The 576,716-nt window shown below is 34.0% G+C and overlaps 15 protein-coding genes and 4 long non-coding RNA genes across 30 annotated transcripts; 12 read left to right on the forward strand and 7 right to left on the reverse strand.

Moving 5' to 3' along the window:
- Positions 1-37,770: 37,770 nt before the first annotated feature.
- Positions 37,771-61,490, forward strand: LOC125059290. Its single transcript, XR_007118634.1, has 3 exons — positions 37,771-37,867; positions 54,741-54,796; positions 61,450-61,490. It is a non-coding gene; the product is annotated as an uncharacterized LOC125059290 (long non-coding RNA).
- A 1,003-nt stretch (positions 61,491-62,493) lies between these two features.
- LOC125059084 (Down syndrome cell adhesion molecule-like protein Dscam2) lies at positions 62,494-118,675 on the forward strand. The gene is made up of 33 exons (XM_047663285.1): positions 62,494-62,507; positions 63,079-63,104; positions 83,834-83,861; positions 89,295-89,323; positions 94,063-94,151; positions 95,553-95,644; positions 96,024-96,175; positions 96,792-96,882; positions 98,472-98,931; positions 102,520-102,655; positions 103,309-103,428; positions 104,090-104,266; positions 105,132-105,276; positions 105,760-105,908; positions 106,820-106,973; positions 108,037-108,176; positions 108,542-108,691; positions 109,213-109,297; positions 109,491-109,573; positions 110,266-110,391; positions 111,063-111,215; positions 111,728-111,860; positions 112,331-112,491; positions 112,957-113,136; positions 113,532-113,726; positions 113,888-114,106; positions 114,829-114,989; positions 115,765-115,939; positions 116,382-116,499; positions 117,149-117,315; positions 117,759-117,869; positions 118,043-118,135; positions 118,625-118,675. The coding sequence occupies exons 1-33, from the start codon at positions 62,494-62,496 to the stop codon at positions 118,651-118,653; spliced, it is 4,341 nt and encodes a 1,446-aa protein (XP_047519241.1). The 3' UTR covers positions 118,654-118,675.
- A 7,188-nt stretch (positions 118,676-125,863) lies between these two features.
- On the forward strand, positions 125,864-128,952 carry LOC125059333. Its single transcript, XR_007118642.1, has 5 exons — positions 125,864-125,951; positions 126,346-126,378; positions 126,789-126,867; positions 128,333-128,478; positions 128,839-128,952. It is a non-coding gene; the product is annotated as an uncharacterized LOC125059333 (long non-coding RNA).
- Positions 128,953-135,939: 6,987 nt separating this feature from the next.
- LOC125059161 (protein MTSS 2) lies at positions 135,940-292,869 on the reverse strand. Of its 3 annotated transcripts, XM_047663448.1 has the most exons (25): positions 292,335-292,869; positions 222,153-222,214; positions 220,727-220,800; positions 167,808-167,892; positions 166,623-166,836; positions 166,044-166,160; positions 165,495-165,602; positions 165,008-165,146; positions 164,294-164,385; positions 163,513-163,602; positions 162,525-162,615; positions 162,286-162,378; positions 161,752-161,855; positions 160,702-160,807; positions 159,544-159,641; positions 152,797-152,911; positions 151,567-151,752; positions 150,629-150,738; positions 149,927-150,017; positions 148,775-149,062; positions 147,944-148,066; positions 146,703-146,792; positions 140,855-140,965; positions 139,815-139,939; positions 135,940-138,899 (listed from the first exon to the last, which is right to left on the reverse strand). In XM_047663448.1, exons 1-25 carry the CDS (start codon positions 292,404-292,406, stop codon positions 138,792-138,794), a joined length of 2,892 nt encoding a protein of 963 aa, XP_047519404.1. In that variant the 5' UTR covers positions 292,407-292,869; the 3' UTR covers positions 135,940-138,791. The 3 variants fall into 3 exon arrangements, with proteins under 3 accessions (XP_047519404.1, XP_047519406.1, XP_047519405.1); XM_047663450.1 differs by lacking the exon at positions 151,567-151,752; XM_047663449.1 differs by lacking the exon at positions 163,513-163,602 and having other exon boundaries at positions 292,335-292,868.
- On the forward strand, positions 155,441-159,091 carry LOC125059168. Its single transcript, XM_047663456.1, has 5 exons — positions 155,441-155,555; positions 155,924-155,956; positions 157,527-157,713; positions 158,326-158,465; positions 158,975-159,091. Exons 1-5 carry the CDS (start codon positions 155,482-155,484, stop codon positions 159,051-159,053), a joined length of 513 nt encoding a protein of 170 aa, XP_047519412.1. The 5' UTR covers positions 155,441-155,481; the 3' UTR covers positions 159,054-159,091.
- Positions 172,461-179,710, forward strand: LOC125059166 (phenoloxidase-activating enzyme-like). The gene is made up of 6 exons (XM_047663455.1): positions 172,461-172,584; positions 175,705-175,788; positions 176,423-176,555; positions 177,252-177,451; positions 178,247-178,404; positions 179,332-179,710. Exons 1-6 carry the CDS (start codon positions 172,479-172,481, stop codon positions 179,590-179,592), a joined length of 942 nt encoding a protein of 313 aa, XP_047519411.1. The 5' UTR covers positions 172,461-172,478; the 3' UTR covers positions 179,593-179,710.
- On the forward strand, positions 184,137-192,237 carry LOC125059162 (phenoloxidase-activating enzyme-like). Its single transcript, XM_047663451.1, has 8 exons — positions 184,137-184,267; positions 186,063-186,211; positions 187,178-187,329; positions 187,681-187,949; positions 188,722-188,875; positions 189,341-189,549; positions 189,681-189,835; positions 191,244-192,237. Exons 1-8 carry the CDS (start codon positions 184,210-184,212, stop codon positions 191,499-191,501), a joined length of 1,404 nt encoding a protein of 467 aa, XP_047519407.1. The 5' UTR covers positions 184,137-184,209; the 3' UTR covers positions 191,502-192,237.
- On the forward strand, positions 192,904-211,318 carry LOC125059164 (phenoloxidase-activating enzyme-like). Of its 2 annotated transcripts, XM_047663452.1 has the most exons (9): positions 192,904-193,053; positions 200,280-200,360; positions 202,255-202,412; positions 203,214-203,371; positions 204,275-204,432; positions 206,323-206,491; positions 208,008-208,213; positions 209,528-209,682; positions 210,916-211,318. In XM_047663452.1, the coding sequence occupies exons 1-9, from the start codon at positions 192,993-192,995 to the stop codon at positions 211,165-211,167; spliced, it is 1,398 nt and encodes a 465-aa protein (XP_047519408.1). In that variant the 5' UTR covers positions 192,904-192,992; the 3' UTR covers positions 211,168-211,318. The 2 variants fall into 2 exon arrangements, with proteins under 2 accessions (XP_047519408.1, XP_047519409.1); XM_047663453.1 differs by lacking the exon at positions 200,280-200,360 and having other exon boundaries at positions 192,917-193,053.
- Positions 215,087-220,593, forward strand: LOC125059165 (phenoloxidase-activating enzyme-like). The gene is made up of 7 exons (XM_047663454.1): positions 215,087-215,202; positions 216,167-216,327; positions 217,402-217,678; positions 217,934-218,078; positions 218,439-218,482; positions 219,580-219,729; positions 219,835-220,593. Exons 1-7 carry the CDS (start codon positions 215,151-215,153, stop codon positions 220,239-220,241), a joined length of 1,236 nt encoding a protein of 411 aa, XP_047519410.1. The 5' UTR covers positions 215,087-215,150; the 3' UTR covers positions 220,242-220,593.
- A 1,338-nt stretch (positions 292,870-294,207) lies between the features above and the next one.
- LOC125059327 (structural maintenance of chromosomes protein 5) lies at positions 294,208-317,038 on the forward strand. Of its 2 annotated transcripts, XM_047663701.1 has the most exons (20): positions 294,208-294,359; positions 294,431-294,572; positions 294,940-295,128; positions 295,368-295,588; positions 296,157-296,403; positions 297,183-297,390; positions 298,063-298,210; positions 299,318-299,465; positions 300,977-301,179; positions 302,782-302,945; positions 304,544-304,673; positions 305,536-305,671; positions 306,470-306,676; positions 309,734-309,817; positions 310,240-310,461; positions 310,751-310,860; positions 311,080-311,197; positions 313,979-314,136; positions 315,397-315,514; positions 315,931-317,038. In XM_047663701.1, exons 1-20 carry the CDS (start codon positions 294,286-294,288, stop codon positions 316,078-316,080), a joined length of 3,177 nt encoding a protein of 1,058 aa, XP_047519657.1. In that variant the 5' UTR covers positions 294,208-294,285; the 3' UTR covers positions 316,081-317,038. The 2 variants fall into 2 exon arrangements, with proteins under 2 accessions (XP_047519657.1, XP_047519658.1); XM_047663702.1 differs by lacking the exon at positions 294,208-294,359 and having other exon boundaries at positions 294,464-294,580.
- A 2,545-nt stretch (positions 317,039-319,583) lies between these two features.
- LOC125059322 (armadillo repeat-containing protein 6 homolog) lies at positions 319,584-327,798 on the reverse strand. The gene is made up of 9 exons (XM_047663694.1): positions 327,561-327,798; positions 327,141-327,281; positions 326,627-326,823; positions 325,932-326,088; positions 325,348-325,483; positions 324,759-324,924; positions 322,171-322,264; positions 320,718-320,867; positions 319,584-319,979 (listed from the first exon to the last, which is right to left on the reverse strand). The coding sequence occupies exons 1-9, from the start codon at positions 327,675-327,677 to the stop codon at positions 319,764-319,766; spliced, it is 1,374 nt and encodes a 457-aa protein (XP_047519650.1). The 5' UTR covers positions 327,678-327,798; the 3' UTR covers positions 319,584-319,763.
- LOC125059323 (tektin-4-like) lies at positions 322,833-324,423 on the forward strand. The gene has a single exon (XM_047663695.1). The coding sequence runs from the start codon at positions 322,995-322,997 to the stop codon at positions 324,234-324,236; it is 1,242 nt and encodes a 413-aa protein (XP_047519651.1). The 5' UTR covers positions 322,833-322,994; the 3' UTR covers positions 324,237-324,423.
- Positions 327,799-328,208: 410 nt separating the features above from the next.
- Positions 328,209-331,605, forward strand: LOC125059242 (charged multivesicular body protein 4c). The gene is made up of 5 exons (XM_047663569.1): positions 328,209-328,534; positions 329,133-329,310; positions 330,068-330,218; positions 330,595-330,706; positions 331,158-331,605. Exons 1-5 carry the CDS (start codon positions 328,354-328,356, stop codon positions 331,199-331,201), a joined length of 666 nt encoding a protein of 221 aa, XP_047519525.1. The 5' UTR covers positions 328,209-328,353; the 3' UTR covers positions 331,202-331,605.
- Positions 331,606-336,241: 4,636 nt separating this feature from the next.
- On the forward strand, positions 336,242-337,675 carry LOC125059377. The gene is made up of 2 exons (XR_007118648.1): positions 336,242-336,527; positions 337,174-337,675. It is a non-coding gene; the product is annotated as an uncharacterized LOC125059377 (long non-coding RNA).
- Positions 337,676-337,891: 216 nt separating this feature from the next.
- On the reverse strand, positions 337,892-346,107 carry LOC125059375 (PRKCA-binding protein). 7 transcript variants are annotated; one of them, XM_047663775.1, is made up of 12 exons: positions 346,014-346,107; positions 345,739-345,868; positions 345,422-345,478; positions 344,791-344,871; positions 343,428-343,539; positions 342,748-342,876; positions 342,004-342,236; positions 341,286-341,460; positions 340,111-340,304; positions 339,078-339,230; positions 338,436-338,538; positions 337,892-338,264 (listed from the first exon to the last, which is right to left on the reverse strand). In XM_047663775.1, exons 2-12 carry the CDS (start codon positions 345,825-345,827, stop codon positions 337,944-337,946), a joined length of 1,647 nt encoding a protein of 548 aa, XP_047519731.1. In that variant the 5' UTR covers positions 345,828-345,868; positions 346,014-346,107; the 3' UTR covers positions 337,892-337,943. The 7 variants fall into 7 exon arrangements, with proteins under 7 accessions (XP_047519731.1, XP_047519730.1, XP_047519732.1 ...); XM_047663774.1 differs by having other exon boundaries at positions 345,930-346,063; XM_047663776.1 differs by lacking the exon at positions 345,739-345,868 and having other exon boundaries at positions 345,930-346,094.
- A 6,334-nt stretch (positions 346,108-352,441) lies between these two features.
- On the reverse strand, positions 352,442-458,861 carry LOC125059439. Of its 2 annotated transcripts, XM_047663867.1 has the most exons (7): positions 458,732-458,860; positions 436,348-436,365; positions 415,284-415,316; positions 399,257-399,282; positions 379,372-379,410; positions 358,940-360,811; positions 352,442-353,319 (listed from the first exon to the last, which is right to left on the reverse strand). In XM_047663867.1, exon 6 carries the CDS (start codon positions 360,796-360,798, stop codon positions 358,948-358,950), a length of 1,851 nt encoding a protein of 616 aa, XP_047519823.1. In that variant the 5' UTR covers positions 360,799-360,811; positions 379,372-379,410; positions 399,257-399,282; positions 415,284-415,316; positions 436,348-436,365; positions 458,732-458,860; the 3' UTR covers positions 352,442-353,319; positions 358,940-358,947. The 2 variants fall into 2 exon arrangements, with proteins under 2 accessions (XP_047519823.1, XP_047519822.1); XM_047663866.1 differs by lacking the exon at positions 415,284-415,316 and having other exon boundaries at positions 458,732-458,861.
- A 14,862-nt stretch (positions 458,862-473,723) lies between these two features.
- On the reverse strand, positions 473,724-474,304 carry LOC125059405. Its single transcript, XR_007118658.1, has 2 exons — positions 474,009-474,304; positions 473,724-473,931 (listed from the first exon to the last, which is right to left on the reverse strand). It is a non-coding gene; the product is annotated as an uncharacterized LOC125059405 (long non-coding RNA).
- Positions 474,305-506,738: 32,434 nt separating this feature from the next.
- Positions 506,739-513,307, reverse strand: LOC125059086 (chymotrypsin-like elastase family member 2A). Its single transcript, XM_047663286.1, has 6 exons — positions 513,304-513,307; positions 511,718-511,729; positions 509,332-509,441; positions 508,331-508,498; positions 507,625-507,781; positions 506,739-506,973 (listed from the first exon to the last, which is right to left on the reverse strand). The coding sequence occupies exons 1-6, from the start codon at positions 513,305-513,307 to the stop codon at positions 506,753-506,755; spliced, it is 672 nt and encodes a 223-aa protein (XP_047519242.1). The 3' UTR covers positions 506,739-506,752.
- A 23,997-nt stretch (positions 513,308-537,304) lies between these two features.
- Positions 537,305-572,259, reverse strand: LOC125059186 (regulator of hypoxia-inducible factor 1-like). Its single transcript, XM_047663486.1, has 13 exons — positions 572,147-572,259; positions 560,724-560,872; positions 559,761-559,931; positions 559,033-559,186; positions 557,649-557,751; positions 555,149-555,236; positions 549,611-549,777; positions 549,097-549,282; positions 546,587-546,766; positions 546,041-546,191; positions 545,105-545,285; positions 541,901-542,043; positions 537,305-537,548 (listed from the first exon to the last, which is right to left on the reverse strand). The coding sequence occupies exons 1-13, from the start codon at positions 572,241-572,243 to the stop codon at positions 537,357-537,359; spliced, it is 1,962 nt and encodes a 653-aa protein (XP_047519442.1). The 5' UTR covers positions 572,244-572,259; the 3' UTR covers positions 537,305-537,356.
- Between the last annotated feature and the right edge of the window lie 4,457 nt (positions 572,260-576,716).

The raw sequence follows: 576,716 nt of genomic DNA on the forward strand, positions 1-576,716 counted from the left end.
GTGAATAAAATTTACAGATGAAACAAAAAAGCAACCATACTAAATTAGGAAAAACAAAATTACATAATAAAAAAATACAAACATTAACTAACTCCTATAGGTACTAACAAATAATAGAACTTTTGACAGTTCACTCAACGTACAATGAAAAACTAAATGATAAATTACAAATATGTAAGTGATGCGGAAGGGACATTTATGAATAATTTAATATCTCGGAAATTGAACCCAACACCCCCACATACAGTAAGCTAATTAAACTCAGCTGAATAAGTGTTAGTCTTTTAATGTCCTTTTCACTGGGGATCTAAACTAAAATCATACCCACTAGCGATAGCGCTCTCTACATATATTGAGTAATTATCGATCTCCGATAGTCTATACAAACTTACATAGTATTAAATCGGGTTGCAGTGGAATACCAACGAAAACATTTATCAACTATCAAACAACCCTCAAAGTTCGAAACAATCGTGAGTTCGTTAAACAAACAAATAATTAATCTGTGGAGAGAGAAGTTTAATTGTTTCTAGTTCCGTTATTTCGAAGTTGCTACTTACGTGATAAGGATTGATGTTACTGACTTTACACTGTAATGTTTGATTTATTTTACACTCGCTTTTCGTCGAAGACCACACTGTCTTTGACTTTCTGTATATAAGTATCATTACTAGACATTTTTAAATATAATATATTCAGTGAAAACAAGTGAACCACGACTGAGACTGAGTGAGAATTGCACAGTTTTCTAAGCATCTAATAATTTATTATAATGTATGAAATTTAGAATAATAAATCCTTATGTATAATATACCCTACTACAGCAACGTCAGTTCTATAATGATTTAATATGCTCTAAGCTTACCCACTTGGCAAGAGGGACAGAAAAGTGGAGCAAAAAAGAACTAAACTGGTGCCCAAGGTATAGCAAACGAAAAAGAGGAAGACAGATTAGAAGGTGGATAGACGAAATTAAATAAACAGCATGGAAGAGATGGAATGGTGGTATTTGGATGAGGCCATTGCCACCAAAGGCCACACAAGGCAAGGGGCCTAAAAGAAGATACAAAAACAAACGTGTTTAAAAGTAAAGTATCAGAATTATTATTATTACTAAGCTCACCCGCTTAAACAATATTTACTAAAGATTTGTATCTAACACAATAATAACCAAATGTCGTATGTAGTCTCTTAATCTAAAGCGTAAATGTTGAACTTCAGGATCTCGTGGTAAAAAACTCAAAACTCAATATAGATCCAAATCTTTAATGGGAGTCCCTACCGATACCGATACCAATAAAGAAAAGCAATGTATGAAAGTAACTCAAAGAAAAAAGTGACGACTCATTGGTCAAGTGGTTAGTAACCCTGACTGCGAATCCATGGGTCCCGGGTTCGAGCCCCGGCTGAGACGAACATCGATGTGATGAGCATTTGGTGTTGTGCTTAGGTCTTGGGTGTTTAAATATGTATTTATATGTCTATCTATCTATAATATGTATGTATATCCGTTGCCTAGTACCCATAATACAAACTTCACCAGCTTAGCATGGGACTAGGTCAATTGGTGTGAATTGTCTTTAAAAATAAAACACATATTCTCACTATTTTTAACTTAACACTTATATAGAAAAAAATGTGAGTCTAGCTAAGCATAGAGCATGCGTTCGTAGCGGATGTGGTATGGTATGGAAAAGTCTCGTGAATAAACGTTTCAGATCTGAACGTTGACATTGCAAGCAGGCTGATTACTTGTCTATTACGACAGATGCAAGGATTCTGTACCATGCAACACAAGGGTTGGTACGGAAACGTACTCTAAAGTCACTTCACATACATTACAGAAGTTGTAAATAACGTCAATAAACAATCTGTTTGTGATAGGGGTTGTGTGGAGGACCTTTACAATTTATGGCTGTTTTATGTCAAAGACAGCTACGAGCGACTAAATCTATGTCTAAATCAATACTTTTTATTCAATTTTTATTTGATCTATAAGTGAGCTAACTAAAACAAAATGACAATTTAACATCTTTTCTGTTGACGTTCATAAGTGTACTTGTTTACCTATTTGAATAAAGATATTTTGAGTTTGAGTCAGTTATACAGGGGAAATTTCGCCCCTCCTTCGATTAAAATCATTCCAATCATTATGCAAAATTCCATAGAAGATGCAGAGATCGACTAATCTAGGCAGACACGATATATTCTATAAATAAATTAAGTGGAAGCCATCGCAGGAGCAATATAGAAGTTAGGTAGTTATTAACAACATATAACTTTAATCAGAAAAGTTATATTGGATTGCGAAGTTCGCAAATTAGCTTTAAGATAAGGTCGTATTGACAAGTAAAACTTTGTTGTCTTATATATAATTAACTGTATATAATTAACGTACCACTTCACTGTTTTTGTTACCTTGGAAAACAAAATTGGTTTGCAGGAGTATTATACTTAAAGTACTTACTGGGCTTTTCATTTATTTCTTAAATTCTGTATAGCTAAATGATGGCCTGAAACAAAAAAGTTTCACTTACTTTATTAAAAATAAACCATGTAGGTTCTAGTTTAAGTACAACGATTAATAGATTATTGACTTACTTGTCTTAATGTCCTATAACCCCTAGATGGGGCAGAGGGCGTCCACAGTGAGTCACCAACGCGTTCGGTCTTGAGCCTCATATTTCACCTCGCTCCAAGTGTTTCTGGCTCTCTTTGCCTCGTCTATGTACAGCACCAGGTTTGCTTGGGCCACGTTTCCGCTTTCCTTGTGGGTTCCAATCAAGCCACTGCTTGGGTATATGATTGGGATCCCTTCGGAGTGTGTGACCTATTCAATTCCACTTGCATCGCTTGATCACCTGGCTGATCGGGGTTTCTCGGCAGCGTTCCCAAAGTTGCTCGTTAGAGGTCTTCTCCGGCCAGTAGATGCCCAGAATACGGCGAAGACAGCGGTTGATGAAGACTTGGAGACGGTGCGAGATGGCTTTGGTGACCTTCCACGTTTCACACCTATAGAGCAGCACAGATTTGACGTTGGATCCGAATACTTTACTACTTACTTGTTTGGAAATAGGTTATTACTATCTACTAAATCTCTTATGACTTTAAAAGCAGTGGAAGACACTTCAGTATACGCGATTTTATCCTGTTACCTGTGTATCATATTATAAAGATTGAAGATATGTATCTTTGTTATGAATATTCTCTACTGAGTAACATAGGCTATATTAGTTAGAAAATTAAAAGAAATTACAAACCAAAGCTGGGATTGGTCGCTACTATCATATAATTATAACATATCTTAATATATATAAATTACGTGTCACGTTGTTTGTCCGCTATGGACTCCTAAACTACCGAACCGATATCAATCAAATTTGCACACCGTGTGCAGTTTGATCTAACTTAAAAGATAGGATAGCTTATCATACATATATATATATACATCTCAATGTATACCCGCAATATTATTTTATTGCAAATTATTTGTTTATTATTTGATGGTCACAATTCTAACAGATGGCGCTGTGTTGAAACTTGAAAGTACCAACGTTTCACATAAGCTACAATTTAATGGCATAACCACCAAAAAAGCATGGTGGTCCCCATGACTGGTGTTCTCCTACCGTTTCCCTTGAATAGTTTGCTACTATGTAATATAACAAAAACTTTAGCCACAGCAACGCTTGGCCGGTCTGCTAGTATAGATATAAAATAGAATTCCATATTAGAAATATTTTCATTATAATAGCACAATACTTTCTAAATAATATTTTTCACGCTCATTGCTCTCATCCCGTCCCAACGAATTTTTCCAATGAACGCGTTTGACACGAAGGCACTGTCGTGACACACTTGTTTTATTTTCGGGACATTTATTAGATTACAATTGCCGTATAATAAATTTATCTAGCAAAGCGATGTATAAAACTTGATATAATTTTATTTATTTGTAATAGCTTAAGGTTTGACTTTCGAAACAATGACAGCTACGCATTGGAAGGCACGAAAGTGTATTTTTTTAATGTAATCGGAGGCAAACGGAAAGAAGGCTCACCTCATGTTAAGTGATACCACCGCCCATGGACACTCATAACGTAAAAATGGCGTGGCGTAACAACGGGGTGGCAGGGCTAGCAAAATGCCACGGGCCCAAGAGATATTATGTTCTATGGATGAATGTAAAGTCTCCAATACGCATTGAGCTAGTGTGGACACTACAGACCATTCCCTATATTTGCCACGGGCCCCAGATGGTACAGTTACGCCACTGGTCAGTCCAGTACATTAAGGACCTATCTACCGTTTAAGACATTATCACCTCTACTTGCCTGAAAAACCATTTAACAGACGAAATAATGTGCTTATCTCACGCTCTATAGAGTACGATTATATATACATAAAACATAAGAACCAACTTTGTGCGGTGGTTTGAAAATTGTATTTTTAATGTAAAAATATTGAATAAGAGTTTATAATTTTTAATTAATAATAATGTATAATAGTATAGCTTACGTTTGACAAATTTATTTTGATCACTTAATTTGTAAAATTCACTTATACTTATTTTACAAATTAAGTGATCAAAATAATCTGTAGATCTCCGAAGGATCACCAACTGGGAAGATGCAATGACCAGAGCCAAAAGGCTTAAATGGAGATGGACAGGACACCTGCTCAGAGGCCAGAGAGCGAAATGGTCGAAAAAAGTCACTCAATGGACACCTCGCTACAACACCAAGCGAAAGAGAGGAAGACCATGTGCGCGGTGGGCTGATGACTTTAAAAAAGCCTCTGGTCCTCTATGGCAAAGACTTGCCAGGGATGCACTGGAAACAGCTGGAGGAGGCCTTTGTGCCACAAAGGCAAGCTGTACAAGAGGACAGCTGTGCAACAAAACCATCTTAAAGAACTTTTTTTATTTACATTTATATTTTGTAAAGTTTACTCTTATATTAGTAGAAATAAAGGCTTAGAATTTGAATTTTACAAATTAACTGATACTTCAAACATAGTAAGAAAATTTTATTTTATGTCCTGATTCACTTATCCATTTAAAAGATCTCAGAAGAAGATATACACAAATCATGTACCATGTATGCAAGTATATGTTTTTATAGAATATTAAAAATAATATTAAAAAATTCCTAAGAGACATGAATTGACTTGAAAATATATGAGAAACAGTGGGTTCGTTAATATTTCCAAACAAACCCCCAATGAAACAAAAATATTATTCTTTTCCTAATTTACATTTTTAGACACTTGACGGTGCTACCTGAATCTCACTTCCATTTCGCAATAGGCTCTAATGTTCTCCATTCATCACAATAAATGTTTCAAGAACACTTACCGACATGAATTTTTCACATCTCACTTTGAAAACACCTGCCGAGTAGAGTGGAAAACTCGGGAACTAACATAAAAGTTTAGGACTCCATTTAAAATATATATTAATTTTGTTTTATTTCTATTTTTATATTACATAAATTCATTCTTTGTTAAAAATATTGTACATATTCTTATTTTTTTTTCTTTACTTTAGCGAATCATTTTCTCACAATCACACGAAGTTACATAGTTAATATTTTAATATTTGCAGAGCTATTAAAAAAAAAATCAGTGGTGCTACAACCTTTTTAGGTCTGGGCCTCAGATTTCTGAATCTGTTTCATGGTCATTTGTCAATATAATAGGCAAGTAGGTGATGAGCCTCCTGTGGCTGACACGCTGATGTCGACTGTGGTTTGACAAGCCGGTTTCCTCACGGTGTCTTCCTTCACCCTTCGAGCGAGTGTTAAATGCGTACATAGAAGGAAAGTTAATTAATTCAAAGCCAGGGTTTGAACCTCAGGGCTCGCTAAAGCCACTAGGCATACACTCTTTGCAAAGCAATTCTTTTAGATTTTTTTTAATTTAACCGTTTACTGAACAAGACGAGTATTTTAACATACAAATACAACAGTAATTTATATATATCTACTAGCAGACTCGGCCAAGCGTTGCAGTGGCTAAGTTTTTTGTTATATTACATAGTAGGAAACTATTAAAGGGTAACGGTAGGAGAAACCAGCCATGGGGACTGGTGATTTTTTGGTGGAAATGCTATTCAATTATAGCTTATGTGAAACGTTGGTACTTTCAATACAGCGCCATCTGTTAAAATTGCGGCAAATAATAAACAAATAATTTGCAATAACATAATATTGGGGCTATAAATTAAGATGTAAGCTATCCTATCTTTTAAGTTGGATCAAACTGCACACGGTGTGCAAATTTAATTTAAAATCGGTTAAGTAGTTTAGGAGTTCATCGCGGACAAACAACGTGACACGTGATTTATATATATTAAGATGAACCCTCGGGTTTGCACCAGCCAACCAGACACCAGCATTCCATAAACCCAACACATGAGACTTTTCAATGTTCCTTGCCTTCAAAACAAATGACGAATCAACCTTAATCTAAAGCAATATCTATATCTAACTCCCCATTAACATAGTCAACGTATAAATTTCAGGCTAATTCAAGTGGCCCCAATATGTCAGAAACAAATCTAGTAAGCCATGCTGTTCTGTGACGTCACAGTGCGAATTGGGTCACATCGTATGAGACACTGGAGTGGTTGTTAAACTCCATTTAGTGGAAACACTAGTCTACGAGTAATTTGTTTCTAAAATCAAAACAAAAGCGAATGTATCCGAAGTTTTAGTAAACTTTTGTCGTGACCTCATATTTGTTTTTCCTGTTACGTGTTCATTTGTTTTTTCTAATAGGCAAGTAGGTGATCAGCTGTCTGTGTATTTTATAAATATCAAAAGATATGATATGTATAGACAAGGTAAAAGATCGTAGGTCTATTGGATTACTTAATTTATTATTGTAATTAAATATGTCATATGGAACTTGGTGTAATGGTTGCAGCTCCTTACAAACATTTTATTACAAAAAACTTGGCGATTAAGAAGATTGGCGGAGAGTTTATTGCCAGTTCTTCTCGTCCGTTCTACGCCCTTGTGTTGAGACCTGGCAGTAAATTTAAAATTAGACGCATTTAGCATTTAATATGTATTTCTTTATTGACGTTCATAAGTGTACATTGTGTTACCAAAATGAATTTGAATTTGAATAAAAAATATTTACCTAAAATGGTTCATATGTTACAATGAAAAATATAGATCAAACTCGAGAAAAACGTCAATGAACTTCCCTATATTCTAACTACGTTACATAATGCATATCCACTATTAGGCTATCAGTTAAAGAGGTCCTTGGAGATCAAACAAAGGGTCTCAATTGAGTCCATGAGTAAAAACAGTCCATGTTTACTAAGCCCTTCCGAGTTAACGAGACTAGAACACTCGCGGACAGTTAAATTGTAACTTTTTATTCTTTTTATGGCACATGTGACAAGCAAATGAATACTTTATAGTTCAGTATAGAAATATTGGTATGAATGTATGATACTTAGAATTCATAGTAAATTATATGTTACGGTAGAAACAGATTTGTTAATTAAAAGTTGCTTGCCAGTTTTCTTACCCGCTGTACGCCGTTGATTTGGGAACTGATAATAAATGTAAATTTAGATCTTGCGTTTATTAATATTGACGTTCAGAAGTGTACATAATGTTTATTAGTAATCATAAAAATACCTACATAGTAATAATAAAAATTATTGGAAATTATTAAAAAGAAAATTTAAACAAATTTAAAATGTTTAGTCCCTGTGGCAGTGTTGAGCGAGGAAAGCACCAGCTCCGGGGTCACCGGTACTGTCTACCAGGCGCCAACTTAAATCTTTGCACCTGTGCACATGAACCCCACGGGCCAAGAGTCTCTACTCCAATGGAAACAAAATCAAGGTTGGAGGAAGTGTACATAGTTATCAATATGATTAACAAAACTTTGATTTGATTTCAAGAAGATTAAGAATTTTTAAATGAACCATGTAGTTGTTATCAACAAAATAATGTATATTATTATATTTATAAAATTAAAAGAATGGATTCTAGATGTGAGATTGGGTTGATTAAATATTAAGAAATAATGAAATACCTAATACATTATTTCTGTTTCAATTCATATTATCATCAAACGCAAGGCTTGCTTAACTTTATCATTAGTATTATTTCTACAATGTTAAAATTTGTTAATTATGTTGTTCTTTATAAATTGTTTTTGTTTTATTGACCCATTTAAGGACAAATAAAGAGTTTATTTGATTTTGTTTAATTGTCAAACTTTTTACTTTATTTTGTTTAATTGTTTAGTGTTCGATTTTTCTCTTCGGTAAGTGTACGCTAACTCGTTGGATTGTACTCACGTCAAGTGACAATTTGCAAAAGATAAAGGATTGTCGGAGATAAAAGAGGCTTTTAATATTAAAAGGGTCAAACTTTTATTAGTATGTAAAAAGAGTACTCGACAAGAATAACGAACGATTTAGGTGTTTTTTTAATTTTTAACCGAAACTAGTCAAAACAGGAGGTAATCAGTTCGATAAGTACTTTTATGTTTTAAGTTTATAAATAATATTATGTAAATGTTTGTTTAAACGTCATTACAACTCACTTATTATAGTTAACAAGAGTAGCATAACAAAAACAATAGCCTTTTTTTTCAAACTTATTTATGAATATTAAATATTTCATTTATATGGATCCTAAAACTTTTTACAGTAGGTAAAATACAATGTAACATTTAGGAACCATCATATCCTTGGATTGGCAGGTTTTGGGTTTGTCCACCGTTGGACATAGGCCTCCGTTCAGTTCCACGCGTGTCTGTCATGTTAAGCTAAAGATTAAATCAGCGCAAAGCCCTATAGACCAGTGCCGATAATTTTTGAAACCTAAAAAAATAATAGTAGAATGAAACCTATTGGAAAAGGAGGAGAATATTATAAAAATTTAAGGAAAAATAATTTACGGGCGATCTGAGGTCGGGAAGGGGTAGGGGGGTTAGTTTTAATGGGAAAAAACGGTTTATCTCGATTTCCGGCAAAACTAAAAGTCCTATCGAAGAAAGTTAACTTTCTGTGAAAAATGTGTGAATACAAAAGTTTTAGATCTTTTTATTACCTACAACTTTGCTATTTAACTTTTTACTTTTGCCGGAAATCGAGATAAACCGTTTTTTACCCTTAAAACTCCCCCCCCCCCCCCATCCCTTCCCGACCTCAGATTGCCCGTAAATTCTTTTTCCTTTAATTTTTATAATATTATCCTCCCTTTCCAATAGGTTTCATCCTATTATTATTTTTTTCACTTTTTATTTATTTTAAAGGCTATCTGCACTGGTCTACTACGGAAGTATATTAATTTTAAAGAAAATACGAAAAGGCAAAAGTTAATATATAAGACAATACAAAAGTAATCGATGCCCTTTAAAACTAAGGCTGGTCAAGTAACACAATACCTAGACAAGTAACTAACCAGAGGGATATTAAAATTAACAGAATTAAATGGACCATCCTGGAACAGATTAGAGTCATTTTTGTTTAAATAGATTGCTAGCTGTCAAGTTATGTTATGACTATACATGCTAAATTTAATAGTGAAATTAGCGAAAAACAAAAGTGATCTTAACAATTTAATACAGAAAGGTAAACTTATTGTAAAAATTGAGCAATGTCAAATAGAAATGCATATTGAATCCATCAGATGTCTATTCAATGGATTGAAAGCGTTTATAATAAATTGGAAATCCTTACAAAGGACTGCTACAAACATATCTCTTTAGTTTATTTGTCGATTTTATTCAAAATGTGTTTATTCATTATAAGTATACAATATATATAACCAACAACAATATATCTGTATATATATAATATATATAAAGAGCATTACTCGACGTGTAACACACATGGGTAGATGACACACACACAGAGATGACGATAGGTGCTTGGATGGCGTGATCAAATCTCATTTCATTTACTGCCGGTGTTTTGAGAAGTGTTAAGGGCCTGGTATTTTAATATAAACTAAATATACACTGTCAAAATGGTCGCTTGGTGTTCTAAACGTTGTTTGTTGATTATTAGCATATCTAACTACCTGTAATTAGGTCTTACTAATGAGATTCAAAACCCAATCAAGGATATACGGCACCTGACGCTATGTACTTAACCAGAATTGCACTAAATCTATTAAATGAGAATTCGTCTATGTATAATTAAGGTATATGTATAATGGTATCGTTCAAATCCCCGCTGTGTATATTATATTGGCCTATGTATGTACAAAACCCATAGAATAAATGTTCCAAGAAAGAAATGCAATATGAGGACATGATTCATATAGGATTACTACCTGACCCGGCAAACGTCGTTTTGCCATGTTTTTAGTTCAATAAAAATAACTATCTACTATAATAAAAAATAGGGGTTGATCGAAGAGGATTGACAATTAAGGGTTGTATGTATTTTTGTATGTCGTATCATAAATAAATAAAAACAAAAAAAGGGGTGGACACCCCCTTATCACTTAGGGGTTTGAAATATAGATAGTAGCCGATTCTCAGACTTACTGAATATGCAATATAAAAAATATAAGAATCAGTCGAGCCATTTCAGAGGAGTATGGGAACGAACATTGTGACACGAGATTTTTATATACTAGATGTCGTCACTATTTTATTATTACTAAATGGAGTACATACACACGTACATACTCTACCCTCACATTCACGATACACAGCCGAATTAGGTATTTAATAAATAATGGTTAAAAAAACCTAAAAAACATGCTTTTAAAGCACATCAAACTAAAAAGTGAAAAATAATTCCTAATTTAGGCAGAAAATGGTAATGAACAAAAAATACTGGTATTGTTGTGAAAAAGCGTGGGTTGCTCTATAGACGAAAAATATGGCACAGAGCGCCCCCTAAATTATTTTATTTTTATTTTTAATTATTTATTTTTTAGTTAAATTTTTTTTTTCGGATTATTGCATTGTCATCGATCTTTGACAGGTGCGCAAAAATTTGAATAAAATCTATACGTTTAAAGTGGGTCAAAATCGAGTCCGAAGTAGATACATACATACATACATACATACATACATACATACATCTATCCATACAGGTAAAGCTAATATAAAGCGTGTAAAAATCAGTGGCATACAACCTTTGTGGGTATGGGCCTCAGATTTCTGTATCTGTTTCATGATCATTTGTCATCTAATAGGCAAGTAGGTGATCAGCCTCCAGTGCCTGACACACGCCGTCGATTTTTTGGGTCTAAGACATGCCGGTTTCCTCACGATGTTTTCCTTCACCGTTTAAGCAAATGTTTAATGCGCACATAGAAAGAAAGTCATTGGTGCACAGCCGATCGAACCTATGACCTCAGGGATGAGAGTCGCGCGATGAAGCCACTAGGCCAACACTGTATTTAATCACTTTTATTTATATTTTCCTTTCTAAGTTTGGTAAATATTTGAACTTTTTTATAAATATTATGTATTCCATCTTTGGCTATATTTTTAGCTGTAGGAGTACGAATAAAAAAAATAATAAATTGCGCTTTAACCATTTATGGGTGTTTAGGTATGTAGTAAATTTGGTTTTGGGTCAAATAAATTTACGATTAAATTCTGTATGTAAGGTTTACTTTAAGGTTAACAGTAATATTTATCTTAATAGATAGGATAACATAACAAAATTCGCATCAAAATTACTTTTTTCTGTCACTAGATTTACAAACGGGATCCTTTGATCATAATTATTTCAGGATTTCATAATTTTCATGAAAAAAAAATAATGAAGTTTTTTAGACTCAAAATACGTACCTTTGTCAAAAGCTCTTGTGGAGTCACCAGCCTGTGAGCTTTAACGATGTTGTCATTTCATATTTTTGTGACAGTTTTTACGATAAAAATGGGGCTCTTTTTGAAATGTTTTCATTCACATTAAATCTGACGACTCATTAGTCTAGTAGTTAGTACTGCTGACTGCAAATCCATGGGTCCCGGGTTCGATCCCCTGCTGAGACGAACATCGATGTGATGAGCATTTGATATTGTGCTTAGGTGTTTAAATATGTATTTATATGTCTATCTATCTATAATATGTATGAATATCCATTGCCTAGTACCCATAACACAAGTTTCACCAGCTAAGCATGGGACTCGGTCAATTGGTGTGAATTGTCTTTAAAAAAAAGCTATACTGATACTAAGTTGCCATATCAGCGAAGTCGTGTTGTAAAAGTTTAGTTACATTCACTATGATGCGAAAATTGTATTGTCTATACTAATATAATCTGTGGATCTACTGGAAAAGTCACTGCTATCTATAGCCATAGGTAGTATCTATCAGCCACGAAAAATCTTAATTTAACATAATTGTAATGAATATTTTTCATTACAATTATGTTCTATTCTTTATAGGGCAAAACAACGTTTGTCGGCTGTTAGTATTAGTATATAAATTACCACATTTAGAGTGTCTCATGTTTTAATTAGACTATCTATATCAATTTATTAGGAATGTGGTTTGATTAAAATTCAATACACTGGAATATCGCTTTGTGTTTTGCGATCAATTCTGTTGCCTGTTTGCATTACTGTCTTGTTAGGACCATGTAGTCCAGTTGGATGATAGCTGAACAATTTGTTTTATAATAATTATTGCAGACAAAGGTCCATTACTGTAGCTAGGAGAAAGTCGAAGCTGGCAGATTTTGTTCCAGGAAACGGCGGGTGAGAAGGTAGCGGCGCGCTCCGTTACCAACGTGTAATTTTGGACCTTTGTTTATGTAAATAGTTGGATACTGGACCAGATAGATTGACGCAACCGTTCCGGAAGGACGTTATTCATGGGCTTGATTGTCTTGTAATTTTCTTCGACTACCACTAACATTCGACGAATAAACAGAACATTTACAAATCCACTCCGAGCTTCACTTCGCGAGTATGCTCGTTCAGATCGAGAGCTATAGAATAATAATAAAAACTGTACTAAACAGTGCAGTGCATGAGCTGGCTGCCGCTGGTGCTCTCCTACACCTTCAAAATTTTTAAGCTACGAAAGCTTCTGTGTGTTGGCCCTGTGTCAGAGTAGGCTTTCTAAACTTACTTTCATAAACAATAATTATATTGTTGTAGAAAAATATATTTTATGTACAATAAAATACATACAAAATATGTTAACATCAGCTAACATTTATATGTCATAGTTTTCCTAACTGAATTTTCCAGTAAAGCAGGCTTTGTAAACACACCACAGCACGATCTTATCTGGCCCATTCAAGCGTTGTATTTCCGTGCAAACCAAATGGAAATACATTTGAGTGTTATCTCATGGAAATGGACAGATTTTCAGGCGGTAAAATTCGAAATTAATCGCTATTATACTTTTACATCTGACAGGGGTAAATAAAAACAATAATATAGTTGACGTTTCGGTATATCGCATTACATATTAACCGTATAAAGACTGCCAGTGCAACACATCTGGTACATTCTGGTAATATTTTTTATTTATTATTCACGGAAAGTATGGTAAAGGACGACCACATAAGCGATGCGAATTCACAAATATGGTGGGGAATCTATGGCGGTGCGCGCAATGAAAGCAAACGGAGAAGAGTTGCCTATGCAACATTACAATAAGACATAGTGTAAATACTCTATTATCCGACTAAAAGGCTTTTTTTTAACTGCCCGTTTGGGCAGGATGCTCATCTGATGTTACATGATATCGCTACCCTTGGACACTCAAAGCCAGAGTGCTACGTTACCGGCCTTTGATAATAGATACGCTCTTTTCTTGAAACACCCTTTAATTGGTTTGGAAATACTTCAGTGGGCAGCTGGTTCCAAGTAGTGCTGGTGCGCGGCAAAAAACAACCTCACAGAATTTGGTGCATTGTTCAAAATTTGTTATACTAACCTAACCTAACAAATAAGTTGATACTTTATTTTGCCTCTACGACGATTATTTCGTGTATGGATTTTATTATTTTACGTACGAGTTTTTGTTAAATAAAACGTAACGTCTTTAGAATAAAAAAAACAATAACTATCCGTAAATATAATAACTAAAATATATTATTAAAAGGAGTCCCTTTAGACAAGGTTCCGAAGATACTGGCCACCTTTAAATAGCTAGACCAATTATTTGTCCGAGGTAGCTGTTAGCTCTTCGGTCTCCTGTGATGTCGACTAACCTTTTGCTATTTCCTTAAAAAGCCTTACAGCGCTAGGACCCCACGGACCAAGGGTCTCGACACCGAATAGGACCAAATCATATTCGAACCCTAGACCCCTGTATTTGCATGCTTTAGCTTTTTCAGCCGCATCACAAGCCGTACCAGCACTGTTGTTGGTTCCATGAAGATGGGAAGGGGCCAGATTTAGACTAAAATAGAATTCAATATTAAGGTTACGTCTGTACCAAGCAGCGTAAAAGATTTAATTCAAATTTTGAAAATAATTTAAGATCCTTAGCTCTTGTGCGTTACCATGGCAACGGGTTTACCTACGAGATTGTATATGTATTTTCCAATTTTCATTTATCAAAATTAATTAATGTGTTCGTTAATTATAATATCGAGTTTCTTTCTATAATCGATGGTTATTGAATATGGTGTGTTATACCATTAGAGCCGATCGAAGATAAACGTGCTATGACCTAATACCACTAATTACTTTGGATGTTTACCCACAGCGCATGCACAAAATTACGGATTGTTTGTTAGATGAGATTATATTTGATATATTATTTATCTTTAGGTAAGTTTTACGTTATTGTTTATTAAGTTTATATTAGATTATGTATTCCTACAATTTTTAGTTACACGTGCTAGCATTGCTTTTTGCCAATTTAAGTAATTATTATTTATGGTATATTAGGTACGTAAACAACCTTACATAACTCAAAGTTTCGCGCTTTTCAGCTAAAAATATTTAATTAAATAAATTGTATATATGAAATTCCATCGCCTCTCGGTTGAAGAAGTGTCGTTAGTTTTTAAGACATTGTGTTGTGTTTTTTATAAAATCCTAGAACTCTATATGGTTCTAGTAATATAAGGCATATTACTTAATTTTTGATAATTACTTTTATCAATTATATAGCTATACATGTTCCGTTTAAATTTTGATTCTTCACACTATTTTTATTTTTAATATTTAGCAGAAATATGTGCAGATTATACTACATTTTTTTAAATAAAATCTGGATCAGCACAGTGGGTAAACTAGCAAGTTTGACGTGCGATATTGATGAGTCGACAATTAATCTTGCTCAACTGTCCGCAACCAACACATTTCAACCCAAATGTTATTTTGAATATTTTTACAGTTCACTTTTAACTTAGTGCATAATCACAACCATATTATCATGCCATTATGATGTTGATAACTAAATATAGAATGAAATCATAATAATTGTTATTCCTACAAATATATAGTAAAATTTTCTTAAACTACATACTAATTATAATAATTACAATTGATAAATTGAATACCTATTAAAACAAATTTAAAAAGTTTGGTCCCTGTGGCGGTGTATCTTTAACGCTGGCAGCATTTCTTCGCTGTATTGCTACACTTATTCTTCTACCAAATTAGAAGAGCTTCAATTGGAATGTCTAAGACATCCTCCGTACTCCCCGGACCTTGCTCCAACAGATTACCATTTTGTTTCGAAATTTGGACAACTTCTTGCAAGGGAAAAAATTTTACTCCGATGGGGCAGTCCAAATCGCCTTCACAGATTTTATTGATTCCCGTCCGACTGGTTTTTTTAGCAAAGGGATCAATGAACTACCTATGAGATGGCAAAAGGGCATAAAAAACAATGGTTCATACTTTGATTAATTAAATATATTATATTCAAAAATATTCGACTTTTTGTTCCTCCCATACAAAACGCCAATTTCATATGTAAGGACCTAATATATGAGTTTCAATAAATAAATAAAACGTTGAAATGACGTTGAATGCACAAAGCATTGTTCATGTCAGAGTAATTTAGCAACATTCAATTTTATTTGAATTATCACTATACGATCTCAAAGTTTACTATTTCTAACCTCACATAAATCATGTATTTTTATAACAGTAATTTATGGTTGCGAAGAGTGGACCTTGATGGAGGCAACCATTAAGAAACTCGACGCCTTTGAAATGTGGTGTTACTGAACAATGCTGAGGATAAGCTGGGTCCATAGAGTCACGAACGATGAAGTTCTACGGCGCGCCAAACGATCTCGAGAACATACTTTGACCATTAAAAAGTAGAAGATAAGTTACTTGGGACATGTGCTTCTATACGAACGGTACCGACTTCTTCAAGACATCATGATAGGCAAGGTCGAGGGGAAAAGACGCGCTGGTAGAAGGGGGAAGTCGGGGCTCCGCAAAATTAGAGAATGGACGGGAGCGGCCAGCGTAGAACAGCTAATGCGCTTGGCGAAGAATAAGATGAAGTATGAAGAGCTGACCGCCAACCTCCAGTAGTGGAGAGGCACAAGAACAGTAATTTATAAATATATATTTTCGTGGTCCCTTTCCACAAATCGCTTAGAAGACATTTGAACGCTGTAGGTACCATAGTTGAGAAACTCCTTTTTCACCGCTAGTCTAACCGAGTATTCTAAACATTGATTCGATTTCTATCAATCAGTAAATACGTTGTCAAGAGCACTCGAATTAATAGACTGTCGAGTCGATTACGATTTCCAGAGCAAATCCGATCGAGATGTTTGCGAGTTGAAGTGCTCATCTAGTGCTGAGCAAACACTATTTAAATTATGCTTGGGTGTCATTTATAGAGGGTTATCACAATTTATTGTTTACACTTCCAACTCCACATCGGCCACGGCTTATCTATAAGACTTGCCATCGGCCGGCAGCGCTGTCGCGAGCCTTCTGGCATTGGGATTTCATGAGCGGGCGGTACCACTGAACATTAGATGAGCCGCCTACCCATTTGCCCCCAGTTCTATAAAAAAGGAGTGACATAGTGAGTAATATTATATGAGTGTGAATACAACTACATATTTTCTATATCACTCATAGTTCATAGGGACGGAAAGTCAGGAAGGCTGCAGTATCTTACGAGCAAGCGTTGATATCTTTTGCAAAAATCTAAATGACGAATAATTATTGTTATCAGCAATTGGTGGTGGACGCACAGGCTGCTCTTCGTATTCTGGGGGACCAACATAAGTCAATTATTTTCGAACCAATTCGACTTAGGGTCCTTCAAGAAAAGAGCCAAAGGCCGGCAACTCACTTGCCTTCTGGCGATGTGAGTGTCCATGGGCGGTGGTATCACTTACCATCAGATAAGTTCCTTTCCGCTTGCCTCTTATTACTTTAAAAAAACCCTACTCCTGAATTAAACCCAAGTCAAATGGTAATCCTCATGTATCACCATGTTCACGCTTATAAAATTAAGCTAAAGCTTTTAAAGAAAAGCTTAATAAATATAAAACATAACATAATAACAGTTTGGAACCTCTGGTGATTTCAGCGGTTATCTATTTTACGAGCAAAAACATATTTCAAAATCTCCTAAGATTACCTGCTCACTAAACCTATCGAACCTGAATACTGGCTAAAGCCAGCATTTTAGGGAAATAAAGGCCTTTAAAAATGGAAAACCCGATTTTCTCCTGAAAGAAATAATCCCGTCTGTATCCCGTCGTTAATTAGCAGGATAACGGTCCAAACGGTGATCCGGATATCCGCCCTCGATTCAGATTAAACGCTGTAAAATCTACAATTCAAATCGAGTCCGTATTCCTGCAATTCAGCTCGCTAGTATTGGTTTTCGAATTCTGTTAAAATCATATTTTAAGTTTATTTATTAATAATAATAAAAGCCTTTTGTTGTACCTTATCATTATCAGCACACACGCATTATACACTTATAACGTACCTTGTTTTAAAAAAAAATTGTTATCCCTGATTCTTTTCTTTTTTTTTTTATAATTGTTATTTTGTTATGTCTATGTCTATGTTGTCTATGTTATTTTGATTCCATGGAAGATGGGTCGGGTACTGGTATGGGATGCAACCTGTTCAGACACGCTGGCCCCTTCCCATCTACATGGAACCAACTTCAGAGCTGGTGCGGCTTGTGAAGCGGCTGAAAAAAATAAAGCATGCAAATACAGGGGTCTGGGATCAGAATATGATTTTGTCCCATTCGGTGTCGAGACCCTTGGTCCGTGGGGTCCTAGCGCTTTAAGGCTTTTTAAAGAAATTTCAAAAAGGTTAGTCGACATCACAGGAGACCGAAGATCTGGCAGCTACCTTGGACAAAGAATTAGTCTAGCAATTATACATACAGTATCTTCGGAACCTTGCCTAAAGGGACTCCTTTTAATGATATATTTTAGTTTATGTTAAGTTTAGTTATTTATTTCAATGTATATTATTTTATTATTAGTTTTATATGTCTATAATTAACTAAAACCATTTTTTTTAAATATTAGAGTTATTAGAATATGTCTATGTCTATGTCTATGTCTATGTCTATGTCTATGTCTATGTCTATGTCTATGTCTATGTCTATGTCTATGTCTATGTCTATGTCTATGTCTATGTCTATGTCTATGTCTATGTCTATGTCTATGTCTATGTCTATGTCTATGTCTATGTCTATGTCTATGTCTATGTCTATGTCTATGTCTATGTCTATGTCTATGTCTATGTCTATGTCTATGTCTATGTCTATGTCTATGTCTATGTCTATGTCTATGTCTATGTCTATGTCTATGTCTATGTCTATGTCTATGTCTATGTCTATGTCTATGTCTATGTCTATGTCTATGTCTATGTCTATGTCTATGTCTATGTCTATGTCTATGTCTATGTCTATGTCTATGTCTATGTCTATGTCTATGTCTATGTCTATGTCTATGTCTATGTCTATGTCTATGTCTATGTCTATGTCTATGTCTATGTCTATGTCTATGTCTATGTCTATGTCTATGTCTATGTCTATGTCTATGTCTATGTCTATGTCTATGTCTATGTCTATGTCTATGTCTATGTCTATGTCTATGTCTATGTCTATGTCTATGTCTATGTCTATGTCTATGTCTATGTCTATGTCTATGTCTATGTCTATGTCTATGTCTATGTCTATGTCTATGTCTATGTCTATGTCTATGTCTATGTCTATGTCTATGTCTATGTCTATGTCTATGTCTATGTCTATGTCTATGTCTATGTCTATGTCTATGTCTATGTCTATGTCTATGTCTATGTCTATGTCTATGTCTATGTCTATGTCTATGTCTATGTCTATGTCTATGTCTATGTCTATGTCTATGTCTATGTCTATGTCTATGTCTATGTCTATGTCTATGTCTATGTCTATGTCTATGTCTATGTCTATGTCTATGTCTATGTCTATGTCAGTTTACTTTAAAGATATTTCTCGTACTAGAGATAAATCTTAACTTGTGTAGTAAGAACGATGCATTTTTTATTTAAAAAGCGTTGTAATCTGGTAAAATGTACATTAACCAAGAGTAAGATGGTATGCTTGCATCGAAAAGGGTCATGGGAAAGTTTACGAACTGGAAGAAAGTCGTGGATCGAAGGTTCGATCCTTCGATCCTAGACTAGTGTAAGATTACTGTGGAGGAAGTCAAGACCCATAAAGAGTTTCACTGTAAGAAAGCCACTTAATGTATGCATCATTAAAAATATTATTATAAAGCAGAAATACTTGTTTTATTACAAATTATCACTTAAGGCCTGGAAGGGCCTTCATAATAAATTAAACAGTCTAATCGCAGGCGTTTTAACGCGCGTCTCTTTTCATCTTAGCGTTAAAATTTGTAAATTAAAAGAGACAAAAGTGTATGTAAATGTGTACAATAAGATTGATTAGTTGTTATAAGTTATACTATTCTTTTAAAGCTATCACAAAATGTCCCGAGCACTAAAATGTCTCGATAACAATTCTTGTAGTAATGCTCAAAGGTGGGAATCGAATACAAACAGCAAATAACTTGGCATCTTGGCAGATCGGGTTTATCTAACTGACCCAGAAGCGTATTTTTTGGATGTAAATTACTTCAATATGTAGAAATCTCGAACTTAGCCCTACTCTTTGAATAATGTAATAATAGTTTTTATTCAGCTTAATATCTATATATAGAATTGGTGTAATGCTTTATCAAAAAGGTGTTTTAACTTTTAAATTAATTTTTCGTTTCGTTCGTTATTTAATATTTGGTTGCCGCCTTTAGATATTTAATAATTTTTAACCTACGGTTCTACGGTTTGTTCGACATCATTGCAGGCACATATTGGGCATGTTGGACAATTAATATTACATATAACTTTAAATAATACCTATAGCTGAATTTGGTTTACCAGAGTCAAGTGGAATATCATTGATCCATCAACCCTTGAAGATGATAATTGCCACGTACCACTTCCTTCTAAAACGGGCTGCCCTTGGTATTTTTCAAGACCTTTAATAAGAGATCGTATCAGTTGTAAAGTCCTGGCAGAGCAAGTCTTCCGTCATTGAAGTGTCCATAGGCAGCGGGTATTACCTAAAATAGTGATAAGTATGCTAGAATAGAACATACGCACAATTTTAATACTCGAAACAAACGCAGGCTGCAATTTCCCCGTACTAGACTATCTAAAGTTAGTAATTATTTTATGTGAAAAGGGATACTATTCTTCATTAAAATCCCAGAGGCTCTTTTATAAATTTTTTAAAAAAATTCAAGAAATGTATTTAAGAAAATCAGTTGATAAAATTTCCTGGGACTAGTGCTAGACAGGCTACTTCTAATTAATTTGCTATATTTGTTTTAAAATAAGTGTTGTTTGATGATTTGCCATTTTAAAAGAGTACCGAGAATTTTTACGCCGGCTTTTTCTCCCGGCCTACACCCTCTGTCGTCTTTGCCGATGAGTAGGGATGTCTACCGATTCAAATTTAATGACGTGGAATAAGTGATACCTATATCTTATGTTCCATAATAAACATATTTTATTTTTATTTGATCAGATGAGCGTCCAGTCCGCTTGCCGGCACCATCGTTTTATATTATCTTAATTATAGAAAATTCAATGTCTGGTATAATTACCAAATTCGAAATTGACTCTTGTAAAAAACTATATTTCATCAAAATGTTTAAGCAATTTCTGCACAATTTGCACTATATTTGGCGAACCTCCAAATGGCGTCGGTTTCAATTTATTTAGCTTGAATTTAAATTGTTTAACCACATCCATCACTGTTCTATATTCAAATTATTATAATTGAAATTTCTAATTAAAATAAATAATCAGTGGCGCTACACGTTTTGTTTTATAATTTGTCAATCTAATGTTGATTTCTTCACAAGGTTTTCCTTCATGGTTCGAGCAGATGTTAAATGCGCACATAGAAAGAAAGTCCATTGGCCGGGGAACGAATCTGCGACCTCAGGGATGAGAGTCGTACGCTGAAGCCACTTGGTGAACACTGCTTTCTAATTAGTAAGTGAATAAGACTTTTTTAAAGCTTGCAAGTTTTAGGGTAGGTACGTCGGGTAGCTGGCGGCTACGATCTCGACTTAGTATAATACCATTGAATATATTTTTAAAGATACAGAAAAATCTCAAGTACGTTTTTGAAATAAAAATAAATAAAGCAGTTTTTATAATTTGTACAAAAAATAGTAAAAGAAGCTGTCATCTCAAACACTGCACCCCGAATGACATTTTACATAAACCTCTCCAAGTGGTCTCATAGACATAGACATAACATTAATTACTAACGAAACTCACCAAATAATAATAATAAAAAAAGGGTTAAAATAACATTTTTCTTTAAGAATAAGGTACATTATAAGTGTGTGTGTGATGTGGTTGAAACTGGCCCTGGCTCAGCAAAATGCTGAGGAGCAGACGTGTTCCACAGCGCTGGTCGTTCTGCCAGAGACCACAGCAGCTAGTTTGCGCCACAGACGCAAAAAAAGAAAAAGAATGTAATAATAATAGTAACAATTAACAGTGTAAGTAAATAAGTCTTCTGTAAAAGTATATAGTAAATAAAAGCATAAGAATAATTAAGAAATAGATAAATAAATATTTTTGGGCGGATTAAAAACTAGATTTCGCGGGATTTTTGTTGAGTAAATGAAATGAAAAGATGTACTTTATAAATGCGATGAAAATTTGATTTTAGTTAGTTTCCACAAAGATGTGCCTCTTGTTTTTATCATCCGTGTAGGACCGGTCAAATAGCCATAATCATTTGAAGTAAATATTACAAAATAACACACCGGTAAACGAAAATATATATTTCGAAGCAAATGTGCTTCTAACCAGCGCCCATCGCAAGCTCAGCCACGCAATAAAATAAATAGTAAGTCAACAACGTAGCCTCGACAGCGGTATCAATGACAATTCACTGGTTTCAAATTTCTACAGCTTTCGGCGTCAGGAAACATGTTATGTAATGTACTTGTACCTATCCTTATTAAAATATTGTCTTTTAAATGCTATCTATTATAAAGATATCCAGTCTTACGCCCGAACCCAATAATTAATCCTCAATCTTAGATTGTTTTGAATCTGAGATCAGACCGTGACAGTCGATCGATCTCCTATCTGCATCCCAATAAGCAAACCCTACGAAGACAATTCATTTTTGGCCACGGATAAAATGCTCTTTGTCGTTCCATTTTACCGAGTTTTTACTCATATTTGATAACCAATGTAAACCAAATAAGTAAATAAACCCGTACAAATAACATTAAAATATACGTATACATGTGTATGTTTAAAATATAACACACAGTTTTTTTAATTATTTAAAAAACTGGTGTAAGTTAAAATCTGTTACAATAATTAACTGTTGAAATCGATCTTTCGTCAACTGTCATTTTCATACAAAGGTCTATCCACAGACACCGATACGACCTCACATGGATTGCTTGTATCGACAGATGGTTATTACAATCCGTCTTGTGTCACTTGTTACAACATTTGGATTAAGATTACTATCTCAGAATGTGGATTATGGATTGAGATAGGTTATTGGGTTCGGGCGTTAGACGGCAACCGCCTTTGATTTCTTTTAGACAAGCAGGTGACATGTCTTTGCCTGGTACATCTCGTCAATTTTTGCGTTCGTAGCATGCCATTTCACGATTTAAGCCTCACAAAAATCTATGTTCACAGTCGTTATTTGAAAGGACGAACTCGTGGTTGAGAGTAGCTTAAGCTCTAGACCAACACTGCTCTAATAGTATTAAAACAATACCGTTAAACACGTTAAAAACTTACCTTTGTAAATTAATCAAAATATTTCTCGCTCGCTGCAATGTGCTCTAAATTATAACGAGGGATTAAATTAAAATATATTTCTAGGTAGTTCCTTCACAAATAGCTAAAATAATTTATATGCAAATAATCTGGCTTGGAATTCATCCAAAGATTATGTTCAGAATATTTCAGAAATCCGTGAAGTTATTCTTTGTGGAATGGAAATTTTATTATGGTTTTAAGTATAAGACTATAAGTCTCTGTTCCCGTGGACTTTGTATTTGGATATTACAATTTTATTATTCCACTTCCGCGTAAGCTGGAATTTGCTATCACATGGAACTTGATACGCCATTTTATTTGACATTCAAGAAACAATAGAAGAAATAGAATACATTCATATTCATAAAAAACAAATCAGTTTATGACGCTATTTTAATTTAAGTACTCTTTTATCTCTGTGTGTACGCTATGGTGGAATAAGTTCTCTTTTTGAAACGGCACAATTAGACCAACTTATTTTCTATGTATCAGGGAGAGAGTTTAAAACAATTTACCTTAATTAACCAAAAAGCTATAAGGAAATTTTGACTGTTTTTAAGAATTTTTACGCAAAGCTTTTCCGTCGATACAATGTTATTGTTGAGAAAACCAATGACTCAAGCGAGCTTGAAATTACTTGGAAAGGAACCCTATGACTTTTGGTGTATGTATGGTGACGGAGAGCAGTGTTGGCCTAGTGGCTTCAGCGTGCGACTCTCATCCCCGAGGTCGTAGGTTTGACCCCGGATGTGTACCAATGGACTTGCTTTCTATGTGCGCATTTAACATTAATTGCTTGAACGGTGAAGGAAAACATCGTGAGGAAACCGACATGTCTTAGACCCAAAAAGTCGACGGCGTGTGTCAGGCACACCTACTTGCTAGATTTAAAAAAATTATCATGAAACAGATTCAGAAATCTGAGGCCAAGACTTAAAGAGGTTGTAGCGCCATTGATTTATTTTATTTTATATTAGATATATATTTGATTGATATGATTACAAATAAAATTCTTGCATATTTTATTATTTTCTTACCCTACTTCATTCTAATAGATGGGAAATCATTTCATGTCACCCGTCATAAAACCTACTTGGTATTCCACGCACAAGCTCAATATTTCACTCAACTCAGATAAACGATTGAATACAATTTCTTTTTCTAAGAAATTTGGAGAATTGAGGAAAATGGATTGGGTTCTAATTAGGACTGAAATGTCTAAAGAATGTGGACGTGCTTAGACTAACCAAACTAAATATTAATTAATTATATTGAATTGGCTAGTAGTTAGCAGGATTGATCGTTGATTTATTTTACAGTGGAAAAAGATTTGCTTTTGACTATATTTCTATGGTAAAGTGGAAACCGAATTTCCTTTCGCTTGCTGTAATTTTGTAGCAGAGTTTGTTTTTAAAACTCTTGCCTGTTAACAAAATTGATACTTCAGAAAAACATTGATAAAATTACATTAATTTAATGTTTTGCATAACTAATTGTTATTACGAGCAGCCGGCGCGCCTCAGTGCTCCAGCTCTCCACTGCGCCCCGCAGTCTACCCCTAGACACTGACACAGCAATTCGTGCTGGGATAGAGCCTTAAGAATAATTATTACAAAATAAACCTTTTTTTTTTAATAAAAATCAAAACACAAAACAATGTCTATTTGCTTGCCTATTTTATTTAATTAATAGCCGCATCTATGGCAAATCACCCAGGTTCATCTCCCGTGAATAAATGTTTTTGTGATAGAGAGACTTATCACGGTACTTTAAATGCTAATATGTTAATAAAAAAACATGAGATCCAATTCGTAAAATAAGTTTTTACAAAACGCTAAAACTACAATATAAAAACTCAACATTTTGTGTAGCCAAAAAAATAAAAATTCGTTCTGAAAAACAAACTTTACAATGGCAAAGCTTTTTAAGCTCGATGTCAAAGGCTTTGAGCTCGGAAGCTTCGCATTAATAAATAATGCACTTACTGGAATCCGATACGGATTTTATCTTTCGTTTTTTCTTGGATTCAATTCAAATTGTGTCATGCGATACGATTTTGCGTGTCACTTCACAGCAAGTATGGTCTTGGTTGTGGTGGGAAGTTGAGCCTCGTGCTTTGGTTGTAGCAGTAACATTAGTCAGAGCGGGAATTTAGCCAGTATAGTAGTAGTTATAGCACCTCGTCGTCCACTCCGGAACTGCTACCACCGCGCTGAAGCGCGACCGCTATTTCAAGACAACGAATATTTTGAGCCCAAAAATTAACAGAACCGAACCAAAAGGAGGACACTCGAAAGAAACTAAGTCAGTCTGTGGACTTGTACTTAGATATTCCATAAAATAAAATATGATGAGTAACGACATCTATATTTTCAATGAAAAAACGCTTCGCGAAATAAAATTATTCCAATTGCCAAGGTTCATACTCTAGTTGTATTTTAAGCATTGATTCTAGATTAAATACGAGACTTGAAACTCTATTTAAAGAACGCCTGTGGTGATCGACATTTCAGAACTGCGTTGGTCCAAAATATCATTAAAGTCCAGAACAGCTCAAGAACAAATTTAGGTAGTTCAAACGCGCAACTTTTTTAAAAAATACAACGCATGAGTTTATGTCATACCTGCTTTTACAAATAAAATGCTTCGATATTATAAATACGAATTTAATGGAAAAGAAATGATTTATTTAATCTGTTTTATCACACAGCGTGCAATGAAGTCAATATTTTGTTATTCATTATTAAAAACGCAATGGAATACTAACTTGAACCTCATTCAAAGTGTTATTGAACAAAACTCGCTTAGAATACAGTCTGGAATAAAGTACGTGTTTGCTGGCAAAACGCCATCTTCTAGATTACGTACGTAATATAATAAAAACAAGACTTCGGAAAACCGAAATGGTTCACTTCCGGGTATAATTACTTAAAAGTATTCTAGTTTTCATTGACCACCACTAGATGTCTTACTTTCAAATAAATGTATACGCAAGATTTCCGTCTAGTTGTGAATGTTAATGTTATAGTATGTTAATGTTAAGTAAGATATATAATGTAATTAAATTTAATTAATCCATTAATATAAAGTAGAAGTAATAAAAGGTATACCTAAATCTAATTAATTACGTTCAAAGCTCGACATTTCGAGTGCTTTTCAGTTGTGGTCAGCGATAAACTTGTAATAACATTGTATAAGATATTAAATATTATTATATATTTGGTTAGCTAAACCTTTAAATTTTCCAAAATTTATTACATACATATAATTTTGTGTCCTTATGGAAGAATGAAAATGCTGTCTTCCGACCTAAATGGAGGATTGACCAGTCTAGCCATTGACTGACCCGAAGACACCAACGGCTAAGAATAAGCAATGTGTATGTATAGCCTTAGCGGTCGGAATAAGGATATGACGTCATCCTACTGATTTTAGCCACTGACTATAGATGTCGCTACAAACTACATCCTATGTAAAATAATATTTGCATTTGTCAAACTTCTATAGTAACTTTTGAGCTCGCAAACATCGTTTATATTGCCAATATAGTGACGGTGGAATAGTCAGCAGATATAAGTTTAACTTATAACATTTTAAATATTTTAAATTAAGATTAATTTTACAATTCTTATATAACAAATAAATAAAGAATAGAAAAACAATAACTAACCTTAAAATAAAATAACTAAAATATATTATTAAAAGGAGTCCCTTTAGGCAAGGTTCCAATGATACTGGAATCCCCATTAAATAAAAATAAATAAATAAATCAGTGGCGCTACAACCTGTTTAGGTCTTGGCCTCAGATTTCTGAATCTGTTTCATGATCATTTTTAAATCTAATAGGCAAGTAGGTGATCTGCCTCCAGTGCCTGACACACGCCGTCGACTTTTTGGGGCCAAGACATGTCTGTTTCCTCACGATGTTTACCTCCACTGTTCGAGCAAATGTTAAATGCGCACATAGAAAGAAAGTCCATTGGTGCACAGCCGGGGATCGAACCTACGACCTCAGGTATGAGATTCGTATGCTGCAGCCACTAGGCCAATACTGATCCCCTTTGAATAGCTAGTCTAAGTCTTTGTCCGAGGTAGCTGCAAGCGCTTTCGTCTCCTGTGGTGTCCAATAACCTTTTTGCTATATCCTTAAAAACATCATAGCGCTAGGACCCCACGGACCAAGGGTCTTATAACTATGTGTCGTAATTCTAATAATAATTAATAAATAATTTATGTACGTTGGTGATGTAGAATCTTGCAAACTTGCACAGTTAAGTTGGTACTTTATATGCAAATTACGAGTACTTAATGCGAGCTTCGTCAACTTGTTTTGTGTTCACTTCACTCTAATAAATATACTATTATATATATAGGGACTTTTAGTTATAAGCGAATTGAATATTTATTTTTATAGAACAAACGTGCAGGAGGCTCATCTGATGTTAAGTGATACCGTCGCCCATAAACACTCTTAATGCCTGAGGTCTCGTGAGTGCGTTGCCGACCTTTTAAAAATTGGTACGCTCTTTCACCCTAAGTCAAATTGGTTCGAAAATACAGCAGCAGCAAGGCAGCTGGTTTCACATATTGGTGGTGCGCGGCAAAAACTGCCTTAAAAACGCGCAGTTGTAGAACGACGGACGTCGAGGTATAATATATTAAAATGGCAACATCGTCACGATTAGTATGGCATTTGTTAAACCTCTTCGTGTACCTAAGGATAGTAGTTGTTTATATTATTAGGTAATTAAATCAACAAAACATGTTAATAAAAATACTTTGTTACATGATATACCAAAACAGAAATATACAAATATGTTCTACTATAATCTCGTTGGTCATGTATTAGTCAGTTTCCATTAAAATACATGGGTATGTATCATTTATTTAATATTAAATTTTATAGATAAAAAATTTTTTTCCTATAATAGTGTTCCAGGCTAACAAATAGATAAGAAATGTGCATTCATTTTGTAAAGCGATGTTTCATTACATGTCGTGTGAAGAAGGGTAGCTCGAGCTCCTTAGTTCTCATCCGTTCTACGCCATTGATTTGGAAACGCAGTTTACTTCACCTATTCTTTATTTTTTTATATTTATGTACTGTTTCTCTAACGACGTGTCTAGTGTATTTGGTGTGACGAAACAATATCAGAGCACATCTTCCTGTCTAAGGGACAGCTAAACTCTCTTTTATTTGTGAGCATCCTTCTGTCCCTAAGGATTAAATGTTTTGTTTGTTCGTAGGCACGATATGGTCTTATAATTGGCATAACTATGCGTGTAAGATGAGGAAAAGGGCGAGACAACGGAAGTTTTTAAGGCAAAAGACGTGCATTGGAAAACGCCCACGGTGCTTAAAGATACGACGTAAAGTTATGGTAATTTGAGAACACCTTTATACCCCAAACATCATTAACATAGATCTTAGGGCAAAAGTTAAAAATTATTGTAAGGTATCTTTACATAGGTATTACATATACCTACACATCATTGACATATAGTAAACATAGTAGAAAGTAATATCGCGTCGCAGTTTCTGAACGCTTTCTGAACGCAATTTTAATAGTGACATTCATGTTACCACACGGATGATCGCGCGTAGCACATACATTACGTGTAATATTATATACTTAAATCTTTTATTTACATATTAATGTATAAGTGAGGTTTATTAAAACCAGTGTAATAGTTAAAGGGCGAGCCAACTCACTTTTTTATGTGCTTCTGATATTATACTATATGTTTGGTAGTAATTTTTTTTATGTTATAGGAATCAAACAGGCAGGAGGCTCATCTGATGTTAAGTGATACCGCCGCCCATGGACACTCACATTGCCAGAAAGCTCGCAAGTGCGTTGCCGGAATTTTAAGCATTGGTACGTGGTGGCTAAATTATGTAAGCTGACTCCCTTACTAAACAATATCCATTAATATTAGAAACAGTAATTTCTTAAAAGTAACTTAGATACCAAAAACTATTATTAAACGTTGATTTTCATTTGTTTTATGCTTATAAAATTGTAAAATTTGATTGAATTTACTTACAGCAATGTAGATGCGAAAATACCTGTGCGAAGACAATAATTGAACCCAATTCTGATATGATTAAGCGTGTTACATTCAACGATTTGCCACAGAAGTGTACCTGTCTAGACACAAACGTCAATAGATCCGTACAGTGTCCGGAAGTATGTCTGTCGATGTCGGATATGGCGGACACTTTGCATCCAGAAGGATTTTGTTGTGCTGTAAAGAATAAAAATGTTTGTCGATTCACTATTGATGCATACTTTTCTTAATTAAAATCGATTATTAAACTTATTTATTTTATAAGAAAAATTTCCTACTATCAACAGATAGATACTCAGTGAATAACACAAACAGAAACACAAAATTGCAAACAGAAGACAAACGGGCAGAAGGCTCATCTGATGTTAAGTGATACCGCCGCCCATAGACACTCACATTGTCAAAGGGCTCGCAAGTGCGTTACCGGCCCTTTAAGAATTGGTAAGCTCTTGATCGACCCTAAGTCGAATTGGTTCGAAAACACATCGGCGGGCAGCTGGTTCCACACAGTAGTCCGCGGCTCAAACTGCCTTTAAAAACGCTCAGTTGTGGAAAGAGCAAAAATAATTAATATAATAAGTCCAAAAATAACCTCTACGCCAAAACGGAATATTTACTACTTTGCTACGAAAGCTTCGTTGATAAAATTTTCCCATATTATTTATAATATGAATTAACACAATTACCTAAATATTTTTTTAATTTTATTTCTATTCATATACCATAAATTATTAGAATTATTTAAGTTGAAATAATATTAAAACAGGTTAGGTATTGATAATTAAAAAGTGAATAATAACTAGGCCCAAACTAATTCGCTTAAGAAGATAATTAATTTCAATTTTCTCGCCGACCACAAATTGGTCGAAATGTAATTAGATCATAAATTAACTTTTACGCCACGGTCTCGAAGAAAAATTATAAAATTGAGTAATCAGCTTTTTTTAGTTATCTGATATTTTTTAGTACGGTGATAATGGAAACTGCCTTTTACAACTTAAACCTGAATATTTTATGAGATGAAAAGTTTAATACAATTTTCCTTAGACGTATATGTAAGGATCACGTACAGAAGGGCTAAAATTACACTTAATTAGAAGGCTAATGGCAGTAATTACGGAAATGACGTCATTACCTTAAACTTCCGGGATATGTGTCCCTTGTATGGGCAATTATACATTACTATGCTGTTTCGTACCATTTATTACATTAAAACTTTACAAGTATTACAATCGTATACCGCAATTAAATAGCTCCAGTGGGATAAGTCGTTGAAAAATATTTGTATGAAGCATTGTAATTGGACGCTTTACCAAAGCGATCGCTATAATTTTTTATAGAAAATCGTGAGCATTTAATACTTTATCAAACTAAATAAGATTCAATAAATAGCTACAAATATACTCAGTACCCTGTAAGACAGCTGATAGAAAAGCTGAAGAAAAGCTGGAAACTAAAAATTTATTTAGTTTTTATTTTTTTTTATTGGACAATTCACACCAATTGACCTAGTCCCATGCTAAGCTGAAGCTTGTGTTATGGGTACTAGACAACGGATATACATACATATTATAGATAGATAGACACATAAATATATATTTAAACACCCAAGACCTCAGCCCAACACCAAATGCACATCACATCGATGTTTGTCTCAGCCGGGGATCGAACCCGGGACCCATGGATGGGTCAGATGCAGTCAGGGGTACTAACCACTAGACCAATGAGCCGTCAAAAAACAAAATTAATAAGTAGAAAACTAAAATAATTTTAAAAACTTTGTGCTGGTTTGTTTTATTCCTACTTTAAATTCTAATCAGGCATTTATTGCCAACTTGGGTCAAACTTTTACGATCCACAATAAATTGCGGTACGTACATCCCCAGCCAAGATAATTTGAATTAAAAACAAATCAAAATACTTTTATTTATAGTATTATTAATTATAGTAGGTATATACTATCTACACTTATAAACGTCAATATTTAATAAATGCATAGTTTCTTTATTTTTTTTCTTAGATTTGTAGTTTGGGTTGCCTTTCACTGTTCTCAATTTCTTTGTTGGAAAAGCTAATCTTTGGTCCTCCGGTCCGGATTGTAAATCTTAAATTATTGAATAAAGAGACACGTTAGAATAGTGTATATCCGGACTTAAATCGATCCTTGTTGTGGCTACACAAACATGCTCCAGTAATTGGGTGCCACATTTAGCATTCATTGGACGTCATGTTTGATTGACACACACTTGCTAATTAACTACGTGACTAGTAATGAAATGCTAATTAATTTAACAATGTTTAGGTAAAGGATGGTCTATTTACACACAGCTGTATAATAAACTACCCACAGATATAAAAAATATTACTTCTATCAATTCATTCAAATCGAAGCTAAGTGAATATGTTAAACAATATTACTTTTAAATTCATTTCTTATAATTACTTTTAATTCATATTTCTTTGGTTACTTTTATTTTTAAGTTTATTGCATGTACGGCTATCTTTTATTGTGATTATTTTAAGAGCGACTATAATGTTATGTTAATCTAGTGTATTATTCTCATGTAAGTGACATTTTTTTTTGTCTTTTTGAGAAATAAAGTCTTTAAACCTATTAAGATACTAAGCAAACTTAATACCCAAAAACATATATCTTTATAAATTTACTCGTCCTATTTTATTGTAATCAAAACGTATAGAGCTTAGAATATTAAGCTCCTTGAATGGTGCCCCTCATAAGTGCTTTTGTCTTCTGCGTAAACATTATAATTAGGTTAACAGACTTAAACCTTTAAAGACTATTTATTGCGTAGCAAACAAAAAATATTACAAATACTAATGAAGAGTGGCGTTAAAACTCAACTACTTCAGACTATGAATGAAACCTTTCTACAGTCTACCTTCTTCTTTTTTCTTTTTTTTATACATTTTTAGTGGATGCGTTGCCGGCCTTTGAGGGAGGAGTAGACTCGCTTTTTAAACATTTGGAGGTCGTATCTCTGAGGGAAGACCCCCCCTGGGAGTCGATTCCACAGTTCGCTAGTTCGCAAAAGAAAATGCCTTGTGAAACGGACTATGGAGGACCTCCAACCATCAAGATGATGTTGGTGAAATTTAGAGGTCGTACGGCTCGTTATGGCCTATAATAAAATATAATATGAATTTAATATAATGTTGTATATGCATTTATAAATAGTGATAATTACTTCATATTACATTATATTTTTACGAATAAGGGGGTGAGACAACACTAATTATACAAGCTTTTCCACTAAGCCTTATTACAATGCTACACAGCAATTTTGCCGTTTATTACAACAACAAGTTCGTCACAGCATAACCGCAATGAAATTTGCCAGGGTATGTATGAATTCCATCCAAATTCAGCTAAAATACAATTTCAGTACAATAATTACTGATAGAGCGGAATGGCTATCGACGAACGCCACCGACTGTCTGATATTTTGGACGATATTGTAACGAACTATCCGTGTTTGGACGTTCTAGTACACTGGATAGATAATAAGGACTGGTACGCGCAACTCCCAACAGTGAATCTGATTCCTACTTTAATATTGAGTTTTTTAACCGGTTGTAACATCAGTGCTACCGATATATTTTTACGAGATGCGCAATTGTTGATTTATAGATTATAAAAAAATGATTATAGCCACCAGCTGGTTTTAAATATAACGTTTTTATTTAGCTCGACGTTTCAAGTTATGCAATTTACTTACTACAGTAGTCATATTTTTTTTATAGTATCTAGCATCTAAACAATAGCGCATTTATTAGATTGTAGGCGGTCTGGCAGAAACTGCATGGTCAGCCACAAACATCTAAATTATATAAACTTGATATAAAAATAAAATAAATCAGTGGTGCCAAGGTGGTCAACCTTTTTAGGTCCTTAGATTTCTGAATCTGTTTCATGATCATTTGTCAATGTAATAGGCAAGTAGGTAATCAGCCTCCTGTGCCACACGCCTTCGACTTTCTAAGGCAAGCTTATAGTTTTGATACGCGTATACGCGTTCAAACGAAGCATAGGTTTCCAGCACGTTATCTGGGCTATTCAGTGAAGCGTTGAATTTCTGGAGCGAGCAGCCTGTATCTGCCCGATGAAACAAGACTGCAAATACAAATATATTTTTACGAAATTATTGATGTGTTGGAATAATTGTGCGATTTGGTAGATAATATTTCATTTAAATTCATTACTATACTAAAAAGTCGTGAACACATGACATATTCTAGATAAGCATCTTTCTTGTATTTCACCATATATAATTTCCATTCTGGTATGTTAAGTGTTAAAAATAATGTAATAATAGAATTATTAGTTTTTTTACTTATTGAGATACTGACAAAACGTTTACGGTTAAAGATATTTATTTCTCCTTAAGAACATTACAACATACACCTACATGAGAAAATATCCAAATATGGTTACGCTTATTAATGAATTGTAATTTTTTTTATATAATAGGGGGGCAAGCTTGCGGGACGACCAAAAAGGGCAGTCGACGCAGCCCATAGATACCCTATGATATATATATAAAGATACATATGTATATTACAATAGTAAGTTCAACAGCGGAGCAGTGTTGGCCTACTGGCTTCAGCGTGCAACTCTCATCCCTGAGGTCAAAGGGCCATTCCCGGCTGTGCACTAATGGACTTTCTTTCTATGTGCGCATTTACGAACGGTAAAGAAAAACAACGCGAGGAAATCGGCTTGCCTTAGACCCAAAGCGTGTGTCAAGAGGCACAGGAGGCTGATCACCTACTTTGCCAATTATATTGACAAATGATCATGAAACAGATACAGACCACAAATCTGAGGCCCAGACTTAAGAAAGGTTATATCGCCACTAATTTGTTGTTATTTTAAGTGTAACGGGATATAAGCTATATAGAGTATAGCCGCCGCTAGTATATAATATAAGCAAAAGGCTATTGCGAGAAATTGCCATTTTAAAATACTTTCAAGTTAATTCCATGAGAATTGCACATATACACGAGAATCTAAAACTAATTCTGTGGCGCGTCTGGGATCTATATGGATGCAAATTGCCCTTATATGTCATTAGACATAGCATCTGCGTTAGTTTCTCCATTCTATCGTTCTATCCGTACATATTAAAATTACCATAAGTTCTTTAACTTATCATAATATAAGATAGATGTATGACAAGATTTAATTTATTATTTACATAACTCGTCGAGTTCAAGTGCTTTTCAGAATGTCAGCGAGAGTATGTTACGTCATATCCCGGATAGAAGTCAATTCCAGTGTTTACAGATTATTTATTTATTTTTTAGTTCTAAAACAATGTGAATGCATAAAATTATATAAGAAAATATGACATCACAAATTTTAAATACATACACATCAATTATATTAGAACATAAGCAAGCTAGCAAGGGGAAAATTAATCAAGCAACCAAAAAATAAAACAAATAAAAATAATACCTAATAATAATAAAAAAAAATACATATTTTTGTTTCTATAATTATTATATATTATTTTACATATCCTGTATATTTTTGTTGTCTGTCATGTTTTCTAATTCATAAATAAATAATAAAGTACGGAACTTGGAGTAGGTATAACTAACCGTCTGTTTTGCTGATTGTATTTTTTGGCAGCCTCAGTATTTCTTCAGATCAGATCAGATCCGTTACACACCAAGTTGGCCATGGTAATAAAGAATGCCTTATTTTATATCGTTTAAATTTAAATTATTCCGTTTGATGCAAGTTATATACGCTTACAAAGTAATAACAACTATTTCAATAATATACTTGAGTCACAAGATTTTCATATATAAAGCAAACGCTCTTAGCGTCATGTGAACTTTATTCATGTATACATTTTTAATACATAACATCGCGAAGGCTTTTACGTGAATAAACTGAATTAAACCTTATTTATATAAGTTCACTGATTTAGTAATTCAGACTCTCCACAAAATATTTGACTAAAAGTCCGTAAGTCATTTCGTTCTCTATAAATTAATTATTTATTATAATGACTTACTTAAAGTCCTGGTTCTGGTATGGGATTCAATCTGTTCAGACACACTGGCCCCTTCCCATCTACACGGAACCAACAACAGAGCAGGTGCGGCTTGTGATGCGGCTGAAAAAGCTAAAGCATGCAAATACAGGGGTCTAGGCTCCGAATATGATTTTGTCCTTTTCGGTGTCGAGACCCTTGGTCCGTGGGGTCCTAGCGCTATAAGGCTTTTAAAGGAAATAGTAAAAAGGTTAGGTTAGTCGACATCAGAGGAGACCTAGTAGCTAGCGGCTACCTCGGACGAAGACTTAGTCTAGCTATTCGAAGGGGGAACGCTGCCAGTATCTTCCGAACCTTGCCTAAAGGAGTATATTATAGAATATATATATATATATATATAGAGAATATTTTAATAATATATTTTAGTTATTTTCTTATAAGGTTAGTTGTCGTTTTTATTGTTACTTTTTGTTATAATAGATACATAAATATAATTAGGATTAAACCTTAAAGTCCTATTTCCTCCAAGCGAGACGGAGAGCATCCAGCGTAAAAAAGTCCAGCCAACTCTCTTAATTTCCCTCCACGTTATTCTAGCTTCCTTCGCCTCTTCTTCTCCTCTATTATTGCTAGGTCTAGGCTGCCTTGAGGATTGTAATCGAGGACTTGCTTGGCAATGTGACTTGATTCCCTCGGAGCGTATGGACTACATTTTGCAAAAAACAATTATATTCCATCAAAATTAATATTTAAATCACCTGATCTAATGCATATTTATTATTACACGTCATAAAAATAATTTATTGACGGTTGTAAGCGTACAAAAATCTAATAGCTAAAGCTTAGTAATAAGACTATATACTTATAATGGCACTTTTAATGCAAAATTAACACAATTAATTTGGCAGAATTGTCTTGTGTATGTTAGAAGTAGCCAGTGCTAATATGTCTTACTTAGCGCGGGCACAGGGGACACTAAAGTAATGCCAGTAATTCATGAGCAAAATTGATTAAGAATATAAATCAATATACATTATCCGTACAACTTTCTATATTACGTTACAATTCCTTCCTTTGAAAACTATATTAATAGTTTTAACTAAAGTACTATTTCGTTTCAATGTCAAATTGTTTTTACGCTGTAATAAAAAGAAACACTAATGGAAATCGGTACAATTAAACTGTTTTTTTGGAAATTTTAAAGTTTTGATGTCATAATATTGAGGGTAATATTATGAGAGAAGACAAAGATAAATAGACGAAAAAAGAGACGGAATAGCTTACTCGCTATGACAAAAGAAAACGAGGAAGACCAATAAAAAGATGGGAAGATGATATAAATACAGCAGCTGGCTCTATGTGGCTACGTAAAGATAGACACCGAGAAGAGTGGAAGCTCTTAGAGGAGGCCTATGTGCAAGGACAAGCTGTGAAACAGAAATTAACCGGCTTGGCGATTAATAATTTGTGTTTATTGTACTTCACTATGTACTAGGATAAGTATTTAACAGTAATAAAGGCTATTACTATTATTATTAATAGTAATAATTTATTTAATGCAAGAATATGGTATAAAAATGTGTAAGGTGGCACAATCGTAAGTTCGCATATTCTGCCACACAATGGCGCGCAAATTTGTCTTTAAAGGAAAATTACATTATTAGTCATATGAATTGGTCAATCCCTATATTATTTGTATCGTACATATTATCATATCATACTTTATAAAATTTACATCCACTACAGTGTCTCACACAAATAATCATTTATGAATAGTAATTTTTTTCCAAAAGTAATACACCAAGTCGCTTATTAAAGACTCTAGTCGGAAGATCTTTTAATTCTTTTGGTAATTTATTGTAAACTTTAATTGCCATACAAAAGGATAAAGAATCAGATCAATCTGGAACTGTTTAGGAAAAAACACCTTTGTTTTTTCCTAAACAGTTCCAGATTGATTTTTGGCATAGCCAATTTCTCCCCATGTCTACTTCTTACTTCGACTTACAAATATGTATGTTTCTGTGCACGAATAAGGAATAAGGATATTTCTAAAATATAAATATCGGGAAGATATACAATTTTCGGCTTCTTAATAAGGGTAATACATAGAAGGTAGTAATTAAAATTTACTCGTATTTTTTAAAAGAATTGTATTTAAAAATCCAATCTTCCACTAGGGTTAAAACAATCTGTCCTGCCTAATGATAGTTTCCACACACAAATTACTTGGTTCACATGCGACCGCTACCAAAACAAATTGTGACAACCTTGTTTTCCTATTTACAACGGATTTTGTACCGAACTGCGAACTTTTAAAGCTTATTTTCCAATGCAAGTTGTTAATGTAGCCTTAAGGCATATTGTTCTGTGCAGTACAGTTCAAAATATCGCGAGGGTTGGTTGTGTTCGACGCAATTCAAAGTTTACGCGCGAAAGTTGGTGTCATATTTTCTAAGGATGTTTTATTTCTAAAGGTATGTATTAATAAAGATATTTTTAGATTAAATTATACTTGTGCAACATAAAGTTCTTTAGATCTCAATCTTTTGTATTGTAACTTAAAGTATCTATTTCGACAACAAAATTTACAAAAATTATACATTTTTTAATCTACATAGTAATAATAATAAAAATGGATAAATAGAAAATTAAAATTTGTTTTAACAGACTATTGTTATATTTATTTATATTATTGTTAATATATCATTACTATTAGTTTTACATTATTAGTATACGTACATGAATTTTGATTTCCGAATACATTATTTTTTAACATAAACGTGCTGTAGCACTAGTAATAAATAGTGAAATACCGAAATCAGCAAATGGGGCATGGAGCAATGTGTCTATTTAATCTACCATTTATTGAGCAAGTAAAAAATCTGTTTGTTAACCGAAAAAACTACGAAAGTTCCTTAACAAAGGAACGAATACACCAGTGAATGGAGTTGGAAGATATATTTGCCCTTAATAAAGGTTTTCTTTTTTTTTTGCAATAGGAGGCAAATGGGCAAGAGGCTCACCTGATGTTCAGTGATATCGCCATGGACACTAGGCTCGCAAGTGTGTTGCCGGCCTTTTAAGAATTGGTACTCTTTTTCAAAAAAAACTACTGTTTTGCCGGAAATCGAATTAAGAGCTTTTAGCAAAAATTTCGTCACTAATATTTTAAATTAAAAATTTTAATATATGAACTTCGAATGCTACAATTTACTAATTTAAAAACTTTAGTCGTTAGCAATGAAATATGAAATATTTCATGAAACTTCATGATTATGCATCAAGTTCTCGGAGTTTTTATAATTATTTAAACAACTATTAATTATTAGGTTTGTTGTAACCTGCAGAGCGACAGCCTTCTTGTTACCCTCGAGAAAAAGGCGTCCCCAAATACCTACATATTTAGAATTGTAGTCTATGTATTGGTCGTGCCCTATGGTGTAGTGGTTCGAGGTAGGAAAACTGTTTCTCCAAGCACTTTATTGGTTACGGTTGAGGTGTGAATGGCAGCCTGTTTTACAGAATGGTAATGTCTATATATATTTATAGCCTTATATAAGAAATACAAAATATATAATAAATTATAACTATTGTTTTTCTTAATCTACGATAACTGATTCCGTGTACCTATGAGAAATAGCCTCCCCCATTGTCCTCCATTTTTCCTTATTGTATAGCAATCTCGTCCAGGTCTTAGTCTTTCCAGACATTTCCATGATTTCATCGGCCCATCTTTTAAATTGCCTACCACTGTTTCTTTTATGGCCTCTTGGATGCCATAGTGTTACAATTTTGCTCCTCCCATTTCCATTATAGTTCTCTTGTTTTATACAGGGTTTCTTTTCTTTGTCTATATAGAAGCATTTAATTATTGAATGTATTTAGTAATACTTTTAGCAACTATTCCTGTTGCGCCTTGAGAGTTCTATTTTAAGTGGATGATATTAGCTAAGTTTTTCTATTTCTTTGGCTCCTATGTTGTTATGATGATAAACCTCATTTAAATAGATTTCAAATAGAAGAAATCTGTGGTCGAACATACTTATGAAATGCACCAATGGACTTTCTTTCTATGTGCGCATTTAAAATTTGCTAGGACAGTGAAGGAAAATATCGTTAGGAAACGGACATGTCTAAGACCGAAAAAGTCGACGGCATGTGTCAGGCACTGGAGGCTGATCACCTACTTGCCTATTAGGTTTAAAAATGATCATGAAACTGATTCAGAAATCTGAAGCCAAGACCTAAAGAGGTTGTAGCGCCACTGATTATTATTCCGATATGTGGTTGTCGTTTAGTTCTACGACTCATCAAAGCGCCTTATTTATGGTCTTACGATAATACCAAATCCGACATTTGATATAAAACTGCACAGCTACATAGTGATTTTAATAAATAAATCAAAAATATCGATCTTAAATAATGTTAGCCTCACACACTTTTCGCAATTTTCGCAACGTGGCAAATCATATTTCTTGAACAATATTATCAAAGATAAATTGAATTTTCCTCGGCCACTTGAAAAATCAATGGAAAATGCGAAGAGACGTTGCTTTTCTTTTTTATTCAATTATCGTCAAGTATTGCAACTTGACACAAGTATGAATGAAATCTCATTACAAATATCCTGTTAGAATGTTGTTTATAAATGTAAGTAATTTTCCTGGCTCTGTGACCCAGAATGAAATTCAAAATATAATTTATTCAAATAGTTAACACAATGTACATTGTACACTTTTGGACGTCAATCAAATTTATGCTTCTAAATGTAGATCTGGCTCTCAATGAGGTTTAACTTTATATTTAGTTTTTTTTGTGGTTGCTTGTTTATTTTTTCCCCAGCTAGATTGCTTCTTATATATGTGTATGTGTGTAAAATTTTGATAGCATATTTTCTTGTAGGTAAAGTTTTATGCATACGTTGTTTTAGAACTTATAAATAAATTTACTGCTAGGTCTGAAATCAAAGACAGAACGGACGAGAAGAACTGGCAATAAACTCTGAGACACTCTTTAAAACGCAAGTGTGTTTTGGCATACGTAACAAGAAACATTACACTGCTACTGTCCTGCGCCACATCCCACCAGCTTCTGGTGCCTTCAGTTGCAGCAGTTCCTCCTCTAGGCTGACTATCCAGCGGCACCTTTATAATTTTTTTTAATAATTATAATTCAGTGGCGCTATTCTTGCCCTGGGACGACGACGTTTTTAGGTCTATAGTAATTCAGAGTTGAGGGTTAGCACGATAACTGGAGTCATAATGCCAAATCTCGGCTGTGAATCTTAGGGTTGGTTTCCTAGCGGAATATTACTTTGTGGTACGAAAGAAACTGTCAGTGTATGGTTATTCTTTGGACACAGGATTAAGAATCAATCTAAATTTTTGTCAATGTTTTCAAGTAGAGATCTTTTAACTTCTCTTGCTAATATATATCTTTTTTTGAATATCTCACGGCCGCGTTTGTCATGTTCTTTAAAACAGATATGAAATAACACTAAAACGATTCGATAATATTAATAAGTTCATATATAAAAATCATTGTTAATTTGTATATATAACGCAGTTTTATTATACTTACCTAATCAATGACCTAACAATACATACGGGCAATGTTTAAACATAGTGTAAATTGCCCAATAATGCGAACTAAGTTTAAATATATGAACGTGTAAAAGGCTTTGTTGCTATGGTAATTCAAAAGTAATGAAAGCCTCCCAATCATGAACAAATGTATTTGCGTATATATGTGTAGGACGACTTAATTAGCAGGATAACGGCATATGGCCCAACATCACCAGATTTAGATTAAAGGCCGAATTTACAATTCAAATTTGGTGTGAAATTCAAATTAGGCCTTACCATTTGTTCATGTCTCGATTAGTAGATGTAATAAGATTTTAACAAGATTATGTAGTGCTCTATTTATTTATTTAAATTATGTATTTTTATTATGACTTACAAAAAGTCCTGTCTCTTAAGTAGGGCAGATCCAGACTCAGGTCCTGGGCAGTTCTACTAATTTCACTCCACGTCATTCCAGCTCTGCTTCTACAATGATGCTTCGTCTGTTTTGGGCGTTTCCTTTGCCAGGTGGCACTTCCGTCTAAACATTTACTTTTCAAAATATTTTGGAAATAAATATAATATACTATTAATATTCAAAGATAATGAAGCATTTTAATTATAAAAGAATTTGCTCTCCAGTAGAGTATTACAAAAATAAACATATCATTGCTGTTAATTAAATTTGTATGATATAAATAAATTGAACATAAAACTTCAATATATAAAATAATTATTTAATAATATATTCTGGCGTGACCGCAGAGCAAACGTAAAATAATAAACGGCTCAAAGATAATAGTCTTTCCTCCAACTTTGATTTTGTTCCCTTTGGAGTAGAGACAGTGCGTTCAAGTGCACAGGCGCTAATTAAAGATTTAAGTTGGCGTCTGGTAGATAGTACCCCAGATCTGGTGCTATCCACACTCAACGAATAAGTATAGCAATACAGCGAGGGAATGCTGCCAGCATTAAAGGTACACTGCCACAGAGACCAAACTTTTTAAATTGGTTTTAATTTTCAATTTATAATAATTATTATTATTACCATGTTGGAAATAAATATGTAAAGAATGGTGAATATATTTCTATGTCAAACATTTTGTATAGAAACAAAAATGTTTCGGTAACTAGGTATAAATTTGGCGATGTTCCTCTCGATACCAGTATTAAAATAATACAAATCTCTCACTGAAATTCAGAAACGTAATATCCTTGCAGTTGTGCTGAGTTTTTTTGTACAATTAGTATCACAAATTGTCGAGATTCGTGGTGGAATTTCAAATGAGCACGGGCGAGAATTCTCGACGTCTTGACGCTAGATTTATTTCGGTTTTTGCATTTTCGTTTGAATGCGAAATTGCTTGAATAATGTTGAGCTGGGATCACTTTAACTGATTCATAATGACTCTAGCCTCTAGCGTCATTAGACGTATTTCTATAATTAGATTTCATTTTTATATTAAAGCATTTTCTTACAGGCTTACGATTGATTGTCAGGTATTTGTAGCTTGATTGTTAATGTGAATAACATCTTTTAGTAAGAAAGAAGAATGTTTAATTGTGTTCTGAGCATATGAGGAAATGTTATTAAATATAACAGTATTACACTACTTATAAATTTAAATCTAAATAAAAAATATAAATAGGTAAAAATTGTATTATTATTAATATTATCATTATCTAAACAAAGACGTATTTAAATATTCTTAACCTACATAGTTATAACAATTTTAAATATAAAATTAAAACAAATTTAAAAAGTTTGGTTCCTGCGGCAGTGTACCAAATTGAGGTAATTAATAATGTGTGTGTGTAAAATTTATTTACTCATATAGTTAACTATGTACTATCTGTCAATATTAAATTACTTTTATTGTTATTATTTATTTATAAGAAATGAGATGAAATAACATAATTAAAATACCTTTACGAAAATTTATCTTGATAGTTCAGTATTCTTTAAATATCCAAGAATTGAGGTTAAATTTTTAACCTCGCTATGTCAGTTCCCTTTGATGTTTGAGTTTCAAACGGGTAACATGGCCTTTGTGTTAAATTAGCAAAAAATGTTCATACACATTTATCTAATTTCAGGGATCTAAAATTCAATTCATTTTTAATCTATGAATCATTCAAGGTTTACTTTTCAATTTCCATATTAAATTACTCATAATTCCTATTTGTCAATACAAAATAAGAAATATTTTAACAAATCCTACTACCTACTATAGACTCACGCTATAAAAAATTCCAATTCATTTGAATTTTTCGTTTAATTATTCAACATTTAAATACAGAAGATTATTTAATGTTTTGGCTTTACAGTAACTTGATCATTTCTCTTATATACACAAGTATGTGATCAGCTTTCTTTGCTTGACACACGGGTTTAAGACACAAACATATTTGGTTTAAAAACCCATGATATCTTTAAAATATTTTCTATCACCGTACGAGCATTATTTGTAGTAGTACATGATTCATCTTATCCTTGAAAAGTGATAGCTTATACACTACCTAAATCTAATCTTCACAAATTATATGACATAGCATATATATTATCCTTCTCGTAATATTGAAGACCCTTCTGGGTTCAAAGGGTTGAGAATAAGGGAATGTTGGGATAAACTGGAATCGCCTTATATAAAACGAATATTTTCTATGGAATGTTTTTCATAAGAATCCCAATGTGTTAAAGATTTTATATGAAGAAAACGAGTCGGAATATAGGAATTTTTAATTTGTAATGTGTAAATAACATTGCATTTTTAGTTCGAAGGATCTTACAATATAAGTTTGTAAACAGAATTGGCCTAGTGGCTTCAGCGTGCGACTCTCATCACTGAGGTCGTAGGTTCGATCCTCGGCTGTGAATCAATGGACTTTCTGTTTATGTGCGCATATAGCATTCGCTCGAACGGTGAAGGAAAACATCGCGAGGAAACAATTCTTCGAGTTATTAAGCGCACTATAGGTTATATTTCAGCGGTATTACTTAAAAAAAGTTTTAAGATTAACAGGTTGATGAATGCTAATCATATCTAACTATCATTATCTGTTTAAAACATTTTCATACTTAAGTTTCTGATTTTTTTTTTAAAGTGTTGCCCATTTTTCTAGGTGCGTATTTTTTATACAACAGGCAAAAAACAAGAAACCTGATATGATATTAAGTGATACCGCCCATAGACACTCACACCAGAATGCTCACAAGTGCATTGCCGGTTCTTTATAAATCGAATGTAAAGATTAGAAATAAAATACTTTAATGGAATGCTGTTTCCACATAGTGGTATGCGGAAAAAGGTGCCTTAAATTACGCTCAACTGTGGAACGATGGACTTCGCAGTCAAACGGAAATATGACATCACTTGCTGGTAAGCTCGTTAAAAGGCAAGGAAATTGAGACCCAACAATTAATATCTCAGGCACAGAATCCACACCTCTCTGCTTGCCTAGCAAGTTAAATGATAAAACATACACATAGTCTGTCTATATAATATATTTCTTTTCATACAACGTCAGAAAAATAAAATTGTCTAGAATGTGGTCGGTTCACTAATTATTCAGTCAGTTAAAACAAAATAATATCAACTAGTAGACTCGGCCAAGCGTTGCTGTGGCTAAGATTTTTGTTATATTACATAGTAGTAAACTATTCAAGAGAAACGGCAGGAGAAGACCAATCCACCATGCTTTTTTTGGTGGTTATGCCATTAAATTGTAGCTTATGTGAAACGTTGGTATTTATTTTGATAAGGATCAATACCTAGGTACGAATAAAGAGCCTTTTCTAGCGGTGGTATTTTAATAAAAAAAATTAATAAAAGGACGCTTATTGTGACGTAACTATAAAAGATAGAGACATGCTTTCGCGACATTTTTTATAGGTAGTGATGTGTCCTGAAAAATTGTTATACATAATTTTGTTCTATCATTAATAGTTTTCGCAGCGCACACGATTGAAGGAAGTTTTTTTGTTTATTTTTTTACACCTTGGGTTAGATTATTCAAGTTTTAGTAAGCATCCCTTTTTTTTTAAATTGAAACATAGCCTATATCACTCGGGAATAGTGTAGCTTGCCAACGGTGAAATAATTTTTGAAATTGGTCCAGTAGTTTCGGAGCCTATTCATTTCAAACAAACAAAAAATCAAATCTTTCCTCTTTATAATATTAGTATAGAAAATACTTAGAAAATCTAATATTATGAAAATACTTAGAAAATGTAATTGTACTTATAATGAAAAATTCATGGAATATTGGATCAGCTATCTATCTACATCTAAGCCTCGGTGGCTTATAATAGATCAGGATTAATGCACGTATAATGTATAGTTTATGGGTACGTTTCTCGGATAAACAATAATTGATCCTGATTGGCACAACTCTAGTTTACTTGTATGTAAACAAATAAAGCATATATATAAACATAGCAGCCACATTCTATTCTTATTAATGGGCATTTATATTTCCAAACATAGCCTGAGATTGCTTAAGTTGCCATTTGATTTACTGCATGCACACGGTACTCATATAACGCATTTTCATATTACGCGATTTCAGTCCCTCGTATAACACGGGTATTCTCCCATATAACGCGGGGGATTCACACGTAAAATTTCTGAAATGTGACATTTATAATGATTTGTACACACATATTTCGGTCATAACATAGTTTTTAAAGTTATACTTCTTTTGGTGCGTTAGGGAAAATTATGATAGTAAATTTTTACGATGCGCTAGCACACCGACACCCTGAAGTTAATAGCTATAGTCAGAATTTTAGTTTTTTTCTATTGTTAGTCTCGTTTTCTACAAACGTAGAATACAATTATTTTTGAAAAGATTTTTTTCTTGTTACGCCAAAGAAGTATAACTTCTAACGCGTGCACATAAGTACACACACGTTTTATTTTCTTAATTTCTTATTTTAAATCAATTATTTGTACACAACGCGTTATATGGGGTCATACAAGCGCGTTATGAGAATATACTCCTACAACGCGAAACCAATCTACCGTGTTATAGAACGTATTACTGTTATTATATACGAGATCCCCAGTTGACCACGCTGTATAAATCTACTTCAAAGGATATGCATATATTATATTAGAAAAGTAATTAATTTCTATCTAAGCAACATATTCGAATTAATAAGTGAAGTTGGACAGTGTTCGGACTCGGTTTGTTTAACTGGAGTTTATTGGACCACAGACCACGACTATGTACTGGTTATACATTGTTTAACTGTACTGGATTTTCATATAAATCTGAAGTGGAAACTAGCTTCTAGACTAAAATTATTCAGAGGTTGTTTGTAGGAAGTAATAAACCAATTTTAATGTTCTTTTAACCGAATAAAGAAGAGTTAATCAAATCACATAACTCGATGAGTGCAATTGTGGTCAGCAAGAGAGATAATATTACAAGCAATTATGATTTGAGAAGAAATAAATAAATAAGAAGCAAAACAAGTTGCTCGCTCGGATCGGAACTGGAGGCTTATAGCCAGGGTCCTCATCTGGTGTCGTGGTCGTGAGTATGATGCCAGCCTTTTATTATTCGAAATAGTTCCATGGTCAGCTGGTTCCAAATAGTGGTGGTGCGTGGATTTGTTTTTTTATAGAACAGGGGGCAAACGGCAGGAGGCTCATCTGATGGTAAGTGATACCGCCGCCCATGGAAACTCTCAATGCCAGAGGGCTCGCGAGTGCGTTACCGGCCTTACTAACTGTTTTTGATTTCTTTTGTACTGTGTCAAATAGTTGGTCTGCCTTCACTTCCAACGATGTCTACCTTGACCATTACACATAGAATAATCAAATAGTACAGTCAGGATTAAAACACACGATCACCAAACTGCAGCTGAGTTTCATGATCGGACGTCGAGGCAGATTACGAAATTCCACCCTTATCACCTCAACGTCCGCCGTTCCACAACTGAGCGTTTTTCAAGGCAGTTTTTGCCGCGCACCACCACTATGTGGAACCAGCTGCCCACTGAAGTATTTCCGAACCAATTCGATTTAGGGTCCTTCAAAGAGCGTACCAATTCTTAAAAGGCCGGCAACGCACTCGCGAGCCCTCTGGCATTGAGTGTCTAAGAGCGGCGGTATCACTTAACATCAGGTGTGCCTCCTTCAAAAAAAAACTGCCATCACTGCTCAATTTAGAAATTAAAATGAATATTTACTACAAAACCTTTTTTATTCTAATTCTAAACGCTGCGTAGCTTTTCAATTGCCTAACAGACATGAAATTTTTCACAAGAGGCACAATCTCAATAGCAGACGGACCAAAAAATCCATACGAATATTAAAAACTTCACATCAAAAATGCGTATGGAACAAAACAATTTTTAATATACAATACACAAAGAGCGTTCCCGATTAATATCAGATATGTGAATTTTTTGCCCGGGACGGTGGAACAGTAATTCAAGTTACAGTCCTTTTATTCATGCTTCCTTATATATTAATGATTAAAATAATGTATATGGACTGCTAAAGTGTCATAGTAGAATCGACTTGCATGCAGAATAGTAATTACAATTTATATTGTACAGTACGAGATTTAATGGCTGATTGATTAATGAGTCATGCATGGCAATCAAATATTTGCTTACAATTATTATTGTTAACTACAGTGTAAAGTCTTTATAACGAATTTCATAGGACCGAACATTTGTTTTCGTTATAGAGAGTTTTTGTTATAGGGAGTGTACAGAAAAAAAAACAAATTTAACCAATTACGTTACCACAACGCTTTTCTTTTACTGGCCATCTTGGAAGTTTCAAAGTTTGTTTACGACTCATAATACACGATAGGTGACGGTGGTGCGCTTAGTAACTGAGACCAAAATTTCCTACAGGCAATGTAATCTAAGAATAATGGCACACGTGTTAATGCTATTAAGAATAACAAAGGCGAGAAGGCTGTTTATGACCTCAGGTGTCTTTACAAAAACTTCTAACTTTTACTTTAAAAAATTTCGGCACCTCAATAGTTTAGCTGATTATAAAAACAATTACACTTAAGTATTTTGTTGATGTCTAAATATGAAAATATTTATTCGTAATAAAAAAAGGGCTGTTGCGTTATAAACAGTCAATTAATGTATGGGTTTTGTTAAACCAGACAAATTTAACTAATTTCTACGTTACAGAGATTTTCGAATGGCTTTATAAAGACTTTATACTATAATACATTTTTCATATAAACGCTTCAGTAACCGTTCGGTCTTGAGAAACGACTCTGAGTATGGCTACGTGTTACGCGGCACCGTGAGTACAGAACTATTTTAGATCTAGACAACCAGGTACATATCTAAATTCTTTAACTGATACAAACTCCTTTTCGGCAATTGTGATCGCGTTAATTGTAGACAATGATGTCTTAAATATCATTTAGTCACATTCATGTCGCACATGAGGAATTTTAATTAAAATTATGCAATTCAACTGGCTTAATTAAATTTACATCATAAAACACAATTTTTTATAAAGTAAATTATATCCACACTACTAAACTCATGGGAAATGTTGTAAACAGTATAGAATTACCTATTTATTTATTTATACATTCTAAAACTTGCCCATTTAGGCCGAGCTACGCTCGCCAAAACAGCCCGAGCTGAGCTTTAAAGGCCCTTAACCGGCCAACAGCGAGAATCAATACAAAAAAAAACATTCTAAAACAATGCCTAAAAAATACAAGAAAATATGACACCACAAATTTAACACACATACACATCAAATACAGAACATAAGCAATCTATAAAAGGAAAAAAATAATAAAACAACCACAAAATATAAATTAAAAAAAAGTAATAATAATAATAACTAAAAATTAAAAATAACTAAAAAGATAAAAAATAACAAAACAGTAATAAACAAAACTAAATGAAAACTTAAACCACATTAAGAGCCTGCAAAACAAAGTTACGGTAAGTTGGTAGACTCTTGTAAAACACATCAATATTAAGTTTGTTATGGAAGAGCTGGGAACCCTGACACAGGTACTTTTTATTTAAAACGATTCCCAAATCTTACTTAATGCATTGTTGTAATTCATTCTTATTTTAAGTATTGTTTTAAATATGACAATTCCAGTGAACCTAAGATTTGTTTGTGAACTCCGTCTAAATGGTTTTCTATATTTAGTTATTCATTGCTTGTGGCGCTCGCTTAAATGTCATTGCTTGTGGCGGCGTCCATGCGTCGGGTTGTCTCTCTCCCTAAAATATGGCGAGGGAGCCGATGGCTGGCCATGCGTCATGCTCGTGAACGGGTGCTGCTTGTGGTGACTGGTCGTACTTGAATTCGTGTATGCGGTGATGTTGGTTATTTCGACTGTGTTTGCGTGTTGTTCCCACGAGAAAGTAAGTGCGTGCTCCTATTTCACCATGCCTCCTGCTGATAGAGGACCAATCTTTGTTTTTATTTTATGTTATTATTATTAATTACTTAAAATGTCACATGGGACATGGTGTAATGGTTGCAGCTCCTTACAAACATTTTGTAAAACATAAAATGGCGATTAAAAAGAGTGGCGGAGAGTTTATTGCCAGTTCTTCTCTCCCGTTCTACGCCCTTGATTTGAGAACTGGCAGTAAATGTAAAATTAGAAGCATTAATATGTATTTCTTTACTGACATGTCATAAGTGTACATTATGTTACCTATGTGATTAAATTATTTTTTTACTTTACTTTACTTTTTATTTTGGACACAACAGTTTGACATCTACCAATCCGTTGATAACTCACAGAGGTAAAATTGTGCACAAAATTTTTACATATGGAGCTGTCCAAACATTTTTGACGAAACGAAAAATCCATGCACAATTCACACATAACTAAAACTCGATAGATTTTATACGATGTGAAACAGGTATTTTTAGCAAAAAAGATTTTGTTCACTCAAAATTTTAATAACTCTCAGTTCAATAACCCTTTTCGTATTCATATTAGCTCTGTAACATTGAATATATGAAGCAAACCTCTTCAATTTATTGTATAAAGGTAAACATTCTATGGCAGAAATCCTTTTTATAATATTCGCCACTTTAAATGGGGAAAATATAGTAGTGCCGCTATATTCGGTTTGGAATTAGATTTCTGTATCTCTTTGCTTTATCATTTTTGTATTCAAGATAACATCTTTTACTGACACACGTATTTTTAGGCGTGTTGGTTTTTTTATTCTAAGTGGCGTTTGTGTTTTGGATGAGCTTATAAGCTAAACGATTATGTTACACAAGGAAGAAGTGACTATTTGATACCATCTTCGTTCCTTGCATCTTTGTAGCTTGTTACATGGACGCAAGTTCTTAATATTAAATTGTTATTATACAATCAATCAATCAAAATACGTTTATTCAGTTATGATGCGTCTTAGGACATGCTTATGAATGTCAAAAACGTTAGCAAAATTCGCGAAAGAGCAAGACTACTACAAGTTTTTCAATTATTATATATTTTTATTCCCTTAATGGAATATTATTCCAAAAAAAGTTTCACTTTTCCGTGGTTTCGTATAACCACACAATCCTTTTTTATATCAAAAGCTTAGTATGGAATAAATTACCGCCTTTCGTCTAAATCAACCTTAAGTTTTTACAGGTGTATATTTTGTTGTTCTTTAAGAGAAAATATACGTTATTATACTTATTAAACTTTTATTTATCTCAAAAGTAATTAACTCTAGCGAAACGAGAATACGATTAACATCGTTGTAAAGTTCTATTTTTGTTTTTCAAAGTTCAGCGCTTATGGGGCATAATTTAAAGCGCTTCTCAGTTTACTCTTGCTTTAAGTACGTCTGACTTTGACAGTACGTCAACACGTAAGCGGGATTCTATCTTTGATAGTACCCGCCGGGGGAAAGCGAACTTATTTTAAACGTAACACATTTTCCCTCTAGGGGCCTCATAGCCTAGCGGTCTTATTAAGTGGCAGCTAGGTGAGGGGTACCGGGTTCGATTCCCGGTTCGAGGGCAAGTTTTAATTTAATTTAAATTTGTTCTCGGCCTTTGGGAGGGTTGTGCGGTACCGGGCGAGTGCCTAAACCGTACATGGAGGACATGGTCGAATTTCTAAGGCAAAAAGCACGAATTATAAAAATCTTATACTTGACGCTGGCTAATATACAAACCGTACCAGAGCCATAAAAAAAAACACATTTTCCAGAAAAATTCGCTTATGAAAACTGTGCTAAACGCGCTTACGCGTTGATATAACTCAGATACAATTGTAGAAAATCCTTGGGAAGATTGAAGAAAAATTTGATTTTTTGAAGTACGCTAAACAAGGTTTTTTTTAGATTTATTACTGTATCGTAAAAATCAACATCCAAGGATATTTCTAAGCATTTTCCTACAGCTAAACGTCACCTAAGAGGGGAAACGGAGAAAAGGCGCAAAATAGTATAAAGTGCATCGCAGACACTGCATTCTCGCCTCACTGCACAATTAATATTTCTGAGTAGTTGTGTGTCATTTGTTTAAAAGCATGCTCCGGGATATTATATTAAATATACTGGAATAAAATATGATACGTGTTGTGAAATACCATATTCTAATTAATTTTTTATGACATAAAATATTGCAGGATGTTTTTAATAAAAAAAAGTAGTAAATTGTTATTTTTTCCTATATTATACTGTAACAAATCCTGTTACAATTTTATACTGTAGTCTGTTGTTCAGATTTCATTTGAACATTGACCAACTGACATGGCTCACGTGGTTGTTCTTAATTTTAACAGCTGAAGGTACGCGATACACCAACAGCTCACAAGAATCTAATATATAAAATTCTCGTGTCGCGGTGTTTGTGGTTAAACTCCTCCGAAACGGCTTGACCGATTCTCATGAAATTTTGTGTGCATATTGGGTATAACGGAGAATCGGACAACATCTATTTTTCATCCCCCTAAATGTAAGGGTAGTCCACCCCTAAATTATTATTTTTTAATTCTTAGACAAATTATTTTAATTTTACGATACAGCATTAAAAAATACATACAACCCCTAATTTTCACCCCTCTACGTTCAACCTCTATTTTTTATAATAAATGATATACATGGCAAAACGACGTTTGCCGGATCAGCTAGTAATATTATATATGTGTGAATAGGTGTAAATAGTATTTAAGATGTTGTTTTTTAACAATAAAGCAGATTTGAATATAGTGGCGAAGACTACTTCAAGTCCTTAATTATGGAGGTGTGCCTGACCGAGAGCTTTGAGATAATCCCACCACCTTGAACCTTTGATACTACCCGTAGGGCTCCGTCTGTTACCTTAGGTCTCTTGGTGCAGACATCCCGTACTTATTTATATATTCAGTATTTATGTTAGGGTACGTTTGTATTGCTTAGGGATCCGTAGGGTTATTAGGTTCTTACATCTCACCCCCTCATATATTACGTTATCTAGTGCAGCTTGCTCACATACACTACATATACTATACAGACATTTAATGCATATAAAACTGTATATTCTGCTAGATTTTCTACGTGTTGAATGGTGAGTTCGTTGTGTGTTTACGGAGATCCGTTTACACACACTTCATGATGTGTGTTCCTTTAAACATATTTTATTCATGCTCTCAAACATCAAAAATAAAATGAGGATAGTCTAATACTAATTAAAATATGTTATTAAAAGGATATATACGTGTGAAAATGAGATGAGAATTTAAGAAGGTGCAGCGATAACATCCTTACAATCGAGTAGCTCGCTATATCGCAGCACACAACTAACAACACTTTGTATCGAAGAAGTTGCATATTATGTTTTTTTTAAAGAACAGGGGGCAAACGGGAAGGAGGCTCACATGGATACTTTCAATGCCAGGGAGCGCGCAAGTGCGTTGCCGGCCTTTTGATAACGTAACGTTCAAAAAGCTTTTTTTGAGAAATGAATGCAAAATATTACAACCAGCATATTCTGAGATCCATCCAACCAAATAAAGTGTCATAAATAGGGATAATTTACAAAAAAAATGTGTGGTAAAAAAATATATTTTTTATATCTTCAAGTTTGGGTAAAAGCCTCTAATATCGGTCACATGAGGTAGGGTTATTGATGATATAGACAATTAATCTTGCTCAATCCTTGACGTGGTTTCCCGTTACCTATTATTTTATCCCCGATTTTATCCTTATAGATTTTCTAACATTATGGTTATTTCTCATCATAAAAACATAGATTCACTGATAATACAAATGAAAAGTAGTACTAAAAGCGAAACACATTAAAAACTGTTATTGCATGTATAATGAGTTTATTGCCAGTTCTTCTCTTCCGTTCTACGCCCTTGATTTGAGAACTGGCAGTAAATGTAAAATTAGAACCATTTTGCACTTAATATGTATTTCTTCTTGACGTTCACAAGTGTACATTGTGTTACCTAAATTAATAAATAATTTTTTTTTTTGCAAATTTTCCAATTTTTTTTTAAATATTTTTTTTTCATTGTTTATAATTTTATTTATTTATTTACAACGGTTCTTAAGGATTATTGAAAAAACCTATTGGTCTAAAGATGATTTTTGTTAGCATTATTTTAGTATATAAATAACGATATATGTAATATAATAAAAAACGGTAGTAACTTTTTTACGATAAAGTTTCCAAAACAAGTGTGTTTGTCTCGGTTCGATTCCTGGGCGGAAAATTAAAAATACCCGCCTACATAGCGAGTCTCAATAAAGTAAATAAGCCGCGACAGCTCGTACAATATTATTAAGCTGTTTTGTGGGGCAAACGGGCAGGAGGCTCCTGATTGCGATACCAATAGTGAGTGTCTATTGCCAGAGAGGTTGCAAGTGCGTTGCTGGCCTTTAAACAATTGGTACGCTCTTTTCTTACCCTATGTCGAAATGATTTGGAAATAAAAAAGAAAGAGTTTCGAAGAACCTTGAATCATATTAATTGATATCTATAAAGTTCGAAGTAAAGACGGGTCAAGTTGCTAGTCTTTCATATAAACTCTTTATTATGACCCACATATACTATGTTTTATTGAACCTCATAAAATGTCTCATATAAAATAACGCCTGACCCCACTTTTACAACCAACACTGTGCTTGTTATGAATATTTTCTTTATTTTAATATTTCGCTAAGAAAATCTCGTAAAAGCAAAACTTATCTTTTCACTTCAATGCAAAACATTTACATACAAGAGATGGTGCAAAATTAAATTTAGGAACTACAATAAATAGATCCTACACCAACGTTGTATGTGTGTATGTTGCGCCCGATCTTAAATCGGGCGCAACATACACACGTATAAAAATTGACTGACTTACATTACTTTTTAATTCTCAAAGCAGCACTGCTACTATGTAAGTTCTAAAAAGTCTTAAAAAGTCTGCGTCATAAGTGCTACTGATATTGTATAAATACATTGACAATGGGATTCTTGGTAAGGTGACTCAGTATGGGAAACAAAAATTTGACAGCAATTTATTAATGTCAGATTTTCTTGTATAATTTTATGCATACACGTTGATTAAGAACTTATAAATTAATAAATATATTGTGGTTGTCTGGAAGAGATCGCTCGAAAGAGATAAGACCGCCAGTTGCCCTCCTACCCCTAGCCTATTCACTTACAAGTTGAATGTACCCTAGCTTTAAGCCCCAGGATGCATTCTACTTGTAAGGTAAATAATGTCTGTTTTTTATTGTAAAAGCTTCTATAACTTCTGAAAGTTTTAGAAAGTCATTATTACAAAAAATGGTTTTAATGTAATTTTATTGTTACAGATTAACTATGGCGTGGAAAATTCTGTTCACGACGGTTTTCTTTATACTGAGTGCAGGTTAGTATTATATTTAACCTTAATGTCTATTGTCTAAGAGTGTTTCCTCTGGCATAGGCCTAAAATAGGGGATCTTAGCTCATAATGTATCCTCTAAAATATATATAAATAAAGATATAATTATATATATTATGTACTTTTAAATATAGAATTACGTTAACGTGTGGATTACAAGTACATTCTGCCTCATTATGTTAAACTTAGTTCTAAATACAACATTAAACTCACAAACTCATAATAAAGAAAGGGACTCGTGACATCGCAGCCCTTTGTTCCTTTGTTTGTTTCTACTTGCTTCGATGTGTGCGTGGCCTGCGTAGTATTTATTCGGCAGCGTGTGTGTGTATTTAAATTTTGGGTGAAGTCATTTGTTGCGCAAAGAAAATAATAGAAGAAAGTTGTTTTTCAAGCATAGATCGCTGATCTTATATTGAATGTCAAATATATAGAGTCAAAAAGATAAAAAGGACATGCCCTCCCCCCCTATTTTTTATACAATAGGGGGGGAGGGGCAAACGAGCCTGCGAGACGCCTAAAAAGGGGAGTCATCGCAGCCCATAGACACCCATTTTTAGTGGATGAGTTGCCGGCCTTTGAGGGAGGAGTATACTATATATACGATTGTAGCATGATTAAATGATAAATTAATAATTAGGACAACATTTAAACTAACACAACCATTTGGACATATTATTGTCTGATTAAATAAATATTATTATTATTATTTATATATATATTTATATATAAATTTAATGTCGCCGGATTAATATATTTCAATTATATAATAACGTTTTCGTATAAAATTTCTGAAATGCATTACGTCCCAGTACACCTTTAATCATGAAATTAATTTCGCTTCGTGCATTTGGAAATTTATTGGGGTTCATTTTAATTTAAATGTTGCTCTATATTAGTAAATTGATTTTATCATTGTTAGCTGATTTAATTCGCACTAATTATGATAATTAGCAAATGTTATTTATAGTTTATTATTGACATTTAGCGATGGACTGTAGTTTAGTAAGTTAAAGCATTTTAAACAGTTTTATGTACCTACTAAAAATACACATCATTTTAAATATTGTCTGCGTGGCTTGGTTAAATCACAGTAATCAGATTCTCAGGTCCTTTTAAAACATTTTGACAGAGGCGAAAATGTGTTTCTCCCATGTCCCGTGGCCAATTGTGAGAAACTAATATGAGAAGCTAGCGTAAAAATAGTGCTGCAATTTTTTCTAGCCTTTATCAGGAATTAAGAAACATAAATAATAACTTTATTTCAACGTGTTAAAGACTATTTTCGCTTTATCTTTGATGCATAAAAGATTCATTAGTACACCCTTTGTAGAACAACGTTTTTTGTTATTTGTTATTCTTTGAGGATTCGATTAAAATTAGTTTTTCTCTTGAGTCTTGGCTTTTTTACCAAGTTTTCTAGATTACGCAAATTTTTCTTAGTTTATCAGTTCTTAGTATGAGTTTTTTTATACTCTTGAAGTATGTTTTAATACAATGCAGCATCATGATTCCATAACAACAAGAACATTTATCCTATTCAAACTCAAAATAACTTTATTCATATAGGAAACCAAGTATACTTATGAACGTTATCAGAAAATATGTCAAACTGGTAGTAAATTGTACATTTAGAAACGTAATTGTAAGTTCGCATGGGCGTAGAGCGGGAAGAAGAACTGGCAAGGAACTCTCCTCCACTCTTTTTAATCGAGTATTGAGTTAATCCAATATTGAGTCATACAAATTGTAAGGCAGAGTAGCCATAAATATTTGATCTGAAGCAAATCAATCCCAAGGATTAGGATCATTTAAATAATCGTCAAATTTATTAAAAATCTTGATTGATTAATATACGTTTACGTTATAATATGTTACATAAAACGAATTAACCTTTGTTGGAGAACAATTTGATTCTGTAGTAAACTAAAATAAGTTTAATGTAAAAATCTATATATATAAAAATGAAACCCGTTTTCCGTTGTCACGACATAACATTAAAACGGCTTGACCGATTTGTCTGATTCTTTTTTTTATAATATTCCTTGAAGTACGAGGATGGTTCTTACGGAGAGAAAAATTAAAAAAATTGAGTGAAACAGTCTAAAAACAACACTTTTCTATATTCCCATACAAAATATTCGTAATAATACTTAAAAGTCAATTTGAACTTTAATACCATATCATAAAGTTCAAGTGTTAGTGGAGGGGTTCCGGATAGGTAAAGTTTTAATTTTTGACATAATGTATTTGTTGTCTTATCAACTTTTTTTTTATCTTACTAGCTAGACCGGTGTCCCGAATAGCAAAATAAGTATTAAAAAAAAATAAAGAATCGACTGATAGGCGGTACGATGTTCGCCAGGCCAGCTAGTAGATAATAAAAATTAAGACTTTATTGTAAGCGGTTGATGTTACTCCAGCACGGGCACTATTTGCGGCTAACATTACTTTAGATAAATTTTTAGAGTAGGTAGTTTTTGTTCTGCACTGAATAGGATCTTCAATCCTTTGTCCGCACAAAAACAATGATTATTTATTTATTTATGCTTTAGGTATTACCTTATTCACAAACATACACATAACAACAATATAAAAAAAAAACATGTTACAAAAGTTATAAGGCAACGGGCGGCGGGATTATATAATTATGCTGAAGTACCATCATCTTTCTGCATCAATAAAGCCGGAACTAATACCGTAGATAGCATCTCAATAGATTCATATTCCCAAAGATATTGTGTTAATTAATTTAATTATAAATGCCGTTACATCAAACGCAGAGTTTCGTGAAAGCTCCTTTGACAGTATATGAACGGAGCTGCCGTATCGATATAAGGTAATTTGTTGATTACACTTCCATTATGTGGGACAGGGTGTTCAAATTGGAATTGGGTTATCTTATAATACCTAACATATAGATATATCTAAAACACTTCACCGTGTCTTACAAAAATATGTAACTAGTTTAAGAAAGCTTTAAATTTGCAATTGGATTTTTTACTTTAAAACCGAACTTAACTTTGATAAAAGTCTTTGACGTTACTATTACTACATATTTAAAATAAATAAGAATCACAGTGTCCTACAATTATTTGCTTTTGTTGGCCAATTCACAAATTTTTGACTATAAAAAGAAAAAGCTTCCAACATAGTTTTAGAGAAAAAAGGTATGTGTGCTTTATATGAATATATATTTAAAAAAATATTCAGCCAAATATGTGACCAGTACCTAAAAAAAACAAAACGAGTCATCTCAGAGTTCTCCAATCATTAAAAATTACGAATCAATCACTAAAAAAAAATCTATCAGTACAATCCAAATTATTTTAGAAACCTCATCTTGCGCTCACTGATTAGTGCACTTAAGAGCTCTGCAACTTGCCTCCTAAATGCATCTCGATACCTAGTTTATAAATCACTTGTAAAGTCTCGCATAGAGTATTTGAGCAAAGCTTGGGGATCATCGGGTAAAACTTAAACAACTTCAATCTTTTGTATTTACTGGTTAGCTCCCACAAATTTGCTATACGCTTATACGGCTTTTTTTTAAGTTATCAGTGTCAAACATTTTGGATTATTTCGGTTATAACTGTGTTGAGGAGTATGTTTTCTTTAATTATTATTTTAAGCTTTAGTTTTACTTTATTGTGAAGTTCATGAAATGCTTCATTTTATTAGCTTTAAGAAATGGCCTCAAATTATGAATAATAAATTAACAATTTGTTTATGTGGTAAACGTTACCACATATAATAGGTTTGGTAGGTATAAACCAAAATCCTTCTGGCGCCCACATTTATTAAAGTTTTTTTATAAGATTTAGTTTAATATATTTTAATTATTGTATTTAGCTAGCTTACTTGTTTGACATCCCTTTTATAAATATTGTTATATGTGCTAATTTGTTGTATTTAATGTTAAAACCCATAACAATCTAATAAATCTTCTGTTTCCTGCTGCCTTGCAGTATTTGGGTGTTTGGCATAATGTATTATTTAGTATAATTACTCATCTAATCGAATGTTCTTAATGAAAAATAAATATCTTAAACCATTATAAACATATAAAAGCGAATCAATTATAAGCAATTCCACAAACTTTGCACCACGTTTACTGAAGCATTAAATCTGCCTCAATATTCAAGAAATATTCAAGCATATTTCTCGTTAATCGAAAATAAAGCCTTGTTATTGATACCCCGAGCCGAGCTGAAGCCCAAAATATTAATATGTTCAGATCCTGTATTATTAGATGTAATTTAATATATTATATCTAAAGCCTTTGATGTTCTGTAATATCGTCTTGAACTAAATGTTAGATGATATTTAAATCGCAATTTTAATAAAAATAATATTTGCATTTATATCCGTTAAAAGAGTTTTATTAGATACCTAGTACTCACGTAAGCTAAAAAAGTTTTTGTTTTTAAAAATTAGGTTTAGTACCGGTGAAAAAAACACCTGTCACAACAACAAAAATAATAATCAACCCTTAGGAATCAAAAGTCAAAAGTTAAAATCATTTATTCATATAAGAAATACATATTAGATCTAATTTAACATTAACCGCCAGTTCCCAAAGGGCGTTGAACGGAAGAGAAGAACTGGCAATAAACTCTCCGCCACTCTTTTAAATCGCAAAGTTTTTTTGTTTTACATAATGTTTGTAAGGTGCTGCTACCATTACACCATGTTCCACATGAATTCTTAAGTAATTATTAATAATAAAATAAATTAATTACAAAGATTTGTCCTCTACCAGCAGGAGGCATGGTGAAAAAATATGTATGTTAGCAGTTTCAACCTACGCGGCTTTGAGGTCAAGCATTCGTATCACAACTATGCGCCAATGGAATGGACGAAATGGAGAAAAATTACTAAGTGTAGCGCCACTGTTTTTTTGTACCTCTATTTCAGATTCAGAGTCGAGATTTTACGCTTAGTATGATTCTCATTTGTCAAAAAACAGTGCTAAGTTGTGACTCTGTTTTGCCAAAACGGACTACAGCGAAATATTTGGGCATGCACCTGGACAAACGCCTGACTTGGCAAGACCATATAAAAGCCAAGAAGGAGCATGCTATTGGAAGGCTTCGTAGCATGAACTGGCTATTAGGTAGAAATGCGGCACTCAGTTTGGACAATAAACTCCTCATCTACAAAACCGTAATTAAACCAATATGGTTCTATGGGATACAGCTCTGGGGGTCAGCAAGCCGCTCTAATATCGAAATCCTGCAGCGGCTACAAAACAAAACACTGCGAAATATGAGCGGTGCGCTGTGGTTAACACGAAATACTGAAGTCCATAAATATTTGGGAATTGCCACTGTCGAGGAAGACATTAAAAGATCAACAGTGCGATACAAAATGAGACTTCAGCAACACGTCAACCCCCTAGCTTCGGGCCTCTTGGAAACGATGGACAGTGTGTATCGGTTAAAAAGGGCGAAACTTGCCGCAGTCTGACAGTTTACAAATTACGGAGGGAATAAAAATTGTTGGATTTGCGTTCCCTAATTGCCATCATTTCCCATAAAATCTGATAAAAGCCAAGAGGCTGATTGCAGATGGATTAAGAAAAAAAAAAAAGTTGTGACTCTATGTATAAAATCTAGTCAAACATAAATCTCAGTTATATCAAATAACTATTTTTAATTAAAATCAAAATGACTAGTCACGCTCAATAGTTATATACGAAGTGTACAGTTTGCGTCATCAAAAAGTTTTAAAAGGTGTAAAAGGGCACAAAAGTTTTCTAATTTGTGCGGGAACTTTCATCGTTAGCTCGCGATCGTAATGAACACAGTATGAAACTTCATCTCTACTCTATTAACGGACAATTTTTCTGCCTACTTTTTCTTTTTTATTATTGACACTAGTTTTTATTCAACTGTTTGCTCTTTTGTTAATTTTTATCTTCTATGTTACGCTTTAGCATATATTTTATCCAAATTTATTTATACTTATTAAATTTATCTTGTGTGTGTTTTAACATATAAATATAATAACTACATAAAATAACATCGGAAATCTCTCTTAAAATAATATTCCATCCTATAATAATATAATATGTTTTATTTTGGTCTAGTGGCTTCAGCGTGCGACTCTTATCCCTGAGGTCGTAGGTTCGATCCCCGGCTGTGCACCAATGGAGTTTCTTTCTGTGTGCACATTTAACATTCGCTCGAACGGTGAAGGAAAACATCGTGAGGAAATCGGCTTAGACTCTAAAAGGTGACAGCGTGTGTCACAGGCACAGGAGGTTGATCACCTACTTGCTTATTAGATCGTGAAACAGATACAGAAATCTGAGGTCCAAACCTAAAAGGGTTGTAGTGCCATTGATTTTTTTAGTTATTATTTTCATGTACCGCTTATGTAGATTAATTTTGTTAGCTATTCATTGTGTTGTGTCATAATACTAAAAATGTAATATATTTAGTTAGTTCAGCCACATAGCGGGCCAACAATAATAACGGCATAATCATATAGAGATGACCTTAGAGATAGTGTTATTTATATATTAAAAAAAACTCTCCTTTTAGAAATGCATTGGATATAAAAATAGATAAAATCACAATGCAGTTTCATTTACATACGGAATGAAATCTCTGACCTAATGTTATTTTTTTCAGACGCTCGCTACAATGAACGCGTACTTGCAAATGGAATTGCGTTTCAAATGTAAGTCTGATTTTAGTTTAATCTAACATCCTTTTCTGTGCATTCTATATTGTGTTTTTGTGTAATTCTCTTAATTGCTTTTAGTTTGTATCATTTGTAATATCGTATCCCAATGCATCATTTTATATACATAATTATCTTTTCTAAATAAATTTCGTGTGTGTCCAAGTTCTGGTATATGGTAATCAAATGCGTCGCCATTTTTAAATATTTTCGAACAGTTGTACTTTTACAAGATTTTGAACTTTACTGCATTTAATAAGAAGATATTCCGTCGTGAAGCAAATGCTACGGGGATACTTCTACGAATTCGTAGCACTCTGCTACGGCGTTATTCGAGGAATTAAAAGATTATGCAAATAAATTCCACTTCTAAAGATAGTTTTGGAGAGAGGAATTACCTAATTATTTAATTTCAAAATTCTATCCTATTTATTAATACAAAAAGGTTCGTCACCCGTCGTATTCTTTTTCCGTTTCCGTTTCATACATCATTTTAAACCAACAGAAACAACAATTGTTTCGCCAGGCACCGAACCACTACTCTGTGAGCATTTATATCCAAGGCAATCAAAAACATATTTCACTAATATTGGTTTAGTCAACAGCTTAGTATTGATTCATTTGTTATCAATTTTTTAAGGCTGTATACACAATACACATGTACTGTATAACACAATTTATTTAAAAAATTCTCCTAGACAAGGCAGTCCACAAGCAAAAAGGTTGGGGATTTATATTTTAATTTTCCAAGCGATGTTATATAATCCGTTCTAACTATACTAAGAGTATTGATGTCGAAAGATTTAGAAAAGGAAATGGCGGAAAATCCTATTGGAAAACTTGAAAAACTTGTGCACATAAGCGGCTTTCGGTTTTGTCGAGATTTAGTTCTAGTAAATTGTATAGGGTTTTCTTGTTATATGAAACATGTTGTGCCAAGGAAAATGCTTTGAGTGTTAAATGTTTGGATTTCAAAACATAGTTGTTGTTATATGTTTCACTTAGGGTAAAATTGGAATAAAATATAGACAAATTAGTTTTCAGAGAGTTTCTATTTTAAAGAAGACGAATCTGATTTTTATTTTCACCAGCGGTTCAACCTCAGACGTGCGATACGGCATGACACATCTTTTCATTTCACATATCACGATCAAATAAATGCACTTTTTGATCTCTCTGAAAATATAGTTATAAAAAAATAATAAAAAAAATGGCGCTACAACCTTTTTAGGTCTGGGACCCAGATTTCTGTACCTGTTTCATGATCATAATAGGCAAGTAGGTGATCAGCCTTCTGTGCCTGACGCACGCCGTTGACTTTTTGGGACAAGGCAAGCCGGTTTCCTCACGATGTTTTCCTTCACCGTTCGAGCGAATGTTAAATGCGCACATAGAAAGAAAGTCCATTGGTGCACAGCCGGGGATCGAACCTATGATCTCAGGGATGAGAGTCGCACGCTGAAGTAGTGGCCAACACTGCTCACAGTTAGTAACTACAGTTAGTTATTTAAAATCTTAATATTATGAATTCGGATAGTATACAAAATATTATTCAAAGAAAATATTATTTTTTTCAGGACCGAATTCCAGTTTCAACACCGAGGTAAGTTTTGTGTCACTTTTAATATCTTTAAAAGTTTCGACACAGTTCTGAATATAGATATTCTTGATTCGAAAAGGCATTTCACTATTATTTTTTGAAGCTTACAGAGAAAGCGACAGTTTTGCAATCTTGAAATTGTGAAAGACAACGTTTTTGTATAATCACGATATTAAGGTTAAATTTGTGTATTCAAGTGAAGTTTGATATCAGTACGATGACAGCTATATATTTTTACACAGTCTCCATATCCACGAAATGACGTGGAAATAATTGCATCTTTTATTTAATATTAATAATGTATTTAATAATAGATTAACGTTCATATAACGACTCTATATGACGATGCAATAATGTTTATAGATTTTCTGCTTTTCCCTACTTATTTTTCCTTAAACCGTTTTTAACAATTAAACACTTTATCTAATAGCACTGATGAGTAGCCTAGTAGCTATTTTGTAAACCACACGTGTACGACTATTAAATATAATTTCATGCGTTCGTATTCAAAGTGTTGCCTGATGAATTTTTCAAATATGGAAATAACACTAAGTTGAAGAAAAGCATTTTGAGAAAAAGTTAAAATCATCCCAAAAGTACTTATTTTTAAGCAAAATGCGCAGTCATTAGGCATACTGATTTAAATACACAAACAAGTCAATTTTATACCAGCTGAGTTTCATCTTCGAACGTCGAGATGAAATTCCACCCTTATCCCCTAGATGTCCGTTGTTCTTCGAGCGTTTTTTATAGCAGTTTTTGCCGCACACCACCACGATGTGGAACCAGCTGCCCACTTAAGTATTTTAGAACCAATTAGTCCTTCAAGAAAACAGAGCATCAATTAAAAAAGGCCGTCAAAGCAACAGCAAGCCATCTGCGATGGAGAGTGTCCATGGGCGGCATTACCACGTACATCTGGTAGCCTACTGCCCGTTTGCTCCCTGTTCTATAAAAAAAATATTACAAAGTATATTCATTCAATACTGCTGCAGGAACCAAATTTTTCAAATTTGTTTTTAATTTTCAATTTATTCATTATTATTGCTATGTAGGTTAAGAAAATTGTAAATACTGTATATTAGTGTGTTGGAAATATTGTTATTATTATTATCATTCTCTTAAGTATGAAAACTTATTTGAAAACTCTTTAATGCGTGGTAACGAATATCTATATGCTTAGTTCTAGCATAACAAACATTGGTAATTGCCAACTATTTTGGACACATAAATCTGCAACCACTCACATGTAATATTATAAGACAAACAGTAAGCCTTTATCAACAGCAGGCCTGGCGAAATAAAAACATACCATTGTATTTGAAGTACAATCTATGTAGCACAGCCTGCATCTTTAATATGCAGTCTTGTTTAAGCTTAAACCAGCCATCAATTCTCTGGTTTACTTTAAATTAACGAAGAACTAAATCCGTATTTATCCAGCTTGAAACAGCTGCACCAATTAGTACTCCGGAGATTTGCGTTTTAGATTAAATTCAACTTTGTTTATATACTTAGTATGTATATATACAAGTGTTTTCTAAATGAATGTTGTGGAATAAACGTCTAACATACATCATTGGTTAACTTATACTAAAAACAAATACTACAACAACAAAATAAGAAATGTTTTAAAATAATTCGTAATGGCTAAAACTCATCAGAGCTGTTAAAAGGACTGGTTAAGTGTATCTATTTGTGAAAAGCAGAAAATCTATAAAATTAGCGTTGGACATGGAAACCATGTAAAGGTCTACAACACCAAATCTTAATCAATACCATCCGTAACACCTCGACGTCCGTCGTTCCACAACTAAGCGTTTCTTAAGGCTGATTTTGCCGCGCACCACCACTATGTGGAACCAGCTGCCCACTGAAGTAATTCCGAACCAATTCGACTTAGGGTCCTTCATGAGAGCGTACCAATTCTTAAAAGGCCGGCAACGCACTTGCGAGCCTTCTGCCAATGTGAGTGTCCATGGGCGGCGGTATCATTTAACATCAGATGAACCTCCTGCCCCTTTGCCATATACAATGTTTGGTCGTGAATAAAACATAAATGGCTGTGCACATTTGATTACAGCTATTATTTTCTCATATAAAACACAAATAAATACATGAATACGTTCCGCTAACATTAATATGCAGACCGTTATTCAAAATTGATTAGTTTGTTGTTCGGCTTATGTGGGGTTCGGCCGAATGCAAATGGATTTGGCTAATCTATGCAGCTGGTGGCATAGATAAAATATATGCTATATTTATAATATAAAATAAATTATTTATTATTATTAATGAAATAAATGACAGGCTACTTCTAATTAATTTGCGATATTTGTTTAAAAATAAGTGTTGTTTGATGATTTGCTATTTTAAAGGAGTACCGAGAGTTTTTTACGCCGGATTTTTCTCGCGGCCTACACCCTCTGTCTTCTTGCCGATGAGTAGGGATGCCTACAAATTCAAATTAAATGACGTGGAATAAGTGATATCTTATGTTCCATAATAAACATATTTTATTTTTTATTTTAAAGCATCAAAATTTTGTTGTACAAAAATATATTCTAGCGTGAAAAACGTAAATTGTTTGGTCATATCAATAAAAAAAACTATATGTGACGAATATAAGGTAAGCGTTACGGTGTCACGTGGTATGATGGTTGTGTAAGATGAATACATCCTACCTGAAAACAGTTATTTCACATTTACCTGATACCAGGACTTATATAATAAGCGAATATTTAGCGTTAGTGAGTTGGCGAGGCAGAACGATAAATTTGGAGCTTACACAGTGTCTGTTCTCTGCCAGATTGCGACCGTAATCCTTCAGTATGTCTAATGGCTTACAGTATTTGTTGACTAACGATATTAGTCTGTGTATAAACTTAATTTACGATGTCTGATTCAGGGTAAAAAAGACAAAAGAAAAATTCGCATTCGCTTATAACAAGTGAACACCTTAGTATTGTTTTCTTTTCCATCAATACGTGATCGTGCCAGTCCTGAAAAGCCTTAACCGATACGTGGACTTGCTGCTTCCACACCGCTCCATTATCCGCTTGTCTCAGGGCATTAAGGATGTTGAGACTCATTATTATCTTACTACCAGTACTTGGTAGCAATCAACCCCGACTTCTACCATCGCTCCTACCATTACTTTATTTTAAAGATGTAGCCGAGTGGACTTTAATTTCAACTTGAAAATCGTTACTATTTATGTTTTAAGATTGACGTAATATTTTTCGCTATCGCTATTGGAAGTTTCAATATCGGACGTCAAGACAAAACACAAAATACCATCCGTATCACCTCGACTTCCGTCGTTCCACAACTGAGCGTTTTCTAAGCCAGTTTTTGCCGCGCACCACCACTTTGAGGAACCAGCTGCTCACTGAAGTATTTCCGAACCAATTCAACTTAGGGTCCTTCAAGAAAAAGCGTACCAATTCTTGAAAGGGGCTTGTCCAGGGGCAGCGGTATCACTTAACATCAGGTGAGCCTCCTGTCCGTTTGTCTACTATTAAATAATAAAAAAATCTTGGACAGATTTTGATAATTCGCTGCAGCGTCGCCAAAGAGTAGGATGGAAGCGGAAATTTATAAACGTGTTATTAAATGATAAACCAATAAAATCATCTAATTAATTCCGCCAGTTAACATTGTTGTTGATAATGTCCATGATTATGTTTGATAGCCAATACTGAAATGTTTATTCTATCATGTTTGGGAACTAAATAATGATATTTAACTAATGGATCGTGTTTCAAATTTACTACTGCAGGGTATAGCCTGGAGTTCCTTGTTGGTTTTGAAGCGTGGACAGTTTATTATATGCGTTTTATAAAATCAATTTAAGTACAAAACACTATACGGACCACTAAAGATATGTAGGGCTTAAGAAGTTAAGAATTTACGATCACTAAATTTTTTTTTAATTAAAATGCTTTAAAATATAGTTATATACTTTAGGTTATTTAATAATTGTAGAAAATATATACGCATAGCGGCGATTGACGTGAAAAAACAACTTGTCGTTTCGGAATTGACCTCCAGTTATTGTCACCGCGTCGTAATATACATTATCGGTGCATATAATTATTTAAAATATTTTGATACAATTTTGCTGTCTCGAGTGGGACTACATAATAATGTATCGCTGTTATAATAATAATAATTATTTATTGCAAGAATATGGTATAAAAATGTGTAAGGTGGTACAATCGTAAGTTCGCATATTCTGCCACACAATGACGCGCAAATTTGTCTTTAAAGGAATTTTACATTTTACATTATTAGTCATATGAATTGGTCAATTGTTATATTATTTGTATCGTACATATCATATCATACTGTTCTGGTCAGACTTTAATGTTTGCACTGTTTAATTACCTCTGTGACCTGATCTCTTACTCCCGATCACAATAATTTTTGTACCGCGATCCCATGGTTGCGACATCAGTGCTACTATTAAAAGAACTACATCTAACTTGCATACAAAAACGTCGAAATCGGTATCGCTATTGGAAGTCTAAGAGAAAGGGTGCTGCTGATCGCTACAAGTACGCCTGATCGCCAGATCAGAGAATGATATTTATTGTTTTATATAATTTTTTCACAAAATTATTTTGAGAACATTTATTGGTTAAACAATCAAAATCAAATTAAAATTTCTAAAGGAAATACAATTTCAAATTTTAATCTTATTAATGGTTTTTTATTTTAGAGACAAAGTACGTACCATCACCACTGCCTACTAATTAGTTGATTGATGCCAGCTAAAGAATAAAATAAAGTAATTAAAGTTAATTCGATATATTCTTCGTGATATTGAATTTGTTATTTTTGTATTAGATCATTTGAGTAAGTAAATTTTTAAATTTACCTTTTTGTAGGTAAACATAAAAAATACGTAGCATAGTACTGTCTTTGATTGACATAACTTTTATTCATTTAAATAAAACACTATTTTGACCGGATTGAAGTTATGTATTATTATAAATTTATAACTATTTAACATAATTTTAAATTTATCCGACGTTTCGCGTGCTTTACAGCGTGAACACATACTAGATAGGCCTAATCACTACATACGCTTTGACCAACCGAAAGTACTTGCGAAAGAGAAAAGATTCTTCCCAAGATTGGTACGCGAAGCCATTGAAATCAAAAAACACCCCAATTTACAATAGAGAAGACGGCCTAAAATTGTCAAACACCTGGGATCCAATAATATCCAAATTAAAATCTCAAAAAGAAACACAATCCGCGAAAATAGAGGACACCGTGAGTCATTTTTGCCAAAACCCTCCATCTTTTAGTCGATACCAACTCCGGGGAAATAAATACAGATAATGCAACATTCAACATCTTTTGTCTTTAGTCACCGTGACCACGCACGTTGTAAAGCACGCGAAACGTCGGATAAAGTTAAAATTATGTTAAATAGTTGTAAATTTATATATTTATATTTGTTTATACATAACTTCAATCCGGTCAAAATAGTGTTTTATTTAATACGCAGCATTTTTTATTGCCCTCAAATAAGTCATATTTGTCCGTTTTTCAGTGGGGAACTTTTTTAGAAGCAACACTTATGAAATATCAGAATTCTACGGAATTAGAAATCAGAGTATAGTTAGAAACGTGTAACGAAACCTAATAATAAATTCTAATTAAAACGTCTGGAGTGTTATTAAGGTTGATCCTCAATTACTCAACGAATCATTAGTAGATTGTGAGTGTTTCATAAATATTAAGCAAGTGAGTCTAATACATTAGAACAGAGGAGCCATACGTGAATTATGTAATAGGTGTCCAATTCATAAGCGTTGGCGTTTATATAGGCGTTTTTACAATAGTTTCAAAGTTATGGTGAACTAGACGACTTATTCTTTTTTTTAAACCCCTGACTAAGTTTTTCTCTTTTTTTTTATGTAATAGGAGGCAAACGGGCAGGAGGCTCATCTGATGTTAAGTGATACCACCGCCCGTGGACACTCACATTGCCAGAAGGCTCGCAAGTGCCTTGCCGCCTTTTAATTAGTATGCTGTTTTCTTGAAGGACCCTAAGTCGAATTGGTTCGGAAATACTTCAGTGGGCAGCTGGTTCCACATAGCGATGGTGCGCGGCAAAAACTGCCTTAGAAAACGCTCGGTTGCGGAACGACGGACGTCGTCGGGAGGATAACATATAACGGGGGCAGATACATAATTACATAGGTATCGTTTACCTGCACCTGTCAATGCCATAACTTTGTCTAAGAAATGCCAGTTTCATCACGATGTTACCATAATGTCAATGGCCACCACATGATTTTCTTTTCTGATACAAATAATACTTTCTCGATCGATAAAGAAACATTTAGATTACTCGTAGTGGCTCTTAAAAGACGTTGTAAAAAACGGTCTTTGTGATGAGGACTTTTCGTATGGTTGTAGTTTTTAGAAGGTTTCAATTAATAAATGGCCAGCAACGCAAACGTCAACCTTTTGGCAGTGTCTGTGTTAACTTAGTTGTTTGTTAATTCCAAATTTACACTTTACTACTATACTACTAGCAGATTCAGCCAAGCGTTGCTGTGGCTAAGGTTTCTGCTATATTACATAGTAGTATACTATTCAAGGGAAACGGTAGGAGAACACCAGTCATGGGGACCACCATGCTTTTTGGTGGTTATGCCATTAAATTGTAGCTTTTGTGAAACGTTGGTACTTTCGACACAGCGCCATCTGTTAGAATTGTGACTGACAAATAATAAACAAATAATTTTGCAGGTATAAATTAAGATGTAAGCTATGCTATCTTTTAAGTTAGATGAAACTGCACACGGTGTGCAAATTTGATTTAAATTGTTTTAGTAGTTTAGGAGTCCATAACGGACAAACAACGTGACGCGTAATTTATATATATTAAGATTGTCTATACTACAAGAACTATTTATAGTATAGTTAATTATACCTGTCAGAATACAACATTAGTACCAATACAGCGAAGTGTAAAATAGTTTTTAAAAGTTCTACTTTATAGAAAAGTAGTTGACCATGTGTGCCTGACAGACGCCGTCAAAAGAAACTCAGACAGAAACTTTATTCGAAGCGATCCTACGACCTTAGGGTTGAGAGTCGCACGCTGAACGCCTATAGGTCACTGGTTTTGAAAATTTTACAATAATAACTGTAACTATAAAAATTATGTAAAAAAGTATTGAATTTTCATTTACGCCATACCACAAAGTGGAATTCAGAATACATAGTTTGTTATGAATATGTTCTTTCTATTTTCTTGTATTCTTTTATTTCAAGTATTAGTTTTTGTATTAAGGATCCTTTTTCGCAATGTACACTGAAATTATTACCCTTAAACTATTGTTTAAACGTAGTTTTTTATCATAAACTTTCACGAAATATGTATTTTAAAAGTAGTTTAGAAAAGCAGGCCTGTTTTTTTTCATGGTACCTTAATTTATTATACATTATTTTGTATAAATAATAAATAAATGTTTAACCCAAAATTAGGATTTTTTGAGGTAATATAATAATTTTAATTCAGAAACTTTTACGTTACGTTTCTATTTCAATCTTCTTTTTGGTATCTGTGTGCCTTTTTTGGCAAAGGCCTCCTGCAAATCCCGCCATTCTGCCCGCCAATCTCTCTGCTCTGTGCCACTCTCTGCCATGTACCACCTGCTGTTTCTTACTTTAGTCTATCCACCTTCTAAGTTGTCTTCCTCTGTTTCGTTTGCTGTACCTTGAGCACCAGTTTAGTTCGTTTTTGCTCCACTTTTCTGTTCCTTTTGCCATGTACCCCGCCCATTTCCATTTTAGTTTATTTATTTTTATTGTAACATCTATTACCTTAGTTTTTCGTAAGGATGTATTCTTTATTTTATCTATACTTTTCTTCCCTATCATACGTCGTTCCATCGATCTTTGACACACCTGTAGCTTTTTATGCTGCGCTGATGATAAATAAAGTTTATTATGAAGTTATATACCACTCAAATTTATTATTAAACTTGAAATCACGTAACGAAGGACCGAAGAGATGAAAAATTAATCAACAAACTTCAAAGAAATATAAAACTTTTTGAAATCAATTTGTCGGAGGCGCGATATTTCCTATGGGAAATAAGACGAAATATTGTTTGGGAAATAGCTATTTTATGCATTACAAATCAAGAGCGACTTATTTTCATTTCGATATCAAATTAACTGTGCGTTTGATATTTATTCCCTTAGCAGGAAAATTTTATTAATGTTTTATTTGAATAAACCCTATTCTTATCTTAATCAGCCAGTGTCGCGATGGTAAATAAATCAGTGGCCCTACGACCTTTTTAGGTCTGGGCATCAGATTTTGTATCTGTTTCAGGATCATTTGTCAATCTAATAGGCCTGTAGGTGATCAGCTTTCTGTGCCTGTGACACGCTCTCCACTTTTTGGATCTAAGGCAGCCTTTTAAGGTTTTTCTTCACCTTTCGAGCTAATGCTAAATTCGCACATAGAAAGAAAGTCAGTTCGTACATAGCCGGAGAGCAAACCTACAACCTCAGGGATGAGAGTCACACGCTGAAGTCATAAAGCCACCGCTCTGTCGATTTTAATTTCTCAATGGTGTTAAAAAAATTAAAAAGTAATATCTTGAATAATCGTCGACCGTTTTTCATCTTAAAATTTTTATTTGTTTTTATTTAATGATCTGTCTTTTGTCTGATATATTATATGTTTCTGTATATTGTATATATCGTTTTACGATTTAGATACATTCATGTGTTTTACTGTAATATTTTCTTTTTGTAGGGGAGCCCACGATGCTAAATGGGGATTTACTCGAGCGTCATAGCGACCTATTGGGTTGTGAAGGTTAGATAATAATAAGAAAAAAAATATATACTTTTCATCGGTGGGGTGACCGGCTATAGATTTTCAAAAATGTAATAGAAACTGTGCCATGGACATACTCGATCAACGCGTCAGATATTAATAGCAGTATTTTTAATTATGTACGTATGTTAATCTGATTGTTTGGATAGTGGGGGTAAGGTTGAAAATGAAAAGAAAAATAATCGAGCGCGTCAGATTTTCTAAGGGGGTGTTAAGTGAACCAAAAAAAAAAACTCTCATCTAATAATCTGACGATTTGGATGTGACGCAAAACTCGCGGTCATTAAAAGAAAAGTCGCCTTTTTGTAATACTCAATATATATACTACTATATGAATATGATGTAAGTATATAATTACTATATGATATAATCTGTGAAATTACTGCAATAAATTATGGGATATCCTCTTGAACCAATTAATATGACACGATACTGCGCTTAATTCATGATAAAGAGCTAGTATTCAGACTATTAACTCAATGGAACGGATTATTCGATAAGTTTGCCAAGTTGTATGTTATAAACATATTGACGCAACTTATATACACAATACGTCTTTATTATTTAAATGGTAATGACAAGGAATCTAGAGAGAGATGGCAGTATCTTTACGGTTAGTTGAACATTGTCCAAATTGAGGTTATACAGGTTATCGCTAGACACGCCGCGTAAGTCCAAAATTACAATAATCGATGATGTGCTTTAAGGAGCTATAGGACTCTGAGATAATAGGACTGACTCGTGGTTCATGCTTGACCAAGCCACGATCCAACGGGGTATACCCAGTTTCTATATTTGACACGAGTCGTAATTGCTGCTTGATGGGATTGATCATATACAGAGCATGTATGAGATCCGTATATTTCATATTTAAAGTGACTTATATGTAGGAACGATACTGCAACGCTATACTTATACAACTTACTATATTTTTATATGATACTAGCTGACCCGGCAAACATTGTTTTGCCATGTATATTTTTTCTAGGAATTTTTTTTTTAGTTCAATAAAAATAACTATCTGCCATAATAAAATAGGGGTTGATCGTAAAAAACGGTGAAAATTAAGGGTTGTATGTATTTTTGTATGCTGTATCATAAAAAATAAAAACAAAAAAAATTATCTAAAAAATATAAATTTAGGGATGGAACATGTAGGGGGTTTGAAAGATAGTTAGTAGCAGATTCTCAGACTTACTGAATATGCATAAAAATATTCATAAGAATCGGACTAGCCGTTTCGGAGGAGTATGGGAACGAACATTGTGACACGAGAATTTTATATATTACGGAGAGACCATAAAAAAGCAGCCTCCGCACCCCATGGAGACAAGTTAGTGGGTGCGTTGCCGTCCTTAAAAGTCCTATCTCCGACCCTGTTTCTTGTGTCTATCGATAATGTATTGCAACTTACCAACATTCATTACCATGCGGACGATAGCACTAGGGATACTCTGTACACTGTGCAGACTGCAGGTATTTCTCGGACAGCTGTCAATCTGCTACGTGGAGGAATGCTGTGTGGAGTCTCGACCTGGGGTCGACTTAAGCTAGTTCAATTTAACTCTAAAAAAAAAAATATTGGTTGTTTGTAAAGTAGGTTTACGATCGAGATGTTTACGTGATAACGTCTTATTGGTGATATAAGTTTTTGGGAAGTAAGGAATTAATGAAGATAACAATTTTTTCAAATCTTAAATTACATCTATCGTTTTATTCACACTTTTGATGATAAATTTCGGGTGTAAAATGACAAGTTTACTTATTCGACTATGATATACATTTTTCTTCATACATTCACGGAATGACTGGCAGCGCTCGAGATGAGACGGGAGATCGGTCCGTCTCTCTCTCGTTATACCTGCGATCGCGCTCGTGAGGTTTTGGTGTGACACAAGTTTCTGAACATGTCACCCGACTAAAACGATTTTAAAGACGTTATCACGTCAATCAAAAATCGGTTGTCTGTAAAGTCGGTTTACTGACGATAGTTGAACGTGACAACGTCATAAAAAAATATTGAAGGGATGGTTGCACTTAAAAAAAAAATTGTTTGATAGGTATTTTATATGGATATAGAGAAGGAGGTGAATAGAAATCACAATTGAATTGATCAAGTTACATTTATTTGTATGCATAAATACAATTATGTCAATTTTAAATGGAACGCCTCAGATCGAGGTAACGCCTCAGAGCGAGGTAACGCCGCATGCGTTATGTTTTTTCGTGCGTGCAGCCGGCTCCATCGAATTATAAGACGTTGTCACGTCAAAACTTACAAGTTTTGCGCTTAAAAACTACCCTTTCTCGCTAATCCTCTCTTCGAACACTTCTTAAAGCCTCAGCTAGCATCAGAATAATGGGCGTTGACATATCAAATGACATTAAGTTTTGCGGTCATTTGGAAGGGAAGGCTAAATTAGCCTCTTATAATCTAGGTGTGCTCAGCAAGGCGAGACGTACTTCACTTCAGGCCACCGCTTGCTCTAAGCGCAAATTCGGCAGGACTACTGTTCTCACCTTTGGGCGGGAGCTCCCTAGTGCCAGGTCCTTACATTTGACCGGATTCAATAAAGACCGATTCGAATTTGATAAATATTTTTTTTTAATTATTATTATTATCAAGGTAAATAGGATATGATTTTTCCTTTGTGCTCGTACAGATGGAGCTCAATATTTTTAAATCACTTATACACTTATCTGTTTACTTTAATATATTTATTTAATATCGATAGAAATAGGCTATATTTGCCAGTCATATTTGCCCTTAGCGTTGAGGAAATCCCAATCCAATATGTTTGTTTATCGATTTTATTATACGCTTCGACCCGATTGAAATGAACAAAGTTTTGATCAAATATTATCTTACTGGGTTATTCTAAGTGATGCGAGTTATATATTTATGTTAATAATAAATTAAATACGCTATATACATGGCTGCCACTATAGTAGTTTTTGCATAAAACAATCTTTAGCCAAAATCCGCCCACACGTAGCGCGGTAATTTCTCTTATGATAAATAAAACGTTCCATAGACGTTACAACCTTGGGGTTCTTGGCCGCAGATTGCAGCCGTTGCCCCAATCGTGTTTATTTTATAAATATGAGTAGAAGAGTTTTCTATGACTGACACAATGTTGTCAATGTAGTTTGGCTTCTCTGTGAGGGTAAGTGTTAATTGCGTACATAGAAAGAGAAATCACACACACACACACACAGCCCTGATTTTGACATGACCTCAGGCTTGAGAGTCTTGCTTAGTTATAAACATAATTTAAAATCGAGTAACATTACGAAATATAGGAAAACAGTATTATCTTATTTCAAAGTCAAAAGAAAGAGCCTTACGAAAAAATCATATACGACAAGAAACTTGGTACAACTTAATTCTTATAACAAATTTAAAATAAAACTACAAATATTAATATTTATCAAGCCTAGCCTTGGCTTTAATTGTATTTTTCAACACACGATTCCTTTTTATACATTTTTTGAACAAACAAAAGTTCCTTCACTCAATCAATCAAATTTAATAGTTGTAGCGCCATCTATGTGTAAGCTTACGAACTATAGTTTGTTCTATACTTATCATTTAAATGTTAAAAGTAAATTTTGTTAAATTCCGTATTTTTTTCAATAGGGCAGACAGATTTCACAGTTTAAAGGTTTCTTTCTTCCCCATGAGCCTAATTTTAGGAATCTAACTTAGAAATTTGCAGTTTTACACTAGTATAATATAAATCTACCTATTTATTTACCTATTTACCTTGAACTAAATGTATTCCTAAATTTTAACTTGCTAAATGAAACTGAAATAAAATATACAAACCTCCAATGCTTTGAAAACCTTACAAATCTTTATCTCTAGGTAATTTTTTACCGTCACTTTTGGATTCATATAATTCACATTAGCTTAGATAGCCCATGGAAAAAGGAAATGTACATTTTAATATCCTCTCAAAAATGTTAATTAACTCGGAACGTATAATGAAAAATCCTTTCGCATTTTCCATATAGAACATGGAAAAATTTTCCCTTTGAAAGTTTTCCTGGGTTTTCAAAACTTATAATGGACACATAAGTTGCATGTTGGTTCATTATGACATTCATATAAATAGGTTTTTATTGCTCTTTGTGCGTTTTCATGTGGAGGCTTTGAATTTAAATCGTCCTTTTTGAATACCTTACCTTTTAACTAGAAATTGTGATTTATATTATAATTAAATACATTAAATGTATAATGTTTTCAATAACTAGACCAACACTTTTCTAAGCTTATCCGAGATTTGAAGCCTTAGGCTCAGGGTTAGGAAATATGAGCCTAAGCCTTCAAATCTCTGCTGTACACCAATGAATATATTTTCTTTCTATATATGTAATTTACGCTGGCTCATACGACGAAAGTAAAAATCGTGAGAACATCTTGACCTATACAATACAATGTCATGTCAATCTAGCACAATAGGCTGATCACCTACATATCTTTAAAATTAAAATACTAAGGCAAAGACTTATAAAGGGTTCTAGCGCCACTGCGTTATTACTTAACCCCTATGAGCTGCTGCGCAGGTGTTGGCTTTTACTTTCAATGTAATCAAGACATTTAATACCTAATATTTTTACCACCTTATTAATACCTTAGTTTCACTATCGGACGTCGAGGCAGAATACGCAATTCAACCCGTATCACCTCGACTTACGATTGATTGATTGCCACGCACCACCACTATGTAGAACCAGCTGCCCCCTGAAGTATTTACCAACCAATTCGACTTAGGGTCCTTCAAGAAAAGAGCGTACCAATTCCTAAAAAGCAACTCGTGAGCCCTCTGGCAATGAGTGTCCGTGAACGGGGCGGTTACACTTAACATCAGTTGTGCCTCCTGTCCGTTTGCCCCTGTTTTATAAAAGCAAATGTTATAACCCTCACATATCTCTGCTGCTTCTATGGCTTTTCCTTTCAATGTACGCATTCAAAAAAACTTTATTAAGAACATCATATCTGCAATTAATTAAAATCTATAACAAAAAGACAATAACTAACCTGAAAATATATTATTAAAAGAAGTCTAGATACTGGCAGCGTTCCCTATGAATTACTAGACTAAATCTTTGTCCGAAGTAGCTGCCAGCTCTTCTTTTTTTAAATTAAATTCATACATTCCCATACATATGTAATGTATACAATTAGCCAAATCCTTAGAATTATTATTTACTAATGTAAGTTTGAGCATTAAAGTTTAGTAATTAGGAGTCACCGACAGTGCTCCAACTTTGATAAGCCAAGGAACTTTGTGTAAGTTGCTAGAGCACGGGGAGTGAGCGTGAATAATCCGAAATATGGTACCACTTTTCAACCGACTTCAAAACACCGAATTTATCAATGCAAATTAAGGTTTTTATTTTATTTACAAAAGCTTGCCAACGCTCGGCACACTGATGAATTCAAAGTCAATGTCAAAAATCATTTAATCATATAGGTAACACAATGTACACTTATGAACGTCAAAAAAAATAAGTATATGAAATGCTTCTAACTTCACATTTAGTGCCAGATCTCAAATCAGCATTGGTATATAAAGAAAATTTAAGAGATTTAATGTGACAATTACTTATAGGCAAACACTACATGCACAAAGAGATTGAAATACATCGATGCATAAATTATAAAATAAGAAAAATTGATTTCAAAGGGAGGTCCTATGGATATCCAGACCTACCTCGTCTATACCCAATCTTGATATCGGTGAGTTTTAGCCCAAACGCGTTCTTCTGAATCGTGGGTTTGTTTTATTTATATTTTCAATGTCTTGTCTATTTTTTATTCTTTTCTTAATTATTTATTAGTCATCTTACAGATAACATACATATTATAAAACAAAATACTTATATAATATAGAAATCGAAAACTGATTACAAAGATAAATAATAAATATGAAACAGAAATTATATGTAATGCTTCTAATGTTAACATTTATTTTATATAAAATCAATACTGTTGATTACTCTGCGTATCCAATTACCAATTATTAGCTTCATCGATTGTTTAATTAATTAAATTCATATGTAGTACTTAGTAAATTAGGTAATTAAAAATCTTTCTTGCATGTCACACTAAAGCTATAAGCACAGGACGTATTCTACAGCTTATACCATACTTAGCCGTTGAATTTACAGTTTGTACTCATTACTAAAGCCGGGCTAAATTCGAAATGGGATTTGTCCTCGTATACACATTATTCATATATAAATAATAATTTAAATTACTTTCAGCAAATAAAAAGGGAACTATTAGCCTTTGTTTTGTTTTGTACATGTGCTATATTCTTTTTCATACCGAAACAATTATTGGATCATCGGAAATCAAGCCGATTATTAATAATTTAATGTTTTATTAGAGTGCTATGTTAGTTTTAGTTTGTAAACAACAACTTTAACTTAACAACCATTGTTTATATCACACAGTACAATAAAAAGATAATGTGATAGGCTAATATCATTAAAACAAAAGAAAACAACGAATTAAAAACAAAAACCGACCGACAGCCGGACAAAGGGACAGAGGCCGTAATCAATTATAACCTTAAAGTGTGACTACCGCCGATTTCTATGTCTGTTTCATATTAGAATTTCCCAATAGGCGACCAGCCATCTATACCTGACATTCGCCATCGACTTCTTGGCTCTCACAGCCGGTTTCCTCACGATGTTTTTCTTCAGCGCACGAGCAAGTGTCAAACGCATATAAACAGAACGTCCATTGGTTCACAGCCGGAATTCGAACCTACGACGGCTTACATTGCACTGCACTGTTGTGTATTCCATACAATATTATTAATCTTCAATTTAATGTAAGGGTCAACTCTGAGTACGGCATCTGTAAAAATAAGAGTCATTCGCTTCACATTCTCTGATACCAGTTTAAATATATTTTTTTCTTAATTTAGCGGTAGGCGTATTTAGATTTTGTTTCCCCCGTGATTTAAACCAGAAACCTTATACAGCCTGCAGTCTTAGAAGCTAACAATAGAGGAAGGGCAAAACTATAATAACACATTCAGGCAACATCGCGATATTAATCCACTAATGTATCATCAAGTTTCATCACGATCACTGAATAAAAAACGCTTGAAATATTGCATTTTTTTTCGTTTTTGTTGTAATTTCACCGCAATTCGCACGGAGCGCTGGCGGTCTGCCAAATGGCATTGGTTTTAAAATTTAACATCACACGTCGCATATTGATGCTTCATTTTTTAAGCGGCTTCAAAAATGTAGATCCTCTCGTGTGTGTGTGTGAAGCAAACTTTACATCAGTTCCACTAGAAGAAATTGATTGGTATATTTCATTATTCGTAACGCCATTCCTGAAAAACCGGAATAAATGAGTAAGCAACTTATTTATTAATCAATAGGCCGGGTTATCTGACCATCCATGATAAGCACTATTAACACTTATAAAACGACTCGAATTTTAATATATACACTAACGTATACATGTTAAGAGCAGTGGCGTCAGCGTGCGAATCTCATTTCTTGGGTCGTATGTTTGATCCCTGGCTGTGAACCAATGGACTTTCTGTCCTAGATTCTGTTCTAGACCTAAAAATTTGACGTTGTGTATCAGGCATAGGAGGCTGCCTATTTGCCTAATTGATGACAAATGATCATGAAACAGATACCTAGACCTAATAAGGTTGTAGTGCCACTTATCATATATAAGTTTATATCTTATATCTACGCATTTTACCTACTCAGTACAGCATTAAACTCCCAGGCTCGTTATTGTAAGGGCTACGCAAATAGGTTTTTCTCTTGGATCCCTTTGTTTGATCCCTAGGGAACTCCTTAATGATTATACACGCTGTTTGTGCTGTCATAAGCACTTATTTGAATTAACTGTGTACGAGAAATATTATAACTATTACACTATTGTGTTGGTAATTAAAAATAATTTCCAATTGATATAATGCGTTCGAATTTTAAATTCAATTTTTTTTATTTTATACCCTATAGTAACTAAAATTATATACAATGTACCCCTTTTATGTAAATTCAAATAACTTGTGCGCAGCTGTCCTTAACTTATATTTAAAATATATTATACTTGTATTGTACGAATAGTAGAATGTGTGTGTTTGAGTGTGTGTGAATGTGTAATGTTATATCATAACAGCCATTAAATACACTTCTTTGTAACTCAAGCAGCCATTGGTATAATTGTTTAACCTATGGGGACTAAGGTAGCGCATGATTTTGTTTAACTTAATATTTTGTCTTTATTTATCACAAACAAAAAACAAGGAGAAACAGATGAAAGATGGTAGTCTCTTGGCGCGGCTTCGCGGCCTTCTAAATATATAAATAGACAACAAGAACAATCAGACCTCTATATGTTTCATTAACAATCTCTCAGAAAGTGTTACACATATATAAATTCAATTAATAACGGAGATTTGACGACTGGTTTGAGAGCCACACACTTAATCACTAGGATAACATATTGTTTACCTTTCTCGGTAAAACAATAATCGTTGTATAAAAACACAGAAATTTATAATAACGATCAGCGAACGACGCCATATTTTAAGTATTCACAGGAATAAATCCAATATAACTATTTATTTATACTTTACATACAAAAACAATAAACATGAAACATGGTGAAAATCGTATGGTTTATTGCGAGGCTGTTTTTACTAGCGCTCCTCTTTCAAGCAACTCTTGCTAAGAGAGCTAAGAATTTATAATCTTTTAAAAAATTTATATAAAAAATGTGTATAAATTCCTATTACAAAAAAATCTGTCAGTATAACGCGATGGTGTACAATGTACATACACTATTCAATTGACACTCCCTGGTAATATTTATGATAGTAACTATGATTATTTTTTTCCGTTAACAGTAATTTTTTAACATTCCGGAGAAACTATAAAAATTATTATAACAATAATGGATTAGTGAAATAATCGAATTTATCAAATGAGCGATTAAATTTATTGTCATTTTATCACCGATATTTTACAGCTATTGAGTGGTTCCTGGGCTATTAGGTAAATTTGGAACTAAAATATTTTATTTTTAATTTGATATATATTTTTGGCAATTAAACTTATTGTTATTGGTAAAAATACGATTTACTGATTCACGCATACAACTTTCGATAAACAACCAAGTGTAATTAAAAATTGTTTCTCCCGCCATTTTGAACCTTCGATATTGTCCGTAACAAAATTAATATTCCGAACCGAGTTTTAAATTGATTTTTAAATGAGATTTGGACTTTAACGCTTTTATAAAAGCTTTAAATACAAAAATGAGGAAAGCGTTTCTATGAGAATAGAAAGTCAACTCAAAATTTATTTTAAAATAATTTTATTATTAATTGAAGAATAGTTGATTCCATGACCATAATTAAAAATCGGTTCATTTTAATATAATTTTGACATAAAGAGTTCTTTAGTAATGACCGGGCTAATAGAGTAATTAAGTTGCCAGCAAAACTGAATATTTTCCAGTAAAAAATACATGCGTTTATTGAACTCCACCTACCATACAACAATACACATGAAACAAAATACAGTAAAACTATTCAAAAAACACGAAAAACAAAACGGAAATGCTGCCAGCGTTAAAGGTACACTGCCACAAGGACCAAACTTTTTAATTTTACACCTTGCTCACTAAGTCTTTTGAAAACATTCCAGAAATATATAACTATCTTTTACAGTGTTACTCAGAGCCATCAAAATTAACATACAAGAGTTACGAACTCTCTTCAGAAGTTGGTTGTCAACAAGGTGATCCTCTTGGGCCGGCTATTTTTAGTCTCGCAATAAATTCTTGCATACAAAATTTAAAATCAAATTTTAACGTCTGGTATCTTGACGATGGTACTCTAGGAGGTAATGCAGATGTAGTACTTTCAGATCTATCTAAGATAATATCAGATTTTAGTTCAATGGGTCTAACTTTAAATTTTGATAAATGTGAAATATATCTCCATGGTGAGAATATGGACACCGACCATACAATAAAAAAAAAATTAATACCTTAGCCCCAAATATAAAAATAATAAATAAAAAATCGCTGTACCTCTTAGGAGCACCGATTTTCAAAGAAGGTTTTGAAGAATACATTAACTCGACAATATCAAAATTTAAAGATCTTTCTCACCGTCTTCTGGATATTACAGCACACTCAGCTTTGTTCATTTTAAAATTCTGCCTTTTTGTTCCGAAATTAACTTACGTACTTCGCTGTAGCCCTCTATGGAATCATTCAGTTTTTTTAAGTGATTTAGATAATCTTTTAAAAACTTCTTTGGAATCTATTTTAAATGTTCGTTTTGATACACCTTCTTGGAATCAAGCATCCCTTCCTGTTCGCTTTGGCGGATTAGGAGTACGCAAGATAACAAGTGTAGCTCTTCCAGCGTTTCTCTCATCTGCTCACAAATCTAGCAGTCTGGTAGGTAAAATCCTTAGATCTTATTCTACAAACTACGAGATTGCGGATTTGACAGATGCAAGAAACGTGTGGATAGCATCCAACCCAGGCTTGAGTTTGCCTTCTGGCGTCAACTTTCAAAGGAGCTGGGATGATCCTCTTTGCAAAAGTGAATTCAAAAAGTTATTAGGTCACATTCCAATAACAGACCGTGCAAGGTTGATGGCTGTGGGGTCTAGGGAAGCTGGACATTGGCTTAATGCTTATCCTTCGCCAAACACTGGCACCCTTTTAGACCCTGAATCACTTCGAATTGCCATCAGCCTCCGCTTAGGAGTGCCCATATGTACTCCCCATAAGTGTCCCTGTGGTTTTGAAGTAAGTAGCCTTGGACACCATGGCCTACACTGCCAAAAGAGTGCAGGTCGTTTTTCTCGCCATGCCGCGCTAAACGACATTATACGCCGCTCTCTTGCCTCCGTCAATGTTCCAGCAATTTTGGAGCCAACAGGCATCGCAAGAGACGATGGCAAGCGGCCAGATGGAATGTCTTTGATCCCTTGGAAAATGGGACGGGCTTTAGTATGGGATGCTACCTGTGTAGACACCTTTGCCCCGTCTCATCTCCTTCGGACAAGCCAAAAAGCTGGCGCGGCCGCAGAGCAGGCAGAAAATAACAAACGGCACAAATATAAGAGTCTTTCCTCCAACTTCAATTTTGTTCCCTTTGGAGTAGAGACTCTTGGGCCGTGGGGTTCAAGTGCACAGGCGCTTATTAAAGATTTAAGTTGGCGCCTGGTAGATAGTACCGGTGACCGCAGAGCTGGCACTTTCCTGGCTCAAAGAATAAGTCTCGCAATACAGCGAGGAAATGTTGCCAGCGTTAAAGGTACACTGCCACAGGGACCAAACTTTTTAAATTTGTTTTAATTTTCATTTTATTTATTTTTATTATTACTTTATAGGTTAAGAAAATTGTAAATACTGTATTTGTGTAAATAAATATGAATTCTATTAAACACTAATAATTTAATTATTATTATTATGTAGATTAAGAATATTGTAAGTACTGTATATTTGTGTGTTGGAAATAAATATTTATATAATTTTACAAGAAAAACAAATTAGCAACAACAAAACATTAGACAATTGTGAGCAAATGTTTTGTTTTTATCATCATGTTTTGAAAAATTAGTGATTTGATTTAAATTTATCTTATTATACTTATTTAGTTAATATAATATAAGGTGGGGCAGATACATTATTTGCTCTTGGCATTGAATATTGGGTCATACCGAGGTTTTCTCAATATTTTTCTTTACCATGCCATGCCTTTGCCTTACCGTTAGATAAGCCTAGTACACGTATGAAATATAATATCTATGTTATTTGTTTCAGATGACATAGAATCTCTAACAACATCAAGGTGAGTTATCAATATAAATAATGATAGCACCCTATTTTTACTTAATCTTAGTTCGCTAACTTAAGTAATTGCTCTGTTTATAATAGGTAAAACACTATTTAAGAGAAAGACACGACCATCATTTTAGTTGGAACAGTAAAATTATATATTATGTGGGTATTTTTCAGTGTAGTAGTTTTGGAGTTTATTGGTTGCAGATAGAGGTTTTGATCATAAGTTTTGACAACAATTATACTTAACTGCCCTGCGATTCTGTAACTCACTTTTCGAACTCACACAGCGGTTTTCGTATCGGCGGTCGCTCTCAAATCAGTCGTGAAGCAGTCATTTTATGATTTGGCATTTTGAAAAGGTGGGAGCTTGTAGTTTATTGTTTATCAGAATGCCAAATCATAAAATGACTGCTTCACGACTGATTTGAGAGCGACCGCCGATGCGAAAACCGCTGTGTGAGTTCGTGAAGTGAGTTACAGAATCGCAGGGCTGTTCTTATAATTATTACATCATGATAATTGATATTACATTTGCACGCCTATTTTATATGGCTGATTGTGCGGTCTTTTTTTTTATAATTAATCAAACTAAATGTACCACTTTATTTGCAAATAAAAATTTATTATTATTATTATTGTACAAATCTGAAGATAAGAGATAGATTGAATTTTGGCAAAATCAATTGTTCTTTTGCAGCGTCAACGCGTATATAAATAGTTTATTTTGAGCAAGTGTCAGGTCAGTGCTCGTAGCTCAGCTTCAGCTTTCCAGTCCAGTGGTCTGTGATCTGACACGCACAAGGAAACTTACTGCACTGTTAAATATTATAATATTGGAAGTATATTGATATTTTATATCTGAAGTAACACAGATATCGAAAAAAGTTACTATTTGTTTTAGTTCTCTAACATTAAAAGAATTTAAAATAAAGTCCATTTTTTAAACGTATTCAAAATGCGAAGAAAGTCGATGAAAAACAAGATTTTTATTAAAAGTTTATGTAAAAAAATAAAAAAAAGCGCAAATATAATCTATATTTTATTTAGTTGCTCGCTATCGCTAGAGGTAGCCAAATCCGCCCATAATTCTCCCTATATGAAATATATATACTATCTTGTTGGTATCGACAAGATATATTCTATATATATATATATATGTCAGAGATTAGGTTATAATAGAACACGGTGTAATTTCTCCATATATATATATCTCTCTCTCTTTATATATATATATATCACTCTCTCGTTTCATTCAAATAATAAAATAAAAATCACACATTTTGACGCAAAAACATTTACATTTTGTACTTACGTATTTTATTTATAACACGATTAAAAAAATGTTATCTAAAAGGTTTAAAGTATCTTTAAAACAGTGTCAATCAAAAATTAGATCCCTCATTCCCATCAATTTATTACCACGGAGAGTTCAAGATAAATTGGATGTGACGCCCTTTGGGAAATCACTGTCCGTATCGCACTCGCCTCTTGCGGCTAATTAGCACAAATTGCTAATTAATATAGCATCATTATGACAATCTTCGCTTGGTTAGCCTATTTAACGCATTTTACTTAAAAGTCCCAGGTTAATCAATGTATTAAAAAAAAACGCGCGAATACGCTTACGCAAAAAAGTAAGTTTTAAAGATTTTATTTCTCATGAAAATGTACTTCTAATATATACCTAGGTACAATCTTATAAGTAATAGTTACAACACCTATTCTAAAAAATAAAATACTACAAATACCTTACTAGATGAAAAAAAAAGTATCCGAATAGCAGAATAAGTTATAAAATATCGGATAAGTTATCGAATAAAAATAAATAAATAAATTAATTTTACGAATGCAAACAGCATGTGGTGCCATCTGTTAACAAAATTATGCATATAAAAGAAACCTACCACTTTGTTCTTGCGCCGGATAATAAAACAAAAAATGTTGTAGGTATATCAGAAAGTGCTTTAACATGCAGAATCGCAATATTGGCGCTAGATAGAAGAGGCCTAATGTGTAAAACTGCCATTCTTCTTTCGCAGTGGCAAGCAATAAAAAATTTCTGTCGTATTAACGTTATTACCTTAATGAAATCCTAAATTAAGTTTAACTAAAGTTAACACGATATTATTAGACTGTTAGGCGGAACGAAGTTCGCCGGGTCCGCAAGTGTTTCATAAAAATGTTTAGAATTTAATAAAATAAATATTAAAAGCTAACAAATATATTTAATTCTCTTTTCAATGATTAGTCATTTGACCGAAATTAGTCAGTGAATTTTTTAAATAGTCAATTTTTTGCCTAGAAAAGAAAATAAGTAATTGCGTTCTTTGAAAAATATAAATAGATTTAACCCAAACAGTGGAAGGCCGCAAACAGATAAAGGCTTTTATCTCACAGACCCTTTCAGAAGTTTTTCATCAAGAGTAAAAATAAGATCAAATTGTTTTGTTAGGGAAAATGTCTTGATAACAAACTAGCGTTTAATTCGTTTCACAAAGAGAATAAAAATATCAGTATAATAGAGTGGCTTAGTTCAACTGCATGTTTTATGACCTGCATTTTAGCACACTCAAACAACTTGATAAAGGTCAATGACCTTCAGAGGTCACTGGCTTTTTACCTAAGTGAAATTACTAAAGCATTTTTGCTCCATAATGGTGGAATTTCATTGTACTCGTATAGCATTTCGACCAACCAGTATAAACTAGAAAAATAATCATTCTGTTCCGACTGGAAATCGAACCCCATGCGTGGCTTTACCGTATAGCCACGAGACCCTCTGAAATAATGAATTTCCTGTACTTGCATTTAATTAATGCTATGTAACAAAATAGATGCCCTGGATATTTTGGACCCTAAAAACAAAAATTGGTTATCAATCAAGTTTTATTTAAACGACGTTGCGATGTTTGATTGTACATTTAAAGACTAAGGCTTTGTACACACATACTGGTACGTTTTAAGTTAAAGGATAAAGGTTTTTTGTATTGATGTGTAAAAATTTTAATAATACTGATAGTAATCAAGTAAAAAGCATTACTAAAATAATTTTTGATGTCATTCAAAAAAGTATAATATGCTTACATATTTTAGCTTTTGAAAATAGAAAAATTCGATAAATTAATTACAATCTTGATTATGAGGATAAATACTCAAAATCTCTCAAAAATATAAAATGGAAATATTTCATAGAATTTTTCTCTAATTTCTAATTAACTTTCAAAGAGACGAACTTAAACTAAATTAACACCATTTGAAATATAGCACTCCACTCCAACAGCCCTATAACAGCTTGAACTCGTATATAATTAATATCCGAGTTTCCGACTTCTTATGTTAGAATTATGTAAATTTTGACTTTTCATCTTCATACCCCTTTTGTGGGGGTCGGGGTTTGGTAATTTAGCCCAGCTCGGTATAAATGTGAGTTTGAAAGTTTTCTTATGTAATTATTTTTCATTTTTGTGTAATACGTGATGTACGTTCTTATGAAATGAAATTTCATAAGAACGTACATCACGTGTGATGATGATGATGATGAAATTTATGGGACAAACGGGCAGAAGGCTCACCTGATGTTAAGTTATGCCGGTACCCATTCACAATGCCAAATGGCTCGCAACTGCGTTGCCGGCCTTTTAAGAATGTACGCAACACAGGGCACGTTAGAAAACATAAAATCCAAAGATCTTGTCAGGTTTGACACCTGACCATATTCGTTTTAGGTTTTATACAGCGAAGGCGTCTTGATTTACGAAGGATCTTCATTAATATCCTTTCTATTAAATTAATCGTATAAGATGTATTATTTAACTTCAAGGGTTACTTTATAAAATATCCACTGCTTCTAGTGAAGCCACAAAAGTAAGCCAAAATTAATGTAACCACTGTCAAAGCGTGGGCGCTACGACAATTCGTAGTAGTTCAAAAGAACGTAGGTGCTACGAGAATTAGTAGCGTAGCAGCCACTTACTAAGGAAACCCGTAACTTAAGCTCATTCTAAGACAAGCTATCTACATCAAACTAGTTGTTGAATATGTGAAGCCTCCAGTGTGTAGAGTTTAAGATGTACTAAAACCTACAAATGTGTGTGCGTTCATAATTGCGTAGTAGTTCAAAAGAACGTAGGTGCTACGAGAATTTGTAGCGTAGTAGCCACTTACTAAGGAAACTTGTAACTTTAGCTTTAGACAAGCTATCTCCATCAAACTAGTTGTTGAATATGTGTAGCCTTTAGTGTGTAGAGTTAAAGATGTACTAAAACCTACAAATGTGTGTGCGTTCATAATTGCGTAGTAGTTCAAAAGAACGTAGGCGCTACGAGAATTTGTAGCGTAGTAGCCACGTACTAAGGAAACTTGTAACTTTAGCTTTAGACAAGCTATCTACATAAAACTAGTTGTTGAATATGTGTAGCCCCCCAGTGCTTAACGTGACACAATATAGCAGATGCATCTGTTATGTTCATAAAAACTGGAGCAAGTGTTGAATAATTCATAACATCGTGCCGGCACGAACCCAAGTTAAGCATTTGCATAATCCACTACACAACGCTACTGAATAAGCTTGAGTGGAGTACTACCTTTGATGATGCTACACATATGTATAGTTCAATACAGGTCCAATATAGACAGACAAGCAGTTTGACAAGTATTTGGTTCGGCTTGTTTCGCACGAGGGGTACAACCTCAGATTCTAAAACAATTTTGTTAAACGTTATCTCTTGCCTCAAATATTACTTAATCTGATTTAACTAAATAAATTCAAAGCCCTCGTTAAACGAAAACTAATCAACAAAGCTTTTTATAAATTTGAGGACTACTTAAATGATCCTAATCAAAGGACTACTTAAAAGATCCTAGAAAAAGGGATTGAATTGCTCCAGTTCAAACAATGTGTATGACAATACCTGGCGATTAAAAAGAGTGGCGGAAAGTTTCTTGCCAGTTCTTCTTACCCGCTCTACGCCCTTGACTTGCGAACTGGTAGTAAATGTAAATTTACGATTAATTTAACTTGACGATTCAAAAGTGTACTTGGTTACCCACTTGAATAAAGATATTTTGAGTTTGAGTTTGAACAAATTTATTTATTTTACTAGTGAACGGAAAGAAAAATGTTTCTTACCTCTTGTTTTATATGAACCTACTTATGATAAGATAACATAGAAATATGTGTTAGTATGAAAGTGTTTGTTGTTGCGTTTAGTCGGAAAGTGAACCAAAAAACCTACTCATTCGTTTGAAGTAAATCAATTTCATTATTATGTTTTAGTTAATAGTTTAATGTGTTTATTTGCTTAAATAAGGTTGGTTAGTTCTGGTTACTTATATAACGCAACTAGGTGATCAGTCCACTTTGTCTTGTCTGAATAAGTGATAGCTTAAGTTAAGCTTAAGTATGCAAACCGGATGTTTATTTGTATGGTTTCTGTTGCAGATTCTTGCAGCACAGGACTCTTATAAGTGGTAAGTAACTCCATGTTATTAAAAGTTTTTGATCGAACATATTAAAAACCTTCTTTATTTACGTGCGTTAAAATCTATCAAAGTTTTTTATTAACTTGTTATAAATAATTTAAATGCCATCTTCTCATCTGGTTCGTTCCATGACTACTATCAGCAGACAGCAGAAATAGTATTTCTTTCTCTCAAACATTCGCAAGTGTCTGTAACATATATAAAAATGTATCCCTAAACGATGCTCTCTGAATTTCATTAGCCTGCATATATAGTGTGTTTGCAAATTAACTATTCGCGTAAGTCATTTCCCGAGTTACGTAAGTTCATTAATCAGCTAACTAACGTCTCAACTAACTAAATAAGCAAGCTGATTGCTATTCGATATAATTCCGGTGAAAGCTTCTAACAAACTTATTTAATTACTCTTAAATAAATATAGTTTAAAAAAACTATAAAACACGCTTTTAAAGCACATCAAACTAAAAAGTGAAAAATAATTCCTTATTAAGGCTGAAAATGGTAATGAACAAAAAATACTGGTTTTATTGTGAAAAAGCGTGGCGCACTCTGTGCCATATTTTTCGTCTATCGAGCAACCCGTGTTAAAAGCGTGTTTTGAAGTTTTTTTTAATTATATTTATTTTCCACTTTTTAGTCCTAGCAGCAATACGTGTTGTCTCAATTTAATCGTATTGCTTTGTGGACTTAAAAAAAATTTAAAACTAAACCTATGAAATTATTATATTGTCGCTGATTCTTTATAAGTGTACAAAGTTTGAATTAAATCTGTCCGTTTAAAGTGGGTCAAAATCGAGTCCGAAGGAGTCGGATACATACATACATACAGGTGAAGCTAATATAAAGCGTGTAAAAAAGTCAGTTTCCTAAAAACAATATTGTTAATGAAAATACCAACTTGGCGGCAATTGATGGCGTTAATATAGTTATAATAGTCTGACCACAACAATACAGTTATCTGTCTAAATGATTGAGTATGATTTTAATATAAATTGCGATTTTATCCATTAGTTTTACTTAGTTGAATAGTGTTAAAAATATCACCGAGTGGAGCCAAAAGTAGCAATTGTATTGCAATATAAAAAATGTGCGCCTGAGCTTATAATACTCAATCAGAGCTTCAGCTGATGTAGACGGATAGAAAAAAATGGGCGATACTTTTAAACTACAATAAAAACTCGAGAACTTTACATTGAACCTTAGTATTAGATCATATATGGATCTAGAAGCATACCATTTTTTATTTCTCGGTTGCACAGAAATAACGACAATGTAACAATGGTTCATACAACCTATAGAATATATCAAGCCATAAAGTAAAAAAGGCAATGAAAAAATTACTTCCCAATTCATATTCCCTTTGATACGTAATTCCGAGAATTTATAACTATAATTGATCGTAAATCATCGGTAGGAATTCCAAAATTCTTTTCCAACACCCGCGAGCCCGTGGGAGCAACCAATTTGATTCGCAAACTGCAATCCGTCCCAGCCGTAATTATATTCCGATTTTCGTGGTTGAGTATTATCAACCTGTTTTCTGGGATAAAATGGGAAATTATTATTTTTTTATTTCCAGGCCGGTTAGGCCACGGATAAGCTCTAATCGAGAGTGGCAAAAAAAAGTGTGTAGTTTCACTCTCTATTCCATACCAATGGGACGGATATCTGATGCAAGTGCCGAGATAGATAGACGTTTTGGGTGCGCTAGAATCATTTGTTGTAATTTCAAAGAGATTGTTAAAAACAGACTTTGTTTAACAAAAAAAAATTCTTATGGCCGATCTAAGAAATAATGGACTCAGTGTTATACCACTGTAGAATCCTTATTAAACGCGCTAACTTTTAAAGCTACTTGCCAAACTGGAGTGATACATTTTTTTTTCAGGACGATCAGTTGAAGTAGTGCGAAAATTTATTTTGAAAACTTGGTACGGTACAAAATGACATTTTCCTAAAAGTTGGAGTGATCAGCACATACAGCACATCAGGTTACATAAAACACTATTCGGGATGACTTAAGAGAAAAAAAATTGGCAAAAAGTAAATATTTGTAACAACAGGAATGATAAAACTGTCACATGGTGTGCATTTTCTGGAATAACAAAAAAATATCCATAACTTCAAAAATACATGACCTATTTTTTTTTTAATTTTTCTGATAACTGGTGTGGCATTACCTATGAGAAAATTTCGACTTGACGTCGACTTTTGGGACACCCTGTATAAAGAAAAGAGCACGGTGTATGACGGGTAGTTTTCTTCCTTTTTTATACCCTCAAATATGGTTGAGTAGAAAGATGGCTGGCTCACGCGTCATGCCTGTGAACATGTCATGTTGCCGCTTCCGGAAACTGGACTGCAAGGTTTCCGTTCAGTTTTGTATTTTAATACGAATGAAAGAGCGGACCGTATCTCCCTCCTTCTGGTTTGTTCTATCTATGTTTGTCATAGTCATTTTGTATGACGATTTGATATTTTAAAAGAATACCCAAAAAAATTTACGCCAGCTTTTTCTCTCGGCCTACACCATCAGTCTTCTTTGCTGATGAGTAGGGATATCTACTAAGACAAATTTGATGACGTGGAATAAGTGATACCTGTATCTTATATTCCATAAGAAACATACTTTTGAATTTTTTTAAGCTGTTGAGTTCATAATTTCAATCACTCATCAGCATTCAAAAAAAAACAGCATCTTTTTTTCCAGACCTCCATACAGACACACAGACATGTCTATATCTGCTATAAATAATTATACATATAATTTCGTTAAAGTATAGGTACCAAAACAATGAAAAACATGGTCACCATGCTCCACCAGAATGTCCAATGTAACGAGGGTCGATAATGAGAGGATGGACATTTTAACTCTAACAGCGTACCTAAATCACGTTGCACCCTTGTACACTTTGACAGATTCTATTTTTAAATTTTTACACCTTTTGTTTTGACAGTACCTTCAGTTTTCCTTTAATAATATTCGATATAAAATAGCTATATTGTCAAATTTAACATACTCGATACTAAAATAAAACACAAGCCTTACACCTTCGTAATCCTAGAACATAGTAACCCAGAGGGTTATGTATATGATACCCTGGGGTGTTTGATATTTCAAGATTCTGGGGCTGCAAAACTTGTGTCAATTTTAGAATTAGTTACTCTTAACACGTTTAATTGAAACCCATAACTCCTCATTACCCGCGCTGTCGGGTAACGGGCAAATATCCAAGGTATTAGGAGATTGCAATCGATACTCAAACAAATTGGGTTTGGCTGTTTAGGAAATTTGAAACTATATGGCTTAACAGATACTTTAGAACATCGCTTTTCAGGAATGAATTACTCTGAGGGTAAATTTACTATTCATTGATATCAATAGAAACCACGATTGGTAGGAATTACGCTGGTTTAGTATAGAATAAAAAATATTTAAAAAAGTGGATAGAAGAAATAGAAGCGGTAGCAAGAAATGAATGGAGAAAGGAAGCTATGGACAGAGATATTTGGAAAAAGTCATGAAGGGGCTACTAAAAGTACGTAGGATATAGGTACATATTGGTGTCCCCAAGAAAAAACTATGTATATAACACATCTAAGCTTCATATTTTACTGTTATTATTTTTGTAATTAATCGGGCCTTTTATTATTATTATTAATAAGTGTTAGCCTAAAGTTTAAGTGTGCGATCCTCAAAGGTCGCAAGGTAATTCAGCCCCGAAACATTGTGACAAAACAAGTCTTAGACTCGTCTCAAGGAATAGGCGCTGAATACTAATACTTATGTACTAAAAGATTTAATTAACAGTATTTATTATTTGTATTGTTTAGATATTCCTAAAAAATATTAAACGATAATTCGAATATTCGTAAATATATACCAATGGCGCTATAAAATTTTAGATCTGGGCCTCAGATCTCTGTATCATTTCTAATTGGGATGTAGATCGCCTATCAATCTTTTGAACCTAACACACCGTGGACTCTCGGTCAATCCTCGCAAGTGCGTTGCCGGCCTTTTAAGAATTGGTACGCTTATTTCTTGAAGGTCCCTAAGTCGAACTGTTTAATTGAGCATCTGGTTTCACATAGTGGTCGTGCGCGGCCTAAACTGCCATAAAAATGATGAGTTCTGGAACGACGGACGTCAAGGTGATACGGGTGAAATTTCGCATTTTGCATTGACGTCCGATTATTAAACTATATATTATATAATACTAGCTGACCCGGCAAACTTCGTTTTGCCATGTATAATATATCTAGGAAACATTTTTTTAGTTCAATAAAAATAACTATCTTCTATAATAAACAAAGAGGTTTATCGTAGAGGGGTGACAATTAAGGGTTGTATGTATTTTTGTATGCTGTATCATAAAAAAAAAATAAAAGCAAAAAGATTTGTCTAAAAAATAAAAAAAAATTTAGGGGTGGGACCACCCTTAACATTTAGGGGGATGATGGAAATAGATATTATCCGATTCTCAGACTTACTGAATAAACATAAAAAAGGTAATAAGAATCGTTCGAGACGTTTCGGAGGAATATGGGAACGAACATTTTATATATTAGATGACGACTGCAATTGTTAACATCTTTAAGTCGTCTTTCGTTTTTTTATAGTTGCTTTAGAAGATACAGAAATCTGCGAAACACAGCTGGTTTAAATCATAATTATTGTTTTATTAAATCCAAGATGGAAATGAAAGAATAAATCTAATTTTCAGATGCGGAGTCAAGTCGGAGCAAGCGTTTCTCAGACAGAGTCATAATTAATCAACATTTTACTGAAAGAACACTTACGCCAGGTGGAGATGTGAGTAGCTTAATTAAGAGGTTTTATTTATTTCGTAATCCTACAGCTAACATAAATAATATATAAAAATAAATATTTATACTAAAGATAAACATGGAATACATAATAAATACAAAAGGTTCAAACATTTACGAAAGGAAAAATTATTAAATACATTTAACTAAGTAATACCTAATTCGGCTGTGTTGTGTGTTGGTGTGAAAGGAAGGGTATGTACGTGAGGGTGTGTATGTGGGGTGTGCTTATGATGCAGCTTATTTAGCGCTATGGATATTCTTAATACTTTTAAGCATAGCGATAGCTTAAACAATTCAAGGCTTAAATAGTGGTAGTTGTATGTCCGGGCTGCGCGATACAAAACTGCGTTTCGTGTTAATATGAGAAACGTGAAACAAAGCACGGTTTATTTAAATTTACGGTTTAATTTGGTTGTTTCTAAATTTAGCAGAGGTAACAGATTGCTTAGCTATACATAAAATGCAAGTTGCGATATTTAATCAGTAGAAATAGCATTTCTTTAATATTTAAAAGTAAGTCGGGTTTTTTTTTTTGAATAAGTATAACGGCTGGACCGATTTTCATAGTTTTTAATTTGTTGTATTGGTCACGAATAGCAAAATAACTTTAAAAAAATAAAATTTAATTAAATTTCCAAGACAAAATATTGCGCTTCGTAATGTTCCCTCAAATTAAACAACGTATTTAAATAAAGGTCTCGAATCGACAAGATATACCCACAATATAAGAATTATGTATGTATTGAAAAAGGATTGACATATAAATTGGTTGTCAAATATTTCTGCGTGAGTCCAAACGCTTACTTATTTGTGTAATAATTTCCTAATAAAGTAATATTTATCTTGCATTCTTAGAATCATCAATTAAGTTCAGATAGTCTGTAATACGGGATTCAGTGACTGTTAGGTACGAAGTTCGCTGGTTTAGTAATTTAATAAATTGAACCAAAAAAATATTTTAGGTGATTCATTCATTAGGGCATTCTGAAAAGGTGGGAGCTTGTAGTTTATTGTTTATCAGTATGCCAAATCATAAAATGAGTGCTTCACAACTGATTTGAGAGCGACCGCCGATGCGAAAACCCGCTGTGTGAGTTCGAAAAGTGAGTTACAGGTATCGCAGGGCTGGTCTTCAGCAGATTACCGATTTGTTTTAACAGATCTCAAATTACTTTAACTCAAACCAATATTATATATATATATATAATTCCATAAAATGCGTGTGGAAACTACAGACCCTAAAAAACTGTAGAAGAAATAATTTAATTAGATAATATATAAATATGAGACCAGTGAGAGACTGCCACAACAAGTTGATATAAGAGATGAATAAAAATAATATTAGTCATGTTCCCGTTTAGGCTAAAGTATAAAATGCTTTCAGGTCAGCCTACAATGTGCTGCAATCGCAGATCGACCACCCCAATTCTCGTGGCATCGTGATGGGATCCCAGTATCTAGTAACACTGACTCCAGGTATTAAATAATCATTCATATAATTGTAATACTCAACAAATAAGGAGCTATATTCTTATCAATACAAGTGTTTACGATAATGGTTTTTCTACTTCATCATTGTTAAGTCACAGTTTTATTGTAAAATATTTTTTATAAACATAAATTTCTCAGCCTTACTACTTAAAAACAAAACTATTTGAATTAATCAATTCTTTAAATTACATAAAAACAAAAATAGAAAATTCAAACAAGGGACGTTTATGGAAGACTTGAATCAAATGATATTTATAAAAAAAAAAAATAAACACTGTACCTCAGCTAAGAAATCGTTTTAAAGCTTCACAATGTTGAATCAATAAATGTGTTCTGTTATCCTATTTAAGATTTGTATTTCTAGATACGCATTTGGCCAAATCATGAGACCTGACGGTTCTGTGTTGGCTCAGTTGAATATAACCAGGCTTCGAGTAGAAGATGGTGGGTTTTATTCCTGTACAGCAACTGAGGGAGACCAAGTAGCGTCTCATGAGAGCAGACTTGACGTTTATGGTAAAATCTTTATATATAATTCTTCTGTGAGTGTGTATGTCACTGAACTTCTCTCAAACGACTGGACCGATTTTGATGAAATTTTTTGTGTGTGTTCAAGGGGATCTGGGAATGGTTTAGATTCACAAATCAGCCCGGCAGGTGGCGCTGCAGTCGGTACTTTCATACTTTAATATCCTAATAGCTTGAAATATCATGCAGGACAACGTCTGTGGGGTCCACTAGTATTATCATAATAAGAATAAAAAAAATCAATGGCGTTACAACCTTTTTAGGTCTAGGCCTCAGGTTTTTGTATCTGTTTCATGATCATTTGTTTATCTAATAGGCAAGTTGGTGATCAGCCTTCTGTGCCTGACGCACGCAATCGACTTTTTTGGGTCTAAGGCAAGCCGGTTTTCTCACGATGTTTTCCTTCACCGTTCGAGCGAATGTTAGATGCGCACAAAAAAATACCGTCCATTGGTGCCCAGCCGGGGATCGAACCTAAGATCTCAGGGATGAGAGTTGCACGCTGAAGCCACAAGGCCAACACTGCTCTTCATAATAATAATGCTATACCAATTCGGCCATAATGGCTATACAGCGATTGGACGTGGTCTCTTTTGATTTCCAGGTCCTCCATATATTAGAGCCTTACCCCCGATTAAGGTGCAGAGTGGTGAATCACTAAATCTACGTTGTCCATTCTATGGCTACCCAATTAGGTAATTAGATATTCTACAATTTGTTTTTTTGACGTGACAACGTCTTATAATTCGATGGAGCCGGCTGCACGTACGAAAAAACATGACTCATGCGGCGTTACCTCGCTCTGAGGCGTTACCTTGCTCTGAGGCGTTACCTCGCTCTGAGGCGTTACCTCGCTCTGAGGCGTTACCTCGCTCTGAGGCGTTCCATTTAAAATTGACATAATTGTATTATATTTATGCGTACAAATAAATGTAACTTGATCAATTCGATTGTGATTTCCATTTACCTCCTTCTCTATATCCATACATAATACCTATCAAACAAATAAAATTTAATTTTTGGAGTTTACTCCTTAAGAAACGATTTGAGTTATAAGGCCCGGTACGGGTATTTTATGAGGAGTAAAATCAAGTGTAACACGAAAAGTTGAGGCGTTATGTAGAAAGAGACAAACATATATATCTGTAGAATTGAACGTGTAAAAGAATGAGATGGAATACATTACACAGACTTTTCTATTTTGAATTCACGTTTTGACAGCCACGTTACAACATTGTCAGTGTTGACAGGTGTAAAAAATAAAAGTAGATTGTCTAGCGTGCCATAGAGTTTTGTCAATAGTAATGGTCAGTGAAATTAAAACTAAAAAGATTGTTCATTCTTATTCTTCTCTTACTATAAAGGTAACTTTGGTCACAGAAAGAAAATCCTATTTGGGCATAGATGATGTAGGTACGTTTTATTACTACTACAAACATTTATATTATAAAAACATATATTCTTACCACCTTTAGTATGAAAATATGGTCGACAGCCACAGAACATTATCGCCATCTTTGTTCTGCAGTGCATTTGACACAAGCCGAAACTATAAGCCTGGGACAGCAGCTAACACCACAGCTTATAAAGTATGGAAGTCGTTCGTGCCGTTTTGTATAGAAATCAAGATTTATTTTAAATAATAGACTCGTTTATTATTATTATTATTTATATTGTTTTGTAACATACTTTATGTAATACGCTTTATTGAAGTAATATAAATGATCCGAATAATTACAGATATATCTTTGTTTCTCTTATCATTTTAGCAGATGCGTTCATTTACCCTTTTTTTCTATTCGATAAATGTATATCATAATTATCGTTCGTAAGGAGTAAACTCCAATCGTGCGTCGTAGGTGACATACACACACTTTTTTTTTGAAAAATGCAACCATCCCATCAATATTTTTTAATGACGTTGTCACGTTCAACTATCGTCAGTAAACCGACTTTACAGACAACCGATTTTTTTAATAAACTTTTATCACGGACTATTATTTAAATTGCTATTTTTGCATCGTGTCCAAGTTTAGTGTACGCAATTTAATGTTTCAAATACTTCTATTCGTATATTTTATTGCTTAGTGAAATTGTAATCATAACGATTTTTGTGTTTGAAACAAATAAAATACTGCATCAATTTCTAGAATTATTTCATCATTAAAATTCTAACTTATGTGTGAGTAACTAACAAAATATTTTTAAAATTTTTAAGGGAATCTGAAAAAAAAGTCCAAGCAATCTGTTAAGTTTTAAAATAATGTAAAATTTCATTTTTCAGTAAAATCGACTGGGAATTCAAAGGTAAGATTATAACACCGAATAATCTATTCCCAAGTCGTTACAAACGCAGCCAACGAAGAATACTAAGAAGCAACAAAATAAGTACAAACAATTTTAAATACACGAATAATCAAGAAGTCGCCGACGGCCATTCTCTCAATTTGAAACGAAAACCGCGCAGTGCTGCCAACATACATGGAGTATTAACCATTCCGGAAGTTGGTAAAGCCAACAATAACGCAAAATATACATGCACAGTGACCAGTCCGTCTGGAGAAATGGCCAGACGTGATTTTGACATTAAAGTCATAGAAGCACCAGTGTTGGATGACCTGTTGCTAGGAAATAATTTGCAGGAAGGTCAGGTCGCGAATATTTATTGTAATGTGCGAACGGGAGATTTGCCGATACATTTCGAATGGTTGAAGGACGGAAAACGGATTCCTAGTAATTTAAAGGTTGGTCATGTGATCATGTTTATTTATATGTAGTTTTATTTATATACGTATATACAATATTCTTAACCTACATAGTAATAATGATTAAATGTGATAAATGGAAATGTAAAAATTCATTGCTGATTTGCAATACTGCGTTGAGCGAGAAAAGCACCAGTCTGGCTCTAGTTCCAACTCATAGATTTTTTTATTTTACCTTGGACTAACCGTACCTCCAATAAATGCTGTCCAAAAAAACGTTCGAAATGTCTATCTCAAAGTATCACTATCCCTGTCTCACTGCCCTATAAAATAAATGCCTCGAAGGTGTGTGATTCGTGTCCCTTGAGTGATGGACTGATGTTTGCAGGTCAATCTGGTTCTTTCTTCTCAAGTCCTCCCATTTATCCTTCTGTCTGCACATGTCCTTTCCCAAATATTTAATGTGTATTGTTAATTTCGAGCCTGAAAAAATCTGAAATAAACAAAGATTTTCAACCTTAAATTTTTAAGACATATTGACTTTAATTCCGAGTACAACATGCAAGAACCGTATGTCACACGAAACATTTAATTATTAGGTTTAAAGACTTTATTTCTCAAAAAAGACAAAAGATGTCACTTACATGAGAATAATACTCTAGATAACGTGACATTGTAGTCGTTCTTAAAATAATCACAATAAAATATAACAATAGTACATGCAATAAATTTAAAAATAAAAGTAAACAAAGAAATATGAATTAAAAGTAAGTAATAAGTAAGTAATAAGAAATGAATTTAAAAGTAATTTTCTTTAACATATTCACTTAGCCTCGATTTGAATGAATTAATAGAAGTAATATTTTTTATATCTGTGGGTAGTTTATTATACAGCTGTGCGCCTTCGTAGGTAAACATTTTTTTGCCATAGTTCGTACGTACTTTAGGTAATAGAGCAAGATCCCAGGGCCGCCAGACGTCACGTATTTTCTGACGGATGAAATGTGGACGATTGGGTAGTGTTAGTATGTACTATGATCGTATGCCTACCTGCTAGCTTGGTCAAACGGCCAATTTCCACGTATCAGGTAATCAAGGTACACAAAAACATTACTTACTTCACGTAAATTCTCATGGCTGATTTTTGTATATGTTTTCGAGTGTATAGTTAAAAATAAATTGTCAATACTCCCAGACACTTTCCGTCGGCCATATTGCTTAACAGACGCTTTAAGGGTCTCAAAATAATTAGTCAACTTCACGTAAATTCTGACGCTCCATTTTTATATATGTTCATCCGACAACTATTTTAAAAGCTTTGACAAGAAGACAGACCGATCCAAGGGGCCAATCATCCCCTAAACTAAATTTTAATATCTCTATGAGTGGGAGAGCATTATCTACGCGCATGAGACTGAGTGAGACCGACTGCGCTGTTAAAGCCATGAAAATTACTTGAACAGATATTTTATAATTTTTAGAACTTTTGTTGACAAGTAAATTATAGCAACAAAAATAAGAAAAAAATTGACACATAATAAATAATACTAAAGTTAGCCGACATTTTTTTTTTTTCAATTTATTAATTAGAACTAAACAATATTTTTAAAAAATACCACTTATATTTAAATAGCAGCAATTTTTTTAATTAATTATTTATTGGAAATTTGGAAACAAAGTGGAAAAATATATTAATTCTTCAATATTTCTTAACAGTGGCTTTTAATCTTCATTATCATCATCATCAAATATCAATCTTGAAATTGAATATCTAAATCGTGATCGTCATCATCAGCATTATCCTTATTTTCTTACAAATAATATGAGAAACGAAAATAATTTACCTGATTGTTCTTCCAGCGGCTCACTGACAAAACCCGGTAATTGATCTCCATCGAACCAATGAAAATCATATTTACCATCTAGTAGTGTCCAGCCATTGTTTTCGGGGTTGAAAATATTTATCATCTTCATACTTGCATTGTTCCAAAGCTAGCCCGTCGAAACTGTTGCCAAAGCTCACTTTTACAAGGTGGTAAGTTACTGGCATCGAAGTTTCTTAAATTCTTTCGATTGAATTCTTCATTTATATCAGATACCATGTATGTAAATGATAAACAACTGTAGTCTGGCAGCATCTACATCAATTATTCCAGGAACGTTGTAAACATCACAGATAAATTTTTGTATTATGTTGAATACACGTTCTTCTTCATCTACATCACCAACAAAATCCAACGTACCAAAACGGTGAAATGCTTGTTGGTACTCTTCATTTTTCTTCAAAATATTAAACGGCTTTTGCTTGCCCTTTTTGAATACATAATAATAATTTTTCAAGTAATTTTCATGGCTTTAACAGCGCAGTCGGTCTCACTCAGTCTCATGCGCGTAGATAATGCTCTCGCGCTCCCACTCATAGAGATATTAAAATTTAGTTTAGGGGATGATTGGCCCCTTGGATCGGTCTGTCTTCTTGTCAAAGCTTTTAAAATAGTTGTCGGATGAACATATATAAAAATGGAGCGTCAGAATTTACGTGAAGTTGACTAATTATTTTGAGACCCTTAAAGCGTCTGTTAAGCAATATGGCCGACGGAAAGTGTCTGGGAGTATTGACAATTTATTTTTAACTATACACTCGAAAACATATACAAAAATCAGCCATGAGAATTTACGTGAAGTAAGTAATGTTTTTGTGTACCTTGATTACCTGATACCTGGAAATTGGCCGTTTGACCAAGCTAGCAGGTAGGCATACGATCATAGTACATACTAACACTACCCAATCGTCCACATTTCATCCGTCAGAAAATACGTGACGTCTGGCGGCCCTGGGATCTTGGACCATAATGCAAGATAACTCGTTCGACGCATACTTCGTACACGTGGCGGTTTGGAGAAAGCTAAACTAGTGTGGAGAGAACTTGTTATAATTTTTTTTACAAGAATACATGTGTGATAAATATAAAGTTGTTTTAGATTCATTATGTTAGTGTCTCGATATATATTTATGGTAGGTGCAAGATAATTATAGTGGAACAGTATTTTTATAATTTTATTTTGTAATACTTGAATATTTATTAATTTAGTTTTAGCGGCGCTGCCCCATACTTCAATTAAATAAAGTAGATGTGGCTTGACCAACGAGTTGTAGATGGTGTAACGTACCTGACGTGGGATACACCGAGCAATGTGTCGAAGTGATCCCATAAGTGAACAGAGCTTAGATCTGATGTGCTCAATTTGTGTATTCCACGTCAAACCGCTATCCATTCTAAGACCGAGATATTTTTCTGTACTTTTTTCTTCTATGACCGTGTTATTTATTTTTAATGGATCATGAGGTAAAACTTTTTTATTTTTAGATTTAAATATAATGTAGCATGATTTCGACGCGTTGACAGTGAGTAAGTTATATTGAAACCAAGTGAAGAGTAGATTAAGGTCTTCTTGGGCTCTGCTGAAGATATCTTTGATTGAACTGCCAAAGTAAAATAAACACGTATCATCTGCATATAAAGTATTTATAATCATCATAATTATATCATCTCTTATGTAACTGTAATTTTCCTTAATATGGAAAAACCTTTTAATACAAATTTTCAAATAAATAATCTTCTACAGGTGGTGGAACGGAGTTCCGAACTATTCAGCGCGTTGGTGATCAAAAGTGTTGCGCTGGAGCACTGTGGTACCTACACCTGTGTGGCCACAAATCACGTCGCGACTGTCAACAAATCTACAGAACTTTATATTAAAGGTATTATAACTAACACGCGATTTTTTGTTAATATTTTACAGAAAGTAGAGAATTTCAAAGAGTATATGTTACGATGATTACTTGTATAAGTTTAGGATATTTGGAAAGAACCAAATATCCTAAACTTATACTTATTACCAAGAATTTACTTCCCGACCCAGTCAGTTTGACGTGTCTAGCTGACTGGCAGCTTGCAAACGAATGGCCCGATTATAATGCGGTTTACGTGATCGAGGTGGTTCTTACGTACAACTCATCAAGATTGGGGGAGATAAGAGCGTATCAATTCTTATAACGCCGGCAACGCACTCGCGAGCCCTCTGGCATTGAGTGTCCATGGGCGGTGGTGTCACTTAGCATTGAGTGAGCCTCCTGGCCGTTTGCCCTCTGTTATATAAAAAAAATAGAAGCATTTTTTTCTGACCATCAAAAAGGAAGGTATCGAAATTTTGAATTTGAACAGATATGTTGTATATCTATTACAAAAAAAATACCAATAATCTATCGCAAAAATATATCTATGTCTCCCATTGTCATTCTAACACTGTAGCATGAGAGTGGCATGAATTCAATACAAAAAATATAAAGTTGGGCACCTTTTTCGATATGTATTATAAATGATATTGGTATCGAATAATTTATACATATTGCAGTCGCACCGAAGTGGTTATTGGAACCCTCAAATTCATCAGTAGTTCTTGGGAAAAGGGGAATCGTATCATGCAGTGCTACCGGATACCCGATACCACAGGTACACTGGATGAAGAAGGATGGTAAGTATTTCTAATACACCTTCTTACTTGACTTAATTAATGTCATAATATACACACTACTACATGGGGCAGAGGGCGTCCAGACTGAGTCTCCTCGCTCCAAGTCTATCCGGCTTTCTTTGCCTCATCTGCAATTGTACTACGCCAGGTTTTCCTGGATGGCCACGCTTCTGCTTTCCTTGCGGGTTCCGTTCAAGCGCCTGCTTGGGGACATAATTGGAATCCCATCGGAGTGTGTGGCCTATCCATCTCCACTTGCGTCGCTTGATCTACTAGCTAATCGGCAGCGCTCCCAAAGTTACTCTGTCGAGATCTTCTCGGGACAGTAGATGCCCAGAATACGGCGAAGACAGAGGTTGACGTTTCACACCCATAGAGCAACACAGATTTGACGTTGGATCCGTATTTTGACCTTGATTCGACGCATCCGTAACTGCCGTACAGGTTGAAATTGTTTGGGAGACACTAAGAACAGAGTATAAAACAAATTCACTTACTGCTGTACGCACCTTTCAACCACGGCTTCCTGTTTCGAGACCAGAGTTGCGTGTTAAATTCCTTGACAAGATGTTTCTTGTTTTCGCACTACTTTGGAACATATAAAAAAAAAAATAACAAAGCTTAATTTAAATAATTTTAACAATTCTTTATCACATTTTAGCAATCCTGGGAACCTGGCAGCCAGTGCTAGAACTAGCTGGCGGTGGAATCTTAAGTCTGGCAAATGGTTCGTTGGTAATAGACGAGGTGTCCCTGACTGATGAGGGATTGTATTCCTGCAATGTTGAAAATGGAGTCGGTACGCCGCTCAGCAAAACAATTTGGATCACTGTTAATAGTTGGTAACACTGTATTTTATTACGATCCAGCAACGTTTCTGGTCATTTCTAAAGTTGTTCAGAGTATTTATTTAATGTAATGCAAATAGCGACTCGGTAAATGAATACTTTTCTTTTTACATACGTCTATACTATATTATGTATATAGAAAAGCATATAATCTATTTCCAACACACTAATATACAATATTCTTAACCTATATAGTAAGATTAATATTCATAAAAATTGATAAATAAAAAATAAATCAATGGCGCTACAACCTTTTTAAGACCTCAGATTTCTGAATCTGTTTCAAGATTATTTGTTAATCTAATAAGCAATTAGGTAATCAGCCTTCTGTGTCTGACGCACGCCCTCGACTTTTTGGGTCTAAGGTAAGCCGGTTTTCTCACGATGTTTTCCTTCACATTTTCATTTGATTTTTCACAATTCCATTGGTGCACAGCCGGGGTTCAAACCTACGACTTCAGGGATGAGAGTCGCACGCTGAAGCCACTAGGCCAACACTGCTCACTATAAAAAAATTAAACAAATTTTAAAAGTTTGGTCCGTGTAGTGTACCTTTAACGCTTTCTCGCTGCCTTGCGATACTTATTTATATAAAATAAAAAAATCTTTATTAATGTTAAAACCAGAGCACTGAATTATATAAAAGCATTTAAAAAGCGTTACTTACCTTTATATGGTATGTAATCTATCCTTCAAATAGTTTTGGAGATCATAACCAAATACTATTTTTAAACAGTTTTTATAACCATCCCTTCTTAGTTAAATACTATCACATTGACTATCATCTAATAAAATATGCCAAAATAATTTCGCTTGAAGAACTGAACAGGATATAATATAATATGTTTATTTTAGAACCTGTACATTTCGTAACATCATCGCCAAACGTGACGTCACGTGCGGGCCTCCCCCTGTCCTTCGAGTGCGTTGCTAGAGGCGATGAGCCCATACAAATACAGTGGACCCAAAACGGAAAAGTTATTAACTTTCGTAATCACAGGTAAATAACGGAAAACAACCTTCAACGGAATTGTATTTAGCTCATAAGAAAATCACTCCAAATTTCCAGTTAATAATTCATATAAGTAATTTTCGTTTATTTAAGAACTTTTAATTTTAATGTTTAGTACTCACGTAAACCGAGATAAAATGTGAAATTTACACTTCTGATGTTATATAATTTTATAAAGACATAGAAAAGTCTGTTTACATAATTAAAATATATTCCTTTATGTATATTTTAATGTTTGATCGATACTTAAAAAGATGGTAATTATTTGATGAATGATTATATACTTAAGTCGACGATAATAAAATAATATGCTATATTAACACACAACACACACTACGACAAAATTAAGTGTGTGACGCGCACATACAAAAGAACTATGATTTTCAATAAGGGATTCGCTTTTCGCTAATGGAAGGAATCCCTTAGCGAAATAATAAAATTACTACATACAACCAAAATTATGAATTTCAGGTTAAAACTATCAGAAGTGAAAACGTCATCAGCGATCACCAGCTCAATCACTATCAACTTCGCTGAGACGAGGGATGCGGGCGTGTACCAATGTCGAGCAAGCAATCCTTATGGCGTAGCGAATTATAACTTGTACATACATATATTGGGTAAGAAACTAACAAACAGATACAAATAAATATAGTTTAAAAAAACTATAAAACACGCTTTTAAAGCACATCAAACTAAAAAGTGAAAAATAACTCCTAATTTAGGCTGAAAATGGTTATGAACAAAAAATACTGGTATTATTGTGAAAAAAAGCGTGGGGCGCTCTGTGCCATATTTTTCGTCTATCGAGCAACCATTTTATATTTATTTTCCACTTTTTAGTCCTAGCAGCAATACGTGTTGTCTCAATTTAATCGTATTGCTTTGTGGACTTAAAAAAAAACATTGTTTTTTCGAGATAAACCTATGAAATTATTATATTGTCGCTGATTCTTTATATGTGTACAAAGTTTGAATTAAATCTGTCCGTTAAAAGTGGGTCAAAATCGAGTCCGAAGGAGTCGGTTACATACATACATACATACATACATACAGGTGAAGCTAATATGAAGCGTGTAAAAATATATCACCCTAGGGGAAAAAGATAAGAAAGTTTTGTTTGGTTTGTACTATCCCTGGGCTGTTCACGAAAACAAGATTGTTACTTAACTCTTTCCATTTCTACCAAAAAGTTATTGCGACTTTTTTGCCCCGTGTTACAGTATATTTTACAGAAATCATATTTATTTGAATCAAGTATAACATAGCGTATCATATAATAATGTTATACTATATTTTTCTGCGTTACGTGTAATTTTAATTTATATGTAGATATATCCAATAGCGCTTAAAACTTAAATGAGCCTTGGCATTAACATCTGTTTCATTGATAATGTTTGAGAAAAAATGCTTTTTGAAAATGCATACACAAATTTTTCACCATACGGGTATACGATTAAAGAAATCGTTAATGATTGCACATTAATAAACAAGTGTGTTTCAATATCGCTATATCAATTACCTATTCCAGAACCTCCAACACCTCCAACGGAACTGCGGGTGGAATCAGTAAACTCGCGGACAGCGACGATTTCATGGCGAGGAAAGTCGGAACATTACACATTGCAGCATGCACCAGCTAATGTACCGAGATGGGATGGCGCTGACACCATCAATATTACTAGGTAATTGTATCGCTTTTTTAAATAAAATATAAATAACGGAAGTTATTTCTTTTTGTTTTTAAATGAAATTATCACCAAAGCTTTTTTTTATAGAACGGGGGGAAAGCGGGCAGGAGGTTCACCTGATGTTAAGTGATACCGCCGCCCATGGACACTCTCAATGCCAGAGGGCTCGCGCCGTTGCCAGCCTTTTAAGAATTGGTACGAAAAGAGAGTACTCTTTTAAGAAAAGAGTTTCTTGAAGGACCCTAAGTCGAATTGGTTCGGAAATACTACAGTGGGCAGCTGTTTCCACAAAGTGGTGGTGCGCGGCAAAAACTGCCTTGAAAAACGCTCAGTTGTTGCTGTTCATTCATTTATTTCTTATTCATGTGCCACTTTATTACTAAAGGTTGGCTATTAACAACGGTTAAATTGTCGGGTATCTTGCGCTCGTCTAGTTCCTCAGGGGATGTGATGCCGGTCCACTCTCGTACGTTCCCCTACCAAGACTTCTTTCTTGTACTACACCTTCTCTTGTCTTGAATTCTGCCCATTATGATGTGCTGAAACAAGTCGTATCAATGTCGCAAAATATGACTGAGATATGCAACAGTCCGTATTTTAACAGTCTGCATAAACTTTCGTGTCCCGATGCGTTGGAGGGCTCTTTCATTCATCACTCTTTGGATCCAGTTGATGCGAAGCGTGTGACGTACATCTCAAAAGCTTCGAGAAGCCTTCTTGTATCTTCCTTAATATTCAATTCATTTATTATGAAGAAGAAAAAAAGAAACATATTAGAACCAATGTAGGGCCACAATGTTTGGGACGGATGGCGTGCACAAAAAAAAATTATCAACGCCAGTCTGGCGTAAGAGTACCAGGTTTTAAATCTAACAGTATTAGAAATATTAATTTTGAATTCAAAATTATAAAAAAAATTGTTTTATATGAAGGACTTTTTATGTATTCACGAATAAGGTTGTTCACATAGCTATTGTGGCGTTAGCTAAATTTTGAAACATATTGTGTGTTATAATTAAAGTAACAATTAAAAAAAACATTATAATTTAATTTTCAGCAAAGACGACGAAATCCGCCAAGTATACAAGCTCCAGAATTTACGTCCAGCAAGCTCCTATTCCGTGCGAGTTGCGACTGTCAATCAAGTAGCACTCAGCCATTATACTGACCCAGTCCATTTTACCACGGAAGAAGAAGGTATTTCTTAAAAGTATTTTAAGTCTCTTATACTCGTCTCTTGACGGCTCATTGGTCTAGTGGTTAGTACCCCTGACTGCGAATCCATGGGTCCCGGGTTCGATCCCCGGCTGAGACAAACATCGATGTGATGAGCATTTGGTGTTATGCTTAGGTCTTGGGTGTTTAAATATGCATTTATATCTATCTATAATATGTATGTATATACGTTGCCTAGTACCCATAACACAAGCTTCACCAGCTTAGCATGGGACTAGGTCAATTGGTGTGAATTGTCCAATAAAAAAAAATAAAAAAAAACGAAATATTTATAAATATAAATATATTCCTCTATTTGTATACTGTTATAATCCTTGATTGATTAGCTCCATCATCAGCACCGCAGCAGCTTCGCGTCTCTCAAACTGACGAACCAGGCGAGCTATACCTTAAATGGTCACAACCAGACGTAAAGACACATAACGGGCTCATCACTGGCTATCATATAAAGGCTGTGCCACAAAATATTGGGGCAGGTAAGCATATCATGTTTATTTTGAGATATTACAAATGGTGGCTTTCACCAGAAGATAAACTACTCCTTATAAGGAAATTGTATTCGTTTTTACAACAAACTCCTAAGCGGAATTAGAGAATTATCACTGAATAAATTAAAAACTCAAAAAAAAATTGTTAAAATAGTAAACAACTTTTGATATATTTTATATGTTTGTTAAATACTAAAATAATCTTCTTGGTGTCACAATAAATGATTGATTCGAAAGCTCGACAGAAAAAAATAAGTCCGGCCCTGTTAATATTTGCTATGTTTAATTTTCGTTTACACGTACTATGTAAATTTTTATCGTATATTAACTAGAGATTTTATTTTATTTTACTCTTGTATTTTTTTCTATTATTGAATTGAAACTTAATTCAATCCTAGGAAAATTTGCTCAGAAAAAAAATTTACTTAAATAAAATTATAACGCGGCGAGTTTTATAACTTCGATGTCGACTATCGTGCTGTTAAAAGCTAAAAACTAAATGATTTCAGATGAAGGAGAAACAAAGACGCTAAAAGTGTCTCATCAGGCTGGGAAACTGGAGACTACTGTCAGAGGGCTTCTGAAGAATACTCGGTAATAATTTAGTTATGTATAATAAAAATTAGGTTTTTTATTGATAATAAAGTTTTGGTATTTAATGTGCGTAATTAACTTGCACCAACGTACCTTACTTACTTGCTAACTTGAACAACGTGAGAAAAGGCATGTCTTACCATTGCCGATCACCTACCTCATATCACCTTATTACAAGAACCTTACATTTTAGGTATGCTGTATCTATAGCAGCTTCTAACAGCGCCGGCATTGGTCCCTATTCCACACCAGTATTTCAGGAGACTAAAGCTGGAGGTAACTCTCCTTTTACTAATAAAAAAGTGCGTGCGTATACACATGTCAGAAGTGAAACTGCTTTGGCAAACTAATTTTTAACTCTTGTTCATATTTATACAAATATAAAAATTTCCGAAACTTAGGGGGAGTGAAATAGGAAGATATGTTAGGAATTTAATTGTCATTAAAATATTAAAAGTGTCGAAGTATTTCTTCGATAATAAAAACACGTGGCATTTTAATTTACTGTTCGTCATTTAAGATTTCGATCAATTATTTTGCATAAAATTTAAAATACTAATATTTCATAAATTCTCTTTACGAAATTTTAATTTTAAAAATATAATTTCTATAAGGTAATTCACCCTTCTCACTCTCTCGCAATCGGTCTCAATCGCTCGCTCCCTTTTCTTCGACAAAAACGCTGCACATTTTCGTGACGTTCCGTAAAAATTTCACCCTCATGCGCCTAAATATATAACTCCGTGTCGTTTTTAACCTATATTTAATATAACGCTAAATGTGTTAAAGTTGGCGCAGTTCAATATTATTTCCTCAGACAAAAATTGCCATACGCGCTGTTGACGTAATAGTACTACTATTTTTAACCAGTACACATTAGTATTGCTATTTTAAAGGGTTAACAGACAGGAGTCAATAAATTTGTATGAAATATATAGTCTTGAAATAATTCGTATGAACATTTACAGCACCAGAGAATGCCCCGACATCTGTAGAATGTACTGCGGTTTCCCCTACTTCAGTCAGAATAGGATGGCAGCCGCTGCTGAAAACACCTGAATTGCTAGGATACACCATTTTATATGCTACTGAAGGTAATTTTCTCGTATTAAACTCGAATAGTTTAGAATAGCTTGGAGACATCACTATATCCGTAATGGTTCTCCATAATCTGGTCTTTTGCTACCATCTTTAACAGTCAGTAATAATTAATTGGGCCTCCAAATATTTAGTATTTAAAAAAAAAATATTGGTTGTTTGTAAAGTAGGTTTACGATCGAGATGTTTACGTGATAACGTCTTATTGGTGATATAAGTTTTTGGGAAGTAAGGAATTAATGAAGATAACAATTTTTTCAAATTTTAAATTACATCTATCGTTTTATTCACACTTTTGATGATAAATTTCGGGTGTAAAATGACAAGTTTACTTATTCGACTATGATATACATTTTTCTTCATACATTCACGGAATGACTGGCAGCGCTCGAGATGAGACGGGAGATCGGTCCGTCTCTCTCTCGTTATACCTGCGATCGCGCTCGTGAGGTTTTGGTGTGACACAAGTTTCTGAACATGTCACCCGACTAAAACGATTTTAAAGACGTTATCACGTCAAAACAAATGATCTAAAAACTTATCAACGCTGCGCCGTCACATTACCTTTTAGTATACAGTGACTTATAAAATATAATAAGCTTAAAATGTTGCACAACTTTTTATGTATTTATAGTTTATGCTAATAAGTCATTCCCTTCCTTTTCAGAGAGCGCCTGGCAAAACGCAACATCTCTCCACACAGAGATGTATCTTCAAAATTTGATGAAGTACAAGAACTACACAATTAAGGTAGCTGGCTTCTCCAGCTATGGTGTTGGGCCCTACACTTATCCAATAATATGTGCAACGTTAGAAGATGGTAAGTATTTTAATTATATATAGTTTATTGAAAATAATATGTCCGTTAGTGGTTATGGGTGATCGCCTATTTGCGTATGTTTATGTACAAAATTAATAACTGATTACAGTGCTACGGGATCTTAATTAGTAGATAGTAAGTATATTTTAAAAGAAATGGTGACTGTCATCAGTATAATACTCGAAACAGAACTAATCTATGCGTTCGACCAACAAGGCTCCAGAAGATAAACCGCTCCTTATATTGAATAGTATTTGTTTTTACAACAAACTCCCAAAATTAGAGAATCGGTTATTTAAAAGTTATTTTGAGTTAGATTATAATTGTCACCACTTTATGTCCACACATACAAAAACAATCATTTATGACCTCATTTTAACTGACTTTATATAATGATTGTTATCGAAATTTATTTTTACTTCACAAAGCTAAGAATACCTTTAACTGTAATCAAAAATATATGAAACCTAAAGTCGTTAGAAAAAATTGTATTTAATTTTTAATACTTGCAGTACCTGGTCCACCAGCAGATGTTAAAGCACTGGTTCTATCACCAACATCGCTTCTCGTTAGTTGGAAATCACCAGACAGACCTAATGGGGAAATACTATATTACACTGTGTATGCTAAGCCTGTTGGACTAAGGTTGGTTTTTAAAGTTTATCAATGAACAGGATTTTTTCCTTAATCAAGAAGAATAAATCATTGTTATTGCAAAGTTTTAAAATACTCATCTATCTCTCTTCATCACAGCGTTTACATTATTATACAGAAAGAGAGGAAATAGTACTTTTGTTTCATTTAGTTTCTAAGGTTAGTGCTTTTGTCGAAGAATATGATCGCAAAGTTTACTACGTAATACACACTTTTTTAAATATTTAAGGTTTCTTTTCCTAATAATTTTTTTACGAAATATTTTACAAACAAGAAAGCACGTGTCTAAATCAAGTGTTGCACACATTAAATGTAATGTATTTTTAACAATTTAAATACTTAATAAAATATTAAAAAACATACTTGGGTGCACTTATGCCCATAGACAAAAGTCTCGCATATAAAAATAAATTATCAAATAAGAAAACTTGTCGTTTGTTAAATATGAATAAAAATTTTAGTGGTGGAATGACATTAACTCAGCGAATAGAACCAAGTAAAACCACAGCGGAAGTAAAGGAATTAAGTGTTTCCCGAACATATGAAGTTTGGGTATGTGCATCTACCAGGGTTGGGGAAGGAAGAGCAAGTAAACGGCTAAGTCAAACTCCGACACAGAGAGGTAACTTTATATAAATCAAATTTATTCAAATTATTGCATCATTCGAAGAAAATATTTCAACACTATTAAAATTATTTAAACCAGTTCGTGAAAATTTATATTTAAAATACGATTTTTTATTATTTTCTTGTAATTTAAGTACTTATTTTTAAGTTTTTGATGTTATACTTCTTTTGGTGCGTTAGGGAAAAATGATGAGAGTAAATTTTTACATTGCGAGCGCACACCGTCACGAAAAGCCGACACCCTGAAGTTAGCTATAGTCAACATTTTAGTTTTTTTCTATTGTTAGTGTCGTTTTTTCTAACGTACAATAAAATTTTTGAATTTTTTTTACCTTGTTTCGCCAAAGAAGAACTTCTAATACATTTTCATAAGAAAACACAGGTTTTTTTTAAATGATTTACTTATGTCAAGCAAACGCAGATAAGTACCTGGCATTATTTAAAATAATTTTTCCCTCAGTGGTTGCTGGCGTGTCTTCCCTAGGCGGAACAATATCTGTAGGAGCTGGATCTTCTCTGCTCCTACGGTGTGAGTGTGTTGGATCTCCTGCAGCTCGTACGGTGTGGTATCACAACCACAATATCATCACACACCATCCCCGCTTCACTCGGAATCATGACGACAGTCTACTTATAAATAGTGAGTATACATTCTTATTTTTTTCAGTTTTAATAAGCCATAGATTAGGGCAGCTATTAGTGCTAACTTCTAGGAATGCAGCTTTACTACGTAGCAGCTAACTTTGCAGCTAAGGCCTGATTAGTTAGTGTCCCGCCTGTACGAGACAAGGCTGAACATTTTGCTCACTCAGTCTTTGTTAGTTTTTACGCCCCGAGAGGCACTCATACATTAATTTAGCATTAATTTCATAGCAATAAGCATTTGATTATTTCGCATATATTCTGTTGTTGTACGCGAGTGGATAATTTTGAGTAAATTTCGATGAACTTTAGACCGTTTATATACTTTTTAGGAAAAACAAAAAATAATGTTTCATCAATATATTTTTATAGTATCTAGTATCTTATTTCCAGATATAGACCAATCGTTGGGCGGAAACTACACCTGCTTGGCGAAAAACCTTTACGGTTCTGATTCAGTGGAGTACACAGTACTTGTTTTACCTCTACCCGAACCACCAGTAATTCGGGCTACGCCGTTTAAGGACAGCATATTGATTGAATGGGAACAGCCGACCTTAATAAATAGGACTTTGGGGCAAAAAATTTGTAAGTACTTGCACTTAGATTATTATTTAAAATAAATTATTAGTTTTCATTAATTATTGTACTATTTATCTAGTTGAACTGTATATTATTATCACCAAAAATGTCACAAAAGATTATTTAATAATAATTTAATTTGTAATTATTAATAATCTCTTCAACAGCGTACAGCTTAACATGGAAAGAAGCAAACGGACCGTGGCAAGATTCCTGGTCGCCCGACGAGTTGCCAGATCTACCTGACAAGTTGCCCAACAAATCCACACAAAAGTACCTTCTTACTAGCCTAAAATGCGGAACTAAGTACTCTATACGAATTACTGCATCCAGCAAAGTAGGAACCTCACAACCAGCTTATATGGAGACCAGCACTTTGGGTGGAGGTATAACGGATAAGCTATTTTCTGATATTGTATTTTTAAAAATTATAGTTCTTACAATACAAAAAGTAATATGAATACAGTGTACAGTTGAGTACTAATAATAATATTAGAGTTAAGTATTTGTCTTAAGTTGGAATGCAGTGCTACTGGTCGGACTTGAATTCATATATATATGCGGTGATGTTAGTTATTTAGACTATGGTATCTGCGTGTTGTTGCCACGAGAATGTAATTGCGTGCTCCTATTTCACCATGCGTACTGCTGATAGAGGACAAATCTTTGTTTATCATTAATTAACTATTAATTATTTAAGATGTCATGTGGAACATGGTGTAATGGTTGCAGCTCCTTAATCATTTTGTAAAACAAAAAACTTGGCGTTTAAAGAGAGTGGCAGAGAGTTTATTGCCAGTTTTTCTCATCCGTTCTACGCCCTTGATTTGAGAACTGGCAGTAAATGTAAAATACCATTTAATATGTATTTCTTTATTGACGTTATAAGTGTTCATTGTGTTACCTAAATGAATAAATGATGTTAAATTTGAAAAATTGTTTAAACCCACGACGTGTCGAATGAACACGCAATCTGACAATCCTGCTACTTTTGTGATATATGACAGTGGTGAAATAGAAAGTGCACCTTCTGAATGTTTGCGAGCCCTAAATTAATAGTTTTACTCTAAAGTTTACTCGCGTAATAACCCTATCTGAACAATTCCAGTTCCGATTCCACCATCATCAAACGAATGGTTGTGGAGCAACAGCTCGCACATGTACATTCAATTAGCTGGCTGGGAAGGAGGTGGATGTGACATGAGGACGTGGGATGTGGAATATCGTCCGATTGGATCTCGGGTCTGGACTAAAGCTAAGAATACATTGGTAAGTATTCTGATAATATTTTTGTTTTATTTTATAACACTCTTATTTGACATTTAATCAGGAATAATCAAGGGTTGACATAAATCAAGTCAACGCTGCAATTTTAAATGACGTCACAGATGAAGTTACCAGCGCTACTTGCATAAATTGTCCGTTTAAAATATATTTTCAGAGAAATAATAATATGCCAAAAATATTTTTTTTTTGCTTAAGCTCTTTAGAGATCAGTTGCGTGAGTTATAATATTCGCTTTGTACTATAAAATATATTGTCCTCCTGTATATTAATTATATTTTTACCGAAAAGCCGGTTCATTGGATGACTAAACAAAAAAATTGTTCTAAGAGCGTACTATGATTATTTTACATATAACAATTGCATCTCTCTTCAATCGGCAGCTCATGTCTGCGCGTCATAGTCACAAGATAGCTCCCGGAGCGGACTATCTGTTTCCATAGGTTTCTGTCCAGCGCCTCTCTTATTTTCATAAGACTGTGCAGTTTTGAGGATGAGTCCATTTGGTTTGTGAATGGCCACGCGATCTTTTGCCTTCTGTGTTACCAACCACGATTAGTTTTTCCAAGTTCTCATTGCCTTTGCGCATTGTATGGTCGAAGTAAGATATAATCCGTATCCAGAGAGAGGTCGAATCCGTATCCAGAGTTAGGTCAGGATTGACTAATTGATGCGCTTCGGAGGAAGATAGGGAATACTACTATTGCATCATACAAGTTAAATATCTGTTAAAATACGTTTATTTTTCTTCTATCCTCAGTCATATTCAGACACCAGCTGGAATCTGCCCATGTACCAAGCGAGCTACCGATCGAGCTCATTTGCGATACCAGATCTATCTCCCGCTACGTGGTACCAGGTCCGCGTCACTGCCACTAATGAAGCTGGCAGTGTTACCAGTATTTATAATTTCGCTACAAAAAATGTTGACGGAAGTAAGTATTAGTAAACATGTCAATATTAAGCTCTGGCCTTATCATTGATCTAAAAAAATTGAGGTCTCCCATTGTGGCATGTACTAGTGATGAGAATTATTTGCATTCCAAATCGAATTGATTATAATATCACCAGAAATCGAACCTAGTACTTAAGAGATATACGCATGATATATCAATTAACCTGCAACTCCTGTACTAGTACCTACTGTCTATTATTACTGAAACAAATTTTACATAATAGTTGACAATAAAAATAAACATAGACAGACACAAACTACTAGCTACCAGGTGGCACTTTAGTTACCAGTTTTGGTATACAGCTAGAGAATATTTAAAATCTAAAGTTCTAATAATTTTACTTTCTCATGAATGTGTGACTTATTTTAGTCACTGCAATCAGCAAAATATTTTTATTTATTAAAAAGAATCTTTGTTTCAGCTGAAGTTGGCCCGCTATCAGATGTTTTTGATCTCAACATGTTGGTGATAATATTAAGTTCTATCTTACTAGTGGTCTGCCTAATTTGTTGCATCTACATACTGTTTATGAGGCAAAGGTAACTTGGTCCCGACATACGATATTAATCATTTATAAATTCCTTAAAGAAAGATAACATAATAGCCGAGTCCTAAATTCTTTGAAGTTTATTTGTAATTATTACCTGTTAATTGTTAATTTCTATTATATATTACTAGCTGACCCGGCAAACGTTGTTTTGCCATGTATATTATTTCTGGCAAATATTTTTTTTAGTTACATAAAAATAACTAACTACTATAATAAAAAATTGCGGTTGATCGTAGAGGGGTGAAAATTAAGGGCTGTGTGTATTTTGTATGATGTATCATAAAAAAAATATGTGGACCACCCTTAACATTTAGGGGGATGAAAAATTGATGTTGACAAACCTAACCGATATGTATACAAAATTTCACGAAAATCGGTCGAGCCATTTCGGAGGAGTTTAATTACAAACACTGTGACACGAGAATTTTATATTTTAAATGTTATTAAGACACACACTTTTGAAACCTATGATTAAGTTATGAAATAAGTATCTCAGTACTAATTTAACTACTAAAGTTTAAAAAAGTCTAATTATATTTAATACATTTTATTCATGTAATATATATATATTTCTTTTGCCTAAAATTATTGTCATTTTGGAATATTAAACATGAATTTATATTAATTATATTTTTCAGAAGCAACAGTTTCATAGAGTACAGAGACTCGATAACCATAGATAATAAATCTGAGAATGGCTTAACGAACACGTCACATAGCAATTTAGCTGCAAAGGAAAATGCATTGAATGTGCAAAACAGGATATATAGCACGCCAATACCAGTTAGAAATAATAGCAAGCATGGTGAGTACCCTCTTTTAATGAAAAAAAATTTAGAGAAGTTTAGAGATAATTCAACAAAGAGTTTTTGTACCATAGTTATTTTAGATAATTTGTGGTTTAAATACAGTCGCTACGATTTGTAATAAGAATAGAAATTTCAGAATAATCTGCGTTTCCCAAAACAGTTTAAATTAAGTACCACCATATATTGAGTTAGATAATATAATAATATATCTACCTAGTAAAACTTGTGTATTACTGTCCTTTTCACTGGTAACATATGTTTAATTGCTTTGCACATTAGTTTTGTCTAAAAAAATTACACATCCTTACAGTGATTGCCTGGAAGAGATCGTTTAAAGGCGATAAGTGCGCCAGTTGCCCTCCTTTTTATTTAAATATATGTCAATTGTATTATATTTCTGAATACTTGCAACGAAGTGTTAATATTTAAATATTTTTAGAACTATACGAAATAAGTCCGTACGCACAATTTGCGGTGGGATTTCGAACGTTCGGTCATGTGGAAAATCAAGATATACCCAGCGCACACAGGAAGCATCGATTTGATTCAGGTAGAATTATTATTATACGATAATTTGTTTCTTTATACACTAGCAATCATCAAAATTGGTCCATACACGAATGGATTTCACAAAAATTAATCGAGCTTCGAATTATAAATCCTACGAGTTTGTGTTCGCTATAAAGCTGTTCTCGCGAATACAATAATGTAAATTTTTTTCAGAGACAAGTTTCCAAATGTGTTCGGAGTCGGAAGATAGCGACACGATATCAAAGAACACGCTGAAAAGTATTCCAAGAAGTAAATGCTCAAAAGGTATTATCTAAACTAAAGCCAATTAAACAAATTATTTGTTTGTTCTTCTAGTAACAAATCCACACTCGTTCATTATTGACACGTTATTAAATGTAAAGGATGGTCTAGATAGGTTTTATTAGATGCCGAAAGTTAGTGGTTGACCTAACGTATTAAGATAAAGCATGTTTTGAAGACTAAAAATGTCATAATAATAATTTATTTGCAAGAATATGGTACAAAATAGTACAATCGAAAGTAAGCATATTCTGCCACACATAATAGCGTTATACTCAACTCTTATGTTATTTTATCACTACATCATATTATTATTAAAATAAATTATTAAGTTATCTAATTAATATTAATTATACTGTTATGCAAATAATCATTAATAGATACTACATTATGTATGTATTGATTAGCATCAATTTCTTTATTCAAGCAAATAATTAATCGCAACTAAAAGCATAAGATTAGCACAATTTTCATCTTAAATCTTCTTTTCAGATGTCTGTCGAACCCCACACTATAGATAGCCAGGAAATAGAAATCTAGAAATTAATAATAATAATTTTATTGGACGTGGATGTTTGGGGTTTTTTATTGTTCTGATATAAATATTATGTAAACGTAATAATCCTTCTTAACCTTTTTTATATTTTCGAAAGAGTTTTTTCGTTTTATTAATTATAATATATGGTATTGGCTAATTGTCTACGAAATGCAGAGTATTGAATACGATTATTATATATAACGTGGAAACGATATAATAGTTGTTTTAGTGAATAAATATATACTATTTATTTAACGCGAATACTCGAATTTATTACATTATTTACTTAGCTTCGAGTGCTTAACAGTCGTGAATGACGAGACTGTCATACATTCGGGCTTATAACCGTTTAAAAAGTTTTCTAAATAGTCGAAATAAAGTGTGATTTTAAGTATAGAATTAAAAATGATTAACCATTTCTATTATGTATGATGGTGACATATAAAACGCGTTTACTGCATTCAGTTGACGAATAATGCAAATAGCAACAAATTCCATGCTCGTGGAATCCAATGGACCGAAGTCTGTTTCAGTGATAGCTTTTACGTTCGTTAGTGGGTATGTAATCAATATTAAATCCTATCTATATACCACCTCTAGTTTTGTGTAAAATCCTCAGTCCGATTTCGATTTCCAGCAGAAAATATTACGATCCAGGAGATCACCTAGTCATATTTATATTCCTTCAAACGGTTGTCATATGATAGACTGGATGTTTTCAACTTTCTTAGGATATTTTAAAATCTCTCTAAGTTAATCATTGGAATATAAGACTGAATATTGTTTGTAATAAGTTTAATAAATTGTATTATAATTTTCAATAAAATATATTTGTTTGAAATTTACTATTTATTTCCAACATTTAGGTATTTCTGAAGGTTATAAAGATTTCAGCAGCTTCTATTATTTTACCTTTCCATCTACAAAACCCAAGCAGTCAATTGTTGTGAGACTAAATAATATTAAATTGTTCCTGTAGATCACAGGGTATTATCCAGGAAACTAAAATAACTGAATGAATTTTCTAAAATAACGGGTGGCGCAAAAGTAATGGCACTAAAGAAAATTTGGTTATTTTTTTATATGACGATAATTTTCATTCTGTTGTTGAAAATTGTGTAGTAAACAAATGTAAAATACACTGAAAATAAACATGGACCGTTTTACTCCCCAAGAACGTGGAATAATCGTGTCAATGTTCTTACGGAATAATTCATCAGTGATAAAAACACAACGTGAATTTCGTGGACGATTTCCTGCAAGATCACACGATCTGACGAGTCCAGACTTCTTTTGTTGGCGTTTTTTGAAATCTCGGGTGTATGTGAACAAGCCACAGACTCTCGCAGCTATAAAAGAAAACATACATCAAGAAATAAGGAACATATCGCAGGAAATATTACGGAAAATTATGCAAAATGTCATAAATAGGCCTCAATTGTGCATCAACTTTGGAGGTCACCATTTAAAAGACATCATCTCTAAATCTTATGGTACGAAATTTAATGGCACAAATATACATTTAAATAACCTAAATATAGTTTTCTAATTTAGAAAAAATGTTATAGCTGAACCAAATAGGGTCTTTACTTTACCCAGTATAACCTATAAACTTAAAGCAATAAGTGCACGGTGCCATCTATTGACCGAAACATAAAGTATGACTCACTGGATGGTCCGAAGGGCGCCGACGTTTCCGCCTTATAATAGAACTTTACATGTGTGGCTACAACCTTTTTAGGTCTGGGCCTCAGGATACTGTATCTGTTGCATGATCATTGTGAAGCGCATCACATCTGCCCCTTCTATTACTACTACTTCATAGCGATCACGACCGCTCTGTCAAGAGTGCACCGGATAGGAAGAAGATTAACCAGAACTGTTAGTTAAAATCAGAGAACTCGTGTGTTGTCTTGGCCATTTCTCGAGAAAGGCTTCGATATATAATAGCTAGGGTGCTGGCGAGCATTTAAATATTGGATTTGCTCGGAGTTCGTATTGATACGAGGAATTAAAGTTTATTATAGAGGTATGCTCTGCTGAGAGAAAGCGAAGAGTTCTTGCCTAGGATTTAATTGTGTTGCCTAGACATCTAATAGATCTAATAGTAACCTTGGAGTTCCCATGTCTGTACAATATGTTCTTTTTTAATTTAGTAAAATGATTGAAAAATTCTCTATTATTTTTGGATTTAAATGAAAAGGAACTGTTGCAATTGAAATGATGGTTTTAATGAGACATTTTTTATCGAAATCGGTGAGAAATGCTCTGCTGTGATCGGGAAGCTGACAGAGCATTTTACGATTTTTAAAAAAAATATTTTCTGGACTTAAAAGTTTCTTGTAGTGTTCTGCCAGAACTCAATTTTTTTTGTGCTCTGCTTGTAAGTGCTCTGCTAGGTCAGGCCGCACACCAGGCATACATTTGTAACTTCACAGACACACAGAGTCAAACGGCAGTCATAGGAACGAGTGTCAAAGATTACTTTAATATTTACAGTACAATAATGACAATGGTACTAACACCATTGATTCAAAATACTATTAAATTACTACAGACTATCAAATAGTCTGTTAATTTATAGATATTAACTGATTTGACTTAGAAGTTATTAAATTATGAAAATGGCAGCTGATACCAGCGCCATTACTCCGACATATAAATTACATCATCCCCGAGGTGGAAGGTTCGATCCCCGGCTGTGCAGTGTGCACCGATGTACTTTCTTTCTATGTGCGCATTAACCATTTGCTCGAACGGTGAAGGAAAACATCGTGAGGAAACCGACATGTTTTAGACCCATAAAGTCGATGTGTGTCAGGCATTGGACGCTGACCACCTACATGTCTATTAGATTGACAAATGATCATGAAAAATATACAGAAATCTGCGGCCCATGCCTAAATCAAGTTCAACGTCAGTGATACTCAGTATTTTTGAAGTGAAACTTCTTTAACGGGGTTGGAAAAAAATTTAGTGTAACATTTTTTCGTTACGCGTCACATTTTTCCGTTACGCGCCATCTTTTGAAGTGAAACTTCTTTATCGACTTATGGGAGAAATTTTGTAGCAGGTTACGCGCCATGTTGCTTTTTGAAGTCAAACTTCTTTATCGGCGTTGGAAAAAAATTTACACACATTTGTCACATTTTTCGGTTACGCGCCATCTTTTTCTTGTCCCTACCACGGTTGATCCGAAGAGATTCGAAGCCATTAGTAACAAAAATATATAATAACGATAACAATGATAGTAATACTAATAATTCTATTACAATTAATGAAATTCTGTAACAATCTTAGTACTACATAGTAGTACAGTAATAAGTTAAATTGAAATAATTGTATTTGTATTCATGTCTATGATAATAAAAGCCTTTTGTTAAACTTTATCTAATTTAACTTTATCTAACCAATTTCTGTAAAGTTGCATATAGTAGATCATTTTTCGAAAAATAAGGTCATAAAGAAGTTTCACTTCTTACGTGTGTACACCTAGTACACGCACACATTTTTTTTTTAATTTAAGGTTATCTCAGGTTAGTCTCAGAATTGCTAACATAAATAAAACATTCAAAATTAAAACAAATGATGAATGAACACTCATATATTTCAAACTAAAACTGGGTCAACTACTTGTAAGATTAAGCTTAAAATAGTCTTAAAGTTAAAGGTATACCATCAGGGTGAGACGGCTGGTGATGAGCATGATCTTCCGTCGCGAAGGCACCTTGACTTCCGTTCCCACTCGACGATTCCAGAGATGACACAATTTTGAAATTGAATTAATAAAGGCCTCTTCTCTTGATATACAGACAATTCCTATTTACAATTATAATGAAGAAGTTTTATTTTGCGTGATCACATGTAATTATTTTAAGGTGTCCTGTATAAAATATCAATTTTTTTTTCAAAAATTCTTTATTTTGTTTCACAAAAATTGTAAGTGCTATATATCCAGTGTACATTATTTCCTGGAATGTTACAACTAGACACGTTTTTACAGCTATATTGCTTTTCAAAAACTTATAAAATTGATAAAACTAAACAAACTAATATCAAATTGGAGCGGGCCCTGATCACACCTCCATCCTCTCTGTCCGAAGACAGCAAAAGCTTCTTCCTCTTCTTTCGCATGTTTAAAAGTCTACCAACTCTACTAACTTTACCACTAACTCTACGGTAGAGTCGATGATTCCACCGCCAAATCTACCCCCGACTCTACCCAAGACTATCACTCTTCCTAATACTTATATAAATAAATAAATATATGAGATTAATAGAGAAATAAATGTATAATACAAAACACAATCTTAATTCTAATTTTAATGATCAAACATAAAATTAAAACTAAAATTATAGTCCCAATCCACTTCGGTCCAAACTTGCCACGCCCACTCACTACGGTGTGAGAGACGTCCAAACTCTAGACGTCCAACCTCTAGACGTCCGCCAAACGACAGTTGCTTCACGGTAATATCCCGGCCTTGGCACCAAACTTGTCGACAACAAGATGGCGTCGTATATTGTCTACGCTGAAGCCACTAGGCCAACACTGCTCAATAGCTATAATAATTAATATCTAAATGATATTAAAAATATCTTTCTTTTGTAGTTTCGATGTTATACAGCGAAAAACATATTTTGATACTTTAAAAGTTATGCAATATATTATCAGACGTAATTATTGTAACTTGCTCAAGATAAATCTAGCGATTGAAGCGTGGATTGTTTTTTTTTTATTTTTATGTAACGGGTAGCAAACAAGCAGGAGGCTCCCTTGATGTTAAGAGATACCACCGCCCACAGAAAATCATATTGCCAGATGGCTCGCAAATGCGTTGCCGGACTTTTAAGAATTGGTACGCTCTTTACTTGAAAGTACCCTAAGTCATATTACTTATTTGGGCTCCGGGAATCTCTCTCACCGCACGAAACGCGAGTGCAATAAGGCGAACCTATTGCATCACTTCACACCGGTTTTCTGTGAGACAGTGGTACTGCCCCGGTCGTGCCTGCCTATTTGGCTGCAGCCCGAAGGCAACCGCATGGCACTTCCTCTAGGCATAACAATGTCACAGGTTATTTCACCAGTGGGCGATGTGCTCGTCATATCCTGACGCCGGGAAAATAAAATACCGGTTGTCAAGGAAAATCAGCACGCCTTGTACCCAAAAGTCAGAATCAGACACAGATCACAATAATCACCTTCTAATCTATAAGTACAATCCACGAGAAAGAAACAACAGACAAGATGCATAAAAAGGATTTTAATGTATTTTTTTACATTTTTACTTATTATTTTAAATTGGCATGGTCGTTCAACCGTAAAACGCCAACGCCATATTTACGCAATAGACCAATTATAAATGATGAGGAATTAAATCTGGATGATACAACTGTAGGTATTTCTTGGAATCACCATGGATTCAAAACTTCAGTGGTCAATATTAAAAAATATTGTAATCATATAGACACATAAAACTAATAATAAAATAATATACATTGAAATAAATAACTAAACTTAACATAAACTAAAATATATCATTAAAAGGAGTCCCTTTAGGCAAGGTTACGAAGATACTTGCAGCGTTCCCCCTTTGAATTGCTAGACTAATTCTTTGTCCGAGGTAGCTGCCAGATCTTCGGTCTCCTGTGATGTCGACTAACCTTTTTGAAATTCCTTTAAAAAGCCTTAAAGCGCTAGGACCCCACGGACCAAGGGTCTCGACACCGAATGGTACAAAATCATATTCTGAGCCCAGACCCCTGTATTTGCATGCTTTATTTTTTTCAGCCGCTTCACAAGCCGCACCAGCTCTGTAGTTGGTTCCATGTAGATGGGAAGGAGCCAGCGTGTCTGAACAGCATCCCAGACAGGCCGTGATGTCCTAACTTGTCGACATCACTGCCACAGGGACATATATAAGGAGCACAGACCGGAACCCCAAGCCGTAGACAGGTCGCGATTCGAAGCGTGTCAGGCTCAAGAAAAGTTCCTGTATTTGACGAAGGGTAAGCGTGAAGCCAGTAGCCGGCCTCATGCGTACCCACGGCCAAAAGCCTAGCACGCGCCGAACCTGTACTACAACTCAGAAGATCGTCAAAAGTCAGTTTGCAGTGTATGTCATCCCAGCTCCTCTGTGAATTTAGAGATAATGGAAAATTTTGACCTGGGCATGCAATCAAGAAAGCGTTTCTAGCTTCTTCCAAGCCAGCAATCTCAAAGTTTGAAGGGGATGCCCTTAAAATTTTACTTATGAGATTTGCTGAACTGTGGACAGAAGATAGAAAGGCTGGTAAAGCGACACTGGAAATTTTGCGAATCCCTAAACCACCATAACGGATGGGTAGGGAAGCTTGGGTCCAAGATTGCTCGTTCAGCTGCATATTAAGAAGTGATTCTAAGCTAATTTTGATTAAGTCGTCTAATGGTGTTAAAAGATCTGGGTGATTCCAAAAGGAGCAGCAACGGAGCACATACGTAAATTTTGGGAGGAAAAGACAGAATTTTAAGATGCAAAGTGCATAATGTGGACTAATTTCAAGGAGATGGAATTTTCTTTACGCAATTGTATTTACATAACTCCTCATAAGGCGCTTAGTTTTATTGCTTAATAGCTCTCAAGCCGATAAGTTTTTATTACAATTCGAATATTTAAACTCTCTATCTGAAACTTGTGTGTTTTCGTTTATCAAACAGAATTCGTTTTCATTTTTCATCAAACAGTGATCCCCTATAACGCGGTAGACCCGGACCACGTCATAGGAAATCGTTTTGTACGAGTATTCTCCTAAAACTTCTTTTTAAAATCAAAAACGTTTTTTTGAAATAATCAAAAACTAGTAGTACATTTAATAAAGTTAGTTTAATTTTTAACAACTCAATTGAAACAGGTGCAATGGTACACAAAAGTAATTATGGACTTGACAAATCACTATAAATTCCACACTACAGACGTATAACTTGATAAACCTCCGCGTAATATGGGGGACAGAAATCGCGTTATACGAAAACGCGTTGTATGGGTACTGGGATATATTACTATATATGGGTTGTCTAAAAGAGATCGCTTATAGACGATCAGGTTGCTAGAGCTATAGATCTATTATGAAGTTTTATGTTAATCATTTTCTTATATAAATTGCTGCAAGTATCAAAATACAATAGTCAACTATATTCAATGGGTATATAACGCAATATATCGTAATCGAAGTATGATCAGTAGTGGTTTGCACTGTGCATATCGAACGAAATATGAAAGGATCGATTTTGGCTATTTTGTAAGTTTTGTTTACATTATGTTATATTTTATTACTATGTTGTATTTTATTTTTAATAGAACTTTAATATAGCCGAAAGTTTTCTAAAATTTTAATAAATATAAGAATAATGACTTTTGTTAGTAACATTTTGAATTGTTATTTTAATAACATCATAATGAAAATATATAAATCTTAATGGTGTTTCTAACACATATTCACTGAGTAGTAGTACTATGTATTAATAATTTTCAAATAAAATTTAAAATTACGAAATTTAGAGAACATTATATAATACCAACATAACATGCATTTCGGATTTTTTTACTTTCTTCTACAGATTATATAACAAACAAAATTAATCGTAGTTAATGTTTTAAAACCCTATTACGATAACAAATTCGTTTCATTACAGATTAACTGCGAACATACTTCTGATAGCGGGATGGTGAGAAACTATGCATATGATTTAACATTGGCTATAAATCCTTCGTTTGTTCTTTCATATTTTAACATCTGCAAAACTAATCCAGAAGTCAAACGGGAGTTCTGGGTTCAAAGCATTTAATAAGTAGGCGCAACTACATACATAAGTTTGTGTCACATAGTCAAAATGTACATCTTCGTGAACACAGTATACACAAGTTTGTGTTTATATTGTCCAATAGATATAAAATCCTATTTCTATTTGTAGAAGGCATCCCAAATAAAACATATTTTTACATAGATCATTATTAAAATCCGATTGAGACAATTATTCGTCTACCAAAAGTAGACCTGACTATACAGACGGTTCTAAGTATATACCCTAGCTGACCCGGCGTCTATACTTCTAATAAAAGTTTAAAACTGTTTCAGTCCTGACGAACCCGAAGATGCGAAGGCTGCATACAAACTGAACGATAGCGAAGACTATCTCACAACTCCTACACCCAATGTAAGCGAGACTGTTAGGTTTTTGGAGAGATATTTTTAATATCATTTATATATTAATTATAATAGTTATTGAGCAGTGTTGGCCTAGTGGCTTCAGCGTAGACAATATACGACGCCATCTTGTTGTTGACTAGTTTGGTGCCAAGGGCGGGATATTGCCGTTAAGTATTGGTCATTGGGCGGACGTCTACAGTTTGGACGTCTCTCACACCGCAGTGAGTGGGCGCAAGTTTGGACCGAAGTGGATTAGGACTATAATTTTAGTTTTAATTATATGTTTGATAATTTAAATTAGAATTAAGATTGTGTTTTGTACTATATTTTTATTTCTCTACTCATTCATATATATTTATATATTTATTAGGAAGTGTGATAGAGTCTTGGGTAGAGTCGGGGGTAGAGTCAGAGGTAGAGTCAGCGGTGGAGTCTCGACTCTACCGTAGAGTTAATGGTAGAGTCGGAGGTAGAGTTGGCGGTGGAATTATCGACTCTACCGTAGAGTCAGTGGTAGAGTTACCAACGACTTTTAAACGTGTGAAAGAAGAGGGAGAAGCCTTTGCTGTCTTCGGACAGCGAGGATGAAGGTGACCAGGGCTCGCTCCAATTGGAGGTAGCGGGTTTTTTTTAAAAACCCAATTAGGGATGGGGACGAGGACGTGTCTCCTCCTCCTAAGGGTAAGCCGCCAAAGAAGGCGGTTACCCACAAGGAAGGTTTAAAGGAGGCCCGCTCTCTTTCTGGAGAGAAAAAGAGTGGTGCTGGGTGCCATCAGCAAGGTGGGGCCTCCACAAGTACAGTTGGGGCCCCGGACGGGCCCCTGTCATCGTGGGAGGATTTAAAGGACGATGTGGTCCTCCTGGGGGTGCCTTAAATAAAGGAGAGGTCGGTTGCCCGGGTTTGCTGAGTCTTAGAGATTGTGGCGACTAAATTACAAAATAAAAACTGCAACTAATGGCAACGTGCATAATAATCGTCTTTTTGTTAATGAGAATAGCGTACTTTAAACATCTGAGCGTTGAAAATTGAAAATCGAGGTCGGCTTGAGTCATTACTATGAATTTGAAATCAGTTGAAATATCGATATTGGGACATGATGTAACACATTTGGCATGAATAAGTTTCTATGTTGTATATATATAAATCAGTGGCGCTATAACCTTTGTAGGTCTGGGCCTCAGATTTCTGTATCTGTTTCATGGTCATTTCTTAATCTAATAGGCAAGCAGGTGATCAGCCTACTGTGCCTGACGCACGCCGTCGACTTTTTGGGTAGAAGGTAAGCTGGATTCCTCACGATTTTTTCCTCCACCGTTCGAGCGATTGTTAAATGCGCACATAGACATATAGTTTATTGCTGCACAGCCGGGGATCGAACCTACGACCTCAGGTAGCGTGAAAGTCGCACGCTGAAGCCATTTGGCCAACACTGCTCCTATATACACACAGATAAATAATATTTGTATTACAGGAACTATTAAGAAACCGCCAAAAACAGTTTAATAATATAACCGTCGTGCTCCCGTCATCACGACTCATCCAACTCCTCAAGAATATAACAATTGTACTGAGGCCAGTTACGGAATCCCTTGCTTCCTAGTTCCATTGGGATAAAATGTAAGAAATTTAGGTAATAGAATACAATTAAACAGACTTTGTCGGACAAAATATTATCGCTTATAATTATTCTAAATTAAATAACACTCATTTCGAAATTTTTGCATACGATAATTTAATTAAAAACATTTTGCGGAGTCAAAGACTACATTCTATGAAAATTTTTTGCATGTTTGTAACGAATAAAAATTACTGACGTATTCAAAAATTCTATTACCGTGACTTGCACTGAGAATCATAGGCTATATATAAAGTTTTGTAAGGAAATATGGTTAGGCATGCCTGGCCGAATAGGTGAGATTTCACTATTAAGATTCCTTTGAATTTTGTGTTTTTATTAATTAAATTTTCTCTTTACAGCTCCACGCGGCCCATTCGTGAAAAACCCATGTACCACATCGACATAACTACTAACATGAGAGTGTTTGATATTAATTAATTTATCTTTATTTTAATAGTCTAAGTTTTTAAGTATGGTTTTGTTTTATTTAATTAAGTAAAAATTTAATAATTTATTTTCCCCATATCACATTTGCAACAATAAAAATACAGTTGAGAAGGTATTGGGAGACTGGTTTCCAAACTAGGTAAGAACCTGTGATATGGATAACCAGGCTTCCATTCCACAGCAAAGTCATATTGAGTGGTAACAAATAGTACATACATATATGGGTAGGCAAACAAATTTAACGTTTGAAATAAGAAAAGAAAAACAAAACAGTCAACTAATTAGAAGTTAGTAGAAATAAAGTTTTAAGGGTGTATGTGAGGGTGTGTGTGAGTGTTAGTGGGAGAGGGTATGAACTATGAACGCGTGTGTGAGTGAGTGTTAGGACGGTGATTGTATGTGTCAGGCACACGCATAATATGTTATCGCAAGCTAAGTAATCAATTTCAAAAAAGGAAATTGATAAAATTACATAACAAATTGTTATGACGGGCCGGCGCGCCTCAGTGCTCCAGCTCTCCACTGCGCCTCGCAGTCCACCCCGAGACACTATCACAGCAATTCGTGCTGGGATAGGGCCTTAAGTTATGAAATCAGTAACTCAGAACTAATTTAACTACTAAAGTTTAAAAATATCTAATTATATTGAATCAATTTTATTCATGTAATAAATACTTTGGTTTCTTAGTGCCCAATATGATTGTCATTTTGGAATATCAAACATAAAGTAACATATTTTCAGAAGCAACAGTTTCATAGAGTACAGAGACTCGAGAAGCATAGATTATTATAAATCCGAGAGTGGCATAACGAACACGTCACATAGCAATTTAGCTGCAAAGGAAAATGCATTGAATGCGCAAGACAGGATATATAGCACGCCAATACCACTTATAAATAATAGCAATCATGGTGAGTACCCTCTTTTAATGTAAATTTTTTTATAGAAGTTTATAGATAATTCAACAAAGAGTTTTTGTACCATAGTTATTTTAGATAATTTGTGGATTAAATACAGAATAATCTGCGTTTCCCACAACAGTTTAAATTAAGTACCACCATATATTGACTTAGATAATAGCAACATATTAAGATCATTTTAGTGATAGCCCGACAACGTAATCAATATTAACTTAGTACTATATCTACCTAATAAAACTTACATATTGTGTCATTTTTTGATTACTGTCCTTTTCACTGTTAACATATGTTTTAATTGCTTTGCTCTATTCCATTAGTTTAATCTATTTTTTTTCCTCACAGTGTTTGCCTGGAAGAGATCGCTCAAAGGCGATAAGGGCGCCAGTTGCCCTCCTTTTTATTTAAATAAGTCAATTGTATTATATTCCTAAATACTTGCAACGAAGTGTTAATATTTAAATATTTTCAGAACTATACGAAATAAGTCCGTACGCACAATTTGGTGGTTTGCGGAGGTGGGATTTCGAACATTCGGTCATGTGGAAAATCAAGATATACCCAGCGCACACAGGAAGCATCGATATGATTTAGGTAAAATTATTTTTATAAGATAATTTGTTTCTTTATACACTATCAATCATCAACATTTATCCACACATGAATGGATTTCACAAAAAATAATCGCGCGTCGAATTATAAATCCTACGAGTTTGTGTTCGCTATACAGATAGCTGTTCTCACGAATACAATCATGTAAATTTTTTTCAGAGACCAGTTTCCAAATGTGTTCGGAATCGTAAGATAGCGACACGATATCAAAGAACACGCTGAAAAGTATTCCAAGAAGTAAATGCTCAAAAGGTATTATCAAAACTAAAGCCAATTGAAAAATATTTTTGTTTGTACTGCTAGTAACAAATCCACACTCGTTCATTATTGACACGTTCTTAATAATAATAATAATTAATTTGCAAGAATGAGGTACAAAAATGTTATAGTGTTAGAAACTTAAGGCCCATTTACACGATGCCATTTTCTTGCCTGTAGCATACAATTATATCGACGCAATAAATGAGTTGCGTGGTCTAAACAAAACGTAACATTCTTGATCAATGGGAAAAGTTTCCTTTCAAAACTATTATTGATGTAAAGAGCACGTACAATAATTTCTTACGCAATTCTTGTACGCAATTATCTCTTCATTTACAAACATGAGTGCAGTGAGTGAGGGTGTGTTAAATGTTTTGTTTGTTATTTCCTTCGGTCCGAAACCGTCAACTTCAAATTCCTGTGAAAATGCTGCTAGCGCAGCATTACGTGCATCGGTTCTTATAATTTACATTTTTGGTATCCCATAAACACTCATGACTGCGATAAATCTCAATGAACTTTATTATATCAGCAGAACTGAATTTAAACACCTTTTTTCTCATATTTATACCTCTCTGTTGGATGGTTCTAATATTTAAAGAAGACTGAGCTCTGGTGGTGAGGGTCTATTTTAAAAAACGGTTTAGTCTACTTAAAAAAGTATGTGATTTTCTTTTGTTTTAAACAATTCACAGTTTCTAAATCGATTTGATTTTCAATGACAAATAGAGAAGAGAATACATTATCTTTTATGTAGCCCGTCAATCCCCCCCCCCCCCATAAGTATGAAGATGCAGTTCAAACAGAGATTACCCCAGGGGGGTACCACACGTTTACGCTGTGGAGAATCCCCTTCTGGGCGTCCATCATCGGAACAATTGGTATTCGATGGTGGATGCACAGGCTGCCCTTCGTATTCTGGGGGGGGCAAAAACTGCTCTAAAAACTTATGCAATAATGGGTTTCGGTCTCGGGGCAAACGGAAGCATTTACCTAAGGCAACCCCTTCCACGCTCACGGTGGACTTTACAAATGTTAGGGGGCTAAAAACTAACCTAAACGCGGTTCACTTTTACTTAGAAACTGCGAAGCCGGCCTTATTCTTCCTTACTGAGACTCAGATATCCTCCCCGGCTGATACTTCTTACCTCTCCTACCCGGGGTACAAATTGGAACATTCATTTGTGCCGCGGGCGGGAGTTTGCGTGTACGTCAGGGAGGATATCTGTTCTCGTCGCCTCGGGACGCTTGAAGGAAGGGACCTATCTAACCTCTGGCTGCGCGTAGACTGCGATGACCATCCGCGATTCTATGCGTGTCTGTATAGGTCCCATAGCGGAAATGACGAAACTAACCGACTCATCGAGCACATTCAAATGGCTACAGATTCCCTGCTCGAAAGGGTTCCTACCGCTGAAATCGTGATACTTGGCGATTTTAACGCCCACCATGCCGATTGGCTTGGCTCTGATACCACCGATCACGCGGGAAGATCCTTTCACGACTTTGCTTTAGCCTACGACCTGACACAAATGGTCCCTGCGATTACGCGAATACCAGATGTGGATGGTCATAAACCCTCTTTGTTGGATCTTCTGCTGACTTCACATCCGGAGAACTATCAAGTCTCTGTTGACCCGCCATTGGGTTCATCAGATCATTGTGTGGTCCGGAGTATTGTGCTTTCTACGCGCCCTTCACGGCCCCGCTTTTTGGGTTGTCGCCGTATTTGGCACTACAAGTCAGCAGATTGGGACGGGATGCGGTCTTTCTTTGCGTCCTACCCTTGGGGGCCTATGTGCTTTTCGTCGGAAGCTCCAGATTCCGTCGCTGCCTCTGTCGCCGAAGTGGTTCTGCAGGGCTTGGAACTCTTTATTCCATTTTCTGCGGTGCCGATCGGTGGCAAGTCTCAGCCCTGGTTTAAACGTTCTTGCAAGGCGGCCTCGTGTCGAAAGCGAGAATGCTTTAAGGCATGGGCGGAAGCGGCGAAATCTCGTGATGCCAATACCAGCGAACTTAAAAAAGCATATAACTCAGCCTCCAGGTCCTTCAAACGGGAAATCACTAAGGCAAAGTCAGAGCACATTGCCAGATTTGGCGAGAGATTGGCCCAACTCCCTTCAGGGACTCGAGCCTTCTGGTCTCTCGCCAAAGCTGTCCAAGGGAATTTTTGTCAGCCCGCTATTCCACCACTGCACAGGGAGGATGACTCGCTGGCCCACACTGCGAAGGAGAAGGCCGACCTTTTAGGCTGTCTCTTCGCGTCCAACTCGACTTTGGATGACCGAGGAAGATCACCACCGACCATTTCGCGGTGTGATTCATCGATGCCGGGAATCACATTCCGGCAACGTGCTGTCCGCAGAGCACTATCTTCCTTGGACATTCATAAGTCGAGCGGGCCGGATGGTATCCCCCCAATTGTGCTGCGTACTTGTGCTCCTGAGTTGGCTCCGGTCTTAACGCGCCTTTTCCGGTACCTGTACTCGCTTGGCACTGTCCCGAAGTGCTGGAAAACCGCTTCGATACATCCGATCCCTAAAAAAGGCGATCGCTCTGATCCGTCCAACTATCGCCCAATAGCCATAACCTCCTTGTTCTCAAAAATAATGGAATCCATTGTTAACTGCCAGCTCTTGAGGTATCTAGAGGGCCACCAGCTGATTAGCGATTATCAGTACGGCTTTCGTCGTGGTCGTTCGGCTGGTGACCTTCTTGTATACCTTACACATAGATGGGCAGAGGCAATTGAGTCCAAGGGGGAGGCGCTGGCGGTTAGTTTGGACATAGCGAAAGCCTTCGATCGGGTGTGGCACAGAGCACTGCTCTCGAAGCTTCCAGCCTATGGGCTACCCGAGAAATTATGCGATTGGATCTCCAGCTTTCTGGCCGATCGGAGCATCAAGGTCGTCATCGACGGAGCATGCTCCGACCTTAAACCCGTGAACGCGGGGGTCCCACAAGGCTGTGTTCTATCCCCGACCCTGTTTCTTCTGCATATCAACGATATGTTGCAACTTAGCAACATTCATTGCTATGCGGATGACAGCACTGGGGATACTTTTTACACTGGCCGGGCAGGTATTTCTCGGGCAGTTGTCGATGAGTACCGGAACAAACTTGTGTCTGAAGTCGAAACTCTTCTACGTGGAGTCTCAGACTGGGTCAGACTAAACCTAGTCCAATTTAACCCCAAGAAGACACAAGTTTGCGCGTTTTCCGCTAAAAAAACACCCTTTGTCGCTACTCCTCTTTTCGAAAACACTCTTCTTAAAGCCACAGCCAGCATTGGAATACTTGGCGTTGACATATCGAACGACGTTCAGTTTCGCGGTCACTTGGAGGGAAAGGCTAAATTAGCCTCCAAAAAGCTTGGTGTGCTCAGCAAGGCGAGACGGTACTTCACTCCGGGCCACCGCATGCAACTATATAAAGCGCAAATTCGGCCCCACATGGAGTACTGCTCTCACCTCTGGGCGGGGGCTCCCCAGTACCAGCTCCTTCCACTTGACCGTATTCAACGCAGAGCGGTTCGAATCGTCGATGACCAATCCCTTTCCGAGCGGCTTGATCCTTTGGCGTTGCGTAGAGATGTGGGGTCTCTCTGCATCTTCTACCGCATTTACCATGGAAAGTGTTCAGAGGAGTTGTTCGGATTAATACCTGCAGCTGAGTTTCGTCATCGGACGTCGAGGCAGAGTACGAAATTCCACCCGTATCACCTCGACGTCCGCCGTTCCACAACTGAGCGTTTTTCAAGGCAGTTTTTGCCGCGCACCACCACTTTGTGGAACCAGCTGCCCAGTGAGGTATTTCCGAACCAATTCGACTTAGGGTCCTTCAAGAAAAGAGCGTACCGATTCCTGAAAGGCCGGCAACGCACTCGCGAGCCCTCTGGCATTGAGAGTGTCCATGGGCGGCGGTATCACTTAACATCAGGTGAGCCTCCTGCCCGTTTGCCCCCTGTTTTATTAAAAAAAAAAAAAAAAAAAAAAAACACTGCTCTATAAATGATCTTACAGTTGTTAAAGCTCTTTTTGCTTCATTAATTGATACGCCAAATGACTCATTGACAAACAATTTTATGCTATAAAGGTTGTGGAAACATTTCTTTAAGTTACTGACGGCCAATTCAGAGATTTATTTATTTATTTATTTTTCGCACAAAAACTTAAACTTAGAACATAGGCAAGTGACAATTATATTCTGAGATTACTTATTTAAGTTACAGATGTTGCGTATTTTAATTATGGAGGTTTTTTGGCTCTGATGGGAAGGGAACATATTATTTTTTGAAGTTATAGAGGTTTTTAAGTTACCGAGGTTTGAGTTATCGAGGTTCTACTGTATATATATTATCTTATCTATATAAAATTCAAACAGGTATTCTTTATATTCTAAGCTAAAACTTTTTCTTTACATGTGACAAGTGTTGCCTGCCATTATTACATTTAATATTTACATATTCAAACTCCAACACTCTTCTAAAACATTTAAGACTTGAATGAAAAATTTGTCAACGCAAATACGTGCAATACTTGAATGAAAGCGCCTTAATGAGCTAGATATTTAAATCTGTAAAAATACGATACTAAATCATTTGCTCGTGTCTGCCTTTGAGGTTAATGTTAACATTTTACTTACTGACTTTAACCATTACAGTTCGTTGAAGTCCGTGAATGTGAGGAAAAGTGTCATAGGTAATTAATGCGACAAGATTTCTAAGCATCCGCCGTAATGGCAGACAAATGATACCTGTTTTTGGAACGAAGTTCCTTATCGCGCGTTGTGAAAGGGGGCTAGACGGAAAAAATTCTTACGAAAAGTTGTCACGACACTTTTTTGCTATTTGCTATTGTAATACACCGGTTCTCGTCCGATCACCGAAGTTAAGCAACGTCGGGCGAGGTCAGTACTTGGATGGGTGACCGCCTGGGAACACCTCGTGATGTTGGCTTTTTTTTTCGTCGTAAGATTGGTGTCGAGAAAATCTATCATACTGTTATGATACCAATTAACATATAAATTAATCGAAAGGAATTTCGTTCCATCCGGGTGTCCCTTGACACCTCTAAAGTTTTTTTTTTACATATTTAAGGCCGTGTGCAGACGTATTCCTTAATATTCCTTATCCTATAATTATCGCTATTTAAAAAGCCTGCCACACGTAATATTGATATTTTGCGGCTAAACCGAAGGGAAGGACAATAAAATAAAAAACATTTAGAGACATTATTTATTTCAATCTGTCAGTTACATGCGCAATCAATCTAATCTAACCTGTCCTAAACCTACCAAAGCATTCACCGTAGATTTACAAAGATATGTTATAAATACACTTACACGGGTACATATAAACATGCGTTAGGCGACGACTTCACTTGGATCTTGTTCTATAACTTAATCTTGATTCATATAAAATAATTAAACAGATTCAGAGACAATTTCAAATATTCACGCTTTCATCTATCGTTGGACATTTGAAAGTGTTGCATTGCTAGTTTGATATTCAAAGACAAGTATTGCAGGTGGTATCAAACCACTCTCTATATTATATCTGACAATATAACTGAAAATATTAAATAAGATATTTTGACAAAAGAAAGTTTGAATTAAGACATTTTATATAAGGCTTAGACTTGTCTCTGAATCTTGTCTTAATGAATATGATCTTCAACAATGTACAGAGCCACTATTATTTAAATCGCACTTACTTGCAGAAGGAGACAAAACATTGGTATTTAGTATCACTCCAATTTCCAAAAACACTCACCATAGCGTAAATACCATTTAACGGAAATAAAAAGTACTTTTGTTAAAACATTGGAATCAGTTTTGAGTTTTTAATGTAATAGGAGGCAAATAGGCAAGAGGCTCACCTGATGTTAAGTGATGGACCAATGCCCATGGACACTCACATTGCCAAAGGGCTCGCAAGTGCGTTGCCGGCCTTTTAAGAGCTGGTACGCTATTTCTTGAAGGACCCTAAGTGGAATTGATTTGGAAATATATCAGTGGGCGGCTGGTTCCACATAGTAGTGGTGCACAGCAAAAACTACCTTAAGAAACGCAAAAGTAAGTAGTATACGAATTTTCTGAATATCGCTTTATGAATAGATTTATATATAAACGAAAAGCATTCCAGTTACTATAATCTAACTTAAATTTGACCAAGTCACCAGTGAAGCCATAGCTGTAAAGGAACGTTGTCTATTACTAAACTATTCGCGTAAAAAAATAATAAATAAATTAGCATTCTATAATTGTTTTATCTAATATTCATTTAATTAGTTAAATTGGAAATAAAATATCGTTGATTAAGACAGAACAAATAGATCGACTACCCTCTTATTCATAAAAAATAAATAGTACTTAACTGATTAAAATAATTTGTTTCTTTCTCTCCAATTGAGATTTGTGATGAAAGAAATCACTTTCGTTAAATTAGTAACTGATTTAGTTTTTTTATGAAAAGGAGGGTATATGGAAACCTTTTGTTAAGTCGTGATTAAATTATTGTTTTCACGCATTAAAATCCGTTAATTTGTATTTATTGAGAAATCACATGTTAACAAAAGTAAATATTTGGGTTAAACGTTTCGACTGGACACGATATAAATAAATTTGATATGAACATTCTACATATAAAATTATTTTGACACAATTTTTATAATAATTATACAATTTAGACGAAATTTAGTATCAATTCGAAATAACATCGTACAAAGATTACATTAATGGACAGTTTTATTAGTCTAACGTTGAAATTTATGGTTTAAGCTATGCACGCCTGGTACATAATTTTTTAAACCCATATCAAAAATCTGGTTTTGACATTACTCCAATTCGTCGTATTAAGTTACTTTGAGAATTGTCAAATGTATGACAACTCTTGAAACTTGAGTCTAGACGTTATACCTAAGACCAGATTTTACTGGGAAAATTTTATGGACATTTAATTTGAGTAAGTACAAACTTTTTAGAAATTTGAAAAATTTTCGAAACACCGACAATATTTTTACAAAAGCTATACAATTGTTTTGATACCCGCATTCTTAGCACAAAAACGTGAAACGTATAGTAAACGTATTCGAATAGTAACAGTAAAGTTGTATTAGAAATTAGAGTATACGCTTGGTACACACGTCAACACGCTTTCAATGTTCGAGCTGTTCGTGTGTACGTGATGTTAATAAATCGGCCAAAAAGTTTCTAGATTCAAAATACGAGTCGTAATTGCGACTTTTCAGGCGTTCTTAATATAAAAAAGCTAGAACACGTTAGTAAATATAATATTGAAACGACAAAGGTATCAAAATTTTTGTGTTAAGAATACTGGTTTTAAAGCAGTCGATAGGAAATCTTATATTAAAGGACGCTCTCTATAGATATGATATAGACACAGATATGTAAATAGACGTTTTAATATACAAGAATGTAAAAGTTATTAATACATATTGTCAACGTGCGATTGTTTATGAATGTTTTCGTGTCATTCAAGTTTTAATAACTGTCAAACTTGAATTAATTATATTGTCAATAATAACTCGGATCCATTTTCAATACTTCATTAAATTTTAACCAATTAATAAATGAGATTATATGCGAAATAATGGTTTAAACCGTTATTTTCAGTTTACAAAGTTCAAAACACCAATACTATTTTAACTTAGTTTAATTATATTAACATAATGCTATCTCATTCTTTACTATTCAATTAGAAAGAGACAATTGATCGTAAACACATTTAGACATAATAAATACAAGTTTGGCGTATCTGATACAATATACAATTAGAACGCTCGCGGTGTTCGTAAAAATCGATCTGTCAAACCATTGACAATTGACAGGTCTCAACTCTATGTTTATGCTTGTCTTTGGATTCGCTAAATCGATTATATTGTATAATAAATTCCAGGAATAAATTACGAATCGTTACATCAACGAATCGTTATCAAAGTTTGGATAGAATTGTTAAATGTATAATCAAGCTTTGTTCTACAAAATAAAAACAAATATTTTTACACATTTTGCTGAGAATAAAACCTGTAAATAGTGATGTGATATATCGATATTAACGTATCTTAGGCGCTGAGCGATCGTTGCAAAGTTTGTTCCTACGTAGTGTTGCACCGCGTTTTATTTGCTCCATCAGAGACGTGTGACAGACGCGCGGGTCCGGCTGAAAAGAAATGATATACTTATTCCTGAGAACTGCATACCGGATGCAACTCCGAAGAATTTTACCATCATACAGGGTTATTGGTAATTCTACGTATTCCCGTTAGGGGGCTATTTGCGATTATTTTAATATGGAGAAAAAGTAAGCAAAGCTCTCAAAAATAATAGTACATAAATGTACTAATTTTTTTGTAGGAATCCTCGAAAATGCATTTCGTTTTCAAGCAAAGATAATGCAATGTAATATGTGTAAAAAAGGAAATAATTACTGTTGACGTAATCACCAAATAAGAAAATAAAAGAACCAATTAGTGCTAACGTAATACTTGAACTATGCAAAAGTTCTTCAAACATTTATTGAAAAATATTATCAATGTACATCTTAGTTTTCTTCTGATTTATAAAATCAATTAAGTTTAGTTAGTTATCAATATTAGAACAATTATTATCAGTTCAAATTTCTATTATTTTTCTAATAAATGCCTTAAAAATAAAAAAAATATATATAATCTAGCAAATTATTTGAAAGGAACTGAATTTTTTTTGATTTACTAGCTGACCCGGCAAACGTCGTGTCGCCATGAATATTATTTCGAGGAAACATTTTTTAGTTCAATAAAAATAACTATCTTCTTTAATACAAAATAGGGGTTGATCGTAGAGGGGTGAAAATTAAGGGTTGTATGTATTTTTGTATTCTGTATAAAAAAAAAAAGATTTGTCCAAAAAATAAAAAGTTAGGGGTGGACAACCCTTATCACTTAGGGGTATAAAAAATAGATAGTAGCCGATTCTCAGACCTACTGAATATGCATATAAAATTTGATAAAAATCGGTCAAGCCGTTTCGGAGGAGTATGGTAACTAACATTGTGACACAATAATTTTATATATAAGATAATATTATGAAAGCAAACCTGCGCGTGCGTATTGATGAGATCCCTGACGGTGCTGGCTCTGGTTGTGGATAACTGACGTCGTTGATTTTGTATCGTGGCCGACAACTTGTCCAGGAAAGCCGGCTGGATCACTGCCGGGACCGCTTTAAAAAAAAATATTATACAGTGCTTGACGATACATATTGTACATTGACCTATGGTATTGAAATTTCTGAATAGGTTAAGTTAATTATTTGAAAAAATATGATTCTCAAACAAAAACTAGAACATCAGCTTGTTAACAAGACATCTTAATATATATCTTAACTAGCAGACCGGCCACGCGTTGCTGTGGCTAAGGTTTTTGTTATATTACATAGTGGTAAACTATTTAAGGGAAACGGTAGGAGAACACCAGTCATGGGGACCACCATGCTTTTTTGGTGGTTAAGCCATTTAATTGTAGCTTATATGAAACGTTGGTACTTTCAACACAGCGCCATCTGTTAAAATTGTGACTATCAAATAATAAACAAATATGTTGCAATAAAATAATATTGCGGGTATAAATTGAGATGTAAGCTATCCTATCTTTTAAGTTAGATCAAACTGCAGACGGTGTGCAAATTTGCTGCACGCGTAATCTTAATATATATAAATTACGTGTCACGTTGTTTGTCCGCTATGGACTCCTAAACTACTGAACCGATTTCAATCAAATATGCACACCGTATGCAGTTTGATCTAATTTACAAGATAGGATAGCTCAAATCTCAATTTATACCCGCAATATTATTTTATTGCAAAATATTTGTTTATTATTTGATAGTCACAATACTAACAGATGGCGCTGTGTTGAAAGTACCAACGTTTCAAATAAGCTACAATTTAATGGCATTACCACCAAAAAGCATGGTGAATTGGTGTTCTCCTGCCTTTTCTCTTGAATAGTTTACTACTATGTAATATAACAAAAACCTTAGCCACAGCAACGTTTGACCGAGTTGTCTTATAAAAATCTATGATGTCAGTTTTTCCATTATCTGTCCAAATTAACCATATAACGTATTCATACGTACTTTTTGGTTTATGTCCGTCCGCCTGTGTGATGGTGGAAATTGTTCTTCGTCCTGTCCGAGGCGACAGCTGCGGTCCCAGCTTGGCGCTTAGACTCGCGATTAAACCGCTCGCTGGAACAAAAAATTGATTGAACTTAGAACCACGAGTTAAGCAACCTAACATTAGTTAAGTTAAATATATATTAGTTAATAACTACAAGCGCAAACCAAATGTTAGCAATCATCGTACACTTGAAGCCAAAATATGCCCATTAGGTTTACCTACACTCATAAATTGTAATATAACATTCTCATTTACGATGAGTGAATCCTCGGACGCATAGGCGAATAGAATGGAAGAGAAATACATGCCGCGTAAGCGTACAATGAGCGTAACGGGACAATTAGATTTAAGAACCCTTCAAAGTCATGTCAGTTTTTTGTTAAGCGTCCAGCGTCGCAACCCCACCCCTAATCTTATGTTAATAATAATAATAATAAAAATCTTTATTTTTCTCCACAATCTTACATTGATATTAACTAAATATTAAGAAACAGATATATTGTCGCAAGGAAACATTATAAGATTGTGAGAGACTGGTGACTGAACTAAGCAGGGCTTGTATCTCAGACCACCAGCCTCTCCCCACATGGTGTAAAAAAGTAACCAGTAACAAGAGTAAATTATTAATAAGGACATTTTACAGATGTAACATGGAGAAAAGAGGTACCTAATTAAAATATGTAGGTGTGCTATCGCGCCGATATAACATCCGTGCTAATTATTATATATATTATTATATATATATATATATATTAGTACTTAGATAAATATATATATATTAGTACTTAGATAAATAGATAACAGTACATAAATAAGTATAAAAATAAATAGTAAATCAAAAATAAGCTATAAATTGTAAGTTAGACCATTGGTTGGATTAAGTTTTCAGTCTCATCATAGTTGAGACCTTGTATGTAGGCAGTGACCTTCTTTTTACAACTGAAGGATAAGAGTAAGTGAATATTCAGCTTGCGATTTAGTTTGTTGTAAATAAAAGGGCCGAGGTAACAGTAGAAGCGGTGGGAAAAGGCAGTGTAGAGAGAAGGAAGGTGAACAGGGGGTGGGCGGCGAGCAGATCGAGAGGAAGAAGGACTAGGTTTATGTTCGTGATGCTGTTTGAGGGCTGTGTTTAGGATGAACAGTTGACGTACAGTAAGTATCTGAGCTTCCTGATAGAGGGTGAAAGTAGGGAAAAGAATGGGTTTGAATAAGCAAACTTTTAGAAGAGCCCTCTGGGCACGTTCCAGGGACAGCAGATGGGTTTTGGCTGCACCACCCCAAGTGGTGATAGCATATAATAAAACAGATTGACATAATGCTAAATACATCATTCTGACTATATGAGGCTCGGCAACATGACGAATTTTCTTAAAGATAAACATGAGTTTGCGGACTCTACCACACATATTCATAAGATGGGCCTGAAACGTGAGTCGACTATCTAGTGTGATGCCAAGATACTTAACCGTACAACCTCTCTTCAATGTAGCGCAAGAGCATGGAACAGAAGGAACAGAAGAATGTGTATGGGCAGTTAAGGAATACGGGATTAAGGCTATGGGAGGAGTATATATGGAGAAGGTAAGATAGCAAGTTTTCTCTATATTAAGAGTTAATAAATTTTGGCGCAGCCAACACGAAACGATATCAAATCCGGTCTGTGCATAAGAGAAAGCTTCCCTCCAGCTTTTTGCAGAGAAAACAAGAGCAGTATCGTCGGCGTAAGAGACCAATTTGCAATTAGGTATTTTCAGGGAACACAGATCATTCATGTACACTAGGAACAGCGTAGGACCAAGAATGCTGCCCTGGGGGACTCCGAATTCCACTGGAAGGTAAGAGCTGACATGGCCATCTACCACTACACATTGACTCCGACCGCTGAGGTAACTTTTAAATAAGGAAAGTTGAACTCCTCTCACTCCAAGCGCTTCCAGTTTCTGTAGAAGGATTTGGGCCGAGACAGTGTCGAATGCCTTCGCGAGGTCTAAGAATATGCCCAGACACTTCATATGGCTGTCCAAGTTCCTAACTATGTGATCGGTTAATTCATGGATGGCATCCGATGAAGATCTTTTAGCTCTGAAACCGAATTGGTTCGGAGAAAGTAATTGTTTATCTTCCAGATAACTAACGAGACGTTTGTTTATTAGGCGTTCAAGGATCTTGGACAGTGCTGACAGAATAGAGATGGGGCGATAGTTGTCGACACTGCCACGGTTGCCGGATTTGAAAATGGGATGCACTATTGCCTTTTTAAAAGCGGATGGGAAGATTCCCGTACGCATACTTAAGTTACATACATGGGCGATTGGTGTAGCTAATGTTTTAAGGTTGCGTTTAAGTATGGCAGACGTGATGTAGTCCCAACCTGCAGCACAGCTTTCTTTCAAGGAATTTATAGTGATTTCGACTTCTTCAATAGAAGTGTCGAGCATGACGAATGATTGGAGAGGAAAAGGAGGATTTGGCCGTAATGGAGGTGGAGAGTCGTGTTGATGATTGGATTGTATATTTAAGGCAAGCGATTTTCCGATACCCACAAAGTGAGAGTTAACATGGTTTGTTGAGTCTTTTGGATTCGCTCTACATTTTAGGAGGTCACTTGGTCTATCATGTTTTTTATTAAGATTACTAACGTCTTTTATAGCTGTCCAAAGTTTTTTGGTGTTAGTTCCTGCATTTAGTAGTAGACCTTTTTCATAATTCTTTTTTAATTTCTTCAGTAGACTATTACAGAAGTTCCGGTATCTGTAGTATGTTTTACGCAGAATATCATTTTCAGGTTGCTTTTTTAGTTTGTAATGCATTCTATCTCTATTACGTATACATTTAAGTAAGCCTGGGGTCATCCATGGCTTGATGATTTTAGTGCGGTGAGAGCGAGTCATTACGGAGGTGTGCATAGAGATAACTGATTGAAGAATTTCTATCAAATTGTTGGTTGCTTCTTCACAGTCAGTGTTATTGAGAACAGATGAAAAATCTGTATTCAGGAGAGACTGTGAGAGGCTATCATGATCCACTTTTTTGATAGATCGAGTAGGAGCAGAGTAGCGTTTCTTTATATCTAAGGACATTACTACTGAATTATGATCAGTGATTGAAGAATTGATGACAAGAGTAAGAGCAGTAAGAGGTGATTTAAGAATACCGTGATCAAGACACGTAGAAGAAGGAAAACGAGTAGGGAAGGTATGAGTTGGGAGAAGCCCATGGTAAACCAACATGTTGAGATAATCTTCAGCTTCTTGGTTAAGATTCTCTGGAGTAATATCAATATTTATGTCACCTAAGATTATTATATTTTTGAAACTTTTAAGAGATTCTAGCAAGGTATTTAGAGAGTTAATAAAGTTCGTTTTATTTTTGAAAGCACTTGGTCGATAAATACCTAAAATTGCAGTATCAATATTAAGTTTAATTAAGAGAACGCTGGCTTCTGCTACAGAGGGTTCTTCAATTGAGATGCCTGTAATACAATTTTTATAGTAAACCAGGACTCCGTCATTTTTATTAACTGGGTTACAGGAAGAGATGCTGGAGAAACCTTTTATGGTTGGTATTACCGGGTTGCTTTCTAGAAAACATTCAGTGAGAATGATAATATCCGGGATAGTATGAAAATTTGTAAGTAAAATTTCAAAGTTCGCGAAATTTGCCGATAAGCTCCGAATATTTTGCGTTATAATATTTAGGACTTTATTATGTTTAGGTAAATAGTTTCGGACTTCATGTGGATCACAGCAATGGCTTGAAGCAACCGATAGATTATCGATGTTGTTTAATAATTGTCTATTATTACGATCGAATTTTGAAGCCTTGAGTAACTAAAAGTAACCAATTTGCTAGCACAATACAGTTATTAAATGGGAATAGCAGTGTAAGGTCAATGAGTGCAAGCACAGGTTTACTAAACTTAAGGATATATGCACGCATTGGAATTAGAGTACAATTTAAATAGTATATATCAGTGAGATAGTCATAGATTATGTATAAGAAAAAAGTGTCTACAATATTTGTGTGTGAATAAAGAGGTATGAAATTAATTACGTGAGTAACAACTCTAGTATAATATTTGAAAATTGAGCCTAAGGAACCAAATACTATCAGAAATGCTAAATTATATAGGTATATTATATGAGGAAATATAAAATATAATATAATACATATGTAAAGGCGCGTCGGCACTATAGCACAGTTACAAACAATGATTTTACCTAGTACTAATATCATAGTAATTAAAAAACTAAATCTAATCATAAACAAAGACGGAAATACGTCGCAAGGATCTAGTTTTTTGGCTGGGGGCCAACCAGCTGACTTTCATTAGTAACAACAATGAGTTTGGTGTGGTCTGCCTGCCTCAGCAGCACTCGGCCTCCGGAAGTCCAGCAATACTTATATTTTTCCGTCTTGGCGTATTCTCGAGCTAGATAGTATAGGCGGCGTGCCTGTGCCGTCAGATGCTCGGCGATGTAAATCGGATGTTGCGGACCACCGACGATGGTGGAGTTGAGTTTGTTACTGCCTCTGTTATGTTCTTTGAAAGCCTTCAGAATTCTTCCCCTCGTAATAACTGAATTCAGGGTGCATACCAGAGTGATACTATCAGACTTTGACGGGACACGGCGGATATCAAATATCTCAGACAACGAGACTTCCACCGATATCTCCTTGAAAAGCCGAGTGACAACAGATATCTGCTCATCCTGAGACAGAGTTCTGTTTGCCAGCCGGATGTTACGAATTTCCAGGGAGCTCAGCCTAGAACGACGGTCCATATCCTCTGTTGTGTCTTCAACCTTAGATACACGCTCAAGGAAAGATTGTGTTTGTTTTTGATGTGAACTCAATTGTAACAGCAAGTCATCATACTTTTGCGACAAAAATTCTATAGATTTTTCTGTTTCACTCTGCGAAGCCAGAATTTCTGTGTTTTGTCGCACAACATCCTGCACGTACGTTTTTATTTCTGACAATTTCTCATCAGTTTCCTGTCGCCACATATTAATCGTGTTTAAGAATTTATCGATTTTTGACTCTTCCGAAACTCCACCACATTCGCACCGCCTTCGCTTCGAACGTTGAGTAATGTTGTCATCAATAGTGCTAGTATCACTTAAGTTTAAGTTTGGAGCGGAGCCATACTGTACATCTTGTTTACATGGACTTCTAATCATTTTGTGATCGCAAACAGAAGAAGCTATCCGTGTCAGTGCAAAAATATAAAGGCGACAACACTTAAAGTGATGTGCGATTTACTATTAATCTTATGGTATAATTAATAAATCACTATTGGGCCCAGTACTAGCCACGCCTCCTTTAACTTGCTCGTACGCAGGTGGGCGTTACTGCTAATTAGCCACTCGAATTGCGGGATGCGTAACGACGAGATGCGCCAAATATAATTATCTCACTCACTCTTATGCTGCGTTACTTGAGTGGCCTCCGAGCTTGGTGGGAGAGCCGTCAGTCGCCTCGCAGTGCACGAAGCTTGTCTTGAGTATCCTCGGGAGTTATGTGCGCCTAGTACTCGAATCACTTATTTTTGAATATATTAAATTTAAAAATATTTTTAAAATAATTTTATAAGGTGTAGCCGTAAAACACGTCTAGTCAGCCAGACATCCAAGGGGGGAGAGGATGTTAGTTATAAGCTCATGTAATAATCGATTAAAGCCAGTTAACACCCGGCTTCAAACACAGAGTTTCATTTATTTGGCTCCAACAACCGCCGTACACAAGTCTATATATATATTTTTTTGTAACAAAATCAAATGTGATATATATGTAAGTACTCACTAGCGGCGTGTCTGTCTGCGCTGTGTGAGCGAGTAGACCCGGGCTGCGCGTAAATGCCGCCAAAACGAGTTTCTTGCTTCAACTTGAAACCTGCAACAAACACGAGATTTCCTTGTGAATTTCTGATTTGAAATATGCTGAAAGTAGACTGCAAAAAGTCAAAATCATTTATTCATGTAGGTAACACAATGTACACTTATGAACGTCAAAAAATAAATATATACATTAAATGCTTCTAATTTTACATTTACTACCAGTTCTCAAATCAAGGGCGTAGAACGGAAAAGAAGATCTGGCAATAAACTCTCCGCCACTTTTTTAATCGCCATATTTTTTGTTTTACAAAATGTTTGTAAGGAGCTGCAACCATTACACCATGTTCCACATGACATCTTAAGTAATAAATAATAATAAAATAAATTAAAAACAAAGATTTGTTCTCTATCAGCAGGAGGCATGGTGAAATAGGAGCACGTACTTACATTCTCGTGGGAACAACAAGCAAATACATAGTTGAAACAACTAACACGAATTCAAGTCCGACCACCACAAGTAGCACCCGTTCACGAGTATGACGCATGGCCAACCATCGACCCCCTCGCCATATTTTATAATGAAATCTTGTATAATGAAATTTAGGAATAAATTTAAGGTCCAATTGATCGACATCGACAGACTTGAATGAAATAGTAGAAAGAGAGAGAGACAGAGACATTTTCGGTTGATAAACAGCTATTTATCATACGAAATTACATTATAGCTAACTTTTCGATAAAGGCCAAAAACATTTTTTTACATAAAGTTACACCGCCACGAGGACCAAACTTTTTAAGTTTCTTTTGATTTAAATCTGTCAATTTTATATTATTATTATTATATTGTTAGCGGACTAACGCCATCTTGTAGCAGAAACCTATATAACGCGAAGCAATACCGGCGTTGACTCACTTTTATTTCGAGACTTCGTGCGGAACGGACTTGTTACTAACCTAACCTCAGTAGATTTTGAAAGTCTAAAGTACCTACGTGTTCTAATATTTTGTGTTTACTAATAATATTTTATACAAATAATAATAATGAAGGTTAAGAATATTGTAAATACTCAATATTTGTATTAATATTAAATAAATATGTTTAATATAAATACATTTAAGTAAAAATCTCATATATAAAATGCGCATTAATGCGTATCGCTCGTCAATTGTACCGTAATTCAAGATTAATTGATTATCTATATATACCTGTCTGACCATAATGCGAGTCGTTATGAACCCTGGGCCCAAAGCTGGTGAAGGAGTTCTCTCCGACGCTGGGCGTCGACGGAGTTGAGGCTTGAGATTCTTTGATTTCACCGTAGATATTACCTGGAATATTATATTCAATAGTGATCTAAATTTACGATAGAGAGAGATTTACAATTAAGTGGATCTATTTAATTGTGTTTTAGCGCAGATTTTAAAGGAATTTTCGAAAAAAGTGAGGTTTTCGGGATATATCTATTTATTTTGTAATCCTACAGCTAACAAGTTATATGCAAACAACAGTATACGTAACTAAACGTACAGTATACGTAAATAAACGTACGAATATTCAAACGCTTAGCAATTTTAATACAAAAAGTTAATTCTGTATAGCATTTAACTTACGATTTACAGTTTGAAACATCTACTAAATCTATGGAATAACTTGTTAAATATTGTAAATTTATATCAACTTATTTTAATTTAATTTGTATATTTACATTTTTTATATTATAATTATAATAAATTATTTATATGGCTTAGTACATGATAAACTGTAATCGTTTCAATGACAGTACTTGCTCAATTATTTTTTATTAAATTTATTATGTACCTAAGTATCTATATTTTAGATTAACCCCTCCAGAAACGCGTCTCAAAAACCATTAAACCGATTTCGATGAAAAATAATCATCTCAAAATGTTCGGTTTCTAAAAAATTTTGGACAAACACCAACGAAATTTTGCAGACATTCAATACCAACAATAACTATATAGGTAAAAACCTCCCTTGTTAAGTCGGTATACAATTAAAATTAGCTTAAAACTCACCCGTATGTCCATCCCTAAATAAATCCGAATGCGAGCTATTCAAGCTATTCTTCCTGGCGTACACAGAATTCTCGAACTCCACAATTCTGTGCCCTGTCTGCCCGTAAATAGGGTTCAAATTCCCACTGAGATTGTTCTTCGCTTGATGGAACGTGCTTAGTTGGCTATCGTAATTTTGGTTTTGGACATTTTGATTAATTGTACGTCGCAAAAGGCCAGGCGAAGCCGGCATGTGTTTTAATTCCGTCAACTGTTTCACTGTTTCTGCAACATTTATGCCTGCATGTGCTGAAAAAAAATTATGAATATATATTTCTCAAGTCTGTATTTAGGGGGCCTCATAGCCTAGCGGTCTTATTAAGTGGCAGCTAGATGAGGGGTACCGGGTTCGATTCCCGGTTCGAGGGCAAGTTTTAATTTAATTTAAATTTGTTCTCGGCCTTTGGGAGGGTTGTGCGGTACCGGGCGAGTGCCTAAACCGTACATGGAGGACACGGTCGAATATCTAAAGACAAGCACGAATTATAAAAAATCCTATACTTGACGCTGGCTAATGCACAAATCGTGCCAGAGCCATAAAAAAAAAGTCTGTCTATAATTGGCACTAGTAGTCTAAAACGGATAGACTTATTTCGATTAATTAAATATAATTGGTATTTATCGAGACTATTTAAAAACAAATGTGAATATTCATGAGTTTTATAATTTTTTTGTGAGCAATGGAGGCCTAGTGGTTTCAGCGTGCGATCGAATTATCTCATCTCTGAGGACGTTAATTCGATCACCAGCTTAGCACCAATGGACTTTATATGTGCGCATTTAACATTCGCTCGAATGGTAAAGAAAAACATTGTAAGGAAACCGGCTTGCCGTAGACACAAAAAGACGCTTGCGTGTGTTAGACATTGGAGGCTGATCATCTACTTGCCTATTAGATTGACAAATGATCATGCAACAGATACAGAAATCTGAGGCTCAGACCTAAAAAGGTTGTAGCGGCACAAATTTATATTTTTTATAATTAACATTTTCTGTTTCAATAATCATCAGAAAAATATTGTCTATACGATATTGAACGCCAGGCAAAAGAAGATTTTACAGACATTAGGTGCGTCATTACTGTTGAGAGTGATTTTTTAAATAGAATTTTACCTGTATTAGCGTCATGATCAGGCTGCAAGAGGAAAGCCGGAGGTGGAGGCAAGTTATCCGCGTCGTTAGAGCTCACTTGATTCTGAACATTCTGTAAGTTAATGTTACATTGGTTAGTTAAAGTTATTCAGCTAAACCAGAGTTAAGTTCGGTGGCGGTTGTGGTAGATACGTTAAATGAATCTCACCTCAGGATTTTTTTAACAAGTAGTATATTTCAGATGAAATTGACAATTAATTTGTAATAATAAATAATAAAAAATAAAAAAATATTTTATTGCAAGAATATGGTACAGAAATGTGTAAGGTGGTACAATCGTAAGTTCGCATATTCTGTCACACACAATGGCGCGCAAATTTGTCTTAAAGAATTTTACATTTTTCATTATTAGTCATATGAATTGGTCGATTCTTATATTATTTGTATCATACATATCATATAATACGTTATCAAATTAATATTAATTATATTGTTTCACGCAAATAATCATTTACTCAATAATGTAGCGTGTGAGGTATCTTCCTTTAAGCTGGTTAAACAGAACACCATCTTTTAACCACAGATTATTAAGACTTATTAACGTAAAAAAATTGTAATTTAAACCAATATGTGTACTCAAGACTTTGCAACCATTTCAATTTTAAATCAAGAATATTTTAAAAGAAACTCTTTCGGTATAACTGTGTGTCTACTCTGACTTACCTGAACGTAAGGTCTCTGAGGTCTTGAGATGGATGAAGATCTTCTGACAGGTGGAGGCGGTTTGCCCACGGAACTTGATGAGCCACGGCGGGACCATACCGTTGGAGCGGCTGGAATTTATTTTAACAATTATTTTAAAGTTTTAAAAATACTAATGATTTCATTACTTTATAGTCCGCCGAGCTAATATTTTTTCTATTTATATTATAGTATCAAAACTAGTTTACATATTGACGATATCGTAGAACAATGTCGGATTTGAAAAAAATACAAAATCCACTTTTTATCATATTTGGATACTACATTGACAAAATATTACGGCTACATAAAAAAATCCATGTGTTTTAAACTTCAAATTAATCAGTCGGTAAAGTGACGGATTTGATAGAAACATGTTATTTTTCTAGAAAACTGTGTAATTTAATGTTTTTATTTTTTAATCTTTCAAAACAAACCCTTTTGTTTGCTTGTATGCCAATTTTCATAATAACAGAATATGAATTAAAATAGTTATAACAAAAACTAATATGATTTTGATTATATTTGAAATTTGTCAGATCCGTCACTATTCTACAACAATGGCAATATATAACATTTATTCCTGTCTTACGGTAGTACTGAGAGTCGTTCATTATAATTATGGTACTAAAGCCACTAAGTAAAAATTAAAAATACGTTCTGTATACATGGAATTGGGAGCTGGGTCGCGTTTTATAAACATAAAAAAAGTAATGGGTAGTCCCTAATTAACGCCAAAACACATACGAATCTTTTTCATTTAAGTTTATTAATTCGTTAACGAACTAATTAATCCGGTTTTTTGAAGGACCTTAATAAAGATTATTAGCTACAAAAGTCTACTTCAAACAAAAATATAGCACTTTATCCACAGTATCTTACCGTCGCCAGGCTCCGATCATCTCCTAGCAATAACTTACCATTCATAGAAACAGGTCGACGCTTAGGCACGGCCGGTTTCTTCCCTATAGTCGCAAAAGTAGGCGTTTCGGTGGCTTCATCCAAGGACCTGACCGCTTCTTCCAGACTTCCCAGCGATATCGAGAAGCTCTCTCGAGCGGCCGCGACGCTGTCGTCGCGTCGCAAAGTCACTATCTCCGACGCAACTGATGCGCAAAATAATACGTGCAAAGCAAAATTAGCATGCTATGGGAGATTGAATAGCCTTTTAATTCAAAAAAATAAATCAGTGGCGCTACAACCTCTTTAGATGTTGACTATAAATTTTTGAATCTGTTTCATGATCATTTTTAAATCTAATAGGCAAGTAGGAGATCAGCCTCCAGTGCCTGACACACGCCGTCAACTTTTTGGGTCTAAGACATGTCGGTTTTCTCACGATGTTTTACTTCACCCTTCGAGCAAATGTTAAATGCGCACATAGAAAGAAAGTCCATTGGTGCACAGCCGAGGATCGACCCTACGATCTCAGGTATGAGAGTCGCACGCTGCAGCGTGCGAAGCAAATTTTTCCAACTTTTTATTTTTTTATTAAGGGAATAATTTTTCTGGTTCTGGTTATGAAATTCAACAACTATACTAGTAAATTGCAGCAATGAAAAAGATAATTTGTGGGTGGAAATAGCGGACAAGGGCCTCATTTATTAATCTCATATAAGTAAATCAGCATGAGCAGCGTTGGCCTAGTGGCTTCAGCGTGCGACTCTCATCCCCGAGGTTAAAGGTTCGATCCCCAGCTGTGCACCAATGTACTTTCTTTCAAACATTCGCTCAAACGGTGAAGGAAAACATCGTGAGGAAACCGGCTTGCCTTAGACCCAAAAAGTCGCGTGTCAGACACAGGAGGCTGACCACCTACTTGCCTATTAGATTGACAATTGATCATGAAACATATACAGAAATCTGAGGCCCATGCCTAAAAAGGTAGTAATAAACTTTGCTTGCTTGCCAAACACCCAAATGTGTGTGATAATCAAAATGTGTAGTCAAGCTATTAATTAAAATAAATCAAGTTCAACGTCGGTAATACTCCATTTTTTTTATTTAAGGCTATTCAGTCTCAGAATTGCTAACATAAATGAAACACTCAAAATTAAAATAAATGATAAATGAACACTCAAACATTTCAAACTAAAACTGGGTCTACTAGTAAGATTTAGCTTAAAACAGGCTTAAAGTTAAAGGTATACCATCAGGGTGAGATGGCTGGTGATGAGCATGATCTTCCGCCGCGAAGGCACCTTGACTCCCGTACCCACTCGACGATTCCAGAGATGACTCACTGGCACTGGATTCCGAACAAACCTGGAATTACATTTACACAATCTATATATATAAAAGAAAGTCGTGTTTGTTACAACACTTATAACTCGAGAACGGCTGGACCGATTGCCATGGTTTTTGATTTGTTGGATTTGTTTCCGTCCCGAATAGCAGAATAAGCAATAAAATATCGGATAAGTTATCGAATAACAATAAATTAATTAATTAATTTTACGAATGCAAAAACCATATGGTGCCATCTGTTGACAAAACTAAGCATAATTTTACGTCGAATTCGTGTCAGTTCAAGAAATTCCTATCTTGAGCTGAATGAGGAGATGCATAACCATGCTTTGATCCTGATCAAAAGATGTTGGATATCAGAAAGTGCTTAACATGAAGTATCGCCATATTGACGCTAGAGAGAAGATGCCAAATGTGTAAAACTGCCATTCTTCTTTCGCAATGGCTAGCAATAAAACATTTCTGTATTTGCAAAAAAGTTGTATTAATGTAATACTTAACATTAATGAAATCCTAAAATAAGTTACATTAAAGTAACAACGATATTATAAGGTTGTAGGGCGGAACGAAGTTAGCCAGGTCAGCTAGTATTATATATAACCGATTTTTCTACGCGTCTCAGAGGAGTTCAGAGGAGTTGTTCGGATTAATACCTGCAGCTGAGTTTCATCGTCAGACGTCGAGGCAAAATACGAAATTCCAACCGTATCACCTCGACGTCCGCCGTTCTACAACTGAGCGTTTAAGGGAGTTTTTGCCGCGCACCACCATTTTGTGGAACCAGCTGCCCACTGAAGTATTTCCGAACCAATTCGAGTCCTTCAAGAAAAGAGCGTACCAATTCTTGAAAGGCCAGCAACGCACTCGCGAGCCCTCTAGCATTGAGTGTCCATGGGCGGCAGTATCACTTAACATAAGGTGAGCCTCCTGTCCGTTTGCCCCCTGTTCTTTAAAAAAAATAAACGCCGTCTTGCACGACACAATTTTTAATTAGGAATCGAACCATGGATCACGTATTATGGAATAATACGCGTTCTTAACCACAAAGACTTTGCATTGTAGATATCTTTATAGTAATGATAGATTTTATGATTCATACACATTTGTAATTGAATAATTAATTAATTTCTACGGCCTCTTATCTTGATATACAGACAATTATTATTTACAATAATAATTAATAAATTTTATTTTGCGTGACCACATGCAATTATTTTAAGGTGTCCTGTATACAATAATTGTTTAACATGTTTAGTATACATTCATTAATATCGCGAACAATACTCCATTCTCCATTGGATAGTTTCGATGCTATACAGCGAATAACATATTTTGATACTTTGAAAGTTATGCAATATATTATCAGACGTAATTATTGTAACTTGCTTAAATAAATCCAGTGATTCAAGCGTGGATTGTTTATTTTTATATAACAGGTAGCAAACGGGCAGGAGGCTCATTTGATGTTAAGAGATACCGCCGCCCATAGACAATCACATTGCCAGATGGCTTGCAAATGCGTTGCCGGACTTTTAAGAATTGGTACGCTCTTTACTTGAAAGTACTCCAAGTCATATTACTTATTTGGACTCCGGGAATCTCTCTCACCGCACGAAACGCGAGTACAATAAGGCGAACCTATTGCAACACTTCAAGCCGGTTTGGAGTGACAGTGGTACTGCCTCAGTCGTGCCTGCCCATTTGGTTGGAGCCCGAAGGCATGGCACTCCCACTAGGCATGACACTGTCACAGGCTATTTCACCAGTGGGCGATGAAGGCGTATCCTAACGCCGGAAAAAAATAAAATACCGGTCAAGGAAAATCAGCAGCCAAATGGACCCAAAAGTCATAATCAGACACAGATCATAATAATCACCTTTGATAGGTTCGATAATAAGGACAATCCACGAGAAAGAAACAACAGAAAAGATGCATAAAAAGGATTTTTTTATCTATTTTTACATTATTACTTAGTATTTTAAATTGGCTTAGTCGTTCAATCGTATAACGCCAACGCCATATTTACGCAATTGTATTTACATAACTTCTTATAAGGCGCTTAGTTTTATATTGCTTAATAGCTCACAAGCCGATAAGTTTTTATAAAAAATTCAATATTTAATGTCTGAAACTTGTGCGTTTTCATTTTTCATAAAACAGTAATCCCCTATAACGCGGTAAACCCGGACCATGTTATAGGAAATCGTTTTGTACGAGTATTCTCCGTTTTTTTGAACGAATCAAAAAATGAATAAAGTTAGTTTAATTTTATAACAACTCCATTGAAACAGTAAATATGGACTTGACAAATCATTCTAAATTCCACACTACAGATGTATAACTTGATAAACCTCCGCGTTATATGGTGGACGGAAATCGCGTTATACGAAAACGCGTTGTATGGGTACTGGGATTACTGTATATGGGTTGTCTAAAAGAGATTATAAACGATAAGGTTCCTTGACCCATAGATTTATTACAAAGTTTTATGTTAATCATGCTCTTATTAAAATAGCTGCAAGTATCAAAATACATTAGTCCACTATATTCAATGGGTTGATATAACGCAATATATCGTAATCGAAGTATGGTCAGTAGTGGTTTGCACTGTGTACATTGCGAACGAATTATGACAGGATCGATTTTGACTGTTTATATATTGTAAGTTTTGTTTACATATAATTTACATTTATTTTTATTAGAAGTTTAATATAGCCAAAGGTTTTCTAAAATTTAAATAAATATAAGAATAATGTTAGTAACATTTTGAATTGTTATTTTAATTGCATAATAATGAAAATATATAAATCTTAATGGTTTTTCTAACACATATTATTCACTGAGTAGTATTTATTAATATTTATATAATTTGCAACACTACCAAATTTTGAGAACATATAATACCAAAATAACATTAATTTCGGATCGCTTAATTTCTTCTACAGATATATATATGTATAACAAACAAAAATTAATCATAGTTCATGTTGTGAAAACCCTATTACGATAACAAATTCGTTTCATTACAGATTAACTGCGAACATACTTCTGATAGCGGGATGGTGAGAAACTATGCATATGATTTAACATTGGCTATAAATTCTTCGTTTGTTTCATTCATACACATTCATAACTAATTCACAAGTCAAACGAGAGTTCTAGGTTCAAAGAATTTAGTAATCTTAATATATATAAATCACGTCACGTTGTTTGTCCGCTATGGACTCCTAAACTACTAAACCGATTTCAATCGAATTTGCACACCGTGTGTAGTTTGATCCAACTTAAAAGATAGGGTAGTTTAAATCTCAAATTATAGTCGCAATTTTATTTTATTGCAAATTATTTGTTTATTATTTGATTGACAATTCTAACAGACGGCGCTGTGTTGAAAGTACCAACGTTTCACTTAAGCTACAATTTAATAGCAACCAAAAAGCATGGTGGTCCCCATGACTGGTGTTCTCCTACCGTTTCCCTTGAAGTGTTTACCACTATGTACAATAGAACCTTATAAAACCTTAGCCACAGCAACGCTTGGCCGAGTCTGCTAGTAGTCTCTAAATATTAATCCGCCAAATTGGTATTGGCGGATTAATTGGCAGGAAAAGCGCCAGAGTTTGTGTCACACAGTCAAAATGTGCATTTTTATGAACACAGTATACACAAATTTGTGTTTATATGCACCATTAAAATTAGCAGTAACGTTTTTATATATAATCTCTAAATGTGGTATTATTGCCACTAAAAACCGCATTTAGAGCCCAAAGTCTGACCATGATTCTAAATAATTCTAAGCACGTTAGTAATTTCATATAATCGCGTATATAATTTTCTTACGCCCGTGATTCAAAACTTGAATACTAAATATTTTACGATCACCTTTAACAATACACGTAGCTGTAGGTAATACATTTCCATATAATAATAATAATAATACTCTTGTATAATGGTAAATTTATTACGAAACCAATTCCGCGCATATATTATTTGGCATATTGGCTCCGGTACAACTATGAATAATATCGAATCATGTATACTAGTACTCATTATGTACTTGGTTAATTTAATAAAATTAGTTTTTATTAAATTAACCAAGTACATAATGGTTGGACCCGGATTTTTCGTTTAAGAAATTTTTAGAAAACCCCTCGATAGACAAATTGCCCCCTTGCTAGATTTGCGTGTAAGTTTAGTAATTACAGTTTTATTTTATTAAGGCGAGGCCACATGAATAAAAACTTATTTAATAAGACATAAACGTAAATTTGTGGCATAGCTCGATGTTTCGTGAACCTATATCAATTGTGATGATCGAGTCTCTTTTTGCTACACGCTTTATATTACCTTCACCTGTATGTATGTATGTATGTATGTAACCGACTCCTTCGGACTCAATTTTGACTAAAAAATAAACAATAAATAATAGTTTAAAAAAACTAAAAAACACGCTTTTAAAGCACATCAAACTAAAAAGTGAAAAATAATTCCTAATTTAGGCTGGCGTGTTTTTTAGTTTTTTTTTTAACTATTATTTATTTCTTTTTACATTATACCTCTATATAAAATTTGTCAACAAATTATCTTGATGTTAGCGTCTATACTTCCAATAAAAGATTCAAACTGTTACAGTCCCCACGAACCCGAAGATGCGAAGGCTGCATACAAATCTGGCGCCATATTGGATCAAAATACGCCTATCACTCTCAAGACTATAATTAAAAAACTGAACGATAGCGGGGTTTTTGACGCAAATACTACACTCAACGTACGCGAGCAGAAGGAATTGAATAAATTATTTGAGACTGTTGAGTTTATGGTGAGATATTTTCAATATCATTTAGATATTAATTATTATTTATAGTTATTGAGCAGTGTTGGCCTAGTGGCTTCAGCGTGCGTCTCTCATCCCTGAGGTCGTAGGATCGATCCCCGGCTGTGCACATTTGATCGAAAGGTGAAGGAAAACATCGTGAGGAAACCGATATGTCTTAGACCCAAAAAGTCGACGGCGTGTGTTAGGCACTGGAGGCTGATCACCTACTTGCCTATTAGATTTAAATATGATCAAGAAATAGATTTAGAAATCTGAGGCCCTAAAGATGTTGTAGCGCCACTGATTATTTTTAATATAAAAAATAATATACTTGTAAAATATATTGCCACACAGCACCCGTGTGGCACCCTATAGCCCGAAGTAATTGCGGTGCGCCGCAGCACCGCACCATTACCGCATCGTGTGGCCGCCGCACTCTTATTTTACTTCACTAAATTTCGTCATTTAAATTGTTTGAATTGTATTTTTGATGTAATTATAAAGAGGTTTATAGGATGTTGGATCTTTTAGTAAAACGTTGAGTGATTATGGCGATATATCTACCATAATCTACAAAGGTTATACACACCAAGGTAACCAATATTGATATTACAGGTATCATCAAGAAACCGCCAACCATCTAGTGTACAGAACGTGTTCTCGTCATTACGACTGGTCGAGCGCGTTGTCAAGAAACAATTGAAAGAGGGGCAACTTTCGGAATCCCTTGCTTCTAAGTTCCATTGGGATAAAATGTAAGAAATTTAGGTAATAGAATACAATTAAACAGAATTTGACGGAAAAAATATCGCTTTTAATTATTCTAAATTAAATTAAACTAATCCCGATATTGTCGCATATGACAAGTAACATTTTGCGAAGTCTTAAGATTTTAAATATGAAATTTTTTTGCATGTTTGTAACGAATAAAAATTACGGACCTATTTAAAAAATCAATTACCATTACTATGACTTACACTGAGGAACCTAGGCTATATATGTTTTCGAAATAAAAGTATATAGAAAAAATAAATAATAAAAAGTCTCTTATTGAAGGATTCCAATTCTAAGGATGCTAACTTTAAAATTGAGAATAGTTTAACCAGTAAAAGTTCCAGTTTTTTTATAACGTATATAATAGTAATAATACAAAATTTTGTAATACAGGAAAGATGGGTAGGCATGCCTGGCCGAATAGGTGAGATATCAGTATGAAGATTCCTTTGAATTTTGTGTTTTTATTTATTACATTTTCTCTTTACAGCTCCACGCGGCCCATTCGTGAAAAACCCATGTACCACATCGACAGAACTACTAACATGAGGGTGTTTGATATTAATTAATTAATCTTTATTTTAATAAAGTCTAAGTTTTTAATGTATGGTTTTGTTTTATTTAAATAAGTAATTAAACGCAATAATCCCGTGATGCTTTGTGGGAAATAACCTTAGATCTTTGCATGTCTTTTCATAACTTTTTTCTTAAATCACTTGATTGGCCTTTTGTGACAGACATTATTGATCAATTTGACATGCTGGTTTTCTGTACGAAAGAAATATATTTATGTACAAAGAAATGAATATAATATGCAAAAAAATACCGTGACTACTTGCAGATATAGTTTGGATATGATAAACAATTATAATAAAAAATAACAATAATACCTGCGATGTTTAGAGTAAAATCATTTGAATTTGAATCGATATATCTATTTAAATTCTGTTAACTTGGTTTAGATGTTTACATTGCCTTACAAGACATACATACTTATTGTCGTATCGTGGGACATGGGACAAATGCCTGTCTATATACAACAAAATAATTGCAAAATACCTTTTCTTGTTGAGGAAATTCTGTGTTGTGTTGTTGCGCCCGCGACGCCGCCATTGTTGCCAGTTCTGACATATTCACGTACAGAGCTTGCGGCATTTCTAAAAATAATCAAAAATCAATTATTTAATTAACCTTATGGTATATTAAATATTTAGAATATATCTCAAAACCATATAGGATCCTTAGAATAGACTTAGAACCTGTAAAAAACTTGAAATTAGAAGAAAATATACGAAAATGGTTTTTATTTGGCAACACCGTCAATTTGAATTTGATAAACAGGATAGCAACCCTAGGTTGTATTCAGTGACTGACAAACTGAGTTATTGTTGCTTACATAGAATACCAGAATTTAAATGGAAAAATATACTTACTAACTAAGCCATGTATCGTATACCTTCAGATTATAACATAAATTATTATAGATATATTTAATTAAATAAACAATGTTTAAAAAATTATTTAAAAAACTCTGGTATCTTTTATTAATAATGGCTTTGTTATTCTTCCTTTATATGAAACTAGCTGGCCTGGCGAACATCGTACCGCCTAACAGACGATTCTTTATTTTTTTTAATACTTATTCTGCTATTCGGGACACCGGTCTAGCTAGTAAGATAAAAAAAGAAAGTTGATAATACAACAAATACATTATGTCAATACATAAAAATGTACCTTCCCGGAACCCCTCCACTAACACTTGAACTTTATGATATGGTATTAAAGTTCAAATTGCCTTTAAATATTATTACGAATTTTGTATGGGAATATAGAAAAGTGTTGTTTTTAGACTTTTTCACTCAATTTTTTTTAAATTTTCTCCGTAAGAACCATCCTCGTACTTCAAGGAATATTATAAAAAAAAATCAGACAAATCGGTCAAGCCGTTTTCATGTTATGTCGTGAACGGAAAACGGGTTCCATTTTTATATATATAGATATATATTATAACGATCAACGAATCTAAGAACTTAGAATTTATTATAAATACATGTATACTTTGTTATATTTTTGTATATATAGGTGAAACTGTGGTTTGTTTATGTTTGAATGTGTATTCCGTTTTTGGTGTGTACATAGTAATTGTTTGGATATTGTTTAGTGAATAGCTGTAAGAATACTGTTGAGCAAATAAATAAATAAATTATGCAAAAATACCTTTAGTCAGATGTGGAGGCAAGGAAGACGGTTTTGGCTTCATTTCGCTATGGAGCATACAGTTGGACTTGCTCGGTACTATCGGTCTCTCCAATGATGAACATCTCTGAAAATCATACGTTTAAGTTCTCCAGTTAATATCTATCGAGAATGGTTGGCAATTCAAATATACACAATATTTTTTTCTTTATAAGTTCTAAAACAATGTATATGCGTAAAATTATACAAGCAAATACGATATCACAAATTTTACACACATACACATAAATTATATTAGAACATAAGCAAGCTAGCCAGGAAAAATTAAACAAGCAACCACAAAAAATAAAAAGTTACGGTAAGTTAGAAGATTGTTGTAAAAAATATCAATACATAATAAAAAATACAATGTGTAATTTTAATTGTATATATTTCCCCAGAGTATATTGTTACTAAACCTTATAAATAAATAATACATTTTTAGCAACAATTAAGTAAAAATGTGAAACGAATTATTTGATAAAGAAAGACTGAAGAAATTTATTGATTTCTTTTAATTTGTTATAACCTCCCAAACTTCATTTTGTCTACAGCTTAGTTTGACTTATAGTATAAATGAGTATGTAATACTGATTCAAGTTTTAAAAATCAATAAGGCATAAGCCTACAATGAAGAGTCGTAGAGCCATTTGCAGGAAGCGATCCGCATTTTGTTGCCCGTAGTTGCGTATTTTAGACGCTGCTCTATGTGGAATATTTAGTTCACAATGTGTAGTATATATATATATATATACATATTTTATTTATGTGTAGTATGTGTGTGAAAAAATTTATCAAAGATTGAACACATTTTAAGCCGCAAGACGCGTATTTAATATGTTTTATACATTTTCTAAGATAATTGAATCCTGGACTAGGCTATTTGTCTAGAAGAATGTATATTGTAAAGGCCGGCAACGCACACACGCGAACCCTCTGGCATTGGGAGTGTCCATGGGTATTACTTAAGATCACATGAACCCGTTTGAGCAATTACATAAATAATATTAGAAGTGGTATTAAATGTCTTACAGTGGGCAAAGGCGGTCTTGCGTAAATGGGCGTGTCCCTCGGCGTGTCCGTGGGCGTGAACGTATGAACGCTTAATGCCGGACGTCCGTGAATGCGCTCCGAGCCTGAAATGAATACTACAATTATGTACTTGTAACACATAAAAAAGGCACAGAGCTAAAATCGAACACAATATTTTGTTATTGGAAAATGTTCCAAATATTTACTGAAACAACACATTTCTATTTACTTACCGTCTTACAAAGGCACCCGAAAAGAATTCTTACGTTAGCCTAAATCAATCTCTATACATATCTTCTTTATATATATAATTCTTCTGTGAGTGTGTATGTCACTGAACTTCTCTCAAACGACTGGACCGATTTTGATGAAATTTTTTGTGTGTGTTCAAGGGAATCTGGGAATGGTTTAGATTCACAAATCAGCCCGCCAGATGGCGCTGCAGTCGGTACTTTCATACTTTGCTTTACTAATTGCTTGAAATATCATGCAGGACAACGTCTGTCGGGTCCACTAGTTTATTAATAAAATTACCAGCTGATATGGTATGAGGTCTTCCACCCATTATAGCTGAAGCAGCTCGTTCGAACTGCGCTGTATCTTTCAGGTCTGGCCAAGTCGCTGATGCTGTAATATAAAGCCCAGGCATGAGCATGTTGCAAAACTATATTTAAAGACTGTTATTTATGTTTATAAAATAATTAATTACTTTTTATATTTAAATTTTTTAACTATTTCTACAGACAATTATAACTATCACTCTTTTCACTTACCAGCATTCATAATATCGTGTCCATCGTCGGTCTGATCATCACTGGTTTTTGTAGCTAAGCATTCACTGTTCACACTTTGGTTGTCAGATCCCTGAAATTAAATTAAATATATATAATAAGTACTATACACTAACCTATTTGCACCGTTGTAACTGTACTCATCTCATTTCAACAAAGCATAAACACAACATGACAGAAAGAGACGAAAGAGTACTTATTAAGAGAGTGCAATTATAGTTTTTGTTAGGGTTATATAACACTTGAATAAGAACCAAGCTCAATTGACACATTCAGACATTTCAAAGCACAACGAAGCTTTATGAAGTTAGTACGCATAAAATTAAATAAATGAAAATATTGTTTTCTTTCTGAAGAATATAAATTTATTAAACATTGAAACGTCGCTGGACCGGGCACATGACGAGAGAAGGCAGGTTGAAATGGAACAAAAATTATTACAGAATAGGAACCACAAGACGGAAAAAGGAAAAGAGGAAGACAGAGCAAGAGATGGGCAGATGATATAAAGAGAATGGAAGACGCAACTTGGACAAGTAGAGCTAACTGTAGATAATAATGGAAGCAGCTGGAAGAGGACCATGTGTCAGGACACACTAACCACCAAATCGGCAAATGGGTGTCAGCAATAAATAATAAATAAAAAATGTTAAACAATATTATCATTTACATGAAGTTATTATTATTGGAATTTTTAACTTAGCTTTAAAAAACATATGACGGATATAAACAATAGAACAATATACATTCTCCAAATTTGACAATTGCTGAAAGGCACTCGAAATTTATACAATCAAGTTAAGAAATTCCTGTTAATATCAGATAAATATTTTATTTAGACTTATTCCTATAAGACATAGACAGGCATGATTTAAAGACAATCAATATTGTTAGTGTACCATTTCCATTTTAGTGAGAAAACCCCGTAATGTTAGTTTCAAGTTAATAAAGGCAAAATTAATAGAATTACATTATCAACGTAAAGCGAAGGTCGCTGCAGTGCGTCTTGTGATCGGAAACCGGAATCCGAGCTGCACACGCTCGCCATCCGGAATGGGGACTAAATAAAAAATAATACCGCAAATGAAGACGCAATAACAAAATATAATTACACGCGTTTCCTTTCAGTGTTTTTTTTTAAAAATAAATAAGTACCTGTATGGCTCAAAAAATATCGAAAACAATTAATTTTATTATATACTAGCAAACTCGGCGAACTCCGTTTCGCCACCAGATGGCTTCGTTTTATGTAACATTTCGTTTGGTGATCCCGCTTTTCTGTTGAAATTCCTATAAACCACACGGAGCTTGAGACCTTTCCAACGAATGCAAAACCGTGGAAATCGGTTCGTGCGTTCTGGAGTTATAGCGTCAGGAAGGAAAACCCGACTTATTTTTATATAGTAGATATAGGGGGATATACCCCTTAGGACCCATAATAGCTTTTTAACCACGTAATCAGACAGATCTGTGGTCAAGAAGCTAAACAGGAGAGGAGAATAACCACTCCCCCTATTCTCCTCTTTCCTAAAACTAATTAACTTAATTATTAATAATCCAATAGATTAATTGTTCCTTAATTTATTTTATCTTAACGAGTTTAAAATATGTTCTAGGAAATGTTATATTACAAAATTTATACGAAAAATCATATCAAATAAATTTACGTGTTTGGAATTAGTGTTTAGTTGTGACTATCTTGTTTAGTCCTCTGCTCTGTTCTAAGTCCATATAATATGTAAAAAATTTACCTGTGTAATACCATTCAGAGAGTCGTCAGGTGGGGCTGGAGTGGTATCCCCTGATGATGCATTGGACACGGGCGTCGAGCAGCTTTGCGAATCTGAAATTGTTCAGTGATTCTTTATATAGTTATACAATTTAATAAGTCGCGGTAGAAATTTTTGGATTTGAGGTAGCCGAAAAAAAACAATTTTTCATTAAAAATACTGTTATGCTATTAGAGTTGGGTTGGACAACCACCACGCCGACTCACAAAAGCTCTATTGGATTAAAATTGAAAACTGTAACGATTTACGATGTTGCAGTTGAATATAATAAGTAGATGATTTAAAATGTTTGTTTTAAAAGCGACGTGGTGAAGTTTTCTTAAAAAATATAAAAAATAATATCATACAATTGCTATAAACTTATTATTCCAAAAGATTTATTTATTATACAGATTACATAATTATATTTCTTTTAGATTGTTCACTATCTATCATGTGTCAAAACTGTTTTATTTAACTGTAATATTGAGAGTTTGTTAGTCTGTAGAAAAAGACGCGAGTTTTAGCTTGTCACTTGATTTTTTACAAGAAGCATTTTTTGTTAGATTATATTCAGATTTCAATTGGGAATTATTTTTATTGTTTTGAAGGACTTTTCCGAAATAACTTTGTGTTGTTTCTATAATTATTTCAGAAACATATTGGAGTTTTAATATAATCTAAAAAATTCCTTACCGCGTCGTTCGGAGTGGGAAACGCTAAGCGAGCAGATGGATGTCAACGACGACTTGCGACTGCCCACTCTCGAGGCAACGGGCGATGGGCAGGTGCCACTGCCCCATCCACTTGAGCAGCACTTAACGTCGCAAATCACCTGAAATGTTTTTGCTGCATTAAAATCTAGACTAGAATGAGTTTGAATCATTATGTTAGTTTTATCAATACATCTTTCTATTAAATATTGATTTGCCATATAAGGATTATTACGGTTTTAATATCGGTATTAAAAATGGGGGTTGATGGGAGAAAATGAAGGGTTCAAAATAACGAAAACAAAACCTTTATCATTTAGGTGCTTATAATTAAAGACATATTTTCAGACCTACCAAACTCTCGCAAAACCGGTCAAGCCGTTTACGAAAAGTAAACAAAATTTTTATTTTGTTTACAACACACACAAATTTTTTATTTTTATTTCAAAGTATATAGAGTCTGTATTAACCTGTAAACTAGCAGGTGGTAAACTTCTGGGCTCCGTAGTGTGTCGCGCCAACTGCTCTGTTCCTTCTTGTAAATGACCCACTTCCGCTAGCATTGCCACTTCAGTCTCCTGAAAGATTTTCAACAATTTATTTGATATATATTACCTGTAGATATTACAACTAAATTTGTAATTCTTCCCCTGTGACCTAGCAAAAGCAGCATCTTGACCAGTTTTTTACACAATATGCATTGTGTGTGTTATGATTTTTTTGTGTTTCCGCTTTGACCCCATTATGATCTAAGTGCATGCTCATATTTCGCCATGCCCGTTGCAGGTAGAGGCTAAACTTTTTTTTAATGATTCCTTCCATATAGTGAATTAATATAGCTGGCAATTAAAAAGAATGGCAGAGGTTCTTGCCAGTTCTACTAGTGCTTTCTACATCCTTCGTCCTATGCCTAGTACATGTAAATTTAGAGTAATTTAATTGATTATAATTTTATAAGTAAAAAATATATTTGACTTAAAAATTCTACGTAATCCAAATACAAAAATATAGATACACACCACGACAGGGTTGAGTAACGACACGAAGTGACAGAAGCGGCTCCTCTCTTCTATAAACGCTGCTTTGACAGCTTTCTCTTCCATCTCCTCTAGCTGCTCTTGCCTTTCTTGGATATCCTGAAACATATTAACATTGTAGGCTTTGTATTATTGGTGGTCACATTCTGGTTTTGAATGTATTCGATTCCTAGTGCTCAATAGGAATCAGCAATGATGGCCTAGTGGCTGCAGAGTGCGACAATCTTCGACTGTGCACCAATGTAGTATGAATAACGTGACTAGACGTCCCGTTTTGAACGGGACTGTCCCTTTTTCCACTTACGAGTGCCAGTGTCCCCGAAATGAACTGAGGGAAGCAAAATTGTCCAGTTTTCAGAAACCGCGCGAAAATTTGAGCAGAAGAATATAAAAAAATCGTGCCAAGAGTTTAATTATTATTTGAAATCGTCACCAGCTATATGTGTGTATAACACATTTATGTGTGTGTAATTAAATTATTTTAAGTCGTTATCTGTATATAAATTCAAACTAAAAGTTTTCGTAATATAAACAATAAACCGATTCACGGAAATAACCAACCTGCATAGAAACGTCATTTCTTCTTTTCATATCGGGCGTAGCACGTCTCGCCTTCCTTGTCTGTCTCTGTGCTTCGTGCATCCTTCGTCTCAACTCCGCACGTGCCCGCTTACACTCGCGGGCGTGTTCGCGTCCCAACGCGCCCGTGTTGCAGCCACGACGCCATTCGTCGGCGCGCTCAGACAGCGGTGTGATTAGGCGCTCCATTAATGTACTGAAATATAAATAGTTAATATATAGATTCAAGTTAATTTGTAAAGACGCATGATTGAAGAATCCTCCAGTAAAATTTTTAAGTGCCAATAAAAATATGTTTTTATATTTTTAGTAAAAATGTCAGAGATAGGAAAAGTCCCTGGACACAATAACAGGGTAGTAAAGTGTATTATTAAATTTTAAATGACTATATATACACACTTACATTACTTTTACTAAAATAAATCAAATTCAGAAGCGCAGTTCAAGACGACCTCATAATCTAATTCTACCTAAGTTTAGAACCAATTACGGTAAAAAAACATTGAGCGTTGGGGGAGTGCTGCGGGATAATAGACTTTCCCAAAATATAAAAGTGCAGACAGCCTGGCAATATTTAAATTAAGACTAAAAGACCATCTCTTCAGTGATCCCAGTTATCTACGTAAATGAAAGTCCACCCAAGTTCTACTTCGCTAGTTTATCCTTGAAGCTCTTCAATGACCCGACGTGATAAATTGTATCTTTAGTATATATAAGTTCTCATGTAAGTGACTATTGTCTGTTGAGAATAAATGTCTTTAAATCTAATTTTACAAAACCTACCTTATAATAATTTATACTCAGTTTTTGAGCTACATTGAAACCTAGAATATATTTCATAACTATAACTTGACAATTCACGATTCTGTCTTCAAATAAAACTTAAAATTTGGATTGACAAAACACAATCGTGTCTATATTGTCTTAAAATGCTAATGAATATTTACAAAAAGAATGAATTAACTAATTTTATAGGCAGTAACAAATGGTAAAAAAAATTTCATTTAAATCAACGGACAATAAAAAGACCCGTTAATAATATGTGCGCTTTTAAGAAAAATAAAATAAATTTATTTTCAAAAACTTTGTTTCAAGTGACGAATCCGGTGCTTATAGCTTTTCCAAAAGCCTCCGTTATCAATAGAAGGAAAGATAAGAGTCAAATACCTTATAAAAGTTTTCATCCTTGTCTCTATAGCGCGATGCCTGAGGCAGACTCTAGTAAGCGCCGTCCCAATTTCTTTTGTAGCCCCTGGAAAAAGTAAAACACTTAATTAAAGATTCCAATGGAAAATAATGTTCACCTAATAAATGTAATTGAAATAGGTAATTGTGTAAATTCTTATAACCTATACAGATAATAGCATAATTCTTGAGACTTTCGTTTCCTTGAAAAACTGAAATTCGTTCAAAAATTTTACGTTCATAAGAGTACAAAGTTGTTTTAATTATTTAATTATAGTGAGGTATGTTACCAAACATTAGTTAAGTTACATACATTTATTAGTTAATATTTAAAAGCGTAAACAATATGTAATCATCGCACACCTGAAGCCAATATGAGCCCTTTAGTTTTTACCACACTTATAAATTGTAATTTAACATTCTCGTTTCGAGTATCATTTAGATTTACGAACTCTTCAATAAGTCAAGTTCGTTTTTTGTTAATCCAGCGTCGCAATCCCACTACCCCAAATGTTATATTATTTATAAGCTCATGTTTTAAACAATTCAAAGTTGTTACCCAGCTTCAAAGTGTTTATTTTAACATATATCTGAACATATCCATACAACAACCGCCACTTATGTTAAACTTAATTAGTGTTGCAATCTTTCTTATCTGTATCAAAGGGTTACCAGCTAAGGCACGCAGGAACATTACAAACTGTTTCTATACATAGTTGTCGCTTTTACTGACAAAAAAATCAAGCAAATGCCAAGTTTTATTGGAATTACTTTTATTAATGTAATATTTTCCTTGGCTAATGGAACAGTTATTTAAAAATATTTTACAATGTAATAAAACTGCGTACTGAATTTCTAATCGATCGTATTTGTTAACTAGTCTTATAAATCTTTCAATCGCCCGTTAAATCATATAAAAATTACCTATATATCTTATTTAAATAATTATATGCATCGTTCTTGAAATAAACTGTATGACAATAAACCCGTACTTAAAACTCGATTAGATGATACACGTCAAAAGATTCAAAGTCGTTGATAAACATAGGACGTCCGACTACGCATTTTCCTTATTCATTACAATATAAAATCTAATGCATAAGCTATAAAAGCGTTTTAAAAAATTAAAATGCAAGGCATTCATGTTTTATTTTGTAAACTTTATGTGAATGGATTACATAGAGCACGTTGCTTGTTAAATGCCACTCAATGCAGATTGTAAAAAAATAATAAGATTCTATGTGCGTAAGGTCATACTTAGGTATATTATATGTATATTATTATGTTATATTGTAAGTTTGAAAACATATTATTGAATATAACAACAATATTTTTATCACTTTAATTAACTCAAATCTTATTTAATCACCTTTTCTCTGATACGAAATACGGAATGAAATTTCGTCGCAATATTTATTGCCCATATTTAACAGTACTATAATATCCATAAAGTCTATATCATGTCAGACTGATATATTTAGTTGCACACTGGCTGAATTCACAAGGATTGCATTATTTATAATTTGTTATAAAAAGGTTTAGTTTTTGTTTTATTGTTTTGTTTATATGTAATATTGTTAGTTTAAATTTTGTATTAATAAGTTGTCTATTGCATTAGTATTAAATTACTGTAAGAATAGAAAACAAACAAATAAATAAATAAATTATTCACTTAGTAAATAAAGTTATTATTTAGTATTTATTTAGTTATATTATCGCGCTTCTGTTATCAACCTTTTAAACCAAACAAGTTTGTTTTTTCATTCAAATTCTATAATATAGTGTAAGCTGAATAAAATTAAAACTATGATAAACAATGCGCAGTATTTCTTAGAAACCAAAAGGTCATAATCGTAAATATGCTTTTTCTTTTTATTACAAATAGAATACGGCGTCATCGCTTGTTTTGGAAATAGGCCGTTGACGTACACACAGGTGTTCTTGCAATTCGATATCTAACAAAATGATTTGGGACCATACCTAAAACGTAAAAAGTAAAACTGTTTTTAAAAAAAAAATTATAGAATATGGGGCAAACCAGTCCGCCGCCCATGGACACTCAATGCAAGAGGTCTCGCGATTGCGTTGCGGGCCTTGTAAGAATTCGAACGCTCTTTTCTTGAAGGACCATGTCGAATTGGTTCGGAAATACCTCAGTGGGCAGCTGGTTCCACATAGTGGTGGTACGCGGCACAAACAGTCTTAAAAAACGGTCAGTTGTTATAGTAGATATTGGCGTCTGGCGATCCATGACAGAGCTCTTCTCAAGTCACTTCTGCGCTCCACTACTTTATGGAACCCGCCGCTAGGTATTTCTGAGCTTTTTTAAGGCAATGCATTTGCTCCTCCTGATGTAACAGGTGCACATGGGCGGCGGTAAGCACTAATAGATTTAAATAAGGTCAACTAATTCAAGTACATTTGCTCACATGTGAAAATTAAGTATTGATTATACCATACAAGTTATACAAATATAATATACTAGCAGACTCGGCCAAGCGTTGGTGTGGCTAAGTTTTTTTGTTATATTACATAGTAGTAAACTATTCAAGATAAACGGCAGAACAACACCAATCCACCATGCTTTTTTGGTGGTTATGCCATTAAATTGTAGGTTATGTGAAACGTTGGTATTTATTTTGATAAGGATCAGTACCTAGGTACGAATAAAGAGCCTTTTCTAGCGGTGGTATTTTAATAAAAAAAAATAATAAAAGGACGCTTATTGTGACGTAACTATAAAAAATAGAGACATGCTGTCGCGACATTTTTCATAGATAAAATTTGTGTTGACATTTGATTTGTCCTGAAAAATTGAAATACATCATTCTGTTCTACCATTAATAATTTTCGCAGCGCACGCGATTGAAGGAAGTTTTTTGTTTATTTTTTTACACCTTGGGTTAGATTATTCAAGTTTTAGTAAGCATCCCGAATTTTTTTGAAAATGAAACTAAGCCTATGTCACTCGGGAATAGTGTAGCTTGCCAACGGTGAAAGAATTTTCAAAATCGGTCCAGTAGTTTCGGAGCCTATTCAATTCAAACAAACAAAAAATCAAATCTTTCCTCTTTATAATATTAGTATAGAAGTATAGACATGGTAAAACAAAAAGATATAGTTCTAGCCAATTAATTAATTAGAAGGCAATAAATTATCAAGAATTATCTATTTAATACGGATAACGTTTCAGTTGATTTAATTGCCTCCAGCCTGTCTGGGCTGATCTCATTCATTATAAAAACAGTTTTGAACAACACCTGCAAAATCCATTTAAGGCTGTGAATACATGAATTAAACTTTCAAGTTATTATGGACTTTTTTTGTGATATTATATATTATGAGTTAGTGCTTTGTCTGATGTATACGTTTTGTTTTTAAACTAGAAATAAATACATTTTTAGGAATAAGATGTGAATGAGAAATTTGGAGCGTTAGTATAAAATACAAATAATTAATATAATATAGCAATTTTCATTATTTCCCTGATCACTTTATATGAAAAGCCTTAACATGAATGAATTTACATAGCAACGAGTCTATGACTAATAACAATAAATTGTATTAAAAAACTTGTTTAAAAATCAAAACCAACTTTCAAATTTATATATTTTACTGAATTCACAATCTCAATTATTTACTACTAAATAGCTAAAAATAATTCTATTGTCTCTAGGTATTATACTATTTTTAATTTGTTTATATTTCTATTTATCAATTAAAGAATGTGTCTACGCCATTGAGCTGTCAGTAAAGTAATAAAACTAGGTATATTTACCCAACCCCAGTTCTTGTTCTTCACTTCAAATAAACATTATAATTAATAAATATAACTTTATTACTTGTATTAGAACATATTATATTTATTCCTTCGTCGATTCAAACATATTGATGATGAATACTTAGAGCGACCACCAACACCGATTTCAGCAGTAGTTACGGACCCTCATTTCTTCTCAATGTAAGAGATATTGAATAGAATATTATCAAAAAATTGATTAGCATTTAAATTACAAAACAAATATATATGTGGTGCGAATTAATTTATAGTATTATTACCTAATACAACATAATTATCAGGATGTTGATATATTCCACCTTACCAAAGAGGATGTGAAGTAATATTTGAAGAGTCGTGAAGACTTTAGTCGCTGTAGAATGATAACCTCGTATGTCCAGAGAACCAAATATTACAGGAAACGAAAAAAATGTTTCATTTCGTCAATGTTCGTTTAAATATATGTGCTTTTGTCCATAGTTTTACCTTTTTACCATCAAAAAGGACTAATTTATTAATAACATAAATAGGCCCTTACTTCATGATTATACCAGTTAAATGACATAAGAGTCTAGAATAAAAATATATGGCTTTTTGACATACGAGGTTATCATTCTACAGTGACGCTTTAACCTTGTTTATCAGAAACAATTAAGCTTTTTCTTCGAAATTTTAAGTATTAATTGTCGTTTATATTTTTTTCTTTTTGTCTATTATGTTTCACATACCCTATTTATCAATGTAATCTGTTTTGGCTTTGTTTATTGCCTATGTGTTTCGTTTTATAATATGGATGTTAGCTGTAAGCTTACTAATAAATAAATGAACAAAATCCCGTTTGAGTTGACGACCATGATATAAATATTCACATTACCATGCAATCTCAGTCCGATAGAAACTTTCGCGTTAATTTGACGTCTTTATCAAAAATGAATTTATTATTATCTGTGTTCGCTGTTTCCTTTATAACTGTATTTGGGGGTAAGCATTTTTTCATCAGCTTTTAAGAACAAATTTTAAATCAGCTATTGTAATTAAAACAAATGTCATTGTTGTAATAATACCTAATTAGTCTTCTATATGTTGCCTGTTGCTTCTTAATATTAATAATTAATTTAATAATCCTACAGCAGCATTAATTATATATAACAAAAAACAAGTATACCAAAGATATACCCAATGATGGAATGCAAATTATATACAAAAGGGGTCGAACATTTATGCATGGAAAAAAATATTATACACATTAAACTAAGTAATACGTAATTCGGCTGTGTTGTGTGATGGTGTGAAAGTGAGATGAGTGTGATATGAACGTGAAGATGTGTATGTGTGGTGTGCTCATGATGCAGGTTATTTAGCTTATAAGCTAACTTTATGTATTTTTTTATAATTTTTATTTTGTTCGAATGTTGATATTACATAGTTTAGTACGCTTTAAATCTAGAATAATAAAGAAGAAATAATTATTTATACCAACACATTGTATCACCAAGCCGATGACAACTTCGTTAGTGTTATTTTAAGTAAGGAAAAAAATATATTTTATTATTTATTTAACTTCTAATTAAAATTGTGTGCTATTAATAAGATTAATAATAATTATCGGTTAACCCCTATTAATAATGTCTTATTATAAATATTGACCTACATTGCCTTTGAAAAGAGTGATTTACATAATCCAATTGACATTTTAGTCTTTTTTTTAAATGTCAATATTTTAATATTTATTGGTTCGTTATCAATAAAACAATATAATTTATTCTCTAATCATAATAAGAGAGGTCGTTTAGGAAATCAGCGGAGACCACCAATGAATAGTAGTTACAAAAAGTGTAAAAAGAAATAGAATGTAGATAATTAAACAATAATTTAAATATTTTTTGTTTGTCAGTCCAATGTCTAAAACGATTTTGCATTTTTGTCTTTTATTTTCGCAACTCATTAAATTTTAGATTATGCTTGAATTACGCAATAATAATAATTATTAATTAAAAACATAATTGAAGAAGCGCCTTATTAATTAATTAATTAAATATTTATATATATATACAAAACAATTATACAAGGCAACCGTGGACGGTGAAATCGTTGTTGGGTAGGCCTTCTCGTACACACCTGGACCAACTTCAGGAGGTATTAGACAAGGGACAAGTTATGAAAACCCATACCCCTTCCGGAAAAGGGCGTGATAATATAAATAGAATACGTTTAACTAAATATATAAAGACATGTATACACATAATAATGAAGTTATCTGCTACATTGTTTTTATAACACCATGCACCTTTTTATTTTAGTACATTAGTTTTTTGAAACTTCGTCATACGCCTAGTATGAGGGTAAATTTTTACGGGGGAAACGCAATAATAATATTTGCGTCACGAAGATGTGAAGCGTTTTTGTCGAAGAAAAGGGTGAGAGCGATTGAGACCAATTGAGAGAGAGTGAGAAGGGCGAATTACCTTATGTAAATCTATTTTTTAAATTAAAATTTCGTACAGAGAATTTCTGAAATATTAGTATTTTATATTTTATGCAAAATCTTTTATTGAAATCTCAAATGACGTATTGTAAATTAAAATGCCACGTGTTTTTATTATAGAAGAAATAATATATTTAAAAAAATTAAATTTATGAAACTCCATTCTCCAAAACTCCAAAATTCAGCAATTTTTTAATGTTTTTAACTTTCAAAAGTGCCTTTTTAATAGGCCTAATTGAAATAAATGAGTTTAATACATATATGAGATTATTATAATTCCGCCCTCAAATCTAAAAAAACACCCATTATTAGTATCACCTCTAACCTGTTCCATTACTTAACGGTCAATTTATTGCCATACAACGACAATTTTCCAAACGAGTTTTATCTAATAATACCTGTGTGTCATCAACAAAGCTATCAAACACATATCGAATGTAAATTAATATGTTAATATGAGTTTTATGCATTTTAGTTCCGTTTGAGTTCCTTGCACATTTAATGTTGAAAACATGTTTTTATGTTAAAGATATAAATGTTGAATGCTCCTTACTGCATTATTATATTAATACTAGCTGACCGGGCAAACGTCGTTTTGCCATGTATATCATTTACAATAAAAAATAGGGGTTGATCGTAGAGGGGTGAAAACTAGGGGTTGTATGTATTTTTTAATGCTGTATCATAAAAAATTTAAAAAATAATTAGGGGTGGACTACCCTTAACATTTAGGGGGATAAAAAATAGATGTTGTCCGATTCTCAGTTATACCCAATATGCACACAAAATTTCATGAGAATCGGTCAAGCCGTTTCGGAGGAGTTTAACCACAAACACCGCGACACGAGAATTTTATATATTAGATCTTGTTTATTTCAGATTACATCCAAATGTACTTTTAATTAGAGTTAATAACGATTCGGTTTTATGTATATAAGTATTGGTTTGTAAACGAATCAAACTATCTTCAAACAGAGTCTTCTATACATACCTACGGCTCGCTTATCTGCTACTTTTAATGCTCCAGGCTATCTCGCTCTTACAACTTAATTGCTAAAATTAATTAAAATATTGATATATTTTACAACAAAGTTCCAACTTACCGTAACTTTCTTTATCTCTTAATGAAGTTTAAGTTAATATTAATTTTAGTTTTTGATTAGAGGTAGAAGATTTATGTGCTAATATAATTGATGTGTATAAATCTGTGAAGTCATATTTTATTGTATATTTTTATTATTATTATTGTAATTGTATATTTTAAATAATAAAAATAAAAAAATGCTTTTTAGGTTATTTGCTACTAAAAGCACATGCGCCGACTTTCCCCAAATCATGCAACATTTGATTTAGTTACCCGAGTCAGAGCCGAGACTAATGCTGAAAAATATGCTTGAGAAAAAAAGCCCTCTGGCATTGAGTGTCCATGGGCGGCGATATCACTTAACAACAGATGAGCCTCCTGCCCGTTTGCCCCTTGTTCTATAAAAAAAATCTAGGATTATGATTTGTCTTATAATCCATTCTAATAACACTCCTCACAAAAATTTTAACAAGATGAAATAATAACTACGCTATTATTGAAACGTTTTTCGTAATCTTGCTTATCATTTCAGAACAATGTCGACCATCTGTGATCTTGCCAGATCCAAAACTCGGATGCTGTGGTGTTCATCTCGCTGCATCACACACTCGCGATAGTAAGCCTTTTTGTAAACTAAATTATATATACTGGTTGTATTGGGAGAATATCTATGTTACTATTTATCATGTTTGCGACACCGTCTTAAAATGACACAAAAATGTTTATTATATAAAAACTAGCTGACCCGGCAAACGTTGTTTTAACATACATTTTATATTATTTCTAGGAAACATTTTTTTAGTTCAATAAAAATAACTACTACAATAATAAAATATAGGCTTTGATCGTAGAGGGGTGCAAATTAGGGGTTGTATTTTCGTATGCTGTATAAAATAAAAACAAAAAAAATTGTCACAAAACTTTTTTTTTTTGGGATGGACACCCCTTATGACCTAGGGGTTTGAAAGATAAATAGTAGCTGATTGTCAGAATTACTAAAAATGCATAAAAAATCATAAGAATCGGTCGAGCCGTTTCGGAGGAATATGGGAACGAACATTGTGACACGAAACTTTTATATTATAAAAATAATCTATTCATGTATACAAGAAACCTGACGCCTATTAGTAGTAATTGTTTTAGCTGTAAAATCCAGCAATTTTTGAGTTTATCGCCTTAATACATACATAATATAATATAAGGAATTGAGATTATAATAAATTTATTAAGTTTATAAAATATATTTTCAGTGGGTGATACAGCCTTAAACCAATACCCATGGCTGGCGCTTATAGAAGATCCCAACGGTAGAATAACTTGCACGGGAGCTTTGATCAGCTCCAGATATGTATTGACCGCTGCGCAATGCGGCTTTAGAGAACCGTAAGTATATAGAAATACATTAAACATTAATTAAAAAGTGAATCGCAAGCGCCCTTCATTAAGCAATTATATAATCCATAGATTATGTATATCGACGATCCCTACGTATATAAAGACGATGATGAGAGTAAATTTTTACGATGCGCGCGCACACCGTCACACCCGACACCCTGAAGTTAGCTATAGTCAACATTTTTGTTTGTTTTTAAAGTTATACTTCTTTTGGCGAGTTAGGAAAAAATGATGAGAGTGAATTGTTTCTATTGTCAGTGCCTTTTATTCTTCAAACGTTGGCGAAAGATAAAATTTTTGAAAAGATTTTTATCTTGTTACACCAAAGAAGTAGAAGTTAAAAAACTTTTAACGCGTGTACATAAGTAGGTACACACACTTTTTTTTTTAATTTCTTTTTTGGCTTTATCTTGTCTATACCTATTTGTGTAAGTTTTTTTTGTGGTTTACTAGATAAACTTATCGTATAAGAGAACAAGTAATTGGTTTCAAAAAATTGATGTCGTATATAAAACCTCTACTTTTGACATATTGTGTCTTTGTATGTAGGGCCCGTTGATATGTTTGAAATTAATTAATGATACCATCTAGTCTTTTCAATGTTCTTTGTAGTTAAAACTTTATTGGAATAGCAATAAATAATTATATCAATAACACTAAATTAAATTAATGAAAATATTCCAGAAAGAGCATCCGCTTTGGGGAGTACAATAAAACCAACTCCGAACTGGACTGCCTTATGGTGAACGGAGCCATGAAGTGTGCGGACAGAGTCCTGACTGTCCCAATAGAATACATGAAGGCCTATCCTGAGTTTTCGACCCAAAACCCGAGAGTGCACGACTTGGCACTTATTAAATTGAAGACATCAGTTCCTTACACTGGTAATAAACTAAATAACGTAAATTTCTTTGATTTTAACTTTCTACTATAGAAGTAGAATTATTAGTATTTCCAGGGCTTTTTAGTATCTCGCCAAAATCTCGATTTAATTTGTCAGCTTTTGTTTTTCTTTTTTTTTTTAATATGAACGCTCATAAAAGACAGTCATCGCAACCCATGAACAACCATTTATATACGGCACGTACGGTGTTGAAACGAGGCAGGAGGGGACCCAAACAATTCTTCTGAACAATCACCATAGTACACTTTGTAGAATACGCAAAGAGACGCAATGTTACGCAAAGAGATGTCTGCGTAGAGAGAGAGAATCAAGCTGATCAGCAATACGTTGGAGATTGACAATTCGACAAGTCCATCGCTGAATATGGTCAAAATGAAGAAGCTGGTATTTTTCGTTGGTCTAAACATCTAATAGACCCATTTATTAAGGATTGCTAAATCCTAAACATCACTTTACTACAAAAAAACGGTACAGAAATGAAAAGTGTTGCAATTCCAAAACCAGTTAAGGAGAGATTGATTGATTGAGTGAAGTAATTTGCATTTATTACATGGGCGATTAGGATATTAAACAAAGTATGAAAGTGCCGACTGCAGCGCTGATTTGTGAATCTAAACCTTCCAGGGCACCACCCAAACGCATACAAAAAATTCATTAAAATCGGTCCAGCCGTTAAAGAGGAGTTCAGTGACATACATCCGTAAAGTAGAATTATATATATATAAAGATAAACGATATACATAACTAAGTTAACATAAGCTTATACGCATTTCAGAATACATAAGGCCCATATGCCTCCCAATCTCTGACATCAACACCTCTCCACCAAAGGGCCTGCCCTTCACAGTTGCAGGTTGGGGCAGCAAGCCTTCAAGTCTTCAGGAAGATGATGTGGTCAAACATTTCGTTGAACTTCCTTACAAGTCCTTGGAGGTCAGTCTTATTAATACTACAACATCAGAACGGAATACATGAATTTGTGGGTAATAACTGATTTATTTTTCTACTGTGATTTTTCCTCTTTTCATCACAGTGTAAACACAATTTGATAGAAAGAGACAAAAATATTGCTTTAGAAGAGTGCAATTACACTCAGTTATTAATAAAGGGTTGTTTTACTGTAATCCCAAAGCTGAAGGGTTTGTTTATTTGAATAAACGTGTTAATCAATTGGTCCGAATGGTACTTGTATAGATTAAGTTTTTCATTATATGTTTTACTTACTAAGTATCGTTAATGATTTCCTAGTAATTTTTTTCTTAAAAAGGAAAATTATATCATTCATGTTTCTTTAATTTAACAAAAAAAAAATTTAAAAATTATGTAGGTATGTTGAATAGAATAGTAGTTAATATATCAAAATCATTGTATCATATAGGTAACACAATGTACACTTTTGAACATCAAAAAAGATATATACAATAATGCATTTACTGCCAATTCTCAAATCAAGGGCGTAGAACGGAAGATAAGAACTGACAATAAACCCTCCGCCACTCTTTTTAATCGCCAAGTTTTTTGTTTTACACAACGTTTGTAAGGAGCTGCAACCATTACACCGTGTTCCACAATATGACATCTTAAGTAATAGTTAATTAATAATAAATTAATAACAAAGATTTGTCCTCTATCAGCAGGAGGTATGGTGAAGTAGGAGCACGCAGTAAAATTCTCGTGGGAACAACACGCTAATACATAGTTAAGATAACTAACATAAACGTTACGTATACTTTGAAAGGAAAAATAAAATAAAATGTAAAGTCTAAAAGATGCTTGCTTTGTATTAACTAATAAATAACTAGTCTGAACAATATTTGCATACATTCACAAACCATATAAACAATCTAAAACATTTTACAGCAATGCAAAGCGGCCTACGAGAAATACCACCCAGGTCACTTCACCATCACAAACAACCAGATCTGCGCTGGCGGTGAAAAGGACAGAGACTCCTGCAGAGGAGACGGAGGCGGTCCTCTCATGTATGAACAAAATGGGCGTCACACAGCCGTCGGCATCGTCAGTTTTGGGCCGAAACAGTGTGGTACCAATGGAATCCCTAGTGTTTACACCAATGTCTTCAAGTATATGCCCTGGATACGTAGCGTGGTTAGGGCTTAGACTTAAGGTCCTAGAAAAGTCACGATACATATGTATATATCTTATGTTTGTAACTGAGTCGTTACAGGAAATAGAAACTAAAAACGTACAAAATCGCAAGATTTTATAACTTTTTTGTGAATAGGCGTATATTTTATACTCTTATGGGTCTGTTTCACAATGTACTGATAAGTTCTACATAAGTTCCAAATAAGCTATTTATTACTTATTGGTAGGATAAATCCTATTGTTGCGTTTCACGACTGTCAGATAGATGGTACTTTATCCATACATTGTGAAACAGACCCAAAGTGAGGTTTTTATAATCAATTTTTTTTTTCGACAGAATTTATTCTTATGTCGGATGTCTTAATTTTTACCCTTCCACCACCTGCAAACATAGCAGAGCGTTTGCAGAGTCAACTAGTTTTTGTTTAGCAAGTTAGGCAATTTGGAACTTAACGTAAGCACATACACTATTTAAATTGTATATAGGCAACTTTCAAGGGTAGGTGAAAATACTTTAACAAATGCTTAGTAAGCATATAGTGCAATATAGTGGCATACTATTATTATAATTTAATAATTGGAGGAAATATAAATAAAAACATAGGAAATAGCAATTAGCATTTGTTATAAGTGTCTTCACGATAAAAGTCTATTAGTATATAGGTGTAATAATGTAAGAAATATCTGTTAATAGCATAATTATTTAGTATTAAATAGTTTTTAAATATTGAGTTGTTTCATTGTCAACGGACTTCTGATGTAACTTTTTCTAGAACCTATTTTTAGTGAAGTTCGAAGATAACTTCGATTTTATAACTGAAACCTACCTGCGTAGGCGCATACATGATTCAGCAATGGTAGGTATGTACATCTATACATATAAAAATGAAACCCATTTTCCGTTGTCACGACATAACATGAAAACGGCTTGACCGATTTGTCTGATTCTTTTTTTATAATATTCCTTGAAGTACGAGGATGGTTCTTACGGAGAGAAAAATTAAAAAAATTGAGTGAAAAAGTCTAAAAAAAACACTTCTCTATATTCCCATACAAAATATTCGTAATACTACTTAAAAGTCAATTTGAACTTTAATACCATATCAAGTCAATTTGAACTTTAATACCATAAGTTCAAGTGTTAGTGGTGGTTTTCCGGGAGGGTATATTATTTGTTGTCTTATCAACTTTCTTTTTTTATCTAACTAGCTAGACTGGTCTTCCGAATAATAAGTATTTAAAAAAAATAAAGAATCGACTGTTAGGCGGTACGATGTTCGCCATGCCAACTAGTAAATAATATAAATATAAACAGAATTTAATACATTATTATTTAGGTGACCGGAAAATGTATATTTTTACCTTGAATTAATTACTTATGAGTCAACTTAATTGATAATGATTAAATTCAGGATTTTTCACATGCGTCACAAGACGATATCACGACATTTGATGCTGGAAAACCCACAACTGTATTCAGTTCTCCATACGTCTGCGAACGGGATTATAATAATTTTATTAATTGTTTTTGGGTAAAAAAATATTTCAATATATTATTTTAATATGGGTCCAACAATTGTGTACCTACCCGTCTCTAGTTTTTAGGGGGCAAACGGGAAGAAGGCTATCATTAGATGATACCACCGCCCATGGACACTTTTAATGTCATAGCTTGCGAGTGCGTTGCCGGTTTTTAAGAATTAGCACGCTCTTTTTTTGACCGTAATACGAATGGCACTTTTTAACTAACATGAACGCTAATTACCTCTTTCAGAGACAACTTCCAAAAATAAGTTTGTTAAATTTAAAAACAAAAAAACATTTTTGAGGAATAAAGATATTATATTTTCCGGTCCAATTAGTTTCTTTGAGAATTAAACCTGGTCCTGAGTCAAAACCAAATTCCTAAACACTATGTGAACGTTTAGTTTCCTGGTACATTCGAGTAATTTTACCAAGAAAATTAATGTTCCTAACCATCATTCAAACAAAACACCTAAACACCTGCTAGGTAATATCCCGACCAGTGACTAATCAAACTCAAACTCAAAATAACTTTATACATATAGGTAGCCAAATAAACTTATAAACGTCTCCTCCGCAGAACCCACTTTCCGAAACAGTTAATTGTGAAAGTATGTTTTTACCAACTGCTATACAATAATAATTGTTCTCAATACGAACCAGAGTTGTGAAACGTGAAAATATTTGATTTATAAACAATAATTATTACCATTCCCAGACAAAACACACGTCAAAAAATGCATTATTATTTAAATGAAATAGTTACGTAGACGATTTGCGTATATTGCGGTTAAAACAGAGATAAACAGTATCAGAAGGCATCCACGCGCGAAACAGGATAAAGTCGTGAACTCCTGCGCAACTCCACAAATAGTCTAGGAGACGATAACATTTATATTATAAAAAATATTAATTTAGGAATATTTATCTTCATATAACATTTTTTTATAACAGAGGGCAAACGGGCAGGATACCGCCGACCATTGACACTCTCAATGCCAGAGGACTCACCAGTGCGTTGCCGGCCTTTCAAGAATTGGTACGCTCTTTTCTTTAAGAACCTTAAGTGGAATTAGTTCGGAAATACTTTAGTGGGCAACTGATTCCACGTAGCGATGGTGCGGGGGAAAACCTGCTTTAAAAAACGCTCAGTTGTGGAACGACGGACGTCGAGGTGATACGGGTGAAACTTCGTATTTTGCCTCGACGTCCGATGATAAAACTCAGCTGCAGGGTTATCTGAAAAACTCCTCTGAACACTCTTCATGGTAAATGCGGTAGAAGATGCAACGTGACCCCACAAACCACATATCTACGCAACGCCAAGGGATCAAGTACTGTACTGGTAAGGCCACGCCCAGAGGTGAGAATAGTAGGTACTACGGGGGCGAATTGGCACTGTTAACAGGTTGCAAGCGGTTACATACTACTATATATAACATATAAGGCTATAGCCAGTTGTTTGCGATTTACATCTTGAGTTCAGTACTCTCAGTGGTTAGACTGGCCATGGATTTTTTTGGGTGGAATACAACATTTTCCTCACAATTATAATATTAATATATTTTTTCTGCATAACTTTAATTGGAGTCTAAGTGACAATCCATCAAGATTATAATCTAGAAAGAATACCTATAAATCGAACATAACTATTAATTTACGCTCTTAATAAGGTTTGAGTTATTTAGTTTTCGCGTTTATATTTTATGTGGTTAGTTTCCTTTTTTGCATGTAATTTCCTGTCTACTATAATTGACATGTTTGTGTGTAAATACGTCATATTTTCAATTTAGATATGCCTGTTCTTTAAAAACTTATTAACAGATAACTGCTACGATACATATCTAAACTTAAGGTAACTTACCATGTTACATAAAAAATGAAAAATATTTAATGAATTGAAGCATACAAAAGACGCCTTTATAAAATGAAATATATATGTCATGAAAAACAAAACAATCATCACTTAATTACTTAATTGGCAATTGTTAGTGTGCTAATAAAACAAGCACTATGTTTCAGCAAGAATACAATAGCTTGGAGTTCACATCTTCAACGCCTAGGAATACATTTGCTACTTGCATCACAGCTTTAACCGGTTTTTTTTAACAAGATTTTTGCGACTACTAACAATAGCCGTTATAAGTCAAAACCTTCAGGAATCTCACTATGAAGAAGAAGATAATTTTGTTTTATGTTATAGGTGTCAACCCGCCTGATTTTAAGTGATACAGCCGCATTTGAACACTCAAATTGCCAAAAGGCACTCGAGTGCGTTGCCGGCCTTCTAAGAATTGGTACTCGCTTTTCTTTTTAAACGTTTTTCTGTTCGTGTTTATTAATAAACTTCATCACATGATACATAATGCTATATCTGCAGTATCTGTTACAGGTTGTCTTATCTAAAATCTATGACAGTTATGGTAAAACATTTTATGTTATAAGCGTTACAAAAAATGTATTTATATTTTTTTATTGATCAGCCCACTACCGAATATATCAAGCTCTGTAAAAGTAGTGTTTATTCTGTTATATTCGCGATGACTTTGAATGAGAAGTGTCTGAACTCTGAACTCCTAGGTTGGTTCTCCGCGTTCGGCAGCGTTCGACATCTTTGTTGTATATAAAGTATATATCGTACTATACAATTATATTGTAATCGATCAATCCAATTGTGATTTCCATTTACCTCCTTTACTATATCCATACAAAATATCTATCAAACAAATAAAATTAAATTTTCTTTTGAGAAATGCAACCATTCATCAGTATTTTCTAATGACGTAGTCACGTTCAACTATCGTCAGTAAACCGACTTTACAGACAACCGATTTTTTTCTTTAAAAAAGACAGCGTTTTCCATTTTAGCAATGCGCGACCCCTATAGTATTAGTGTTCATGAATAGTTTAACATCAGGTGAGTCTGTTCCCCCTGTTCTATAAAAAAAAACAAATACACGACTTGTTTTAAGATGTAGTAAGCGATGTGACACAAGCCCGCTGACCTCATAACCGACAGAAATCGACGGCTCTTAGACTAAAAGCCACACATCCTTGAATACAAACTACAAAGTTTAGTGGCTTTCAAACGAGCGTGTAGCAAACATGTATAAGTTGCTGTGTATATTATTGTTTATATTACACGTGAACGGGCAGGAGTATGGTGAGTAATCTTTGTTTATTGGTTTGATATTAACTACATACATACTACAAAATACAAATTCTGTTAGAATTAAAATATTATTTTGTAGTTGGTCAATTCAAGGAAGATTATATCACGCTAATACTGAATTAATAAAGAAGTGGCTAACACAACTACACAGTTCAATGAAATTAAAAAAAAATGCGAAAAATTTCGATCTAACAAAAGCTCGAAAAAAATGAAAAACAACTTTTTATCCTGCAAATTATACTTTCACTTTTATACATAATTATAAACTCTGTTGTCTAATAAACTTTCTATTTATGAAGTGTTAATTGATATTTGATACATACTATATTTATAATATTTGTATATAAGGAAATTCGCACGCGAGTTACGGACGTTTTGTATAATCAACAAGTGATTACTTGTAAAGAAACGCTATCATAGAAATAGACATAATATTTATTACTAACGAAACACACATACAAACTAATAATAATAATAATTAAAAAAGAAAAGTAACAAAATTATGGTAAAGTGTGTAATGTGTGTGAGTTGTGGTTGTAACTGACCCTTGCTCAGCATTATGCTGTGGAGCAGACGTGTTACACAGCGGTGGTCATTCTGCCAGAGACCACAAAAGTTAGTTTGCGCCTCAGACGCAAAAAAGAAAAATAATGTAGTAATAATAATAGTAGAAAAAAATTAATACTAAAAATTAACAGTGTAAGTAAAGTGTACATAACAAAAATCTATATTAAATCCCATTGTATTCAATTTACATTGTTTTTTTGACGAGAACTAGCTCAGTTCATAGCTTAAAAAAGCTTTAATCAATAGAAGCATATAGAACATTAATAACACCCGACACATAAATAGCAAAATATAATATATATACTTATATATATAAAAATGAAACCCGTTTTCCGTTGTCACGACATAACATGAAAACGGCTTGACCGATTTATCTGATTTTTTTTTAAATAATATTCCTTGAAGTACGAGGATGGTTCTTACGGAGAGAAAAATTAAAAAAAATGAATGAAAAAGTCTAAAAACAACTTTTTTATATGCCCATACAAAATATTCGTATAATAATAATAATACTTAAGTCAATTTGAACTTTAATACCATATTATAAAGTTCAAGTGTTAGTGGAGGGGTTCCGGGAAGGTAAATTTTAATTTTTTGACATAATGTATTTGTTGTCTTATCAACTTTCTTTTTTTTATCTTACTAGCCAGACAGGTGTCCCGAATAGCAGAATAAGTATTTAAAAAAAAATAAAGCATCGACTGTTAGGCGGTACGATGTTCGCCAGGCCAGCTAGTATATTATATATACTACTAGCTGCCCCCGCGAACTTCGTTTCTTCTTAATGTGATTTTACTTAGCCTATTTAGTACTATACCAACATGGAACATTTTGCTATGCTACCCCAGAGACTGATCGGTTTTCCAGAATTAATGTTAATTTTTCTCTACATAAACCTCAGAGTTAAAGGATTGATCGTAGAGGATGAAAATAGGGGTTGTATGTGTTTTTGTATCATAAATAAAATCTTTAAAACTAAAAATATTTTTTTGGTATGGACACCCCTTATAACTTGAGGGTTTGAAAGATAGATAGTAGGTGATTCTCAGACTTACTGAATATGCATAAACAATTTCATAAGAATCGGCCGAGCCGTTTCAGAGGAGTATGGGAACGAACATTGATCATTAGATTATTTGAACTTTTGCGTGCAAACTTTCCCACAACGCCAATCTTACGGATAAATGTTACCAATATTTAAAAAGATTTTTTCCTACAGATGCTGATTGTGTCACGCCAACAGGCCTGGCAAGTCACTGCATCTCTATCAACGACTGCGAAAAGTTGAAGCCACTCATACGACTACCTCCAGTACAACGGGAGGCTCTCAAATCATGGCACTGTGGTTATGATGGTGACGTACCTAGAGTAAGCTATGACCATTTACATGTAGATTATTTGTATCACCTCCACGTCCGTCGTTCCACAACTGAGAGTTTTTAAGACAGTTTTTGCTACGCCATGTGGAACCAGCTGCCCACTGAAGTATTTCCAAACTAATTCGACTTAGGGTAATTCAAGAAAGAGCGTACTAACACTTAAAATGCCGGCAACACACTCTCGAGCCCTCTGGAATTAAGAGTGTCCATGGGCGGCGGTATCACTTAACAGATAGAAGGCAGGTAGAAGGCCCGTTTGCCCCGTGATAAATTTAAAAAAAAACATTTAGCCCAACACAGGAACCGCTAGGCTGTAGGCCATATTTATTCTAAAAGAACCAATTCTCTCTTTATTTGTCAATTGCAAGTGATACTTAGCTCTTAATTATTACGGTTGAGAAGTATTTGTCTCAATCCACACACACATACAACAAACAGCTTGTACGTTACATCGGCACCCAATATAATAAATATAATGATTCAAGATTATTTAGACGCCATGGAATACCAATACATAAAGTTCACAAGTTCGATATTCGCTTCTCAAGGAAAACTTTTTTGACTGCCCTGAGATGCAGTGTCGAACATTTCACGCATACAATGCGATAAGGAAACTAATACTTCGCAAATATTTTATATGGAGAACGGTTGTATACCCTCAAATCTCAAAAACAACACCCGAAAATTCCAAAATATTATGTAATTTTTGGTCAACCTCGGATGAAAACCTAAAATCACACGGCTATTTGCCTTCAAATAAAAGATTGTTTCGTTTTGTGTTGATTGTTTTCTTTAAATATTTAGTTTATAAGGAATTTAAAGAAGTTTTTTGGTGTTTTTGTACGCTTTGTTTATAAATATGTTCAAGCAAAAAAAGAAAGGAAAATGAAATGCCACCTGCCGACGCACATAAAGTATAGTAGCGACTCAAGTGAATTAATTATATATTATCCAGGTATGCTGTCCTCCCACCACGCCCAAGACCAGATGTCACACAGTCATGGGAAAGGCCGGTATATGCGTCAGCACTAAAGCGTGTCCCAGCATTGCGATACGTCTGAAACCACCCGTCAGTACTGCAAATCTGGAGTATGTTTTACGGTCGAAGTAAGTTTATTTTTAAGAGTAATGTAATGTATACAATAATCAAAATTTAGGCCTGGGCCTCAGATATCTGTATCTGGTTCATGATCATTTGTCAATCTAATAGGTAATTAAGTGGTCACCCATCTGTGCCTGACACACGCCGTCGACTTTTTGTGTCTAAGGCAAGGCGGTTTCCTCGCGATGTTTTTCTTCGCCGTTTGAGCGAATAATGCGCACATAGACAGAAAGTCCATTGGTGCACAGCCGGAGTCGCAAGCTGAAGCCACTAGGGCAACACTTCTCAACACTGTTACAATAATCATTTTGACCATTTTCACTCTTCACAAATTATCCATAAACATTTGTCTATAGATGTCGTGGTCCGGCCGAATTGAACGTGTGTTGTGAAGAGCCAGTACGTAAACCCACACTTGAGAATACGAAAGCGAACATAACAGCTGATGACAGGATTAATATCATCACTTCGAATCCCATTGAGAAAGTCACGGCTAACCCAGTATCAACCAACAATCTGCCAAACACGAATTCCATAGACAGACCAAACTGCGACACAGTAGACATTCCTAACCCCGACAGTGGTTGTTGTGGAATCGACAGTAATGGCGGAAACAGAATTATCGGTAAAGCATTAAGTACATATATATTTATATTGGACATATAAATCCTTTTCTTCCGCAGCTAGAGATTTTTACTGTACTTACGTTAAGCTTTAAAGAACAATTAAATGTACAAAATAAACAAAGTGTTGCTGGTTAATTAATTGGTCTACCAATTGGTATAACAATGAAAGACCCATAACCAGCTATTATACTTCTTTTAAATACTAATAATAAGAAAAGCCTGTTTAATTTTAAATCATTACAAAAGTAGTACATACAGCTAAGATTTGTTATATACCTTTTTGATGTGACAACGTCTAATGTATATGAACGACGGCTGCACGCACGAAAAAGCATGACTCATTGTCCCGTTACGCTTATTGTACGCTTGCGCCGCATCTATCTCTCTGGCACTCGATTGGCCTATGCGTCCCAGGATTTACTCCTTCTTTGTATCCATACAAAATGATTCAATTTTAATGATAAAAGTATGCAAACATTTCATCAATGTTTTGTTATGACGTTGTGACGTTAATCTTTCGTCCGTAAACCGACTTTATAGACAATAAATTTTTTTCTTGTTATCCTAGTATCCTAGCTTCCTTCAGTACCGTTGATCGGAACCCCTTCAAGGCCTCCTCCAGCTTTTTACGGAGGCAAATATCTATATGGCTTACTTTCTCCATTCGCTTCCTGCTAACACTTTCATCCACCTTTTTTTAAACTACTATAATGATTATATGTTCTTCACGGTCCATGTAGGACATAGTATAATGTTAGTAATAAATTTTAGGCGGAAACGCTACTGCAATAGATCAATATCCGTGGTTAGCGCTCCTAGAGTACTCCAACACACGTTGGATATGTGGTGGAACACTTATTAGCAGACGTTGGGTCCTAACTGCTGCGCATTGTCTCGTCACGCACGAAATGAAGAGCAGAAACGCGTAAGTAATCAACACTTTGTGGGTTATTAACAGAATTGTTAGATAAACCCCACCAATTTTTACTAATTACAATGCTTATGTAACAAATGCTTGTTGCATTTTGACTCTAAACCCTTGCATAAAGCAGGATTTTGACTCTAAAACCTTGCTCTTACTGACGGACAATAACAATAATAATTATTGTTTGGGGCAAGAAACATTAGCTCTCAGCTCTTGTATATACGTCAAATTGTGAAGAACTGTATAAAATGTATCAAATTTTTTATATTTGTTCTAAATCTTAGACAAACAACGTATAAGAACAAGCTGAAAGACAAATAAAACTCGTTATAATCCCCTTATTAAGTCTTCATTAGACAGAATGTGATCTTAATTAAGTGATTTTCAGGAAACTGAATCCAGAATAGTTCGAGGTCGAAAAACAACATTATCATTTCCTGGTCTTAATTGACTTTGTGGTTTCAGACAAAGCGTCCGCCTTGGGGACTATAACATAACGAATCCTGGCATCGACTGTGTTGAAGTCGAGGGTGGTGGCACTGATTGTATTGCTGAGCCACTATCAATTACCATCAATGAAACGATAATTCATCCAGAATATAGGGCTCCAAAAACATTAGTTGAACCAAACGACATTGCATTAATCCGCCTCCAGGAGTTAGCTCCATATTCAGGTGAGAATTATCATGAGAATTTATCAGATGCTGTGAGACTGAGATAAGACTATTACAATCTTTTAGCGGGGAATTCCCCTGACAGCAATGCTGGTTGCGCAAAACTTTTATTAATGACCTTATCATTGCAGACTTCATTAGACCGATTTGTCTTCCGCTCTCCGACGTGTTTCAATCACCACCAGCGAATATGAAACTGATCGTGGCCGGATGGGGAGCCATGAGTGAAACAAAATCATCAAGTGACGTTAAATTACACGTGGCCTTGCCGTTCTTTGACCAACAGGTTTGTTTATTGCAATAGTGATATATATAAAGAAGTGCGTTGTAGATAGCCTTTTTAGGAATAATTGATGCATTGATAAAATCATGAATAAATCAGTGGCACTACAACCTTTTAAGGTCTCGGACTCAGATTTCTGTATCTGTTTCATGATCATTTGTCAATCTAATAGGCAAGTAGGTGATCAGCCTCCTGTTCCTGACACGCGTCGACTTTTAGGGCTTAAAGCAAGCCGGTTTCCTCGCGATGTGTGCCTTCGCCGTTCGAGCTAATGTTAAATGCGCACATAAAGTCCTTTTGTGCACAGCCAGGCATCGAACCTCAAGGATGAGAATCGCAAGATGAAGCCACTAGGCCAACACTGCTTTTGATAAAATCATACCTTGGTTTCTACACTACTATCAAGTACCTTTTCTTTCACCTCAAAAACTTTCACGTTTCCTTGGCATTAAAATAGGATTTCCCGTACGGGATTCCACGCGGAATTCTCTGATGTAAGGGTCATGACCGGAAATGCTGAACTGGTTTCTTGATATAATGAATTATACGCAAATTGCTCGAAGACTAGTCTTGTAACAGTTTCTTTATGTTCATGAACATGTCCACTAATGACTGTAGGAGATTTTAAATTGACGTAATAATTACAATACCATTATATCATTTATTTATTATCCTCAATTATTCTAATTAATTGAGCTGATTGTCTATAAGCGGCTGGCAGATATTAAAAATAAATTTGACTATCTCAGGGTTCTAGTTTATTGCTATATTTACAAATGCTCCATCATCCATCAATCGGGGAAACGTTTATCAATAATTAGTTACGAAAATAAATGCCATTACTAAAAAAGTATGCGCTGAAATTTTGACTAAGGCTTTCAATACATATGAAAATATTGATAGGACACAATAGCACGTCAAGATTCTAATCAGCTATAAATATATTTACACTAACAATTAACCTTTATCAAGCTCTATGTACTTTAGACATAGTACACATATAACATATCAACTATAGTCTCCTCTTTTTAATATAACTTCGATTTAAAAATAACTATTTAAACATGTATTTTCCAAACATTCTAACCATTATGAATAATATTTAAATCTCAAAATACAGTAGCTCTATGCTATCTAGGAGTATGTTCAACTTAAAAGCTTATAAAATAAAAATAACCTCAAGAATTAGATCAGTGTGACCTCTTATCAAACACGATCAAAATCGGCGAGGGACATTAAACATGTACATATACATATGTAAATATATATATATTATATATATATATATATATTGGGGCTAACTATATTTATATATACATCAATACATAAACACACTAAATATACGAAGTCACAGAATGTGCTCATAGCACAGTTATAAAAAATGCCAGATCAAAATTCTAAATTATTACAGAGCTGCCGGAAACTATATTCCTTGAAGGGAAAACCAATAATATGGGATAAGCAAATATGCGCAGGCGGCGAGGATAATAAAGATTCCTGTAGCGGCGACTCAGGTGGTCCCCTCATGTACATGGAGGAAGAAAAGCCATTTCAGATAACCGGTATCACGAGCTTCGGCGTAAAGCAGTGCGGTTTTAAGGGACGACCCAGTATTTACACTAAGGTCATTTCGTATGTCGATTGGATTAGAAGTGTGGCTAAGCCGTGATTGTATTATTAGTAAAAAAAACTCAGTCTATTTTAAATTGTTTATTATAGATACTTGCATTATAATAGATAGTTAAAATTTAGTTATATCCCAACGGATTGAAAGGTTATACTACTTTTTTTAAATTCGTAAATTAAAGTTGGAAATTTGAAACATTGTACGATATTAGTGAGAATTGTGAGTTATGATTTTTTATGAGGGAAGAATTAATTGCTTGTTTTAAATAATATAAATCATGACTATAGACAAGAACGCAAGACGCAATCAATAATGAAACAATATTTCTAATAGCGTCTAATACAAGTAGATCTATGTAGTCAAAATCTCCACAGCACTAACAGTTTAAAACAATGAACGTAATACTAGAGGACTTTAGTAATGATAATTATTAGATAAACTTGCAATAGGGGTCATATTTGAATATTGTAAATATTAATTTTAATCTACCGACTTTGCCATACATTTGCTATGTTTGACATTACTGTTGTTAAATTTATATCCAGAAGAAATGGTTCAAACTACTCATTTTATTATGTGTCTAGTGTATAGTAATAATATTAATTTTAATTATTTAACATACGTATACATAACGTGTATTTAAAAATGTACACCCAATTGCAAATAATTGTTTTTGTATAATTGCATTTATCTTAATTAGAAGAAGTTGTAACCATATAATTATTTAAAAAAAATGTTATTAACTAGAAAAATTCTTAAAATTAAGTATCCCATAGAATTACAATTTTAATTATAGAAGCTACGCTTATTCCACACATTAAATACCTACTGATTAAATCATACGTCAAATTACGGTTAGCAAAAAATTGTATATTTCATTTAAACTTCATTCAATTAGTTAAAAATCAATCACCTTCAAAAACCTGAACATCGAGTCTCATCAAACAATAACATTAAGACAAAAAACATTCTAAAGATTTTGGCCACGGCATTATTTATTTACAACAAAATACAAAACAGTTAAATATTAAGTAATTACTGACCAGGGTTAATGTTATTTTTATATTTTATTACCATTTTCTTATTACCACTGATATCCAGATTAAGCATTCTGATAAACCAGCTAGGTCTGGATATCCAAAATTGCACCCCTCACACTTTGAAACCAATTTCCTTTTAGTTTTTATAATTTAGGAATTGATGTATTTCTTAATTCTCTAGATGCCGATAAGTGCTTGTCAGATTAAATTTTTTTTTTTTAAATCAATGTATCAGTTTTGTTAATAAATATAGCTACATATGCTCCAGAGCATCGTGTGCACATACAGGCGCTAATGTCATTGGTAATCATTTAGACATCAATCCTTACACATCCTACCCATCCAGTATAATTCTGTGCAGGCGTTATTTCTAGAAATCTGCTTAATACCAAAAACATCAAACAATTGTCAGTGGTCAGTGGCCACTGGGCACTGGGTAGTAGCCAGTAACAATCGAGCGCCTCGCCAAGACGGGCGTGCGTTCGCGCATAACATGACGACTCTACACATAGTCTCCGCGTTAGTTGCAACCTATATGTGCTTCGTTCAAGGGCGTGAGTTTCAAATCCTGTTATAATCGGATGTATTTATTAAGGAAAATGTGTTTAATTATATTGCGTGGCACTTATCTTGTTCATCGCGCAAAATTTGTGGGTGTAATCTGTGTTGGCTCCGATAACTTCGGCCGTAGTCCTCAAAAACAGACAGAGTGATATGAGTTCTACGTTGTAATAATAATTAATTTGGTATATTTTTGATGTGTATTTATATATTTGATGTGTTGACTGTATATTATTAAGCAAACAGTTTAAAGTAAAGCTATCAAACTAAGGCCATATTCTTAAATAATAAACAAAGAATATTAGACCACAACTCGCCGCTAATCGTTTCTTTTTAATTCATTAACAAAAGGAACACAAAATAACAAAAAAAACAAATTCTACCACTACAGGCAAACACAAGCTTTATACCTAAAATAAAAATAAAAAATATGTTTAATATGGAATACAAGATACAGGTATCACTTATTCCCCGTTATTAAATTTGAATCAGTAGACATCCCTACTCAGCCGGCGTAAAAAACTGTCGATAAAGAGTATCGATTAAAATAGCAAATCATCATACTAAATGACTATGTCAAACAACACTTATTTTAAAACAAATATAGCAAATTAATTAGAAGTAGCCTGTCTAGCACTAGTCCCAGGCCCTTTTATCAACTAGATAATCGTTAACTTTATAGTAAGCCTTATATTTTTCTTTAATACATTTCTTAAATGTATTAAAAGGCAGAGATAAAAGCCACTGGGATTTTATTAAAGCCTAATAATTATTACCAACAGAATTCATAAAAACTACAAATATGTGATCTTAAAGGCGAGAGATATAAATGATAAGGTATAGTAAAATTTTGGAAAAGATAGCTATGTGAAACTGTAAGTGAGGAGGAAAGAGTCGATATAAGGGGGAAATGTATTAGCTAACTTCCCACACATCACAGGAACTAGCAGTGTTAGAACCTAGGATGGTTCTACAAATATGACAAAAGGCTTAGTAGGAAAACGAGAATACAGATTAAAAACATAATTACTATAACGTAGACACCTAGATGTGATTTTAAATATCGAATTAAATTAAATGTAAAATACTTGTTAAATATGAGTTCTTATTTTAAATAGCCTCGGCTTAAAGATTCCTTTTGCCTAGTTTTAAGACTTTTAATTTTTATGATGATATATTTTTACTTATAACTAGCTGTGATCTGCGGCTCCACCCGTATTAATTCGGTCGTAACACGATGTTCTATAGCCTAAAGCTTTGGTAAAGATAAGTCTTTATTTGTTGACTTTGTAGATATTGATTTCTTCTATATAACTGTAGTACATAACTTTGCTCTATTGTCAATAGTTTACGCCGCGTACGCAATTTAGGAGTTTCTAATAGTCTTTTTCACTCCACTATTGTAATATCTATAGCCTATGTTCATCAGAGAAAACGTAAGGTTCTAGTTGTGAAAGAATTTTTCAAATCCAGTAGTTTCGAAGCCTATTCAATGTAAACAAATAAATCTTTCCTCTATAATATTAGTCTATATATATATATACGATGCTGGTAACCAAATTAGTTCCTTTGTATATTAAAAGTGTTCCATCTGAGCTGTATATGAAACAGCTTTTAGTTAATACGTATGAAAGTGAATAACTGTTTAATTAATGGAACATCGACTCTTAACGGTAACTTATCAGTAAACAAGGTATTTTGTTCGAGGCATCCTTAAATAGGATAAAGACATAAAATAATTTTGTCAAAAAACCCAGCAGTGTGAATTAATCCTTATATAAATTTTACTGCGATGTGGATCATAAATAAGATAATAAATTACATTAATATTGAAATAAATTCACTGATCTTGTGCTTATCATTAGCCATGGTTAGCGATAGACAGAGAAAGAATCAAAGAGAGAAAATTCACCTTTATAATAATGCATATATTCTCATTTATTGTATCTTATAATTTATTTATTTACAGCTAATTAATGGCCAAATTTTAACTAAAAATACTATACAATTAAGTAATTTTTATAAAATTAACAATAAACCTTTTGGTAAATCTTTTTTAAGTACATTTTAAATAATGTAAACCCAAAAATAGGGTGATGTCAATCCCAATTTTTTATCAAATAATTCTTATGATTAGACACTAAACCGCCCAAAATACTTTTATTGCCATTGCGCAACTGTCCATCAAACCTCAACAAACATGACTTAAAATTAAAAGTAATTTATTATGATTTAGTAAAAGTATATTGTATTTATAGCTATTTAATTTTATTCTATTTACAATTTTCTTAACCTAAAAAGTAATAGTAAAATTATTTAAAAGAAAATCCAAACAAATTTAAAAAGTTTGGTTCCCTGTGGCAGTGTACCTTTAACGCTGGCAGTATTCCCTCTCTGTATTGCGATACTTATTCTTTGAGCCAGGAAGGTGCCAGCTTTGGGGTCACCGGTACTATCTAAAGTTATATGTAGTTTAAAACCATCTTATTAAGACCTCTTTAGTATCGTATTACCTCATTGTTTATACTAGAAATGAGACTCCAGGTTATATTGGACGTCAAACATTTGTATACCATCCGTATCACCTCGACGTCCGTCGTTCCCTAACTGAGCGTTTTCTAAGGCAGTTTTTGCCGCGCACCACCACTATGTGGAACCAGCTGCCCACTGAAGTATTTTCGAACCAATACGACTTAGGGTCCTTCAAGAAAAGAGCGTACCAATTCTTGAAAGGCCGGCAACGCACTTGCGACCCTTCTGGCATTGTGAGTGTCCATGGGCGGCGGTATCACTTAACATCAGGTGAGCCTCCTGCCCGTTTGCCTCCTATTACATAAAAAAAAAATTGTTGAATTAATGTCATCTTTCTTTATATAATTTATAACAACAAAAAAACTTGTATTGTATCAACTTTTGTCGATGTAACAAGCTACAAAGATGCAAGAAGGTATCAAAAAACCTTCCTTGTGTCTTTATTCTTTTGTGTAACATTATTGTTTAGCTTATCAGTTCATCCAAAACACAAACGCCATGTTTAAAAAATATATGGGCCTTTCTCTACTAACTGGAAACTTGTCTATTGAAAGTTGTCCCAACCCTATTCTTCTAGAAAATAAAAATATAATATGTTTAGTCGATAGATAGTTATAATATAAATACATATAAACAAGAAACAATTGTAATTTTCCCTTATTTTTCGAATTATAAGCAATTTTGTAAAAAAATGCGGCAGAGGACTGTTTTGCCACCCAGAGGACTGTTTTTTTTTTCACCCAGATAACAGTTTATGTCAAAGTTTATATGAAGAAAAACACAATATTAATTAACAGATGTAATCAAATAAATTCTCTTCTTTATTGAATACTGTATCACATACAGAACTTAAAGACATACTTATCAGGAACAAATTACGAGCTTAGCTCTCTAAGTAAAGAATTAAAATAATTATAATCAAAGTTAAGCTTAGGTATTACTAAGAATCAGCCTTGGTTACTTATCAATGCAGACTTATTTCTTAAAAACAGGTACAGGTATATTAAAATAATAAAATATTCGTTTCCCTTTTAGGGCAATATCTGTGTTTATCGCCTTCTTCCGTGTCTATCTTATTAATTACTGCAGCATAAAATTATTCAGTGTTTCTTACTAGAAATTTAACCAAGACGTAATCACCGATGGTGTAATTCTGTTGCTTCATTCCAAGCTGTCAATATCACTTCCTGTAGCGACGACGGCATCAGCGGTTCTCTTGCAGGTCGCTCCAATGCCATTAGGGGCCCCTTTGCCATGGCTACTCTCTGAATAGTTCCAGGTAAACTTCTTCAAATTTAAAATCTTTTGTTGAAGCCTTGATGCTAGGATGTAAAACATCGTTTTGTTTCTGTATTGAGTTACGGGTCCATCGCTGACGAAGTGGATACTCTTCATGTTAGGTGGGAGAGTTTTAAAGATTGGCCGCAAATGTGCCCATATAGCAGCTGGTGAATGTGTGAGATTTTTGGAAACGGTACAATAAGACTTGATAAAGTTTTTGGTATACACTACCACAGTATGAATACCTAGCTGAAGTCTCGACCCTCTAAAATGAAATGCTTGTATTTCTTGACCGTATTTAGAACAATAATTTTCTGAAAAATCCATATGTATGATAGCGTCTTCGTCGGTAAGGTTTTGTTTGTATTTGTTGATAGCATTGTATTGATGGGTAATGTTTCTCTCGTGTTGATAATAGGCTTCCAAATCCTCGTGCAGCTCTTCTATTAGTTCTCGAGGGCGAACCGTTTACGTTTTCTTTAGGTATTTGTTAAGTGTTCGAGCATTCTTGGTCTTGGGGTCGTTGTAAGTTTGTTTCTCAGATATCCATTTTTTGATATCGAATATCTTAATCTTTCTGCAATTCGTTTCTGCTCTTTTATTTCTTCTTTGGTTTTAGGTTTCTTCTTTGGTGGCATTGCGGCTATACTAAAACAATAAAGCATACTTTCAATATTTTAAAAAAACCCTAAGGGTTTAAAAACTTCCAAAACCCATAATAATAGAAAGCAAAAGACCTGAATTAGCGTGACAAGCCAATGTTAGAAAGAAAGAGGCTATCGGCAAGCAGTAGGTTAGTGCAGACTATAAAGAATATTAATAAAATACACGGACGTCAAATAAAACAGTCCTCTGTCACATTGAACAGTCCTCTGTGTTATAAATTGCCAGAGGACTGTTGCACAGAGGACTGTTATTTTTACGTAAAAATGGCATATTACGTTTCAGTTTTACATATTACTTCATAAAAAAGATACAGCTACAAATTATCACAATGAGTACTTTTCTTGTTAAATAATATAATTATAACACATAAAACACCGTAAAAAATACTTACCAGAGGAATGTTCTCTCAACCCTACAGAGACGTGGCTGCCACACAGAAGAGGAGTTGTTACTCCGTAAAATGGCGGCGACTTGTTTAGCAAGGCGACCGAGTAAACTTCACACTGTTAACTTTCCGTTTCACTCGAAATGTAGCCACAATAGTATTTAATATTTTTGTGGCGCGATATTGAAATTGTGACGGAGGACTGTTCAAAAAATGTTTGGACAAAATTCAAACACTAGTTTTTAGTACTTAAAAATTATCTAAAATTATAATTGTTTTTTGTTAACATGCATTCAATATTCTTTATGTTCATAGAGTTATAAGATTTTACATTTTTAAATACTACTAATAATAACCGAACCGAATCATACTCGATCCGGAATTAGGACATGACAGAGGACTGTTTTTAGTGGCTTTTAGACCAAATTTATGAAATGATTATGATTCTAAATTATTGATTAAGCTTGGCTACTTAACTAACAGGTTATATATTATAAGTTTTAATAAATAAAACTATGCATTTATATAGGTAAAGTAAAAAAAAATGCTTGGACCATGATTTTCCTGTTAGTAGAGAATGGCCCATATACTTATTTTCAAAGACTAAAATGCCCACAATGCTTCTATTACACTAATTAAATTTAATTGCACGCTAAGTGTTTGTGTGAGAATGCAAAAAACGTGACGAAACTCGATTCAATACTGCGAAATCTTTAATTTGTCTGTAACTTTATAACAGTCTTATTAATGATGATGATGATGATGTAGGTGATGCAATAAACGTTTGCTCATAATGGTCTGTAAAAAAACTATGATTCATTGTAATATAAACATATTAATTATTTTTTTATTCGTCAGCTAACAGTAGTTATATTTATAACATAACTAAAATATTCAATAACGTCAAATAGTACATTTTTATGCTGATTGTATACAAAAACGAGGCGCTACGAGCCTTCTAGGAGTAGGTGATCAGTTTAAATAGGCAAGTAGGTGTTCAGCCTCCTGACACAAGCCTTGGAGTTTTCGGGTCAAAAGCATGCTTCACAATCTTTTCATACAGCGCACGAGTGAGTACTAAATGCAAGAAAAGTTTATTGGTACACAGCCAGATTTGAACCTGAGAGAGGAGAGTCGAACTGGATATTTTATTTTATTTATATCATAATATTGTTTTGTAAAAAAATTAAATAACACCCGACAACCTTCGAGATACATCCAAAAATAATTGTTCACCTTGACACGCTAGAACAAATTACCATCGATTTGTTTCTAAATTTCATTAATCTGAAACCAATTAAGTTTCTAACAAAAACAACGCATTATAACAATAACCCCCCCTCCCCCTTTTTTTAATTCCGGAGGCAGAATCTCTACTGCACTAATTAATTAAATCCGAATCATTTGACATCTTGATTTAGATCGGGAACCAAGTCAAGGCCTGAACTTAACTTCGTCTGGGTTAAAGTTAATACAATTGACAATTGGAATCAATTATTCATGAAACGTGTTACAAAACCAGTTATACATCAAATTACCACAATTGTCCAAGTTTTTATACGATTATACTATTCTCCCACGGTTTTACAATAGGCTCAACCTTACACTTGAACTGGGTTTTACCACGTGCTCAGTTGGTACTGTTAATATAGATAGCGCTAATGTGTTTATTAATTAAATAGATAGTGATTAAGAATATACCTAATGACAGTCTAGTTACATTTTTTTAAATTGGTCGTAAATGTCTTAAATATAGCTAATTTTACAATCGCCTACACTTTAGAAATAGAGAATTGTTTTCATTGCTTAGATGATATATGCCATTTAGTTACAAAGTTTAAATATAGCAGATTCATTAATTTATTATAAAAAAACGCGTTATCTCTGGGCATTACCTAAATGTATAACATATTTGATGCACATATTGTTTTCATAATAAAATCAAGGTTATCAAAATTTAAAATGTAACATTTGGGGTAGCCCCAAAAATATATCAGAACAATCAATCGAATAAAGACATTTCGGCAATCATTTGGGGACAAAGATCTTTGTTATCCATATCCCTATATAGATATTAATAGAAATAACGAACCGGGAATTTACTGTACAGTTTTACAACACGATAATAATGACACAAATAACACAATCAAAAAAGGAAACGTAATATTTCATATTGAACTTGCAGTCCACCAACTTAAAGCTTGAGAATATACTGAACGTAACTTTATTAGTGGACTTGACCTCAAAATAAATAAATATGTAAATATGTTAATACTGATTATTCGCTTCATTAGGCTAGAGTGAGCCAAAAGAAACATTAGTTATTCAAGAAATAATAAATTGCATTGACCACAGCCTGCAATCATCAACAATGGAAAACGCTGGTCAAGAAATACATGCTGATAACGATGAGACACGATAGCCTGATGTTAAAAGGTAACAAAAATTCAGGTTCAAGAACACAATATGGTTGAGGATACACAAGGGTATATAATATGCATGCGAGGGTGTTGTGTAACAAGCGAAACGAATAAAAATACTTATATGAATTGAGGAAAATGATATAAACTTTGAAGCTAATCGGTTAAGGAATGTGGTCAGTTTAGAAACAAGTTGAAATCAAAAGATTATATGTAATTTTATTAATAGCACTACTACAGATATTGATCAGCACAAGAAGAAAGGTCGCACAGAAGCTATTCTATAAAATTTGTACATGCACGCTGTACATTAAAGGTTATTAGAGGCACAGCACTTAAACTCCGCAGGAACTTTTCAGACTGATAAGGTATGAGATATGAAGATGCCCTCCATTAAAGTGTTAACAAACTCATCTAAAACAGTGGCGTAGGTACGAGGCTCCACTTATTCAACTATTAGAGGTAGAAATCTTACACCCTAAAAACTGTTCTTAAATTCTTGGCCGTAAACAGAAGTAGTAAAACGTTAATAACGTTAGTAAATTTTAGCAAAAACTTTTCGAAATAATTGCGATACAATTATAAGAAATTCGTAAATGTAGTGTCGAAAAGTCACCTGGCCGCGCCTGTCCCACCTCAGACACGAGTGGAACCGGATGGAGGAGGCCTATGTCATGTAAAAGTTTACATTGTATTTTACCTACTGTTAAAAGTAATTTGTTTTAGGATCCATATAAATGAAACTTCAATGTTCATATTAAGTTTTTGAAATAAAGGCTATTATTATCACTGGTATGTATGCACTATTGCACATATACTATGCACCTGCAGTTCCATGGATTTTTCATGTGCTTTCAAAAAATTTGATTGATATAAAGTTGGCCAGAGAAACAAAACCATATGGAATAAGTATTAAGTTACTTTAGTTTAAACTAAATCTCGATGTAGTCAAACGTATCTATCTAAAAGACAACATTTTGTAAATTATCTACGTATCAAATATTGACAAAATATAATTCTAAACGCATAAAAAGTGAAACAATTAAATTGATTCACATAAACATTATTGTATCTAATCTATGCATTATAAGGAAAATGATATCAAATATTTATGCAATTTAAACAAATTGCATTAAATTGTTTCAACTGATCCATTATTATAATTAACTGTATTCAGACTAACACGCTGTTGTATAATAACTTTTTAAGGCATGATAAAATAAGGTACTAATCTGTGCTTATAACTTATATTTTTAATTATGTTCTGTGGATTTTTATGACCTAAACAGGTATACTTTTAAAATGAATAACGAACAATTTAAGGATATTATATATACCATACTCACCTTTATGTAAATAGTATTTAAATAATGGATAATATTATAATAATAAAAAAAACATGTATACGTAATTCACACGTGGTAGAAGTGGAACTTTAAAAAATTTTGGTTTCAAGATAATGAGATGAATTTAATGTTTATTTTTAAATTTATATCAATTATAATTTTGATAAAAACTACAATGAATAAAAAAGTTTTTATAATATGTAAATTAGACTTTTATTTACTATCTAAATGAAGTATTAGACTTTTATTTAAATCGTTTTTTTTATATTTTATTTTTTAAGTTTAATATCTATCAAAATTAGATTAATCAATCTTTAATTTTAACAGAAAAAAATCTAAAATAATTAAAGTTTGAAACAATAATGCTTTCTGTCTTATTTTCTCCAAGGTTAAATTCTTTGAATATATGTGTTTGTCTCTTTTTCGTTTCGTCGACTTTCAAATCACAAACGATGCAAAGAAGTTTTCACTTCGCTATTTGCAGCAGCAACTTGTCAGCTACCTTACAAAGATAACGTAAACATATTTTCATAACATAAATGTAGTTTTTTCTATGTATTTCAGAATCACCATGTCTGACACCAAATGGTGTCACCGGCCAGTGCATAAATATAAACGAATGCAAAGATCTGTTGGCAATACTCGACAATCCGCAACGTTCAAAAGAAGAAGTTGAACTCTTGAGGAGATCTCACTGTGGATTTGCAGACAAGGTGCCAATGGTAAGTTCAGATTGTTAGCCATGTAAAACAAAAGACGATGTGTTTGGTCAAGTTTGGTGGAAAACAGACTGATGTATGTGTGTATATGTCTTGGACTAGAAATTCTATTGACTTATAACAATAAGAGCAGTGTTGGCCTTAAGGCTTCAGCGTGCGACTATCATCCTTAACCATCCTTCGATCCCCGGCAGTGCACCAATGGACTTTCTTTCTGTGTGCGCAATTTAGATTCGCTCGAACGGTGAAGGAAAACATCGAGAGGAAACCGGCTTGCCTTAGACCCAAACAGTCGACGATCTTTGGTTGATCACCTACTTGCCTATTAGATTAACAAATGATCATGAAACATATACAGAAATCTGAGGCCCAGACCTAAGAAGGTTGTAGCGCCACTGATTTATTTAATTTATTAATAACAATAAACTAACTTTTAATGGAGCATAACTTCAGATTAACAAAATGAATATGGCTTCGAACCTCGCCAATTATAGAAACACATACACCTTACATACATAACCTTTCACACCATCACACAGCAAGGCCGGTTTATGTGTAGGTATGTGTTTAATATTTTTTATAGATTTTTTAGTTTCGTAAATTTTTGAACCTGTTATCATTATCGTCTATGGTTATATGTTTAGTATAATTATTTGTTGTATATAATTTATGTTACCCTGAGAAATACGAAATAAATAAATGAATATAAAGTAGGGAATCAGTTTTAAATTAAATATCACCTCCTAACAAACGATGAATAACAATTATACAGATACAAAATTGGTAAATATTTGATATTTTCAGGTTTGTTGCCCCCAACTTACACCGCCGTTAGACCGACGATGTTTCACCTACGAGGGCAAAGAGGGAACATGTCTTGGATTGTACTCCTGTCCACTATTAATGGGTCTTCTAAAACCTCCAGTGTCGAAGGACAACTTGAGTTACGTACAATTATCGAGGTAAGGCAGTACACTGGTATTGGGAATGATTTATTATCATTTGGCATTTGCGACCCTTTTATATTAGTCATAACGACCAGCCTCTTCTCAAAATATATTCGATTTATGAATACAAAATATATACCTGCAAATGTTATCATTGGCAGGGGTCACACGGTCAATATTTATTAATGTGTAATCGCGGCAGCAATAAATATTGAGCATATTGACATAAATCTGGATTTTTTGTGACCCATCAATATCTGTAAATATTTATTGGCTGTGTAAGCGTGTGTGTTGTCAATATCAAAATTAAAGCATGAGATGTTTCAATAAAGTCTTTAAACGATCTCCCTGTAGCAAAATATCGTAAAGTGACTGATAATTTTTCTCTCGCAGTTATGGAATTTTCAAGTATCTGGCTTGGTTGTTATGTCGCATCATATTTAATAATCTTTCGAAAAGAATATCAATCATACGAAAGTAATTCTTGTAATCTCCAGCGTCCGAAATCTTGATGTCATTAAATAAATTCAAACGTGTATATTTATCGCGCATTGACACCCACCCAACGGGGCTTTTTCTTCGATTTACTCACATTTAATGCCAATATTATTGCTATACATTTATCATCCATTACTACGAAACACGTCTACTGGTAGAATGATCTTTTGACTACTGACAATACTGAAGTAAATATCTATTGATAGTGTAGTACGACCAGTTGATTCAATACATATTAAGACAGGTATATTGAATCGCGATATTTATTGACCTCTGATCCCTGCCATTGCTTTGTATTTAAAGTAAATTTTGTAACCTTTAACCTTTGCTGGGTTACTCCAATGCAGACAGGTTTCAAGGTCGTGTCTAAACCTGTCTATTATTATACAATAGACACAGCTATTGTGATCAATTTTTCAGATGCGAAAGCCCAGACCGGTACAGCGTGTGCTGCGGTCCTGATGAAGCAGTGCCTCCTGCTCCTGGTAAACAAGCCATGTGCACCCTCACTGCCGCACCACCTGACCCTCGAACCGAATGCTGTGGACTGGATAGCGGAGGAGGGAATAGGATATTTGGTATAATACAATCAAAATTTTTGACTTAGTAGTTGACACTCAGAAAACTAACCAAGTAATAGTTAGGACATAAATTCACTGTGCACATACTAAATATGTATGAGCAGTATTACTCTATTTATTAAAGTTCACTACATCATATAATGCTATATCTACAGTATATGTTACAAGCTATCTTGCATCAAAATACTTGACAATTATTGTAAACATAATAGTTACAATAAAAAATTACACTTCCAATTTTTCATTTTTTCTAGACATTAAGCAAAAAATTACAAGTAAAATAGCGGATTACGTATCAGATAGGCACTTGCTTTTTTTTAAATTGATCAGCCCACTAGCGAAAATATCAAGCTCTGGATAAACTCTGGTAGCCTTACCAAAAGATTTTGTCCATGCTCGCAATTAACACTTATCCGTAGAGAGAGAAAACATTTAAAGAAACCTGCATGTTTAGGGACAAAAGCCACTTAGTCTAATCCCCTTATGAAGAAGATCTCCAGGAAACATAAAGTCATCCCGTTTCTAATGTTGAACGCTTGCAGTTTATTGGTACCACGCTCCCAGTGGGTAGTTTAAAAGATATTATCTAGTATCTAGCATCCAGTAGATCAATATTATTTGAACTAGGAGAATTCCAAATTGTACTTTCATTTCGCCCACTTTTTAAGGCCCTGTTCCAGCACGAATTGCTGTGTCAGTGCATAGGAGAGCTGGAGCACTGAGGCTCGCCGGCCCGTAATAACAATTAGTTATGCATAACATTAAATTAATGTGATTTTATGATTTTTTTTCCTGAAATGGATTACTTGGCTTGCGATAAAATATATCGAGTAAATTTCAAAATAATGTTCTATATTTTCCTCATAAAATGAATACAAAGTGTCAAAAATTTGCTATGGATGTTTTTCTATTAAGCGAAGTTATAAATCGTGTATCGGTTTTTCAAAATGGATACATAAACACTCAACTCCACCATATATTTTTTCCATTCTCCCTACTTCAAGAAACGATGACGAAAAATGGAAAAAAAAATGTACTTTTTTAGAGTTTGGCGACCAGATCGGTCCTTAAGGAAAAACTTAATAAGAATACCGTTAACTATCTAAAAATGTACCAGGGAGAACCCGAGATAACATTATCAGTAAATGATTGACCAATGTTTGCTAAACATCTGATGTAATTTAAACATCATATAAGATATATCGTATTAATAATAGCGCACTAATTTATCTATACTAATATTATAAAGAGGAAAGGTTTGATTTTTTGTTTGTTTGAAATAAATAGGCTCAGAAACTACTGGACCAACTTCAAAAATTCTTTCACCGTTGGCAAGCTACACTATTCCCGAGTGACATAGGCTATGTTTAAATATGCTCAATTAGGGATGGATGCTTACTAAAACTTGAATCATCTAACCCAAGGTGTAAAAAAATAAACAAAAACTTCCTTCAATCGTGTGCACTGCGAAAACTATTAATGATAGAACAAAATGATGTATTACAATTTTTTAGGACACATCACTATCTATAAAAATTGTAGCGACAACATGTCTCTATCTTTTATGACTACGTCACAATAAGCGTCCTTTTATTATTATTGTTTTTGTTAAAATACCACCGCTAGAAAAGGCTCTTTATTCGTACCTAGGTATTGATCCTTATCAAAATAACCAACGTTTCACATAAGCTACAATTTAATGGCATAACCACCAAAAAAGCATGGTGGATTGGTGTTCTCCTGCCTTTTGTATAGTTTTCTACTATGTAATATAACAAAAATCTTAGCCACAGCAACGCTTGACCGAGTCCCTAGTAATTTATTAAGTTAGAATCTCTTAAAATTCCGTTTGACAACCAAATAACACATTATGCTCCCCATGTCCAGGTGGAAACGTAACAGCCATCGACCAGTACCCATGGCTGACGCTCATCGAGTATAGAGGTGTTCGGGACGATAGAATTAAGCTGCTTTGTGGTGGGGCCCTCATCAGCGGTCAGTACGTGCTGACCGCAGCACACTGCGTTGTTGGACCAGTATTAAATAGCGGAACGCCGTAAGTTGGAAATGAATATGGTAGACTTCGTATCTACGCGACATCAACAAATATCATATCAATAATCATAACAAAAATAGTGAATTTAACACTAGGGAAGGGAAACTTTTGTAAATACAGTGAAACTTGGTTAAGTGGGACCTGGATAAGTGAGAAACCTCCATAATTGGAACTCATGCTGAGGTCCCAACACTTAGGCACTGAATTACCTCTGTTAGTGGGACGAGGTAAGCCTCTATATCTGGGATTTGTTCTTTCGATTTATCATTATAGTTACCTCTATAACTGAGACAGCGAGTAAATTTTATATGCATAAACCTCTGTAACTGAGATAACATTGTTTGTTTACTCATTCTTATTCTACCCACAAATTCCACTCGTAATTTTGGAATTACGTACTTACGTACTTGGGTACGTAAGTAATTTTGAGCTTCAGTTACCTTCAGTTTTAGTTTCGCTTTACTATCATACAGATGTTTATTTGAAAAATGCCGTGTAGTTATTGAAAAGTAATATTTATTCATATTAGTTGTGGAGTGACTCCAGTATTTGCTGCAATATTTAGTAACTCAGGAAAACACAAATATGGTCAAAATCATTCCGGTTTTTAAAGGTGACTAGTGCACATGTTTCAGAGTGATTAACAAATCAGAAAAAAAAGCGTGACACGTTTTGTTATGCTATGCATTAATAATGTTAACATTTTAATTATGTCAACTGTATGGAAATGTACTACTACACATATGTATATGTTCTCGAATACGGTTGCTCGGTTTGGTCACCTAGTTCCACAATACGATTTATTGCTACTACATGACATCTCGAATAAAATTAATTGCAGCTCACTTCTAGAAAAATTGCCATTCCACGTACCTGCCTACAAGACTCGTAATCGTGTTTTGTTTAATGTTACTCACATCGGCACCAACTATGCAAAAAAAACTCAGTTTTGTATCGCGGATCCCTGACATACAACGTCCAATATTTAAGCCTTGACTTGTTTAAGCTATCGCGGAATATGCTTATGAGCATTAAGAATATCCACAGCGCAAAATCCCCTGTATCATCAGCACACCCCACATATACACCTTCACGTACACTTTTACACCATCACACAACACAGCCAAATTAGGTATTACTTAGTGTATTGAATCATTTTTATTGATTTTCGCTTACCAAAAATATCATGTATTACATCTTTGGGTATATTTTTAGTGTAATTGTTTGTTATTGTATGTAATTTTTGTAAGATATAGAATTACGAAATTAATACATCTATTTATTCGCTCTTTACATATGTTTATATACAACATTAGGTACGCTACAACTCCATTTAGGATGCGACAAAAAAATTCTAGAAATTAAGGATGAAAACTTATACAGAGTTGGAAATGGCTCCTTCTCTCTTTGTGTCCAAAAACGGACCCAGACTATGTCGAATGCGTCCAATACAGTAGTTTTAAGCTTTTCAATTCACTGTAGTATTCAAACACATATAAGCTTAATAATATTTCAGAATAAACGTGCGTTTGGGTGAATACGACGTGAGCTTCAGTGGTAGGGACTGCGTGCAAGTCGAGGGTGGAGGTACAGACTGTACGGACCCTGTGGTCACCATACCCATTGAGAGGACCATTCCCCATAAGGATTACAACCCTTCCGCTAAACTGAGAAGGAACGACATCGCATTGTTGCGATTGGCACAGATGGCACCTTATACTGGTAAAGTAAATTTAGTTCTAATCACAAGCATAATGTTCGCTTAAATATGATGAAATACTTTGGTACAAATAAATTTTGTCGCTGGTCTCATTCTTGCATCTTGTTAGCACGGATGAAAAGATTCCAAAATACAGAATCTTTTCTAAATACAGTAAACTCCCTTAATAACACGGTATAGGTATGTTATTTAAAGCTGGCGGCTTCAACACATTTACACTTTGTGCTTGTGTAGTGTCTGTGAATAAGCGCGAGGCGTGAAACTGAAATACAATCACAATCGTCTCAAAGCTCGGTCAAGCTTATGGGTATAAAAGAGACAGTTATTGTTTTGCTTTTGCTACTGTTGAATGTTGATCTTTACTATACATGTTGATCTTTTTTCAAACATTACCAGGGCAATCTCGTGAAATGGTGCACAATGTTTTTAATTATTTTAAGCATCTTAATAAAAACAGTTTAATGAAAGAATGTTATATTTCATTTGCTGAAAGCTGATTTGATTTTTTTTTTGATTTGTGAAAAGCTGGGTTCACCACCATACTCCTGAATCAAAGCAACAGTCCAAACAATAAATAACTGGATAACCTACTCCGAAAACGGTTAAGGTCGTTTTGTCGACCAACAAAGTCATGGCTAGATGGAGTGTATGTCGAAAAATGAAAAATTATTTACACGAACTACTTTTTCACGTTCTTGGTCTGGCTTAGAACTTTTGGATCCACCCTCGTATGCACCTAATATTTATATGTATTTGACACATTTTTATTTATTTACAACCCACCCAACCTTACTAAAACCAGAAGTGGACTAAAATTTATAGCTTGGCAAAAAAATCATATTTTGAAACATACTGTATGTGAAATTGCATTAGTGTGAGTACTGTGAACCCGCCAGCTTTCGATAACCGACCTATACTGTTATAACGCATTTTCATATTACGCAATTTCAGTCCTTCGTATAACACAGGTATTCCCCCATATAACGCGGGGATTGCCCCCGTTATAATTCTGTACTTGCCATTTATAATGATTTGTACGCACGCATATTTTAAATCCCCTTTAACGAGAAAAGTTAAACGTGAATCATTTGTACATAACGCGTCATATGGGGTCGTATAAGCGCTTTATGCGAAAATACTCCTACAACGCGATTCCTATAACACATTTTTAGTATTTTATTTATGTTTTTTATAGATATTTGAAGAAATAAAAAAATAAAATAAAAAAAAGCTTAACTCAAACTCCACTATTCTCTAAGCCATTTTGCATATCAATGAAGCACATACCACTTCCTTACAAATTCTTCTTTCGACAGATTTCATCAGACCCATATGTCTTCCTAACATGGACATAACGCTCAACACAATGACCAATATAAGACTGGAGGTAGCAGGCTGGGGAGCTATAAGTGACACAGAGAGCTTCAGCAATCTTAAGTTACACGTTGACCTGCCTTTAGCCACCAAACAAGTAAGATACTACTTATAACTTAGAATTAATACCTTAGCGTTGAAGTATTACGTAAGGAATTTGGGGGGGGGGTCCTGTTGTAAAAGGTTACGATGTGGGGCGTGGATTGAATTACGCGTTATTGTTAATATTATTTTCGACTTTACACCACATAATGGTAACTTTAGGTATAAAGAGTCACTAGATGGTCACGAAACGTTTTATATACTTGGGTACAGAAAAACGTTACGGCGCATTACATGGGGGGGGTCAATAATCTCCAAAAACTGCGTGACGTAATACTTGAACGTGCCCTTAAGACAAATGAGCAAAATCCTGGTAGCATTTATTTTTACAACGATATGTAGAGGTGTGTTTTGAAATTATGAATGTTTTGTCAGAGCCAATATTTAAAAATAACAATTTGTATAGGATCAATAGTAACTAATAAATCTCAAATGGTTTTTAACGTTGTCAAATATAGACCATTGTATTGTTCGGTACATAGCAATGTTCTATATGAATTATACGCAAATATTCTTTGTTCCTTTTTTTTAATGTTTCTAGATAATTCCCTGACTATTTAGTCGTTGGAGGTATTAAATAGCTTAAGTAAATGGTATTATAACCTGAATGATTAAACACTGCTACCTACAACTAACAACTGTTTGTATGACCTTTACAGCAAATTCCATTAAGATGCTTCTTAACCTAATGTCGAACATTATTTTCTTTGTTTCTTTAAACACATGAGTACTTTTTAGTTACATATGTATCTTAAACAACCTTCGGCAGTGAATTCGACAGTTAATGTGTCATGAACGTAGAACAATGTCGTATTTAAAAAAGTCCAAAATCCACTCTTTATCATATTTGGATACTACATTGACTAAAATATGTATATTCATTCCATACATTTAAACAAAATTCCATGTGTTTTATATTTCAAATTAATCAGTCGCCCAAGTGACGGATTTGATAAATACTTGTGATTTTTCTAGAAAACTGTGTAATTTAATGTTATTATTTTTATTTTGTTTCAAAACAAACCCTTTTTCTTACTTGTATGCCAATTTTCATAATAATAGAATAAGAAATAAAATAGTTATAACAAAAACTAACATGATTATATTATTTTGAAATGGCTGCCCTGTAAAGTTGACTATTTGTCAGATCCGTCACTATTCTACGACTATGACGAAATATTCGAAAAATATATCACAAATAAGTATAACTTAACATAACAAATTACAGCAATGCGAGCCATATTACGCCCAAAGGCAAGTGCCATTATGGGATGGTCAAATCTGCGCTGGTGGTGAAAAGGGCAAGGATTCCTGCAAGGGTGACTCCGGGGGACCTCTTATGAACGAGAACGGGAAGGTTTGGGAGGTGGTGGGCGTGGTGAGCTTCGGACCAACACCTTGCGGAATGGAAAACATACCTGGAGTTTATACGAAGGTTTACGATTACCTTCCGTGGATTCGCACTCAGATGAAACCTTAATTTAATAACAATAATAAATATAGTGAATTTAAAAGGTGTTTTCTAAATGACAGTATTGTGAGAAATCAAAGCAACAATACGAGAATAGAATAGTAACATAATCCATTGAAATGTTACATAGGCTGAACATTTGCTAGATGACGCAATTTTATTTATTTATTAGATATGTAGGGGGGGTTGTCGCCCTTGTCCCTCAGCCGCCATTTTGGAAAAAGTGGTGAAAACACGTTTTAGGCAAATCGCTTTGCCTACAATTATGTCTGGGTGACTTGGGTTTAAGCTTGTATTGACCCCCCCTACATGTCCCATAAATAAAATTGCGTTCTCTAAATGTTCAGTTTGACCCTCAAATTGTAATATTTCAATGGACTAACAATAAATATGAAAAACAAGCGTTCCGTGGGCCAATTTGGAACTAAAGGGACGATTCGATTTTAAGATGTGTTCAAGCTATCAATAATAATAAATAACTCGAATCTATTGATAAATAATTGCAAAATTAAAATCTTATTTAATGAAGTTATGAATATGTATAACACCAATTTTACCATTAGACATATTCCAGGTATACTTAGTCACTGAATATAAAACTAAAAAAGTATCTCTTGAATAAAATGAATATATAGCAGAAGATAATATTGGATTGTATTTTCATTACATTTTAGTATTTTCCGTTTTGAATGTTTTAGTTTTGTTTTGTTCCATTAGTTTTGTCTAAATAACTATGTCTTACGTTATTTTGCACTTGTTACGCTTACCTTATTTTATGTCAATTTTGTTTCCCTCAATTTTATTTAATTATCAATTGTATTATATTTCTGTACAACGAAGTGTTAATAACTAAATATAACACTAAACGTTCTGTAGTATATAAAGTGGTATTGCATCAAGAACGCGAAGTACCTATATAATTATAATAAAAATTATATTTAAATATTGTAAATTACATATATATAGCTTATAACACTACATTTTGCATAGTTTATGTTCGTATACTTATTATAAGATACCTATAGGATAATTAAGATAAATGCATGTTGATCGGTTAAACATTGAATGTTACCCATAATAGTAAAACATTAATTGTACCTATTACTAAGACAGAGGGACCAATAAGAACTATATAAAATTATACAGATTTATTTTAGTGAAGTATATATATACACATATATACGTATACTAGCGGATCCGACAGACGTTGTCCTGCTTGATATTTCAAGCGATTAGGATATGAAAGTATGAAAGTACCGACTACAGCGCCATCTATCGATCTGATTTGTGAATCTAAACCATTCCCAGATCCCCTTGAACACACACAAAAAATTTCATCAAAATCGGTCCAGTCGTTTAGGAGGAGTTCAGTCACATACACACGCACACAAGAAATATATATATTAAGATTAGTTTAAAAACATACATGTACAACGTATGCATATTAATGTAGCATTTGCTCGATATTGCAAAGTAAAAGGTTATTTTTTTTAAATAAATATTGTATGTATTAAAAAATATGTATTACTGATAGCAAATATTCAGTGGACATATATATTTGTTATCGTGAACTTTGACATTGATTAAACGTCGACCTAAAGTTGGTTACGAATTATTTTAATAAGTTTTTATACAGAATGTGTTCAAAACTGCTTACTCTGAAACTTCGAGTAGCACGATCCCATTAAGGCTGCCTCATCAGGGCACTAGCATAATAAACGACGGGATTTGTAGCACTATTGCTATTGAAAGACTCTCTAAAGAAAGGCTTTACTTAATAAAGCTTAGTTATTTTTCAAGTGTGAAGTATAAACGTATTGTTTTTAGAAAAACTTTGTATTTGTTCTGTGTAGTTAATAAAAAATATGTGGATAAATTTGTTGTTTGTTATGTACGGGAAGGTTTTTAGGAACTCTTTGGTAATTTTAAATGTGCCACAACCTTTTAGTAGGTCGGACCCTCAGTTTTTATTATCTGTTTTATGATCATGGTGCACAGCCGGGGGTCGAACCTACAACCTCAGGGATGGGAGTCACGCTGAAGCCACTTGGCCAACACAGCTCTTCTCTCTCCTATGGGTTACTTATGTTAGAAGATTTGAACATTCACAGCTTATTGCATTGGGTGTTGTTACGCCAGTGATTTATCATTCCGTGCCTCCCATATAAACCAACTTTTATAAAATAGGAAGGTAACCAGGGCATCTTTAGAGTTAGAAAACCTCCACCTCGAAAGTTGAGAACCAAATTGGCAGACAAAAGTCCAACACAAGATCGGTTAAAAAACATTTATTCATCTATTAACTATCATTATCAAGAGCCACATAAGCAAGAGCCAAAGCAGTTATTGAGTTACAAGGTCGAATCCAACATCTGGCCTTAGTTTAGTACTTATATTTAAAACTTTTGCAATGACCAGCTTAAAGTTGGTGGGGAATAACTGAAGATAAATAGAGATGGAGCCAGTTGGCTTATACTCTAGGATTTAAGCCCGGGTCCCTTGGGTAGAATGCCTAGCGAACCCCGAGGGCCCATATTAAGGGCGTGTGAAGGGCTGAGGTGTTTGAGTGGGTGGGGTCCTGCTACCCCTCTGAATAGCAGAGGGATTTGAGTGTAGACCCAGCCCCACAGTCCCCGCGTCAAGCTCGACATCCTTGATGCGGGCCTGCGTAAGCGCATTTTCACCTCATATTAAAAAAAATACTCTAGGATTGGCAAGCGGACAAGGCTACGCTGATACCGTGTCCTGGGGTTTTAGTGGGTATGCACAGTAAATCCCACATAACCCACCACAAGGTAGTCGTGCCGCGGTAGGGTATGCGTAACGCTTTTCCTCACAAAAAAGACCAATATATAAGGTCAATAAAAAAATTGTATGAAAGTGTTATTGTGTATTACACACAATAGATTTAGTTTTAAAGAAAAAAAAATATTGGTTGTTTGTAAAGTAGGTTTACGATCGAGATGTTTACGTGATAACGTCTTATTGGTGATATAAGTTTTTGGGAAGTAAGGAATTAATGAAGATAACAATTTTTTCAAATTTTAAATTACATCTATCGTTTTATTCACACTTTTGATGATAAATTTCGGGTGTAAAATGACAAGTTTACTTATTCGACTATGATATACATTTTTCTTCATACATTCACGGAATGACTGGCAGCGCTCGAGATGAGACGGGAGATCGGTCCGTCTCTCTCTCGTTATACCTGCGATCGCGCTCGTGAGGTTTTAGTGTGACACAAGTTTCTGAACATGTCACCCGACTAAAACGATTTTAAAGACGTTATCACGTCAATAAGGTAAACAGTTCAGAACTTTTGCTATAGATGCTCAGAATTCGTTAGCTCATTGGCTAACAGTATAACAGTACCTAACATTCGTAAAGAGTTAACGGTATTTAATAAAGATTATTAGCACAGATCCTAACAAAAGCTCAAAAATCTATAGGTATAGGAAATAATGATTCTTTTTTATTGATAAAAGCTTGCCAACGCTCGGCACACCGATACATTGGTAAAAGAACAAAAAACAATCATTAATTTGACAAGCACTTACAAGCAAACATGACGTACGCGAAGAGATAATACAAAAATTAAACAAACCAATTTAAATTACAAAAACTAAACGAAAATCGATTTTAAAATATAAGGGGAGCAACTATGGATATCCAGACCTAGCTGGTTTATCAGAATGCTCAATCTGGACATCGGTGAGCTTTGACCAAAACACGTTCTCCGGAATGGAGGGACAAATTGAATGATAAGGATATAACTATAATAGAATTATTATTATTCATCCGCACTCATTACCGCACCAAAATCAAGTTATATTTAACCCAACCTAACAAGGCCTAATGCCCAAAACACAGTCACAATTGATTCATTTTTGTAAATCTGTATTCGTAAATAATAAATATTTCCTTGTATTATAAAAACATACCACAGCTAAAACCAGTCCCAGTCGACCACTGTACGTTGCGCGTGCGTCATGTGTAAATTACAAATACTGTTGTTCTGTTATTTAATCGTGTTTGCTACTGGTGAGTTTATTAATTCAATACTTTATTCATATGTGAATGCCGTAGTATCTTAATGCAGACTTCATTAATAATATTATTAGCAACAGGTTAGCTCCATGATTAAGATTTTAGACATATCATTCAACATTTTATCATGACTAAGCCAAACATTGTCCAGTTTATCATAAATTGTTATATTTTATTTAAATTAGATTTAAATATTGCATACACTATTACTATTTAAAAAATATTACAAATGACTCATTGTTTTCATACTAAACATTTTTTTTATATTTCACTTTAATTAAGAATGAAATTAATTTGAGAAATCCTTGGCTTTATTAATGAATCCATACAACTTGTACTTTTTGTGTTAGTATAAGTTTAAAAAATTAAGATTAGTTTTGTAAATGTTCTAGTATTTTTAGGCCACTTTTAGGGTAAAAGCCTCCTCTATATGTTTCCATTCCTCTTTGTTTTGAGCAACATTCATCCAGTTTTTCCCCTGTAGTTCTGTTACGTCATCTGTTCATCTTTTCTTTTGTCGTCCTATACAGTAGATCCAGTCCATTTTGTTGTTTTAAGTGTCCATCTTTTATCTGGTAGATGGAGGACGCCCAGAGGGGGATTCACTACCGCGAGCGCGAACCCCCCTGGGGCAGTTTCTCTTTGTTCTGCACCTTCATATTTTGATGGTTGTTTTCCCAATTTTCATGACAAACAACAAGTTCAATGAAAGAGTGTTGTGACATGTTTCATCTTTTTAATTTCTTCCAAATAAGGACTCTATAGTACGAATGGCCTAAGCATTATCCAGCCAGTTTATTAAATGTTGTACCAAAAGCTACGGCTGAACATCTTTCAGGCCGCTAGTTAAACGGCTAGGCTGTTAATTGAACGGCTAATTAAGCTAAGTTGGCTGCGACATATACATGAAATACCATCTAGTCCCCAAAATAATTCACTCTTGTATTCTTGATTGCAGCAAAACTCTGCAAGGTTCCAAACAGCGATGCAGGCGAATGCAAGGCGATATCAAAATGTCCAATTCTGAACGAACTGGACAACAAACCATACAAAAGCGAAGCAGAGGAACTATTCTTGCAACAGTCCTTGTGCGGGAATTCATTTACTTATATTATTAAGGTAATATTTAAGAAACTAATATAATATAAATACAGAGGATAGAGTATTCAATTTAAATATATTCTTGAAGACTATGTACAAAACCATATAAGTGATTTTTAAAAAATAGTGACTCGAAACAGAACTAATTTGAGTGTACGACCAACCAGGCTCCAGAAGATAAACCACTCCTTATATGGAAATTGTATTCGTTTTTACAACGAACTCCCAAGCGAAATTAAATAATTATAACTAAATAAATTCAAAGCTCTCGTTAAACGTAAATTAATCAATAAAGCTTTTTATAAATTTGACGCATATTTAAATGATTCTAAGCCTTGGGATTGATTTTCTCCAGTTCAAACAATTATTAGTATGACTCAATACTTGGCGATTAAAAAGAGTGAAGGAAAGATTTTTGTCAGTTCTTCTTGCCCGCTCTACGCCTGACTTGCGAACTGGTAGTTTGTGGCGTTCATAAGTGTACTTGTTTACCTATATGAATAAAGTTATTTTGAGTTTGAGTAACGCATTTCTGCTTCAACATCTGCGGCTCTGCTTTACCGTATCTAAGGCTAGAGAGAAGACTGTTGTGGTCTCTTTCCACGGAAGGTATTTAATTTAAATGAACATTACTGCAACGTTAAGCTTGCTAACTTATTGCAGTTGAGTATCAAATTTATAAGTTTTTCAAAGTAGAACAATTTTATTAACACGTGATACGCGTTCCACCCCATGTAAATTATTCATTTATACAGCATAATCACTGAAATATTTCAATTAATGTAGCAATCGCGTCATATAACGCATAATTTACGGGTATGGATTAGACTTAATGTTTCCTTCCTCAAATCCTTATAGTTGAGGACAACATACCCATGAAACAATTTTACATAGTTCGGTACTCCAATCCCATTTTTATAATACAAGTCATAATCATACAATCCATCCATCAACCACTTGACTTAAGACATAAATATGAAGGAAGCAAAGATTTCGATATTTAATAAGCATAATGTAACAATCGTTAGTAAAGACAATAGTAAGGATGAAGACATTCAAATTCTTTAGCTTAAACTTTTAAACATCCTTTAGGTGTGCTGTCCATTAGATACAACGTCGTTCCGGATCAAGCCCGTCATATATACAGTAACAAAAGAAACTGCACCAAAACCAGAACCGAAACCAGAACCAAAACCAGAACCGAAACCAATACCGAAACCAAATGTACTTTCTAGACCAGAGCCGAATCCAACATTTGGTATCGATGATAAGATAAACAACCCCAACGATAAAAAAACCAATGAGAATATTTACGTAGCTCCAGATGGCACTTGCGGAATTGACTCCAGTACCGGCAATAGAATTTTTGGTAAGCATTTTGTAGAAAGTCTATAGTGTAAGTGTGATGTTAAAAACTCCAGATAGAACTACACACACACGAAAGTGTTTAGTTCAGTGCGTAAATGATTACCTATTAATTATGTTAATATTCCTAAATGATAATGTGTTAATTGCAGACCACAACATTTTAATCAATATTAATATTTTGTTTGCTTTTATTCCTATAAATGAAACTTCTATGATAAATAAATTCTACTCTTCATCAAAAAAAAAACTATTTCAGGGGGGGAAGCAACTAACCTCGATCAGTATCCCTGGTTAGCTCTACTACAATACGCGAGAGAATTTCTTCTCTGCAGCGGCAGTTTAATTTCTCCAAGATTAATTTTGACGGCGGCACATTGCATTAACGGGCCAAACAGAGCACCGTAAGTATTTATGTACCATTATAATCGCAGCATCTCGTGTCAAAAATCGCCAAAAATATAAAATTTAAAAAAACATTCGGATCGAATTGTATTGAAGTTATTTCATCAACTTTCCTATAAGGAAAGCTAGAGCGAAATAAGTAGAAGTAAGCAATGTCAAAATTAGTGTATAGCATATGGAACAGCTAAACATAAATTCACAACCATCATAAATTGACAAACTGGAAAAAAGGACAAAATAGGATAAACTGGAAAATCCTTGGAAGATATATATACGATACATCATACATAGGCGCCAAGACGGTGACGTCAAGTTGTGCGATCAACCTTAACTAAATCAGGTAATATTTTGCATTTCAGGCTTTTCGCACGTCTAGCAGAATACAACGTTACTTCAAACCCAGGTAAAGCATCTGACATTAAATCGATATTTGTAGTGCAAAAGCGGGCTATAAGAGCGATCTGTGGGTTGTCCCCACGGGAGTCGGTCCGAAGGAATTTGAAGGAATTACATATTTTGACTCTGGCAAGTCAATACATTTATGAGAATCTTTTGTATGTGCGGAAAAATATAGATATCTTTAAAAATAATAGTAGCTTCCATAATTATAGTACTCGTAATAAAGACAAAATTAGCGCAGCAACCAGTCTCTCTCCCTAAAATATGGCGAGGGGGCCGATACCTGGCCATGCGTCATGCTCGTGAACGGGTGCTGCTTGTGGTGACTGGTCGTACTTGAATTCGTGTATGCGGGGATGTTAGTTATTTCGACTATGTGTTTGCGTGTTGTTCCCACGAGAATGTAAGTGCGTGCTCCTATTTCACCATGCCTCCTGCTGATAGAAGACAAGTCTTTGTTTTTTTTTGACGTGATAACGTCTTTAAAATCGTTTTAGTCGGGTGACATGTTCAGAAACTTGTGTCACACCAAAACCTCACGAGCGCGATCGCAGGTATAACGAGAGAGAGACGGACCGATCTCCCGTCTCATCTCGAGCGCTGCCAGTCATTCCGTGAATGTATGAAGAAAAATGTATATCATAGTCGAATAAGTAAACTTGTCATTTTACACCCGAAATTTATCATCAAAAGTGTGAATAAAACGATAGATGTAATTTAAAATTTGAAAAAATTGTTATCTTCATTAATTCCTTACTTCCCAAAAACTTATATCACCAATAAGACGTTATCACGTAAACATCTCGATCGTAAACCTACTTTACAAACAACCAATATTTTTTTATTTTAGTTTTTTTTATTAATTACTTGATATGTCATGTGGAACATGGTGTAATGGTTGCAGCTCCTTACAAACTCCAAACAAAAAAAAATGGCGATCAAAAAAAGAGGCGGAGATATGATTGCCAGTTCTTTTCTTCGGTTCTACGCCCTTGATTTGAGAACTCAATAAATGTAAAATTAGACACATTAATATGTATTTCTTTACTGACGAGTCATAAGTGTATGTAACCTATATGCTTATTTTTTTTTTACCAACAGACACCCAAGAAACTGATGGTGGTGGTATTGACTCTTCAACTGTAGTTATAATTCCAGTTGAGAATACACTCTCGCATCCAGACCACAATCTTAGTAAAAGGCTGAATGACATAGGTTTTGTGAAGCTCAAGGAAGCCGCCGTATTATCAGGTTCGTTTTCTTTCTTATTTTTGACATGTTCATACATTCATACATAGCGCTTACTAGAGAGGGCAAACTATATAAATACGTAATTGATGTCTTCCTTCTTTCCAGATTTTATAAAAATAATCTGTCTACCTACAGTCGACCTTTTCCCACAGTTTAATAAAAACACAAATTTTACTGTGGCTGGGTGGGGAATTGACGAGTCTGGAGAATCTAGTGACGTTAAGAAACATGTGAGGCTTCCGTTTGTAAGAGAGGACTACTGCAAGGAACGTTATTCGGACCTACCACTTTTAAATGTTATATGTGCGGGTGGTGAAGCTGGGAAAGACACTTGTAATGGCGACTCGGGTGGTCCGTTGATGTACGAAGATAGTTCGTCATTTTCTATCATTGGCATACTGAGTTTCGGATACCGTGAATGTGGAATTGCTGGCTGGCCTAGTGTTTACACTAATGTATTTCAATATATGAAGTGGATTAAGGATGTTACTGAGGGTAGGATTAAAATCTAATTTTTCATTGGATAATATGATTTTGAGTTCAAAATGTATGGTAAAGGTTGCTCCACCGTTAACTTTGACAGCAAAAACTTCTTTGGAAGAAAATATTGCACAGTTACAAAGTTACCATAAGTCTGAAATTATATTTTTTTTACACTTAAGTACTTGATTTTGTAGAAAATATTTATAATCCTAACTTTAAGATATCTGAACACACAGATTTAGGTAATTAATTTGACATAAAAAAATAATTTCTAACGCTTTTACTAAAGCGTCAAAATGTCATCAATACTCAAAGATCGAATCTCAATTAGTATTAAGCTGTTTAGTAAATGTTACACATAATATATGGTGTTCCCGAAAACAATTTTTCATTTCTCTTAATATATTTTTTCTACCATACCTACTTATACTAAAATACATACATGACTCTTAAAATGCCGGCAACGCACTCGCGAGCCTTTTGCATTAAGAGTCTAAAAAACGTAATGACTCACCTCTAGCGTTTGTGGCTGCGTCAGCAATTTTCTGGAATGCATCAAGGAATGCAGCAACTGCTACTAGGGCTGACCTGAAAAACGTTTATAATTAAAACACCCAAGTTCTATGTGATGTTTGAAAACGAATTAAATCAACGCTTTTCTAGTTAAGTTTACGTTACATTATTAATTTTATTTAAGTTCACATGAGCTCGGTTGATTTATGTGACTAAAAGTACAGTAATCCCTTCCATATCACGGTGGATTGGGTCCGCGTTATGGGAGAATTCTCGCATAACGCGCTTGTTGCAATCTCAACGTTATATGGATAAATACCCGTGTTATACGAGGGACTGAAGTCTCGTAATATCCAAATGCGTAGTACCGTGTTATAACACATTTATATACCCCTATAGCTAAGTCCCTGTAGTTTGTTATTTAGCCCAACATTTCGCTCCATAAAATAATGAAACATTCTATATAAGAAATATTGTAAAAATATTTTCAATTAGATAGCGCCTGATCGTTTTGTGAGCAAAATCTCGTTCATACAAATCATATAATTTTATCAGGCGATATTCTTTATCATATTAGCAATTACGATAGGAATATTACAATGAGTAAATATACAGAGCCTATGGAGAATCAACGACACCATGATTATTACTTTTTTTTTTATGTAATACGAGATAATCGGATCACCTGATGTTAAGTGATGCCGACGCCCATGGACATTGCCAGTAGGCTCCCAAGTGTATTTCCAGCGTTTACCATACTACCATTAGTACGCTCTTTTCTTGAAGGACCCTTAGTCGACTTTCTATATAGAAATCATCCTTAGGAAAGCGGCCATGCTTTAAACCCAATTTTAGAATCAAGTTAATTATCACGAAACACACAGAAATCTGAGACCCTGATCTAAAAGATTGCAGCGCCACTGTTTGCTTTTTCTTAATACTTCAGCTTATAACCAAAAACATCGTGATTGCTACGAGTGTTTGATTTTTGCTATCGAGTTTCTTCTCTGTCATTGCACCACACTACATAAATTGGTCCGAATTAGTGGCTGTAGCGTCAATTGCGAAGAATAGCGTAACTGATTGCATACGAATTACCATTGCATTCACTGCCAATGATAACAATGATATGAGAACGAGGAACATACATAATACCCCTGACGTCCGTCGTTCCACAACTGAGCGTTTTTAAGGCATTTTTAAGCACCATCACTATATTAAACCAGCTGACAACTAGTATTTCCGAACCAATTCAACTGAAGGTTTAAGAAAAGAGTGTACCAATTCTTAAAAGGTCGGCAACGCACTTACGAGCCCTTTCAGCAGGCGGTATCACTTAACATAAGATGAGCGTCCTTGTAAAAAACTATATAATCCTTTTCGTCCTAAACCAACTTATAAATTAAATAAATAAAAATAATACTTACTTCAATGCCGAATGTAATTTCGTAGCTTTCGATATAAATTCCTCCCACATAGGTGCGCTGTTCTGTAAAAGAGAAAAATAAGATTATGAACTGTAGAGTTTCATAGCGATTGAGCGTTCTAAGCCGAGCTCTGCACTGCGGTTTTCGCAACGGCGGTCGCGCTCAAATCAGTCCTGAAGCAGTCATTTTACGATTTGGCATTCTGATAAACAATAAACTACAAGCTCCCTCCTTAACGGGGGGGGGGGGGATTTTGTTGGAGGGGAGAACGGAAATAACATCTTAACCGGCCCAACAGTCAACCTGCACGCGTTGGTGGTTCGTTATACGATAACGGTACGGACGAGGCTCTGGTGAGCAAAAGTCTGGGCCTCAGATTTTTGTATCTGTTTCATGATCATTTGTCAATCCACTCCGTTGACTTTTTTGAGTCTAAGGCAAGCCGGTTTCCTCACGATGTTTTCCTTCACCGTTTGAACGAATGTGAAATGCGCACTTAGACAGAAAGTCCATTGGTGCCGGGGATTGAAAAAAATCTATTTTTAACTCCAATACACTATAAAATCGTACAATGTAAATAACAGGCGGACGGCGTCAATTTGTCTACGCATCCGACACGACCACAGCGGAAGCGGGGCTATTTGTACACCTCAAGAACGCCGAAAATGTTGAGGAATGTGATATACTGAAACATTTTCTTAACAGTTCTTATTAATATAAGTCTATTGCCAGCCATGAAAAAGTTTGTTGAAACACGTTTTATCTAGTGGCACTGCAGTCTTTCCGCCAAAACGGCACGGCCGTACCATCCTATAACTTCGTTGTGGTTAAAATTCGAAGCCTGAATTCAGTTCAGTTACCAAGCAGCCATTTTATAGACACGGTATATTTGAAATTTCATTGAGTTTGAACCCAGTTCAGTTACCAAGTAGGCATTGTGTAGACAAATTTTCATTCACTTAAAACAGTAGTTTAAAAGTCAAAGTTTCTTAATTTGTCACTCAAAACTCAAACTCAAACTCAAAATATCTTTATTCAAGTGGGTAACCAAGTACACTTTTGAATCGTCAAGTTAAATTAATCGTAAATTTACATTTACTCACTGACTGGCGGATCATCAAGAATCTAAGGTAGGTACTTCTAGCAAACAGAAGCTTTAAAATTAGTAAACAATTAGTGCTAAATGTATAAATCAAGGAATAGTCATGTCAATGTATACTTATATAATTATGTATTTAAAACTTAATATTAATTTATAAATATTGATATAGTCACTATTGCTATAGCTAATTACGTAATAACTTGAGACAGAAGGAAGTATGGACTGAATAAATTAACCGACTTGGTATTACATGGATCTCACAACTTTACTTTAAGAACTGCGTTGTGAGATGTTTGTTTTACAAGTTAAGACTCCCAAAATACCAAATTCACGTTCTATATAATTCAATTCAGTCTTGAACAATTTCTAACATATAGATTTACTTTAGACAAAATATAAAACATACATTAACGGCCAAAACCAATATGCAATCTCAATCCAATTTTAGCTGTCATAGACTGACAATTCAATCCATTTCTAAAGAAAAGCATGCCAATATTCAATACATGGACTGAGATACCAATCTAATTATTCAACCAATCGTTCAGAGGGCGGATAAGAGATTGAAGATTGCCCTCTGTATGAAAATGAATGTTTACTCATGCCAACAACCTATCTGTCCATTTTGACAGTGCTTCGATTGGCCAAATCAATCTCGGATTGCTATCGGTGAAACTCGTATGATTTGGGTTTGGGATTGCGACCTAACTTAATATTCATTGGGAAAATTTATTCATCTTCGTCATCTTCCAGTTCTAGTGATAGTGATTTGGAAGTTTAAATGCAATTATCCGATTGGGATAGTAATTCTGAAGCTGGAAGAAGACAACGTACTTCTGTGCGAAGACATAAGAAGACAAGAATTTATTATATCCAGAGCCTGAATGACGCCGAATTCACATTTAGATTTAGGTTAACAAAAGAAGCTTTGGAGACACTTTTACACAAAGTGATGTCTATATATGACTTCTTGCAGGTTTCATCTTGTCATCAACTTTTGTAAAAAAAAATTAAATATTAGCTACAACCAAAAATATTTGTTACTATAGATACTACCTACTAACTCCACTTCAAAACCTCCAGCAGAACATCTTTATAACGAATCTCAAATACGAAGCAGAAATGTGGTGGAAAGGACATAATATGGTGTTTGGAAAAAATCGGTTCCCCAAAATCGGTTTGTCAAAAAAGGTTTTGCTTCAAGTATCTCGTGTACAAGCCGTGATAGTGGCATGTGCAGTGTTGCACAATATTGCTATTGATATGCGATATGAACATTTTGAACTACTGCAACAAGTAGATGAACAAGCTGATGATATTGATCAAAGCGCAATTGACAACGTGGGAAATGCAAGTGTGCGAAGTAATCTTATAAGTGATTATTTTGCTTTATTACTATAATATTTTATAAATTACAACATTTTTGAGATAAATTAAATAAAAATTCAATGCTTTTATTTAAATAAAAATACAATTTTTTAATACAATACATCCTCGCTCCAGGCACAATATCTATTATTTTTCTAATTTATTTAACAATATATTTTTTTCTATGGCCCATAATTCTCTTTTATGCTCTCTTTCTTCCTCTTCAAATGCCCATTGCTTTCTCTTATTTAGAAGCTCTTCCTTTCAATTGACTTTCATTTCCTTCGACAGACAACAATATCATGTCTTTGACTTTTTCCTCGATAGGGGGTAAGAGGAGTAGCAGCACTAGGGCCACCTCCTGTACGATATGTTTCAGCATGTATCAAGGCAGACTTTTTTCTTGTAGCCCTCTTTAAGCTTTAGCACTGCGAAAGTTTACCCCACTTGTGCTATTAAACAGCGCCTCCAGCGTCTTCCAGCACCGCTCTTTCTCCTGCCAGGTGACTGAGTCACTCTTTTTATTTTCTAATATATTTTTATGGTCAGCAACAAGCGAAGTTAGAAGGTCAACTTCTTCCCGGCTGAAATTGACGCTTCTTTCACGTTTTTGCGTAGACATTTTTTTAAGTTAAAGAACCAACCTCGAATCACAAAAACAACATACACAAACTACTCAGAGAAAATTTATATTTGTAATAATATTATGTACTAAAATACTCAATAACCTAACAAACAATAATACCATATGACAATGACAGCCCGTTTCATTACAAGTAATATTAAATGACCAACAAAAAGGTTAAGGTTCTATGTTTTTCTATAGAATTTATTTGTTCGTAACAAAAAAACAAACAAAACGTTGCATAGCTATTTGCTACTTTATCCATACATTGTGAAACAGACATTAAGTCTTACTTATTTTATTTCGTTCCAAAAACAGCAAACTTTTGGTATGCTTGAACACAACATATTGCATTGAACGAAACGCGGTCGAGAGGCAAGGATCACGCAAAAGATTGCTGTCAATCTTTTGTCAAATAAACAATCGGATAGCAGAAATGTTTATTGGCATGCAGATTGGAGATCGGTCTTTAGATATGAATCAGTCCAAGATTGGTTATAATCATAGATTGAGGATACATTATTAATTTTGGCCGTAAAAGGTCCCGTTACGACCTGTACTGTTATAATGTATGGGAATAACTACTGACCTCTATGTATTGTAGAACAGTGGCAATTAGGTGATTACGCAGAAAAGATTTATAGTTGTTAAAGTAACAATGTGAATTAGCCGAATTTTAAACAAATTTAAACGTTTCAAAATTAGATACCTTTTAAGCAAATGAGTAAAAAAATGCTTGTACTTAATAAAGGTTTTTAAAATTTTGATGATTTACTAATGATTAAAATACAAATTGTTATTTTCTAACTCTTGAAAACTTTAAAATAAAAGCATCTCTAGTTAAGATGGCGAAACCAGTCCCTGTGACTGTCCATGCTTGTAGACACGAAACAAACGTCAAGTTTTTGACGTGTTAATTATCATTCTTAAATTATACAAATACACATATATTTAGATCAAAAACAGACTCCAACTAAATTGCGAATGCTTCGTTTAGTGTCACGAGACTGACATATATATATATATTAATAGTGTAATAATATTTTTGATACAGTAATTTTTTATAAGTTATTTTACTACATAACGCCTTTTCATCATCATCATTAGGTTTCTAAAAAAATATTTTAGAATTTCCTCCAGTTACTTTAGTCTATGCTAGTTAGATATGCTTACGGTACATTTCAATATCAAGACAGAAATAAAATTTCTGTATTGTCATTATGACAGCTGTCGAATAACGAATTATAATGACAATTGACATACTAGTTTAACGACATTAGCCACTTTTATGATTAAATTGAGACAAAATAGGACAAATTCAAGCGTGATCATTAGCCCTCATAAACCATAACGGTCGTTATAGTAACAAGGTAGTTTGGTGACCGTCAGAAAATGCGTCTGCCATTTCCCTAACGCCGCCGTTCGGTTCATTGACCTGTAGTTTTTACAACCTACGGATACGATATGTGATACTACTTGGACAAGAATCTCTCTGGACTGGGTTGACTTGGACCCAAAATCGACACAATATATAACAAAAAAAACATGGAATCTGAGGCGAATAGGGTCTAGGGCCCTGGATTATTATTACTATTTATATAGCAACAGTTCCATAAATATTCTCCTTCAAAATTATTTTCGTGGCTCCCCGGTAGAACGCAAGAGCCGGGTGCCTCTAACGCGGCCATTATTTATTTATTTGAGAAACAGAACAGATACAATTTTAAAAAAAAGTTAAAAAATAAAACATAAAATTGGATGTATCCCCTTGTAGGAACTACCTATGTGGTTTTAGTGGGTATTGCTCATCCAGCCGAGATTCTGGTGTGGGTCGAGTCCCACCAGCCCTGTTTCATGAGAATACGCAAATGCATTTCGACATTTATATATCTATATATAATACAATGAGGAAAAATTGAACTGAAATTCAATATACTGAACTTCTCATTAGCGGTCAAAAAACATAAATAAAATATGTGTAATTAAATTACTATTCACAGGAGGAAAAATTGATTAAATATTATAGTCAAATAATGAATTTTGTACTGAAATTAATGCGTTGCCATTTAAATTGTTCATGGTAAATTGATTGTTAAATAGTTTGGCAACCTTGAAACTTGCTAGCGAGAACTATAATAACGATGGTTAATTAGAGAACACTTCCTAGGTCCGAAAATAAATCGACACGATAATTAGTGCTAAATAAATTCTCTTATTACTCGTCAAAAAATTGCAGAATTATTTAATCAGTGAAGCAACTCCACTATAACTAAACAGATGATAATTGCTTGTGCTACTCTATTCCTAAAGGGGCTCCTAGAGGGGCATTTTTTTACGAAATTGCATAGCTGCTAGGGTGTGGCTGGTAGCATCATCTAGCATTTACGGCTAGACTATGCAATACTATTGCAATAATATTTTAAGTATGGCTGGGATATATTGCCAAATATTTTTTGTATGTTCGATGAATGTTTAGTGTCCCAGCCGTATGTCCGGAAGGATCGCTTTGCAATCGAAAATACTGCAATATTTCTCAGCCATATTTTTGCTGTCTCACTTAACCACCTAAGTGTGTTCTCTTTACAAACAACATAAGCTGCTATAATGTGAAGTTTGCCACAATTTTCGATGAGTTCGTCCGCCATTGCAGCTATAGGTACTAGACATGTATAAGATATATAGACCGCGTAAAGACAAAATAAAAAGTCATACTGTTGAAGAAATATTTCCAAGATATAAAAAATTTTCAGCCATGTGCTACATTAAAATGTTTTTGTACTTTGGGGATAAAGTGTAGCCACATATTTCATTAAATTAGAGGCCCCTTAAGAATCGATCATGTTGGTGATCATGATTGGGCATGTTTCTAGACATTAAATAGACTAAATACGTGTAGGAGCGTCGTTGCCATATATAAGTCGTGTCGTACGTCGTAAAGTGTAAATTGTACAGATATCACGCTCGAACGAGCTGACAGCTTGCCCAAGTCAGGACACGAGTGCACGACCCTTTATAAGGCTTCAATGGTGCCTGAAGCATTTGGTCTGTTGAAGACATTGTAACATATGCTGTATAAGCCGGGCTATAGGTTTGATTCCCGACTAAACAATTTTCAGATTGATAGACTCAGGCTGATTGTAGCCTATAATAAAATGAAACTAAGATGCAAAACTCCAATAGGAGTTATGGACTTTCTAACAAAATTATATATTTACATATTTTGCGTCGCTCGTTTTTTAATTTTATTATAACAGCTCTTTTATCGTACAAAATACCATCCGTATCACTTCAACAGTAATGGAAATAACTGAGCGTTGCTTAAGGCAGTTTTTGCCGCGCACCACCAGTCTGCGAAACCATCTGCCCACTGAAGTATCAGAAAGGTATCGCAAGAAAACCACGTACCAATTTTAAAAGCCCGGCAACGCATTTGTGAGCCTTCCGGCAATGTGAGTGTTAAGGGCGGTATAACTTATCATGAGGTGAGCCTCCAGCCCGTTTGGCTTCTGTTATTTAAAAAAACGTAAACTGTATATGCCTAACAAAAATGAAATAGACATATGTAGTGATGATTGATGCAATTTCTCAATTCCACAGAATAAATCTTATTTACGTTTTTCATAAACAAACTTTGATGTATTTTATAGTAAACGCAATATCAAGAACTGAATCTTCGTAGTATCAATCATTGCTTGGCCAATTTTAGAGATTGTTTGATAATTTAAAAGCTGTGTTGGCTTAGCGGCTTGAGCATTCTTCAACCCCGAAAATCGAATTCGAATAACGGCTGTGTAATGGATGTTTCGTTGTAAATCCTTAATAAACTCGGACGTACGTTGAAGGAAAACACGTAAGGAAACCAGCCTTAGATCCAAAGTCGACGGCGTGTGTCAGGTTCAGAAGGCTGATCACCTATTAGAAATGATAACGGAACAGAGAAATCTGAAGTCTGAGACTAAGACTTAAAAGATACGCGCTACTGTTTTTTGATAACTTAGTTTAAGTTTTAACACTTACAGAATTTACAAAAGTTGCAACGTCAATTATTTGTTATGAAAAGGTTTAAATTAGTTCAAAATAATCATTAGTAACTTTCATGATCATTTTTTAAATCTAATAGGCAAGTAGGTGATCAGCCTTCAGTTCCTGACGCACGCCGTTGACTTTTTGGGCCTAAGGCAAACCGGTTTCCTCACGATGTTTTCCTTCACCGTTCGAGCGAATGTTAAATGCGCACATAAGTCCATTGGCGCACAGCCGGGACTCGAACCAACGTCCTCAGGGACTTTAAATATATATTAAGCAACTTTAAAACCAAAACAAATTAAATCGTTTTATTTCAGCAGCTTTTTCGCTTACGACACCTCAAGTTAATAATGTAATGTAAGTTTAATTAAATATTTTTCTGTGGGTATTTGCAAATAGCCCTAAGGCTATGAGCGAATCTGTTATGTGGTGCTGTCATATGGAGTGGCTTTCCATTGTAAGCACTCTACTCATCTGCTGTCTAGAGCTACTCCTGGTCTTCTAGCTCCAGAATATGGTGACGTTTTAGTCGTCACACATACTGTTCTATGGTGAGTTGTGTTGCGATAAGAACGCATTTAATTACTACAATTTTAGAACCAGAAACTCTTGTAAAGGCTCATTTGAACCGTACCACAAAAGCCTTAACCCATTTGAAACCCCATCTAAAAAACATCAGAAACCGGCAACATCACTCCACACCTAACCCGTAATTCAAAAACAAAACAGGGCCAATCTAAAATAGATCGGAAGGACTCGTCTATTGAGACATCACGTTCGTTCAGCGGATATTATCTTTGAATTATATTAACGATATGAATTCATAATCTGTATAGGGCTGGGAGCAGACCGTTCCCTTTGGAAACAAGGAATCATTTTGAGTCGCAGAGTCAGTGAAGAACTAGATCCACCAAATGAAATACATTATAACGACTTCGAGATGAAAAATACCAAAGGAAACTACTTTCTTAAATATACAAACAAGAGATTTGAGATTATCTTTTAATTAAATTCAATTTATTTTATTTTTTACATAAGTAATAAGACGGCGTTTGGTGGTGGACTGGTGCTTTATAAAAATCATAGTAACCGAAAGACATGGTCTCGTACCAATAGTCAAAGTAGGTACATTTATAATCAAGACATACAAATTACTTACGTGGAATGACATTTTCACAGGATTTTCCACTACATCGTGGTAGTGGAAAGTCTAGTAAGTCCGTACAGAGCTTTTTTAGTTTAATTATTATAAAAAGTTAAAAATAAAAACAAAAATTAAAAATGCAACTTTTTTCTATAATATTAGAGTAGAGATTTATTTGTAGAACTGCATAATCTTAGAACTTTCTATACACAACATTTGACGTAGTTTTATTTTGTGGCAGCAAAATAATTTCATGTTTTGGAGTTTCAACTCGGGATAGGCCAACATACAATTGCCCATGGGTAAAATATTCTCTTTGTAGATATTGATACGTTCTATAGGTGTACAAATTTTTTGTTCTATCATCAATAGTTTCCACAGCGCGATTTTTTTTCACACCTTGGGTTATATTATTGCATTTTTATTAGAGATGCCTATTTTTTTTAATGTTATATAACCTATGTCAGTCAGTGAAGATACAGCTTTCTAATAGTGAAAGAATTTTCGAAATCGGTCCAGTAGTTTTTGTGTGAACTCATTACAAACACACAAAAACACAAACGTTTCCTCTTTATAATATTAGTATAGATAAACAGTGTTTTATCGCACAGAAAAAATAAATAATTACCTAAATATAACCGTTTATCTCGCTACCACCAAGATAATAATATCAATTGCTCCAAAAAGGTCAAATTAATTCACAGTATCAATATCAAGTAATTATGCGTACGCAATATATTTCGACTCCGATTGATGTCTCGTTTATTGACATACAAATTGCTGCCAAGGGCAAATCCTTGAGAGTCGGGTCCTAATAACGGCGGGAGCGACTTGTCTTATTCTAACAATTTATATGCAAAGCTTTATTATAATTGCACTTTTAGTAAGCTCTTGTGCCTACAACTGTGCCTGATAAATCACCACAATGACATTAACAATAAAAGCAGTGTTGTCTTAGTGGCTTCAGCGTGCGACTCTCATCCCTGAGGTTCGATCCCCGGCTGTGCACCAATGGACTTTCTTTCTATATGCGCATTTAACATTCGCTCGAACGGTGAAGGAAAGCATCGTGAGGAAACCGGCTTGCTTTAGACTCAAAAAGACAACAGCGAGTGTTAGGCACCTACTGAACACCAACTTACACCACAAATACAGAAATTTGAGGCCAAGACGTAAAACCTACAACTATATATATATATACTACGTATATATACAACTTCTCTTAGCTACCGGGGCCTTCCGGTCAGTCTAACTGACTGGTCGAGGATCCTCCTTTAAAGCTCATAGACAACCAGCTATTTAAGGTTCTATATGTTTGGTAAAAAAAATTGTCCGACTATAACAAATCAAACTAAGCAATTAATTTAATAATAACAAATTTAATAAGAATTAATACATATGTCTGAAGTACAAAAAATCTATAAAAACCCCGCTATCGCTGTCACCAAAACCTTACCTTTCGGGCTTTTACCGAATAATATACTTTATGCCAACAACAAAGAGTATCTTTTCGTTCATATCGAAATCACTAAGTCCCTAGCAACAGTACCTCTTATAGCTTAGTTTCAAAGAAAAGCCCTTCAAAAGATTCGAGGAATTATTGTTACGAAATACAATTTATTTGTGTTTATTTAAGGCTTTCAGCATATTCAATCTTCTAGAAGTTTTGATTTGTAGAACATACCAGGCTTACCTGATGTTAAGTGATACCATCGTAGACACTTAATTCCAGTGGGCTCGCGAGTGCGTTACCGGTCTATTAATAATTGGTACGCTCTTTTCTTGATGGGCTTGATAAGTAGAATTGGTATACAATAATTTATTGTATTTTATAATACCACGGCGGGTGAAATGTAAACATTCCCCTGGGAATCTAGCGATAATGCCCCGTGAAGAATCGTCCAGAGACATGTGTCAGCGATGGCCGTGACAGATTGTGATTTCCTCCAGATTGCCCTATCTTGAGATTACCATGTTTGTATAAAGGATTGGAATGTTTAAGTAAAAATATAAAGTTGGTCAATAAAGCAGGAAACTGCAAACAGTTTAGGTTATGTTAAAGAGGAGTTATATAATATATGGAATTAAAATAGAGATAGTCACTCTTGTGAATTGGGGAACTAAATCATTGGACTCTATCCAAGAACTATATGACGGCCCCTGAGACAATTTTGTTAGGTCTTTGCAGAATCATTGTTTTTTTTTATTTAATACCGAGTTATAAAATTCTTATGTATATTTTACTATTATTACTATAAGTAATTTTAATAAAAGTTTTCGTTCCACAACTGAACGTTAGACCTGCCTACGCTACCCAATGGAGTAGGTACGCTACGCAATGGACTTTATAACCAATTAAATTATGATCCATCAAAATGTGCGCCAATTCTAAAAAATGACCTGCAACGCACTCGCGAGCCCTCTGACATTGAGTGTCTATGGTATAACTTAACATCAGATAAGCCTCTTGCCGGTTTGCCCCCTATTCTATAAAAACAAAACGAAATTACTACTACTAGTATAAATAAATAAAAAAGTAGCACTATAACTTTCAGCTCTGGGCCTCAGACTTTTGTATCTATTTCATGATCATGGGCGCTGGACAATGCGAGTCGAATACATAGCAAAAAGGTTGTTCTAGCAAAGGTCATAATTGTCCGGAACGTACAGCCTCATAATATTTCAGCAAGTATGCGTTTCGTTATTCATTAAACCAAATTTGAATTTGAAAACTATATGTTAATACTACCCACATACCCAACGACACCCATAGCTTTCGTCATTACGCCTGCGTCACACCTACCCACCGAATCTCATTTGCGTCCAATCCTATTTGCCCATACCCATGCATCCAGGTCAATGATTTATAAATTGAATTTTTGAAGCACCCTCAATATGGCGTCTATTTTAGTCGCCCCTTGACTTTGATTGCGTTATGATTGGCTCTTGTGTTCATTAGTTTTTTGAAGGGACATTTTTAATTACCAAGACGTTTGGGAACTCGAAATTTTCGTTTACAATATTTACAATGATATATGTAATTTTAATTTTTATTATACATTAAGATAACATAAATTAAGGATGCAACGCCTTATCGCTAAGAAGATATCCCTTCCAGGCAAACTGAGTAAGGGAAAAGGCAAAAATAAATACCATGAGCCAATAAGGCATTTCTACACTTACAAAACTAAAATGATTAAATAAAATTAAAAGCTACTGGAATACAATATTATATATCTATATAATATATGTATGAGCAGAGTTGGCCTAGTGGCTTCAGCGTTCGATCGCCGGCTGTGCACCAAAGAATTTTTTTTATGTGCGCATTTAACATTCCCTCGATCGGTGAAGGATAAAATCGTAAGGAAACCGGCTTGCCGTAGACCCAAAAAGTCGACGGCTTGTGTCAGGCACAGGATGCTGATCACCTAATTGCCTATTGACAAATGATGATGAAAAATATTCAGAAATCAGAGGCCCAGACCTAAAATAGTTGTAGCGTCACTGATATCTATAGCATAGTAAAAGAAAACAGTTATTTAAAAAACCATATGTTTCTTACCTTAAGTTTGAACATATAGTACGCCAAATAATACATGTAAACTTGGTTTAAAACCTATGCTTATGAATCAAGCAAATCAACTTCTATATACTTTAACTACAGATTGACGAACCAGTACAGTGTCCAAAAGAGTCAATGACTGATGCCCCAAACAATTCGGATGATACCGTCATCCCACTTTACACGGCATAAATAACCGAATTGATTCAATGATGTGCCAAATAATCATCGCCTATACAGAAACCATTAATCATTGTTGATAGAAACTAGTTTACGACTTTGCACCAAACTGTAAAAGTCAGACGTGAAAAGGGTAAACAGTGAAACCCGCGAACGATGACACTTTAAAAATATCTATAATATAAAAATGAATCGCAAAATGTGTTGGTAAGCGCATAACTCAACAACGCCTAGACCAATTTGGCCAATTCTTTTTTTATAATATTTCTTGAAGTACGAGGATGGTTCTTACGGAGAAAAATTAAAAAAAAATTGAGTGGAAAAGTCTAAAAACAACACTTTTCTATATTCCCATACAAAATATTCGTAATAATACTTAAAAGTCAATTTGAACTTTAATACCATAGCATAAAGTTCAAGTGTTAGTGGAGGGGTTACGGGAAAGTAAATTTTTATTTTTTGACATAATGTATATTTTGTTGTCTTATCAATTTTCTTTTTTTTATCTTATTAATAGCAGAATAAGTATTTTAAACAAATAAAGAATCGACTGTTAGGCGGTACGATGTTCGCCAGGCCAGCTAGTAATATAATAAAACTAGCTGACCCGACAAACGTTGTTTTGCCATGTATATTATTCCTAAGAAACATTGTAGTTCAATAAAAATAACTATCTGCTATAATAAAAAATAGGGGATGATCGTAGAGGGTAGATGAAAATTAAGGGTTGTATGTATTTTTGTATGCTGTATCAAAAAAATAAACAATAAATTTTGTCTAAGAAAAAAAAAATTGGGGTGGACACACCTTATCACTCAGTGGTTTAAAAGATAGATAGTAGCCGATTCTCAGACGAACTGAATATGCATAAAAAAAATCATATCAATCATCGGTCGGGCCGTTTCGGAGGAGTATGAGAACGAACATTGTGACACGAGAATTTCATATATTACATAATAAAATGTATCGAATTTCTTCATTAGATTCACTTATCTTGACGTTACGAAAAATAATTTAATAACACACATTATGCTAAATGAATTTGGAATTATCTTCTTTAAAATCTCAACTTTCAATGATAACAAAAACAGGCAAATACATAATATAGTAATAAAGAGATTTTATTACAAGTTCATACATAGTATAATGCGAAAAGACTTTTTCCTCAACCTAATAATATAAAAGTAGGATTCGTATTGGTAATATTCATACCATTGCCATGGAGAGTTCTGAAAATTCTGAAACTGCAGTAAATCTGCTTACGCAATACTTAAACGGCCCCTCTCAGGGAAGACCCCCCACCGGGAGTCAAGTCCACAGTTTACTAGTTCGCAAAAGATGTCTTGTGAAGCGGACTGTGTAAGACTTCCAGCCATCACGGTGATGATGGAATTTTGAATTGATACGGCTCTACGGATACAACTCTTCAGATCCCCAATCAGCGATATTATTTCGCATTGATGCAGCATCGTCACCACCTCATCAAATTGACCACAGGATTAGAATTAACGGTTTTTGTAACTACGTAATTGCATTTAATCATAATCTAACTGTACACATTGATTGGTTGATCTTCGCGTCATAACAGTAAAATACTTAGCGGAAGTTAAATTATTTTAGTGCCATATGTTTGGTCTACCTCAACATTTTTGATTGCTGTACTTTATTTAAAGAAATTTCACTAATCATTTTAGAAATGAAAAATGTTTTTAATACTAGAAATATTTCACTGTAACAGAACAAACTATTCTTAGGGGTTTTAGCTGCCTTTAAAGAAAGTGAAACCTTAACCTTACCTTAGAATTAGTCAATTGTAATAATAACACTTTATTAATTATTATTTTTGTATTATTTTAGATTAAGGTTGGTGACTCTAACTTTTTTTATAGGATTTGGTTATGCACTTTTTGCAAAGTGCAAGATCATCATATTTCACCCATCATATTTTATTTTATTTCCTTACTAGGGTGGCCTGGAAGAGATCGGTTGTTAGCGATAAGGTCGCCCGTTGCATTCCTTATAATTTATATGAATTATGTTATTTGTTTTTCTATAACGAAGTATAAATAAATAAACATTGAGTTTACATCACAATAAAAAAAATAGACACAAAAGACGGCAAAGATTGTAAATCTCTTCCCTAAAAGCAGTTTCTTCAGACAAGTCAGAAGCAAATGCTATACACAAATTAAACTAAAAAAAATTAGCTTATGAATATAAAATCGTGAAAAGGTATATCCAATAAGTAAACTTATCAATACAATTATGTCAATTGTTATCGCCTGAATTCTAATTCTGCACGGCAGCAGGGCAAAGCATGACGGTGAAGAGGGAATTAAATTTGATGCCTATATCAAATTTAAATTAACAGAACAGAAGTGATATGATATACTAAACTACCGTACAAGAAGCTATTCTATACTGTATTATATTTAAGTATTGACTTTAATTTAATTATTTACCGTACAAATAAATATTTGTCTAACGAATCCGTTATCCAATCAAAGAAAATCAATAGCCTAATTACCGCTACCAAGCAACGCACGCCCGCACCGACCAAACTTTCTTGAGCAATTAGTATAATTGACGCCCATCAGAAAACAGACCTACGTAATACATTTATTCACAAAACAAACTATTAATTAAATCAATATCTCCAAATATAAAACTCTTAACTAGTTTATATAGATCGGAAATTCCAATAAAAATAAAGCTAAAGGTGTCTTAAAGTCGACTCACCGAATCTGTGAGTGCGTGGATGAAGATAATTACATTTGTTTAAGAAGACCAACGAGCCCAAGGGACGGGTATAAAAGGCAGATAACGCAGCCAATTACCACCGTCAAAATCATAAAAAAATCATCATCATCAGATTAGGGTAAAAAAACCGCCTTCATCAGGGAAGGCGTGGTTTTACTTCGCATTTCGCTGACTCCAGCGAGCTTTCGTGCTGCCCTTCAATGGGTGACTATCCCGCGACGAGCCCAAGCTGAGCTGTCAAGGTCTTAAGGACCAACAGCGAGATTCCATTAAAAAAACCATGAACACCCATGCTAGTGCGTGGAATGAGTACGCTTAAAAACTGTGCAAACTAGCTGCTGTGGTCTCTGGCAGAATCACCAGCGCTGAGGAACAGTCTGCTCCTCAGCAAATGCAGAGGCAGGGCCACATAACCACAACACACACTCATTACACACTTGAAACGAACCGAAAGGGAAAAGGGATTTTTTTTATATCTCTCATTATATATTTTTTTCTTTCATTATTGTTATGTGTGTTTTTGTTAGTAATAAATGTTGTCTATGTCTATGACTCTTTTTTTAAATAATTGGAAGTTCGTATCTCCTTGACAACACCTCCACAGCGATGGAATCCATAGGTCGTCGAGCCAAAATAATTTTACTTATTTTTATTTTTGTTGTACATTTCTATTTGTATACCTTGACCAATAAAAAAGCAAAAGAAGTATGTATGGCGTGTAAAGACATATTGTTCAACTTAAATTATTTAAATAATTATGGTGATCCAAAAATTTATGTTATTCCAGTAAAACTCTTTTCGAAAATCTACAATTTAAAACTTATATGACATGACTATAATATTTTTTTTTTTTAAAGTCCTAAAAAACATGAACATCACAAATACACATCAATTATATTAGAATATAAAAACACATACAAGGAAAAATAGGCCAACAGTAAAAACTAAATAGCAACTTAAACCTCATTAAGTGCGTAATAAACAAAATTACAGTAAGAAGGAAAATTATTATCAAATACATATATATATAATATATACTGCTGCAGAATGCAGTGTATGGAAAAAGTACCAATAAAGAAATATAAAAAGGTAATAATTGTGTGTAGGCCTGGGTATGCGGCACCTGTATGCAGCATGCTTCGGTATAATAATATGCGCTGGTTCGGCTGTCGCGTGTCAGTATAGTAAAAGAAGGAATCCAAAAATCGATCAGACTAAGACTAGCACTACAACGGTGGTGGGTCTCCTACTCCAAGCACTGGATTCTTAATAATTGTAATGAGTAAATGCGGTACGGTATACGGTTAAATGTGTGTATGTATGTGCACAAATCCAACAAGTATCCTTGTGCTATTACGCCAGAATCCCACCTACCATTTCCGATTTGTCAAAGTCAAAATTGAGAATTATCATCCTTCTTTGACTGACACCGATTAAGCGCAAACGAATTACATTCTATTCAAAATAATAAGTATAATATAGAAAGAGAAAGTAATCACTGATGGTTGAGAAGTTTGATAGGTATTGTAACGATTTCCGATAAATGACCGACCTTTGCCTGACATCTGAGGTATTATTGGGGCACGATCTGCCGACGAATCAGATTATTGATATCGGAATATTATGGAGGTTTGCTGGAATAATGAAGGTTAATCTATTTAATTATTAGTAATCTTACAGCTAACATATTTTAAAACAAAACACTTAGACAATACAAAAAGCAGAATTCATAGATAAACAATATATACTGGGTGGCGCAAAAGTACTAGGCACTTAAGAAAATTTGTTTAATTTTTTTATATGACATTTGCTGTCATTCTGTTGTTGAAAATTGTGTAGTGAACAATTAATGTAAAATACACTGAAAATAAACATGGACCGTTTTACTCCCCAAGAACGTGCTTACATACAAATCTTTCCCCTTTTTAATATTAGTGTAGATAGGAAACTAAATTCTTTGTAAACCAATTTGAGTTTGTACAATAGTTTGAGAGAAAGGTTAGTTACTAGTTAGTTACATACAGGGCAGAATATTACAATAGACCAACCCACGCCCAGCTAACTTTTGATGGAAAGATTAATAGGTACACGATGTACTTCTACTATATGCAGACATTCATATTGCAGAGAAACAAGTTTGTTAGATTCGTGAAAAAATACCACTTACTGTGCTAATAAATGTGTTTTAATTGTTCGAAAATATATACATTGATTACATAAAAAATGGTTAGTTTTCAACTTACGACAACAGTTGGCTGTGTTATGTACCCGTTAAGTCAAACGCGCTCTTAGAATATTTTATTATGAGTTTGTGTGAAACTCTAGTTGTTCTCGTTATCCATCCCGTGACTGACGTTATTTTTAATTTTAAAAACGCGTAAAGAAATCGATTATTTCCATAATCGATTATTTTCTCACATCCCTACTTCAGGACAACAGCCACATTCCTCATTCCATTTAAAATAAAAGAAATGGCTATTATCCAATTTTGATGATCAACTTTTTGAAGCTTGTCTCTGCTGTGTGCGTTGTGATAAGATGGAAGGAAGAGCATGTTCAAGAGACTTGGAGTCGCTTAAGTTTTATTAGAGTAACTTCGTTATCATTATATGTTACCAATAATGTTCACTCATATGTACCAGTAATGTTCTATTTAACTATATTATAACAAAATTAAACGTATTTAATTTCTGTGAACAAATGAATACTTTAACATTTCATACGCTGATTGTTGTCGGAAGCTAGCTATGTGGAAACTGATCTTTACTATTACTAAATAATTTATTTATTCATAATAAAAAACAAATTAAAGATCACTTTAATATAACACACACTATGTATTTGTAACTAACCTTTTGAGTATTCTATCCCTTTATTAATAAAAACTAAATCATATGCACTCTTTTGTCTCTTTCCGTCATATTGTGTTTACGCTGCGCGATTAAAGGAGATACACATTACTTAAAACTATGTTACTAAGTTGATTTTTTGTATGAATGAGAGGGTTACTTTTATTTATATTAAGTTCTTTCAAAGTCTTACACTGTTAAGGTAAAATATTCATCACAAGATATAAAAAAAACTACAGCATTATATTAGATTTACGCAAGTAACGCTTATTCAGTAATTTCGACACGCGCTTCCAATTGGAATTAAACATCCTGGTCTCTACAATACTTTCTAAGGTTATTGTGTCGGTTTGATGCAATTTCGATTCCGCACACGAAATTCATGTTAATGGAGTGGAGTATCTATAACTAGAAACGGGTCGAATAAAATGTTTAGTCTAAATGTATTAAGCTAAAACGATTCTGTTTTATACTGTTTTATGATATCAAATGCCGTAATTGTTTTGTGATACTATTGTAAATGTATTATATTTGAGTATATCTGAACGTGTAAGTGTATGTATGTTTGTCAAATTTATTGGAAACTATGTCATAAGACGATGAAGAGTGAGAGACCTAGTGGCTTCATTGTGCGACTCTCATCCCTGAGGTCGTAGATTCGATCCCCGGCTGTGCACGAATGAACTTTCTTTATGACTATGTGTGCATATTCGCGGTGAAGGAAAACATGGTAAGGAAACCGGCTTGCCTTAGACCTAAACAGTCAACAGCGTGTGTCAGGCAAGGAGGCTGATCACCTACTTGCGTTTTAGATTGACAAATGCTCTTTAAACAGATACAGAAGTCTGAGGCCCAGACCGAAAAATGTTGTGTTTTTTTTTTAAATCATAAAATGCTTTTTCATTTAAGTCAGGTACATGTATAAACAGGAACAGTCCAAGTTAGATTTAAATCGTGATGCCAGGGTTTAGTAATTAACATATTTAATGATATATATATGGAATTCACCTCCCGTCCCAATCCGCTTAGCTCCTTCTCTATCTTCCTTTATATCTCTACTGTAGAAGTAATAGGTACCTGTCCACATCGTATCCCTAGTTTTCGGTTGCCTGGAAGAGATCACTAAGGCCTCTTCAATAGAATATAAGTAAGACAGCAATAGGCCGCCAGTGGTCCTTCTTTTTATTTAATTATTTTAATTGTACTGTATTTCTTGCAATGAAGTGAAAATAAATTAAATAAATACATATTAGTTTTTAGTAATGATAGTATTATTTAAGAAATCACCTTAATACGATTTACAACCAAAAAAGTCTGCGTCAGCAGAAAGGTAGCCTTGGCTCTTACAAGAAGCATGTGGACTTTGCCCTCGAATCGTTGTTACATTTGATCAAATAAAATAGCTCAAAAAAATATCGTGAGCTTAGTATACTTCTATGTACGATTAAATTCATAACACAAATCTAGTTGAAACAATTATTATTGCGTCAGTGAACTAAAAGCCGAAAGACGAGACTCAAAACTTCAATTATTTCCGAATCAATACGGTCCTTAAAAAAACAGCATACCAATTCTTAAAAAGCAAGCAACGCACTTGCCAGCCGTCTGGCAAAGTAAGTGTCCATGGGCGGCGTTATCACTTAACAACAGGCTGCCCATTTGCCCATGTTACATTGAAAATATTATTATACTTTTTTTTGTACTCATGCCAAACATTATTTTGAAATAAGGGACAAAAATATATTATTAATCACTGAATATGCTTTTTTTTATTACATAAAATATACTACATATTGTTCTTAAACTAGGTTTCGTCGTGAATATTGCTGAAAACAATTTCCCTTTGTCGAAAATGAATAAATTAAAGCTATAATTACCTTGACGTGTAGGTGTTAAGAAGGCGTAACGTTATAAATAAAATTAAGAAGACCTTTCATGGCACGTGGGTTCAATATACTCATAGAAAAGTAATAATCATATTTTTATCTTATTTGGCAAATCTTTTGCTGTCTTTAGTAGTATTAAATTTTCGTTGATTTTTTTAAATAATAAAATAAATTTAAACTCTTGCACGAGTTATGTAACCTAACATTACTCGTATATATTTTAGTTAATAATTAGGCAAACCAAACGTTAGCAATCATCGCACACTTGAAGCCAAAATGAGCCCTTTAGTTTTTACCACACTCATAAATTGTACCATAACAGTATCTTTTCCTATTATATCCAATAAGTCGTCTACATTTATAAAAAAACTATTTAATCAGGTAGGTAACATAATGTACACTTGTGACTTGTCAGTAAAGAAACACATATTAATGCTTCTAATTTTACATTTACTGCCAGTTCTCAAATCAAGGGCGTAGAACGGAAGAGAAGAACTGAACTTATTTATTGCAAGAATATGGTAGAAAAATGTGTAAGGTGGTACAATCGTAAGTTCGCATATTCTGCCACACACAATGGCGCGCAAATTTGTCTTTAAAGGAATTTTACATTATTAGTCAAATGAATTGGTCAATTCTTATATTATTTGTATCGTACATATCATATCATACGTTATTAAATTTATATCAACTACAGTGTCTCACGCAAATAATCGTTTATTGAATAGGACATTTATTCCAAAAGCCGTTTAAAACACCAAGTCTCAACACCAACGCTTTTTAAAGACTCTGTCGGAAGATCTTTTCATTCTTTTGGCAATTTATTGTAAACTTTAATTAAGTATCTTCACCTAAGGGACCGTTCTTATCACGCCTGTGCACCAATGAACTAATGCTCTTTCTCATACAGAGGTAGATAAAATAAAAACAAAAAAAGAAACTCTAAAAATTGGTAAATTGGATCGACGAAATAATTCAAGTAGCCGGTAAAGACTGGAGCAGTAAAGCAAAAAATAGAAAAGCATGGAGTGAACTAGAGGAGGTCTTTACCCTACATGGGGTTCCAATATTAGTTTTAGATGAATAATTATAAGATAAAAATGTTATTGAAGGTTGTTTGAAAAAAATGGGCTTTATTATTATTACTATACAGAGGTAAGCATAACCATGGTACCCAGGGTACCCAGGAGGCACAGAGCCTCTTCAGGTTCTCAGCAACTTCTAGAACCACGTTGGAAATACTAGAAGTACCACCGCGGCCGCATTAAGGCCTTCTTTTGAACAGCCTCTTGTATGGAGTACGCCCATTCTCACGTACAATTTTCGGCAAAAATAAAATAGCCAATTATTCATTACAACACGTATTGGCCACTGACACACTTTCGATCGTGACCTTGTCAAAACTCGATATCGATATAACATACTGGGCTTTAACTTTTAAATAATTTTGTCTTACAGCGATTAATCAGTATTATCTTTACAAAGAAAAAATACTATGTAGCTATGTGTAAAAACAATTTTCAAGGTAACAGAAATAATTATTATTCAACATTAATAACAATAATATTTATATAAAAAGTATTTACAATATTCTAAATAGATAAATAAATTTCAATGTTTGGTCCCTGTGGCAGTGTACCTTTAATACTGGCAGCAATTCCTATTTGCGATACTTATTCGTTGAGCGAAGAAAGCGCCTACTCTGGAGTCACAGGTACTATTTACCAGGCGCCAACTTAAAGATTTAATTAGCGCATTGAAACACCCGGACAAAGGGACTCTACTCCAAAGGGAACAAAATCAAAATTGCAGAAAAGACTTATATTTTCCATGCATTCAGCACAGAAGCAAAACCACCACTATCACAATTAAATTTATTTAAAAAAATGTATAGCGGTAATCATCAGCCACAAAACCGTAAGATGACATCATACCCGAATCTCGCTAACCAAGTGTATAAGAGTAAAACTAATCGACGCTGAAAGATTCAAGCCAGTTAGACTAGTCGAGGATTAGGTAACAGAAAGAAAGCACTTCCTCCACAGGAAGGATTTTTTATAGGACACGGCGTAAAGGAGCGAGACTCCCAAAAAGGGCAGTCATCCCAGCCCATGTACACTCATTTTAGCCTTGCCCGCTTTTGTGGGAAGAGTACACTCATATGAATTTATACTTCTTTTGGAGCGTTAGGGAAAAATGATGCGAGTAAATTTTCACGATGGGCGCGCACACCGTCACATAAAACCGACACCCTGAAGTTAGCATAGTCAATATTTTAAAATAAAATATGTCCATTTCTTTAATTGTGTAGAAGTAGAGTTTTGTGATATTTAAATATACTTTATTTAACTAGATAATAAAACTTTCAATGTATTAAATACCTTTTTTCTATTGTTAGTGTCGTTTTTTCTACAAACGTAGAATATTTTTTTTTACAATTATATAAGTACACACGCTTTTTTTAACAATTGTATCTTCCTGGGAAGACCAACCCCGGGAGTCGATTCCACAGTTCGCTTACTCACAATAGAACATGTAATCCCCATTGAAATCCCTTTAAACCGATTTCACAATTTTAGTTTATAAACATTCCTTAAGAATAAACATTGAATGAGACTAGACCACTTGGCAATAAGCCAGTACTACGAGGACAAGTTTAAATTTACTCCAGTTACTACAAGACCACACATTGACATTAATAACTCAATATATTTATAACAAATCCTTTCTTGACCTTATATACCTATTGATCCATTTCTATCAATATATAAGGTCAAGGATAGGGTAGAATAATTAAATGCTCCATTAACTACTTGATTTACAGATAACTAAGATATAACTGTATCACTTCAAACTTAAACAAAGAATGCCCATGCGTTCATTATTTGGAATGAAATCTCGCTGTTGACCTTAAGGGCCTTGACAGCTCAGCTCTAGCTGATTTGGCGAGCTTAGCTCGGCCGGAATAAGCTTTTCCTGCGACTAGTATAGCGCAACACAGAAATGTCAAACACAACGTTTCCTTTAGATTTTTTGTTTTATTCATTCTATGAAGACTATTACATACTATTAATAATGAATTACAAAAACCGTGCCGGTCTTTCGCGTGCTTCATAACCAGTGTTAACCTAGTAGATTCAGCGTGAGACTCTCATCCCTAAGGTCGTAGTTTCGAACTCCGGCGCACCAATGGACTTTCGTTCTATGTGCGTATACATTCGCTCGTACGGTGAAGGAAAACATCGTGAAGAAACCGGCTTTCCTTAGACCCAAAAAGTCCACGGCGTGTGTCAGGCACAGGAGGCTGATCACCTACTTGCCTATTACATTGACAAATGATCATGAAACATATAGAAATCTGAAGACCAGACCTAAAAAGGTAGCACCACTGATTTAAATTGCGACCTACTACGGTAAGCCTGAAATTAAAGGCGAGAATTCATTACAATATATTAATTTGTTTTCATAGGTCATGTTCCATTGAACAGTATCTTTGTTAACCGCGTTGAAACCGAAACGAATACGAACATTCAGGGACACGTGATTTATGCTATACGATACGAATCGAATCGTATCGTATATGCGATGCTATTCCTAATACGACAAAAGTATTTTTGAAGTGAAACTTCATTAGGCGCATGAGGGTAATTTTTTTACGGATGAAATGAAATAATAATAATATTAGCGTCACGAAGATGTGCAGCGTTTTTGTCACAGAAAAGTGAGAGAGCTATTGAGACCGATTGAGAGAGAGTGAGAAAGGGAGAACGTAGCACATGAAGGAAATAGCCATGGAGCGAGAGTAGGGAGCAAGCAAGTGAGAACGATTGAGAGAGAGAGTGAGATAGAGCGAACGTCGCATCACGCTCAATGCCATGGAGCGAGAGGTAAGAGAGAGCTATAAAAAAGAAATATAATTTGTATAAATTTTCGACACTTAATATTTTAATGACAATTAAATTCATTAAATTCCTAACATATCTTTCTTTTTCCCCCTAGAGTTAAAAATTAGTTTGCCAAAGAAGTTTCACTTCTGACATGTGTACTTTGAACGCACGCACTCTTATTTTTGTAACAGGGGGCAAACGGAGGCTAAACTTATGTTAAGTGATCACTCAAATTGCCAGAAGGTTCGCAATTGCGTTGCCAGCTTTATAAGAATTGGTACGCGGTTTTCTTGACCTTAAGTCGAATATGTTTTACAATACTTCAGTGGGCAACTGGTTCGCGGCAAAAACTGCCTTTAAAAACGCTCAGTTGTGGAACGGCGGACGTCCAGATGGTATTTTATATGAAACTTAGCTGCGGGAAAAACAGTCTCCATTGTAAATGCGGTAAAAGATGCATGAGATAAGAGTGCAGTATGAGACTTGTACATTGATAAACAAAAATCTAAATAATTAAATGTCAGTTTTAGAGCTGGTCTAAAACTAAGTAGGTATTTCTCACCACCATTTGATAACAGGACACAAATGGGCATTTTAGTTGTAACTTTAATTATACTAAATAAGTGTTTAGAGGTAGGTACACATAAAATTGTTTTACTTCTGACATGTAATTGACATGTCAAAATTATATTAAAACTCTTACTGAATTCTAAGTACCTAATAGTTTAATATTATCGGAGTCGTAGTTTATAAATAATAACCAAAAATACAGCGCACGCGCATTATGTAAAACAATACAAATGTTAAAACAAGTGTTGCGTAACGATTGAGTATTGAGACAGGTGTTCAAGTTTAAAATATTCAAAAATGCCTCAATGCACAAATGCCTGACAGTGGGTGGTATTTTTAAGAGAAGATTTATTCTTCATGATTTAAGTGCCCCTACATATCCATTTAAAACGGGTGTCTTCTGCCCATATTTTCGTTACTTGCTCTTACTCATCAGATCAGACATCAGCTACTATTGTAACAACTTCTTCCAAACTGGAAAGTTGCGATCAATATTGCTAATAAAAGTTGGAATACCAGAGTTGTCCAAAGATAGCTCCAGGACACGAAATGTCCCATTTTCAAAAACTACTGAAATATACTTGTTTCGAGAAGGCATAAAGAACGAGTCAAGTATGAAGTGCAGACCCGAGCTGTAACACAATTTCGGCTCTGTACTTCGAGAGCAAACAACGTCTATGGCGAGAGAACGTTCAGGTATTCGCTAACGCGGCAACATAAAAAGTATGTTGAAGATAATATATTTTGATATGCATTACATCCTACAAGCCACAGTGCTTTTCTAATGTTTTTATGATTTAGATTATATTATTCTGTAAAAGTATTTAAAATGTGGCACTTGTCAGACAGCAGAGATGCGTGAAAAAATTGACAAAATATTCATGATTTCGCTTTTTTTTAACAGACAATTGAATTATCTATAGGCCGCCAACGCAATTGCCTCCTAGCAATGTGAGTGTCCATGGGTGGTATCACTCAACATCAGGTGAGCCTCCTACCCGTTTGCCTCCTGTTACATAAAAAAATACTCAAACTTAAGACTCACTTTTTACCCATAACCAGCTCAAAGCGTCGTCTGACTTCCAAATCTTTTAACCTTATTATATACTATTCATCCTTTCATAATATTAATTCCTTCAACGAGATTTCATAATATCCCGACGTATGCAACGGAATGGAACACCTTTCGACACAACCGGGTGTCCATGCATCCTGCTTATGAAGGATTGGTCATTATAAAAAATTAAACAAATTGTATCAGGTACAAGGTTAATAGAGAGTAGGAAGACCTATGTACTGCTTCTAGCAGTTTAACTTAATATGTTGTAACCACGGTAATTTGGTTATCTTATTAATGATTTATTTAAATACAATAATAAACTGCTTTTCAGTCTTACGATAGTCAATCATGAATACATGACTCAAATACAAACAAAAAAATAACAACTTCTCATCGAGGAATGTACTAAATTAAAATGACGCGATAAAAACAGAAAACTATGTAAAAAAACTTAAAGGGAAATCGGCGGGCCGCACCGCTGGCACATGGAAAACCAGGGTAACAAAGTGGAAAGTGCCACCAGAGAAAAGAAAGAGAGGTCACCAGTAGCAGAGTAAAATTGTTCAACATCAGTCTTTTGTTTCCTTAAAAAGAGTTTTATCTTTATTAACCTCTGTCCACGAAATATAGTACGATTATGTATTTCAAATACGACCTGACAAAATATATTATAAAGATGAAAGATTTGACTATATTCATTTCATAGGCTTCAAAACTATTGATCCAATACGAAAAATTCATTCACCATCACCCGACGATATCCCTGATGAACATAGCATGTAGAATATTTTCAAAAAGTTATGGTTGTGTATGAAATTACAATGGTGTGAAAAAGAGTAAAAGAAAAAAGACAAGTCTTGTGAAGTGATTAAAATTAAGTATTAAGCTAGAGTTTTATCAAATTGATAATTATGAATATATATTACCAATTAGACTTAAGTTCCTTCAAGAAGAGCTTCCAAGAGCGTACCAATTCTTAAAAGGCCGTCACTTCATTTGCGAGTTGAGCAATGTCCATGGTCGGTATCACTTAACATCAGATGCCGCCTGCCCGTTTGCCCCTTTTATATAAAAATAATAACGTTTCATACCGACCGATAACTGCACTTAGCAGTCGCACCGCATGCATAATGCATTTCTCCAAGTAAAAATGCAGAAACCAATTAAATGTTTTGACGTGATAACGTATTTAAAATCGTTTTAGTCGGGTGACATGTTCAGAAACTTGTGTCACACCAAAACCTCACGAGCGCGATCGCAGGTATAACGAGAGAGAGACGGACCGATCTCCCGTCTCATCTCGAGCGCTGCCAGTCATTCCGTGAATGTATGAAGAAAAATGTATATCATAGTCGAATAAGTAAACTTGTCATTTTACACCCGAAATTTATCATCAAAAGTGTGAATAAAACGATAGATGTAATTTAAAATTTGAAAAAATTGTTATCTTCATTAATTCCTTACTTCCCAAAAACTTATATCACCAATAAGACGTTATCACGTAAACATCTCGATCGTAAACCTACTTTACAAACAACCAATATTTTTTTTTAATCTGCCTTAGTTATAATTACAATTTACCGTCGGTAATCTCATTACTTCAACATTTACAGTTTGTAAAAATGTGTCCACATTATGCATATTTAGGTTAAAAGAGATGGAACCTAATTACAAAATAATAAACAGTCAATAAAAAATTGTTACAAAAACAAATGGCACTTATAAAGCTCGAATTAAACGAAGATTTAGTAGTCTTAAGCTTAATCGGTTTAAGTCATAGAAGCCTTTTTAAAGTATCAGACGTGTTTGCTTACTCATATATATGTACAAATACGTCACAATATATACATCATGCCCCAAATCAATCAATCAAAATACGATTATTCAGTTTAGATGCGACTTAGGGCATGCTTATGAATATCAAAAACGCTTACAAAATTCGCGAAAGAGCAAGACTAAGCCATCCGTTCGCAAAACTACGAGAAGAACGGGCAAGAAACTCAGCAAGTTTTTTAGTGCGTGTCTTAACAGAGTGACTTCGCCTTAATAGATTGTTAGTAGTGTTATTGGACACTTTATTATATTATTTATATTACTTAAGTTAGGCTAGATCGCAATGTTGCTTCATGTCTCAAGTGTAGACGGATATATTAAAAAAACTTTTAAAGAAACAACTCGTAACAAATGTCGAATATTTCAGACCTTAGCGTTCGAGTGCAAACTGCAAGTACACTTATGCTAATGTTTATAGAACAATCCAAAGGTGTTAGAGTGGCATTGAACGGGGATTATTGAGGGTTTGAAAGGAAATTTAAAGGCCAGATGTGCAATTTTCAATCAGCACTCAAACACGGAACTCCAATCAAACATCGCTTGTGTTTTATACGTTATCAATGCCAGAGGGCTCGCGAGTGCGTTGCCGACATTTTAAGAATTGGTACGCTATTAAAGGAAGTCGAATTGGTTCGGAAATACTTTAATGGGCAGCTAGTTCCGTTGTGGAACGTCGTCGTCGAGGTGATACGGGTGGAATATGATGATGAAACTCAGCTCCTCTGAACACTACGTGGTAAATGCGGTAGAAGATGCAGAGAGGCCCCACATCTCTACGCAACGCCAAGGGGTCAAACCGTTAGAATTAACATTATATAAGTGTAATATACGTTTTACTTCAATGTACAAACATTAAAAAGAATGAAATATCGTGTTTAAATTAAATTTAACTAAACTGCCGATGGGAAAGTTAATATATTCCTACAACACACCCGCATCAAACAGTTTGAATGCTTACGTAATCTATTCCGCTATTAAACTGCCGTATTTCAGTTCGTTCCCAGAGCTTTATTGAGGGCTTTTCACTTCCAAAGCTCCTTTATTAGTTCCGTATTGCGTGCGCAAAAATATTTTCTTTCTTGTCGGCGATAATATCGAATTCTGTACATTTGCAATATTATGATGATTTTGTTGATGGATTCCAAGTTAATTTTTCTAAATGTATGTACATAGGCCTCAGTTACACACAGATAGACACACAAATACTGACTCATGATTGTTAAGTCTGTACACCTTAAATTTTCGTTTTGATTTAAAATTTATTTTGTATTATATTTTAGTAGGCTAGATTGCTAGAAGGATTTTCTAAATAAATGTAAAAAGAAAAGTAACTCAGCATTTTATGACATAATTTAAAAAAATACCTCGCTTTGAGCTGGCATTCATTTACTATCAACAATTATCCAAACTAAAAAAAAACAACAATTACTTCGAAAAGTTCGCCTCGACCCATCTTAACCAACTTTATAACTATCTTTCCATATCACACGCTCTAACTTTACCCAACTTAACACTTGCGCCTAAACGTGACATGCATTAATGACTATTCTAGACATGGAACAAAGATTCTGAAGTTCAGACGTCAGGTCATCGACCCCGGAGGCATCAACCAAAAGCCGAACAAAGCACACGGGAGTGTCCCATACTTTAGAGCAGAATTTAAGGGAGGCTGCAAGTGAGCATCAGATATGGAAATATAACATCTCTCCTCCATGTTATATGTATCATGTTCCTCTGAACTTTTAGGTAGCAATGAGTCTTTTGTACGGATGCATTCGTCTGTAGTTTTTGTTTGTATAAATGTTTTGTCTGTGCGTATGGACGATTGCCCCGATCAATGGGCTACGAAACTTTTGTTAACAGCATTACCTTTTAATAAAGGATGATAAAGCACTGTTCATTGGCAACGACCATAGAGCAGATGTTAACCATTTACCTGAACCTGATATAATAGTCGACAAACGACACAATATTTTTGAAGTGAAACTTCTTTATCGGCGTTGGAAAAAAAATTACCGTCACATATTTCCGTCACGTGCCATTTTTTTCTTGTCTCTAACACGGTTGATTCGAAGAGATTCGAAGCCATTAATAACAAAAATATATAATAACAATGATTGTAATAATTATATTACATTAATGAAATTTTGCAATAATCTTAGTAGTAATAAGGTAAAATGAAATAATTGTATGATTTGAATTCATGTCTATGATAATAAAAGCCTTTTGATAAACTTTATCTAATTTAACTTTATTTAACCAATTTCTGTAAAGTTGCATATTATAGTAGATCATTTTTCGAAATATAAGGTTATAAAGAAGTTTCACTTCTTACGTGTGTACACTAGTACAAGCACACATTTTTAATAATTAATACTTCAAATTGCCATTTTATATAGGCTTTGTTAAAAACTACCTTCTTAAATTTTTTTTAAATATATTTCCTTAGACGAATTAACCGAATATATTGTCGTTGAAGGTTTGGTAATGTGCATAGGTATATTCCAGCGTGCGACTCTCAACCCACACATCGTAGAGTCGAGCCCCTGCTGTGCACCAATGGAGTTTCTGTCTATATTCACATTTTACATACACTCGAACGGTGAAGGAAAACATCGTAAGGCTTGCCTTAGACCCAAAAAGTCGATCGCTATACAGAAATATGAGGCCCAGATCTAAAAAGGTTGTAGAGCCACTGATTTTTTTTTCTATTATATGCATAATGTATATGTTTATATTTACTGCAATTTTTAGGAAGGTATCTCATTAAACATTTATTCCACATTATTTCCTTGAAGTTTGTCACACTTACGGGATGTCTCTTAGCAAATCCAGGAGAGGTTTAAATAAATTATTATTATATATACACTGTACGGTTAATGGGTCATCGGGGTCCTTTAAATAATAGAGTATTTAGTTTTACTCGCGTACAACAATAGATAAGCGAAATAATGAAATGTTAATTGCTATGCAACGAATGAATGCAATGTATCTGTTAAAGAGAGTGCCTACATCTGGCTACTCTCGGGGCTAAACTCCGACGATTTAGGAAATCGCCAAGCTTATAAAACTAAGAAAGCCTGAGTGAGCAAAATATACAGCCTTGGCTCGTACACACACAAACTCCTATGTACACTTATGTCCCTTGATATCACTTTAAAAAATTCTTTAAGATTAGAATACAAAAAACATTAATTGCATTCATGATTGATAGAAACAATAACTCCATTTAATCTTAATATTCTTATATTAATATGTCCTTAAACGTCCTTTTAACACAATGGGCGAATTTATCGAAGACAACGATAGCTCTTATTAATTATTATCTCTGAAGTTAAATGAACAAATTCACTGTAGTTGAAGGTCATATACGGTTGATAGAAATTGTATTGTTTTACTCCCTATTTGATCGTACCCTAATTTTATTATGCTACTGCCGATTCGAACTACCAGCCATTTTCATCCCCACCACCATTGTCCCATTATCGCCACTGATGGGGCCGTGTGTAAACGCTTTTAGGACTATTCTGTCTATGACAGATTGAATATACATAAATAATCTTTGTATGTGGACCAAGCATAATACTTAAATGATTACGATGGAAACATCTATATTTTTTTATTAGGAAGCCTACAAGGAGTCACTTAAAGTCAAGTTCTTACGTGCCCATGGGCACCCAAGACCAGGAGGTTGCAAGTGCATTGCCGGACTTAAAGGGTCGCTCTTCTCTCGAAGGCCCGTAAGTCGTAAAGGAAATACCTGGAAGTGTATCTGGAAAGCGTTCAAAGATTACGTTACAAATTTTTGGGGGGGGGGGTCCTTTTGTAAAACGTTACGATGCGGGGCGTGGATTGAATTACGCGTTTTTGTTAATATTTTTTACTTTACACCACATAATGGTAACTTTTAGGTGTAAAGAGTCACTGGGTGGCCACGAAACGTTTTACTATTGGGTACAGAAAAACGTTACGGCACGTTACATGGGGGGGGGGGGGGGGTGTCAATAATCTCCAAAAATTGCGTGACGTAATATTTGAACGCTCCCTTAAAAAGTGCTGTGTCGTGGAATACAACACGTCAAGGGTGTATACTGTATATGTACCTACCTTACCACACAAAGCAAGTGCCCATAGATCAATGATAGGCTTTAATTAGGCCTGCATCGATGACGTCACATGACGTAACACAATGTTGGCACCGTGTCAAGTGGGGTGAACGTTTCTTGTTGGCAAAATTACGATTTACGGTTAATATCTACGTGCTATAGTCGTGTGTCGCTGCTGAGGTCAGTCTCCATGACCTAAGCTATATTTAGAAATGTCACAGACTACTAAACACCAAATAGGTTCTACACAAATTAGTTATAAAAGGCATACATTCAAATCGCATACAATCTGTACTACATTACTAACATATTCGTTTTAAGTTAAAGAAGCACATCAGGATCTGGTTTAAATTGAGAAATTATGTGTTATGTATAATATGTATTAGTTTAGTACATTTTCACGTCTTTAAAGACGGCCGTCTAAATCCATAATACCAGGAGTTTATAATGCTTATCTTTGTTTAAAAATCGAATAGTCTGATCGCAGCACTTGTCATTGGTCTACAGTAGAACATGGGATCGAACCTACGACCTCAGGGATGAGAGTCGCACGCTGCAGCCACTTTTTTTTCGTGGGGAAATGCGTTACGCATACCCTCCCGCGGCACGGCCTCATGCCCACTAAAACCCCACGGCGCCACCAGCAATCGCCCGAGGCAAGATACGGTAACAGCACGCTGTAGCCACTAGGCCAATACTGCTCAAGTAACAACTATATGTTATAAATCTTTTCACATCTCATAGTTTAGGACGCCATCTTTATTTCTAAGAAGCATTAGCCTAGCGGCTATAGCGTGGGTTCACAAGGATTTTTATTTTTATGTTTGCAATTACCACTTGCTCCTACAGTGGCAAGGCTTGAACGAAACACATACAGACACTTACAAAAAACATATAAATACACAATACATACATGTGCATGAGTACACAACATTTAAAGGGAAACAATACACAATTATAAAAGAAATAATAAAATTATTTATTTCTAAATTCAAAATCGTTTATTAATTTACACACACAATGTACACTAATGAACGTCAGTAAATAAGTACACATTAAATGCTTCTAATTTTACATTCACTGCCAGTTCTCAAATCAAGGACGTAGAACGAACTGGCAATAAACTCTCCGCCACTCTTTTTAATCGACAAGTTTTTTGCAAAATGTTTTTAAGGACCTGGAACCATTACGTGACATTTTAAGTAATTAATAATAAAAAATATAAAAAACAAAGATTTGTCCTCTATCAGCAGAAGGCATGTAGGAGCACGCACTTACATTCTCGTAGGAACAACACGCAAATACATAGTCTTCAACTAACATCCCAAGCAATTCTGGTTAAAACCTAGTGATTTACTTTTTTTATGTTAAAGTTCTCTTAACTAGCTTTGTAAGCCACCATTGAAAGGCCACGCTGTAAAGCTTTATTCAGCGGCGTTGCGCTTTGCAATCGAGTGTACTTCATTTGAGGACTCTCGAGATATAATCATGGTTTTAAAATGTTTGCGCTTTAGTTTAGCCATAGTTGGTGTTTAATTCGTGGATTTTCTGCACTTTGTAACGCTTAATAGCAATTCCCTTAAAGAACTTAATAATTGGCACAGTTCAATATCTCTAACTTTGGTTTGTATCTATTAATTAGAAAAATACGATTTCGATACGTAGCTAATGCTTAGCATAGATGGTGCAAAATCTGTTATTAGTTATAAGATCTAGATATAGTAGAATTATCGGTGTAAGTAGGTATTATTATATAGTTCTATAGTATTAGTAGTAACTGTTAAGACATAATATATATATGCGGGAAATAAATAAATTTGAGTATGATCAGGTAGCCTTTTCGTTACCGTAATTAGGTACAAAACCTTAATAATTGGACTGATAAACATTCCTCAGTCAGGTAACATTAATTATTTCTTAAGTAAAGTGTCACCTAGGCTTAATCTTTTTTATAATTCAATGATGGGATCGCCGGAGAAACTTCTTAAAGTGGGGGAGGTCGGTCCGTGTGTAGCAATGGACCCAACCCAACCGCCCCATCTGCTAGCTATGGAACGTAGGATCGGAGCGAATTGAATTCCAGACATTGAATTCCGCCAATATCAATTTCATTATTTAAACTCAAACTCAAAATGCTTTATTCATACAGGTAAGCAAGTACACTTATGAACGTCAGAAAAGAAGTTAAATAAATTCTAAATTTTACATTTACTACCAGTTCGCAAGTCAAGGGCGTAGAACTGGCAAGAAACTTTCCGCCACTCTTTTTTAGCCTTGAAGAGAAAGATTGGTTTGGCTTTGTTAGGCTTACAGCATCTATACATGAACAATATTGGAGTTTGACTCCACGAGAGAAATTACTGTTCGAAATTTAAAAATAAGTGTTTGCTAGTTCATTTATATAGAAAATAGAATATTAATCTACCCACCGAATTAACTTGAGCCAAACAACACACAGCCAGCAAATAAATAACGATAGGCACCGCTAGCGAGCTGATGAAACTATCATACATGAATTTTAATTGAAATAGTGGGTTCTAGAACAAAATTGGACCAAAGTTCCCTGCAACCTTGTTTGTTCTGTGGTTAGGCGCTTGGATACATGTGAGGCTCTGTGTTTACTCAAACGTAATATAGTCCAACAGTTTAACAAAAGATTTTGATAGACGTTACAATATCCTTTTCAATATTAAGATTTACATTTATATCTATATATGTATGTATATGACCTAAGGCCAACGAATACAATCTGGGTTTATTGCAACTTTTCCAGCTATAAAGTTACAACGAAAGTTAACCAACTCTCGCGCAGCTGCGGTTTTGCGGTCTTTAGTTTATGATATATTTGATCGGAAATTATAAATTACGTATTCTAAACCCATGTTCAATTACAGATAAAGGAAAAACAAAAGTCTTTTATAAAATAGTGGTCTCATTGTGGTCGAGGCACAGTTTCTAATGTTATTTTCGTAAGAAGGCACAATTATTTTTTCGACTCATTAAATCTTTAATAAACGACTTACTCACAATAATATTTTTGTATTACTTACAGTAATAGTTTAACTTTAGGAAAGTACTTGACATTTAAAATAAACGATAACAAATAGAAAGTGAAGACAATCTCAATGGTATCAGTTGAAACAGAACTGTGTTTATTGCCTGTACTCCGCCATTTATTTAAACCTAGTAAAAGGCAGTTGCATAGTATGCGCTACCTTTTTAATCGGATAGTTTAAGGTACATTAAAGAAAGCAATCTAAAATGAAGCCTACATATATTTACACTGGTACCTCGACATACAAGTTTTCGCTTATATTCTAATGTAATATTAACAATTATCGATATTTGTTTTAAAATAAGTGTTGTTTGATGATTTGCTATTTTAAAAGAGTACCGAGAGTTTTTTACACCGGCTTTTTCTCTCGGCCTACACCCTCTGTCTTCTTTGCCGATGAGTAGGGATGTCTACCTATTCAAATTTAATGACGTGGAATAAGTGATACCTGTTGTCCACGAATGGTTAATATAGAGTAAAAATAAAATACTCTATTATGTTAAGCACTCCGATGACCCCGGAACCGTATACTGATACCTACTTCACATTATCGTAGATTTCCAAGGTCCGAAACATACGAATTTAATGAATGTAATACATACGTTTTCTCCAATAACATATTTCATTGCAGCCCCAACATACCTGAAAGAAAGAAAAAATTTTAAGTAAGTAATACAAAGCCTTATAATTAAATGTATATGTTAAGTGAAAGAAATGTAAGTGGAGAGTGTAAGTTCCATAGACCTCAAGTACGAGATATTGGGGATACACATACATATAAGTATGTGGAGGAAGGAAGGTGCGTCTTTTCCTTTGACCTAAACAGATGATCCTTGAGTAGTCTTTTTTTTTTATAAAATAGGGGGGCAAACGAGCTTGCGGGACGACCAAAAAGGGCAGTCAGCGCAGCCCATAGACACCCATTTTTAGTGGGTGCGTTGCCGGCGTAGTCTAACAACTGATTGGCCGGAATAGTCCAGTCAGTCAAGACAATTAATTCATTATAATTCCAAAAGTTTTCAAATTTTGATGTAAGGTCGGGAGTGGTATTAAAACAAACTATAAAATTTTGCAACCTGCTCTGCGGTCCGGAACATTGTTAAAAATAAGTTTTGGTCGTGAAAAAAATTCCAAAAGTTCTGCAAACTTGGGGAAGTTTTCGATATAATATTTCATATCACGTATAAAATTTGCAACCAACCTAAGTGTACGGAACATTTTTTGTTATTAAAAATTAATGTTTTTCTTTATTAAACTGAAGGAAAACGTTCCAAAAGTTCTGCAAATTTGACAGATATATCGAAAATAAAATAAATAACAAAAAATGTTCCGTACACTTAGGTTGGTTGCAAATTTTATACGTGATATGAAATATTATATCGAAAACTTCCCCAAGTTTGCAGAACTTTTGGAATTTTTTTCACGACCATACAGCAAAAATTAATTTAATTGCAATTTTAACAATGTTCCGGACTGCGGACAAGGTTGCAAAATGAGATTTATTGTCGTCCCAATGTACCATTCACTTGACCGAAGTTTGAAAACTTTTGGAATTATTATCAAATTTTCGATTTCGAATGTCTATAATGACTGGTCTAGAAGGTCCTTACAAGTTTTAAATATATCCTTCGCAGTCAGAATTACATTTTAGCGCAAGTTTTGGAACCTAACATGAGTTAAGTTACATAAATGTAATATATATTAGTTAATATTTAAAATCGTAAACAAAATGTAAACAATACCGCACACTTGAAGCCAATATGAGCCCTTTAGTTTTTTACACTCATAAATTATTGTACTATAACATTCTCTTTTCCGATAATGTCCAATAACATAAGTGTCACTTAGATTTACGAACTCTTCAATAAGTTAGTTTTGTCTAAATCCAGCGTCGCTATCCACTATCCCTAATGTTATCTTATTTATAAGCTCATGTTTTAAACAATTAAAGCCCGTTGTTAACAGCTTCATACAAAAACCGCCACCAAACTTAATTCGCATTTCAGGAAATTACACCACCTCAGTAATTTTTAGCTGATTGTAGGTATCGGTACAAATATCAATTAACTAAGCTACAATTAGTATTTTTTATAGAACAGGGTGCAAACGGGCAGGCGGCTCATCTGATATTACGTGATACTACCCATGGACTCTCAATGCTAGATGTCTCGCGAGTGACGGCCTTTTACGAATTACGAACTCTTTTCTTGAAGGACCCTAAGTCGAATTGGTTCGGAAATAATTCAGTGGGCAGCTGATTCCACATAGTGGTGGTGCGCGGCAAAATCTGCCTTAAAAATGCTAAAACATAAACGGCTCACTCACGATAACCTATGATCGAAATTATTTTACACTATGGAAAGATTTTTTTCTAAGCTGGATAAGTCTTACAATCGCTTGATCAATTTGCGATAAACACGCCTACATTACCATAACAAAATCGAAAGTCTCCCGCAATAACAATACATTTTATTTTCTTCTAATCTCAGTATGGCATTTAAACCTAATAAAGACACCTACGTGCTGAATTTATGAGGTTTCTATACCAAATGCGTGGAAAACACGACATCTGACGTCACATGTATGACACCCACGCAAAGCGTCAGTAAATCGTCTGAATTGTATATGGTAGGTAAATCGTGGGTATAGATTTTCCTACTATGCATACCCTATCAGTAACTTCACTTGTCAAGTAGTGAATGCAACGGGCTATATGATAGCATTTCAAACTCCATTTTAGACTATTTATTAGTAGCTATATAACTGAAACAAAAAAAAACATATACTTCTTTGACGTAACAAGATGAAAATCTTTTCAAAAATTTTATCTTTCGCCTTATTCTATGTTTGTAGAAAAAACTAAATTTTGATTATAGCTAACTTCCGGGTGTCTGTATTTTGTGACGGTGTGCGCTCACATCTTAAAAATTTACTCTCATCATTTTCCCTGACGCGCCAAAAGAAGTATAACTTTAAAAAAAACTACCAAAACGCTTCTCTAGGCATCCTACTAATCTCAGTAAAGTCCCTGTAAACAAGGCTGTTTTAGCGCAGAGGAACAGTCACACACGTACTCCTGTAATGCGTGGCTTTGGCTTCTCAATGAACATAAGTCGTCGGAGCAGTGAAGTCGCTCTGTGAATCCTGTGAAGTGCCTAGGAAACTTCTGAGCTTCTGGAAGGAGCTAGGCTGGCTAGCCAGGACTTACGTAGAACGCACCAAATGTGGGTCTAAGTGGGAAACCTGATTCCAACTCACCATACTTTACAAAAGACGAACACTAACCGTAAGGATTTTACGTGTTTAAATTTTTTAATAACACAAAGACATGAGCAATGTGGGTTAAAAGAGAACTAAATGACAATGATACGAAACGAAATCTGAAGTCCAGACCTAAAAGGTTGAAGTTCCATTTGTACACTAAAACAAAAACATATTATATTTGTCATATACAAGTCATACTTAGCACGTTCTTAACGAAACAAATAAATTCTATTCAAAATGAATTTTCATTTCACTAGATTTTATTTATTAGCCAATATCCCTTCCATAATTGTTGTCATAAATAATATTATAACGTATTAACTGCATGAATACCTCTGTTCCGTAGTAAATTAGTCGTCCTATCTATTGTAGAGGAAGTGAATTGTATAAACACAGTAACACAAGCCAGCCCCGGCAGTTGCTGACAACGTGAGACTTCGCTATAAATCCATTTGCACTAAACTTACGCTTGTAGGGTCACCATAAAATTATAAAAACAAACAGCATAAAAGTTTTACAGTCGAAATTATTTTTCTTTAAGATTCGGTAAGACCTTTAGATTCAGAATCGTATAATAAAGACAACGCAAAGTATGACTCGTATATATGTCAAATATAATATGTTTGACACAAAATCCATCATCCTATCACACATCCTTGAAACAAAAATACTAGAACTATTCCTAAATACAATAAGTAAAGGTGGCCCTCATTGGCAGATTTTTCCTTGACATCTCATGATGTAATCATCAGTTCTGTGGACCGGCCACGGCTGATAACGTAGCATAAATATCGTATGAACTGATTTTTAAACTTGGTAAAAACTAAGCTATTGCCAGAACTTAACGACTAGAACTAGAACATGAGTCGCTACCTCAATCATCATAATCGGTCCACAGAAGGATGAGAAGTAAACTCCTTTTGCGATCTTTTTAAAGCAGTGACAGACAATGTACTGTCAACTGTCAAGTGCAGCTGATCAGCGTGTCGGGATGCGGTCAAGGCTACGCTATTACCGTGTCCTGCCTCGGGCGATGGCTGGTGGCGCCATAGGGTTTACGTGGGTATGCACTGTAGCGAGCCCCACATGACACCACAAAGCAGTCACGCCCCGGGTATGCATATTGCATTTCACCACGAAAAAAGAAAATTGGCAACTGTCAACTAGTTGTAGTAATAGTTAAAATTAATAAAAGTTAAAGAAAACGTTTCTTTTTCGACTACTAATTAAATACTATTCTTTAGTAACAAAACTTACGTTCAACATTTTTCAACACTTCAGGCGAATTTTCAGTACTTTAATTCATAGGCTTTAATACATAAGCTCTCATAAGCTAGTTAAAATTGTTAATGTACGGTCATTTTACAAGTATAATTATGTTCTACATTTGTATAAAGTTGAAAGCCTGCGGCAAACAAGTTAATTATACAAATTTTCGAGCTCATGCCTTTATTAAATTTCCGTAAATTAACCAAATGAGTTATTCATTTTTAGTTTAAGAATTATTAATTAAAAACCTAATTTATTTATTCAAAGTTGGGTGAAAAGGGTGTCATAACCGTAGCTACGCAATAGAAACAATTTTCATACATATAATTGATACAGACTTTTTGTGCGTTAACCTTTGCCAAACTCATTTAGTGTAAAACAAAAGTATAATTGACCAAACATTGTGTCGCATACCTGTGATTGGACTATACTACGGCCTTACTGTAAAAAACTTTCAAGCCATTCCAATCCCAATAAGTTTTTGTACCGCATAATCCCAAGGCTGTGACATCTTCGGATATTAAGAGCACAACATCAAAATTGCACACTAAAACGTCAGGATCGCTATTGGATACGGGAGCTGTTGTTAAACGAAAGACACTATCGTTTAGTTATCATCATTACATGTGCACTGTGCAGATGGTAGACACGCTATATCCACTATTCACGCAAAGCTCGGTCACCCGAGCCCCTAATGCAATAATAAAGCAATTTCATAGCGCACCTCAGCATCCCGCTTCGATTATTATATAAACTGTATACATTTGTCTAAACCTGACATGAATTGTGTAGTAGTATTTTAATATAAATATGATTCATTCCTTAAAGATAGGATACAACACCGCTGTTTTCGATTTTCACTGTTACTTTTTACTATTATTATTATTAAAATTTTCTACTATTAATTATTTTTAGTTTTTTGCGTCTGAGGCGCAAACTAACTGTTGTGGTCTCTGGCAGAATGACCAGCGCTGTGGAATACGTCTGCTCCACAGCATAATGCAGACCCAGGGTAAATTACAACCACAATACACACACATTACACACTTAAATTGTACCTTATTCCTTAGTTCTTTCGATATTTTTTTTGTTATTATTATTAAGTTCCAATATTTTATGAACATATAAACTAGGCGACCCATTAAACGTCATTTTGTCGTAAAATTATTTCTGGACATTAACGAAACACACACATAGAACACTCAGATCGAGAGTTGTTTCCCTCTATCATCATCTTTCATTTTAGAAATAATTAATCTATATAAAAATTAATTGCTATTCGTTTGTCTCGCTAAAACTCGATGGCTGTACGGATTTGACTAATTATGATCTTGATATATTTGTGAAAGTTCATGGAAGGTTTAAACAATGTGCAACATAAATAATACTCAAATAAAAATACTAGAACCAACAATTGAAGTTCCTAGCTAGTAATATATGTGTTTTGTCTTTTTAGAAATAAAAAAATATCACCCGGTTGTCATATATTTATAGATAGATATATGCCTTCAGAAATATGTGTCATATCTGAAGTATAAGGTCCGATATCTAATCTGATTTAAAAAAATCGGTTGTCTGTAAAGTCGGTTTACTGACGATAGTTGAACGTGACAACGTCATTAAAAAATATTGATGGGATGGTTGCATTTTTCAAAAAAAAAGTGTGTGTATGTCACCTACGACGCACGATTGGAGTTTACTCCTTACGAACGATAATTATGATATACATTTATCGAATAGAAAAAAAGGGTAAATGAACGCATCTGCTAAAATGATAAGAGAAACAAAGATATATCTGTAATTATTCGGATCATTTATATTACTTCAATAAAGCGTATTACATAAAGTATGTTACAAAACAATATAAATAATAATAATAATAAACGAGTCTATTATTTAAAATAAATCTTGATTTCTATACAAAACGGCACGAACGACTTCCATACTTTATAAGCTGTGGTGTTAGCTGCTGTCCCAGGCTTATAGTTTCGGCTTGTGTCAAATGCACTGCAGAACAAAGATGGCGATAATGTTCTGTGGCTGTCGACCATATTTTCATACTAAAGGTGGTAAGAATATATGTTTTTATAATATAAATGTTTGTAGTAGTAATAAAACGTACCTACATCATCTATGCCCAAATAGGATTTTCTTTCTGTGACCAAAGTTACCTTTATAGTAAGAGAAGAATAAGAATGAACAATCTTTTTAGTTTTAATTTCACTGACCATTACTATTGACAAAACTCTATGGCACGCTAGACAATCTACTTTTATTTTTTACACCTGTCAACACTGACAATGTTGTAACGTGGCTGTCAAAACGTGAATTCAAAATAGAAAAGTCTGTGTAATGTATTCCATCTCATTCTTTTACACGTTCAATTCTACAGATATATATGTTTGTCTCTTTCTACATAACGCCTCAACTTTTCGTGTTACACTTGATTTTACTCCTCATAAAATACCCGTACCGGGCCTTATAACTCAAATCGTTTCTTAAGGAGTAAACTCCAAAAATTAAATTTTATTTGTTTGATAGGTATTATGTATGGATATAGAGAAGGAGGTAAATGGAAATCACAATCGAATTGATCAAGTTACATTTATTTGTACGCATAAATATAATACAATTATGTCAATTTTAAATGGAACGCCTCAGAGCGAGGTAACGCCTCAGAGCGAGGTAACGCCTCAGAGCGAGGTAACGCCTCAGAGCAAGGTAACGCCTCAGAGCGAGGTAACGCCGCATGAGTCATGTTTTTTCGTACGTGCAGCCGGCTCCATCGAATTATAAGACGTTGTCACGTCAAAAAAGATTTTTTGACACAAGTTTGTGATACGAAGTTTACCAGGCCATCTAAAAGTATAATTATAATTAATAAAAAAATTAAGCTTTTAATTGAGACCATCTCCCAGTTGTCATATCGTGCTTTGTGCGATCGCCATTGTCACGATCTAGGTTAAAAACACTTTTTAATTGCAAAATCCACTTTATTTTTCATTTCATCACTCAAAGACACTTCAGCAGTTCCATTTACGGAGCTTTCTTATTAAATTTGCATGAAAATTAAGTTATCTTCGCGAGGAAATGTTGAAAGTGGATATTAGGGTAGGTGCTGTGTTCATCGTGTGATATATTTCCTCGCTTTACTGATTCTTATATATATATATTACAGGATTCTGTTTTTGAAGTGAAACTTCTTTAGGTGCATGAGGGTAAAATTTTTACGGAACGTCACGAAGATGTGCAGCGTTTTTGTCGAAGAAAAGGGACAGAGCGATGAGACCGATTGAGAAAGTGAGAAGGGTGAATTACCTTATAGAAATTCTATTTTTAAAATTAAAATTTCGTAAAGGGAATTTATGAAATATTAGTATTTATGTTTTATGCAGACTAATTTTTTTGAAATCTCAAATTACGAATTGAAAATTGAAATGCCGCGTGTTTTTACTATCGAAGAAATTAATACAAAAAATTAAATTTATTCTTTGTATAAATTTCAGATACTTTTAATATTTTAATGACAATTATTCCTTCCTTTTCCCCTCCCTTTAAGTCTCGGAAATCTAATTTTTTAGAGTTGTACATAAATATGAACAAGACTTAAAAATTAGTTAGCCAAAGATGTTTGAGGAAACGTTATAAGGAAACATTTTTGTTTTTGCATGTATGTTTGTAATGTTATCACACAAAAAAAAACCACAGCACTAATTTCAATAGTTCTTTCATCATTAAAAGGCTGCATCTTCACTGGCTGACATAGGCTTCATTTCCAAATCCCTAATGAAAATGCAATAATATAATCCAAAGTGTGAAAAAATCATCCAAAAAAATATGTCATCGCGTGCGCTGTGGAAACTATTGATGATAGAACAATCAATCTAAAGAGTGTTTTACCCATGGGCAATTCTATGTTGGCCTATCCCGAGTCGGAACTCCAAAACATGAAATTGTTAATTTATTTACTTACTTACTCATTAACACTTCGTTACAATACAACACAAAACTACGTTAATGTTGTGTACATAAAGAAGTTCTAAGACACTGCTAGTTATTAATAAAGGCAATAGTTAATATTGACATCTATCAATCCAAAGTATAATTTAGTGTTTCAAGAAAAACACACGCACGGCTCAAGATGAGCCCCTAATTACGCAACGCTGACGTCACAGTATCATCAGGTCATTGACCCCGCACCCCCATCCACCCCCACGACCCATTTGCCGTTCAGCGACCTGCGTTACGTCTCACGTCACTGAAGACACGTTTTTAATTTGGAATTCACGTGCGTTGTTTAAATTCACATACACCTTACATGTAAGCACACTCTACAAATATCATTTTTCATCATCATCTTACTTGTTTTATGGCTCGTTCTAAAATATGCCTGAACTCAGGTTTAAGCAACGGTAAATTCCATCCTCTCCTTCTCGACGCCTGACGTTTCACAACACAGCTCTTTTAAAGGCACTTTCTGCCGCGCACCACCTCTTTGTGGAACCAGCTCCCCCTGAAGAAATTCCGAACCAATGCGACTTAGGGTCCTTCAAGAAAAGAGCGTACCAATTCTTACAAGCGAACGCTGTTGTAATATGTATATCATTAGGCGCTGGTATCACTTAACATGAAGTGAGCCTCCTGCGTGCGTACAAAGTACACATAGACCAGTGCAGATAGCCTTTAAAATAAATAAAAAGTGAAAAAAATTAATATTTTAATAATTAATTATTAAAATATTAATTTTAATTTGTTTTGGTTTCAAAAATTATCGGCACTGGTCTAACATGTCCGAAGTGAAACTTCTTTGGCAAACTATAACTTTAAGTCTTGTTCATATTATCTTATTATTATCAAATAAATTTGAACAATGAAACTTATTATTTGTAATATTTTAGACTTAGAGTCTCGGAAATCGGAAAAAGGGAGGGAAAAAAGAAGATATTAACATATCTTATTTAAAATATTACAAATAATAAATTTAATTTTTCAAATTTATTTCTTTGATAATAAAAAAAAGTGGCATTTTAATTTACGATTCGATATTAAAGATTTCAATAAATTATTTTGCATAAAATATATAATACTAATATTTAATAAATTCTCTGTACGAAATTTTAAATTTAAAAATAGAATTTCTATAAGGTAATATGCCCTTCTCACTTTCCCAATCGGTCTCAATCGCTCTCTCCCTTTTCTTCGACAAAAACGCTGCACATCTTCGTTACGTTTCATCCGTAAAAATTCCCCGACTAAAAAATACGAAAATCCATTCAAGCTCTCAATAAGAGCGATGCAGCCTAAACCCATTAGTTCACCATAACAGATACGTCCCTACAACAGTGTAAATAAAAATCCAATGCTGCTAATATTTAATAATAAAACCTCGCTCACCTAATGAGTATGATCCCATTAAACGAGTCTTGCCCGATATGGCACACATCTCCGCTACGTAGCGGTAATTAGTCACGCGCTACTGACCTCAGCTGTACCGAAATTAAAATATAATGTATATAATATGGTTTAATAAAGTGTTTATTTTGAAAGTTTTTATTACACGGTCACGGTGGATTCTAGTCGTATCTTTACAGCTTCAGGATTAGACAAAGTGCTGCCTGTACTTGTAGCGATACAGCTGAAGAGACGCTGTTACATGTTCTGACCGACTAGACTGTCCAATGTCCAATACAACAGGTATTACACTGAGCACGCTATGGGCATAAAAGTAACAGAGACCAATTAAAAGGATTATTTCCTAAACATTAGGTTAAGAGTCAAACAAAAAGTTGTTAAAAGAAATAGGTAGTAGTGTTTAATCATACGGGTTACCAATACCATTTACGTAGGTTATTTAATACCTCCAACGACTATATAGTCGGGGAATTATCTAGAAAACATTAATAAAAAATGTGTTTATTAGACTCAGCATAGGTTACTATGGCTACATCATAAGTCGTTTATTCATGAATTTTATTATGATTTTTCACGGACCTAGTGGGAATAATGAAAAGGACATAACCATTCTAATTAGTGTATTAGTGTGAGTGAACGTTAGTCTAAAGTGCTAAGTAGTAAGTGAATAAAAAATAGTAGGTACACAAGAACGGAGTTACCGTTTTTAGACTGTAAGTAGTGTTATTGGACATTTTCTTATGTGAAATATCCTTTTAAGTAAAATCGGTTAGTTTTAAAATACTTATTAGTCTTAAGTTAGACTAGATCGCGTATTGTTAAACGATGTCTTTGAGCAGAGACAATTTATCAAGAATATGAAATTCAAGTCAATACAGATTCTAGATCCTAGTTGTGTCATTGTTATAATTGTCAAAATGTACTGAGTCTCCTATTGTGATGTGCTTATTGCAATGCGTCTCTCTGACAGCATATAGGCGGGCGTTGTGTTATTTAAAATACATACGGTCTTACTAATAAAGATTTATGCACATCGTATAAGCCTGTTATAAGAAAAATGTTACTAATAATGTCTGAATTGACAAGGTTGATGTATACTGCTGTTATAACAAGTGTCTGGTTTGTATGAAGACTTGTACAATGCTTATACAACGCAGAGGCCTAGTTTAACGGGTGTATAAGACAAAAATTGCGTAATTTCATCTGATTTCGCGTTTGACAGCATTTTTTGACTGTTTAGTTCAAGGAAAGATTTAAGTTAGTAGATATTTGTGTTTGTTGAAAATAGATTTTATAGATCAAATAGAAGATTTAGATAATATTGATATGCAGCTAATACATACGATTGAAGATTTGCCGCCTCCAAGGAAAGTCAAAGAACATACCAAACTCGGTGCAATCCGTTATTACTTTCGCATGGCGATTTCAAAACAAAATACCGCTTTTCAAAGAAGTATGTTATGAAGATCTGTGACAGAGTGCGAGCTGATGTCGAAAAGAGTACTAGAGGTGGAGGGTTTTCAATTTAGGTGTCTTCTTCATGGCTTCTCAGTGTCATTAGAAAATGCCAAATTATATATAGTAGCACTGGCAATCCTCCACAATATTGCTATTGATATCAAAGAAGACCTGGATGTTACGTTTGATGACACTGAGAATGCTCCAGAAGAACCAAGGCCAACCTAGACGCCCCCAAGCAATCTGGCTAGACAAGCTGCTAGAGCTGCTTTTATTGAAACATATTTTTAAGGCTGTTTTATTTACATAGGTGTGGATAGTTAAGGACTTGAAATAAATAAAAAGTTATATTTCATTTAAAACGGGGGTTTTATTTTTTTTATAAGTATATAATTATTTATTTAATTGCTGCTGTAACAATTTGAGCCTCAGAAGATGCTTCTGTCTAGCCCTTTCGTGAGCTTCGGCGAGTCGCTTCTGTTTGAGCTCATGTGTTTCAGCCATCTGCCTTTGTTTTGTTTCGTGCTCTTCCTGGAAACACTGGAACACTACCGTGTTGCGGAGTTTGGCACTTTCCACTATTTGGGATGCCTAAAAAATTTAAGTATGATCGTTGAGGGATTTTGAATGAAATAGTCCTTTCTCTATCACATTGATACTAACCTCTTCTAACTTTTGTACTGCAGAACGCGGCTTTTTATGTAAAATTCTAGTCCTCTTTGTCTGAGGTTTTGGAGTTTCTATTAGCTGCAAATAATAAAATGTTATTAGTATATTGAGTAAATGTGTATATAATTGCTTTGGTTGATAAAATAAATACAACTTACATTAGAATTATGAGTCGTATCAAAATTATTAAATCAAACGTCAATCAAACACGGCGGGTTGCCAGGGTAACAATAAATAAGGGTCGTTTTGTTATTCAACCAATACACATCGATTATTGGTCAAAGAGGAGTTTATGCCCTGTACAAGCTCTATTCACTGAATTACTATCACCTTGTCATAACGCATGTATAGTGATTTTTTATTAGTAAGACCGTTAGTATATAACTAATTAAAAAAGCAGGTAATTACTACTTGGAGATAACAACTGTTAATACAGTTAGCTTTTAATTGAAATATGCGCGCGCATGCAATAGTTGTACGAGTACACACACTTTCTGTTCGTTTCGAACTTCGAACCTGGAGTATCACTATACAACTAAAAATATTTAGTTGTATAGTGATAGGTATTTTTACACTGATTATTAGGCGTTTTTCAATCCGTATGCTGCATGCATGCAGCAGCAGTGTTCGCCTAGTGGCTTTAGCGTGCGACTCTCATCCCTGAGGTCGTAGGTTCGACCCATGGACTTTCTATATATTTAACATTCGGTCGCATTCGCTTCGTGGCTTGCCTTACGGCCTGGCCACGGGGATCGGCGGTGCGAACGGCGATGCGGGAGGCGAGGCGACCATTCGCGCGGGGCCGTTTGCAGGCCAGGGACCAGTCACGTTTGCCGCCGCGACCAGTAAGGAAGTTCGACAGCGAAATGTCTTTATCGAAATCATCTCGATATTGCTTGGAAAGTAATAGTTTTTTGTGCAAGACCTAATTTTTGGAGAAATTGTGGAGAATTCCACAAGAAGTATGAGAAATTCAGAATATATCCAGAATTATTTTTTTGAGTATACCAGAATGACCTTCAATTATATTCTTATGAATATTCAACCAGAATTGGAGAAAAAAGTTAATGCAAATAGAATTTTAAGTGCCGCTGAAAAATTGTTTTTGAGATTAAGGTATATTAAATTAATGCTGTGGATGGCCAGACTTCCAAATAGCTGGTCTAGCCAGTATTTCAGTAACAAAAAACTCTGTATTCATTTTTCGCCGCGACCACTACTAAACTTATTTATTCCCTTCTCTATTCGCCGCGACTGCCGCTCGACTCCGTGGCTTGCACCGTACTGATTCATGCATTTGTTTCGCTCGCCCGTCGCGACGTCAGTCGCCCGCGCGATTCGCTCGGTACATTTCGCCGGTCGCATCGCTGGTCGCCGTTGCGCGTGGCTTGATTAGTACATTGCTATGAGTTTATTTCAGTCGCTAGACGCATCGCGGTTCGCACCGCGCGAATATTCGCGTCGGCGAATGTCCCGTGGCCAGGCTGTTAGACCCAAAAACTCGACGGCGTGTGTCAGGCACAGGAGGCTGATCACCTACTTGCCTATTAGATTGACAAATGATCATTTACAAGACGAAAATTTGAGCCTTTAAATAGCAAAAGTCACAATATTCACGATAATTTTTTATGGAATTCAACTTGTTAAAAATCTTTAGAGCTAAAACCATGGCACGACATTTGTGCCTTATTAACCTTAATATTCATCCCGTTACATTCGCCCGTGGGACCGAGAACACGAAAGACAATGACCAATTAAATTCACTTTTCTACGAAAACTAACCTAACTGTCAATACAAAAACGTACTATTGTAAGATTTTCTCGGAGTTTTCCGTTTGTCGCGAATTACTGTTAACTATACATATTATAGGAACAGTTGGACGCGTAAAAACAGAAACATTTTGTTAATTTCTTTTTATTCACATCTATATTATATATATATATACATATATATATATATATATATATATAAATGTTATGTTGGTTTGTGTACGCTTCAAAATCTCAAAAAGTTCTGCACCGATCGAGCTGAAATTTTAGCATGATAGATCTAAAGAATAAAAAAGAAGCAAAATAAAACTTATATGAAATGTTTTCTTTGTTTTGTTTCTCATTTCTCAACCATTCAATCACAATGTTCCACAGCCAAGCGTGGCTGGGAACAGCTTGTATATTCTGAAAGACTCTCTTAGTGCCTCTCCATTCCTGGAGGTTGGCCGTCTATTAAGCGTGTCTTGTCCTGTGCCAGATGCAGCAACTCTTCCGCAGTCGCAATACCCGCCACTCCCTAACGTTCGAAGCCATGATGTTTTAATTCTACCAACACACCGATTACCCTGGACTTTAGCTATTATAATTAATTGAAGGAGGTAGTAGCGGTAATGGCCTGGGTACGCCAATTTCCGTCGTTTATATTATATGTTTTGTATAAGTTTTTGGACATTCCAACTCGATTAAGAACTTTCTCGTTAGAGACCTGGATTCAGCCTAGCTAGTATACACAGCAATATTATATTTTTATAACGGGCCAACGGGCACCTGATATTAAGTGATACCGCCGCCTATGGACCGTTACATTGCCAGAATGCTCGCAAGTGCGTTGTCGTACTTTTAAAAGGTACGGTATTATGAAAGACTAGAACCGACTGAAATAATTAAGTAAAAAAAGGGTACCAAATACAGATAGATAGAGGTTTTTTAATTCCGAAGCTAACATATTTTCAAATATTCAATCAACTAGTATAAAATAAATTATGTATTCTAAATTACACAATCATTTCCATACTTGCCTCCAAAACAGCCTTTAAAATTCACCCTAACTGCTAGATGCCTTTCCCTCTGGATCATTAGGCACATCAATCAAGTGTCAAGTAAACAACATAACCTTGAACTCGCGCCGTGCCCGGACTATTGAATAATTCATTTACAAAGCACAATAAACGCCGCCGTTCTTGGCTATGCAATTCTTATTGTTACGTTATGACTTATGATCTGTAGCTCATCGTTTTGGTCTGATACTTTAATTCGAATGCATTATAGTACATCTTTTATTATGTATACTAACCTATATCAAAATAGTGAAAGATAAAATATATTTAACTAGCTAACCCGGCAAACGTTGTATTCCCATGTTGCTTTCTAGGAAAAAAAAAATTAGTTCCATAAAATAACTATTTATCTACTATAAAATAGGGGTTGTCGTAGAGGGGTGAATATTAAGGGTTGTATGTATTTTCTAAGCTGTATGTTAAAAAAATAAAACAAAAAATGTTGTCTAAAAAATAAAAATTGAGGGGGATAAAAAATAGATGTTGTCCGATTACTGAATATGCATAAAAAATTTATAAAAATCGGTCGAGCCGTTTCGGAATTGTATGGAAATGAATATGAAATATTTATTTATTTTTATATATTAAATGTCAAGTGTTGTAAATAAAGTCACTATGTTTAAGTGTTGTAATGAAGTGTAGGTCAAACTGCGGTATTCTTAGTCCTTGTCAGAGTACAACAATGAGTACAATCAAATTATTAAGTATATCGTATAGGAACATAATCTCCAGAAGTTCAGTGTATGTCACTGAACTTCTCTCAAACGACTGGACCGATTTTGATGAAATTTTTTGTGTGTGTTCAAGGGGATCTGGGAATTTAGAATTTAGATTCACAAATCAGCCCGCCAGATGGCGATGCAGTCGGTACTTTCATACTTTGCTTTACTAATTGCTTGAAATATCATGCAGGACAACGTCTGTCGGGTCCACTAGTATTATATAAAAAAGGAACACGAAATTAATCTTCCAGCATGAAAACTGTATAATATTATAAAACAGAACCTCGTAATGGGGTAAATGGGCAATGTGGTCCGGCACAATTCCGCACAACGCATTCAGTACTGAAGCCGTACAAGGTGCGATAAAACTCATGACGCGAATGTCGACATGTAATACTTTGCATAAGGCACTTTATATCATTAGTGTGGACGCGTCCTGCAATAACAACTTCTTTCTATATAGAATAGGGGGTAAACGGGCTCATCTGATGTTATGTGATACCGCCGCCCATGGACACTCTCAATGCCAGAGAGTTCGCGAGTGCGTTGCCGGCCTTTAAAAATTAATTTTCTTTTTTTGAAGGACCCTAAGTCCCTATGCATAGCGTGCAGTATAAACTGTCTCAAAAACGCTCAGTTGAGGAACGACGGACGTCGTGGTGATACGGGTGGAATTTCGTATTCTGCCTCGACTCAACCTATGCTCCAATCTACCATCTTCCAAATCAAGCGTCATTGTTTTTAATCATACCATCCAGCGTCAGGAGTGTTCCCATTCCCCGCTTAATCTTGGAGTTTTTTTAGCCTGTCGCTGGAGAGCACTCTATTTGTGAAGCGTGATTTAAAAACGTCTATAAAGAATATCAATATATTTTGATTTTATTGGAACGAAGTTCCTTATCGCGCGTTGTGAAAGGGAGCTAGACGGAAAAAATTCTTACGAAAAGTTATCACGACACTTTTTTGCTATTTGCTATTGTAATACACCGGTTCTCGTCCGATCACCGAAGTTAAGCAACGTCGGTCGGGGTCAGTACTTGGATGGGTGACCGCCTGGGAACACCTCGTGATGTTGGCTTTTTTTTTCGTCGTAAGATTGGTATCGAGAAAATCTATCATACTGTTATGATACCAATTAACAAATAAATTAATCGAAAGGAATTTCGTTCCATCCGGGTGTCCCTTGACACCTCTAAAGTTTTTGTTTTATAATATTTTTCGTCATAATTTAATATTCGTATTATAAATAAATTAAAAATTGTGTTTTTATTTACACACGTGGACGCATCAAGTCTTTTATTTTATTACAATTACATAAATATAACTTTTGTCAGAATGTTTTAAAAAAAGTGATTTTAAAACTAACGCCGTCATTAGCAATCATTTAGGCTAAAATTAAGGAAACATTTTCCGGAGTTTTTAATATTAAGGAAAATATATTAACACGCAAATAATGTATTTAAATAACAACGTAACATAAGTACGGGAGAAACTACGTTCATTAAATTACACAAAACAAAACACGGATCAAGAAATATATGTAAATATATTATAACCACCAATATATCATATTAAACTAAAATATTGTATTTATAAGAAAAAAATGAAAGTCGTCAACAATCTGTCACTGCGCTTGCGCAAGGTTACACCGCTTCCATGCTTTCTGCACATGGCACTACCATGTGTTTGTAATTACGCACGTATTATTACATTTAAAGAATTAAACATATACATTTAATTTTGTATTTTCATCTACATATTATATATACAGTTTTGTCAAAAATATCCAACAATTTATACTGTATTTAAACGTGAAAGATAAAAACTCAGTTTGTCCTTACATAACATATATTATATATATATATATAGGTATATTAGGAATCTTTATCGGTGGCAGACCAATGCTTGCTTAAATGATACTTCATAAGAGAATTATTTCTTGCGATCCTGTATCATAACCATTGCTGCCAGTCTAACAATGCCTTGAAGAAACTTTATATATAAATAAAAAGACAATACTATGAACTTTATATATATATACATCCCACTATACCCACTATACTTGCATGAATAATTCACATTTGCCGCTAGAAAAAAATTACCTTGTAATGCACATAAATTAATAATTAATTATATATTAATGTTTAAGAAATATGCTATAAAAATTAAACAAAGTGATGTATGGAAACATTTTTACGCAGCCAACCTTGAAAAACACATCGTTCGACTTTATAAATCATTTATTATTAAAATTAACTATAAGATTCGCAACCGAATCGAATCATTTATTATTATAATGCACCGTATCAAATCAATAAAACCAATGTTACTCAGACTTGATGTCATAGACTGAGATAATGCTCGCTGGACAAAAAATTTGCTAAAACTAAAGTAGGTATTTTGAGGCTGTTGTATTCAGACTCTATAATCGTTGTATCGCTCTCAAAGGCATATCGAACAATCAAATCAAATTTTATAAAAAATAAGATGTTTTCTATGATAGCCTACCAACTTTTCAAGTCCACCTAATGTAACCTAATATAGTACCCCCTTATAACGCATTTTCATATTACGCGATTTCAGTCCCTCACACCACGCGTATACACCAATATAACACGAGGATTTCACACGTGATATTTCTGTACTGTGATATTTATAATGATTTGTACGCACATATATCCTTCATAACATTGTTTTTTCTTAATATTTCGAGAACGTTAAACGCGAATCATTTCTATATAACGCGTTATATTGGATCATACAAGCTCCTATAACGCGGAACCAATCTACCGTGTTATAGGAGGGATATCTGTACAGTCAATTAATTTAATTTGTTTCTGACGCACCTATATATCACTTAGTCTAGCATTCGTTGAATAGATTCCTAAGCGCAGTGACAAAACTTATTAGCAGTTACATAACGCAATCGTTCGTTCGTAACCCTAACCGTGTAGAAAATCAATAAACACCCCTCATTATGCAAGCCGCACCCCAGCTCGGATACAAGGGTGCAATTGCACTTGTTCATATCTTTAGTTTGGGCTACTTTGAGTGTAAGCTCATGTTTTGAAGGGCGTCCTCCGTCGTGCGTATTTAAAACGACAAAATGATGATTCTACTACGACCAAAAATTAAGAAATGTCACATAGTTTTCAATAGGATGAACGTCGATATTTAAAAACAGGAGAACTAAATTTACATGTACTACTTGCTGTGACTAATTTAGAACTTAAGCGAAACCAAATATGTCTTAAATAATCCTAAAATTTTAGACATCTTTCTAAAAAATAGGTCAAAAGCAAACAAAATACTTGTTCAATACAAGTTACCTTCTTTTTAGTACAGGTTAAGTATTCTCATTATTTTTCATAAAAATATGTAAACTTTTATTGACTACCAGTTACCAATACAGGCGAGCTGGCGAGAAGAACTGGTAAGAAACTCTTCGCCACTCTTTTTAATAGCCAAGTTTTTTGTATTACGCCATGCTTCAATGATACATTGAAACAAAATGTCATAATAATAAAGTCATAGCATTAGCATGTAAAATAAAAGCACATTATTATTTCAAATGAGAATAAAACACATAATATATATATATATATATATATATACTTGAACGTATATAAAAAACTACTAAGCCCATTTATGTATATCAAAAATATATCATCCCGACTTTTAGCTTTCGATAAATTTGTGAAAAAAAACATACAATTCCAACTAAGGTAACAGCCCAAGTTCATCAAAATCGAGGTTTTGAGAAATAGGTACTCAGTTCTGAAGATAACAATCAAACAGATACATAATGAAGATTCCAACGACGTAAGTTTAATAAGTGTTGTTTACAATACGGAATACAAGTGCAAAATACATAAAGAAACCAAATCGATACAAATAGATAACAAAATTGTTCTATTCGCACATAAGTAAAAGGTATTTGATTCAATGTCGATGATGTAATTTGTGATCTCATCAATACATCTTATTACTATTTAAGTGTTATTTTACGTGTTCGGTATTTAAAGGAGCTTTTTGTGCAATATATTTTTAAAAACGGCATCATACATATCGTCATAGTCGTAGAATAGTGACGGATCTGACAAATAGTAAACTTTACAGGGCAGCCATTTCAAATTCGTTTAGTTTAGTTTTTGTCAGAACTATTTTAACAACAAGCAAACAAAAGGGTTTGTTTTGAAAACAAAATAAAAATAATAACATTAAATTAGACAGTTTTCTAAAAAAATCACATGTTTCTATCAAATCCGTCACTTTACCGACTGATTAATTTGAAATTTAAAACACATAGAATTTTAATTTTAATGTAGCCGTAATATTAATGAAGACGTGAGTGGATGAAGGTGATAAGTGCAATTTTTTAGATTTTGAGAAAATTGAAGTTAAAGTTTTGCTACAATTTTCTTTTGTAAGTCGCTTAAATGATTAGTTATGCCGTGAATTTGAATGCAAAGTAGTGTGAATGATCCTAAATATTGAGGATACGTTGATAATAAAACTCTTGCGATATTATTCGATATTATATTTTAAAAAAACTTAACATAACTCCTTCTTCCATGAACTTAAACTATTTGTCCTTACGGCTATATAAAATTAGGTGCTAAGTACGAATATTAATAAACATGTTAATTTTTTTTAATACACAGAACCAGCCTCTGCAAAAACTTAAGCTATTATATTACTATATCACACTTGTGATCATGCTATATATAAAAAGATACTAACCTTGGCTTAAAATTGACTCAAAAAAATAGCGATATTCTGGCTTCACGTACTTTAGTTGGTGTCGGAGATTCTGTTTTTTTTCTACTGAAACAGTACCATTCTTACCAGTCACACGTGGAATTTCTAAATTCGCGGACACCTTCGATTTCTTTTTTAATATGTCCACCTTTTTAAACGGTGTCATTTCATCGTACGATTCTTTGTATAGATAAAATCCATACTCCTCCACTGATTTTTCTATTGCTTACATCTTTTTTCCTATTTATCAAATTGAGATTATCTTGTAACTCACCAATTTTTCTGAAATGTTCTGTCATATTATTTACTGTATTATTACGAGAAGCTTTGCAAATGATATCACGGTACTGGTCAGGAACGAAAACTGTGTCGTGCTTTCTTAGGACTTTTTCTATTCTGCCAAAATCACGATCCGAATCTAAATAAGAATGGCCAACTTCAGGAAACTTGTGATCGATTACTTTGAAATATCCTTTAAGGATAAGATATTGATAAAGTGTAATTATGGTGAAATTTTTGTTTTGGCCGGCACATGAATCTGACCAAATTAATAGGTGATCTTTGTTTTGGCAACTTGGATCTATTTCCACAAATCTTAAAAGTGCGCTCGCAACTTCGGCGCTTCCGCGGTCCGCAACATCTTCAGTCCAGGTACAACATACGGCTTTTTCTTTGCTTCCATCACAAACATGAATACCCAGGTTGTAAAACCACAGTTGACGCAAATTGAATGCTTTTGATGTTGATAGTTTTGGTAATGGCATGGTTTGTTGTAAATCCATCGTAACGTACACAATATCGCCATCTCGAGTTGGTTTTCTACGGTCAACTTGCATAGCTTCAACAGCAGCATAATAATTTGACTTATGTTCGTCATTTAAGTCTCCAGCATCGCACGTAGCGCACGTATCACTCTTTGGGTATCCAAACGATAGGTTGAATTGTGTGACAAAAATTTGGTTATATGAAGTTTTCTTGATACGGTATTGGTCTGGTAGGTCCTCATTATGACATATTTCTAAGTATAGACTGTGCATCTTGGTCACATTCAGTAGCGGTGATAAATAGAGATTGTTCATATTTTTGTTTCGTGAGTAATGTGATTGTTCAGCAGGAAAACTAGAAATATGTTCTTTTATACGGTTAACAACGTCATCGTCCATTTTGTGAGGACGATTCTGATGTCTACCTTTCTGATCTGGTTTCGGAGCTGCAAGTCCTTCCTTGATTCCTTTTATAATGAGATCAATTTTTTTGCGACCTATCTGATAAATTCCGCACAAACCCAACTTGCATATTTTTGTCGTAATTTCATTCTTTTTTACGTAGTACTTGTAGGACGCAGATTTATGCTTTCTAGCATTACAGCGTTTATTCGCTACAGGCATACTCTCAATGCTGCTGAATAATAGGGCATTCTTACTATTGGTGTCCAGGGAATAAAAGCTGTTTAAAATAGACTGCCTATCATCAATGGAAAAATTATCTGAGCATTTAAGCCTGCACTTCTCGTGACACAAAATCCCTACCTTTATCTTTTTTTTCGGAATTATCTCTCCTTTGTAAGATACATATTCCTCTCCTTTTGCTCTAGCTATTACTGCATAATTTTTCTTCCAAGATTGTTCATGCCTCGGCCGTTTTTTTGATTTATTTTCTTTTGGTGGAAATACTTTGCGCTTTTTTGGCATAATATTTTCTTCCAAATCCTTATTTGCATGCTGTTCACTAGTGGAGATAATAATGGGGTTTTCCTGCCGATCAGCATATTCATTGTCAGATTCATGCTCATTAACGCTACAAGAGCTAGTGCTATCGGGGCTTTCAGGAATGTAAATGTTATCACTAGCGGAAGAAAAATCTTCATTTCTATTCTGCAATGGAGATACATCCTCCAAGACTGTGTATGACTTTTTGTTTCGAAAAGAAAGTCCAAAATAATCTATATCTTCCTCTAGGGAATTCTCTATTACATCTGAAATTTCATTATCTACAGAGACAGGAACTTTCGCAAGGCTGCCAATATAATTTGTGCCTTGACCGCTAGTGGATGGTTCAGCGATTACGTAACTTTTGCATGCATCTGCAAGATCACACGCAGGGTCCAGATTATCTACAAAATCAAAGCCATAAGCATAGAAGAAGGCATGCGATCAAATACTAAAAAAAAATGTTAGTAAACACCGATCAGGTACAAGTCCAAACCGTACCGAGTCCACCCAAAAATTTAAATATTGACATCGGTTTTTCCTCCTGCCATAAAATGTGTTTCGTTTATGAACCTTATCCCTAACACATCAAATTTTGACACCTTTACAACTATGAGTACAAAACAAAACATTATTACGAGAATGAACACTAAAAAAACAAAATATCATAGACTCTTAGGTATGCCAAAATATTAATGAGTAACAAATGAAGTGTGGCACATTATAACCTTCAGTTGAGCAGAAAAGTTCACAATAGTGTAGATACTGTGATTGAAACAATGCAAGCAAATAAAAAATTAGTAAAGATCTAACCTGCAATATTTTTGAGGATATGATTATTGTATACATCGTTGTTTTGAGCTATTTCGTTTACACGGTCACTTAAAGCAGCGTTCACCAACAATATTGCTCTTGCTTTGGCTCCTGCCATATTAATTTCACTTTAGAAATGTCAATTATGTATTTTAAACAATATTTTACACAGTATCCAACAGACACAAATCGACAATAACAGAAAGCGCGCGAAACTGCAACGAACGAACGTAATCAACACATTTCTTTATTTTTTATTTGAACCTCTTGAGCGAATGAAGGTGTTATGTTAGCGACTTAACACCTTCATTCACGGAGAATAGGGTCGCTTTATTCGAACATAGTAAGCGCAGTGGTTATGTTCGTACATATCACCTTCTTCAACGCACAAAAAGTAAAGTTTTTATTTTGTTGATTTGGGAGAAGGTGATATGTGTACATACCTCTTTCATCGTCTGTAATTTTTAAAATAATCTAAACATAACACCTTTTTCAAAATTTTATTTCCAAAAATAAGCTTTATATCGACGGTTTTAAGGTTTGTAGTAATTCAATTATACATATCACCTTCATCCACACAAAAAACACCAAAAACCGAAAATACGACATATCACCTTCATCCACTCACGTCTTTATTTAGTCAATGTAGTATCCAAATATGATAAAAAGTGGATTTTGGATTTTTTCAAATCCGACGTTGTTCTACGATCATGACGACATACTACATTTTTTTTTTAAATTGTTATTTAAGTTCATTTTGAAAGAGAGTGAAACCCATGGGCCTCCGTAATTCTCCCTGTTGCATACCAGTGCTTACCAGTAGTTTTGTCTAGTAGTGTCTCGCAGAATGTTTTGTTTGAGTCATACATACATCTTATACGTTCAGGAAGAGGAGATGCACAAATGCATTATCGGGTGTCAATGGATTAAACGCTATATTTATATTAAAGGGTTGTTTTAAGTATTTAAAAGCATATAAAAGATCGTTTATAATAATTTGTTGCATCAACATTTGTGAATATTGTAATAAAAGCGACGCTATTATCATAAATGTAAATTATAATCTTATCTTGTCATAAGCTTTCAAAGTAAATTGCATTATCTCGTATAGAAAATACAGTTATGACATTTATACTGCATTCAGGATAAAGTCATATTTTTCAAGCAATAAAGGTAGTATTTTTTCAATAGGTACTGCAATATACGTGCTACCTCTACTACGTGCAATAGTCGACATTATAAAGAGGTAAGTATCAACCATCTCAAACCATCATCTTTAAAAGCATCCTCATTGTATTGTCTTTTATTGACATAACTTTTAGACATAGAAAAACACTTTTTTAACGGATTTGAAGTTATGTTTTAATATAAATTTACAATTATTTTACATAATTTTAAATTTAACCGACGTTTCGCGTGCTTTACAGCGTGCGTGGTTACGGTGACTAAAGACAGGTGTTGAATGTCAAAAAGTATCACAGCTGTAGAAAAAGTTGTGTTATCTGTATTTATTTCCCCGGAGTTGGTATCGACTAAAAGATGGAAGATTTTGGCAGAAATGGCTCACGGTGTCCTCTAATCGCGAAAATAGTGTTTTTCTAGCATCCTCATTTTTAAAACTACTGGACATATTTTAATAAAATGTTAGCAACTGTTGTACTGTTTTTATTTGCGTTTAATTAACTTTTAAATAATAAAACCTTACAACTTCATGTAACTTGGTATAAAACTACAACGACCCTAACAGTTAACCGATAAATGTACCGTATACAATAATAACCCGTAAAATAAAATCGGTTACTCGTGTAGGAGGCACTAAACAGGTACCAAGATAATAACCACATTTTAATATTTTATAACCGAACCAAATATTATAAAATGGAAGATAAAATCAATGTTTGTATACACATCCCAAATATTAAGTAAAAAATTTTACTAATTTTTCTCGTCCGTTCTACGCCTTTGACAAATCGAAATTAAGTTAAAAGTATAGGAAAATAAATGGGCATTTCTCTACTAAATGGACATCGTTATCCTAAGCCTTAACATTCATTTGTTTTTTGTATGAATAATATTAGGTACATACAAAGTATTAGGTATTGTTGACCCGCCACAGATTATTTAGTAATTTAATAATCTAATATTTGATTAAAACAACCACAAACCCCTCAAAATAGTCTACTGGTATGCTCCTTTTCTTAAATTACAAGTCTTGTACCAATTGTTGTTTTTTACTATTATTTTGAAAACAAAAATATTTAAATACAATAAAACAGTAAGCATCTAATATTTTCCATCATAAAATATTATATAAAATCAATGTTTAGTATTGCATTCGTCTTAGTTAAATTTCTTGCCAATACTTCTCGTCCGTCCAACGCCTTCGACAAATCGAAATTTTAATTTTAATTGACATTCAAAAGCGTAGTAGAATAAATATTGCTTTACTGTAACCGCCGTGCCCAGGTAGAGATTGTTGTAATGTCAATATGACATTTCGACGAATAAATAAAACACAAACCGCTAATTGTGCCAATAGAAACATCGTTTACCTGTTTCCACGCCGTGATTATTCATAACTCAAGCCAAAACAAATATGTCTTAAATAATAATCGATATGCATATTCTCTCAGCCAGCTTCAAATTTTAGACTTCCTATCTTAAAAAATAGGTGAAAAGTATACAAGTTACATCTATTTAGTACTCATTATTATTCATAAAATATGTAAAGTTTTATTTAATATGAAACAATGAGATCTTGCAATAAATGTTAAATCCAACCAATTTTCAATTGGCCTGTTTGTTGAAAATACCAAATTTAATATAAAAATGCAAACCTTTTTCATTGTCCGCTGAGTGCCCTGACAAAAGTTCTAACATTTGTCAGTGCATATAGAAAAGTTTCTTTATATATTTCACGTTGATTTATTCCTTTAAAATATTGTTTAGCTTGCATTTTTTTTTAATTATGCATGTACTTTTTTCTTGGCTGTGGCTTACCAACGAACAGAAATTCTTGGAGGTTGCTCCGTGGAGCCTCCGAAGTGCCCAGGAAACTTCTGGAGCTTCTGGAAGGAGCTAGACTGACTTAATTACCCAGGACTTTACGCACAACGGTAACGTTCTACGTTACACAAAATCAAGTTTTTGAAGTAAACTAAAATGAAATCCATCCATCCGGTGTATAGGTTCACAATGATTGAAAATTGCTCTTACCACACTACTCAACTGACAAGTATACCAACAATATAGTTGAATACTTTATATTCAACTTTTCTCCCTTATATATAAGGTCACTTGACCGTACCCCGCTCCAGTTTACACCGCAAAATGTAGGTTTTAGCGGCTGACCTAATACCTGGGTCACATGTCCGGGTCAATTGACCTCTTTACCTGAATCTGCTCTTCTCAATGAGGCTATTTAAAATAGATTGTACCTTAAATAAAATCGCCATTAAGAAACTAAAGGCATACACAGTAACCACAATGTGGCACCAGCTGCAGCCACTAAAGTATTTCCGAACCAATCCGACTTAGAGTCCTTCAAGAAAAGAGTGTAGCAATTTTTGAACACATGCACACCATCACACAACACAGCTAGATATTAAATATTTAAATGTATTGAATAATTTTCATTGTTTTTTTTTTTTTTGTTTTTGTGTTTGAATTATGTTTTTCACCTTTGGATATATTTTTAGTGTAATTATTTGTATATTTAATTTTTGTAAGCTAAATAAATAGATTTTTAGTCCATACGAATTTTTTCCTGAATCCAAAATATTACGAAATTAAGACCGATAAGCCGTTATTAAAAAACGATTACGCAAATATTTAACAACATACCGTTGACGCAAGAAACCTGCTGCTAATTAATTTAATTAATACGGCACTTCATTGATTTACTTTGTATGTGGTAAAGTTTAATACTTAGATTTTATAAGTTCCTTTAAAAATTAATAATTCAGCGGCACTACAATCTTAATAGGTCTGGGCCTCAGATTTCTGTATCTGTTTCATGATCATTTGTCAATCTAATGGGCAAGTAGGTGATCAGCCTCCTGCCTAAGTCAAGCCGGTTTCCACACGATGCTTTCCTTCACATAGACAGAATAGTCCATTGGAACACAGCCGGGGATCGAACTTACGACCTCCAGGATGATTATCTCCCGTTAAAGCCACACAGGTCTAACTCAAAATCACTTCTAAAAATATTACCATTTAAATTACCTATATTAAACCATTACAAACTAGAATCTAAACTAGAGTCGATTCGCGAAATCATAATTTTTCACAACTTATATTTTTACGTCCTCTCGTGATGAAGAACAACATCGTTAGGTATTAGGGTAAGTTTCAGAATAGTCTCTGGGGCAGCATAGCAAAATGTTCCATGTTGGTATGTACTAAAAAGGTAGGCTAAGTAAAATCACATTAAGGAGAAACGAAGTTCGCGAGGGCAGCTAGTATATTTATAAAATAAAGCCAAAAATCGACAATTTGTCGGAAACTCGCTTACAAATCATGAAACAGACTCAAAAATGTATTCCATGCATTTTACAATAATTAGTTAAAACCATCTAACAAGGGTAAAGTCCAATTTAGGTCACAGGTCAATAAATAACGAAAATGAACCACCCAAATCATTAAACAACTATGATTTACAAGCCATTCCTGTCGGGCGAGGCATAAACAACGAATTACAGCTGTTTTCTCTATTTTTAAGTTGACACGTGCCAACGCCGACGTTATGTAAATTAAGGTTGCCACCTACTCGTAAACTATTGGTAGTCAATGATCGTCTGTTCTCGTAATTTTTGATTTATTCGTCGCTTTTCTACCGGGAAATAGAGTAAGTCACCCATACTTCTAAATCGATTTCTTTGACACTGATTTTTTTTATGTTACAGGAGGCAAACGGGCAGGAGGCTCACTTGATGTTAACTGGGCAATGTGAGTACCCATGGACGTTGACAAAATATGCGTTGCCATTGAATTGGTACGTTCTTTTCTTGATGGACCCTAAGACGAATTATTTCGGGAATACATCAGTGCCTTAAGAAACGCTCAGTTGTGGAACGACGGACGTCAAGGTATTTGCATCAAGGTCAAGGTAGGCATGGTATTTTGCCTTAACGTCCGATAATCATTCAGCTGCAAGTATTAGTCAGGACAACGATGCTTACCTTTCAGCTTAAATAAATTTTGTTTTCGGAATTAAAATTCATTTACTAAAATGCACATGCCTGCTGCCTGAGATTTAGATTTACTTTGCTTAAGTTAATTTTTTTTATACCCATTTTTTTATTGAATAACCCAACCCACGGAAATTCGAACATGGTCCATAAAAAAGAACTAGATTTTACTAGTTTTATAAAGGACTAAATAGTGGTAAGTTCAATAAAGATCCACATTTTCCGGTTCCTGCCACTAACGTATTGATTCTAGAATGAACGGAAATTTTGACTTTACACCAGAGTTTAACAAATATGTCTGTAATAAAAGGTCTGAGATGTGGTACCACCATTTACATACTATGTCAACGTCTGTCCTGCTCTCCTTTATGACTGGTGCTTCGATAGTGGCTTTAAATTCACGTCACAACTGACAACCACTTGACAGTTCAAAATAGTTATTTGACAGACGCGTTCTGAATTTAAAATTACGAAATATGGCAACCCTATCCAAATCACGGGTGTTTAACCTGTATTGTAAACTTTGCGTAAGGGTATGTGTATAAACATAATGAGCTTTGATAGTGTTGAAAGCAAAATCATGGTTCATGTCGAGCGATACCAAATTTGGCTGTTATAACAACGAATATTAATTATTACGTTATCTATTTTATTTATGCATCTCACGAAATAGAATACAAAGATAGCAAAAGACATGTTCTACAAAGATTTACAGAAGTTATGCAAAACATGACAAAACATGATTATTTTAGATTAAGGTTGGTTTATAATATAATATTTAGTTATGCACTTCTTGCATTTGCCCATCATATTTCTTTTTTTAGTTTTTTCCTTAATAGGGTTGTCTGGAAGAGATTGCTTGTTCGCGATAACGCTGCCCGTTTTACATCCCTTATAATTGATATTTAATATATTATTTGTTTTTCTATTAATGTAACGAAGTGTTAAGAAATAAATAAAAAATTAAAGGTACTATTTGAACATTGACTATTCAGTGCTTGAGACTGAGATGTTTCTTCATAAAAATTATATACGATTTCTTCGCATTTTATACAACGATCTTTAGGGCATTACCCCGACATTAGCTAAGAAATCACGGTCTGCCGCTCATGGGAACATTACCTACAGCGGACATTCACCACATCTCAACATCATAAGCCTTAATTAGGCCTCTTATATATATAGTATATGTCATAAGTACGATATAATTCTGCATACACACGTTAATCTTCGAAAAAATATATTTAAAAAACATTAAAAAAAATTTATTTCATTAAACAAGAATTTGATGATGCATTAACATTGTGCTTTTAATTTGAGCCAATTTAATTGTGCTTTTTACTAGTCTAACACTAGTAGCTTCAGCGCGACTCTCATCCCACCTTGCTCGTACGGCGAAGAGATGGGGAACAACGGGCATGGCTTAAACCCAAAGGTCAACGGTGAGGCCCCTTGCCCCTAGAACGGGGCAAACGAGCTTGAGGCTCATCTGATGATAAGTTATAAGTGCGTTGCCGACCTCGCTCTTTTCTAAGTCGAATTGGTTCGGAAATACTTCAGTGGGCAGCTGGTTGCACATAGTGGTGATGCGCGGCAAACATTGAAGAAGAAGTACGTAAGAAGCAGTGCTGGGTTAGCTGTTAAGCATTCCATGTTCGTTCGTTTCAGCCTGATGACTTCCATTGATGGAGATAAGCCTCTCCCCGAAATTTCTTTTTCAAAACATCAGGATTAAAACATTCCTTCATAATACCATACCATGTCTGATACTATCAAAATGACGTAATGTAATCAATCAACACCACTTCAAAGGAGCCGCTCGACCTTTCACAATGACCTTTAAGTATTTACTTTTCCACACATAGACTAGAAGCTATACAAACATATGATTTAATTTTGCAAATACAAAATCATAAACACCCATTTTACGACAAAAAAATACCCTACGTCAAACAATTTGTATGTTTTTCTGTCTTCCAAAAAGAGCCCAAGAATCAACATTTAAAAAAGGAAATTTCGCGACAATTAAAGTTCATACAATTTAAAACCTCATTACATTGGCAAAACAATTACACACGTATTAAAAACCGTTAACCGTGATGTTATCAAAAAAACACTCACTTGACGATAACAATAACAATTAATTTTACCACTTGCTATACAAATTAAGTGACGATAACTTAATCTATTTGGGACGGAGCTAATTCCTACTTTCGGGACGTGTGAGTCAATATACCCGTTACCGGTTTTCGTGTTTGCGATAAACATTTAAATTAAAACAAAAGAGAATTTGTATACGAAAGTGCTTTAAATTAAATGAATACAAGGTTTTTATTTTATATTAATTCTTCTCTTTTTGAAGTTATACTTCTTTTGGCGCGTTAGGGATAAATGATGAGAGTAAATTTTTACGATGCGCGCGCATACCGTAAATATATAATACTAACACTATTATGTTTAATAACCATATATTTCTATATATTTTATTTTACATAATAACAAGCTGCCGCCGCGAACTTCCTTTCTCATTAATGTGATTTTACTTAGCCTACCTTTTTATTACATGGATCATTTTGCTATGCTACCCTAGAGACTGTTTGGTTAAAAACTTTTTAGGTTGTTCTGTGAATTTTTCTCTATATAAACCTCAGAGTTCAAGTCATAATTAACAAAAAAAAAAGATGATCGTAGAGGGGGGAAAATTAAGGGTTGTATGTATTTTTCTATGCTGTATTATGATATATAAAAAAAAATTATTTAAAAAATTTAGGGGTGGACCGGACCACCTCTTACATTTAGGAGCTTGAAAGATAGATTGTAGTCGTTTCTCATATTTACTAAATATGCATAAAAAATTCATAAGAATCGGTAGAGCCGTTTCGAAGGAGTATGGGAACGAACATTGTGACACAAGAATTTTATATATATTCGATATAATCTAAATCGTGGTACATATTACATTTGAAAACCACTGTGGTTTGTATTAATGTAACAAGAGCAGTCTTGTTAGGCGACAAATGCATATAAAAATAGTTCTTCAACATACTTTTTATGTTGCCGAGGTAGCAAATACCTTAACGTTCTCTCGCCATTTCGTTAGTAGTTGTTAAGGCAATTCGGTGTATTTCTGTGATTATTTTTATACCGGGTATCGAAGCTAGAACTTCTTGGTTATTATGCGTTTTAAGTTAATATTATAATTAATTGTCATTAATATAATATGAATGTTTGTTACATTTGTATAATACATTTTATTTTTTAGTAAAATCTTTCTACTAATAATATTTTTGGTATGTTGACAACATTTTATATTTTTAGACTCATTTCGAATTCACGGTAAGAAATCTTCTTTATGAAGCCTCGTGCGTGAATTAAAACTAAAACAATGTATTCCAACCAACTACATACGATTCACGCTCTATTAAGATGAAAGAATAGGCGAAAATAATTATAATTAAACGGGCAAGTGTTTCGTGCTGGCAACAATTAGGCTGTTTGACTTGTGCCGATAATTGCTATGAATGTTTGCTACGATTGAAATATGTAAGAAGTATGCCGTTTGCCGCGCACCATAGCGATGTGGAACCAGCTGCTCACTGAGGTATTTCCGAACCAATTCGACTTAGGGTCCTTCAACAAAAGAGAGTAGTAATTCTTAAATGACCTTCGAGCCTATAAAAAAAAGGAAGGTCGTGTTTCGTTTCGTTCCTTTTCATCTCGACACAATGCGTCATATCCGCGATGTCCGATATCCGATCTTAGTTATTAAGAAATGAGTTGCAACCACGAATATCTTCAACATTCGTCATACGCTCTGTCCTCTAGGGACGTGTTAATGTATATTAATTTTATAAGTTTCTGGCTTTCAAAGTTAGAAGAAATTGTATGACGCATCAAATAAATATATCAAATTCTTTAATAGATCAAATCGAAATCATTTATTCATATAGGTAACACAATGTACACTTATGAACGTCAAAAAAGAAATATACATTAAATGCTTCTAATTTTACATTTACAGCCAGTTCTCAAATTAAAGGTGTAGAACGGAAGAGAAGAACTGGCAATAAACTCTCCGCCACTCTTTTTTAATAATAGACCAACAGATTGAAGTGTTACAAATTAGTTGTTAGTGAACAATAGGCAATATATTACTAGTAAAATCTAAAATTGAAACTAATATTTTAATTTATTGTAACATTAATGTTTACCATAACTGTCATGTACTTTAGAAAATCGGTTAAATATGTAACTGTAGATATAACATTATATGATGTGGTGAACTTTAATAAATAAATAAATATTTATGACCTTTGTCTTTTCATCGATGCTTGAACAGAATTAGACAGAAAGAGAATCTTCATTTATCACTATTGTTGTCATAATTATTTAATTTTTCCAATGGATGCGTCTGCGACGCGATGTTCACGGTCTATTTGTTTGCGATATGCAAATTCAGAATCGATAACGATTACGTCAACGTCAATCATAATTACAAAAACTGTTGAACTGAATTATATGTACAGTGATGTATAATAGACATACTGGTATATATTTATTTCGAGATGTCATAAAAATACGAGTTGAGCATGACGTACAGACCCGAGCTGTAATGGAGCGTTCAAGTATTACGTAACGAATTTTGGGGGGGGTCCTTTTGTGAAACGGTGCGGGGCGGGGATTGAATTACGCGTTATTTTTAATATTATTTTCGTCTTTACAGTACTTTACACCACATAATGGTAACTTTTAGGTTCAAACAGGTGGTGTAGGTGGTCACAAAACGTTTTACTATTAGGTACAGAAAAACGTTACGGCGCGTTATGGGGGGAGGGGGGGTCAAGAATCTCAAAAAATTGCGTGACGTAATACTTGAACGCTCCCTAATGTCTATGGCAAGAGAACGTAAATAAACCAAACAACAACTTAATTATATTAAACTTAAATACTTCATAACTTAGGAGAGCCTGCTGTAACTAAAAGCCAGCAATTGGCGAGAAGAGCACTGGACAGGGAGAGGACCTGGAAATTTCTAGTTTTTGAGGCCGAAGCCTTTTAAGTTGAGAGCCAGCGGTGTCGTAAATACTTTAACAAAACATTAATTTTTTTGCTGCCGGTCCGCACCATACTTCGCGTATATAATTGTACAATTAAGATAAAAAATTACCGCTACCGAGAAAGCAACCATACTTACACTAGGTGTATCTTTTAATGCTCTTCAAGCAATTACTTGAGTAGCCAAGAGCGTTTCGGTCACGCACGAAATCGAACTTCATAAATGGTTAATTTTGTAGGTTAACATGGAAATGAGTTCACATATTTATCTAGTAATAGATTTAACTGTAGAAAATTGAATAAGCATGTCGCTGCCCACGATTTCTGTAATGCACTCGTAACTTAATAAATCGGGTTTGTATTTGTAAAAGAAGTTTTATTTAAATGCATACACGTGTCACACTAAGACAATTCTGTGAAACAATTACGTAAACCCCCCTATAACACGTTATATTTCAGTGTGAATTAATATGATAAGACTGAGGATTAAGATTTTTAAAAAGATACATTAACCAATTTTTTTATTAGGCATACGGGTTTCTTAAGAACGAGATTCGCACATTGAAAGAAAAATCTTTTGATGCGATTAGAACGCATCGCATGGAATGCCGCCCAGACATTAGACCTGGCGAGGGGTCCAGGCGTCGGATGTAGAGGAACCGGTCGTATAAGAAATTTAGGGGAGAGGCCTATGTCCATCAATGGAAGTCATTACGCTGAAAAGAACGAACATGTAATGCTTGAACATGAACAGCTAGAACAGCACTGCTTCTTACATACTTCTTTACACATTCTTCAGTTTGTGCCGCTCTCCGCCACTTTGTGTAACCAGCTGCCCACTGAAGTATTTCCGCACCACTTCGACTTAGGGTCCTTCAAAAAATTAGTCTTAAAAGGCCGGCAACACACTTGCGAGCCTTCTGGGATTATGAGTGTCCATGGGCGGCGGTATCACTTAACATTAGGTAAGCCTCCGTTTGCCTCCTATTACATAAATCAGTGAAAACCTTATTGATTATGTATTAATTTCGTATGCATATTGCTCACGGGTATAAACAGTGTTTCTGTATTCAGCCAGCGTTAATTAATTACTTATGCGTTCAAAACATTATGCTATGGAGAATAAATTAACAGTTAACACAAATGTAACGCTACAACAACGCCGAGACTTAGTGATGCTTGGGGGTTTTCCCTCTAAATTTAGGAATCAAGATATCGAGATGTTTTTATGGGGTTAACATTTATTACAAAGGGATTTTGGGGGGGTACTTTGTTCAAGATTGACAAATAATCGTACAATTTATATTTAGCCTCGAACCCAACCAAAAAATATAATTGAATGCAAATTTAAATTTACGCAAACCGACACAACAAAAACTTTAGTGGTTTTTAATTAATATTTAGGCGTATGTGAAGCTGAACCTAGGGGGTCATTAGGAGAGGGGGTCAGAGTAGTAGGAGTTGGCATCACTGCCGGGACTCTGTGACATCTAATATCATATCAGATACCGGCATTTTTATATGTCATTTTGATGTAATTTATATCTGTAGTGATGGCATAGCGTGTTATAAAAACTCAATGAAGTCGGGATCACAATCACTATTGGAAGTTACAAAGCACTGGCGCTGGTAGATCATCGTTGCAGATTTCAGCGGGTATGTAATATCAAAGTAAAATGTAAGGCGATAATTCATCATTCTACTTTTAACCTTAAATACAATAGCAGTCGAAAAGGGCGAGTTAAAAACATTTCCATAGGTTCACGAAAAAATTCAAGAATTATATTTTGAATATCCGGAATCTATTATACGTAAATAATAATTTTAAAAAATCCGATTAATTTGTATACAACATATTCAAGTTAACCCCGTAGCGTGATAACCTATTTGTCAAATTGTTTACTAACGCTAAAACGCTTCATAACGACATTCGGGTGTCACATTTAAAGCTAAATTCTTAACCCTTAATAGGCAGACCGTCAATATTCGCGTAACAACGCCTGGCGGACGTCCTATCATTTAACGATCGCTAATTAAAACAGTACCAGCTATTAATTTAGAATACAAGATCGAAATCGTTTAGCAAATAGTTAATATACTTCCTAGACCGAACCAGTGTTACAACTCATTTTTAATTTTAGCTTTTTATGTTTTGTAAAAAACCTCTATCCATTATAGTGTTAAACAAATGGTTTTATACAAACCTAGGTATAACACTAAAGCACATAGTGACCACTCAGATAGGTGCAATATGTATAGATATTTTTGGTTCAGGTTTTTAGACAAAGAAAGCTGTCTGAAAGATTAACAAAACACCAGCAGTGTATCTGTTCCTAATAGGGTATTATCCTTATCCTATTGGTAAATATGATATTGTTACTAGGAAGAAGCTCACCTTATGGTGTTACTCAATATTAAGCCATGTTCCTACTAAGCTATAGTTGAAATCACCATATATTTTCAAAATGCTTTTATTAAGCTGATAATATTTTTAAACTTAAGCCGGAAGGTCACAATTGTATATTAAAATAAGGTTTACATATGACGCAAACTAGAATTAAAAATATATATAATATTTATCTAATAAGTAACATCAATATCAAAAAAACTTGAACTTAGGTCAGTTCATTCAATGATAAAAATTGTTAATTACTTTTATATTAGCTATATGAAGATTAACAGAGTCAGACACTGAAGTTTAAGCCCATATTTCAAATAGCATACTAGAATATATTATGATAAGCTATAAAGTAGTTTAATAGCATAAAAATATATTTGTTTTAGTCTATATTGTTACAAACTTCATTTTCACTTTAAGCTACCATTACCTCAATTTAGTACATTTCAATCCACACATCAAAGCCCAAGATAATATTTCCGCTATTTTGATTTTACTAATTACAAACATTTCGTTCAATACGAACGATTTATCAGGACAAATTAGAAAATGTGGGCCGGCCGCGGCAACCACATCGAACGGTGAAACGTAAGATGCTGATTAAAATGAAATGACCTACCTTCATGTCTGCCACTATTTGCTGGTAAAGACTCCACAAGGGAGAACAGTCCTTCTCTGTAGTCCCCTCCATTGTCAAAATGCTTAAAATTTCACCATGAAATCACTGAAAACACGAAACACTAGACAAGCACATAACACTGAACATTAAAAATCGTCATCGCGAAAATCGGACAACTGTTGCATTTTCACAAAGGTAATTGTTATCTTTAACACTTCCTTCCCTTAACTACATCGCACTACACAATTCAAGACAAAAGAGAGGTAGGAAAAGAGATTTTCAACAAATCAATATTTATAAACAAGGATATTGTCAATGGAGTCTAACCGATGGTGGAATATGTTTACCCCGCTTTTTAGTGATTAAACGAAATAACCAACATCTAATTATTTATTTTCTTATTCATTAGAAACAAATAAATTACAGTAAAATTTCAGATCTAGGTTTTCCATTCACAAAAATAATTAAGAGAATTAGACGCGCATGAAATACGTTCACCTCGACCACAAACAACACAAACTAACGAAAATTTTAGTATTGTCGAATGTCGAGCATTACAGGCAAGTCCGAACTCCGAAGTTAGTAGCGAGTGATGACTGCTTGACACAGACTATACTTGACGCCTGACGGCTGGGAGAATTACTATGGGTAGCACCAAACTTGTCATTTTAAATAGAGCTCACTTTCGCGGTTACTGTGTGTCATATATAATGTTCTGCTTCCTTATAGTACTTTAGTTGAAACGTGTAAACGCTACTTGCTTTAGTAAACGCTACGCTAAAGAACTTGCCTTTCAAGTTGTACTAAAGCACTCTCCTAAACACTAAGATAATGTAAATCGGCCTGAAGAAAATGGTTTAAGTCACTCTCACTAAAAAGTAATTTTTATATATTGTATTATGTGTCACTGTCAAAGCAGTGATGCCAACTTGGGGGTTTTCCCACCAAATTTGAAGATATCCTGGGGGATTTTTAAGAGGTACTTCGCACCAGAAAATTATTTATATTTTCTTAAAAAGGCACGGTTCTCTACAATCTATATTAAGCTTAGACCCCAATTAATAAACTAAATCATATATAAATTAAAATAAAATCCAGGCGTGGCAATAACTGAAATATCAAAAAGCTCGAAATTTTAGACTTCTTGAATAGATTTTTGATGCATATTTAAAATTACCTCTCAAACCGAGTATAAAATGAAATCTGTAGGGTTTTTTAATCGATATTTAGGGGTATTTGAAGGTTCTAGGAGGAACCATCTGTAGGAGTTGCTATCACTATCACTTAGACTATGTAACACGTCTTATAGAAGTTGTCGTAGCCATTGTGTTAGTGAATTAGATACAATCTTGTAGTTCTTATATTTGTTTTATTCCTGTTTAAGTATAAAATAATTATGCGAAGGACATAAATTAAGTCAGCTAGACTGATTGATTGAAATGATTAAAACATCAAAAATATTTATATTATAAAACATTTATAACGTTAATAATTTGAAAAATAAAAACATTCAATAAATTAATTAGAGATACTTCTATATCTAACTAAGCGAAGTACACTTAATTAAGTATAGCTGGACTAGTTACTGTAGTCTAGTGCTGGTGTTACTGGTCGAAACAAATAATTTAATTTTAACGGTAACAAAAGTATAAGACATCAATATCTATATTTATCGTTCTCAAAGTTATTTTTATATTGTCATTATTATATTGTGCTATTGCGCTCTAATTCAAAGAAGCAGTTTTTCATATACTTCTCCGGGGTATGTCAAAATCAATTGCTGTATGATGTCATCTGTCAGACTGCGATTTAAATTTACACTGGATTTATATTTTCTAGTCCACAATCCACATTAATTTATAAAACAGTACCTTATTAGCCTATTTATATTTATTTTTATTCTCTAACTGAACTGTAATTTTTTGGGAAAACTAGTTTTTATTAAATTTATATGATGTCAAAAATAATAAACAGTAATGGAAATAAGGCGGGAAGTATTTACAGGATCGCTCTTGAAAACTTTGTGTACGTTTTTGGGATTACATTACACTTGAGTAAGACTTTGAGGTGGTCCATTTATAAAATCTCTATTTCAGGACATATAAACAAGTGGAATTATATCCTGGATCATCACTTAATGTTATAATCGGACCTAACGGAACGGGAAAGTCTACCTTTGTTTGTGCTATTATTTTGGGTTTGTGTGGAAAACCCAGTGTTATTGGTCGGGCGAAAAAGGTGAGTAGGTAAAACCTTGTTAGTTTAAAAGTTAAATAGCTAAGTTAATATCTGTATAATAAAAATTTAGTAATTAGTTATATTATTTATAGTTTTATTTGCTTTAATGCACCAATCAATTTATCAACTGAGTATTTATAATTTTACTTATTATATTTTTCAAATGATATGTGGAAAGTTTCAACCATTATAGTAAATTTATTAATAAAAATATCACAGGCTATTGTAAAAAGATGAAAACGTAAAAATTTTAAAGTTATAGATTTAAATTTAGTGGTGCTACTAGAAAGTCAAACCGTTACTTTGTTTGTTTTTATGTACTTACAACTTACAGCTATTACAAAAGCTTATTCATATCTCTTTTCAGTTATCTGAGTATGTTCGTGGAGGCTGTGAAGAGGCTACCATAGAAATAGAACTATACCAACAACCTGGAAAACAAAATGTTATTATTACTAGAAATTTCAATCTAAAAGATACCTCCATGTGGTATATCAATCATAAAACTGCAAGAGAGAACCAAGTTCAAGACCTCATTACATCACTTAGTATACAGGTAATTTTTGATGGCTTATTTTACTTGTAAATTTATTTAGATTAAGTGTGGTAGGACCAAATACAGGTTATCACTTATATTGGTAAAGCAATCTTAACTTATTATATATTAACTAAGTAACTATTTTTGAACCTTAGCAATTTAATATAATTTAATGTTTAAATTATTTAAAAATTAGGAGAAAATTTATTCTCATAACTTAAAAAGTATTTTTTTCTCAACCAATTGTCTATTTTCAGGTAGATAACTTATGTCAACTATTACCTCAAGACAGAGTCCAGGATTTTTCCAAAATGAATCCACAGCAACTACTTCGCAGTACATTATCTGCTGTTGGAGGGAATGAAAGTGTAGAACAATTAGACGAACTAATAGAAACAAGAAATGAACAACGTAACCTTTCCACCACACAGGAGAATAATGCACAATTGTTACAGGAACAGATTCGATTGAATGAGAGGTACCATTTTTAAATCATGTTTAAAATTCAATAAATAACAATAAACTGAGTGTAAGTAGCTATCAGTATGAACACAATTAGCTCAAAAATATACTTAAGTAGGGAGATCATTAATAGATAGCATGATTTGTTAAGTTTTCATATAAATTCATTGATATAATGTTGTTGAAGACTTCCCAAACAATTTTCTCAAAACACATGAAATCCATTTTAGTGAAAGCTAGTTATTATATTTTATTGAGATTTAATTAAATTTTTCTATATGTACATTGTTCCATTTCATATTACAACTTTTTCACTTCACCCCAAATATTTTTTATAATTGCTTTCTTCTGTTAGAAGCTCCTGAAGAGACTGCTTTATTGCTGATAAGGCTTGCACAAAAATTTTTAACTCTCTTATTTATTCAAAATTATGTGTAACTAACTAATTGTGTAGATTTTTGTGTCTAGTATTTAAACCTAATTTGATAGCTTTTAAATAGTTTAAAATATTCCTTTCATAGTAAGTAATAGAGGGTTATGAAAATATTTAATTCAGTTATTTAAAATAACAAATATAATTACAGAATAAAAGTGATAATTGACACATTAAATCAAAGAAAAGATATTGAGAGACATATTGAATTATGCGAAAAAAAGAAACTTTGGATTGAATACCAAGAACTTAAAACAAAAGTGAATGAATACAGCCAAGATAAGAAGGGGGCAGTAAAATTGGTGGACACACATACAAAAAAAATGGCGCCACTGGAGAAAGTTTTAGGAAATGCAAAAAGCAAAATTAGCACATTGGAACAGAAAAAACTTAGTGCGGTAAGCTTTTAATGTGTTATAATATTCTTTGTAAAGACTAGTTTACCAACTTTAAAAACAAAGGTTACTAGGTTTTCATAGTTTTATTTGAATTATAGTTAAGTACAATGATCTCATGTGTGTGATTGTCCACAATATTTTGTAACACAAAAATAACATCAAAATGTTCGGTTATCAGATAAAGATACTTATTATTTCTTCAACGAAATTTATTATTACAAGGTATAATTTGGATCTGTTTGTAATATTTTTTTTAATTTCATCATATTTGAACATAATCTATGTATGTATTTCTTAGTATAGTAGTTATTTGTCCAAACATTATTTAACTTCATTCCAAGTTTCGTTAAATCCCTATGTTTAGGATAACATTTATAGATATGTGAAGTTAGTTTATTTTTTGTAAATAACTGATTTATTGATAATTTCAAACAAATAAATATTACGGAAATACCAGCTTTGGGTTATCTCAATTTGATAAAGCGGTCAGAAACCATATACTGGTACTTGTTGATATAAATAATTTTACTAAGGATTTTTTTTACTATATATATTTATTTCGTAGTCCTACAGCTAACACACGTCCTAACGCTATTACATTAAAAAAAATCTTAGTGTTGATGTGAGGAACATGAAACAAAGCACTAATAACATAATTATACGTCTTATTTTGACTACTTATGATGCGTAAGATTGCCAATTCGTGTTTTATAAATCTTCATAAATTAAATATACATTATTTTAATCAGAAAGCTTAAAAAAGTTTATATATCTTTTAGGGTCGAGAAATTCATTCGTTAACAGACAAAGTAAAAGAGACATTAAGCAGCGTTAATTCGCTAGAATATGTCCTGAAAGAGATAGACTCGGCCTTCCAAGAGAAGTTGGAACGGCATCGAAATAGAAAGAGAGAGTTGGGCGTGGCTAAAGTTAAGTTGGACAAACTGATTGATGATAAAAGACTCGCTGCTGAACATGTTGGAGATGGTAAGTCTAATATGAATATGCGATGATAAAATTTTTTTAATAACTTCAGGTCAAACGCGTTGGTATTAATAATAACCTACATGTTGCTAAAGTCAACTTTATTTTATTGTTGAGCCAACTTTGCACTTAGGTTGGATAAAAATAAAAAAATAAATAAAACTCTTTTTTACCGGATTGAAGTTATGTATTACTATAATAAAAGACAATATTATAAAAAATTTAATTAAATTATTTTATTTATATTTGTTTAATAATTTTTAACTACTGTATTTTTTTATGTAATTGAGAGCGAAGGGTCAGAAGGCTCCCCTTGTGTTAAGTGATACTGCCGCCCATGGGCACTCACATTGCCAGAAGGCTCGCAAGCGCGTTGCCGGCGTTTTAAGAATTGGTACGCTCTTTTCTTAAAGGACCCTAAGTCGTTTTGGTCCGGAAATACTCTGTCTGTTTTTTTTTAATCTACTCTCTGTGGTTGTTCAGTCTATAGTATGTCATATACATGTATAGTATGTCACCGTTAAAGTATAAGTATTTCAAACGTCACTAGATTTTGAACCGTAACATACGCATTATCTATGGAAGTTAAACTGTCAAATTGTGAAATGGCATTTGACGGAGCGCACTTCGCGCTGAAGGGTTGCCATATTTGTTTATTAATTCGTTTTATTTCAGAAACAAGTATAAAAATGAAATTGGCTGAAATTCATAAATCTATAGCGACAACGAATGCAACAATTGACACTTTAAAAAAGAAGAAATTGGAAGTAGAGTTCGATTATGAAAATAATATTGTACCCCAAATGAGATTGTATCAGAACAGGTACTTCGTATTTTCATAATTATCATAGATATATGTAGAGTAAGAAATTAACAAATAAAATTACTAAAAAAAAACAAATTAGATTACACGAAATTTACCACACAATTTCTATTGATTAATAAAGAACACATAACCACAAATTCAACAATAATAAGTATAAGTAACGTCTATACTATCTAGTGCGAGCGGCGAAGAAGTGAGCACGGCCATATCGCGCGCCGTGCTTTTGTAGCCTCAAAACCAGTTCAGTCCAGTATACCCCACTCGTACGCTTCAGTTGAGTTTTTACAGCTTATTGTAGGTATTTAGGTAGGTAGGTTTGTAGGTATTTAAAATGCCTGAATTAAAACTATTTGAATTGATTTATTTATACAATACCACATAAAACGTCGGTACATTTTATTTTATTTATATACATTCAAAGTTGTAAACAATAGCACACTTAAATCAAGACGCGTACACGCAACGCACACATAGAAACGCGTGTCATCTATGTCATTCGACTTCACACCAAGCTCCTGGCATCAGATTAGGGTTAAAAACCACCTTACCAGAAGTCTGGTCACCAGTTTAGTCTGGTGAGTCTCCAGCACCTTTTTTTTTTTAATTTTGAACCACAAATTTTGTAATTACACAAGAAAAATGGACTCTGGACTTTTCGAATCTAACTCTTGAATGCTATTCTGTCTAAGGGAGCGTTCAAGTTTTATGTCACGCAATTTTTGGAAACCCCCCCCCCCCCCCCCTTATAACGTGCCGTAACGTAACGCGTAATTCAATCCCCGCCCCGTATCGTAACGTTTAACAAAGGACGTAACGAATTTGGGGGGGGGCAAAATTCGTTACGTAATACTTGAACGCTTCCTAAGTCTTTGAAACAAAGTCTTTGACAATCCATCGTAAAATATTTTTACTATGGTATAGTTTTTAGTATAGTGGGTGACCAACACGCGTTTAACAAAAGTGATCTATTTTATTGTAAATGTAAATCATTCTGGAATCCACTTGAACACACCAAATTTATCAAAATCGTTCCAGCCGTTTGGAGCAAACTTATATCGTTAGAACTTCAAGATACCCCATATATTTGAACGATTTTTTTTTTAGAATAAATAATTTACAAGACGTAAATAAGACCCGCCTAGAGAGTCTACGCGAAAGTGACCGAACCAGAGATGCCTACAAGGCAGTCATGTGGCTCAGAGCCAATCGCCATTTATTCAAGCATGGAGTCTATGAACCTATGATGCTAGAGGTATTCCTTCATTATTTAATAAATTTTCTCAATTGTATCTTTAGTTCTGACCTTCCTGTACTTGTGTGACCTCACAAGTAGGTGACACCTCGACGTCCGCCGTGTAGAACTGTGTAGAACTGTATGTAGAACTGACCACTGAAGTATTTCCGTACCAATTCGACTAAGGAACAGAGTGTACCAAATGGCCGAAATAACCTTAAAAGGCCGGTTACGCGCGAGGCCCAATGGCATAGTATCCATGCTCTATAAAAAAATGCACATAAAAACGATAGCCTTTAAATTTGCAATGGGGGCAATCCAAAAACCTAAAAACAAAATCGGGGGACAGTGAGACCTACGAATCTATTCTCTAGAACCAAAAAGAAGGCTAGCTAAAGGAACAAAGAACACGAGTGTTGGAGAAACGCCGCCATTTTGTTGGTGTGTACCGTGTTTGCAATTTTGACTCGAAGAGGCCACTTAAGTATTAATCAACTATTGTCAAAATCTTGCTCCTATCTTTCATACATAAATAAATTGTATAAAAAATATTACACGTTACATAAACGTATAACACACGGCCGTGTACGGTCACATTCCATTTTTTACGCACTATTGTTTGCGTGTTGTTCCCACCAGAATGTAAGTGCGTGCTCCTATTTCACCATGCCTCCTGCTGATAGAGGACAACTCTTTGTTTTTAATTTATGTTATTATTATTAATTACTTAATATGTCATGTGGATCATGGTGTAATGGTTGCAGCTCCTTACAAACGTTGTGTAAAAAAAATGGCGATTAAAAAGAATGGCGGAGAGTTTATTGCCAGTTCTTCTCTTCCGTTCTACGCCCTTGATTTGAGAACTGGCAGTAAATGTAAAATTAGAAGCATTAATATGAATTTCTTTACTAACGAGTCATAAGTGTACATTATGTTACCTATATGATTAAATTATTTTTTCCTTTCCTTTAAAATCATTTAGAGTATCTAAAGTAGGGGTCATAAAAGTCGTTTTTGAGATATTTCTGTATATTATTAATAAATAAAATCAGTGGCCTTGCAACTTTTTGAGGTATGGATATCAGATTTCTGTATCTGTTACATGGTCATTTGTCAATCTAATAGGTATGTATGTGATCAGCCTCCTGTGCGTGACTCACGTCGTCGACTTTTTGGATCTAAGGCAAGCCGGTTTCCTTACGATGTTTTTCTTCGTACGAACTCTGCGTAATTTGCCAATGTTTCAAGTTTTAGCTAACTCCAATATGAACAATTTAGTTATTTCTTTATAATATTAAGTGATCAATGTTTAATTTCAGTTATCTTTTTTTCTCATCCATTCATGTTAAGTACATTGATTTATGTTTTTCCGTTTCGTATATTTTGTTTATAATTGTAATCTGTTTTGGCTTTGTATTTTGTCTAAGTTTTCTTCTATAATATGGATATGTGTAGCTGTAAGATTACTTATAAATAAACCTGTAATACTTGCTACAATGGCTGTCTATTTAATCTTAAAGTTTTTGTAGATAAACTTCACAGACCCAAAATTCGCACGTTACCTAGAAGCAACGGTTGATTCACGGGACCTCATCGCATTTACTTTCGAATCCAGCCAAGAGATGAATTTGTTTATGAGAAACATGAGAGAGATGAATTTGAAGATGGTGAACGCGGTATGCAGCGAACCCGCTACCCTCAACTTGCAGAGGCAGGATATTTCCGAACTTAGGTGAGATTTCACTGTCTAACTTATTATTATTTTTTTTTGGAACGAAGTTCCTTATCGCGCGTTGTGAAAGGGGGCTAGACGGAAAAAATTCTTACGAAAAGTTGTCACGACACTTTTTTGCTATTTGCTATTGTAATACACCGGTTCTCGTCCGATCACCGAAGTTAAGCAACGTCGGGCGAGGTCAGTTCTTGGATGGGTGACCGCCTGGGAACACCTCGTGATGTTGGCTTTTTTTTTCGTCGTAAGATTGGTGTCGAGAAAATCTATCATACTGTTATGATACCAATTACATATAAATTAATCGAAAGGAATTTCGTTCCATCCGGGTGTCCCTTGACACCTCTAAAGTTTTTTTTTATATAATAGGGGGGCAAATGTGCTTGCGGAACGATCAAAAAGGGCAGTCTACGCAGCCTATAGACACCCATTTTAAGTGGGTGCGTTGCCGGCCTTTAAGGGAGGAGTAGACTCGCTTTTTAAACATTTGGAGGTCGTATCACTGAGGGAAGACCCCCCCCCGGGAGTCGATTCCACAGTTCGCTAGTTAGCTAGTTCGCTATTACTTAATTTTGTTTGTTTTTTCATTGATTGGATTTCTTCGCATTATTTTTGGGTGGAAATGCTTAAAACACCTTTGCTTTGCAAATTAATGATATAAAATAAAACACTACGCTCAAGTCACAATCTCTAGTCGATCGCTGTCAAATGTCAAATGTAAAAAATGTTTTGACAGCTCTATATACTTATTTTAATTACGTTCTAAAATACGGGCTTGTCCAGAAATTTCTCGAAAACGTCACGTTAAAATCAATTTGTACATTTTTCAAAAAAAAAAAAAAAAATTCAAAAATCATTTATTCACGTAGGTAACACAATGTACACTTGTGATTCGTCATTAAAGAAATAAATATTAATGCTTCTAATTTTACATTTACTGCCAGTTCTCAAATCAAGGGCGTAGAACGGAAGAGAACTGGCAATAAACTCTCCGCCACTCTTTTTAATCGCCATTTTTTTTTTTTACACAACGTTTGTAAGGAGCTGCAACCATTACACCATGTTCCACATGACATTTTAAGTAATTAATAATAATAACATAAATAAAAACAAAGACTTGTCCCCTATCAGCAGGAGGCATGGTGAAATAGGAGCACGCACTTACATTCTCGTGGGAATTAGATCTTTCTTTTGACAATAAACTTGACAATAAACTTAATGCTATCTATTATTGTGAGAGACTGGTGCTAAAAAGGTTGGGAAAACCTGTTATTACAAGTCACTAGTCCCTCTTGGACATAGTGGCAAAAAGTATTATTAATTAATACAACTTTTAAAAACGAACAATAAATAATTTATAATAAAAAAAAATATACCTATATAAAAAAGTTAACAAAAACAAAAGTCTAGTTTATGTGTGTGTGCGTATCTGCATTTGCGAGTGTATGTGTGTGTGATTGTACGGGTCAGTGTGAGTGCGTGTGTGTGTGTGTGATTGTTACTAATCAATACGTTTCATATGGGAATCCATCAGAATCGTTAAGAGATATGGAAATCTAAGTCTAGACTTAACAAATTAAATTTTTTATTGATTTGTTCCAGCTACCTCGGCTTCTACACCTACATGTTGGATACAATTTCAGCTCCAGACGCGATTGTCCGTTATTTGTGTAGAAATTACTCGATTCACAAAATACCTATTGGCGACGAGCACACCTTTAATAATAGCGGGAATGTACCCGCAAATATCACCTTTTATTTTACAGGTAGGATAAATTAGACTAGTCTTTAAACAGCGTTCTTTATCGTGAAATATATAACACAAATATTAAAAAAAAACATGATTTTATACTATACTAGCGCACCCGACCGACGTTCTGTACACACGTCTTACATACACAAAAAAAACTAATAATGCTAATCATTCTTGACTACACAAAACATCTCATCAAAATCTGCCCACCCGTTTAGGAGTTTATTTACGAACACATGCACAGAAGATTTATATATATACCAGCTGTTTATTTGCTGTATAGATAAAAACGACTGAAGCGCCATCTGCCGGGCTGATTTGTAAATCTAAACCATCCAGGGCGCCACCCAAACGCATACAAAAAAATTCATTCTAATCGGTCTAGTCGTATAAGAAGAGATAGATAAATAAAGACTAGCTGGTGACAGACGTCCTGTATCCACATTCAAAATTTCATCATACACGGTCTTTTTGACGTGACAACGTCTAATAAATCGACGAACACCGGCTACATGCACGAAAAAGCATGACTCATTGTCCCGTTACGCTTATTGTACGCTTGCGCCGCATCTATCTCTCTTCCACTCGATTGGCCTATGCGTCCGAGGATTCACTCCCTTGTATTCATACAAAATAGTGATAATTCAATAAATATGATTCAATTTTATTCATAAAAGTATGCAATCATCAATGTTTTGTTATGACGTTGTGACGTTAAACTATCGTCCGTAAACCGACTTTATTGGTATGTTATCTAAAGCTGGCGGCTTCAACACATTTACACTTTGTGCTTGTGTAGTCTCTGTGAATAAGCGCGAGGCGTCTTGTCACACTGAACACGAGTATGCATCATGAAAAGACTGTCCGTCTCTCTCGCGCTCGCTCAAGCTTATGAGTATAAAAGAGACAGTTATTGTTTTGCTTTTGCTACTGTTTATGTTGATCTTTACTGTACATGTTGATCTTTTTTCTCATTATTATTTTGTCTGTGACTGTTTACTTATTTGGTTGGAGGTAAGAAACTTTGAAAAAAATGTCTTATGAAATATATTCCGTCTAAACATTACCAGGACAATCTCGTGAAATGGTGCACAATGTTTTTAATTATTTTAAGCATCTTAATAAAAACAGTTTAATGAAAAAATGTTATTTTTAATTTGACATCAGATGCGACTGGGGTTTCTAAGAGGAGTATTGAAAGAATTGTTAGTGAAGTAAAAGTGTTGAGCTAGATGGAGCTTATGTCGAAAAATGAAAAATTATTTATACAAACTACTCTTTTACGTTCTTGGTCGGGCTTAGAACTTTTGGATCCACCCTCGTATGCACATAATATTTATATGTATTTGACACATTTTTATTTATTTACAACCCACCCAACCTTACTAAAACCAGGGTAGACTAAAATATATAGCTTGGCAAAAAAGGTCTTATTTTTAAACATACTGTATAGTGAAATTGCATTAGTGTGAGTACTGTGAACGCGCCAGCTTTCGATAACCGACCTATACAGACAACCATTATTATTAATATTTTTACTGTATGTATAGTGCTCTATGACAACTGAATCGAAGCACACATAGACTAAAATTTCTTACTTCTTTTTTTTAGAAAACCACAGATTCTCAGTGCGCGTATCGGAATACAGTGGCGCGAAATCCAGTTCTATCACTGAAATAAACCCACCTCGTCTACTCGCCAAAACTGTGGACGTTGAACAGATTAATAAATTTAAGAAGCAGTGTGTATTTTACCTTATTTTGATATTACATATTTGTTTCGGTAATATTTTATTTAAAAGCTTATAGAAAAAAAGGTGCGTGTACTTATGTACGCGCGTAAGAAGTTATACTTCTTTGGCATTATTAAAAATAGTTTTTAATTGCATACAAATAATTAATTACAATTAAATAATCAAAGACTGGAAAAGGAGTCATTATAGTCAATAAAGTTCAGTTTACATTTGAAAAATCAAATAAATAAATATTTATTATTATTCTCTTACATTAAGTGTAACATAAATTCTATTATTATTCGAATGTGGTTTTTAAATTATGTCCAATGCCGTAGCATCTTCCGTGGGCAACTTCATTCTGTTAATTTCGTGTCACGGTGCGCGCGCATCGTTAAATTTCACTCTCATAAATTTTTCATAACGCGCCTAAAGAAGTATAACTTCATTTTCTGGCTCAAAATTTAATTTATTGAAGCTCCACGCGTGTTATTTTGATGAATTTCCTCGTAAATACTTATATACGATGATACCTTTAATGATGTTCTTAATAAGCATGTCCGTGATCAGTCTTCTGTTCTCTTCTAAAGCATGATAATTATCTTACTATGTTTTTCATATTATATCTTTGTTATATGTATTGTTAAGGTATCTTTGTATTTTTAATTTTGACTTTACTTCATCTTTTAATATTGCACGCATTACGTAGAATCAAACAGTTAAGCTATATATGTATATGTTATAGTGTAGATTATATGTTGTCTGTTTTTATGTTAAGCTCATAAAGACAGAAACATGTATTTAACTTTGTGATATCTTTACGCGAGTAATACCAACTATTAGGTATGTTAACATTTCTAATTTGCCACAGGTTAGCAAACTTTGAAAAAACAGCAACTACACATAAATCGAAGTTGCAGGAATTTAACAACCAACTTTCGCCACTAGAGGTCACTTTGAACAATTTTAATATGGACAGGAAGAACATCAATGAGAGCATAGAAAAGGTATTTTTTATTTCACGATATTTTAAATCTTCAGTCCCATAAAGCAACGTCATGACATTTATAATACATACTATATATTTTCTACTTGTTTTATTTAAAAAAAAGTGCGTGCGTACATAGTTCACATGTCAGAAGTGAAACTTCTTTGGCGAACTTATTTTTAACTCTTGTTCATATTTATACAAATCTTAAACTTTAGATTTCCAAGACTTAAAGGGAGGGAAAAAGGAGGATATGTTAGGAATTTCATGAATTTAATTGTCATTAAAATATTAAAAGCGTCGAAAATTAATAAGAATAATAAGTCTATTTTTTTGATTCAATAAATTATTTTGCATAAAATATAAAATACTAAGATTTGCTAAATTCTCTTTACGAAATTTTAATATTAAAAATAGAATTTCTATAAGGTAATTCACCATCCTCACTCTCTCTCAATGGGTGTCAATCGCTCTCTCCCTTTTCTTCGACAAAAACGCTGCACATCTTCGTGACGTTTCATCTGTAAAAAAATTACCCTCAAGTTTCACTTCAAAAACTGCTTATCGATGTATTCATAACACAAATATAGAGTATTGACAATATTCTAAACGTTTGGTCCCTGTGGCAGAGTACCTTTAATTCTGGCTTTTCCTCGCTGTCTTGCTTATTCGTTGAGCGAGAAAAGCACCAGCTCTCGGGACACCGGTAGTAAATCTTTCATAGCGCCTTTGCACTTGAACCCCTCGGCCCAAGAGTCTACTGAAAAGAGAAGAAAATTTGGAGGAGACTCTTGTTTTATCCGTTTACTGTTTCTAGATACGAACACTAAGCGCACAAATACGTTTACAAACGAAGAAAATGGAGGAAATACAAAATGAATCTTCCCTTAACATAGAGTCGGAGAAAGAGAACTGTCAGAAGAGACAAAAAGAGAGTGTACTTAAGCAATGTCATCTTCATTCGCAATTGAAAGACCTTTTAAAGGAATTGCAGAAAAAGATGCAAGAAAAAGAATTGGTTGGGGTAAGTTTTTCAAAACGGTTAATGTGTGCTTTTTATGTTTAGACTGATTTTGAGGAAATTTGTATACTTCAGATTGCATGGAGTCTTTTATTAACATACATTCAAAACAAAACTAGGTTCAATTCAAAGAAAAAAATATTGGTTGTTTGTAAAGTAGGTTTACGATCGAGATGTTTACGTGATAACGTCTTATTGGTGATATAAGTTTTTGGGAAGTAAGGAATTAATGAACAATTTTTTCAAATTTTAAATTACATCTATCGTTTTATTCACACTTTTGATGATAAATTTCGGGTGTAAAATGACAAGTTTACGTATTCGACTATGATATACATTTTTCTTCATACATTCACGGAATGACTGGCAGCGCTCGAGATGAGACGGGAGATCGGTCCGTCTCTCTCTCGTTATACCTGCGATCGCGCTCGTGAGGTTTTGGTGTGACACAAGTTTCTGAACATGTCATCAATTATTTTACATAATTTTAAATTTAACCGACGATTTCAATAGAGAAGACGGCCTAAAATTGTTTGACAATTTGTCAAACACCTGGGATCCAATAATATCCAAATTAAAATCTAAAGATAAACAATCCGCGAAAATAGAGGACACCGTGAGCCATTTCTGCCAAAACCCTCCATCTTTTAGTCGATATCAACTCCGGGGAAACAAATACAGATAATGCAACTTTTTCTACAGCTGTGATACTTTTTGACATTCAACACCTTTTGTCTTCAGTCACCGTGACCACGCACGCTGTAAAGCACGCGAAACGTCGGTTAAATTTAAAATTATGTTAAATAATGGTAATTTTATAATAATACATAACTTTAATCCGGTTAAAAAGTTTTTTCTTTAAATGTGTAAAGGTTATGTCAATAAAAGACAATACTATAGGTTCAAGTCGATAATTGTAAAACTGCACTGCGCTTATTTCTGCACATTATTATTTCTTTTTAGCACATCAACGTTTTTGTTATCTACTGTATAAAATATTGTAAGGTCCTTAAAAAAATTACAAATTGATTGGTATTGTTTAGTCAAGAGAATTGAATGTATTAAACGATAATTAATTTATTCACGGATGAAGGTTTTTTTTGGAAAGTCAATCGATTCGATTTTGATAGAACTTTTTCCACTAATTCCTAATTGCAACCTAAATCGCTAGAACCATAAGTTTGCTTAATCGCTGTTTCTACACTGTTTACCTACATTATCACAAAATCGAAACATATACATAAGACCTGTATGTGTAAGCCAAAGTTTTGAGCAATGGTTTTTCATAAAGCACTTTAGAAATTTTCAACTTTTTTCGTGAGATTATACTTATATGACACATGAATACCTAAAAATAATAACCTCATCGAATTGATTACCACATCCTTCGGTTGATACAGAAAATATGTATATTTGTAATGAATAAATTCAAAACTAGTACTTCCCAAATTCAAAAAATCACCATTACTATCTTTATTTTCAAAGCAAATATATAACAGCCGGGCGAACAGCGCATTTCACATTAGAAATAAGTATATCGGTTGCCTAATTGTATATTTTTTAGCCTTTAATTCAGATACATTTAAACACGTTTATTTTAATCTTCTTTTAGTGTATCTGTGTGCCTTTTTTTTAAAGGCCTCACCCACCGCCATTCCACTCTGCAACGTGTCACTCTCGGCCATGTACCACCTGCTGTTTCTTACTTTAGTCTCCACCATCTACTTTGTCTTTCTCTGTTTGGTTTGCTGTACCTTGGGCACCTTTTTTTTTCAAGGCAGTTTTTGCCGCGCACCATCACTATGTGGAACCAGCTGCCCACTGAAGTATTTCCGAACCAATTCGACTTAGGGTCCTTCAAGAAAAGAGCTTACCAATTCTTAAAATGCCGGCAACACAGTCGCGAGCCCTCTGGCATTGAGAGTGTCCATGGGCGGCGGTATCACTTAACATCAGGTGAGCCTCCTGCCCGTTTGCCCCCCGTTCTATAAAAAAAAACCTATTTAGTACTTTTTTGCTCCACTTTTCTGTTCCTCTTGCCATGTGGGGCCCATTTCCACCTTAGTTTATTTATTGACGTGATAACGTCTTTAAAATCGTTTTAGTCGGGTGACATGTTCAGAAACTTGTGTCACACCAAAACCTCACGAGCGCGATCGCAGGTATAACGAGAGAGAGACGGACCGATCTCCCGTCTCATCTCGAGCGCTGCCAGTCATTCCGTGAATGTATGAAGAAAAATGTATATCATAGACGAATAAGTAAACTTGTCATTTTACACCCGAAATTTATCATCAAAAGTGTGAATAAAACGATAGATGTAATTTAAAATTTGAAAAAAATGTTATCTTCATTAATTCCTTACTTCCCAAAAACTTATATCACCAATAAGACGTTATCACGTAAACATCTCGATCGTAAACCTACTTTACAAACAACCAATTTTTTTTTTTTTATAAATAAATTTATGTACTTTTGAACTTTTTTTATTGTAACATCTGTTACCATAGTTGTTTTTCTTAAAGCTGTATTCTTTAGTTTGTCTATTCTTTTCTTCCCTATCAAACATGGTTCCAACGATCTTTGATACACCTGTTTGTATGCTGCGCTTTAGTGGGGACAAGTTTGAGACCCATATGTTAGTACAGGTATTATACAAGTATTGAAGAGCTCATTTTCTTATTTTTCATGACTTGTTTAAGCGCCCAAAAGCTCTTCCATGCTTTTGCTATTCTTTGTAATTGTATTTTTACTTTGTCCTTTATTTTAGAAGAATGTAAATTCCATGCGATATTTGTTTTAAAATAAGTGTTGTTTGGTGATTTGATATTTTAAAAGAGTACCGAGAGTTTTTTACGCCGGCTTTTTCTCTCGGCCTACACCCTCTGTCTTCTTTGCCGATGAGTAGGGATGCCTTCAAATTTAATGACGTGGAATAAGTGATACATGTATCTTATGTTCCATAATAAACATATTTTATTTTTTTATGATTTGGACGTTTATGTTACCTATATAAAACTCATTTTAGTATGATTTTAATTTGAATAAATATTTTTATAGATAAAACTGGATGTAAGCAGAAGTGCTATAATACAGCATGAATCGGAATTGAGAGAACTGAAGAATGAATTACGAAATGTTCAAGTAAGATACAGTTTTTTATGGAAAATATATTTTTGGCTATGGGAGCGTTCAAGTATTACGTCACGCAATTTATGGAGATTCTTGACCCCCTCCCCCTCCCCCATAACGCGCCGTAACGTTTTTCGGTACCCAATAGTAAAACGTTTCGTGACCAACTACACCACCTGTTGTACCTAAAAGTTACCATTATGTGGTGTAAAGTGCTGTAAAGACGAAAATAATATTAACAATAACACGTAATTCAATCCCCGCCCCGCACCGTAACGTTTTACAAAAAAACCCCCCCCCCCCCCCCCAAATTCGTTACGTAATACTTGAACGCTTGCTATACATATTTTGAAGTGAGGTTCCCAGTCGAGACAGCGGTCTTTACGTATTCTGATTCAAAATTATTATTGAATTTGGAATTTTAAATGTTTTAGGTAACTCTCGAAAACATACAAAACTGCTTAACCTGTGCCGTCTCAAAAGCAAAAGAAAAACTATCAGCAGCAAAACGTTCCTGCAATAACAAACTACCCACAGACTCAGATTTTCCTTATAAAGACGATTTTGAGAAACTACCCTCTGATTTGACAGCTCTACAGGAACACTGCTTTGATTTGCAGACACGGATAGATTGTATGGATACTAGTGATGAACAGGTATTTAATTCAGAAAAAATAAACGATATTAATAGTAGCATACGATAATTGTATGTAGAATATTCTAGATGAATTTTTGAAATTGTTCCAGTGGTTTTTAAATTCGATGCAAACATACAAAAAACAAATTCTTTTAAACATTAGTATAGTTATTTTGACTTAAAATTTGACCAAAATTTTAGCAAAACTGTTTCAGCTGTTTTAATAAAATTTTGGTTTTACTTTTGCAAACGTAAATTTTTTTACTATGCTAAATTTCACGTTATTTTTACGATTTTGATTTTTTCAGGTACTAAAAGAATACAAAACACGGGAAAGGACTATTGCAAAACTTCAGTCTGATATCACAAACTCATCGGATAAGAACAAACAGTTAGAAGAAAAAATGAATAAACTCAAGTAAGTTCCAGTAAAGCCTAAAAATTCTTTTTTATTATTGTTATTTTGTGTGTTTCTGTGTGTGTATGTTTTGTAAGTAATAAATGTTATGTCTATTAAATAGATTAATATATAAATGAATTAAAAAAAAAAATTAACATATGATAGCCATCAGTTTTAGAGCCATAGTTAGGGTTTTAGCGGTCGTGGATTATTCGCAGCATCTTGTATGGGTTTCAGATCAAAATGGCTGCCGTCGTTGGAAACGTTGCTGCGTAACATAGACCGTGCATTTGGATCTATGTTCGCCAAAATGGGATGCGCCGGAGAAGTTAAATTGGACAAAACTGGGGCTGATGTGAGTATATATTTTTTTTTATTCTAAACATTTTTTATCATATTGTTTTTAATATTTTACTTATAATAATAATATGGTCTTTTTAAGCCGAAACTCTGTGATCTGTGATCTATACTAATATTATAAAGAGGAAAGGTTTGATTTTTTGTTTGTTTGAAATGATTACGCTCCGAAACTACTGGACCGATTTCAAAAATTCTTTCACCGTTGGCAAGCTACACTATTCCCGAGTGACATAGGCTATGTTTCATTTTCAAAAAAAATAGGGATGCTTACTAAAACTTGAATAATCTAACCCAAGGTGTAAAAAAATAAACAAAAAACTTCCTTCAATCGTGTGCGCTGCGAAAACTATTAATGATAGAACAAAATGATGTATAACAATTTTTCAGGACTCATCACTATCTATAAAAAATGTGACAGCATGTCTCTATCTTTTATAGTTACGTCAGAATAAGCGTCCTTTTATTATTTATTAAAATACTAGCGGTGGTATTTTGGTGGTATTTATTTTTAAAAGGCTCTTTATTCGTACCTAGGTATTGATCCTTATCAAAATAATGACCAACGTTTCACATAAGCTACAATTTAATGGCATAACCACCAAAAAAAGCATGGTGGATTGGTGTTCTCCTGCCGTTTCTCTTGAATAGTTTACTACTGTGTAATATAACAAAAATCTTAGCCACAGCAACGCTTGGCCGAGTCTACTAGTCTTTGATATATTTTGCGACAGTATATCTCGGAGTTCGGTGTACCTCTTGGAAGAGGCCTCCTCTAACCCTTTCCACTGTTCTCTATCTTTTGCGACTCTTCTCCAGTTGTAGCCTGCTGTTAGTTTCAGTTCGTCCTCTCATCTCTTGCGTTGTCGGCATCTTCTTCGTTTTCAGTCTTTAAGGTACCTTTCCGTCAATATTTTTCTCCATTTTGAGCTCCGTAGCATATGAACCGTCCATCTCCATTTCATAATAAATATGACGAGGCAAAACTGTATAAATATACATATAACATTCCAACTCGTGACAAAAAATTAAGCAATCATATAAAGAGAAAAAAATAGGATTTTTTTTTCTCTTGAAGTATGAATCTAAATCAATTCTTGTTAATAATAATCTTGGTAATAGAAAGTTTTCTCATGTAACCCCATTACATGTATATTTTTTAAAATAGCAATCAAAAGGCCGGCAATTAAAAAGCCGGCAACGCATATGCGAGTCGTCTGGTAGCTGCTGTTCTTAAATTGCATTTATTTGACCAAGTTGACATTACGGCAAGGCCCATTGCGGTATTAGGATATACACACAATACAATACACACACCTACTAAGAGAACATAAAAACAATACAGATAAATATTAAACAGTAAAAATAAAATATAACCTTTTGTCAGTTCATCAATATACAATGTAAAACGATTTAAATTTCGTGTACCCTCTAGATAAATGAGGCATCCCATCATTCCATTTGTCCCTCCTTTCCGAAGAACGCGTTTTGTCAAAGGTCACCGATGTCAAATAGTATTTCATTGTTCTTGTGTATGTATCAGTGTGCCGACTGTTGCCAAGCTTTTCTAAATATATAAATCTTAATATATATATAATTACGTGTCACGTTGTTTGTCCGCTATGTACTCCTAAACTACCAAACCGATATCAATCAAATTTGCAAACCGTGTGTAGTTTGATCCAACTTAAAAGATAGGAAAGCTTACATCTCAATTTATACCCGCAATATTATTATATTGCAAAATATTTGTTTATAATATAATAATAATAATAATAATCTTTATTGACATATTTGTAATTACAGAAATCCTATGAAGACTCTGACACCTAAACTAGGCTTTAGTGCCTGTATCTCAGGAGTCAGTGGCTTCTCCCAATATAATTCGTAACAAGTGTCAAGAGAGCTTATTCAAAATTTTACAAGACAATACTTTTTATAGACATTTGTAAATTCCAGATATTACATCTAATTATCTTCTTACACATAATATACTTAAACAAAAATAACATATATTAAAAAAAAATGTTTCAGTATAAATTACAATGAATATAATAGGTAATAAAATAGGTACATACACATAAAATACTAAAATACATAAATATACATAATACATAAATATACATAATTATACATTTTACATATGGGTATATGTAACACTAGTATAAATATATAAATTATACACACAATTAATGAATCAAAATAACTAAAATATTATTGTAGCATGTTAGTTAAATAGATCTTCTGTTTCCTCATAATTTAAGGACAAAAGCCAAGTCTTAACAATTGATTTGCAGTCATGTAGTGAAAGAGGGTAGAAATTTAATTTTTTGTTTATTTTATTATATAGAATAAACAATAATTATTATTTGATAGTCACAATTCTAACAGATGGCGCTGTGTTGAAAGTCCCAACGTTTCACATAAGCTACAATTTAATGGCATTACCACCAAAAAAGCATGGTGGTCCCCATGATTGGTGTTCTCCTACCGTTTCCTTCGAATAGTTTACTACTATGTAATATAAAAAAACCTTAGCCACAGCAACGCTTGCAGTCTGCTAGTGTATGTATATAGTGTGAACTCAATTTCCGCACTAGACGCTCATACCAAATGTGCGTCAACGGACAATCAAAAAGGTTAATATATGGCGTGTTTAGTATTTCAATGCACGAATAGTAATGCCGGTCGCCTCCTAAGGCACACTGAGACTCAGGCACTGGAGCACTGCCGGATTGCTCTTCTACTTCTGTTCTGTAAGAAACTGTCATTGTTACAGGAAGACTACGACAAATACGGTGTGGGTATATACATTAGATTCCGGGCGGATGAACAATTGCAGCAATTAACACGTCACGCGCAGAGTGGTGGCGAAAGGGCATTATGTACTGCCTTGTACCTTATGGCGCTGCAGGCTTTAACGACCGTGCCCTTTAGGTACTTATTAATTATTTTTATACAGGTTCCATAGGTTGAAATCGGGTGATATGGTTGTGATGAATTGTGCTGAAAAAAGAGAGTACCGAGAGTTTTTTACGCCGGCTTTTTCTCTCGGCCTACACCCTCTGTCTTCTTTGCCAATGAGTAGGGATAGGGCGGCGTATTTAATGTAATATAAATTGTCATGTTTGTGTACGATAGCGCAATAAATAAATATTGTAATCTACCACATAAATGATAGTACTTTTATACTGATAATTAAAGCAATTCGTGCAAAATTATTCCCTAACCATTCCAAAATATCAAAAATGCACAACGTTAATATTCAAGTTTTCACTTCTGCCGGCACTCCAGGAGTGCAACCCGTCGATTTTTTAATAACATAACACTGAAGGAAGTCCCTCAAGTAGGGACTTAATAAATTAACAGCCTTGGTATAGGTATGTTATCTAAAGCTGGCGGCTTCAATACATTTACAGTTTGTGCTTGTGTAGTGTCTGTGAATAAGCGCGAGACATGATGTCAAACTGAAATACAATCACAAATACATAATGAAAAGACTGTCCGTCTCTCTCGCGCTCGGTCAAGCTTATGAGTATAAAAGAGACAGTTATTGTTTTTCTTTTGCTACTGTTTATGTTGATCTTTACTATACATGTTGATCTTTTTTCAAACATTACCAGGGCAATCTCGTGAAATGGTGCACAATGTTTTTAATTATTTTAAGCATCTTAATAAAAACAGTTTAATGAAAAAAATATATATTTCATTTGACATGAGATATGACTGGGGTTTCTAAGAGGAGTATTGAATGAATAGTTAGTGAAGTAAAAGTGAAGTGTGTTGAGCTAGATGGAGCTTATGTCGAAAAATGAAAAATTATTTACACAAACTACTCTTTTACGTTCTTGGTCGGACTTAGAACTTTTGGATCAACTCTCGTATGCACATAATATTTATATGTATTTGACTCATTTTTATTTATTTACAACCCACCCAACCTTACTAAAACCAGAGTAGACTAAAATATATAGCTTGGCAAAAAAGTCATATTTTTATAGTGAAATTGCATTAGTGTGAGTACTGTGAACGCGCCAGCTTTCGATAACCGACCTATATAACATGAATCTCAACTTTTTACGGTAGAAGAACTGAGACTTGTTTTTTTACAATTTATGTATTTGATGGCTTATTTGTAAGTTTAAAGGCTCTATAAACAACATATATTAAACCAACTTTAAATGTTTTTATTAATAGATGTGTGGATGAAATAAATCAAGGCATGGACGCGATAAATGAGCGGAAAATGTTCCAATTACTCGTCAAAGTCACCACGGAGTGCGAAAATGGACAGTATTTTCTTTTGACGCCTAAAGTAAGTATTTGCTTTCAATGGAAACAAATATTTTCAGTTTTTTATTAGATCCGAATAATCTTAGATATTATCCATAAATTATAATTTATTTAGTGACAATATAAAATAAGAAACATGCGATTTATTTAAATAAATCAGTGGCTACCTTATTAGGTTTGGACCTCAGATTTTGTATTTTTCGTGATCATTTGTCAATCTAATAGGCAAATAGGTGATCAGCCTCTAGTGTTTGACAAACGCCGTCGACTTTTTGGGTCTAAGGCAAGCTAGTTTCCTCACGATGTTTTCCTTCACCCTTCGCTATTAAATGCGCATTCGACTAGGTCCACACTGCTGTGCTATATAAGTAAATTCTTTTATCTGAATTGTAATCCATTTTTAATATAACGAAAGCAATATGATGATTTTCTTTTCAGCTATTACCCCAACTGGAATATGGCGAAAACATAATGGTCCACACAATTATGAATGGCAAAGAATTGATGAATTATAAAAAATGGAAACACGATAAACATTTACAAAAGGCTCGGACCTATCGGCTATCGCAGGCCACAAGCAGTATGTAAATTTAATATCGATATGTACACAATTGTATGGCTGTTTTTAATTTTAATTAAATGTGTTGAAAACACTTGCAAAACTAAGCTTGTAAAAACAGCTCCTCTAACTCAAACTCACTTTATTCATATAGCTAAACGAGTGAACGTGAACAGAAAAGATTCTAAACGTACATTTACTACCTGTTCAAAGGCGTAGAGCGGGCAAGAAGAACTGGCAAGAAACTCTCCGCCACTATTTTTTAGTCGCCAAGTTTTGAGTCATACAAATTGTTCAATATTCGTTGAATTAATAAAAAGCTTTATTGATTAATTTACGTTTAACGAGAGCTTTGAATTTATTTAGTTATAATTCTGTAATTTCGCTTGGGAGTTTGTTGTAAAATGCTGCGAATAGTGTAACTATGCTAATAAAACTTAACTTGTTATACTAAAATTAAAACAAATAACACAAGTTATAAGAGATTCAAGGATGTCTAACAAGCGATCTCTTGCAACCCTAGTAAAGAAAAAAAAAACTCTAAAAAAATATATATATGTACATATAAAATAGTCACGATTGACTTATGTTAAGACTTTTAAAAGAGGTACTTTTATCTGGAATGCATCTAGGATTGTGAAAAACTAAAAACTCGGCGATTTAAAGAGTGGCGGAGAGTTTATTGCCAGTTCTTCTCTTCAGTTCCGTTCTACGACCTTGATTTGAGTACTGGCAGTAAATGTAAAATTAGTAGCATTTAATATATTTTTTTGACGTGCATAAGTGTACATTGTGTTACCTATATGAATAAATGATTTTGAATTTTTTGAATGAGCATTTTCACGAATTAAGTAAGAATCTCAATTGAGAACTGTCATGTGTCTATCTAAAAATCTTCAACTAAAAACTACGTTGGTTGGTTGATGACATCTAACGGGTCAAAAAAAACTATGAAAATAAAAAAAAATCATTATTATTTAAAAAAAATATTGGTTGTTTGTAAAGTAGGTTTACGATCGAGATGTTTACGTGATAACGTCTTATTGGTGATATAAGTTTTTGGGAAGTAAGGAATTAATGAAGATAACAATTTTTTCAAATTTTAAATAACATCTATCGTTTTATTCACACTTTTGATGATAAATTTCGGGTGTAAAATGACAAGTTTACTTATTCGACTATGATATACATTTTTCTTCATACATTCACGGAATGACTGGCAGCGCTCGAGATGAGACGGGAGATCGGTCCGTCTCTCTCTCGTTATACCTGCGTTCGCGCTCGTGAGGTTTTGGTGTGACACAAGTTTCTGAACATGTCACCCGACTAAAACGATTTTAAAGACGTTATCACGTCAAAAATAGATTTAATGTTTCTTATTTAATTACAAAAACGGGTATTAACTTATATAACTAGGTTTTAAAAAGTTGTGTTCTTCTTATTTGAAGGCTTATATCTAATGTTTACAAAATATGTACTGTTTAAATTTATTATGTATTTTTTTTTAATTATCCTAATATCTTAACTTCCTTCAGTGCCATTGATCGGAACCCCTACACGGGTAGGCTCCTCCAGCTTTTCCAAATACTAGGTATACTAGTTTATAACTTTATTATTAATATTAATAATTAAGGTAATTTAATTATACCATCGTTAATAACGTGAAACGAAACCTTAACGATGAAGGCGTTCAAAAGCAAGCATTTTTAAGGTTTACACGCACACATATTTAATAATTAAAAAATATTTTTGTAGATTATTCATACCTAGTATGAAAATTTAATTTAAAATTAACTTAATTCAAGGATTTTATTTTTCATTTGCGATATTAAAAAATGATTTAAATTAAGGTATAACATAATTTTAATAAACAATTTAAATTTCGTAAGTCAAAACTGTGTTAACGTTGCGATGTTTTATAATTTGGTTTATAAGTGTGAAACATATTTTTATAGAAATATAAAACTGTTGTTTGTATAGAAATAGCATTTTTTATGTATTAATTCTGAAATCTCAATTGTAAATGACATACTTTTGTACCTGAGTATTAAGTGCTTACGAAATTGTGGCGTTATTGTATATTTTATAATAAATTGTTTAATTTTACTGTTTTATTTGGATATTCCTCTAACTCCAGTGTAGTGTGGACTCAGTTCCCGCAGACATCCATTTGGACTGTTGTGTGTTAAGTCGGCTTTACACACCATCCAACAAATCAGTATGTACAATGAACGAGTCGTTATATTTATAGAAACTAGTGGACCTGACAGACGTCCTGCATGATATTTCAAGCAATTAGTAAAGCAAAGTATGAAAGTACCGACTGCAGCGCCATCTGGCGGGCTGATTTGTGAATCTAAACCATTCCCAGATCCCCTTGAACACACACAAAAAATTTCATCAAAATCGATCCAGTCGTTTGAGAGAAGTTCAGTGACATACACACTCACTTCGAATTATATATATAAAGACTACTGTTGCTTGATGTTCAGCAATGGGACAGACATTCTTGCCTCTGATTTGAAAGCTAAGAAGCGATCACCCTTTTGTAGCTACCAATAACTGTTACATCGAAAATCAAACCTAGGTTACTTCCATGTCTCACCCACAATACAGTAATATCTCTATAACGCGGTAGACCCCGACCGCGTTGTAGGAGTATTCTCGTAAAACCGTTATTTCTAGCAATTCAAAAACTAGGAACACGATATTAATAAAGTTATAACGTTTAATTTTATAACACAATTGAAACTAATTATGGACTTGAAAAATCATTATTAATTTCACACTACAGAAATATATCTTAATCTTGGCTTGAACATTTCTTTTTGTCTGACCAAATACACATGAAAGACCATTCCATTCATTGCAATATATTTGTCGCAGCCAACTAGCTTAATTAGTCGTTCAATCAACATACTAGCCTCTTAACTAAACAGCGCTGTTTAACTAGCGGCCTGAAAGATATTCAGCCAGTTGATCAAACATCTACGCAAATAACATGGATCGATGACGTCTTATAACTTATCTAGCCTTTTGACTATTAATTAAAATTTAGTTCCGCTTTCTGCCATTCTCAAATTCGAAACGAAAATTTTCAAACTGTTAATATTTCGTTGGCAAATCATGCTTTGATGGTGTTTTTCAATGAAAAATAACAAGTACAATGATAGAGTTTAGTCACAATAATAATGTTAATTTATTATGTTATTATTTACAAATATTTTTTATGTCAGATGTTTCTATCTTTTATTTCTGCCACATGGTCACTCTATCATACAAATGGCCTAAGCATAATCCAGCCAGTTTGTTAAACAAACGCTACGGCTAAATATCTTTCAGGCCGCTAGTTAAACGGCGCTGTTCAGTTAAAATACTAGGCTGTTAATTGAACGGCTTATTAAGCTAGTTGTCTGCGACATATTCGAATAATAAATATATCAGATATATTGCGTGTGCGCATCAACTAAAACACTATTTTTAATGGGACATACATTCTTAAGGGTGTCGATTTGGGCATCAAAAATGAAAAGACATTAAAAACTTTCGTTTATTAAATAAAAATGTTATAAAGCATACATATTATTGTGCAATATAAATAAATAAACTTTACAACGCCCTGCTTTTGCGTCATTGCTCACGTTTATGGTTTTTATACATAATCTGTAAATAGCAGAATCAAATAAGTGATTCCACATCCGCCCTCAAGACGCTAATCTTCCAAGTGAACTCCCTTCCCAGTCCACTGTTCGTCTAATTTAATATCGCACTCCAAATCTCGTAAAGCCGATTTGATATCAAAACCAAAGTCCTTCTCGAACAGTTCATAGGAACGACTGAGTACAGATTCGATTCCCAGTTCGTGAAACTTTGTGTTTAGATCCCGACAACGAGCTACTATGTTGCGTATTGCCCAGCATCCATTTTTCTAAAAAAAAAAAACAATTTTAACATCTCCTTATTACATATTTGTGTTTTTTTTTATTAATTTATTATATATTAAACCGTTTTTTAGTTAATTTAATATAAATTTGATTGGTCCGAACAGGGGCTAGTTACTGGCCTTTTACTTCAAGAATAATTACTATTAAAAAAATATATACATTATTATTGCAGCTATCGTGTTCAGTGAGAGAGGGAAAAGCACTTTTTTTTCTTACAATAAAGTTCACAAAAGAGATTGACTTTACATGAATTACAAGCTAGCCTATACAATAATTATGGCTAATAAGTAATATTATGTTGACTTAATTATCTACAATACTAGTGAATAGCTTAAACTAAGGTAATGTTCATTAACAGTCTTAGTGTCCTATAATGTTTTGATTTTGTGTGTCCGAGATACTGCACTTGCACTTATATTCACTACACTAGGTTTATTACCTCAAAAGGTTCTCTTTATAATAAATAAATCAGTGGCGCTACAGCCTGTTTAGGTCTGGGCCTCAGATTTCTGTATCTGCTTTAGGAATTCCTCACGATGTTTTCCTTCACCGTTCGAGCGACTGTTAAATGCGCACATAGAAATTCCATATGTGCTGGGGATCGAAGCTACGACCTCAGAGATCGCACACTGAAGTCACTAGGCCAACACTGCTCTTCTTTAGGAGTCATAATAATAAAAAAGACAGGTTTATATATTTTTTTAACGTGTAATACTTATTACCTGTACTTGTGGTTGCGTCTGATGGATCTTCAAACTCTCTGTGATGGCTTCGGCGGCTCCCGTTTCAATAAATTGTCTACTGTGTTCCGGTTCTCTTAGAGCCAGTGCCGCTATGCATTTTAATGTCAAAGCTGCTGATGTCGGGTTATTCTGAGAATAAAAACTTAAATAAACACACGTACTTAATTATCACATTTTTATGATTTTGCTATGATTTCTTTGTACATTAAATTATCTTACAGACTACGGTACATTTTTTTTAAGTTATACTTCTTTAGGCGCGTTATGTAAAATTGATAAGAGTGAAATTTTACGATGCGCGCGCACCGTGACACAAAATTAACAGAATGAAGTTGCCCACGGTAGATGCTACGGCATTGGACATAATTTAAAAACAACATTCGAATAATAATAGAATTTATGTTACACTTAATGTAAAAGAATAATAATAAATATTTATTTATTTAATTTTTCAAATGTAAACTGAACTTTATTGACTATAATGACTCCTTTTCCAGTCTTTGATTATTTAATTGTAATTAATTATTTGCATGCAATTAAAAACTATTTTTAATAATGCCAAAGAAGTATAACTTCTTACGCGCGTACATAAGTACACGCACCCTTTTTTTATGATTGGACAATTCACACCAATTGACCTAGTCCCATGCTAAGCTGGTGAAGCTTGTGTTATGGATACTAGGCAACGGATATACATACATATTATAGATAGATAGACATATAAATACATATTTAAACACCCAAGACCTAAGCACAACACCAAATGCTCATCACATCGATGTTTGTTTCAGCCGGGGATCGAACCCGGGACCCATGGATTCGCAGTCAGGGGTACTAACCACTAGACCAATGAGCCGTCGATTATTGTATCGCATTAAAGCACTTTGCTATAACGGGCCATTCTAAACCTAAACGGATTACAGTGATACATACTTTTCTTGGCCGGTAAAAGCGTTGCTGTCATGGATATCAGTATTACCAGTAAAAATAAATGAACCATTATAAGGGGAATAATTTCATGTTATGCAGGCTAACTTAATAAGTTATTAACATGTCTTAATAAAACAATGTATGCTGTATCTAGAAAATACAGTTCTAGGCTTAAATTAATATGACACAAACATAGGAACAACTGATATGATTACGATGTTTTTCTTCACCATTCGAGCGAATGTTAAATGCGCACATAGAAAGAAAGTCCATTGGTGCGCAGCCGGGGATCGAACCTACGACCTCAGGGATGAGAGTCGCACGCTTACACCACTAGGCTAACACTGCTCTATTGTATCAACATTGGTTATATAAAATTTGTGAGAGTAGAACAAATTATATTGTAAAACTTGGTGTTAAACTTTTTTTTTAAATTAACATGATCTATATATAAAGAATCTTACCGTAATTATGAATAAATTCAAAGGCCAGTAATACTTACGCAATGTCTAGCAAGAACTGATACAATAATGGGTATTATTCCACTATTGACTAACTGCCTTTTCACATCGTCATTGCCGGCCAACGCTGTTATCCTGAGACCAAAAGGTTAATTCAATACTTATTCATACTGACGATTGTTAAATTCGCGGGCGGTTATTGTAGATTATGTTCAGATATATGTTAAATTAAAGTTTAAACACTTCGTTTGAAGCTGGGTGTCAACTGGCTTTAATCGTTTAAAAAATGAGCTTATAACTAATTTAAAATTAGGGGTAGTGGGGTTGCGACGCTAACGAAAACTAACTTGACTGAAAAGTTCGTAAATCTAAGTGATACTTGTTATTGCACACTAACGGAAACGAGAATGTGAGTGTGTGTGTACAATTTGTGAGTGTGGAAAAAACTAAAGGGCTCATATTGCGCCTCAAGTGTGCGATGACTGACATTTTGTTTACGCTTCTAATTATTAACTAAAATATATATATATATATATATATATATATATATATATATATATATATATATATATATATATATATAACTTAACTAATGTTAGGTTACAAACCTTCATTAGGTAGATATTTTTATTTGCAATATTTAATTTATAGGAATATATTAAATTTCCTTCATTTGATTGCGGTTTAGCAATTGAAATTCGATTAGTTTAATCTGTCTATTATACATATGATAGGGGTTAGATTTTTTATCGTTATCAAGTTAAGGGTTGTTAAGTCAATAAGTTAGTAACTAAGACAACATAACAACCTTGTAACACGGCCTTCTTTTGTATATACTGTTTTATTTAAGAAAATAGTTAACACAATGTCTTTGCCAACTAACGGAGACCAGCTCTCTTTCGGAGACAGAAATATCGGATTAACCACAATCAATCACTGGCTTAATCACAACAATCATGTGCTAAAAGGAGACATTATCGGCGTAACTGACAATAACACATCAATAACGAAAAATTGCATCGTAAAGGTCAATCAGACATCGTGCAACGATTTCAGCGATAGCACTGACCAATTAAAACATCGAACTAGACACATTAACTATTGGAAATCCGAATTAGAAAGAGCGATACGAGATATCGATGCGGAATTAAGTGTCATAGAAACTCAGAGACAACAACTGAAAAACGCCATGGACACATTAAAAATCCCAGAATATATTACAGAAGAATGCTTGAATTTAAGACGCAATAGAATGCAGTCGGACACGGTGTACGATGAACCACAAGACGCGTTGTTTAATGAGTCTGTTTTAATACAAAACATCAAGCAACTTCACCGAGACATGCTAAACGAGGTAGAGAGTCAAATCAAAATGAATGTAGCAGCGAAGAACTCTCTAGAACGCGACTGGAGCGATAAATTTCTGGCATTCAAGTATGAAGCACATAATTCCGATCTAGCAACAAAATCCGTTAATGTCAAAGACTCAGCTGGCGCTACCAGGCTATCGGATGGACAATCGGACGTACAGTTATGGGAACAATACACGATAAACGCATTAAACCAATTTAAAATCGCTATTGACAAGTCTAAAGCGTTGCGGCAAAGAGTAGATGCGGCATTGATCAATTCATCACGCGATCTACGTACACAAGATATAGCCGTTAATAAAGCGTTGAGCGAGCGAATCGCCCGGACGGATCAAGTTAGGATCGAACTAGAAAATCAGTTGAAATTGACGTTACAGAAAATTGTTGAAACTGAAAATATTATGGAGACGTTGCATGAGGAAATGTTGAAGGTAACACAAAGAATTCAGGTGGCCCAAACGCGGCTGAACGTGAAGAATTGCCGGCCGAACGTAGAGAATTGCCGCGAAGGGTCGCTCATAGGATTAATCGATGAAGTAAGAGATTTGAACAACAGTATGAGTTTATTGCAAACACGTAGTTTGGAAACTGAGAAATTAAGAGCGAAGTTAATACACGAGAGATCGATGTTGGAAAATGAAATTATTGTTAAGAAAAAGACAGTTTATATAGACGATCAGCGGTGTCTGTTTTTGAGATCACATTATCAATCCGCTGAAAAGCTTTGTGGATTTTAATTGTATCAAATATTTTTCTCATTGATCTGTTTATTAAAAAATTGGATTATCTGATAATATAAGTAGCTTTGCACGGTTTACAGACACAAGATGTAGCATACATTTCTAATATTTTACAATACACTTTTCACAAATTAGAAGTATTATATTTATTTATTTCGTAATCCTACAGCTAATATAAATTATATTCAACCAAAAACAATTATACTAAACATATAGCCAAATATGGAATATATAATATTTAACAAAAAGGTTCAAACATTTACGAAAGGAAAATTTATTAAATACATTAAACTAAGTATTACCTAATTCGGCTGTGTTGTTTGATGGTGTGAAAGAGAAGGTACGAGGGGGTGTGTGTGTGGAGTGTTTTCATGATGCAGGTGATTTAACGCTATAGATATTCTTAATACTTCTTTTAAGATTCCGCAATAGCTTACACAAGTCAAGACTTAAATAGTGGTCATTTTCACATACACTTTTTCTTTCTTTTTATACATTTTGCCAACAAATTATACTTACAGTTTATTAGCCTGATGTATAACGGTAGCATTGTCATAATTATCCGCCAATACAGTAAATAAAACATTGTTGCCAGACTCTGCTACTTTGGCACAAAGCTCATTTCTAACTAGCAGTGTTGCTATTGTGAGCATCAATTCTGATACTAATGGTGGTTTTGTATTCTCTGTAAGACAACAATCCTTAGAAATTAAAATAAAATAATTCGGGTTCCTCTAAGGGTGCTCTATCTCTGGACTACCGATTGACACTCTATTTTTGGACACCCTGTATGTAATACAATATACAATAAAAAATTATAAATACTTTGGACGTCCTGGTGAAAAAAATGTGATGAGATTGTGTTTCCACCGTAGTACTAACATTTTTTTATTAACTATGTATAATCTGTGCCCCTTGGATGAGAATTGTATCTATGGTATTGTAGCGCCAAAATTATTATTTTAATTTTTCATTATATTTAAAGAAGTAGGTACTAGGTGTACACAAGCAATTTATTTAAAGTATAATCATGAGCCAGTATTTGACGCCACAGGATATATTTTTACTATTGATAGCTACAATTAATTTTAACCCTAATATTTCTTACCAGCAAGTAAGTTTGTAAGAGTTTCCAAAAGGTATATGCCCAATTCCCTTGCGTGTTCGTGTGCTTTGCCAAATGCCATGCGGATATCATCGTCCAAAGTTAAACGCCGAATAACTTGTAATGTTTCACTTAAAAGCTGGAAAATGTATATAAACACTTTTTTAAATAAGTACATGGGTTTTTATATTTCTCACGGTATATGTAATCTATGTGTTATGTAAGGAATTGGAACAAAAGTACTAATACTAATACTAGTAGGTATTAGTTTTAAGTCACATATGAAATGTATCTTAAAAAATAATTTATTAAGTGCATGTGTAGCTTTCCTTACTGCTAAATACCCAGAGAATGTAATATCTAATATAAGCTAATCAAAATCACATATTAGTAACATTACATGTGCCATATTTTTGGTGTTTAAAAATTTTCATCTGTACAAAATATAGCAAAAATTAAAAAAATTTGTTCCATGCATCTTGCTAAGTACCGAGTACCAATCTTTATAACCAACCCTAATTCATATCACAAATACAATACATGAGATTTTAAAATGTATTTCAAATATCAAGTATTGCAATTCTTACCTTTGTATTTCCTTGTACTTTTAAAAGTGACTTTAAATTAGCTATTATGTTAAGTGCAAAAATCCTTTGTCTATTCATCTCATGTTTCAAGCAACAGACATTGATCCATTTCAGGTTTGCAAGTAGAATATCGTCATTCTTTGTATTATTTAATATCCTATTAAATAAAGTGATTTTTTTTAAATATTTGATCATATTTAAGGTAGAGTGAAAGACTATGATAGACGGAGTAAGGGAACCGTTGTGGGATTTAAGGAAACTGCACTGCTAAATTACCATTTTTTTATGTTAACATGATTAGTTAGATGGTAATCATCTTGATACTTAATATCTATATAATACATATGATATATGTATATTTGTGAATAAATTTGTCAGTTTTCATTCCTCATATTCCAATAGTTGTGAAATAACTTGATTTAAATTATTTATAATACAGGGAAAACAAAATAGATACATCAAAAAGATAGTCATTTACTATAGTGTATATCAAAATCATACATGTTTTTGACTAACTAAAGTCTTGACTCTACATAATATAATAATAATATAATTGTATTTAATTGCCTTTTAATAAAGACTATGTAGATACTAAAAGTGTACAGTTAGATTGCAGTGTCAAAGAAACTGAAGGGAACTAAACAGGATGGACCTAGTTCTTTTTTCATAAATAGATATTAGAGAGCAAATCATACCTTTTCATTAAATCTGCTCCCTTAGAGTCCAATAAATCTGGTTGTCCATCCATCAGTGCTATTAAACCATACAACACTTTTGTCATCAGTCTCTGATTATCCTGTGAGTAAGAGTTCTCTAGGATACTTAAAAGAATGGTATATGCTCCATCTTTTCCTGCTCTGACTCGGTGGGCTAAGTCTTTTTTGCATTCATTCTGGAAAAGAATTATATATTTTAACTCTCTCTCTCTATTATTTTAATGGAACAGTTACTAAATAGTACAGAATAGCTATACAAATTTTTGTCAAAAAAATCTTCACCAATAAAAGTTCCATCATACATAGCGATAGTATTTTACGTTTTTATTTAATAGAACGGAGGGAAAATGCAAAGGCTTATCTGATGTTAAGTAATACCTGCCATCTATTAAGACTTACACTACCGGAAGGCTCTTTCTTGAAATATATTATAAATATAAATGCAGATTTATTTTATTCGTCTATTAATTACCATACCTTATCCTGTACTTACTGTTAAAACTTCTAGTTCTTTAAGTAATTCTTCTTCATTACCATTAGAGGTTTCTCTTAATTTTTCCACAGTTGTGCTAACCAAGTGGTTATCACCAGATCCCAAGGAAAGATCTTTTATTATGTTTGATAGATCAACACCCTAGAAAAAATATTTAACCCGTAATAAATTATATATTCTAAAGTTTTCTAACAATATCTCTTAAAGCAATAATGATTTAAAAAGTTAATTTTATTTGTTTTATTAAGTTAATTGAAATAATCAAAATTAACTTCCAATGTGTTAGGTTTGACTGTTTAAATAAGATTTTATAAATTACGCGTGAAGCTAAAGACTTCAAGAGTTGGTAGTGATAACTGTACTAATAGTCTAATAATGTTTAACTGTAATTGTTTTTTTTTAATCAGAATACAAATATACCTGTGCTTCAAACTGTGTAATAGCTTCTTTTATTGCTTCTTCAGGACTCATATCAAATTCATCAATATTTTCACGAACTACTTCATCATATGTATCCTGGCTTATGATACGCACCATTTTTAAAATTCTCTATTATCTTTACCAAAATTAGAATTCAAATAAATAATGGAAACGTGGAAATTTTAAAAAATAATATCAGCCGGAGTGATTCAATACTTAGGGGAATTTAAATGTTGTTGTTTTTTTGATAAGTAACTGTCACAGACTATTAAGATTTTATGGGCAATTTTACGGGCCAAATAGATACTTCATACTTAAGGCCTAAGGGAAAGCTTATTATAGCCTGTAGCTGGTACTAACAAGTGGATAGCGGATAGTAGAGCCGTAAGGGTACTTTAATCTATTCTAATAGAATGAAAAAAACTATTAATAAATTATACCCCAGGGAAATCTACACACAATATACCTAGTACCTACTGTTGACAGTTTGGTCACTATCTTGGCTCTAATTTACTTATGTGACTAATTTACTTCTTACTTTAAGCTCAAACTAATTAGTAAATTTTATTTTATTATATCTATGATATATGTATTTACTATCAGCTGCTAGTGGTACTATAATTTATTTTTACATCATTCTTATTTCTTACTAATCTGTGGATAATGGATATTGGATGACGCATTCATACACAAAAGTGGTTCCTTTACTTTTATGCAATTTTTTCTCATCTACGCAATAAATAATTGTTATTCTGTGATTAAAAACTAATTTCAATATCAAATATTAAATATCATGAGTTTCTTGGGGAAACTCTTTGGAGGAAAGAAAGAGGAAAAAGGGCCAACGACCCATGAAGCGATCCAAAAATTACGGGAAACAGAGGAGCTGCTGATCAAAAAGTCGGAGTTTCTAGAAAAGAAAGTCGAAACTGAGATACAAGTTGCTAAGAAAAATGGGACTAAGAATAAAAGAGGTAAATTGATGATCTACTTTTTAACTTCCCTGAAGGTTGCACTATTATATTATATACTTACTCTTATTGAATATTTATTTTGTCTTAGAGATTCACAATTTTAGCTAAAACTCATTCTTTTGTACCTTTTAAACTATAAGTTGCTGGTTTGTTAATATATTCATTGAATAATGCTAGCAAGAATTGCAATATTTTTAACTTTCATACCTATTACAATTCTTACAGAATGACTCATGACACATTATAACTGTATTATCTTTGTTTTGTAGTAATTAATCAATGGTTTTAGATCTCTTTGCATTATTACTATCAAAATGTAAATAATTTTGTGTGTGTTACTTTTACTTCTAATGTTATGACTGATCACAATCAAATAAAATGCAAAACCTGAAGGCCAAAACACTGTTCATGATGTTTATGTATGCCTTTGGCAAATATACCATATTTTTAGCTCTCTCCGAACACAATTTCAAAACTATGTAGGCTGGAAAAAAAATTTGCAATTGATTAAAATGGTTTGCTGTTATGAATATATGATAAATATAGAAAAAAGTGATTATTTTAAACTACTTTTAAATTTAGTGTTCACTTTTTCTAGCTGCAATTGCTGCTTTAAAACGTAAAAAGCGTTATGAAAAGCAACTTATTCAAATTGATGGAACTCTCACACAAATTGAGGCTCAGAGGGAGGCCTTGGAAGGTGCTACGACCAATGCTCAAGTATTGAATACAATGAGAGATGCTGCTAATGCTATGAAGCTGGCTCACAAAGATATGTAAGTAATTAAGAAATAAAGATGATTGAAATCATCTTCATTCTTCTGTTGAATGTTTCATAATTCATATTAAAAGTACTTTTACTGCGGCTGTTTATGATCTCAGGTGTCTTTCATAGAAATTTCGGCACCTCAATAGGTTAGTTTTGTAAGCTAATAATGAAAACAATTACACTTAAGTAGTGTTGTTGATGTTTCGTAATAGAGAATGGCTGTTGCATTGTAAAGAGTGAATTAATATATAGGGTTTGTGTTAAACCAAACAAAGTTAACTCATTTTTGCCTTATAACAAATGACGTTATTAAGCGTTTACACTGTATTGGAGATTTGTAGATTCATATATACTATATACATAACTTACATCTATTTATATATTATTGGCAATAGTCGTCTCCACACAACATGCCACCTAATTATTTTTCTAAAAAAATCATATTTCTGTTATAAGCTTACTACTAGAAACAAGTAGAGAGAGCTAAAAGAGTCCTGTGTTTTGGTCCCCTCTGTTGACCAAATGTTTTGTGTTGTATCATATTTTTTATTGTTTATAGTTACAGAAATAAAAGGTACTTATTAATATTATAAAACTTGTTGTATAACAAAATATTGTATTCAAATGTTGGGTAAGATCCCGATTCAGGAAGTAGTCAAACATTAACCACCCAATAGTTGCAGGTCTATTCATTCTACTCTGTGGAAGATATTTAATAATTATATTTAAAAACATCTTACAAATGTATTTTAATTTTTTTCCAGTGATGTAGACAAGGTGCACGATATAATGGATGATATTGCTGAGCAACACGACATATCACGTGAGATCACGGAAGCTATCAGTAGCAATGTGGCCTTCCCCAACGATATTGATGAGGACGAGTTGGAGAAGGAGTTAGAAGAGTTGGAACAGGTATAATTTAAAACTTTACGTTGCATCCAGGGTTCGAACCTTACTCCCTAGACTGATTGTTTGCCTAGAATTTGTTTTCTGATGTCTATTATATATGATTAGATTTAATATGGCTTTTGCCTGAGGCCTTTATGTTGTACCCAGTTAAACTAGTATGGAGAAAGGTGTTATATTATACATTATGTCATATACTTCCTTCTATTGTAATTGATTAGTAGTCATTTCCATTAATATTAAATATCATTTTAACTTTTAATTGCTCTTGTTTGCTTGGTGTTTTGGTATACAGACCGGTTATCCTTTATTATAATTAATAAAATTTAAAATGAATTTTACAATAATGTAAAAGTTCTTAACAAACCAATACATTTTACAGGAGGAGCTAGACAAGGAAATGATCGGTATCAGTGTCCCAGCTGATAACCTGCCTGAAGTACCCGATAATGAGTTGGCCGATAAACCCAAACCCAGCAAATCCAGGGAAACTGGTTAGTCAAAAATAAACATACATTAATTTCTCCGTTGTTTCAAACTGTGGTAGGAGAAATAAAATATTTCTTGATTTCTTCTTGATAAAGGCTTAGAGTCAGATGTTATGTGACAACAAAACACTAACTAACTCAAAATTTTCTTTTATGCCAATGTCTATACAGCCATAAATTAGTTTTATTCAATTATAATAACTGGGAAATCCCAAGTGTTGTATATTATCTTTCATAAACTAAATAGAATAAGAATTGGTTAACATGTGATGATCTATTTAGGTTTCCAAGCATGTGAGTAGTATGTGTCCGCAAAGTTCTCAAAAATTTAATATCATATCATAATACATTTGATCAGGTTATTTCCAACTTAGGAAACAGTCCACATTTCTATTTTCCAGACCATTCTTACTTTTAAAAGTAAAGCGATAAAGGGTACAATTAATTTATTTTTCAGAAGACGACAAAGAGTTTGCAATGTTGCAGTCCTGGGCCACATAGAATGTTAATAACGCTTGTGATATATATATGCATAGGATAATAGCTTCTAACAATTATGTCGTACAGAATAAATAAGTGTTCAATTAACTGTAAATTTAGTTTTGTACTTCATAATTGCTTATTTCTCAATGATATACATAGATTATAGGTTTAGGTGTTTTTAATAAAGCTAACACAGACTAAGTAATAAGTTTATCTATAGATTTTGACAGTTGGAGATGTCAAAGTTTTTTTTTTATTTGTTATGAAATACGCATGGGGCAGATGTATACTGCATCTATGTGATTATTTTTATGGCATGTAAGTGTGCGTAACGAATCGAATATTTTTCCGGAAAGTGAAACTATAGCCTGGTAGCGGATAAGTTGTCGAAAACATTTGTGATGATTTTTTAAATTTCGAATTTATGATATTGAAAATTAAATTTTTGATTTTGATGAAAAATTGCATGAAAATTGATACAGCCTTTCTTGAAGATCGAGAGATGCAAATTTTCCATTAAAAGCTGGCATTTTCTATAAAAAATTAGTGTTTTCAAAAAATTTGGTTGCGTCTCAATTATCTATAGTCCACTAAATGTCCACTAAATCCGAAATGGATTCCGGTTGCCAAGGCAAGTAAAAAATAAATATGAATACCTGTATTCTATGCATAATGTTGAGTAGGGTTTGTACATTATTGTTTGTCGTTAAGAATTATTATTAATAAAATATTTTTTTAACTTTTGTTTTACTTTTAAATTTTAATTAAGATTTAACGAATTTGTGTACAATTTTCAAATTTATTTATCAAACATTAAAAATATTCTGGTCAAAATATTTTAACTATGTGCGTATTATCGATCTACTAATTTAGTAAAATCTAACCTTCATAGCTAACTCAGTCCTAATACTGTTTCACATCAGTTTATCCGGCAACACGAGATAATAAAAAAAATCTTTAAAAATCCATTACACATTAAAAACATTACAGATCTAAAATGTCTTAAGCACCTTATTTATTAAAATACAGAAATACAGTCGAATTACCTGCTATACAAAAGTACTCTGTTTCTATCCAACGCAGCGTATTCACAGTTTGAGAGAAAGAGACAATAGAGTACGTTGAAAGAGTGCATGATTGAGTATTTATGAATAAGGGAGTAACAAATTTTTCTAAGCAGTTAAAGTTTTTCTCTTTTATAAAAAGGCTCGCACAGCCTATGATTTTTAGGTCAAATATTGATAGCGTTTTTATAATGTAAATTTATTGTCGTGAATTGGAATGTAAAATTCATTTTGAAAATGGAATGTATTAATATGAAAAGTTTTGAAAATGGAATTTGAAACAGTTGAAAGTGTTAATACGAATAGTAATTGGAACTTTGTATCAGCCTTATTTATTTATAAATAAATTAGTCTCAAGTATGTAATTATTTCTTACGCTATAATTATGTTCAATATACTTTATTTAAATCAAATTGTGTTTTATTGAATCCAGTGTGTGTCAAATCGGTAGATGGCGCTGTTACTGTATTTAATTGTATATTTGTATCTTATAACAATGTGTACTCAAGTCAAGTGAAGTCAAAATCATTTATCATATAGGTAACACAATGTACACTTATGAACGTCAAAAAAAAAAGAAAAAATATATACATATGAAATTCTTCTAATTTTACATTTTCTGCCAGTTCTTAAATCAAGGGAAGCTTCCTAAAGGAAGCGTTACATTGTTTGTAGGCATTTAATTGAGTGATTAAATGCCATATCTTTGTGCCCAACCTGCTTCTCCGTTTAAGGCAAACATTGTGAGGATGGGATGTGAACTGGATTATATTGGGACCAAATTTAGCACTAAAATGACCTCCATAAATAATAATTGGATTTTGACAAAGTCATAGTTTGGGCTAAGTCTCGATTCTGAACTTACCCTTAGAAGTTAGAACCAAACATGGACGATTTGTGTTAAGCATTAAGACTAATTAAAAGTAAAATGCAGTAAATATATAAAAAAAGAGCAGTGTTGGCCTAGTGGCTTCGTTGTTGTAGGTTCGATCCCCGGCTGTGCACCAATGTACTTTATTTTTATGTGCGGTTTTAACATTCGCCCAAACGATGAAGGAAAACATCGTGAGGAAACCGGCGACGATAAAGGGACCACTCTAATTTAGACGAATGCGATCGAACTCGACTTTTTTTAAAAACTAAATCTAATCTTAAGAGTTATGAATCACAATGCTAGTTTCTAAATACAACTACAAAAAATATTTATTGAATTAATTACGGCTAATTTACTTCCTGTTTGATTAAATCACGGCTTCATTTCTGAGGATGTTTTATCCTATCATTATCGTCAGATGTAGGTCAGGATAACATTAATTACAGTAATGGCTTACACAATGAAATATCTGAAGTAGATACGAGCATAAACAAGTCTATTAATGCCGTATATTCTAAAACACCATTCTACTGTAAAGAAATAATAAAAATAAATAAATAATATTTATCTTATTACAGTAACTTAATACAATAGAAAACTACTAAAAACATAACGAGTAAAAACTTAAAACCTAAACCGTTTTATAACTAATTATAAATAAGCAAATTCTTGTGAATCCAGCCAGTGTGCAACTAAATATATTCGTCTCACAAGCAACAGTGTTTAGGGTGCGGAAGACACGCCTATTTTATGTTATTGAATCTAATGGCCGATTTACATTATCTTAGTGTTTAGAGGAGTGCTTTAGTACAACTTGAAAGGCAAGTTCTTTAGTGCGTTGCGAGTGAACGTTTACATTTCTTCCAGTAGAGTATCATTACAGCGCCACAATGAACGCGCAACGACGTCGGCAAATACGCTCTATTCTACGCAAAATACTAACTGTAGTTATGGAACAAATAGAAGACGAGATTTTATTCGAAATAAATAAACTAAATATAAATAATAAACAAAATAGCTTCTTTTAAGGCAGTGTATGCCGAATGCCTAGCCGGTTTGTTTTTGTATAAATTGTTTTTAACGCTCTACAAACATTCGTGAACAACGTATTCAGACACAAATTTGATAGTTGTATCTTCCGACCATTTAGCCATCTTTAAAAATCAAAAAACACGCACGCACTCTCCTGAAGATTTGACTAAATTACGTGTTTACACACAACGAGGGAAGATCTCGGGGGGTGCGCGGGCGCGGGAGGGGTATCACTTGAAACAAAAATAAAAAGCGATTCTATTTTGGTTAAACTTGAAAGTCAAGTAGAACCGTACTAAAGCAAGTAGCGTTTACTAAAGCAAATAGCGTTTACATATTTCAACTAAAGTACTATCCTAAAGCACTCTCCTTAACACTAAGATAATGTTAATCGGCCTTAACTGAAATTAATGATAAAACAGTTATTAATATATAAATGATGAAGGAACTGTCCACGCGGTGGTTCAGTTACTTGTGTAAGTGCCTGAGACTGGCACCATGACATGACATGACATGTTGCTTGAGCAGAGATCGCAGCTAGAAAAATTCTGGTATAAAATTGTTAAATGTTTCACTAAGCAAAATATCACAAGAGGTGACGCGGGTCGGTCGATTCGCTCATAAATATCATGAGGATATATCCAGAGTAGTTGACGCCCGGGACCGGCAGTGCGGGAGACGCCAAGCCTTTTTAGGAAATAAATTCCCTTACAAAAGGGGAGATTTGACACTCCCCTGCCGCCTAGCTCCTACAAATGTCCTTGAGGCTACTATTTAGGAGTCCTTTAAAGAAAAAAAAAAGTGTGTGTACTTATGTACACGCGTTAGAAGTTATTCTTTGGCGTAGCAAGATAAAAATCTTTTCAAAAATTTTATTCTACGTTTGTACCTACAAAAACGACACTAACAATTTTAAAAAAATACTCTCATAATTTTTCCCTAACGCGCCAAACGAAGTACCTATAACTTCAAAAAATCTGTCACTGAGAGTCTGACAAGTCTGTCAAGACACGAGAAACTAAACCAGGATCAATGTTATAAAGCAGGTTACAGTCAAAATTTTCAACCAAAATGATGTATCGATTATAAAACTGATTACTTCATAAGCTTCATAATCCGTACACATCATTGTTATGCAATTATCAACGTCATTTGTAGACCGTATTACCATGTAATAAGAGTCATTCATCTTGTGGAAGTTTGAGTAAAATAATAAGTTAATGATTAGGATGCGAAAAACAACACCAGCCTTGCGAGTTGAATTTCGATCGAGACTTTCCCTTGAGGCCTTATTCTCGTGATACTTTGCTGTTGTAAAACGATTTGTTCTGCCAAATCGTGTTTACGCTTTGAATTATTAACAAATATAAATAAATCAGTGGCGCTACAACTGTTTTAGGTTTGGGCCTCAGATTTCTGTATCTGTTTCATGATCATTTGTCAATCTATAATCTGATACACACGCCGTTGCAGGGTCTAAGGCAAGCCGGTTTCCTCACGATGTTTTCCTTCGCCATTCGAGCGAATTATAAATGCGCACATAGAATGAAATTCCATTGGTGCACAGCCGGAGATTGAACCTACGACCTCCGGGATGAGAGTCGCACGCTGAATCCATTAGGCCAACACTGCTCACTGTTGATGTGAATTAATACATTATTAAATAAATAGAGATTTTTTAAGTTTTTGTAATCAAACTTAATTAGATCAGGGGCTTAGTTTGTAATTCTAACACTAACAATTAGCGCACTCTTCATTTCTGAAGGCACGACCTAATGGCGCTGGAGAACGTCGTCCACTCTTCCCTGTCGTCGGCAAGCCCCTGCACCTGAGTGATGGTAACATCTGTAAGGACCTTACGGTACTTGAATTAGCCGAGGTCTGTCGCACTCCATTCTACCAGTCACGATAAGTTTTTCTCAGGATGTGTTGGTAACAAAGTGTCTTTTACTTGTAACAGTCTTAGTATGGACACGTTTGCACATAGGAAATTTATAATAAAACCAATTTGACTTAGGTTCTTTCAAGATAAGAGCGTACTAATTCTTAAAAGGCCAACGCATTTGCGAGCCCTCTGGCATTGAGAGTGTCCATGGGCGGCGGTATCACTTAACATCAGGTGAGCCTCCTGCCCGTTTGCCCCCTGTTGTATAAAAAAAACTTACATTTAAACCATATACTGTATCTCCGATTAATACTAACTACGATAAACGATATATATATATAGACGGGCAGTGGTATCGTGTCATCAGAATAAGGCTGTAATAAAATAATTTACACTAGATCCCTAGTTTATATGAAGGGTGAATGATTTGGCGCGAAGCAGTGCACTACCTACGATTGGATATCACGCATCATGAGGGCTTATATTTTTGTAAGTACATTCACAATATCTCCACCGATTTGAAGTCAAAAGTATATGACATTTCTAGACGATGGGATTTTATTAATGGAAACTCGCTGTTGACCTGAAGGTCCTTTACATTCAGCTTGTTCTGTTTTGGCGAACCTTGCTCTGCTGGCATGTCAATAGTAAACCTATTGGGCCGTTCAAGTACTACGCTAAAGCACCATATAGGTGGGCACTTTTTACACATTGTCTATGCTTGAAGCGAATCATTTTCGAGGATTCCTACAAAAAATTAATACGATTATGTACTATTTTTTTGTAGAATGGGGGGATAAATTGCAGTAAATCCGCTTACGTAATACTTGGACAGCCCCAATTCATTTATTTTATAATAATCTATAAGGAGTTTAGTAGTAAATTATATTATTAATTACGCTAATTAATTACAATTTTAATAAAACTAAATAACTGTATTATATTAAAAAAAATACAATGGATATCGTTCTTTAAATACATTTGTAAAAGAATTCCTGGTCGTTTTGTAAATCTATTTCTAAGTAAAAATAACGACAAACAATATTTAAGCTATTTACTAAGCGCGTGTGTTTTGATCGCTCTCCTCTACTAAATATTGCGTTCAAGTTTTGTGAATAATTTTTTTTTATTACAGATATCTCTCTTGATCCTCCACGTAGCAACAGCTCATTTACACTTGGAAAAAGTTGCAGAAAAGGTACAATCGGGAATAAAGCACATTGCAGAAAAAGCTGTTTCGAAGCTTCACAAATTGACAGCAGATTTTGACTTACACAAGCATGGACATAAAATACAACCATATGCTAAACATTATGTAAAAGAGCATTATACGAGAAAAACACCGTTTGTTGTGGACCCTTATCAAATTGAACGATTGAAGCACTATTTTGAACCTCATAAGCCAATACCTTATCATATACCTCATTATGGACCTTAGAGCTTTTAATGTCAAAATTCTTTCTATTAATTGTAATTTATAATCGTAATCGGTGTTTTCAAATTAATTTTAAAATATTCTATTGAATTAAATAGATCGAATTTTCTTTAGGATAAAAAGTTTTAAAATGTTCATTTATGTACAAACAATTGTTGTTAATATGCCCAAGTGATTGTAATAATAAATTAATAATACCGATTTTGTGTTTTTTTCCTTGAGTTTTTATGTTGAAACGTGTACCTAGTCATATATTCTTAACAAAGTTTTAACATCTAAATTATGACCAAAATAAAAAACAAAACAGGCAAGGCAGAACATTTCCGGCCTACTCAAGCGTTGCGAAAACTTTTTTGGTTTTATTCAATTAATTAATCAATTATTGACAAAGTAGGTAAGAAATAAAAAGTGTTTATAGTTAAAATTGGAATAACATAATTATATTTAAAATAATTATACAAATATTAACATTAATGTATGTTCAAGTCACTCAATAATTTATCAAAAACGTCATCTGTACTTTTCGTAAAGTCCATAGATCCATTCTGAAATTCGCCAAAATCGTCCTTTGTGTCAGCCAGGCCCAGTTCCGTCAACAGTGTCAAACTGTCAATTCTGTCATTATCAATTTTTGCCTCTGTCAAGTTAGGTATTAGCTGTTCCGACAAATCAGCGTCAGTATCACTATTTTGCCGCCTGTTTGACGCTTTTTTAATTTCTTCGTCGGACAAATCATGATACTCTTTTAATTCCCTTGCAAATTCGATTTCTTCGTCATCTTCTTGACTATCCTGCAAATAATAAATGATTCAATTAAAATAATGTTGGGTTAAAACAACCAAATAAGTTTATATTAAACACAATAAACGTTTATTATTAAATTAATCCAATATTTTTTATGGTGTATCTTAGTTTTTGGAAATATTATTTGGTACAGCTGTTGAAAACTAAACAGGCCTTACCTGAATATATTGCGATGTAGACTTGTATTGGAATGCATTTTGCGATAAATCCACTTCTACTGGGAAGAGACTGGCGTTTTCTTTTAAATGTTCAACTGTTTCACTGAAAATAAATTAACTTCAAATAATGTAAATCCAATATATTGTTAACGTCCCTGAGTCCGTTACCTAATATTTTTTTATTTAAACATCGCAAGTTTTGACGTGACAACGTCTAATAAATCGATGATAGCGCCTGCACACACAAAAAAGCATGACATTGTCCCGTTACGCTCATTGTACGCTTGTGCCACATCTATCTCTCTTCCACTCAATAGGCCTATGCGTCCAAGGATTCACTCCTTCTTTGTATCCAAACAAAATAGTGATAATTCAATAAAATTTATTCAATTTTATTTAGAAAAGTATGCAAACATTTCATCAATGTTTTGTTATGACGCTATCACGTTAAACTATCGCCCGTTAACCGACTTTACAGGCAACCATTTCTTTTACACAATACTATTATTTGTAATGCAATTTTATTGATAGTAAGATAAATCACTAGATGGACCTAAGTTTCTTCTTTCGCGTTTATTTGCAGTATAGCATTTGAAACATCAAATATGTTCGCCTGTATCAAATATATAGCTTTTTACGTACTTGTGATAAACAGCTAATCCCTGTATGAACCGTTTAAGCTGGTAGGCGACGTCTTGAGTTTTCTTGTTCTCTAATAGTTCCAATTTGACGAGTACATCTGAACGGAGACGTGCAAAACGTGTTCTAGCATCTTGACGACAACGGAGTATTAGTCTGCAAATGGTGAATCATTAGTTTATTTATTAAGATCAAATAAAACACTAAATGTAAGGAAGTATGAAGGATGTAATGAAGGATGCACGATTTTAATGTATAACCAAGAAAGATATGATCTTATTATTAACCTTTTTATATAAGTATATAGTGATCATCTTCTCTGATTTTCTAGCATTTAGAACAAGACTAGCAAAACTCGGCGAACTCCGTTTCGCCACCAGATGGCTTCGTTTTATGTAACATATCGTTTGGTGATCCCGCTTTTCTGTTGAAATTTTCCTGAATTTTCTTTTTTATAAACCTCACGGAGCCCGAGACCTTTCCAACGAATGCAAAACCGTGGAAATCGGTTTGTGCGTTCGGAGTTATAGCGTCAGGAAGGAAAACCCGACTTATTTTTATATAGTAGATATGTTGTGAGTCACGAAGTGATCAACTTACCCTTTAGAACTTAACGACAGAAACATTTCAGCGTCTGTTTTCACTATATTTTTTTAAAATAATAAAACTTTATTCATGACAGTAATAAGGTTGTGACAAAGTTAATCTAACGCTAATCCTAGGTGTTGTGGATAACTAGATTACACACCACGGAATAATTAAAACAATGTTTACGAGAGAAATTTGTTTTAGTGTTACAACTAATCAAACACAAGTCATATACATTAAGTATGCGTGAATGTATGAGTGTGTGAATGGGTATGTATGCGTATAATTTGATTAATGGTTACGATTTGTAGTAGGTAACTTGTGAAAAATATGGCGTGATGCCAACTAGCCTTACTAGTAGGCCAGTCATATATAGAAGAACATCTATTACTTCCCAATCAAGAACCGGTTAAAACTAAATAAGCAGTTTAGCAAAACAAACACAAACCTATACTCATAATTTCCAGTCTCAACTCTATAAAGTGTTTCCTGCAAGGCATTATAGCCATATTCATCATCATCCATTTCTTTAACCTTCAAACAGTACGAGAGGTACTCAAATTTTGTGTCTGCGTACTTCCGAATTGTTAGTTTTGTGTCCGGTATCGCTTTGTGTAGATATGTTCCCATATCTGCTAGTATCTAGAAATTAATGTAATATATTTTTAATACAGTCCATGAAAAAGACACAATTTAACATTACGGTCTAGCCTAACTTGACTAAAAATAACGAGACAACAAAATGAAATACGAAAATTTTAGCCCATCTAAAGGCTAAAATTTTTTTTTAGGTCACTCAGGTATATATAAGTTATCTTAAAATAGTAATAAATAGGCATCTAATTATAATTTAAAGAAGATTCATAGAGAATTAGTAGGGAAGGGGATGACGGGTCTGGGCGTTACTGCATACGATTTGTTGCATTTTCTGAGAAGATTTACTATGGTAATATATATATATATTTTTTTACCACAGGAAAGTAGAGATTTCAACGAACTGAAAGCAACTTTTTGAAAAAAGCTGATATTTTGACGGGTGAATTTTCGATTGAAAATTAGGGTGTTTTTTCGATATTAATTCAAAATAAGGTGAAAAAATAAATATTTTTAATCAAATAAATTACAGCGTATTTGGGACATAGAAAAGTAAGTTTTCACCAAATTTCGTTAAAAAAAAAATTTGTAAAAGATAAAAATTAAAAACAAAAAACTTGGTTTTTTGAATTTTTCACATAAATTTTGAGATTATGTGAAAAATTTATGAATACAAAAGTTTTAGATCTTTTTATTACCTACAACTTCCATTTAACTTTCTTCGATAGGACTTTTAGTTTTGCCGGAAATCGAGATAAACCGTTTTTTACCCTTAAAACTCCCGTAAAGTAACATAAAGTCAAACAATCAAAAGGAGCGGGATATCAATAAAAAATCTGCTAAAAGCATTTTATAGACTTCCGGAAGTTAGCCTCAGTTTGCTTGGCAGAACATATCTCGAACGCAGGAACGAAGGGGAGTCGAATATTTTTTTTTGGGCGGCATGTAACATCAAGCTTTAATTAAATTAACGTGGGTAAAAGTAAATAGTTATTAATAAAACTACTTATACAATTCAATGCTACCTACCGGTTTTAAAGTTTTCAACATTTTGATCCCATCTCGTTCCAATAATCTGTGATATTGGCCAAACTTTGTAAATGCTTCGGAGGCCCTCGCTTGAGGCTCTCTCACACCGATTGTAGCGAAAACATCACCGAGAGACTTAAATGTTTGAAGTAAGTCGAAATATGATTTTAACATTCTGAAATACACGAGTTAATCATTTTAAAGGAACATTGACATTTCCGTAACGCATAGTCCTATTGTTAAAGAATTCCCGGGCTCAAAACCGGGACCCAAAAGTTTTTTTTTAAACATTTAACGGTTGCTCTAATTCAGAAATGTTTCGGCGTTTAAACGGTCCAGTGTCACCAATAGGAGCGTTCAGTTGTCAGTTTCTAAGTCAATCGTGTCACATAGTTATGGAATATAGTGCCTTGGTTGAGGTAGAGGGTTGTATCAGCGCAGAGGAATCAGTCACCAACGTAGTCCTGGAATGCGTGTACTAACTAACTAACGTACAGAAATCCTCGGAGCAGTGAGGTCGCTCCGTGAAGCATGTGAAGTGCCCAGGAGATTTCCGTGCTTGTGTAAGGAGCTAGGCTTAATTAGCCACGACTTTACACAAAACGGACCTAGTAAGAGTATAAGTGCGGACACTGAGTCCACCAACCTTTATAACTGTTCAATTCTTATATCTAATACCTAATTCTTGTATCATTATAACTTTGATCAATTAGTATACCTTTTAGCCAATTCCACCAATTTCTTATACGTATTCTCTGTTTCTCTCATTTCATTTAGTCTTGCAACTAACGTATCATTGCATAGAATAGCCCTCGACAATCCTAAAGCATCTGCTGTACCAGACGACATATTCTCCACTAAGCGATGTTTCATTTTCTTCATTATAATATCTAAGGTCTTGCCCTGTTTAGGGTCCGCGTGTAGTTTGTTGTAATTTATAGTAACTGTGTCCTGAAAATGACAGAGGGACAATGACAATTTCTAAATCAGCAAGAATGTTCTGTGTTTTGTCCTAGAATAGAATTTGGAGGATTTTTTAAAATGTGACTGATATTCGATGAGTGACTTCCAATATATATGCCATCAAAAACAAAACTTGTATAAAAAAACAAAGTCCCGCAACGCCGTTCTTCTACTGTAATAGTTGTGAGATCAATATTACCAAGTCAGTCAATTTATTCAGTCCCTAAATAATGGATCTTCTGTCTTAAGTTATTACGTGATTGGCTATTCTAACAACATCTTATAGTGACCATATCAATATTAGAAATATTTATTGGTTTAAATAAACATTGACTTGGATATCTTGGCAATATATTAAATTAGATTGTTTAATGCGATTGCCAAGTCAATCCATATAAAAACATAAAAGATTTGTAATAATAATTGGTATGTAAATGGGTACCAAAGTGAGTCTATCAAAAAGCGAAAACTTTGGGGACTTCGATATTTTTATACATACCTTAGCTGCTTGTATCATTTTAGCTACTTCAACCTTAGTTTTCCCTTTAACACTTTGACCATTAACACCAACGATTTCATCACCACTCTGCAACGTTCCATCTTTAGCTGTTGGTGTGTTATCAAATATCTGAAATTAATAGTTATTTTTTGAAGTTGGTCAGTGAAAATAGCTCTTAGAATTAGAACATTCTTTCTCTTACTTTGAGAGCACGATAGAATATGATACTATTGTCAAGTACCGTTAACATGTCACAAGGAAGAGACTGGCTGCCCACAACACAGGGAATCCTAGTGTGGGGGCTAGTGCACTTTTTTTTTACCTAAATATCCTTTTTATGGTGCATAATAAAGTATTTTCTTTATTTCTTTTCAATAGCCTACCATTGATTTTTGTTTTGTTTTTTACTTTTCCTAACAAGAGCCTCAAGCTTAATTTTATTTTTCTTAATAGGCAAGTAGGAGATCAGCCATCTGTGCTAGACACACGCCGTCGATTTTAAGCTCAAAGATATGCTGTTTTCTAGATCATACCTTTCGTACCTTCACCATACGAGCGAGTCTTAAATACGCACAGAAAGAAAAGTCCGTGATTCGTACGACCTCCGGGCTGAAAGTCGGCCACTTAAGACAGACCAACACTGCTCTAGATATTATATACGTATACGTTGATTTAATTACCTGTACGATATAAAGACATGGACATAAAGGTGCTCCACCACCTATACTGATACCAATAAGATTTTTCTCATCTTTTGTTAAAACAACGCTGCCCGATGTCACTGTCATTCCCCTGAAATAACCAGTAATTATGAGTTTCGACGTTTAATAAGCGTTTAATTTACAGTTTTGGTGGGTAATGCAGCCAGCTTGCTGCTAAAAGTATGCTTGGACTGATTTGAATCTAATTTTAGACCCCGTTTATGATCTAATAATTATTTAATATCCGAAAAGCATTTCCGATATAATATTTGGATAGTAATGACATCTTTAAGTGCCTGGCTGTACAATATGTCAGTACCATGAGCCAATGAAGCTCATTGCAATATAGTGATAACGTATTTAATTAATCATAAATATATAACCCTGATATATAACTTGGCGGTGGGCAAGCCACATAGCGCGTATGGAAAAGAACCGATGCACCCGCAGGCTCATTGAATGGAGACCTCGGCAGAACAAAAGACTGCGTGGCCTAGGACCAGGTGGACTGACGACAGCGTAGAGAAGGGTGGCTCCTAGAGGTAGCAAGCACTGGAGGAAAATGGAGGAGGCCTACGTCCAGAAATGGGCCAAATAAAGAGGCTGATGATGATATAATCTTGTTAGTTGTACAACTTATTGTATATGGAAACGTATAAAATGCGAAGTCTTACAAGTTGCAAAGTTTCCTAGTTTAAAAACTAGAAAATGTTCACTCTTGTTGCTAAATTGAAAACTATTATGCGTCTACACGTTTATCACTATGATTATATACGTGTCTACGCCCAGAGCCTGTAACATCTGATAGCTACCCCGGTCTCAATAATGCGTTTTTGTTCTGCAAGCCCAACTATGCGTCAGCGCATACGAAAACGATGGTATTATTACTATTGGAAGTTACAGAAGTACGGGCGCTGTTTAATAGACTAAATAAAACACATTTTTTTTTAATTTTTATTATTTGAGCAATACAGGGAAAGCGGAATATACATTGAGAATGTTTATTTATTTATTAAAGATTACACAACATACATAACGCTATATCTACAGTTTATGTTACAAGCTATGTTTTATAAAATATATGAAAATGTTAGAAAAAATAAACATACCATAAAAATTACTAGCAAAACAGCGGATTAGGTAAGTTAGAAGAAAAAAATATAATTTCACAAGTAATGTGAATATATCTACAGCCAGAGCTATCGATTTATTACAGCTGGCACAGAGTATACAATACAGAGTATACAGTGTTAATGATTTTAGCTGTATATAGATAATCCTTAAATGTTTAATCAATCATTAAGTCCACACAGTGCAGGGAACACACAGGGCTCAAACTCACATAAGATTTTGATGCTGTATTAAATAGCGGCTGCTTCTTAAATCGTTGTAAATACAATCAGCATTCTCCGTATCTTCTGTTCTGTAAATTTAATAGTTAATATATTGACGCAAAATTGTATCAAAACATTTCAATCAAAGCGAGAAATTATGAAATACTTCCGACATCATAACGCACAATAATACACAAAGGCATGATCTTATAAGATTTGAATACTAAGTTTATTAATTCATTACGTACTCGGTACTCTGGTAGTTCCAATAGCGATATCGATTGCGATCTCAAGTTCACGTTAAAAGAAAATTAATACCACAATCCCAAGATCGCGACATCTATATAGAGGAATCATCGTCATTACAAAAATGTCGGAATAGGTATCGGTAGAGCTGAGAAGTCACACAATGACAGGAAAAGAGTGTGTATGTGTGTAAAAAAGTTTGTATGGTTAGGAGGAGGGACTTCTGATATTTTGAAGTCGGTTAAATATTTTAATTAGCCATTACTTAAAGTACCTAGGTTTTGTAAATACTTACATTTCAAGGTATATTTTCAATCAACGCTGGGGCACTAAATAATAATTATGTTAGGAAATGACATCGTTTAAAGAAAGATAAAAATAAAATAATAATACCTTTCATCAACAGGTAGTAATAAATTGGAGGTGGTTGGTATGTCCGGTTGAGGTTGGCTAAATTATTATTAAAATAAAATGCACGTTAATTGTTTTTATAGAAATAGATTGAACATAAATAAATGCCGTAATAGTACGCGCTATATTATGTAAAAAATAAAAAAGTATTACCTTTCATTCACAGGAAGCAACAGATGGGTGTTATTTGGTATATCCAGTTTTGGATTGCTAAATAATTTTACATAAAAAAATGTCTTAAGCTAGAGAAATTTCCGAGTTTCGTAAACTTAAAATAGAAAATAAAAGAAAAAAATTACATTTTATCCTCAAACAGTGTGTGCCCGATGGTCAACATGTGGTTATAATTGGGGTCATAAAAAGGTAGAATTTGCACTCTTTGGGACATGTTCACAAAACAAACAGCAAACTCAAATACGAGATAATGTTCTGTAAGGGAAGTCAGCGATAAACAAAAAGATAAAACATTTAAAATAGACAATTTACATACATTTTGTCCTCTTCGAAAAAGTAGTCGTCGTCGTATTCTTGCATCATTTTTACACTTTATAATATTTATAAGAAAAATACAAACCAACGTTGTTAGGTTTATCGATTTTTATTATTTACGTGGGAGGCGGGATGGTGTTTACGCATGCGCGTTGTTAGACCAGCGCTATCCAATAGCAATACAGAAGAGTAAGAACATTTTGAAATGTGTTGATATGTCATTTTGTTTATGGTTCACACTCTACCATAGATACTCCATATTATGTCATGTCATGTCATGTCAACCATGAAGTCAAGATTGAAATTGGGAATGCTTAATCAACCTATTGGTTGGTATCTTTGGATTAGTTAGCCAGCGTTAGTTATTTCGACTACCTATGTTTTTGCGTGTTGTTCCCACGAGAATGTAAGTGCGTGCTCCTATTTCACCATGCCTACTGCTGATAGAGGACAAATCTTTGTTTTTTATTTTATTATTAATTACTTAAAGATGTCATGTGGAACATGGTGTAATGGTTGCGGCTCCTTACAAACATTGTGTAAAACAAAAAACTTGGCGATTAAAAAGAGTGGCGGAGAGTTTATTCTTCTTCTCGTCCGTTCTACGCCCTTGATTTGAGAACTGGCGGTAAATGTAAAATTAGAAGCATTTAATATGTATTTCTTTATTGACGTTCATAAGTGTCATTGTGTTACCTAAATGAATAAATGATTTTGAATTTGAATTTGTTAGATTTTGCTTCTTATAGAAGTCTCAATATCACTTACAGTATCACAAAGTGATATGAATTCGAAATTTCATATTTTTTTAACTGGAAAGTTAAATGGGTCCTTGAGAAGAACCTGCTATTGCACAACTGCAATAATGTTGCGTTGTGATACTGCGTGATTTGAATTATAATACAATATAGTTCAAATCATCTACTTGTATAAGACATCATAGTTTACTTTTGCAATTACTAACAAAACAGTCGCTACTTCGTACCCTATAGGTGCATGTTTACAGATTTACGAAAACTAAAATACATCCTACTAATATTATCAACGCGAAAGTTTGTAAGTATGGATGGATGTTTGTTACACTTTCACATAAAATCTTTAATGGATTTTAATCAAACTTTACAATAATATAGCTTATACGTCAAAATAACCCCTACGCTATTATAAAGATATGCTGAGAATTGTCAAAAAGTAAGTAGGAAAAAATCTACCCTCTGCGAGCTATTTTGGCATGTACAATGGAAATGTTTATCTAAAATAGTCCTACAAAAAAGCCCACCATAGTGTATATCTGTGTCTTATGTGTAAGCTATAATAGCCAAAATAGTGAACCATAACTACTATAAAAATTGATAATTTATTTCAAATGCATATTTGGTAATAATAAATTGATTCCTAAATGAAAATAGATACTTTTATCGCTTTTGGTATTTAAAGTAGATAAAATATATCTTTCAAGCTACATCATTTGGACAAATATTATTTTAATTCTGCGCAGACGAAGTCGCGGGCACCTGCTAGTCTACTATAAATTTCCACCGAAAATACGCAACATTTTTAAAGCTTAAATGAATTTTAAATCGCAATTACCAAATGATCTCTAACCTCCAGCACAAAGCATTGTTATTAACAAATTATAATTACCCCGAAGTTCAAATTATGTAATACACCAGTTCGCGGGCCATAAGTTTTTTGGCAGTCGCTTGTTTCGCAAGTATAAAGTAATTCATACTAAATTATAGGCCGGTTAAGAAACTTGGGTTGCCTGTAAAAGTTGCAACAAATACGAGTTGGACACGGTGTGGTATTGACATGGAAAAATGAGGGCTATTGTGAGTGAGTTTTTTGTGTTTAGTGTCTGTGAAATCGGTTGTATATAAAAAATAAATATATATTTAAATGTTTTAGAAAAGTATTTCTAACAAAATATCTTAATAAGTTATTCCTAAAAAAATAATTGGGTAGATTTAGTTTAAACAAACAATTTATTTAATTTCATTTATATTCAACACGTAGTTTGTATCAGGCTGTCAGACGCCTAGTTAACATCTAATAAAATAACATTATATTGCCATTAAATTGTAATTTTACGGTATAGCAAAGTGTTAAATTAACTTGAACGTTTATTATGCCGCTATAATTCAATATATCATTCGTGTGGTCATTTAGTATATTTTCTTTTGCGGTTATTTAAATATATTTAGCAAAATTACCAAATTTAATTGTAAATAAGGGTCAACAAGTGTATTGGAGAGTTACTACAATAGTTTTTTATTCGTATATCGTCATATTTTATAATTTTTGTTTTTAAAAATTAAGTAGTATAGGTATATATTTTATAATATAAAATTCTCGTGTCGCGGTGTTTGTAGTTAAACTCCTCCGAAACAGCTTGACCGATTCTCATGAAATTTTGTGTGCTTATTGGGTATGTCTGAGAATCGGACATCATTTTTCATCTCCCTACATGTTAAGGGTAGTCCACCCCTAAATTATTATTTTTAATTTTTAGATAAATTATTTATTTTTTATTTTTTATGATACAGCATTAAAATACATACAAACCCTCTACGATCAACCCCTATTTTTCATTATAAATGGCAAAACGATGTTTGCCGGATCAGCTAATATTTTATAGCAGTGGATTAGTTGGTAAAACAAAAAAAACATTTAAACCAGCTCTCTGCGTCCCGGCAAAGATATTTTTTTGGGTGAACAGGCACACAAGGCTTATATTAAGTTATCTTAAGTCCACCCCAGGACTACGGTACAAAAATAATCTCCTGCAACAGACTAAAGTGATTTATCTAAAAATTCATTTGTTTTAGTCGATCTGTCTTCTGCTCCTGTATTACCGACAAGTCCTTTCTGCTCCTGCCGGGCCGATCGGTACATTCCTCCAAACGAACGCCATCGGGTTTCCCGTCATCCACGATGCTCAGACGTGGATATTTGACCCAGACGTTGCTCAACGAAGAAGAAAACAATTTATTGAATTGAATGGGGATAAAGGCGAAAAGTTAATAGAGCGGTTCGGTCTGGGGATCGATGGCTATGAAGATGAGAGGTTGAGGCAACAAAGGATTCGTGATGAGGGTCATTTGGGAGGTTTGAACGCTTTGCAGCCCTAAATAGATTAGTGGTTTTTGAATGAATATTTACGTATTTATGTTATTGAAAAGAATATTTCGTATTAATAACCTCAGTCTTTTACGTAACGTCTTAATCCTGTTATTAAGGAGATTACTAGGACTTACTTTAATGATTGTTTCTCATTATATTATGCTTACTGCCAAACTAGTCTATAGCAAATACTTATAATTACGTATATAAACATTAATGTACAAGAACTACGAATCATAGTGTATTTTTCCCAATCACGCCAAAATCTAGCAAGTAATATATTATAATTAAAAATGTTATAGTTGTTAATTTTCTGTTTTATTTCAATCGAAAATCTTTCTTAGTCCGGTCTGGAATGCTATTTATCACCTAGTATAGTCATTGAGTCATTTATACTCACCTATCGCAATAATTTGTAGAAAAATGATTCGTGGTATTTTCCCCGCACCTTGAACTCAAGGTTTTGATAATAATTAATGAATAGGATCTTAACTATTTAAGATTATTCTAAAATGCTTGTTAGTGTGCAATGACGCTCGTATACCTGCAATGAAACTTGAATATTTATAAGGTGGATTCAAGTTACTTAATACTTAATTCACGTTAAGTGAATGTTTGAACACGCAATCTTAATAGTATAGCTGCTACTCCGATTTCCATTCGTATTGGTGTCTCTCTAATGAGGCATGAACTAAATTATTATTATTATAGTCAATCACTCTACTGTACTTGACTATGACTAGGTTGTGTTCCCACCACACTGTAAAGTTCTTTCTTTTCTTTCTGATTATGTATGACAGAGTGGGGTGGTGAGGAGACAGGATTTTGTCGTCTAGCGACAGGAAGGACGGAGGAGACAGATGAGGATAGAGAGACAGAGACAGGGACCGATAGTTGTCAAAACAACAAACGATAACCTGAACAATGTCTCAAGAGCACGACCAGAATATTAACAAAAACAGGACCTGCCGATAAATTGTTGAAGATAATGACGACAGCATATTGACGTCATAGATTGGTTTGTTGGCATCAGCCATTTAATGTCGACATTAGAGTCTACTGTTTAAAGGGTTCTGCTTGGTTCGACCGCAAATTATATGGCTGAACCAAGCAGAAGCCTCAATAATAATCCTGTCTCCTCACCACCAACCACTCCGTCATGTATATAACAAAGAAAATCGTATGTAACAATATTTAGTTTATTTATCACAGAATTACTTACAATTAAGGTACACATCTGTTAAATAAAAATGAGTGCAGATCTAATTATTAAGCCATTCAGCTATTAATGAATATTATAAAACATATTAGTTTAATAGCAACCTTGATTCAAAGAAATTGTGGCAAACACAAGCCAAATTGTAAGCCACGCTTCAGTGGTTAGTTGGAATTCCGGATCAAATTAATAATTATTCTGCATTAACTTATTAAGTATAACAAAATAAATCAATGGTGCTACAACCTTTTTAGGTCTGGGCCTCAGATTTCTGTATCTGTTTCATGATCATTTGGTAATCTAATAGGCATGTAGGTGATCAGCCTTTTGTTGCTGACGCACGCCGTTGACTTTTTGGGTCTAAGGCAAGCCGGTTTCCTCACGATGTTTTCCTTCAGCGTTCGAACGAATGTTAAATGCGGTGATCGAACCTACGACCTCAGGGATGAGAGTCGCACGCTAAAGGCACTAGGCCAACACTGCTCACATACCCTTATATCATTGTCACTTATCCTTATAATTTGTTGTGTCGTACATAGTACTGCGGTCTCCAGGTTTGATTTGACCAGAAGAAATGGTCCTTCATATCGTAAAACAAAAGACGAAACGGTGGCAATAGCTTTGAAAATTGTAGTCACGGCTTACTTGGACACAATTTGTCCCTTTTTACAATAAATATATTTAGTAGTGTTAAAGATTATCCTAAGCACACAGACAGTTCCGTGAGAGTCCCGACGCCCAGCTTAAGGACCTATATGGTCGCCAAACTCCAAAAAAGTACATTGTTTCTTACCATTTTTCGTCTATGTTTCTTGAAGTAGGGAGAATGGAAAAAATATACGGTGGAGTAGTTGATGTATCTATTTTGAAAGATCGATACACGATTTAAATAACTTCGCTCTATAGAAAAAAATCCAAACCTAGCCAATTTTTGACACTGAATTCATTTTATGACTAAAATGTATAGAACACGATATATTTTGTCGGCATTAGCCAAGTCATCCATTTCAGAAAAAAATTGATAAAATTCCTTTAATTTAATGGTTTACATAACTAATTGTTATTACGGGCCGGCGCGCTTCAGTGCTCCAGCTCTCCACTGCGCCCCGCAGTCCACCCCGAGTCACTGACACAGCAATTCGTGCTGGGATAGGGCCTTAAGTATACGGTTAACTGATGGTATGAATCCGTGACGAGCTTAGCGCTAATATTGATATATTTAAATTCAAAAACCCTGAGATGTCAATAGATAGTTCAGTTCGGCGACATTCATGAACCTATCTCTTATGGTAAATTTATATATACCTATAGATCAATACAACTACGAAATCCACATTTGTGCTGCAGAAGCGGGCTGTTCGGGGTATTTGTTGTTTCCCCAAGGGAGTCGGATTAAGTTTAAGGCGTTAAATATTATGACATTATCTGGTCATATTCTTGTAACCTTGTTGTATGTCCAAAAAAATAAACAATTTTAAAACAAATGGTGACTTTCATCAGTATAATACTCGAAATAGTACAACCAACCAGGCTCCAGAAGATAAACCACTTCTTATATGGAAATTGTATTCGTTTTTACAACAAACTTCAAAGCGAAATTAGACTCAAATTTGGCGATTAAAATGAGTGGCGGGGAGTTTCTTGCCCACTCTACGCCCTAGACTTGCGAACTGATGGTTAATGTAAATTTAGAATTTATTTAACATGTTCTGTTGACGTTCACAAGTTCATTGGTTACCTATATGAGTAGTTATTTTTAATTTGAATTCTAGCTCATTTGCTTTGCATCATGCTTTGCTCCCAATTATGTCGATAATTAAGGAACGACGCTGAAAGTTCTCTCGACTTTCTCATATATAATGTTAGAAAATTAATCCCTCAAAACAAAAATGTATTTCAGTAAAAGACTTAAGATAATGTTACAATTAAAATAAAACAAGCACAATTAAATTTATTCATTTATTTAAGTATTACAATATCGAGACTACAATTTCAAAACTTAGTCTAATGACAGGTAATAATAAAAAATAGGTAATTACTACCTATTCTGAGAATAGGAATTCTAGTCTTAGCTATCGCATATTTGGAGTAAAAAAATATTTTTTTAATTTTAATTCATGCACCTGATATTAAACTTTGATTAGAGAGTAAACGTTGCGACGTTAACGAGAATATCTTTATCGATAGTATTGATCACCACGACATCTATGTATTTATCAATACACATGAAGTGCAAGTCACAAAAAACAGATGGCGTTGTTAACAAAAAAAGGTAAAAATATTATCGACATTTTATTCCCTTATCGAAGTATATGTGAACTATGCAAATGGCTTACAAATACAACAGACAAATAAAACGATAACTTTGTTAAAGATTCAAAAAATAATAAACAAAATTTGAACCTCCAAGAAAATTATCATTGCTTAAAGCTAAAGGAGTAGAACAATATTTAATTCGATATATATTATTTGATTAAATTTGTCACTTGCCAAAATAGTGTTCAACATCATTCAATCAAATAATTACACCAATTTTAATCTATATGTAAACAATGATAAATGCATAAAGAAGTATTGTTATCGATAAAATTGTGACTTTAAACTTAAACTAAAGGACCAAAGAGAGAATTCAAATTTTATTACATAGTAAGGCACCGCAAGTTTTTGGTTTATACGAACGTTTAAGAGAAATATTCTAAATAGGACAAAAACTTACACTAAGAACACCGAAGCATTACCTTAATATGGCATTATTATAAATAATGATTATTAATAGGAGATCAAAATGTAACTAAGGCCATACAGCCATCACTGATAAATTGATAGAAAATAAGCATACATCTAACTCCATGAATCCAAATTGTGACTAAACCTAAACACGAATTTTAGCTGGTTCTTAAAGTGTGTAATAGATGTCGCTGTTATCCGTTGTAGCTTAAAATTTCTAACAATTTATTAGTTCGTAGGCTGTTTGTCATGTTTAGCCGTTTCGTTGATCCTCGGGCACTCGTTATGTCGGTCAAAACGCGTCTTCTTCAATGACTGCGGAGACCTGAAACATTTTAAGTAATATATTTAAAAAACTTTAAGGTCTGGTCCTTAGATTTCAGTATCTGTTCAGGGTACATTTGTTTTTAAAGTGAAACATATTTAGGCGCATGAGGGTAAATTTTTTAAAAAACGTCACGAAGATGTGCATCGTTTTTGTCGAAGAAAAGGGAGAGAGCATGAACTTTTTTATAGAACAGGGGGCAAACGGGCACACCGTGAGGATTTTTTTTTTTTTTTTTTTTTTTTTTTTTTTTTTTTTTTTTTACTTGGGGAAATGCATTGCGCATACCCCACCGCGGTGCGACTGCTTAGTGCGGGAGGGTTATGTGGGACTCGCGAATGTGCATACCCACTAAAACCCCAAGGCGCCACCAACAATCGCCTTAGGCGGGATGCGGTAACAGCAGAGCCTTATCCGCTTACACCGTGAGGATGCTTCAAGTACGAGCGAGTGTTAAATGCGACTTTCTGTCCATATCCGCTAAAGAGCTGATTGGACAACAAACACTGTTCTGAGAAATATAATCTACTTTAAGACAAATATATTAATTTGAATACTACATAATTATATTTTTTTTTCAGTTATTAACACAGACTATTTAATAGAGCAGTTATATTACCAACACATAAATTTATGTATCTATTCTCATAATATATTTAACTAAGTATATTTTCTCTTTATATACTGTTTAAGTATCGACCACACCTATTGTTGCTTAACAACATATAATGTAAGTTGTACATTATTTATGTTAGAGCAATTTAAGGCACCTGCTACGCCTGAGGCATTTTTATGAATAATTCATAAAGTCATATAACATACAGAAGGTTAACATTATGGTTGTGTATTTAAGTCCACAGGAGCTAAGTAAATATCTGTAAGGTTCGATAGTGAACTTTCAGTCTTATAAATCAGCGTATTCTAAATGTTGAATTTAGTAAAGGAACTGAGTGCAATGGGCTATCGGTACACCTGATGTTCTCCAGGCCTTGGCCTGGAAGAATCCTCGAGTTTATATACGGTAAAGAAGTTGTATTTAACTAACATAAATAAAATAAAATATTATATTTTACAAAAACAAAGAATTGTTTATTAAAATTTAAAACCTAAACATAACAATCAAATAAATATACATTATATAGTATTTGAAATTGTCTAAACCTACATAGTATCAATAAAAATAATTAAAAATTAGTAAAAAGTGAAATGAATCAAATTATAAAGTTTGGTCCCTGTGGCAGTGTACCTTTAACGCTGGCAGCATTTCCTCGCTGTATTGCGATACTTGTTGAGCGAGGAAAGCACCAGCTCTGGAGTCACCGGTGCTATCTACCAGGCGCTAACTTAAATCTTAAATTAGCGCCTGTGTACTTGAACCCCACGGCCCAAGAGTCTCTACTCCAAAGGGAACAAAATCGAAGTTGGAGGAAAGACTTTCATATTTATTATTAGCCCTGTATTATTTTCCACGTGCTCTGCGGCCGCCCCACCATTTTTCTTGTCGTATAAGTAGCATCTTTTACCAAAGCCCGTCACACATTCCAAGGAATCAACGACATCCCATCCGGCCGCTTGCCATCGTCTCTAGCGATGCCTGTTGGTTTGAAAATGGCTGGAACATTGTCGGAGGCAAGAGAGCGGCGTATAATTGAGCGCGGTGTGGCGAGAAAATCGACTTGCACTGTACTAACTTAGCCACAAGGACACTTATGGGGAGTACATATGCGCAATCCTAAGCGGAGGCTGAAGGCAATGCGAAGTGATTCAGGGTCCAAAAGGGTGCCAGTTTGGCGAAAGATAAGCCAAAAATATCTTCACTTCTGATAAGCATCTTCATATAAAACGCAGTCCTTCGGGTACCGCGTATTTTTTTAATCAAGCAAAATGCTACGTTAGTATTGGCTCGCGTTTTACATCGGAAAAAGATTCTAAACATAAATTATTATTGCCGTTATTATCCCTCATCTTATAAAAACTGACTTGAGATTTTATTATATGTAGAGTTAGAGATTAGCTATGGTTTTTTTCACTTTAAATTATTCTTCAAGATAAAGTGTTGATAATATGCAAAATGAAGCATTTTTTGTTTCGTTCCGTTATCTTTTTGTTAAGGAAAAAGATGGGATGTTTTTAATAGTCATGACGTAAAAAGTTCACGAACAATGTACGGTACATTTGAGTAAAGGAGTGAAGACTATTTTAATATATTTTTAGAACAATATTTCGGCTTAATAATACGTCCTCTTGTGTTCTCGAGCGTAATAATATTTTTGTAAGTAACAACCATTGGTGAGTGAAGAGGAAAACTGACGTTCTTCATTAACAGTATTAATTAAAATTAATTTATGTTTCCATCCATTTAATTTATTTATTTAAAAAATAACTGCAAGTCCTCTCAAATATAAAAGAAAAAAAAAAGTTTATTGGACTAGCTGTTTTTAATAATACGAATCTATCAAACCGTTAGACCTCCGGAAATACATAAAATATATCCTGCAAAAAGCAGTTATATTAAATACAGCAAGAATAACCCGTGAATTTCTTCAAGCTATTCCTTGAAAAAAACTGTGTAAATTTGGCTTAGAACAGTGTACCATGATCTTGAATGCATTCTAATGTAAACAGATATCAAGCCATAATAATAATTATTTATAAATTAATGAAAACGAAATAATTTAATAATATCTAAATGAAAATCGAAAACAAGAAACATTATTTGATGGTCAACGTTTATTTCTGATTTTCACTACTATATTTTTTTTATTATTCTAGGTCTAGCGGCTTCAGCGTGCGACTCTCATCCCTTAGGTCGTAGGTTCGATCCCCGGCTGTGCACCAATGGACTTTCTTTCTATGTGCGCATTTAACATTTGCTCGAACGGTGAGGAAACCGGCATGCCGGGCACAGGAGGCTAATCACCTACTTGCCTATTAGATTGCCAAATGATCATGAAACAGATGTAGAAATCAGAGGCCCAGACAGAGAAGATTTTTTATTATTATTGGTTTTAATATATAATTTAAAACTCTACTAGCGTCCTTTACTCTATCAAATAGTTATCTTATTAATAGATCGCTACAGGATAGCCGAGACTTGATCCAAGCAAAAAATACAACTTTTTGTTACAGCTCGTAATAATGTTACGTAAATTATGATTTTATCTGAGGACGATAGCCTTAGGCGTATGGCATATTATTAGTAATGGACTAAGTACAATCCTGTTTCATTACTTGACTTGAACGTGAACGATTGTTTGAAATTATATAATTAAAAAAAAAGAAATGTCTTCCTATGTTTTCCATGAGTGGTGGTTTTAAAATTTTTTAGGCTGTTATTAATTATAGTTACCTATATAATTGTCATATCCAAGATTATTTTTACAATCCAACAATTTCGTTGAAATTGCACGTAAAATAAAGTTGTTGGGTTTGATTTTTAATCACATGATGATTCGCATCCTCCAATCAGTAGTACGACTGACAGGTATGGGTTGATAGTGGGAAGAAAATGTTTTGCAATTTCGCTCTTTTTACTCAAGATGAACTGAGGGTGCAGAGGTCTAATACTGGTGGGCAGCGAACTAGCTGATTTTCAATATGATCTACAATTTTGTGCAGACGACCATCAAACAAGTCTTTTTGATTTCTAGTAGGTAGCAAAAAAAAATTCGCATCCCAAATTCGCCGCCCTAAATGAATTTAGAATTTAAAGTCGACCTGCCGTGAAAGAGAAACCAGAAACAACAAGGGTTGTCTATGTTGGAAGACAACCTGAACAACTGGCTGCTGATAACTAGTGATATATGATATCGTTTCGCTTAGGCTTTTACTATTATTATATCAACTTCGCATAAAAATTGATTTCTATATATCTTGTCTATGTAATATGAATCACAATATCGTGTCGTTATCACCTTGAAATAAAGCAAAAAAGTAAATCTAAGGTGTGGTTGGCGCGTCCCAAAGGGAGTGGAGCCGCGCCCACGGTTCGTAATTAGTGCACTAATAACTGATGGTTTAAATTACGACGAAATACGTAGAAACGACGTTTTTCGTGCAAATATTTTTGCTATCACAAGAATTTTTATAGCTAAGGAATTTTTTGTAAATTATGACGTTAGCCAAATGACTCAACAACTAATGGAAAGAGATTGATGCTTTCGGTCAGTAGATTCGACAAAAAGCGTAACAATTCTTAAAAGGTCGGCAACGAACCCGCGGCCCTATGGCAATGTATGTGCCTCCTGCCCGTTTACCTCCTACTATATAAAAAAGAATAATCGGATAATGTATGTATTTTGTGACTCTATTAAATCAATAAGTAGTATTAGGGGAGTTAACACATAACGCTCTTCTAGATACTACGAGTACCTACTCAAGTGTGTTATATATATTTATTGCATTAATGCATTTACGTATTAATAAAAAAACTTCATTGTTTTACTCAGACAGCAAAATAAAACCAATAAAATCGAATAATTTTGACGTTTTCTGAACTGAAATACTGTAGTAGTTTTATAATAAAATAATTTAAATTTTTTACCTAAAACATTCAGACGTAAGTAAGAACTTTCTGTTTCCTCAAGAGGTTTATTAATAGAACTCGTTTTCCAATAGATGAAGCAAATATCAAAGGTTTGTATCATCATTTTGCAATGAGACTTCGTGATATGCCATGTGTTAAATGTTACTGATTGGGATGTGATATCCCGACAAGGTCATAAAGACTTAATTGCACGCCAAATTGCGGTCTTACAATTTTATCAATCAATTATAGAATATAATTTACACTAATATGTTTTTGTTAATTTAAATCTGCGGCCTCAGAGCTAGCGGAAAACAATAAACGGCTCAAATATAAGAGTCTTTCCTTCAACTTAGATTTTGTTCCTTTTGGAGTAGAGACTCTTGGGCCGTGGGGTTCAAGTGCTAAGGCGCTAATTACATACAAGTTGGCACCTGGTAGATAGTGCCGGTCACCCCAGAGCTGCTGCCAGCGTTAAAGGTAAACTGCCATAGGGACCACACTTTTTTAATTTGCTTTTATTTATATTTTTTAATTATTATTTTTCTTACTATTTAGGTTAAGGAAATTGTGTTGAAAATAAATACTCTTAATTTGAGTAATCATTTGTTTTAATGTATGTTGGTGGTGTTAATTAAGTATGTGTTATATATTTTACTGATAGGAACCAATACAGCGATTAATATATGCTATGATGCCTATGATAAGTGTTCTATACGAACACTAATTATTGTCTATAATATAATAATTATTAAAACATTCTAAATAGAAATTGAAAAGAATTTAAAAAGTTAGGTACCTGTGGAAGTGTAAGTACCTTTAACGCTGGCCGTTTCATCACAATACATTTCCTCACTGTATTGTGATGAAATGTGTGAGTATACTAGCAGTTCTGGGGTAATCGGAAACCACTAAGCACTATTGAGTAGGTTAAGAATATTGTAAATACTATATATTTGTGTGTTGGTAATAATTAATGTCTTTTCTTTTTGTCTAATTTCTGCAAATCTCTTTTAACAGATCCTAAATATGCCATTACTCCGTAAATTACGACAGCGTGTCACGCAAAGTTCAATAAATGTTGTAAGAACTTACCGATATAACTAAAGATACAGCGTTGGAACTCTCTTCTGCGCTCCGAGGGAGAGTTTATTCCCGAGTTTCTTGTAATTGTCGCTTTTAACCCTACATTTTGGTTTCTCATTCGTTTCAACTGGGCAACCTTTAAGCTCCCACACTAAGTTCGTCAAAGACTTCGGTCTACTCAACTTTCTTGACCTTTTTTCTGGTAATTTTGGGCCATTACCGGAATCGCCAGACGTCCGTCCACCAGAATGACTGGAGTCCAGAGTGCCATCCATTTCCATAGCCTGGTGTATGTTCGATAAGCTTTTATAACGTATATTGAAAAGCGGTGAATCGCCTTTAGATAGTGGTCGTATCGGACTAGTAACAGGACTAGGCGCCTCCTTAGTAGGAGAGTTACTCTTTTGACTGAATATTCTGTTCTTGTTACTGACATTGTTCTTTATGTAGAGTTTAGGTAAATTTGGAGCTGGTATCAACACTTTTTCCTTAACTGGGGGGTTAATGGCAGTTTTACGTGATCTCTTTTCGGCTTTTTGGTTCAATGGTTTCTTTGTTGGTATGGTTTCAATGGGAGGTGGTTCGGGCTTTATTTCTGTTATCAAGGGCATATGAATTGGTGTAGGGGCTGGGGATGATGGGGCCGATTCATGTCGAGATACTTCATTAGTGTAAGAAGCCTTTAGATTCTTCGGGAGAGGTGCAAAGCCTCGGACATAGTCATAGATTTGGTCTATTTCATCGTATTCATCTGGGATGCTGTTTTCGTCTCTATGACTGCTGTAGATATGATTATGTTTATTCATGTGCTTGTGGTGATTGGCTGAATCTGACGATGCACTTCGTCGTAAAAAGTAACCAGTTTTTATCAATGGTGGAGCATGAAGAGGTGCACTTAGGAGCCTCTTTGGATCCCCAAGTTTTCCATCTAATACATGAATCCTATCCACTACATCTACCAGTAATCTATTGCACTTTTCTACCAATCTAGAGAACTCCATGAAGTTTTTAATTTGTTCTTCGTTTTTGCACCTAAGCATTTTTAACGGCGCTGCTAGAGGTAATGCAATAAGGGAATTTCCTTCTTTCTGTAACGGTAAAGCAAATACGTGATCTTCTTCGAAAATGGATAAGAGTCTAATCTCTGGTACAAAATGACTGGCACTTTTCAAGCCTCTAGGGGGAGTTCCATGTACTAATCTTACGGTTATTGGCAGTCGTTTAGTTAGCAGAGTCTTTGCAGTATGCACACCACTGATGTTGTCCTCTTTAGCGATAGCAGAGAATTTTCCCCGCTGATCCAAACTTAACAATATTATATCGCCTTTCGAATCTGTGCACTTCAAATATTTGTTCTTACCTAAAAACGTCTCACCTTTAGGCATTAAAACTTCACCGAAAGGTAGATTTCTTGCACCATCAGCGGTTATATTACCATCTAAATCTACTTTAGCACATATTACCCTCATCGCTTCTCTTACTAAGCACCCATCGTCTAATTTACGTCTAGCTAGCTCCGCTACTGACTCTATACATCTCACAGCCCGTCCCTCTTCACTCAGCAGTTCAAAATAACCCTTGTAAGAATCTGGTATGGCGATTCTGGGTCCGACACTGACCATGCGACGTCCATCTTTTAGTTTTATAGCTTGGGCGATTATTTTTCTTCTTTTTCCAGCTGATATGATAAGAGCTGTACTCTGTAAGCCTGGACTTGGTAATGTAGGTACACCGAGGCCTCCATACTGTCCTTTGATGATCTTTGCGACGCTGGGGAGCCGGTTTTTGACAGCAAACTCTCGGAGGTAATGGCCCTCATCAGACCAGCGCGACGCTGCGACCACGACTTGCCCGTCAGTGGCTGCCATTGTTATGTCACATCTGAAATTGAGATAAAAACTTATTAATATAATTATAATATTTATAAAAAATACTAGACAAATCGCTTCTCACTTAATAAATATCTAATAACAAAAAATTAAAGACAGTCGTTTAAAAAAATATATTTATGCCGAAAATATATACATCATAAAAGAGCACCTATCTCTTTGAGGTCAACTTGACCTCAAAAAGGCTTAAGATCACTGATAGACCACGCTCTTTTGTTGCTCTCAGTGAAGTGACTCCTAAAGTGCACTAGACGATCTAAATAAAGTCATGGTCACTATAAATCATTACATTGTACAGTAATCCCCTTATAACGCGGTAGATACGGACTGCGTTATAGTTAATTTTATAACAACACAATTATTGACTTGACAAATTATTATAAATTTTATGCTACAGAAATATAACTTGCAAAATCTCCGCGTTATAGAGGGGTAATATCTCGATATATGGTGGCCGGAAATCGCGTTATACGAAAACGCAAGATTTTTCGTAAATATATTTTTTTAGGTTGTGTATAAACAAATATGCCTTGCTCTGGTGCTACGCTTATTAAATAAATATGAGTAAAAGTAATTTAGAAAAAGTGAACTTCAAAAAACATGGAATATTTCCCTAGTTACCTATATTGTACACATCTGATCCAGAAATACGTGGATACCATATCTCAAACTACCAAACCAATATAGATGAAACTTGGACTGCCAAGATGATACGTGATACAAAAAAAAACATCTCGAGATTACTTTTAGTTAACTCGTATATATAGCACATCCAACTTTCAATTCCCACTTTATCACCTCTCAAAGAACTTTAACATACTCGTCCCTTATTCATTCAGAAGGTTCAAAATCAGCAGAATTTTCCAAACGTCCAGAGACTGATCGATGATTAGTGGGCTGATCAATTAAAAAAAAGCATTATTAAGTAACTATCTGATACCTAATCCGCTATTATTGCTTATTATTAGGCAAAAAATTATTAGTAAAATCTATAGTTGGAAGTGTATTTAAAAAAAAGATAGCTTGTAACATATACCATAGAGATAGCATTATATATGATATATGACTTTAGTAAATAAATATATATACAACCTCCTTTGGACGTCAGTTAATAAGCACAAACACAAATAACTTTGGCGTAGAAATTTTATTAACGGGTTAGTACAAAGAGATGTGCCCCAATTGTCTTATTTTTCTGATATCACCTCAACCACAAACACCGTTATCTTACGAAACAATTTCATAACAGTTAGTTCAGAATTACAGCACATAACTATTTCTCGACCGATAAAACCTATTTGGTGACCGCAAACGTGGTTTTTATCACGGTATGGAAGTACTGTTAAATGATTCACTTCTTAAAACTATGGTTTGTGCACAGCTTTGGTAATAGGTGTGAGGTACAGTGGGAGAAAGGAAAGTGCCTGCCATTAAATATATTTGTCTCGTTTTAATACAAACGTTGGCGATATATAATCATATTTGTACCAATGGGCTTCAGATTTCTGTATCATTTCTAATAGGCAAGCAGGTTATCAACTTTCTGTGCCTAACACACGCCGTCGACTTTCCGGGTCTATGGTGTCCTCTCATTGTTTTCCTTAACCGTACGAGTCGTGTAACACGCGCACATAAACAAAAAGTGCATTGATCACAGCCGGGGATCGAACCTACGACTCCAGGGATGAGAGTCGCACGTTGACCACTAGGCCAACACTGCTTATATAAGCCACAGAATATATTGGTGTAGTAACTAACTGTACAAGTGTGTTTTAGTTGACCTATACGACTTATCACTGATATATATTTGTGTTTACACAAAAAATATCGGAGCGTCGCGCCGAGGCCTTTCCTTTCTTGGGACTGTGACAGGTCAGACATTTGGCACTCCCGAGCCGAGTGACCGAGTAAAAGCTGAGCCACACACGGGTTTTCCCGCTCAAGTCTAAGCTCGGTGGCCCGGCGCAACAGTAGCAGAGGCCGCTGCGATCCATACCAAATGTACACCTGCCAGCGAAACTCAATGCAGAAAAAAAACTCTGTTTTGGTATTGTGAGTACTCAGCATTAGAAACAACGAGGGGACTGGTTTCTCTTTCAGCCCAAAAACTAACGACGTAAGTCAACCACCGAAGCATATCACTTTTAAAATTTACGATACGGGATTTCATATAAAATAAATATCATCATATCTTTTTAAATTCAGTAAAATACAATTGTCTATTACCCAGTGTGCCACTTACCCAACGCTATAGCGCGTAACGTGGTGTTATTCGGCGTTATACAGCCATTGTTTCTGTACATTGACCTTCATAGTTATATAACAGTTTAATTATGTGCGTTACGGTTCATAACACTCAACTATGAACTTTGCTGTTACGATGTTATGTGAACGCGAAATTTTGTTCTTCTATATTTTTATTTCGTAACAGCTTACGTAAACACAACAAAAAACAATTAAACTAAACATGTAGCCATAGTTGGAAATACACAAAATTCAAATATTTACGAAAAGAATTAATCAATAAAAATTATTAAATACGTAATAAATAATTCGGCTGTGTGATGGTATTTTATTGCTACTAAATTAAGTAAAAAGAGTGGCGGAGAGTTTCTTGCCAGTTCTCCTTGCCTGCTCTACGCCCTTGACTTGCGAAATCCTAAATGTAAATTTAGAATCAATTTAACATCTATTCTGTTGACGTTCATAAGTGTACTTGGATACCTATATAAATAGTTATTTGAGTTTGAAAGGTTAAATATCCCCGTTTATGACTTAAGCTTGACCCAGAAGAAGAATTCAGTTAATACAGAATTTTACTTTTACAGGGTAAATATGGTAGAAGGCTCGTAAGTGCGTTGCCTGCCTTTTACAAATGGGTACGCTCGTTTCTTGTAGGGCATTTATTTAATTTTCCGTATTTTAATTTTATACAGAACTAGCTGACCCGGCAATTGTTGTTTTGCCATAATATGTATATTATTTCTAGGAAACATTTTTTAGTTCAATAAAAATAACTATCTACTATAATAAAAAATAGGGGTTGATCGTGGAGGGGTGAAAATTAAGGGTTGTATGTATTTTTCAATGCCACATAATAAGAAAAAAACACTAATCACTGGGGGGTTTGGAAGATAGATAGTAGCCGATTCTCAGACTTACTGAATATGCATAAAAAATTTCATAGGAATCGGTCGAACCGTTTCTGAGGAGTATGGGAACGAACATTGTGACACATTAGTTCGGAATATAATAATTATATATTAGAGTTATGTTATTTGACTCTTATTTTTATATGTTAAAATATTATAAAATGAGAGAAAGAGGCGGCCTATAAATTGCGGGATAAAATATGTATTGATTTTTTTTAATTTATACTCAAGATAAGCTAAACGAATGTAGTGGAACCGAACCAGTACGTGGCGAAACTAAATTAAACACGAAATCACTTAACACCGAGACATTGTCTATTAAAACTGCATCGAATGCAAGTCATCAATTGGTTCTAGTTTATCTCATCTGCCAATCCGACCGAGTGAGTTATCACAATGTAAGAATCGATAAAAAATATAAATTTCGACTCGATCACGACTCGATTGCACGATTATTTTTATTGTACCTCGGGGTATAATGTTGTGGATAACTGTACTAGATCTCTGCTAGACAAATAAGGCGCGTGGTGAGGGTCTTTTAAATTGGCGATGTCATAGGCGGTAGCGATTTTAGAAATTTGTATAAAAGAAATACGCAGAGGCGATTAGAACTTGGAGAAACTGATCGTGGTAGCAGAGAAGGCTAAATATCACGTGGCCACCAACCAGATGGACCAATCAAGTAAAAGACTCATTGTCCTCACTGTCATAAGGGACAAAAACCGGAGGAAACAGATCGCTTCTGATGCTTCGTAGCTGACCACGACGCTCAAATAAGAGCTGCCAATTAAAGAGAAAGAGATAGAACAAATATGAATGTTAATAAAACACCACACCGCTAAGTCTGGCTTCCTTACGTCAAAAATGTATTGGACTTTGACATACCGGAGTATAGATATATAGAGACATACATCTGAATCTCACTCTCTCACTTAGGCTTTATTGACATGCTAATATTTCTGGTTTACACATAAATGTAAAGTTATATTCCTTTTAGATTGTTAACTATCTGTCATGTGTCAAAACTGACGTTTTATTTATGTGTAATATTGAGTGTTTGTTAGTCTGTAGAAGACGCGAGATTTGGCTTGTCACTTGAACGTTTACAAGAAGGTTTTTGTTAGATTATTTTCGATGTTAATTATAAATGAGATTAAAATTATTGCTATTAAATAACAAACTCTTAATGCTGTTTAAATTATTTTAGGTAATTGATTTATTATTCAGAACTTTTCTTGTCTTCACTTTTTTCGTCTGTTTAAAAACTAAGGTATAAATCTATAATTATTACAATACGATAATACAAAACACTATATCCTTAACAATATACATTAAGTATATTGTTTATCAAGTCTTAATTTTACATCACATACAATCTAATGATGTCTCTATGTATAACAGAAATCGCGGTATCAAACGCTAAATTGATGGCCCGAATCTAAACATCTGACGTTGCGCGGTTTCCCATGCTCTTGTTATTTGATAGCCGACGAACCTTGTTAGGTACAGTACTGACGGATTCACAATTATGGAAAATGTTTTAGGCCATACATTTATACATTTTTGAAATCACTGTCAAAAATAAATGGTATAACATGTGAAATGGTAAAACAAAACAGAATCAATCTCCTCGAAGGTTGTATTGCTATTCGTAGCTTGTCAGCTTCCGTGCCCTATCTAATGAAAGCACCATAGTTATCTAAATTTAATATTATAAAAACGAATTAATTTGAATATATAGAGTATATTTATAATAGTATCAATCGCTTATACTGGGAATAAATAAAGCGCAACTGCGTTTCTCTGTGAATACAAAAGAAACAACATTTAAAGCCTATATTCTAGGTTTTATAAAGTAAAATAATATAATGAAAAAATTAAAATATCTTACATATATTATGTCAAGTGACATAAACTAAACATCGTCGATCAGACGGCAAAGACAACATTACAAAAGAGTTTATATAAAATACAATATAGACAAGAGTTTGTATAGGAAAATATATTATGTTTTCTTACATATATTTAAATTTATTCCTTTTTATATTATTATATTTCTACATATTTTTAAATATTTCAATTATTTGTCTCCTTACTACATACATGCTGTTTTAAATATAACAATAATGAAACTTGAAGCACGTGAAATCAGCTCCACTTTTTTTAAATCAGTAAAAAAGCAAATGATCAACTTATTTATTGTTTTGCTGAAAGAACTCAGCACGAAATCGTTGTCCAATTATCGCGAGCACAATTCTTTAATTGGATTTCTGCATGTTTTATTATCTTTATAATTGAATGTATTTTTTATTGTATTGAATATGAACACAAATATGACAAGCAACTTAGCTAAATTTCATCTGTCCCTACATATTCATAGTTATTATTATTTTATCCTCAATGATGAGATTCGCACGCTGAAGCCAGTAGGCCAACGTTGTTCATATTTGTAGCAAATGCTTTTTAATGTTAATATTTATGGTATATTTATGTTATAGTAAGCCCCTTGTCAAGTCGTGACACAAAAAACTGACCTAACCAACATCCGGTGAAAACACGGGTATTCAATATGTCAATTAAACTAGGTAATTAGTGAAAACCGTAGCTAATTGACAATGGTTGTACTTTTTGGGTTACTTACCGGTAAGTGACAATACGTGCGAAAAACAGTGATTTTTCCAGTCACTAATAGTCACCTTCGATTGTTCTAAACTATATTATTATACATTATATACTAATACGCAGTTTTTGCATTTTGGAGCTTTGCATCGCTAGGGATGTTGCGAGCGGCCGGATGGGATCTCTTTGATCTCTTGGACTTTGGAGGATAGGACAGACCTTGGTATAGGATTTGTTTGGATCCTTCTTCGGACACAAACTGGTGCGGCCAAAAAGCAGGCTAAAAATAATAAGGAATACTTTTAGAAATAAAAAGGAAATGCCGTCAGCATTAAAGGTACACTACGAGAGGGACCAAACTTTTAAAATTTGTTTTAGTTTTCTATTTATTCGTTTTTAATTATAATTACTATGTAAGTTAAGAATATTGTAGGCCAGTTACGAATTGTTTAACTTATAGAAAATACATTATTTTTGGTAACGCTGTTGTGAGTACATAATGTGATTGATAAGTAGTTGACTTAGAACTCCTGTAAAAACTTGGGTAATTAATACCAAACTTTCTTTAAATATCAAAAAACAAGTTTCTTGGGAAATTTTTTGTTCTGCGCGTATTTGAAAAGAATCTGTGCTGTAGTGCTGTAATGTGGAGTTGCTTCCCATTGGAAGCATCTACTCATCTACTGCCTAGAGCTACTGCCGGTCTTCTAACTCTAGAAGATGGTGACGTTTTAGTCGTCTCACATACTATGGTCAGTTGGCGAGCAAGTTCCTTCAGGTGACAGATTAACCGCTCTCTGAATTTATCTTCCAGTCTTCGTATATTGGTGGGAAAACGTAGCTAATAATTTCTCGAGGGCTTCATAATGACAAAACATAGCATGAAGTATAAAGAAAAAGCGTGAAACTATTATACAAACTTTCGCTGTTAAATTATTACCCCTATTCAAACAAATTTTTAAATATAATTGTTAATCTAAAATGCTGTTTTGACATGTGTTCATCACAGCGTAAACACTTAATTAGACTGATGTTAGGTATTACATTTGCTTATACTGATAGTCGCCTACTTGCGTATTGAGAAAACAAATAATTAAAATCTTGGTATAAATCAATTGTAGAACTTCTGTCATATGGACTTATTGTTTTCTACGGTTGACGATTTCAATGGTATCAGAGTCGTTTTATGCTTATTTCCATACAGGAAGGTATACCGTTGCGTCCGTTATAAACTTGTCACATTACTTAACATTCTATGCGCGTGCGCACCCGATGCGCAAGATTACAATCGTAAAACTAGATATGGAATGACCTGTATTTCGGTTTTTAACTTTGGATGATAGGGATTGCAACCAAACCAGTTCGGAAGAAAGCGCATATATTTTGTAGATATAAACTTAAATTCGGCCACTGCGACTGGCTTCTATTGAGATTGGCCAGTGCGCAGTGTAGTGCACGAGTGTAGAGTGTAGTGTCTGGGCAGAGTGTCTCTGATAGCACGGATGCCCGACATCGGAACAGAAGATTACCCTCGGCGTTAAGGCCGATTTACATTATCTTAGTGTTTAGGAGAGTGCTTTAGTACAACTTGAAAGGCAAGTTCTTTAGCATAGCGTTTACTAAAGCAAGTAGCGTTTACATGTTTCAACTAAAGTACTATCCTAAAGCACTCTCCTAAACACTAAGATAATGTAAATCGGCCATTAGTCTTTTTCAAGTACGAGGAACCGATTCGGGGGTAGAACTATCTGAGACCGCTTAGAGCATTGGAATTTTGTTTGAGTATAACCAAAATAGCATTTATCCATTTCCAGCTAAGCAAGTAATAATATTTCAATTTAGTTAATTTATTAGTTAAGTTGTATACACATAAACCTTTTTTAATAACCAAAAAACCGTATCTTCCGCTTTAAGGATTTTGCTGGGACTTTTATTAAAAAACATTTAACTATATATGCAATTTGTACGCGTGACTTTGGTGCCGTTACAAGTTACGAACTTGATGTGTACGGGGTTGCCTTGTACACTACGAGCCCAGTTTTTTGGGACATACATTCATCAAACACTGGTATGATTAACTCAAGTCTTTGTTGATTGAAAATTAAATAACATATCTATGTCTACTTTTTAGATAAATGTAATAAGTTTAATCTAATTGTAAAAACCGAATAATACTCGTTAATATGTCCGCTAGCTCACGTTACATATGATAATTCGAAATTACACTGATAATATTAAAATCGAAATAAATAAGAAAATATTCTTGAATCCACGTGACAGACAATTTTGTATTTTCTTCACCTTGCATGATTCTTTAAGAACCGAATCAAAGATTTTCGCAGAACAGGGGACAAACGGGCAGGAGCCTGACCCAATGTTAAGCGATACCTCCGCCCATGGACACTCAATGCTAGAGGGCTCGCGAATGCGTTGCCGACCTTTTAGGAATTGGTACGCTCGTTTCTTGAAGGATCCTAAGTCGAATTGGTTCGGAAATACTTCAGCTGGGCAGCTCTACATAGTGGTGGTGAGCGGCTAAAACTGCCTTTAAAACGCTCAGTTGTGGAACGACGGACGTCGAGGTGATACAGTTGGAATTTCGTATTGCCTCAACGTCCGATGATGAAACAAGCGCTAAATATATAAATATCTCACGATACGGTGTCAATATTTATTTTCCTTATTTCCTATTTTCACAGTAACATAAAACTATTCTAAAAATATAATATAAACATAACAAGTAAAAACTTAAAACCTAAACCTTTTTACAACTATATATTATAAATAATGCAATTCTTGTGAATTCCGCCAGTATGCAACTAAATACATCCGTCTCACAAGCAATAGTGTTTAGGGTGCGCAAAACACGCGTAAATGGTGCTTCTCTGAGTAAATACGCGCTCGGGGCACCAGCAATCTGCCAGCAATTGCGACCGCTTACCACGCCGTTAATATGAAACATTAAAACAAATTTAAACTCGTCACAAATATTACCAGCGAGCGTAAACCTTTTTTGCTCTAGGTGAACGTCCTGCAGGGACCCAATTCATTGATTGAGACGAAACTGCATGTTAATGATACACACCGTTATTCATTTATGGGCTTATTGAAGAATGGCCATTAATGATCGTGAATATTAATTGGTGTCAAAATAACATTCGTTTTGGGTTATTTATTATTAAAAGTATTGAAGAAAACCTTCTTTAGGCGGATGAGGGTAAAATTTTTACGGATGAAACGCAATAATAATAATATTAGCGTCACGAAGATGTGCAGCGTTTTTGTCAAAGAAAAGGGAGAGAGCGATTGAGACCGATTGAGAGAGAGTGAGAGTAAGGGAGATCGAGAAAAAATACACGCTATTGGTTGATGTATTCGTTTAGTAGTTACATATTAGAACTTTAGATAGCAATTCTGTCGTATAACGTGTTGTGCAGTAAACGCAGATTTTTGTATATATTTTTATTATCATTAGCACGTATGCAGTGTGAATATAGATATACAAATACATGCAGTGATCATATACTGGTAAACGATCATCTATTGGGATCATCTATTAATTTACAAAGAAGTTTCACTTCTGACATGCTGTGTACTTTGTACGCACGCACTTTATTATTATCACGCCTTTTTCCCAAAGGGGAACGAGATCTCCACTTCGTCTGTTATGGTTTGACTTGTCCCTTCTCTAGTACCTCCTGGAAGTAGTTGAATAATGTTCTTAATCATTTTACACTATCAAAAAGAGGTTGGTCGTCGACTTAAAGGATAATATGAAATGTATCTAAATAGATTATAAAGAATTTTGTTTGCAAATAAATTTACATGTATTGTCATGAATGTAGCAGTACTTAGTGTTCTTTTTATTGCATACTCAATCGAGCCTACGGGCCTCCAAAAAGAGCAGTCATCGCTGCCCATAGACGCCCATATTAATAGGTCCGTTGGCGGACTTTGGGGGAACTATAATATCGCCCAGGGATCTCTTCAAGGTTGCGGCGTCAGCGCTATAGATATTAACAACTTGATCGAAGGTACATACGAAAACATCGAGCAAATAAGTGATGCAAAAGGTAGAAACTGGTTCTAACAACCTTTAAATTGAATTATTTTTATTCAAACCACTACGTAAACAACAACAACGAAAATAAATCAATTTATAATAATAAAGACACAACAGGAAAAGATTGGAACTTTGTATTTTTGTATCGATTTTTAAAATTTCTCTCACACACATACATGATTTCAGTGTAACATAGGCTATATTTATTTAGAATATTTATTAGGAGCTAAGCTAAAACAGGTATTAGAAGAAATTTGCTTGGCTCAGTATCGAATTTAAAAAATTCTTAGTCAACCGTTATTCGTAATTTGAATATCTCTAATCACTTAATTTAAATAAACTAGACATTAGTGTCTTGATGCTGTATCTGGATAAACACGCAACAGGAATCACAACTTTGAACTCGAAGGACAGTTAAAAGGAGGTAAATTTGCTCGAATATGTTGTACTAATATATGAAGACGCTTATAATTTACGAAATATTTAAAGCAATTATCATTAAGGTCTAGGTTTAAATTAACAGTAAGTATATTTTTTATATTTTATATTCCCAAAGAGTCAACATTTTATACATTATCTTTATATATATAATTCTTCTGTGAGTGTGTATGTCACTGAACTTCTCTCAAACGACTGGACCGATTTTGATGAAATTTTTTGTGTGTGTTCAAGGGGATCTGGGAATGGTTTAGATTCACAAATCAGCCCGCCAGATGGCGCTGCAGTCGGTACTTTCATACTTTAATATCCTAATAGCTTGAAATATCATGCAGGACAACGTCTGTCGGGTCCACTAGTAATGGTATAAAAATTAAAATATATCAGTGGTGCTACAACCTTTTCAAGTCAGTCTCAGAATTCCGTTTCTGTTTCATGATAATTTGTCAATCTAATAGGCAAGTAGGTGACGAGCCTCCTGTGCGTGACACACACTTTTTGGATCTAAGGCAAGCCTGACGATATTTTTCTTCACCGGTCGAGCGAATGTTAAATGCGCATCACCTTGATGGCTGGAAGTCTTTCACAGTCCGTATCATAAGACACTTATTTTTGCGTAAAAGGCCTCCTCAAAGGCCGGCAACCCACTAAAAATGGTTGTCCACGGGCTGCAATGACTGCCCTTTATGGGCGTCCCGTAGGCTCTCGTATAAAAAAAACGACGGGTTGCACTCCGGGAATGCCGGCTCAAGTGAAAACTTGAATATTAACGTTGTGCATTTTTGATATTTTGGAATGGTTAGGGAATAATATTGCACGAATTGCTTTAATTATCAGTATAAAAGTACTATAATTTATGTGGTAGAATATAATATTTATTCATTGCGCTATCGTACACGATATGACAATTTATATTACATTAAATACGCCGCGCCAGCTGTCTACTCTCCATCCGTCTTACGACGTCACGTGTCCTGACGCGAGTTTAAATTTTTTTACCCATTCCAAATATAGTATACAACGCTGCTAAAGAAGTTATCACTTCAAAAATATACGAGCTGTCAAAAACTAAAATTATCGTATCAACGTAATTTTCGTGCTCTGGTCAAAACTGTTTATAAATACGGTTATAATTTCAGTATCTATAAGGAAATCTCATTCAGTAATATAAGAGATGATTGGAGCATCAAAGTAGATTGAGAAGCTGTAATCGTATTAATTGAAGTGAGTTTAACGGGTCGTTATAAATGCGTAGCGGTAGCGTGTTAGTTTGTTACATTACGGCCATGAACTTAGCGGTACCATCATTAACAATATATCAATGGTCAAATATGTTTTTAGTTTGTTTTTATAGAACAGGGGGTAAACGGGCAGGAGGCTCACCTGATGTTAAGTGATACCGCCGCCCATAGACACTCAATGCCAGAGGGCTCGGGAGTGCGTTGCCGGCCTTTTAAGAATTGGTACGCTCTTCTCTTGACCCTTGGACCCTAAGTCGAATTGGTTCGGAAATACCCCAGTAGGCAGCTGGTTCCACAAAGTGAAAAAAAGATAAATATTACAAGAGGTAACGCGGCCCAAAATCAGTGGTGTTACAACCTCTTTAGGTCTGGGCCACAGATTTCTGAATCTGTTTCATAATCAATTTTTAATCTAATAGGCTAAGTAGGTGATCAGTAGGTGCCTGACACACGCCATCGACTTTTGGTTGGGTTTAAGACATGTCGGTTTCTTCACGATGTTTTCCTGCATCGTTCGAGCGAATGTTAAATGTGCACATAGAAATAAAATCCATTGGTGCATAGCCGGGGATCGAACCTACGACCTCAGGGATGAGAGTCGCAAGCTGAAGCCACTAGGTCAACACTGCTCTCCATAATTATTATGAAGATATTTTTGGAGTATTTGTCGACGGGCCCGTCGGGAGATGTCAAGCCTTTAAGGCAAATAAAGTCACTTTTTAGGAAAAGGGAGATTAGACTTCTTAACTTTTCGGCCCCAGATTTGTCTGTTTGCCTGTGGCTTTGTGTTAGGCTATTTGCGTGTTGTTCCTACGAGAAAGTAAGTGCGTGCTCCTATTTCACCATGCCTCCTGCTGATAGAGGACAAATCTTTGTTATTAATTTATTTTATAACAAATTACTTAAGATGTCATGTCGAACATGGTGTAATGGTTGCCGCACCTTACAATCATTGTGTAAAACAAAAACCTTGGCGATTAAAAAGAGTGGCGGAGAGTATAGTTCTTCTCTTCGTAAGGTAAAATTAGAAGCATTTAATATATATTTCTTGTTTGACGTTCATAAGTGTACATTGTGTTACTTATGTGTACTATATCATGAATGTACAATGAAACCTAAAATAAAAAAAACATACGTCAATGTGTGGGTATAATTTTGTTTCTATTTGCAATATTCTGCTCGATTTTTACAAATTGTTTACAAATTTTAACCAAAACGCCGTTAATATTGTAAAAGATTTAATTATAATATCAAATTGTTATTTGTCAACTTCATGTGTCAGTTTCACTCGAAAAGTCAAGTTATGTAATAATTGCGTAAATAGTTTTATTTAAATATGCAAAGTAAACCAAAGACAAGCTAAAACTGGATTTGTACGGTTCCTGGGTCATTGGGGTGTTTTAAATAATAGACTTTATTTTTACACTCGCGGACAACAAAAGAATATAAGCGAAATAATGAAATGTTAATTGCTATGAAACGAATGAATGCAATGTAACAGTTGAATAGTGCCTACGTCTGGCTATACTCTCGGGGCGTAACTCCGACTATTTTGGAAACCACCACGCTTATAAAACTAAGAACTCACTCACTCACTCAACACTCAGGCTGAGTGAGCAAACTGTACAGCCTTGGCTCGAGTTCTACAAACTAAAGTTAACAATTTGTACTATTATTATTTAATTAGTAACATTTTTAGAAATAAAAGTCTACATTTTTACGTAACTACCAAAGAACTATCATTTTTCATAGCAAAAACTGATAGACGAATTTTTTTTAAACATATAATCAATTAACTAAATTTATAATCTCATGTTAAAATACCATGGGTATTTAAGGCAAACTCAGCTTTTGCGAATTGGTTAAAATATTAATAAACATATATAATATGTGTATAAAATAGAAAAAAATCATGTGTCCAATTCATACGTGGTAGAAGTGAAACCTTCAAAAACAAAGTTTTTATAATTAAAATATGTAAATTAGACTTTTTCCCTATCTAAATGTAGGATCTTTTCTTTAAAAAAAAAATTATTTTAATGTTAAATTTTTATTTATAACTTTAATATCAATCTTTAATTTGGTAAAAACTAAAATAATAAAAGTTTGAAATAAATTCACAAGATCCAACGTGGGAGAAAATGAGATATGAAGCATTACACAGTGTATAAACTTTTAATTCAGTGTAGTCCGAAGTTTTCACTTCAAAAAGTTTCTATAACTAATGATTTGTAAATAATATTGATAAATAATCTAATTTTATAATTAAACTACTTACTTGACTTACTTATTGAATTTTCATCAAATCTGTTTTTTTATTTCAGAAAATGTTCAAATACACACTAATTTAAAGTTTATACACTGTATAATGCCTCCTATCTCACTCTCTCTCACGCCAAATCCTATTAATTTATGTGTCTGTCTCTTTTTACTGTCGCTTTTTCCGTTGCATCCGGTTTGAAATCACAACGATTCTAAAGAAGTTTCACTTCAAAAATGAGTAAAGGAAAATCTTCTACAAAGTTTTGACTGTGATTACCAATGGGTTAAAATTTATACCTTACCATTTGGCATTTAAGTTAACGGCAGCTGTCAGTTAAGTAATCGCTATTTTAATGGCCCTAAGTTCAATCATCATTACTCTCAAAGTACTGGATAAATTGGACGTTTTAAAGTACCATCATTTATTAATAACCGTTGTGGCGTTTATCATATGAATTACGCCTAAGCAGCAAAGAGGATTTTCCAGCTTTAATCTGAAAATTTACGTTTAAACTTGACTATAAATTTGAAATTGATGTTATTAATACATACATAATAGAAATGCATCATAGATAATGTCTACAGTATATGTTACAAGCTTTAAATATACTTCCAATTTTAGATTTACCTAGGAATTTAGCAAACAATTCCTAGCAAATAAGCGGATAAGATTCAGAAAGGCACTTAACAATGTTTTTTTTAATTGATCAGCCCACTACCGAATATGTCAAGCTCTAAGTAGTGTTTATTCTGTTATATTCGCAATGAATTAGTTTTGTTCACATTCATGTGAAAGCTTCAAATTCATTTGTAAAAAGCTCTTTTGTCGTAAAAGTAACGAAGCTCTAAGAAAATATTACATGAATGCTTGAATATAAACATACTGTATGACATGTCTAAGGGTTAGATTCAGAAACGAGCTAAGCTTAACTTAGCGCTGAGTCTGACTCCAGAACGTCAAAACTATAAATGGATTTTGACTATGAGTCATAGTTCGCGCTAACTCACCCTGAAGTCACACTTAAGGCCGATTTACATTATCTTAGTGTTTAGGAGAGTGCTTTAGGATAGTACTTTAGTTGAAACATGTAAACGCTACTTGCTTTAGTAAACGCTACTCTAAAGAACTTGCCTTTCAAGTTGTACTAAAGCACTCTCCTAAACACTAAGATAATGTAAATCGGCCCTAAAGTACACCGCCACCTAATAATTGGGGGATCCAGGGCTCGGCGGGAGACGCCAAGGCTACCAGACCTAAGCTTGAGCAAATAAAGTCCCTTTTTGGAAAGGGGCGACTTATATATTTTTTTTATATGAAACGAATAATTAAAAAAATTACAATTTTCTTCAAACACGGAATTTCCCACGAACCGTGCGCCATCGGATGACTTGATAATTTAATAAGGTAACGGTGAATATGTTTTAATTAAATCAAGTAACGTTATGATCGATGCATCATTTCCGGTTTTCGTCTAACCAGTTAAGGCTTTCCTTTTAACCTTATTTTATAATACTATAAAATTATAAAGCAGAATAACCGATAAAATATTGATTAAACCTAATTAAAATTTTCACTAGTGGCGCTTAAATTAGAAAACCGATATCAAATACATATATCAAAAACTGCTACGGGGTCGATCATAAAATACGTCACACTAAAATCAGCTCTTTTTGATAGACTCCCCTCCGATTTATTTAGTTATAAAATATAGAGTTCTTCTTACCCGCTCTACACCCTTGACTTGCGAACTGGTAGTAAATGTAAATTTACAATTAATTTAACTTGACAATTCAAAAGTGTACTTGGTTACCCACTTGAATAAAGATATTTTGAGTTTGAGTTTGAAAAATAATTAAATAAATTAATAATTAATATCTTTCATAACGAACATATAAATACTATTTCTATTATTCAGAAGTCTAAGGGTGAGATCTATAGTCCGCACTTGGACTTTACTCTGACTTAACTATCGAGCTAAGACACAGTCGGTATTTATAGAGCAAACTGCGAATCCCTCCCTAGTGTTGGCTTAGCTTAATCTCAAGTCCACGAAATCGACGACTTACCAAAAACTTTGACTATAAGCCTAACAAAAATAATGGCCTAAAATTTGCTCTACCATCATATCTTTTACTGGACTTTTTATTTTTGTCGGTTTTTAATGAACGGTGTTGCCATTTGGTATCAGAGTTCCATAGACTTTGGGAAAAATAGAATTTGAATTCAAAGAAATTTTAAATGATCTTGATAAATACCTATGAAATGCATGAAATAAAATAATTATACATTATTATGGTATCTATTGTTGTTTATTTACATTATTTATATAAGTGTTCAACCCCATTTTTGAGAGATCTTATAAATAACTGGTGTGATATCGTATCTGTCACCTGGCAGCCCTGGCATATTATAGTGACAACGAAATTCAAACTATAACCTAACCGATGACTCTCGCTTCACATCTGTTATTTTCGTTTCCCTGAATCTTCTACCATTTATTACCTGACTACCTTAAAAAATTTGAGATAGGAGTGGAACATATAAAATTAAAAAATCTGTTAGAAATAGAATTTCTTCAACAAAAATATAAATTAGTATTAGAAATATGTATTACACTCAAAAAAAGAATCAGAAAATAAATGTTTAAAATGAAACAAGTTTTGTTTTGATATTCTTTATTACCGAACAAATTACCTAGTTAAATTGTGCAATCACAGATTGCCGGAATGCTAGACCTGTAGGAGATCTTTCATTGTTTCTGTGTTACTCAACTTCTGCTGTCAGCAAGATCACCATCATCATAAGCATAGGGGATGCTTATGACTCTATATACCTATATTATGCAATACAGCACAAGCTATAATTATATATAACTAGTATATTTTGTCAATTTTGACTGTAGTCCTAGCTGTAAACATGGAAATTTCCTTTTCTACACTCCGAAAACCCTTTCAACAATATGCCTAGTTCTTATTTGAGAATAATTATAATTATTGTCAGCTCTTGTCGTTGGATATAAAAGTGTTGTTAACATGAAGTTAAGTGCCGGATAACCGCTGTCACCTACTAAAACTCCTTCTAGTTCACCATTTAGCAGCCTTGCATACGCCAGGCAGTTTCTAAATATCCTGCTGTCGTGTGAACTGCCAGGCCACCTGGTCACTATATCAAATATTTCCATATCAGGCCCTATTATTGCTTGCACATTTACAGAAAATTACCCTTTTTTATTTCTGTATGCTTCAGAGTGAGCGATACCTTTGGGTCTATTAATTTTTATATGGGTGCAGTCAATAGCTCTGATTATACTGTTTAGGTCATGGTGAGTATTAGATCTTATTAATTCTTCAAACTTCCTTTTGGCTGTGTTCATATTTCTTGGAAAATTTACAAATCTAGGAAGTAATTTACTCAACTCTGCAGAGACTTTATTTATAATTAAACAGACTGTAGATTGGCTTATTCTGTTCAGATCACCACACACCATCTGTAATGTCAATGAATTATTATTAGTTACATATATGTTATGTTTCTGAAAGTCAGAAGACAAATGTCTTCAACATATAATGTATTTAAAATCATTTGAGAATACATAGGTACCTATAATATTCAAATCGAAAAACCATACATATTTATGAACACAATATTACCTGAAAACATCCAGTTGCATTTTTATGCCTTAATGCAAAAAGTATTTGCAATTGCGGTAGGTTTGGCGATCCTCTGTTGTTATAAGGTTGCAAGTTTGTAATGATCAGTGGCAGGATCACATTTAATACCGTGTGTTTCAAAATACGGTTCCTTCTTTTGAATTCATTCTCACCGTACAGGATGGAAGGATTTTGGTTGTATTCGTTCCGAACATATACAACACTTTAGGCAAAATTTTCAATTGTTGATATTTGATACAAGTGCTCTGTTGCTGTTGTCAAAACAATGCGATCCGTTCTACGTAACAAAATTATTGTCATCTTTAAATAATTAATACATTTTCTAAAGGTTACTCGTAAATTTCTAGTTATTGCAATAATAAAATAAATGAATACATAAATAACAATAAATTGAAGATATATGTGTACCGTTTTAGATGTTTAAATATTTGTTATTGTTTACTTTTTTAAAGGATAATAAACAAAGTATTGCATGAACTGAAACATCAATTTGTATTTTGACATTTGCTGTCTTAGCTTGGGCTTAGCTTAATCTCACCGTTAAAATGTCTATAAATACGAAATCATAGTTTAACCTTAGTGTACACTAAGCAAAGTTTTTCGTAAGGTAAGTCTGAGCAAAGTCCAAGTGCGGACTATAGATCTCACCCTAAGGCTTTTCTAATAATGATAAACGGCGAACGTCACGTTGCCGTATACGTCTCTCCTTGTCACATCTTGTCACACTCAGCCAGACCCCTCCCCTCCCCTCCCCTTGTAATCGAACGTATTTTATGAACGGCCCCTAAGCTATTTTATTTATTTATTTATAAGTCCTAAAACAACATACGTATGCTTAAAATATATACGAATATATGACATCACATATTACACACACATACACATCAATTAATTAGAACATAAAATTTCAAACTAGTACAACAACCGCAATATAAAAAAATAACTAAACTTTTAATGAATGTCCGTTATTTTATACCTAATTAAATTTAGAACAAAAGATGTGGACATGCACACTAACGAAATTTAGATATTTTTTACATGAATATTATTATAATAAAAACAAAATTATAAGCTCTAATTAATAAAGAATCGTAGAAACACTTACTTTACAAACAAGCAGAGTAATTGATGTCGAATTTTCGATCTGTAACAAATAAAAGAAATATTTAAGTATATTGTTGTTTTGTTTCGAAGTTTTGTCATATATTCTAGAATCAAATGTCGAGACCAATTTCGTTTATTTACCTTCGCAAATAACACTTTTTTAAGAGTAACAATTTTGTCATACATAAATTGCTACTAATCATTGATGGTCCGTTACTATTACTAATAGCGAGATGTTATAAAGTCCATGTCCATGATAATATGGTTTTTATTGATGTACTAGCTGACCCGGCGAACTTCGTTCCACCTTCGTCTAATTACTAATAGTATCGTGTTAACTTTAGTGAAACTTAATTTAGGATTTCATTAAGGTAACATTAATACAACTTTTTGCAAATACAGAAATGTATTATTGCTTGCCATTGCGAAAGAAGAATGACAGTTTTACACATTAGACCTCTTCTCTCTAGCGCCAATTTTGCCATACTGCATGTTAAAGCACTTTCTGATATACAATTTTTTTTATGACGTAACACATGTCTTCGATCAAGATCAAAGCATCATTGATATTTATTTATTGTTATTCGATAACTTATCCGATATTTTATTACTTATTTTGCTATTCGGAGCAGAGAAGAATCCACCAAAAAGAGATAAACATCGGTACAACCGATCTTGAGTCGTAATTGGTGTAACTAACACGACTTTGTTTTTTATATTTAGATTATAAAAATCTGAGCCCTTACTCTAACAGCAATACCGATAGTGTTTCAGATTCCAAAATTGAGTTTTTGTACCGCGGAATCCCAAGGAATCACTTTAAGAGGTGGATAAAAAAAACTTACACAAGAACATACAGTTTCCCCTTAATAGAGACTGTAAGTAGTGTTATTAGACACTTTCTTATGTTAAAAATGCTTTTTAGTAAATTTGGTTAGTTTTTAGTCTAAAGTTAGGCTAGATCGTAATGTTAAAGTGCGTTTATGAGGTCGCTCAAGTATTACGTAAGCACTTAAGGATGATTCACGGTACACCGTGTCGCGACCGGGCCGGGCCCCGGCCGGGACACGGCCACCGTGCGCCGGCCGGGACAGTGGTTCATGTTACACCGGGCTGTTTGGGTGTACGCACGTACGTGTTTGGACGACTATATCTGTTTTTGTCAAAAAAAAAAACAAAAAAAAATTTAACCTCACTAAGATTTGACGTTGACTGCTCTGCGGGTGCCCGGGCGCCTACGTTCATGTTACGACGTGCCGGGGCCGGACCGTGCCGGAGCCGGGAAACAATACCCACCGACATTACAACGCCGTGCCCCGGCCGTGCCCCGGCCGAGCCCCGGCCGAGCCACGGTCAGGCATGAATTACTTCATACAAAAGCATATCATTAATGTTAGACCGTGCCCCGGCCGGGGCACGGCCCGGTCGAGACACGGTGTAGCGTGAATCAGCCTTTAAGGTGGGTCTTTGATTTTCTTATTTGGTGATTACGTCAACAGTAATTATTTACTTTTTTACACATATATAGTCTATGCTTAAAAACTAAATGCATTTTCGAGGATTCCTACATAAAAATTAATACGTTTATGTACTATTATTTTTGAGATCTTTGCTTACTTTTGGAGAGGGGGAATAAATTGCAATAAATCTTACGTAACACTTGAAGGGCCCTTTTGTGCAGAGACAATTTATAAAAAAAATAGTTTGTAGTTACTAACAAATTATTTTCTTCTCTTTTCTATTTATTCTCTTTCTTAATACTTTATATTATATATTGTTTGACATGTTAAATAACATTTACTAATATAATCTGTCCGGCACACGCTTGGCCTAATTACGTTGCAGGTCAGAAGTCATCGTGGCTGGTCGACTTTCCATTCTGATTGTAGATAATTTAGTAATTTGCGAATTGATAACGATCCTATTGCTATACGGAAGAGAAACCTATATGTATAGCAAATTGGTGGAATGTACCATCAAATATAATGCAATAATTTTCCTTTTTTTCTCTCAGCGTATACACTCGCAATAGTGCAAATTTTAAATCATAATCTTATCCTGGAAAAAGAATTTATACCAATATAACAAAACCAAGAAGATTGGGAAAAAATGCTCAAAATAGACAAAGAGGGAGCCAGTTGGAGGATCCTTAAAAAAATTAATTGAGTATAAAATTTTAAGTAGGTATAAGTCTTTTGTAAAGATGGCTGAATGTTTCAAGGATTAAATGATTAATTATTATAATTATATAATACCAATTTAAATCGTGTTTGTATTAGGCACGCTATGTTGATGAAATATTAAATCTACATTATGTGTGCCACTTAGCTTAACAAAGAAGTATTATTTTATTTACACATCGTTACCTTATACAAAAACATACATATATAAAAGCATGTTACATAAGTTATTAGACAACGGTCGGACTAAGTATTAATCTAACAGAACTTTTATATTGATATTAAAAGTCACATGAGAGCGAGCAAAGTATATTCAAAAACGCAATAAGAAGCCTCTGTTTGTCACGTTTATTTATCTGTAAAGTGATATGAGAGCGATAAGGACAAACTATTCAATAGTAACATACAGTATGCTTATAAATAAAGGGATAATAGATACTTTTGTCTACAAAATTGTATAGTCTGTAATCATAATATCCGGAACACGCTTGGCCTAATTAGAGGCCAAAGGTCATTATACTGATCCAGTGCAGATAATTGACTAAATTATTTGCGGATTGATAACGCTCTAAGGAAATTGCGTTAGGTCACACACGGGATGTCTAGGTCAGAGAATACGCCCAGCCGTCTGCGTAGAGATAGCAAAAATCTAATGTTTATTTATCCAACTTTTGTTTTGAAGTGAAACTTCTCATGCGCATGAGGGTAATTTTTTACGGAAACGTCACGTTAATGTCGAAGAATAGGGAGAGAGCGATTGAGACCGATCGAGAGAGAGTGAGAAGGGCGAATTAAGTATAAAAATTCTATTTTTAAAATCTAAATTTCGTAAAGAGAATTTATGAAATATTAGTATTTTATATTTTATGCAAAATAATTTATTGAAATCTCAAATGACGAATTGTAAATTAAATTGCCACGTGTTTTCACGTGTTTCACTTCTGACATATAAATGTTAGTTATGTTTAATGATTCAGTAATGAAATACGAAAACTAAGTGGCCCTCGCAAATAACCCATTTTGATAGCTATAGATAGATATGACGTCATCATCAATACACATTGCATTACACACGTACATTATATGTATTGCTAAAGTATTATTTTATTTTCTTTTTTTTAAAGAAAAAGAGTGCAGCTCTGATGTCATGAGATACCGCCGCCCATTGACACTCTCAATGCCAGACAACTCGCGAGTGCGCTGCCGGCCTTTTTCTCAAGTCATGTTTTGTCTAAAAAGACTTTTTCAGTTTTAACGGATAATTACGTCAATTAATCAGATTTTTAAATTAAATCAAATTTAATTTGTTAACGCTCCTATCCAATATCCGCAACAAGAACAAAATTACTAGTATTACATTCAGCCGGATAAAGCGCGGCCTTTCACCCGGTCAGTGTCATTAACGGTGTTACCCGCGGGATTTGATAGATTTGAGCGTTGGGTCAACTCGAGAATAAATGAGGTCGCATTCTCGACTTGACCTGGAGACTAATTTCTTTGTTACTAAATGCCAACAGGGTCAAATTAAACAAATGGTGTGGTACCTACTAATTACAAAGAAAAGTGTACATTTCATTAGAATTTGGTTCTATGGTTTTTATTTTTGACTTTTAAATATTCGATGCACTCGCGAGCCCTCTGGCATTAGTGTCCATGGGCGGTATCAATTAACATGAAATGAGCCTCCTGTCCGTTTGCTCTCTGTTCTTAAAAAACTTGTTTAGGCTTAAATTGGAGAGTAGACGGCTCAGTTAAAATGGGACAAATCTTACATTTTAATATCAATAATTGTATAAAAGTTCTATAATACTTTTTTGTTAATTGATTTATAGCTTACAAGAGCCATACCACACTTTATACTCCACATACACACCATCACAGCCAAATTAGGTACAACTTAGTTAAATGTATTGAATTATTGTTATTGTTTTTTTCCCTTTTATGTTCGAACCTTTTTGAAGGTAAATATTATGTATTCCATATCTGGCTATATTTTAAAAGTAATTGTTTGTTATTAGGTATATATAATATTGTTAGCTGAAGGATTACAAAATAAATAAATATAATGAAGATTGAATATTCATTAACATATCGTTCTTATTTAAATAAAAATTTAATTGGTATTATATAATATGATACCAAAATGCAACCAATCGGGAAAGAGTATTTTAAATTTTACTGAAGCTACTTTATACATACCGACCTGAATTTCAGTTTTATTAAGTTTTTTACATCTTATTTTCTTTTTTTACAAGACATTTCTATATACAACTGGTTGGCAAGCGTTACGTGTATCGATATATCGATACTGGATAAAGTGAAAATGTTTGTCTAGGTTAGTATTAAAGAAATAAATTAAGTTAAAAATAGAGGCTTTTGTTTGTTATTAACAAAAAGCTCCGATGTAAAGATTGTCATTTGACCTTCTTGACCTCACATTCTCGTCGCGACCTTAGATCATTGACACACTTTCGGTATTATTTAACAGTTTAAATATAATTCGATATTAATTTTAATTATATTTTAGTACGTGTCAAGGTAAATATTGATCTCTAGTCAATTATCACAGTATTAAATTTTATGATAGTTAAAAATTCTTGTCAAATATATAAAAAGGAAGGTTTCTTGTGATATCATTTGAAAGTTATCCACATAATATGCTTTGTTATATGCAACATGCAAAACAAAAACTCACTGTGGGGTTCAAATGCAGGCGCTAATTAAAGATTTAAGTTGGCGCCTGGTAGATAGTACTGGTGACCCCAGAGCAGCAAGCACCAGGCTTTCCTCGCTCAACGAATAAGTATCAGAATACAGCAAGAAAATGCTGCCAGCTTTAAAGGTAAACTGTCACAGGGACAAAACTTTTTAAATTTGCTTTAATTTTCTATTTTTTAATTATTATTATTACTGTCTATTTTAAAAAAAATTGTAATTACTATATATTTGTATGATGCAAAACTGATATGTACATTATTAGTTTTCAGGTCCAATATAAGCTGTAGAAAGACATGTCGTAAGTACAAGTGAGTTAATGAATAACAATTGTTAAGCACATAAACTGAATGATTAAATATTTAAATTAACAAACCTATTCAATTATTCAGCTCTCAGTCTACACGAAAATGATTTGGCATTTGAACCGGTGTCATCGCTGACGCAATCTCTAACAATGCGATAGAATTGCGCAAGTGACAATTGACAGTTTCGCAACTTCGCAAGATGCGTTGATTGTGCCCTTCGTGTGCCACTCAATCATTTAATGAGATAAGCTAAGAGGTGATATAACCATTGTAGAGGAGTCCAGGTATTTCGCGCTAAACAAATTGTAAACGATTTTTTAAAATGGTATTTTATTCCAAGATTTATTCTACTTTATATCTTCAAATATAAGAAAAGGAGAAAGTTTTTGAATAAGAACAACTCAACAAAAAAATGAACACCTATTTTATATTTTTTTCTACATAGTAATCAATATTTCAATCCTGTGGCGTAAGTTCAAAGCATGCCTGTGTGACCAACGATTTTTTTGTCGCCATTAACATTGGCCCAAAACAACGAAGTGTGTCTGACACAAAAAATCTTCAGACTAGGAAAGTAAAGAAATCAATAAAACTATAATTATATATTTTTGAAATGAAATCATTTTTTACACAGACTAATAATTACTTATTTTCAAGCAGTAGCCAAGTAACTAAATCCTTATTTCTATGAACCACAGACAATGACAAACAAAGCATAGAGTCTATGAAACTCTATACGTATAGTCTAGGAGCCGGTGACGTTAACGACCGTGCCATAGACAACACTGACTTTATGACGTCGTAAAAACTCGCGTCGTAATGGGATGGGAGAGTACAGTCAAGGCATAATGTTAACATTTATTTCACACATATTTTATTGGTTTAGTGAGACTTTATTGAGAATAGAAAATACGTACAAGACCTGTAACAATCTCTAACAGGTCTTTGAATAACCTGATTAACGTAAAATAATAGATATTTTGGCGTATACCGTTATTGGTGAAACAAAAAGGCCAGCAACGCATGTGTGAGCATGACAATGTAAGTGTCTATGAGCGGCAGTATCACTTAACAGCGGATTCTGCCCGTTTGCACCGTTACATAAATAAATTGGGTAATTTTCAGCAACAATTACCTGATTAATGTAAAATGATAGATATAATGGCGTGTATTGACTCTTATTGCTCACTCAAAAAGGCCGGCAACGCAGTCCTCTTGCAATGTGAGTATCACAAAGGTTACATAAAAAAAATCACTAGACCATTAACAGACATAGACATAATAACCAGTAACTATAGGGAGTCAACACAACTCCTTTCGCCGAGTCGTGCGATACTACGTACGATTATTACTAGCTGACACGGCAAACGTTGTTTTGCCATGTATATTATTTCTAGGAAACATTTTTTTAGATCAATGAAAATAACTATCTACTATACTTAAAAATAGGGGTTGATCGTAGAGGGATGAAAATTTAGGGTTGTATATATTTTGGTATGCTGTGTCATAAAAACAATTGTCTAATAAATAAATATATATTTTTTTGGGGTGGACACCCCTTATCACTTAGGGGTTTGAAAGATAGATAGTAGCCGATTCTCAGACTTACTGAATATGCTTAAAAAATTTCATAAGAATCGTTTCGGAGAAGTGTGGGGACGAACATTGTGACACGAGAATTTTATATATTAGATTTTCTTTATTACTACATAATTATGTATTTATATTGTATATTCTCGGATGCTCGGTGGAGCCATGAGACTACACGGACAAAGAGTCCCCTGTTGTGTGCTGCAATATTGCGAGTTACTCGATTGTGAAGAAGGTGCATGGATCTGATGGTTACCGCAGTTCTCATGTTATTTTATACGTATATATTTCCATAATGGGGGGGGGGTAATGGGGGAGAGGGGGGTAATGGGGGAGAGGGGGGTAATGGGGGAGAACGGATTTAACATCTTTCCGGCCCCAACTGTCAACCTCACCTGCACGCGCGGACAACACATCATCCGCGGCGGTATTCCTATACCGTGGTCCCCCTGCTAGATAACAGACGAGGCAATGGCGACCGAGCAGTGGCGGTATAACCACATACCTGACCAGAGGTCAGAAGAGGCTACAGCGGCCTTGGGGTTCAAATAACCCCTAAAAGAACTGGTGCAGAAGGCAACGGGAAACCACTGCAGCTAATCTCCCGAGAAAATCGTTATGGAAGTGGACACAAAAGAATCACGACTGCCATGCGAACCGCCTAGCCAGCGGCGCCGCGCCGCGTCCGGGGCGAGCGGTGGGAAATGGACTACCGGCCATGTTGGAGTAAGAGACCAGGCTCCACGTGGAAATAATGCTACTGGAAACCCCGTCAAGTTACGAAAAATCCAGAAGATAGGCACGTGGAATGTTCGCGGGTTGCTAAAGCCCGGTAAACTTAATATCGTGGAGAGGGAAGTCACCAGATGTGGTTTATCCATTTGCGGTCTAACAGAAACGCACTGGAGAAGCAACGGGCACTTCTTTACCGACGCCCATGCTGTTTACTTTTCCAGTAGCGATGACAGTAGCCAAAACGGAGTAGCGATTCTAATTCCTAAGCATCAGAATAACAGTGTGATAGGGTATGAGGCAGTTAGCGACCGCATTATGTCTATGAAGCTCAAAGCGTCACCTGTAAACTTGAACCTAATACAGGCATATGCCCCCACTAGTGAAGCTCTACCCCTCGTACTGGAGAGTTTTTACCAAGATTTACAAGCAACAATTGCCAAAATCCCTAATAGAGAGTTACTTATAATAATGGGTGATTTCAACGCAAAAATTGGCGCAAACTCTGCCCAGTACAGCAAATCAGTGGGAAACTTCGGACTTGGGGTACGTAACGAAAGAGGTGAAAGACTAATGCAGTTTGCAGACGAGAACAACATGGTAGTGGTGAACAGTCTATTCCAACACCATCCCCGTAGACTGTTCACCTGGACGTCACCTGGAGGTAGAACCAAAAATCAGATCGACTACATACTGATAAGATCACGTTGGCGCACCTCTATTCTTAATGCCCACACGCTTCCTGGGGCTGATTGTGGTTCCGATCACGAACTCGTTATCGCAAAGATGAGGTTGAAGCTCAAAGCCGCTCGATCCTCCAAGAAGACAAGACGGATTGAAGTAGCAGATAACGAGAAATTCACTACAGCCATTGAGCGGAGTTGGACAGATTGGACAGTTGTAAACCACACCGAAGCTACACCAGACACGCTATGGAATAAGGCTAAAGAACTCATCCAAAATGCAGTCACGGAGTCTAGTCCGGGATCAGAAACGCGCAAACGTCAACACTGGATGACGGACAGTACCCTTGCCCTTATAGAAGAGAGGCGCTTTAAGAAAGCCGCAGGAGCAGACATAAGAGAACTGAATCGGCTGTCTGCTAACATCCAAGCCTGCTGCAGGCGAGACCATAATTCCCACCTTCATAGCATTTGTGACGAACTTGAAAAACATGCTATGAAGCACGAGTCTAGAGATCTTTACCACAAAATTCGTCTAATTACTAAATCTCTACCTGCTAAAACCTGGGCTATCGAGAACGACAAAAATGAAGTGGTAACAGAACTCGAACAGATCTCTGAAACGTGGAGGAGCTATTGCCAGTCATTGTTCCTGGATCCGCAGTCGCGACTGTCTATAAGCACAGAACCAGAACCAGAGAATTTGGAACCAGACATCCTTTTGTCCGAAGTAAGAACTGCCATAAAACTCCTGAAAAGCAAAAAAGCAACTGGCAGAGATGCAATTCCTATAGAGACAATTAAAGCCTTAGGAGAACGTGGCGACCAGATGTTTCATCTCATCTGCAATAAGGTGTGGCAGACAGGAGTTTGGCCTTCAGAATGGACACACACTATATTCACACCCCTGCATAAGAAGGGCTCAACGAAGAAATGTAACAATTACCGCCTCATTGCTCTGATACCACACGCTAGCAAAATATTGTTACATATTCTCAACGAGCGCCTGAAAGCCTACCTCTCTAAGGAGATCGCTCCGGAACAGGCCGGTTTTGTCAAGGGGAAAGGCACTCGGGAACAAATTCTTATTTTACGCCAGATCATAGAGAAGTCAAGAGAATTTAATAAGCCCGTGTTCATTTGCTTTGTTGATTTCTCAAAAGCATTCGACTCTGTGAGATGGCCGGTGCTGTGGAAGACTCTGCTAGACATGGGTACACCAAAACATCTTGTGCACCTTTTAAGACGGCTTTATGAAGAAGGCACAGCTTCAGTACGCACAGATGATGTCCTATCAGGTGATTTCCATCCTAGTGCTGGAGTACGCCAGGGTTGCATAATATCACCGCTCTTATTCAACGTGTACACGGAGCTTATAATGCGCATCACTTTGGAAGACTGGACAGACGGTGTAACAATTGGTGGATACAGAATTGCGAACCTGCGTTACGCGGATGATACCACTTTGCTTGCATCCAGTTCGCAACACTTGGAAGAGCTTCTATCAAGGATGGAACGAGTGAGCCATGAGTTTGGACTAAAGATAAATCGCAGCAAAACCAAGGTGATGATTGTTGACCGTGCCAGAAATAATTCGCCTCAAGTTACTCAAATCGCGAAATGCAACGTGGTCCAATCTTATGTTTATCTTGGGGCTCAGATTTCAAGCCATGGCGGATGCATCGATGAGGTCAAACGACGTATGGGCATCACAAGAACGGCGATGGACAAGATGCAAAAAATATGGAGAAACAGGAATATAACAAAAGCCACGAAGACCAGGCTCCTGAAGACACTTATATTCCCCATATTTCTGTATGCAGCTGAAACATGGACCTTGCGAGATGTGGAAAAGCAGAAAATAGACGCTCTGGAAATGTGGTGCTGGAGGAGAATGCTTGGGGTTTCGTGGACCGAGTTTCGTACAAACGTCTCGATACTTCAAGAACTCGGTATTAAGCAGCGTCTGTTTTCAACAGTACAATCTCGCATCCTTACATTCTTCGGTCACGTATCTCGGCGTGGTGATCAGTCCATCGAACGCCTTGTCGTCCAGGGGAAGGTGGAAGGCACTAGACCGCGCGGAAGGTCACCTACGCGTTGGACTGACCAAATTAAGTCGGCCGTAGGAGACTCTGTCAATCAATGCAGTAGGATGACTAATAATAGGCGACGATGGCAAAATGTCGTGAAACGCATCACATCTGCCCCTACTACTACAACTACTTCCTAGCGATCACGACCGCTCTGTCAAGAGTGCACCGAATAGGAAGAATATTTCCATAAGTATCTGATTGTTCTACAACTAAATGTAAGGAGTGAAAATGTTAAGGCTGTAGATTTTTGATCATAAATAAATTCTCTCTTTTGTTTTGTTAGAAGTTGTACTAAAACTACAATTTATTCAAGCTGTCTCTTCGACTAAATTGAGTTAAAAAATTGCGACAATTTAGAATTTCTGCCACCCTGTAATGGCAACATTTATGCATAATGTGAACATTATGAATGGTTTTTAAACAAACAAATATATAATGTTTACAATATTCTTAACCTACATAGTAATAATAATAATTATAAATTAATAAATAGAAAATTACAACAAACTTAAAAACTTTGGTCCCTGTGGCAGTGTACCTTTAACGCTGGCAGCATTTCCTCGCTGTATTGCGATACTTGTTGAGCCGGTACTATCTACCAGGCGCCAAAAAATAAATAAATTAGCGCCTGTGCCCATGAGTCTCTACTACAAAGGGAACAAAATCAAAGTTGGAGAGACGTTGATTATTTTCCGCCTGCCCTGCAGCCGCGCCAGCTTGTCCGAGGGCGATGAGACGGCATCCCATACCAAAGCCAGTCCATCCTCATCCAAACATAGATGGATAAACTTCGTCTATTTTTAATATGTGCAAACGCATAAATACGCTTTAATTTAAAAAGTAACTTACGTATTATAGGAATTCATTTTGTAACCAAGAAAGTCGGAAATGGGATTACGGTGGATAATTGTGGGTAATACGGTTTTGCACGCGACTGTACTATGACGTAATGTACAACTCAAATGGCATCAATTTATGACGTCAGATACAGGAGCCGTATATCACTGATTTGTGTGGTTTGAATTTGCAGAAGTATGAGTACAGAGGTGATAAAAAGTGCGTCGTAAACTATCAACTAACAGTATTAACGCCAAAAAGGTTGCGTTGGACTTTAATATATTTGTTTGTAAATTTATTTATTACAGAAATACATACATTTTCCTTAAAGACTATGCCAATACGATAATGTCGCGAAAAATAAAATAAAATATAATCAAGTATATAATATGCGAACATCTAATATATAATATTCTCGTGTCACAATGTTCGTTCCCATACTCCTCCGAAACGGCTGGACCGATTCTTATGAAATTTTTTATGCATATTCAGTAAGTCTAAGAATCGTCTAATATCTATCTTCATCAAAACCCTAAGTGATAAGGAGCGTCCACCCCAAAATTTTATTTTCTAGACAAATTATTTTGTTTTTATTTTTTTATGATACAGCGTACAAAAATACATACAACCCCTAATTTTCACGCCTCTACAATCAACCACTATTTTTTATTATAGTAATTTTTATTTATAAAAATTTCCTAGAAATAATATACATATCAAAACAACGTTTGCCGCTAGTTTTAATATATTATTTAATATTACAAATATTTTGTTCGTGTGGTTCAAACTCCATTGGTTGAACTTAAACAATTGAATGTTATCAAATAAATCATTTCCATATTTGTCGCGATCATCCGGGAATCGAAGCAGTTATCGTATAACAGTTCTGTCGTCGTAATTATGCATTTATCTCTTAAGATATGGGTAATATTTCATTGGTATATGTTTGACTGCGTTTAGTATATATATGGCCATAAATACGAACTAATAAAGCTTATGATGGTTACATGTATGTAAGTTACGTTTTTTCTTATAGAACGAGCGAACGGTAAACGAGCCTAGGATTCGCCCAAAAAGGGCAGTTATCGAAGCCCAAGGACACTTAATATTTTGATTATATGTAAGTGTTTTCTTTTATAATATGGAGCTGTTTCTTACTTATAAATAAATAATTTACAGAGTGTAATTGGTTTGATATTTAGTGAGCCTCTTACAGTCCTAACAAAAGAAAATGTTTTTTTTTTAAATAACAGGAGGCAAACGTGCAGAACGCTCACCTGATGTTAAGTGATACCGCCGTCCACTCACATTGCCAAAGGGTTCGTTGCCGGCCTTTTAAGAATTGGTACGCTCTTCTTTTCATGGGGCCTAAGTCGAATTGGTCCGGAAATACACGGAATAGTAATATAAAAGAATTATGAAGAAGGCTAAAATTACTTAGGCTATTATAGGATTTTGCATTTATAAACAATTGTAGTCAGTAGTAACAGGTTTACCTCCGGGCTGTCTCACAGAAAAACATAATATTAGCCATAATTATGTAAATGCGCGAATTATAAGATGGATTTTTTTAATTGGAAGATTATAGTTTGAAACGGGTCTATTTTTATATAAATACAAGTTTATTCGTCCTTTGCTATTAATCTACGTACTTAAAACAAGCTGCTGCTATAAGGGCAGACCAATAGAGCGATGGGCCGACGTGATCGAATGGACATTTTATAAAAAAACTTTATAATTTTGTATAATGTACTAGCTGGCCTGGCGAACATCGTACCTACCGCCTAACAGTCGATTCTTAATTTTTTTTTAATACTTATTCTGCTATTTGGGACATCGGTCTAGCTAAGATAAAAAAAAGAAAGTTGATAAGACAGCAAATACATTATGTCAAAAAATAAAAATTTACCTTCCCGGAACCCCTCCACTAACACTTGAACTTTATGATATGGTATTAAAGTTCAAATGGACTTTTAAGTATTATTCCGAATATATAAAAGTGTTGTTTTTAGTCTTTTTCACTCAATTTTTTTAATTTTTCTCTCCGTAAGAATCATCCTCGTACTTCAAAGAATATTATAAAAAAAGAATTGGCCAAATCGGTCAAGCCGTTTTCATGTTATGTCATGACAACGGAAAACGGGTTTCATTTTTATATATATAGATTAGGTTGGGGAAAAAGTCTTTTCGCATTATACTATGTATGAACTTGTAATAAAATCTCTTTGGCTATACTATATGTATTTGCCTGTTTTTGTTATCATTGAAAGTTGAGATTTTAAAGAAGATAATTCCAAATTCATATTAGGATAATGTGTGATTTTTATTTATTTTTCGTACCGTCAAGATAAGTGAATCTAATGAAGAAATTCGATACATTTTAAAATTTTACTACAAAAAAGGTAAAAATTCAACGCAAGCCGCGAAAAAAATTTGCGATGTTTATGGACCTAGTGCAGTGTCTGTGAGAGTAGTACAAATTTGGTTTAAGCTTTTTCAATTTTTTTATGTCAATCAGATGTGGATGAAGGTTTATTATTATTGTTCTTAAACTACGTGGTAGTGTTTCGATACATTTATTTAAAAAATCCACTAATTAATCCACCTAATTACATTAATTATACCATAATTAACAATTATGTATTAAGTGTTACAATTAATTCATTTTAAAATCGATTAAATAGTATTGAATAATAATCTTACGATGATTACTTTATGCATGGAGAGCCTATTATGGGATTTTTAGAGGCTTTTAAAGACTCTTCTATGGGGTTTATTGTCAGCAAATCTTAACCATTTGATACCTTTATCAGTCCAGGGAAGTCTAAAAGAGCTACTTAATGCACGTGTGCTTTGTTGCTTCAGCGTGCGACTCTCATCTTTAAGGTCGTAGGTTCAATCCCCGGCTGTGCACCAATGCACTTTTTTTTTATGTGCGCATTTGGGAGCGTTCAAGCTTTACGTAACGAATTTTGGGGGGGAGGGGGTCCTTTTGTAAAACGTTACGATGCGTTGAATTACGCGTTATCTTTAATATTATTTTCGACTTTCCAGTACTTTACACCATATAATGGTAACTTTTAGGTATAACGAGTCACTAGGTGGTCACGAAACATTTTACTATAGTTGGGTACAGAAACACGTTACGGCGCGTTACATTGTGTGTGTGTGTGTATATCAATAATCTCCAGAACTTGCGTGACGTAATACTTGAACGCTCCCTTTAACATTAGCAAAAAGTCAACGGCGTGTGTCAGGCACAGGAGGCTGATAACCTTTAACATTGACAAAAGATGATGAAACAGATACAGAAATCTGATGCCCAGACCTAATAAGGTTGTAACGCCACTGATTTTTTTTATAATTGATTGCAAAGCCTATTTCTAAACTACCATTTTTAAACACTTCCAGCCAATTCGTCTTAGGGTCGGTCCAGAAAACAGTGTACCAATTACAGGCAACGCACTTGCGACCCTTCTGGCAATGTGTCCATGGGCGGCGGTATCACTTAACATCAGGTGAGCCTTTTTCCTGTTTGCCTCCTGTTACAAACAAAAAAAGCACTACCAGTATTTCAATAATAATTAAGTATTACTTAGAGATGTATAGTAAGTATGGTTTGATATTCGTTCGTTCAATTGTTTAATGTATAAATATTCATTCGCATTAGCTCATGGTTTTATTACACTCTAGTGATGTGCACATAAAGTATCGACATTTTACAGCATCTTTTATCGACATTGTGATTTATACAATGGCTCGGTTTAGGAAAGCTTTCTATTGTATCATTAAATAATGTTTATTACAATCGTTTTACTTGCTTATATTCCTGAGTTTCTCGGAACGTTAAACTCGTAAAATATCAATTTAATAAAATAAGAATAATTTGTTTAGTTACGTCCAGGAACAAGCTCTGCTTTGCGGGTGAACTAAAAGATTGTACCAATTCTTAAAAGGCCGGCAACGCACTTGCGAGCCCTCTGGCATCGAGTGTGTCCTACCGCTACAACCTTTTTAGGTCTGGGCCTCAGATTTCTCTATCTGTTTCATGATCATTTGTCATTCGAGTAAACAAGTGATCAGCCTCCTGTGCCCGACACACGCCTTTTTGGATCTAAGGCAAGGCGGATTCCTCACGATGTTTTCCTTCACCGTTCGAGCAAATGTTAAATGCGCACATAGAAAGAAAGTCCATTGGTGCACAGCCGGGGGTCGAACCTACTACTTCAGGGATGAGAATCGCAAGCTGAAGCCACTAGGCCAACACTGCTCATAGTAATTATTCTACATTATAAAATATCAATACCAATAAGTAAGATACGCAAATGAGCCTACGACGCCCATAAAGGACAGTTATCGCTGCCCATGGACACATAGTGGGACTGAATAAAACAACACAAAATTAAAGGAGCCTTGCCTTCTTGGCTTTGGTTTTTTTCAAAAGTTCACGCCCACCGCACATTATAACAAGTATTTGATCAACAATCGCTGACACCTAACTCACATATCCCAATGGACGCTACGCGACTACGCTATCCCTAAACCGGGATTCAAATTTAATTAATAATGATTCATTAGGCTGTGAATGCCGGAAATATAAATAAAACGATAATTCATGATTCACACTGTTCTATGTTGTGCATAATGTAACATCACCTTAATAGGTTTTGAAAAGTCGTTAAAACTGATCCACAATAAAACATTGGAATTGTAGATTAAGAGCAAATACGTGTTACAGATTAAACTAACGACGACTTTAGATAACAATTTTAACTTAATGAAATCTAAAACCTGACTTTTAATAGTGGTACTAACGCGAGACATCTTTTGTTTTACCTGAATAGATACTTAGAAATGGATGTCGTAAACTCAATATTATTTCTTCAAACAAATAGTTAGATATATTTAAGAGGAGCGTATTAACTTTATATTGACCAATATTGGTCAACTTGATGTGACAGATCCTCGCTGAAGTTGATTGTTAAAAAAGCACAAGCCAAAATTTGCGTTTATTGTCGTTAAAGAATAAAGAAGTTTTATAAAATAGTTTTCAATCATTGACATGTTTTTAAAATGTGGTTTAAATATACCTACATATAATTTGATACATATTTTTCTCAACATATTGAATTTGAGAATTACATATATATAACAATATACCACGGCAATATAGACTTGAATAACTTTGATTTACTTAGGCTTGGTTTTTTTTATAGAACATGGGGCAAACGGGCAGAATGCTCACTTTATGTTAAGTGATACCGCCGCCTGTGGTCTCTCAATGCCATAGGGCCTGCGAGTGCGTTGCCGGCATTTTAAGAATTGGTAGTAGCAGTCTTTTTTTTTTGACGGATTTTCACGGGGCTTAATGCAATAGAATTCATTTAATATCTATTCCATTGACGTTCACGTACTTGGTTACCTATATGAATACAGTTTGAGTTTATCGATATAGATCCACACATCACTAGCTATTAGGCGACATGTCTCAAACATAGCACCTACGCGGAATCCTGTCGTCACAGCCTAGATAACCTTGGTGTCGTGACCTGAATATGCTAGACATTAGCGTGCTTCAAGACAACGTGTTTAATTTTATCTCTGACATAGAAAGTGTACTTACTGAGAAGCCATTGAGATTGTGTTTGCTAAGTTGAGAGGTTATTTTTTGAATATAGTTACAGATCAGACCATTCAGATCCAATCACCCAGGGATAAACTGCGTGGTTTTACATATAATTTATTTCTTTTGTCGAACATTATGTTAATGTATCGCAAAATTAGTTTTTAGTGAGTCCGAATTAGTACAGTACAACCGGAAAAGCTACTACATTTATAGCTTATTTTTTATATTCATCTATTTTTATTATCAGACACTCGTTTATATTATAAATACATTAAGTGCTCAGAAATTCAAAATTATTTTTTAACTATACTCAATATATATAATTCCTATATTATCACATAATAGTAATAAAACTCTTCTACATAAACATTTCTTTACTATATCCTATCCTACTCAATCTTGACTTTTGTAATTCTTGTATTTCTTATTCTTTTGTATTGCATCGCATGAACCCGTGAGATTACCTTTTAAGTTTGTAGGTTGTTTTATTAATATTTTTTGTATTACTTTAGATATAGGTTCTATAATATTTTTTGTAAGATTTGGTTATGAACTTCTTGCACTTTACTTTACCCATCATATTTCTTTTTTTCGTTTTTTCCCTTAATATATTTGCTTGGAAGAGATCGCTTGTTAGCAAGAAGGCCGCCCGTTGCATCTTTTATAGTTTTTATGTATCATGTTATTTGTTTTTGTATACCTAAATGTAACGAAGTGTGAATAAATTAAAATAATTAAATAAATAGTTTACTTGGAAAGAAAGTGGTACGTGATTGATTAATTATAAAAAAAGACCGCCCAATCAACCATATATACGCATGCAAATGTCATATTAGTTATCATAATGTCAGAATAACATGTGAAGTTATTTATAATTGTTGTCAAAACGTATGGTATACTCTCCCACGCTATAAAGGCACCATTGAAAAATTTATTTTCGGAATTTTAAATTCATATTAGATGAGTCTATTAATACGCTAAGAAAACATCAAAACATTTAAGCGTTAGACAAATATTAAATTGCAGATGCAATAAGATTTTGCGAAGTATACAATGACATTCAAATACCGTAGTGACCTCTGTACCTAATGTACATTTGCATAAATATGTGCGAAGATGAATTCTGTATTTAGGCAACGGTTTATTAAATTCAGCAGTGCTATAGCTATTCGATTAAATAAATGCCGAAAGTAGCAGGGATATGTGGCTCGATCTAACATCCAATTCGGTGATAAATAAACTCAAACTCAAAATATCTTTATTCAAGTGGGTAACCAAGTACACTTTTGAATTGTCAAGTTAAATTCATTGTAAATTTACATTTACTACCAGTTCTCAAGTCATGGGCGTAGAGCGGGTAAGAAGAACTGGCAAGAAACTTTCCGCCACTCTTTTTTAATCGCCAAGTATTGTCATACAAATTGTTTGAACTGGAGCAAATCAATCCCAAGGATTAGGATCATTTAAGTATTCCTCAAATTTATAAAACGCTTTATTGATTAATTGCCGTTTAACAAGGGCTTTGAATTTATTTAGTGATAATTCTCTAATTTCGCTTGGGAGTTTGTTGTAAAAACGAATACAATTTCCATATAAGGAGTGGTTTATCTTTTGGAGCCTGGTTGGTCGTACACTCAAATTAGTTCTATTTCGCGTATTATACTGGTGAAAGTCACCATTTGTTTTAAAATAGTTTATATTTTTTTGGACATAAAACAAGGCTTCAAGAATATACAATAAAGTACAAGCTCCCACCTTTTCAGAATGCCAAATCATAAAATGACTGCTTCACGACTGATTTGAGAGAGACCGCCGATGGGAAAACCGCTGTGTGAGTTCGTGAAGTGAGTTACAGAATCGCAGGGCTGATAGTAATAAATACATAGGTAACTATAATATTGTGTTCAAGACGGTTGATACTAGAACGAGTTTGTCAGGACAAGGCGCCAATTTAGGAGATACGGTTGCTACATACCAGGTATTAATGTTTTTATGTGACTGGTGCTATGCTTACTGCAGTTCACATTAATTTATAATGTATATATATGAAGAATACTTATATGAAGATTGTTTTGATGAGAACCACTTTAGATATTGAAGTTCATGAGATATTATTTCATAGGTTTTTGTTAATTTTAATTATGAGAAAGATCAACAACTTCTCTGAAACTTCCAATAGCGATATTGATACCAATTTAGTAATGCCAACTCCTGCAGGATATTCCCCCTAGACATACTTCAAATACTCCTAAACATATATTAAAAAACCCCTAAAGATTTTGTTGTACACTTGGTTTGAGAGGAAATTTCAAATATGCATTAAAAATACATTCAAGTGGTATAAATAAGCTGTTATTTCAGTTTATACTTGGTTAAGTTTATTCGAGGTTCGAAGCTTAATATAAATTGTACAGAATTGTGCGTTTAAAATAACCTTTTTCTTTGAATAAAGTACCCCCTAAAATCTCTTAAGTAAATGTATTCCCTATGAACCCCTAGGGGCTGACTCAAGATGTCTTAGAAAGTGACATTTCGTGTCGACAATTTTGATACAAATTTAGTTTTCGACTTTCTACATACGCAACTGTTGCGGCATCTTGACTAAGCCCCTTGAGCATATTGATTCCCCCTATTTTTTTTGGGGAAAACCTCCAAGTTGGCTGTACCAATCCGGACGTTTTTATATCCAAGCTCGAAGTAGTTCTCTAAGTAGCGCTGATGTATCTATATGTATATATATTTTGGGATTGTATAGACTATAGACCAAAAAATCATCGTACAGTATCGCTTTTGGAAGTTACAAAGTAAGGGCTCTGATCATTAATTTATTCCTTGGTTAAAGTCAAAATCATTTATTCATATAGGTAACACAATGTACACTTATGAACGAAGAGTATTAAATAATCTTTCCAGTAGATTTTGCTATTTCTACTACCAAAATAGTCAGTATATTTATACATTAGTATGCAACCAAAATAAATTAATAAACCTTTTCTCGAGCTTTTTCGTGATTATGATATACTTTATCTATGTGTTTTTTGAAAATTGATTACTCCAATACGCTCGTAAGCTTAATGTATTATTGTACACAAGTTTTTTATTTGTATCTTAATACATACCTTTACAATTGCTTCTATGGATATATCTGAAACCAAATAAAATGTCATATTATTAAATTGATTCACGTACTCTTTGGTTAAACCAACACTACACATTTAATTAAGACTTTATGAGATTATTGGCGAATTTATTACATTATTTACATAATGCTCTCGAGTATTGATGACAATAAACCCAGTTTCATAGCTTTTAAGCTATTGCATAGATTTTATCGCGGGCTTTGAGCGCGGCGACCGAATCAAGAAATTCCGTAACGAAAATAAAAACCTAAAACACGATGACGTATGTAGAGTGAGACAGACTATATAGGCGTGTTAGTCAAGTGTGGTAGAGTGGTAGATTGAATTAATATCAAAGAAAAAAATAATGCATTAATAAAAATAAAAAAAATACATAATTGCATAAGTTGATAAAAAATGCTATGCAATAGCTTTACCGTGGCAGTCCCCGAGTGGCAAACTTTTTTTTTTATTATTTATTTTTTAGACATCTCTATAATTAAATTCCCACTAAACCCGTGATTAATGAAAACTAGAAAGAAATAATATTATTACATATAATAAAAAGGATGTTTACGTAAAAAGAAAGTACACCCCCCCCCCCACACTAGGATTCCCGGTGTCAGTCAGTCTCTTCCATGTTAACGATAATTGACAATTATTTCTTCATAACACTTACATTCTATTATTACACTACTGTTGGACAATATTTTCTGTTATAAAGTCGTAAATCACCAAAAATAAGTAATTACTCTAGGGTTTCCGCATTAAACGTAATGAGATTTTGTATTACACATAATAATTTAATTAGCATTTATGAACGCAAATGTTGTCCTCAAATATATTATATAATGTCCTAGATACTCACTAGGCATTTCTGGCAATGATTTTGCGAAAACTTTCTATTTTCTAAACCATAAATTTTGGGAAACATGCGTTACGCTTTGCTTAAGTCGCAAAATGTAATTTAGGCTAAAAATAAAAACTCAAAAGAATTTAAACAGTTTCGATTCGAGATTTTTTAGATGTGTTAAGATTTCCTTTGAATATCGCAACATTTAAATAGTAAACCTATAGCTACAATAAAATAAATAAATCAGTGGCGCTACAACGTTTTTAGGTCTGGGCCTCAGATATCTGTATCTGTTCCATAATCATTTGTCAATCTAATAGGCAAGCAGGTGATCAGCCTCCTGTGCTAGACACACGCTATCGACTTTTTGGGTCTAAGGCAAGCCGGATTCCTCACGTTGTTTTCCTTCACTGTTCGAGCAAAGGTTAAATGTAAAACATAGAAAGAAAGTACATTGGTGCACAGCCGGGGATTGAACCTACGGCCAACACCGCTCTTAAAGCTACTTTGATGGCTTACTATAGAATGGCTAAATTTTCTAAAAACCTTGTCGTGGAAACTGTTACTAAATATATAAAATAATTAAAGTATATTTTCCCAGTTGTTAGCTGTTTTTAAACATATGCAAAGTAGAGTAATAAAAAAATATGGCATTAAAATGAGCACATTTTTTATTTAAATTGTTAAAATAGTCCGGCTTTAACACACCGTGCTTGTATACAATAACAAGAATCGTAAGTTAAACAAATCTTAAAATATATAATGCGCCACACATTTGCCATTATCGAGCTTGTTACTACAATTTACTTGCATATAAAGTCGAATAATATTACATGTTAAAAATATATCTTATGCCTTGGTAATAAAATTTAAATTACATTGCTCATATTTCGCATAGGGTGACAAGCGAAGCGCGACGTCATTTCATAAAGTCGTTCAAAATGATACATATTATGATAGGGTCAATGAACTATGAAGTAATTTCGCAAATTGCATTGAGTTAACACACTAACTGCTATAGAACGGTTATTTCATGTTGGTTCTGTCATATAGCGTATTTCCTATATACAATTAGTGTCGCTTATATCATGCTAGATGCCGCGTTACCGCATGAAAATTGTATTATTTCAAACTTTAAAAAAAAGGCAGGTTGCAGAAATATAATCTTTCCTCCAACTTCGATTTGGTCCCTTTTGCAATACTGCGAGGAAATGCTGTTCTTTTTAATTATTTTTATTATTACTATGTAGATTAAGAAAATTTTAAGTATTTGATTGTTATGTTTAGCTAAGTAAACAGTTTTTATTCTTAGTTAAATAAAACTGGTTTATCATTAAAAAAATTACAAAAATAGATTTTATTGAACTTTTATTAATTTCAATAAAAAACAATTGATAGTTTTGACACTCATTTTCTTTCTGTGGAGCAGACGTGTTCCACTGCGTTGGTAATTCTGCCAGAGACCACAACAGTTAGTTTGCGTTAGTAATGTGAAATTAAAAAAATATCATATCACCAGCACAGTAATTGTGTTTAATCGAATGTAAAATCAACTAAATAAATAGTTCAATTAAAAGAACTAGCCTAGTCATTTGCAAAAGTAAATGTTATTACTATTATAAAGAAACTCGAGCCGTCAAAGCCTTATGAGATGCACGCCGGACGTCCGGTTCACGGTGCCACATGTTAATCGGATGTCTGTCTGTATATTACGTCTGGTGATGTCAATGACACCGTGCATTAAGGCTAATCTTTATGTTGCGTGTTCCTAGTAAGGAAAATAAAACTAAATGATAGTTTAATCTAGGACAATATAGAGACGGAACCAGCAGGGTTGAATGATATGGCAACTCTTTGCTCAACGTGATTTAATTTTAAGACTTTATTTCGTTTCAAAGTACGTCGTGGGACATTACTTAGGTAAAAAACTAACAATGTAGTAACATACATTGTTCTTCTCTTCTCCTTCTTGTAGTGCCTTTCGACTACTGGAGGTTGGCGGTAAGCTCGTCATACTTCTTATTCTTCGCCAAGTGCATCAGCTGTTCTACGCTGGCCACTCCAGTCCATTCTCTGATATTGCGGAGCCACGACTTCCTCCTTCTGCCAGTGCGTCTTTTACCTCGACCTTGCCCATCATGATGACTTGAAGAAGTCGGTACCGTTCGTGTCGAAGCACATGTCCTAAGTAACTTATCTTCTTATTTTTAATGGTCAATACATATTGATACATTGTTAGTTGTTTTAATTAATTGGTGCAGCCATTTCGTGAAAGTATTTTATATTAAACATATCTTAGTAATTATGGCAGTGAACACAAGATTTCTAAAAAAAATCCACAGTCTGAGTTGGTTTGTTAAGTACTTCATTTTGTGTATTTGTAAAATTAATTGGTGCAGACATTTTGTGAAAGTAATAATATCTTACCGAAGCCGCGTAAAAATTATTTGAAGAAGTCTATTAAGTATGAGGGTGTGCAATTATTTAATCAGTTACCGTCTAAAATTCGTAATATTAGCGCGTTTGTAAACGTATAGCGTTTAACCAATTCGAAAGGACATGAAAGATACATATCAGAATGAGCCTAGACTAAAATTGGGACGGCTGATGGCGACGTGTATGTCGTTCATATATATATTAAGTTTCTCATGTAAATAAAAATACGTTTTTTTACCGATTATCGTCTTATATTTTAGAAACTATGATAGTGAACACAAAATTAAAAAAAGAAATCCAAAGCGTCAGTTTTTAATGAGGTGTTTTAAGTAGTATTTGAACTCAACAAAACACTTTGTATGGGCCTACAAATATGTACAACTAAATTGTCCATACTAAAAGGTAAAAATAACTTGTGAAGTGTTAACTAGCAAACAGAGGTTTCTTTGTGGAGTGTGGGCAAGAATTTAACAGCTTTTATGAGCTTTTACCGCCTTCGTTTACCAGCTCTTTCTCTCTATTCGAGTAAGTTTAGCGAGTTTAAAATCCCTACATAGGCATGCAAATGTCATATTAATTACTATGTTATTAATTTTAATAATAAGAACAGTTAAGTTTGTTATAATTGTTGCGTAGGTAGTTGAACATTCATAATAGATCAGTGTCGTTGTTATTCGTGGTTTAATTAGTTATTTACGTACATTATCCTAACAGTACTAACCAAATACGTAATGTCGAAAAATATAATAAAGTATAGTAGTATTAAATACATAATATACACAACTAGCAAACTCGGCGAACTCCGTTTCGCCACCAGATGGCTTCGTTTTATGTAACATTTCGTTTGGTGATCCCGCTTTTCTGTTGAAATTTTTCCTGAATTTTCTTAGCTATAAACCTCACGGAGCCCGAGACCTTTCCAACGAATGCAAAACCGTGGAAATCGGTTCGTGCGTTCTGGAGTTATAGCGTCAGGAAGGAAAACTCGACTTATTTTTATATAGTAGATATCGCTACTGTGAACTCTGAACATTTAAAGATGTCGATAGTGTCGAAGCATTCAGTAGGCGCAACGTCTTTGTGAACTGGTTCTGGCCCTTGGTATCGCAAACCTTGGCCGTCACCGTCACATGCCATAGGTACGAAGAAGGAGGTTCTTGGAGAACACTTGGGTTGCTCAGTGCTCACCAGCTCCCGCAAGACTTTCAGAAGACTCAGGTTTTTATTTCGTTTCCATAGAAAAAGTAATTTGCTCATACGAATATACTGTGAAGCTAGTCTTGTGTAAAATCGGCTTAGATATCAATTAGACCCTGACCGCATGATACGATTGTTTTTTGTTACGTGCGTGTAAACGATAATAATGGATTTTAATGTGTTTTGAATCGATTCAATCTTTGCAATTTTATGCGAGACTAAATGTAATATTGATAATTAAAAAAAAATACATTTAGGTCTGGGCCTCAGATTTCCCTACCTGTTTCATGATGATCAATCTAATAGGCATGTAGGTGATTAGCCTCTTGTGCCTGACACACGCCGCAGGGTCTAAGGCGGTTTCCTCCCGATGTTTTCCTTCACCGTTCGAGCGAATGTTAAATGCGCACATAGAAAGAAAGTTTGTTGATGCAGCCGGGGATCGAACCTACGACCACAGACCAACACTGCTCAATTTGGTTAATTCATTTAAATATCCAAATTGAGCAATAAAATTCGTAAAGCAAAGATTACTTAAATTAAATTGAAAAGAGTCTTTAGACAAACGTGTAAATAACAAATGTTTTAATCCATAAGAATCTCGAATGAGGATATTTTTTTAAATATTTGATTGCAACATACTGTTTCGTTAAACAAATATAAGAGTTGTTACTGTTCAAACGACTATATATGGTAGGTAAATATATTATGTATATAATTATAATTAGAAATGTATGTAACAGTAAATATATAATACGCTTTATAAATTACCGTTTCAAATAACACCGTACAGTTATTTATTTCGTAATTCTACAGCTTACAATTATTATATATAATAACAAACAAATACACTAAAAATATACCCAAAGATAGAATACATAATATTTTTGTAAAGGGAAAAAACAATAAAAATAATTCAATACACTAAGTAATACCTAATTTGGCTGTGTTGAGTGATGGTGTCAAAGTGTACCTACGTGAAGGTGCATATGTGGGGTGTGGTTATGATGCAGGTGATTTTGCGCTATGGATATTCTTAATACCCCTTTTAAAATTCCACGATAGCTTAAACAAGTCAAGGCTTAAGTAGTAGTCGGATGGATCTACAGTCCTGACTTTAATTTCTAGATACATGTACAAATACATATTTATTTTTCCATTGCAATTTCCATACGTTTTCACGTTTTATAATAATACTGAGAGAGTACTCGAAAAATTCAAAGTTTCATTTAATTTATTATAATATATTCGAAGCATTTTATTATGCTTTGGCTTTAATTAATTTGTATGTTTTACTAAGAAATTATTAATTAACTGTTGATTAAAATACTAAATAGCTTACGGATGGTTTGCAAACTGATTTTATGTTAATTATTTGTTTGCTCAGTGTTTAAAAATTAATGGATTAGTACGTTCAGATTTCTCGTGCTTACGGGCTACAATTAATATCGAACGTCGAGGCAGAATACAAAATACCATCCGTATCTTCTCAACGTCCGTTGTTCCACAACTGAGCGTTCTTAAGCCAGTTTTTGCTGCGCACCACCACTATGTGGATCCAGCAGCCCAATGAAGTATTTCAAGAAAAGAGCGTACCAATTCTTGAAAGTCCGGCAACGCATTTGCGAGCCTTCTGTCAATGTGATTGTCTATGTTTTCCTCCTATGATATAAACAAAATCCCGGGTAAACTTTTAAATTTTATTCAATTAAATTGTGATAATAAACGCGTTTTATAAATAATTTTAAGTTCAATGTATGTGGCTATTGTCATGGCGACGGCGGTCATGCGCAGGAGTATTGTGCGAGGCACGACGCGTAGCATTTTAATGTGGAGATAGCATTTCTAGTTCCCATGATATCATAGGAAGTGTTTATATGGTATGGTATGGTCTTCGGGCATGTGTGAATATTGATTGACTATAAGTTGCTTCATCGAAAAAGCTGTCCAATCATATAAAATAAATATTGTGTTTCTATGTTATATATAGTTAAAATTAATAGAGAGCCACTGACGGCCTTATCACTTTCGAGCGATCTCTTCCTGGGAACCAATGTGAGAAAATAAAAATAGATAAGGTAAGCGCAAAAAGTATATATGTCGTGGGCTTATCGTTAGATTGGCCAGATCGAGATATGCCCAGGCAGAACGTGATACTCCGGCACATCATGATCTGGCCATCCAACACAGGGCATATCGTTCAACACTTAACGTTTGGCGATTTGGCCAGAGATACTTTAGGCATATCGATTATGTAGGGTGTCCAAGGTTTTAGCAAATAAAAATAAAGTTAAGAATTAAAATGTTTATTAAAATTGAAAATAATTATTGTTATGAAGCTCTAACTTAACATTATTTTTTAAAATTCCAAATGTGGCACATAGAATCACAGTTCTTTGGAGAGAAAATAACAAAACGCCTATTTGAGGCAAATAAAATATGTAAATAAACAGTAAGGTTTAATAAAATGTTAACACAGCCATCACGTAGAAAACGGCACGTACGAGCAACAGCTAGAATTAAATGAAAATGTTAAAAAATAATGAATAACATTAAAAATAAGTTATTTAAATAATAAAGTGTAACTAAATAATCAGACTCATTAATCAGTTGAAAACAAACTTATATTAATAGGAACGTCAAATAGTTTTTCAAAGAATAGTTACCTATTATTTGTTATTAAATATGACAAACATTAATAACATCGTCAAAAAATTCTAAAAATGGCACATTCAATCACAGCCCTTTGGTAATAAAATAAGATAACAAACCAAACGTTCGTAACATTTAAATACCTAAAAAATCTTTAGAAATAGGTAATACAACCCGACAACCGCCATGCAGAAAGAGAAATTAAATTAAAAAATGTTTATAAACATTAAATAGGTACCTACTTAAAAAATGTTCCTCAATCAGACTAACAACAGACTTAATCAGTTGAAAATAAACTTTGTATTGAATATTAAAGGAAAGTCAAATATTTTTTGAGATATCTATCATTTGTTGATGCATGATATACTTTGATGACATTTTAAAGTGCAGAGAACATTATTCTTATAACATGCACACCTTTTGGTGTGACATTGATTTCTGGCAGGCCTGCAGGAGCATTTCTGGAAACCTTGACCTCCAAACATGGACTGACATGTGACTGCATGACGCAATGTTATAAATGATTCAGAAATGTCTCCATTATAATCTTTGGCTGAAATTTGTAATTCTTGTCTCGGGAACCAGTTTTTTATTGTTCCAGAAGTAGTACCAATTTTAAATACACCATTCCTAATGTCAACAATTTTACCTGCGATGTTCTTGGTATCAAGTGGTCCACGATCAAATTTTGGAACATTTATCAAGACGCTATTACCAACTTCTAATAACGGAAGCTTTTTGACTGTTTGGTCAATCATTTTTTCTGCAGCCCGTTTGGTACCTTTAAGAGTTTGTGCTCTTTCTTTTGCAATGTCTTGTTCTCTTTTGCATATGAAACATAAAATCTGAGACCCGTAACCTTCTTCACCGTCAGTGAGACCACATATAACGTGAACTGGTTTAAAGCACGATCTACAACTATGAGCTCCAGTTGTTTCTTTGGTACAAACCAAACAAACAGTGTGACCAGATTTAGTAGATTTCTACTTTTTTGGTAGATTTTGAGATACTGTCAACAGAATTTAGTATGTAAAAATTATTTGGTATATTTTAGTAGAATTCACGTTTTTCAGTTATTCTAGTACTTTTTTTTGGCATATCGAATAAAAGCGAGGTATTCCTCTTTCATCGATTGGATTATAACTATTTAATGTTCATTCTTTTCGTTACCATTCGTGCCGTGAGCATAGAGTGTGATGTGGGAATTCCTTTATTGAGAATTTATATAATCGAGTTTAAAATGAAACATAAATATACACAAGGATATCGCAATGAATAGTAGCAAGATCCCTTATTTAAAGTTGGTTATGTAAATCTACAAAATTTTACGTTATTTTTCAAAGTGATCAGACCCTTATTCATAAAATTGAAACTGACATACAAAACATGATGAGTTCCATTTTGAGTTGCTTTACAAAGATAAATTATATAAAAACTACTCCGCTGCAGTCAATAGATCTGACAGAAGTATGTTCAAGTTAATGAACTCAAAATTGCTTTATGACAATGTTACCCAACATAAAGACGAAAAATCTTTACTTTAAGTATCATTTTATACATTTTTGTTTAATTATATTTTTATTAAGAATTTAATTTAAAAAAAAACTTGGTTTCTTTTAAATTAAATTCTTATTTTCATTATTCTATCGTTTTATCAAGAAAACATTCATGTTTTACGTTGTAACACAACAGCAAAAAAGTATAATAGATTTGCTCATTCCTTTCGGTAGAATTCAGTAGTTTTTAACCTCCACAAGCAGTAGATTCGTCAATTAAAATCTGGTCACACTGCAAACAAATCTGCGTATTGCAGTCGGCTTTCTTAGTCGTTAGTGACGTGTCGCTACTGGCTGAAACCCCTTGAATTGAAACGACAAAAACATCTTTGCTAGTAGAAGCTCTGTTAACAGTTTGCAAAGCTAAATCTTCTATACAGGACGTATCATTTCTGGGTGAACAATTAGTTGCTTCAAGTTTTTGTTCGGCGGTTTCAATATTTTCTATTTTCAGATCTTGATTGGCAAGCGCCGTTGCCGAATTTACACTTGTTAGGACGTTCTGTACACTTAATGCTTTAGGAACATTTATTTCGGCCGAAACCATCTCAACATCAAGCGTTAGTGCTTTACTACTTAAGCCATCAACATTTGTCCCTTCAGGCAAGATTATCTCCATCGAGGTTGTCGTAATATTCTTCTTTTCAGTTTCAATAGATGAAATAACACTGTCTGCGATATTGGCAGGCGCCGGTGCCGCATTTATACATGTTGGGGCATCCTGTACACTTAATGCTTCAGAAATATTCACTTTGGCCGAAACCATCTCATCATCAAGCGTTAGTGCTTTACTACTTAAGCCATCAACATTTGTCCCTTCAGGCAAGATTATCTCCATCGAGGTTGTCGTAGTATTCTTCTTTTCAGTTTGAATAGATGAAATAACACTGTCCGGGATATTAGTACCTTTCAGTAATGTTTTGGGGTCAGAACCGAACAAGGCACGATAGGGTGATCTACCAATTATACGATGAAAAGATGAATTTTTATAATACTGTACGAAGTAGCAACCCACAGACCAATTAGCAGAATCATTATCTTTCATCCAACAACGCAACATGTTTTCTACGTCTTGGTTGCTACGTTCGACGCTTCCTTGCGTTTGAGGACGTCTAGGGCCTCCATGAACGATCTTGCATTCTGGCCACAACTGCACAAGTTCTTCAATGACATGAGCTGTAAACTCTTTCCCATTATCAGATTGTAAAATTAATGGTGCACCAAACTCCAAAAATATTTTAAATAGTTCAAACGCCACCTCCACAGCCCTCTTAGATTTCAATGGCCTCAAGTGTAGAAACTTGGTAGCATGGTCCTGATAATTCATTAACCACTTGTATTCCCCGTCCGGAGCTGATTGTAAATCAATAAGGTCTACCTGACCTCGTGAGTTGAAATCTGGTGATATAATTGGTTTTGTCACTATACCTTTTTTTGGCATGGAACGTTTCATTTCACACACTGCACACAATTTAATGTATATTTCTATAGCTTTTTTCGGTATGTGAAATTTGTTTTTAATACTATATATCATTTTTTCTCTGCCACCATGCCCAACAGCTTTGTGAACTTCTGTTAATATATCAAAATATTCATCTACGGCGACTATGCGCACTGTAGGATCATCGACAGTTTTTCTTTTGAAAATTAAGTAATCTTTGTCAGAAGTTTCCATGACATCATATTTTGCACTCCAATAATAGTCCGAAGAGACCCGCTGCATGGTCACCCTACTTCTTTTTATTTGTTCAATAACCTAAAAAATAAAATGGAACTTTAGCGTACAAACATTAGTTACTTAATCAATCTAAGAATTTTAATACATAATGACATGAGAGAAACGCATCACCTACACATTATTATGCAAAAATAAACACTTGTTTATCAACTAAATACTAACCTCTAAAATACGTTGAGAAGTCCATGGTTTTTTTACATTGTGCGAAGAATCGTTATGTCCCTCATAGAAATCAAGTAACTGATGGTAATATTGTTCTTTAAATGCACTTTTTGTTTCGTTTTCACTGTTCATTTTGATAATATCAACACCACATTCACTTGTTTGTAACGCCGCCATCTTCCGCTCGCGTAAACAAAGCCGAGCGCGCGAAGACAGCGCCACTATCGGCGCGAAATGCAACTATTTCACGATCCGCCGTGTTGTTAGCTCGGAATATCGACAAATACGTTATTCTCGTCGATCTGCCCAACCTTTTACTTGGCGCATCGCGATATGCCCGGCCGAATCATGATGTGCCGGCGTTTCAAGAAGTGCCCGGGCATATCTCGATCTGGCCAATCTAACGATAAGCCCACGACATATACATAAAATTACTTTATCAAAGCAATTAAAACATATGTAAATAGTGAACAATAATAAAAAAAAGGACACATGAAAAAGAAAAAGTGTACATGAATCACGATAATTTCAGTTAGTATGAAAGTTAGTAATATGATGTGTACAGATAATTCTTGTACAGTAGAGATTTAAAGGAAGGTAGGGAAGGATTTTATAATAAATATTTATCATAGATGAATTAGAAAAAAATAATCCTTAGGAATACAAAAAAGGTACACTGCCACCGGGTCCTTGAGAAAGACATTTTTTTTTAAATTGAGTTCGTCTTAGCCTAGGAAAAGTAAATATAAATACTTAATAAACAACATTTTTGGCCGTAAAAGATCCCAAAGTTATTCAAGCAAAAACTATCCAAGTACTTGTGGAGTAAAGTTAAAATAGCTTACATTGTAAGGACTTTTATCCCGCAAAACCTCAAAACGCATTAGTGTTAATCTAAAGAATCCCTAGTGATGTACGACAATCGTTTTCTATCGATAGTCCTGAGTGTCGATATTAATGTCTGCGATAGTTTGTGATAAGTTATTGAGATGTTTGTGTGTGTAAAGTTTTATACTGATATGGGTAATAACGATCAAATAAGGGAATTACATCAGAATATATTGCTCTTCTTGTGAATGTTTACACTTGCGGAGTGCCACTCTAGATAGATAGATAATAATGTTATTTGCGTAGTTTTAGCCGCTATTTTTCTAACACTATCGGTATCAACAAAATTTGCTTCATTAAACTATCTTTGCCGTTGTATAGAGATGTAGGGTCCCTCTGCATCTTCACCACATTTGCCATAGAGAGTGTTCAGAGGAGTTGTTCGGATTTACAACTGCAGCTGAGTTTCATCATCGGACATCAAGGCGGAATACCAACCGTCTACAATCCATCAAAAAGAAGTTTTTTGCTGTACCCAATATCCAATATGAAGTAAAAAAAACAATATTTTATTACTACCACAAATCAAGGTATATTTTGAAATACTCTCCGTAGTTATTAAAGAATCATGAATATTCTGACCTTTAGAAAATAATAAAAGGCTTACAATGTAACTTTCCTGTCTATTGAACTATGTCCAAGTGCATTAACATCAATCTAATCGTTGTTAGTGATGCATGCAATTGTCGATAAAACTTTTTCATCATTTTAAATGTATTTAATTACTTTTAAAAGGACCTGTTTTTATATGATTGCAGAGTATTTCATTATTTCATATAAAAGTAGTGATAAGAACTAGTCACATAATTATGTTGCATATTTTCGAAGAAGTATTATACCCCACAAATTCGCTGTCAAATAAGGATTTTTATTAGATAGAGATTTTTATTAGATACATTATGCCCTAAAACAGAAGTGGCAAAGGGGTGGCACATAGAAAGATAAAAGGTGGACTTTAAAGACAAGTATATGGAAAGCTCCAAGGCGTAGGAGAAGTGGGCTCCCAAAAAAGGTGAATACAAGATATAGTAGCGTTAGCAGCAAGCGAATGGAGAAAGAAAGCCATGGATAGATATTTCTAAACATCTGGAAGAGGACCATTACTCGTCAAGGGGTTCCGAACAATGGTTAGGATGTTAGGATATCGAGTACAAATATATAACAAATTTAAACTGTATATTCAACATTTGTAAAGATTGGAAATAAACTATATATTATATTATTGTTTATTAGTCCGTATACAGCCTATCGTCAACATAATTTTTATTTGAAATTATATAGTGTGATCATACAATCTTCATTTTATCGATGCAAATCTTACAATAGCACATCACTATTTAACCCTTCTAGACCCGATACGGCCGTAACGACCCATATTAGTCAACTGTCGTTTTTATTTCAATTTCTTTAGCACAAACTTGATTTCTTGATGATGATTGAGTGGGTGTGTTGTGTTTAACTAAATGATTAAGTGTCTGGTTATTTATCGTAGGTGGAATGCACGATGCGGTTAAAAATAGGTCTTTCATAATTATTGCTTGTGGTGACAGCCAGAATTTTAATGTCTTCTGGCTAAAATATGAGGGCACCTTCTTGGGCAAACGGGTCTCTTATCCTTACTTGGGTAAGGATAGGAAATCACTGGCTATTACTGTTTAATGTTTTCGCCACGCACCAGAATTATCTGGAACCAGCTGCCCACAGAAGTATTTAAGAACCAATTAGACTAAGGGTCTTTTAAGAAAAGAGCGTACCAATTCTTAAAAGGCCGGCAACGCACTTGCGAACCTTCTGGCAATGTCCATGGGCGGCTGTATCACTTAACATCAAGTGAGCCTTTTTCCCGTTTGCCTCCTAGATAAGAAATAAAAAAAAACTTTCTTATGTTAAATATTTAGTAAAGAAGATTGGTTTAAAATGACTTATTTGCATAGCCTAGGTTTGATTGTCATGTGTCTGTGTGTGTTTGTTAAATTGTATCTTTGTGCAGAGACAATTAATAATAAAAAAACGTGTGGCACTCGGGGACTGCCGCGGTAAAGCATAGGAATTTTTATCAACTTATGCAATTATAATTATAAATGCAGTATTTTTTTCTTTGATAAATTAATTCAATCTACCACTCTACCAGACTGTATACTATTATTATACTATAGACTGTATACTATTATATACTATTATAGTATTCTGAATACACGCCTATATAGTCTGTCTCACTGTAACGCGTACCGGCTGCACCTATATTACTTCATCGTGTGTTAGGTTTATTTTCGTTACGGAATTTCTTGATTCGGTCGCCGCGCTCAAAGCCCGCAATAAAATCTATGCAATAGCTTTAAAGTATGAAAGCAAAAACTTTTTTAGTTCTGATACAATCAGTGTAGGTTGGATTCGTGTGGCTACAAACGTCTTATAAAATCGATTCTCAGTATGAGGGTTATTAAAATCATATGTATGACATTTATTCACTTTTCCTTTGAAAACTCTTAACAATGTACGCATTTTATGTCACTTCAGCATTGTCATTGTAAAATATACCTTACCTCACTGCTATAAAGCTTAAAATTGTAATAAAATCATTAAGTTTATGATATGTTAAGCTTGACAGTGCGTGACCCCGATGTCTACCAACTAGTTTTGCTTCTGAATTTAATTCTTCACAGGACTTTCAACTTTATGCAGTGCAGATAAAGACTATATTGTTGTGTGTGTAAACAAGTATTTATGATAAATGTATTTTGTGTGTCTAGATACTTTTTTGACACGTCATAGGCGTTCACGCATCTCGAGAACCGTGGCTTGCATACCAATAAGGATATTATTATAAGTTATTTTAAAGATTTACAAAGGATGTGCTTTAGTTCAGTGTTTTCAAACTTTTTTTTTATATTAAGAAATTCAATTTTACACTTAAATGATAGGTTTTAGTAACTAGGAAATTGTTAACGAAACATAGTGACAAATTTTAAAAATATAATGAAAAACTGCAATTGACATTTCTAATAATTTTAACCCATGGAGGCAGTATTTGTTTAAACTCAAACTCAAAATAACTTTATTCATATAGGTACACTTATGAACGTCAGAAACTACCAGTTCGCAAGTCAGGGGCGCAGAGCGGGCAAGAACTGGCTAGAAACTTTTCGCCACTCTTTTTAATAGCTAAGTTTAGTGTGTGAAGGGATTTTTTTCAATATATCTATTATGAAATTGTAAAAAAAAATTGTAGTCTATCTACATTAGTTGTATATTTTAATTATTATTTTTTTATTTTAACGTAGCCCCGTCTTACATCCCTCCGACAAGCACAAAAGCTGGTACGGCCGCAGAGCAGGCGGAAAATAATAAACGGCTCAAATACAAGAGTCTTTCCTCCAACTTTGATTTTGTTCCCTTTGAAGAGACTCTTGGGCCGTGGGGTTCAAGTGCACAGGCGCTAATTCAAGATTTAAGTTGGCGCCTAGTAGATATAGTACCCCAGAGCAGTTGCTTTCGTCACTCAACGAATAAGTATCGCAATACAGCGAGGAAATGCTGCCAGCGTTAAAGGTACACAGAGACCAAACTTTTTAAATCTGTTCAAATTTTATATTTAACTAATTTTAATTATTATTATAATATCTTAAATGAAATTATTATTATTCATGTGCACTTTTTACTTTTCATGTATCCTTTATTAGTTTAGTTTGTTTTTTGTTTCTGTTTGATTTCTTTTTTTTTTTCTTAATAACTATGTATTTTTATTTTTTACACTTCTTGCCTAACTTATTTAATTTTCTTTTTTTTCTCACAGTGGTCGCCTGGAAGAGATCGCTCGAAACCGATAAGGCTGCCAGTTGCCCTCCTTTACATTTAATCATGTTAAATTTTTATATTGTAATGCAACAAAGTGTAAATAAATAAATTATTACTATGTAGGTGAATATTGTAAATACTGTATGTTTGTATGTTGTATATTAAATAAATATTTTAATAGAATATCTTCTACGTACATTAACGATTATTGCGCACACATTATTCGTATACACGGCGTGGGCTTAAAAAGAAATTGATAAGCCTTGTTCTATTTAAAACTGAATGTAGGCGGTTTAAAAGAACATACAATAGCGCTTTCCTTTTGTTCCATTTTGGGACAAAGGGCATTGGGTTAAATAATTGAGTAATTTTTGTGTATTGCTATATTTAAGTGAATTTTATATACATTATATTCGTGGCGGAGTGGTTATATAAGCGTGTCAGGTTATCCTAGCTTCGATTCCGAGCGAAACATTGTTAAGAAAAGTGGATGTTAGAGAAGTACAAAATAAAAATTACGTTAGCCGGCTGAATTACTTCCGAACCAATTCGATTTAGGCTCCTTCAAGAAAACGTACCAATTCTTAAAAAGCCGCCACGCACTCGCGAGCCCTCTGGCATTGATTGTCCATGGGCGGCGGTATCACTTAACATCAGGGTGCCCTGCCCGCTTGCCCCCTGTTAAAAAACCCCATTAAAGACTATTTTATTAGTCTAATCATACGTTCAGCAGTTAGCGCTTTAACTTACCCCTTTGTAGTATTTATTGAATGGTTTTGTTACCTGCAAATAAAAAATAGCATTTAGTTATGGTAATTTTAATTACTGTACGAGCCAAGGCGTAGCGCAAAATTATTAAAATCATAAAATGTCACATTATTCAAACCATACGATTAAGTGAATTTAGATAAATAAATTGGTCCAGTGTCGCGTTGATTGATACCCAGGAAGAGATGAAGTCAAGGTTAGGTCCATGTCAGGGTGAGCGGCTATAGAAAACGGATATCGGGGGTTTGGTGCCTGATAAAAGCGAAAGCGATTCTTTCTATTTAGCTTGGCATTTGGGTGCGTGATAATTGTTGTATTGTATCTTCTGATCAACGCCATTATATATTTATGCATTGGGGTCACAAACTCATTTGTTGACAAGAGGTGTGTGGGAGATTTTTTTTATCTGCAATATAATTAATGAAATAGCCCCCACATATTATGAATATTAATACATATACTTTTATGCAAAAAATTGTTAGTAAAAAAAATGGAGTAACCAGTGACCGAAACAGACTATTGAAGCGTTTATTTATGTATTTAAAAGTAATTACAGCTAACATACAAATTATAAAACAAAACACTTAGACAATATACAAATCCAAAACAGATTACATCAATAAACAAAATATATAAAACGAAAACATAAGTATTTAATAAAATTATATATTCTTTACATCACAATTTACGCCAAATAAAATAAAATGTGTTAATAATACACAAAACTAAAATTTGTAAAATACACAAAATAAAATGTGTCTCAATTATTGTATTAAAAATACGAAAAGTACGTTTAAAGGTTTATTGCCAGTTCTTCTCTTCCGTTCTACGCCCTTGTTTAGATAACTGGCAGTAAATGTAAAATTAGAAGCATTTAGCATTTAATATGTATTTCTTTTTGACGTTCATAAGTGTACATTATGTTACCTTAATGAATAAATGGTTTTGATTTTGTTTGCAAGTAAGATATCCTAAAAATTATAAAGCATTGTTTAAAATGATGGCATCAAACTATACATTTAATAATCGTTATATCTCCTATTACTTGTACCACAGAATTAATTTCGCAATATCTGACTAAGCCGAATTCTTGTCGCTTAAGAGAAAACATTATTGTATGTAGATAAAATCTATGGCATGTAGAGTATTGGGAACAAGATTTAGTCACTGCCCCCCAATGCTTTAATTGCTCATGAATTACACAGAGCTTCTAAAATATTACTAGATAACCCGGCGAACTTCTTATCACATACTTATTTGTTTTTATAAAATAGGGGTGCAAACCAGCCTACAGGACGCCCAGAAAGGGCAGTTACCGTAGCCTATGGACACCTATTTTTAGATGGTGCGTTGTTGGCCTTTGAGGGAGTTGTGTATGACACAAATATATGTGTCATACTTTTTGTTTAAATAAAGAGATCTCACCGAAACACAAATTTCTGAATCTATAAATATATAACGACAAAGTGACAATTTTTATTTCTAAAAAGACATGAAATATTTCCCAACTAGGAAACTATTGGAAAATTCAATTGTCGTTTTTAGAATTTTTCTTTTCCTATTATATTTCCCACCGTTAAACGGTATGACACGTAATCTTCCCTGAACAACCACAAATATTTCAAGATCATAATTAGCCAAATCGGTGCGTCCATTTTCGTGTTTTAGCGATAGAAACGAACTTATAAAATGTATATATGTATCAAGCTAACTTAGACTTAGCGTGATGAATTCTGCATTGGAAAATAAAATAAAATATAAAAAAAACACACGGGTCGAATTGTATACGTCTTTAACGTTCACATTTAATATTTATACTTTCTAGCACTTTTTAACGTTGTATTATTTTTGGAATACGTAAATATTAGCGTTACAACTATTAAGCACGTGTGACACGTACTTAGGGAACAGTCCCAAATTGATTCAGTGGTTTTTGAGACATTTCTGAAGGTATATGAATTTAGTTTAATTTCTTTAAAATCCTGTATATTTCAAATTTGACCTAAATGAGGTAATCAGTCTCTATCTCAATAATGAATTAATAAAAAGTTAAGTCGCGTGCTAAGGTATTGATAAAACACGGGCAGGGCGCCAACGGGTTGATTAACAAAAAGGTATGATTTGAATGAAAATTAGTTTAAAGCGCGCGACTTCCTGGATACAGGAAAATGAAATTTAAAAGATCCAAACGATTTTTTTTAATACGATGAATGGATTTTTTCTCTTTTAGGCCTTCTCTTTAGATACAATCTCTATATATATAAAATTCTCGTGTCACAATCTTCGTTCCCATACTCCTCCGAAACGACCCGACCGATTCTTATGAAATTGTGTATGCATGTACAGTAAGTCTGAGAATCGGCTACTATTTATCTTTCAAACCCCTAAATGTAAGGGGTGGTCCGCCCCAAATTTTTTTAATTTATTGTATTAGTATTTTTTAGTTGTTATTTTTTTTATGATACAATAATATACAAAACACACACAACCCCTAATTTTCACCCTTCTAAGGTCAACCCCTATTGTTTATTATTGTAGATAGTTATTTTTATTGAACTAAAAAATGTTTCCTAGAAATAATTTACATGGCAAAACAAACGTTTGCCGGGTCAGCTAGTAATAATATAAAAATCAAATACATTTACATAATTTTAACATAAGCGACAACCATACCATTTAACTATAAATATATGCAAACTAAATATTATCAGCCAGTTGGTCAGGTTGTTTCAACTCGTCTCTTTCACGAGCGGATTACCTCTCCATCCTGCCGGTAGGTCATCCCACCTCTTTATTTGACAGCATTACTTAATTACACAAGAGGAATAAAACAATATTATTTTTTTTTGTATAATAATAGGTTGGGGAAAAAGTTTCTTCGCATTTATCAAGAAAATTTACAACATTTTTTAATATAGTTTATTTACATTTAACTAAAGTATGTAGGTACCGTGTTGTTCGATAACTTTTTGCCATCTTGTAGGTAGGTACATGATCCCATTGCTATAGAAATTTTGGGGCTTCTGATCAAAATACCGCGACAATTGGTTCTGGCAGTCCTTTCGTGATGTTAACCTGCCACTGCCGAAAGAATTCTCAAGAGACCGAAACAGGTGGAAATCTGAAGGTGCAAGGTCAGGTCTATACGTCGGATCCATTAACACCTCCCAGCCAAGCTCTCTTAATTTTTTAGTGGCTAAAGATGTGTGAGGTCTAGCGTTATCTTGATGAAAAACCACACCCCTTCTGTTGATTAATTCCGGCCGCTATCTTTCAACTCCTTGCTTTAATCTCATCGATGTTTCGCAGTAGAGTTCAGAATCGATGGTCAAAAAAAAAATTGAAAAAGCTTAAACCAAATTTGTGCTACTCTCACAGACATTGCACTAGGTTCATATCTATCGCAAATTTTTTTCGCGGCTTGCGTTGCATTTTTACCTTTTTTGTAGTAAAATTTTAAAATGTATCTAATTTCTTCATTAGATTCACTTATCTTGACGGTATGAAAAATAAATAAAAATCACACATTATCCTAATATGAATTTGGAATTATCTTCTTTAAAATCTCAACTTTCAATGATAACAAAAACATGCAAATACATATAGTATAGCCAAAGAGATTTTATTACAAGTTCATACATAGTATAATGCGAAAAGACTTTTTCCCCAACCTAATATATTTGGTATTTAAAGCACTTTCATCATCGATATATGATAGAATTGAGATGAAATCGGGTAGACAGGCGCAATTAGAGCGAAAATGTACAAGCAATAATCGTCTTTATGCTTGTGTACAGAGGTTATTAATCTTAATTATGAAATTTTCACGTTAACATAAGGAATTTTAGTTACTCAACAGTCAACGGGCCAGTACAAAAACTTTGATAAGCAATGTGAATATATATTTATATACATTGCTGAAATTTCAAAATCGTTTTATCGTCTGTAGAATGATAACCTCGTATATCCAAAAACCATATATTTTTTATTCTTAGACTCATTTAACTGGTATAATCATGAAGTAAGGACTTATTTATGTTATTAATAAATAAGTCCTTTTAAAGAAAAAACTTTTTAACCGGATTAAAGTTATGTATTATTATAAATTTACAATTATTTAACATAATTTTAAATTTAACCGACGTTTCGCATGCTTTACAGCGTGCGTGGTCACGGTGACTGAAGACAAAAGGTGTTGGTTGTGTATAAAGGTTATGTCAATAAAAGACAATACAATAAGTCCTTTTACCATCTAAAACTGTGGACAAAAACACATGATAATATTTTAACGAACATGAAACATTTTTTTCGTTTCCTGTAATGTTTGGTTCTCTGAACATACCAGGTAATCATTCTACAGTGACGATATGTAAAAATTTGACGTTAAAACATTTTCAATCAAGTTCCTACATTTTTATCGTGAGAGAATGCGCAGATCCTCCCGTGGTAGGACTATCTACCTTGTGGTGATGGGTTATGTGGTGGGGTAACCCGCATCCCGCCATGCGATCAAAGTGTCTGCATCCCTTCTTATGGACGCATAAAACGTATGACCCAGAATACATCATTAGGGTTGTGACGAATTTTTAACTAAATCAGTAAAAAACAGATTCGTTGTTAACTTCCTTAAAAAATATTCTGCATTTGTCTTATTCTTTGCCGTTATTAATAACGTTTTTATCATAATACCTGAATATTAAGTTCACCTTAACATTTAAAATTTATTTTATTTCGTAAAACTTCCGTGACATAAATTACACTTACTGTTTTACAATATACACTTTTACATTGTAATCTTATTTATGAACTTACCTTTATTAAAAAATCTATAATAGTTAGTAAAGCGCGTGCTTAAAAACAAACCTTTATCTTTAAAATATTAGGATAGCATTAAGGTGGCTGTATATGTATCATTGTTTGAACAGGAATACTGCTGAAATCACAACAGCTAAATAAATCTAATCAGTGTATCTGCATTACCACTCCGTAAACCACGGTTACGCAAAGTAACATTCCTGCTATCAGTTCTTATCATTAAGAATGTATAGAATCCAGAATTACAAGCTGGAGTTGAATTGTGATTCAACGACGTGACGATACGCAATTTGAATCACATTCATCTATTTTACTCAAAGTTTATTTCCTAAATAAAATGACACTACTAATTTTGTAACCGTTTAAATATGTTATATGTTAATAGACTACTTCTCCCTCCAAGGCTGTATGGCCGCCCCGCAGGCTTGTTTGTGCGTCTTCGACTGCAAGCTAAGCTTATCTCAGTTTAAAAACTGGTCTTTGATGGTTTTTATATACAGACAAACCTTCTGACACACCTTTTAAATTAATTTGGGCTAAGATAGTTCGGTTGCCTCGAGTACGAACAATGCCAATTGCTGGTAGTGGTTAAACGTTTGTAACTTGGATTGAATTTATGCGCACAAAGAAAGAAACTCCAATGGTTCACAGCAGGAACTCGAACCCATGACCTCAGGGATGAGTGTCACACGCTGAAGCCACTAGGCCAACACTGCTCCACTACCATTCCATGGTTTGAAGTTATATTGGGGTATATAACTTCACTTATACTTGTTCGTAGTTCATTTTTCAGGTTCGATCTTTAAGATTATATGTGCATAAACTAATAGTGAATGATAGATTGATAGATTCACAGAAATCATTCGTTTACGTGTCAAAACAGACAGAAGGAGTAATGTTCGATCAACGACGCAGGCGCAGATCATTATTTTCTAAGACATGATAATCTTAACTCGGAAACTATCGGGTACCGTATTCGATCGAAGGATTCTAGATTTGATGTAAAACAAGTTTTTGGATGTTGTCTACAGATACAAGGAATATTATTGATGAACAACGTTTTGTTAATTTAATTTTTGATTTTGATTGTCCGTTAACTTATTCTAATCATAACAACATTTCTAATATTAAGAATATAGACATAGACATGACATGTATTACTAACAAAAATACACACATAAATACACAAAAAAGCAATAATCAACGAAAAAAATAAAGTGAAAAAATATGAGAGATATAAAAAAAATCTCTTCCCCACTCGGTTCGTTTCAAGTGTGTAACGCGTAACTGAAGACACATATACTTTAATTACATTAGAACATAAGTAATCTAAAAGTTAAAAACAAAAATATTTAAAAAAATAATTTAAATTAAAAATTAATAATGACTAAAACTAAAAAGATAAAAAATAACAATAATAGCCTAAATTAAATGAAACCTTAAGCCTCATTAATAGCGCGATAAATAAGGTTACGGTAACTTGGCAGACTGTTGTTAAACACATATTTTCATCGATGTTAGTAATAAAGTTGTAAAAGCGAGATAGCCTATATTCACTGGACCATTCAAAGTAGCAGAATTATTTAATATATAAACATATAACACACTTTTCAATATACCTTTATTCAAATCCTTCAAAATGCAGGAAATAAAAGCCTTTTTTTAATATTAATTTATCTAGCAATAGATTATGTAATGGCCGATACTGAATACGGTTCTGAGCTAAACAATTTCCTATATTGTTCTAAACATTAAATTCGCGGAAGTGAGGCTATAGATAAATCAGCTCCATTTGTCTGTCCGCGTGATATATTCACGTTACCATGGCAACGGATTGAGATCGCAATAAATCGTAGAATACCATAAAACACAGATCGTATATCATCTAAGATGTGTGGGTTAATTTTTGTTGAGGATCGGTAAAATGTAGCATATAATTAATAAATATTTTTGTTCTTAAACTTTTTGGGTATATTACGTGATAACAATCTTAATGAGGTTTAAATTTCTATTTAGTTTTATATTTTATTTGCTGTTTGCTTGTGTATAATTTTTTTGTTGCTAGTTTGAAATTTTTATGTTCTATAATTCACGAGTATGTGTACAATTTGTACTGTCATATTTTATTGTATATTTTAAGCATACATGTTGTTTTAGGACTTACAAATAAATATATATCTAAATGTAGCAATATCACGTAGTAAAAAATTGTTAATTAGAAATATGTAGTTGTTTAATTTTTTATCTACTTGCTATTAAAACTAGATAATACATATATTATGTCTCATTCTAAATTTGTTTAAGCTACTGAATGGATATGTGTGTATAAAGAAATATATTTTATAGGACACAAAATAGTCGCACAAAAAAATTGTTGACAACACCATACATTTAGATACAGAAAATAAAGTGTGTTAATTGGGAATTCCAGCTTTTGAAAATTGCAATTTTTCTTGTGTGTTAAATGTATTTATACAAATTTAAATTATACCTTGCTATATATATTCCAGACCTTGTTCTATTGAGTGCAGCATGCACTGAACACATGAACAAAGTCTAGAGAACTGGCCATGTTCCTACAAGACCAACTTTTGTTCATAAGGAGCGGCATTTTATCGCAAAGGCCTCGCGGGATCTGTCATAAATAATCGCCAAACATCCTTTAAGATCGAAACAAAATTGTTGGGTTAAGGGATAGAACAATAAGTTTTTGAATATAACATGGCTTACATTGGCATACTCGTGAACGGGTGCTACTTGTGGTGACTGGTCGGACTTGAATTCTTGTATGCGGTGATATTAGTTATTTCGACTATGTATTTGCGTGTTGTTCCCACGAGATTGTAAGTGCGTGCTCCTATTTCACCATGCCTACTGCTGATAGAGGACAAATCTTTGATTTTAATTATTAATTAGTTAAGACGTCATGTGGAACATGTTGTAATGTGGTTGTTGCTGGTCCTTAAAAACGTTGTGTAAAACAAAAAACTTGGCGATTGAAAAGAGTGGCGGAGGGTTTATTGCCAGTTCTTCTCTTCCGCTCTACGCCCTTGATTTGAGACCTGGCACTAAATGTAAAATAAGAAGCATATAATATATATTTATTTTATGACGTTCATAAGTGGACATAGTGTTACCTATATGAATGAATAATGTTGCCTTTTTGCTTACATCATAATTATTAAGATGCTCATTAGATCATTATTTAACGTATCTTATACCTTCGTTGAATTTACTGTGGAGTGAAAAATACTATAGGTTTTGTTTATTTTCTTGGGAGCCATTATGTCATCCTAGTATTGCTGTTCATTTTCAGATGGTAATTTGGTTTCCCGAAGAAAACAAAACACAGCATACAGTAAAACAAAATACTCCCAAATCTGGTCCCCGTGAAGGTCCCCATTCCAAGAGGGGGGAAAGTCCCCATCCAAAAAAAAAGTAAATCTAATATTAAAATCAATGTTATTCCTTCAGAACTTGGTTTGTGTTTTAGTTTTACTATTATTCTAGCCACCCGCGTGGTTTCGTGTATTTTGGCAATGTTTTTGCGACCTAATTACCAATATGTAGTTATATTTTATTTAATAAAACCAAATAAATTTATTCATAGCACACAAACATAGAGTACATATTTACAATATTCTTAACCTACAATAATAATCTAACATTAAAATTAATAACAAACTAAAATAAATTTAAACAGTTTGGTCCCTGTGGTTTTTAATTAATTAACTAATAGGTAACTTACATAGTTAATTAACATGCAAGCATAATGATTTATAGTATAAATAAATATAATAATCATTCATCACCTATTTAATTATGAAATCCTTAACCCCGTACCAACACTACGGAAAAGGCCGGCAACGTACTTGCGAGACAGAGGAAAACTATCTCAATACATCCATTCGGTAATTTTTTGCGTTGATTAAGACAGACACGACAGACACATTTCTTATAAATACAAACGCATATAATTACTCAAATATATTAAACAAACAGAATCTCCAAAAGGATTATAAGTCAAACAAGTTTATAATAACATTTAGAGACCGTGAATCACTCACAGAAATATTTTTTCACCACATCTAACCAGTTTTTAAACATACCGCGTGTTATAAAGATGTATCCATTTTATTTCTTAAAAAAAAAACAATCTCTAGCGATCTGAGTATACCGACTTCTACGTTGAAAATTGTCCTTTAAAAAAATATACTATTCAATTCTGTTTAAGGCCGGCAACGCACTCGCGAGCCCTCTGGCAATGTGAGTGTCTATGGGCACTATTACCTGCTTTCCCCGGATTAAATAAAAAAAGGACCCAGATTGTTTCTCCATTCAAATTATTTTTACTTTAGTTGGCAATCTTAAAATAGAGAAATCCTGTAACTTGTAATTTCATTTGTCCGTAATCAATAGCTTGGAAACGAATAAATGAAAATGGCGCTTAAACACACAGCAGCGTAATGCAATTTTATGTTAATTTGCATAAACATTAAACTGATAATCTTAGGTATGCTTAAAACTAGAGAATTTATTTCTTCTATAAACTAATTCTTCATCAAAATTGCTCTTTATTTAACGTACTATTAGCAACTACTGGTATCTGTTTTATAGGGCAAACGCACCTACGGGTCGCCCAAAAAGTATCTCGTCGTATCTCCTAGGAAAGCACCGGAAGTCGATTCCACAGTTCGCTAATTGGAAAAGAAAGTTGTCTCGTGAAGCGGACCGTGGAAGACCATCCATCAAGGTGATGCTGATTTAAACACGCTTTTGTACTTATTTTATTTTAATTTATGATAGGAAAGATATATGATTTATGAATAAGAAATATACAAGATGTTTGTTATTCTGGCGAAGCGGGCGGAAGCTGTTAGATACAAAGCTTTTTTATCTGTGACAAACCTGACTTACAAGATCGAGTGACGTCACGTCCGCTTATCAGATGTTACGTAAAACCAGTTCAGATACGGTTTTATCAAGCGAACGGTATATTGACGACAAAAAGTTTTTGACATAAAGCTTTTTTTTTCAAAGCTTATAAACCGATATTAGTTACAAGATAAAAAGATTAATACATATTAGTGGAATTCATAATACCAGAACTAAACTAATTCGACGTTTCTAAACTAATCTAATAAGCTTATCTAGACATAGACATAACACATTTATTACTAACAAAAACACACACACATAAACACACAAAATAACAATAATCAAAGAAAAAATTGAATAAAAAATATAAAGAGAGATATCAAAAAAATATATATTTGAAAGTTTGAGATCTCCTACAGAGGTAAATAAAAAAGAGGCATCTGGGGTCAGCAAAGAAATATGTGTGTAGTGTCAATAAGTCAATAATGGAAGCAAACCGTCTTTTGGCTTTAAGAGTCCACAGAACGCTGTATCACTTAACATTACCTTCCTGCCCACCTGCTCGGAGTTTTTAAACTGATCAGGGGGGTATAAAACTTCATTTCGTCCTCTTGCGTAGTTACATGAGATCATCCACATAACAATTATAGTTTTTTGATTTCGATCGTTCGACTTGCAATTAGCATTTCATGGCTATTAGGAACTTCGGTTTTTGAACCGGACGGAATTTTTACATTCGTTCATTTCTACGCTTATTATATCGATTCCAATTTCAATAATAATTTTTCGTACCAAGTTATATGTATAGTAACGTATCACCCGTCGTGGGTGTCGAAGCGAATATCTTTTGGTGCCTCTACATTACTGGAGGTTGGCCGCCAGTCTCGTGAACATTTCGAAGCCATGAACTTTTCTTCTACCAACACGCCGTTACCCATTATAATTAAAGGAAGAAGGTGGTAGCGGTCATGGCGCAACACGTAGCCTAGGTACGCAACTTTCTGTAGTTTTATGTCCTGCATAAGTGTTTTTCGACATGCAAACCTCCAGATTCCATCCAGCCAATACATACTTCTTAGCGACATATATCACCAGGGTTTTGTGGAATGAAATCAGCACAAACTAAGGGATTTCCCTTCCCAAATCGGACATTGTCCATTGACAAAGGCCTCCTCTAAATTTTTCCAATCTTGGCGTTGTCTTGCGATTCCACATTGGACTCCATACCTTTTTTATATAGACATAGTCATAACATTTATAACTAACAATAACACACACACATAAACTCACAAAGAAAAAAATAAAAGAAAAAATATAACGAGAGATATAAAAAAAAACTCCATTTCCCATTCAGTTTCTTTTAAGTGTGTAATGCATGTGTGATGTGCTTATAATTGGCTCAGCATTATGCTGAGGAGCAGAATATTCCACAGCGCTGGTCATTCTGCCAGAGACCACAGCAGCTAGTTTGCGCCTCAGTCGCAAAAAAATAAAGAAAAGTCATGTAAAATCGTCCTCCCATCTTCTTATCTCCCTGCCTCTCTTTCTTTTCCCACTTCGTTGGAATTACCAGACGATAAATAAGACAAATAAATGAATGCCCAAAAGGACCATTAAAATTGCTACCGTTTGCGTTATCTCTTTGTTAATTCACAGTAGCCATACATCTAAAGCCAACACGATTCTTCCAAAGGTTATCTGAGATAACGGAGACGCGACCCAGCCGTTACATCGTGAGGTATACGTGCCAAATGTATGGAATTACTACGACTTGGCCTTTTCGCTTTTCCTTGAAGTAATCTATACTAATATTATACAGAGGAAACATTTGTATTTTTGTTGTAACGAATATTCACCTTCAACATTAAAATGCCTGAGAAATCCGTGTTAACGGGTAAAAATTGATTTTTCATCCACGTAGGCGAAAGTGGTATTAAATGTTTTGTGTTATATGCAAGAACAAGAGTAATTGAAAAAATGTTACCCGACCAAAAACCTGTTAACTGAAAAAGGCAAAAGGAATTTACCTGGTTTATACCGTAATAAAAGTGGTGCTGAGCTGGAGCCGGTAGACTATTACTTTGACTACGACGTGACATGAGCTACAAGAGAGAAGAAATCAAATAGCATCCCTTTAATCTGTCTATACACAGAGGAAAGCTTGAAAGTGTTTTATCTTTTGAAAGTGATTATCTTGTTCCATCCACATACAGAGCAAAAGGGTAGGCGGTTTAAAACTTATTGGATAGTTTAGTTCTATAATCTCAATAAATGGCGAAAGTACTAACAGTTATTACATAAGACACGGATAAATTTTTGGACAATAATGAACGTTACATAATGTTTAAAGTTCCCACGGTTATATCGATAAGTTATCTTGGAATTGCTTTACTTAGAAAGTTTGATTTTTCGAATATAAAAAATATTACTAAGTGAAGGTTTTATTTTATTAAGTAGTAACAGGGGCCAAACGGGTCGGAAGCTGATGTTGCTGAGCTGATGATAACGCCGCCCATAGATACCTACATTGCTAGAAGGCTCGCATTGCCGGCATTTTAAGGATTGATACGCTCTTTTCTTGGAACCTAATCCTCGAATTGGTCCGGAAATACATTGGTGGACAGCTGGTTCCACATAGCGCGGCAAAAACTGCCTTATATGATCGGTTGTGAAACAGAAGTAAGGTATCTAGTGATAATAGAAAGCTGGAAGGAGAGGACAAAACAGGACAACGCGTTTACAGTACTCTAGGATTTGATGAAGCCACACTGAGAGTAAGATCCAGCCTTATACATGACTCCCGCTGGTCAAAGTATAGGAGTTTTAGAGTATGTCATTCTGTAATACGGTCGTTTGAAATAATGTCCCATCCCTGCTACGTTCAGTAGTGGCGAATGCCTATTTCGACATAATATTTAAGCATCGACTTTAAGCTATCGCGTAATATGCTTAAAATGAGTATTAAGAATATCCTTAGCTCTAAATCACCAGCACCATGAGCACATACAAACCCTCACGTTATACATAACGTACACGTTCTACCTTCACTTTCACACCATCACACAACAGCCGAATTAAGTATTATGTAATAATTTTTATTGAATTTTCAATGTTGGAACCTTTTTGTATATTTTAATTTTTTTAAATTTTAATTTAATTTAATTAATTAATAATAATAATAATAAACTTGACAATAAGCTTAAAGCTATGTATTATACTGAGAGACTGGTATATATTATTCCATTATTAATTTATGTTAGCTGTAGATTTACGTAATAAATAAAAAAGTGTAATTATTAGTATTTTGTTATTATAGTTTTGGAAATGGGTTCTAGGACAATTTTCTGCGTATTTCTTTGATAATTATAAAGGTGTGTTGCTCATACATAGTTTATACATTTCAAAAACCGTTCACCAAAGGAATTTCATATAAAAAATCAATTAATTCCGACCACATTCGGTCAATGCCTTTACAATGGAGACATTAGTGAACCTGTCCACTAGTTGTGACTATTTTAAAATTACCTGTTTAATTATTTATCACGATTAAGCTTAGTTCTTGAGCTTGCTTTTCTTAACTCCGAGGTGATGCGTGCAATGCACTTTGCACCAATGAAAAAGCCAGACAACAAATAATAGCATTTTTTTGAAGTGAAACTTCTTTAGGCGCATGAGGGTAAACTTTTTACGGTACGTCACGAATATGTGAAGCGTTTTTGTCGAAGAAAAGGGAGAGAGCGATTGAAACCGATTGAGAGGGAGTGAGAAGGGCGAATTAGTAAGTAAAGAGATTTTCGAGAAATTTACTAAAATATTAGTATTATATATTTTTTTTTGCAAAATAATTTATTGATATGTCAAATGGCGAATTGTAAATTAAAATGGAACGTGTTTTTACTATCGGAGAAATAAATTAAAAAAAAAATATTATTATTGAAGTGAAACTTCTTTATCGGGGTTGGAAAAAAAATTAGTGTAACATTTTTTCGTTACGCGTCACGTTTTTCGGTTACGCGCCATGTTCCTTTTTGAAGTCAAACTTCTTTATCGGCGTTGGAAAAAAAATTACCGTCACATTATTTATTATTTTTCATTTATTATTTATTATTTATTATTTATTATTTATTATTTATTATTTATTATTTATTATTTATTATTTATTATTTATTATTTATTATTTATTATTTATTATTTATTATTTATTATTTATTATTTATTATTTATTATTTATTATTTATTATTTATTATTTATTATTTATTATTTATTATTTATTATTTATTATTTATTATTTATTATTTATTATTTATTATTTATTATTTATTATTTATTATTTATTATTTATTATTTATTATTTATTATTTATTATTTATTATTTATTATTTATTATTCGACACTTAATATTTTAATGACAATTAAATTCATTAAATTCCTAACATATCTTCCTTTTTCCGTCCCTCTAAGTATCGGACATCTAAACTTTTAGATTTGAATAAATATGAACAACACTTCAAGATTAGTTTGCCACTGAAGTTTCACTTCTGACATGTGTACCTACTTTGTACACACACACTATTTTTTGTATTAATTCCACACTTTTAATATTTTGATGACAATAAAATTCAATAAATTCCTAACATATCTTCAATTTACACTCTAAGTCTCGGAAATCTAAAGTTTTAGATTTGTATAAATATGAACAAAAGTTAGAAATTAGTTTGCCAAAGAAGTTTTACTTCAGACATGTGTACTTTGTACGCACGCACTTTTTTTATACATAGTATCCTTCTGTGTTTAACGGGGAACAACTAGTGTAGCCAGAAATCGACTTCAACCTACGATTTTTAGCATTACCCACTAATATGATATCTATACTTCGAATGTCGTAAGCACGTTAAACCAATGTGCATACATCTTAAATTATATTTTGACAAGTCTAATAAATAATATTTTGTCACCTTGACAGTAGGAGATTGTTATGCATGTTTTTTTTTAATTTTATGTGTCTGTATCACTTTAAAAGTGCGGTTGTATGTAAAACAATCAATAATACTGTTGATAAATTAATTGAAATCTGAATTGTAATGTTTAAAAAGACAATAGTCACTGACGCTACACCCGAGAATAAATTCAGTTAAATTTTTATAAAATATTAGATGGATATTTATATTTATTTTTTCAATTGATATCGAGTTTTTTTATTTAACAAAATAGCTACCATAAAATATTACTCCATTGCGATAACTTACATTTTACAAAGCATTACATACACTCACACATAGAAAAAAAACACGCAATATTCAACATTAAAAAAAATTAACCGTAAATAAAACTGAATTTTTGTCTTCACAAATCTTATTAAAAGCACCCACAGGCTAACTGTCATACAAGAAGTCCAAGAAATATCTGTGGTAAGAATATATATTTTTCATTCTTTTTTGCGACTGAGGTGCAAACTAGCTGCTGTGGTCATTGGCAGAATGACCAGCTCTGTGAAACATTCTGCTCCCAGGGCATATTACAACCACAGCACACACGCATTACACACTTTGAATGGGAAAAGAAAAAATTTTTTTTTTGATATCTCTCATTATATTTTCGTGTGTTTATAAATATAATACACACTGTATTTTTGTTAGTAATAAATTTTATGTCTATATCTATGAATATGACTTATAAACAATAAATCATACATAAATAAATACAAGATATATTCCACAGAAACAATCAAAATGTCCACAAAAAACAGACCTTAAAAGCGTGTTTTAAATAGTATGCAGATTATATCTGAGTGCTCTTACTAAAATTGCATTGACAGTAATGTAACAATTATAAAATTCGACTTTCACCGTCGCCCTCAAGACAATGGTGTTACAGTCATTGTCATGCCGTCATAATGCTATGTTACGGTTATGTGAAATCAGACACTTTTCATTTTGTCTGGCGAAAGTGTTTTTTAATCATAGTCGTTGAGTGCGTAAGAGTTGTGACGAGATTGTCGATTAAAGCTATATTTATCTCTAGGATAATGTTAATTTTATTAATAACGGTTGTTAAATTGAATAACAAGTATAAATGATTAACAAAAACTACGTGGAAAATAAACGGCTCAAATACATAAGTCTTTCCTGCAACTTTGATTTTGTTCCTTTGTTTGTCTTTATAAGATTTACGTTGACGCCTGGTAGATAGTACCGGTGACCCCAGAGCTGGTGTTGTCTTCGATCAAATAATAAGTATCGCAATACAGCGAGGAAATGCTGCCAGTATTAAAGGTAAAGTGTCTCAGGGACCAAACTATTTATCAATTTAATGTAAATACTGTATATTTGTATGTATTAAAAAGTAATAAACACCTGATTGAAATCAATATTACATCATAAATAACAGATTGTAAGCGTTTAACGTAAAACAGTATATATATACATAGATGACTTAAATATTTCAAAATATTTGTAATGGTATTGCAAAATATACGCGCTCACAATATAAAAAAACCATTAAAAGACTGGCTTCTGAAGAAACCTTACGCAGAGTTGGAGACGCTCCTGAGAATTTACATGTTCAGAAAAAAAAGTAATTGAAAAAACTAAATAATGGAATTAACCATTAAGTTTGTTATGGAAGAGCTGGGAACCCTGACACAGGATGTTACTTAGTGTTTTCAAATCTTATACATTCTAATGCATTGCTTAGAACCACCACCACCACTATGTGGAACCAGATGCCCATAGAAGTATTTCCGAACCAATTCGACTTAGGGTCCTTCAAGAAAAGAGCGTAGCTATTCTTAAAAGGTTGGCAACGCACTTGGGAGCCTCCTGCCCGTTTGCCGCCTATTACATAAAAAACCAATGAATAAACACATTTTGTTTTACTTTTAAACATATTTTGAAACGATGTAAAGTAAAATTACTTATTTATACGCATGAGGGGAAGGACGAAGCGACTAGAAAGTCAACAAAATAACTTACTATCGAATATTTCAGTAACATGTTGATATAACGCTGTCGTAAGCTGTTTCAAATCTCTCGTTTCAAACGCCTACATACCTTTCGACATTGTCTTACATTGTTACTGATTTTTCTATGTAACTGGTGAAGCACTCCCAGCGCTTGCTCACCTCTGAGTATCGTCATCAATACACTATTCCAGTCTGGATCACGGGGAAATGCTTTCACCTCTAGCGATATCTAGTTTGGTATATTTCTTTACAGATTTTTAATATCTTTTTGGTATCACTTATATTCCCTGTATACATATGTAGTCTCTTCAGGTCTTAAGATATTTAAGTAGACAAATTTTATCATACTCAGAATTAGCAACTTTCTTATTTATTTATAACATCACGCTTTTTTTCCGACTTCTTCTTCCACTTGCTACGGTCCTGAAATACCTCTCTCTTTATCCACTTTCATGACGTTCACCATGCATGCTTGTATGATTTTGAACGGTTCCTTCTCTAGTACCTTCTGGATTCGGTGAAGCTATGTTCGACAAGGCGAACAACAACAACCGTCTATTACCGTATTTATATTTTAAACCGCTAAACGAAAAATTTGAAAACTATTAGCAAAAGACATAATTTCTACATTTAAATCTAATATATAAAATTTTTGTGTCACAATGTTCGTTCCCCTACTCGAAACGGAACAACCAATTCTTATGAATTTTTTTATGCATAATCAGTAAGTCTGACAATCGGCTACTATTTATCTTTCAAACCTCTAAGTGATAAGGGGTGTCTACCCAAAGAATATATCTCTCATACATAACTATTAATTTTTATAAAATATATTATTACATATTTTAATTTATATATAAATAGTTTGCCCTATACTTTGGACAATAATTCATTCAAAATCGGTACATTAACGAAATAATTAAATATATGTGTTAATTGTTTAATCAACATACAATACCGGAGGTTATATAGTTTTAATCAAACTAAGTTTTATTGCTAATTATAATCTTAATTTCATGCACTAAGCGATCTAATTTAGGTTTTAATTAACCCGTTTAATCGATATGAAATCGAAATAATATATTAAACGAATGATCTTGACTGGTCGGTAAAATGATTAGCAAATTAGGTCTTTAGTTTGTTAAATTAATAATAAGACGCTAATAAACGCAGCCACAGATAGCGGTTCCATAAAAAAAACGACGGGCTTCACTCCGGGAGTGTCGGCAGAAGTGAAAACTTGAATATTAACGTTGAGCATTTTCTATATTTTGGAATGGTTAGGGAATAATTTTGCACGAATTGCTTTAATTATCAGTATAAAAGTACCTACTATCATTTATGTGGTAGAATATTTATTGCGCTATCGTACACAAACATGACAATTTATATTACATTAAATACGCCGCGCCAGCTGTTTACTCTCCATCCGTCTTACGAATTTTCGATCACGTCACGTGTCCTGACGCGAGTTTTACATTTTTCACCCATTCCAAAAAAAGTGTACAACGCCGCTATAGAAGTTTTCACTTCAAAAATATAGAAACTGAACCATGGTCACACAATACAACCGAATCATATATATATATTATTTTTAGCAAGCAAGCAGACGAGCCTATCATCTATTTAGACATTTTTGTTATTTGCTTTATACACCTACGAATGTAATTAGCAGAATACTGGGGTTTGTCGTACATCAAGTATACCTCAACGTGATAAGGACCACTCGACCCGGCTGTGGGTAAAACAAAAGACAAACTGACACGTTTCGTTTGATGGGATTGGTCAAAATAGGTCAGCCCGTGTCGCGTGTCTGTGATTGGACTGTTAACGTACCATCGTTCTTTTGTTTTTCACACTCCTGGAGTCGAGCTATGCACAAAAACGGGAATCCTACCATTAAAACAAATATTTTACTATTTTAACGCGTTAAGCGTGACCCAACAATAGCTTTTGAATGACATACGCCAACGGATTTAACTGAATAAATTTCATCACACAAGTCAATCAAACTCAGTCGATTAGCTTACAATGGCTTTGAAAGGTGTTAATAGTGAATTATTCATCTTATAATTGTAGGATGTTTCTATATATAAAAAAAAGTAACGAAATTCGGAATTTTAATTGATTTAAACGCCGATAGGTCATTTCTACAATGCGGCGTACGAGGTCATAAAGGAAGAATCAATGAGTTAGTAGGACTCTAGGAATAGAAGAAAGAGAGATGTGGTGCTGAAGGCGAATGTTAAGAATGACGGGGACTGCAACTCCGAACTCGCCTACCATATGCCCACAACCAATTATGTCATATATATTTTTTTTTAAAGACAATTCACACCAATTGACCTAGTCCCATGCTAAGCTGGTGAAGCTTGTGTATGGTTATACATACATATTATAGATAGATAGACATATAAATACATATTTAAACACCCAAATCCTAAGCACAACACCATGCTCATCACATCGATGTTCGTCTCAGCCGGGGATCGAACCCGGGACCCATGGATTCGCAGGGGTACTAACCACTAGACCAATGAGTCGCCTTACCCCCTGTCTTTTGTAAAACGTTACGATGCGGAGCGGGGATTGAATTACGCGTTATCTATATATATATAAAAGAAAGTCGTGTTTGTTACAACACTTATAACTCGAGAACGGCTGGACCGATGTTAGTTATCCCTTTTTTAGTGGATTTTTCTCCGCTCCGAATAGCAGGATAAGTAATAAAATATCGGATAAGTTATCAAATAAAAATAAAAAAAATAATTTTACGAATGCAAACTGCATGTGGTGCCATCTGTTGACAAAATTACGCATATAAAAGAAACCAATCACTTTGTTCTTGCGCCGGATAACAAAACAAAAAAAGTTCTATATCAAAAAGTACTTTAACATGCAGTCTCGCAATATTAGCGCTAGAGAGAGGAGGCCTAATGTGTAAAACCGTCATTCCTTTTTCGCACTGGCAAGCAATAAAACATTTCTGTATTTGGAAAAAAGTTGTATTAATGTTATTACCTCAAATAAATCCTAAATTAAGTTTAACTAAAGTTAAAACGATATTATTAGAATGTTATGCGGAACGAAGTTCGCTGGGTCCGCTAGTTTTTAATATTATTTTCGATTTTCCAGTACTTTACACCACATAATGTTAACTTTTAGGTATAAAGAGTCACTAGGTGGTCACGAAACGTTTTACTATACTTGGGTACAGAAAAACGTTACGGCGCGTTACATGGGGGGGTGTCAATAATCTCTTGAACGCTCCCTAAGGGCCGATTTACATTATCTTAGTGTTTAGGAGAGTGCTTTAGTACAACTTGAAAGGCAAGTTCTTTAGCGTAGCGTTTACTAAAGCAAGTAGCGTTTACATGTTTCAACTAAAGTACTATCCTAAAGCACTCTCCTAAACACTAAGATAATGTAAATCGGCCTTTACACAGAAGGCTAAAGATCACGTGACCGTTTATCAAACAGTTGGACCGACCAAGTAAAAGACTAATCGTCCTCATAACACGATAAGAGAGGAGTTGGACAGAAAGCGGTGGAAACAGATAATCCGCTCCTTGCTCTCACGCTCAGATATGAGCTACCGACTGAAGAGAGAGTTGTGAATGAGTAATATTACATGTAATTTAATTTTTAAATAGTGACTCCGCTTAATTGGATTTTTCCTTCCTTTAAAAATCGTTATTAATATATTCTGTGTTAAAATCTAATATAATATAAAATTCTCGTGTCGCGGTGTTTGTAGTTAAACTCCTCCGAAACGGCTTGACCGATTCTCATGAAATTTTGTGTGCATGTCTGAGAATCGGACAACATCTATTTTTCATCCCCCTAAATGTAAAGGGTAGTCCCAACCATAATTCGTTTTTTTTTTAATTTTTAGATACAATTTTTTTATGATACAGCATTAAAATAGTACATACAACCCCTAATTTTCACCCCTCTATGATCAACCCCTATTTTTTATTATACATGTCAAGACGACGTTTGCCAGGTCAGCTAGTTATTATATATATACAAGTAAGAAAGATAATGTTTCTCTGTGAAGAAGATTCATTCCTGTGGATAAGAATCTAGAATCTACAATTACAAAACATAAACAATTTAATACAAATTATTTTAATCGCACGTAATTTGCGTCATAACACGTATCTTGATGATTGGAGTTTAAATTGCAGAGCGGTGAAACTCTGCTGTGATCGGTATCAATTTTAGAATAATTAATTTATTATGCATTTTACAATTATGTCATCGCTTATGTTGGCTATGCATTTAATTAGACTCACTGGGTATGCTTGCAGATATCTTATTTCCATCTATGCCTAAATGGATCTCTCGTGGGCTTCTCTTGGATAATATTTGTGAAGAGAGAAACTTACCTATTGTGTTGGGGGTATCTGTAACAAAAACGGAAAATTTTAATAAATATATTTTTTCTCCAAATTTTTTTATCTTTTGTCTCTTGGGCCGTCAAGTTCAAGTGCACAGGCGCTAATTAATAAGAAAAAATGTCTATCCAATTGAGAGCACTGTGGCTTTGGCGTGTGAATCTCATCCTTCGGTGGTATTTTCGATCCCCGGCTATGCACCAATGGACTTTCTTTCTATTTGAGCATATAACTTTCGCTCGAATGGTGAAGGAAAGCTATGTGAGGAAACCGGCTTGCCTTGGACCCAAAAAGTCGACGGTGTGTGTCAGGCACAGGAGGCTGATCACCTACTTGCCTATTAGATTGACAAATGACCATGAAACAGATACAGAAATTTGACCAGACCTGAAAAGGTTGAAGCGACACCGATTTTTTATTTCAAAATCCAATTAAATTTATTTAATTGAGCTTTTTAATGAACAGCAAATAAATTAAATTTCCTTACTATCTCGGCTACAACTATTTTATTAATATATAGAGTATCTCTATATTTTGCGTACGATATAAAAAGTTTACAAAAATCGAATTAAGTCAATTTATATTTTAATAATATCCACCACATCAATCAGTTCCCACTAAAGTACTCATTTCTCTCTTCATCACAGCGAAAGCAAAATTAGACAGAAAGAGACGAAATGTACGCTAGAATAATAAGACAATAATTTAGGCTTTATGAAGGGGTATCAATGACCCACGGTCAGCTTTAGCGGTAATTTTTCAAGGACACAACAATATATCTAAGTAAGTGAAAGTAGTAAATTCTAGAACAATACCTAAGCGAAAGCTCCGAGTAACGACGAGTAACGAAACTAGTTCGCGCCGAAAGTGAACGTGCCCTACTTATTAACTACCTACTTAAAGCTTATTTGAGCTTACAAGTGTTTCATAGTTGAAGTAGTCTAAAGCTACTATTTAGATAAGCTTTTATGGAGATATTTAATTATTTCGTATTCCAGCTAATATAAATTATATGTACAACAAAAAATATACAGCCAAAGATCAGCAAAAAGTATAGAGCAGTCTTTCAAAGTCATAAATCAATTATTCATATAGGTAACACAATGTACACTTATGAGCGTCAAAAAAGAAATAAACATTAAATACTCCTAATTTTACATTTACTGCCAGTTCTCAAATCAAGGACGTAGAACGGAAGAGAATACCTGGCAATAAACTCTCCGCCACTCTTTTTAATCGCTAAGTGTTGTAAGTTTACTTTAACTACTGTATTCTACCCTGCCTATGACTGCAAAACTTGGGCACTCTGTAACCAGAACACGGACATGCTAGCACACTGCCAAAGAGCAATGGAAATAAGCTGAGAATAAGAAAATTAGACAAGCAAACAAACAAAGGCAAGAGCTAGAACAGGTGTGACAGACATTCTCACTAAAATAGACCAAATGAAATGGAGATGAATGGGTCATATACGGAGCCCCCTTGAAAAATGGAGCAAAATATTGACGGGGTACCATAGAGACGGAAAACGAAGAAGAGGCCGACGACGCAAAAGAGGAGGACGAACACAAATTAACAGTAGGCGTAGTATATAAATAAATTAATGCTTTCTCCTGTTGAATCTTTCACCACAGTGCACATTATACCTGACTATATTTTGAGGAATAAATCTCCATAGAAAGCAAGAACCAGCCACTGTTAATAAAAGTCATTGCGATTTTAACCAGCAACCTTTTAAAAAGAGTGGCGGAGAGATTTTTTCCAGTTCTTCTCTTCCGTTCTACGCCCGTTCTTATTGATTTGATAACTGCCACTAAATGTAAAGTTAGACGCATTTCAAATATGTACATTTATTTTTTTGACGATCATAAGTGTACATTGTGTTACCTATATGATTAAAAGATTTTTGAATTTTGAGCATTTCTAAAATTCATAATTAAATTCAATATTAATTTTTTTAATTGAATTATTCACTTAACAGACTCAAATGTTAGGTTTTAGGAAGAATTTACAAGGAAATTAATTGTTAACGAAACAGTAATTAAATTTTAAAAACATAATATAATGAAAAACTGAAGTACAAATTCCAAATAAGCCCCGTTAGCAATCGAATTGCCCCCCTGTGGGGCTTGAGCCCCACGTATGGAAACACTGCTATAGACTGTATATTTGACCATGGTTACATCAAGTATTAAAACTATAGTTTTTGCAACACAAGGCCCCGAACATCACGTTGTGTCAAATACCAGTTTAAACAATAATTGTATTGAGCAATACAGTAGCTAGATGGCCTATGCGTAACCGCCTCCATGTATTAGACAAACGAGCCTAAGGCTTTGATTCGAAATACTATTAGAAAAGTTCAAAATTTCTATTGTTTGATGAGCAGTGTTGCTTTAGTGTGCGTGTCTCTCTCAAGTCGTGGGTTCGATCCCCAGCTGTACATCAATGGAATCTATCTACGTGCGTATCTAACATTTGCTCAAAATAGGAAAACATCGTAAGGAACTCGGCTTGCCATTTTTTTCAACATTCTATTAGAACGCCAGGAGACTGTAGAGCACTCGAAACTTCGAGTTAGGTAAAAAAAACCCGTTTATATCCCTTAAAGAATCTCTCGTGAAGAAGGTCTCGTTTAAAGCAATGTCTGTGCGTGCATATTTTAATTATTATTTAATCAATTTGTATTTTGCTAACGTGTTTTCTTTAACGCAACTACAACGTAGCTTGTGTGTTCTAGAGTAGTCTAGTGTATGTCGAAAATATTACGATAGCATCTGCTTCGATGCAAAAAGTATGTTAAAATCACATAGTCGTGTACACAAAATAAAAAAAAAACTAAACTCTCCCACACCAGGGAAAAGACTCAGCGTCCTAAAAGCTGTACATCGCAATAAAAGCGGTGCTGCGCAGGAGCTGGTGGAGACAGATTTTACTTTGTTGAACTCGCACATTTAACACTAGCGATATTTTGCTTCAATTGTCATAAAGACAGACTTAAATTAAAGCTCCCAGGGTTTTGATTTGACCTCCAACTTTTCAACATACAAACAATTATAGCTATAATTCAAACAATCTACATATTCATTGGTCAAACATGAAAATATAGTAGTTCTTGAGTTTATTGAAAACAACATACTTGCTATACGATGAATTATGACTAGTTTTTTCTGAGATTTAAACTTGGTGTTAAACTAGTGCGTGATTATCGCGGCGGTCCATTAAGTCATAAGTACAAAAAATTAACTACTGATGATCAAATCATCCGTGCTTCAGATAACCTCAGGCTATGCATGACTAATGGTTTATTAAGAGGAAGTAATCAGCTCTCTCACGCTTAGGAAGATCGTGTATGCGAAAATTTTGTCTATACTCTGTGGCATGACGAAAATTTTATCAAGCATTTTTACGTGATATGAAAAGATAAGGTAATTGAGCGTTGGGGGAGTGTTGCGGTATAATAAACTTCCACAAAATATAAAAAGTGCAGACAGCCTGGCAATATTTAAATTAAGACTAAAAGACCATCTCTTCAGAGATCCCCGTTCTCTACTCAAATAAAAGTCCACCCTAGTTCTACTTCGCTAATTCATCCTTGAAGCTCTTCAATGACCCACACCCGTTCTTATGTTAATGTCTGTTATGAGAATAAATATCTTTAAACCCATATGTATAGCGCTTAACTTTGCTTTTGCTCTAAAAAGACAGTGTTGGCTTTTAGCGTGTGTCTCTCATCCCTGAAGTAGTAGGTTCGATCCCCAGCTGTGCACTAATGGACTTTCGGTCTATGTGAGCATCTAACATTCACACAGTGAAGTGAACGTGAGGAATTTCATGTCTTAGATCCAAAAAGTCGACCGTGTAAGTCAGGCGCAGGAGGCTGATCATCTACTTGCCTATAGATTGATAAATGAGCATGAAACAGATACATAATCTGAGGCCCATCCAAAATTATGCAATGTGAATTCAGCTAGTTGAAACTACATATATCAACCTCACATGCAAAAATTTCGTATTTCAGTATTATTTATTATACATCTAATATATATAAAAACAAAAAAATTTTTTTATAGATATTCAGTAAGTCTGGGAATCGGCTACTATCTATCAAATATATCTTTCAAACCCCTAAGTGAAAAGGTGCCCAACGTTTATTTTTAGACAATTTTTTTGTTTTTATTATTTTAGATACTTTATATACAAAAATACATACAACCCTTAATTTTCACCCCTCTACGATCAATCCCTATTTTTTTATTATAGCAGATAGTTATTTTTTTGAACTAAAATAATGTTTCTCAGAAATAATATACATGGCAAAACAACGTTCGTCGGGTCAGCTATATATCAGATAAAACAATATTATACGTATAGCGTACATACTCTTAAGCAATTACTATAACCAGTCAGCATAGTAATATAATATGGTGGTAAGGAATCATTTAAAAACATTGTACATAATCACGATTCTATTTACATAACTCATATTTTTTTGCGTTCTTATGTACGCCTTATGCGTATTCCGTTGAAGTCATCGAAATAGTTGCTAGTTATAATTTTAGTTAACCGATTGAGCTTCTAAAAACATACAACGGTCAATTATAACTGACAAAATAGGTAAGTACCTACTTCGCATCCGTGTTTTCAGAACTCGCAATAAATCGTTGACAATTGATGATATTTGATTGTTAATTCGCTAATAGATCTAATCCAACTAAGGTATGAAAGCAAGAGCAATGTTAAAAATTAATCAGCGGCGCTACAACCCTTTTTAGGCCTGGGTATCAGATTTCTGTATATGTTTCATGCTCATTTGTCAATCTTTAGGCAAGTAGGTGATCAGCCTCCTGTGCCTGACACACGCCGTCGACTTTTTTGATCTAAGACATGAATTTCTCACGTTAACTTCGCCGTTCGAGCCAATGCTAGATGCGCACATAGACAGAGAGTCCATTGGTGCACAGCCGGTAAACGAACCTACGACTTAAGGAATGAGAATCGCATGCTGAAGGCACTAGACCAACACTGCTATCTACTATGTAAGGAATTGCTTGTTTTAATATGCAAAGCTCAGTGAAAAATTCCAAGTACCAATCGTAAAAGCTAAGTTTGTCACTGCCAGAAAAACAAAGGGCACAAAACAAAGGATGTCGCAATACTTTCTAACTACAAAACTATTCATATCATTTAAGTCTTTATGCCAGGTAGCTAAGACCGCAGTTAGCGTGAATATATTTGAATGTATCTTTTGTTTACTGTACTTTCTCTACATGTATGGACGATAGATGATTCTTTTGACCTGTTTTAAAGTTTTTGTGAATACCTATAGTAATTGTTTACCTACAATTTAAAAAGTTATTTTCGAGTCTAAATAATGTGTGTGTGAGCCCAATACTGTAAACAAAATACAATTTTAGTTATACATAGTTTAAAAGTGACTCGCACTCCCTAAGAAAATATAAGAAGATATATAAAGATATAGATAATATGAAGAAGATTTTGTTTTAAATATATAAACATAACACTGCCTTCGACCGAACAAATATTGAGTTATATTTAACGTGTGCTATTTGAACGTTTAGTTAAGTGTATTAATCCTATATATTAAAGTAAATAGGTTTATGCTATACAAAACGCTTATACGAATAATAATAGCGTTTTAATTCAGATTCTTTTACATTTAAACACGTTTCTATTTCAGTCTTCTTTTAGGTATCTGTGTGCCTTTTTTGGCAAAGGCCTCCTACAAATTCCGCCACTCCTCTCTGCCTTCTACCACCAGTCATCTACCTCTTTTTCGTTTGCTGTACCTTGGGCACCAGTTTAGTATTTTCTGTTCCTCTTGCCATGTGCCCCGCCTATTTCCACTTTTGTTTTTTATTTTTATTGTAACCTCTGTTACCTTAGTTGTTTTTCTTTCAGCTGTATTCTTTATTTTGTCTATTCTTTCCTTCCCTATACATCGTTTCATCGATCTTTGACACATAGCTTTGCATTATACAAATTATAAACGAGTCGTTTTATATTTAAACTAAATTTGTAAGGTACATAACACATAAGATTCTGCGATGGGTCGCCTAGTCGTTCAGGTCAGGTCACGGCTATTCTAGCCGGCTGGAAAAAGCTGGAGCAACTTAAGAGAGGTGCCCAAGATTGGTACGTCCGGTGTTGTTAGTGCATACACAAGTGTTACAACAATTGTTAGGGGACATAGCACTTTCCTTAAGTCCAGTGATTCTTTAGACAGTTTTTCATGCCAACATCCTCATAATTTTGTTAGATAAAATTATGTGCTTTTTTGGCTAGCATTTTAATTTTAAAAATCAGATATAATGTCCAATTATATCTGAATAAAATAATAATAATAATATTATTTTCTGGCAGCTACCTCGGACAAAGAATTAGTCTAGCAATTCAAAGGGGGAACGCTGCCAGTATCTTCGGAACCTTGCCTAAAGGGACTCCTTTTAATGATATATTTTAGTTTATGTTAAGTTTAGTTATTTATTTCATTGTATATTATTTTATTATGTTCAATTTATGTATCAAATTCACGGTTATATCTACTACGTACCTCAGTTTTTAACTGGTTTAAAAAAAGGACCAGTTTGACCTGTATGTATGTGATATTGTTAATTATTATTATTGAAAATGTTTCCTTTGAAACGACAAGTTGATGTCGGCTTAATTTTTCCACATTATTGTTGAGGTCTTTTTTTCCAAACACTTTTTTAATTAATTATTTATTATGGTAATCTCAAGAGAATACTGTGATATGCCTTTCAGTCTAAATGATAAATGTTAATGCATAAAAAAATTATCTTAAACGAATCTCGAGTCAGTATCGACGGCTCAAAACACCAAATTAATCAGCCAAGATCACATTTGAGATAAATACATCAATATGTAAATATCTGGGCACTGATCAGCAATATTTGCATATGTTTTTAACCGACTGTAAAAGGGAGGTGTAGATTTGTAAGCCTTTTCTCTCAAATAAAAATTGAATGAAAGAGAAATAGAAATGTCAGCCCTAGCATTAGACGTTGAGAGGTTCTTCTTTAGTCACATACTTCATTACTGAAGGTCGTTCTAGTATTACGTAAGCACTTTGATTTTCTTATTTGGTGATTACGTTACCAGTAATTATTTACTTTTTTACACATATTACCCACACATTTATACGCTTGAAAACTAAATGCATTTTCGAGGATTCCTTCAAAAAATTAATACGTTCATGTAATCCATTTTTTAGAACAGGGGCAAAAGGCGTAATGAAGGTCAATCTTTATATATATAATTCTACTGTATTTTGTGTGTCACTGAACTCCTCTTAAACAGCTGGACCGATTTTAATGAATTTTTGTATGCGTATGGTTTAGATTCACATATCAGCCCGGCTGATGACGCTGCAGTCGGTATCTAGGTTTATCTATACAAATAAACAGCTGGTATATATATAAATCTTCTGTTCATGTGTTCCTAATTCTCCTAAACGGCTGGACAGATATTGATGATTTTTTTTGTAACTATGACGTGTGTAGTTCCAAAACACAAATGTACATACAGTATTTACAATTATTTTAACTACTTAAAAAACATACTTGTATTGCTTGTACTTTAAAACAGAACCTTAGCAGTCAGTTAAAATATTTCAAACGAGTAATAATATAAGTAGCACTAAAACATTCCTTTATCCATTCCGGGATAATCAATTACCACAGACACTTTAATTACTCTGTAATGAGTAACGGCCTCATTAAGTCCCTCAATTAGAGAATAATCCGTGGTTACGATTCCCTTGGAATTCTGCAATTAAAAGCAAAATTGACAGGTGAAAAGAAATTACGGATGCCGAGAGATTTTAAGTCTAAACACGTCGATGGTTTATGGCGGCTGAGTTTTTACGCGGTTAACAAACACTAAAACTATTTAATTAAAGAAAATTGTGCTGTATTATGTTGGTTAACTGTTAACATTAATTATTTTTATATTAAAGTCACATATATTTGTTATTTTTTAAAAAACATGAGAATTACGGAGAAAATTTACAATATATTACACTTCCAATATAAACACAGGGAGTTTTTTGTAGTTTTTATTTATTAGTTTATTTATTATTCGTTGCAGAAAATAATACAATTGACATTATGTGTATTAAAATGTTGTTTTTGTTAATGTGTTGATACGTTCATTCATAGGTAAATAATTGTATCTTTAATTTAAACCTATATCATTATTATTATTGCTAATTCTTTCTTATCAAGTCAAGTCAAGATTTATTAAAACACAAGTAAATGTTAATATCGATTTTTATTGACCATTATAAATACTTTTTATGTTTTACTTATAAATGAATATTTCATTCTAACAATATTTTAATAACAATAATAATTGAATGATAGATAGAAAATTAAAACTAACTTGAAAAATTTGGTCGCTGTGGCAGTGTACCTTTAATGCTGGCAGCATTTCCTCACTGTATCGCGATACTTATTCATTTAGAGGAAAAACCACCAGCTCTGTGCTCTTTTTAATTTAAATCTTTGAAGTAGCGCCTGTGCACTTGAAAGTTGAACCCCACGGCCCAAGAGGAACAAAGGGAACAAAAACAAAGTTAATAACATAGTTTGACAACAAATCAAATTTAACTTAATGTTACATTTTTGATTGTATTATGCAATAAAATGGCGGTCAAGTGGAACACACTTTCACAAGAGATTAATTTTTGGGTTATCACTTATCAATTGACACAATTTCTAGATATTCGATAAGATAAACAAAAATTGCGTTCTATATGTTATGAGTAACATAGTCTTTACGCTATAACTATAGTCATGATAAATAATTGTAGATATTAACTGATAACACAAACCTTCGATATAATAACGATTTCAAAAAGTTGAATTTAAAATATTCCGGTGTGTCAAATAGCTTTAGGAATTTATTAATGAAGAATGAATAAATATTATTTTATTAATTCTAGTAATAAATATTTACCGCAAAGTTCCACTTGTTAAAAAAATTCCTTCGTAAGTTACGATGATAAACAGCTTAACTAATTGCCCTCTTTTAATAATCAAATTATATTAATAACGTACGAAGAGCAGACTCATCTGATGTTAGATGATACCGCCGCATCGACACTCAATGCCAAAAGGATCGCGAGTCCGTTGCCGGCAATTCCTTAAAAGACATGTTAAAAATGTTACAAGTATTGCGCATGAGTCGAAAGTCTTTCACTAACCTTGGCCAATCGCTGACCGTTGCACTAATTTTGTCAACCCGTTATTATACCAGTTATAATCGACGTGTGACCTCGATTTAAAACAAAAGAACTAAATTGCTTTCTGCTCTTTGAAACTTCGAGATAATTTTAAATTTCGAACAAAGGTTTTTACTGTATCTTAATTACGATAAAGTACTGACTGCATTGTGGCTTTGACAAGTTTAATAAAGTATTTAAGTTTGCGTAAGATGTAAGAATTTTGCTTTTGCGGGAAAGTTGTATGTTTTTTAAATAATCACTGGGCAGTAAGACGGTCTTTTGGACACACGATTGTCTATATGGTTATTTTATTAGTGTATTTTAATAGAACAGCGGGCGAGCCAATTCTTAAAAGGGAGGCACCTCACATTGCAAGAAGGCATTGTCGGCCTTTTAAAAATTGGTACAGTTTTCTATTGTTAAGGAAGACAATATAATTACCTCACATTTCTAGAACGCTCGCAAGTGCGTTGCCGGCCTTTTAAGAATAAAATACAATGGAATTAAATCCAACTAATGAGTATTTTTTGTAAGTTTGTACTTGAATATAAAGATGTTTATTAATTTTTATATTTAAACATTAAATTAAAATCGTGTTGTCACAATGTTTGACATCAAGGCATATAGCTTACTCGCACTTCAATGCACAAATGACATGCGATTCAGAAAAAAGTAAAACCACAGATACAAAATTCATTTGTCAAGTGTCAAAGCACAGACTAAAAGCATCTAAATATATCTTTACTTAAAAAGTCGCAATACTTTTATGACGCAAGGAAAATGCACTTTATTCAACCTAACAAGTTTATTTTTCATAGAGTTGACATGAAGAATGTAGTCCTTTCTAAGTCTAGTACACAGGGGCGGCTTCACAATTACTCTGAGGCCTTTAAATTATGGACGACACTTTTCAAAATAACGATTGAATCAATATGTTTTATGTTTATTACACTAATATATTTATTAAGTAGACGAAAATATGTCCACAATCTTACAATTACAAATTGTAAATTATTCGTTCATTTACGCAAGTACATATATATAGACACATTTAAATAAAATTATTATTATTGTCTCTCCAGACAACAATAACACTATTACCCAAGAATGCTCCGGCACAATCGACATCTTTATGTGTTTTATATTTAAAACGCAGAACTTACAGTAGCTATATTGTGTATCCTATGTATTTAATATAATATTTTTAATTTGGACATTATTGTATTAGCTTAAGGATAGTGTACCTATGTATTTTTGTGATTTAATATAACTTCGGGACATTGTCAATGCACCATGGTATATTAAATATGAAAGTATCCACTAGGATCTTAATGTGGATACAGTCCGAAATACGGCGAAACGGTTTGTCTTAGCTTACTTTAAACAGGCTACTTCTTGAAAAACAGAAATAAGCCGTCTCAAGTAGAACTTAACATTTTGATTTAATAAACCTAGTGTAGTGAATATAAGTGCAAGTGCAGTATCTAAGAGTCACGAACATAGTGTCAAAACATTATAGAACACTAACACTATTAATGAACATTACCTTAGTTTAAGGTATTCACTTGTATTGTAGAAAATTAACTCAACAGAATATTACTTATTAGTCATAATTATTGTATAGGCTAGATTGTAATTCATGTAAAGTGGCACTCTCTTTTGTGAACTGTATTGTAAAAATATCCACATCAGTCCATCAAATACGCACTCAAAATTTAGTAATGGAATAATAAGTTTTACTTAAAAATCGTTGAAATATAACTCACCATTGTAATATTGCACACACTAAAAATAATGGTAATATTACGACTATGCATCAAGTGGCATACGTATTCGCAAGCCCAGTTTATCTGCTTCCAAGTATGTATTTCCAAGTCCGTCCCTGTGCTGCAGCTAGGCTGAACATAAATAACCAGAATGTATGATGTATTGAACCCGACATCTATCATCTGACGTCGCTTGGCAAAAAGGAAATTACTTTTTTAATACAGTTGCTCAAAAAGTGGCGTATTGCAGGGACGTATAGCGTTCGGGATGTGGGCTATTACACACTCGTGCTTTTTCTTTACCTTTTCCGAACTAGTGCGTTTTCTTTCCCAACTGTCAAGATAATGTCTATTAAAAAGAAAAAAACAACCACGAAGTTTTTACTAAAAAAAATCATATAAGTTTTTATAATTCATGCAAATATTTCAAAAAAGAAGCTACTCATTTGTTTTAATATCAGATTTAATGATTTGATTCAATGAGTTTTAGGTTAGGTTTCATTTCATTTCATCTCATTAAATTTCATATCAATAAAAAAATTCTACTGAAGATTTGGCTGTATGGGCATAGTTCCCTTTGCCTACCCAGAATGGGTGAAGAAAAAAAAAATCTCTGCTCATATTCTTTTACAGTTGGCGCCATTTTCCAAAAATGTTCTTTGCTAGTTTAGTTGTTTGTTATATTATATATTAAATATACATGAACAATCATACGAAATTAATAATAGTTTGTCTCAAACAGTAAATATGAAACCTAAAACTTCCCCAGTTAGTAAAAAAACTGTAATTTCGATGAATATGTGAATTATACCTTTTATAAGAAATAATTGATTAGTTGAGGTTATTGTGTTTTAATATTTTATTAAATTGCTTAATTTTTTCGCAACTGTATTAAAAATAGTCGTTCAGTACACGTGCGGAACCATCATTGCAACTTGTTCCGACTGTCAACCCTCACCTTCGGCTGCGCCTCGGCTCGGGTAGACATTTGTCGGAACTCTTTGCAATGATAAGCTTTCCGCACTCGTAATGAAATATACTATTTACATAGCATTCTCAGCTTTATTAGTTTTTAAGTGGAAAGCTCTGATTTTAATTGACAGGTCTCTATGTGATAATCCTATACAAACTATGTTATTTCGCGTTAATTTAGTCGTAGATAAATGGACTTCATAACACAAAAGCACACAAGCGCAGTTATCCTCCAATAATAATAAATAAAAATAACATGTATTTGAGTACTACATAATCAGGATTTAAGTCCATGTCATTATGTTTAACAGTACACAACATTCGACGGAGTGAAAGAAAAAATATACATTAAATGCTTCTAATTTTACATTTACTGCCAGTTCTCAAATCAGGGGCGTAGAACGGAAGAGAAGAACTGGTAATAAACATGTCTCTTATCCTCGGCACCATTTTCCAATCCTTCAATTATCCCTTTTATACCAACTTTCCAGGTTTCTGGTGGCCATTTCACCATTGCGTTTTTGTTGTCAATTTCGATACTTTGAATCTGTAGCGCTGATGTTGCTTACTTTAGGAACGGACAAATCAATATTAAACTCGTAAAATTGCGTCAGAAATAATTGTTTTCCTGGGAAGAGAATAAAGCAAGTCCGTGACCAACCCTAGAGGTAAAAAACAATAGCAAAGGCCGAATGAGATCACACGCTCTCATCCATCATGTTTCGATACATCAATCTCACACACCCACTAGTTTTTTATCATCAAATTAATAAACGAATTTGTGCTCCATTGATATTTTTAATTATGATTGATTTTTATAATTGATCTTGAAGCTTTATAAGTATATAGGAAATAACTTCCTACAGAATATCTTGTGTAGATGTATAATGTATTGAAACAGTATTTAAAGTAGAAGAAATATTTTTTATGTCAATTGCGGATAAATAACTAACTAAAATTGGTAATATTTTTGACGCTGTGTACGGTTTCGACACAATTGCGCTAACCCATGCGCTAGTAAATGGTGACGCAAAGTGCATAAAACTTAGGACTTTTAAAATTTACTTTTATGTGTATATAATAGGTTATATATAATAGTTTAATAAATAAATAATTTACTTAATTATTAAATAAATTTATTTATTTAATAGTTTAGGGACTGTTGCCTAAGATTGAAGAAACCTCATTTAAATCAAAAGACATCCTAAATTGTATAATAATAATTTATTCCAATAATGCACTTACGAACTATAGCTCACTTAGTATAGATAGAGTATTTTTAGTATTCTCCAGAGAAACAGGTCAAATTGAACCTTTTGTGAATAAATTAATAAAACAATGTTTAAAACGAAATAGTTCTAATGAGCAGTGTTGGCCTAGTGGCTTCAGTGTGCGACTGTCATCCTCGAGGTCATAGGTTCGATCTTCGGATGGGTACCAATGGAATTTCTGTCCATGTGCGCATTTAATACTCGCTCGAACGGTGAAGGTAAATATCGTGAGGCTTGTCTTAGACGCAAAAAAAGCGATTTTTATATAAAAATATTATATTACTAAAAGTTACTTTGACTATATTCTTCATTTTCCCAGCTTTGTTTCCTACTAACCTAAATGGTTAATAACAAGGAAGCTCTTAAAATTATAATGATCTAAACAATTACGGAAAAAATACCGATGACGCGTATATTCACGTTAAGATTACGGTGATGAGCTGTAGGTAGTCACGATTTGCTAATGGATTCCAATATCCTAATTGAGCATTTTTATATTAAGAAACACCACCTGCGTAGCTTCGTCACGCTTTGATCTATTCAAATCTGCACGTTCTCTTATTTTTATATAACAGGAGAAAATTAATGGGACAAGAACTAACTAAAGAACAAAAACAAAAGCAACAACCTTTTTAGGTTTGGGCCTCAGATTTCTGTGTCTGTTTCACGATCATTTGTCAATCTAATAGGCAACTAGTCTGTATCAGCCTTCTGTGCCTGACACACGCCGCGCCGTCGACTTTTTGGGCCTAAGGTAAGCCGGTTTCCTCACGATATTTTCCTTCACCGGTCGAGCGAATGTTAAATGCGCACTTAGAAAGAAAGCCCATTGGTGCACAGTTGGGGACCGAACCTACAATCTCGCAAATGAGAGTCGCACGCTGATGCCACCAGGCCAACACTGCGGTCAACAATACATAATATAAGTACTTTATTGATTTACATTATATATATAAATATATCATATTAATTTACAAACAAGTTCATGCGTTCGCATAATTCTTTTAAGTGTTCAAAGTTTTCCCATTTACGTATTTAATATATTGATAAAAATATAATTGTTAGAAATTATGTTTATGCGAGAATGATTTTAATATATAGATGACTAAATTAAACTTTGGAATTTAAATAAAAACCTAATTAAATATATCCTGCAAGTTATTTATTGTACGCATTTCCCACAATTCTTCGAACACGGAATTAGTCACAATTATTGTACTAATTGTGTTTAGTTAACCACAAATGTGATCAGATTTAGTCAGAACCTTTCTGGGTAATTTCTTAGGTGATTGGTGCCTGAACTGCCTTGCGATTCTGTAACTTACTTTTCGAACTCACACAGTGGTTTTCGCAGCGGCGGTCGCGCTCAAATCAGTCGTGAAGCAGTCATTTTACGATTTGGCATTCTGATAAGGAGGAAGCTTGTAGTTTATTGTTTAAAATGTTTCTTAGGTCAGTTGTAGCATTTGATTCGAAAATATATTTTTTAAAACAGTCCAATTCTTTAAAATCATTCATATCATTATTTAACGTTAGAATATTATTATAAGACATTAATAATAATAATAATATTTTAATTGCAAAAATACAATACCTTATACCCAAACATTTAAACGAATATTTTCTTAATAAAAAGGAAAGCATAATCTAACCTTGATCTAATTGTTTGATTATAAATTGGGCACGCATAATCTTCTGATTAGCCGTTTTATTTCTATAGGTCAATGTTGGATTTGAAAGTACTAGGCATTTTCGCAATACTATTTTGGGTATTTATTAATCCACTTACTATATTCATGCATATGTTCACTTAGTAACGCAACCTCATTCTTATGCAAAAAATGGTCGCAATAACCATGGACCAAGGAAGAAAAGTTTCTAGTAAAATCTAAAACTGGAAATTTTTATATGTGATTTTTTATTTTTTTTATTTCTTACAATTATATTATTATATATATATATATATGTATAATATATATATATATATTATACATAATATAATTTCATAACAATTGTCATATACAATCATAGAGCCTGGACACAATCAAATTGGATGCTGATTTTTTGCTTTTAGACATAGACATAGACATAGACATAACATTTATTACAAACAAAAACACACACACATAAACACACAAAATAACAATACTTACAGAAAACATAAAATAAAATAAGACATCACAAACAATAAAAATTAGAAATTAAAATTAAGAAATGTTTTTTGCCATTCGGTTCGTTTCTAGTGTGCAATGTGTGTGTACTGTGGTTGTAATTGGCCCTGGCTCAGCATTATGCTGAGGAGCAAAAAGTTCCACAGCGCTGGTCATTCTGCCAGAGACCACAGCAGCTAGTTTGCGCCTCTAATAAAATAAAATAAATAATTATAAATACCAAGTAGAAAAATAATAATAATAATATTAAAGATAAATATTAAAGAAGTGTGAGTAAATCGTGTGTAACGGTGTATAATAAATAGAATTAAATTAAAAGTTAAAAATAAGAATAAACGTAAGTAAGTAGATATTTGTTTGTTTTATGGGTAAAGACTAAATTTTGTGGGACTTTTGTTGCGTAAGTAGAAGTGTCTTATAAGTGCGCCTAAAATTCGACTTTAATTGAAGACACTTATGTTTGTTATTTTTATTTTATAATAGGTACTACAAAATGTAATTATTTTATTTTTATCTCACACGCTGTTTTTTTTGTATCTACGGTTTCGATATTTGTAAATATGTGAGGAACATGTACTAACTTTTTTTAGTAGGTATAGTAGTTTTTATTCTAGGGGTACATTGTCTTCACATATAATTATTTAACTAATGTATGCAAAATATTGTAAACCTATTTTAAAAGAGTAAGTGTGGAGTTTCTTACCCATTCTTCTCCACACGAAACTACCTTTTGGAAGGGGCAACTAGAATCATCTTTATATTTTATTTGACGTTCAAAAGTGCCATTTTAGGTGGTCTAATTGAAATGAGTGATTTCACTTGACATAGCATTATGTATGATATGGTGAACTTTAATAAATAAAGGAGGCATGAGTTTCCGTTTAATAAAAGCTGGGAACGCATCAAATATATTCATAGGCATTGATAAAGTATGTGTAACTTGCCTTCTATGCCACGTTCGTTTGCCCCTACTTTATAAAAAATATAAAATTTTCTTTCCATCAAACTAGGTATTATTAAATCTAGTTATTAGGTTTCTTATAAGAGTTTTAGAAATTGCTACACTAGCAAAAAGTGAATATTAATTATAAATTGACTACTGAGAAAGGTTTAGATGTAATAAATGATGGTTTAATGTAAATTGATTAAATTACAACGACTTTTATTGAGGAAATTGCAATGTACACTGTACATTTCTAAAATACTAGTCCAAAACAGTGACTTATTTTATGGATTAATCTATGTGCTAATTCATATATTTCTATCTAATTGTGCGGTATAATTGAAAGGTGTATTAACAATCTTAAGTTTAGTTTATTTGAGTAAAAAGTGAAAATATTTTTTATTATTAAATTTATAAATATATACCAAAAAAATATAGTACAAGTAATAAAATACAATAATATTTTTTTTATCTCTCATTATATTTTTTTTCTTTGGTTATTGTTATTTTGTGTGTGTTTTGGTTAGTAATAACTGTTATGTCTACGTCTAAAATTACTAATAATGGTCACTATATCGTGTGGTAAAGATTCTCTTAACTCAAAAAAAAAACACATCATTTATGACAACACGATATTCCACTTAGTTTAGTTAAAAATAAACTAATTCGTTAATGATATAAAAAATCCATAAAGTTTACTATTAATTACCCAAGTAGCGAGGTAATTAAGTGAGCTCTTGATTGAAAAAGTGAAACTTATTCGAGGGCATTAAGAAATTATTGCACTATAAAGCAATTGCAGCTCTGCGGAGTAAAAAATTGTGAATTTATAGATATCGCTACACTGGCATCTTTCAAGAGGGCAAGTACCACAGTACATAGAAGGTGGGGTTTATAATTTCGTCAATTTTTTTTTGAATTTTTTTTTTATATTCTAAATATTATTTATTTATTTCGTAATCCTACAGCTAACAAAAATTATATAATAACAAACAATTACACAGAAAATATAGCCAGAGATGGAATTTACAATATTTAACTGCAAAAAGGTTCCGAAATTTACAAAAAGAAAAAAACAGTAAAAATTATTCAATACATTTAACAAAATAACATATAACTAATATTATAGCTGTGTTGTGTGATGGTGTAAAAGTGACGGTAAGTACGTGAAGGTGCGTATGTGTGGTGTGCTCATGATGCAGGTGATTTTGCGCTATGGATATACTTAATACTCCTTTTAACCATATTCCGCGATGGCTTAAACAAATCAATAATAATAAGATATAGCATAAAATGTCTGAATCGAAACATTTAGTTAGAAGAAAACAAGTAACATTGTTAAGATGTCACAGGTACCTACCAATCAAGATTCTGGCTACTGTAAGTGTTGCTTACCTATTAATCGTATAAGTGCTGTTGAAATATAGTTCCCGGGCAAATTAACCAAACATATTTTAAGTTTTTCACCGTAAATGTATGTACACAAACTCCACCCAATTAATCTTGCCAATTATTAAAACATTCATGCAATTCAATTTGACCAATTTTTTTTATAGAACAAGTAAACGGGCGACTCATCTGATGTTAAGTTTTACCGCCGTCTACTCAACGGCAGAGGGTCGCGAGTGTGTTTTTAGTCTTGGTACGCACTTTTCTTGAAGGAGTTCGTACACTGTGGTCCTAGTATACAATGTTGCACTATTATTGGAACGGCATGCAACAATGAACTAGTTAATAGTCGTAATCCAAAATCGTCTTGATAATAAAAATCAAAGAACACCTTTGTAAAAGGAAAAAATATTGAAGTTTAGATCAATGGCTATGAACAATTTAATTAGGGCTAATGAATAAGTAAATACTTTCATTTGCCAAAAGGTTAAAAATATCCCATAAATATATTTTTATATGTACTTATCGTTAAGTCTATATATATATATACTAGCAGACCGGCCAAGCGTTGCTGTGGCTAAGGTTTTTGTTATATTACATAGTAGTAAACTATTCAAGTGAAACGGTAGGAGAACTTATGTGAAAGGTAGATGACAGCTTATGTGACACGTTGATACTTTTAACACAGCGCCATCTGTTAGAATTGTATCAAATAATAAACAAATATTTTGCAATAAAATAATATTGCGACTATAATTTGAGATTTAAACTACCCTATCTTTTAAGTTGGATCAAACTACACACGGTGTGCAAATTTGATTGATATCGGTTCGGTAGTTTAGGAGTCCATTGAGGACAAACATTGTGACACGAGATTTATATATATTAAGATAAGATAATATATGAACATACACATCATACCATGTAGCATCCCCGGACTTTTAAAGAAGAATAATAATATTAGTTATACTAAAGGAATTACACCAGTGGCTCTACAACCATTGGTCTTGGCTTCAGATCCCAGTTACATTTTTTTCCTAATAGGCAAGGTCATAGACAGCCTTTTATGCCTGACGCACACCGTCAGCTTTTGGATCTAAGGCAGTGTTGTTTCCAAGTATTTTTTTTTTGTCCAACTTTAGCCTTTCTAAAATGATCATATTAAAAATTGAATTGTCAACTTAAGGAACTTAAATGATAGCTTAGGAAATCACTAGGAAATTGTTAACACAATAAGTACATTTACAAAACATATAATGAAAAACCTCCGAGTCCACTTTCGAATTGCCCTGTGGACTCACGCTCCACGTTAAAAAACACTAGGCGTATCGGTATCCTAACAATATTTTCCTTCATAGTGTTACTGCACAGCCGTGATTCGAATCACGTTAAAGCCACTAGGCCAACACTGCTCTAATAAGTATTTACAGGGCAGTAAAAAGCTTGCTTCCAATTCTACGGTGATCCAATTTAAATCGATACTAAAAGCCTAATGTAACCATTTGCCTAACAACTCTGGGTACTAATTTTATTATTGTGTTCTCACGAATTAAAGGCCAGTAGAGAAAATGGTCATAAAACATTAATAACGATAAAAACCCAAATAAACAACAACAAGTTTCTATAAAGAGCAAAAGCAAGTTACCATAAACGAATCGAAGTTAGCATACGCTTATTCTGATGAATATTTAAAACATTCCACGTGGCTTAGTCAATAACTTTTTCCGGAATATTTGACCGGTTTTTAATATTTATTTTCTTAAACGCTCACTCGGCATACAGATTCCCTACTCTAGGGTATACTTTACGACATATCTGTTATTTTTCTCTGCGGGTATTTGCAATCAGCCCTAAGGCTATGAGCGAATTTGTTCTGTGGTGCTGTCATGTGGAGTGACTTCCCATTGGAAGCATCTACTCATCTTCTGCCTAGAGCTACTGCCTTCTAGCTCTAGAATATGGTGACGTTTTAGTCGCCTCACATACTGTCTTAGGTGAGTTGGCGAGCAAGTTTGTTCGGGTGACAGCTTAACCGCTCTTTGTATTTAGCTGCTAGTCTCCGGATTTCCTCTTTGATAGTTCTCATTTTTAGGTGTTCGTAAACTTCGTTGTTGGTTATGTACCATAGTACTATTGCAACTGCTCTTAGGATCCTGGTCTGTTGTCGCTGGAGTATGTTTATGTTGGTATCACTTATGCTGCCCCACAGTTGGAGGCCATATGTCCAAATGGGCTTTAGAATGACTTTATATATAAGGAGTTTGCTATCTAGAGAAAGACTGAAAGCTGTAGCTACTGCTTTATAGATTTGAAATATCTGTTACCTATCTCTTACGTATGATGGTATGGCATTCCTCAATAGATGGAGTAAGGGACACAAATTAATATAATCAGGTTAAATAAAATCATCAATCAAATACAACAACAAGCAGTGCTCATTAGCCGAAATCATTTTTAAACTCAATCTTATCGCCACAACTCGGTAAATACAGCATGTAATAGTATTTAATTCCAACATAAATATACAGTATTCACAATTTTCTTAACCTACGTATAGTGATAATGATAATTAAAAAATAATAATAATTAAAACAAATTTAAAAGGTTTGGTGGTTTGCCCTGTGGCAGTGCGCCTTTAACGCTGGCAGCATTTTCTCGCTGTATTGCGATACTTATTCGTTGAGCGAAGCACCAGCTCTGGGGCCTATCTACCAGGTGCCAATTTAAATCTTTATTTAGCGCTAGTCTCTACTCCAAAGGGAAACAATCGAAGTTGGAGGAAATACTGTTATATTTGAGCTGATTATTATTAAATAAACGTTTTCTACTAAATTATATTAAATTTATTTTATCATTTAGAATGACGATTCAATAAACCCGCCCCGATCTGAGAATTCTTTAGTATCTCAAATTACAAAATAAATACTTTTGAATGTGTTACTAGGTTGCGTTAAGAATTTCGAGAAATTGATGTTAGTGAAAGTGACAATTCGCACTTTTCTTTAAACATTTTAAGTCGCAATGTGTTTAATCAACGAGTGTGTCATGTACCTACGTATAGATCGTCTTAGCATTTTTTGCATCAGAAGTTTAAACGAAGACTCAAGTTCTTTGTAAATGAAACAGCAGTAAAACACGATATTAAAAAGCACGACTCGTACCAATTAAGTTGGTATTTTAAAATAGAAATCGAATTTTATTTAAAATATTGAGCTAAATTATCAATGGATTACTTTTCGAGTTTCCAATGGGAGATTTTGCGAAAAACGAATATGACACATTTTGCCCAGGCATTTAAATCAACATTATTTTGTATGTATTTAAGCCAAAAGAAAGTTTGTAAAAACAATATGCTATCAAGTATGCTAATAACCATACTTTTCTAGGTTTAGATTGAGTTTCATAGTAAAAACTACGTACTATAAAATGAATTATAAAGTTACGGATTTTGATAATACAAGTTCCTTAAATTATACAAATTCAAGAAAACAGTTTAGGCCAGTCAACATCGAAATTTCGTCATAATTAAATTTGAAATACCGATAACTATAATATATTACCGATATTAATATCTTCATCTGATTTCCTTTAAAAATAGTGTGTGAAACTGATTCACCCAAAACCAGAATTATAGGGGTCACGAGAACTGATACAAAAACATTAAAACTAACGCAAAGGATATTGTGATTCACGCCAAATGGCGGGCACAAGACGCAAATATGAGTTGAGATTGAGTTCCTAGAAATATCTGAACTGCTGAACTGATTTCGAAACTAATTCTATCAGTAGATTTGTTACCTATCTTTCATTCTTTGTATTTCTGGCAAAGTCAGGGCAACAGCTACCATACAATATATATATATATGTACATAACATGTTATAGGTATATACTAGGAAGATAAACCAAAACAAAACGAGTATTCACAGTATAGATTTTCACTAATTACTAAAAATACAATTATAAGAAAAATATGGACTCTTATTTGTCAGGCCAAGCCGTGACTTACCCAGCCTGATTCTTCAATTATCATCAAGCAGTATGCAGAAACGGCTAATTCGTATCACAATACAACCCAAGTTATCATACATTTTTAGTTTTTACCACCGGTTCAGATACCCACCCATGTTTGTAACACGAGTTGTGCAGTCTATAAATTCTAGGCTTTAGACTTTATAGTCTGTAGAAGTCAACTGTCAGATGTGGTCACAAAACAGATAAAACTAATAAGATATTTGAAGATAACAAGAATAAAAATTTAGATAAATTAGAGTATCAATACAAATAACTTTCTTACACTTTTAGTTTTTATTCTTTCTATATTTTTACGCTGCACTAAGTGCATTTGTTACCAATCCTTAAGGATATCTCAAGTTGGTCAGACAGCAGATATTTTTCTAAAGCTCCGATCTTTATCATTTAATTTACCTTGTAATTAAAACCAACATGTAACTTGAAGCGAATTAATTCGACCGTTGTAAAATAAAACGTAAAATCTGAACCTTGTATAAGCGTCACTTGCATTAAGTTATAAAAGTAAAACAACTTTTAAGTTACACAGTAACCTGATATGAATAAAAACGTGTTTATAACTTACCGAATAAGATTAAAACACACACACACAACAAAAAACACAGTTAACTTGTTTGTAACACTAATACAGTTAGAAAGTTTTGGTGGACGGCACGCGCGCTCACTGCCAGCGTCGGTTTGCAACTGAAGTGAAGCCAGGGCAAGCTAGTTATCTGACCTTCGAGTAATAAAATGCTAGTTTGCAATACCGGTCCGCTTTGGGCAAAAGTGGTTCTACTTTTTCTTGGCGTTTTCAAACAATCGCAAATTCAAATTGCTATTAAATAACGATTTGGTTATGTAAAAGTGTTATGACGGTCATGTAATGGTATTGTTGTGGTCTTACCTGAAACATTTTATGTCTCTAGTTGCGGCTTTACCATGGACTGGGCAAAACATTAAACAACACAGGGGTGTGTTGTTCTGTATTGCAGTTATTTATAATGATAATATTGTTAGTGAGAATACAAAATAAGTCTTAATTGTGGGGTTTAGTACTAAGAAGAACGTATATATATTTGTAAGTTGTACCTGTCTTTTAGTTACGCGGGTATATTTTATATTGAAACAAGTTTACTTTTTCACAATATTAGAAATGTTTATTTGGAATTGCACTCGACGTTTAGCGTGCTTTAACCCCGGCTTTTAAGCTTCATGCCGAGCAGTTGAGACGCTGAACGGAAGACTTGAAAAAAAGGTTATATAGTCGTTGTAAATTGAAAAATATATATGTTCTTTTAAATTCTAACTATAAGTATCTGTACTTAACATTATGAAAAGGAAAGACATATATTTTTGTATACAATTTATTAACTAAACAACTGCACCGATTTCAAAATTTCTTTCTCTATTAAAATGCTACATTATCCTTGCATAACAAAGACTAAAATCCAAAGTTATAAAAAAACTTAAATGCCCAGCCGTGCAGTCTGCCAGACAGGCTACTCAACAATGGTATACCATGGAGAAACATAGATTATATTCTTACAATTGCACGAGATTTTTGCATCGCTGCTAGAGATATTGGGTAACCATACTTATAACAACGGAAAGGTTTTATGAAATATCGAAAACCGACGTAGAAATTGGAAATTTGGATTTATAATTTGTTCGTTAAGACTACTGCGACAGGTCCAAATTATGGAAGTCGAAGAACTCTCGTTAGTGTAGAGTTCATCTGTTAAAGGTATACAGAGAATATTGTAACAGTACTGAACGGTCTAGTAAGATTATTAGACCTAGGTCTAGTGGGGTAGTGTTGAGTATGGATTTTGAAGGGAAGCCATAATTTGCACCGAGTTACTGAATTTAAACCTTAAGCCACTTGATATCATAAAACTGGTATTTAAAAGCTACCTTTTAAATCTGAAAATTTGTCAGTTGACTGAAATATGAGACATTAATCATCACAATACTTTAACATCGTTAGTACACGGGCGAAGGTTCGGAAAACAAGGATACTTTTACATGCCATAAAGCAGTTTTTCCAACACAGGGGGCAATTGATTGTTAAGGGGGCTATTCAATTTATTTTAATTATTTGAATTTCAGTTTTTCATTATATGTTTTGTAAATTGACTTACTGTGTTTTGTTAATAATTTCCTAGCGATGTCTACCTAAAACCTATCAATTAAGTATCTTAAGTGAACAATTATTTTTTTTAATATTAAAAGTTATGTTTGTTAAACAAGAATATTAGAAAGGCTAAGATGTGGACATGGCCCAAAAAAGGTTGGGATAAACTGGTATAAAGGGTAAACATATTTTATAAACTGTAGCCAACATATTTGTCGGTGTTCTCTCTATGTGACTTCTAATAATCCGAGTTCACTCCTTGTATAATTGTATTGTAGATATAGTTGTAGATTATTTCCATATCCGAGTAGAATCTAGAACAATCCACGTGTATGATGCAAGTAGGATGAGACGTGCATACATAATATTAAATTTAATTTGAATTCATTGCGGTCTTGTTCTGGCCCTACTTTCTAACAATAAATTTAAAACTTGTTAGTAACAGTTTAAACTCCAGATCTTTATAAACTCTCTAGTACAACAAAATGGCAAGAAGAGTGATACCTTTTTAAGAAAGACAACGAGTACCACTTCGTCCGTTCTCCAAAAAAAAAAGTCATAATTTTAACAAAGTGAATTTGTTAGCTTCGTTGACTTTAGGAAAGCATTTGAGACTGTCATGCGGAAATGTTTTTGTAGAACTTTACAAGATCTCTTTTAATTAAAAAAAGAATTGGAATAACACTAGCTAGTATTTGTTGATGTGATTTTAGATACAAAAACTATTTAAATAATAATTACTTAAATTAAGTAATATCATTGAAAAGTCAGACAATTATTGCCAGAATCATCGTATAGTTAACTATTAAACTATAATATTTAAACAGACAATAATCAAACGTCATAGATTTTACCATTTAAGAAAACCATGTTACTAAACGTCCCAAAACACTTGCTTTAGTGAACTAGCGATCTATGGAGTCTTCCGACGACCGACCTTCTATTGTTTAAAGAAAGAAGAAGGCCCTCAAAGGCCGGCTACGCACCCACAAAAAATAGCTGTCTATGCGATGTTTGGATGACTGCCCTATTTTATAGAAAACAAAAAAGATACCTACTTAATTTGAATAAACGGTCCACTTGGTCGTGAAGTAATCGTTTCTGATCTAAGAAATATACGAATATCAAAAGCGAAATCGAATCGAAAACCATAAAATTCGGAGTCAACCGAGTAAGGCGAAAGCACCGTTGTTAAATTTATTATTACAATCCATAAGTACATTTAAAGTTAATTAATCAAAACGTCTGCATCACATTCAGTCATTAGTTATCTAACTAATTAAGATTATATTTTGGGAATTTTGATAAGATAAGAGTAAAAAGCCGTTATAATAAATATAATTACTAAGAAAACTGTAAATAACATTTAAAAATCTGTACGAAGCGCATTTGTATGAAAACAGCTTTAGATTTAGCTATCCCTTTTCAGCACAGCGTAAACACAATTTGACAGAATGTGACGAAAAGTTTTTAAGAATCTAGCATATTGTTAATTCCATTTTATTATCAATTATCAAATGATATAAAAAAATAAAATAAAATAAAATAAAATATGTTTATTATGGAACATAAGATACATGTATCACTTATTCCACGTCATTAAATTTGAATTTGTAGGCATCCCTACTCATCGGCAAAGAAGACAGAGGGTATAGGCCGAGAGAAAAAGCCGGCGTAAAAAACTCTCGGTACTCTTTTAAAATAGCAAATCATCAAACAACACTTATTTTAAAACAAATATCGCAAATTAATTAGAAGTTACCTGTCTAGCACTAGTCCCAGGCCCTTTTATCAACTAGATAATTGTTGACTTTATAGTAATCCTTTTTACTCAGCTTTTCTTTAATACATTTCTTAAATTTATTAAAAGGCAGAGATAAAAGCCTCTGGGATTTTATTAAAGAAGAGTATCCCTTTTGGCAAAAAAGAATTACTAACTTTAGATAGTCTAGTACGGGGAAATTGCAGCCTGCGTTTGTTCTGTGTATTAACTAAAATAATAATTATTAAATTAAAGTAGGACATGAGTAGATCAAACCTACAAAGCAAAAGTCTTTTTTAGTAGTTTCGTAGTAGTTCGAGGCTTCACCCGGCTAAACATTTTATTAATATATTGTATTTACACTCACTCGCAAGCCCTTTGGCATTGACAGTCAACATCAGATGAGCCTCCTGCCCGTTTTCCTGCCTCCTGCCTTGTTCGATAAAAAAATTACATTATTTATTGCTATTTGCATAGTGCATGCTAGTTTTCAGTTTTATATTTAGCTGCAGGCTGTAAATTAAAATAGATTATTAAAATGATTAATATGTTTTATTTAATGTATGTTGTAACTCCTTGTATCCAAACAAAGCAATCACATTCTTAAAAGGCCGGCACAGCATGCGCGATTTCTTCGTTCTGGCAGTGTGAGTGTATATGGTTACATCATGTGAGCCTCCTGCCCGTTTGCCCCCTGTTCTGTAAAAAAAACATGTGTGTGTACATATGAACACGCGTTAGAAGTTATACTTCTTTGGTGTAACAAGATAAAAATCTTTTCAAATTTTTTATCTTTCACCTTATTCTACGTTTGTAGAAAAAATGACACTAACAATAGAAGAAAGGTATAAATTATACATTGAAAGATTTATTTTAACGCATTATCTAGCTAAATAAAGTTTATTTAAATATCACAAAAAATGATTTCTACATAATTAAATGGACATTTTTTTATTTTAAAATGTTGACTATGCTAACTTCAGTGTGTCGGTTTTTTGTGACGGTGTGCGCGCGCATCGTAAAAATTTACTCTATCTTTTATTATATACTTTTTGAAGTATCTTACTTCAAAAAGTTTACTAAAATAAAACTACAAATCTACCTTTATGTATACGTAGGTAAGGCGGAAGTTCTAGTAGGCTTTAATTCGCCGTCAACAGCCACCATTAAAATTTAAAGGCATTGGATACGAGTAATAAGACAAACTAATTATAGACGCAAAGCATGTGCACTGTGCCCACGGACGCAGTTTTGCGTCCGGTCACACATCCGACTCATATTATGCACATGCATTATATGCATTCACGAATATATAATTTGCTTTTTAAATTATAGAGCCACCATTCATTAAACGCTTAATTTAAATCAAATTTATGCGCGAATGTACGACGCTTAATAATCTAAATATTGGTGTGTATAAGAGTCTAATAAACAAACATGTTTAGTTTTAGAAATACACTTTTTTAACGGATTTGAAGTTATGTTTTATTATAAATTATTGTTAATTAAATAACTTCCAATCCGTTAACAAAGTGTTTTACTATGCCTAAAAGTTAAGTCAATTAAAGACAATATCTACTATTTTTAGTTTTTATTAATGGCAACAAATGAGTCTGATATCCAGTACAGCGAACTCCATGGGTCCTGCTAGGAAGTATTTAGGAGATAACTCAATCGAAAAATATAGGCTATTGGGCCTGGTACCTCACAAAATCTTTATATGACATATTTGGCAGTGTATATATTCTGAACCTATATAGTAATAATAATAATTATTAAAATTTATAAATGGAAAATTAAAGTAAATTTAAAAAGTTTGGTCCCTATGGCAGTGTACTTTTAATGCTGCCAGCATTTCTTTGCTGTATTGCGATACTTATTCGTTGAGCGAGGAAGGCACCAGCTCTGGGGTCACCGGTACTATGTACCAGGCGCCAACTTAAATCTTTAATTAGCGCCTGTGCACTTAAACACCACGGCCAATAGTCTCTACTCCAAAAGGAACAAAGTCAAAGTTGGGGCCCGTTTATTATTTTCCGCCTGCTCTGCGACCGCCAAATATTAAATATTGATATTATTAAAAGCCTTAAATTTAAAAGCCGAAAATAAAGCGTTTTTAAATAGTCATAGATTTAGAATATATGTGTTTCTATATAGAATACCAATACTACATAGAATTTTTACACTTAAAGTATTCCGATCACTGAAAAAGTTTGCCAAAAGCACTCCAGCTAAATACGATTTGAACTTAAGAAACCCCGGTACACGTCAAAAACCCGCTTTCTAAACAAAGAAATTCCTAAAAGAATTTATTGACGGTATAACGTATTCCTTTTTAATTTCTTGGAAGATTAAGATTTGTATACAGGTTTATAATTACCCTTTATTTTACCTTACCCCGCTTGTGTTTTGTACGTTTTTGCTTTGCTGTTATGATTAAATTAATAACCACCTTCGAACGCGATGTCGACTCCCCGTGGGATGAATTTTAAATCTATAGTAATTTTAAAGTGCAACAACGAATGCTTTTTATAATTTACCAGTTCTGGTATATTCTGCCGCGCACCACCACTATGTGGAACCAACTGCCCACTGAAGTATTTCCCAACCAATTCGACAGATTGTACCAATTCTAAAAAGGCATACTCGCGAGCCCAGGAGAACCCCTGTTCTATAAAAAAGTAATAATAATAATGAGTGATGCGCACATGTCCGTCTTATAAGGGTATTAATGACTTTGTTATTCAAGAGCTTAACAAAACACGCAAATATCTTCCATGTTTGATCAATGATGCATCCGAACACTTGCATTGTCGATACAGATACTGATTTACAACTTAATTAAATTTTATAATTATAATTTACATGTAATGATTATAATTTAATTAGGACTGTGGTAAGGTATATAATATATATAAGGTATATAAAAAAAATCGAATGTTGCTAAGCGAAAACTCGAAGACGGCTGGACAAATTCGAGTATATTTCTATTATTTATTCCTTGAACTGTGAGAAAGGTTTTTATGGAGAGTCAAAATGGAAAAGTTTAGTTTAATTTACTAGGTTTTTATTTCGGTAAAGAGTACAGTCTCTATGAGGTGGCATAGCAAAATATTTCATATGTTGGCAGCTGTTAAAAAGATAGGCTAAAAAATCATATTAAGGCGAAACGAAGTTCGCGGGGGCAGCTAGCTCATAATATAAGAATAACTTTAATTACGAAGATCTTTTATATGAGTATATATTGTGTAAATACTTCAATGACTTAACTAAAATAAGCGCATAAAAGCTATAATTTGCTTCAAACCCCATTAAAACAGTGCTCTTTTTCAAAAGGCATTTTGGTTAATTCTTGTGAAAAATCAACATCGATAGAATTGGTATCGTTTAATAGGTTTCTAAAAAGTCATTTAATCATATGTTGAGTTACTTTGAATACATCCCTGGTACAGTATAGCCCGATATCTAGTAGATCTGGGAAATACCAAGGTTTATTTTCGCGCTAAGTAGTGAAGCGTGCCTGCACTTAGAAAGTAAATGAAACCTAAATTGCATTTGCAAGCCCTTTTACACTATAAACACATAGTTTTTGTCCTAAGCTTGTGGTACAATAAGTGTATTTTACGTAATTTATTAAGCAGATCACGCGCGGTGGTTGTTCTCTTGTTTCAGAAGCTAAGGCTAACTTTGACTAGGCCTTGCACTGTGCTAGCGGAGTAAGTTAAGGGCCTGATCGACGGACGATTAAGACCGCGGTTTTATGGCTCGTCGGTAAAGCTCGCCGGTGTATCATTGCAAAACCACGGTTTTAAATACCGCCGAGCCTGGCTCGCGGCTCGTCGTCGTGCTATATTTTTTACTCGGCTCGCCATGCAAAACTGCGTGTCGGAAAGAGAAAAAGACATGTTTGCGACTGTTTTGCTTGCTAATCGATCAGTACCAACGAGCCGCGAGCCAGGTTCGTCGGTATTGAAAACCACGGTCTTATTCGCCCGTCGATCATAGGCGTACTTATTAAGCACTTTAACTAGCAAAACCTTCTGATTATATTGTATCTTGTTGGAACTATATATTTCACGAAATAACATATTAATATATCACAAACATGAAATACATATTTTTTCTGGCCATCTGGTTAAAAATGTAAAAAGTAAGAAAAAGGGTTTTACTTGGGATGACCCAGAGGGAAGAAAAAGAGAGTACTCCCACCAGAAACATGGAAAAATGAAATAAAAGAGGTGGTGGGGAAAGATTGGAACACAGTAGCGAAGATAAGAGACAAAAGGAAGTATTTGGTGAAGGCTTTTGGTGTACTAGATTAGTTATCTTTAACCGTATTTTGTAATGTAATGTAATGGAGGCAAACGGGCATGAGGCTCACATGATGTAAGATGATACCGCCCCGCCCATGGACACTTTACCTCACAAGGCTTTTTAAGAAATAGTACGGTCTTTTCTTAAAGGATCTAAGTCGAAGGTTTGGAAATACTTTAGTGCGCAGCTGGTTTCACATAGTAGTGGTGAGCGGCAAAACTGCCTTAAGAAACGCTCAGTTGTGGAACGATGGACGTCGAGGTGATACGGATTACGGATGGTATTTTGTATCTCGAAGTTGAATGATGAAACCGTACTCGTATAAATTATTTATTATTGTATTTATCCAAGTGTATCACAACTTTATGCGGACAACTAAACGCGTTATGCTAACAAAGCTAACTAAAAATAAAACGAAGGTGTTTAGACTTAGCTCTGAACATGGCGATTCTTGTATTCATTTTTCTATTAATAGAATCCTTTATAGTTTCCCATAGAACTCGGAAAATATAAAATTGTATTCTTTAAAAATAAATGCGAATGTATGCTATCTCATCAATGAATTCAATGATTGGGACAGATACATTTCTGTATCGAAAAAAATAATTTCGCTGGGAATCAAACATAGAATTTCAAATCTAAAATCGCTAAGAACTATGCCAGAAAATATTACGCTGAAACTTGCAATGTTCAGATATATAAACCGCCTATATGTATATTGTATATGTCTAGAACGTCTATGGTTACCTGTGCCCATTATCTATGCCCAGTAGCTGTGAACTACTAATTAGAAGTGTTTGCTTACATTGAGATATGGTAACCGAACGACACGCCAGTGGCCATATTGGAATTTATGCGCCTGCGCAAGGGAACACGCTTTGCTATTTAAATGTTTACTTTCTCATTATTTTTAAGATCACACGCTCGCTGGCATAGTACTTGATTCTCGGAAAACTATTGAATATGTTACAATAATTTATTTAAGTATCGTCATTTTATTGTTAACTAACAGATCCGGATATATTCGGTAGTGGGCTGATAAAGAAAGCATTTGTAAACGACTATCTCGTACCTAATCCACTGTTTTGCTGGTGTTTTTTTTTCTAGTTAGCAAAAATTTGTGGTTTATATTAACCTAAATTGTCATAAATTTTAGATAAATGGTTGTAACATATAGTAGTAGTAGTAAGAGAAAAACAATTAAAAAACATTCCAAGCAAACAAAACACGGTATATCTTAAGACTATATATATATATAAGAATAATGATTGTTGAAATAGATGAAGAAGTCCCTTTGGTTGTCTCCAAAGATTTGTATTTTTTTATAGAATGGCGGGCGGGCAAATCAGCCTAAGGGACGCCCGAAAAGGACTGTCATCGCAGTCCATGAACATATTAGTGGGTGCTTTTAGAAGAAGTATTTTTTAACAATTGGAGGTCGGTAACCTCCCAGGGAAGACCCCACCGGGAGTGAATTCCACAGTTCGCTAGTTCGCAAAAGAAAAGGTGATGCGAATGAATGATGTTGAAGATCATTGTACCCACGGAGCATTTCTGATGGTCATTCGGGCAGCAGGCACCGTTCTGCGCTGGCTAACGAGAAATACTGTTTTGCTGGATATTTAATTTAAAAGTTTAGGCCGCGCGTTAACCACTAACCCACGGCACAATTTAGGACACGTAGACGTGTAAACTAAAAAAATAATAAGAAAGGAGAAGTATACTATAAAAGTTATAATACCATTTAATGTACAAATTATTATTGAATCGTGATTGTTAGTTGCATTACCTACTAATACATTTTCATTTCCTTAATATCATAATAATTTTTCGTGTAAACCTTGAGTAAAACAAATGCGGAAAATATGCTAAAACATAGGGGCGGTGAGCAATGGCTTCACAATGTCACGATGTCATTACCGGTGCTATAATCTAATCAAGGACAAATGTAATCAGTGCTAACGTAAATACAACTCCAAAATAAAATATTAAGTATTAATCTCATGATAAATATTACACATTATAAGTAAAAGAAAACGAACCTCTATACCCCCATATAGAGACAGTTCACTTTTCCGGAATGAATTTTTATCTCCATTAAAACTGTTCTTAGAGATGGAATAAATAAAAAAATCTCACATTAGTTTAGCCGTCTCCGAGTTTTTTACTTAGCAACATATTCTGACTTTAATTTTTATTTATAAGCTACAATCGAACTAAAGCAAGTGAAAACATCTAGTAAACAATTGTATGGAAACCTCTTATTGTCAAAGATAAGAAATTACCCGCGAGTTAATTCGACGCCAACAGCTTGTACCTATAGCATAAATAATGTTGTTATGACATATTATGTTCAATATGTTTATGAAATTTTAGTGTCATAATGTTCGTAATCTTGTAATCGTTCTGGACCCACGAACATAGGCTCATCACGTGAATTTCGCGGCTATACAACTCTTTGACACCACGGGCCTAGTGAGAAGACTGAAAAGGACAAAACTGTTTGAATTAGTGTTAGTGCACGTTAGTATTAAGTGCTAAACAGTGGTAAGTGGAAAAATAGTACACTAGAACAGAGTATCTTCCATTTATTTGAGACTGTAAGTAGTTTATTGGACACTTTATTATATTAAATATCCTTTTTATTAAATTAGGTTAGACTTAATTACTTATTAGACTTAAGTTAGGCTAGATCGTAATATTCTATCATGTCTTAGTAAAGACACTTGTATTAAAAAAAAAATGATCGTTATCAAACTCCGAAACGGCTGGATTTTTATGAAATGTTTTTTTATTTCTTTGTCATTCTTTTAATGTTTTGAATTTTCTACCATTCCCATTTTACTAAGTTCTGTAATAATCTTTATACGGCAAAACGCTGGTCAGGGCAGCTACTATTTATATAATCAAATCAATTTAAAATACTGTGTTTGAAGATAGTAATAACATTGTCTTAATGCGTAGTTCAAACACCTATTTGTATAATATATGAGCCTCAATTGTATCCAATTTCAAAGCTAAATGATAATAATCGTTATCACAAATGGCCTCAACAGAAACATTAACTCCATTACAATGTTAAAAGCTACATTCAGACAACGGAAGTGGTTTAGGTATAATATACTCGGGCGAATTTTTGTTACTTTTGAATCGTAGGCTTGATTTGAGTCAAATTTTATGATCTCATTTGTTAATAAATTCAAACAGACGCCTAAAAGTTTGAGTTATAGAGTTTTTAACTTATGGATGATTTTGACTTAGGCGGTTTTAAATTTGACACATCCTCTACCAGTTGGGGCAAGTTCTAATAAGTTAGTTAATATTAATTCTTACTAATTTTGAGTAAAAGCGGTGAAATACTTAATTTTTCTTCGAACTATAATCGTAATAAGTAAAAATTTACAAGTTGTAAAAGTTATAAAATAAAACATTGCAATGTCCAAATCACGCAGTATCCAAACAGGTTCAATTACTTTTCCTAGTTATAGGGAGACTGATTATTTCGACTAATAGACGATTGAGATTTCGAGTTATAGTCTATAGAGGTCTTAAAGGAACACATTTTTTTTGAGTTTTGTAGGTTTTTCATGTATTCAGGTTCGATTTAAAGATGTTTTTATAAGGTGTTATTTTGACACATATTGCTGTCACGACCTCCCAAAGGACCCGTAGAGATTCAGTTGGAATTGTAGAGGGCTCATCGCAACGCCATTGTGATCATGCCATGATGATACGTGTGATGTGATGTTTGTCATTTCGATTTTTATAAGCTAAGGGAAACTAAACCCCTTCTTAATGTAACATTATACTGAAAAATTTCAGGCTGTTTAAAGCTCAATTTTTCGTAGCTAATTCGTATTTGGATGGACAAGACGTCCGTCGTTAATCTGCCTAATCTGTATCAAATGTCACAGGGTGAAACGCGCTTTAAATAAACGTACAAATCGCTAATCGCGCCTCAGCACGATATTACCTAATTATCATTTCAGTATAAATTCTGAAACTTTTCACAATTATAGCGAACTTTGCGAACTATTCAGTTAGTTTTAAATAGATTTTAATTTGCTATCTATTTTTGAAATTGTTCTATAAACCGTTATACTAATAGGTGGCAAAGATTTTTGAGAATAATATTTAGTCTCTTCGACTTAAAAAGATTCAAATTATTTAACCAAGCTTTCACTTCCACGTGATAGGTAACTTGTAAATTCTTGTCTAAATAACAAACAAATATATCATTGATTTTTATTAGTATATAAATAAATTATGGTACAATACATTTTATTCTGTTGACAAGAGCAACAACAGTATCCGACGTCAAAGCAGAATACAAAATATCATCCGTCACCTCGACGTCCGTCCGTCCTCGACTGAGCGTTTTTTAAGGCAGTTTTTGCCGCGCACCACCGCTATGTGGAACCAGCTGCCTACTGAAGTATTTCCGAACCAATTCGAGTTAGGGTACTTCCAGAAAAGCCTTGCCGGCAACGCACTTGCCCGTTTGCTTCTTATAAAAAAAAAATGCTATAGATCAAGCCACTTTGAGGGTTGTAGCGCCATTAAATTGTTTGCATTACATTCATTGGTATTGCTATGTGTAGCAAAAAAACACTTGGAAAGATACCTGTGTTTTAAGAATTTGATCTTACCTTGAGAATACCCTCCTCAGTTTAAATATATGTTGCTATATTCTAGGAACGGTATTATATTTAAATTGACTCCGAACAATGAGTGTTTCCAGGTTGAAGGCTATTAATCTTTTTTACAAAAATAAATGATTGGTTTCGAATAATTTTACGGTTCTTCAAAATTTAGGACAGACTCTGACAGATGTATGGAGGGATATTTATATGGCGCTGGTATAAAATACATGGGCAAACATTTCTGCCTCAGTACCTTTGATATTTTAATCGTGTACCTAAAGGTATAGAAAAAATATTTCACCGGGAATCGAGATGTATTATCTTTGTGCCTTACGAAGTTGTTAAACAAATTATGGGTTTAAAACTAAATGAATTAAATGGCAGAGATTGATTATGTTACTTTCAACATACATTTAAAAGAAAGAAAGAAGAAATAAAAGATTAGCGAGGAAAGATTGGAAAATAGTAGCGATGATGAGAGCGTGGAAGAATTTGGAGGAGGCTTTCACTCCATCGGAGGTCGTTTACTAATATTAATTATACACATATTTAATGTAATCCTTATTATGTACTCGAATATATTTTTATTTATTTATTTTATAAGCTCAAAAGAAAATTGTCATTTGTTAATTGAAGGTAGAACCATCTCTAAAACTAACTAGTATCGAGTTAAGTTCGGTGGCGGTTGTTCGAGGGATAAATTGGATGTTTGAAGCTAGGTGTCAACTGACTTTAGTTTTTTTATGGAATCTCGCTGTTGGCCTTAAGGCCCTTTACACCTCAGCTCGGGCTGTTTTGGCGAGCATAGCTCGGCCGGAATGGGCGTATTCCTAGCTAGCGCAAGGACGTCTCATGCGAGACTCGGACCTCGGCTTAGGCCGTCGCGGGTTGGTCATTCGTCTGAAGGGCAGGACGGATGCTCACTGGAGTGAGCGAAGGACAAAGTATAGGTCCTCGCCTTCCCCGGTGAACGCGTTATTTATGGGTTCTTAAAACTAAATAATAATAATAAAAACTTTATTAATGACAGAAATCATAAATCGCTAGTCCCCACACTAGGGAGGCCCTGTGTTGTGGGTAACTAGAAAGACACATAATATATTGCCTATAAAGAATATAAGTGAAGTCGACCCATTGGACATTATAGGAAACGAGAAAGTTTATTACAATATATGGTTTTTTTTCATAAATTATTGTTAAACAGTGAAATCTAAAAGTGAACTTTGATTTCTATAAATAGGAAGAATTTATGCTCTTACCGCTTCATGTAGCCCTGCCTTAACGTGAAGGCTTAATTTAAGGAATCCTTCTTAAGAGGTTGTTTTATTGTGTCTCGGCAGATGTGAAATTTTTTAACTTAAATTCGCGCTAACTGTCCTTCAAACTATATTTTTAATTTCAAACCTACTTTTATACAAAATTGCCTTTATTTCAATGATGCAACTATATAAATACACCCTCAATGAAGTATCTCTGGAATCTGTTTTCTAGACTAAAAGCAGAGTAACTTGTTATTTTAACACTTTTATCAGTATATGTAACTTCAGGTACAGGGTACGGTGTCCGGGGAACAACAATCCCAGTTCGGCATTTCTAATAATAATAATAAATCGTTTATTTTCAAAGATTGATTAATTATAAAAAAACCACACAATCAGCCATATATTTTTATAGACGTGCAAATGTCATTAGTTATCATAATGTCATAATAATAAGAACAGATAAGTTAATTGTTGTCATAACTTATGGTCGAAATAGGTACTCTCGTGCCTTTGGTCCGAGAGCTGGCACCAATTTTTGGGCAGGTATTTGAGGCAAGCTGAAAACTTGTAACATACCTCTCCTATTATATTCCAACACGGAATTGCAGACCTGGCTGGTGAGTAGCGGGGCTAAATCAACCCCTACATTTTTGAAAATATTAATTTTTTTTTTCCAAAAATATATTTGAGGCAATACGCAATTTATATATGTTGCAGTGTAATACTTAATAAATACGAAAAAAAATAAGCCAGACAATTTAATCGGGGCTTTAACATTACCAGACGCGTGCAAATATTTTTTCAAAAAATTATAAAAAATGTTTTTGAGGCAGCTTGAAATTTTAATGGAGTGTTATTTATAACTATAAAATAAAATTCCCAAAAAGACAGATCATTTCGGTAGGGCTTTCTACCTGCCAGGCGATCAAACAAATAATGGATGGGTACGGGCCTGTACTACTATAGACAAGCTGTAGTGTGAGAGAGAGCGCATATCGACAGCTGTCTTCGTTCTTGCTTGCCGCGTTACTATTGGCTCTAGCGAGGCCACGTGACTTACAATAACCCATGAGGTTTCTAGTTAGAATTTCGGAGTAAAAAAATATAAAATTTTCTGAATTTGTACTAAATACATTTTGCATAAAAGTGATTGTATTGATTTATGGACGTTAAAGGGAGATATTTTTGTGATTTCTTTTTTATCTTAAAAAAATAGCCATTTTGCCAATTTTAATGCGAATTTAAACGTAATGAATTGTTAAATATTTGATATTTCCGTAAAAATATTTATTTTTTGAAGAGAATTAAAAAAAAAATCAGTACAGAATTCATACTGTTGCCCCTACATTCAAAAATAAAAATTGTTTCTCTGACATTATTGCAAGTCAAAATTTATACGGAAATTTAAAACCTTTTTCATCTTAAAATTAATAAGGGTTACGTATAAAAAAAACCAATGATTAAAATACAAAATCGCAAAACTAGATTTATAAAAATATAATATTTCTTCAGTGTTTCAATTATTTAAGTATAAAAAAATTAGAAATAAATTAAATTCGTTTCACGTCAGATATAAATGATCATTTTTCGTGTGTGGATCAGAATCTTCATCAGAACTACTTGAATCTTCGGATTCATCTGTATCAGATTCGGCAACCTCTTCATCATCTGCGAAAAGAAATTTTTTTAATTAATCACAGAAATTTGAATGCAGCAGTTATTAAAAATAAACCATTTATTCTCACCTGTAGTATGATTTTCATCATCGTTATTTTTATTTTCCTCGTGAACAACAGCGTCGAATACTAATTGCGGCATACACTCTCCGTCAAACCAGTGAAAATCTAGCGTATCCTCATTAAGTGTCCATCCGTTTCTATTAGGTGTCAAAGAACTGGGGAATCGTAAATATGCATTTCTCCAAATGCTTGTTATATATTGCGTTCTTAAAAGATGTTGTTTTAATTCAGAAGAAAGAAGAGCTGTAAATGCTTAATTTTATTTATCAGTATGTAATGCTTGAAAAATAATTAAATTAATACAATACCTTTTGTAAGAGTATAAATATTGGATTCGATCACAGTATTTTCACTATATTTTTTCATCAAAGCTATAAAATTCTTATAACAACTTGTAACCATCTGAAAGGTTAGGAATCACTGGCAAAACAATATGATTATATTTTAACCTATGATGTTTACGGATATTTAACACCTCCTGACTTTTTTTGAGAGTTTTCTCCACAAAAGCAATCACTTTAGCATCATTTTTTTTACAAATAACACAAACTAACTTTTCACTAGACATTTTCTAATTATTTGAGTGACACGTGACTTACAAAAACCTCATGGGTTATTGTAAGTCACGTGGCCTCACTAGAGCCAATAGTAACGCGGCAAGCCAGAACGAAGACAGCTGTCGATATGCGCTCTCTCTCACACTACAGCTTGTCTATAGTAGTACAGGCCCGTACCCATCCATTATTTGTTTGATCGCCTGGCAGGTAGAAAGCCCTACCGAAATGATCTGTCTTTTTGAGAATTTTATTTTATAGTTATAAATAACACTCCATTAAAATTTCAAGCTGCCTCAAAAACATTTTTTATAATTTTTTGAAAAAATATTTGCACGCGTCTGGTAATGTTAAAGCCCCGATTAAATTGTCTGGCTTATTTTTTTTCGTATTTATAAAGTATTACACTGCAACATATATAAATTTCGTATTGCCTCAAATATATTTTTGGGAAAAAAAAAATAATATTTTCAAAAATGTAGGGGTTGATTTAGCCCCGCTACTCACCAGCCAGGTCTGCAATTCCGTGTTGGAATATAATAGGAGAGGTATGTGACAAGTTTTCAGCTTGCCTCAAATACCTGCCCAAAAATTGGTGCCACCTCTCCTACATAATGAAAGTAATCAATGTCGCAGAAATGTGTTCCTCATCAGGCTTTAATCCCTGACACACAATACAAACTGTTTAATATGTAAATGATTCCCTTCACAGTACTAGCTAATATATGTTAGATATGCTAGAACTCGAAATCATCGTCTTGGCCCTGAGGTCGTTAGTTCGATACCCGGCTATGCAACAATGGACTTCTGTCTATGTGCGCATTTAACATTCGCTCGTACGATGAAGAAAAACATCGTGAGGAAACCGGTTTGCCTTACACCCAAAAACTAGACGGCGTTTGTCAGGCACAGGAGGCTGATCACCTACTTGCCTAGTGCATTGACATATGAAACAGATGCAAAAATCTGAGGTCCGGACCTAAAAAGGTTGTGGCGCCTCTGAATTACTATAAAGTTGTGCACAACGTTTCAGAAGTTTACAAAGATTTGTATCCACATACAAATATTAAGATGGCTGTTACAGATATTAGTAAAATAAAGGTAATTACCAGTCTTCCGCGTTAGAGATGTCTAGATTAGTCATAGAAGGAACCTAGACAGTTAGGGTTAAGTCCGATATCGGGGGTGAATGACCCCGCCCTCTGTCAAGTGGATAGATACATCTGTAGAGACTTTATAAATGTAGATTTATTTCTGAAACCTGTCTTTGCAAAAAATATTTTGATACCACTCTATAATGTCTTTTATATGCTATTAAATGACTGGAAATGATATATTATATGTAATAGATTTAATCATATATAACACCAAATTTAAATATGTTCGAAGTCTTGGTGGACAGAAAAACTGTGTCGGGTTTATATTTCCACCATACTATTATATAAATAAAGGCTTCATTATAAGGTTGCAACTCCTTAAAATTTTCTTGAAAAACCAAAAACTTGTCGGTTAAAAACAATGGCGGAGAGGTTCTTGCCTGTACTTCTTGCCCAGTCTTCCCTCTTGATTTGGAAAGTGGCAGTAAATGTAGGATCCATTTTCAATATATTATAATAAAAAACCTGTGTGTACTAATATGTACACGCGTTAGAAGTTACACTTCTTTAACGTAACAAGATAAAAACCTTTTCAAAATTTTTATTCTACGTTTGTATAAAAAAAAACTTCAGTGCGCACGCATCGCAAAAATTTACTCTCATAATTTTTCCCTAATGCGCCAAAAGAAGAACTTCAATAATTTCAAATATACCCATTTTATAAATAAATACCCTTTATAAGTGTTCATAACTAACTGTATAAATTAATGAATCTTGATTTAATTTGATACAAACGAAAGCTATTAATTAAACCTCTTATTCACAAATATCTACTATAAATAGCAACTGAATATCTTCTCCTTTTGAGTATCGTGCCAGTTGGAATATAATTGGGTCAGCCTAAAGCCTTATAGAACGAATAAAATTGAAGAACATTTATAAAATATGTCTGTCTAATTTTATGATACAAAAACAATTTGACAAAACGCAATAAACTAGAGATAAAAGAATTTTAAATATGACTCGTTTGTCTCCATAATTAAGCCAGGAATGTAATATGTTTATGTGATAATAAAGTTTTTTTTAGTACCTTTTAAAAGTAGTAACAACGCCAGCTCCAATCATCCTTTGTCCTCACAATGTATTCCACACAAGGTCTACAAATGCTCATTACGGCGTCCATATTGGACCGCGTTATCTATTCTGCGCATACGCACGATTCCTTTACCTTTGCATTTCTACTTATGCACCTAATTATCCTTTATTATGTAATTAATTGGAATTTTTCTGTAATTATTCAGATTAATTACAAATTACGAACGATTTGCATAAGATTGTATATGTTATGTAGCTTCAGACTAGAAGTTTTTCTTATAAATCGACCGGTATTGGAGACATCTACGCCTAACCTGTTGTTTTTCTAAAGCCTTACCGAATTTGGAAACTCGTACGTTACGTAAAAAGTTTTTAATGAACACCGCTTGTTTAATGCCTTCTAAAATTCTATGTAGATATTAAACTAAAAATTAATGCATAATAAATAACTACGTTTGACTTTTGATAATTTGGTGCTGTTCTGTGATAAGTTTGCTATTTAGTTAACTTAGTAATTGAATGTTTGTAATTTATCTGTGCGACATCTATTGTTAAATCCATGTACTAATGTTAGCAGTAAAAGTTTTAAAACAACCTGTACAATTGTTTGTTGTCGTTCAATATTTTATTACAAGATGGCGCTATTTTAAACCGAAAAAAGTTTAAAGAAGTGCATAGATAATATGTTTAAATGTAAATTAATACTCGTATACATAGAATTGATTTTAATTTTTTTTCAGAAAAACGTATAATTTTAAAATTAGAAGCATTTAATATATTTATAATAGTATCAATCGCTTATACTGGGAATAAGGCGCAACTGCGTTTCTCTGTGAACACAAAATAAACAACATTTAAAGCCTATATTCTAGGTTTTATAAAGTAAAATAATATAATGAAAAAATTAAAATATCTTGCATATATTACGTCAAGTGACATAAATTAAACATCGTCGATCTGACGGCAAAGACAACATTACAAAAGAGTTTATATAAAATACAATATAGACAAGAGTTTGTATAGGAAAATATATTATTTTTTCCTTACATATATATTTACTTTCATAACATTGTACATTGTGTTATCTATATGAATAAATGATTTTGAATTTTGAATTTTAGTGTCCTACACAATAGCAAAACATATATACAAATGCATGGTGCTCAGCCAGAAATCAAATACAGGACCTCAGAGTTGAGAGTTAAGCTAACGACTAGGCCAACACTGCAATATAAACCAGATAAGTCATATTGTTTCAATATTATCAAGCTAAAATTAAGGTCGATTATATTGTTATTTCAAGATTAAGGCTTTCAGGCCGATAATCCATTCACGTCTTGCTTAGAATATAGCCTTTATAGCCCAATAAACTTCGAACAATAATTTGAAGTAATTATTACAATTAACTAATCGATATTTTAACGACAGGTGTATTTGGAGAAGGAAAATAATCGAAATACTGATCCTTTTACAGATAATAAACTTATTAAAAAGTAATAGAAAATATATTACTATGAATTATTTAACCACCATTCAATAGATTAACTGACGTTTTTAATTGTCCGTTGTGTGTTTTTGCTATGTGTGTATAGACATATACACGTGTGACGTGTGTGTGTATGTGATATAAATGTTAAAAGTTTCCGCATTGGAGTACTTAGTTTCTTTAATGACGCATCACAAGTGTACATTGTGTTACCTACGTGAATAAATGATTTTTGAATTTGAATTTAGTTTGTTAAAAATAAAATTAAACATATGAGTTTTATTACTTAAAAAATAAATTTTTATTATTTTAATTAAATTATTATTGTTTTTATTAATATTTCTTTACATAAGTTGATTCAAATATACAACAAAACAGGTTGAAAGCATTTATCGTTAGCCGTTATAAAAACAAATCTTTAAACAACATAAACAAACAGCAAGTGTAAAAACAATATTGTCTTTATAGACACAATAAAATGTCCGTTCAAAGCGATCGTTCATTTTATAGCTTTTAAACCTGCTCGCTCGGTTATTGAGATATAAAAACTGTCAATAATGAAAATGAAGCAATGAAAACCGTTTAGGGCGGGCGTTTGGAAATTAACAGCAATTCACTGATGTTCAATTGTATTGGGCTATCAAACTGTGAACAATAAAGATACTGAAAATTCACTTGTAATAAATAGCCTTTTAAAAATTATTTAATTTAAAAGTTATTTGAATTCTGATTCAGGAATAGATATCTCAAGGCCTTTCGTAGAATCAATAATTAAAAGAAATAGTTTAATTATTTTTGATACCCCAGCTGATGTTAAGTGATATCATAATTATAGTGCCGATGGACAATTACCATGCCAGAGGGCTCGCGAGTGCGTTGCCGGCATTTTAAGAATTGGTACGCTCTTTTCTTGAAGGATATATATAGAATATAGATAGATATATATAGTAATAAACACGTTTCTATTTCAATCTTCTTTTAGGTGTATGTGTGACCTTTTCTCTATATCTATCTATATCAAGATATATACAGCTGTTAAGTACTTACACTTTAATCACAGTATTTTCAACAAAGGTTTGGAATTACTGGTTATACCATGCATATCCTAATAACTTAACGAATTCAATACCAAATTTTTTATGGTAATTCTGAATTTTCATATATACCTCAGAACGACATTATTACAAGACCTTGCTAACGATTTTTGAAGCTCCCAGTCGGCTTGTTTATTTCCGCCAACATTAACACAATAATTATAAATTTCGTTAGGTTCGGTGTGGTTTTTGAATATTTTAAAAGTGCCCGTTTTCATTGTAAAGTAATTTGAAAAAGTACTGAGTTTGTCAATTACAAATAAATCTTTGATTGATACAATAAATAAGCGTCTACTATGTATTAACGCTTTATGACTGGATATTGTTGCAAAATTATTTGAAAATGGATGTCTGAGATATTACCGGAAAATTAAAAGTTTCTCTTGTCTATTGTTCTAATTCTACAACTCTCAAGTTCTCAAAATATTTCTATAATATCGTCTGTATTCTGTTCTCTTAAAACATTGTTTTGTTTTTTAAATTATACATTTGTGTAATCGTCGCGTAATACATAATTTGGTGCTGTTATTTTTTCTTCTTTTCTTTGTACTCATAAACACGGTAATGCAACTAAAATTCGACACAGGATTTTCCAAAAGCCTGCTGATTTACTTAATCCAAGTATTGGTAAGGAAAAAAGAAGGGTATCATCATGAGATGATGACCTCAAAGTTTCTAAAATCATCTATTCATATATGATTTAAGTAATTATTTTTTGTAACATTTATGTCTACCATAATTATTGTCATATATTTCAGAAAACATAGCTTTAACATATACTGTAGATATTGCATTGTGGTGAACATTAATAATTAAATAAATACGTTATTTTGTTTATTTAAAAGCATGCAAACGAACGAATACTAATCAAATGCTTTTGTTTCATCAAGATTGCACTATAAATCAACTAAACCCTAGATTACGGCCCATTTTCCTTTCAGACTGCCGATAAGTTTACGTATCCTTAATTTTATTTTCCTGGAAGAGATACAAAAGAAATAAAATACATATAAATTGATGAGTGCTGCGAAGTTTGCGCGAATCTGCGTTTTACTGTTTCGATGTGGGTTGTGTTTTATGACAGTTTGTGTACTCCCACTTGCTAGCATTGGCTTGTGGTACAAACTACACGCGGCCTGATAATAATCTTTTAATAAAGACTAGTTTTGGTTAACTATTCACTATTATATACAGTGACACTAAACTGATAAGGACAAAACATTTAATGGGTTCTAGGTAAGAGAAAGAAAGAAATGTTTTTTGACCTTGTAGCAATAAAGCTGGAGAGACGGTGTCACATGTCCTGACCGATTGTCCAATGTAATACGACAGGTATAATACTGAACAAGCTATGGAAATAAAAGTAACAGAAAACTTTGAAGAAATAATGTTCAACAATAGGCTAAGAGGCTTCTTTCGGGAATTTGCTGTAAATCTAATATATAAAATTCTCGTGTCGCGGTGTTTGTGGTTAAACTCCTCCGAAACGGCTTGACCGATTCTCATGAAATTTTGTGTGCATGTTGGGTATGTCTGAGAATCGGACAACATCTATTTTTCATCCCCCTAAATATTAAGAGTAGTCCACCCCTAAATATTTTTTTTATATTTCAGATATTATTTCTGTTTTTATTTTTTTATGATACAACATTAAAAAATACATACAACCCCTAATTTTCACCCCTCTACGATCAACCCCTATTTTTTATTATAGATGATAAACATGGCAAAACGACGTTTGCCGGATCAGCTAGTGTTATATAAATGTTGTTAAAAGAAATGTTAAACATCCGAGTTACCAATACCATTTACTTAAGTTGTACATATAAGTGAGTTATTTATTACCTACAACGACAACACAGGCGGGGAATTAGCTAGAAATTATATAAAAAACAGGCTTGAGCCTAGGGAATGCAATCCCGATCCCGCGGGATTCTGATCTCGCGAGATCTCGTGTCATTTTTCGGGATCAATCCCGAAGCATAATATGACGAGATCCCGTTCGAGATTGACGGGATTGGGAGATACTGATTAATTTAGTGCAGAACATACGTTGCGTTTCATTATTCGAAAACTAGAAGACCTAGAAACTACTCTCTCAGAAAAGTTGGTCTCTTCGATAAAAATTCTGAAAAATCCGAATAATTTTCAAGATGATTTGGAGCAATGGAAAGGCAATGAGACTTTCCAATTGAATAATCCAACACTGCCAAGCAAATATCTAAATCAAAGAAATCAAAAAATATAATCACACTATTATAGAGATTAATAGAGAGTAGTAGTAGTAGGAACAAGTACAAATTAATATATAGTATTAAACGAAGATCACTTGCCACTTTCTATGATTGCAGAGAATTTAATATGTATAAATTCTACTGTTACACAAACTAATACATTACTTTAAGAGGAATTAGAAGATACTCTCCGAAACGCTAGCTTAGACAAATTAGAGTCAGTAATACAAAAATAAATGGATTTTTTTGAATGTAGAGGAACAAAGGGGCAATTTTTGCAGTTTACATAATATAATTGCTTATTCACGCTGTTGCCAACCAGTGTTGAGTTGGAGTAAGCATTCTCAGCAGCTGGGTACATCGCAACGAACATTAGATGCCGGTTATCAGATAGCACTCTTGATACACTTTTTTTAATAAGTAACTTTCAAAATATACCTACTACTTTTTAATCTCCTTAAATAATATAAATTCTTTTATTTTGATATGTTAAGTTCGTAAAACTGTTAATTATTGTTATTAGTACTAAAGGCCTTTGTTTTCTTTCAAATAATATTTTGTTTTAATTAACCTCATTATCACAAACAAGCAGTTTTCATCATATTCAGTCATGTGAAATTCACATTTTTTAAAACATGACGAGATCCCGAAAATCTCGGGATCCCGCTGGATTGATATTTCTAATCCCGCGGGATCTCGAATTTACGATCTCGAGTTGGGATTGCATTCCCTACTTGAGCCTAAATGGCTTAAAATATTTTGGTAGTATGTAGTTTTTATTCATTTTAATTATAAAGCTTATTATAATAATTAATTCATATGAGTTTATTCATTATAAAAATACAAATCTTTCCTCCAATAAAATAAGTATAGAAAGAGATTTTTATAGAACAGCTCTGCGATTCTGTAACTCACTTTTCGAACTCACACAGCGGTTTTCGCATCGGCGGTCGCTCTGAAATCAGTCGTGAAGCAGTCATTTTATGATTTGGCATTCTGATAAACAATAAAATACAGGCTCCCACCTTTTCAGAATGCCAAATCATAAAATGACTGCTTCACGACTGATTTGAGAGCGACCGCCGATGCGAAAACTGCTGTGTGAGTTCGAAAACTGAGTTACAGAATCGCAGGGCTGAGGAACAATAGAAGGTTATATGATGTTGAATTCGCTAGGTCGTTTGCATTGGGCCAAAATCGGGAGACTGGCCTTCGGAAGGATCTGACCAATAAAAAGGGGTTTATGTGAAAAGTTCTCGAGTCTCATTGTCCACTTCGGCTGAGTGTCCAGATACATGTTTATTGAAAAAATATTATCGCCATAATACTATTATATTTAGTCTGCCTCATTTGTCTAGTGCATATAATTATATTATAAGAGCATATTTGTCCACAGATCTCGGGTTCAAGACCGCGAAAAATTTACGTATTTCTAAGAAAAGAAAAGCTGTTCAATTGTTATTTAATATTATGAAGAAGTCATATAGGTAACTAAATTTGCTCCGGTTTCATAAAGAAAACGTTTCTAGTAAACTCTCTTTCTTCACTTAAATTAGATGAAAATCCATATAAAAACTTGTATATATATAAATTTTAATTAACTGGAAATTTAATATTGCTACAATATTTTGCTTATTTGGCTTTCAGTTATTTCACGAAAATCTTTAACATAAAATGTGTTTAAATAAGGTCGTTAAAGTAATAAAGGAAGTCTGTAATCGTAGATTTAAAGATATCAGAGAAAATATGGAAGAAAGTGTGGAAAATGACCGACCGGCTGAATGAGAAAAGCAGGAGAGAAATCTTTGTAAATAATGTTTAAATTATAAATAACACGCGGTAAAGGAAAAACCGTGTGTCAGGCACAAAAGGCAGATCACCTATTTGTCAATTAATAATAATATCGTTTATTTGCAATACTTAATTTTGATAAATAAGTCTCATTGAATTTGAATTTAAAAAATTAACTTTTAACAATATAGGTAAAATGAACTGTAACATTTAGGAATAATCATATACTTGTCAGGGTTTGGTTGGCCACCACATAGGTTTCCACTCGTGTCTGACGTGGGCCTGGTGCAGCCAGGTGACCAACAGGTACAGAAGTTTAGGCCCAGATCTTAAAGATGAAAACTGTAGGAATCATATCGTAGATACAGTTACAATCTGTTATAACGACATCGAAGGGAATCCTCATATTTGGTCGCAAAAACCGAAACGTCTATCGAGACGTAACAGCCGATGACGTTGATATTATGTACATAATACATAGAATTCAGCCGGGACCTTTGATTTTGGTCAATATAACCGGTATGTTGTTGTAAACGATGTGGTCGTAAATGGTTTTGACTGTACATACATATCGCATACAAACGCGGTGTGGGGTCCTTTTTTTATACGTTAAGATTTTCTTATATTTTGTACTATAATCTAGTTTTCAATACACGAAATCTAGTTTTTAATCAGCCAAAAATAAATTATCTCCTTCTTAAAAATTATCTAATTATTCTTATGTTTAACTTTTAATTTTATTTTCTTTACATTTTTATTAATTTTACTGTACACAAGACTTCATTACGTACACTGGTAACTTTTATTATTATTTTTTTTTCTACCAGTATTTATTAAGACTTTTTTGCGACTAAGGCGCAAAGTAGCTGCTGTGGTCTCTGGCAGAACGACCAGCGCTGTGGAACATTCTGCTCTTCAGCATAATACTGAGCCAGGGCCAATTACAGCCACAGCACACACGCATTACACACTTGAAACGAACCGAATGGGAAAAGGGTTTTTTTTTTTTAATTTTTTGTTGATATTCTCTCATTTTATTTTTTCTCTTTGATTATTGTTATTTTGTGTGTTTATAAATGTTATGTCTATGTCTAATTTGTAAGAATCTATTAAACAAAAGTAACGATCTCAGATGCCTTATAAATCCATTTTCCTACGTTATCACATTTCCCAAAAACAACTTAATATCCGCTGACATTTATAAATCTTTGCAATAAATTAAGCAGGAGCAATACAAAATGTGATTGATAAATTACCTTTCCTGTTCCTTCATAAAGCAGCTAAATTATATTTTTCTTTCGTAACTTTATTTTTCATGACCAAATTAGGCTTGGGGATGTTTTTAGGGATCATTGCTTCAATTCCAAAAACGCTATAAAATATATATTTGTAAGGTATAACATGGTGTTTATGACCCTAATGTCAACACCAATTACAGAGAGAACAGCTTTATGGTTTGGGCGGCAGGTGAGTTTAAAAATTTAACTCTTGATACCTGTACGCCTCAAGTGTGGTGGTGGCAATGAGAGCTCTGACTGATTTGTTTTCAAAACAAATGAAATTGATAAAAATGAAAAGTTAATCTTGAAATAAAAGTCTTCAGTATAAAACTGAGTCACTAGGACTCTTTTGACACTATAAAACATGATCAACTATGCAATCTATACGTACTGATATGTATCGTTTATAATAATTTACCAAAAATATTAAAATATCTTCCGACTAGAGTTTTTAAAAATCGACTTAATGTACTACTATATATAATATATACTTTTGAAATAAAATTCTATTAATGATTATTTGCGTGAAACATTATAATTAATATTAATTTTATAAAGTAATAATATAATCTTTTATTACTTCAAATAATATATGAATCACTATAATGACTAATAGTGTATGTAACTTTTATGTAAAATTCCTTTTAAGACAAGTTTGCACCCTATATGTGTGGCAGAATATGCGAACTTTAAATTGTACCACCATAATATTTAATATTTAATAAATATTTTAAACAAAACCAATTACATTTATTTTTCTACAGATAAAAACATTTAAATAATGTATACTGAATTTCAAACTTTGTAAATTTTCTATAAAACTCGAATATTGAAAGTTCGTAATGATATTTCGTGTTTCTCAGAGTGTTTACTTGTTCGAAATAGCTCTCGGAACACAATTTAGGAACTCTCAATTGAAAATTCTTAAAATAGAATATGTACGTGCTCACCAAGTCGCGCTTCATTGATAAAGGAAGCAGTGGTACTAAACTTCGAATTTGAAATCCGATATAACCAATTAATATATAAACTAGAGACGATGGCACGCGGCCGGATGGGATGTCTTTGATCGCTTGGATGGCTTTGGTATGGGATGCTACTTGGACAAGACGGCGCGATATTCAGCGTTACCTCTTTATACTGGACCAATTCATATCCAAGCACTAGGATCGTTTAAATATTCATTTGTATTATAATAGGCCTTAGCAAGTAGCTTTCTTTAATGTACGATTTGAATTTATTTATTGACATTTGTACCTCACTAGGGATTTAGTTGAAAAAACGTATACTCTTCTCATTTCGGAGGACAAGACATTTTGGGTTGCAGAGCCAGCGCAGTGATCTTAATGATTTATCACCTTAATCATCACCTCAAAATCACTATTGTAACCTTGTTTTAAGTCGGTTGGAAATAATCATTAGCAGAATCGAAGATTATTTCAACTGAACGAGATTAACCTACTTACATCAACTAGTGAATAAATCTTCTTGACTGATACACAGGAAAATAGAGCAATATACATGGTGTTCACGTTTATTACCTTTCCACGGCCCCATTAGCTAACAAAGTAAATGGATATGGTCTAAGGATTTTCACCACTGCCTAAGATTCAACAATCATATGAAACTTCCATTGGACTAACTATGATTAAACTTTGTGTAAAACTCCTAAAGCAGTTTTTGCTGCGCACCACCACTAATTATGTGGAACCAGCTGCCCACTGAAGTATTTCCGAACCAATTCGACTTAGGGTCCTTAAAGAAAAGCAACGCACTTGCGAGCCTTCTGGCAGTGTGAGTGTCCATGGGCGGCAGTATTACTTAACATCAGGTGAGCCTCCTGCCTGTTTTCCTCCTATTACATTTAAAAAAAAGCCTTTCTGGTAATTAATTATCGAAAATAAAATTATAATTTAAACATAGTGAAAATGCCGTGTTTAGTTTCCTTGATCGAATGGAATGAGTTTCTGCATTTAGGCCTAAAGCTTAAAACTTCGGAGTCTGAAATTAAAACCGATTCGGCTATGGCAGCTATCTTATACAAAATACCAGCCGTATCACCTCGACGTCCGTCAAACCACAACTGAGGGTTTCTCAAGGCAGTTTTTTCTCGTACCACCACTATGTGGAGCCAGCTGCCTACTGATGTATTTCGGAACCAATTCGACTTAGAGTCTTTCAAGAAAAGAGCGTAACAATTCTTAAAAGGCCGGCAACGTACCTTCTGTCAATATGAGTGTCCATGGGCGGGCGGTATCACTTAACTTCAGATGAGACCTGCCACCTGTTATCATCTCTTAAGTCTGGTCATCATACGAGGTATTTTTCATCACAAATGTGTTGGATACACGTGGCGTCGCTGTCTACTCCATGGAACCAATGTCTGCAACGGCCGTACGACACTTAAAACTACTGCCTGATGTGTACAAAGCTTACAGATTGGATACAGATTAAAGCATCATGTATCTACATAATAATTTACTTATCTGCTACATTGTTTCTTACATGTACCTATTTTATTTTGGTATAGTAGTTTTTTTAGGTACATACTATTCACATATAATTATCAAATCAATGTACACAAAATATTCTAAGAACTATTTTAAAAGAATAAGTATGGAGGCTCTTGCCCATTCTTCTCCATATAAAACTACGTTTTGGAAGGGGCAACTAGTCATTCTTTTTTAAATATTTTTACTTGTAATTTTGACTTTCAGAAGTGCCTATTTAATAGGCCAAATTGAAATAAATGATTTGACTTTGACTTTACTTAGATAGCTTTGTGTGGACTTAAACCCTTAACCCGGTTTCCACGCCCATAAACGTTTAGGCAGCTTGTTTGATTACCTAATAAAAGATAGTCGAGAAACATTAGCTTATTATTAATTTTGATAAAGATATTACATTTATAGTGCCTCTAGGGAAATGATAAGGAAGAGGAAACTTTACACGCGGCCATGGGGCAGGTATATTTACCAGTTTCTTCGGATTATCTAATCTTTGATTCAAGTCTATACTCTATGACTCCTGAGGGATGACTATTTAATAGCCACTGACTTCTGACACAATACTTTATTCAAATTTAAATATTTTTCTGTTAATTTAAATTTAATAAAATAATGTAACACATATGTATGCTTTCCTCGAGCAAGTAGCTTATATATACTCCGTCGACTTCCAAAGCGGCGCTTATAAAATTAAAAATATTTTAGCGAACAGATATTTGTAGACAAAATCTTAGGTTATTAACTACCAAATAGAACTTTAAAGTAAATAATATGTTTTTGAAGAAAGAAATTTTCCTTTTTATTCTAAGCAAAAATCTTAAGTCAGTGACTAAGTATGGGTCTCATGAAACGGTTACTAAGAAGCGTCTGAAACGAATCTGTTTCATTGAAACTATAAATTTAACTCAGGACTAAATAGACTACATTCTTTAACTTCGTATAAAGGAGGGTATTCATTTGTTTAAGTCTTGTTGAGCAGGTTTCACTCTGTTTAGGCGCATGAGGGTAAAATTTTTATGGATGAAACGCAGTAAAAATATTATCGTCACGAAGATGTGCAGCGTTTTTGTCGAAGAAAAGTGAGAGAGTGATTGAGAGAGAGTGAGAAAGGGCGAACGTAGCATGAAGCAAATAGCCATGGAGCGAGAGTAGGAGGCAAGCAAGTGATAAAGATCGAGAGAGAGAGTGAGATAGAGCGAACGTCGCATCACACACAGTGCCATGGAGCGAGAGGTGGGAGAGAGCTATAAAAAATTAAATTTTTAAAACAATTAAATTCATTAAATTCTTATCATATTATCTTGCTTTTTCCCTCGCTCTAAGTCTCGGAAATCTAAAGTTTTAGATTTGTATAAATATGAATAACATGTGTACTTTGTACGCACGCATTTTTTTAATAAAACTAGAGCTGTAATTTTAACTTACGTTCAAGTACATCTCTAATACGTAATCTGTAAGGGCTAGTAAGGAGTATAAAAAGTCCTTTGAGGTACCTAAGAGTAATGAAAAATAGTTTTTATAGCTTGATCATTGAAGTATACAATAAGTAAATAACATAACATTTCTAATTCTTAGGCCGGCAACCCACTCGCGAGCCCTATGGCATTGAGAGTGTCAATATATATATCACTTAACATCAGGTGTTCTTTAAAAACAGTGATTTTAGATAAAGCACTATTATTTTAGTATAGAATCGTCTAATGGTGTACAGTAGTACTCTACAACTAGGAAAATCTTGGGAGACTATTGGCAAAGAAAGACATCTGAAAGGGGTTGAAGAAGGCTTTCACCCAAGAAGGGTCCATATCCACAAGCGACTAACATGTAGATATGAGTAAATACTAACAAAATTTGAAATAAAACTTAAGAATATGGAAATAAAAAAGGCTTTATTATCATATAAGCTTGATATATTCCGTAGTGGGCTGATCAATTTAATTGAGATCAAGCATTATCAAATGCCTATCTGATCCGCTATTTTGCTTATTGCTAAGCAAAGAAAGTTTTTTTAATCTAAGTCAAATTGGTTCGGAAATACTTCAGTCGGCAGCTGGTTCCACATAGTGGTGGTGCGCGGCAAAAATTGCCTTAAATAACGCTCAGTAAGATCGCATTAATACAGCATGGGGGCTTCATTATGTAAAGAGTTTTTATATAAATCTATTCCAAATGTAAACGCACCTTTATTCTTACGCATCGCCTCACTGCCTTTAGTAGGAATGGCATTTTATTGCGCTCTAAATTGGTATACAACACACAAATAAATAGTACAATTTATTTTTTATTTGTTGCTTGTAAAAATACTGTTGGAATGTGAGACTGTTATAGGGTAAATAGTTACAATTGGAACGTTGTGGCTTATACACAAGCGAATGACAACTTCTGACAGCTCTAACACATACAAATGTATGTGTTAGTTAATAGCGGACCGACCGTTTTAATCCGAGGCATGGCGGTGAATAAACGCAACGTCAACTTCAAACGTTTTTATTAGAAAAATTCCATTTTTTTTTCGGGATTCCTTCAAGTCAAAATCATTTATTCATATAGGTAACGCAATGTACACTTATGAACATCAAAAAGATATATATGTATGAATTGCTTCTAATTTTACATTTACTGCCAGTTCTTAAATGAAGAGAAGAACTGGCAATAAAACCATGTGTTGCTTTACAATGTACGATAGTAAGTTGAAAATAACTGATTATTTTCTATTTCTTTAGTCATCGTAGTATCGAAATCATATTTATTTAGTCAATTCGTTTAACAAGGGATTAAAAAACATTGTCACTTAAATTACAGGCCTATAGTAATAAAAGTGGCTAGATAAAGTCTAGACATAATTAGATTACCTAGGCAGCTGTAGCCTCGATGGGTGATTGGAATACAAGTGTTATATAAGTAAGGAAGAGATTTTTTATTATTGTATAATAACGCATTGGTTAGATTGTTTTTAATTTTTACAAATTGTCTCTGCACAAGGACACAACAACATTACGATCTAACCTAACTTAAGACTAATAAGTAATTAAAAACTAACCTAACTTACTTAAAAGGATATTTAACATTAGAAAGTGTCTTTAATAAACACCTACTTACAGTCTCTATTAAAGGGAAGACACTCTGTTCTAAACAGTAGTAAGTAAGATTAAAGTGCACTCACACTAATTAACTAATTCGAATTGTTTATATTGGCTAGAAATAGCATCAAAAGTAACTATGTATATAATATACTAACTATTTGTCGTAATAAAATAATGAGTTTTATAATTTTAGGAATATCTATGGTGACGTGAATGTCGTTGATAAAATAAGTGATGGCATGAAATTATACTAGCATGATAACAATTACATTTTATTCCAATAATTTTGACAGCCGTGTATCTTATAAAAGTATAAAAAAACACAAAGCTGGAGCGGTCGCAGACCAGGCAGAAAATAATAAACGGCTTAATTTTAACAGACTTTCCTCCAACTTTAATTATGTTCCCTTTGGAGTAGAGACTCTTGGGCTGTGGGGTTCAAGTGCACAGGTGCTTATTAAATGCTTTCCTATCTCAACGAATAAGTATCGCAATACAGCGAGGATATGCAGGCAGCATTAAAGGTACACTGCCACAGGGAGCAAATGTTTAAAATTTGTTTTAATTTTCTATGAACCAATTTTTAATTATTATTATTACTTCTATGTAGGTTAAGAATAACATATATTTGTGTGTTGGAAAGAAAAAAGTTTGTGTCTAGAAATTCCAGGCCAAAAATTTATAAACTACTTCAACTAAAGTTTGTAGAATAATTGCACTTAGTCAAAAATCATCGTCGTCATTTTAAATTGGCGGTCTCATTCACCCTAAAACATAATAAAAAACCAAATCTCTCAACTGTACACTTTTAATTCTATGAATTAAATAAAATGAGACGTTTTTTAGCAAATGGAAGACTTTAATAAAAAAATCTCTCTCCACACTAATTGAACCCTATAGCGCGCTCATTCAGTCTTAAGCCGTGAAATATTTAAATTGTATTGTAATGCAACTCTGAATGGGTAATGCAATTTTATGTATTCCCAATAGAAACTAGTTTTGACTCAGTTTTGGTTAAACGATGTATTTTCAAGTTTCAATGTGTATGAGAACGAAATAATCCAAATCCGAATAAATAATAATAAGACGTCCGTCGTTCCACAACTGAGCGTTTTTTAAGGCAGATTTTTCCGCGTACCACCCCTACCTAGAACCAGCTGCCCATAGATTTTCCACGAACTAATTCAAATTAGGGTCCTTGAATGATGAGCGTACCAGTTCCTAAAACGCCGGCAACGCACTTGCGATACTCCTGGCCACTCAAACTAGTGGCGATATCACTTAACATCAGGTGAACCTGCTATCCATTTGCCTCAAGTTCTACTTTAAAAAAAATGTGTTTTTAGATAGACATGTAACCCTCCGCATTTATAAGCAATCGATCAGTTCAATTTCACCGTAGTAACTAAAGTACCTACTCTCTTTTCATCACAGCGTAAATACAATTTGACAGAAAGAGACGAAACCTACTTTAGTGAAAAGGATGCAATAAGGTTGATTTATAAGGGGAGTATTATTTATTTATTATAAAAAGTCACACTAACGAAACACACACACAAACACAGAGAACACACGACATACAAAAACACAATAAATGCAATGATAAAAGAGTAAAGAAATTATACAATATAAATAAAAGACACTAGATTAAAAAATTCAAATATGCAATTTAAAAATTTCTACTTTGCAATTGTCATTTGGCAATGTGACTGCTTTTTCGGAAATCAAACGTTATGTTATCTCAATCTTGTTTAAGTAATAGTCAAAACATTTAATAGGTTAAACCTCATTTGCGAATAAGACACAGTTTTAGTGCCGGCCTATTTTTCCACTTTGACCTGGATACACCGGCTTTACAAATTGAAGTGCAATGCAAACTTAAGTTAACAAGGATTTTCATTGTAGGTCACCTTTTATGAAGAATTGGAGATTGCCTATGGGGCTTTAGATTTAGGTTGCTTTAAGAGTCCTTGTATATCACAAATAAATACTACTGCATTGTGCTTAATGCAGTATTGGCCTAGGGGCTTCAGCGTGCGACTCTCATCCCTGAGGTTCGATCTCCGGCTGTGAACCAATGGACTTTCTTTCTATGTGCGCATTTAAAACTCGCTCGAACGACGACGGAAAACATTGGGGAAACCCACTTGCCTTAGACCCAAAAGTTGACGGCGTGTGTCTGGTTCATTATGATTACCTGCTTGCCTATTAGATTGATAAATGATCATGAAGCAGATACAGATATCTGAGGCCCAAACCTAAAATACGGAAACAAAACCTTAATATTAGCATTATCGTAGTAATTGATATATTTATTTATTTATTTATTAACACTTCGTTGCAAAAAACAATAAATCAAACACAATACAAAAAAAAAAGGGTGCGTGTACTTATGTACGCGCGTAAGAAGTTATACTTCTTTGGCATTATTAAAAATAGTTTTTGATTGCATGCAAATAATTAATTACAATTAAATAATCAAAGACTGGAAAAGGAGTCATTAAAGTCAATAAAGTTCAGTTTACATTTGAAAAATTAATTAAATAAATATTTATTATTATTCTCTTACATTAAACAAATAAAACACTATTTATCTTTAAAACATTTTTATTTCATTATACTATTTATTTTTAAGTGACTCTAATGTCTTCATCAGAATTTCGGTTTGTAATTTTAAATTAATCATTACTTGGTTGTGCATCTACGAGGCTTCTCCAAAACTACTTGCTTTCTGCAACAAATAAGAGAATATTAATTTAAGCTCTGTCCATGCAAAACTTAAAATTTTTGAAGTTATACTTCTTTAGGCGCGTTATGAAAATTTGATGAGAGTGAAATTTTACGATGCGCGCGCACCTATGACACAAAATTCGGAGTGTGATTATAGCGTGCGCAATCTACAAAAGAAATAGAATATAAGCTAACTTCACGCATATTCTATTTCTTAGCTTAGCAGCTTAACAAGAATTTTGAATATCCATGACAATTGACATCTGACATTGACATTTACCTTTTAAACAAATATAGGAGTTTTAATTATTGTTTAAAATAAAAGATTATCTATGTATCTAGTTATTTTCATTATACAAGTGCGAATTTTATATGTGCGTCTGAATTATAATCAAAAGTGATTTAAATTGAATATCTAAATCAATACTAATTAATATGATAAAATATTTGTGAAAAAACTGTGCCAACCTTCCTGAGTGCTTTAATACAATTGAGGTTAACTATCCGTATGTATTATCGAGTATTATTGTTGATTAAAACTGAAACATGAACCATTATTCATTGCTTTTGTTTATTGCGTTTGTTACAGCAACTTTTTAGAAATATTCTACGACCCTATATATCAATAATTGAGAACAAAGATTTAAGCACGAATACTAATAAGGAGAAAATGAAGGCTTGGAGCGATATTACAGAGAAGTAAACATTTTAATAAGTACCTGCATCTCAAAAAAATGATTACATTATTTAATCAAAACATGTAATTTTTCAGATTTAATCTAGCAAATATAAGGACAAGAGACAAAAAACAATTTCAGTGGAAGTGCACTAAATTGAATAAAAAAAAGAGTTGTCATCTTATCGCCGTGAAACATCAAAAACTAGAGGTGGAACAAAGCCACCATCACCTTCTCCAGACACAATGGATATGGCAGAGATGATACCGCAACGGTTTGAAGTAGATTTCAATGAATTTGATTGTGATGGTGTCGAGGTAGGAATGTTAATTATAAATATGATGGTGATGTTCAAGGCTCAACCTCTCAAGCATAGGCACATACTTTATTCCCCTACAGGGTAGTTAGAGATATTGTAATACCTCAAAACATCCATGTTGCTCTTGTAGTACCGAAACTCTGTCCAGCCAGAAGTGAGCCCATTCCCACTTATAATGGACAGTGGGTATAATACACCTTAATACCTGAGTGCGAACCACTCACCATGACACTTAAATTAATAGATGTTATTTATATATTTCAGGATATTACAAATAAAATCATTTTGGAAACAATTGCTATCCCAAAAGCAAATAAAGCCAACAATGACAAGGTAATAAATCAGTTTTGACATAACTTGAATACTAAAAAAGCCAAACAAAGGTGTGCACAACAGTGACAACATAACTTAACAATTTCATTATTTTGTAGGATTAAAGAAAGGTTAAAGAAAATCATGTCGAACTGATCAACAAGAATCCCCAAACAACTCAAAAGAAACCTACAAGGAAGACACCGGTATTATATTTAAATTATCTCTATCTCTAAATAGAATAAAAGAAAGTTGCTATCCAGGTCTGTAGCAAGTGCTACAAATTATATTATTAACACATTTATATAATTATATTAATATAAATGTGTTAAAATTTTTATAATATGAATTATAAAATTTTTTTATTTTGTAAGAGAATAATTATAAATATTTATTTATTAAATTTTTCAAATGTAAACTGAACTTTATTGACTATAATGACTCCTTTTCCAGTCTTTGATTATTTAATTGTAATTAATTATTTGCATGCAATCAAAATCTATTTCTAATAATGCCAAAGAAGTATAACTTCTTACGCGCGTACATAAGTACACGCACCCTTTTTTTATAATTCATATTATAAATTTTTTAACACATTTATATTAATATAATTATATAAATGTGTTAATAATATAATTTGTAGCACATGCTACAGACCTGGATAGCAACTTTCTTTTATTCTATTTAGAGATAGAGATAATTTAAATATAATACCGGTGTCTTCCTTGTAGGTTTCTTTGGAGTTGTTTGGGGATTCTTGTTGTTCAGTTCGACATGATTTTCTTTAACCTTTCTTTAATCCTACAAAATAATGAAATTGTTAAGTTATGTTGTCACTGTTGTGCACACCTTTGTTTGGCTTTTTTAGTATTCAAGTTATGTCAAAACTGATTTATTACCTAGTCATTGTTGGCTTTATTTGCCTTTGGGATATCAATTGTTTCCAAAATGATTTTATTTGTAATAACCTGAAATATATAAATAACATCTATTAATTTAAGTATCATGGTGAGTGGTTCGCACTCAGGTATTAAGGTGTATTATACCCACTGTCCATTATAAGTGGGAATGGGCTCACTTCTGGCAGGACAGAGTTTCGGTACTACAAGTGCAACATGGATGTTTTGAGGTATTACAATATCTCTAACTACCCTGTAGGGGAATAAAGTAATGTTGTAAGCATATGCCTATGCTTGAAAGGTTGAACCTTGAACATCACCATACATCATATTTATAATTAACATTCCTACCTCGACACCATCACAATCAAATTCATTGAAATCTACTTCAAACCATTGTGTCTCGAGAAGGTGATGGTGGCTTTGTTCCACCTCCAGTTTTTGATGTTTCACGGCGATAAGATGACAACTCTTTTTTTGTATTCAATTTAGTGCACTTCCACTGATTCATCAATTGTTTTTTGTCTCTTGTCCTTATATTTGCTAGATTAAATCTGATGTTTTGATTAAATAATGTGGTCATTTTTTTGAGATGCAGGTACTTATTAAAATGTTTACTTCTCTGTTATATCGCTCCAAGCCTTCATTTTCTCCTTATTAGTATTCGTGCTTAAATTTTTGTTCTCAATTATTGATATATAGGGTCGTAGAATATTTCTAAAAAGTTGCTGTAACAAACGCAATAAACAAAAGCAATGATTAATGGTTCATGTTTCAGTTTTAATCAACAATAATACTCGATAATACATACGGATAGTTAACCTCAATTGTATTGAAGCACTCAGGAAGGTTAGCACAGTTTTTTCACAAATATTTTATATTATTTCACAAATATTTTGTATAATGAAAATAACTAGGTATATAATTATTAATTTTAAACAATAATTAAAACTCCTATATTTGTTTAAAAGGTAAATGTCATTGTCAGATGTCAATTGTCATGGTCATTCAAAATTCTTGTTAAGCTGCTAAGCTAGAATATGCGTGAAGTTAGCTTCACGCATATTCTATTTCTTTTTACTTGTAGTTTGTCTTATTCCCATCTCGCTCGCGCACGCTATATCACACTGCCAATTTTGTGTCATAGGTGCGCGCGCAATCGTAAAATTTCACTCTCATCAATTTTTCATAACGCGCCTAAAGAAGTACAACTTCAAAAAAAATTATAAGGGATGCAATGGGCGGCCTTATCGCTAATAAGCGATCTCTTCCAGGCAACCCTAGTTAAAGAAAAAACTATAAAAAAAAAGAAACATGATTCGTGCGAGAAGTGCAGAAACAAATGTTATATAAAAAAAATATATATATACATAGTACCTTAATCTAAAGTAATACAAAAAAAAATATATTAACAACAGACTAAAAACTTAAAAGCTAATCTTACAAATACATGGACAGCAAATAGTGATGTAAAAGGAAACATAAGATTTATACAAGTCACGATTGATCAGGATAGGATAAGGTTAAGAAATGATTATACAGAAGAGTTTTAAAAGATGACAGAGAGGTAGCCAATCGTACGGAGTCGGGCAGCGTATTCCACAACTTAATGGCGGAGATCGTGAATGCCTAAGAAGGATGAAGTGTGAGATGGAATTTCCAATAAACATCTATTAGAAGAGCGTAACATATAGTTAGAAGGACCTAAGAATTTAAAGTGATTTTTGAGATAAAAAGGGGTTTTCGGATTGAAAAGAATTGAGTATAGGAGTTGAAGAAGATGAGCGTGACGTCTGAATCGAATAGGTAGCCACCCCAGCTGCCTGCGGAATTTAGACACATGGTCATATTAGATATAATTAAGAGCTAAACGGTGTTAAAGCTATGGAGCGAGCTATCTCTTCCAGGCAACCCTAAACCGAAATGAAGCAATGCACTGCACTTACCTTCTAAATTCAAAGTCATATTAATTTATTCATTTAGGTAACACAATGTACACTTATGAACGTCAATAAAGAAATATATATTAAATTCTAAATGCCTGTAACTTTACATTTACTGCCAGTTCTCAAATCAAGGGCGTAGAACGGACGAGAAGAACTGGCAATAAACACTCCGCCACACTTTTTAAGTAATGACGCAAAAGGCGCCATTCCCTTTTAGTTATAACTAAAAGCGAATGATACTTGCTATTGGCGCGCTCTGTGAATGATACTTGCTGTGTCAAGTATCTTCACAAACTAACAATGGGCGTGGAGAGGCGGACGCGACCGCCGTATCTTATGTCGGGCAGCGGTTAAGGCTCTGCTCACTGCTGTTACTGCATCCCGCCTAAGGTGATTGTTGGTGGCGCCTTGGGGTTTTAGTGGGTATGCACAATTGCGAGTCCCACATAACTCTACCACACATAACTCTGGCTCCGCCCGAAAAAAACCCGGTATAATAAAGAGTAATTGGGAGATATGGACTTGTCAATGTATTGCTAGGTACACAATATTATAATGTAATCAATGTATTCAATCTATTTTATTTCGTAAGAAATACAATAATTCCACTTTCTGCTTTGCTAAGATAAGGGAACTAATGTGTGGGAGCTAGAAAGTGTGGATGTCGTACTTTTATAACATGGCTTTATCTGCCCTTATTGGTGAAGAAGTTATCCTGGTTTCAAATCTCGTGTAAAATTCCTCAGTCGGTTAAGCGCAATGAATAATTAGTTAAGTAAATATAATCCTTTCAACGTGAGTTAGTAATGATGAAAAACGCTAATATTTGAAAATATTGGCAAGTTTTTGTCTGATTCACAAACAAATATTTACCTAAATCATTTTAATCAATTTTTGTAATACATTACGATCACATTTGAAACATACATACACGTACGTACGTACGTACATTACGATCTATCCTAACGCTAAAAACCTAAGACTAATTAATAATTTACGTCTAACCTAATTTAAAAGGATATTTAACATAAGGAAGTGCCCAACAACTTACAGTCTCTATTAAGGAGAAGAAACCCTGTAGTAGTACCTCACACTAAGCTCTTCGTAATCAAGAAAACTAAGCAGTAAGCACGGTGATTCAGTAGCCGAAAATTCATCAGATAATTGTAAATATAAAAACCATATCCAAGCTTAATACATTCCTGACGATGTCCCGTTATCTCGAAAGGCAGACATCTAATTCCGTCAGTTATTTTTCGGGACAATTCACTCACTGTCATTGATGAATCAAATTGACCCAATTTATTTATTATTCGCATTTTTGAGACACTTTTTTGTTTCGTGTTTTAAATAAGGTTCTCGTAATATTTAAATTATTTCTGAAGCTGTCTAATTGTAGAAATATGCTAGTATATAATACTTGGTTAAATAAATATATATATATATAGGCAGTGTTGGCGCGGCAGTGGGAGCTAGTGGCTTCAGCGTGCGACTCTCATCCCTGAAGTCGTATGTTCGATTCCCGGCTGTGCACCAATGGACTTTCTTTCTATGTGCGCATTTAACATGTCTTAGACCCAAAAAACGACGGCGTGAGTCAGCCATAGAAGGCTGATCACCTACTTGCCCATTAGATTATCATGAAATAGATACGGAAATCTGAGGCCCAGACCTAAAAAGGTTGTAGCGCCACTGATTTATTAATTCGTTATATATATAGTATATACACTATAGTTCTAAATATATATCTAAAGTTCGTATATATAAAATGCGAATTTTAGAATGCACCATATTCTTGTAAATAAATTATTAATTAAAAAATGTTTTTCCTTAGTATGAAATGTAGTTTATCATATATCCTGTATTTTTTTTTAAATTCCTACCGGTGTTCTCGTCAATTCTACGCCCTAGATTTGACTTAATGTAAATTAACTTTTAATTAATTAGTACATTAGTATTTGGAAGCTTAAATAGGCTAGATTACAGTAGAATTAAAGTTTACAAATTAGATTTGAATTAGATTTTTATCACAACTAATTCAACCACTAAGTCTATTATGAATTTAAAAAGATGATACTGCCAAAAATTCTCCGGGATACTCCAAGAATATCAGAACAATACTATTTAAAAACTTAGCTAACACTATACAAAGAATGTCTAAAAAGGATTTAGCCCGTTGTTCGATCCCGTTGAAAAGCTACGAAAATGCAATCGAATTAAGCTGGAGAAACGATAGTGCATTGAAAATTGTGCTGAGAGTGTGCCTTATTGTCAATCTAGTCCGAGTAGGTACCATGCGAAGATGTTCAGAACTAGACGTGACATTTCAATAAGATATAGACACTATTCTTCTCAGTGTTTTTTTATTTTTAGGCCGGCAACGCACTTGCAAACCCTCTGGCATTGAGGTGGCGGTATCACTTAACCTCCTGCCTGTTTCCCCCTGTTCGTTTACGTCTATGGCTTCCCTTAGTGCAGCTGTTGTTAAGAGAATCACCAGCGGGTTGGCGAACTGCCCCGTGAACTTTTGTATACCACCTTGTGACGACTACCAGCTTGTCCATGTTATCTGGTTTGCGACAGGCGATATGACACAAGTAAGTTAGAACTCTTCTATACCATGTGTTTGAGTCTCGTACGAATTTTGAGATGATCCAAGATTGATTAGTTAGTTCTTTTGGCGGTCCATGGTATGCCAAGCATCTTTCCACATCGCCACATCTCCAGTGCATCAATCGTCCTGTCTTTTTTATGTATTACGAAATTTACATTACAATGTGTAATAGCTTAATATTTTTTTAAGTTACAGGAGGCAAACGGGCAGAAGGCTCATGTTAAGTGATACTGCCGCCCATGGACACTTGCAATGCCAGAAGGCTCGCAAGCTTGCTGCCGGCCTTTTAAGAATTGGTACGCTCTATTCTTGAAAAAAGTGACACCGCCGCCTCAATGCTAGAGGGTTCGCGTTCGCGTTGCCGGCCCAAGAATAAAACCAGTGAGAAGAATAATGTGTGTATTTTAACATTCACGAATGTATGGGTTGAAAGAGTTTTGGCTTTTGAAGCCAGTTTGTTTCAATAACTGCAAGTCTGACTGATCGAGACATATGTTCTCTTATGCTGCACCATTGGGCTGTGTCGTTTCCGTAACCCCATTTTAAGCTTGGAGCAGACACAGTACTGTGTCTGTTTCTTTGATAATATTAAGGCTGGATTGACATTTTCCAACGTTGGACTGAGACGTGTGAGTTTCCTCACAATTCTTTCCTTTACTTCAAACTTTAGAGTCCATTTTTCGGTTTCGAATGCACGAGATCATGTTTTAGAAACACTTGCTTGGCAAAATAACTTGCATACGGTTTATACTAAAGTCAATATTGTATGAAAATAATTTTTAAATTCTTCTTAAAATTTAACGTTAGTTTAGGTTATTCGAACCTAGGTTTCTTTAGATACCAACATATATATTATATCTTGGTATCGAAAGAAACCTAGTTAGAATTAACAACCAGCAAATATTATGAACGATTTTTTAAAATTATATTATGTAGCCCTATTCTTTGAGAGCCTGTTCGAATGTCTGGTTTGTCAATTTATCCAAGTGGGTCGTTGACTGTGTCCAAATGAACCAAAAACGGCTCTGAATTACAATAAAGCCTAGAAATTTATATCTATGGAGCACTAAGTCTAGAAATGTTGCGATATTTCGCTGAAATATCTCATTTTCTCTAAAGGCTACTTACTTTGATGCCCTTTTCAATTCTATTAGTACAGTATAACTTTGTATAAGACTCTATTACATATTCTGTGAAAATTTATATTATTTTCTACACTGTTAAAGAAATTGTAGATATTAAATTTCTGTTTGATCAGATTCTTCGATAGGGATAATTATATTGTTCGACTTTACAGCATTAACTGAAAACAATGGGTCGCTGTGAAGCATTGGAAACGTTGAGTTATATAAATGAATAAATATGTGTTTTGTTTTTGTAAATAAATGAGTTTTTGACATACAGTTTCTTCACTTAAAATACTATTTCTCACAAAATAATAGTACGATAGTTAATGTAAATTTACAATTAATTTAACTAATTTTTTGACGTTCATAAGTGTACTTATTTACCGATATGAATAAAGTTATTTTGAGTTTAAGTTTGATTTGTCAAATTTATACACGTTTTTGAAGGTACTTACTGAAAATCATAATAATTTAATATTAGTTGATAAGTCCCTTGGTAGTCTAGTATATAAAGATATAATCTAAATAATACATTTAATTTGTGGATCTAGTACACCTAATTCTAGTTTTTCTATACAAAGAACTAGTAATTCCTATTCACAAGTGTCTATGCTTATCCTAGTGCTTGTGAAATTCGCTTTAACAGTAAATTTTGACTTTGTTCGCCTCCGTATAAACCAAAAAAAGTGTAAGTATACCTTTTTTTATTATTATTCCACAATCTGTGTGAAATATACTAATATTAAGGAAGCTCGGAATTAAAAATAAAATGCTCCAGCTATTTAATTTATTTGTAACTAATATAAGCATTGTTAATAACTTAACACGATCAAAAAAAAGCCAGAGGTTCTTGCCTTTCTTCTTGTGTGCTGGTCGCGATTCCGAACAGGTAGAGTTTACAATTCAAAGTAATCTTGTGATTCAACTGAATAAATGAATTTTGGTTTTGATACGTACTCCGTCATCATCATCGAAAATTAAAAAAAACTTTTTAAGATAATGTTTATATGTCCTTGCTTTGATCATAGACCCGGTGGTGATAATGAATGGCGAGATGACCACAGATGCAAAATGATGTTTCATGCTAAAGCACGTTTGACTATTGATCGTGTTCACCATAAACAAAGAGAACGCGCCATCGTTTCGTCTTTTGTTTTACATTCTGATGAGTAAGATTCATTATTACTTTTACGTCACGCGCAAGTAATAATGAGGGGGGGCCTCATAGCCTAGCGGTCTTATTAAGTGGCAGCTAGGTGAGGGGTACCGGGTTCGATTCCCGGTTCGAGGGCAAACTTTAATTTAATTTAAATTTGTTCTCGGCCTTTGGGACGGTTGTGCGGTACCGGGCGAGTGCCTAAACCGTACATGGAGGACGCGGTCGAATTTCTAAAGACAAGCACGAATTATAAAAAAAAAAATCCTATACATACTTGACGCTGGCTAATGCACAAATCGTGCCAGAGCCGTTAAAAAAAAAAGTGAACAGTATCTCTGGTGCTTGCGGGGGAGCCCTGGCTGATGCTGGCGGTAGCAGTTGGAAGGCTGGAGTGCCCTTACATGGGTCATTGCAATGAACTGCATGCGTCCTCTTTAATATGATTCCTTAAAGCTAACCTATTAATATAATAATTAGGACCAACTGTAACTTACACAATACTTAATAACTGGAATTGTCAGTTCGAAAAATAAATAATAATTATGAATACTTTTTAAGCTTAGCTTTCTTAAATTTTTAAAACGAAGGTGCTTTTATAACGTGGTATAGTATTATAAACAACTGTTCTTATTATTTACATCATTATAATTAAAATTACATTTGCATGGCTATATATGCCTTGATTGTGCGGTTTTTTTATAATTAATTAATCTGTACGTACCACTTTCTTTGCAAAAAAACCATTTATTATTTTTATTAAGGCACACTACGTTTTAATTCGCCCATCTAACACTTTGTGTTATGTTGTATGAAATAATAATATTTGAATTTTTTACAGAAATACATATTACATGGACACAGTAAACACACAGTTTGAACACCAATACGATAACGTCTATATTACAAATGTAAATTTTATTGCATTCGAATCATTGCTATAAATAAATGGGCCTAAATCCGAAACAAATTGTATTTATAACCTACAATGGTAAACAATGCCACGAAACCCTACCTATTTCATTTACGCTTCAGTTGTTTTTATGTTCATTTAATAATGTAAACCAAAGGAGTTTGTAGAGATGCAACTGAAACGACTCTACATAAATAATGGAGGGTCTTGTCCTGATTTTGAAATCCCCGAGGTTCGGTTTCTTTACGTTTCAAACGTAGAAACAGGTATGAACGCACTGGTGAATATAAAAATAAATATATTGGAGAAATATCGTCACTTCATCGACATTGACATCGCCATTTAGCGTGGGTAAAGTGCGAGCACATAAGACACGGATAGTAATCGTACAATATTTACTTTAGATTGATTCACTTTATAAACAATTATTTATTTATTTGCTCAACAGCTACAGCTAGTCACTAAACAATATCCAAACAATTACATTGTACACAAAACCAAAAACGGAATACACATTCAAACAAACAAAGCACAGTTTTACCTTTTCATACGAAAAATATAACAAAGTATGTATTAATAATACATTCTAAGTATAATATATATTTAATTTAAAGGAAGAATAACAAAGCCATTATTAATAAAAGATACCAGAGTTTTTTAAATTATTTTAAAAAAAAAATTTAGTTACATTAAATATATCTATTTGCTGGTAATTTGTTATAATCTCTCAGTTATAGTTTATATTAGACCGAGCTTAAATTATAATGAGCAGCGGGTTCAAGGCACCGATCTCACTTTTAATCACAATCTACTCAACTACAAATCACATAGTCCCAACTCGGTCTAACGTCTCATCACCACAATGCTCCACTGAACACTCATCAGTATTATCTGGGTACGCACTGTCCAAAGTCAAGATGGCGCCTCGACCCAACTCGAGGCATTTGCTCTCCTCTGATTGGTATTAAGTACAATATTCGTACTTTTACCCATTAAATAATGATTCCATACGATGAAACATTAGTTTTTTTTTAAACATAGTTATTTTTATTGAACTGTTAAACTAAAACCAATTTGATTAGACAAAACCTTCCCAAGAAACGTTTCTTCAAGGACGAACCAATGAAAAGGCAGACAACACAGTGGCGAGTCTTCTGGCAGGATGACCTTGACGATTCTATGAGGAACAGTGTCACTAAGAATCTGATGTAAGACTTCTGTATGCCTACAGAAGTCGACTCTATATGTTATTCATTATATCAAGTGAGCTATTTGCTAGTTCAGCTAAAGTTAACAAAGTTAATAACTATTATTTAAAGAAAAAACTTTTTAACCGGATTAAAGTTATGTATATTATAAATTTACAATTATTTAACATAATTTTAACTATTATTTACTAAATCAACGCCATTATTTTTACAGAACACGGAGTTTGATGGGTAGGAGGTTCACCTGATGTTAAGTTATACCACCCATGGACCCTCACAATACCAGAGTGCTTGCAAGTTAGGAATTAGTACAATCTTTTCTTTAGCGACTGAGGCGCAAACTAGCTGAAACTAGCTAGAAAAATAACAACGCATTACACACTTGAAACGAACCGAAAGGGACAAGGGAATAATTTTTTTTTGTTATCGCTCATTTTGTTTTTCTTTTCTTTTCTTTGATTATTGTTATTATGTGTGTTTTTTTGTTAGTAATAAATGTTATGTCTATGTCTGTTTTTGAACCATAACTTGAATTGGTTCGGAAATAATTCAGTGGGTTACATAGTGATAGCGTGCGGCAATAGCTGCGTTAAAAGGGGTTCTATTCCTTAATACTCATATAGATCTTGCAATTAAACATAATCCTCGAATTCTCGACTCGCTATATCTGTTGGATGATGTCTTAACTTTACTGCTCGGTTTTAATGCTTAATGTCAGACTATAGTCTGTGACTTACATTTATTGTGTTTGTTGCTGACTGATAAAGCATTTAATGAAGTTAACATTAACCCAAGTATCGGCACCTCAATAGAGACTGTTAGAAGTATTATTTAAAATAATTTTATTTATTTATTAACACTTCGTTGCATATATATAAATAAAGTACAGTTGACATAATTAAATAAAAAGGAGAGCTAAAGCGTGGGGCGCTCTGTGCTATCGAGCAACCCACGCTTTTTCACAATAATACCAGTATTTTTTGTTCATTACCATTTTCAGCCTAAATTAGGAATTATTTTTCACTTTTTAGTTTGATGTGCTTTAAAAGCGTGTTTTTTATTTTTTTTTAACTATTATTTATTTTTCTGTCACAACTGAATATTAGAATATTGTTACGTTGTAATAACCAATGGCAAGCCGGTTTTCTCACGATGTTTTCATTCACAGTATGGAGAGCGTTAAATGCACACATAGACAGAAAGTCTATTGATGCACAGTCGGAGATCGAACCTATAACCTCAGGGATGAAGGTCGATATCTTTCAAACAAATATACAATTCCAACAGTGCTCAAACACCCTCCAATAACCCGTGTGTTCCGTACACACTGATCATGTCAAATGCTTCGGTTTTGATTCGTATCGCAAAATTGTACAACGCTTTAAAATTGTTGTTCTTTGTTTGATACAGTTTATAGCGAATGTTGTTTTATCTTACCTGAGCTGAGTGGTTTCATACATTGTTTTCAAATAATAGTACTATTAGAATTTTATATATCGATATTTATTTTGAAACAAATTCACATTTCCACGTAGATTCATTATTATTTTTGCTAGACGCGCAATTTATATTCGCGCGGTTTTTGGGGCCATTTATTAACCTAGAATATAAAATACTTATAGATACGGTACTCCTGGTACCGAAGACCCCAGAGCTGGTGCTTTCCTCGCTCGAAGAAATGCTGCCAGCATTAAAGGTACACTGCCACAGGGACCCAACTTTTTAAATTTGTTTTAATTTTATAATTATTACTTGCTTATTCTGTCATAATGCGACTTGTCCTTATTATGTTAAATGATGTCAGCTATACCCAGTTCTGAGATTTACTTCTAGTCTATACATTAAAATGTTTTGTTGCAGGAGGTCTACTCGTACCCCCTTTACCGTGATCCGTCTGTTTGAACCTAAGTGAATACAAAATGTATGGCATTGTTTAGGGATCAGTTAATAATATAAACGTTAATTAATGGTAACTAATTAATTCATATGGCTTTTAGAGACCCACATAAGTCTAATTAAATAAAATTGAGTACTTAATTATATAAATAATTAGTCAGTTTAGATCGTAAGTCTATTAATATTAATAATTTGAATGCCTGCTTTAAAATTGCTTTAGGAATAAAATATGATTAAAAATATCCAATGGGATACACAACACAACACTGTATTTTTATTTGTGTGTGTTCTTATTTTGTTTATTTATAAATTCTTTTATTTTGATTTTTACCGTACACAAATATCTTTACAATAAAGCACCAATAATTGTAAAGATATTTGTGTAAAGATCTCGATAACTTCTATCTCCAGCCATTTTGAAGCCAACAGACATTACTAGGGACGATTGTAAGTGGTCGGATATGATGTTTTTGATTCCTGGAGTATGGAACGGGCATTATTAGGATGCTAGTTGTGGAATACGTTAGCTCCGTCTGCACAAGCACAAAAGCGGGCGTGGGCGCAGAGCAGGCGGAAATATACATAGACCAGATTTGATTTTGTACCCGTTGGAGTGGACACTCTAGGGCCGTATAGTTCAATTGGGCGGCTTAACATCAGGTGAGCCTCTTGCACGTTTGCCCCCTGTACTTTAAAAAGGGGGTAATAAAAAACAAAGAATTCTTCAATATTTTAATGGACATATTTGTCAATCCAATTTGTAAATTTAGCTACATCAGTGAATACAGTGTACTGATGGGGATCACATATCGCTGCGTCACTACGCCTCGCAGTTAGTGAAACAATGCCTCGAACATACCAGGATCCGGTGGCGTTGGGGGAATTATCCTTAGGAGTGTCTGGCACAAAGACGTGGTACCCGCCACCACTGTCGCCATTACAGGCAGATATTCCTAAAATTATACAATAGCTAAAGCGTCGAAGGTTTCTAGGAATAAGATGTGAATTTTTTTTAAAGTTAAATTTTATTTTTATAGAAAGTGAAAGATATTTTGCGCCATTCCACCAGTTTTAATTAATTTTTTCATGAAGTTTTTAAAAACAGCCTAATCCAATATGCATAATAATGGTGCATCCATTTGATCTGTGCCTCAGATTTCTGTATCTGTTTTGTGATCATTTATTTATCTTAATAGACATGTGGGTCATCAGCCTTGTGCTTGTCCCTCTCCGTTGCCTTTTTCAGACCTAAAGTGGGCCATAGACGGACCGCATGTTGCAGTCAAGACCGACTGCAATATGCGGTTTGCTCAGGAACTGCTCGAGCGGTCCGTGTATTGCGAATATGGATTTAGTATGGAAACTGCAGATCGCCGTGCGGCGACCGCTTAGAGTAGTCGGTATCGGCTGCAACATGCGGTCCGTCTATGGCCCGCTTATGGCATGTCGGTTCCTGAACGATGTTTTCTTCCATCTTACGAGCGAGTGTCAAATGTGCACATAGCACTTACTATGTAGCCTTTAGTGCACTGCCGGGGAATGAACTTACGGCCTGACAGTCGTACGTAAACTACTAAACCAACACTGCTATAATATACACATACCGTCCGAATTTCCTGCGCAAAATTTTCTATCTGTCAGCACAGTTGCATACAATAGGGGATTCTTCTTAATACAAGTTCCTTCTGATACTATCATTAAGCTTGCTCTATTTAATTTTGGGGATAAATTATCTGTTATGTCGAATCCCCAGCCAACGACCTGAAATTTTATCAATACATTTATAGACATGCCCTTCTTAACATCAATCAAACTTCTTAACTCCTGATTAGTTAATGATAGATTTAAACAAACTAATCTCCCCTAATTAGGTTATTTTTTGTTTTTGTTTTTATGTAACAGGAGGCAAACGGGCAGGATGCTCACTTGATGTTAATAGATACACAACCAATGCCAGAAGGCTCGCAAATGCGTTGCCGGACTTTTAAGAATTTGTACGCGTTTTTCTTGAAGCACCCTGAGTCGAATTGGTTGGGAAATACTTCAGTGGGCAGCTAAACTGCCTAAGAAAACGCTCAGTTGTGGAACGACGGACGTCGAGGTGATACGGATGGTATTTTGTATTCTGCCTTGACAACCGATGATGAAACTTAGCTGCAGCTTCCTTTTGATTTGTTCCCAAGCTCTGATACCTCTCTCTGAATGATGATGCTCTGATGAAGCCTGAGATGGCACTTTTGGAAGAAGCTTTTAATAGCACGTAAATATAAATGTTAATTAGAAATAACTGTCAATCAAATCGTTACTTACAGTTCCATTTATTTGGTTTGTTGGCAGATAATCAAAAGCCGCCTTGTACCATAGACAGGCTGGTTGTATGTAATCGTTATAAGTCACTTCCGTTTTCAATTTCAAAAGTGAAATGTCATTATGCAAGTATGGAAGTTTGAAGTCCTCGTGGACTATTATTAAATGCACCTGAATGAAATAATTAAATATAAATAAATTTAAAGCGCTATATTAAGAACATAATATTTAGAACAAATCTTGAAAAAAATCTTTAGTGTTTTTTTTCAAGAAATCTGTCAAGAATCAACGAAAGATTTAATTAAGTTGGCGCAAATTCGCAATGCAGTCAGGAAATGCTGCCAGCCCTAAAAGTACACTGCCACGGGGACCAAACTTTTAAATTTTCTATTTATGAACTTTTAATTGATAATAATAATTTATTTATTGCAAGAATATGGTACAAAAATGTGTAAGGTGGTGGTAAGTTCGCATATTCTGCCACACACAATGGCGCGCAAATTTGTCTTTAAAGGAATTTTACGTTTTTCATTATTAGTCATATGAATTGGTCAATTCTTATATTATTTGTATCGCACATATCATATCCTACTGTATTAAATTTATATCACCTACAGTGTCACACGCAAATAATCATTAATTGAAAAATAAATTATCTCCAAAAGTAAAATCCGACACACCAAGTCGATTTTTAATGACTCTAGTCGGAAGATCTTTTAATTCTTTTGGTAATTTATTGTAAACTTTAATTGCCATACAAAAGGTGTTTTTTCCTAAACAGTTCCAGATTGATTTTTGGCACAGCCAATTTCTCCCCATGTCTACTTCGACAGATGTTCATTACCGTTGACTTAAAGGTATGTATGTTCTTGTGCACTATTATTGCTATATTAATTTGAATTAATTCTTTAGGTATTTTAAAATCAAAAAAATTGTTGCAATGTAAATGAAGAAGATTATTTAGACTAGATAATTGTATTTGGATTAAAAAAATGTTTATTTACCTCCCTTTCTTCAGATCCTACATCACCTCCAATAAGGTTATATTTGCCTAGTACAACACTCAGTAATTCGGGCAATAACGGCACACCTCGAACGGTTGTGCAATGTGCAGCTGAAAAAAAAAAAAACTGAAAAGCTGATATGGTTGTAAATAAATTCATCTATCGCTAGTCCCCAGACGAAAGAGATACTGTTTTATGGGTAACTAGACAAGCAGTCCGTGGTACATGGTGCTTGTTTAACAACATTTTTTAAAGAAAAAGTAGTTTTAGTGTTACAACAACAAACACAAGTCGTATAAGACATTAAGTATTCATAAATGTATGAGTGTGTGAATGGGTGTGTGTGCGTATGTAGCTAAGCATTGTTATATGCGTGCGCTGTCTGTGTTAGTTTGTGGAACCCCAGAATCATGCCAAAATACGTAGTCCTCTGTAGATTCGTAATCCAATTCGGCTGGCATAATGTTTATGTGTTTTGTTTGTATCTGAATTTATGGTAAGTTTTTGAGATATCCACTAATTTCTGGAATGGGGTATATGGGGAATAACGATAATAATCCAGTGGCACTATAACTCTATATGGGTCTTGGCTTATTGAATCCGTTTTTTTGATTTTTATTTCACAGACAAGTAGGTGATCAGCCTTCAGTCTCACAGAAGTCGTTGATTTTTGGATTTGAGACATGCCGGTTTCCTTACGATGTTTTGCTTTACCGAACGAGCGAGTGTTAGCTCTGCACATAGACAGTCCACGGGTGCACAACTTGGATTGAATCTACGACCTCAGGAATGAGATTCGAATGCTGAAGCCACTAGGCCAACACTGTTGTATATATAATTTTTAAAGTTATACTTCTTTAGGCGCGTTATGACAAATTGATGAGAGTGAAAGTGATGCGCGCGCACCGTGACACAGAATTAACAGAATGAAGTTGCCCACGGAAGATGCTACGGCATTGGACATAATTTAAAAACAACATTCGAATAATTATAGAATTTATGTTACTAAGTATGTAAGAGAATAATAATAAATATTTATTTATTTTATTTAATTCAAATGTAAACTGAACTTTATTGACTATAATGACTCCTTTTTCAGTCTTTGATTATTTAATTGTAATTAATTATTTGCATGCAATCAAAAACTATTTGTGATAATGCTAAAGACGTATAACTTCTTGCGCGCGTACATAAGTACATGCACCCTTTTTTTTAAAATACTTTTATAGATAAGTCATACGCACCGGTGAGTACGAAATTCTTGGAGATCAAACTGCCCCCGCATATATATTTTATATTATTTTTATCCAACTTATATATAGCGGTATGCCATGGCCAATCACCAGGCTGCGTGACCTCACCATTCACTATGAGTTGGGTGTATGTTATTTTAGATTTACCGCACGTCGGGCTGTTTCGTTGGGGTAGAATTTCTGCATGGTCTTTGTATCCTTGTATGTATGAGTCTAGATAACCCTATAAACTCAACTAAATTAATCATATATCTCTTTCCATCATAATTTGACAGAAAAAGACAAAATAGGTCTATGAGTGTATTTAGTATTTAGACTGACACTTCGACGGTTGGCTAGACCCAAATTCGTCGAAGTATGGGCGGATCGTGAATTTGTTTCACATACACACATAGCCCACATAGCATAGTAAAAATACACCGACTGAAAACAAGCGACGGGGAATTCCCCGTTCCAATCGATAGTCGCGTATCGCACGCGAGTTAATTGATCTCAGGGATTCAAACATTATGATTGGATTTTTTTAAATCTTAGATATTTCTTAAATTTTAAATATCGTCTACTGTTTACAGTGGGGACTGTTGTCAACTGTATCCACGAGGCCCTGGGCTGCAGCCCAAAAAGCCCTTAAGTAGTTCCTGCGTCGAAGTAAGGCTCACTTACTTGATTATAAAGAAAACTGATCTAGGAAATAGAAACATGAATCAGATATTAATCAGTTCAATTGAAGGACGTACAATACAATAACATTTCTGGAGCTCACGAACGAAGGCGCCACCATCACGTGAATGTCGTTCAAAGAGCCTAGTGAGAAGAATGAAAAGGAAAAGTGGAAAATTAATCTTGCTATCAAGTGCTAGACAGTGGTCCGTAGGAAATATAGAACAGAAGAGCAGAGTGTCTTCGTCTTAATAGAGACTGAAGGTTTTGTCATTGGACACTTTCTTATTCTGTCTATCTAGTCTATGTCTAATTGGCCGATGTCATTCCACATCACTCTTGGCCATAGACGACCGTGATTTAAACGGCTGATAGCGTGGTGGGATGCGGTCAAGGCTGTTACCGTTTCCTGCTTCGGGCGATTCCTGGTGGCGCCGTGGGGTTTTAGTAAAATTAATATAGTCAAAACATACCACTTCCGCATGCTGGCAATATTCCACGTTATTGATGTTCAAATAGGTCAGATATGGTACCACTGGAGTGTTTCTAGGACCTCTCACAAAGAGCGCAATGCTATCGTGTTCTTTGAAGAACTTTACGACAATGAAATCTCCGTCAACGGACACTCTCGCAAATGCGTTATTGGACTGAAAATCGAGTTTTGAAGTTTTAAAATTAGAACGGAAATTTAAATCTACTTTAAACGAAAGTTTTTAATTTCCATTGAACTTAAGCGATTTAAGAAGGTTCACAGTTTGGTCTTATTTAATTTCCTCGCTGTAATTAATTATACTGTAATTTTATATCCACATGCTTTTATATACTTTTGTATTGAATTTGTGTGTGGGCGTCAGAAAATGTGCATACAAACGAAGTGATAAAATTTTGGTTCATTCCATAAATATTTCAGTTAGCAAATAATTTGCAAAATCATATGTTTTTCACTGCCTTTATTATCAGTGGCTCAAAAACCTGTTTGGGTCTACGCCTCAGATATTTGTTTCATGATTATTTGTCGATCGAGGCAAGTACGTGACACAGGCCGTCAACCTTTTTGGTCTGAGCCGGTTTCCTCACGAAGATTTCCTTCAAGCAAATGTTAAATGCGCACATAGTCAAAAAGTCCATTGGTACACCTCGGAATCGAACCTACGACCTCAGGGATGATAGTCGCACGCTGAAGCCACTAGGCCAACACTTATTTTATAGCTTAACATAATCGATAGCTAGGCGGTGCAATAAACAATAATTAAGCGTTTTTCAAGGCAGTTTTTGCCACGCACCACCATTTTGAGGAACCAGCTGCCCACTGAAGTATTTCCGAACCAATTCGACTTAGGGCCCTTCGAGAAAAGAGCGTAGCATTTCTTAAAAGGCCGGCAACGCACTCGCGAGCCGCTGGCATTGAGAATGTTCATGGGCGGCGGTATCACTTAGCATCAGCTGAGCCTCCTGTCCGTTTGCCCGTTTGTTTGTTTGTGTTGTTCAATAATTCTCGTAGAAGATCTTTTACTAATGATTAAATATAGAACACTAAAATAATTATATTGGTCCCAATCACTCTTGTACCGTCTCTTTCTGACGACTCGAGTTGAGAGACGCTGTCTCTTTTCAATACAGCTGGAACTAGACTTATTTTATGAATTTTAAGTGAAAAACATTTACCAAAGTGACAGAAGCGGGCGAATCGAATTTCATTTTTATACGTGTATTCACTAGAAAACTTTGTAAAATTTTTAATAAATATTCGTTTTCGTCTTCTGGAGGGTTTCCGGGCTCATACTGAATGAATACATCCTTTGTGTCATTACAAGGCATGACAGCGACCAGCGGATTTCCAACTATCGACCATGTATCTTGCGCATGCGCATATAACAAGCGCAATAACAGTATTGAGAGGATTTTTAACATTCTATAAGAGTTTTATAACTGAATTAATCACAAGGCCTAGAAATCTCTGAGGCTGATTACCTACACAAACACTTATCACTTCTCGCAATATATTACTACCGTTACAGTCAAGCGTCTGCGCAGCTTTGAAACCTGTTTAGATAAAAACCCATCTTAATACGTCAGGTTACCGGTAATATCGTATTTATGACTTCTAAGTCTTTTACAAAAACAGCCATAAAACGGTTCAAAAATATTGTTACTCGGAATATTATCGGATTTTATATTTAACTAGCAGACTCGGCCAAGCGTTGATGTGGCTAAGTTTTTTGTTATATTACATAGTAGTAAACTATTCAAAGGGCATGAAAACAACAGTCATGGGGATCACCATGCTTTTTTGGTGGCTATGCCATTAAATTGTAGCATATGTGAAACGTTGGTACTTTCAACACAGCGCCATCTGTTAGAATGGTGTCAAAATAAACAAACAATATGCAATAAAATTATATTGCGGGTATAAATTGAGATGTAAGCTATCCTATCTTTTCAGTTGGATCAAACTACACACGGTGTGCAAATTTGATTGATATCGGTTCGGTAGTTTAGGAGTCCATAGCGGACAAACAACGTGACACGTAATTTATATATATTAAGATAGGAAACGATTAGTATTTCGTCGAATCACTGTTATACCAAACCTCGACTCATATATGTATTAAACATACTCTGGACTGAAATTTGCTAGGCAACCCATATGGATTATATTTATTGACATATTAAATTATATATAAAATAAGTTTCATTAAATAAGCATCTCGGTGAAGGTCGTTGTATAGCGGGATCTTAGACCATAACAAATCACTAAGTAGCGTCCAAATTTACTCAAAAACATATAGCAAGAATAATGATTATATTAATGCGGATTTCATATGATTGATCAAAAGACATTAAAAAAAAACTTTCTTCGTTTAATTTAAATTTGAAAATTTTTGCAATATTGAAATTTTCTAAACACTTTCCAAGACTAAAAATATCCCATTCAAACATACATCAAGTAGTTAGGTTGAATATTGTTTGCTCTCAATAAATCGACCACTACCGTACTACCATCATTTCTTTACTGGAAAATAAATCAAGTATAATAAGGCGGCAGATGCTCGTGACCAATACAAATAATTGAATTCGAAATAATGTGTTAGAATTAAGAAACACACAAGGTTTTTTACACATATTTTGTGTTCTTTTAACAATCAGTCGAATAGATATTGAAAATTTGAGTAGTTTTCCTTATGCGGTGAAAACCCGAAGATAAGGAAAAATTCTAGAGTATTGAATCAATGTGAAAATATCACACATTTTATTTTAATTTGATCAAGTATCAATGGTTCGTTATCTGTTAGTCCGTGTCAATAGAGAATGTTGGGTGAAATATATTGAAACGGCCACAGTTTTATTATGGACAATACATGTAACACAAAGAACGGTTCGGTTGTTCTTACACAATTTTAACTTTAAATTAAGTCCTAAGTACATAACTGGCCTCGATATATCCTTAACACGATCAAAGCGTGTTAAGGATATATCGAGGCTCCCAAGCGAATTTAGAGTATTATCACTAAATAAATTCAAAGCCCTCGTTAAACGAAAACTAATCAACAAAGCTTTTTATAAATTTGAGGACTACTTAAATGATCCTAATCCTTGGGATTGAATTGCTCCAGTTCAAACAATTTGTATGACAATACCTGGCGATTAAAAAGAGTGGCGGAAAGTTTCTTGCCAGTTCTTCTTACCCTCACATAATCAGGATTACATTAATTCCGCTGGATTGAAGGCCTCTTCCAAATTCTTCCACTTCTTTAATTTCGCCACCATTTATTAATCCTTCCCCGTTATCCTTATAATTCCATCTTCACAGGTTTCTGGTAGGCGTCCTCTCTTTTTTCTTCCTCTGAGCTACACGCACACACACTTACACACACACACACACAGCTCCAAGGGTTTATTTGACCCATCACAAACGCGGGCAATGTGACCGGCCCATTTCCACTTTAACTTTTTGTATAAGATGTTATGACGTCTGTTATTCTTTTAACGTATTACACCGTTTTTAACTTTGCTTTTAAGTTTTAACCGAAACATAGAATGCTCTATACCCCTTTGGCATACTCCAATCTTCTTTATTAGCGCCTTATTGAAATATGTACATCAATATGAGACGTTACACTGTTCGGACCTAAACTGTGTTCGTTTGATGTAACTGGACTTATTAATAGGATTGGTTCAGCACTACAGTTTCTCCATCATTGTTAGAGCGCTTTCAGTTGGCTTAAATATACTGGAGAATTCTCGAGGCCAATTTTGGCATTCACGTGCATGCTTCTATAAGTATATTCTGTTTTGTGTTGTATATTTGGCCTTTATTGCTTTACGATATTATTAACAATAATATAATATTGTAACAAACATAATTCAGTGATAGATGTGTTGAGTATCGCGGCGTAATAAGTATTAACTTACACGAAGCATAATTAACTAATTTATTTTATAAGTTTAACAACATGTATGCTTACAAAATACAAATATGACGTTACAAATTTCAACATAGAATCAAGGAAGGAAAATTTAATTTAATGAGGCAATTGTCTATTGTGGTAGTGGTAGTTTGATTAAAGTTTAATTCAGTCATTTAATATACCTCAAAATCACCCCAATAGGAGTTTTTCACGAATCATCCCAAGAGGACAATTTTTTTTATTTTTTAACACTGTTGCAGTTATACAGATATATTTAAAATAATTAAAAGAGCAGTGGTGGCCTAGTGGCTTCAGCGTGTGTGTCTTACATTGAGGTCGTAGGTTCGAACCCCGGCTGTGCACCAAAGGACTTTCTATCTCAATTATATTTGTATAGAAATATAAATATGGAGTCCCTTAAATAAACTAAAAAAGCCTTTTTATTTCTTGCAAAAGAACAAAGTAAACTTAGTACTATTATTACACAATTATTATTATTTTTTTTCCTAATTTTTATATCTATTTCCCAATTATTATTTTGCAAGAACCCTTCCGCAGGTGTAGGCCTCCTCCAGGTATCTCGATTTTGGATGAGCTGCATCCAGCTCGAGCCAGCCGTTGAGCAATGTCGTCCGCCCATCTCGTGAGCGGTCTTCCTCTGTTTCATTTCCCAATAGGGCCACCCCACCTGGTCTACCTAGTGGTCCATCGATCGTCAGAGACTCTTGCTACATGACCTGTCCATCTCCATTTAAGCTTTAGAGCCCTAAACTGCCCTAAACTATGGGCATCAGTACCTTTAGTAACGCTTCTTATTTTTGAGTGTCTTATTTTATTAATTTTTCTAATGTTAAGAGTCCCTTAACAATTCTTAAATTCAATTCAATTCTTAAAATTCAACAGAAGAGGTTCGATACAAGAAGTTCCCTAATCCAGATCGTGGTATTAATATTTAATGGGATTATATAGTTTGCTAACTTACAAATATAATATATTGCAAAAACTTAAGTTATATTTGAATGTGTAATGAACTGAATAGTTTCAGAGTTTTGTTCAGTGAATCGAATACACTTTGAATAGTGTGAAACTGTGAGTCATTGGACCATTTCAAAGTATTAAAATTAACTAAATGTCTTAGGTCTTGGGGATAAGTATAGTTAAGCAACTCCTGTTAAGATATCATATTGATGGGTATTTTTTACATATTACATAGATTTTCGCAAACATTGTTTTCTTTTCTATTCTTTATTGTGTGCTGTAAATATGTACGAGTAGTAAGTTCAAACCACAATTTCGCATAATTTGTAAAAGTGTATTTAGTTATCTACATAGATACCTCTAAATAAATTCCTCAGAAAATGATTTTTTTAATGTAATAGGGGGCAAACGCTCATCAGATGTTAAGTGATACCGCCGCCCATGGACATTCACATTGCTAGAAGGGTCGCAAGTGCGTTTCCAGCCTTTTAAAAATTAATTTGCGATATTTGTTTTAAAATAAGTGTTGTTTGATGATTTGCTATTTTAAAAGAGTACCGAGAGTTTTTACGCCGGCTTTTTCTCTCGGCCTACACCCTCTGTCTTCTTTGCCGATGAGTAGGGATGCCTACCGATTCAAATTTAATGACGTGGAATAAGTCATACATGTATCTTATGTTCCATAATAAACATATTTTTTTTTCATGTATTAGAAAGCTGCACTAATTAACTAAATATATGAGAGGGTGAGAAATTAGAACCTAACAGGGTTGATAGATGATGTACAGATGAACCCTAACACAAAAGTATTAAATAAATACGGAATATCTGCACCGAGACCTAAGGTTACAGACTGAGTAATAAATAATAAATAAATAATATAAAATCAGGTGAATAATAATAATCAGTGGCGCTACAACCTCTTTAGGTCTGGGCCTCAGATTTCTGAATCTGTTTCATGATCATTTTTCAATTTAATACGCAAGTAGGTGATCAGCCTCCTGTGCCTGACACACACCGTCGACTTTTTGGGTCTAAGACATGTCGGTTTCCTCACGATGTTTTCCTTCACCGTTCGAGCGAGTGTTAAATGCGCACATAGAAAGAAAGTCCATTGGTGCACAGCCGGGAATCGAACCTACGACCTCAGGGATGAGAGTCGCACGCTGAAGCCACTAGGCCAACACTGCAAAACAACAAACATCAGGTTAATAAGCACACGAAAATACCTTATTTAATTTGAAAACATCACTTACTGTTAAGTTAGTATGGTGACTTTATGGTGTTGGACGAAGGTTTGCAGTGTCTACAAGTTTGAAAGCCGTTCGTTCTGTGAACAAAAGCAATTAATCACAGAGGAAAGAACAGCTAGATCCGCAGTTCATACCTATTACCTATCCAGGCTTTCAACTAGCATTAGGCCACGTACATAATGACGTCACGTGCGCGCATTCAAAGACCCTAACTTATGAACAGTAATCCTCCCATTTTGGGACCCTGTCTGAATTTTCTTAGGAATTTATTTGAAAAATCTCTTTGGAACAATACGTGATCGGCATTTTGATTTCTGAGGTGTTAAAATCAATTATAGCTTCGCGGTTAAAGCCTTAGGGTAACATTCAGATCAAATCCAATAAGATTTTGGGACTCATATTTAGTGATTAGACTCCATATATCTCTTTAAAGCCTAGTATATTATTAACTTGCGTACGTTTAAAAATAGAAATGAAACTTGGGCGGACGCTTTTGTTAGAAACTTTTTTTTTAAATTTCTTTATTTTACAAACAAATATAGTATTATAATAAGTTACATTAGCAAACCGCTGTGGTTTATATTGATGTAACCATAACAGTCTTGTTTAGGAGCGCGGCAAATGCATATAAAAGTAGTTTTTAATTTGATGTTTATATTGGTTGACGTTAGGCAATCTAATATGTGATTGGGTAGACCATTTATCAGCCGCGGTAGCAAATACCTCAACGTTCTCTCGCCGTATACGTTGTATGCTCTCGATGCACAGAGCCGAAGTTATTGCAGCTTCTTCTATATGAGAGTTACAGTATCGGACGTCGAGGCAGCATACGAAATACCAACCATATCACCTTAACGTCCGTCATCCCACAACGTCTTTAAAGCAGTCACCATCACTATGCCGAAACAGCTGCCCACTGAAGTATTTCCGAACCAATTCGACTTAGGGTCCTTCAAGAGCGTATCAATTCTTAAAAGGCCGGAAACGCACTCGCAAGCCCTCTGAGAGTGTACATGTGCGGCGGTATCATTTAACATCAGGTTAGCCTCCTGCCATTTGCCCGCTGTTCTATAATAAAATAAGTTTTCTCCCAAAATATTATCCCTGTTGTTAAACATGCAGAGTTATGATTTTAATGTTCTCAGTTTTTAAAGAAAATTCCTTGCTTTATTTTGATTCTTGATCTTGAAAACCCTTTCGGCGTACGTCAAATGTAAAATAGAGACGACTCTCAGTTGTCAGCGACTAAGCGATAGGTTTTAACCTGGGTTTACATCAGTGCTACTAATATTGAGTGAACTACATTTAACTAGCTTAAAATCGGATTTGTTACCACTATCTCTATACCGTAACAATACCTTGGTAGGTAGTAAACAGTCTTATAGTTCATGTCAAAAATCAAAATCAAAATACGTTTATTTAATTTAGATGCGTCTTAGGGCATGCTTATGAATGTCAAAAACGTTTACAAAATTCGCGAAAGAGCAAGACTACGCCATCCATTCGCAAAACTACCAGGAGGCCTTGTTCTGAGAAGAACGGGCAAGAAACTCAGCAAGTTTTACCCTCCCTCTACATTACAACTATTCAAAGGAAAATGTCATAAACCACAACGTCGTTAAAGTTACATAAGTAAAAAAAATATAAAAATCTGTTTCAGAGATTTACCACATTCACCATTACACACAAATCAAATTATAAGAATATAATTACAACTATTGCCAAGCGTTTTTATCTTCCAGGTAGTCATTGACTGTGTAGTAACCTTTACACATTAAGGTTTATTTCGATGTGTTTTGAATCTGTTTAAAGGCAGTTCCAATATTTCACTACGAATCATGTTATAGCAGCGTATACTTAGGCCCATAAATGAAGTATTTATGTGTAGAATATACTCGTACATGTTATATATTTTTATCGACACTTTCCTTCGACATATTTTTATCGTTACTCGCACATAATGTGGGAGTGATACGTGAGTTTTGTATCGAATGCACAACTAACTTCTTTGTATTATTTTCGTAATCGTAACAAAACATTAATTTAAAGTGGTGATTGTATCTACCATATATACATACGCGTGTGTATGTGTGAATAAATGTTCTTGTTATCACAAAATAGCATCATTAAGAAGCACTGAAATTTGATGTAATTACTTAGAATCGCTGTAAAAGAAAAGCCTTGATTATAGAGGCCTTTAATGAGGATACTGTAATGCTAGTCTCAAATGGTCCACATGGATACAGTTACTGGATACGTTCCCTTATTTATTTATTTTAGTAGGCAAACGGTTCTTTTGCGAACTAGCGAACTGTGAAATCAAATCCCGGTGGGGGTCTTCCCTCAGAGATGCAACCTCCAAATGTTTAAAAAGCGAGTCTACTTCTTCCTCAAGTCCCTGCTCCCTGGCCGGCAAAGCACCCACTAAAAATGGGTGTCTATGGGCTGCGTAGACTGCCCTTTTTGGTCGTCCCGCAAGCTCGTTTGCCCCCCTATTATATAAAAAAAAGAGCCTAATCTGATGTTATGTGATACCGCTCATAGACATCCACATTGCCAGAAGGCTCGCAAGTGAGTTGCCAGTCTTTAAAGAATTGGTACGCTTGAAGGAACCGAAGTCGAAATGGTTCAGAAATACTTCAGTGGGCAGCTGGTTCATTTTGGATTTGTTTATACTCGCTTTATATCGAGAAAAAATCGGCCATGGTACCATCCTTTTCTCGAAACAGTTCCGATCATATTCGACTCCGTACTTCGTTGTGGATAATTCTAGAAGGCTGAATTTTATGTATTACTTGAGAAATACATTGTGTTTTGTTCACTATAAGATGTTGTTAACTACGTAATAACTTGCGACAGAAAGTCCGTTAATTTGGGACTGAATAAATTAACAGTCTTTCTCACTTTTTATGGTAGAGGAACTGACGGCATAAAGATTATTTAATTATTTGTAATTAAAATTAACGCATAAACAGCTAAACATTTCTTCAAATATAAAAATACATAAATGCGCCTTTCACTAATACTTTTTATTTACTAGTTTAATTTACAAAAGCTTGCCAACACTTGGTACAATGTCACATAAAAAAAAATACAAGATTAATGTGACAAGCACTTAAAGGCAAACATTACAAACATGAAGAGAATAAAATACATTTATAAAACTAAAGGAAAATTTATTTCAAAGTGTGAGGGGAGCAACTATGGATATCTAGACTTAGCTCGTATATCAGAATGTTTAATGGATATCGGTGAGTTTTGGGCAAAACGCGTTCTTCTGAAATAAGCATGTTTGTTTCGAGGGAAATCGAACCCAGCATCAGTTGATACATTTGTCTACTAGTAGCTATTCAGATAACTAATTATTATTTTACCACAAACAGAATTGTTCCTGAAGATAAACTTCAAGGGCATTTCAGTTTATTCATATTTTAAAATGTTTACACTCCACTCAAAACAGAAAGTTTTGTTTCAAATACTCAAGTACGTACTTGAGTCAGAGATTTCCTGTTTTCGAGTGAATTATGTACCGGAAGTTTTTGTTAAGTTTTTCAGTGGAGATTTATTTAGCCATTATAATGAAAATTAATAAAATTTATTATTAAGATTATAACGTGAAGTTACTAATAAAATGACCGTCTGTTGTCCCTTCTGGTTTAAAGTAATATATTAATTGATACTTATTTTTGTATCAAATGGATTCATCTTTAAAATACAGTATAAGGAGCCTAATTAAGATTATAATCTGATGTCTAGTATTTGAGATCATTTAATCTTATACATGATCAAAAACAACGACTGGTCTGAACCCTAAAGCCTAGATAGTCTTGGAAAGATAGATTACATGATATACGGTTTTCAGATGAAAGAGATGTTTTAGCCAATTAGGTTATAACTTTCTCTCTAAATACACGTACTTTTTTTGATTTGATTTAATGAAATATTTTTTTAACTGTGGTACAGAGAGTGCCAGTTAGCACGAATAAAAAAATATTGGTGGCCCATTCTAATCTACCGTCAAAACAAGACTGGTACAATATATGTAATAAATCTACCTCATAAACGATTGTGAACCTCAACAAAGAGTTGGAAGATTGTAGAATTATCAGTATCAGTAAACACAGCACCAGATCTCAAATATCAAGCAAGAGAAGATCTGACTCTTGTCTCGTCTCTCCTCGCCACTCTTTTGAATTATAAAACATTCTTAATAAAAAGTTTTCATCTTAGTTGGAATTGTGTTAATGTATACTCTCTGACTAATTGGTTCCATTTTTAAAATAATTATTAGATGTAATAAACAATGTAGATAAGGTCTAGGAATACAAATGAAATAAATAGTCATCAAGCTTTTGCTCTGTAGGTGCTCGCAACGAGGTGCAACCATTACACCATGCTCTTTGTTTAATGGATAGAAACCTAAGCTTGGGTGTTCAATCGCCTAAAGGCTGGACTGAACCTCACTGGAGTGAGCGAAATACAAAGTAAGGGACCTCACCTTCACCGGTGAAAGCCGTTTTTTAATCTAATCTGAATTTAGAGATTTTCTGGTAGCTTTAATTTTTCCATTAATGTGTTTTTTTTTTAAAGACAATTCACACCAATTGACCTAGTCCCATGCTAAGCTGGTGAAGCTTGTGTTATGGGTACTAGGCAACGGATATACATACATATTATAGATAGATATACATATAAATACATATTTAAACACCCAAGACCTAAGAACAACACCAAATGCTCATCACATCGATGTTCGCCTCAGCCGGGGATCGAACCCGGGACCCATGGATTCGCAGTCAGGGGTACTAACCACTAAACCAAATAGTCGTCATTGGATCATTCGGATCCATTAAAATGTGTCGGGGCCATAAAGGCCTTTGTTGTTGCGAAGGCGTAGTAATTGATGCTTTTACCAACGGGTTAGGTGGCCTTGACGAAGTGGTGGACGCCAACTTTTCCATCGGGCTTTAGTAGAACTCACTTCTAAAACGAATTAATCTCATAAATACTGATACGCAGAACACACAGGGGTGAACCCTGTGAAATTTCACATTAAAAATACGAATTCAGTTCTTTTTTTTTCTGGTTCCCCTAAATTCTTAATTGTTTAATACAATCAGATTACATAATTTATTAAGGAGGCAACGGACGGCCTTATCGTTCACAAGCGACCACTACCAGGCAAGTAAGGAAAAAGAAAAAAGATACTAACGGTAAAGTATTAAACAAAAAACTAAATTAACAAAAATAAAATTACACATAACAATGAAAGATTATTTATAAAACTAACATCTTAATAATTTAAAAGCTTAAGATTCATAAACATTGCTAGGTTCACAATGCATAAAAAAATTGTGTAATATCAAGTCACGGCCGGCAACGCACTTGCGAGCCTTTTGGAATTGTCCATGGGCGGTGGTATCACTTAACATCAGATGAGCCTCCGGTCCGTTTGCCACCTTTTACATTAAACAGGTGGAAAGGATATAGTTAAGAGGTGTTTATATAGAAGACGATAACATATATATTGTAACCTGCGTATGTTTTGCTAACCTGTATTTAAAGGGATCTTTTTACATTTGTTTATTCCAAACAACTGTTCTTATTATTATGGTATAATTTGACAAATGCGTGCCTATTTTTATATGGCTGATTGTGGGTTTTTTTTATAACTAATCAATGTGAATGTACTTTGCAAATAAACGAGTAAAACAAAAAATAAGGTCTTATATAAAAATGCACTATGATTTTGAAAACAACACAGAATTATTGTAAATAATTATTTTGAGAACAACTATTTACTAGGTATATTTTATGGTTAGTTATTATTTTTTTGTTATAGATTTAATTACTTAATTGCAGATATGATGTTCTTATTCAATTAATGAGAATGTTTCATATAAAAATAACAAAAGCGCATCTAGTAATGTTTGTCTACGTGTAGGGACTTAATAGATGTAATGGTCGGTGAAACGTTTAGCTATTCTTTCTTTTGCAATTACAGTTGTACTAAGAAAGATTTACTCTAAATAAACCATTTGACTACGAAATCTAGAAGAAAATCATTTTCTATTTGTTAAAGAAAGCAAAACAAAAACTACGCATAAATCTCCAGACCGTTACGGCCGCTGTAATCGTGCAGTTTTATAAAAATAAATATGTGGTGCTACAACCGTTTTAGGACTAGGACTCATTTGTCAATCTAATAGGAGAGTAGGTGATTAGCCTGTGCCTGACACACGCCGTCGACTTTGTTACTACGGCAAGTCGGTTTCCATACGATGTTTTCATTCACCATTCCAGCCAATTTTAAATGAGCACTTAGAAAGAAAGGTCATTGGTGCACAGCCGGGGATCGAACCTACAATCTCAAGAATGAGTGTCGCACACTGAAGCAACTAGGCCCACAATACTGAAGTTTATAAAACCGCTTTTTATTTTAGCAATAATTTAAATAAAATAAACGAAAATCTGTTCAATTTCTCTTATTCACATTCGAATCACGGCAAACAAATTAACTTGACAAAATATTCTTTGACGAAATAAACATTCATATAGCGAATTCGACAGTGATATTTTAATATACATATGATATTTCTCAAAAAAATAATATGCACGTCATAGTATAGGGTATTTCAACAAGAAGTTTGTTTTTCAATTGTGGCAACACCGAGAACGTGATAGTTTTGACGTTTAGTTTTTGGCGGTATTCGTAGCAGGTGCTTTGGCAATTATTACAATGAATTCAATTTCGCTCGAAAATCGCATTAAAATAATTCAAATCCACTATAAAAATGGTGGTTCTGTTAAAGTTACATTTCGTAAAATTCGTGATATTTTCGGCCAGCATAATCGTCCTTCTGAGACCGCTGTTAAGAATTTGGTCGCGAAATTTGAGTCGACAGGCTCGGTACAAAATGTGCCAACACCAACACGTGTTCGACCGGGTCGTTCAACAGAAAACATCGCCGCCGTGAGCCACAGTGTTGAAGAAGATCAAAATTTGTCAATTTCACGACGTGCTCAACAATTGGGGTTATCCAAAAGCACAACATGGCGAATTTTGCGAAAGGATTTGGCTTTGAAGCCTTACAAGATTCAACTGGTGCAGGAATTAAAGCTGATCGACCATTCAAATCGCCGCAGATTCGCTCAGTTCATTCAGGAACAACCTGCTGGTTTTTCTGAAAAAATCATTTTTTCAGACGAAGCCCATTTTCATTTGTCAGGGTACGTCAACAAGCAAAATTGTCGCATTTGGGCTTCTGAAAATCCTAAAGCAATTATTGAGAAGGCTTTGCATACTCAACGTGTTACTGTGTGGTGCACTATGTGGTCTGGAGGCGTGATTGGGCCGTTTTTTTTCGAAGATGAGGCTGGAAATGCGGTAACAGTCAATGGATCACGGTATCGCGAGATGTTAACCGCTAAATTTTGGCCTATTATTGATGACATGGATATCACTGAAATGTGGTTTCAACAGGACGGTGCCACATGTCACACAGCCAATGAAACGATCAATTTATTGCAAACCAAATTTCCCGAGTGCATAATTTCGCGAAATTCAGCAGTTAAGTGGCCAGCCAGATCGTGTGATTTAACACCACTGGATTATTTTTTGTGGGGCTATGTTAAAGACAGAGTCTATACGGAGCCAATCGAATCGATTGCAGCCTTAAAAGTCAAAATCCGTGATGTCATTAACGAAATAGATCCTCCATTTTGCCAAAAAGTGATTAAAAATTTTGATGAAAGAATCAACATCTGTCAGCGTGGTCGTGGTGGACATTTGCCAGATATCATTTTTCATTCATAATTGCCAAACTTTTCTCTTTGTAATACAATAAAAATTTTATTCATTTTCCTCTAAATTCTTTGTTTTATTTTGTTTTAGAAAACAAAGTTCTTGTTGAAAAACCCTTATATATCTTCCTATATAATATATGTAACCTAACCTAATATTATTAACAAACCTGTTTGTTCTTGGATGTATGCATAAATCTTTATATATATAATTCTTCTGTGAGTGTGTATGTCACTGAACTTCTCTCAAACGACTGGACCGATTTTGATGAAATTTTTTGTGTGTGTTCAAGGGGATCTGGGAATGGTTTAGATTATAGACAAATCAGCCCGCCGGATGGCGCTGCAGTCGGTACTTTCATACTTTGCTTTACTAATCGCTTGAAATATCATGCAGGACAACGTCTGTCGGGTCCACTAGTACACTTATAATAATAATAATTTCTTTGCAAGATACGGTATAAAACACTGGCATTGATACACATAATGGCGTGTAAATTTGTCTTAAAAGGTAGAATTTGAAATGGAAGATACAATTAATTAATCATTCTTAGGTACCTCATTAAAGTAGAATAGTGTCATTGTTAATGTCAACTAGGCAAGAAACTTATTTTGTATCGCGCAGCCCGGATATACAACGGCCAATATTTAAGCCTTGACTTGTTTAAGCTATCGCGGAATATGCTTAAAAGGAATAGTAAGAATATCAATAGCGCTAAATCACCATCATGACATTGTGCATAGCCACTCACACCATCACACACACACATCGCACAGCCGAATTAGGTGTTACGTATTTCATAATTTTTATTCAAAGTCAAAAGTCAAAATCATTCCTATTCATATAATTATATACACAATGTACACTTATGAACGTCAAAAAAAAATGCTTCTAATTTTACATTTACTGCTCTCAAATCAAGGGTGTAGAACGGAAGAGAATTACTGGCAATAAACATTTCACCTTTCTTAAATGTTCGTTTCCTATTTATACATTTTATGTCTTCCATCACTGGCTATATGTTCATGTTAGCTGTAGGAATAAAAAAAAATATATATATATTTTGAAAATATGTAAGGAATATTCTTTGTCTGGAATTCACATATATTTTAAACGCTCTTCACGCGCTGTTTCACAAAGGTGTCTTTTGTATTTAAGGCCTAATATTTCACTCACACAATTCGTACCGATTTAACTTTAATGGAGAAAAAGGCCTAGTTAATAACGGCTAAGTGTGAGTATTCTGTTTAGTTGAGGGATTCCGTAGCTGATATATTTTTCTGTACTTCGATAGAGTTCCCATTCTTGAAATGAAGTGGAACAAAAACTCAATAATGAAGTTGAATTCGAAATTAAAGTTGACAAATGTTCAAAACATGTTTCTACAAATATTACGTATATTATTCTTAGGGTCTGTTTCACAATGTACGGATAAGTTCTACATAAGTTCCAAATTAGCTATGTATTACTTATTTGTAAGATAAACACTATTGTTGCGTTTCACTACTGTCAGATAGCGCTATTCGTCACATAAAGTCCATCATAAGTTATGAGTCCGATGAATGTCAAATAGCACAATTTATCTTCCAAATAATTTATGTGTTGCATAGCTATTTAGTACTTTATCCATACATTGTGAAACAGACCCTAACAGTACTAAATAATATTAGATATTTATAGTGTTTATATTTGTGTAAATAAATTTAAATCCGAAAACCGAAAGAAAGACGTATTGAAGTTTTGGTCAATAACGCTCTACGACCAAGCTAGACCTATATGTAATTTCTATTTGAGTTTCCTTCTTAGTCTCCTGCTGATCTCTATCAGCCTCTATCAGCCTTGTCCTCTGACAACTCTTTGTTTTTAATTTTTGTTATTATTATCAATTACTTAAGATGTCACGTGGAACATGGTTTAATGGTTGCAGCTCCTTACAAACGTTGTGTAAAAAAAAAATGGCGATTAAAAAGAGTGGCGGAGAGTTTGTTGCCAGTTCTTCTCTTCCGTTCTACGCCCTTGATTTGAGAACTGGCACTAAATGTAAAATTAGAAGCATTTATATGTATTTCTTTACAGACAAGTCATAAGTGTACAAAGTGTTACCAATATGATTAAATGATTTTTGAATTTGAATTTACTTACGAGTATTTTTTTAATATCAGCAAGTTTAACGGGACCCCAAAAACACTCCTTTGTGCTTCTCTGGAATATTAATAACTTGAAAGTTTCGAAGCCCTTCGCATGAATCCGCAAGTTTATTAAAAACGGGGGCCGAAACGAGATTTTTGACGCCATACAAAAATGAGTTAGCTTTGAATAAATAATAACTCTGGAACTTTATAAGTATAATTATATCTCTTATAAAATAATTTACATTATATAAACCAGCCATGTCTTTCAAATTTCACGTGTCAGGCACAGAAGAACTTGTTGCCTAATGACGACTCATTGGTCTAGTGGTTTGTACCCCTGACTGCGAATCCATGGGTCCCAGGTTCGATCCCCGGCTGAGACGAACATCGATGTGATGAGCATTTGGTGTTGTGCTTAGGTCTTGGGTGTTTAAATATGTATTTATGTCTATCTATCTATAATATGTATGTATATCCGTTGCCTAGATCCCATAGCACAAGCTTCACCAGCTTAGCATGGGACTAGGTCAACTGGTGTGAGTTGTCAAAAAAAAAAGTAGAATATTTCTGTTTTTTTACAGAATATTATGGTATAATAAGGTAATAAATAAAAAATGTACATATTTTTATTTTTGTTTCTTCAGCGAATCAATTTTACACGAAGTTAATATTTTAATATTTGCAGATCAACTAATATTTTTTTTTTTATTTAGTTTATTTTCTTATAATTTGATAACATGTTGTACACAACTTATCTTAAATTTAAATTTTCGCTGAGTGAATGTAGTTCTTTGAGAAATAAAGTGTCTTTGAACCGAAATGGCGTTACTAATAAAATTATGAATGAAAAGCGAATTTTTCCTTCCAAATAGTAAAGAAGTATATTGAAAACGAAGAACTACAGAACTAACTAAAGAGTACTTGAAACTTTTTTTAAGAACTATTGAGTACTTGTAATCAGGGCCGCGCCGACCCCCGGCAGCGCCTGCGTGCGAAACCCATGAAGCGCCTCCTTTTTGAAGTGAAACTTCTTTATCGGGGTTGGAAAAAAAATTAGTGTAACATTTTTTCGTTACGCGGCACATTTTTCCGTTACGCGCCATCTTTTGAATTGAAACTTCTTTATCGACGTATGGGAGAAATTTTGTAGCAGGTTACGCGCCATGTTGCCTTTTGAAGTCAAACTTCTTTATCGGCGTTGGATAAAAATTTACACACATTTGTCACATTTTTCGGTTACGCGCCATCTTTTTCTTGTCCCTACCACGGTTGATCCGAAGAGATTCGAAGCCATTAGTAACAAAAATATATAATAACGATAACAATGATAGTAATAGTAATAATTCTATTACAATTAATGAAATTCTGTAATAATCTTAGTACTACATAGTAGTACAGTAATAAGTTAAAATGAAATAATTGTATTTGTATTCATGTCTATGATAATAAAAGCCTTTTGTTAAACTTTATCTAATTTAACTTTATTTAACCAATTTCTGTAAAGTTGCATATAGTAGATCATTTTTCGAAAAATTAGGTCATAAAGAAGTTTCACTTCTTACGTGTGTACACCTAGTACACGCACACTTTTTTTTATAGGGGACGAGCCTGAGGGACGGACAAAAATGGCAGTCATCGCATCCCATAGAAATTTTTAGCGGTTGTGTTGCAGGCCTTTGAGGGAACTATTTCTATTTTGAATTTTTCGGCCTATTTTTTACGAATCTTCAAGTTACAATGTACTAGTGGGAGTGCCATGCTGTTGCCTTCGGGCTTCAGCCAAATGGGCAGGCACGACCGGGGCAGTACCACTGTCTCTCAGAAAACCGGCGTGAAGTGATGCAATAAGTTTGCCTTATTGTACTCGCGTTTCGTGCGGTGAGAGAGACTCCCGGAGCCCATTCCCCCCCCCCCCCACCCCTCTACAAGAAATATGAAGGTGCAGAAAAAAAGACAAAATCTACCCCAGGGGGGTACCACACGAGCTCGCGGTGGAGAATCCCCCTCTGGGCGTCCAACACCGGGACACTCTGCGCCCGGTGGTGGACGCACTGGACGCACAGGCTGCCCTTCGTATTCTGGGGGGGGCAATTCTGCGCTCGGAAAAAATAACATTAATCGTTCTCGGGGCAAACGGAGCAATCCTACAAAGGCACCCCCGTCCACACTCGCCGTGGACTTCACAAATGTTAGGGGGCTCAATACCAATATCAACGCAGTCCACTACCATTTAGAGACTGCGAAGCCGGCCTTGCTCTTTCTTACCGAGACTCAGATTTCCTCCCCGGCTGATACTTCCTACCTCTCCTACCCGGGGTACAAATTGGAACATTCATTTGTGCCGCGGGCGGGAGTTTGCGTGTACGTCAGAGAGGATATCTGTTCTCGTCGCCTCAGGACGCTTGAAGGAAGGGACCTATCTAACCTCTGGCTGCGCGTAGACTGCGATGACCATCCGCGATTCTACGCATGCCTGTATAGGTCCCATAGCGGAAATATCGAAACTGACCGACTCATTGAGCACATCCAAATGGCTACAGATTCCCTGCTCGAAAGGGTTCCTACCGCTGAAATCGTGATACTTGGCGATTTTAACGCCCACCATGCCGATTGGCTCGGCTCTGAAACTACCGATCACGCGGGAAGATCCTTTCACGACTTTGCTTTAGCCTACGACCTGACACAAATGGTCCCTGCGATTACGCGAATACCAGATGTGGATGGTCATAAACCCTCTTTGTTGGACCTTCTGCTGACTTCACATCCGGAGAACTATCAAGTCTTTGTTGACCCGCCATTGGGTTCATCAGATCATTGTGTGGTCCGGAGTACTGTGCCATCTACGCGCCCTTCACGGCCCCGCTTTATGGGTTGTCGCCGTATTTGGCACTATAAGTCAGCAGATTGGGACGGGATGCGGTCTTTCTTTGCGTCCTACCCTTGGGGGCCTATGTGCTTTTCGCCGGAAGCTCCAGATTCCGTCGCCGCCTCTGTCGCCGAAGTGGTTCTGCAGGGCATGGAACTCTTTATTCCATTTTCTGCGGTGCCGATCGGTGGCAAGTCTCAGCCCTGGTTTAAACGTTCTTGCAAGGCGGCCTCGCGTCGAAAGCGAGAATGCTTTAAGGCATGGGCGGAAGCGGCGAAATCTCGTGATGGCAATACCAGCGAACTTAAAACAGCATATAACTCAGCCTCCAGGTCCTTCAAACGAAAAATCACTAAGGCAAAGTCAGAGCACATTGCCAGATTTGGCGAGAGATTGGCCCAACTCCCTTCAGGGACTCGTGCCTTCTGGTCTCTCGCCAAAGCTGTCCAGGGGAATTTTTGTCAGCCGTCCATTCCGCCACTGCACAGGGAGGATGACTCTCTGGCCCACACTGCGAAGGAGAAGGCCGACCTTTTGGGCTGTCTCTTCGCGTCCAACTCGACTTTGGATGACCGAGGGAGATCACCACCGACCATTTCGCGGTGTGATTCCTCGATGCCGGAAATCACATTCCGGCAACGTGCTGTCCGCAAAGCACTATCTTCCTTGGACATTCATAACTTCATAAGTCGAGCGGGCCGGATGGTATCCCCCCAATTGTGCTGCGTACTTGTGCTCCTGAGTTGGCTCCGGTCTTAACGCGCCTTTTCCGGTACCTGTACTCGCTCGGCACTGTCCCGAAGTGCTGGAAGACCGCTTCGATACATCCGATCCCAAAAAAAGGCGATCGCTCTGATCCGTCCAACTATCGCCCAATAGCTATAACCTCCTTGTTCTCCAAAATAATGGAAACCATTATTAATTGCCAGCTCTTGAGTTATCTAGAGGGTCACCAGTTGATTAGCGATTCTCAGTACGGCTTTCGTCGTGGTCGCTCAGCTGGTGACCTCCTTGTATACCTTACCCATAGGTGGGCAGAGGCAATTGAGTCCAAGGGGGAGGCGCTGGCGGTAAGTTTGGACATAGCGAAAGCCTTCGATCGGGTGTGGCACAGAGCACTGCTCTCGAAGCTTCCAGCCTATGGGCTTCCCGAGAAATTATGCGATTGGATCTCCAGCTTTCTGGCCGATCGGAGCATCAAGGTCGTCATCGACGGAGCATGTTCCGACCTTAAACCCGTGAACGCTGGGGTCCCACAAGGCTGTGTTCTATCCCCGACCCTATTTCTTCTGCATATCAATGATATGTTGCAACTTAGCAACATTCACTGCTATGCGGATGACAGCACTGGGGATATTCTTTACACTGGCCGGGCAGGTATTTCTCGGGCAGTTGTTGATGAGTACCGGAACAAACTTGTGTCTGAAGTCGAAACTCTACTACGTGGAGTCTCAGACTGGGGCAGACAAAACCTAGTCCAATTTAACCCCAAGAAGACACAAGTTTGCGCGTTTTCCGCTAAAAAAACACCCTTTGTCGCTACTCCTCTTTTCGAAAACACTCTTCTTAAAGCCACAGCCAGCATTGGAATACTTGGCGTTGACATATCGAACGACGTTCAGTTTCGCGGTCACTTGGAGGGAAAGGCTAAATTAGCCTCCAAAAAGCTTGGTGTGCTCAGCAAGGCGAGGCGGTACTTCACTCCGGGCCACCGCATGCAACTATATAAAGCGCAAATTCGGCCCCACATGGAGTACTGCTCTCACCTCTGGGCGGGGGCTCCCCAGTACCAGCTCCTTCCACTTGACCGTATACAACGCAGAGCGGTTCGAATCGTCGACGACCAATCCCTCTCCGAGCGGCTTGATCCTTTGGCGTTGCGTAGAGATGTGGGGTCACTCTGCATCTTCTACCGCATTTACCATGGAGAGTGTTCAGAGGAGTTGTTCGGATTAATACCTGCAGCTGAATTTCATCATCGGACGTCGAGACAGAATACGAAATTCCACCCGTATCACCTCGACGTCCGCCGTTCCACAACTGAGCGTTTTTCAAGGCAGTTTTTGCCGCGCACAACCACTATGTGGAACCAGCTGCCCACTGAAGAATTTCCGAACCAATTCGACTTAGGGTCCTTCAAGAAAAGAGCGACCTATTCTTAAAAGGCCGGCAACGCACTCGCGAGCCCTCTGGCATTAAGAGTGTCCATGGGCGGCGGTATCACTAAATATCAGGTGAGCCTCCTGCCCGTTTGCCCCCCGTTCTATAAAAAAAAAAAAAAAAAAGTATTTTTTTTTATTTTTTAATCTTGACCGAAAGAAAAATTTTCTTTAGTTTAATACACTTAAATAGGTAAAACGTCCGCTGGCCAATTGCCGTGAGTATAAAAAATAGTTCATTTTGGATTTTATCAAAGTATGTCGGCATATTATTGAAATCATAAGACATAAACACACTCAAAAAACTCACGGCGCAGCGGCCTTTCTTTTGATTCGCTAAGCTGAGTAATTAATGTAAACTAAAACTCAAATCGTAAAATGAAACTTCAAACGTACGTAAGAATATTGTAGTGTAGTAGTATAAATAATTTCGGTGGCGGCGCCCTTATTGTATTAGCGCCTGTGTGCACCGCACACTTCGCACACATGGGCGGCGCGGCCCTGCTTGTAATCTAAAAGTGAATGATAACACTATGTGGAACCAGCTGCCCACTGAAGTATTTCCGAACCAATTCGACTTAGGGTTCTTCAAAAGAAGAGCGTACCAATTATAAATATAAAAAGAAAAGAGGTATAACTTCTGTAGTACTATAAGTACTTATTTCACCCTAAATTTCACCAAAATTTTTCAATTGAACTAAGAAACGGCGAACGCTTTATAAAAATTATGAATAAAATTGGAATATAAAGTTCAAACTAAATTTAAAATTTCCATTCAATAAAATTTCCAGATATTACTGAAAATACGGAAGTCGATATAGAAATATTGAGACTAATCTTATAAATGGGTTCTATAAAAATGGATTGCGATACGATAGGATGAGATTGCTTGACCGCGGGAAAGGAATTCAGAATAGAAAAGTTATTTTAAAATTGTTTCCTACCACTGGTAACTTAAATAAATTTTTGTACATTTATTTTTGTGTATTTTTGAATTTACCCTAGTAGCTGGTTCTAAACTCAATCCTAAGGTAGAGATTTTTTTGAATATAAGCATACTCTACTTAAGGACCTATCTGGTCGCCAAACTCCAAAAAAGTACATTGTTTCTTTCCATTTTTCGTCATCGTTTCTTGAAGTAGGGGCGAATGGAAAAAATATATGGTGGAGTTGAGTAGTTTATGTATCATTTTGAAAGATATATACGATTACGATTTCAATAACTTCGCTCAATAGAAAAAAATCTTTCTCATTACTTTGAATGAATTTTATGACGAAAATGCATATAGAAAATGATTTTGAAATTTACACGATATATAGTAATTATTTTTCTTTTTAAAGTGAAACTTCTTTGCATGAGGGTAAAATTTTGACGGAACGTCACGAAGACGTGCAGCGTTTTTGTCGAAGAAAAGTGAGATGAGGCCGATTGAGAGAGCGTGGGAAGGGTGAATTACCTTATAGAAATTCTATTTTTAAAGACAATTTATGAAATATTATTATTTTATATATAAGTCTCGGAAATCTAAAGTTTTAGATTTGTATAAATATCAACAAGAGTTAAAATAAAATAAAATATGTTTATTATGGAACATAAGATACAGGTATCACTTATTCCACGTCATTAAATTTGAATCTGTAGGCATCCCTACTCATCGGCAAAGAAGACAGAGGGTGTAGGCCGAGAGAAAAAGCCGGCGTGAAAAACTCTCAATACTCTTTTAAAATAGCAAATCATCAAACAACACTTTTTTAAAAACACATATCTCAAATTAATTAAAAGTAGCCTGTCTAGCACTAGTCCCAGGCCCTTTTATCAACTAGATAATAAATTTTTATCAACTAAGTTAAAAATTAGTTTGACAAAGAAATTTCACTTTTGACATGTGTTTAGTATAGTGGGTTAAATGAGCCCGGAAAGTCCAAAAAGGCAAGCCATCGCAGCCCATGGACACCTACTAAAATGACTGTCCATGCGAGGACTCTTATTTTAAACAATTGAAGGTCGTATTTTCCTGGGAAGATCCACACCGGGAGTCGATACCACAGTTCGCTAGTTTGCATCTCGGACAGTGAAACACTTCCATCCTCTGGTGATGCTGATGAAATTATATGAATAGAGCCCATTCAATGGTGTAAAAACATTCTTGCTGTTTTTCCGACTTGAGGGTCCGGAGTTACAACGTACGCCACGCACGGAACAACAAATGCAGAAAAAAACAAAAGAACATCATAAATATTCATATACAATTTATTTTTATTAATAAAATCAAAAATAATCAAAGGAGGTTCTTATTGACAGTAATTCAGTGTGTCTATTATTGACATATTTAAATTTTTATAATAGGCAACACAGCATTTGTTAAAATATTTTTGTACCAATTACTGGTGTGTACCAAGCGGAGCCACGTGCCAGGATAAGGGCATAAACAACGGTGACCCGTATTAGCTGGGACTATGCCAAATACGCAATAAGCAAAGTTCGCCCATTTGTTTACCATAGAAGAATTGTGAACAGTTGCGCCAATTATGATTAAAAGCGATAAAAATTGAAAACTTAAAAGTATTTCAGAAATCGTCAACTTGAGCTAATTAAACATTCATTAAAAAAAACTTTTAAACAAACAGTATACCCTCCACTTAAAATAGTATATCTCAAAAACTAAAACTACGACAGTTTACAAACGTATCTTTTGAATTTATTATTTATTAATTTAATACTATCAACGTCACATATATCTTAGTATTTTAAATTGAAAAAATGGTTGTCTGTAAAGTCGGTTTACGTACGATAGTTTAGCACGAAGAAGGAGTGAATCCTCGAACGCATAGGCCAATCGAGTGGAAGAGAAATAAATGTGGCGCAAGCGTACAATTAGCGTAACAGGACAATGAGTAATCCTTTTCGTGCTGTTCATCGATTTATTCGACGCTGTAACGTCAAAAATCAAGTTTTTTTTGGTTAAATTAATTCATATGTTCGCGGTATTAAAGCTATCCGAGGCCTTTTTAAGCATTCAAAGTTATTGAGAGGCGTTTAAATATCTACATACTGTTATTATTATACTGTATTTGTCAATAATTGTGCTGTAGCTCGAACTAGTTGTTCGTTTCTGGGTTATAATTTGTACACTGGGATATTATTGTTTAATCAAAGAATTAATTAGCAAATTTGTTTGCTAATTAAATTCTTTGATTAGGACTTGAAAACAAAACGACAGAAGTGAAATTTGAATACTTAATGGACGAATAATGACAGCGTTTTTAAGTATTCATGTCTCTTTTCATCATAGCGCTAACACAATTTGAAAGAAAGAGACGAATTAATACTTTCGTTGAAATAGTACAGACTGATTTTTTTTTTGGAATAAATATTTATTGTTTTATGTAAAAAAACACGAGTTTGAGTATATTGTGTTTATTTTTAAAAATATATTATTTACAATATTTCTTAACTCTATTAATCAGAAACGAGAACTTTGCTTGAAGTTCTCGTTAAACTAAAACTAAGTCTGAAGGTACTTATACAACTTAATAACTTGTTTAAAATACTTAAACATATTGGCAGAGATTTCTTGGAAGCACTAGATTTGACTTCGTAAAAAATTAATTAAGTTTTCAATAAAATTTCAAAATCTATTTAATAACGATTTAATATTTACATTAATATAATAGTAAAAAATCGAAAACTCTTGGCAGTAAAACCCAGCGCTACAACCTTTTAGGTCTGGGCCTCAAATTTCTGTATCTCAAAGCCATTGTAGTTATATAGAACAGGGGAGGGGGGACAAAGGCAGGCGGCGGATCTGATGTTAAGTGACACCGCCCATGGACACTCTCAATACCAGAGGGCTCGCGTAGCCGGCCAATAAAACGTTTTGTGCCACCATTGAGTGTTGGGTCTCAACCATAGATTCTTCATCATATTTTCCATCACCGTACAAATTGCGTGTTAAATGCGCACATAGTCTATTAGTGCACAGCCGGGGATCGGAACTATGAACTCAGGAATGATCACGCTATACCAGGCCAACACAGCAGTATATTAAAAAAAAATTGTTTAAAAAAACTAGCTGACCGGGCAAACGTCGTTTTGCCATGTATATCATTTATAATAAAAAATATAGGGGTTGATCGTAGAGGGGTGAAAGTTAGGGGTTGTATGTATTTTTTAATGCTGTACCATAAAAAAAAAATAAAAAAAATATCCAAAAATTGAAAATAAAAATTTAGGGGTGGACTACCCCTAACATTTAGGGGGATGAAAAATAGATGTTGGCCGATTCTCATAGATACCGGATAAGCACAAAAAATTTCATCAAAATCGGTCAAGCCGTTTCGGAGGAGTATGGCAACGAAAACTGTGACACGAGAATTTTATATATTAGATAAGGCAATATCATATGAAATCGAATCAATTGTATTCTCAATACACTTCGCTAAGATTTTGTTCTAATAACAGATTTCAGTCGGTTAGTAGAGTTACTTGGTTTAAATTTTACGCCAGTAATTTAAATGTGTGTTGAGACAGTCGACACAGACACGTTAGATACTCCAGGTTTCACTGTCATCTTCTCCTCTCTTGGGACCCGTTTGGGACTGAACCAGATCTTCTGTAAGGCACAAGCTGGGGCTTCAACGAATAGATGGAGTGGTAATGATACTAAATAGGTGGTGCATACGATGCCTGCGTATAACATGATCTGAAAATTGAAAATATTGTATTAGGTCTATAAAATATGTTATAATTTCAGTGGTACCTCGATTTACGAGTGCCCTTACATAGTTATATATATTAACAATAATAATCAGTGGCGCTACAACCTTTTTAGGTCTGGGCCTCAGATTTCTGTATCTGTTTCATGATCATTTGTTAATCTATTAGTCAAGTAGGTGATCAGCATCCTGTGCCTGACGCCTTCGACTGTTTGGGTCTAAGGCAAGCCGGTTTCCTCACGATGTTTTCATTCACCGTTCGAGCGAATGTTAAATGCGCACATAGAAAGAAAGTCTATTGGTGCACAGCCGGGTATCGAACCTACGACCTGAGGGATGAGAGTCGCACGCTGAAGCCACAAGGCCAACACCGCTCTAATATAATTATTTATTACATATATACAAAAGCTCTCCTCAAATCCTGGGTACTAATTCTTCCCTTTTAAGATTCTCACGACCACGAGATACGTTTCATTTGTTTGCGAAGTTTCATTTTTAGTTTATGAATGCTGATTAAAATCTTGTTAAAATGAAGAAATTTAATTGTAGTTCCAGTAGTACGAAATAATTGCATAAAGTCAAAGTCAAATCATTTATTTGAATTAGACCATCTAAAATGGCACTTTTGAACGTCAAAAAACTCCACACTTACTCTTTTTAAATAGGTTTACTCTTTTAAATAAGAGGTAGAGACTATCATGTATTTAAATATAATTAATTATTGTGAAACTGCAACCCGAATCCAATCACTTTCATGGCTAAGGGTTTAAAGTCTTCTACTTTAAAGCTAAAGCTGTGAATCCAGATAAGGCAATAATATTACACATTATTTACGACTTCACTAAATATATATATAAGTTGAATCCGTTTATAATGACATCGAAAGGAATTGACAAACACGTCATAATAAGCGGACGCCTTACAAAGCGTTTTGTGAAAAAAAAACCTTTTTATGTAAATATGTTGTACTTCAGTATTTTAATAGAGAAACATAGTAACTACATATACATACATATTGCACGTAATATTAAGTACATACTTCACTATAAACCGTTTATTTATTTCTTTTTTTATTTGTAAAATTTATGTTCACCATATTTGTCATATGTATTTAGAAAATATAGCTTGTAACATATACTCTAGAAAATACATTATATTATGTGGTGTACAAATAAATAACTTTCATTAAAATTAAACTTTAGTTTATAGTGTCGTGTGTGTATGTCTGTTTTCGTTTTGTTTGTATGCTGTAAATTGTGTTCAAAGGAAATGCATAATAAATAATAGATGTCAAACAACAGTCGATATACTTCGAGTTAAATTTGAAACCGTACATAGCATATGTGGCTAGATAGTTATTAAAAAAACTAGAATTCGGCCGAGTATGTAAAAAAAAACGGCATAGCGATTCATTTGATTATGATAGGCGAAGTATCTCCGGGCATGGTTTACACAAATCAAAATTGAACTAAACGCACCATTATCGCTATTCGTTTTACTTTCTCATACTCAATATAAAACATAACTTTTTAATGAAAACTACCTATTCAATTGGGATGCTACTTTTGTGGACACGTTACTAACCTACCTCGGACAAGCACAGAAGCTGGGGCAACCGCAGGGCAGGCGGAAAATAATAAAATAAGAGCCATTCCAACTTTGATTTTGTTCCTTTTGGGGTAGAGACTCTTGAGCTTGGCAATTGCGCTAATTAAAGATTTAAGTTGGCGCCTGGTATATAGTGCCGGTGACCCCGGAGCTGGTGCTTTCTACACTCAAAGTATAAGTATTGCAATACAGCGAGGAAATGCTGCCAGCGTTAAAGGTACACTGCCACAGCGACCAAACTTTTTAAATTTGTGTCAATTTCCCATTCACCTAATCTCTGAGTTTTCATTCCGTAAAATTCTGACATTTCATAAGTGTTGCTACTAAAAAAATTCTCCACCGAAAAAGGGACAAATTTAACCCATTTGAGGGCAATAAAAAATAAAATGCTACGTACTTTTTATGTTTTACCTACAAAAAGGTAAATCTTAATAGGTATTTACTTACAATAGTGACCTAATACAAAAATAACAAATATTTCAATATCTCGAACAATATATCGAATTAACTTTAATTACTTTATTTTATTCTTTAGCTGGCATCACTGCCTACTAATTCCAGGTTTATAAACCTTTAAAAAAAATTAATCTTTACTTGCCGTAAAACCACTATTAATGTGGAGCACCGCACTTAATAAAATGGATACATTCACTAACAAATAAAATATATGTATAGACTCAGATGTTCAGACTCGTATTGAAATTGAAAAATGTGCCCGGCCAAAAAGGTTTGCTACCTCTAACATGTCAAAAAATGATAGTTGTCAGAATTCCACGGAATTAAAAATCAGAGTATATATTATGATTAATTCATATCATATCACTCAATGGACAAAATACCTAAATGCAAACCCTCAAAAGTGAAGTTCATTCAGTCAACTTTAATCTTATCCCGACATCAGAAATCTTGAATCGCTCCCTCTCGGGAGTTCTATTCAACGAATAACCATCCTATTTGCGTATTGTATTGCTTAAACATTGTATTATTAAGATTGTATCGGATTTCTCGGTTTTTGGATTTATTCTTAAATCTTTCCTACGAATGTTATTTAAAGTTTTACGGATTTCGAGTAATGGTACCTAAAGAGTTAGAGTATTATATTTATTGTCCTTGAGTAGAATGCCCTAGCGAACCCTGATGGCCCATCTTAAGGACGTGTGAGGGGTTGAGGTGTTTCAGTGGGTAGGGTCTCATTACCCCTTTGGATAGCAGAGGGGTTTGAGTGTATACCCAGCCCTAGTCCCGATATCAATAGCACGAGCTTGCGCAAGCGCATTTGCACCTCATTTAAAAAAATGTGTGCGTGTACTAGGTGTACACACGTAAGAAGTGAAACTTCTTTATGACCTTATTTTTCGAAAAATGATCTACTATACGCAACTTTACAGAAATTGGTTAAATAAAGTTAAATTAGATAAAGTTTAACAAAAGGCTTTTATTATCATAGACATGAATACAAATACAATTATTTCATTTTAACTTATTACTGTACGTACTACTATGTAGTACTAAGATTATTACAGAATTTCATTAATTGTAATAGAATTACTATCATTGTTATCGTTATTATATATTTTTGTTACTAATGGCTTCGAATCTCTTCGGATCAACCGTGGTAGGGACAAGAAAAAGATGGCGCGTAACCGAAAAATGTGACAAATGTGTGTAAATTTTTTTCCAACGCCGATAAAGAAGTTTGACTTCAAAAAGCAACATGGCGCGTAACCTGCTACAAAATTTCTCCCATACGTCGATAAAGAAGTTTCACTTCAAAAGATGGCGCGTAACGGAAAAATGTGACGCGTAACGAAAAAATGTTACACTAAATTTTTTTCCAACCCCGATAAAGAAGTTTCACTTTAAGAAAAATATTTTTATTGTATATTATGTCTATATACTGAAGAACATAATATGGATGGGAAAAAGGTGCAAAGGTTTACCAAGAAAGGGTTCCGATCAATGGTACCTGAGGATGTTACGGCAACTCGTAATATTATACTAATTAATATAATATGATTGGAAATAATTTTTTAATAAGGGTAAAAGTTTTCCACTTTCTATCACTCTCGTTTCGAAGGCCAATACAATACAACCCGACATGACAAGATTTTCGACTGTATGTTTCGATGTTCAAAACGAACAAACACCTTTCCTTCTCAGTGAATACATTTCCGTATCTTTCTACGATTTCACTACATCCGGCTGTATCTACCCTATACTCGTGTACTATCTGGATGATTTTATTTAATTCCCTTTGTTGACAATTGTTGCAAAGCTACGTTATTTATTACTTAAAGTTTACCACATCATATATAATAATATATCTTTGTTATATGTGACACACTCTTTTAAAAATGTATAACAATTTAGCTAAACATAAATGTTACAAAAAAATACCAAATAAAATATGTACAAGATATAATAAAAATACCAGAAATTGTTTTTTCAAAAAAAAATTACCAGCAAAATAGCCGATTAGGTACGAGATAGGCACTTAACAACGCCTTCTTTAAAACCGATCAGCCCACTACCGAATATATCCAGCTACGGATAAGTACTGTTTAATCCGTTATAATCGCGAAGAATTCGAATGAGAGGTGGCTGAAGTCCTAGGTTGGTTTAAGACCTTGGGAATAAGTAAGGGACGACAATTTTAATGTCCCGTAAGAGTTCACTGCTCTGTATTTGATTACACTTAAGGTTACTTAAATAAGTACTACTATTAACTTACAGCGGTGTAATCTGTGGCGTAGAACGAGCGTCTCATTTGACCGCCATAGGTCCTTAGTACAGTAGCGTGGACCAACATAGCGCAGTAAGACATTCTGCCGAGTGGCTGTAATGGACCCCATTCTACGGAGCTAACGTAGATCTCTGAAAATAGTTGTTTTTTTTATGATTAATGAATAATAATAATCTTTATTTTTCTTCTCTCACATATACATACAAGGTTATTATGATTAGACTAAGATGATAACATTAGGAAGTGTATGTGAGAGACTGGTCTCTGTAATAGGAGACCTGAGTGACAGATAGCCAGCCTCTCCACCACCGGACCGGAACACGTACAATCAGGTCATTGTCATAAGATACAGTAGAAGAAAATAGGTATTAAGTGCTAAAATAAAACATTGCAAACGGAGTCGTAAAAATAAATTTGGTGTGTGTTTGTGTGTGTGTGTATGTGTGTGTATATGTGTGTGTCACTCTGTCTCTAAGTGTGTGTGTCACTCTCTCTCTAAGTGTGTGTGTGCGTTCGTGGGTGTGTGTATATGTGTGGGGGAATGGGTGTGTTACAGATTAGTTGGTGAATAGACTATTAACTCTGATAAAAGACTCAAAAGGCATCTTTGTTATACAGAAATATTTAATTCAGGTATTAATAATAACAGGTACAGTGGCGTAACAATAAGTTGGCAGGGCTGGCAAAATGCCAAGGGCCCCCGACCCAAGAGGGCCCCTGCCCAAGAGTTATTATGTTCTATGGATGAATGTGAAGTCTCCAATACGCATTGGGCTAGCGTGGCAACTACAGACCATTCCCTCTCGCCTAAGAGAGAAGGCCTATGGCGATTAGTGGGACATATACAACGTTTAATTGAGTACGCTGAACATCTCGAAATTTAGATATTAAAATTAAACTGAGTGCAACGTGACGATTTTTCCTGATAGGGCCCCATCGAAAGAATTTGCCACGGGCCCCAGATGGTATAGTTACGCCACTGAACAGGTACGTATGTCTATGTAGGAATACATATGTCTGTAATCTACTGAACGACAAAACTAAGTTAACATTAATTGGTTAAAAGTTGGTTCGTTTTTTTGCGTTCATGCTAACGTCAACATAAAAGTTGTTAAATTGATTCTAAATTTATATTTACTACCAAGTCAAGGGCGTAGAACGGACAACAAGAACTGGCAAGAAACTTTCCGCCACTCTTTTTAATCGCCAAGTTTTAAATCATACAAATTGTGTATTGGCTTGTGAAAGGAATTTCAAAATTCTTGAGATTAGTTATACAAATAAAAGAACAAAAAAAAACATAAACATTTACATTTACAATTTTTTTCGAACAAAAAATTACACGTCGAATTGGCTCCTCCTTTTTGAAGTCGGTTAATAAAAGCCTTTAAATTGCCTAAACATTGTTAAAACCGTTTCCCAGTTATTAAGGCCTCGACCAAAAGCAATTTATTTTACTTGTAAATAAAAAATGGGATTTATTTGGTGAACTCGGAGCTCTACGCGAAATAAATAAACGCGTTAACATACAAGCTGAAGACACATAGGGCGTGTGAATACGTTAAACGAACGCAGACGAAATAGGGTGGTTATAAACTAGACGTTACCAAAGCGTCATTAAATTTTTGCTATCGTAATTTATTTTTACTGACCATTGCTTTGTTTTTAAAGTTATAAAATTTACTATATGTTGAGGAAACCTAACTCAAAGTAATATTTTTCATTTTTTTTCATGTGTGAAGACTTTTTTGCTTTGTTCCATTAGTTTTGTCTTGCGGTCACCTTATCTAATTACTTTTTTTTCCAACAGTGGTTGTCTGGAAGAGATCGTACGAAAGCGATAAGGCTGCTAGTTGCCTCCTTTTTATTTCTTGCTTTAATTCTAACGTTAAGCAATATAAAAAGTAAGTTGAAAAACTTTTTTTATATGCATCTGTCGTGCTCCTAATGCTATTGTTACATTAATACAAACCACAGTGGTTTTCAAATGTAACATATCAAGATTTAGATATATTATTTCATAAAAAATAATAATAATAACAATAAATTGTAGTGTATTTCTCTATTACTGCAACGAAGTGTCAATAAATAATAAATAAATACATTTTCAAAGGAGTTTGAATCGTGAATTTGTCAATGTGACAAATATATTATTATTTTTACGGAGCGTAATTAAACATATTATGTCCTGTAAAGTGATTCTAAAGTTTATTAAGTTATGTATAAATTTCATCAACATCGTTTATAAGCCTAGTTTATAACCACCCTAGATGCATTGAACGCAAGACCGAAAATCCTTCGTCCGCATTTTTATTGTTATCCAGGATCCCGAGTAATCCCGCTATCTTTCGCACGGGAATCGAACCCTTATGTTAAACGGTACGTGTTGGAGGCTAATATAAATTGCTGTATTATGTCAGTTAGGGCGTGGATTTACTGAATAAGATTTAAGAAAATGTACTGAAGACTTGAATCGTGTACTATGAGCTTAAAAGTGAAGCTGGTACGAAAAGTTTTATAAAAAGAAAGCTACACTAGGTAGCCAATTTTTTTTAAATATTTCTATTAGTTATCCACTGTCTGCATGATCAAGGTATAGTATCATGAAACTCTGAGTTACCACGTTTGATATCCACCGAATACATAATATAAGAAAGTTTTCAAAGGTTATTTACGTACTAAGCGTATAAAAAAGGTGTCCCATTTTATGGGACTTTCCTGTGTAAAGTTATGACCAAAGGCAAGTTTTCCACAATATGGCGGATATTGTGGAAAACTATTGGAATTAATATATGGTATATGTTGGAGAAATGGCGCTGGTATCAGCGGCCATTGTCACTATAACTTAATATAAAAATTTATAATATCAAAGTCAAATTACTTCAAAACTGTTTTTTTTACTTGCCAATGTTCCTAGTTCTAAAACTAACGACTATTCAATGGTCGATGGTTTACTAATTTGACTTTAATATTATTAATTTATAATGACAAAAGCTTATTAATTTAAATATTTTATATAAATCAATTATTTGACTTAGCTCCTGTCAATAAAAGAGCGTTCAGAATTCTAAGAACGCACTTGCGTACACTCTTGTATTGAGTGACCATAGGGGCATCACTTAAGTATCCCTATCCTAGCCCAGCTGTAAAAAAATATTTTAAAATCTTATCGTAATTAATTTCTATACTTACTGTTACATTTATAGAAGCAACCGATGATGAAAATGCAAATCGCAAACGCAAAGAAATTCTGATTCAAAGCGTTAAAAATGGCCGATTCGAAAGCGGTCGCCTCTCGGTGATGGAGATCCCAGCCCATCAACACCGTCCCAAATGCAACGGGGATAGAGATGAAGAAGAGAGCCTTTAGAAGCTGGAAAGTTTTATTTATTATTTTATTATATATTATCCGAAAGAGGAGGTTATCTACGTGTATTTTTTGTGTGTTCAAGGATAGCTGGATGGTCAAGATATTTGGTTCCGATTTGTAGCGAATTGGTGGCATTGACTTTTGGCATCGTTCTCAAAAATAGCCTAATAGGATCTTCATATTTATTTTTACTTGATCCATTTAGTAATACAATTAGTACAGTTATTTCATATCTTTATGCCTATGTGGAAGGACAACTTGACCAACTAGCTGCTGATAACTAAAATAAATAAATAAATCAGTGGCACTACAACCTATTTAGGTCTTGGCCTCATATTTCTGAATCTGTTTCAGATCATTTTTAAATCTAATAGGCAAGTAGGTGATCAGCCTCCTGTAGCTGACACACGCCGTCGATTTTTTGGGTCTAAGACATGTCGGTTTCCTCACGATGTTTTCCTTCACCGTTCGATCAAATGTTAAATGCGCACATAGAAAGAAAGTCCATTGGTGCACAGCCACGGATCGAACCTACGACCTCAGGTATGAGAGTTGCACGGTGAAGCCACTGCTAGCCACTGCTAGCTGCTCATAACTTTTTTTTTATTTGATTTAGCCCTTGATGAGGGCACCCGACTGGATTGTTATTCACATAATTTGTATAAATACTCATAGGGATCTAAAACTTGGGGAAAGGTCGGCTTTAGTACAAACTTTATACATAAGTTACTAATATAATAATGAAAGGTAGAGCTCACCCAAGATTCGCCCAGATTCCACTTGTTGTTCTGCGCCCGATGGTAGAACCACGCAGTCAGCACGCCTAGATGATAGCCAGCCCAGTTGCCCTGGGCCGATACATACGCGTGGTAAAACGTGTAGTTGAAACCAAATATATTACGGATCGATCTGGAATTATATTGTGAATATTTTTTATAATTGTCAAGGAATATTTAGAATAGAATATTAATAGAAATAATATATCTATACAAAAACATAATTTCTCTACCTTGCCAAGAATACAAAAGGAAAAGCGAGTTTATTTGTTCGTCTTTGTACTTTAACCAAATTTGTCTACAAATAATTACTTTTAAAGCTATATGAAGCCCCTTTCAAAAGTCATAGTATATAGCACTGACATAAATAAATAATTTTTGAGGCAGGAGGCTCAGCTGTAGGTAATCCAAACATATTTCAATTTAAAAAGCCGGCAACGCACCCACTAAAATGGGTGTCCATGGGCTACGATAACTGCCCTTTTTAGAGTTCCACTATCGTATAAATATATTAAAATCAGTACTCACTCAGGGAATATGCTGACGCGTATAGGCAGCAAATCCATGAAATAACTCTGCAGGAATGGTATCAATAAACTCACTACCATAACCACACTTAAGACCGGTACTCCGGACCTTGGCCAGCGCCAGATGATAAGCATAACTACCATTGTCATCAGGAATAGTTGCGTGTCTGTTCCCAGGTACCTAAGCACAAAAATATACATTATCTTTTAAAATTACACTTTAGCATACATATATCTGAATTAATACTAGCTGGCCTGATAGACGTAATTTTTCCATTAAAAAACGTTTATTTATGTATATAGTTTAAAGTTTTCTTGATCGCGCTTATCTAAAGAATCTACGTATACTACTACGTAGGTAGTTCGAATTGAAGAATATTATAATGTTGAATCGTTGATTTATTGAAAAAGGCTCCAGATACACAGGCGCACAGTATATTACCACATTAATTATTATTATTATTGGACTACACCACATCATACACAACGCAAACCTACGTATATATTTAGGCATCCCCCAAAAACGCACTTTCGTCGCTTAACGGTTTTTCTCCTTTTGAGGCCCTTTCATCTTTAACCACTTTTTTAAAAACATAATTTTTACTAACATTTCAAAATTCAAATTATATATATTTACTAAAAATATTTAAAAACATCTTGTCAACCTGTCCTATTCAGCCTTGCGATTCTGTAACTCACTTTTCGAACTCACACAGCGGTTTTCGCATCGGCGGTCGTTCTCAAATCAGTCGTGAAGCAGTCATTTTATGATTTGGCATTCAGATAAACAATAAACTACAAGCTCCCACCTTTTCAGAATGCCAAATCATAAAGTTACTGCGTCACGACTGATTTGAGAGCGACCGCCGATGCGACAACCGCTGTGTGAGTTTGAAAAGTGAGTTACAGAATCGCAGGGCTGATACAGATAAAAAATCTACTTTACAAAAATAGTTTAAATATAAATTGTGTTACGTAGAAATCATTGTCAAGTACAGTTAATATGTCAAAAGGAAGAGACTGGCTGCCCACAAAACAGGGAATCCTATTGTGGGGGCTAGTGCACTTTCTACCTTAATATTCTGTTATTGCGTATAATAAAGTTTTTCTTTCTTTCATTCTTTCCTTATATATTGTATTATTCCTTATATATTGTATGCAGATAAGGAATAATATAAGTTACTAGCTGACCGGGCAAACGTCGTTTTGCCATGTATATCATTTATAATAAAAAATAGGGGTTGATCGTAGAGGGGTGAAAATTAGGGGCTATATGTATTTTTTAACGCTGTATCATAAAGAAATATAAAAAAAAAATTACATAAAAATTAAAAAAAAATATTTTTAAGAGTGGACTACCCTTAACATTTAGGGGGATGAAAAACAGATGTTGTCCGATTCTCAGATATACCCAATATGCACACAAAATTTCAAGAGATTCGGTTAAGCCGTTTCGGAGGGGTTTAACTACAAACACCGCGACACGAGAATTTTATATATTAGATAGAGCAATATTTAAAAACAGAACAGGAGTCTGCGAACACTTCCATGCTTTGGCATAAAATAATCAAATTAGTAGGAATTTTGTAGAAAATTATAATAAATTTTTGAAAATATATAAGAACACAACGACTTGAAATCATTAAATATGGTGCAAGACATTTAAACAAATGTTAGTACAGTTAGGAAACGTTATTTATTGACATAAAAGTTGCGCAATTTCACGTGCGATTTAGAATTAATGGTTTAAAGTTTGCTAACATTGTCCTTATTTTAGCTTACTTAATTTTCTCGAAGGTTCTACATTAGAAAGTGTTATGCGCTTACATGTTTTTCTTTTCAAACTGCTTTAATCTATGTTATTACAAAATCAAGGGCATTCACTTATAATACCTAGTGAATTGTAACAAAATACACATTATTTTTGTATATAGACTCAAAAGAAAACTTTGATACGCCGGAAATGTAATTTAGGAATTCCGATCAACGCAATGAAAATCTTTAATTGATCATCGAGCCACAATTTATATTATAGTACAGGGGGCAAACCGGTAGGAGGCTCACCTGAAGTTAAGTGATACCCTCCATCGACACTTACATTTATTTATTTTACATTGCCAGAGCTTTTATGAATTGGTACGCTCTTTTCTTGAAGGACCCTAAGTCGAATTGGTTTGGAAATACTTCTGTGGGCTGCTGGGGGCAGTATCCATATAGTGGTGGTGCACGGCAAAAAGTGCCGTAAGAAGCACTCAGTTGTGAAGCAACGGACAACGTGATTAGCCTGTCAGATCCTGTGCTTGAAACACGCTGTCGAATTTTTGGGTCTAAAGCAAGCGGTTTCCTCACGATGTTTTCCTTCACCGTTCGTTCGAATGAATGCACACATAGACGGAAAGTCCATTTGTGCATAGTCGGGGATCCTACCTATGTTCTCAGGGGTGAGTGTCGCATGCTAAAGCCTCTAGGCCAACACTGCACATAACTATAAGAACTACTGAATCTACTTACCAAGCCTGAGGAAGGCACAGATTCTCAAATGGGAACACATTTGGCATAAGTATAACCAGTTGCCACCAATTCATCCTGCAGATGTCTCGCTCACGCTTGACCACCGCGTCCCACATTGGACCAGATCCCAAATGGGGCACCCAAGTCATCGCCAGACCCATTACCACGAGAACCGCTGGCATTAATCTAGAAAAAAAAATATGCTATACTAATGATGTTTATTATATGTGGCGATCATAAAAGGCAGACCCGCAGCCCATGTAAATACATCTTAGTGGGTTTGTTGACAGCCTTTGTAAAATAAAAAAATCAGTGGCGCTACAACCTCTTTAGGTCTTGGCCTCAGATTTCTGAATCTGTTTCATGATCATTTTCAAATCTAATAGACAAGTAGGTGATCAGCCTCCAGTGCCTGACATCGAACCTCAGTGAAGAGAGTCACACGCTGAAGCAACTAAATAACACTGCTCAAGATAATTGTATAATAAGAATTAAATAGATGTATTGAACTTACCGGAGCCAGCGATTAACGATAGCCATAGGCACAGTCTTCAAACTGAACTCGTGAGTCTCAGCATATGTCAGCATCTTGTAGGCCATCAGAAATCCTCCCATCACAAAGAATATTTGCACTATGATGCGAGCGTTGAACAGCAGAGATTTGAAGAAATCGTCGTATGACTGAAAAGAATGTTCTGTTATTATGCTAAATTCTAATCTAAAAAAACATAATTTGTTAATAGTTGCCGGCAGCAGCCCAAAAATCCCTTAAGTAGAGCCTCTACTTAAGGGATTTTTGGGCTGCAACCCAGGGCCCCGTGGATACAAAGGGCCCCTAGTACGCACTGAAAACAACAATTTGAATTTAAAAAGCATATCTGAAATTGTAATTATTCCAATCATAAGATTGGTATCCCTGAGATCAATCAACGTCTGATGCGCGTCTATCGAACGGAACGGGGATTTCCCCGTCACTTGTTTTCGGTCGGTTTATTTGTATATTTTCGGTCATTACCGGGGACTTCCCCGTAATAGCCCAGAGCCCCATAAATTCATTCAAAATTAAAGAATGAAGCGTTAAGTACAAAATATTAATAAAATAAAGGATTTTAAATTAAAATTTAATAAATCGTGAGTTAAAGCCTACTTTTTAACGTTAAATAATCGGGCACAAAATTTCCAAGCCAAGTTTCCTATAAATAAATTAGTCTGTCATAAGAGAATAATGATTGATTCTCAATACTAATGCTAAGTTTTAACATATAGCCGAAAACATTAAATTTTATTACTAGGCATTAATTTGTTTCCATACAAAATGTTCCTTTAATGAAAATTTCAGGCACAAACATTAAAACACCAAACATTAACAGGAATCGACAATGTTTAGCACAGTGTGTCGCCGCAAATTAAATCGCGGTTGAGATTAAATGATTCGTGATAACTGCTGTAAAGCGTAATCTATGTAGTGTGTTATAATGGTGTTTTCCATGCGATAGACAGGGGTATTTCACTTTCGTGACCGATTTGGAATCGCACTTTCTTCCCCAATGACAGATTATAAGCCGTTGACGCGGCGAAGCAAAATCAAAATCGCCTTCGCCGGGAACATATGTCTACTACTAGCGACCCGCCCCGGCTTCGCACGGATGCTATGCTGATACTAAATTCAAAGTGCTATAGAGTATAGGGAGAACCGCGGCCTCCGACGTGCTGCGTCCCGCAATTATTAAATTTGTAATAAGTATCATCGAAAATATTCATTTAAATCATATGCTGTAAAGGGCCATATAAATCTATATTAAATCAACAATTTATTTAAGGTATTTAATTGGATAAGGATTTATGCTGTATTGGTTAAAATCGCTTGGAAAATTAGCCATTATTTGTCGTAAAAAGTAAATGACAAAAAAACTTATTGTGGGTTATCCATAAGAGATAGACATATACCATCACGGACTTTTCTGTAGACCTTTTCAATGAGTACAATACTTAGTACATTATTTTGATTAAACTCGTAGGGTTCAGCCTGCGTTTGCAATGTAAGCGGAAAAAATGTAATTATTTACGACATCACATTAGAAACCTCAAAAATAACTACTTACTACTATTTAATGGATGTTATTATACATATAAACCTTACCCTTGAATCATTCTATCTATTAAAAAAAATTGCATCAAAATCCGTTGCGTAGTTTCAAAGATTTAAGCATACAAAGGGACATAGGGACAGAGAAAGCGACTTTGTTTTATACTATGTAGTGATATACGTTACAAACTCTTTTATCTTAAATGTATGACAATTTAAGTAAAAATAAATGTTAATAAAAAATACCATTAAAATATACAAGACAAAATAAAAATACCACACATGTTTGTTAAGCAGAAAAGAAAAACATTTTACAATATAGCAATTCATACCTAGCAAATTATTTGTATTTGCGTTTAATTAATAAAACATTAATTGAATGTAATTGTGTTCAAACAAGGCTTTTAATAATTGATTTAGCAAATTTCAATGAAGTGAATGTGATGTCAATGAACTTTTGCCTTTAATAAATGTTAAGCATTAATCAAGATTTATTATGTTTTAGTGCTAGCCTCCTCAGTCCTTTGATAGTAGGATATTGTCAATTAATATTTTAATTACAGAGGGCAAACAAATGTATACATTGCCAGAAGGCTCGCAAGTGCGTTACAGGCTTTTTAAGAATAGGTACGATCTTTTCTTGAAGGAACCTAATTGGAATTAGTTTGGAAATACTTGTGTTTCAAAACCTAAGTTTTAAGTCCCGTAACTTTCGTCATCTTCTTTGCGTCTATCATTGATATTATTTAAGACAAAAAAAACATAAATATAACTCAATCCAAATCAAATTTTAAGAATTTGGTTTAATCACTCACTTACGGTACGCTTATGATAATTTTGCTTTATAGACATGTATCTATGACCTATATATATTACGATATATTTTACTTGTTATGTTTTTGTAAGTGACATATTTGTTTTTAATGAAAATATTCTTTAAACCCAATCTATCTCTGTAGAATTAGGATTACCGTGGAGTCAGTAAAAAAACCCAAGATTTGTCTCTTAAAGAATTTCAAGACTCATAAATCCACTTTATATCGTTAAATCAAAGCCTTGAGGCCTATCCTTTGACTATCTTAAGAAAAAACTAAACTCCAGTATTCCCTAGTCGCCATAAAACTGTGATGTATATCTGTGGCTTTATCCATTTTGACGGCTGTCCCAAAGGATTTGTAGACAAGTCGAGACTTAAGGCAACTGTTGTCGAAGTTAAACGTATTGTTATTTTGGAATGTTTTGGCCGTAATATTTCGCAGGCAACTCATAATATTCTCCTTTTATATTCAATTCTTTTCAATCCCAACTCCGTTTTATCTTAAAAATTCATTAAAATTCTCAGGTCCTTATATCTATATGTTACGCTCCTCTAATAGATGCTAGAAACTCCATCTCACAGCTCTTACTTTTTTGGCTATTAGTTTAGGATCTCCGCCAATAAGTTGTGGAATACGCTCCCCGACTCTATACGATTGGCTATCTCTTACCTCTTTTAAAAGTCTTCTACATAAACACATTTTTACCATATCCTACCGTAACTTTTGTGATTCAAATATTTCATTGTCAAAGTATTTCATTGTAATTCATTACCCCCAAGATTAGCTTTTACTTTTAAGTCTATTTTTATTTTGTATATTTTTTGTTGATTTAGTTATGCACTTCTTGTACTGTATTATTTTGTTTATTACCTAACTAGGGTTGCCTAGATGCTTGTTGTTAGCGATAAAGCCGTCCGTTGCTTTCCTAATAATTTATGTTATTTGTTTTCATTATTAATGAAACGATTACAAGTCTGCGTCAATTACAAGTGCCAACACGACTAACTTTACGACTGAAAATAAATTATTGATGTGTGTATTATTTTATATTATTGTCTGTGTTGTGTAGTTAATAGTCCGTGCAAAGAGAATAATTATAGGTTTATAAATATTTCTATGCATTTAAAAAAAATGCATTTAAAAGTTGTAACAGAAATAAAAGTTTCTATAACCAGAAATTCGCGTGATAATATTATAAAAAACTGTATATATAACATGTCTTTATTATGTAAAAAAAAAATATTGGTTGTTTGTAAAGTAGGTTTACGATCGAGATGTTTACGTGATAACGTCTTATTGGTGATATAAGTTTTTGGGAAGTAAGGAATTAATGAAGATAACAATTTTTTCAAATTTTAAATTACATCTATCGTTTTATTCACACTTTTGATGATAAATTTCGGGTGTAAAATGACAAGTTTACTTATTCGACTATGATATACATTTTTCTTCATACATTCACGGAATGACTGGCAGCGCTCGAGATGAGACGGAAGATCGGTCCGTCTCTCTCTCGTTATACCTGCGATCGCGCTCGTGAGGTTTTGGTGTGACACAAGTTTCTGAACATGTCACCCGACTAAAACTATTTTAAAGACGTTATCACGTCAAAATTTAATATATATGTTATTTAGTAAAATTGAATTCGATTCAGATATTAAATTTGAAAAATCAGTTGAATTTTAATCTAACTCTAAAGTATTGTATTATTTCAATTAACATCGTAACGGCGTTGTGCAATATTTGAATAATATGACTGCGATAGTCACGAGAAACCGACACAAAATGACAGTTGTCAATTAGTTATAATTCGAGAAAAATCTACGAAACTTCACTTCGTTGATAAACTGCCTAGTTTTTGACAATCAGCATTCTTTATGACAAATAAAACCACTTCTGCCTGACACATCTCTGAATATATCATTGAATACAAAAACTATTCAAATGTGTTCTGTATATTTTGTGTACAGTTTTACGAGAAATACTATAGTGTAGTTACCATTGTCCTTCGATTTCGCAATTTCAAAGACAAATTTGTTCGATGGTCTTTAGATTGGAATAGAGACTGGCCAAGACGCCAAGGTCGTTTCGTCCGATGCACATGCAACTGCAGAATTGGTATCGCAACACCGGCAGGCCTACTTTTGTAATGTTGTTATTATCAAACCATTTATACGCTAAACTAGAATTAGAATGTCCATATAAATAAAAATGAATCGCAACATGTGTTGCTAACCACAAAACTGGAAGACTGGACCAATTCAACAATTTTTTTAAATTATTCCTTGATTTCTTAAATCCTTTTATGGAGAGAAGAATTGAAAAAATAGTATTTTTTTAGTAATAATTCTGTTATTTCTACTTTATAATTGATTCTTCTTAAAAATTGAATAGTCTCTATAGAGTAGCATAGCAAAATATTCCATATGTTGGTATGTACTACTAAAACGGCAAGTAAAAAAATCATATTAAGGCGAAACAAAGTTCGCGGAGGTAATAAAAATGTCTACGAAATATTGTATTGTATAAGTAGCTGCTTATTTGATTCGAACTTGTACTTGCGATGTTATCGCGAGACCTTCCGTTTTGATATTGTAAAATAAATAATGTGTGTAAAATGCTTAACTAACATACTCAGAGTATTCATTTAAATTCAGTCTAACTGTACTCAAATTACAATTATTTAAAAAACAGAAAATATTTAAATAATTTATTTATTTTACGATTGTAAAGCCTTTGTTGTCATATTCAAGAAATATAGCTTTTAACAGACACCATGTATGTGCAAACGTTGTTTTGCCATGTATATTATTTCTATGAAACATTTTTTAGTTCAATAAAATAACCATCTACTATAATAAAAATAGGGGTTAATCGTAGAGGGGTGAAAATTAAGGGTTGTATGTATTTTTAATGCCACATAATAAAAAATAAAAAAAATTATCCAAAAATAAGAATGATTTTTTTGGGGTCGACACCCCTTATCACTTATTAGGCTATATATAGTAGTTCATTCTCAACTTACTGAATATGCATAAAAAATTTCATAAATATCGATCGAGCCGTTTCGGAGGAGTATGGGAACGAACATTGAGACACGAGAATTTTATATATCTATATATATATTATATAGAGATAGTATACTTACGTTTTCAATGAATTCTGGATTCTCTGTGTAGCCATAACCAATGAAGATCATGGAATGAAGACCGAGAATCATTGCCATTGTGTAAAACCTATGAAGACAAATTATATTAATTATTACTATCTATACCATATACTTCTGTATGTGTACTGAGCAGTGTTGGCCGATTGGCTTAAGCGTACAACTCTCATCCCTGAGGTCGTAGGTTCGATCCCCAGCTGGGCACCAGTGGACTTTCTTTCGCGTGCGCATTTTACATTCGCACGAACGGTGTAGGAAAACATCGTGAGAAAACCGGCTTGCCTTAGACCCAAAAAGTCGACGGCTTGTCAGGCACTGGAGGCTGATCACCTACTTGCCTATTAGATTGAAAAATGAAAATGACACAGAAATCTTAGGCCCAGACCAGAGTTGAGCGTAAATAAAAATCAGCAAAGGCCGACCGGCCATGAAATGTCCGATAAAATAAATTATATAGTGTTACTAGCTGACCGGGCAAACGTCGTTTTGCCATGTATATCATTTATAATTAAAAAATAGGGGTTGATTGTAGAGGGGTGAAAGTTAGGGGTTGTATGTATTTTTTAATGATGTATCATAAAAATATCTAAAAATAAAAAAATATATATAAGGGTGGATTACCCTTCACAATATATGTTGTCCGATTCTCAGACATACCCAATATGCACACAAAATTTCAAGAGAATCGGTCGAGCCGTTTCGGAGGAGTTTAACAACAAACACCGCGACACGAGAATTTTATAAATTAGATATTAAGAAATGTTATTCGTTGTTTGTATACAGATAAAAATGTATATTTGTAAAGGGGAACCCACAATTGAACGTTAATTGTCAGAGTGTGACTACACTGATTATCCATTATGTTCACCTCACAGCTCTGTAGTTAAAATTAGATCGTCAGACCTAAATAACGTATGAGCATGTCCGTCAATGTGTCAATAATAAAAGTTTTCGTTTGTTGCCCTAAATCAATGTCAATAAAACTTATTATATACGTTATTATGAAGGCCCGTTTATTTAAGAATTTGGATAAATGCCTTTGGATAATAGATACGAAATGATGACGCGTTTCGTCCAGGCTTACGATACGAACTTTCCGTTTAAAAGTATGAAACGAAACCATGGCGCGTTTCGATTGTTTCTGATTGGTGAACAATTTCTAGTTCATTACGCGTTGTGACATGAACGTCATGTGTATGTCCGTTTGGGCAAACACATGAAAAGCATAGATCGACATTTATATAATTAATTTACTGTTAATTACTTAAGATGTCATGTGAAACATGGTGTAATGGTTGCAGCTTACAAAAATTGTGTAAAACAAAAACTTGGCGATTAAAAAGAGTGGTGGAGAGTTTATTGCCAGATACGCCCTTGATTTGAGAACTGGCAGTAAATGTAATATAGAAGCATTTAATATATATTTCTTTTTTGACGTTCATAACTGTACATTTAGACCAGTGCAGATAGCCTTCAAAATAAATAAAAAGTGAAAAAAATTACAGTAAGATGAAACCCGTCATACCCTTCCCTACTTCTCTATGAATCTTATTTAAATTATAATTAGATGCCTATTTATTACTATTTTAAGATAACTTATATATACCTGAGTGACCTAAAAAAAAATTTTAGCCTTTAGATGGGCTAAAATTTTCGTATTTCAATGAATACAAAAGTTTTAGATCTTTTTATTACCTACAACTTTGCCATTTAACTTTCTTCGATAGGACTTTTAGTTTTGCCGGAAATCGAGATAAACCGTTTTTTACCCTTAAAACTCCCCCCCTACCCCTTCCCGACCTCAGATCGACCGTAATTTATTTTTCCTTTCATTTTGATCATATGCCCCTGCTTTTCTAATGGGTTTCATCCTACTGTAATTTTTTTTGGTTTCAAAAATTATCGGCACTGGTCTAATTGTGTTACCTATATGAATAAATGATTTTCATTGATTGATATAAAACAGTCATATTTATTATCAAAATATCTCAGAGTCGATTTTTATACTTCTGATGCTAGCTAAGTCGTAGATTAAAGGTTATTAAAATTTATCTGCGTATAGTACGGAGTTAAGAAATAATTTACTTTCCTATATATTTTTTACATAGGACCCAGGACATCTATCAGTCACGCGATCAGGCAGATCTGTGACTGAGAAGCTAGGCAGCAGGGGAGTATCAAATTTCTCCTTTTCTAAAAAAGGACTTTACTTGCTTAAACTCAGTATTGGCGTCTGCCGCCGGACCTGGTCAATAACTTCGAAAATATCCTCATGATATTTATGGTTAGAGCCAGCTTTCCGGCGGGATCCGCGTTACCTCTTGTGCTAATTATCTTACTAACATATTTGACAATTCAATGGCAGAATTTTTCCAGCTGCGATCAGATCGCACCTGACTCTTTCGAAATTTACTGATAATACTTGCAATGGGCAATATTATTCGCAGTATCGTATTCGGTTTTAAACATAAGACTTATTCACCTCATAGCTTGAAAACATTTGAAAATTCCTCCATCAGCACTGCCGCCATACTTTAATGCTTTCCAATTTTTCTGGATACAAAATGCCAATAAATATCTGTTACCTAAAAGAAAAATATTAGGTTAATATAACTGATCATAAACTACAGAATTAAGTCTAGAAACAAAATCGTGAACTTTCAATGTATTTGGTGCGATATAATTATTTATGAGACAGTTAAAAATACTTTTCGAAATTCTATCACATTTCTTAAAATCTTAATCAGCTAATTTCGACTTAAGAAGATTTTTGTCAGTCTTTTGTTAAATCTATAGTATTGATTTCAAGACAGTTTAAGCACTTAAATACACAAACTAAATTACAAAAGAAATTATATTTGTAAGAAACTATTCCTATAATAAAGAAATAACTTATAATAAATCGTTTATTTGCTAAAAAATTAGTAATTAAAAAGAAAACGCACAATCAGCCATAAAAAATAAACATGCAAATGTCATATTAATTATATATAAAAACAGTTGTTTATAATTGTTGTGAAAGCGTCTGGTTTAAATAAAGGTACTTTGCCTTTACATATGTAAATGTATTCATACATATATATTGTAGATTACTCTTCTAAGCCCATGTCAACAGAATTATTAATAGTTCATCAAAGTCACTTGGGAGTCAACAAGGATGTAATTAAACGTCATTAACAAATTGATTTGGCTTTAACCACATTATAGGTCGCAGGTAGGCATACAACTTATATAATCTAAATATTAATCTAAAGTGAAAAAAATCATCTTTCTCTAGGCTATATAGAGAATTGTGAAAATTAGAAGGATTTTTGAAGTTCTTTAGGCGCATGAGGGTAAATTTTATCGAACGTCACGACGCAATGTGCAGATTTAGTTTAGCGTAAAACGTAAGCGAAAACGCGTTTAGTTTAGTTCCACGCACAGAACCAAGACCTTTTTTGGTAATACCCAGATGGCTAATTATTAATTACTCAATAATTAATTTACAAAGAAGTTTCACTTCTAACATGTGTACTTTGTACGCACGCACTTTTTTTATGACATTTAAGTCCGCTTTTACTATAAGATTTATTAAGGAGACTGAAGTTCCGTTTCTAAATCTTACCCTCAGAATCAAGACTTTGTGAGTATGAATTCCGTATATCAAATATAATACGTTCTTTACATACGGGAGTCACACTTAGCTCTAAGTCTGTACTCTGAATAGCACCCTTCATCTTTTTTACATATTTTTTACGTTTGTTCAATATAATACTTTTGTAGGTCGGAAAAGTCCAATGGTTCATCATATGTCCACCTAAGGACTGCTATTCTTCCAAAGTTCTGTTAGTAGTAGATAGTATTGTTCTTATTCTAGAACTTACCTCTTTCTTGTGGAGGCCAGAAGAAGTAGTAAGCGGAACAACCAAGATTCACGAATAAGACCAGAAGTATTAAGAGACCAATGATGATGTCCAGCCAGTCTATTGGTAGACGGTCTTTCTGAGTTTTGCAGTAACGAACTGATAGTGATTCCACCTAGAAAATATTTCTTATTAAACAGCGCTACGATTACGCTACGTCTATAAATTAAATTTGATTAAAAAGACCGCAGCCAAGCGACCACATAATCAGGAATAATGGCGGTCAATCGCGCTCGGCGCTACTACCTTCAAATAGGGAATGTACATTTATATCTTTCTGTTTTGTAGAAATTATATACAACATAACACCTTTTTAACGCCTATAATCACGAATATATGTTTTGTTAGAAAATGAAGTGAAATACAAATATGTTTTTTTACATAAATCTCCATAATTTAAAAAGTTTTCCCTAAATTTAAGGTTTTCTATATAAATTGGTCCCTGCAGCAGTGTTCCTTTAATGCCGGCAGCATTGTATTGCGATACTTATTCGTAGGGCGAGGAAAGCACCAGCTCTGGGTACTATCTACCAGGCGTCAACTTGAATCTTTAATTAGAGCCAGTGCACTTGAACCCCAAGACCAAGAGTCTCTATTCCAAAGATAACAAAATCAATGTTGGACTATTATTTGAGCCGTAACTATTTTCCTCCTCTGCGATCTAGAAATATAATAGTTTTGGAACTTACCTGCAACCCATATCCTTTATGTATACTCGCATTAAAGCATTCCCTCAACGTATCCACCGTCAAGTCGGTAACATTAGCATGTGTAAAATTCAACCCACAATGTTGTGTTCCACACACACCACGGTGTAGTTTCGAGTGCTTATAGTTTCTATAATAAAGCGACGAGAAATTCTGCAAAATATAGTTAATTATTAGAGAGTTACAGTATAGTATATTTCATATATATCGTCTATCTCTTCGATGCAACAGTGTAGTATCTACCTAGTTCCTAAATGTAATAATTGTAACTCAAATAAATAATAAAGTACTTAACCAACACTCGTCTATCATTTATCGTCCTTATATGCCGACATTTCCAGGATTCGAACCTGGAATCTTCTGGTTGTATTGTGGTCGAGAATAAACGGCACAAGAGTGATAAAGGTAAGGTTAAAAATTAATTAATAAGTATATATGAAATATGAATATTATTTTCAACTGGTAATTTACTAACATAACATATATATATATTTTTTTTTTAAGACAATTAACACCAATTGACCTAGTCCCATGCTAAGCTGGTAAAGCTTATGTTATGGGTACTATGCAACGGATATACATATATATTATAGATATATAGACATATTATAGATAGATAGACATATAAATACATATTTAAACACCCAAGACCTAAGCACAACACCAAATGTTCATCACATCGATGTTCGTCTCAGCCGGGGATCGAACCCGGGACCCATGGATTCGCAGTCAGGGGTACAAACCACTAGACCAATGAGTCGTCAAATACAACACAATATAATATAATGTTACGCTATACAATACAACACAATATAGCGATAGTTATTCCATTAATTCTCGTCCTAGGTCTTTGTGTAACAGATAGCGGTCGATACGGATCAGAATAATATATATATATAATAATAGATAGGTACAATGAGAATAATCTAGTATGGTAATATATACCTTTATATACTGGTACAATGGTGTGTCATCTTCCAGAAGTTCCATATCCACTATGCAATATACCGCTTCAGGGTCCTTTAGGCATTTGTCGAAGTCGTCCAATTCGGAGAGGGCTGGCATGGACTGGTAATCGAATACTTCACGAAGTTCTGGAAATTAGATATTGTGCATTCATAAATATTCTAAAAAAAACATAGTTACCTTTATTTAAAGCAAAATGAAGTTAGACAGCACATGGTATAGTTATTGAAAGTTTTTTTTAAGTTTGTTAAAAAGAGGGTAATCTCATAATTCTGATTTTAAGTCTAGGAGCGAGGTGACATTCCATCTGTCATAAGGAGTGAGTGATATAGATAGATATTTTGTGATATTTGACAGTTGACAGTTTTTTTTAAAACAGGGACCCTACCCTATCAGGCACGCAATCAGGCAGGTATGTGACCGAGTGGCTAAGAATCAGGGGAGTGTCGAAATCTCCCCTTTCTTAAAAAGGATATTATTAACTTAAAGGGTTGGCGTACAATTGACAGTTACACATAGACTTGTCTCTGGGTATACATTTGCGGAGGCCCATTGCCACACGTAAACGATTTGTTGTCATTATGGTAATGATTTGTATATAATCCTATAAATAATGTTGGAGTCTACAGCATTCTTGAGTGTATTACAATAATTCGGCCACATTGCAACCTTGAAAAACTTATAATAATCGAGCAAATGGAGGGTAAGATTCCAAGGAGACGCATCCTAACACGATGAACCCAGGTATCACAAAATCTGGGCACTAAGATCTATGACGCAATTCTCTTAGATGGAGATCGTCAGAGATGGAAGCTGGTATGCATTAATCTGCCAAAACGGGGATGGGAGCATCACGCCCCATAGTTGGAAAGCAAACGTAGGAGAACAGCATTCTTAAAGCAGTGTGTAAGTTAAGTATACGTACAGTTCTACTTTCACACACTGTGGCAACTAAATAACAGGTTTGATCGGAAATGCAACTATTACTATGATAGTTAAATGCAGTCAATGCAACGAATCGCATTAGTGTTATGTTGTAAGAATCACTAGCGGACGAAAACTGCATATAATAAACGAAATGTACTAAGAAAAATTAAGCGATAGTTTAGATACGTTTACAATAAAACTTGGGTAATAATGACAATTTTCTTTGACGTTAGTGTGACGAAACACATAGTTTTATTTAAAAAAAATATAAATTTAAACGTGACAAATGTTATTTATTGCAAAAATGCACACATATACACACTGCTACAGTGACCAAACTTTTTGAATTTGTTTTAATTTCTATTTATTAATTGGAGTTGGATCTTATAATCGGTCCCCCGAATCTGATGATACTGATTATGCAGGAGTCTCGGGGCTCCTTGATTGGAACACCTCCAAGTGATTTTTGCTGCCGGAAATACGTCTTGGAGGAATCACTTGGAGGTGTTCCAATCATTTTTTTTGAAACTATTACTACCCTTATTAACATGAATTGTGAAAACCTAACCAAAGAAGAAAAACACCTTTTCATTTTCGATCTATTATTATTTATCGTGTATTTCATTTTGGAAATTCGAATTGGTTTCGTTTATTATTAGGCTTTACGCAGACATGATTAAAAACATTTACTGGAAGCCCAATAACAGTATCGGAGTATGCCCCGGAAAGGTTATTCGTAAAATAAATTTTACAAATTAATCTTTACGCAGAAATTATTAGAAACATTTACTGGAAGCTCAAGAACAAGCTCAAGAAATTCTACTAAGGCCAAGGCTACACGGGCGGTTCTCCCGCCGCGGAAAACCACTTCTGAACCGCACTGGACACAATTTAATATGAAGTTGTATGCTGCATACTACACTGCGCGGTTTCCCGTCGCGGCTCACAGACGGGAGAAATACGACCGCCGCATGCAGCGTCAAACCGACGCTGATAACCGACGCTTAAAACTACACGGACGGTTTCCCGCTATCCCGCCGTTATTCTGCGCGGGACCTTGGCGCTCGCTCGTCGTTCGTGCGCTTGCGTGGCTAGTGTCGCGTCAAAATGTTCGATACGGAGCGTTTTATTGTAGAAATACAAGATCGACCTGCTTTGTATGATGTGTAGTCGAAGGATTACGCCAATCCATTTAATTAATTATTAAGTAATTAATTAATGTATTTAATAATTCTATTAATTTATTTAATAATTATATTAATATGAGAGCTGCAAGCGCAGTTATCATTGGCGGATCCATGTTGAAATAAACAAAAGGCAGCGATAAACCGCGTCCCGTGTAGTTTAATGGTCTGCGGCAGCTTTGTCGAGCGGTTTCCCGCGGCGGGAGAACCGCCCGTGTAGCCTTGCCCTAACAAATAAGTGTTGTTACTAATTTTATTTTCTGGAAATTACATAAAACATTTCCCATTTATTTTATAAATATACGGACAACATCGAAGTTTTTCCGGTTTTGAGACTTACCAAACCTAATAATCCAATAGTTAATGAAAAAGTATTTTTTTATAATTTTAGGAGTTGTACTATTATGTTTTGCTTTCAACAAATTAGAGACTATCTTAATATATATAAATAACGCGTCACGTTGTTTGTCCGCTATGGACTCCTAAACTAAGTAACCGATTTCAATCAAATTTGCACACCGTGTGCAGTTTGATCTACCTTAAATGATTGTATATCTTACATATTTATAATAATTCGTGTGTATGTCACTGAACACCTCTTACACGGCTGGACCGATTTGAATGATTTTTTTTGTATGCCTTTGGGTGGAGCTCTGGATGGTTTGATTCACAAATCAACTTGGCAGATGACGCTGCAGTCGGTATCTTCATACTTTGTTTAATATCCTAATCGCTTGAAATATCATGCAGGACAACGTCTATCTGGTCCGCTAGTTTGTGATATAAACAGAATTGGGTTGGTTGGGTTGATTAGGAGTTGGGTCCGCTAGTTTATCTATATTTTCATATTTAGTTGACTTGCATGGGTCCCCGAGTCGCACCTACATAACATTAATGATGGACAAGCAAGGTACCAAGAATAGCCGAAGGGTTAACATTAGCAAACCTGTTACAATAATAATAATAATAATTTATTTGTAAGAATTTAGTACAAAAATGTTATGGAGGTACAATCTTAAGTTCGCCTAATCTACCACACATAGCGCGCAAATTTCTATTATATGGAATTTTACATAGAAGTTAAATGTACATACATACTCATTTATTTACATATATAGACAATTCTTATATTTTTATATTTTGGCAGCTACCTCGGACAAAGAATTTGTCTAGCTATTTAAAGGTGGCCAGTATCTTCGGAACCTTGCCTAAAGGGACTCCTTTTAATAATATATTTTAGTTATTATACATATTCTTATATGATTATATGTATAATTCAAATTAATATTAATTGTAATGTTTCACGCAAAAAATATTATTTTCCATAAGTAGTACATTAAGTCGATTTTTAAAAACTCTTGTAGGAAGATCTTTTAATGTTTTTGGTAAATTATTCTAATAATTGAACCACCTTGCCATTGCCATACAAATAGGTGTTTTTCCTATACAATTCCAGATTAATTTTAGATATTTTATTTTTGTTAGATATTTTTAAAAAGATTATTAATTGTCTATGGTTAATTTATTGCTAAATAAGTTAGATTTTATTCAAATTTGACCAGTTCCGCGTGGGCGTTTTGGGTACTACACGAAAGCTACATACGAGTCGATGCAATATTATTTGTGGTACTATGTAATATGAATTATTATAAGCATGGTAACCCTATATAGGGTCGTTACTAGAATGTTTTTAGTTTATTAATTCAAATTTTAATTGCGTGCCTAAAAATAGTATGTATATTTAAAAAAAAAAACAGTGATGCTACAACTCTTTAGGACCTCAGATTTCTGAATCTGTTTCATGATCATTTTTCAATCTAATAGGCAAGTAAGTGATCAGCCTCCAGTGCCTGACACACGCCGTCGACTTTTTGGGTCTAAGACATGTCGGTTTCCTCATGATGTTTTCCTTCACCGTTCGAGCGAATGTTAAATGCGCACAGAGAAAGAAAGTCCATTGGTGCACAGCCTGACATCGAACCTACGACTTCAGGGATGAGGGTCGCACGCTGAAGCCACAAGGCCAACACTGCTCAAAATAGTCTATTACTTTATCGAATTTTTTGTTCGATTATAGTTTTACAATGCATAAAAGTACACAAACGTTGTATCACAGGAGTGATTGGGTGTAATCGGTAGATTTAAAAGTTCATAGGCTAACAGAGAAAATTGTAGAATTTGATTAGATTATTCAATATTCCTTCGAGAGAGATACAACGTTTATAGCGGTCATACAATTTTAGTAGTACGATTTGTCTTTAGCCTCAAAATAGGCTTACAAGACTTGGCATGCGTAGAAATTAAGAAATACGATATAGGAAAAACGTTTACATAATTGTCTACATTTCAATCCAGTTTTAAGTTTCGTCAGCGCTAACCCTTTCCTAACGTTAGGAATTGCAATACCTGTTCCGCGAATTGCTCTTATTACAAACTTATCTCAATTAATCTAGTATGAAATATGACAGTCAAATGTATGAAGAAATAGAATTAAATAAACTTAACAAAGTATTGAGCAGAAAGTGTATTAAATAAACTTAGACATAATATTTATTACTAACATACACACAGACACACAAAATAACAATAATATTTTTTTTTTAAAAAGAATGAATTTTTCTTTTAAAGAACACAGCATTACAACCTTTTTTTTACATCCGAGGTGGATATGCATTTGCGCATCCCCTGCCCCCAAAATTTGCAGGGGTATGTGAGACTCGACCCACACCAAAATCTCTGCTATTCAGAGACTGGGTGAGCAATACCCACTAAAACCACCTCGAGTAGCTCCTACAAAGCCGCGTTACAGAGACTTCAGAATCGCTCTAGCATTCTACCGGGACCTCAACAGCATGTTATGTTAAATATGTATCAAAATAATGTTTACGTACTATTAGTGACATCTAGTTTGTTATAGAGAAAGTACTCATTTGTGGGTCTATGTATGATTGTCATTGAATTAAAGTTAGTCTGTCAACGTCCACCGTTGTTTCATTATTATAGGTTATGGGCCCAGACCCGTTTTTAAGTGTATTATGGAAGTTTAAAGTATTATCTTTATCCATACTGCTATAATAATGTCGGTGAATTATATAGCCAACGTCCCAAAGTTGAAGGGTCGTGAAAACTATGACGACTGGTGTTTTGCGGTGCAAAATGTTTTGGTGCTAGAAAACATGGCGGATAAAATCAAGACACAGCTATCAGCATCGGCGTCGGCGAGTGATATTGAAAGTGATGCTAAAGCCAAGGCAAAATTGATATTAACAATCGATACATCTTTATATGTTCATATCAAGCAGGCAGCTACGGCATATGATTTATGGTCTACGCTTAAACATATGTATGATGATTCCGGCTACATGAGGAAGATTAGTCTACTGAGAAACCTCATTAACATTCGGCTAGAAAACTGTGAGTCAATGGCACAGTATGTTACTCAAATTGTAGAAACGGGCCAGCGACTTCGAGGAACAGGATTCAGTATAACCGATGAGTGGATTGGAGCATTAATGTTAGCGGGATTGACCGAAAAATATGCGCCTATGATAATGGCCATTGAGCATTCTGGAATTGAGGTTAGTGCAGATATTGTAAAAACAAAATTGGTAGATATGTGTGCTGATGATTATGTTGGTACTACATCCGGTTCAGAAAGTGCATTTATTGCGAAAGGAAGACATAGATTGAAAAGTGGCAATACTAAAAGCGGCCATATTAATAGACAATCAGATATGACGCAACCTATCAAAATTATAAAGTGCTACAAATGTAAACAAACCGGTCACTATAAAAATCAGTGTGCGCAATCGGATAATACTAAACGAAAACAGACCAATGCCTTCAGTGCTGTTTTTCTGAGTGGAAATTTTAATAAGAACAGCTGGTATATCGATAGTGGCGCGAGTAAACACATGACAGCAAACAAAGATAACCTCACGAATGTATCGCATCAGCAGGAAACCAAAGAAATTATTATCGCAAATCAGACTAGAGTTTCAGTGTTGTGTTCTGGTGACGTAAACATCGTTACAGTAGTCAATCGAGAAGAATACGACGTTACAGTTACAGATGTATTGTATGTTCCGAATTTAACCACTAACTTGCTTTCTGTGAGTCAGTTGATTAGGAATGGCAACAATGTAATTTTCAAAGGAGATTTTTGCTATATTTATAATCAACAGAAAGAACTCGTTGGCCAAGCAGAATTAGTTGATGGTGTGTATAAATTACAAACGTTACAAGTCGATGAAATATTTGCAGCACCTGCAATAACATCATGTGAGACTTGGCACCGGCGATTAGGGCATATCAATAGTAATAGCCTGAATAAAATGAAAAATGGAGCTGTAGATGGAATCACATATCCTGAAGTGGTAAACATAGGCAAATCTTCATGCACTGTTTGTTGTGAAGGCAAACAAACTAGGTTGCCTTTCAAGAAAAGTTCATCAAAAACAGAGGATGTGCTGGAGATTATTCATGCAGATGTTGGAGGTCCTATGGAAAATCAATCGATTGGAGGATCAAGATACTATGTTTTGTTTGTGGATGACTATAGCAAAATGGCATTTGTTTATTTTATGAAAGCTAAGAATGAAGTGTTCCATTATTTTCAAGAATTTCAGAGAATGGTAGAAAACCAAAAAGAAAAGAAAGTCAAGGTTCTTCGAACTGATAATGGAGGGGAGTTTTGTAGTCGTGAATTTGGCAGTTATTTAAATAAGCAAGGTATAGTTCACCAAAGAACTAATGCTTATACACCAGAACAGAATGGTCTCTGCGAGAGGATGAACAGGTCAGTAGTTGAAAAGGCCAGATGTTTGATCTACGATGCTGGATTAGAGAAGAAGTACTGGGCAGAAGCCGTCAACACATCAGTATATTTAAGAAATAGATCAGTTGTCACGGGGCTGAATAATAAGACTCCTTATGAAGTATGGACTGGTCAGAAACCAAACCTAAGTCATTTGCGTATATTTGGCAGTGTAGTCATGGTTCACATTCCCAAGGAAAGACGTTTGAAATGGGATAAAAAGGCCAACAAGCTGATTTTTGTAGGTTATGCAGAAAAAACTAAAGGATATAGAGTATATGATCCTGTAACTAACATTGTCACAATCAGCAGAGATGTAGTTGTCATGGAAAGTCCAAACCAGAATATGGTAGAAATACCATTGGAATGTAAGCATCCAGTGGAGGTAACTGAGCAAGAGAATGATTATGAAGAAATTGAGAGCTCTTCCTCTAAAGACGATTGTGGGGATGAAACTTATGTCCCAGAATCTGAAGTTTCAGTGAGTACTTACAGTGATAAGACATTTGACACAGTCTCAGACCCAGGTGTTGAACCAATTGAGCCAGAGCAATTACCCAAACGCACTAGAGTGAGACCAGATAGGTATGGTTACAATAACTTGTGTATGGTGGAGTGTGAAGACAGTAGTCAAGGAGAGATAACACTCGAAGAGGCATTAAATGGTCCAGAAAGTCAATTCTGGCGAGCCAGTATGAAAGAAGAACTAAAATCATTTAGAGAAAATGAAGCTTGGGAAGTGGTGGACAGGCCAAAACAAGCTACAGTGGTTAAGTGTAAGTGGGTGTTAAAGAAAAAAGTGGACAGTGATGATAACATAAGATATCGTGCTCGGTTAGTTGCTAAAGGTTTTACACAGAAAGCAGGAATAGACTATACCGAAACTTTTTCCCCAGTGGTTCGTCACTCAACAATAAGACTATTGTTTGCATTATGTGTTAAATATAATCTAGATATAACTCACCTTGATGTAACCACAGCATTTTTAAATGGGCATTTAAATGAAGATGTATATATGTGTTTACCTGAGAATTTTGAATGTCATGATAGGGAGAACAAAGTGTTAAAACTAAAGAGGGCAATCTATGGGTTGAAACAATCAGCTAGGGCATGGTATAAGCGTGTAGATGATTGTTTACAATCTTTTGGATATAGAAAGTCAGTGTATGAACCTTGTTTATTTATTAAACATCATAATACTACCAGAACATATATAGCTTTGTTTGTAGATGATTTTTTTATTTTTTCTGATTGTAAAAGAGAAACTGAATGTCTTAAGACTGAACTAAAATCTAAATTTAAATTAAAAGACTTGGGAGACATTAGACAGTGCTTAGGTATGAGGGTCAGAAGAAAAAAAAATGAGATTTTTGTAGATCAGGAACAATTTGTTGATCATTTGTTGAATAAGTTTAATATGAAAAATTGTAAACCAGTTAGTACACCTATGGAGGTAAATTTAAAGCTGAAAAAGGGAGACACTTGTTGTACTCAGTATCCTTACCAACAATTAATAGGAAGTTTGCTTTATTTATCAATGTTAACCCGTCCTGATATATTTTATTCTGTTTGTTACCTAAGTCAGTTTAATAATAATTATAATGAAACACATTGGAACCATGTAAAACGTGTTTTAAAGTACTTGCAAAAAACAAAACATTTTGGTTTAAAATATGTCAAGGATGATTTAGATTTAATAGGCTATGCGGATGCTGATTGGGCATCAGATTGTGTGGACCGTAAGTCTTATACAGGTTTTATGTTTAAGATGTCTGGTAGTGTCATCTCATTTGAATGTAAAAAACAATTAACAATAGCTTTGTCTAGCACAGAAGCTGAGTATATGGCTATATGTGAGGCAAGTAAAGAAGCCATTTATTTAAGGAACTTGTTAATAGAATTGAAATGTAGAAATGAGTCACCTATACTATTATATAATATCAACCAGAGTGCACAATTGTTAACTAAACATAGTTTATTTCATAAAAGAAGCAAGCATATTGATGTTAGATTTCATTTTGTTAGAACAGCTGTTGAAAATAATTTTATTGTAATAGAGTACTTAAATACAAATGATATGCCAGCAGATATATTAACAAAAAGCTTATGTTGCCAGAAACATTATAATTTTGTTAAACAGTTAGGTGTCACTCCATTGTAGAATGAAATTTGTTCACTATGTTTCAAATGAATAGTTTTTTCTTTTGTCTATATGTCAATTATTTTGATAAGGGAGTGTGTTAAATATGTATCAAAATAATGTTTACGTACTATTAGTGACATCTAGTTTGTTATAGAGAAAGTACTCATTTGTGGGTCTATGTATGATTGTCATTGAATTAAAGTTAGTCTGTCAACGTCCACCGTTGTTTCATTATTATATGTTACACTCAAGAACCTCCTATATAGTATACATAGGAGGTAGGAGATGAGCATATCTTCTACTATTTATCTCGTCTTCTAACCCTAGGATTCGTCCTCATTCGTGGTTCCTTCTGTAGCATTGCTTCAAGCAATGTTTCAAGGAATACCCATCACAGAACAAAGATTATGATGAGCACTGCGGAAAATCCTCCGACGTATGCCGTGCATCATTAGCGCCACAAGTGTATTACCACGTAGCAAATAAGGCTCTTAACAACATTTTTGTTTTCCTATGGATGAATTCCCGAAAATTTGTACAAATTTTTAGTGATAACAGTGATAATGAACAAAATATTTGATAATGTGAGTTCTTAAATAAAAAATTGTTCGATTTTTAAACCCTTTCGAGACAAGAACAAATAATATCCAATTTGATGCAATTCCGGAAATTATTTCAAAATGTATCCTACTTTTGTTTTGCCTGTTAATTGTGATAAGCCTTGATTTAAAACTTTATAATATATCATCTCAGAAGTATAGAGTATATATTAAGTGTAGTAATAATATTGTCATTAATCTTGCAACATAATAACTATTGGTAATTATCTTGATATTTTTTATTTGATTGACGTATGTAAATAATTATTTTTTATCGAAAAATACTGCAAGTTGACGTAGCCAGCGTTAATTTATTTATATAAATAATATTATTATTATCGAGGTTTTATAACCATACTCATAAATTTTAAATCGTATTTGTATCGGTAATTGCTCTCCCTAATATCCTTCGGGTTTCGATTAGGCGTCCTTTTGGGTTTTCGATTTGACTTTGACCAAAAATCCTTTTCGATGACGAAATTGATTCGTAATTTGAGCTATGACATTTTGTGGCGTGTAAATAGGCACAATTTAAAGGTCGGTATCGCCTTCGACAACCTCTGAAATTAAGAGTGTCCATGGGCGGCACTTACTTAACTTTAGGCGGCAATTCTGCTCATTTGCCCCCTGTTTTATTAAACAAAGTATATATTTCGGAGCAGTGTTGGCCAAGTTGCTTCAGCGTGCAACTCCCATTCCTGAGTTCGTATGTTCGATCCCCGGTTGCGCACCAATGGACTTTATTTCTATGTGCGCATTTAACGGAGAAGGAAAACATTGTGAGGAAACCGGCTTGCCTTACACCCAAAAAGTCGACGGCGTGTGTCAGGTACAGAAGGCTGATCACCTATTTGCCTATTAGTTGACAAATGATCATGAAACAGATACAGAAAGATGAGGCCCAGACGTAAAAAGGTTGTAGTGCCACTGGTTTTTTTTTTTATATATTTCGATTTACATTATTTCAATTGAACCACGGTATTATCGAACTCTATACCAAAATTCAAAACTAAAAAGTTCGTATCATATTAATTTATCTTTGCGAGACAAAAACGTAAATAAAACTTCTTTAAAATTGATTAATATATACGCGGTTATTAATAATTTTTGTTGTTCACGGAGAGAGGGCACTCTCTATTAAGCATCTCCATATCTTCCATATTCCTGTAGGATGGATATCCGAGACGGTATATCCAGCTGCATCGACAGCTGTACACGTTTAAGAACTCATTTATGATATTCTAAATTTAACAAAGAAAACATTTTATCCACAGAGACCGAATAATAGACACAATAGAAATGATTAGGCTTCGGTTTATAACACCCTTTAGGTACAACAAAGAAGGAATAGAAAAAGTAAAGAACTTAAATGGCGCTAAGAAAATACAAGGAAATTATATTTTAATTTTTTACATTAATGCCCTAGGGATAAAAAAAATAATAGAATACCAATATGCATATGACTGCAACCCATGAATAGACTGTTATAAATTATGAAAAAAAATATTTATTTAATGACTTTATATTCTATTCACTGGAATTCGGGACTTAGACCAACCCCAAAGTTTGTATCAACGCAAATTTGCAAACGGTATAAAATAATAATTGTACTATTTTGAATATAGAATGCATTTTGAAAACTTAACAATATGGTATGGCACGGCTTTTTGAGTCTAAATATCAGCGCTCAATTAGTTTTGAATTAATCTTAGTTTCACAACACTTGTACGTACCAGTCCCATTTTGTGCGAAGACACTCACAGCACAAAGTAGTAGCAACCACATTTTGGGGAAGCCTATCATAGACTGAACAACAAGTAAGCGAACCATACTAACGCAATAGCTGCTACAATCTCCGCAGTTTAGTAGTTAGCGCATATCGCGTACCGGGAAGTCTTGAATTCGAATAATAGAAATCGGTAGACAGAGATAACAGACCCCAATATCAACGGTCCTTACATATCTCTCTCGCTTGCACTCTAGTAACATCATCATACAAGCTTGTTGTTTTTCGAGACGTACCAACAGGTCTACCAGCCCTTACGATCCACACTCCTTGTAGTAGTTAACCCACCTCAACCCACTAAACTACTATACGCAAATACTACCTTAATTCCTGGAATCGTTTCAGCCATAATTATATATAATTGGTTTTTTGTTATTCACAAACTTGATACATACATACGTGCTCATAAATAAATAGTTAAAAACATCATAAAATACTTATCTAAGTACAGATTTTTTTTTAATAGCATTAATTCCTATTGTACCTAATAATAACTACAGTTAATAAAGAGTACAGTTCGCGCCAATACACGCGTAACCACAGATTAGTAAATATGATGATACGCATAGACTATAAAAATGTCGCTTTCTTTCTAGTAAAAAATTATAATGAAAACTCCTTGGTACTACAAACTTCGTGGAAACAACCTTTGTACTGTGATGAACCATTATAACATTGTTTCCTTTAAATGATTATGTTGTAATGAGTTTTGTTTTAATATTACGTTTAAGAGTTTAGAACGACAGTGACACTGACGTTCTAAACTCGAGGATTCGATAAAATCACTTTATTTTGCAGCAAAAAGAATTATAATAAATGTAAATTAGATTTTTAATATTAATCGAAAACTGATAATATAACAAAACAGAGTGCTTTTTTAAGTCTACACAAGAAAGAATTGACTTAAAATCAACTATAGATCATCAGAAAAAAACAATTTTAAATGCGAGATTTTTTCGGGTTCTTTTTATCATCTTGACTTTAAAAGGTAAATTACATAAAACAACATAACAATAGATTTGATAATCATTTTTTCAATTTACGAATTTAATAAAAATCTAGACTTCTAGTATCTGTTACGTTATTAACAAACGCTTAATCCTATGGCATATTAACTGTAGGTCAGGTCAACAAGGTTTTATGATAAATTCACAATAGTTCAAACAATACTTTATAACTATTTATTTTACTGTTGAAATATTCACACGTATTATATGAATAACTTGGCGTCATGGAAAAAGTTATGATTTATTTTACCAAAAATTTCATAACTCTGCAAATAGTCTAATGGCAGACACACAGAAATTGTTTTCTTAATGGGTAGGTCTGAGAATAGGCGATTAACTATTTGTATACCCCTAAGTGATACCCCAGCTTTTTATTTTGTGAAAACGAAATTTTGTCCGTTTATGTCCTACCCCATTTATAAATTTTTTTACCATTTAATAGATACAATAAGTTTTGTTCATGTAAAATGAGCACAACTGTAAAGGCCGGCAACGCATCCACTAAAAATGCTTGGTCATGCGCTGCGATGACTGCCGTTTTTAGGCGTCCTGTAGGTTCGTTTGCCCCACTATATAAATAAATATTAATAAAATAATTCCATAGGTTTCTACTTCCAAGTTTTTTTTAGTTAATTCTTGGGGCTTTATAAATCTATCACAAGTGCCGTACTTGTATTATGTGACTTGTATTTAAATTAAGTCAACTTATATGTTATACCCTAATGTGTATAACAAAACACAATGATGAAAGAAAACACCCTATAAAAGTAAATAAGGATATATAAATCCACACATCCATTGGGCAATGAAATTTTCACATTTATAATGTAGGTTAGAAATAAAAACTAGTTTTATTAGCCGCGTCAAGACTGGCGCGAAACCGGAAAATTAGCGAGTGTACATCGCGTTTCCTAAAGTAATTTTTAACACGCGTTATTAATATATTTAATTAACTTTTTCGAGTTTATTTTTATAATATTGTGAGGATCGACGTATATTCGTGTTCATGCGTGCTATTATTTTGCCAAACCTACTAATGTCGGGTTTTTTTTTTCTACGTGCGAATTTAAACTCTCTTGTACAGTAAAGGAATTTTTTTTAAGACACCGTTAAAATAATAAAAACATTGTTTTAACACAGACCGATCAGTCCCAAGTCTATTAATTATAAGAATAATAAAACCTTTTTATTTCCATATTCCATTTAGTTATTCCACTCCAGTTAGGCTGTGGATATGCACCCCTCTTGGGCGAAGGCTTTCTCCAACACTCTCCTGATGTCTTTATCATTCTGCAGTCTGCCAGTCTTTTCCTGCTATTTCTATCACGTCATCAGCCTATCTTCTTTTCGGCCACTCTTTTTTTCCCGGGTGGTCCCGTCAATTGTGGTGTCTTTTATGTCCACCTGTTGTCTGTTGTTTTAGTTTTTTGTCTATTGTCGCAAGTCTAGAATAACAAATCACACGATACACAAGCATTAATCTGAGTTGTAGTTGGTGGTGAAAAATAATACCGGAAAGATTCTTGCCAGTTCTTCTCGTCCCTTCTACTCCAATTTATTTTAAGAACTGGTAGAAAATTTAACTTCAAAGTATACAATAAGCTATATAATATATAGTAAGGAATATATATATTTGACATTTTTAATATTCGAGTTATAGATTATATAGATATTAGTGTGTCGACTGCATCATCTTCGGCAAGATATATATGAAAACTATAGAATGAAGATTAATTCTATATGAGTCCACAGGACGCCCAAAAAGGGCAGTCATCGCATCCCATAAACCCACCTTTTAGTGGGTGCAATGCCGGCCTTTGAGGGAGGAGTAAACGCCTCTGCAATTGAGCTGTATCTTGCCCCCCTCTTACCCGGGGGGGCAGCCTAAGTGAGCACACTGAGAGACGGATTCTCCAGCACCAGAAGTGCAGGTACAAATTTAAAAGTTTTATTTAATAACGCTGCAGAGATTCGGACAGGAAGGGGATAAGCTCCAGGGAGCCTCACACATACTAAACGAAACGCGACACACGTCTTGCGTTGAAATTATAATTTGCTAGCTTGAGTAGAAGAAAACTATTAATTATTAAAAGTTAACTGTTCAAACGCATCTGAGCCGACAGTGTGTACCCAGCATAACAAGAGGAGTAATGACTAATGAAGCAATGTGCGATCGCAACGGTACGACACGCTTCGCTGCGTTTGTTTAAACATTTTTCTTCATTCTGACATAATTTGTTTGATTTTTTTTATTTATTCTATTTGACCTCAATATTAAGACCGACTCCGATTGTTTTCTTGTGAAACATTATAAGACAAAACCAAATTTTTTGTTATGTGAAAATCGTCGGTTTATAATTGTTTAAAATAAATATAAATACAATAGCTTATTGTATGTAATGCTATTAAAAAATAATGATACGTTGGTATTACAATAAGATACAAAAAGGCAAGAAAAACTCAATAGATGGCGCATTATTTGAAAGACAAAACTGTAAAAAGAGCAAAAGTTTGACATTATTTTACGCTACGTAATTTTAATACTATTGTGTTTGATACAATTGTATGGTTACGTGATTCATTAATTTTGTATTACCACAATTTCAGTTAAGACTACTAACTGTCCCCGTAAACTTCGTTTCGCCTTAATAGGTTTTTTTTACTTAGCCTATCTTTTTAGTAGCTACAGACCAACATATGGAACATATATATATTTAAAATGGGCCCATTTTAAATAAAATTATAAATAAAATAAATAATACGCAATTTCTTGCCTATCTCAACTAAAATTTCTCTTGCTCATTCTCTTTTACTCTCTATTCTTGATTACGCTGATGTGTGTTATCCTGATTTAACTGAGTTGCAGCTTGATAAGTTAGAGCGCTTACAAAATGTTTGCATCAGGTTCATATTTGGTCTTCGTAAATTTGACCATATTTCGGAGTTCCGAAGAAAGCTAAATTGGCTACCCATTCGATTGCGGCGTAAGATGCACATTCTACAACTTCTTTTTAATGTTCTTTTTAATCCTAAAACTTAAAAACAAAATTTTATGTTTCTCTCTGGCGGTAGTTTTGACTTGCGTTCTCTGGACAACCTTATTCTTGAAACTCCTATTCATAAAACTGAATTCTATCACTCCTCCTTTACTGTGCAAAGTATTCTGCTATGGAATTCTCTTCCAATTGACATTAGACGGGCTCAGTCCTTAAATTTATTCAAAAAGCTTCTTCTTGATCATTTTCTTTCTGCCTCGTAATTAGCTGCCTCTGCTTATATATTAATTATTGTTGACTCTGATAACCTTTTGATTGTATTTTAAATTTTTGTTTATACATACTTTTATTTATTATTACTGTTATTTTCCTTTAGACTTTACTTTTTTTAGGTATGTAACGGGTTATTTTGAGTTTTTTTTTTTTTTTTTTTGTTAATAATTTTTGTAATTCTTGTACTCTCTACCCTCTGTCGGTGTTTCTTTTTCATTATTATACATTAGGGTTGCCTGGA

The sequence above is a fragment of the Pieris napi genome, chromosome 19 (assembly GCF_905475465.1).
Source record: "Pieris napi chromosome 19, ilPieNapi1.2, whole genome shotgun sequence".
Lineage (NCBI taxonomy): Eukaryota > Metazoa > Arthropoda > Insecta > Lepidoptera > Pieridae > Pieris > Pieris napi.

Bases quoted from the DNA above. Each gene is read 5' to 3' on its own strand.
- LOC125059375 (XM_047663775.1), bottom strand. From the start codon at position 345,827: ATGTCCCAAAGAGTGCAAATTCTACCTTTTTATGACCCCAATTATAAC. The intron at 345,479-345,738 runs GTAATTTTTTTC...ATAATAATTTAG, and splicing joins ACACTGTTTGAGGATAAAAT to CCAACCTCAACCGGACATAC. The intron at 343,540-344,790 runs GTGAGTTTGAGC...TGGTTATTTCAG, and splicing joins ATACAGCATCAAAATCTTAT to GGGAATGACAGTGACATCGG.
- LOC125059086 (XM_047663286.1), bottom strand. The intron at 507,782-508,330 runs GTAAGTAACGAT...ATAAAATTTCAG, and splicing joins CAAACCAAATAAATGGAACT to GTCGTTGGCTGGGGATTCGA. The intron at 506,974-507,624 runs GTATGTGTATAT...GTATAATTTTAG, and splicing joins TTGCGCAGGAAATTCGGACG to GAATATCTGCCTGTAATGGC.
- LOC125059165 (XM_047663454.1), top strand. From the start codon at position 215,151: ATGTGTAAATTACAAATACTGTTGTTCTGTTATTTAATCGTGTTTGCT. The intron at 217,679-217,933 runs GTAAGCATTTTG...AAACTATTTCAG, and splicing joins TACCGGCAATAGAATTTTTG to GGGGGGAAGCAACTAACCTC. The intron at 218,079-218,438 runs GTAAGTATTTAT...TTTGCATTTCAG, and splicing joins AACGGGCCAAACAGAGCACC to GCTTTTCGCACGTCTAGCAG.
- LOC125059162 (XM_047663451.1), top strand. From the start codon at position 184,210: ATGTATAAGTTGCTGTGTATATTATTGTTTATATTACACGTGAACGGG. The intron at 187,330-187,680 runs GTAAGTTTATTT...ATTTGTCTATAG, and splicing joins GAGTATGTTTTACGGTCGAA to ATGTCGTGGTCCGGCCGAAT. The intron at 187,950-188,721 runs GTAAAGCATTAA...AATAAATTTTAG, and splicing joins TGGCGGAAACAGAATTATCG to GCGGAAACGCTACTGCAATA.
- LOC125059161 (XM_047663448.1), bottom strand. From the start codon at position 292,406: ATGGAGGGGACTACAGAGAAGGACTGTTCTCCCTTGTGGAGTCTTTAC. The intron at 164,386-165,007 runs GTAAGGAATTTT...GAACAATTTCAG, and splicing joins TTCCCACTCCGAACGACGCG to ATTCGCAAAGCTGCTCGACG. The intron at 159,642-160,701 runs GTATTTTTGCAT...GATTATTTTTAG, and splicing joins GCCTCCACATCTGACTAAAG to AAATGCCGCAAGCTCTGTAC.
- LOC125059327 (XM_047663701.1), top strand. From the start codon at position 294,286: ATGATGTCAAAAATAATAAACAGTAATGGAAATAAGGCGGGAAGTATT. The intron at 299,466-300,976 runs GTATTCCTTCAT...AAGTTTTTGTAG, and splicing joins ATGAACCTATGATGCTAGAG to ATAAACTTCACAGACCCAAA. The intron at 304,674-305,535 runs GTGTGTATTTTA...AATTTGCCACAG, and splicing joins ATTAATAAATTTAAGAAGCA to GTTAGCAAACTTTGAAAAAA.
- LOC125059323 (XM_047663695.1), top strand. From the start codon at position 322,995: ATGTCTTTGCCAACTAACGGAGACCAGCTCTCTTTCGGAGACAGAAAT.
- LOC125059164 (XM_047663452.1), top strand. From the start codon at position 192,993: ATGACGACTCTACACATAGTCTCCGCGTTAGTTGCAACCTATATGTGC. The intron at 206,492-208,007 runs GTAAGTTGGAAA...ATAATATTTCAG, and splicing joins GTATTAAATAGCGGAACGCC to AATAAACGTGCGTTTGGGTG. The intron at 209,683-210,915 runs GTAAGATACTAC...AACAAATTACAG, and splicing joins TGCCTTTAGCCACCAAACAA to CAATGCGAGCCATATTACGC.
- LOC125059084 (XM_047663285.1), top strand. The intron at 63,105-83,833 runs GTAAGTTTTGTG...TATTTGTTTCAG, and splicing joins ATTCCAGTTTCAACACCGAG to ATGACATAGAATCTCTAACA. The intron at 118,136-118,624 runs GTATTATCTAAA...TCTTCTTTTCAG, and splicing joins AAGAAGTAAATGCTCAAAAG to ATGTCTGTCGAACCCCACAC.
- LOC125059439 (XM_047663866.1), bottom strand. From the start codon at position 360,798: ATGGCAGCCACTGACGGGCAAGTCGTGGTCGCAGCGTCGCGCTGGTCT.
- LOC125059166 (XM_047663455.1), top strand. From the start codon at position 172,479: ATGCAATCTCAGTCCGATAGAAACTTTCGCGTTAATTTGACGTCTTTA. The intron at 175,789-176,422 runs GTAAGCCTTTTT...ATATATTTTCAG, and splicing joins TGCATCACACACTCGCGATA to TGGGTGATACAGCCTTAAAC. The intron at 177,452-178,246 runs GTAATAAACTAA...TACGCATTTCAG, and splicing joins GACATCAGTTCCTTACACTG to AATACATAAGGCCCATATGC.
- LOC125059186 (XM_047663486.1), bottom strand. From the start codon at position 572,243: ATGGTTCGCTTACTTGTTGTTCAGTCTATGATAGGCTTCCCCAAAATG. The intron at 560,873-572,146 runs GTACGTACAAGT...TCTAATTTCCAG, and splicing joins CTTCGCACAAAATGGGACTG to AACTTCGTGAAGTATTCGAT. The intron at 542,044-545,104 runs GTAAGTATAGAA...AACTATTTTCAG, and splicing joins TTGCTTCTATAAATGTAACA to AGATCTACGTTAGCTCCGTA.
- LOC125059322 (XM_047663694.1), bottom strand. From the start codon at position 327,677: ATGGTGCGTATCATAAGCCAGGATACATATGATGAAGTAGTTCGTGAA. The intron at 326,824-327,140 runs GTAAGTACAGGA...ATTCTTTTCCAG, and splicing joins AAGAACTAGAAGTTTTAACA to AATGAATGCAAAAAAGACTT. The intron at 319,980-320,717 runs GTAATAAGTATT...TTTTTTTTTTAG, and splicing joins AGACGCAACCACAAGTACAG to AAAAATGGATGCTGGGCAAT.
- LOC125059242 (XM_047663569.1), top strand. From the start codon at position 328,354: ATGAGTTTCTTGGGGAAACTCTTTGGAGGAAAGAAAGAGGAAAAAGGG. The intron at 328,535-329,132 runs GTAAATTGATGA...CACTTTTTCTAG, and splicing joins TGGGACTAAGAATAAAAGAG to CTGCAATTGCTGCTTTAAAA. The intron at 329,311-330,067 runs GTAAGTAATTAA...ATTTTTTTCCAG, and splicing joins AAGCTGGCTCACAAAGATAT to TGATGTAGACAAGGTGCACG.
- LOC125059168 (XM_047663456.1), top strand. From the start codon at position 155,482: ATGGTCAGTAGTGGTTTGCACTGTGTACATTGCGAACGAATTATGACA. The intron at 155,556-155,923 runs GTAAGTTTTGTT...GTTTCATTACAG, and splicing joins ATTTTGACTGTTTATATATT to ATTAACTGCGAACATACTTC. The intron at 157,714-158,325 runs GTGAGATATTTT...TTGATATTACAG, and splicing joins TTGAGACTGTTGAGTTTATG to GTATCATCAAGAAACCGCCA.